This window comes from Bos javanicus, chromosome 9 (genome assembly GCF_032452875.1).
Source record: "Bos javanicus breed banteng chromosome 9, ARS-OSU_banteng_1.0, whole genome shotgun sequence".
NCBI classification, from domain to species: domain Eukaryota; kingdom Metazoa; phylum Chordata; class Mammalia; order Artiodactyla; family Bovidae; genus Bos; species Bos javanicus.
The window spans coordinates 53,390,840-53,967,555 of NC_083876.1; the positions used below are offsets into that span (position 1 = coordinate 53,390,840).

General features: G+C 38.0%; 1 protein-coding gene across 1 annotated transcript; it reads right to left on the minus strand.

Moving 5' to 3' along the window:
• Window positions 1-223,207: 223,207 nt before the first annotated feature.
• Window positions 223,208-467,908, minus strand: FUT9 (fucosyltransferase 9). Its single transcript, XM_061427790.1, has 3 exons — window positions 467,451-467,908; window positions 352,393-352,481; window positions 223,208-236,186 (listed from the first exon to the last, which is right to left on the minus strand). The coding sequence occupies exon 3, from the start codon at window positions 236,176-236,178 to the stop codon at window positions 235,099-235,101; it is 1,080 nt and encodes a 359-aa protein (XP_061283774.1). The 5' UTR covers window positions 236,179-236,186; window positions 352,393-352,481; window positions 467,451-467,908; the 3' UTR covers window positions 223,208-235,098.
• Window positions 467,909-576,716: the final 108,808 nt, after the last annotated feature.

The window sequence follows — 576,716 nt, forward strand, 5'->3', positions numbered from 1 at the left end:
TTTTTGTTAGTTGTTTTTCCTATAGCAGCCAAAATGATACAGTTTTGAGGGAAGAAAACTCTGGAGCAGGAGGTCAGGACAGAGTAGGTAGCCCCCTTTTCAACCAAGAAATTCTCGGACCTACCAGCCACATCCATGTGTACCCTTGGCTCCAGCCCCATGTTGGTTGTCTGTAACAGGCGGGCTGGCTGGAATGGGCCGCTTCAGTCCTGTTGAACCATCATGAGGGAAGGCTTGGCGCTTAACCTTGAGGCTCTTGGGTTGCTAGGGCAGAGTGCCGCCCAATGTCCCAGTTGATGGCATTTGTAGTAAGCTATTTTAGGAGACTCATCATGGTTTAGACATTCTTTGGCCCAATGTCCTGCCTGTTTACAGATTAGGCATTTGCCTGGTGCCTTGTTCTTTAACACTCGGGGTTTACCACAGGGCTTCCTTGGAGGGCAGCCAGCATCTGCACATGTCTTATCTCTTTCCTTTTCTCCCTTTCCTGGGCCTTTGCCTCCCTCCCCTGTTCTGTTATAAAAGGTATTGGTGGCTTTCTGGACCATCTCATCTAAAGAGGCTACTGTAGCTGTTGTAAATTTATCCTGATGTCTGATGCACACTGGGACAGGAATTTGTCCTTTACAATCACCTGTCCCTCATAAGAGTCTAAATCCAGATTGGTAAACTTTTGAAGGACCTCTTTTAGACCTTCCAGAAAGGCAATGGTGTTCTCATTGGACTCTTGAGTTATTGCTGAGACTGGGCACAGTCCCACAACTAATAGGCTTCCTTCTGTTTCCATAGGTAGACTTCCTTAGGAGTGAGTCTTTCTGAAGCTTATCCTACCCAGTACTGTTGCAACCTGAGAGCCAGGTGTCCCTGGGTCGGGGTGCAGATCCCCAGGCACGCTAAGGCATGACAACCTCCTGGAGATAGAATCTCCAGGCAGGTCGAGGCAGGTAGGCCTCCTGGGACCCGGGGCTGGTGGATCTCTGAGCAGGTTGAGGCATGGAAACCTCCCAGGGGCCAGATACCTATGCAGGTCAAGGCAGGTTGACTTCTTGGGACCCCAGGACTGGAGTTGGGTGTCCCCAAGGACCAGTGCTGAATAGGATTAAGGGGTGTAATCTTAACTCATTGCTGGTTTGTTTGTCCACTGTGGATGGGAATAGATACCATGGTGTAAGCAATCCAAGCCTGTGCCATGAGACTGGTAACCTGGTGAAGCAGCCATAAGCCTTATCCTCTTACTGCTCTGAGGGAATGTAAGTCATTGATTTTCTCCCCTAGTCCTCCAAAAGAGCAGGTTAGGGTGTCTCCAATGGTAAACATTTCATTGTCATAGACCCACTTTAGGTAATAGGAGATGTAATGACTAAGAAGTGGGTCCTGTTAGGGGCATTAAGAGTATTTTATTAATAGGCTGGGTGGAGCAGTGTTGCTTACAAGGGGGCTGCTGCTACTGCTAAGTCGCTTCAGTCGTGTCCGACTCTGTGCAACCCCATAGACGGCAGGTCATCAGGCTCCCCCATCCCTGGGATTCTCCAGGCAAGAACACTGGAGTGAGTTGCCATTTCCTTCTCCAATGCATGAAAGTGAAAAGTGAAAGTGAAGTCTCTCAGTCGTATCTGACTCTTAGCGACCCCATGGACTGCAGCCTACCAGGCTCCTCCATCCATGGAACTTTCCAGGCAAGAGTACTGGAGTGGCATGCCATCACCTTCTCCGACAAGGGGGCAGGGTCCCAGTTGTAGGAGTTAGTAAGTGAGTTAAGAACAAATCGATAAGATGTTCCATAAAAGTGGAGTGGAGATTTGATCTAGGGGTATGATTGTAACTTTAGGAGAAGGATGGTAAGGTTTTGGGCCCAAATGGCCAGCAGGGCTAATTCCCAAAGTGGCAAACATTGTCTCTGGAAGACCAGTTGCCCTTGAAGGGCTGCCACCAACAGATGGCCTTCTAGCAGATATTGTGTGCCTGTTACCCGCCCTAGCAGGTTCACTGAGAGATGCTGTTGTTGCACATGTTGTAGGAAACACAGAAGATGAAGGCCTAAATATCTAGAGGTTTTGGATATTATACAGTATTTCTCTCTCAAGGGCCAGCTATTTTCTGGTTGTCCCTCCAGAAGATTATAGAGACAACACTGTGGGCCCAGACGGGGCTCAGGAAAAGAACATGAAATAGGTGGGAAGGGGACAGGGCACACTTTTTGAAAGAATGACATAGCCCAAGGGAATAACATAAACTGAATAAAATCAAATGGGTCCAAGATGACAAGTCAAATTCAACTAAACCTTGATCGTCAATCTGCAAGTTAAATGACACACCAGAGGTGCCATGATAGTGCCTTGGAACTATCAAAAGACCAAGGAGTGGGGGTTCCTTAATTGTTGGGATTATCCTCCCACTCATTAGCATATGAAATCACCCAGCTGGAAAAAACTAACCTACCACATTCCATGGTTGATGCTGGAGCCCTCTGTGATGGCTCCACACCCTGTGGAGTATGCTTCTCTCTGAATCTGAACAAATCCACTTCTTACCTATCGCTGTGTCTCTCACTGAATTCTTTGCAATGAGACATCAGAGCCTGAGCTTCATTAGGTCCTGAAGCCAGGCACCGTGGGTTTTGGCCAGGCTCAAGTCTCAGTCAGATATGTCTAAGTGACTAAGCATAGCACAGAGTCCCTGCCACATGGCTTTGAGTCCCAATCTTAGGTAAATGGTTTCAAACACAACTTTCAGAAATGGAAAGATGATGACCTGCCCAATACTTTGTAATCAGTGGCAGAAATGGAGAAAGGAGCTGAAGGATGGGAGGAAAAAGCAATAGGGAAAACATACAAAGAAATCCCCTTCATAATATGCCAGAAAATCTGCTAAATATCTGACTGTGCTCACAGTTTTCATTGGCCTGATCCTTGGCATAGGAGATTAAGGACAGAAGAATCCCCACCCACTTGGGTAACAGCTACTAGAGTGCAGAGGATAGTGGAGTCATCAGGATACACTGGGGAGTAGCCTTTCCAGAGTCCCTCAGTTGCACCCGCTGCTGCTTCACCTGTTCATGGTGGGGTAGTGGTGGGGGGGGGGGGGGGGGGTGCAGTTCGAGGAAACAAGAAATGAGAGATTGCAAAGGAATTAAGATTTTGTTAGGCATATGTTCTTCCAGCCATAGGAGCGAGGACCTCCTACCTTAACCAGAGGTCTTCTGAGACTGATCTTTGTGAGCTTTCTGTTGAGTTTGTTTTTCGCTGTCCCAGTTTTCAGCATGCTGGTCTTGTCACTTCCACTGCATGGGGTTTTCTTTGCATTCAGCTTCCACCACAGGAGCTTTTGCTGAGTTGGGCTTCTGCTGTGTTTGGCCTCTGCCTTGCAGGGGCCGAGCTGAGGTTGCTTCAGCCGGGTTAAATCTGAGAAATGGCACCATATATATCGGGGGAGTTTGTAATTTCCTTGGTTCTGTCTTGTTGCAACAAAAATTTGAAGCGAGGGCAGAGCAGTGTTACAGCCCTGTGTAATATCCTCAGACGGACCAGTGTTACAGCTCCATGTTACAGCTCAGTCTTATTTAGAACGTAAAGGAAAATAACATCCTCGAGGCGTGAGGGTGGGCCTATCCAAAAGATGCAAAGAGAAGCCCCTGGCTCAATTTTGGCTTCTCTTTTTATATGTTTTTTCTCCTCCCTCTGAGCCTACCCTATGGAAATCGGGCTAGCCAAGAGGACTGTTTGTTTCACCTGAGGTTCTCACTCCAGTCCTCACACCTTCCTTCATTCTATTTTTGCAGGCTTTTCCCTTCTTTGTCTTTTAGCCACCACCATTTTGGACTCCTTTTTTCTTTTCTAACTACCTAGCTTCAAATTCACTATCCACTTATTCATTGTTGGATTAAGAAAATAGATTTTAGACTTATTCTTGGCAGAAGCAGAGCAATATATTTGGATGATGAAATAAATTATATCTTCAAATGATCCCTAGATATTTCTGCATGTAATATTCAAAATTCAGTGAAAAATAACAAAGCAAAAAGTTACACTAATTGATTAAAAAACATAAAAAACTTAACATATTTAAAAGAGATATAGGTATTAAAGATAGCAGATACAATCTTTAAAATTACTGTGGTAATATATGTAAGACATTCAATTGCAAGTTGACATTTTTAACTAGAGAAGTAGAGATTATAAGAAGAATTTAAATTTCCATTTAAATTAAAACTAAAAGCTAAAATAAATATTTTTAAAATAATAAACAAAATTAATAAAATTAAGTATTTAATATCTGACTTTAACAAGAGATTGGATGCAGTTGTGAAAAAAATAGTGAACTGGAAGATAGATCTGAAAACATATCCAGACTGAAGTAACTGAGACAAAAGGATGGAAGAGAATATATGATGAACATGGCTTGCAGTTAAAAATGTCTGCATCTGGAATCGTTGAAGGAGAGAACAGTGGTTGGTACAGAAGAAATCTTGGAAGAGATATGGCTAAAACTTTTCCAAAATTAATAGATGATATTAAACCACAGATGTAAATGTGTATAACCATCCAACAGGATAAATACAAAGAGAATTCCACACAATAAAACACTTGAAAACAAGACAAAGATAAAATCTTAGGAGAAACCAGAAAAAAAGTTGTATCACTTCAAAGAGCAACAATGAAATGACAGCTGACTTTGCAGAATACAAGGGAATAATATCTTCAAAGTGCTGCCAAAAAATAATTACCAACATAGAATACTATAGTCAATGGAAATATTCTTCAGAAGGGAAGACAAAGGTGTTTTAATAAAAACAAAAACTGAAAATTAATCAGCAATAAACCTACAGTACAGGAAATTCCAAAGGGAGATTATCAGGCTAAAGGAAAATGATGATAGACAGAATGGAAGTAAAGAGGGATGAAGTAATCAGAAAGGATAAACATCAGAAAGGGCCCAATTCTTCTCCATGACAACGTCTGTTATCTAGTGTGTGTGTGGAGTCTGGCTGCTCCCTGCTCAAAAGCCAATAAATAGGCCAGGTTGGTGGAAAGGCAAGTTTGCTTTATTTCAGATGCTGGCAACCCGGGGTGGGGGAGGGTGGCAAACATTTGTCCAAAAGCTGACTCTTGCCCCCCCATAAGCAGAGCGTGAGAACTCTCATAGATAGAGTGTGGGGAGATGGGCTACATGCAGAACGAACACAGTCATCTTTCTGAGTCATCTTCAAATTGGTCATTGCTGTTCTGACCAGCATAATCTTGGTTGTTTTAGGTACAGTTAATCTTTATTTCCAGGGTCCATTTATTCCCATTTCTTTGCAGCCAATTCTCAGAATTGTTACAGCTCATGTCCTGGGTAAAGCGTGATCATCATGTAGTTAACTTCTCCACCTAGTGTTTTAGTATCTATAAGACAGCTCACAGGATATGGCTCAGAATATTATCTACAGCCCTTGAAAAAAGAACTAAAGGTCCTTGACTATGCTTAATGACTACATTTTTTACTATTATTTGGTCTTTGAGTGTTCTAGTTTTTTTCCCCCATTTCTCACGTCTCTGATTAAACTTATTCTTTGACTAAAGTTTTCCACAGACAAAGGTAGGCAGAGGACGTGGTGGGGAGCAAGGCCATAGGGCCCTACTCCATTTCAGTCCCTGCTTTTCTATGATACTCCTCAACCTTGAGGAGGGACAGGTACAGAACAAGAAAAGCAATAAACTTTCATCATACCTGGACAGCATTTGAAATTTACTAGACACATTATAATGAGGATAAGAATAAAAATGCATTTTGTATTATTCTCTGTTTTAATGATTAAAGCAAAGTGCAATGTATGTATTAAGCCACAAACAGGCTGTTTTGGTTAGCCTGAAGTTCAAATTAAATCATGTATAGGCAAGAATGACTTTCTCATACCTCAATATGTGAAAATTTCTTCCATCATTTTCCTCTTTTAATTGTAATTCCTTTCACAGAAAGCATTGATAATCAATATATTTTTCCAATGTCGCCAGAGTGGTTCACTTGCCTGCTCTGGATTCATCCATGTCTCTCAGTGCTAGGCTTCTTTTTTATATATGTGCCTAGTTGTCCATGTTGGGGGAAAACTAATCAGATATCATGAACAGGCTCTGAGGATAACAGAGCTCCCTGTGTTAATAGGGAAATGCTTTATAAGCCATACATCTTATCATTTATACCTAATTGTCAAATTAGAGATACCAAGGGAACATTTCATGCAAAGATGGGCACAATAAAGGGCAGAAATGGTACAGACCTAACAGAAGCAGAAGAGATTAAGAAGAGGTGGCAAGAATACAGAGAATTGTACACAAAAGGTTGTCATGACCTGGATAACCACGATGGTGTGATTACTCACCTAGAGCCAGGCATCCTGGACTGTGACATCAAGTGGGACTTAGGAAGCATCACTACGAACAAAGCTAGTGGAGGTGATGGAATTCCAGTGGAGCTATTTCAAATCTTAAAAGATGATGCTGTTAAAGTGTGGCACTCAATATGCCAACAATTTGGGAAAACTCAGCAGTGGCCACAGGACTGGAAAAGGTCAGTTTTCATTCCAATCCCCAAAAAAGACAATGCCAAGGAATGTTCAAACTACCACACAATTGCACTCTTTCACGTGCTAGCAAAGTAATGCTCAAAATCCTTCAAGTGAGGCTTCAACAGTATGTGAACCAAGAACTTCCAGATGTTCAAGCTGGATTTAGAAAAGGCAGAGGAACCAGAGATCAAATTGCCAACATCCACTGGATCATCAAAAAAGCAAGCGTGCTCCAAAACATCTACTTCTGCTTTATTGATTAAGCTAAAGCTTTTGACTGTGTAGATCGCAGTAAACTGTGGAAAATTCTTCAAGAGATGGAAATACCAGACCACCTTACCTGTCTCCTGAGAAACCTGTATGCAGGTCAAGAAGCAACAGTTAGAACTGGACATGGAACAAGAGACTGGTTCCAAATCAGGAAAGGAGTATGTCAAGGCTGTATATTGTCACCCTGCTTATTTAACTTCTGTACAGAGTACATCATGCAAAATGCCAGGCTGGATGAAGTTCAAACTGGTATCAAGATTTCTGGGAGAAATATCAATAACCTCAGATATGCAGATGATACCACCCTTATGGCAGAAAGTGAAGAGAAACTAAAGAGCCTCATGATGAAGGTGAAAGAGGAGTGAAAAATCTGGCTTAAACTCAACATTCAGAAAACTAAGATCATGTCATCTGGTTCCATCACTTTATGGTGAATAGATGGGAAAAAATAGAAACAGTGATAGAGTATTATCTTGGGCTTCAAAATAACTGTGGACAGTGACTGCAGCCATGAAATTAAAAGACGCTTGCTCCTTGGAAGAAGAGTTATGTCAAACCTAGACAGAGTATTAAAAAACAGAGCCATCACTTTGCCAACAAAGTCCATCTGGTCAAAGCTATGGTTTTCCAGTAGTCATGTATGGATGTGAGGAGTGAGTGACGTCGCTCAGTCGTGTCCGACTCTTTGCGACCCCATGGACTGTAGCCTATCATGCTCCTCCATCCATGGGGTTTTCCAGGCAAGAGTACTGGAGTGGGTTGCCATTTCCTTCTCCAGAATGGATGTGAGGGTTGGACCATAAAGAAGACTGAGTGCCAAAGAATTGATGCTTTTGAACTGTGGTATTGGAAAAGACTCTTGAAGTCCCTTGGATAGCAAGGAGATCAAACCAGTCAATCCTAAAGGAAATCAACCCTGAATATTTATTGGAAGGACTGATGCTGAAGCTGAAGCTCCAATCCTTTGGCTGCCTAATGTGAAGAGCCCACTCATTTAGGGCAGGTGGAGAAGGATGCAATGGAGGATGAGATGGTTGGATGGTATCATTGACTCAATGGACATGAGTTTGAGCAAACTCCAGGAGGTAGTGAAGAACAGGAAACCCTGGTGTGATGTAGTCCATCATAGCAAAGAGCCAGCAAAGAGTTCAGCAAAGAGCTGGACACAACTGTGCGACTAGACAACAACCTGATTGCCATACAACCATTGTACGTGTGCTTTAAGCGGTTAACTTGAAGCCAGCAGTGCTACACACCAGGAGTAGTTATCCTCTGTGACAACTTTACTGGACAATTTTTCCGTCTTGTTAGAGTCAAAAATATGATTAGAAACAATTACTTTCCATTAGAAGTCTCCGTTACTAAAATTAGATCAATATTCCAGAAGAACCTTGCTTTCTTAACAGAGAAAAAAAAAATTCAATCTTAGAATCAGTTTGCTGTTAACAAAAGCATTCATATACCTAAATTAATTTAGTTTAATCTTAATCCTGACAATATATAAAATTCTTTTTTCAAAGTTGCTTTTTCATAAACCTTTTATCATTTTATGGATCCAAACAAAATTTCCTGTATTTCCTTATCCAGAAACATATAACTGTAGGACAGTTATCGTCATTTTTTCTTGAACAAAAATATCTCTGTTTTTATTCTTTTTCTTCACCAACAGCACATATCCTTCTTATTTTATACATGGAAATGTTTCTGTTATCATTTTTACATATCACAATTTTTAACCCTTAAAACTTTAACAAAACTAAATGAAATGTTACACCAGCAGTTTCTGATTGGTAAACTTAAGAATATATTCCATAACCTCTAAAAATATACATTTTTTTCATAGTATAATTTTTCTTCAGTGGTACAACATGCATCTTTAATAAACCAAAACATCTTTATTTTCCCTCTTGGTCTTACATTTGTGTGATTTGTAAGTGCTGTATTTTTTTAAGACCAATTAAGTAGGGCTTCTTTACATATTAACCTCAGCAATATTATCCAAAGACAAAAACACATATTGAGACATACAAACATCCAGACAGAGATCTCATTGTTTCATCTTTTTACATTTCATGAATTAGGCATTGAAACTAAACTTATTAGTTTATGAATAACAGTCAGAATAGCCAAAATTACATACTCAATCTTAAAAGGCTTCCCTCCTTTTTTTTTTTTCCTTTGACTTGAACTTTTACTAATCAACCAAAGGGTGATGGCCCAGACAAAATGGGCTGTATTTGTATTACAAGGGCCTGATAAGAGTTAACGTTAAGTTTTCTCCTAGGCATATTTTTATTTCCTCAGGATCCGAAGAAAGTGTTTTATCAAGCTAGCTTTCCCTAACTGCATAAGCAAAAAGAACTTTTTTTTTTTAATTTCAAGTTTCATTTTAACTAATTTTCCTCGAATCTAAACAATACTGTTGCCATAAATTGTCTGAAAAAAAAAAAAAACATTTTTCTTTTTCTTAGTCATAGTTTCACAGCTTAAAATTTTTCTTAAAGAATGGAACCTGAATTTCCCATTTTACGTAAGGCAACAAGAGTACCAGTCCTACAAATGGAATACATGCTCACACACCAAATGATAGATCTGTCATAAACCCTCTCTGAGGGTGATCGGTATGAAGTCCCAGACAAACCCTTTCCCAAAACAAATGAACTTCAATGGTAGTCAGACATCAGAACCAGTTGGCAAAATGCCCAAATGACACTCAGTGCTCACAAATGGTCCTCAACAGTAGACAGATATTAGAACCAATTGTCAAGAATTCCCAAATAGCATTTCATGCTCACAGTCCTCAGTGGCAGACAGACCTCAGAACCAATTGGCAAAAATGCTCAAATAGCACCTCATGTCCCCCCAAATTCTCAACATCAGACACACATTGGAACCACTGCCAAGAATGTCCCAATAGCACTAGTGCCCAAAAACAGTTCTCAACAACACAGACATCAGGACCAACTGGCAAGAAGGCCCAAACAGCACTAGCACTTACAAATGGTAAAGTGTGCACTCTGGTGGACTTACCTGGTCTTGAAGCTTGTTGTGCTAAGTTGCTTCAGTCCTGTCCGACTCTTTGCTATGCCATGTATTGTAGCCCAGCAGGCTCCTCGGTCCATGGGATTCTCCAGGCAAGAATACGGGAGCTTGTCGGCTTGTCCCAAATGCAAGATTCCATTCCACCAAAGAAAAGCCTAAGTAAGTTGGCAGCCAGTGCTGAGCAGGGGAGAAACAGGGAGGATCCTCAAAACACGTGGTTTTGGCAGCTGCTAGGAACGTCCCCCAGACCCCCTACTCGGGGCTAGCAGCAGGCTTATACACTGTCATGGCCATAGTTCTCCCCTGGAAAACCCAGGAGAGCCAGGTGCCATGAAAGCACAGGAGCCAGCGGTAGCCAACCCCACGTTGGACGCCAAAAATCTGTTACTGAAAGAACGTGTGTGGCGGGGTTCCGGCTGCTTGCTGCTCAAAAGCGAGTACACAGGCAGGTTGGTAGAAAGGAAAGTTTGCTTTATTTCAGATGCTGGCATCTGGGGTCGAGAGTTGGGGGAAGGGTGGCAGACTCGGAGAAGGTAGCGTGATATTGGGCTACATAGCTCTCTTCATTGGAGGAGAATTTTGGAGGCAGGACTCAGCTGTGAGTTATCAGCAGCCAACATTCCCAGCAGCTGGGGGAAGGGGTGCCTGTGTCTGTAGGGGAATATGGGCAGCCCACAACTTAGGAGGCTACTGCTCCTATTCGTTCAGGCAGTCTCCTGTGAGCAGCATAACAAGGGGCTTCAGAGAATAAGCTTTAGAAACTTCTGTGACTAGAAGTTGGGCCCACCACTTACTATTTGAGTGGCCCAAGGCCAAGTGGGTTTTTTGGTTGAAGTACCTGAATTCCTCATCTCGTTCTATAATGAGATGTAACTATAATAATATTTCTCTCATAGGGGAGATACAAGGAATATATGAGATAGTAAAATTCATGCTAGACAAATGAAAAGGAGCCACGCGCGTGTGGTATTAACAGGTCAGGTGGCTTCGGCTTTGTCAAACTGGAAGGAAAACTCAGACATGCTGAGTCTCTCTTTATTTTGGCTACTGGTTCTGGGAGGAATTCCTGCTGTTTTGATTTAGGTTATTTCAGATTCCTAGTGAGTGCAACACCAGCAGAATCCTTATCACATCAGCTCCCTGTCAGCTGGGTCTATCTGCTCCAATGTGTGTTCTCAGTGCTAAAAGTCAGGGGTTGTTATTGGTGGTTTCTAGGGTCTATTTCATTTAATTCCTATGTACACTCACCTTTCTAGGTCATTCTTTTCTCCATCAGAAATTCCAATAAATATTGATAAATGGAGAGCATTCCACAGAATTTCTCCCAACTTTATACACTCTGGCTTATTCCATGGAAATCTGGGAAAGGGGATTTAATTTCTGTGCTGGCACTAACAATTTGTCTCGGGGTATCCTGGACGATGACTATGGAACACACAGGCTCTAGAGATGATGAAGAAGACATGGCTGCCTTGGACCCCCAGGAGCTTATAATAGTTGCCTCTTGAAACAATCCTTTACACAATTCTGCCTGTAGAAAGTAGATTAGTATTTGAGAAACATTAATTGATTAGTATTAATTGGGAACTGGGCTAGGAGATATATTTAACAACACATATTCTACATTCAATACCCTTCATCATTTAGATCCACTCTTGCTCCTATTAAGTTTTGGTTTGTCTTGACAGAGCTTCTTCAGAATGGCATTGACACTCAAAATTTCTATTAGAAATGATTTACAGTGGAAAGGTTTGTAGGACAAGGTACACTCTCTGATGCTGCTGATGCTGAGATCACAACTGATACATTCATCATCCATTTCTACATACTCCTCACTCTCAGCCAACATTTCTGTTGATCTGCTTTACTTTTCCAGAGCTCTACCCCTGAGGGATGAGACCCTGGTTTCTGTACCCTTGTTAGGCAGTGGTTGCAACAATTGTCCCTTAAAAGTAGTCACAAATGTGGAAATACTCAGAGATAAGCCAATGAATTTGTTGAGTCCCAGACATTCTGCCTATTATATAATAGCAGCTGTATCTCCTTAAGGTAATGAAACTCAATTACTCCAGGTATAGTATGTATACATGCAGCAATTTTTTTTTTTTTACTTTTATTCTTCTGACATGAGGAACTTAAAGACTGCCAGATGTAAAACATAAATTTAGAGTTAATGGAACTTCCACTGTGTTCCAATGGCAGGAACCAGAAACCTAGATCAGCAAAGTCAAAAGTCATGAGAAGAGGAAGCATACGTTTTCCAAGTGGGTTATTAAGAGTGGCATTTAGATAAACCACTCCTGTTTCTATTCTTTGGTTCCCAGCCCATTCGATCAGAGATATAACACTATAAAATAGCCATTGGTTTAATGTATATACTGTACTTTGAAGGACAGCACTGCACATGTAAGCTAGGATCTCAGTTGTACTATTAAGGGGCCATTACAACATGAAATCAGGAAGCCAACTTTTGAGTGAAGAGGTCTTGGTAGGGCCAGGGGAGTCTGTGTGTGTGCTCTTCATTGCACCATTCTTCCTGTGGGTCCCTTAGCCTGTGGTGATGTTATGATGGATCCCGTGATAATAAGTCAGATACTCTGTAAGTTCTTCTAGAGTGGTGCTAGTGAAGGACCTGCACACAAGGACAAATCTATTCCCAGAATAGGTACCAATTCTATTAAAGAATGAATTGCTGCCCTTCTGGAGTTGAAAAGATCTGAAATAACCAATTTTCTATCAAAGTGGCTGGTTTCGTCTCCCAGAGGGGTGCTATCACTTTGAGGACTTAGTCTCCATGGTGGACCAGATAGACTTTCAGCTGTGGCAGTTGCTAAATCAGCAAGGCGAGAGGGAGCCTGCACTTTGAGACCCACATGCAGGCTCTGGTACAGACTGGACCATGGTCTGATTGGCCTTTCCAGGCTGATTAGTGCAGCAGGAACTTTCTTTTCACAGCAGAGTGAAAAGCTCAGAGTGAATTATTCTGGCTATTCTCTCGTAATTGAATATTAATCCTAGCACTCCACTCAAATTCATACCCCTAGCATTTATTTGAAATGGACACATTTCAACTTTGGATATATTGCTTGCTCTGTTTTGCATTTTTAGGTGCCCTTTCTTCAGTCTGTGCTGTCTCATGCATTGTTCATTGTAAAATCTGAGAGAGCAAATTTTTTTTCTTGGTAATTCTCTTTGAATTACATTTATTAAATATAACAGTGAAGGCAATAGCTATTATTATTGAACAGTGGCAGGTAATATTCTTGAAATATGTTTCACAAAATCTGGGATTTTTTTCTGGGTCTATATGCTTGTGCTCAGTCTGACTCTTTGCCACCCCAAGGACTATAGCTTGCCAGGCTTCTCTGTCCACGGGATTATCCCGGCAAGAATACTGGAGGGGGATGCCATTTCCTCTTCCAGAGGCTCTTCCCCACCCAGTGATCAAACCCACGTTTCCTGCATCTCCTGCATTGGCAGCAAATTCTTTACCACTGAGCCACCTGGGAACTCCCTGCTGTGTTTATAACATAGTCCAAGAACCTAGAAAAGTGCCTAGCATATAGTCATGTCAAGAAACATTTATTGACTAAGTAGACTCCTAAAGGGTTTTATTATCCCTATCTTACTGTTGTTAAAAGATAAAGCTCAAAATGGCTATATGACTTTCTGAAAGTAACACAGTCAGTGAGTGGCAGAGGAAATTTGAACCTAATTCCATCTGACTTCAGAGGTGTCATCTTTCCCACCACTCAATAGGGATAACAGGGTGACCCTGATGGTCAGACAAGTCATTCGTGTCTCCCAATATATGGAAAATTCAATGGTGGCAAGAAACTTATCAGATTTTGTAGCTCCAGGAGTTAGCAAATAGCTTGGCATGAAATAAGGCTTCTACAAAAAATAACTAAGGTGAATTTGCTGCCATGGTAAGTGTGACTGATTAATTTTGCTGTGTCTATTTATTGATCATGACAGTGCTCTTTGAGTGTAATTGTTTGGCACAAGTTTTCTGATTCTGTCATACAGGACTCAAAGGTGTAACCTCAGACACACAGGATGGGAACTCATTTACCAACTGATCTTGGAAATGAGAAGATATGAGGGGGAAGGAAAAGATAGGTTTACAATCTTATCCCAACATTATAAAACAGCAAAGAGATTTCCTAAAAGTTTTAACATAAATATAACCTGTCATCCTTGGTTAGAAAATTGTCACTGATAAATTATTCTGGATTGATTTTTCTTTCTGTGCTAGTCAAACGATCCCTGATGACTGTGAAGTTTTGTGCTGTGCTTAGTTGCTCAGTTGTGTCTGACTCTTTGAGACCCCATGGACTGTAGCCTGCCAGACTCCTCTATCCATGGGGATTCTCCAGCCAAGAATACTGGAGTGGGTTGCCATGCCCTCCTCAAGGGGATCTTCCCAACCCAGGGATCAAACCCAGGTCTCCTGCATTGCAGGTGGATTCTTTACCATCTGAGCCACGAGGGAAGCCCAAGAATACTGGAGTGGGTAGCCTATCCCTTCTTCAGGGCAACTTCCTGACCCAGAAAAAGAACCAGGGTCTCCTGCATTGCAGGCGGATTCTTTACCAGCCCAAATCAATTAACTCACACAAACTTGGATTCACTATAAGACTTAAAAATGGGAACAGAAAACTTCTCCTTGGACTTGGATTAAGTGACTTGACATTTTTAAACTAGCATATTCAGAGCAGGGGCATTATTGAAAACTTTTTTTCATTTTCACAGAATTTATAGGCATATATTTGTTTTGAAATTTGAAAATAACCTGTGCAAATCTAACAAAAATGCAGAAAAAAAGAGATATTAACAAAACAAGAGTATTTGTGGGATTGGGAAACATAAGGGATAGTAGTTCTAATCACAAAGGTGAAGAGAAATTAAGCAAAATAATCATTTAATTTCATATTTTGATTCAATAATTCAATATAAGCTTATGTTTTTCCTAGTGAAAATATAGCCAAAAATATTTACTTTATCAATTGGCAAGACTCTCAATATAATTCCAAACACAAGAAGGACTAAAAAAAAAAAAGAGGAACAGTTTTTACTAGTAACAGTCAAACTGGTCTGATAGACAGCCTTGGAACACTGCACTGCTGGATGACAACTGGCATTTAAAAACTACTTCCTCAAACATCAGAAAGGCGCCATCAGGAATTTTGCCTTATTTCTTTTACCTTGGAATTTTGAGTGTCAAAAATAAGATGGAAAAATACCATCAGGAAACTTAGATTGTTTTAGCAAGTTAAATTTTCTAAGTTTAAAATTTTTAGTTTCTAAGAAAAAAGTGGAGTTTCCTTGATATTTGATTCTGGAGCTTCCCAGGTGGCCCAGTGGTAAAGAATCCACCTGCCAACGCAGGAGAAACGAGAGGCATGGGTTCAATCCCTGGGTTGGGAAGATCCCCTGAAAGAGGGCATGGCAACCCACTCCAGTATTCTTGCCTGGAGAATTCCATGGACAGAGGAGCCTGGCAGGCTGCAGTCCATGGGGTCACAGTGAGTCGGACATGACTGAAGCGACTTAGCATGCAAGCACACACAGGTCATCTAAATGTATATTTTAATATTATTTAATATTCTTTGGATCTGGATAGTTACTTTGTGTGTATGTGTGTGTGTGTGTGTTTGTGAGAGAGAGAGAGGAGACGGGTGGAGGTAGGGTAGAGGGTGGGAAGAAACAGAGAGAGACGGAAAGAAAGGTGGGTGTATTGCTAGTTAAATCTATCACAAGTCAAGTCTGCTAGCATAAACTTTTGATAGATTTAGCCTGAGGAATATCACTGGCTATTGCCATCTCCTTTTCAACAGTGGGGCCAAAATATGAATGCATAACATTAGATTGTATCCCAGTGGAAAAGAACTGAGAGATATTTCTGAAACAGAGTAGGGAGGTTTGCACCATTCTGTTATAATTAATGCTTTTCCTGGTCTTTGGATAAAGAAGCATTTATTGCCCTTTGCTCTAAGCTGGCATCCTCTATGATGAATTTACTTTGAACTGTAAAACAAAGAGATTTTTCAAAGTATAGACTATAAAGAGATGAAAGTTTCTAAGAGAGTGACCAGTATGCTGAGAGAAATATTTCCAATCATCATATAGGTTTATATTTTACCTAGTGGGATTAGGAAAGAGAAAAGCACTCTTTCTGCACAAGGATAAGTGAAGTAAATCTCAGTAATAAATGCAAAGCTGAATTTTATAATTCCAAATTAATGAATACAGATAATAATAAAAAGCAGCCCAAAATCAAATTGATCAAATGCTTAAAGAAATGTAAAACCATAAGTAATATCCATATCATCATATGAATATTGCCAGAACAATATAAGAGGCCCTAGTGGGGCAGATGACAGGAGGACCAAGAAATTCATGAGATATTTATGAGATAATATCCCAGGAAGAACCTTACCCACGTCCCCACATTATGGGGTTCCTCCATCTGATGGTTTCATCTGGTCAGTTCTGGTATTGCTACTCCTCAGCATCTGAAGTTATTTTTTCAACATTTAGAGAGGCACAGAGTCCACAAAATGGCATGAAATGTATAGAGGTGACCCAAAACAAAAATATGGCATGGTTGTAGAAGAAAACACCCTTCCACCCTGAGAAGGGTCGTAGAAGAAAAGAACTCTTCTACTGGGGTACCCTCATCATGGCATGACAGGAGACATAAAAGTTCTGAAGTCATGGAAGCCAGGTAGCAAATTTGAGACCCAGGATATTTATGCACAGAAAGAAGCCAAGACTGCATACCAGGATTGAATGTTAATGGAGAGCTGAGCCAGAGCAGCACCTTTGTCAAAACAGAACCCTGGAAAGCAGGTGAGCTAGAGGAGGTAGAGGGGCTAGGTCATCTAAGTTAATTAGGTAAAGTGCATCTTTCCCTGGCCTGAGGCTGTTTATAATAGGCTGGCTGGATGCCTGGCACAGGAAGGTGCCCACTAGTACTTGAACACAAGAATACTGCTGAACCCATAAATAGAGCTGGGTCCAGTAACATCTCTGGGACAGCTCTTTCTGCCTGAATCCTCTGGTTTAAGTTGTTCTCTGCTGGTGCCTCTGCTTCTCAGATCCATATGCCACGTTCATCTGGCTGGTTCCTGATATCTGCTTGAACTATTTTTTACAGTAGGGAATTTGAGATTGGCTTTAGAATAGGCAAGTTTTAAAGGGAGTTGAAATTAAGTAGAGCTCAAGAGAAATGGCAACCCACTCCAGTACTTTTGCCTGGAAAATTCCATGGACAGAGGAGCCTTGTAGGCTACAGTCCATGGGGTCACGAAGAGTTGGACACGACTGAGCGACTTCACTTCACTTCACTTCAGAGCTCAAGAGGAAACACCCAGAATATGAAGTCCTGTTAGTGTCTCATGGCAATAACAGCATTCTGGTTGAGTAAAGTCTTTTTTTTTTTTTCTCCCACTTTTTGAGGCTCCAGGCAGCAAATACCTTCTCAATCCATACCAACTTGGTTATACATTCTGGCCCACTACCCACAAAAATTCCCTAAGCCAGCTTCTTCTGGACCCTTAGTAGAGCCATAAAAAGATTGATAGGGTGGATCCAAAATGTCTGTAACAAAGTCTCCAAGAATGACTTTCTCCCACTCTTGAAAGCTGGATGGAGTGAGCAGCAATGAAAAGTCCTTGTTCCTTAAAGTTTTCCTCAGGATATCACTCACTGTTTAATACTCCTTGCTGCAAATTTGGCCTTGGAATATGGAATGAGCAGGGCAAAGACTAATAGAGTTTTGCCAAGAAAATGCACTGGTCATAACAAACACCCTCTTCCAACAACACAAGAGAAGACTCTAACATGGACATCACCAGATGGTCAACACCAAAATCAGATTGATTATATTCTTTGCAGCCAAAGATGGAGAAGCTCTATACAGTCAACAAAAACAAGACCAGGAGCTGACTGTGGCTCAGACCATGAACTCCTTATTGCCAAATTCAGACTTAAATTGAAGAAAGTAGGGAAAACCACTAGACCATTCAGGTATGACCTAAATCAAATCCCTTATGATTATACAGTGGAAGTGAGAAATAGATTTAAGGGCCTATATCTGATAGATAGAGTGCCTGATGAACTATGGAATGAGGTTCGTGACATTGTATAGGAGACAGGGATCAAGACCATCCCCATGGAAAAGAAATGCAAAGAAGCAAAATGGCTGTCTGGGGAGGCCTTACAAATAGCTGTGAAAAGAAGAGAAGCGAAAAGCAAAGGAGAAAAGGAAAGATATAAACATCTGAATGCAGAGTTCCAAAGAATACCAAGAAGAGATAAGAAAGCCTTCTTCAGCGATCAATGCAAAGAAATAGAGGAAAACAACAGAATGGGAAAGACTAGAGATCTCTTCAAGAAAATCAGAGATACCAAGGGAACATTTCATGCAAAGATGGGCTCAATAAAGGACAGAAATGGTATGGACCTAACAGAAGCAGAAGATATTAAGAAGAGATGGCAAGAATACACAGAAGAACTGTACAAAAAAGATCTTCATGACCCAGATAATCACGATGATGTGATCACTGACCTAGAGCCAGACATTCTGGAATGTGAAGTCAAGCGGGCCTTAGAAAGCATCACTAGGAACAAAGCTAGTGGAGGTGATGGAATTCCAGTTGAGCTATTCCAAATCCTGAAAGATGGTGCTGTGAAAATGCTGCACTAAATATGCCAGCAAATTTGGAAAACTCAGCAGTGGCCACAGGACTGGAAAAGGTCAGTTTTCATTCCAATCCCAAAGAAAGGCAATGCCAAAGAATGCTCAAACTACTACACAATTGCACTCATCTCACATGCTAGTAAAGTATGCTCAAAATTGCTCCAAGCCAGGCTTCAGCAATATGTGAACCGTGAACTTCCTGATGTTCAAGCTGTTTTAGAAAAGGCAGAGGAACCAGAGACCAAATTGCCAACATCCGCTGGATCATGGAAAAAGCAAGAGAGTTCCAGAAAAACATCTATTTCTGCTTTATTGACTATGCAAAAGCCTTTGACTGTGTGATCACAATAAACTGTGGAAAATTTTGAAAGAGATGGGAATACCAGACCACCTGATCTGCCTCTTGAGAAACCCATATGCAGGTCAGGAAGCAACAGTTAGAACTGGACATGGAACAACAGACTGATTCCAAATAGGAAAAGGAGTACATCAAGGCTGTATATTGTCACCCTGTTTTTTTAACTTCTATGCAGAGTACATCATGAGAAACGCTGGACTGGAAGAAACACAAGCTGGAATCAAGATTGCCAGGAGAAATATCAATAACCTCAGATATGCAGATAACACCACCCTTATGGCAGAAAGTGAAGAGGAACTAAAAAGCCTCTTGATGAAAGTGAAAGAGGCGAGTGAAAAAGTTGGCTTAAAGCTCAACATTCAGAAAACGAAGATCATGGCATCTGGTCCCATCACTTCATGGCAAATAGATGGGGAAACAGTGGAAACAGTGTCAGACTTTATTTTTCCGGGGTCCAAAATCACTGCAGATGGTGACTGCAGCCATGAAATTAAAAGACACTTACTCCTTGGAAGGAAAGTTATGACCAACTTAGATAGCATATTCAAAAGCAGAGACATTACTTTGCCAACAAATGTCTGCCTAGTCAAGGGTATGGTTTTTCCAATGGTCATGTATGGATGTGAGAGTTGGACTGTGAAGAAGGCTGAGCGCTGAAGAATTGATGGTTTTGAACTGTGGTGTTGGAGAAGACTCTTGAGAGTCCCTTGAACTGCAAGGAGATCCAACCAGTCCATTCTGAAGGAGATCAGCCCTGGGATTTCTTTGGAAGGAATGATGTTAAAGCTGAAACTCCAGTACTTTGGCCACCTCATGTGAAGAGTTGACTCATTGGAAAAGACTCTGATGCTGGGAGGGATTGGGTGCAAGAGGAGAAGGGGACGACAGAGGACGAGATGGCTGGATGGCATCACTGACTCAATGGATGTGAGTCTCAGTGAACTCCGGAAGTTGGTGATGGACAGGGAGGCCTGGCATGCTGGGATTCATGGGGTTGCAGAGAGTCGGACATGACTGAGCAACTGAACTGATCTGATCTGATCTGATCACATGATAGGGTAGAAAAGTATATCAAGGATGAATTATTGTTTGGAAATGTTTCTCATTGCTAGGAGTTACAGTTTATAATTTTGAGCTAGGAAATAGTAGTTTTATTCATTAACAAAGAGAAAAACAAATATCCTATATTAATGTATGTATGTAGAATCTAGAAAAATTGGTATAAATGAACCTAGTTCCAGAGCAGGAATAGAGACCAGACATAGAGAATGGACATGTAGACACAGGGGAGGAAGGGGAGGGGGGATGAATTGGGAGATTAGGTTTGATATAAATACACTACCATGTGTAAAATATATATCGAGTGGGAAGCTGCTATATAGTACAGGGAGCTCAGCTCAGTGCTCTGTGGTGACATAGAGCGGTGGGATGGGGTTGGTGGCAGTGGAGGTTAAGAGAGAGGGATATATGTGTACATATAGCTAATTCATTTCATTGTACAGCAAAAACTAACACAATATTTTAATCATACTACAATTAAAAAAGAAAAGAATGAGAGAAGGAGAGTGGAGGTTTTAGATGAGATTTCCACAAAACGATGTACTGACGTGAGTCCTGACAGCTGAATGGGAGTCATTCAGAGACAAAAGCTGTGGGCGGGTAGAGATTTGCAGAGAGGACTTCCCAAGCAGAGGAGAAGCCTGGCGATGAGAGAATAGGGCACATTAGGGGAAACTGCAAGTAGTTTGATATGGTGCTAGTGAGAGAAGGAGGACAGTGAGAGATGAAGTTGGAAGCATGATTAAGGAAAGGGTCATAAAGAGTCCTTTCTGGCTCTACCAGGGAACTTGAACTTCCCCCTCATGAGCATGGGGAGCCCTAAAAGATTTTAAGTGGTGGAAATCCTGATCAGATTCCTACCTGTTAGCCATTTATATGTCTTGTTTCTTATCTATTTAGGTCTCCGCACCTGAATATTCATTGGAAGGACTGATGCTGAAACTCCAATACTTTGGCCACCTCATGTGAAGAACTGACACATTGGAAAAGACCCTGATGCTGGGAAAGATTGAAGGCAGGAGGAGAAGGGGATAACAGAGGATGAGATGGTTGGATGGCATTGCCAGCTTGATGGACTTAAGTTTGAGCAAGCTCTGGGAGTTGGTGATGGACAGGGAAGTCTGGTGTGCTGCAGTCTGTGAGGTCACAAAGAGTTGGACATGACTGAGAGACTGAACTGAACTGAATGTTGAAAAAATGTGAATGAGAGTTTCTCTGCTTTCTTCTCAATATGAACATCTCTGCTAGTGGCTTCTGCAAAAGTTCTATAGAAGAATACCTTTTGTGACAAGATGGGTGGATTTCATATTATTTGTATAAATTTGAGTAGGAAGAATATTTTTCAAACAAGCATTCAATAGAAGGATTCCATTATTTTGATGATTTTCTTTTGGTGATTGCTTGCAATCTCACGCCAACTACCCTCTGGTTACAAGTGGGTTTCAAGCTTTTTGCCTGCAGCATTATGGAGGTCATTCTGGCTGTGGTTTCATGCTCAGTCAGGCTAAAAAATTTCCTCCAAGAGTCTGAGTTAGTGTCTCTGGTGACCTTTCAACAAGATCAACAATTGGAAAGCATTTGGGTTCATAAGAATCCCCTGGGGAGCTTATTAAAGAAAAGATTCCTATATCCTACCGGCAGGTACTCTGTCTCAGTCGTTGCAAGATGGGACTCAGAATCTCCATTTTTAATAAATGCTCTAGGTGATTCAGAAACAAATGGTCTGGTAATTATACTACCTCCCTCCAACCCCTCCCCCCTTTCTATAATTTGTTTATATTTTACCTGATTTCTGAAGTGGAACTGAAATCTATTAAAGTAAATAAGGAATAAAGACATGATTTTGCATTATATTCATTTCACTATTTTTATAAGCTGTATCAATTTAAAATAATGAAGATGTGGAGCTTGTTAGGTGAACGATAAGGTATTCCAGGAGGTTGGAAGTGGCCTTGCATGACATTTAGAAGTTAGAATAGCCTGATAGGGTAAGGCACAGTTGTCTCTTGCATATATTAGAAGTGGAGGTGTATTCTGGGGCAATGAGACCCACGATATCCTTTAGTTTGGCAGCACCAGCACAGCTTGGGACATGGTTAGGAATGTAAATTCTTAGCCCCACCCTGACCTACTGCATCAGATCTTTAGGAGTGGGGTCCAGAACTCTGTACTTTAACAAGCCCTCCAGGAGATTCTGATGTACATGAAAAGTGAGAATAATTGGTTTAGTGCACTTCTGTCTCTCCATGGAGACTATATGTTTGGTTTTTTTTTTTTTTTTAAGTTTGATAGTATATCTTACACTGTGGAAATATTGCTGGACTTGTTTCTGTAGAATACATTCACATTTTAGAATGATTTAATTAGGATTTGGTTCACCGTAAAGAGACAACAACAAAATCAACAGTGAATTTAAAAGGGAGAAACTGCTTTCTCTCTTAAACTACAAGTTAGAACAATTCAGGCCTAAATTGACCTTCCATGATGTTAGAGCCCAGGGCTCCTTTTATTTTATTGCTCAGTCTAATAAGCATGCATCCCCAGATTCACTCATTACCTCTGAGGTTTGCTGCAGCCAGAGCACGTACCTCTCTGCATGCCAGTCAGCAGAAGGGAGAGAATGGACTGGACCCAGGAGACACAGACACTGTGGCCACGTGCACGCCATTGGCCAGGACCAAGCTAGTGGTGGTTGTTAGCTCCCGAGAAGGTGGCAATATGTGGTTTTAATTGAAAAAGGCAATATACCTGACTCAAATTCAAGGGTTTTATCATTGAGGAAGAAGAGAAAAAGAGAAATTGGGTGAGGAGTTGGGGATGGATTTGTTTCTTCTGCCACAGTGGGAGTAGACACTTATTGGGGAAACTTATTTCTGATATGTTCTTCTTCTTTCTTTTCAAAACTTTACTTCCCTTGCATATAGTTTTAAAGGATGTTTTCCATTTTTCCACTTCATGTTTTTAATCTAGTTCTTGAGTCATTCTCAATGGTTTGAGGAAACTATTGCTTAATCCTATAGAAATTATAATGATGAAATGATCCTTATTGTTTATCTACTTATCTCTATATCTATCTGAATGTGTTCATAATGTTTCCATGACAAACTGTTGCTGCTTTCCTGGCATATGTTTATGTATGTGAATATATAAAGAAATTCTCATTAAAAAATAATGCTTCTAATGTCCCACTTTCTCAGAGTTTATGAGTTATGTCATGTCAGAGAATGATTCCAAAACCTTTAGGGAAATACCAAATTTACATGGTAATATCAATGACTTATTTTAGACAGCTTTAAATAATTTGCTTCCCATCTTTTCCAACTTAATATCTCCTGACATTTGAACCAGACAATGGCTGAATACAAATGTTTTATGTGCTCTTTAGTGGAGACACCTACTGTAAAATGGTTATTGAGAAGCCTATTAATCATCCCTTTCTCTGAAATATTCAGTTCTTTAAAGCTGATTGCTATTAGCTGTTCATATTATTTTAATTAGAAGAAAACATGGCTGCTGAAAATTAGCTGAAGGTTCTATAAATAAAAGTATCCATCCTGCAGAGTCAAATTTTAATTAACCTTTTAGCATGCTAACCTTTCCACTGGATTTTTTCAGGGCTTGCAGCCATTCATTTTATTCAAAAGCCATATGGGCTATTTTTCATCTGCATGTAATCCAAATCTGTGAGAGACTGCTCATGGAATACAAACACTGTTCATCAGCTGTCACTTAAATACCTTTATCGAAATGAAAAGACATCCAGATCAATACAGTATGGTATGGTGGAGGGGGAAATACACAAAACAGAATTAAATGACTCTGTCTTCTATTTCCTATTTATCTTGTCGTGTGAGCCACAACTGGTGTCCTGACTTGCTTTGCACTTGTTAGTTTCTTAAAGATAGACTACTTATTCATAATTAAAGCAACATCAGGCAGTAATTCTTGGGAATCAGACAGTCCACTTTTATTCTTAGTTATTATCTACATGAAAGGTGTTTTCATAAGCTATTTGTTAGAAAATCCATATGTGACATAAATAAGCATTTTATGCTGATTGATTTTATGTGTTGCTATGACTATGACTGTGAAAGAAGTGATGAATCAAAGCACAAAATGTGGCTGGACCCTGAATTCACTTCAGTTCCCTGTTACTAGAAAAATCAGTTTTGAGAAAACAATGTTTCTAATTGTTATGCAGTCAATGAAAACCATCAAACACAACCATAGCAACCACTGTCAGAACTTGACCTTAATAAGCAAAGAAGCCTGATATTAATTCAGTTTCTATGGTTATATTAAAAGCAAATGTGGTATTTTCCTATTTAAAATTTACAACTCTCACAACTCTCTGTTTATTATAGTAATCAACTATATCAAATTTATTGTATTTAGTAAAAGAACCAAATGATAAAACTTTGCAAATAACAGCCTGGATCTTCAGTGGTGATTTGATGACTCTAATTTTAAGAGGGAAACACAAGGCTGACCATTGAATGCTCGAAACTATTCATTGCTGTTATCATACACTACCTGGAAGCTCCTACTTCTCTGACCACCGCTTTTCTGGCTTTTGGTTATGTTTCTTCCTGAAACCCAGTTCCTTACAGGGAAATGCTTTGTAATCTGTACACATACAAGATATAAATGTTAGTTTCTGCTATTTGTCTGGACAGAAAATTAGACAGTCGGGCCAGTGGTTAAAGCCCAAGAGTTCAATGAGTATAGAACCTATACTTTGTCCTTCTCAGGACAAAGTGAGAATCTAGAATATTGAATAAAAAGAGACAGAAAAGAACAGATATGGATTTATAGTGGGTGAGCCATAGAGTCAGGCAGCTCTTACATATATTCCAGTCTTTGGTTCTTTCCTCCAACCTCTGAAAACACTTCCCGTCCTCTCACCATAAGCATGAGTGATAGGCAGTCTCTGTAATGACCCCCATTGATGATGATCCCCACCTCTTGGTATGCACTTCCTTCTCCTCTATGGATTTAGTGACTTACAACTGATGAATACAGCAAAATTAATTGGTTATGACTTCTGTGATTTGATTCCAAAAGACAGTGACATCCATCTTGTCAACACTCTCTCAGTTTTTAGCTTGCTCACTGTTACGAAAATTCTAGGACCTACAACAGATTTCCCAACCTGGGGATCTGCCAAAGGGACTAAAACACTCAGGGAATTTGATTTGGAGGCCAGTGGGATTTGATTACAGAACTGATGCAGGAATGGAGAAACAGACTCTAGGAGGGCACAAAAAAAATCTTGTGTGCACCAGGACCCAGGAGAAAGGAGCAGTGACCCCAGAAGAGAATAACCCAGACTTGCCTGTGAGTGCTCAGGAGTCTCCAGTGGTGGCGTGGGTTGACAGTGGCCTGCTGCAGGTTTAGGGGCACTGAAGACATCAAGTCCTTTTGAAGGAGGTAGCCATTATCTTAATTACTTCTAGCATAGTTTGGTCTCAGGTCAAACAACAGGGAGGAACACAGCCCCACCCATCAACATAAAATTGGATTATAGATTTACTGAGCATGGCCTTGCTCATCAGAACAATATCCAGTTTCCCTCACAGTCACTCACTCCCATCAGGAAGCTTCCATAGGCCTCTTACCCTTATCCATCAGACTTGAGAACCACAATCACAGAAAACTAGCCAAGCTGATTGCATGGACCACAGCCCTGTGAATGAAACTCAATGAAACTATGAACCATGCCATGTAGGGCCACCCAAGATGGATGGGTCATGGTGGAGAGTTCTGATAAAAATGTGGTCCACTGGAGAAGGGAATGGCAAACCACTTCAGTATTCTTGCGTTGAGAACCCCATGAACAGAATGAAAAGGCAAAAAGGTATGGCACTGAAAGAAAAACTCCCTAGGTCCGTAGGTGCCCAATATGTTACTGGAGAAGAGTGGAGAAATAACTCCAGAAAGAATGAAGAGATGGAGAAAAAGCAAAAACAACACCCAGTTGTGGATGTGACTGGTGATGGAAGTAAAGTCTGATGCTGTAAAGAACAACATTGCATAAGAACCTGGAATGTTAGGTCCATGAATCAAGGAAAATTGGAAGTGGTCAAACAGGAGGTGGCAAAAGTGAACACTGAAATTTTAGGAACCAGTGAACTAAAATGGACTGGAATGGGTGAATTTAATTCAGATGGCCATTACATTTACTACTGTAGGCAAGAATCCCTTAGGAGAAATGGAGTAGATCTGACAGTCAACAGAAGAGTCCAAAATGCAGTACTTGGGTGCAATCTCAAAAACACAGGAATGATCTTGGTTTGTTTCCAAGGCAAACCATTCAATATCACAGTAATCCAAGTCTATGCCCCAACCAGTAATGCTGAAGAAGCTGAAGTTGAACGTTTCTATGAAGACCTAGAAGACCTTCTAGAACTAACACCAAAAAAGATGTCCTTTTCATCACAGGGACTGGAATGCATAACTTGAGTAATGAGATCTTGAGTCAAGAGATATCTTGAGTAATGGGCAAGTCTGGCCTTGGAGTACAAAATGAAGCAGGGAAAAAGCTAATAGAGTTTTGCCAAGAGAACAAACTGGTCATAGAAAACACCCACTTCCAGCAACAGTTGTCCAAGAGATAACTCTACACATGGGCATCACCAGATGGTCAATACTGAAATCAGATTGATTATATTCTTTGCAGCCAAAGATGGAGAAGCTCTATCCAGTCAGCAAAAACAAGATGGGGAGCTGACTCTGGCTCAGATCATGAACTCCTTATTGAAAAATTCAGACTTGAAGTAGAGAAAACCACTAGACCATTCAGGTATGACCTAAATCAAATCCCTTATGATTACACAGTGAACTGACAAATAGATTCAAGGGATTATATCTGATAGACAGAGTTCCTGAAGAACTTTGGAAGGAGGTTCATGACATTATACAGGAGGCAGTGATCAAGACTATCCCCAAGAAAAAGAAATGCAAAAAAGCCAAATGGTTGTCTGAGGAGGCCTTACAAATAGCTGAGAAAAGAAGAGAAGCTAAAGACAAATAAGAAGAGGAAAGATATGCCCATCTGAATGCTGAGTTCCAAAGAATAGCAAGAAGAGATAAGAAAGCCTTCCTCAGTGATCAGTGCAAAGAAATAGAGGAAAAAAAATAGAATGGGAAAGACTAGAGATCTCTTCAAGAAAACTAGAGATACCAAGGGAACATTTCATGCAAAGATGGGCACAATAAAGGACAGAAGTGGTATGGACCTAACAGAAGAACAAGATATTAAGAAGAGGTGGCAAGAATACACAGAAGGACTATACAAAAAAGATCTTCATGACCCAGATAATCACGATGGTGTGATCATTCACCTAGAGCCAGACATCCTGGAATGCCAAGTCAAGAGGGCCTTAGGAAGCATCACTGTGAACAAAGCTAGTGGAGGTGATGGAATTCCAGTTGAGCTATTTCAAATCCTGAAAGATGATGCTGTGAAAGTGCTGCACTCAATATGCCAGCAAATTTGGAAAACTCAGCAGTGGCCACAGGACCAAAAGTTCAGTTTTCATTCCAATACCAAAGAAGGGCAATACCAAAGAAGTTCAAACTACAGAACAATTACACTCATCTCACACACTAGCAAAATAATCCTCAAAATTTTCCAATAAGGCTTGGACAATTGGTGAACTGAGAACTTCCTGATGTTCAAGCTGGTTTTAGAAAAGGCAGAGGAAACAGAGACTAAATTGTTGGAAAAATCCAACATCCATTGGATCATAGAAAAAGCAAGAGAGTTCCAGTAAAATATCTGCTTTATTGACTATACCAAAGCCTAGACTGTGTGGATAACAACAAACTGTGGAAAATTCTTAAAGAGATGGGAATACCAGACCACCTTACTGCCTCCTAAGAAATCCGTTTGCATGTAAAGAAGCAACAGTTAAAACTGGACATGGAACAGACTTGTTCCAAATTGGGAAAGGAGTATGTTGAGGCTACATATTGTCACCCTGCTTATTTAACTTATATGCATAGTACATTATGTGAAATGCTGGGCTGGATGAACACAAGCTGAAATCAAAATTGTCAGGACAAATATCAATAACCTTAGATATTCAGATGACACCATCCCCATGGCAGAAAGTGAAGAGGAACTAAAGAGCCTCTTGATGAAAGTGAAAGAGGAGAGTGAAAAAGCTGTCTTAAAACTCAACAAGGCTATGGTTTTTCCAGTGGTCATGTATGGATGTGAGAGTTGGACTGTGAAGAAAGCTGAGAGCCAAAGAATTGATGCTTTTGAACTGTGGTATTGGAGAAGACTCTTGAGAGTCCCTTGGATGCAAGGAGATCCAACCAGTCCATTCTGAAGGAGATCAGCCCTGGGATTTCTTTGGAAGGAATGATGCTAAAGCTGAAACTCTAGTACTTTGGCTACCTCATGCGAAGAGTGGACTCATTGGAAAAGACTTGGATGCTGGGAGGGATTGGGGGCAGGAGGAGAAGGGGACCCCAGAGGATGAGATGGCTGGATGGCATCACTGACTTGATGGACACGAGTCTGAGTGAACTCTGGGAGTTGGTGATGGACAGGGAGGCCTGGTGTGCTGTGATTCATGGGGTCGCAAAGAGTTGGACATGACTGAGCAACTGAACTGAACTGAACTGAAAACTCAACATTCAAAACATGAAGATCATGGCATCTATTCCTACCACTTCATGGCAAATAGATGAGGAAACAATGGAAACAGTGAGAGACTTTATTTTCTTGGACTCCAAAATCACTGCAGATGTTGACGGCAGCCATGAAATTAAAAGAAGCTTGCTCTTTGGAAGAAAAGGTATGACCAACCTAGACAGCATATTAAAAGCAGAGACATTACCTTGCTGACAAAGGTCCACTCTTCAAAGCTATGTTTTTTCCAGCCGTCTATGTAGGATGAGAGAAGTGGTCTGTAAAGAAAGCTGAACACTGAAGAATTGGTGCTATTGAACTGACTTGCTGAAGAAGACTCTTGAAAGTCATTTGGACTGCAAGGAGATCCAACCAGCCCATCCTAAAGGAAATAATTCCTGAATATTCATTGGAGGACTGATGCTGAAACTGAAGCTCCAAAACTTTGACCACCTGATGTGAAGGGCTGACTCATTTGAAAAGATCCTGATGCTGGGAAAGATTGAAGGCAGGAGGAGAATGGGACAACAGAGGATGAGATGGGTGGATGGCATCACCGACTTGATGGACTTGAGTTTGAGCAAGCTCTGGGAGTTGGTGATGGACAGTGAAGCCTGGCATGCTGCAGTCCATGGTGTCCCACAGAGTTGGATGTGACTGAGTGACTGAACTGAACTGAACTGTTATGATGAGCTGCAGTGTTGTGCTCTGAGATGCTCTATGGAGAGGTCCACATAGTGAGAATGCAGGGAGGCCTTTCAGCCAACAGCTCAGTAGGAAGAAAGACCTGAGTCCATCCTCTAAGAAGATCTGAATCATTTCAACAATACCAGGAGTGAGCTTTAAAAATAATCCTTCCAGCTGAGCCTGAAAGTAAGCCATACCTGCACTCGTGATCCATAGAAATTGTGAGTTAATTGCTATTGTTATTTTAAGCCACCAAATTATAGATTATTTGTTACACAGCAAAAGATAAATATTGCAGCCAGACTCTGAAACAGCTATACAATCCGGCCATGTGGAGGGCAAGTTGGAAAGGATTGGAATATGGAGGGGAAGGATCCCCTTGCCATGCAGGCAGGTCAACCTCTGGGGACACGATCAGGAAGAGACAAAGGGAAAGAGAGTGAGATAAATAAAGAGAGAAATATCAAGCATAATCTCACTCAGGGGTCAGTGTTTAAACTGGAAACAAGGACCACATGAACACCATCTGAAACCAGAAAAAACCTTGTCACTCAGAGTGGAGCCTGTCACAGGATCTCCTCTTCCTCACAGGTTACCACAAATTTGAGGAATCACAATTAGGGAAGTAAAATTCACTATGTTCATGATAGATCTTGCCACAGTATCCTATATTTAAAAATTTTTACTGTTACATGACAAATAGAACTCAGATTTATGAATCACAAATTATATACCTCATATTTCACATTTGGTTATAGCGTTTTTCTTCTTTCTCTGATTCATATACATGTTACATGACGGTGTGGGTGGGATGTGTGTGTAATGTCATCCGAGGAAAGTGCACTCTCATGTGCTATCTGAAACCACTGACTGCAGCCAACCCCACTGAGATGCTTCTCACTCACAAAGCTTGGAGTTTGCAGGGTATGTCACTTACAAAAAAGGCATGCTTCCGCAGTTATCTGTAGCTTGGCTGATAACAGCAAAGAGCTTTCTGCAATTGTCATTCAACGTGGGATCCAGAGAATTCTCACAGTTCCATTAGGGACTGTTGAGAGAACTGTTTCAGGAATATGGTATGTGATAATCTTAGATAAAAAAAAAATGTTCCCTTAGGTCTTTTTTTCTTTTTAACTTGGAAGACATTTACATGTATTTTTACTTTCCCACATCACCAATCAAGGATATGAGTGGCTTGTATCTCCATCTTTTTGCCTTTTCATACTGCAAATCTCCATCAGGAATACATAGCACATCAAGTGACTATTACATCCAATGGTGAGCTCATTCTTTGGTCATGGCCTTAAGAGCAACTGGATTTGGGCCCATCAGCCCTCTTTGAAATTACCTACCATTCCATTTTTTTTTTTTAATTTAAATTTATTTATTTTAATTGGAGGCTAATTACTTTACAATATTGTATTGGTTTTGTCATACATCAACATGAATCCACCATGGGTGTACACGTGTTCCCCATCCTGAACCCCCATCCCGTCTCCCTCCCCATACCATCCCTCTTTATCAGGAAAGGCCTATAGAGCAAATATCTTCGTCTAACTTACTGGCAAGCTCTCAGCACACCCCATTTCCTATTTATCTCAGATTTTCCAAAAGAGATTTGACTGTGAAATGCTGGACATGATACCAATAATCACGATCAGCTCTCCTTTGACCCAGCCAGTGATTCTTGCCTCTGGAAGAGAAAGACATGGCTGCTCTATCCCTGTGGACGCTCCACTGGGCTACCCATGGGGTAGGGCTGAATCGTACTTAGTATCATATGCTCTAAGTGTTAGCATTTTCTCGATATTTACTCTAGTTCTGCTTTGCTCACAATACTCTAGAGTCAATGGGTGTACTGTATTCTCTTCCACATCCTGCCCAAGATGCTACCAGTATTGGCAGCCAGAGATTAAGAGTGGTCTATATCAAGTGCAGGCTTCCATTGCCCCTGGAACCTTGCTCCTACTATTTAAGATGTGACGCTTAATGGACACCCTCTGACAAGGCAGTGTAACTTGAAACATCTCTCTTAATCTACTCATCTCTTAGAACTTTGCTTGCATGAGAAAATGGGAAATGAGCAGTTTCTTCAAGTACATCATTATAGATCCAAATTTCAATTGTAAGCATAAGAAGATATGTTTATAAAACTGTTTTTGAGTATTGATTTCAAATATGATCTATGACCTTTCTCAGTGATAAAATTTCATTTCACTTATACCAACCTCCTTCTCTTTTCCTGCTTTATATATAATTTTATCCTTTTTTATTTTACTTATTGATTGCCTTATAATTTTAAATAATAATACTTAAAATATGTTGATTTATCATTTATAGACTGCCTCCTTCTCCCCTTTCTATACAGATGATCTATTACTTAAATTACAAGGAAACAGATAATTTGTCAAAATCTGGCATAAATACTTGTATATAATTTTCTTTTTCATTATGTACTCCTTTCCAACAGCTGCCTAAGAAATGAGGGGAAATCATGACTGCAAATATCTTTATTTCACTTTTATACTTAAATGAAAAAAAATCTAGGTTGAAAATAATTTCCTCTTTGAATCATCGGGTGTTGGTTTTGAATTTCTTGAAGTATTTCTGATTCTCTATCTTTGAACATGATCTCTATTATTAATTGTTTAAGATCACCTCTTTAACATAGTATTCTAAAAGTCATGACACAATATACTTCGTTTTGGATGTTTAAAGAAATTAAGTGTATTGGTAATTTTTTCAATTTGGACAAGTACAATCTTTAGTTCTGAAAAACTTTCTTGGTAAAAAAATATTTTTTATGTTCTTAAAGTGAAGTGAAGTCGCGCAGTCATGTCCGACTCTTTGCAACCCCATGGACTGCAGCCTACCAGGCTCCTCTGTCCATGGGATTCTCCAGGCAAGAGTACTGGAGTGGGGTGCCATTGTCTTCTCTGGACTTCCCTTCTATTCTCTTATGAAACTTATATGAATTGGTTATTTGAGATCTTGGTTTGATGCTGTTAGTTCTAAGCTTTTCTCTCACATTTTCCATCTTCTTAACATTTTTGTTTACTTCGAAGTTTCTGTAGAAATTTTGTTTCAACAATCTTAACTAAGAGTTCTTCCTTCTAAATATCACCCTTTTTTATTGACGCAAAACCTTCTATCTACCTGATGTATTAATTTGCATTTTTGTTTAATTTTGAGAAATTCTTGCATTTCCTGCATTATCTTTCCTCTGAATTTCTTTTTTGGGTTTGCTTATTTAGCCTCCCTCTTGAGGCTTCTGCATATTTTCATGATTCTTTGTGACCATTCTTTTTTTTTTTTTTAATTGGAGGCTAACTACCTTACAATATTGTGGTGGTTTTTGCCATACATTCACATGAATCAGCCATGGGTGTACATGTGTTCCCCACCCTGACCCTCCCTACTGCCTCCCTCTCCATCCCATCCCTCAGGGTCATCCCAGTGCACCAGCCCTGAGCACCCTGTCTTATGCATCATACCTGGACTGGAGATCTATTTCACATATGATAATATACATATTTCAATGCTATTCTCTCAAGTCATCCCACCCTCGCCTTTTCCCATAGAGTCCGAAAGTCTGTTATTTACATCTGTGTCTCTTTTGCTGTCTCGCAAACAGGATTATCGTTACCATCTTTCTAAATTCCATATATATGCATTGCTATACTGTATTGGTGTTTCTCCTTCTGGCTTACTTCACTCTGTATAATAGGCTCCAGTTTCATCCACCTCATTAGAACTGATTCAAATGCATTCTTTTTAATAGCTGAGTAATACTCCATTGTGTATGTGTACCACAGCTTTCTCATCCATTCTTCTGCCAATGGACATCTAGGTTGCTTCCATGTCCTGGCTATTATAAACAGTGCTGCGATGAACATTGGGGTACACGTGTCTCTTTCAGTTCTGCTTTCCTCAGTGTATATGGCCGGCAGTGGGATTGCTGGGTCATATGGCAGTTCCACTTCCAGTTTTTTAAGGAATCTCCACACTGTTCTCCATAATGGCTGTACTAGTTTGCATTCCTACCAACAGTGTAAGAGAGTTCCCTTTTCTCCACACGCTCTTCAGCATTTATTGTTTGTAGACTTTTTGACAGCAGCCATTCTGACCGGCATGAGATGGTATCTCACTGTGGTTTTGATTTGCATTTATCTGATAATGAGTAACGTTGAGCATCTTTTCATGTGTTTGTTAGCCATCTGTATGTCTTCTTTGGAGTAATGTCTGTTTAGTTCTTTGGCCCATTTTTTGATTGGGTGATGACCATTCTTAATTAGCAACAAGGCTTTCAAATTTTGAATTAAAGCTGTATATCTGTGCTTGTAAAGCACTCCTCACTCTTGTGGAATGGGCCTGAATGATGGCCAGTCAGACCCCAAATTTCAATGCAGGAAAGTCTATCTTGGTAATCCTTTTCTACAGAAAAAATTCTCTGCTATTCTACCTGGAGCCTGACCATTGGGTTCTAGTAATCTGTGTAGGGTGGGGAAGAGGTCTTAGAGTCACACTGTCATGTATCAGTTCAGTTCAGTTCAGTCGCTCAGTCGTGTCTGACTCTTTGCGACCCCATGAACTGCGGCACGCCAGGTCTCCCTGCCATCACCAACTCCCAGAGTTCACTCAGACTCACCTCCATCAAGTCAGTGATGCCATCCAGCCATCTCATCTTCTGTCATCCCCTTCTCCTCCTGCCCCTAATCCTTCCCAGAATCAGAGTCTTTTCCAGTGAGTCAACTCTTCGCATGAGGTGGCCAAAGTACTGGAGTTTCAGCTTTATTCTTTATTTTTTTAAATTTTATTTTATTTTTAAACTTTACATAATTGTATTAGTTTCGCCAAATATCGAAATTAATCTGCCACAGGTATACATGTGTTCCCCTTCCTGAACCCTCCTCCCTCCTCAAAGAAATCCCAGGGCTGATCTCCTTCAGAATGGACTGGTTGGATCTCCTTGCAGTCCAAGGGACTCTCAAGAGTCTTCTCCAACACCACAGTTCAAAAGCATCAATTCTTCAGCGTTCAGCCTTCTTCACAGTCCAACTCTCACATCCATACATGACCACTGGAAAAACCATAGCCTTGACTAGGCAGACCTTTGTTGGCAAAGTAATGTCTCTGCTTTTCAATATGCTGTCTGGGTTGGTCATAACTTTCCTTCCAAGGAGTAAGCGTCTTTTAATTTCATGGCTGCAGTCACCATCTGCATTACAAACACTCTAATAATCCTATCAGAAAATAATGCTACATGTTAAGAAAATATATATTGGTCTTCTGGAAAAAATAGCTCAGCCTATGATTGACTGGTGGCTCAGATGGTAAAGAATCTGTCTTCAATACTGGAGACCCAAGTTTGATCCCTGGGTTAGGAAGATCCCCTGGAGAAGGGAATGGCAAACCACTCCAGTATTCTTGCCTAGAGAATTCCATGTACGGAGGAGCCTGGTGAGCTAGAATCCATGGGGTCACAAAGAGTTGGACATGACTGAACAGCTAACACACACACACACACATGTGTATATAAAAATTCCTCTCTCTCTATGTGTATGTATATATATATATATATATACACACACATACATGCACACACACACACACACACACAACTTGGAGTTGTACAGTGCCAGTATAGCAGTTATGGCCCTCTGTGACCAGAGCAAAACCTGGCTGGATGCTAATAGTAAGAACTACCATTTGCTTTACTACTTATACATCCACAAAATGTAGAATATTTTTATGAACATTAATTGCCTTTTCAGCTTTTTTAGTACATTATTAAGGTACAGCATAGAATGGAAGGGTACAGTAGCATGTAACTAGAGAGACACAGGTATTGGGAAAAGCAGTTAGGCATGCTGCTAAGTCACTTCAGTCGTGTCCGACTCTGTGCGACCCCATAGACGGCAGCCTACCAGGCTCCCCCGTCCCTAAGATTTTCCAGGCAAGAATACTGGAGTGGGTTGCCATTTCCTTCTCCAATGCATGAAAGTGAAAAGTGAAAGTGAAGTCGCTCAGTCATGTCCGACTCAGCGACCCCATGGACTGAAGCCTACCAGGCTCCCCCATCCATGGAATTTTCCAGGCAAGAATACTGGAGTGGGGTGCCATCGCCTTCATCCTATGCTTGTACTTGTCTAGTGGTGCAGTGGATAAGAATCAGCCTGCTAAGGCAGGGGACACTTGTTTGATCCCTGGTCCAGGAAGATTTCACTTGCTGTGGAGCAGCTAAGCCGGTGTGCCACAACTACTGAGCCAGTGCTCTAGGGCCCAGGAGCTGCAACTACTGAGTCTAAGTGCTGCAAACACTGAAGCCCACACACCTAGAGCCTGTGTTCTGCAACAAAAGAAGCCACAGAAATGAGAAGTCTGAGCACCACAATGAAGAGTAGCCCCTGCTCACTGCAACTAGAGAAAACCCATACGCAGCAATCAAGATCTAAGCCCAACCAAAAAAAAGAAAAACAAAAACAAACCACTCCTTATTTTTTCTACAGTATTTTAACTAGTCTTTTAAAGTCAGTCTCCCAGAAAATAAGACAGTAAGAGAGTTCTAAAACTTTAAAAAACCTAAGTTAAGTTAATTCATGGGGACATACTGATGCTGTTTCATACATAATTGACTCAAATGTGAAATCAAGATTACAGCCCTGATGGAGAAGAGAGGTTCTAGTAGTAAATCAGTGATTTTAAAAAGTTGCCCAGGTACTTCTAATGTACAGACAAGGTTAAGGACTTGTGTGCTAACCTATGGCCTCAAGGTCTCACTTTCAACCCTAAATTGCTTTTCGCCAAAAGAATTATATTGCCAGCTTTCTAAAGAAAAAAAGCCATCTTCCATTTTTAACTTTGTAAATGAAGACTACTTAAAAAGAAAAGCTATTTAATAATATATAATTACAGAAACACTCAACAGTCCTTGAAAAGCAAAGAATCTGCTTAAACATTTAATTACTTAAGAACAGCTGGTTGACCAAATACATCACATTTTGACACATAATACATTTTCTGGGAAGTTTTACTTCTAAGATAAGGTTAGATGAATAATGTCAGTGAAAATCCTCATAACCATTCCTGAGAAGGTGAAAGCCATAAACTTGGGGTCAGATATATTTTCAACTTAAAACAAAATTACATTCCTTCTATCTTCTTTGACCCAAGTCTTTAGTAATTGATTTGACCTCTGGGAGAAGTATTAGGAATGCTTATAAGCTGTTCCCTGCTTCTTTTTAGCTATTTGACACCTCTTCACCTTCACTGACCAAAGTCTTCTGGATGATGCTATAGCTACTGACAATCACAAAAGACTGCCTTGGGGAGGTCACGTTGAGAATAAAAACGTATTTCCTCTTTAACCTGGAGGTGGAATGGGGGAGGTGTGTACACACACACACACACACACACACACACACAGAGCTTCCCCGGCTTAGCGGTAGAAAATCTGCCTGCAGTGCACGACGTGAGTTCAATCCCTGCATCAGGAAGATCCCCTGGAAGAGGACATGGTAACCCACTCCAGTATTCTTGCCTGGAGAATCCTAAGGACAGAGGAGCCTGGTGGGCTGTAGTCCATAGGGCTGCAAAGAGTTGGACAGGATTGAGAACACACACTGTACTGTATTTCATGAACATCTAATTTTCTTTCATTAGATTTGCTTTCTGATAAAACTAGGACTAATAAGTTTATACACAATTTAGGAATAAATATAAAAATATTCTGTTTTTACATCGAAGTGGGGGTGGGATAAATAAAAAAGTGATTTCCTTTCCCTTGCATACAAAGTCCAAACACCAAGCTTGCAGCCTGCTCTATCCAGAATGGCACCCAGAGGAGGGGGAGGAGAGAAAAAAGCGCCCCTGATTACTTAGGCATTAGAAACCCCACTTCAAGTGATTTGGCAAAGAAAGTGAAGCTACAGAAAGGTTTCTCAAGCCTCTGTTTCTCAAGGGGGACTTTGGGCCTTTCGAGGTAAGTCTTTCACAGATTTCGCTTTAACGAAGCAGGTGAAAGGCCATTTGGCACCAGCCGGTTCTTTTACCCCAGCTGCCTGTGATGAGCGCGGTTGCCAGGCAACCAAGTCTCAGGCTCTCTTTGTGCCTACATCAGGCTAGGAAATTTGGAGGTTTTCAAAGCTGTTGTCTGCTGCAGACAAGTTACACTGAAATGCCTTTAGGTTTTTAGGACTATTTTTTAATTCCTTACAGTAAAACTACATTATCTTTTCTAATTTTCTCTCCTTTGTAGAAGAGATTATTTAAAGTGTATATGGCTATATTTCCACAGGAAAATAGCTAGATCTTGATTTCAAAATCAGAAGTAATTTACATTTTAAAAGAAGAGCAAACGAGCATCACAGCTGCATCTCATATGTTCCTTCCTGTCAGCTTAATTTCTTTCATTTTCTTTCTTCTCTTCTTTTGCTTTAAATATTTTTATTGGCTTTCCTCTCTTTTTTCTTCACTCCACCCCATTTCAACATGTTTCTTTTATCTCTCTCTTATGTTCTCTAGTGACATGAACTCTGTGTTAATAATGCATTCATCTTTAATCAATTGATAATCCCATGAATTTGAAGGGAATCAAGCTTTTCTTTACAAACTCACTGCTTTATATTTTATTCTTACTTCTGAACTCCTTTTATTATTATTATTACTATTAATGTTATATCTGTAGCTGGGGAGACTTAAGGGGAAAGAGCTGATAAAGTATTCCCAGTTGTTATTTGGACTCGTCTTGTTCCTGACAGAGAAACCTGCAGCGTTGCTCTTTGAGCCTCACAATGTGGTCTCTCTGTATGGTGGCCTTCTTGGCACCTTCCAGTAGCCTTGAACCCACGGAGTTGTCCAAGCATTTCGGTCCTACATTAATGTGAGACATTCCCTTATGTACTTAATATTATAAAGATATTTCATTGAGTGCCATTCAATTGAAAAAGACATGAAAAAGATGTGCTTCCTTTTGTTCTTATCTCTGAGTCTGGCAATGATTCATGGAATAAATGAGAGTGAATTGATCTGGATATGCTTTTACTATCAATGATGACTCTACTGCTGCAAGGGGAGAAAAACCTGGTAATATGACCAGAAAAAGGCTAAAGTACTCCTAGGAAGATGTACACTCAAGACAGTGATGCATTTCAAACTTGGGTGCATTTTGGTGACCTCTACCCCCATAAAAAATATCCCGTTGCTTATTTATCATCATGAGGTAACAAGGAGTACAAGGAGTTTGCTTTATTTCTTTACTAAGAATTTGGTATAATATGGAAGTCGACCTGCTGAACATCATTGCCTGAAAATCCACGGTTGCCGATAAACTCATCTGTTAAAACTACTAAAATGATAAATGGACTAAGTGGTTAATATTCTTACGGTTTTGATTTTGAGTTAGTAGGTATGCAACCAATCACATATGTTTCTGGAATTTATAAGTAAAAACTGTTCTCCCTCTATGACTCAATATTATGATCTCTCATGTTTGCTATGGAAAACCTAATAAAGAGTTATGTCCCTTTTTATATAATAAAATCAAACTACTATATTACAGTAGGCCAGAAAACAGGAAGTATGGGTTTTAATCTGAGTCCAATCCCTAGCTAGCTTTTTGACTTTGGGCAGTTCTCTTAATCTTGGTCTCAGCTCCCTCTTCCATAAAGTTGTAAGGTGGGAGTAAGTATTCTCTGAGATATATTCTGCTATTAAAATTCTATTATTGAATTTGAAAACCACTAACCTTTTCAGTGAGTCTGATTTAGGAAAGGGATGATATAACTTCTTTTTAAGCTGGTAAAGTTAAGTGAAAAAAAGTATTTAAACCTCCTTGTATTTGTTAATTGAGCTATTTTTGAAATCAGACATGCAACTTCAAAATTTATTTCTCTTTTCAACTCTATAGCCAGCAGTTAAAAAGTACAATTTCTAGAGATTTGCCCCATCATTTGTTAGTTGTGGGTCATGGGCATGCTCCTTAACATCTTTGTGCTCAGTTTACTCATCCGTCACTTGGGAATAATAACAGTATCCATCACATAGGGATATTGTGAAGATTAAATGCTGTAACTCACTTAAACCCTGAACAAATGACTAGAGCATTAACATATTCTTGATATGTATCAGCTTTTACTGTCACCAGCTATCTGACTCTATTGTCACCCTGTTCTTTATTAGTGTAACAATAACCTCCTAGTTTTCAAGTCTCTTTTTTAAAGTCCATTCTATACATTTCTTCCAGTTTAAACTGCCTAAAACACAATTGTCATAATTTCACTCCCCTGCTAAGAACTATGGCAACAGATTTCAATGAACCTATACCCAGTAGAATTGAATATAAATTAGCCTGGCATTTAAAGCTCTCGTTAATATATTGGTTCAATTTATCTTCCCAGCTTCATTCTATTTCTTTCTTATATAGAAATGCTCTGCCTGAATGCAACTCCGCAAATGTCCCTGAGAACAAGTGCTCTGCTCACCTGTGTTAAGCAATTAAGGGCAGAGGCTGTGATGAATGTTTACAGGACCTGGCACACAGTGGGCATGCGACAGTTGTTGAAATAAACTGCTTCTAGTCATACTGTTTTCTCCCAAAGATACTCCTTATCTTTACTTATATCTCTTATCTTTTCTTATCTTTACCTATATCTACCCTCTAAGGTCCTATCCAAATATCATGTTACCACAATTCATAAGCTACCTACTTCTCACAGTACTGTCATGTATCTATCTGGTAGCACTTATATTCTGCTGTGATTCTAATGATTTTTGTCATGATTTTATGTCCTAATTTTTAAATAGATTTCAGAGCAGTGTACTATATCTTACTCAATTTTATTTCCTACAGTGCCTAGCATTTGCTTTGTTAGCTGCCTGTAGCTAGTTGTTGAATACATGAATATGACTAACAGACTAATATTATCCATTATTTTGTTATGATTCTTTTTTAAAAAAGAACTATCCTATTTCCATAGAAGCAAATCTGCATTGCTTACAAACCTTCTCAGTCTGTGCAATGACAATCACATCCTCTCTATCTTACGTAACTTTAGGTAGTTACTGAAGCCACATAGTCCTTCTCATTATTCCATGGACAAGCCATATGCAATCTTACCCCATCCTTCCACTGATGTTTTCTCTGCCTGAGTGCAGTTTTGTCTTCTTTGTGACCCAAACCTTATTTAAAATTTCATCTCAGTTCCTAAACTACAGATTCACTATAGAAATTCTGACATGGAAACTTTAGAATGACTGTTTCCATATTAATTAACCCTTTGAAATTTCATTATTCTCCTTCCAGGGTTACCCCTATATTATTTATGCAGATATCATTCTTGGCTACTTGTTTGCAGGATATTTAAGTGACTGAATCACTGTCTAAATAGTATGACTTTTCACTTGGTAAGTGCTGATGAAATTCAGACTGAAATTGAAGAAAGTGGAGAAAACCACTAGACCATTCAGGTATGACCTAAATCAAATCCCTTATGACTATACAGTGGAAGTGAGAAATAGATTTAAGGGACTAGATCTGATAGAGTGCCTGATGAACTATGGATGGAGGTTCATGACATTGTACAGGAGACAGGAATTAAGACCATCCCCATGGAAAAGAAATGCAAAAAGACAAAATGGCTGTCTGAGGAGGCCTTACAAATAGCTGTTAAAACAAGGGAAGTAAAAAGCAAAGAAGAAAGGGAAAAATACACCCATTTGAATGCAGAGTTCCAAAGAATAGCAAGGAGAGATAAGAAAGCCTTCCTCAATGATCAATGCAAAGAAATAGAGGAAAACAATAGAATGGGAAAGACTAGAGATCTCTTCAAGAAAATTAGAGATACCAAGGGAATATTTCATGCAAATATGGGCTCAATAAAGGACAGAAATGGTATGGACCTAACAGAAGAACAAGATATTAAGAAGAGGTGGCAAGAATACACAGAAGAACTGTACAAAAAAGATCTTCATGACCCAGATAATCACGATGGTGTGATCACTCACCTAGAGCCAACATCCTGGAATGTGAAGTCAAATGGGCCTTAGGAAGCATCACTACAAACAAAGCTAGTGGAGGTGATGGAATTCCAGTGGAGCTTTTTCAAATCCTGAAAGATGATGCTGTGAAAGTGCTGCACTCAATATGCCAGCAAATTTGGAAAACTCAGCAGTGGCCACAGAACTGGAAAAGGTCAGTTTTCATTCCAATCCCAAAGAAAGGCAATGCCAAAGAATGCTCAAACTACCACACAATTGCACTCATCTCACACGCTAGTAAAGCAATGATTAAAATTCTCCAAGCCAGGCTTCTGCAGTACATGAACTGTGAACTTCCAGATGCTCAAGCTGGTTTTAGAAAAGGCAGAGGAACCAGATCAAATTGCCAACATCCGCTGGATCACTGGAAAAGCAAGAGAGTTCCAGAAAAACATCTACTTCTGTTTTATTGACTATGCCAAAGCCTTTGACTGTGTGGATCACATAGACTGTGGAAAATTCTGAAAGAGATGGGAATACCAGACCACCTGACCTGCCTCTTGAGAAACCTGTATGCAGGTCAGGAAGCAACAGTTAGAACTGGACATGGAACAACAGACTGGTTCCAAATAGGGAAAGGAGTACGTCGAGGCTATATATTGTCACCCTGCTTATTTAACTTCTATGCAGAGTACATCATGAGAATTGCTGGGCTGGATGAAGCACAAGCTGGAATCAAGATTGCCCGGAGAAATATCAATAACCTCAGATATGCAGATGACACCACCCTTATGGCAGAAAGCAATGAAGAACTAAAGGGCCTCTTGATAAAATTGAAAGGGGAGAGTGAAAAAGTTGGCTTAAAGCTTAACATTCAGAAAACTAAGATCATGGCATCCAGTCCCATCACTTCATGGCAAATAGATGGGGAAACAGTGGAAACAGTGTCAGACTTTATTTTTCTGGTTCCAAAATCACTGCAGATGGTGACTGCAGCCATGAAATTAAAAGATTCTTACTCCTTGGAAAGAAAGTTATGACCAACCTATACAGCATATTAAAAAGCAGATATGTTACTTTGCCAACAAAGGTCCATCTTGTCAAGGCTATGGTTTTTCCAGTGGTCATGTATGGATGTGAGAGTTGGACTATAAAGAAAGCTGAGTGCTGAAGAATTGATGCTTTTGAATTCTGGTGTTGGAGAAGACTCTTGAGAGTCCCTTGGACAGTAAGGAGATCCAACCAGTGCATTCTGAAGGAGATCAGTCCTGGGTGTTCATTGGAAGGACTGATGTTGAAGCTGAAACTCCAATACTTTGGCCACATGCTTCGAAGAGCTGACTCATTTGAAAAGACCCTGATGCTGGGAAAGATTGAGGGCAGGAGGAGAAGGGGATGACAGAGGATGAGATGGTTGAATGGCATCACTGACTCAATGGACATGAGTTTGGGTGGACTCCGGGAGTTGGTGATGGACAGGGAGGTCTGGCGTGCTGTGGTTCATTGGGTCACAAAGAGTCGGACACGATTGAGTGACTGATCTGAACTGAACTGATGATGTTTTAATTCAATAGAACAATACAATTTAAATTTGTATCTTAATTTTTCATGTGTTTTTTAGTCTTTCAACCCATTAGATACTAAACATTTCAGGGCAGAGGTCAAATCTGGAACTTCCTTTGAATTTCTCACATTAGCGAGCATAGTGCTAATCATATTGGACATTTTTATCATATGAACAGTACTCTTTGTTAAATGAGACCTACCTGCCAAAATGGTCTAGTTCACTTTATATTTATTTCACAATACATGACACTCTAACTTCATCCCATTTTTTCCTGGACTATTGGTTCTAAGTTATTGCATACTTAAAAGTTTTTTTCCTGGTATCTTGCTTTCCAATTTACTGTGACACTTACTGCACTTCTCACCAAGTAAGGCAACTAAAGCTGTATCTTTGTAGACTTAGATATATCTTAGAGGGAAAGTACACAGGGTGGGATAAAACTTGCTCCCTCTACTGCGTTTATATTATTTTTCATCTTTTGACTGAGAATGGAAATGAAATGTATTATAAATATTTGTTGAGTGGCCTATATGAAGAACATTATATTAGACCCTTTATATATACCACCTAATTTTATCTTCTCAACAAGCCCGTGTAGTCAGTACTACTAAGCTATATTTATAGTTATGAAAGCTAAAGCTAAGAAAGCTAAAACTAAGCTGTCTTTATCCTTAAACTTGATCCGAAGCCTTTCTGATTCCAAGGTCCATCAGAAGAGGATGAGATAGTGGATCTCCAACTTTAATTAGCAGAAAAGTTACCCAAGGGACTCTTTAAAATACATGTTACTGAGATAAACTCCAAAGGGTCCGTTTTGTTAGGTTTGGGGTAAGACCCAAGGATGTATATTTTAAGAAACACACAAAAAAGCATTCATTTGGAAACATTTTGAGATAAGGAATAGTTAAGATAATAATAGTAATAGTGATAATAATAATACAACTATACAATATATGGATCAATATCACACTGTCTCCCACTTACTGCACCACCTTAATGTTTGTCAGGTATTGTGTGTTAAGCACTTATGACACATTTTGTCACTTGAGTCTCACAACCACCTAATGAAATATATATAATTATCACCTCCCTTTTATGTGAGGAAGGAGCTGGAATCAGAGAGGTTGCACAGTTGGTAAGTGCTGGAAACAACATATGTCCACAATGCATGAACGAGGCTGACAAATAGAAGGAAAGCCAGGGAGACTGCTTTCATAGAGCCTACAGGAAGAGAGCACACCAAGAGCAGATGATATCAATTCCTCAAAATTAAGTGAGCTAGACTGTGAGAAGTGTTCTCTGATTTGTAAATGAGGAGGTTATTGTTGACCTTAGCAAGATCAACTTGAGTGAGCAGATGGGAGTAGTAAGGATATTAGGAGTTAAAAAATGAATGGAAGATATAAAAAAATAGAGTTAAATCCCCATTCATTGAATTTCCAACAAAAAATAAGCAAATAAAGAAGATTGTTTTAGGGGTTGATGCAAATTTAGTGAACATTTGAAAAAATATGATAGTCATGAAAATATTCAGGGGAATGTACAGTGAAGAAAGAGGTAGATAAAAATGAAAATAAATAAAAGTAATGAGACAGTCTTGGAGCAGATGGGATAGATCTGTTAGCTTTGTACAGAAGCACTTATTTTTCTGGGAAAGGTGAAGGCAGCTGTGGATGTAGATCTAGGTATTTGACTAGTGGTACAGTCATAGGCATTTATGTGCAGGAAGATGGGAAGTTAAAGTAGTTCCTATGTGATGGATTTTATTTTTTGTGTTGAGAAAATTAATAGGGTCTTTAAATGAACTAATAAAGATTTAGGATAGTTACTGTGAGGAAATAGAGGCAGAATTCTAAAAATACATATAAAGGATTGCTGTGGGGTTAAACATCCAGCTGAGAGAAAAGATCATATGTTGTAACAGTATCATCGTAAGGCTTTTATTCAGTGGTGTTCAGTGGTAGAAGCAGAAGTAGGATTGGGGTCAGTTTAGCTTAGGGATTTAGTAAAACAAGTGGTATGAGCAATAGTGAAATATGCTTAAAAGCGTTGACAGTAGGCTTTGTGAAATGAAGGTCTCCAGAACTGGAAGTTTAGGGAAAACAGTAAGGCTAGTAGAGGCCTACACACATGGAGAAAAGGGCTAAAAATTGAGTTTTAAAGAGATGGTAAATAAATCACAGCAGGATCCTCTATGACCCACCTCCCAGAATATTGGAAATAAAAGCAAAAATAAAGAAATGGTATCTAATTAAAATTAAAAGCTTCTGCACAACAAAGGAAACTATAAGCAAGGTGAAAAGACAGCCTTCAGAATGGGAGAAAATAATAGCAAATGAAGCAACTGACAAAGAATTAATCTCAAAAATATACAAGCGACTCCTGCAGCTCAACTCCAGAAAAATAAACGACCCAATCGAAAAATGGGCCAAAGACCTAAAGAGACATTTATCCAAAGAAGACATACAGATGGCTAACAAACACATGAAAAGATGCTCAACATCACTCATTATCAGAGAAATGCAAATCAAAACCACAGTGAGGTACCATCTCATGCCGGTCAGAATGGCTGCAATCCAAAAGTCTACAAGCAATAAATTATGGATAGAGTGTGGAGAAAAGGGAATCCTCTTACACTGTTGGTAGGAATGCAAACTAGTACAGCCACTATGGAGAACAGTGTGGAGATTCCTTAAAAAACTGGAAATAGAACTGCCTTATGACCCAGAAATCCCACTGCTGGGCATACACACCGAGGAAACCAGAATTGAAAGAGACACGTGTACCCCAATGTTCATCGCAGCACTGTTTATAATAGTCAGGACATGGAAGCAACCTAGATGTCCATCAGCAAATGAATGGATAAGAAATCTATGGTGCATATACACAATGGAGTATTACTCAGCCATTAAAAAGAATACATTTGAATCAATTCTAATGAGGTGGATGAAACTGTAGCCTATTATACAGAGTGAAGTAAGCCAGAAAGAAAAACACCAATACAGTATGCTGCTGCTGCTGCTGCTGCTAAGTCGCTTCAGTAGTGTCCGACTCTGTGCAACCCCATAGATGGCAGCCCACCAGGCTCCCCCGTCCCTGGGATTCTCCAGGCAAGAACACTGGAGTGGGTTGCCATTTCCTTCTCCAATGCATGAAAATGAAAAGTGAAAGTGAAGTTGCTCAGTCGTGTCCGACTCTTAGCAACCCCATGGACTGCAGCCCACCAGGCTTCTCAGTCCATGGGATTTTCCAGGCAAGAGTACTGGAGTGGATTGCCATTGCCTTCTCCGAATACAGTATACTAACGCATATATATATATGGAATTTAGAAAGATGGTAATGATAACCCTGTATACGAGACAGCAAAAGAGACACAGATGTATAGAACAGAATTTTGGACTCTGTGGGAGAGGGCGAGGGTGGGATGATTTGGGAGAATGGCATTGAAACATGTATAATATCATATGTGAAATGAATCGCCAGTCCAGGTTCGATGCAGGATACCGGATGCTCGGGGCTGGTGCACTGGGATGACCCAGAGGGATCGGATGGGGAGGGAGGTGGGTTCAGGATGGGGAACATATGTACACCCGTGGCGGATTCATGTTGATGTATTGCAAAACCAATATAATATTGTAAAGTAATTAGCCTCCAATTAAATAAATTTATATTAAAAAATAAAGAGATGGTAAAGTAGTATACATGGTAAAAGAGGTGAAAGAACTGGAAAAGTAGGCAGTTGTGGGATGAAAATGGGAATGAGTGGGGTCTAGTGTGTTTTAGTTACACAGCAGCAACCTAAAAGGAATGTGAAATGTTTTAGCTCACATGATTTAATCTATTTTCTTCTTACTTTTTAGGAAATCTGAGATCCTAATGTCTTAAGGAAGAGACCGTCTTCTCCAAGACTGTCTCATTACTTTTATTTATTTTCATTCTTATCTACCTCTTCATTGTACATTCCCCTGAATATTTTCATGACTATCATATTTTTTCAAATGTTCACTAAATTTGCATCAACCCCTAAAACAATCTTAAGTTTAAGATTGGCCTTGTGTTTCCTCTCAGGTTCTATGAACTTTCTGATTACTTCGACTTTCTCTCCTTGTGTCTACATCACCATCAACTTTGCTATCACTTACTCTTAGTCAGATTAGAACAGAGAAGTGTTTGTTTCTTTAATTTCTAGACTAATGAGTGCAGGGCCATGCATTAGAATCACCCAGAGAGCATGTTGAAAATTTTTATTTCTGGCCTTTACACCAGACTCATTTAATCAGGATCTCTGTGGGAGTGGATTCTGAGGAATCTGAATTTTTAAGAAACTCTACAGGAGATTCTGACTCATGTGACTATTTTAGGAAATGACAGTTTCAACAAGACAGATTCTTTTCCTTTACTTTATCAATTCAGTATGTTTTTGCTGTTAACTCCTATTTACTGAACAATAATGCTGAAGCTTGTGGGTTTTAACATTGGGATGGAGAGGCAAAGAAAGCAACAATTTAATCTTGAAATTAGTACCTTTTCTAAATTTCATCCTTACATACAACCTGGCCCTCTCAACACATGCATCATATCTCCATCCACTGTTGACACCAACACCTGATGTGTTTGGAAAAGCAAAGCCAAAGTACCGGTGAAAGTGGAAAAGATTTATAAAATTAAGAAGCTTGACCAAAAGACTCCAAACAATAGAGATGATTCCAAGTAAAAGGTGAATAGAGATTGGGTAGATGTAAAGAATATACAGGCAAGTAAGAATTTCAGTTCAGAAAGAGATAGAGATGTGCTGATGATGACTAGAAAGGTAGTGTACTGCTTGTGATCGAATTAGACAAATGATTGATGCCCACATATTTGAAACCTACTGACTGAGCAACTTCATTTTCACTTTTCACTTTCATGCATTGGAGAAGGAAATGGCAACCCACTGCAGTATTCTTGCCTGGAGAATCTCAGGGACAGGGGAGCCTGGTGGGCTGCCGTCTGTGGGGTCGTGCAAAGTCGGACACGACAGAAGCAACTTAGCAGCAGCAGCAGCCATAGTTAATGTGTGTGTGTGTGTGTGTGTGTGCATTTTGGTAGTTCTGTGATCCATTAGTAATCAATGAATTCTCCTGGCACTGAACTCTTGTGCTGTTACATTTCCCACATTGAAATTTCAGTTCACAAAGAAAAAGAAATCTTGTTTTTGGTATCTTGGTACCTGGAGGTAAGTAGAGAATATATTATTTTCTTCAGTATCTGCTGACAGTTTTCAAGGAACAAAGGCACAGTGTTGCATCTAAAATCTCCCCTTAGTGACATAGAAGTCAGGCTTCTGTATATTGGAGTTATGAATCATACAACAAATGAACACACTCATGGATGAAAAAAATCACTGCTTGATAATATTTTACATGGTGATATAGTAATCCATAAACACTGGAAATATTTTGAAGTTTCCTTTTGAGAAGAAACTATATCTTAGATATATTTTTATATTCACAAAATGTGCTTCTATTATATCTTTATTAATGATTTCTGTTTAACCTAACATAAAGGCTCTCTCTCTCTCCTTCTTCTCCTCTCTCTCTTTCTCCTGCACCACCTTAGCACTCTTTTTTGTTTCTCTGTGTATATAGGCTTATTAGCATCCTTAATCCTTTATGTTAGAGATCTTACTATAGAAAAAACTAGAAGGAACAAACTCAGAATTGCATAACCCAGATAAAATTTAGAATATGGAACATGCCTTTGTTTGATGAAGAATAAATGACTGGATGTAAAAATCATGCAAGTTATTCTTTACTTGATGAAAATAATAAATTAAGTTTCAACATGGACCATGTAAGTTTCACCTTCCTGAAGGGAATCACCATCATCTCATCGCTTCTGCTTCTAGTTCTTGTGTCCAGGTACATGAACTGCTCTTGTTCAGGCTGGACTGAATGACAACAACAAACACGACCATTCAGTTACTCTGACAAGTATTATTTTGAATTGTTCTCAGTGAGAGAAATTTCTCTTAGGTTTGAGTCAGAATACTCAACATTAGTTCAATTGATTCCCTCAATAAATTCTGTCCAAAATTAGTTTTAAATGAATGTATGGCCTCTCTCTTATAAAATCCAAAATCTAGATGCCCTGTTCAGTTCGAACTCTGGCTAATGATGCTAATACCATGCCCCTGAGCTACGTCTCTTGCATACATTGCTACTTTAGGAATCATGCCCATCTCTGGAGTAACTAACCCTTGCCCTTGTTTCTATTTTTTTGATTCTGAGCCTTAGCACAACTTGTTGTGCTTTCAGTACTCTGACCCTAGTGGTCTCTGATCTGAATTCTGGGACCATGAAGGAAACCATGGCCAAGTTACTGCTCTTTGTTTTAGTCCCAAGGCATCTGACTGTACTCACGATGTAATCCTTTCTCACACTGTAGCTATCTACCTTCATTTAAATGTAATTACCTCATACTTTGATAATGGAAACATTCTTCTAAATTGCCTCTATGGTACTCCTCCTCAAATTGGTTGTTGATAATATTACCAAATTAATAATCCTAAATATATATTTCTCTGTGATACATTTCCTACTGAAAAATTTCCGTGACTCTACAATGCTTACAAAATCAAATTGACATTCCTTAGTTCATCATTTTATGCCTTCATCCACAATCTATTCTGTATTTTCCCAGCCTTGTCTCCAGTTATTTTCCTATGTATAGTTTTTAGTGCCACTTTCTTGATATTGGATGAGAAAGTTGGATGATACTTTTTACTTTCTAATTTATTGGATTCTTTCTCCCAGGTGGCACAGTGGTAAAGAATCCGACTGCCAATGCAGGAGATGCAAGAGATGTGGGTTTGAACCCTGGGTAAGGAAGATCCCCTGGAGAAGGAAATGGTAACCTGCTCCAGTATTCCTGCCTGGAAAATTCCATGGGCAGAGGAGCCTGGCAGGCTACAGTCCATGGAGTAGCAAAGAGTCAGACATAACTGAGTGCACACACACACACATTCTCCCTGAAATACTCTCCCTTTCTAATTCAGTTATGAAAATCCTACTCATTTTTTAAGTTTCCATTAAATTCTTTCTCTTCCGTGAGATTTTCCATCATTTTCGTATGAAGTTATCTCCTTTATCTGAATTTCTATAGGTTTATGTTTTATTCATTTGATGCTCACAGATATTATTGGAGCTATTTTGGAACATAGCACATCTACTCAACCAGAAAGCAAATCCTGAACAAAGGAAACTCTTTCTTATGTATCTTTGTATTTCAAACAGAGGCTTGGGAAATATTTTTAATATACAATAATGGCTAATACATCAAAATAAGATACTATCTTGGAGATAGTAAATATTAATTTTTAAGACAATGATGATCACCCTTAAAGCATGAGTGTTGAAATTTACTGGTCTATTAGAACATTTCCATGGTGCCAATATAATTTCAATAGTGTATATTTGTCTTTCAAAACTATTTCCAACCAGCATACCATAGATTTAATTGTGTTTACAAAAGAGTGTAATTAGTTTCTTAATTTATATGAAAAGAGATATTAGAGCACTGTAGGATTTACCAGTTACTAGATATCAACCTTTGGAGAAGGCAATGGCACCCCACTCCAGTACTCTTGCCTGGAAAATCCCATGGACAGAGGAGCCTGGTGGGCTGCAGTCCATGGGGTCACGAAGAATCGGACACGGCTGAGCGACTTCATTTTCACTTTTCACTTCCATGCACTGGAGAAGGAAACGACAACTCACTCCAGTGTTCTTGCCTGGAGAATCCCAGGGACGGGGGAGCCTGATGGGCTGCCGTCTATGGGGTCGCACAGAGTCGGACATGACTGAAGCAACTTAGCAGCAGCAGCAGTAGATATCAACCTTAGTTTTATTGTTTGTAAAAAAAAAAACAAAAAGCACTTCACAAACAAGCAAACAAAAGAACAAACTATATGATATTTGTCTTATGGATTCATTAATTTATTTTTTCATTTATCTAAAAATGGTTATTGAGAACTGACTATGTAAAAGTCACTGAACTCAGAACTAGGGCTAGGATGGTGAACCATTCCTGGCCCATGAATTGGTGAAAATTAAAGTATTAAGGTAGTGTGGTGTTGGAGAAGACTCTTGAGAGTCCCTTGGACTGCAAGGAGATCCAACCAGTCCATTCTGAAGGAGATCAGCCCTGGGATTTCTTTGGAAGGAATGATGCTAAAGCTGAAACTCCAGTACTTTGGCCACTTCATGCGAAGAGTTGATTCATTGGAAAAGACTCTGATGCTGGGAGGGATTGGGGGCAGGAGAAGAAGGGGACGACAGAGGATGAGATGGCTGGATGGCATCACTGACTCGATGGACATGAATCTGGGTGAACTCCAGGAGTTGGTGATGGACAGGGAGGCCTGGCGTGCTGCGATTCAGGGGGTCGCAAAGAGTCGGACACGATTGAGCGACTGATCTGATCTGATCTGATCTGATCCTACAGAGGGAAAAGAACATTTGTATTGCAAAGATAAACAAGAGAACATGGACTGTTTGGGGTAGATGAATGACATGTTATCAAATTTTATGACTTCCTCAAAAAAAAAAAAAAAAAACAAACCACACCTAAACATCTACTATGTGCCATTGACTGTGTTCTGCAGTGAATGTAGGGCAGCTGTTGTAGCATTTATTACTGTTTGGTAATTCATCGAACCCTCCCCCAACACATCGGCAGCCTATACCTCCCCCTTCCATTGATTTTGGTGCTGTCCATGTGATTGCTTTGACCAGTGCAATATGAGGCTTAAGGATCATAATTTCTGTTTCCTGTTGCACTATTGACATTTGACATACATGACCCATGTAGTCACTGTTTCTTGGTTCTGGTTTTGGTTCCAGAATAAGAAACAGAGCAGACACAAACCCAGACAGCAGCCTAGAGTTATGCATAGGCGAGCTCAGGAGAGTCCAGGTGGGCCAAGCTGCCATCACAAAATCATACAGAAATAATAGATTTATTGTTCTAATACTCTAAATTTGGTTGTTAATGCAGCAAAAAGTAAATGATGGAGGTATTATGTCTAGTGGGAAAGAAAGATATTGCCAAACAGATAGTGATCAATATTTTTTGTGTTTTGGGAAAATGAAGTGTTCCTACACATGTGTATAGCAAGTGGACTTACATTATTCTGGGGGAAAAGGTATATCTTCTGGGTTGGCTACTACTTATATATAATTCAATTTAATTTAGCTTCCAGTCATTACTTAGTATATCCCACACCAACTGCTGCTGGTGAACAGATGCATCTTTGGGAAACAATTTTCCAGAAAAATCAGATGCAATATCCACAACAGAAAGTTATTGTCCCTTTTACCTCATATAGTAGCTCCGCATAGTTATGAATTATTTTAATGAAGGACTAAAAGGATCCAGTTCTGTATTTTCATTTAAGATCAATATTCTTGTGGCTTCTATATGAAAAGTAACCTCTATAGGGACAAGCTTATTCTAGTAATGGAGTCTGGAGACTATTTCTCTTAAGTTATAGACCATAGACTATATAGACTGGTGTAGGCCTTGAGATGACCCGGCAAACAACTTCATTTTGCAAGCCAAGCAACTGGGGTCCACAGATGCAAAATTACTTTCCTAAGGCTCCCACTGGAGTTTGGGAAGGGTCAGATGTTGAGGTCAGGAGCTCTGATGTGTGGATCACAACACTTTAACTTTGAAAAAAATGTTTCTCCATATAATTGTCTTTGGATGAATTTTAAGGAAAAATTGATTATAAATATTGCAAATTTCTGTGGTGATTCAACTTAGTGGCAAGAGGTAAATTTTAGAGGGTGAAAATTTTGTTTAACTGTAGGCCAATGGGATCCAGCTGAGCTGGATGATGTTCCTCCTAAAAGATGATGCTGTTAAAGTGCTACACTCAATATATCAGCACATTTGGAAAACTCAGCAGAGGCCACAGGACAGGAAAATGTCAGTTTTCACTCCAATCTCAAAGAAGGGCCATGCCAAAAAAATGTTCAAACTGCCAAATAATTGCACTCATTTTTCATGCTAATAAGGTTATGTTCAAAATCCTTCAAGCTAGGGTTCAGCAGTATGTGAACCGAGAACTTCCAGATGTACAAGCTGGGTTTAGAAAAGGCAGAGGAATCAGGATCAAATGACCAACATCTGTTGGACATAGGAAAAGCAAAGGAATTCCAGAAAAACATTTACTTCTGCTTCATTAACTATACTAAAGCCTTTGACTGTGTGCATCACAACAAACTGTGGAAAATTCTTCAAGAGAATACCAAACCACCTTACCTGTCTCCTGAGAAACTTGCATACAGGTCAAGAGAAAAAGTTAGAACTGGACATGGAACAATGGACCAGTTTAAAATTATGAAAGTACAAAGCTGTATATTGTCACTCTGTTTATTTAACTACTATGCAGAGTACATCATGCGAAATGCCAGGCTGGATGAAGCTCAAGCTGGAATCAAGTTGCTGAGGGAAATATCAACAACCTCAGGTATGCAGATGATGCCACTCTAATGGCAAAAAATGAAGAGGAACTAAAAAGCCTCTTGGTGAGTGTGAAAGAGGAAAGTGAGAAAGTTGGCTCAAACCTCAACATTCAAAAAACTAACGTCATGACATACAGTCCCACACTTCATGGCAAATAGATGGGGAGACAATGGAAACAGTGATAGATTTTTTTTCTTGGGCTCCAAAATCACTGTGGATGGTGACTGCAGACATGAAATTAAAAAATGCTTGCTCCTTGGAAGAAAAGCCATGACCAACCTAGACAGCATATTAAAAAGCAGAGACATCATTTTGCTAACAAACGTCTGTATAGTCAAAGCTATGATTTTTCCAGTAGTCATGTATGGATATGAGAGTTGGACCATAAAGAAGGCTGAGTGCCAAAGGATTGATTCTTTTGAACTCTGGAGTTGGAGAAGACTCTTGAGAGTCCCTTGGACAGCAAGGAGATCAAACCAGTCAATCCTAAAGGAAATCAGCCCTGAATATTCATTGGAAGGACTGATGCTGAAGCTGAAGCTCCATTACTTTGGCCAACTGATACAAAAAGCTGACTAATCGAAAAGACCCTAATGTTGGGAAAGAGGCAAAAGGAGAAGGGGGTGACAGGATGAGAGTCAGAATCAATGGACATGAATTTGAGCAAACTCTGGGAGATAGTGAAGGACAGGGAAGACTGGTGTGCTGCAGTCCACGGGGCCTCAAAGAGTCGGACACAACTCAGTGACCGAACAACAAAAATGGAATCCTTAAACTATCTACAAGTTTTCCTACATTTCCCTGCCAACTCTGGTCATTTATATTTTTATGTTTGGCATTTTTCATAGTTTTTCATAATTATTGGTGTGGTCATGCCATTAACATCTGTCATTTGTATCATTATCCTTTTAGGCCCATTAAGACAGAGACAGTATATCCCCATTAACTAGCACAGTATCTGATACATGCTAAGTACTCAATACAGTTTTGTTTGATTAATGAACAATCTTTCATTGATCTCACACAAGTACAATGATCATACTTTGTCATGTGGTGTGAAGTATGTCCCATGATCAATAATCTCTTGTTGCCACATAGTCTACATAATACATTTTTCATAAAGTCTGAAGGAAATGAATTAATGGGCTACTTTCATCAGATTTTTATTAATAGATAACATAATGAATATAACTTTAAAATATAGCATATTAATAACAAAGTATAAATTTGCATAGAATGATTGCATTAAAATATTTCATTTAGAAGAAAATAAGGGTGTACAGTGACTCATTAAATGAAGATCTATTTAAGTGGAATTAATAGAATTACTAATGAAAGATTTCAAGATTATTTAAATGACTAATACTTAAGATAAGGAAACTAAAAAGGCAATAGTGATCTAATTTACTATCTTGATATTTAGAAGAAATATCTGTTAGATTAAGGTAGCCTCATTGCCCAACTCTTAAATGAAGCATTACTGAGTCATATAAAAAAAAAAGTTTTAAGGAGAATAATTTAGGTCCTGAATAGTTATTTTGCCAGCATTTTTGGAACTCCAGGGCTAAAAGGATAAGAGAAAAGAGAAAACCAATATATAGCTCAGCAACTGCTTTCATAGTCCTGATGTGTGGGAGGAACCAGCTCCCCAAATGATCTCTACTCTGCTTCCTTTGCTGTTAGACTTGCTGCATTCTCAAGAGATTACCATGGCCAGTTTAAGAATGATATGAGGCCCTGGTATCCAAAATTATGACAACATAGAGCAAAACTTGAACCAAACAGAACATCTGTCTTGTTATGTAAATGTTAAACATGTGCACTTATCACTGCAACTTCATTGATGAAATTTTTGAGGATGATATTCTTTACTATTGACATGAATACTATTGACATGGATACATGATCACTAAATGATGTGAGAAATAAACAAATATGTGAGCTGAAATAACACGTTTATCACTGTTGGAGATAAAGATGCAGATTATGGCGTTAGGTCTGTTAGTCAAATGGGCCTGGTACGGAGATCCTAGAATCAGGGGACTTCATTCGTTTACAGAAAGCATGGACTGAGGAAGATCTTCTTTCATGACACTCCCCAGACTCAGCTCCTACCTGACGTCTAGCATGAAAGTGCTAACTAATAGTCTATGGGTGAAGCTGGCTTCAGGAGAAAACTGGAGGGTGGAGCATGTCTATTATTCTTTCTATGTTTTCATGCAGAAAAAGCACTCCATCTTCCAAGGAAGAAAGTGACTAACAAGTACAAAAATGCCAAAAGTATATTAGTTGACCTCTCTCAACACAAGGAAAACTAAGAGTAGATGGAAGCTTGCCCAGCAAATGTGAACATGTCTTTAGTGGCAATATACTTACATTCCTGTCTCAAAAAAAGGAGGGATAAAATATTCTTGAGGTCTTTCAAGAAAAAGACCTCAATTGAAAGTGAAAAGTTGTAGAAATTTCTGGCCAGATATTTATTTTGATGTAGACTATAGGTCTAGGAAATTTTCTGTGAAAAAAATACTGAACTATTGAAAATCAATTGAAAGTTATAAAAAATGTAGCTTAATTTATATTTTAAAATAAGGGGTATATTTAAAATACATTTATCTAATTTTTAGAGTTGTTAGGAATTACTTCTACTGTAAATTATTTAGAAAATAGAAAATGGAAGGAAAAGGATCTTACTGATACTTCTCAAAAGCAATTAGTCTTCATGTTTATGTGTTTCATTATAAGTTTTTCCTCCATGTTTTCTCATTAGATCATGTAGACTATGCAGTTTTATGACAAAAGAAATTCATGTGCATCTCTGGATATGGAGATGGTTTGGTCAGTAAAGAATCTGCCTGCAATACAGGAGACCCAGGTTCAATCCCTGGGTCAGGAAGATTCCCTGGAGGAGGACAAGGCAACCACTCCAATATTCCTGCCTGGAGAATCCCATGAACAGTGGAGCCTGGAGGGTTACAGTCCACAGGGGCACAAAGAATGGGACACGAATGAGGCAACTTAGCATGCATGCAAGAAGGTTTAAATGAAGAGACTTTTATGAAGCAACTCCAGACAGAAGGGTGGCTAGAATTAAGAAACAAAACAGGTGATGCTGGATCATCAGACACTTGCAATAAAGGAAGTTACGGGGCTCAATGGGCAAAATAAAGACACGTTTTTTCTGGAGCTCAATGGGAACTTAAGTTAACTGTGTGATGCAGTCTTTAACAGTTGACCTCTCAAAGACAGATCAGGGAACAAAATGGAAGAGAATGGATCTGGCAGAGTAGGGAGCCAAGTGGACAATAATCAGCATCCCAGTTGTTAAAAATTTCTTATTAACAGATTTTTATGGCCACATAATATTCCAATATAATCATACCATATATTACAACTACTACCTTTTGATTAACTACTTAGATCGTATCAGGTGTTTTTGCTACTATAAACAACATGGAAATTCATATATTTCTTTACTTCTATAATTTTCTTGGAGAAATTCTTGGGTGTTGAATTATTACATTAAAAGGTACAAATGTTCTTAGGCCTTTTAAAACTTGATAGCAGTGTTTTAAAGCCATACATATTATTCTTTCACCAGCAATGTAAGAATGTTCTTATTTTACTGCACACCATTGAGTATTGCATATTCCCATAAAAATTATTTCTTATTTTGAGGAGAGTTGTCCACAAAAATAATATCTGTGTATTTTTCAAAAGAAATCTTTAGAACTGCATCTCTTTAATTTAATAAAATTTTTTTTCTGTATGCTTTTTGAATCACATCAGCATGAGGTAATAACAGTACATTGTTGCTCCTTGCTGCTGTTGCTGGGCCAGCATCACTGATTTAACTATCCTGTCTCTCCAGTGCTGATTTGAGTGGCTTCCTTAATCATTTCGTACATTATTGCATACATTGATATATGTTTTCCGAGATATCTGAAATATAAATCTTTAAGTCTATTTGGGGGGGTAATGTGACTGAAATAATGGAGAAGGCAATGGCACCCCACTCCAGTACTCTTGCCTGGAAAATCCCATGGATGGAGGAGCCTGGTAGGCTACAGTTCATGGGGTCCCACAGAGTCAGACACGACTGAGCTACTTCACTTTCACTTTTCACTTTCATGCACTGGAGAAGGAAATGGCAACCCACTCCAGTGTTTTTGCCTGGAGAATCCTAGGGACGGGGGAGCCTGGTGGGCTGCCGTCTATGGGGTCACACAGAGTCAGACACGACTGAAGCTGAAATAAAGCAGCTCTGGCATGCCAAGCTGTCCGTAAAATAGCTTGACATTGGAAGATGACAAAAAATAGGGTCCCTGTTCGCTATGAGGCCCACCACCTCCTTCTTTACTTTTCAGCCTTGTTCATCAACATTAATAATAGGACAAGAACAATACAAGAATCTGTTGAGTGTTTACAATGGGACAGGAACTGTGAAGAAGTTACCATATATCAGCTAAAACCACAGTGCCTCTCTTTTGGGTCAGGAATGTAGTTTTTGGAGGCTTATGTACTAAATCTTGTTAATTCTACTTTCTAAATACTTCTTAAGTTTCTCCACTTTCTACTCCTATTGCGAAAACCGTATTCAAGCAGTCATCTTTTTTTTTTTTTTTTTGCTGGATTAATGAAGCAGACATTTTCAGTTCTTAAGTGGTTTGATTTTTAGTAGCCTGATGTTTAAAATATCTATTTATTTATTTATTTTAACTTTTCAGTGACTATCTTATTTCCAGAATCTCCATTTTGTTCCTTTTCAAAAACATCTGAGTTTTTGTCTTCATAAAATTTTTATTCCTTGTGAATTCTCTTGCTGCCTTGATCTCTCTGAATATTTTAAATATGTTTATTTTAAAACATATAATTTCTTTGATCTCTATTTCCTTAGTATGAGTGATCCCATTATGGCTTTTCCTGAACTTGTCTCCAGTGGGAGTCCCCCCCCCCCCCACAAAAGGCCTGGACATTTCTTAGATTTTTCAAGAGTCTCTATGTTGCACTTTCAATGTTAACCAGGGTCTATTGGGTCACCAGTTGAGGACTATGCTTATATAGTAGTTCTTAGGTGAGGTTTCTGTACCTTAGGGATCTTGTGAATTTGGGTCTCATCCCCATGCATATAAACATCCAAGTGTTCCAGCACTGTTTGTTGAAAATACCATCCTTTATCCATTGAAATGCTTTTGTACCTTTGTTGAAAAGAAATTTACTGTATTTGTAGATCTACTTTTTGTCGCTCTATTCTATCCCACTGATCTATGTGTCTGTTCTTTAGCTAATACTGCATCTTTCAAAAAATTCTTTACTTTTATTTTTGGTTGTACTGATTCTTCATTGCTTTGCACAGGCTTTCTCTAGTTGCGGCAAGTAGGGGCTACTCTTCCTTGCAGTGTGGGAGCTTCTCATTGCAGGGGCTTCTCTTGTTTGCAGAGCGTGGGCTGTAGGTGGCGGACTTCGGCAGTTGCGGTTCATGGACCCTAGAGGGCGCAGCCTTCAGCAGTAGTGGCGTGTGGGCTCAGTAGTTCCCAGGCTCTAGAGTGTGGGCTCAGTAGCTGTGGCTAAAGGGCTAAGTTGCAAGTGGAATCGTTCCAGTTCAGTTCAGTTGCTCAGTCATGTCCGACTCTTCGCGACCCCATGAATCGCAGCACGCCAGGCCTCCCTGTCCATCACCAACTCCCGGAGTTCACCCAGACTCACGTCCATCGAGTCAGTGATGCCATCCAGCCATCTCATCCTCTGTCATCCCCTTCTCCTCCTGCCCCCAATCCCTCCCAGAATCAGAGTCTTTTCCAATGAGTCAACTCTTCACATGAGGTGGCCAAAGTACTGGAGTTTCAGCTTTAGCATCATTCCTTCCAAAGAAATCTCAGGGCTGATCTCCTTCAGAATGGACTGGTTGGATCTCTTTGCAGTCCAAGGGACTCTCAAGAGTCTTCTCCAACACCACAGTCCAAAAGCATCAATTCTTCGGCGCTCAGCTTTCTTCACAGTCCAACTCTCACATCCATACATGACCACAGGAAAAACAATAGCCTTGACTAGATGGACCTTTGTTGGCAAAGTAATGTCTCTGCTTTTGAATATGCTATCTAGGTTGCTCATAACTTTCCTTCCAAGGAGTAAGCGTCTTTTAATTTTATGGCTGCAGCCACCATCTGTAGTGATTTTGGAGCCCCAAGAAATCAAGTCAGCCACTGTTTCCACTGTTTCCCTATCTATTTCCCATGAAGTGATGGGACCGGATGCCATGATCTTCATTTTCTGAATGTTGAGCTTTAAGCCAACTTTTTCACTCTCCTCTTTCACTTTCATCAAGAGGCTTTTTAGTTCCTCTTCACTTTCTGCCATAAGGGTGGTGTTATCTGCATATCTGAGGTTATTGATATTTCTCCTGGCAATCTTGATTCCAGCTTGTGCTTCTTCCAGCCCAGCGTTTCTCATGATGTACTCTGCATATAAGTTAAATAAGCAGGGTGACAATATACAGCCTTGATGTACTCCTTCGCCTATTTGGAACCAGTCTGTTGTTCCATGTCCAGTTCTAACTGTTGCTTCCTGACCTGCATACAGATTTCTCAAGAGGCAGGTCAGGTGGTCTGGCATTCCCATCTCTTTCAGAATTTTCCACAGTTTATTGTGATGCACACAGTCAAAGGCTTTGGCATAGTCAATAAAGCAGAAATAAATGTTTTTCTGGAACTCTTTTGCTTTTTCCATGATCCAGCGGATGTTGGCAATTTGGTCTCTGGTTCCTCTGCCTTTTCTAAAACCAGCTTGAGCATCAGGAAGTTCACGGTTCACATATTGCTGAAGCCTGGCTTGGAGAATTTTGAGCATTACTTTACTAGCATGTGAGATGAGTGCAATTGTGCGGTAGTTTGAGCATTCTTTGGCATTGCCTTTCTTTGGGATTGGAATGAAAACTGACCTTTTCCAGTCCTGTGGCCACTGCTGAGTTTTCCAAATTTGCTGGCATATTGAGTGCGGCACTTTCACAGCATCATCTTTCAGGATTTGAAATAGCTCAACTGGAATTCCATCACCTCCACTAGCTTTGTTTGTAGTGATGCTTTCTAAGGCCCACTTGACTTCACATTCCAGGATGTCTGGCTCTAGGTGAGTGATCACACCATCATGATTATCTGGGTTGTGAAGATCTTTTTTGTACAGTTCTTCTGTGTATTCTTGCCACCTCTTCTTAATATCTTCTTCTGTTAGGTCCATACCATTTCTGTCCTTTATCGAGCCCATCTTTGCATCAAATGTCCCCTTGGACATTTTCTTGAAGAGATCCCTAGTCTTTCCCATTCTGTTGTTTTCCTCTATTTCTTTGCATTGATAGCTGAGGAAGGCTTTCTTATCTCTTCTTGCTATTCTTTGGAACTCTGCATTCAGATGCTTATATCTTTCCTTTTCTCCTTTGCTTTTTGCTTCTCTTCTTTTCACAGCTATTTGTAAGGCCTCCCCAGACAGCCATTTTGCTTTTTTGCATTTCTTTTCCATGGGGATGGTCTTGATCCCTGTCTCCTATACAATGTCACGAACCTCATTCCATAGGTCATCAGGCACTCTATCTATCAGATCTAGTCCTTTACATCTATTTCTCACTTCCACTGTATAATCATAAGGGATTTGATTTAGGTCATACCTGAATGGTCTAGTGGTTTTCCCTACTTTCTTCAATGTAAGTCTGAATTTGGTAATAAGGAGTTCATGATCTGAGCCACAGTCAGCTCCTGGTCTTGTTTTTGTTGACTGTATAGAGCTTCTCCATCTTTGGCTGCAAAGAATATAATCAGTCTGATTTTGGTGTTGACCATCTGGTGATGTCCATGTGTAGAGCCTTCTCTTGTGTTGTTGGAAGAGGGTGTTTGTTATGACCAGTGCATTTTCTTGGCAAAACTCTATTAGTCTTTGCCCTCCTTCATTCCGTATTCCAAGGCCATATTTGCCTGTTACTCCAGGTGTTTCTTGACTTCCTAATCATCCCAGACCAGGGATCAAACCCATGTCTCCTGAATTGGCAGGCGGATTCTTATTCACTGCAACACCAGAGGAGTCAGCTGATACTGTGCCTTGATTACTGTAGATTTATAGTAAATCTTGAAGTAGGGTGAGTTCTACATAATTTTTTTTTCTTCTTCAGTATTGTCTTAGCTATTCTAAGGGTTTTTCCTTTCTATATGAATGCTAGAATCAGAATCTGTTTCTCTGTATTTACAAAATGGCTTGCTGGGACTTTGAGTGGATTACATTTAATCTATAGATCAAGCTGGGAGGACTTGACATCTTAATAATATTGAAACTTCCAATTCATAAACACAGAATATTTCCCTATCCATTACCTAAGGGTGGAAAAATTCTTGTATAGCCTAAACTTAAAAAAAAAAAAAAAATCCTGAAAAGCCAAGTTCTAGGTCTCTAAGTTTAAGGCTTTGGGTCTGATCCACATGCTGTATAAAATCCATCTCAAAGGTGTATATCGTGTCTTTCCCACTTTCTAAACCATAGTTTCCTTCAACTAGAACTCACTGATTTATCTCTGAATGCTTCAACAGACTAGATTTATTTACTTGATTGAAGTACTTTACAGACTTTTCCTATAGGCTTTTAAAATGCTAATCATTTTCCCCTGAGACCTCTGCCTTTTGCTGGACCCTCATCTTTAAATATGAGTTTTGACACCTTAATCTCAGTGAAGTGTCTTTGGACTCTTGATTAAGTTGAGGTCCTCCTGTCGTGTACCTGGTCCTTTTATATTTACCTGCTTAAAAACCATGCAGGAGAACTGAAGTAATTTGAAAAGAATACAAAAACCTTTCACTTGCATTTATTAAACATCTGAAAGGTACACAAAATCATCAAAATTCTTTCTTAAAATCCTTTTGTATTCCTCTTCCATCTTCTGCCAACACAAACTTCAGCTTTTTAATATGCCTCTGTTCTCAAAACCATGGGTGCGGGGAACCATCCTCTGACTCCCAAGAAACATCAGTCCTCTCTAGTTTCCACATCTTTTTATGTTCTAGATGTTTGGGTTTTCCTTGGGTTTAGTAGCATATGTATAATTATTGTAGTTTGCTTGTATTAACAAGATACTTTCACTTTCTTTTTCTTTTTTTGATGCTAACCATTCTTGACTTTACTTAAATCTTATGCTTTAGTAGTTCAGAACTGATTTTACTCACTATTTTCTTTCTCTGGGATTCAAACTATAGTGCTCAATTCTTAGCCTTTTGTGTAAATATTGAATTTCCAAGGCACAATTTATGATTTTATCTCTAGTGATTTCACTGCACTTCACTCATACTTTTAGAACCAATATTCCCACTGGATGGTAATCATTTGTGTATATGTTTTTTCCCTAATTTGACTGAACACAGAATGAACATCACTGATAATTACACACAGTGGCATTGTATGAGAAATCTATCTTCATCCTATGACCTGTTAAGTTGTAATTGATTTTTATAATTGTACTCAAAACAGTCCGTCCCAGGGGATAGAATGCAATTCAGTTTCTGTTCAGAATAGATGGGAAACTAATATTTAAGTTATATCATGTTTCAAATAGGGCTTCCCTGGTGGCTCAGAGTAAAGAATCTGCCTGCCAATGCAGGAGATGCAAAAGACTTGGACTGGATTCCTAGGGTTGGGAAGATCCCCTGGAAGAGGAAATGGCAACCCACTCCAGTATTCTCACCTGAAAAATTCCAGGGATAAGGGAGTCTAGAAGGCTATAGTCCATGGAGTCTCAAAGAGTTGGACATGACTGAGCATCCATGTTGCAGATACACTTGAATCCACCTCTGTCCTAAAAGGAAGCTGAATGAAAAGTAAGCCAATTTGAAGATCCCTTCCACCCAATAACAACAAAGGCAGACCAAATGGTGTGATACTGATGGGTGGGCCATGCCATAACCAGATTAACCATTTCAAGGAAGGAGAATGATTGACTTCAATTGCTGTATATAATTATTTACAATCTCAATTTCTAAATATTTGCAAATCATGCACCAACATTTAGTTACTTCTAATAGTTACTATAGAAATTCCTATTTTATAAATTTTAAAATACAGAGAGTTATAAGATGATAAATGCTACCATGATCCTGAGAATTATTAAATGTTTTCCTAAAAAACAAAACAGACAAGACATAAATTCATAAAGTTTACTGATGACAGACAACTATCATCTATTCTTCACTGGAAGGAGAAGAAATGTGAGTCTCATACAGAAGAATGAGCAGAGTTTATAAAATGAGTAAAATGTAATGAAATATCCATGAAGAGTGAAACACCTAGGAGGAGAACGTAGTATATTGACATTAAATAGAAAAGAATATTATATTTCAGGGAGCATAAAAATAAGCAAGTTTCATAGTTAAGGGGAAGTTAGGAGAGCATGCATAATGGGAAATAGAATAGAAAGAAAATTTAAGTTGGAGTAGGTTTTCTGAAGCATCAAACTATGAACTAGCTAGGTGACAGTTCCTTTCCATTCTGCAGTGAAAATGACACAGCAGGAGATACAACTTTTCACTTCCCCTAGGATTTTTGCCATTTAGGAAAGGAATATGTGAGGAAATTTATTCTATTTGAAATAAAAATAGAATTTTAAATAGGGGATTGTGAAGCTAGATTTGAAATATTTTAACTTGATTTACAGTCTACCTTTATGGAGAAATGGCAGCAACCAAATTTTCAAGACTCTAGGGATTTGAAATTAGCTTAGAAAGCTACTAGGGCATGGTACATTACTACAAAATATTTGAAGGTTTTAAGCACCAAAATGGGAAGGAGAATTCTGTCTGATCTGAAAGAGAATAATGAAAAGAAATAGGAGGAAATTGAGCAAAGTCACTTTATATTACTATAAAACTTGCTCAACAATGATAGGGAAACAGAGCCCCAAAGATGTGCTAAAAGCTTGATGATATGCATAACTGCAATGTCTGCATTTCACTGAATAATCTTTTTGAAAATTATGCAAAAAATAACTGTTTAGGCTTGGTGAAAGAGGTACCATGTAGCCAGCATTATTTTTCTCTAATTTATGGCATCCTTAATAGATTAGGCTCACATATATTGTCCACTTATTACTATTGTATCAGGAAAATATGAGTGTATGGCAGATAGGGAAAAGCCAAAAAGAATCAATTATTTAAAAATTATAGAGCTGGAAGAGTCTAAAGAGACAACTTTACAACTCAACTTGTCATTTTGGATTAAAGAACAACTAACCAACCAACCAAATAAACAATAACAACAACAAGAAAAGAAAAAAATGCAAAAACCTAATGCCTGAGAATAAGTGACTCATTGAAGGTCATATTAGACTGGCAAAGCCAAGACTAGGACCCATATTTCTTCATAGACAATCTAGTTTTCTTTCTTCTGAGAGTTGGTGATGGACAGGGAAGCCTGGCATGCTGCAGTCCATGGGGTCACAAAGAGCAGGACACGACAGAGTGACTGAACTGAACTGAACTGAAGTTTTCTTTCTAAGCATACTCCCTAGCTGATTAAGAGTGTCCATCAACTGCTTAGTGCCCAGATGCTAGGCACAGATGAGGCCTCAGATCTTCCTTAATCTACATAATACAGCATGTCTCCATGGCCTAAGCTCCTTAGAATGGCTTAGAGCAGAAGCTTAAAAATCAGATGCTACTGGGCCTAGACTAGTAATATAAATTAACAAAGAAGATAGACATTTCAATATCAAGTGAATAGAAATAATTCTCCTTTATTTTAAATAAATAAATACCTTATTTTCTTAAAATATATCATGATCATTATTTTCTTTTGCTTTTCTACTTTATATTGAACATTCAATTATTCAACAAATATTTAAGGCAGAAACAAACTTGATGTTTTTAGATGAGAACAGAAGGGCAATGTGGCTAGAGTAGAATGATTAATGGGAGACGATGTCATATACAGAGATGATTAAGGCTAAGAGAAATGGGAGATGATGGCAGAGGCAATATTGTGTAGTTGACCTACTACATAGTAGGGGTTTTAATTTTATCTGATTTTATTTTATTCTGTATATAATAGGATGACCTTTTACCTCAAATTTCCTAGGACCAAGGGAGTTCCTGGGACATAGGAATTTCATGTTGAATCTAGGAGTGGCTCAGGTAAATGAAAATGATCTGGTCAAGCTAGTGATGGGAAACAATCTGGTATTTTTAAGCAAGGGCCATAACGTGACATGATTTAACTGTTACAAAGATCACTATGGTAAAGAACTGACTAGGAAGGTGAGAGTAGAAGCAGAGAAACTTGTTGGGTAATAATTGCTATAATCTAAGTGAAAGATGACTGTAGTCTTTACTAAAGTTTTAGTGATGACCCACAGTGAGATGAGGTCAGATTCAGACAAATATCTTGAAAGAAATGTGAGTAGATGTTGATAGATTACATACCAGGTAAGAAGAAAAGAGAATAGATAAGCATAAACAATTGGATAATTGTGGTTCCTTTTACTGAGGTGGGGAAAGTTGAGGCAAGAGCAGCTTTGAAGAAGAAATTCAGGAGTTTGGGTTCAGACATATACACTTGAGAGCCTAATCTGTATTCAAGTGGAGATGTTGAATTGGTCTGGGTCATGATTGTAACTAGAGAATTCTGAGAGTCATCAATATATATAGAGAAATAGTTAAAGCCTACAACATGGGTAAGGTCAAGGAAGAGAAGAGATGTGAAGAATTAGATGTAGGACATTAAATATAGATGGAAAAATAAGCAGTAGGGTACAGTTAAATTGAAGAGAACCCTTCAAAGAAGCCTGAAAAGCATAAGTGAGGCAGGAGGAAAGCAGGACAGTGTAGTGTTATGGAAATCAACTGACTAAAGTATTTAAACAAGGATTTTTGGAGAACTTTCCAAATGCCAATGAGATATCTAGTTAAGGTAACAACAAAGAGTTGGGATTTAGCAAGATGGAACTTACTGATTACTTTGACGAGTGAGGTTTCAGAGTAGAGGCAATAAATGCCTGATTGAAGTGGCTTTGAAAAGAGAGTAAGAGAGGGAGGAGATACAACTCATGCATCAACTAGTTGCAATTTTTTTATGAGAGGGAAATGAGGCAGTGGTTTGATGTGGGATGTGAAAAAATGGAGTATTTTAAAGATAGAAGATATTACTGCATTTTTGCAATGTGATGAGAATAAGCCAGTTGAGAGGGAAAAACTGAGAGTGCAAAATCTTTGAATATACAAAAAGAGAATGGGATTCAGAGCACAAGTGATGGGTTGACCATTGGAAGCCTCACATTTTATCCCTTTTAACACTACGGAAGGCAGAAAACATGGGCACAGATACAGGTAGATTGAGTACAGGAAGTATATCTGTATTAAAAGAAGTAAAAGAAGAGAGCCATAGATGTGAACCCCTTGACCTTGTGGTGGGGAGTCCAGGCACAGTGGAAACTTGTGGACAAACGGAAAGGACACGACCTTGGTGCGGGGGCAGCTGCTACTTGGTTCTACACAGTTTTTTTTTGTTTGTTTGTTTGTTGCCTTTTCTTAGGATAGTTCACTGAAACGTGGGTTTTAGTGGAATATCTCTCAATTTTAAAATGTTGACTTAATTCTATAAAACGAGGCAAATAAGAGCAATGACTTCTTTTTACTCATAAATGGGTAAATGGGAAAAAGAAATATAGGAACCAAGAAAGAATCGATATAAACAAAACAAACAAACAAAACCCCCACAAACAAAACTGGAGCAGGATTCTGAGAACTCAGAAAAAAAAAAAAAAATGCCCCAAAGAACTACAAACTAGAAGTCAAAGAATTTGTTTAAATCTGCTTATAATCCCAGTAAATAGTAATCATTATAAAATGGTAATAGCAGGAGTAGCAGCAGCTGCTATCAGAATTTATTGAACTTCAGTGTATGCCAGACACTGTTCTAGATGCTTAATAGGTAACTTATTTATAACTCACATCAATCCTATAAGGAAATTGCTATCATTGTTTTCATTTTATAGATGTAAACTGAGGCACAGAGAGGGTATATAAATATTTCTAGGATGCAAAGAGTTAAATGTAAAATAATGTAGCAAATATGATGCTAAGTCACTTCAGTCATGTCTGACTCTTTGTGACCCTATGGACTGTAGCCCACGAGGCTCCTCTGTCCATGGGATTTTCCAGGCAAGAATACTGGAGTGGGTTGCCATGTCCTCCTCATGGGTGTCTTCCTGACCCAGGGGTTGAACCCTTGTCTCTCATATCTCCTGCACTGGCAGGCAGATTCTTTACCATTAGTGCCACCTGGGAAGCCAGCAAATACAATACATTGCTTTAATTTACTTTAAAATGTTTCAGTATTAAAACTGTTGTGTATGTGAGCTTTGATTTCTATACACCCCAAAATGGTTAACATGAGGTGGATGGGTGAGTGGATAGGAGAGTAATCGTAAGACTTCCTTTAAAGTCATCATTCATGACTCCAAGGGCTTCCCAGGTGGTGCTAGTGGTAAAGAACCTGCCTGCCAATGCAGGAGATGTAAGAGACGTGAGTTTGATCCCTGGGTCAGAAAGATCCCCTGGAGGAGGAAATGGCAACCCACTCCAATATTCTGGCCTGGGAAATCACATGGGCAGAGGAACCCGGCAGGCTACATTCCATAGGGTCACACAGAGTTGGACACAACTGAAGCAACTTAGCACACGCATGACTCCAAAGGCAATAGTTACAAGTAAATGAACTCTGTCCTTGGATAGAACTAGATAGCTTACTTATCACTACAAAGGGGTGTGAGAAATCATTTTTATTTGTGAAATTATTGATGTTTAAGATATGTGGATGGCCAGAGATATTAATCAAGCACCTTTGCATAAATAAGGTTTAAAATAAAGAGGCTCATTCCCTTGAAGCAGTATCCAAAGGCCTACATTCAGCCTAGGCCTGAGATGACCACACACACACACACACACACACACACACATTTTGTCACCTGATTCTGTCACCTGATTCTGATTAAAATCTGACTGGATTCCACCACACTGTCACACCTGCCTCATGTGACTCACTGCCAGAGTGATGCAAAGGATAGGGAGCTGGGGCTTCATCTAGCTTCCTAGGAACAGACTCTCCTGATGACTGTTCTTATGCCACTTGCTGTTAATTCGGGCAGATGTGACAGGATTGAGACTGATCCTGCCTTCACTGAAATATGCAGCCTGTTACTGGGTAGTGAGGTAAGGCCCTGGTCCTCTTCAGTCTTGAAATAATTCAGGCCATTTGCAATAGTGCTATCTGAAGAATCTAATAATCACGGGGGACCAAACTGACTTAGTTCACAGCAAAAAAGTACATTTAACAAAAGAGAAACCAAAGTTCAGAATTTTTCTAGAGTAAGGTATTTTAAACAGAAAGGTATAATTAGAATTGAAGGCATAATAACCTATTAACTAATAATTCTAAACACAGTGTACTATATTCTATATACTGGCTACTGTGCTGAGCCTTTCAGGAACATAATCTCACTTTAAATTCACAATTGTTCCATGAGGATAGAAAGTTTTGTTGCACCCCTTTTCCAGATGAGGAAACTAAGCCTTAGAAATATTAAGTAATGAAAAGATGCTCAACATCACTCATTATCAGAGAAATGCAAATCAAAACCACTATGAGGTACCATTTCATGCCAGTCAGAATGCCTGCGACCCAAAAGTCTACAAGCAATAAATGCTGGAGAGGGTGTGGAGAAAAGGGAACCCTCTTACACTGTTGGTGGGAATGCAAACTAGTACAGCCACTTTGGAGAACAGTGTGGAGATTCCTTAAAAAACTGGAAATAGAACTGCCTTATGACCCAGAAATCCCACTGCTGGGCATACACACTGAGGAAACCAGAATTGAAAGAAACACGTGTACCCCAATGTTCATCGTAGCACTGTTTATAATAGTCAGGACATGGAAGCAACCTAGATGTCCATCAGCAGATGAATGGATAAGAAAGCAGTGGTACATATACACAATGGAGTATTACTCAGCCATTAAAAAGAGTACATTTGAATAAGTTCTAATGAGGTGGATGAAACTGGAGCCTATTATACAGAGTGAAGTAAGCCAGCAAGAAAAACACCAATACAGTATACTAACGCATATATATGGAATTTAGAAAGATGGTAACAATAACCCTGCATACGAGACAGCAAAAGAGACACTGATGTATAGAACAGTCTTTTGGACTCTGTGGGAGAGGGCGAGGGGGGGATGATTCGGGAGAATGGCATTGAAACATGTATAATATCATATACGAAACGAGTCGCCAGTCCAGGTTCGATGTACAGTACTGGATGCTTGGGGCTGGTGCACTGGGACGACCCAGAGGGATGGTATGGGGAGGGAGGAGGGAGGAAGGTTCAGGATGGGGAACACATGTGTACCTGTGGCAGATTCATTTTGATATATGGCAAAACCAATACAACATTGTAAAGTTAAAAAATAAAACAAAATAGTAAATAAATAAATAAATAAAGTATGATAGAGTTGTTTGCTAAAAAAAAAAAAGAAAAAGAAATATTAAGTAACTTCCTTAGAGGAAATCTATCTATGCAAAATGGCAGAGAGGGACTCAAAATAAAAATTTCTCTCTCCAAAGTCTATACTATTAAGCACTATATTGTGCTGTTATGAAATATTTGTTGAATGTCTCCTAGTTCTCAGATTTTGAAACTGGTAATGGAGATACAACATGTAAATAAGACAGGCAGAGTCCGTGTTTATGGAGCCTGCATTCTGACTTTAAACTAGTTAATTCCATGAGTAACTGCAAATGTACAATTCTGGCCCTGAAAAGTGCTGGGGACAATAGCCAAGAGCTCTGAAAACATTGAACGTGCAACTCTGAGTTGTGGAGGATAGAGGTATGATAAATGAAACCTCCTGGGGGAAAAACTAGAGATTAGGTGGCTGGCCTGATGTTCTCCAGAAAATACAATGTGGTGAACCCTGGAGGTTGCCCATCATATTATCAAACAGAATGCTAAATGCAACTTAAACACTTTTCTGATTAACATATAAATTAGCAAGTAAAACTATTCACATCAACACTGAATTCCTCACACCACAAAATTATCATAGGTTTCTTTTGTGTAGCACCTGATCAAGTGTTAGTTACATATCGTTAAATTCTTGCAGACAGAGACTCAGAAAGCTGAAGGATTCCACAGTCACTTTATGCACAAGCATAAACCAGAAATTTAAATAAAACCAATCTCAATCATTATGAAAAAGGTCTATAACTCATGGGGTGGTTTTCTTTTCATTTTAGCCAAAAGGAAGTTGAAATATTGAATATTGTGTTTCAATTCCACATATGCTTTGTATGTGTCAAATCACTCAAAACAAACCAAAGAGATGTGTACTATTACTTACCCGCTCTTACTGCTAGAAAACCTGATGCATAAAGAAGTTACTTGCTAAATCTTGCATGTTCAGTGATAGAGCTGGAATTGAAGTTCTGGGATTCAATCCCAGGTACGTGACTCAGGTAGGCTCTTAAGACCAAGCTACACTGAATAGGCTATGTTTTGTGCTAGTATATTTAGAAAATATCTGTATGTTTTATATCTTAGCCTTAGCCTATAGGAGCGTGTGTGCTCAGTTGCTCTGACATGCAAAGTCATGTCCAGCTCTTTGCAACTCAATAGACTGTAGCCCACCAGGCTCCTTTGCCCATGGGATTTCCCAGGCAAGAATACTGGAGTGGGTTGCCATTTCCTTCTCTAGGGGATCTTCTTGACCCAGGCTCAAACCCACATCTTCTGCAATGGCAGGTGGATTCTTTACCTATAAAATACATTTATGTATATATAATTTCCAGAATTTTCTTACATAGGTAGTAGAAAGTAGGTAAAACTTGAAAAAGCATCTGGAAACTCTGCTGCATACTCTGGAATCAGAATATCTAATTGGTGAATTCTTTTGAACTTTTTGCCCTCGGTAATTTGTATGCACATCTCACATTCCCAGTCTGTGTGTAGGTGGAGTATGCTCCCATCTTGTTTCACAGAGTTAACCCAATCCTGAAACCCAGTCTGGTAAAGATGTCACAAAATAGTAAGTTATATCCATCTTACTTTTCAATATAGATGTAAAAATGTCAAAAAGCATTTTAGGGAATAGTTTAAATATATAAATAAAATACCACAGACAAATATGGTTTATCCTAGATTGCAAACAAGAGCTAAATATTACCATATTAATTAGTGTGGATCACAATAAACTGTGGAAAATTCTGAAAGAGATGGGAATACCAGACCACCTGATCTGCCTCTTGAGAAATTTGTATGCAGGTCAGGAAGCAACAGTTAGAACTGGACATGGAACAACAGACTGGTTCCAAATAGGAAAAGGAGTTCGTCAAGGCTGTATATTGTCACCCTGTTTATTTAACTTCTATGCAGAGTACATCATGAGAAATGCTGAACTGGAGAAACCAAGCTGGAATCAAGATTGCCCGGAGAAATATCAATAACCTCAGATATGCAGATGACACCACCCTTATGGCAGAAAGTGAAGAGGAACTCAAAAGCCTATTGATGAAAGTGAAAGAGGCGAGTGAAAAAGTTGGCTTAAAGCTCAACATTCGGAAAATGAAGATCATGGCATCCTGTCCCATCACTTCATGGGAAATAGATGGGGAAACAGTGGAAACAGTGGCTGACTTTATTTTTTGGGGCTCCAAAATCACTACAGATGGTGACTGCAGCCATGAAATTAAAAGACGCTTACTCCTTGGAAGGAAAGTTATGACCAACCTAGATAGCATATTCAAAAGCAGAGACATTACTTTGCCAACAAAGGTTCATCTAGTCAAGGCTATGGTTTTTCCTGTGGTCACGTATGGATGTGAGAGTTGGACTGTGAAGAAGGCTGAGCACCGAAGAATTGATGCTTTTGAACTGTGGTGTTGGAGAAGACTCTTGAGAGTCCCTTGGACTGGAAGGAGATCCAACCAGTCCATTCTGAAGGAGATCAGCCCTGGGATTTCTTTGGAAGGAATGATGCTAAAGCTGAAACTCCAGTACTTTGGCCACCTCATGCGAAGAGTTGACTCATTGGAAAAGACTCTGATGCTGGGAGGGATTGGGGGCAGGAGGAGAAGGGGACGACAGAGGATGAGATGGCTGGATGGCATCACTGACTTGATGGATGTGAGTCTGAGTGAACTCCAGGAGTTGGTGATGGACAGGGAGGCCTGGTGTGCTGCGATTCATGGGGTCACGAAGAGTCGGACACGACTGAGCGACTGATCTGATATGATATCGGTATCATATAATTAAATTGGTATTAAAATAAGAGAACACTGTTCAGAGTATGGCCCTACTTGCTTCACAGAGATCACAGCTACCAGTTTTGTACAGTGATATTTCCCAAGATGGGCTTCCCAGGTGGCCCTAGGGATAGAGAACCCACCTGCCAATGCAGGAGACATAAAGATGCAGGTTTGATCCCTGGATTAGGAAGATCCCCTGTAGGAGGGCATGACAACCCTCTCCAGTATTCTTGCTGGAGAATCCCATGGACAGAGGAGCATGATGGGCTATGGTCCATAGTGTCACGAAGACTTGCACATGACTGAAGCGACTTAGCATGCACACACGCATTTCCCAAGCTGATCTTTCTCAGTGCTCTATTCCAAAGATGCTACTAGGAATTAATGAGTGTGCTATGAAAAGATAGTTCCATGCTCTTTGACACTCTGTTCTTGTACTTATCCTTCAAGGCTTAGCTCAAATGTCACTTCCTTCAGGGCTGTCTTTCCTGACCCTGCCCTTGCCAAGCAGAAAGGAGCCCCTGCACCTTCATTGCTCTTCACAGGATTCCCAATTTATGGCTGCTTTTAACTTTCATCTTGTGTTGGAGTTATTTGATGACATTTTAGCTTTACTCTTAGATTCTAGACTTTTTGACATCAGTGTCTCGATACCCTCCACACACAAAATAAAACATAATCCCACTTGTTAATATAAATAACATGATTAGTTTATTCATGTTGAAAGCTAGAGATGAAAGTACAACAGTCATCTAATCCTATCCTGTTATTTCTCTTTCTAGATAAATCCAACCCTGAAAGAAGTTATGAAAGCCGCTTAGATCTATGTGAATGATTTTTAAAGATTATTATTAAAGACTAGTTCAGGTATTGGAAATCTAATGCAATACTTTATTGTCTGATTTTAATTGACTTTAAAAACATGCAATTATATACAGTAAATATATGTTTTCTAATACACAAGCTAATGATATAGAGCAGATTTTCTTTCCTTAAAAATACCCAGTGGAACATAAAAATGAAGCTTTATAGAGATATAAAATGATAAGCATAAAATATTATAAATGAGGTATCTGATGTATGGCCTACTATTAGTTTTCTATTAGCAAGGGTATAAAAGAATTCCATTTGTTTTAGAAAGATGCATTATATAAGGGACTGAAATCCCAGACAGAAGAAAATGTACATTGATTTCCTTGAAAATGATTTATGATTTAAGCTCTAGTGGGAAATAATGTTTTTCTCATTTTACATCTCACTTGGAAATACTCACCTAATTCAGTCCAAAATGTTCTTTTTACTCCTAAAACTCTCCTCTGTTAAAGGAAAATTTCTAGAAAAATTTTACATTTTCTGTTTGTTTTAGAGTTCAGGGTTTTTTAAATCTATTTTTAAACTTTTAAATTGAAGTTTAGTTGATTTATAATATTGTGTAAGCTTCAGTTGTACACCGCAATGATTCAGTTATACATATATATATGCATACACACATACATATATATGTTTATTCTTATTCAGATTCTTTTCCTTTATGGGTTTTTATACAGTTCTGAGTATAGTTCCCTATGTATAGGACCTTGTTTATCTATTTTATATACAGTAGTTAGTGTCTGCTAATCCCAAATCCTAATTTATCCTTCCCCTTTGGTAACCATAAGTTTGTTTTCTATATCTGTGAGTCCGATTCTGTCTTGTAAATAAGTTCATTTGTATCATATTTTAGATCCCACATATAAATGATATCATACAATGGCTGTCTTTCTGATTTACTTCACTTAGTGTGATAATCTCTAGGTCCACCCATATTGTTGCAAATGGCATTATTTCACTCTTTTTTATGGTGAGCAGTATTACAAGTGAAACTGTTAGTTTTTCAGTCATGTCTGACTCTTTGCGACCCCATGGACTGTAGCCTGCCAGGCTCCTCTGTCCATGGAATTCTCCAGGCAAGAATGCTGGAGTGAGTCACCATTTCCTTCTCTAGGGGATCTTCCCAACTCAGGGATCGAACCCAGGTGTCCTGCATCGTAGGCAGATTCTTTACAGTCTGAGCCACCAGGGAAGCCTGTGTTAGGAAACTTTTTTATCCATTCCTCTGTCCTTGGTCATTTAGGTTGCTCCCATGTCTTGGTTATTGTAAACAGTACTGCTGTGAACATTAGGGTGCATGTATCTTTTCGAATTAGAGTTTTCTTCAGATAGGTGCCCAAGAATTGGACTGCTGGATCATAGGGCAACTGTATTTTCAATTTTAAAGGAACCTCCACACTATTTATTATAGTGCCTGGACCGTTTACATTCCCACTAACAGTGTAGGAGGGTTCCATTTTCTCCACACCTTCTCCAGCATTTGTTATTTGTAGATTTTTTTAATGATGGCCATTCTGATCGGCATGAGATGATACCCCATTGTAGTTTTGATCTGCATTTCTCTAAAATTTAGCAATAATTTTGTTTAACATCATAGCATTAGAATTATTTCTACTTGATAGCAATCAGATTGATTGAGGACCAATTTCTGAAAGATCAGCAAACATGAGAGTTTAGTTTTGTTAGTTTTTTGCAAACATGAAATAATATTATAGAAGACTTTAGTGCACAAAATTTCCCATTCAATATGTAACTGTGGAACAAGTTAGGAAATTAGGTTCGATTGCCCATATAAGTTTCCTATGAAATAAAGCAGAAAACAAAACCTAAAATAGAGCCTTGAAAATTCAATTTAAATAATCTATTCTGTTTATGGTGATCTCAGCATCATATCAGACCATTTTAGACTAATGTTTCTATAATGAAACTTAGCTTTCCCTGTCTTTCTCTAGATTTTCAACACTGCAAAATACCAATATTTTCCATTGCACTTAGAGAACAAATACACTATTCTTCATTAAAATCATGTTAATTTTAGCTTGTGATTTCTTTGTCTGAGGTAATACTGTTAGTAACACTTAGAGCTTTGTGAAAACTAGTATGGGAGAAATGAGCTACATGAATATTATTATTCATCACCTCAAGCAGCTCATGAAGATGTCTATTCAAGCTCATGTACAAGGTCAGTTTTTGGACTAAGTCATGAAAAGAGTCACAGTGCTGTGCAATAAAGATAAACTTTTCACAAAAGTTTATTGTTTACAAAGGAAAATTCTATTAATATATGTGCACTTGGAATAATGCGCAGTAAAAATACTGCAGTGCTTTTGATACATGAGTTTTAAGACTTAATGAAAATGTTTTCCTTTCCCAAATTAAATTAATTATTTTCCTTGAATTGCTTGCTTCCATACCTCCCTTCCCCTTACTTTTGCTTAAAACTATTTGTAGAACTCTGCATTCTTGAATGCCAGCTCCTCCCAACCCTGACCCTGTCAACCAAAATTCAAAATAGAAATTGCAAAATAAATTATTACATTTTGCTCTGCCTCTAGATTATAAATTAGATATGACATTAATTTTTAACCTCTAGAGTGTAATTGAAACATGTTCCTTCGACTCCAACTACTATCTGGTGTGGTAGACTTATTTAAATGGCAGAAAAAAGCAAGTCATTAGTAGTTAGGAGAAGATAACTAAAGGTTAAAAGAAACCATGTTTAATCATTATAAAGTTTGGAATTTTTAACCTTTTGGGTTTCATTTAATGGAGAAAAGATAAATCAGTAAGAAGTCAGGGGAAGGAGTTAATTGACTGCATTTATGTACACTGCCATTAATAAAACTGCAACTTTAAGACTGATTCTATAGAGAACACCTGAAAGAGTAAATTAATATGCCATAAGGACTGGCTAATTTCTCAGCTTTACCACAATCATATTTTTAGGTGTGTTAAGGAGGGCATTCATCACACAGTTATGGTTTAAAACTTTAAATTGTATATAATTATAGTTGGGTGACAGCTCTAGAATTTCTCTTTGTTTGCTTTATCAGTCATGTTAACTGATATTTCAGCTTGGATGCTGATTGCTTAGTACTCAAAAGACAGATGTATGAATGTCACAGGTTAAAGGTGGAAAATGCAACATCAGTTCGATTAATATTTGGAGCTAATGGGAAAAGAATGGTTGATTTTAATCTCCTTCACTAAAACAACCATGCTGGTGCAACAACCTGCAAAGTTATTAAGTAGAGAATTGATGCGGTGCTTGTAGAGGCAGTCCTATCACAAAGGTCAGGAGCCTAGGCTTGCAATCTGACACCTCACATTCTAATGCTAGTTGGACATTTCTTACTGCCTCAGTTTTCATATGGGTTTATTAGAGATTCGATAGGTATTACCAATAAAGCACCTAAAATAACACCTGGCGCCACAATGTTATACCACGAGAAACCTATCAGAATGAGCAAAATGAAAAATTCAAATAATATTGTATAGGAAAAAAATGTGAGACACCTGTAACTCAGTTTGCTGGGTGCAAACAATATAGCTTCAATATATAAATAAGTGAAACATTAGAAAATCTGTTAACATTCGTAACTCAAAAAGGTGAGTTGGTAATACCAAGGCAGTCTAAATTCACCTTAGAATAAATTATTTTCATTTTCAGTGTTGGTGTTGATGCCTAACCAGGGCTGCATCTCTCTCTATTGCTGGGAGAAACCTTACTTCCAAGAAATTGTTATTGTTTAGGATGTAAGAAAGAAAATAAGAATTTTGAGCAAATATTATAGCTTTCTTTTTCTTTTAATTGAGTAAGATAATGGGATCTGTCAACAGTGAAATGACATAACTTAGGAAAGCAGGAGATATCAGTTCAGTTCAGTTCAGTTGCTCAGTCGCGTCCGACTCTTTGCGACCCCATGAATCGCAGCACGCCAGGCCTCTAACTCCCGGAGTTCACTCAGACTCATGTCCATCGAGTCAGTGATGCCATCCAGCCATCTCATCCTCTGTCGTCCCCTTCTCCTCCTGCCCCCAATCCCTCCCAGTATCAGAGTCTTTTCCAATGAGTCAACTCTTCGCATGAGGTGGCCAAAGTACTGGAGTTTCAGCTTTAACATCATTCCTTCCAAAGAAATCTCAGGGCTGATCTCCTTCAGAATGGACTGGTTGGATCTCCTTCCAGTCCAAGGGACTCTCAAGAGTCTTCTCCAGCACCACAGTTCAAAAGCATCAATTCTTCAGCACTCAGCTTTCTTCACAGTCCAACTCTCACATCCATACGTGACCACAGGAAAAACCATAGCCTTGACTAAACAGACCTTTTTTGGCAAAGTAATGTCTCTGCTTTTCAATATGCTATCTAGGTTGGTCATAACTTTTCTTCCAAGGAGTAAGCATCTTTTAATTTCATGGCTGCAATCACCATCTGTAGTGATTTTGGAGCCCAGAAAAATAAAGTCAGCCACCGTTTCCACTGTTTCCCCATCTATTTCCCATGAAGTGATACATGAGCCTTATTCAGTATGTCCTCTTCTGCCCTAAAAATACTTTATTTCTCATATGACTATTATAAAAATAGACTAGAAAAATTTTCTCTCTACATTTCACCTAATTAAAGAAACTGCGTTTAATCTTATCATGTTTCCCTCTGTTGCATATATGCATACATATGTATATGCTGACCTTACATTTTATTTTCTGTGTCACTATTTTCAGTATTTAAAATTGTTGCATGGCTGTTCATTGGTCTACTTCATAATTTACCTCTCTGTCTATATTTAAAAAATTTTTAGAATAGGTTTTTTTTTTTTCCTTTTAATGTGACATCTAACCTAAATATGATACAAAATACTGGCTGTATTTCCCTATGGTATACAATATAGATCCTTGTCTCATCTATTTTATACATAGTAGTTTATATCTCTTAGTACCTAGAGACTTTATGCTTAGTGAAATAAGTCAGAGAAAGATAATTCACTTATATATGCAATCTAAAATTTTTTAAAATGAATGTATATAATAAATTTTTAAAAAGACTATAATTTCCTTAGGGTTATTAGGTCAAAGAGTAAACACTTGGTTGTGATGCTGGGTAAATACTGTCATTTTGTTTTCAAAAAAGTACCAATGTAAAGTTTTTTTCACACTGTACATTGCAAATATAACCAAGTTCAGTCACACCTTGGTGATGAGATGACATCCTGGTTAGTATGAGATATTATCACTAACTTTTAAGAATTTATCAGACAATAAATAAACCTTAATTATTTTGGTCAACATGTGGCTACACATTTCCTTAAATATTTTCTTAAAATTGGATGTCCCCTTCTTGTAAATAAACTTTAATGTTCTTTGTCCTTTTAACTATTTGAATATTTTTTGTTGTATGATTGATATAATAATCTGTATAATGTTTGTATTAGTCCTTATTTACCATCTGTTAGATTCCATTTCATTTAATTTATTTCATAATAGTCAAAGTTAAATATGTTTTATTCCTTTGGTCAATATATTTTTGAACCAATGATGTAACTTTTTCTAATTCTTCTGTTCATTAATGCCATTCTCTTTAGCTTAATTTTAATCTTTTACATTTAATTCTTTAACTACCCTAAAGTTAAATATATCTCTTTAATTTCCATCAAGTTTTTTTTTGTGAATGTCATTAGGTGTGATCTAAATAATTTTCCTAAACATTTTAGCTTCATTGTATATCACCAAAACAAAGAAGCAAACTAAGCTTATCCAAACAGAATTAAGCCTTGCCTAGAGATAGGAGCCATCCCTGATTTTGATAAGTGCCGAATACAATGTGACAGTAAAAGTGAGAGGCAAGAATCCTCTAGTGTTAGGCTTGCATTTTTATTTTTACACTTATGATTTATACCAGTATAACCCAGATGTCAACTGGGGTCATGACATTTCTTGAGAATTAAATGCAAATTGAGTTAAACTTCTACCACAAAAAATGATGAGGTCAATGTTTCTCTTAATGTGTCAAGACTGCCTGGAGGAGATGTACTTTTATGCTGGAGTTCTGTAACTTCTCATTTTTTCCTAGCAAGCTTTTGTTCCCATTGAATTCAGTCTGAACCTATTTTTTTTTCTCCTAGAGCTGCTATTCTTTTTTGCTTCAGGCATTAATTATATAAGCTACATAACTCTTCTTTCTCATGATACCATTTACCCAGAAATTTTATTTGTTCAACACGCTTTGGTATTTTCCCTCTCAGTTATAGTGTATATATATATATATATACATATATATACATACATACATACACACACACACACACACTCAATAATGATTATCTTGCTAGTACATAAACTAAATTAAACATTGTTCTTATTATTGTTCAGTCTCTAAGTCCTGTCTGACTCTTTGCATCCCCATGGACTGCATCACTCCAGGCTTCCCTGTCCTTTACTATCTCTAACTCATGGCAATTGAATCAGTGATGCCATTCAACCATCTCATCCTCTGTTTCCCACTTCTCCTGCCTTCAATCTTTCCCAGCATCAGAGTCTTTTCCAATGAATCAGCTCTTCACATTAAGGGATTAAAGTATTAGAGCTTCAGCTTCAGCATCAGTCCTTTCAATGAATATTCAGGGTTGATTTCCTTTAGGATTGATGGGTCTGATCTCCTTGCTGTCCAAGGGACTCTTAAGAGTCTTATCCAGCACCACAGTTCAAAAGCATCAGTCCTTCATCACTCAGGTTTTATGATCCAATTCTCACATCTGTACACAAATATTGGAAAAACTATAGCTTTGATTAGATGGACCATTGTTGGCACAGTGATGTCTCTGCTTTTTAATATGCTGTCTTGGTTTGTCATAGCTTTCCTTCCAAGGAACTAGCATCTTTTAATTTCATGGCTTCATTCACTGTCTACAGCGATTTTGGAGGCAAGAAAATAAAATATGTGACTGTTTCCACTTTCCCCACATTTATTTGCCATGAAGTGATGGGACAGGGTGCCATGATCTTAGTTTTTCAAATGTTGAGTTTTTAGCCAGCTTTTTCACTCTCCTCTTTCACCCTCATCAAGAGAGTCTAGTTCCTCTTCACTTTCTGCCATAAGGGAGTATCATCTGCATATCTGAGGCTGTTGATATTTCTCCCAGCAGTCTTTATTCTAGCTTGTGATTCATCTACCTGATAATTCACATGATGTACTCTGCATATAAGTTATATAAGCAGGTGACAACATACAGCCTTGATGTACTCCTTTCCATATTTGGAACCAGTCTGTTGTTCCATGTTCAGTTCTAACTGTTGCTTCTTGACCTGCATACAGATTTCTCAGGAGACAGGTAAGGTGGTTTGATATTCCCATCTCTTTAAGAATTTTCCACAGTTTGTTGTGATCCACACAATCAAAGGCTTTAGTGGTGTTGAAGAAGACTCTTAAGAGTCCCTTGGACTGCAAGGAGATCCAACCAGTCCATCCTAAAGGAAATCAGTCCTGAATATTCATTGGAAGGATTGATGCTAAAGCTGAAACTCTAATACTTTGGCCACCTGATGTGAAGAACCAACTCGTTAGAAAAGACCCTGATGCTGAGAAGTATTGAAGGCAGGAGGAGAATGGGATGACAGAGGATGAGATGGTTGGATGGCATCATCGATGAGATGGACATGAGTTTGAGTAGGCTTCAGGAATTGGTGATGGACAGGGAAACCAGGTGTGCTGCAGTCTATGGGGTTGCAAAGCCAGACATGACTGAACAACTGAACTAAAGTCAATGAAGCAGAAGTATTTGTTTTTTCTGGAATTCCCTTGCTTTTTCTATGATCCAATGGATGTTGGCAATTTAATCTCTGGTTCCTCTGCCTTGTCTAAATCCAGCTTGTACATCTGGAAGTTCTTGGTTCACATACTGCTGAAGCCTAGCTTGATGAATTTTGAGGATTAGCTTGCTAGCATGTGAAATAAGTACACTTGTGTGGTAGTTTGAAGACACTTTGGCATTGGAATGAAAACTGACATTTTCCAGTCCTGTGGCCACTATTGAGTTTTCCAAATTTGCTAACATAGTAAGTGTAGCATTTTAACAGCATCATCTTTTAGGATTTTAAAAGCACTAATTTTCCCAAAAGATTTTAGAGACTCTACTATCAACATTCTCATTTATATCCACACTGTCCAATATGCTGCTATGCAATTTAGACTAATTTCTTTCTTAACCATGAGCTCTTCCCTCTATTCCAAATTCCTGTTAAATGGCTACCTATATCCCTAGATTTTGGGTGTTGTGTTTGTTTTATTTTATTTTTTTTCCACTCTGCTATGTCTATGAAGAACACACTCAGGCTTTGCTGTTTCCCTACTATTAAGGAGAATGCTATTAAGGTATTTCCTATGCAAAGGCACTTCTCTCTGGGAATCTGGAGCCAGCTGTTAAAATATACCCTTATTTCTCAATGCACAACAAATACCTCCTTGTTTGGCCAAAATAAAATGATACTTACCTCTTTCTCCCATTTGCTTATGTATAATGAGGGAATTTAATTGTGTGGGATGAGCCAGGATTTCAACTTTATGAGCTTTTTTTTTCTTTCTCTAGATTTGACACTTGTTAATATGAATAAATGGAAAAGATGATGACATTAGGTATCTTTAGGAAAGACCACAAGTCATTTTGTACTAAAGACTTTAAATTCCTGTGGTAAAGTAAAAATCATGGACAGCACTGAGGGTCAGAAGACCTACATTCTGTTTCTGGGCATTCCACTCTTTTTGTGATTAGGGGAAAGTCATTTTGCCTTCCCAATGTTTTTTGTAAAATGAAGAAATTTGACTAGCTATTTTTTTCTAAAGTGATAATTTTGGCCTATTTAAAAGATCCTACTTTAAAATACATTGATTTTTGCTTCCAAGCTTCTGACCTTTCTGGTTTACCTAAGATAGTATACCTCTCTACATTTCAATAGCTTCTTGGCTATTTTTAAAATAACATTTCATTTTTCAAATTATAGAACAGCTAGGCTATGTGGGAGGAAAATCCTTCTAACTATAGAAAATAAATATCTGCCACATAGAAACTAATTGTGGAAAAAACAAACTTTTCTTAGTTTATTCATTTCACACAACTTGGAAAGAACTGGAAAAATACCAAACAAAAAAAAAATTGTGGAGTAAAAATTATAGGTAACTCACAACAGAGAGATAACAATGAAATATTGTTATATAGTTTTATACATTTTTTTTCTGTTCTTAAATTTTTGTGGGGCATTGTTAACACAGTCTTCTATTTGTTTACAATTAGGGAAAAGGTGAATTTAATACTTAAAAAAATTTAATGGCCTTTCATTAAAAAAACTAAGATCATGGCATCTGATCACATCACTTCATGCCAAACAGAAGGGGATAAAGTAGAAGCCAGTGAACATCATAGTAATCCAAATCTATTATGTCCCTACCACCAACGCCAAAGAAGCTGAAGCTGATCAGTTCTATGAAAACCTAGAAGATCTTCTAGAATTAACACCTAAAAAGGATGTTCTATTCATCACCAGGGATTGGAATGCAAAAGTAGGAAGTCAAGATATATCTGGAGTAACAGGCAAGTTTGGCCTTGGAGAACATAATGAAGCATGGCAGGTTAACTGAATTCTACCAAGAGAATGCACTAGTCATAGCAAATACCCTTTTCAACGACACAGGAGTTGACTTTACACATGGACATCACCAATTTCAGTCAATACCGAAATCAAATTGATTACATTCTTTGTAGCCAAAGATGGAGAAGCTGTCAGCAAAACAAGACCTGGAGCTGACTGTGGCTCAGATCATCAGGTTCTCATAGCAAAATTCAGGCTTAAACTAAAAAAAAAAAAAAATGGGAATAACAATAGGCAGGAAGGTATGACTTAAATCAAATCTCATATGAATTTGCAGTAGAGGTAGTGAATAGAGTCAAGGGACTAGATCTAGTTAACAGTGTGCCTGAAGAACTAGGAACAGAGATCCATAACATTGTACAGGAAGCGGCAAACAAAACCACATGAAAGAAAAAGGAAAGCAAGAAGGCAAAGTGATCATCTGAGGAGGCTTTATAGATAGCAGAAGAATGAAGAGAAGTGAAAAGCAAGGGAGAGAGGGAAAGGCACACCCAAATAAACACAGAATTCCAAAAAATAGCTAGAAGTAGCTAGAAGAGACAAGAAGATCTTCAATGAACAATGCTTAATAATAGAAGAAAATGACAAAAGGGGAAAGACTAGAGATCTCTTTAGGAAAATTGGAAATATCAATGGAGCATTCAACCCAAAGATGGGCACAATAAAGAATAAAAATGGTAGAGACCTAGTAGATGCTGAAGAAATAAAGAAGAGATGGAAAGATTACATGGAAGAACTCTATAGAAAAGATCTTAATGAACCAGATTACAATGATGGTGTGGTCAATCTCCCAAAGCCAGATGTTCTAGACAGTGAAGTCAAGTGGGCCTTAAGAAGCACTGCTGTTAATAAAGCTAGTGGATGTGATGAAATTCTAGCAGAACTATTCAGATCCCTTAGGGATGATGCCAACGATGTTTTGCATTCATTATGTCAGCAAATCCAGAAAACCCAGCAGAGGCCACAGGACTGGAAAAGGTCAGTCCTCATCCCAGTCCCCAAGAAGGATTGTACCAAAGAATGTGGTAACCATCAAACAATTGTTCTCATCTCCCATGCTAGTAAGGTCATGCTTAAACTCTTGTATGCTTGGCTTCAGCATTATGCAAACCAAGAACTTCCAGATGTCCAAGCTAGGTTTAGCAAAGGAAGAGATCTAGAGATCAAATTGCGAACATTTGCTGGAATATAGAGAAAGCAAGGGAATTTCAGAAAAACATCTATCTGTTTCATTGACTACACTAAAGCCTTTGACTGTGTGGATCATGACAATCTGTGGAAAGCTCTTAGAGACATGGGAGTACCAGACCAACTTACCTGTCTCCTGAGAAACCTGTATGCGGATCAAGAAGCAACAGTTAGAACCTTGTATGGAACAACTGACTGATGCAAGATCGAGAAAGGAGTACGACAGGGGTATCTGCTGTCACAGTTTGTTTAACTTATATGCTAAGCACATCATGAGGAATGTCGGGCAGGATGAGTTACAAGCTGGAATCAAGACAAGTGGGAGAAACATCAACAACCTCAGCTATGTGGATGATACCACTCTAATGGCAGAAAGTGAAGAGGAACTAAAAAGCCTCTTGATGAAGGTGAAGGAGGAGAGTGAAAGACCTGGCTTAAGACTAAATATTTAAAAAACTAAAATCATGGTATCCGGCCCCATTACTTCATGGCAGACAGAAAGGGAAAAGGTGGAAGTAGTGACAGATTTCCTCTTCTTGGCCTCCAAAATCACTGCAGATGGTGACTATAGCCATGAAATCAGAAGACTATTGCTTCTTGGCAGGAAAGCTGGAACAAACATAGACAGTGTATTGAAAAGCAGAGACATTACTCTGCCAACAAAGGTCCGTATAGTCAAGGCTATGGTCTTCCCAGTGGTCACGTACAGTTGTGAGAGCTGTACCATGAATAAGGCAGAATGCTAAAGAATTCACACCTTTGGACTGTGGTGCTGGAGAAGACTCCTGAAAGTCCTTTGGACAGCAAGGAGATCAAGCCAGTCAATCTTAATGAAGATCAACCCTGAATAGACACTAGAAGGACTGATGCTGAAGCTGAAGCTCCAATATTTTGGTCATCTGATTCGAATAGCCAACTCATTGGAAAAGTCCCTGATGCTGGAAAAGATTGAGGGCAGAAGGAGAAGAGGGCATCAGAGGATGAGATGGCTGGACAGCATCATTGATTGAATGAACATGAGCTTGACCAAACTCCAGGAGATGATGAGGGACAGGGAGGCCTGGCCTGCTGCTGTTCATGGGGTTGCAAAGAGTCTGACACAACTGGGCAACTGAACACCAGCAACAAAGTAGAAGCCGTGACAGACTATTTTCTTGGGCTCCAGAATCACTGCAGACAGTGACTGCAGCCATGAAATTTAAAGATGCTTGCTCCTTGGAAATAAGCTATGACAAACCTAGACAGCATATTAAAAAGCAGAGACAACACTTGGCTGACAAAGGTCCATCTAGTCAAAGCTATGTTTTTTCCAGTAGTCATATACATATGTGAGTGTTAGACCATAAAGAAGGCTGAATGCCAAAGAATTGATGCTTTTGAATTGTGGTGCTGGAGAAGACTCTTGAGAGTCCCTTGGACAGCAAGGAGATCAAACTAGTCAATCCTAAAGGAAATCAACTCTGAATATTCATTGGAAGGATTGATGCCGAAGCTCCAGTACTTTGGCCACTTGATGCAAAGGCACGACCCATTGGAAAAGACCTTGATGCTGGAAAAGACTAAAGGCAACAGGACAAGGGGTGGCAGAGGATGAAATTGTTAGATAGCATCACTGACTCAATGGACATGAATCTGGGCAAACTCTGGGAGACAGTGAAGGAAAGGAAAGCCTGGTGTGCTGCAGTCCAGGGGTGGCAAAAAGTAATATACGACTTAGCAACTGAACAACAGTCTTCATTAGTATTTTCAGTGTTAAATAGCATGGCTCAACGTCCTTGTTTCCAGGTTTTTTTTAAAACAACTTGTTAAGTACTTCATGTTCACAAAAAAGTGTTCTTTCTTTATTATCAAAGAACCTTTTCAGTCTTTTTTTGTATACAACTAACAAGAATGTTGAAAATACACCAGTGCTCAAGTCTCATAATCCTGTGTGTTTGTGGATGGGTAGTTTCAGCTGAGGTAATAAGGTGAGAAGGAGAAAGCTGTGGTTGGTGGTAGCATTTTAGGTTTGGAGTCAGAAACCTGAGTTCCTGAGGATAGTAGTACAAATTTCACTGGGTTAGTTTTTGAGAAAAATGAGATCCTCACAAAGAAAACAAAGTGTTGTAAATAATGCCAGGAACCAGTACCAGTGGCTTGCTGTGATGATTTTTCATGAAACATTTTGCTCCATAGGTCCTGGGTCATCATGTTTTCTTTGGGGGTTCTGTGGTTCATATGTTTGAAGCTACAAGGATGGAGGAGCAAGCAGATTCTTTTTATTTTTCCATTTGAATTATTATAAGCACAGCATCAAGTACATTCTTCTGATTTCCCAGATGAGTGATATACTCTAGGAACATGGAGGACAATGTAACTCCAATGTTACAAAGAATGAGACACTTAGGGAGATAGATGGCTGCTGGCAAACACAGGGGGTGTGGGGAGTGTCTCATTTCAGGAACTGTGAAAATCCAAAGTGCCTTTCAAGTCTTTGCTGAGTTCTGTGTCATAGAGTAGAATGGAAAAAGGTAAAGGGACTTTCATTCTTTAAAAAAAAGTGGTTTTTTTTGGTTTTATGTTGGAGTATAGTTGATTAACAATGTTGTGTTAGTTTCAGGTGTAGAGCAAAGTGATTCAGTTATACATACACATGTATTTACTTCAAATCTTTGTTAAGTCCCTTTTGACTGACTCCTGTTTCTGGACAGTCTTTTATCTTTGCCCTGGGGTTGATCCAAAAGCGGAAACATCTTCTACATTGGGATCAGAACATTCCAAAGCACCACAGATCAAAGGAAATTACATGAAGCAGCTTTTTAAACTAAAGCTTTATTAAAGGGTCAGCTTACTCACCTCACAATAATTTAAAATCACACAGTTTATTTCCCACTTAGAGACCCTATAGCTGTTCCTAACCAGGTAGCACCCTGGCTGACTGCCAACTTCCTTGCTCTTCTCCTGACCTTCCCATCCCTTCTCCTCACTGCCCTATCACGATTACGTACAGCAATATTGATCTCTAGTTCCTGGCCCAAACTTGCTGTTCTACATCTATAAAAATGCATGGAGTACAAATAACAACATCCCTGCTCCTTCTAAGGCACTTGGAATTATATATAAAATTATTAGTTTTCTCTGAGGCCAAAGTAGCATTTTCTATGTGTAAATATTTGTGTAATATTGTGCACTGGCTTATACAAAGCTGAGATGTAAATGACTATTGGAATCACCTTGTAAACATAAGTGCATCCAGACTTTCTGTGAAAATGGCAATTAAAGTGAGATTCTTCCCTGGCTTTGCCTTAAAGGGTGTTTGAAGGTCATCTCTTGAACGCTTCACGTTCTTCTGGAATTTCTTTGCCATTTTTTTCCTGAGTGCTAACTCCACACTCTGGATATTTTTTCTTGTCAACTTGTATATTAACACTACTTGTAAATACCATGCTATATTTTTTTTTCTTGTAGAACTGTTGATATAAGTCTAATGAAATTCATTCCTTGTGTTGTTGATTTTTATTTTATAAAAATATATTTTAGCATTAGAACAGCTAAGCCATTAACATTTGCAAAACATCTGTTCTAGCATTTGATTAAATTACATTTTGAGTTTTTTTAAATCATCCTTATACACTGATGTCATAGTTATTGCCAACCTATATATTGGTAACATAAGGACTCACTTATTTCCATATTGGTGGCATCACAGCAAATCATGATGCTCTTTGAGCTGAGTAAAGATAGTCTAATCCTAGCAATATCCTCAAGCATATTTAAAGGAACTTTTAAAATGTCAGCTGAGAGCTCAAAGATGTAGAGAGCTGGAAATGACATCACTCCCACCCTTGTAACATGAAAAAAGGTGGACTAGCTGCAAATTAAAGAATTTTCAGAGCAAAATAACTACTTCCAAAAAATGGTGAGACACAGGGAAAAACAGAACTCTGAAATTTGATTACTTGGACAGATGCTGCCAAAAAACCATATTGACCAATATGAAAATGTAGCTAAAATTCCTTTGAAAGCATTGTTAAATGCTTCATATGAGCTACTTTGAAAACTTTGGGGTCACAGGCATAGGTAGTTTATATCCTTTTGTAGGTTTTCCTCTATGACAGCCATCAAATGCTCACATGGAAGATTATGAAAATTCTGAGAATGGTTTCCTATGGTTCTGACTGGACAAGGGGAACAACAGTCCCTGACAAAGGTCACCCAGATCCATGTTCTTTATTTCAGTTACAGAGCAAAAGTGTTGATGGACTTTTGCACATGGGAAAACAGCCAAAACAGCAGCAACAACAACAAAACCCCAAAAAACTGGTGTATTAGAGCGCTGGGTTTTTGCAGAAGTGGGAAGAAAATGAGAAGGGAATAAGAAAAGCTCCACCTCTGGGAAAGGGGCAGGAGTACACGCCAGACCCAGAATTACAGCTAGAGGGGGAGCAGGAATACTGGTGAAAGCACAACATGCAGACGCAACTTGACCGTGCTGCTAAGAATGAGATTACACAGAACATCAGAGAAGGCTCCCTTTCCCCGACCACTACCTTCCCGGCTAACAAACACCAATTAAAAAACAAAAAAAGAGAAATACATCTGAGTCAGGTTCTCTCTTGAGAAGATGGCAAGAGGGGGACCCAAAGCCAAGTGGGGAGCAAACATTAAGGAAAACTCGCTAACCACTAGACCACAGTCTAAACGCAAAATATCAGCAGAGGAATTTGAAGTCTCTGGTGCTTTGTGGGTAACTGTAGCAATAACAAACTTCAAACATAGTCCCTTTCTAACCAGATCAACAAAACCCTTCCCTGAAGGCCTAGCAAAGGAGAAAGTTTATTTACTCCAAGAATAAAATATATTATCCCAGTATCAACAGATCAATACATATGTATAGCTTCAACAAAAATTATGCAGTACATGACATGGCAGGGGAAAAAAGTCTGAAGTGAAAAAACAATCTTTAGAAAAACATTCAGATGATACACATGTTGCAACTACCAGAGGGCAAATCTCATTATTCATACGCTTATATTTATAATGTTGATCAGCTTCTTGCAAGACTGACCAAGAAACATAAAGAGAAGACACATAATAATATCAGAAATAAAATTAGGGCATTACTATAAACCTACATTTACTAAACGAATAGTAAGGGATTATTAAAAATATCCTTGTGCCTATATATTCAACAACTAAGACTAACAGACTAAGTCTTTGAAAGACACAAACTGCTAAAATTCACTCCAGAAGAAATAGATCATATGGTAGCTCTATTTTTAGTATTTTTTTAGGGGAGCTCCATACTGTTCTTCATAGCAACTATACCAGTTTACATTCCCACCAACAGTGTAGGAAGTTTCCCTTTTCTCCACATCCTCTCCAGCATTTATTGTTTGTAGACAGCCAGGTGCCCGTTCTGGCAGTGTGAGGTGATAACTCATTATAGTTTTGATTTTCATTTCTCTAATTATTAGTTATTTTGAGCATCTTCTCATACATTTTTTAACCAGCTATATATCGTCTTTGGAGAAACATCTATTTAGATCTTCAGCCCATTTTTTAAAATTTAATTTAATTTTATTTTAACTTTACAATATTGTATTGGTTTTGCCATATATCAAAATGAATCTGCCACAGGTATACATGTGTTCTCCAGCCCATTTTTTGATTGGGTTGTTTGTTTGCTTAATTTGAGCTGCTTGATCTGTTTGCATATTTTGGAGATTAACCCCTCATTGGTTGCTTCTTTTACAAATATTTTCTTCCATTACAAGGGTTGTCTTTTCATTTTGTTTATGGTTTTTCTTTGCTGTGTAAAGGCTTTGTAATTGCTGTGTAATTAAGCCACATTGTTGGTTTTTTTTTTTCTCTAATTTTCATTACTGTATGAGGTGGATCATAAAAGATCTTGCTTCAATTTATGTCAGAGTGTTCTCCCTATGTTATTCTCTAAGAGTTTTGTAGTATTTGGCCTTACATTTAGGCCTTTATTCCATATTGATTTTATTTTTGTATAGACATGTATCTGAAGAAAGCCATAATACAAAAAGATACATGCACTCCGATGTTAATTGCAGCAGTATTTACAATAACCAGGACAGGGAAGTAACTTAAATGCCCATCACCAGAGGAATGGATAAAGAATATGTGGTATGTATATATACAATGGGATATTACTCAGTCATAAAAAAGAACGACATAAAGCCATTTGCAGAAACAGGGATGGAACCTAGAGATTGTCAGATTAAGTGAAGTAAGACAGACAAAGACAAATATCATATGATATCGCATATATGTGGAATCTATAAAAGGGTACAAGTGAACTTGTCTGTAAAACAGAAATAGAGTTACAGATCTAGAAAACAAATTTATGGTTACCAGGGAGTAAGCAGGGAATAAACTGGAAGATTGGGACTGACATATATACACTCAGTTCAGTTCAGTCGCTCAGTTGTGTCCGACTCTTTGCAACCCATGAATCACAGCATGCCAGACCTCCCTGTCCATCACCAACTCCCAGAGTTTGCTCAGACTCCCATCCATCGAGTCAGTGATGCCATCCAGACATCTCATCCTCTGTCGTCCCCTTCTCCTCCTGCCCCCAATCCCTCCCAGCATCAGAGTCTTTTCCAATGAGTTAACTCTTCACATGAGGTGGCCAAAGTACTGGACTTTCAGCTTTAGCATCATTCCTTCCAAAGAAATCCCAGGGCTGATCTCCTTCAGAATGGACTGGTTGGATCTCCTTGCAGTCCAAGGGACTTGCAAGAGTCTTCTCCAACTACTATATATAAAATAGATAACTAATAAGGACCTACTGTATAGCACAGGGATCTCTACTCAATACTTTATAGTGGCCTATATGGGAAATATGGTCTATATGGCCTATATATTGTCTAACTCAATGAAACTAAGCCATGCCCGTGGGGCAACCCAAGATGAGCAGGTCATGGTGGAGAGATTTGACAGAATGTGGTCCACTGGAGAAGGGAATGGCAAACCACTTCAGTATTCTTGCCTTGAGAACCCCATGAACAGTATGAAAAGGCAAAATGATAGGATACTGAAAGAGAAACTCCCCAGGTCAGTAGGTGCCCAATATGCTACTGGAGATCAGTGGAGAAATAACTCCAGAAAGAATGAAGGGATGGAGCCAAAGCAAAAACAATACCTAGCTGTGGATGTGACTGGTGATAGATGCAAGGTCTGATGCTGTAAAGAGCAATATTGCATAGGAACCTGGAATGTCAGGTCTATGAATCAAGGCAAATTGGAAGTGGTCAAACAGGAGATGGCAAGAGTGAATGTCGACATTCTAGGAATCAGCGAACTCAAATGGACGGGAATGGGTGAATTTAACTCAGATGACCATTATATCTACTACTGCAGGCAGGAATCCCTCAGAAGAAATGGAGTAGCCATCATGGTCAACAAAAGAGTCCGAAATGCAGTACTTGGATGCAATCTCAAAAACGATAGAATGATCTTGTTCGTTTCCAAGGCAAACCATTCAATATCACAGTAATCCAAGTCTATGCACCAACCAGTAACGCTGAAGAAGCTGAAGTTGAAGGGTTCTATGAAGACCTACAAGACCTTTTAGAACTAACACCCAAAAAAGATGTCCTTTTCATTATAGGGTACTGGAATGCAAAAGTAGGAAGTCAAGAAACAACTGGAGTAACAGGAAAATTTGGCCTTGGAATATGGAATGAAGCAGGGCAAAGACTAATAGAGTTTTGCCAAGAAAATGCACTGGTCATAACAAACACCCTCTTCCAACAACACAAGAGAAGACTCTAACATGGACATCACCAGATGGTCAACACCAAAATCAGATTGATTATATTCTTTGCAGCCAAAGATGGAGAAGCTCTATACAGTCAACAAAAACAAGACCAGGAGCTGACTGTGGCTCAGACCATGAACTCCTTATTGCCAAATTCAGACTTAAATTGAAGAAAGTAGGGAAAACCACTAGACCATTCAGGTATGACCTAAATCAAATACCTTATGATTATACAGTGGAAGTGAGAAATAGATTTAAGGGCCTAGATCTGATAGATAGAGTGCCTGATGAGCTATGGAATGAGGTTTGTAACATTGTACAGGAGACAGGGATCAAGACCATCCCCATTGAAAAGAAATGCAAAAAAGCAAATGGCTGTCTGGGGAGGCCTTACAAATAGCCGTGAAAAGAAGAGAAGTGAAAAGCAAAGGAGAAAAGGAAAGATATAAGCATCTGAATGCAGAGTTCCAAAGACTAGCAAGAAGAGATAAGAAAGCCTTCTTCAGTGATCAATGCAAAGAAATAGAGGAAAACAACAGAATGGGAAAGACTAGAGATCTCTTCAAGAAAATCAGAGATACCAAAGGAATATTTCATGCAAAGATGGGCTCGATAAAGGACAGAAATGGTATGGACCTAACAGAAGCAGAAGATATTAAGAAGAGATGGCAAGAATACACAGAAGAACTGTACAAAACAGATCTTCACGACCCAGATAATCATGATGGTGTGATCACTGACCTAGAGCCAGACATTCTGGAATGTGAAGTCAAGTGGGCCTTAGAAAGCATCACTAGGAACAAAGCTAGTGGAGGTGATGGAATTCCAGTTGAGCTGTTCCAGGTTCTGAAAGATGATGCTGTGAAAGTGCCGCACTCAATATGCCAGCAAATTTGGAAAACTCAGCAGTGGCCACAGGACTGGAAAAGGTCAGTTTTCATTCCAATCCCAAAGAAAGGCAATGCCAAAGAATGCTCAAACTACCGCACAATTGCACTCATCTCACACACTAGTAAGGTAATGCTTAAAATTCTCCAAGCCAGGCTTCAGCAATATGTGAACTGTGAGCTTCCTGATGTTCAAGCTGGTTTTAGAAAAGGCAGAGGAACCAGAGATCAAATCGCCAACATCTTCTGGATCATGGAAAAAGTAAGAGAGTTCCAAAAAAACATCTATTTCTGCTTTCTTGACTATGCCAAAGCCTTTGACTGTGTGGATCACAATAAACTGTGGAAAATTCTGAAAGAGATGGGAATACCAGACCACCTGATCTGCCTCTTGAGAAATTTGTATGCAGGTCAGGAAGCAATAGTTAGAACTGGACATGAAACAACAGACTGGTTCCAAATAGGAAAGGGAGTACGTCAAGGCTGTATATTGTCACCCTGTTTATTTAACTTCTATGCAGAGTACATCATGAGAAACATTGGACTGGAAGAAACACAAGCTGGAATCAAGATTGCCAGGAGAAATATCAATAACCTCAGATATGCAGATGATACCACCCTTATGGCAGAAAGTGAAGAGAAACTAAAAAGCCTCTTGATGAAGGTGAAAGTGGAGAGTGAAAAAGTTGGCTTAAAGCTCAACATTCAGAAAATGAAGATCATGGCATCCGGGCCCATCACTTCATGGGAAATAGATGGGGAAACAGTGGAAACAGTGTCAGACTTTATTTTGGGGGGCTCCAAAAATCACTGCATATTGTGACTGCAGCCATGAAATTAAAAGACGCTTACTCCTTGGAAGGAAAGTTATGACCAACCTAGATAGCATATTCAAAAGCAGAGACATTACTTTGCCAACAAAGGTTCGTCTAGTCAAGGCTATGGTTTTTCCTGTGGTCATGTATGGATGTGAGAGTTGGACTGTGAAGAAGGCTAAGCGCCGAAGAATTGATGCTTTTGAACTGTGGTGTTGGAGAAGACTCTTGAGAGTCCCTTGGACTGCAAGGAGATCCAACCAGTCTATTCTGAAGGAGATCAGCCCTGGGATTTCTTTGGAAGAAATGATGCTAAAGCTGAAACTCCAGTACTTTGGCCACCTCATGCGAAGAGTTGACTCATTGGAAAAGACTCTGATGCTGGGAGGTATTGGGGGCAAGAAGAGAAGGGGACGACAAAGGATGAGATGGCTGGATGGCATCACTGACTTGATGGACATGAGTCTGAGTGAACTTCGGGATTTGGTGATGGACAGGGAGGCCTGGTGTGCTGCAATTCATGGGGTCACAAAGAGTCGGACATGATTGAGTGACTGATCTGATATGGGAAAAGAACCTAAAAAAGAGTGGATATATGTATATGTAAAACAGGTTCACTGTGCTATACAACTAAAACTAGCACAGCATTGTAAATCAACTATACCTCAATAAAAATTTTTAAAAAAGAAAAAATGGAAAACCTAAATAGTTGTAACTCTACAAAAGAATTAAACTATAGTTAAAACTTTCCAAATAATAAAATTATAGGCCTAGATTTTTTTCACTGGCAATTTCTATCAATATAAATAAGGAAATAATACCAATTCTATACAGTCTCTTCCAGAATATAGAAGTAATAGTTCCATACTCATTTATGAAGCCAGCTCTACATTAATACCAAAACTTGAGAAAGACATTATACAAAAATAAAACTGCAGACCAATATCCCTCATGAACCTAGACATAAATATTCTCAAGAAGTATATGTACATCAAATTTGTAATATCTATTATATTAAAGAAGAACAGTATATAGAAATCTAGTGGGATTTATTCAGAGGATGAAAGACTGCATCAAAAATTTGAAAAATAAATGTATTTCACCATATGACCAGACTGAATAAGAAGAAACATGATCATATCAATAGGTGTAGAAAATATTCGTCAAAATTCAATTTACGTTCATGATTAAAAAATCTCTTAGCCAACTAAGAATAAGGGAAACTTCCTTTACTTAATAAAAAGCATCTGCAGAAAACTTACCACAAACATCACACTGTTGACTTTTTAAATGTTTTTCTTTTAAGATGTGAACAAAGCAAGAATGTTGTCTCTGACCAATCCTATTTAATAATGTACTGGAAGTCATTGCCAGTGAAATAAGACAAGAGTAGGAGATAAAAGGCCTATTGATTGCATAGGTGAAAATAAAATGATCTATATTTGAAGACAACAGGATTTTCTGCTTAGAAAAATCCCATGAACTCTACAAAAGACATCTGAGAGTAGACAAGTGAATTTATCAGGTTTGTAGATTAAATGGTCAAAATTCAAAAGTCAGTCATTCTTACATACCAGCAATGAACAATTGGAATTTGAAATTGAAAAACAGCATTTACAACTGCTGCAATATAGGTATAAATTAAGCAAAAATGTGCAGATTCTGAGTACTAAAATCTTTAAAACTCTGATAAAAGAAATTAAAAAAATATCTAAGTAAGTGAGGAAATACAGTGTGTATTGATTAGAAGAATCAATGTTGTTAAGATGTCAATTATCCCCAAATGATATATATATAAATTTAATACAATTTCAAAGCCTGAGCAAAATAATACTTTTAGATATCAATAAGCTGATTCTGTAACTTATATGGGCTTTCCTGGTGGCTCAGAGTAAAGTGTCTGCCTGAAATGTGGGAAACCCGGGTTCAATCCCCACGTTGGGAAAATCCCCTGAAGAAGGAAATGACAACCCACTCCAGTACTCTTGCCTGAAAATTCCATGGACGGTGGAGCCTGGTAAGCTACAGCCCACGGAATCGCAAAGAGTAGCACATGACTGAGCAACTTCACGTCATAAAAAAGCAAAGGAACGAGGATAGTCAAACTAATTTTGAAAAAGAAATAAATTTTGAAGGCTCATTATCTGATTTCAAGTCTTAAACTAAAGCTACAGTGATAATTTTGTATAGTAATAGTGAAAGGGGAGATATGTAGATCAGTGAAACTTAATAGACAGCACATAAATAAACCCATACAAAATATAGACGGTTATATTCAATTCATTTTGAAAAAGATGCAAAGGCAAATTAATGGAGAAAGAACAGTCTTTTCAAATAATGGCGCTTCAACATTTGAACTATCATATACATAAACATATACATAAACAAAATAAAATAAAAAATAGCCTCAATACAACCTCAAACCATATGCAACACTAACTAAAAATAGATCATAGTCCTAAATGTAAAATCAAAAATTATAAAACTTCTAGAGTAATACAGAGGAGCAAATTTGAATCAACTTGGGTTTGACTATGTGTTTTTAGGTATGATACCACAAGCATGATCCATGATAGAAAAATTGTTCAGTATTAAATTTATTGACATTAAAAATTTTATTCTGTAAAAGACAATGTTAAGAAAATGAAAAGACAAGCCACAGACGGAGAGAAAATATTTAAGTATCACATATCTAAGAAAAAAGTTGTTTTCAGTATATAAGGAACTTAAAATTCAATAAGATAAAAATAGAAAAAGAGTCTTACAAACAACAAAAGTATAACTTACAGTTCTGGGCATTGGGAATCCATGGCACACAGCACTAGAAGATTCCATGTCTGGTGAGAGCCCACTTCCTGTTTCTTAGAGGATTGTTTTCTTGCTGTGTCCTTATAGCTCAGTCAGCAGGAGACCTGGGTTCAACTCCTGGGTCGGGAAGATCCCCTGGAGAAGGAAATGGCAAGCCACTCCAGTATTCTTGCCTGGAGAATCCCATGGACAAAGGAGCCTGGCAGGCTACAGTCCATGGGGTCGCAAAAGTTGGACACGACTTAGCGACTTAACTACTACTACCAATTTGGAAGAAGGGAGTTTTCTGGTATTTCTAAAAGATCAATAATCCAAATGATGAGGATGCCACTCTCATGACCTAATAACCTCCCAAATGCCCCATCTCCTAATATCTTCACATTGGGGTTTAGGTTTTAACATGAATTTTAGAAGGACAGAAATATTCAGTCTATAGCAATAGTCTTGCCTCCAAAATGTGGACCTTAGTTTCCCCTGCTCTTGAGGGGGCCAGACATAGTGCTTTATTTGTAACAAACAGAGTTTGGAAGGGTAAACAATACTTTTTACACTGGAGAAAAGAGGCAGACATCTCAACCACTGGTCAAAGTTAACATGACCAATAATAAGTTAGGCTGATATCATATACACCCAATACAATGCCATGAAAAGGGAATGTCATCTCTTTGGTACTCTTCCAAAAATGCATAGTCTCAGTATAATCATTAGACAATAGGAAAACCAAAATTAAGGGACATTCTGCCATATGCCTGGCAAGAACTCTTCAGAAGTGCAAACTCATGAAGAAAAGAAAGAAACAAGAAACTACCACAGATTGGAGAAGACCAAGGAGAAATGACCATGTGATATCCTGGGTTGGATCCTGGAACAGAAAAAGGACATTGGTGCTAAAACGGGGTATCTGAATAAACTCTATAGTTTAAGACTGGCTAACTGTGAACTATGGGCTAAATCTAGCCTACTGCCAGTTTTTGTAAAATTTTACTAGAATGGAGCTGTACCCATTTGTGTTACCTAATGGTGAGGATGTCCAAGGATGCTTTAACTACAGTGGCAGAGTTGAATAATTGTGATAGAGCCAGCTCACTCACAAAGCCTAAAATATTTACTATGTGACTCTTTACAGAAAAAGCCTACAGATCCCTAGTATATGAAAATATCTGTGTACTATATTTTTGTATAGTCTTCTGTAGGTCTAAGATAACTTCAATATAAAAATTTTTTAAGGTCACATGATTTACATTATCTGTGCATTTTAAGCTACCATTGTTTGAGAGCTTGCTATTTGTGAAACACTTTGAAAAATGTTCTTCATGTACTACCCTAGTTAATTCTCTCAGCAGCCCTTCATAGTTTCTCCTATTGTTATCTTCCTTTTACACCTAAGGAAAACCAAGGTTAATTAAGTCAATGACTTGCTGAAAGACACAGTTCACATGGTAAAAAGTGCAAAAGTGTTAGTTGCTCAGTCATGTCTGACTTTTTGCGACCCCAAAAATGCAAAGTTAGAGTTTAAATCAGTCTGCCTGAGAGCAAAGTCCATATTATTCTATTCTGTCATCCATATGTGTGGGTCAACTGAGGATATTCAGGGTCATCTTCATCTAAAGTTCAGAATTCATTTCGTCAACGTATTGAGCATGTACCATGCCCACCACAATTTTCTGAGATCCACAGAATGACAATTCCTTTACCCACAGCACCTCCTGAACTCGTCTTTGCTCCTTCAGTGCTCTGATTAGATTTATGATTATGTATATAGCCCTCCTTCCAAGTAGTTTCCTCTCTTACCTTTCCAGTTACAGTGCCTCAAATAATAAAATGCATACCAAAGCATAAATCTACATCACCTTTCCCTTACTCTTTTCTCCTAATTTTCTATTCTGTGGTGGCGTGTTCTTTGCTGTTGTCCTTGATGTTCTTTTACTTTTTTTTTGTATTCAGTAGACATACCTGGTCTTTATTTGAAACTCATTTAAAGACCAATATTCTTATAAATTCTAGAAATGACAGGTTGACTTTTTTTAGGCCATTAAAAATATCTAAAACACCAAGTTACCTGAGTCTATTCCCTTTTTGCATTCCCAATAGATAGTTGGGTTTAGATAGTTAGGTGGTTTACTATATTTCTTTATTCTAATTATTAAATATTAAACCCAGTTATAAACACCATATTTTGAAAACAAACCCTGGAAGAACAAATCTATTAGATATTTACTCACACTGAAGAGAATTTCTGAGTACTGCAGTTTCCATTACTTGAAAGAGGAAAGGAAAACAATCTCTTTGGTCTCAGTGGATACATCATGGTTGGGGAAGGGGGCAATTTCTCTCTGGAGGTTTGTAATTCATTTTACTAGAAGTCTACTTCTGGTTGACAGGATATTTTCAATGTGCAGATAAATGACTGACAAAACATTAAGCCCCATTGAACACAGTTAAGTATTCTTGCTATCTGAGTCCTGCTTTGACATAAGCAGAGAATGATTTTATTTGAGCCACACTTAGAATTCATGACAGGTTCACTTTCAAACACCACCACTCTGATGGCATTGCTGACTTTACACAATGCTTCAATTCCCTTTTAAGAGGATACAATACCTGTCTGGGTTTGACAAGTAAAACTAAAGTTTTAATAACTCCAAGGTTGTGCCATCACTGGAAAAGAACTGATGAAAGGTTTAAAAGAATTATTTCAAAAGTGCCTTATTACTTTCATATCAGAATGCATTTAAATAAAAAGCAGACAGTTTCATTACTGTCAAGAAGCACATTTTCAACTATACATTTCTATAGGAACATCTCTATCTATAGCAACACTCCATTGTTTAATTTGAGATATAGACTACACGAGGAACATGTTTCATTGCCTTATTCTGTAGGCAATTCTTAAACCTGCTTAGGAGTGATACCAACATACAGACATTAATAAGAAACCCAATACAACAGTTTGTTGGGTGGAGGAGAAAGAATTGTGATTCAAAAATAGTAATGTTAAGGTTTACTGCTAAGAAATAATCCTAAATCTGGTTTTTAGATTCCTCCTCAAGGATGTCAACTAATAACTGATTTCTCCAAATCCCTTTGCTGTCAGCATCTCTCTAATCCTCAAAATCCACTGTCCACCCTTGCAGATCACAATGTCTTTCTGAACATTTTTTTGTGATTTCCTAGAGGGTGGAAGTGGAAGTCACTCAGTTGTGTCTGACTCTTTGTGATCCCATGGACTGTCCATGGAATTCACCAGGCCAGAATACTGGAGTGGGTAGCCTTTTCCTTCTCCAGGGGATCTTCCCAACCCAGGGATCAAACCCAGGTCTGTCGCATTGCAGGCAAATTCTTTACCAACGGAGCCACAAGGGTAGATGTGCTTTTTTGTTTGTTTTGTTCTCTAGTTCCGGTTGCTGCTTTTGTTCTTTCTAAAGGTTGCTCTTCCCCCTTCATTATGTGGTCCCTCGCTCATGCATGTTGATCTAAATGTGAAATTCCATACTTTTTCTTAAATTTTGCCAAACAAACCACTCACACAAAGGCCTTTGAGTAGATGGATTTGGCAAAGGTTTGAAAGATGAAGGAACATGGCAGCATTACAAGCAATTCCAAAATCAAAGTTAGATATTCCTGGTCTCTTTACTATTTCAGTAATGAGGCACCATCTGCCTGTCATATTACTTTACCTTCTCTCTTCCTCCATCATTCTGTTCCACTTTTCCAATTTCCCTGTCTTCTCTTTGACCACTCTTGACCACAAACACACTTCAGCTCCCTCATCTGTTGCTTCATTTCAGCTGAACCTCAGGCCTCACCTTCTTCCTAAATGATTCCTTAAGTTCTGTTTTTAAACAAAGGCATATCCTTTATTAAGAACAATTTAAGTAACAGCTCTTAGAACATTTACACCATCGTACTCAGATATCAGATCAGTTTCATGTAAGGTCAGTGTGATCATTAATGTTTTGGGCTTGATAATAATAAAGTCATTCGAAGCTTGGCTCAAATTCTAGATTGTCTAATTATTATCAGTGCCATTTCTCATCTGTTTTAAATGGAAACACAACCTTCCTTATAGTAGGATTTTGAAAATTAACAAGTGCTCAATACATGGTTAAGTTCCTTTCCATCCTTTCTCTAAACATTTCATGGGTTCAAAATCTGATGGTAAGCCAGATTTCAAACTCATTTCCTTTTAGCCAATACCATCTTCTGATGGTTTCCACGAGGCTGGTCACATCTTCTGATCTATACTGGCACAACTGACAGGGGCAAGCTTACCACTTATTCTTCCCACTCTTGCCACTCTCTCTTGCATTTGGTTGGGATTGAATACCAGCCTTATACTGCCTTATTTACCTGTCATTGTTTATTTCTTAGCATTGGCATACTACCAGATTTTGTAGATGTCTGGGGAGTTAGGCTGTATTGCTGGCATGGCTGGCGTTTTCTCAGTGGCTGGTGATAGGATTGGCCAGACACCCACTAAGCTGGCCCTGTTGGCCTTGAATGTAGCTTCCTGACTGCTCTAGCTGTTGCTATTCTGCTTCATTTTGTGATTTCTTGAGGTCATGACTTCCTGCTCCCAGCCTGTATGTCTACTGTAGTCTTTCCTATCTTTCCTATCATAGGTTTTCTAACTGTAATCACTGATTAAATGTTGCCATGAGTTTCCTTTTTATTCACTCTTTTACCTGTATTTCATGGTATCATGAAGTTGTCTAACAAAATAATATAGTAAAACTAGGATGTATTTGGGCACAATCTCAAAATTTATTAAAGCTCTAGGAATTTGCTGGCAAATACTTACTGTGCAGATATTTGCACTGTGGAAACTACATAGTGGGAGTAATAAAAAGATGAAGTCTGAAATTTCAGGCAGTCACTTTGGTTTTCAGTGCCATGTATTGGGAGGGGAAAGCTATAATATATGGAAAAGGAACTTACAGTGATGTACATTAAAAGTGTAGAAAACAACCTGGTGGTTAAAAACAAACCCTCCTACCAGAGGGTAGGAAAAGTGGGGTTTAGGTATAATTGATGAAGGGGGTTAAGAGGTACAAACTTCCAGCTATAAAATAAATAAGTCTTGGGGATATAATGTATAGCATAGGAAACATAGTCAATAATATTGCAATAACTTTGAATGGCTACTAGACTTATAGTCATGATCAATTTGTAATGTATATGTGTCAAATCATTATGTTGTATGCCTGAAATTAATATAAAATTGTATGTCAACTGTACTACAAGGAAATTCTAACTTTAATAAATTGAATTTCAAAACCAACTCTCTAAGATTAATGTAAAAAATCTTATTTTAGATTTATTTTTTTTGCTTAAAATAGTTATTCTATTTTTTTCTATTACTATTTAATTAAGTTATAGATTTAACAGATTTGGGAAATTTAATTTCCTAGATTTAATGCAATTTAATTAGTTGATTGGGCTTCCCTGGTGGCTCAGATGGTAAAGAATCTGCCAGCGATGCAAGAGACACAGACTTGATCCCTGGGTTGAGAAGGTCCCTTGGAGAAGGGAACAGCAATCCATTCCAGTATTCTTGCCTGGAGAATTCCATGGACAGAGGAGCCTGGTGGTCCATGGGGTTGCAAACAGTTGGACACAACTAAGTGACTAACACTAACTGCCTAACTGAAATGGTTGATTAATGAATACCTTTAGCTATGTCACACTAAAATCTTAAATCTATTATATTTTTAATTTTCTTTAAAAATTAAATACAAAATAAGACAGATCTATAATTTAAACTAAAAGGGGCTTCATAGATTCTTAAATATGTCTTATGAACCTAAAAGTCTATTTATATGGATTTAATAAATTGTGTTTTCCTTGGCTTTAAATATTGTTTGAAACAAAGATTACACATGCTTTACATTAATATCATAAGTATAAACAACTCAAATTGTCTTAAAATATTTTTAAAGAGTAAGTCTAATACTATAACAATCAATACTCAATTTAGAAACTACAACCACTCTGAGTATTTTACACTGAAACCTATGGAATAACATTGGAAATCCTTGAAAGAGCTGAGAAGCAAGTCATAGCTATAATTATTGAATCTGAAAACAAACCAAAAAAATTTGCTGTCCAAGCACCAGAAAATTTCTTTGTCCACAGACACTCTGATGCCCCAGTTTTGTCTCAACATCCATGAAAATGATGACTGGCCTCTGAATGACAAGTTCAGCTACCACATCTTCCTTTCTGCCCTTCTGGTTCCACAAAACCACTTGTCCAGGTGGATATAGTGACAGAGGATGTCCTCTGCTTCTTTTCTACCTTCCAAGTCTCCTCACAGTATGTCTTACCAGTAGAAGTTATTTCATATACAGAGTCTTAGCTGCCAGGAAATGTGAGTGCTGCGCTTTTTATTTCTTGGTTATTGGAAGGCACATGGAAAGGTAGAATGCAGCCTAAAGAACAAAAGGCTAAAGGAGTGAGAATTCAAACATGTAAACATAGAATGCAAGTACTCTTTATTGTCTAATGCATAGAAATAGTTTCAACAGTAGTGGAACTAAATTTCTGTTATAATGAAATGTTTTACAACATGGTTTTGCTGAATATTGTTACTTCTATGTGTGCTGAGATAGATATTCTCCTTAGAAAAGTGAAATTTAAACCTTGAAAATTACTCTTTTCTTATGAGAGTTTGCAAATCCTTTTCATCTTGTTATATTTGTGATGCACATGTTATTCTGGCAAGTCAAGACTGGATTTTACAGCCATGACAGTATCACATATTGGCTTAAGCAATAATTCCTTTTTTAGCAATTGGATTTGATTGGTAAAATAACTGATCACTTTTCAGTTTATGCTTTTTTAACCATTTATTTATTTACATCTCTATTGGACTCTAAGCAGATTCAGAACAAAACCATCATTCTGTATTTTTACAGCATCCAGTAGAAGTGTTGTGTATGTTGTAGATCAGTGCCTTTAAATTTTTTTTTTAAAATCTACTCCATTTTTCCTCAACATTTTTTCATTTTCTTGAATGCTGTTTAAAATTTCAAAGTAAAATAAATGTATCATTGAAATCTGATAAAAATGATAATTTCAGAAGAGAAACAGTTTGATTTTAAGGGCTACTCATATCTTTTTTAATATACTTTTTATTAAAGTATAGTTTATTTCTTAAAAATGTTTATTTTATTGAAAGTGGGCTTCCCTGGTGGCTTAGATGGTAAAGAATCCACCCACAGTGTGAGAGACCTGGGTTAGATCCCTGGGTTGGGAAGATCCCCTGGAGGAGGGCATGGCAACCCACCCCAGTATTCTTGCCTGGAGAATCCCCATGGACAGAGGAACCTGGTGGGCTACAGTCCGTGGGGTCACAAGGAGTTGGACACGACTGGGCGACTAAGCACAGTACGGCTCACACTTTATGGAAGTATAGTGAATTTACAGTGTTGTGTTGCTTTCTGATGCTCAGCAAAGACATGGGTTCGATCCCTGGGTGGGGAAGATCACTTGGAGAAGGAAATGGCAACCCACTCCAGTATTCTTGCTTGGAGATTTCCATGGGTAGAGGAGTCTCTCAGGCTATAGTTCATGGGGTTATAAAGAGTCGGACACAACTGAGCGACTAACACTTTCACTTGTTTCATTTCACAAGTTGCTAATATAGTACCAAGAGTTCTATTACACACCATACCCACTTTTCCCTGTTATTAGCATCTTGTATTAGGTATGTTTTTCACAATTAACAACCTACCATTGGGAATTCCCTGGTCATCCAGCGGTTAGGACTCTGCCTGTCACTGCTGAAGGCAGTGACACTGCTGTTCAATCCCAGGTTGGGGAATTAAGATTCCATAAGTAGCATGGCCAAAAAAAAAAAAAAAAAAAAGTAGGGAATTCAGCCCAAGCAGTCCTTCAACTACTGAACCCTGCTCCCACCTGCCAACCTCTGCCAGTGACTATTTACCATCTTGTTACTTTTGGCCTTTCCAGAAAGTCAAATAAGTGGATTTCTGTGTTAGCAATCTTTCAGTCTGGCTTTCACTTAGCAACATTCATTTATGATTCATTCAAGTCTTTATGCACCTTGATAGCTCATCATTTCTATTACTGAATAGTATTCCATTTTATGGCTATACCATAGTTTGTTAATCCATTCGCTTAACAGTTTTTGGCAATTATGAACAAAGCTGCTGAAAAGTTTGTGCACAGGTTTATGTGTAGACATACAATTTCAAATCATTTTAGCAAATACCTAGCAGAATTATTGGTAGATTTTATGTTAACACTGTTTAGACTGTAAGAAACTGCCAAACAGTTTGTAAAGAGGTTGCACCATTTTGTATTCCCACCGACAATGAACGAAAGTTTCTATTGCTCCTCATTCTTGCCAGTAATTGGCATTGTCAACTTTTTGGGTATCAAGCATTCAAACAGATGTGTAATGCTATCTCATTGCTGTTTTAATTTGCATTTGATTAAGGACATATGATGCTGAGCAAATTAAAACAGCAGCAGTTTCTCTGCCAGCAACTGTTACTGAAAGTTATGGGAATATTACTTATTCTAATAGGTGTATAGTGGTTTCTTAGTGCCCATGGGCAAGTGACTGGTATATTTTCTTCAGTGAGGTGTCTTCAGATATCTAGCGTATTTAAAAAATTGTGTTTGTTTTCTTAGTGCTGAGATTCAAGCATCCTCTGTATATTTTGGATAAAAATTCTTTATCAGGTATGTGTTTTGCAAATATTTTCTCCCAGATTTGATTTGCTAATATGTTTGCTGTGGATTACAATGGCAAATATATGTACAACATAGGATTCTCTGTATTATCTGAAACAAAGAAATTTTTGAAAATGCAAATTTCTCAGAGAAGATGTCTAGAGTCATTAGAATCGGAGAATTATAGAAAGTGATCATTTTATATGAGTGACTGCAAAATCTAGAGACTTGATTTCATTCTCTTTCAATCTAATGAGGTTGGTATAATTTTTGTCATTTCTCAGTTTAGAAAGCTGACCATTCACAATTTAAGAATGATGTAAAGATCACTTGACAAGTGTTAAAGCTCTGTTTTATACCCAGGATTTTATGCCTTGAATATCCATGTTTTTCCCACCACAGACAGTCTTGCTAAGAGTAGCAGAGGTGGAAAGCTAATACATTAAAAGCCATAAAGTGAATCATGATATCTGTATTAAAGTCATCGGTCTAAAGTGCATCAGTTCAGTTCAGTTGCTCAGTCTTGTCGGACTCTTTGCGATGCCATAATCTCAGCATGCCCGGCCTCCCTGTCCATCACCATCACCATCGAGTTGGTGATGCCATCCAACCATCTCATCCTCTGTCATCCCCTTATCCTCCTGCCCTCAATCTCTCCCAGCATCAGAGTCTTTCCCAATGAGTCAACTCTTCGCATGAGGTGGCCAAAGTACTGGAGTTTCAGCTTTAGCATCATTCCTTCCAAAGAACACCTAGGGCTGATCTCCTTCAGAATGGACTGGTTGTATCTCCTTGCAGTCCAAGGGACTCTCAAGAGTCTTCTCCAACACCACAGTTCAAAAGCATCAATTCTTCAGTGCTCAGCCTTCTTCACACTCCAACTCTCACATCCATACATGACCACTGGAAAAACCATAGCCTTGACTAGATGGACCTTTGTTGGCAAAGTAATGTCTCTGCTTTTGAATATGCTATCTAGGTTGGTCATAACTTTCCTTCCAAGGAGTAAGTGTCTCTTAATTTCATGGCTGCAATCACCATCTGCAGTGATTTTGGAGCCCAAAAACATAAAGTCTGACACTGTTTCAACTGTTTCCCCATCTATTTCCCATGAAGTGATGGGACTGGTTGCCATGATCTTCGTTTTCTGAATGTTGAGCTTTAAGCCAACTTTTTCACTCTCCTCTTTCACTTTCATCAAGAGGCTTTTTAGTTCCTCTTCACTTTCTGCCATAAGGGTGGTGTCATCTACATATCTGAGGTTATTGATATTTCTCCTGGCAATCTTGATTCCAGCTTGTGCTTCTTCCAGTCCAGCGTTTCTCATGATGTACTAAGGTGCATAAATATGTACATATATATGTGTGTATGTATGTATCTATTTTTCAGTACTCAGCACATATAATTGTGTATATTTTATATGCTGAATATTGAAAATATACATAACATAAACATTGTATAATATAATTTGATATTATGGAATATATTTGTATTATTTATACTAATATTAATACATGGTATTAATATATTTATTATGTGTTACAGATGCCGAGTACTGAAAACAAACTGCCTAACTCATATTCTAATGAAGAAGACTGGGGTAGGCACAGATCAGATCAGATCAGTTGCTCAGTCGTGTCCGACTCTTTGCAACCCCATGAATCACAGCACGCCAGGCCTCCCTGTCCATCACCAACTCCCGGAGTTCACTCAAACTCATGTCCATCAAGTCAGTGATGCCATCCAGCCATCTCATCCTCTGTCGTCCCCTTCTCCTCCTGCCCCCAATCCCTCCCAGCATCAGAGTCTTTTCCAATGAGCCAACTCTTCGCATGAGGTGGCCAACAGACCCATTTATATTGAGAAACTGATAGGGAGTTGATATAACTCAATGCTATGTTTCTTTTAAAACTATGAAAAAGTGTTTTGTTTCCCTGAACCTCAAACTAATTTTCTTGGACACAGTGTTCTCTTATTTAGCAGTGTCTTTGTGAAAATTATCAATGCAACACTATTAATCATTTAGCAGCTGGTATAAGAAAGAGCTTTTAGGAGATTTGTGTTGATGTACAATTCAGAAATAATAATTTGCTCACTGTGCTGCACAAGATGCCTGTCATTTCATTCAAATGAACCAGAGACACATCTTACATTTTTTACATACATCTGAAATTGGAATGTTTAGTGTATGTTTCTTTAATATGCCTTATCATATTTATAATTTAGAGCTATGAGGATAATATGTAGATTCTTTGGATGAAAGATTAAAGGTAAAATAAAGGAAATGTTATCTTTCAATTCTTTTGAAATGGCTTGGTTTTTATCAATTAATAATGCCAAATAGCAGGGAAATGTTCAACTGAAATTTGCAAAAGATACTAGAAAATTTTAAAAATTTGCCTATAAACTAAAAGGTTTCAGAATGTGTAAGATGTTGCCTGTGATGACTATGAATTTATGAATATGGGACTGGCTAATTAAATTTTATTTTAATATCTTGTGGTGCTATGTTTATTGTGTGGTCTTAGGTTATAAGCTAGCTGAGATATTTACTATAAGATTATCTGGAAAAAGGCACACTTTTAAGTTAGTTAAATCACTTTGCTGTGCTCAGGCACCCATTCATTTCCCACTTTTTGTGATCCCATGGGCTGTAGCCCACCAGACTCCTCTGTCCATGGGGATTTTCCAGGCAAAAATATTAGAGTGGGTTGCCATGCCCTCCTCCAGAGGATCTTCCCAACCCAGGGATTGAACCCAGGTCTTCCACACTTCAAGCAGATTCTTTACCACCTGTGGCACCAGGGAAGCCCAGTTAAATCGCCAATGCTTGTATTTAGAAAAAATGAGTTTATGTAAGGAAAACAAACAAACAAACAAACACCTGGCAAAGTTTTGTGTATGGTATTCATTTAGAGGATGAACATTTGAGGTAATCTGTCATCTCATGTTGCATGCTAAGACCCTTCAGTCGTCTCTGACTCTTTGAGAGCCTATGGACCATCGCCTGCCAGGCTCCTCTGTCCATAGGATTTCCCAGGCAAAAATACTGGAGTGGATTGCCATGCCCATCTCCAGAGGATCTTCCTGACCCAGGGACTGCCCCAAATAAATCTGTCTTTTTCTTATCAAAGTATTATTATTGTCTCAATTCAGTTTTTAAAATGTTGAATTAAAAAAAAAATTGCTCTTGTCTAGGTAATGTCAAGTAAACTCAGAAATTGTCCTTTTCCCAACTGAGTCCTCTTTTCTATGAAATCTTTTCACATGTGTGCTTTAATAAGCAAAGACAGTGTTCTGCTCTTTCAGTGATTCTCCCAGCAAACAACCAAAATCATGAATAATTACTTTAGGTGTTCAGATCACCTAAAAGCTGCACCTGTTGGTGATAGTGTAAGGAAGGCTAAAGTCAGAGGGGCTCAGTCTCAGTGGCATCACATCAGTCTGTGGCTTGTCACGACATAAAACCACAGTGTCACTGGAGAGTATAAGTCCTTGGAAAGAAGTGGTACCAAGTATAGCTAAGAAGCCTAGGTTCAAACTTTCTGGGCTGAAACTCTGGGCTCCATCATTCACCAGCTGGCTGACCTCGAGCAAGCTACTTAATATCTCTGTGCCTTACTCCCTTCATATCTGAATGGGAATAAAAGTGGTACCTATCTCATAACATTTTTAATTCAATGACATAGCCCACTTTTAGCACCTAACTGGCACTTTAAAAATACTGTGTAGTAGGAATAACCCCAGAAGCACTCTATGAAGACATATACTCATAATATCTGTTGTTCACATTCTTCCCACATTTCCTTTGCTATGTCTCTATCTGCTTCAAAAATAGAAGATGATGGTTTGCTTTGCATAATGTAATTTCAGAAATATGTGTCGCATCATTTTCCAAGTGGAAAAATACTTTCTAAAATTCCAGTTGATCAATAAATTTTATAACAAAATAAAATGTATATTTTTTTCATTCATGTTAATTATCTGCTAAGCTTGAAAAACATTGGGAAAGAGAGAACTTCTGTGTGATGGAAAAATAATGAACTCAGATTTCATTTGCATTGTTGAAAGAAAATTTAAATCTCATATTTAATTGATAAGACTGGTAGCTCAGACAGTAAAGAATTCACCTGCAATCCAGAAGACCTGGGTTCAATCCCTGGGTTGGGAAGATCCCCTGGAGAAGGAAATGGCAACCCACTCTAGTATCCTTGCCTTGGGAATTCCATGGACAGAAGGCTATAGTCCATGGGGTTGCAAAGAATCAGATAAGACTGAGTGACTTTCACTTCACTTTCATATTAAATTGCATTTTAACTTTTGTTAAGATGAAGCATCAGAGCTTAACATCAATTTGCACTGTGAAACAAGAGGAATTTTAAGAACTTTAATGTAATTAACAATAATATTTGACTAATTATTAATAATGTATTATTCCATCTATCAGTTGTTTTAAGCATTTTAAGCATTACATACTTAGTTTGACTTTTACAAAGTTCCTCCTCAGATTCATTTCCTACCTAGTTTTAACTCATATGTATTAAATATTTTTCCATTTCCAATTATTCTGATTTGTGACTTCATCATTCATGAAGACTTTAAGTTCCTCACAGGTTTTTTGACTGATATGGACATAAATGAATAAAGAGGTAGAAAGTGGAAGCTCTGTCAAAGCTACAGTCAGTGCTCTGAAGAGTGTGTGTGTGTGTATATACATATATGCCATGGCCCAATATGGATATTTTAGCACATATTCTTTTTGATAAACATAAATGGTTGTTCTAAAATTCTTGAACATAAATGTTAGATAATGGATAAATTATTCAAAAGAAAACATGTAAAGAATATGTCATTTAAGAACATCAATTTTGAACAATTATTAATCTTATTCTTGCCCAACTTTATTTGTTAGATCCCTAAAGAGAAAAATTTGATGACTTATCTCTCAGGTGATGTTAAAACACCAGTTTTGTATACAGTTATGCTTCCTGATTAAATCACGTTGCTTCTGTTACCATTGTCGGCTTCACTTAAAACTAAAATACATAGGACATTCTGGTTCTCTTGGGGACTTCTCTTGTTTGTTCATTGTTATAACTTCAGTTCAGTTCAGTTGCTCAGTCGTGTCCAACTCTTTGCGACGTCATGAACCACAGCACGACAGGCCTCCCTGTCCATCACCAGCTCCTGGAATTTATTCAAACCCATGTCCATTGAGTTGGTGATGCCATCCAACCATCTCATCCTCTGTTGTCCCCTTCTCCTCCTGCCCTAGATCTTTCCCAGCATCAGGGTCTTTTCCCATGAGTCAACTCTTCACATGAGGTGGCCAAAGTATGGGAGTTTCAGCTTCAAAATCAGTCCTACCAATGAACACCCAAGACTGATCTCCTTTAGGATGGACTGGTTGGATCTCCTTGCAGTCCAAGGGACTCTCAAGAGTCTTCTCCAACACTGCAATTCAACAGCATCAATTCTTCGGAGCTCAGCTTCACAGTCCAACTCTCACATCCATACATGACTACTGGAAAAACCATAGCCTTGACTAGATGAACTTTTGTTGGCAAAGTAATGTCTCTGCTTTTTAATATGCTGCCTGGTCATAACTTTCCTTCCAAGGAGTAAGCGCCTTTTAATTTTATGGCTGCAGTCACCATCTGCAGTGATTTTCTAGCCAGAAAAATAAAGTCAGCCACTGTTTCCACTGTTTCCCCATCTATTTGCCATGAAGTGATGGGCCCGGATGCCATGATCTTAGTTTTCTGAATGTTGAGCTTTAAGCCAACATTTTCACTCTCCACTTTCACTTTCATCAAGAGGCTCTTTAGTTTTTCTTCACTTTCTGCCATAAGGGTGGTGTCATCTGCATATCTTAAATTATTGATATTTTTCTCAGCAATATTGATTCCAGCTTGTGCTTCATACAGCCCAGCATTTCTCATGATGTACTCTGCATAGAAGTTAAATAAGCAGGGTGACAATATACAGCCTTGACATACTCCATTTCCTATTTGGAACCAGTCTGTTGTTCCATGTCCAGTTCTGACTGTTGCTTCCTGACCTGATACAGGTTTCTTAAGAGGTAGGTCAGGTAATTTGGTATTCCCATCTCTTTCAGAATTTCCCACAGTTTATTGTGATCCACACAGTCAAAGGCTTTGGCATAGTGCTTAGCAAAGTACTCAGCATGTAGTAAGTGCTCAATAAACATTGCATTTTATAACAACAATATGGCTGAGTTAGTGCTGATTACAGAGAACTTTGAGGATTTAAGAATTTTTGCAAACATTGACTTTTTGTCAAAAATAATATGTATACATTTTAGAAACTTTAGAGAATGCAGACAGGCATATAGTAAAAACATTAAACTACATAAGAATCCACTATTTATGCACAGTTTTCTAAGCATTTGTCATATACTCTACATATTATCAATGTAGATAGGAGAGATGCAAAATACAAAAAGCAGAAAGGGGTGGACAGAGGCCCATCCAACAGAGAGACTATTTGAAACAGGGATGGAGGGAAACAGGAGGCAAAGCCTGTGCTTCTGTCTTAGAGCCCTGTTTTCTGGTGGGTCCTATTTAGCCTGTGTTGTATCTTAGTGAGAGAAGAGGGGCCAGCAAACCCCATGAAGATGGTTTATAACAATATCTTTGGGAGACTTAAATGGTCAAGGATGAGAGCATCCAAGATGGGCAGCTGAAACTGGCATAGGAATCTTGTCCGTGGCCACATGGTCCCTTCAAATAGGTTCCTAGACATGGAATTATTGGGTTAAATGATATGCATTTAATTTGCATTACAACAAGACTGTCCAGAAATGTTGAAAAAGTAAAAGTAATGATTATTGCCTCTATTACAACATAATAATCAGCTGAACACCCATTAATTAAATGTGTACAACAAGAAACTCTACTTTTCTAATGACTAGTCTCAACTCTATTCTTGAGCCTGCATTATTCAATACAGTAAGAAACTTGTAGTAAACTTGACCAAATAATTTTAAAGTCAGAGTCAGTCTTTATCATCAAGTCTCAAAAGCTAGGTCACAAAGCTCTGTAGGCTCCAGCTGCTTGTCCATCCCTGACTGGTCTGTGATACAGATGTACCCCATTGTTGATTTAGACAAATGGCCCACTTGGGGACCCAGGTGGGCACATGCCCTACTGCTTGCCATGGGGGATTCTAGAGAAACATTCCACGGATTGTGACTCCAAAAGTCTTCTGATACAGCAGGTTTTATTCCCTTCCAAGCTGTTCTTGGAGCTGGCAAAACCAGCTCCTTTCTTCCTCTGCTCTTCCCTTTACCATCCAAACTGGCTCAAGCTGTATTCCCATAAGAAAACACATGTATCTTTGAGCTTTTATGGAGCTCTTTAAGCATTCTGTCCATTTCTTAATTATATCACTGTAGGGATATTTTCCGTTGATGGGTGGGGCTGTGTTCCCTCCCTGTTGCTTGACCTGAGGCCAAACTATGGTGGAGGTAATGAAGATAATGGTGACCTTCAAAAGGTCCCATGCATACACTGCTAGACTCAGTGCCTCTGACTCTGAAGCAGGCCACTGCCGACCCTGAAGCAGGCTGCTACCTACCCACACCTCCGCTGGAGACTCCTGGACACTCATGGATATGACTGGGTCAGTTTCTTGGGGGGGTCACTGCTCCTTTCTTCTGGATCTTGGTGCACAGAAATTTTTGTTCGTGCTCTCCAAGAGTATGTTTCCCCAGGCCTGTGTAAGTTCTGGTGGTTCTATGGTGGGGCTAATGGCGACCTCCTTCAACAGGGCTTATGCCATATGCAGGTCTGCTACACCCAGAGCCCCTGCAGCAGGCACAACTGACCTGTACCTCCACAGGAGACACTCAGACACAGTTCTGACTCAGTCTCTGTGGGTTGGGCTGGCATTTTGTGCCCTTCCCATGTCTGAGCAGCTCAGGCGAATAGGTGCTTGGTGAGCACACTGTCCCAGGTGAGCCTTGTGTCTTAATGACCTCCCTGGTCCAGCCACTTGGTTTCCTGGGTGCTCCACGAGAGCACCATTTCAAGTGTGCTGTATATCTCCTCTGGAGAGCTATCTCAGGCTGCAAGCCTCCTGGCGGGTGTGAACCATCCAGGATCTCAGGAAGACGTCAGCAAAAACAAGACCAGGAGCTGACTGTGGCTCAGATCATGAACTCCCTATTGCTAAATTCAGACTTAAATTGAAGAAAGTAAGGAAAACCACTAGACCATTCAGGTATGACCTATATCTAATCCCTTATGATTATACAGTGGAAGTGAGAAATAGATTCAAAGGGTAAGATCTGATAGACAGAGTGCCTGAAGATCTATGGATGGAGATTCATGATATTGTACAGGAGGCAGTGATCAAGGCCATCCCCAAGAAAAACAAAAATGCAAAAAGGCAAAATGACTCTCTCACGAGGTCTTACAAATAGCTGTGAAAAGAAGAGAAGCTAAAGGCAAGGGAGAAAAGGAAAGATATACCCATTTGAAGGCAGAGTTCCAAAGAATAGCAAGGAGTGATATGAAAGCCTTCCTCAGTGATCAGTGCAAAGAAATAGGGGAAAACAATAGAATGGGAAAGACTGGAGATCTCTTCAAGAAAATTAGAACTATCAAGGGAACATTTCATGCAAAGATGACCACCAATAAAGGACAGAAATAATATGGACCTAACAGAAGCATAAGACATTAAGAAGAGGTGGCAAGAATATGCAGAACTATACAAAAAAGACCTTCATGACCCAGATAACCATGACAGTGTGATCACTCACCTAGAGCCAGACATCCTGGAATGTGAAGTCAAGTGGGCCTTAGGAAGCATCACTATGAACAAAGCTAGTGGAGGTGATGGAATTCCAGTTGAGCTATTTCAAATCCTGAAAGATGATGCTGTGAAAGTGCTAAATACAATATGCCAGCAAATCTGGAAATCTCAGCAGTGGCCACAAGACTGGAAAAGATCAGTTTTCTTTCCAATCCCAAAGAAAGGCAACACAAAAGAATGTTCAAACTACTGCACAATTGCACTCATCTCACATGCTAGCAAAGTAATGTTCAAAATTCTCCAAGCCAGGCTTCAACAGTACATGAACTGTGAACTTCAAGATGTTCAAACAGGATTTAGAAAGGGCAGAGGAATGAGAGATAAAATTGCTAACATCTGCTGGATCACTGGAAAAGCAAGAGAGTTCCAGAAAAACTTCTACTTTTGCTTTACTGACTATGCCAAAGCCTTTGACTGTTGGATCACAACAAACAGTGGAAAATTCTCAAAGAGATGGGAATACCAGACCACCTGATCTGCCTTCTGAGAAATCTTTATGCAGGTCAAGAAGCAACAGTTAGAACTGGACATGGAACAAAAGACTAGTTTCAAATTGGGAAAGGAGTATGTCAAGGCTGTATATGGTCATCCTGCTCATTTAACTTATAGGCAGAGTACATCATTCGAAATGCTGGGCTGGGTGAAGCACAAGCTGGAATCAAGATTGCTGGGAGAGATCTCAATAACCTCAGATACACAGATAACACCACCCTTATGGCAGAAAGTGAAGAAGAATTAAAGAGTCTCTTGATGAAAGTGAAAGACATGAGTGAAAAAGTTGGCTTAAAACTCAACATTAAGAAAACTAAGATTATGTCATCTGGTCCCATCACCCATCACTTCATGGCAAATAGATCGGGAAACAATGGAAACAGTTAGAGACTTTTTTTGGGTGGGGGCTCCAAAATCACTGTCAATGGTGACTGCAGCCATGAAATTAAAAGATGCTTGCTCCTTGGAAGAAAAGCTATGAACAGCCTAGACACCATATTAAAAAACAGAGACATTACTTTGCCAACAAAGGTCCATCTCGTCAAAGCTATGGTTTTTCCAGTAGTCATGTATGGATGTGAGAGTTGGACTCTAAAGAAAGCTGACTGCCAAAGAATTGATGCTTTTGAACTGTGGTATTGGAGAAGACTCTTGAGAGTCCCTTGGACTGCAAGGAGATCCAACCAGTCCATCCTAAAGGAAATAAATCCTGAATATTCATTGGAAGGACTAATGCTGAAGCTAAAACTCCAATACTTTGATCACCTGAAGTGAAGAACTGACTCCTTGAAAAACATCCTGATGCTGGGAAAGATTGAAGGCAGGAGGAGAAGGGGATGGATGACAGAGGATGACTGTCAGATGGATGACAGGCATCACTGACTCAATGGACATGATTTTTAGCAAGCTCTGGAAGTTGATGAAAGACAGGGAAGCCTACAGCCCCATGGCTGTCATCCACGGGGCCACAGAGAGTCGGACAAGACTGAGGAACTAAACAATAACAGTTATATTGTGTTACAGATGTGTGAGTGTGTGCTTATGTGTGTATGATATACATAATGGTACTTACTCATTTGGCCTTAGTTTTCTTTTGCATAAGTTGGGTAAGCACTAGTCTTCATGATAACTTCAAATGAGAAGAATTCATTATGCTTCTGTCTCAGACTGCAAGGGAAATTCTTCTAGGGATGGGCACAATCAAGGTAGAGGCATGAAGCACCTTGTCCACATACAGCTATCATCTCCCACCCTCAAGGTCTGCCTCTTTTTCTTTCCATTTTATTTATAGACTCACTTCTGTTAGGGGAAAACACAAACCAGTCCTTTCATTTTTTCATTGTTTTAGTCTTACATCTTGCAGGATATTGTAGAGTTTAGCTACCTGTAGTTTTGGAGGCATTGGGGGCAGGAGGAGAAGGGGACGACAGAGGATGAGATGGCTGGATGGCATCACTGACTCGATGGACGTGCGTCTCAGTGAACTCCGGGAGTTGGTGATGGACAGGGAGGCCTGGCGTGCTGCGATTCATGGGGTTGCAAAGAGTTGGACACTACTGAGCGACTGATCTGATCTGATCTGAGTTTGAGACATATTCTCCACAAATAAAGATAGGGATGGTTGTAAAAGAAGGTGAAATGACCTAGGACTGGTAGTTGGCATCTTTATATACCACTCCACCTAATATATCACTCCATTAGAGCTCTGGCAATCAACAGTGTGGTACTGACAAAAGTATTAATGTGCAGAAAATGTAATGGAAAATGTAATGATGTATCTCTGAATTGTGTTTGTGTGCTCAGTCGTGTCCAACTCTTGGTGACCCAGTGAACTATAGCCTGCCTGGGTTCTCTGTCAATGGGATTTCCCAGGCAAAAATATTGCAGTTGGTTGCCATCTTGTCCTCCAGGGGCTCTTCCTGACCCAGGAAGTGAACCTACATCTCTTATGTCTCCTGCATTGGCAGGTGGGGTTCTTTACCTCTGTGCCACCTGAAGTATATACTAATGGAAGCATTACAAACCATTGCTGAAGGGACACCTTTATTTAAATAATGAGTGGTATGGGGAAAAGTTATTTCCAGGTGGATTGAGAAATAAACAGGAGAAAAAATGAAGAGCTTTGAATATTGATGTTTTTCAAATAAATAACATTTAGCTATGAAAGTGAAATATTTTTATTTTCTGAGGTTTAGATAAATGAACCTCAGAAAATTTATCACACAAAGACTATCTTTGAAATTACACTTACAGAAAGACCTCCAGGAAAAAGAGGAATGAATATAGGATGAAGAGACACTATGGGGTAAGAGCTTAGCAAGTGTTGTTATTGCCTTAATAAGCAACAGCAATAACAAACAGACCTCAAAGCAATCCAGAATTAAAATTTCAAGTGATTCTAATATGACTTGAGATGTTGGACATAAGTGGGGGCTGAGAATAGTTTAAGGAAAATACAAAAATATCAATAAATTTAGAAATTGAGACAAAAATAAATGCAAAGTTGGGCTTTAGTTAGAAATAATCACATAAAGACAAAAATAGTATGTCTGCTATTTTACATAAAATTCAAGACACCATCAATTGTAAAATACACCATTATTTCATTTACTGCTATGAAAGAAAAAATGCTGCCAACTGTGAAAAGAGACTGCCAGTCATGACACAATGCATTCTTATTTAGATTTTTTTTTTCAGATTGAAAGAGCTCTTTTAGTCCTATCGTTTTCATAAAACTACAAAAAGAAAAACCAAAATAATACTGGTAAGTATATGCCTAAAACTTCTTCATACCAAGTCCAACTCTTCTAAATGACATTGTAGTCATTAATATTTGTGTTTTCCACACAAAATAATCTTCTGTGCTATGAAAAGTGGCGATGAAACATTTTAAAAATGAATTTATAGAAGCTACTATGTATTCTATGTAGAACAGACCTACGTTAGACTTCTCCTGAGGAATGTTGCTAAATATGTCCAATTCGTCACCCACATCAACATCTTTTCCAGTATCTTTTGGTTCCCAAGGGTTAAATATATTCTTTTCTCCACTATTTTCTCTACGATTTTCTTCCAAACTCCTGGCCCCTAATCTACAGGCTACCATGCTGGCTCTTTTGACATTCCTGAAGGCTCAGTAAATGACAGCTATGTCATGACTACTGCCTGGCCAACAGGGATCATAAAACAGTACTGACTTCAGATTTCCTGATTTCAGGATATTACATCACCAAATTCATGCATTTTAGATATCATGAAACATGTGCATTTTAGAAACCATGAAATATAAAACTTTCAACCAACTAAAAAAAATCAATCTTTCTAATATTAAGAAGGAAAGGAGAAAAAAGGGAACAATAAAAATATAGTAATACAGAACACTAAGCATTACACAGACAAATCCCATTATAGGAGTAATTTTGATAAATGTGAGTTCAACTTAAAAGTCTAAAGATAGAGACTCACAGATTGGATCTGAAGTAAGGTTTACCTGTATGCTGTTGTATTAGGGGCTTCCCTGGCAGCTGGACAGTAAAGAATCTGCCTGCAATGCCGGAGACCTGGGTTCAATCCCTGGATTGGGAAGATCTCCTGGAGAAGGAAATGGCTATATTAGTTAAGATCCCTCCAAACAGAAGAAAATGTAAGTATTTACAGGGAATTTAATACAGGGTATTGGTTATGTAGATATTGGATGAGTAAAATGCAGAAGATGATTAGCAGGAGCAAAAAAGAAGAAAGAGTGATACCTGAAGATCAGAAGTTTGCTGACATTTCTATGCTGGAGTCCAAGAGTCTACACCTGCTTGATGAACTGCTGGAGATGTCACATCCTGTTCAGGATTCACCAAAGAGCTGCCTCTTTCACAGGGTTGGAACCATGGCCTACACTGTGTCTACAGCCAATGCTGTCATACGTGGATGTGCTGTCACCACTATTGCTCTGTCACTGCTTCTGCTGCTGCCACCACTCAAGATTCTGCCAGAGACGGGATGTAGGATGAGAGGCAGTTCTCCCCTCCTCCACCATACACATTCCTATCAGGACTCCCGTTAGCAGAACTCGACAGGAAGCCAGTTGGCAAGAGATCTTGGGAAGTGTCATTTGCAGACTCCCAGCCTCATCCAACACATAGAAGAATACAGAAGGGGCTTCAAACAAACAAAATTAACTGACACCATTATCTGCAAGATGTGCATTTAAAACAAAAAGACAGGGAACTGTTTATTCATTCATTCATTCAACAAATATTTATAGCATGCCTTTTAAGTGTCAGATCCTCTTCCAGGTGCGATGATACAGCAAGGTGGGAACAAAACAGACGAAATACCTGCTCAGCATATCTTTGACCTGCTAACTCAGGATAGCTAGGCAGCAAACAAAAGAAGTAATTAAATCCTACAGTATTTGAGGATGTGTCAAATGCTAAAGGAAAAGTAAAGCAGGAAGAGAGATAGGGAGTCGTGCATACTTAGTAGCTTCAATCATGTCTGACTGTTTGCGACCCCATGGAGTGCAAAAATCCTCTGTCGATTGCATTTTTCAGGCAAGAATACTGGAATGGGTTGTCATGTCTTCCTCCAGGGGATCTTCCTGACCTAGGGATTGAACCCAAGCCTCCTACATTGCAGGCAGATCCTCTACCACTGAGCCACTGGGGAAGGCCAATAGGGAGGCAGGGGATTGCAATTTATTCAAACAGCAATCTGGAAAGGCTTTTGAAAAAAGATAAGAATGAGGAGAGGAAAGAAGTCTGAATGAAATGTGAACTAGTTATTTTAATAATACTCCAAGTAAGGATTATGGTGAAAGTGCAATAGGGATAAAGAAGTAAAAGAAATCTTAGATGGAGAAGACACAGTAATGTGCATGATTTACAGTGTATTAGTGCAGCCCAGAAACATAAATAGCAACAATGGAATGCAAATCACAAAGGAAAGAATTTTAATGGCATCAAAATGGATAATTAAAAGAGTGTCAGCAAAATTCAAAGTGGGAAATTTGTAGAAATTGTTTGTTACCTAGATCACAAAAAGATAAATATACAAGACAAATAAAGAATTTCTATATTATAATGAGATTTGACGTGGGAGAAGGACTCAACACATCATTGCTGGTTGTTGACAGAGAAAGCATGAGGGCAACCTCTAAGAGCAGAAACTGGTCCCTGGCTGATATCCAGAAAGAAAATGCAGACCTCAGACCTGCAGGCTCAAGGAACTGGATTTTGCCAAAAATCTGAATAAGCCTGGAAGTGGATTTTTTCCTTGAGGCCCCAGAAAACAGTTTAACCCAGCTGACACCTTGACCTTGAGAGATGCAAAGCAGAGAACCCAGCAGAGCCTGGTTGGACTTCTGATCAGCAGAACTGTGAGATGATACGTAGGTGCTGTTCTAAGCCACTAGTTTGTGATATTTTGCTACATAGCTATAGAAAACTAATGCACTATTAAAATCCAAAGACAACATCTACCTGAGTATTGTAGAAAATATCAGATGAAACATTACATCTTCTTCCAGGCTTCTAGATGTCTAAATCTTAGAAAATTTCCAAAATGTGACCAAATACAGATTATTGCAATATTATATCTTAAAAAATAATGAGAAAAACAAACCATTCTAGAGAACATAGACAAAGGCTTTGAATGGCTAAGAAAAATGCAAAAGATCTCTAAGTTTAAGAATGCCGGCATGCATGCTCAGTCACTTCAGTTGTGTTTGACTTTTTGTGACCCTATGGACCATAGCCCGCCAAGCTCCTTTGTCCATGGGATTTTCCAGGCAAGAATACTGGAGTGGCTTACCATGCCCTCCTCCAGGGGATCTTCCCAACCCAGGATTGAACTTGCGTCTCTTGTGTCTCCTGCATTGTAGGCACATTCTTTTACCGCTAAGCCATCGGGGAGGCCCCAAATTTCTTAATAACAGCTTACAAAATAACTTAGAATGAAATAACTTTCTTTAGCTTCAGATTGGTAAAAACTGTATAACACCTATTGTTGGAAGGAAATATATATGGAAGGAAAATGAAAACTCTTATTCACTGATGATAAGAGAAAAAAGGAGACCAAAACTTTGACTACTTTGGTAATAGTTATTATATTCGAATATGTCCATATACTAGTATCGAAAATTCCATTTCAGGTATATTTTATCAGTATATTTTCCATATTAAAAAGACCAAAGAACTGTACTTAAAAAAAAAAAAAAAAGCTTTGTTATTTTAAAGAATTGCAGTGTAGGAAAAAGAAGGCCTAGTAGCTTGTTCTGGTGATGATGATATCTCATTTCCTTACATACCAAAACTAGAGGATTAAAAAAAAATAGCTCAGTGAATTCAAGACTTATACTCCCCTATTCTCTATATCGGAGAAGGCAATGGCACCCTACTCCAGTACTCTTGCCTGGAAAATCCCATGGACAGAGGAGCCTGGTGGGCTGCAGTCCATGGGGTCGCTAAGAGTCAGACACGACTGAGCGACTTCACTTGCATGCATTGGAGAAAGAAATGGCAACCCACTCCAGTGTTCTTGCCTGGAGAATCCCAGGGACGGGGGAGCCTGGTGGGCTGCCATCTACCGGGTCGCACAGAGTCGGACACGACTGAAGCGACTTAGCAGTAGCAGCAGTATTCTCTATATACAAAGACATGGATTCAGAGATTTCATGTCCACTTGATAGGGATGCATAAGAAACAAATTTTGAGAGAGAAACCTGAATATACATGGTTTGAAAAGAAGTTAACCATATACACTTTTAAACTAGGCAACTTGTAATACTTACTTAGAACAAATATTGTGGGACTGTGATATTAAAGATCTCTGGGGGTGCTTATTTTATAGCAAAACATTATGTCAGCTGAGTATTTAACTGAAAAACTAACATGAACATCTTTTGATAGTTGGGACTGATTTTGTCATCTCATTCTTGTTGGTATTATATGTAGGAAGATGTGCACAATAGTTTTCAGTGTAGCATTATTTGTACAGTAATAAGAAAAAATATGAAAACTCCAACTATTCAGCACTGTGTGAATATAGAAACAAATTTTGGAAGATTTGTACAAAGGAATATTATACAGCTTGTTGAATAATCTAGAGCTAGAAATAAAAAAACTCAGATTGAAGTTTGAGTGCTGAGTGGAATTTATACAGCTTGTCGAATAATCTAGAGCTAGAAATAAAAAAACTCAGATTGAAGTTTGAGTGCTGAGTGGAAGTCATTTTCAGTGCAATATGTGGCCCAATCCAACAGTATCTAAACTTTGATGGATGGGTTTGAAGGAGGAAAATGTGGTGAGTCTTTCAAGGCTGAAAAATCTCAGATCATCTCTGTCCTATATTTGGAAATCAAAGTCTCATAGTACAGCTGATCCCACTGAGAAAAGTTTCAACAGCACAGCTCACTTTGAAGTTTGCCTTGCAATTTGGGTTTTTGACTACCATTGTTGTTTGTCTGGAATTATTATACCCAATTATTTTTTAGTAAAGTCAAGTCTGCCCCCACTTAAAGCAGGCTAAGTATCAACAGAGGAAGATCTCAAAAACACAATATTGAATGCATATTGCAGAATCATTGAGCAGTGGGAGTCTTTATGTAAATTATGTAAATTTATGAACACATGCAAAAAATGTGGCATATTGTGTTATTCTGAACATATTTAAGAAGAATATTCTTGGGATGATTATCAGTTACTTGTAGATTGTGTCTGCTTAATCCTCCTAGACACTGAAATCAGAAAAAAAGTTAAACACATATGGCTAACTGGATTTGTGTACCATTTCATCAAAACAAAAATAAGAGTAGCTGCTTCCCTCTTATAGTAGTTTAGACCTGGTATCAGCAGGCACAAGCGCCTTGGTTGATTTGTGTAGTCAGGGGTTGGAATTTCAGGCTACTGAAATGCTGTGCTACTTGCCCTATGTAGCTCAAGAATTGACAATGTAGGAATGATGGCCCTGTCCTCCCTTCAGTGTTTTCACATTCTGCTTTCAGTGCTGAAAAACAGAGACATGAAGCTTTATGTTAAAGCCAGACAGACTTCTCTTGAGGAGCCATTGCCTTTCAGGGACTTCTGGAAAGAACACTAGGCATCAATATTTCTTTTTCATCTGGTGGCAAAAATTCAAGGACCAGGGGAATCACTCAAATATTTATAGGAGCTACCTGTCCGTGCTAATGCCTGAGCTCTCATCAAACTTAAAGAAAAGCCCAGACCTTGTCATCAAAGGCAGTTACTTTCAGAGGATAAACAACACACACTCTCATATATCTTTAATACAAAAACAAATCTTTGTATTTCTACTGAATGCATTCGTGTCGAAGGGATAATGATTTGTTTTTCTATCCTAAGAAATAAAGAATGTTGAAATTTATTCTCCAATGTGAATTTTTTTTTACTTTTGGAAAAGTGTCCGTGGGTTTGACCAAGCTTCACATTAAAACCCTGTCTCTGACTATCCTCACTGATTAGTTTTTTCCCACAAACAAAGCCACTGGAACAAGATCCTCAAATCTGCTGCTGCAGCTGCTTAAGCCTCACTGAGTGGTCAGGCAGCTATTTTTCTCGCCCCTAACCCACACCTGCAAACTGCTGCCTCAGCAATCCAGCTGCAGAAAGCATGGTCCTTTGCTCTTTCTCAAGGATCTGCTCTTTGCCATCTAATAATGTAGAGCGTATTTGCCTATGTTATTTTGTTTTTAGATTTAGTCAGGATTGTCAGAAGCTTTTATTTTCACAGCCAGACCTCATGTGTTCTATGACAGGCTCCTCTGTGGACCATTTCAGTTTATGTGACCTGCTTTCTTTTTTATTTTCATCTTTTTATCTTTAAAAAACTAAAACCGTTTCATTTCCTTCTTTCAGCTGCATTAGCAGTGCTATGTGGAACAGGATTCAGTACCCTTCCACACTGTGTGCTGGTAGGCAGTTACACTGGGTGTTTTAAAATTTGCTTTTGAGCCAGAGTTTTACTAGAATGAAATAATTATTCTTTCATCCTTGATGTAGTCTTTATATTATCAGTTAAGTAAAGCTGTGACTGTACAAAATGTTTAGGAGTGATATAATTATTTATTGCCAGTAGTCAAACATCTGCTGAAAGCTGCAAATTTCCCCAAATATGTTAATTTAACAGATATGCTAATCCATGGATACATTCTAAATACCAGCTCTTGGACTGGTTAATTCTGAATATATTTGTGTGCATCCATGTTTCTTAAATAAACTTTTAGAGTCAGTTTAATAAGCCAACCAATTAGATCAGTAGGAATAAAATTGACGACCTGGTATGACTGTCAATTTTGACTCATTATACCAAATTCAAGTTTTTATAACAATAGGCTTTTAATCTTGTAGTTGTGGTCACCACCACTCTAATAACTTTACATGTAATCTGAATCCTGGCCAGAAGTCCTCAGACCTATGCAGCCTTCCTCCAAGTTGATTCTGAACAATGAAAATTCAGTCATTATACTTAATTCCTAATCCTGCTGTCAAGTCATTTCACCATCTCCTACTTCATCCATGTTGTCTTTTTTCTTTATATTGTTTTTCTCATAATGCCATTGTTTCTGAATATGTTTTATGGAGTTTAATATCTCATCCTCTGATTAGGCCCTCATTGATCTCTTAAAGAGTATTTAGAAACTTTAACTTTTCTTTGGCCCTTCAAATTTATTCACAAACTAATGACTCTTGTTATTGTGGTCAGACTTTCATTATCTAACACCTAGCTTCATTTGGATTTTTAATTTAACATTCTTTCTTCCTCCCTTCATGCAATATTTTGACTTAATTTTTTCAGGTACAATATTTGCTGATTCTTTCCTAGTGTCCCATATCATATTGGTTAGACATGTGATAAAAAGAAGTGCAAAATAATTCTTATCCTTGAGGCATTTATACTTTAGAGAGAGAGAGAAATATAAAACAATAAGACACAATAATTAAGAACTATCTGAGTAGATTTCAAGAGGGCAGGCTGCAGGGCAGTGTAGACTGGCAGTTAAGAACTTCAGCTGGTTTTTGACTGCTTGTTCCTATACTGACTTCACCACTTAGAAATCATATAATCTTGGGGAAATGTCCTTTAGTTTTTCACTCCTCAGTTTCCTTATATTTTATTTTATTATTATTATTATTTTTTTACTTTACAATATTGTATTGGTTTTGCCATACATCAACATGCATCCGCCACAGGTGTACACATGTTCCCCATCCTGAACCCCCCTCCCACCTCCTTCCCCATACCATCCCTCTAGGTCATCCCAGTGTACCAGCCCCAAGCTTCCTGTATCTTGCATCGAACCTGGACCGGCGATCTGCTTCTTATATGATATTATACATGTTTTAATGCCATTCTCCCAAATCATCCCCCCACCCCTCTCCCACAGAGTCCAAAATTCTGTTCTATACATCTGTGTCTCTTTTGCTGTCTCGGATACAGGGTTGTTATTACCATCTTTCTAAATTCCATATATATGCGTTAGTATACTGTATTGGTATTTTTCTTTCTGGCTTACTTCACTCTGTATAATAGGCTCCAGTTTCATCCACCTCATTTGAACTGATTCAAATGTATTCTTTTTAATGGCTGAGTAATACTCCATTGTGTATATGTACCACTGCTTTCTTATCCATTCATCTGCTGATGGACATCTAGGTTGCTTCCATGTCCTGGCTATTATAAACAGTGCTGCAATGAACATAGGGGTACACGTGTTTCTTTCAATTTTAAATTAAGATACCTATAAAATTTCTTTCATAGGGTTGATGTCAGAAGGAAATGATACACAAACAATTCTTAGGCACATAGTATGTGCTTGAAAATTATTAATATGATTATTACTACCTACTCCAACCTTTGGAGGAAGAGTGAAGAGGTAGTTTAGCAGAACTGGCAGCTTGTCTTTGGGAGAATGAGACAAGGTTTTGAGCTATGATGTTTTATCTGGTTTCTGGATCTGCCACTAGAAAACTTTAGTCACCCCACCTTTCTAAAGTGTACCATTTTGTTGTATGTAACATGAATGGATTTTAATAATTCACTGTTTCTAATAATTCCCCTAAACTTGGGTTATGCATGGACCCTTAAGGTTCTCAGTATTTAAAATTAATTTGATTATAATATTACTAACATTATTCAAATAAATATACCCATAAAACAAAATACAAACCAGATATAAATCTTTAATACTGATAAAAATTTAAAATTAAACCAAAATAAATATTTCCTCCTTTTGGCTTTAATTGCTTTGGTTTGGCATGATTTATTTTGTTTGATTCTATGAAATACAAAGAGATAATGCCTTCATTCTAACTTTCACTATGGCTTTTATTTTTTTATTTACTTTAAGTTTTTGTTTTTTGTGGGAGTACAGGTGATTGACAATGCTATGATAATTTCAAGTGGATAGCAAATGTATCCATTCTCCCTCAAACTCACTACTGTTTTTAAACACTTGGGCTTTTCTTTCTTAACCCTTAATAGCACACTGAACATTGTTATTCCAGTCACTTGCAGGTATTAAAACGATCCTATTTTAAATACCTGAAAGTCCAATACAACTTTAGTCAAATGGAGAAAGGTAACATCCCAGTAACGTGAAAAAATAAAACCAAGTACCACCTGATGGAGTACACTGAGAAGAACAGAGCACCACTTCTGTTATATTCCTGTGAAAGGTACATAACTTGAATTTTATCATGAGCAAATATGCATGAGGCAAACCTAAATCGTATCGTATCCTATAGGAGAACTGGCCTGTACTTTTCAAAAATCTCAAGGTCATGAAAGACAAGGAGAAACTCCTAGATTGAAAAGTGTTAAAAGAGACATGACAGTTAAGTGTAATGTGTGCTCCTGGATTGGATCTTTTTGTTACGAGGGACATTATTGGGATAACTGGAAAAACTGAATGGAGTCTGAGGATTTGATGCTAGCTATGTGTCATTATTTATTCCCAGACTTTGATAGTTATGGAGAAAAAGTCCCTACTTACAGAAATTGCCTGCTAAAGTTTTTGAGGATGATTTTGATGCTAAAGATTTTGAGGATGATGCTATTGCATCATCAGCTCACTTTAAAATGATTCAGGAAAAAGCAATTTGTACTTGCAACTTTTTCATAATTTCAAAATTATTTAAAAGTTATTTAAAAATGTTCTTTACTGAGCATGAAAGGAAATATACGTATATATATATCCAATTAAATATTAAACTTCAGCATCTTAAGTCAAGATTAATTATATTAATTGCCACTAATTAATATAATTTAATGTAGACTTATTAAATATTAATTGGTGTTGTTAGTTTGCCTCCTTCTGCAGTTTAGTCCTGAACTTCAATACTGTAGTTCCCAGAGAGAAGAGGGTATGTTCTGCTCTAGTTTTTCCTCCTTCAGGGCACCTCTGCTGTTCTCTATGTTTTCAGAGAGAGCTCCTCACCTCTGATGCTTCTCTTTCCTTGGGGTCTGGAACTTGATAAAGGGTATTTATTTATTTTTAAAATTAATTAATTAATTTTAATTGGAGGATAATTACTCTTCAATATTGTGATGATTTCTACCATACATTAAAGGGTGTTTAGAAGAAAAGGACCATGACCTTCCTGTTTGCTTCACGCTGTGCTGTTCACTGATGCTGATCATGCCTGTTCCAAAGGACTCCCAGCTCCCACTCTTATGAACAATACCTCGGGGGTGTTTTAGAAAGCTCCCTTCAGTATCATCCTAGCCTCAGTAACTTCTGAATGTTCACTTGGTCCCTTAGTAGAAAAGTTCACTACCTCACTATTGAGCTCTGACTGTTTAAGATTTTCTCAGTTACACAGTCTATCCCAATTCAACCATCAAGGGCACTGCAAACAGTTTCTAATCTTCAGATTCATCCTAACTAGAGACAAATACCTGTTGCCCTTCATTCCCAAGCTTTGGAGAAATCTCCAGTGTTCTGTTCTAATCTTACATGGGTATGGCTTTTTGCAGCTTATCTATCATCTAAAGGAAATAAGAGGCCAATCTTGCATTCTGAAAAATGTTGCCCCAAATATCAGAGCTGCTGCTGCTGCTAAGTCACTTCCAACCCCATAGACGGCAGCCCACCAGGCTCCCGCATCCCTGGAATTCTCCAGGCAAGAACACTGGAGTGGGTTGCCATTTCCTTCTCCAATGCATGAAAGTGAAAAGTGAAAGGGAAGTCGCTCAGTCGTGTCCGACCCTCAGCGACCCCATGGACTGCAGCCTTCCAGGCTCCTTTGCCCATGGGATTTTCCAGGCAAGAGTATTGGAGTGGGGTGCCATTACCTTCTCCAAAATAACAGAGCAGGGCACCCATATTGCCCTTCCTACTTGAACTGGGAGAATGGCACAGAGTATAAAAGAAACACTGAGGCATTCTCTACTCCATCTCTTTCAAAGAGTCTTCTCTTCTCAGTAAATTCTCAGACTTGACATGATATTCTACAAAGGTTTCTTGAACTTTTGTCAACTGTTAGCAAGCTATCAACCTGGGGTTAATTTAAACAATTTCATGCTATAATAAATGAGGCATTTTGGCTGAAGCTAAATTTCTGTAAGCAATACAAATATGGTAATGATGGTTAGAAAAGACTTTTTATTTCATTTTATCTATACTATGTAGTAACTTATTTCTCCCATTTCCTTTCCCTATTCAAACTGCAAGGCACCTTGAGGCTTCCCGGCTTCCCTGGTGGCTCAGACAGTAAAGCATCTGCCTGCAATGCAGGAGACCTGGGTTTGATCCCTGGGTTGGGAAGATCCTGTGGAGAAGGAAATGGCAACCCACTACAGTATTCTTGCCTGGAAAATTCCATGGATGGAGGAGCCTGGTAGCTTACAGTCCATGGAATCACAAAGAGTCGGACATGACTGAACGATTTCACTTGATGCTTTTCATTAAACAAACTGATTCAATTCTCTTATTGGCTCAAATTTATAGTTTTTGACACTTACATGATTATAAACACAATGGCAATTTAAGATTTTTATTCAGGCAATTATAAGGTGTTTATTAAGGTGGTTAAGAATATCTTTGCTTTAAATTATCACTGGGGTACAGACTTGCAATATGTGTATGAGCCCTGATAGAAAAGCATTAATGTGGACCAAAGAATTTTGTCTGCTTTTTCAAATATAGAATCATTATGACTTTAACAGCATACAATATTCCCTTGAAATTAGTCCTTTATGTGATTGAGGACACGCCAGTGTTAAAATCAAATTTGACCTTTAAGAACACTTGAACTGTTCCCTTTTTATAGAAAGACACCCTTTCCCAACATTTTCTCCCTTAAGAATGGTACAGAAAACTTGCCTGTAGATATATATGAGACATGTTATTTTTGTCTATAGGAATATCTATATATGACGTGTACAATATAAATTTCATAATCATGTTAGAAACAGAAGGTAAACTTAGTTCTCCATGTATCTTATCCCAATGTCCAAGTTTTTTTTTTTTTTTTATATTGAAGTATTATATTATTGAAAGTGGCTCAGATGGTAAAGAATCTGCATGTAACCAGGAGACCTGGTTTCGATTCTTGGGTCAGGAAAATTCACCTGGAGAAAGAAATGGTAATCCACTTTAGTATTCGTGCCTGGAAAATCCCATGGACAGAGGAGCCTGGCAGGCTATAGTCCATGGGGTTGCAAAGAGTCAGACACAATTGACTAACTTTTAGGATGCCTGATCCTGTCAGTGTAGCTTTGTAACTCCCAGATTTGGACAAGCATGTGGAAAAAAGGGGGCTTCCCTGGTAGCACTCAGGTAAAGAATCCACCTGCAATTCAGGAGACCCTGGTTCAATTCCTGGGTTGGGAACATTCCCTGGAGAAGAGACAGGCTACCCATGCCAGTATTTTTGGACTTCCCTTGTGGCTCAGCTGGTAAAGAATCTGTCTGCAATGCGGGAGACCTGGGTTCAACCCCTAGGTTGGGAAGATCCCCTGGAGAAGGGGAATGGCTACCCACTCCAGTATTCTGGTGTGGAGAATTCCATGGGCTGTACAGAAAAAAGAAAAAGATGGTAAAAACCACCTACTATTACTTGGCCATCTACCTTCTACAACATGGTGGAGTAGAAGGACGTGCATTCATTTTCTGCAAGAACTCTAAAATTATAACTCACTGCTGAACAACCATCCACAGGAGAATGTTGGATCCCACCAAAAACATACCCCACATCCAAGGACAAAGGAGAAGCCCCAGCAAGATGGTAGGAGGGGCAAAATCGCATTTAGAATCAAACCCCATTCTCACCAGAGATGTTCAGAGGGCTCAAACAAAACCTTGTGCACACAAGGAGACCCTACAGAGAATAAGTCAGACCTGCCTTTGAGTGTTTGAGTGTCTCCTGTGGAGGTATGGGTCAGCAGTGGCCTGCCACAGGGGCAGGAGCTCTGGGAGCAGCAGACATGGGTGTGGCATAAACCCTCTTGGAGGAGGCCACCATTAACCCCACCATAGAGCCTCCAGAACTTACACAAGACTGGGGAAACAGACTCTTGGAGGGCACAAACAAAACTTTGTCTGCACCAGGACCCAGGAAAAAGGAGCAGGAACCCCACAAGAGACTGACCCAGACTTGCCTGTGAGTGTCCAGGACCTCCAGTGGAGGCGTGGATCAGTGGTGGCCTGCTGTAGGGTCTGGGGCACTGAGTATGGCAGTTCATGCATGGGACCTTTTGAAGGAGGTTGCCATTATCCTCATTGCCTCCAACATAGTTTGGTCACAGACCAAATAACAGAGAGGGAACACAGCCATGTCCATCAACAGAAAATTGGATTAAAGATTTACTGAGAAAGGCTCTGCCTGTCAGAACAGACCCAGTGCCCCCCACAGTCAGTCTCTCCCATCAGGAAGCTTCCATAAGTCTCTTATTCTTATCCATCAGAGGGCGGACAGAATGAGACCACAATCACAGAAAACTAATAAAACTGGTCACAAGGGCCTTAGCCTTGTCTAACTCAATGAAACTATGAGGCATGCTGTGTAGGGCCACCCAAGATGGATAGGTTATGGTGGAGAGTTCTGGCAAAATGTGGTCCACTGGAGAAGGGAATGGCAAATCACTTCAGTATTCTTGCCTTGAGAACTCCATGAACTGTATGAGAAAGCAAAAAGGTATGACACTGAAAGATGAACTCCCCAGGTCTATATGTGCCCAATATGCTCTTAGAGAAGAGTGGAGAAATAACTCCAGAAAAAGTGAAGAGACAGGGCCAAAGAAAAAATAGTGCCCAGTTGTGTATGTGACTGGTGATAGAAGTAAAGGCCAAAGCTGTAAAGAACAATATGGCACAGGAACCTAGAATGTTAGGTCCATGAATCAAGGTAAATTGGAAATGGTCAAACAGGAGATGGCAAGAGTGAACATTGACATTTTAGGAATCAGTGAACTAAAATGGACTGGGATGGGTGAATTTAACTCAGATGAGCATTGTATCTACTACCGTGGGCAAGAATCGCTTAGAAGAAATGGAGTAGCCCTCATAATCACCAAAAGAGTTCGAAATTCAGTACTTGGGTGTGATCTCAAAAATGACAGAATGATCTCTGTTCATTTCCAAGGCAAACCATTCAATATCACACTAATCCAAGTCTATGCCCTGACCAGTAATGCTGAAGAAGCTGAAATTGAATGGTTCTATGAAGACCTACAAGACTTTCTAGAACTAACACCCAAAAAAGATGTCCTTTTCATTATAGGGGAATGGAATGCAAAAGTAGGAAGTCAAGAAACACCTGGGGTTACAGGAAAACTTGGACTTGGAATACAGAATGAAGCAGGGCAAAGGCTAACAGAGTTTTGCCAAGAGAACAAACTGGTCATAGCAAATACCCTCTTCCAACAACACAAGAGATGACTCTACAATTGGACATCACCAGATGGTCAATACCAAAATCAGATTGATTATATTATTTGCAGCCGAAGATGAAGAAGCTGTATACAGTCAGCAAAAACAAGACTGGGAGCTGTCTGTGGCTCAAATCACAAACTCCTTATTGCCAAATTCAGACTGAAATGGAAGAATGTAGGGAAAACCACTAGACCATCCAGGTATGATCTAAATCAAACCCCTTATGATTATACAGTGAAAGTGACAAATAGATTCAAGAGATTAGTCTGATTGACAGAGTGCCTGAAGAACTGTGCCCAGAGGTTTGTGACATTGTACCGGAAGCAGTGATCAAGACCATGTCAAGAAAAAAAAATGCAAAAAGGTAAAATGATTGTTGGAGTAGGCCTTACAAATGACACCTAATGGTGAGCAATGTCAGATTTGTGACCTCCAAAGAAGAAGATTTAGGTCCGAACTAGGGACCAGACTTGATCACTCAAGAGCTCTTGTGTAGCAGAATCATATTAAAGTTAAAAAGGGAGAGAGAAACCTTTTGACATAGGCATCAGAAGAGGGATGGAGAATGCCCCATCCCTAGTCTTAGCAAGGGAATTATATACTTTTTAATTGGTTATTAAAATAAATCAAAAGAATGTCTCAAGGTTGTAACAATCTTACTAGACCCATTTCCATAATATACATTTTAAGATAACAGGATTAGTCAGAAGGTTTTCAGGAAGGAGAAACATGACCTCAAGCAGGATACATTATTGTTATATAATCCTTACTAAAGAATGTAGAAAAATAGTTTATCCTTTCCTCCTCCTTGAGAATTCCAGGCCCCTATCTCCTCCTTGAGAGCCCCAGACTCCTTTCTCCTCCTTGGAGACCCCAGACTTTAATCAACCTGCCTAGGAATTGACTCTCTCATTCCCCCTTTTCTTCTAGGAGAATTATGTTGCCAAGGGAAAGGGGCATCGTTTTCATTCCATAACTACTTCCTGCTTTAGAGGTACATGGTCCCTAAATTGTTGAGGCAACATGTTCTCCTAACTCTCATAATGAAGGTCTCTGATTCAGGGACCCCAAGTAATAGAGGAGGCTGTAGCACTCATAGGAGCCTGGACAGCCATTTGTAACTATATGGTTAGAAGCAAACCCCATTTTGCAGTTACAGATGTAAGGCCAAATAATGGTTAAACCAGGTTAAAATGTAATCAAAATTAAGTCACATTATGTCCATAGTTAAGGTACAATATGTCATAGCAGTCCATCTTAGGATTGTTAGATGTCATCAGATCAAGAAGAGGGATCATATATGATTGTTGTTGGTGAAGGTATTTGCCGAGTTGAAGAAAGTCCTTTCCTTGAAGTGGAGAAATTCACCATGTGAAGCCTTCAGTTGATGATGATGAGGAGTGCTCTGCAGACCCAGCAATTAAACCCATTTTGGAGGGGTCATCTCCCAGAGTTTTCTAAATGTCTGTTGAAAAGCTGAAAGCTGAGTCACATAGTTAATTCCAAGGTTAAGGATGTATGATAATCTCTGTGCACAAAAATGGTCTGTCATTGAGATAATCCCATTTTTGGGGGGCAGTTCGAGCCCTCGTTAAAGGTATGGGTAAAATTTTAAGCCAACTGTCTTGTGTTCCCTGAGTTAGCTTATATGAATGTCTTTTAATAATGTCATTAGCCTTTTCAACTTTTTCTGAATATTGGGGTCTCCAGGAACAGTTTAAGTGATATTCTGTTCCTAGAGTTTTTGACACCCCTTGAATTACAGCAACTTTAAAGATGGAGCATAGTTGCTCTGAATTATAGAGTTTAAGATCCCACTTACACCATGAAAAATCAGTGCACTAAGATTTTGCCCATTAGTAAACTTATGAGCTTTAGGCATTAGCAAAACAATAGTAGCAATTACCCTCAAGCAGTGTAGCCATAGCCTTTTTTCAGTAACAAGCAAACTAAACTCTGATTCATTTCAGTTCAGTTCAGTTGCTCAGTCGTGTCTGACTCTTTGTGACCCCATGAATCACAGCATGCCAGGCCTCCCTGTCCATCTTGAACTCTTGGAGTTCACTCAAACTCATGTCCATCGAGTCGGTGATGCCATCCAGCCATCTCATCCTCTGTCGTCCCCTTCTCCTCCTGCCCCCAATCCCTCCCAGCATCAGGGTCTTTCCCAATGAGTCAACTCTTCGCATGAGGTGGCCAAGTACTGGAGTTTCAGCTTCAGCATCAGTCCTTCCAATGAAGACCCAGGACTGATCTCCTTTAGGATGGACTGGTTGGATCTCCTTGCAGTCCAAGGGACTCTCAAGAGTCTTCTCCAGCACCACAGTTCAAAAGCATCAATTCTTCGGTGCTCAGCTTTCTTCACAGTCCAACTCTCATATTCATACATGACCACTGGAATAACCATAGCCTTGACTAGACAGACCTTTTTTGGCAAACTAATATCTCTGCTTTTCAATTTGTTATCTAGGTTGGTCATAACTTTCCTTCCAAGGAGTAAGTGTCATTTAATTTCATGGCTGCAATCACCATCTGTAGTGATTTTGGAGACCCCCCAAAATAAAGTCTGACACTGTATACACTGTTTCCCCATCTATTTCCCATGAAGTGATGGGACCGGATGCCATGATCTTCGTTTTCTGAAAGTTGAGCTTTAAGCCAACTCTCTTTTTTCATTTTCATCAAGAGGCTTTTTAGTTCCTCTTCACTTTCTGCCATGAGGGTGGTGTCATCTGCATATCTGAGGATGTTGATATTTCTGCTGGCAATCTTGATTCCAGCTTGTGCTTCTTCCAGCCCAGCATTTCTCATGATGTACTCTGCATATAAGTTAAATAAGCAGGGTGACAATATACAGCCTTGATGTACTCCTTTTCCTATTTGGAGCCAGTCTGTTGTTCCATGTCCAGTTCTAACTGTTGCTTCCTGACCTGCATTTAGGTTTCTCAAGAGGCAGGTCAGGTGGTCTGGTATTCCCATCTCTTGAAGAATTTCCCACAGTTCATTGTGATCCACACAGTCAAAGGCTTTGGCATAGTCAATAAAGCAGAAATGGATGTTTTTCTGGAACTCTCTTGCTTTTTTGATGATCCAGTGGATGTTGGCAATTTGATCTCTGGTTCCTCTGCCTTTTCTAAAACCAGCTTGAACATCTGGAAATTCGTGGTTCATGTATTGCTGAAGCCTGACTTGGAGAATTTTGAGCATTACTTTACTAGCATGTGAGATGAGTGCAATTGTGCAGTAGTCTGAGCATTCTTTGGCATTGCCTTTCTTTGGGATTGGAATGAAAACTGACATTTTCCAGTCTTGTGGCCACTGCTGAGCTTTCCAAATTTGCTGGCATATTGAGTGCAGCACTTTCACAGCATCGTCTTTCAGAATTTGAAATAGCTCAACTGGAATTCCATCACCTCCACTAGCTTTGTTCGTAGTGATCCTTCCTAAGGCCCACTTGACTTCACATTCCAGGATGTCTGGCTCTAGGTGAGTGATCACACCATCGTGATATCTGGGTCGTGAAGATCTTTTTTGTACAGTTCTTCTGTGTATTCTTGCCACCTCTTCTTCATATCTTCTGCTTCTATTAGGTCCATACCATTTCTTTCCTTTATTGAGCCCACCTTTGCATGAAATGTTCCTTTGGTATCTTTGATTTTCAGAAGTGAGCAGGCTGTGATGGACTGTGCAGAAGGGTGGCCAAAAGGAGCTACCCCTTACTCAAGGTCAGGGGAGGCGACCGAGAGTGCCAGTCTGTGTCAGCACAGGAGTGGCCAAGAGGAGCTACCCCATGTCCGAGGTCAGGGGTGGTGGCTGTGAGGAACTACCCCATGCCCAAGGTCAGGGCAACGGCCAAGAGGAGCTACCCCACGCCCGAGGTCAGGGGAGGCTGCCGAGGAGAGCAACCCCACATCCAAGGAGCAGTGGCTGTGCGGGCGAAGGTGGGCCAAGAGGAGCTACTCAGTGTTCAAAGTCAGGAGAGATGGCCGTGACGAGATACCCCTTGGCCAAGGTAAGGAGCAGTGGCTGCACTTTGCTAGAGCAGCTGTGAAGAGATACCCCACGTCCAAGGTAAGAGAAACCCAAGTAAGATGGTAGGTGTTGTGAGAGGGCATCAGAGGGCAGACACACTGAAACCATAATCACAGAGAACTAGCCAATCTGATCACATGGATCACAGCCTTGTCTAACTCAGTGAAACTAAGCCATACGCTGTGGGGCCACCCAAGATGGGCAGGTCATGATGGATAGGTCTGACAGAATGTGGCCCACTGGAGAAGGGAATGGCAAACTACTTCAGTATTCTTGCCTTGAGAACCCCATGAACAGTGTGAAAAGGCAAAATGATAGGACACTGAAAGGGGAACTCTCCAGGTCGGTAGGTGCCCAATATGCTACTGAAGATCATTGGAGAAATAACTCCAGAAAGAATGAAGGGATGGAGCCAAAGCAAAAACAATACCCAGTTGTGGATGTGACTGGTAATAGACGCAAGGTCCGATGCTGTAAAGAGCAATATTGCATAGGAATCTTGAATGTCAGGTCCATGAATCAAGGCAAATTGGAAGTGGTCAAACAGAAGATGGCAAGAGTGAACATTGACGTTCTAGGAATCAGCAAACTAAAACGGACTATGCTATGCTAAGTCACTTCAGTCGTGTCAGACTCTGTGCGACCCCATAGACAGCAGCCCACCAGGCTTCCCCGTCCCTGGGATTCTCCAGGCAAGAACACTGGAGTGGGTTGCCATTTCCTTCTCCAATGAATGAAAGTGAAAAGTGAAAGTGAAGTCGCTCAGTCCTGTCTGACCCTCAGCGACCCCATGGACTGCAGCCTTCTAGGCTCCTCCATCCATGGGATTTTCCAGGCAAGAGTACTGGAGTGGGGTGCCATTGCCTTCTCCAAAAATGGACTGGAAGGGGTCATCTGAGTTAAAAATGGACTGGAAGGTGTGAATTTAACTCAGGTGACCATTATATCTACTACTGTGGGCAGGAATCCCTTAGAAGAAATGAAATAGCCATCATGGTCAACAAAAGAGTCTGAAATGCGGTACTTGGATGCAATTTCAAAACGACAGAATGATCTCTGTTCATTTCCAAGGCAAACCATTCAATATCACGGTAATCCAAGCCTATGCCCCAACCAGTAATGCTGAAGTTGAAGGGTTCTATGAAGACCTACAAGATCTTTTAGAACTAACACCCAAAAAAGATACCCTTTTCATTATAGGGGACTGGAGTCCAAAAGTAGGAAGTCAAGAAACACCTGGAGTAACAGACAAATTTGGCCTTGGAGTATGGAATGAAGCAGGCAAAGGCTAATAGAGTTTTGCCAAGAGAACGCACTGGTCATAGCAAACACCCTCTTCCAACAACACAAGAGAAGACTCTACACATGGACATGACCAGATGGTCAATACCGATATCAGACTGATTATATTTTTTGCAGCTGAAGATGCAGAAGCTCTATATAGTCAGCAAAAACAAGACCAGGAGCTGACTGTGGCTCAGACCATGAACTCCTTATTGCCAAATTCAGACTTAAATTGAAGAAAGTAGGGAAGACCACTAGACCATTCAGGTATGACCTATATCAAATCTCTTATCATTATACAGTGGAAGTGAGAAATAGTTTTAAGGGACTAGATCTGATAGAGTGCCTGATGAACTATGAACAAAGGTCGTGACATTGTATAGGAGACAGGGATCAAGACCATCCCCATAGAAAATATTTGCAAAAAACCAAAATGGCTGTCTGAGGAGGCCTTACAAATAGCTGTGAAAAGAAGAGAAGCGAAAAGCAAAGGAGAAAAGGAAAGATATAAGCATCTGAATGCAGAGTTCCAAAGAATAGCAAGGAGAGATAAGAAAGCCTTCCTCAGTGATCAATGCAAAGTAATAGAGGAAAACAACAGGATGAGAAAGACTAGAGATCTCTTCAAGAAAACAGGATTAGTCAGAAGATATTCATGAAGGAGAAATGTCCTCAAGCAGGATACATTATTTTTGTATAATCTTTACTAGGGAATGTAGGAAAAAATATTTGTCTTTTTCTCCTCCTTGAGAATTCCAGACACTTATCTCCTCCTTGAGAGCCCCAGACTCCTTTCTTCTCCTCAGGGACCCTGGACTTTTTATCAACCTGCCTAGGAATTGACTCTCTCGCAAATAGCTGAGAAAAGAAGAGAAGCTAAAGGCAAAGGAGAAAAGGAAAGATATATCCATTTGAATGCAGAATTCCAAAGAATAGCAAGGAGAGATAAAAACTTCTTCAGTGATTAATGCACAGAAATAGAGGAAAATAATAGAATGGGAAAGACTAGAGATCTCTTCAAGAAAATTAGAACTATCAAGGGAACATTTCATGCAAAGATGAGCACCAATAAAGGATAGAAATGGTAGGGACCTAACAGAAGCATAAGATATTAAGAGGTGGCAACAATATACAGAAGAACTGTATCAAAAAGATCTTAGTGACCCAGATAACCACAATGGTGTGTGTGATCACTCACCTAGAGCCAGACATCCTGGAATGCGAAGACAAGTGGGCCTTAGGAAGCATCAGTGCAAATAAAGCTCGTGGATGTGATAGAATTCCAGTTGAGCTATTTCAAATCCTGAAAGATGATGCTGTGAAAGTGCTGCACTCAATATGCCAGCAAATTTGGAATACTCATCAGTGGGCACAGGGCTGGAAAAGGTCAGTTTTCATTTCAATCCCAAAGAAAGGCAATGCCAAAGAATGTTCAAACTGCTGCACAACTGCACTCATCTCCCATGCTAGCAAAGTAATGCTCAAAATTCTCAAAGCCAGGCCTCAACAGTATGTGAACCGCGAACTTCCAGATGTTCAAGCTGGATTTACAAAAGGCAGAGGAAACAGAGATCAAATTGCCAACATCCATTGGATCATCAAAAAATCAAAAGAGTTACAGAAAAACATCTACTCTTTTCTTTACTGCCTATGCCAAAGCCTCTGACTGTTGAATCACAACAAACTCTGGAGAATTCTTCAAGAGATGGGAATACCAGACCACCTGACCTGCCTTCTGAGAAATCTGTATGCAGGTCAAGAAGCAACAGTTAGAATTAGACATGGAACAACAGACTGGTTCCAAATCGGGAAAGGATTACGTCAAGCCTGTATATTGTCACCATGCTTATTTAACTTATATATTGAATACATCATGCAAAATGCAAGGCTGCATGAAGCAAAAGCTGGAATCAAGATTACTGGGAGAAATATCAATAGCCTCAGATACACAGATGACACCACCATTATGGCAGAAACTGAAGAAGAACTAAAGAGCCTCTTGATTAAGAGGAGAGTGAAAATATTGGCTTAAAACTCAGCATTCAGTAAACTAAGATCATGGCATCCGGTCCCATCACTTCATGGCAAATAGATGGGAAAACAATGGAAACAGTGACAGACTTTATTTTCTTGGGCTCCAAAATCACTACAGATGGTGATTGCAGCCATGAAATTAAAAGACGCTTACTCCTTGGAAGAAAAACTATGACCAACCTAGACAGCATATTAAAAAGCAGAGACGTTACTTTGCCAACAAAGGTCCATCTAGTCAAAGCTATGTTTTTTCCAGTAGTCATGTATGGATGGAAGAGTTGAAGTATAAAGAAAGCTAAGCGCCAAAAAATGGATACTTTTGAACTGTTTTGCTGGAGAAGACTCTTGAGAGTCCCTTGGACTGCAAGGAGATCAAATCAGTCAAACCTAAAGGAAATCAGTCCTGAATATTCATTGGAAGGACTGATGCTGAAACTGAAGCTCTAATACTTTGGCCACGTGATGTAAAGAACTGACTCATTGGAAAAGCTCCTGATGCTAGGAAAGATTAAAGGCAGGAGGAGAAGGGGATGACAGAAGACAAGATGGTTGCATGGCATCACTGAGTCAGTAGACATGAGTTTGAGCAAGCTCCAGGTGATGGTGATGGACAGGGAAGCCTGGTGTGCTGCAGTCCATTGTAAAGAATCAGACATGACAGAGTGACTGAACTGAACTGAACTGAATTCCTTGGCCATAGCTACTTCATCAGTTGTTGCTCTCAAATGTTGTAGTGCTAGATGGTTTTACTGAGCACATCAAGTTTCTGAGGAGCATATTTTCCATTTCTCTATATTCTTCACAGTTTCTCTTGCAGATGCAAATGTAGACTTCTCTCAATAGACTCAAATAAATGTTAAGATAAATGCTGAATGTGACTCAACTAGTTGGTAACAGGCTTACTGGGAAATTTTCTGTGAAATACTGATTCAAATATTTTATAATAAGAACCAAAAGAATAATGAATGATCTTAACTGAATTTTACTGTTTGTTTCTCTGAATCCTACATGGAAGAAGATTGTTCAGAACAGATCACTTCAAAACCTGTAAAAAGACAATAGGCAATCACAGGTTTCCCTCCCAGCCACATAACTCAAGGTATAGACTCTTCTTATCTTAATCTCTTATGTCTCATTCCAAGATACTCCTTTTTAATCTACAGCCTGCATTCTTGATTTTGATGTTCTATGATTTGTAAGCATGCTGTGCATGACACAGTAATATTATTCTGTGTCTCTTATTCTCAAAGGTGCAAATAGAGACCAGTACTTATTTATTTCCCCATAGGTTGATCTCAATATTTGCAAATATTTTAATAATAACACCACCAAAGTTTCCATAAAATATCTTCTATTTTTGTTGTAGTGTTTTTCTAGTTTTTCCCAGCTAGAAATTTAGTGGTGGGTTTTACCTGAAATGTACAAGTAGATCTTATTTTTTTTTTTACCTGCTTATTTTTACTTAATATTAAATTGCATTTATACTATTTTCAGTGAGAAAATTACTTTAAACAGTTGCTCATTAAGGTTACCATTTATAATCCCCCTTACTATATTATATTTGCACCAGAAAATGATAACCCAGAAATGTTTAGCTACAGTTGGCAAGAAAAAATTTACATAATAGCTGGGCCAATAAAACCCTTCATTTTGGTCCATAAATAGACAGTTTTAATAATTAACTGATTTATGAAATAAGGCACATTATTTTGTAGTTAAAATCATCAGATATTCAACTACCATAAGGAAATTTTTGGTTGATTTGAGCTTGCTTATTTTATCTTAAAAAACATATTTATGATTATATGAATTTTTCAATGTATACTGTCCAGGTGTATATCACATATTATGTTTAAACCCTTGTAAACAAAAGGAAAAAATATACCCAATAAGAATTATGTAAGTGAAGTGAATATCTTTAAGCCAGTAGCTAAAAATAACTGAGTTACACAAAGCCACTAATCAAAATCTAAGGAGAAATACTTTCTCAGCACTGTTCTCATTTTCTCCTGGTAATTGGTTTTCTTTTTTCATACCTTTGGAATTAGAGGAGACTTAACAGTGGAAGAAGAAAAGGCACACAGAGAAAATGAGAACTTGACAGACCCACAGGATTAACATCAGCTTTCTCTTCAGTCTTGTTAATGACAGACTTGCTCATAATGCCTGTAACTCTAGGAAATCTCATTCGTTGGTGAGCCACTTTTGGATTTCTTTGTATTTGTGGCAGATCGTATATATTTGACTGGTTTTCTTCCTTGTATTTTCTTCTTTATGTTTGTGTGAAATACTAGTGTTGGATGACAAATATTGAAATAAAAGTTGTCTTTCCCTGGTTTAGCCTTTAAAAAAACGAGAGAAACTTTAAAATGAGGGTAGAGCTTTGTCCTTCTCTAGTACCCTGCTCTGTGTATGTCTCTCTGTTTCCTTTCAAGCAATAATGAACTAAGCATTTCATAATAGATATCAGTAGATGCCTTGAGATGAATCGTCACCAACAGAAAAGTCTGGAACTCAGAGTAGTGGAGCAGAAATATCTTTATACAAGGAATCTGGTCAAGTCTCTTGACTCTAGTTTAAAACTTCCTCCTGTGGCTGATTCATGTTGATGTATGGTGGAAATCATCACAATATTGTAGAATAATTATTTACCAATTAAAATTAAAAAAAAGAAACTTCCTTCTGTATGTCACTATTCTTTAATCACTCCAGAAAGCTAGCAATCAATCCTTTATCTATGATTCCCCAGAGCAAAACCCACAATTCTCTTAAACTCTGTAATTAGAATGGTCCCATTTCACTTCTTGAATTTTAATCCCTCATAATAATTATTGTATTGTTACTGTAATACTTGATGATGAAAGTAATATATTTTCTTTAGAGAAAATGTGAAAAATAAAGAAAATAGGGAGAGCAATTAATCCTATCTAAAGATGGGTCAGTAGTAATAATTTTGATACATATATTGCAAGGTTTATTTCTATGCATACAGGTACTTACTGCATATATTAATATCTTCAGGGTGTAGAGGAGTATAGTATATGCTCAATAAATACTTATTGAGTGGACCATTGAATGTAGAGATCATGCTGGGGCAAGGAGAAGACCAAAACATAGTGAATGTAAAAGGCATAGACCTAAAGAAAATGAACAATGAGGGAAATGATGCAATATTACATCCACAGAATTCCTTCTTTGCCTTACTTGCTAAATTATGTAATATATAGCATAAGGATTGTAGATTCAAATTCCAATCTATTGTTTAATTTCTGGAAATGTTCTAGGGCCATCTGTGCCAGAGGCTGTCTCATCTTCTTTGCACTGTGATCATTTTGTTTGAGGGCAAGATTCCTACTTTCCCTACAGGGTCTCTTTTTATCCTACTCTCTAAGCATCTGATTGGAAAGAGTTTGATATTGCTTCATACAATTCTATCACTTTGAGGAACACAGTAAAGTCTCTGGGGCTAATTTATAGACAGATACAATCAGTTTAAATCCACAGCATGAGATATTCAAATAGAGGTCCAAGTTTGAGTAAGTTTTGTGAAGGAAAACTTGTAAATCTTTTCAAGTACTTCTTAAATTTACTCTCAAGAGAATAGTCTCATTTTATATTCTCCACTGAGCTGCATAAATTTCCTCTGTCAATAAGAGGACCTTTGTCAGAAGCCCTGGTAACTGCCTCACTTTTTCTCCCTTGATCATATGTTTGCTTACTTTGTATTGTGAGCTCTATGCAGTGAATCAGGGATTACACAGAGGTTCAGTCAATTAATGTCTTAGATCAAAGGCATCACTCCACAGCTTCTTACATCATTCCATAAGTTGGCAGTGATTTTTATGGAGAAAGATTACTAGTTCTGAGATTACACAGATTTAACCTGAGTACTTGGACAAGTTTTCTTTTCTTTTCTTTTTTAAATTTAAATTTATTTATTTTAATTAGAGGCTAATTACTTTCTTGATGCCATAGTTGAGTTCAAAGAGATTTCATTTCATAAAATGACCAGATATTGAAAAATTATAGGAAGGGAGTCAGAGAACTCTAACTGGATGGTATGAAGGAGCTCTCTATGCGGGAGAATATGAGGGAATTCTGAGAGAAGGAGGGTGAGAGGCAACTCTGAGAAAAGGAAGATGTGAGGGAATTCAGAGAGAAGGAAGCTGCTAGGAAACTCAGAGAGGGAAAGTGAGGGAATTCTAAGAAAATAAAGGTGAGAGTTAATTCTGAGAGACGGGGAGTAAGAGGGAATACTGCTAGAGGGAGAATGAGAGGGAAATCTAACTGAGGGAGAGTGTAAGGGAATTCTGAGAGAAGAGTGAGAGGACTATGAGAGGACACTGGGAGGGAATTCTGAGAGAAAAGGGGAATTCTGAGAGAAGGCAAGTGAAGATATTCTCAGGAAAGGAGGGTGTGAGGGAATACTCAGTAACAGAGTGTGAAAGAAATATAAGAGAAGGAAAATGAGAGGGAATTCTGAAAGAAGGAAAGTGAAAAGGAATTCTAAGTAAGGGAATTGTTGTAAAGTCCCTAAGTTCTGTGCCACACTTTTTTTGTTTCCAGGCTCCTCTGTCTAAGGGACTTCCCAGGCAAGAATATTGGAATGGGTCACCATTTCCTTCTTCAGGGCATCTCCCCTCTCCAGGGATCAAACTTGAATCCCCTGCATTAAATGCAGGCAGATTCCTTACGTCTGAGCAACCAGGGAAGCCCAAGTGAAGGAGGGTGTCAGGGATTTCTGAGAGAAGGAGGGTGAGGAAATTCTGAGAAAAGGAGGGGGCAGAGAATAGTGAGGTGGAGAAACAGTGTGAGAGAAAGAAAATGAGAAGGAATTCTGAGAGAAGGAAGGTGAGAGGGAATTCAGAAAGAAGGTGAGAGGGAATTCTGAGTGAGAGAGGCTGTGAGGGAATTGTGAGAGAAGGAGTGAGAAGGATTGAGGAGAGGAGAGTTTAGAGAGAAGAAAGGTGTGAGGGAATTCTGAGTAAGGGAGAATGTGTGGGAAGAGTGAGAGAAGGAAGATGAGAGAGAATTCTGAGAAAATGAGAGTGAGAAGGAATACTGAGAGAAGGAAGGAAAAGAGGAAATTCTGAATAAGGGAGAGTGTGAGGAAATTCTGAGTGGAGACTGAGAGGGAATTCTGAGAGGAGGAAGATGTGACAAAACTCTGAGAGAGGAAAGGTAAAAAGAAATTCTGAGAGGAGAATGAGACAAAATTCTGAGAGAAAGAGGGTGAGAGAGAATTCTGAGTGAAGAACGATAAGAGGGAATTCTGAGAAAAGGAGACTGAAAGGGAATTCTGAGAGAAGAGTGAGGGAATTCTGAGAAAAGAGGTGAGAAGGAATTATGAGAGAGAAAGGGTGTGAGGAAATTCTGAGAGAAAAAACATGAAAGAGAATTTTGAGAGAAGGAACCTGAGAGTGAAATAATGAGGGAGGGTGTGAGGTAATTCATAGTGATGGAGGGTATGAAGGAATTATGAGAGAAGGGATAGGTGAAAGGAAATTCTAAGAAAAGGATGTATGAGAAAACTCTGAGAGAGGGAAAGTTAGAAGGAATTCTGAGAGAAGGAGAGTAGGGGAATTGTAACAGGAGAGTGAGAGGGAATACTGAAAGAAGGGTGAGGGAATTGTGAAAGAAAGAGAGTGAGAGGGGATTTTGAGAGCAACTCACATCCTGGAATGTGAAGTCAAGTGGGCCTTAGAAAGCATCACTACAAACAAAGCTAGTAGAGGTGATGAAATTCCGATTGAGCTATTCCAAATCCTGAAAGATGATGCTGTGAAAGTGCTGCGCTCAATATGCCAGCAAATTTGGAAAACTCAGCAGTGGCCACAGGACTAGAAAAGGTCAGTTTTCATTCCAATCCCAAAGAAAGGCAATGCCAAAGATGCTCAAACTACCGGACAATTGCACTCATCTCACAAGCTAGTAAGGTAATGCTCAAAATTCTCTAAGCCAGGCTTCAGCAATATGTGAACCGTGAACTTCCTGATGTTCAAGCTGGTTTTAGAAAAGGCAGAGGAACCAGAGATCAAATTGCCAACATCCGCTGGATCATGGAAAAAGCAAGAGAGTTCCAGAAAAACATCTACTTCTGCTTTATTGACTATGCCAAAGCCTTTGACTGTGTGGATCACAATAAACTATGGAAAATTCTGAAAGAGATGGGAATACCAGAACACCTGATCTGCCTCTTGAGACATTTGTATGCAGGTCAGGAAGCAACAGTTAGAACTGGACATGGAACAACAGACTGGTTCAAAATAGGAAGGGGAGTACATCAAGGCTGTATATTGTCACCCTGTTTATTTAACTTATATGCAGAGTACATCATGAGAAACGCTGGACTGGGAGAAATGCTGGACTGGAAGAAACACAAGCTGGAATCAAGATTGCTGGGAGAAATATCAATCACCTGATATGCAGATGACACCACCCTTATGGCAGAAAGTGAAGAGGAACTCAAAAGCCTCTTGATGAAAGTGAAAGTGGAGAGTGAAAAAGTTGGCTTAAAGCTCAACATTCAGAAAACCAAGATCATGGCATCTGGTCCCACCACTTCATGGGAAATAGATGGGGAAACAGTGGAAACAGTGTCAAATTTTATTTTTCTGGGCTCCAAAATCACTACAGATGGTAACTGCAGCCATGAAATTAAAAGACGCTTATTCCTTGGAAGGAAAGTTATGACCAACCTAGATAGCATATTCAAAAGCAGAGACATTATTTTGTCAACAAAGGTCTGTCTAGTCAAGGCTATGGTTTTTCCAGTGGTCATGTATGGAAGTGAGAGTTGGAGTGTGAAGAAGGCTGAGCGCCGAAGAATTGATGCTTTTGAGCTGTGGTGTTGGAGAAGACTCTTGAGAGTCCCTTGGATTGCAAGGAGATCCAACCAGTCCATCCTAAAGGAGATCAACCCTGGGATTTCTTTGGAAGGAATGATGCTAAAGCTGAAACTCTAGTACTTTGGCCACCTCATGTGAAGAGTTGACTCATTGGAAAAGACTCTGATGCTGGGAGGGATTGAGGGCAGGAGGAGAAGGGGATGACAGAGGATGAGATGGCTGGATGGCATCATTGACTCGATGGACGTGAGTCTCAATGAACTCCGGGAGTTGGTGATGGACAGGGAGGCCCGGTGTGCTGCGATTCATGGGATCGCAGAGTCAGACATGACTGAGCAACTGATCTGACCTGATCTGATGAGAGGGAATGCTGAGCAAGGGAGGGATAAGGGATTTCTGAGAGAAGCAGAATGTGAGGGAATTCTGAGTGAAGGAAGGTGACAAGGAATTCTGAGAGGAGGAGAATGAGGGTGAATTCTGAGAGAGGAAGGGTGCTAAGCATAGCAGCACAGTAGGGTAAGAGGGAATCTGAGTGAGAGAGTGTGAGGGAGTTCTGAAAGAAGAAAGGTGAGAAGAAATTCTGAGAGAAGAAAGGTGAGAGAGAGTTTGAGTGAGAGAGGATGTGAGGGAATTCTGAGAGAAGGAGAATGAGAGGAAATTCTGAGAGAAGGAGAATGAGAGGAAATTCTAAAAGAAGAAAGGTGAGGAATTTTGAGTGAAGGAGAGTGAGAGGGAATTCTGAAAGAAGAAAATGAGAGGGAATTTTGAGTGAAGGTGAGTGAGAGAATTCTGAGAGGGGAGTGATAGGGGATTCCAGGAGAAGAAATATGAGAGGGATTTCTGAGTGAGAGAGTGGGTAAAGGACTCTAAGAAAAGAATGTGAGGGAATTCTAGCAAGGCAGAGTGTGATGTTATTCTGAATGAGGTAGGGTAAGAGGAAATCTGAATGAGGAAGGGTGTGAGAGAATTGTGAGAGGAGTGTGAGGGAATTCTGAGGGAAAGAGAATGAAAGGAAATTTTAAGAGAAGGAGAGTGAGATGAAATTCTGAAAGAAGAAAGATGAGGGAATTCTGAGAGCAGGAGGGTGAAAGGCAATTCTAAGAGAAGAAAGGTAAGGGATTCTGATGGAGAGAGTGTGTGATGGCATTCTGAATGAGGTAGGTAAGAGGGAATCTGAATGAAGGAGCGTGGGAGGAAATTCTTAGAGGAGAGTGTGAAGGAATTGTGAGAGGAGAGTATGAGGGAATTGTGAAAGAAGAAAGATGAGAGGGAATTTTGAGAGCAGAAAGGTAAGGTTCGATGCAGGATATGGATGCTTGGGGCTGGTGCACTGGGATAACCCAGAGGGGTGGTACGGGGAGGGAGGTGGGAGGGGGGTTTAGGATGGGGAACATGTGTACACCCATGGCAGATTCATGTTGATGTATGGCAAAACCAATACAATATTATAAAGTAATTAGCCTCCAATTAAAATAAATAAATTTAAATTAAAAAAAAGAAAGGTAAGGGAATTTTGAGTGAGTGTTTATAAGGGAATTCTGAGAGAAAGACATTGAGTAAACTCTGAGAAAAGGAGAATGAAAGGGAATTTAAAAAAGAGATTCATGTTGATATATGGCAAAACCAACACAATATTGTAAAGTAATTAACCTCCAATTAAAATAAATTTATATTTAAAGAAATAAACAGAGAAGAGCAGGAGGAAATTCTAAGAGTATGAGAGTGAGAAGGAATTCTGAGAGAAGAAAGGTCAGATGGAATACTGAGTCAAGGAAGGAGTGAGGGAATTCTGAGTGAGGGAGTGTGTGGTGGTATTCTGACTGAGGGAGTGGAGGAGGGAGGGAATTCTGAGTAAAGGATCTTAAGAGGGAATTGTGAGAGAAGGAGAGTGGGAGGAAATTCTGAGAATGACAGTGAGAGGGAATTGAGAGGGAATTCTGAGAGAAGGAGTGATAGGAAATTTTAAAACAAAAAGAGAGGAAATTCTGAGAAGAAAGTTAAGAGATTTGTGAAGAAAGGAAAGTGAGATGAAATTCTGAGAGAATGAGAGTGAGAAATTGTAAGAGGAGAGTGAGAGGGAATTTTGAGTGAGGGAGGGTGTGAGGGAATTCTGAGAGGAGAATGAAAGGGATTTCAGAGAGGAGAAAGGTGAGAGGGAATTCTGAGTGTCTGAGAGAAGGAGTGTGTGAGGGAATTCTGAGTGAAGATAGGTGACAAAGAATTCTGAGAGGAAGAGAAGAGAGTAAATTCTGAGAGAAGAAGAGTGTGAGGAAACTCAGAGAGACAAGTGAGGGATTTCTTAAAGAAGGAGAGCAAGAGGGAATTGTGAGAGAAGGAGAGTGAGAGGAAAATCTGAGAGAGGGAGGCTGTGATGGAATTCTGAGAGAAGGGAAGTGTGAGGAAACTGAGAGAGAGAAGAAAGGTGTGAGGAAATTGAGAGAGGAAAAGTGAGAGGGTATTCTGAGAGAAAGAGAGTGAAGAAATTTGGAAAGAAGAAAGGTGAGAGGGAATTTTGAGTGAGGGTGATTGTGAGGGAACTGTGAGAGAAGGAAGGTGAGAGGCCTTTCTGAGAAAAGGGGAGTGAGGAAATTCTGAGAGAAAGTGTGAGAGGGAATTCTGAATAAAAGAATGTGAGGGGGAATTCTGAGTGAGGGAGTATGTGATAGTATTCTGACTGAAGTAGGTAGGAGGGAATCTGAGTGAGAGAGGGTGTGAGGGATTTCTGAGAGAAGGGAGAATGTGAGGGAATTCTGAGAGAAGGAGAGAGTGAGGGAATTATGAAAGAAGAAAGATGAGAGGCAATTCTGAGAGCAGATAGGTAACAGGGAATTTTGAGTGATAGAAGGTATGAGGATATTGTAAGAGAAGGAGAATGAGAGGGAATTTTGAAAGAAGAAAGGTAAGAGGGAATTTTGAGAGGAGGATGAGAAGGAATTCTGAGAGGAAATTGTGAGATAAGAAGAGTGAGAGGGAATTCTAAGAGAAGAAAGGTGAGAAGGAATTCTGAGTGAGGGAGTCTGTGATGGTATTATGATTGAGGTATAGAGTAAAAAGGGAATCTGAGTGAGAGAGGGTGTGAAAGAATTCTGAGAGAAGGAGAGTGAGCACGGAATTTAAAAAAAAGAAGAAGAATGAGAGGGAATTCTGAGAGAAGAAAGGTTTCAGAGGCAATTTTGAGTGACAGAGGGTGTGAGGGCATTCTGAAAGAAGGAGAGTGAGGGAATTCTGAGATAAGAAGGGTGAACAGGAAATTTTAAAAGAAGAGTGAGAAGAAATTCTGAGAGACTACAGGTTAGAGGGAATTCTGAGTGAGGGAAGGTGTGAGGGAATTTTGAGTGAGGGAGGAGGTGATGGAATTCTGAGGATGGAATGTTTAAAAAAAAAATATATATATATATATATATATCTCAATCTTTCCATGTTTTTGTAGATTGACATTGATATTCCTTTCTTTTACATTTGCAAGTAGCACAACTCTGAACACTTTTATACATGTTCTTTGGTAAACATTTCTGTTGGATCTATATACAGGAATAGAATTGCTGATTTGTGAGGATTATATATGTCAAGTTTTAGAAGATACTGATAAGAAGTTTTCCCCAGTTATTTTACTAAATTAGACTGTCACCAGCAGAATAAGAGTACTTTTTACTACCACAACCTGTCAGCATTTGATATTGTCCGCATGTTTTTTCTTCTTTTCAGTCATTTTGCTAGCAGTTTTGTTAGTATTTTATTAGCATTTTCTTAGGAACCATATATATTGAAATGTTTAAAAAGTTAACTGTAGGTGATTTTTTCACAGTATATTGTTGTTGTTGTTCAGTCATTAAGTCAGATTGGACTCTTTGCAATCTTATGAACTGCAGCATGCCAGGCTTTCTTGTCCTTCACTATTTCCCAGAATTTGCTCAAATTCAAGTCCATTGAGTCAGTGATGCTATCTAACCATCATATTCTGCTTTTGCATTCAGTCTTTCCCAGCATCAGGGTCTTTTCCAATGAATCTCCTCTTTGAGTCAGGTGGCCAAAATATTGGAGTTTCAGCTTCAACAGCAGTCTTTCCCATGAATATTCAGGGTTGATTCCCTTTAGGATGGACTGATTTGATCTCCTTGTTATCCAAGGGACTTTAAGTGTTTTTTCCCAGCATCACAATTCAAATTCATCAATTTTTTGGTGCTCAGTCTTCTTCATAGTCCAACTCTGACATTCGTACATGACTACCAGAAAAACCATAGCTTTGACTATATGGACCACTGTAGGCAAAGTGATGTCTCTGCTTTTTAATATACTCTCTAGATTTGTCATAGCTTTTCTTCCAAGGAGCAAGCATCTTTTGATTTCATGGCTGCAATCACCATCCACAGTGGGTTTGGAGCCCAAGAAGGTAAAATCTGTCATTGTTTCCCCATCTATTAGCCATGAAGTGGTGGGACCAGATGCCATGATCTTAGTTTTTTGAAATTTGAGTTTTAAATCAGCCTTTTCACTCTCCTCTTTTTTTTCACCCTCATAAGAGGCTCTTTAGTTCCTCTTCACTTTCTGCCATTAGAGTGGTATCATCTGCATATCTAAGGTTGGAATGAAAACTGACCTTATCCAGTCCTATAGCTACTGCTGAGTTTTCCAGATTTGCTGACATATTGAGTGCAGCATCATCTTTTAAGGTTTTTAAATACCTCAGCTGGAATTGCATTATCACTACTAGCTTTGTTCCTAGAAATGCTTCCTAAGCCCCACTTGACTTCACACTCCAGGATGTCTGGCTCTACGTGAGTGCCCTGGGTCATTAAGATTTTTTTTTCTATAGTTTTGTGTATTCTTGCCATCTCTTCTTAATCTCTTCTGCTTCTGTTAGATCCTTACCATTTCTGTCCTTTATAGTGCTCATTCTTGCATGAAATGTTCCCTTGATATCTCTAATTTTCTTGAAGAGAACTCTAGTCTTTCTCATTCTTTTGTTTTCCTCTATTTCTTTGCATTGTTCACTTAGGAAAGCCTTTCTATTTCTCTTTGCTATTCTCTGGAACTGTGCATTCACTTGGATATATCTTTCCCTTCCTCCTTGGGGCGTTTCACTTTTCATCTTTCCTCAGCTACTTGTAAAGCCTCCTCAGACAACCACTCTACTTGCATTTCTTTTTCTTTGAGATGATTTTTGTCACTGCCTCCTGTACAACATCAAGAACCTCAGTTCATAGTTCTTCAGGCACTCTGTCTACCAGTTCTAATCTCTTGAATCTATTTGTCACCTCCACTGTATAATCATAATGGATTTGATTTAGGTCATAACTGAATGGCCTAGTGGTTTTCCCTACTTTCTTCAATTTGACCCTGAATTTTACAATAAGGAGCTGATGATCTGAGCTACAGTCAGCTTCAGTTCTTGTTTTTGCTGGCTGTATACAGCTTCTCCTTCTTTGGCTGCAAAGAATATAATCAATCTCATTTTGATATTGACCATTTGGTGATGTCCATGTGTAGAGTCTTCTCTTGTGTTGTTGGAAGAGGGTGTTTGCTATGACCAGTGTATTCTTTTGACAAAACTCTGTTAGCCTTGCCCTGCTTAATTTTGTACTCCAAGGCCAAATTTCCCGTGACTCCAGGTATCTCTTGACTTCCTACTTTTGCATTCCAATCCCTTATGATGAAAAGGACTTTTTTTTTGGTGGAGGGAGGTTAGTTCAAGAAGATCTTGTAGGTCTTCATAGAACCATTCAACTTCAGCTTCTTTGGCATGAGTGGTTGGGAGATAGACTTGGATTACTGTGATGTTGAATGATTTGCCTTGGAAATGAACCGAGATCATTCCCTCCTCTAGTGGACCACATTGTATCAGAACTCTTTGCTATGACCTGTCCATCTTGGGTGACACTGCACAGCATGGCTTATAGCTTTATTGAGTTATGTAAGCTCCTTCGCTATAAGGCTATGAACCATGAAGGTGATTTCACAATGCATACATTTATCAAAATATGAAGTCATACAACTATATGCAATTTTTGTTAACTATGCTTTAAAAATAATGGAAAAAAATAAAAAACTGACTATAGTGCACATCATTTTACCTATTAGAAATACATGGGTACTGAAATGTAGCTTTCCTTATTTTTTAAGCTGATTTCTTCTTTAAAGCTCCACTCCTTCTGTGAGTAGAAAAAGAGCTTAAGACAGCTTATTCAAATTAAGTTAGCCTGTATCATCTTAAATAGTTCTTTTCAGGTCAATATAAACTTTAAATCTTTCTCAGGAATTTCTGACCCCTCCAAATGTCTCCTCATCCCATGATGGTGTCTGTGTAGAAGAATGTGTCCTCAAGATAGCAGTGAATTCCTGTCTTTGCCTTGTCTCCTGGTCTGGAATAGTACTATTTCTTGTTGATCTCTGCTTGATGTGGCTTCACCTTGCCTTGTTTTAGAGGTGTTGCTATTTTTATAGTTTCATTAAAGGATGAAGTGTCAGGATTATTCTTTCCCTGTGACACAAACCTTGGAATTTTCTTTTCCTCCTTCTCTTTCTTCTTCCTTCTCCTTTTCTCCTTCTGTTTTCCTTCTTTTCTCCTTTCCACCCTCCCTTCCTTCCTTCCTTTCTTTTTCTTTCCCGGTTTATTTGTTTTCTTCTATCTCTATTCTATATTCCATATGCAATATGTGTTAAATTGCTTTTTAAAAAATGTTTGCATTGTTCCATCAATATTTATTAAATAATTTTTTCCTTAACTCAGTAATTCTATATAGATTAATCTTCCAAACAGTAAAAAAAAAAAAAGATGTTCTACAAACATATATACTATAAACATATATGCACAGTGAAAAGCTGAAATAGCAAAATGTTTAAACAAAGTGAATGGCAAATTCATTCATACCATCTTATATAGTGAGTAAAAATTTTCCCAAGAATATCTAAGAACTTCATTAAATATTCACGATAAATTAGGTTAAAAAATTTAGACATAAAACTATGAGCTATACACATACACACACACATACACACACACACACACACACACACACACTATACACATACACACACTGCATAATTTCCTTAACTTTTCTTCCAAATCATCCAGTAGATCTTTTTCAGACATATGTTGTTTGAGTCTCCAAATGCTGTATTTTTTCCCATTACTATGCAATATTTTTTCCTTTATGTTCCATGACTACACTCTTTTCCCCATTACAGATGTTTTAAAGCTCAGATTGTAAGAATATAGAGTGAATAAGTCATCCTTGGTCTTGCTCCTGTTCAAGAGCAGTGGTTAAATCTTTTTCTCAGATTGACAGAGAATAGGTTGATTCAATGCATCCTTCTTATTTCATATTCCAAGATCCAGAACATATTCACAGATGCATCTCTGCTCAATTGGAGGTTTATCTTCCTATTGCCTGTGTCTCTGGCTGTCTGCTTTTCTCAAAGGTCACTAGTCCCTGAAAAATTGCACTATTCTGTATGCATGGCTACAGAGTTCTTCCCACATCTGCTTTCATTATAGTAATTTTGTTTTCTGATTGATATAGGACGTGGGTCTTTAAGTTAGAGATATAAGAAAATGTAAGAAATACGTTGCTGCAAGTTTTAGGCATTTTATTTCCAAAGAAGCAGAACTTGGAATAGATGCAAAGTTCATTCATTATTGAATCCTATTTGTTTAACTAAAACACATTGCCAACTTGAGCAAATGGGAAGACATTGCTTAGGATGCTAATAAAGTCCTCAAAAACTTGAGAGTTTGGGAATACCAGACCACCTGACTTGTCTCCTGAAAAATCTGTATGCAGGTCAGGAAGCAACAGTTAGAACTGGACATGGAACAACAGACTGGTTCCAAATCAGGAAAGGAGTATGTCAAGGCTTTAACTTATATGCAGAGTACATCATGAGAAACGATGGGCTAGATGAATCATAAGCTAGAATCAAGATTGCCAGGAGAGATATTAATAACCTCAGATATGCAGATGACACCACCTTTATGGCAGAAAGCAAAGAAGAACTAAAGAGCCTCTTGATGAAAGTGAAAGAGGAGAATGAATAATTTGGCTTAAAGCTCAACATTCAGAAAATTAAGATCATGGCATCTGGTCTCATCACTTCATGGGAAATAGATGGGGAAACAGTGGAAACAGTGACAGACTTTATTTTGGGGGCTGTGGTGTTGGAGAAGACTCTTGAGAGTCCCTTGGACTGCAAAGAGATCCAACCAGTCCATTCTGAAGGAGATCAGCCCTGGGATTTCTTTGGAAGGAATGATGCTAAAGCTGATACTCCAATACTTTGGCCAGCTGATGTGAAGAGCTGACTCATTTGAAAAGACCCTGATTCTGGGAAAGATTGAGGGCAGGAGGAGAAGGGGACGACAGAGGATGAGATGGTTGGATGGCATCACTGACTCAATGGACTTGAGTTTGAGTAAGCTCCGGGAGTTGGTTATGGACAAGGGAGGTCTGGCTTGCTGTAGTCCATGGGGTCGCAAAGAGCTGGACATGACTGAGTGACTGAACTGACTCAAACTTGAGAGTATAGTGGAACATAGTAAGTCCCACTACTGTTCTTTGTCAAAAACTTCTCAGCCAAAAGCTAGGAATGCATACTTTACTGAAAATAATCTGACTTTTAACTGTCAAAATTCTGGGTTATTGTACTATAAGTGTCCTAAGTAGAGGACATTCTACACAGAAGAAAAACTCAGAGTCTGGTCAAGAAACCCTCTATGAAAATTATACACAGTGTTTTCAGGAGACAGTTGTCATTTGCTAAAATGGAGGGGAAGTTGGGGGAAAGACATATAATAAGTGATGAGAGAGAGATTTGGGGCCAGGTTATGGAAGACATTAAGTGTTTCTATTTTTTCCCTTAATTGAAGCAAACATGGTGGTTTTTTTCCCCTTTGTTTTGTTTGTTTGTTTAGCAGGACTAGAGAGATTGAGTTTTATAAGAGATGGTCAGCATCTTTACATTGCATTTCAAATTGTATGTACAAATCCTGCATGAATTGGGATCTGTTAGCTTGTTCTTCAATATATGCCAAGATCTAGTCACTTTCCATCACCCTCATCTTCACTAGGTAGTTGAACTTACCATCATAGATCATTTCAATTATTACCTTGGACTTCTAACTGGCCTAACTAGATTTTTGGTTTCTTCTGAAAAATCAGAAGACTCTTTTTTTTTTTAAAAAATTTTATTTTATTTTTAAACTTTACAATATTGTATTAGTTTTGCCAAATATCTAAATGAATCTGCCACAGGTATACCTGTGTTCCCCATCCTGAACCCTCCTCCCTCCTCCCCCCCATACCCTCCCTCTGGGTCGTCCCAGTGCACCAGCCCCAAGCATCCAGTATTGTGCACCGAACCTGGACTGGCGACTCGTCTCATACATGATATTATAAATGTTTCACTGCTATTCTCCCAAATCTCCCCACCCTCTCCCTCTCCCACAGAGTCCATAAGACTGATCTTTACATCAGTGTCTCTTTTGCTGTCTCGTACACAGGGTTATTGTTACCATCTTTCTAAATTCCATATATATGCATTAGTATACTGTATTGGTGTTTTTCTTTCTGGCTTACTTCACTCTGTATAATAGGTTCCAGTTTCATCCATCTCATTAGAACTGATTCAAATGCATTCTTTTTAATGGCTGAGTGATATTCCATTGTGTATATGTACCACAGCTTTCTTATCCATTCATCTGCTGATGGACATCTAGGTTGCTTCCATGTCCTGGCTATTATAAACAGTGCTGCGATGAACATTGGGGTACACGTGTCTCTTTCCCTTCTGGTTTCCTCAGTGTGTATGCCCAGCAGTGGGATTGCTGGATCATAAGGCAGTTCTATTTCCAGTTTTTTAAGGAATCTCCACACTGTTCTCCATAGTGGCTGTACTAGTTTGCATTCCCACCAACAGTGTAAGAGAGTTCCCTTTTCTCCACACCCTCTCCAGCATTTATTGCTTGTAGACTTATGGATCGCAGCCATTCTGACTGGCATGAAATGGTACCTCAGAGTGATTTTGATTTGCATTTCTCTGATAATGAGTGATGTTGAGCATCTTTTCATGTGTTTGTTAGCCATCTGTATGTCTTCTTTGGAGAAATGTCTATTTAGTTCTTTGGCCCATTTTTTGATTGGGTCATTTATTTTTCTGGAGTTGAGCTGTAGGAGTTGCTTGTATATTTTTGAGATTAGTTGTTTGTCAGTTGCTTCATTTGCTATTATTTTCTCCCATTCTGAAGGCTGCCTTTTCACCTTGCTTATAGTTTCCTTTGTTGTGCAGAAGCTTTTAAGTTTAATTAGGTCCCATTTGTTTATTTTTGCTTTTATTTCCAATATTCTGGGAGGTGGGTCATAGAGGATCCTGCTGTGATGTATGTCAGAAAGTGTTTTGCCTATGTTCTCCTCTAGGAGTTTTATAGTTTCTGGTCTTACGTTGAGATCTTTAATCCATTTTGAGTTTATTTTTGTGTATGGTGTTAGAAAGTGTTCTAGTTTCATTCTTTTACAAGTGGTTGACCAGTTTCCCCAGCACCACTTGTTAAAGGGATTGTCTTTAATCCATTGTATATTCTTGCCTCCTTTGTCAAAGATAAGGTGTCCATAGGTGTGTGGATTTATCTCTGGGCTTTCTATTTTGTTCCATTGATCTATATTTCTGTCTTTGTGCCAGTACCATACTGTCTTGATAACTGTGGCTTTGTAATAGAGCCTGAAGTCAGGTAGGTTGATTCCTCCAGTTCCATTCTTCTTTCTCAAGATAGCTTTGGCTATTCGAGGTTTTTTGTATTTCCATACAAATTGTGAAATTATTTGTTCTAGCTCTGTGAAGAATACTGTTGGTAGCTTGATAGGGATTGCATTGAATCTATAAATTGCTTTGGGTAGTATACTCATTTTCACTATATTGATTCTTCCAATCCATGAACATGGTATATTTTTCCATCTGTTAGTGTCCTCTTTGATTTCTTTCACCAGTGTTTTATAGTTTTCTATATATAGGTCTTTAGTTTCTTTAGGTATATATATTCCTAAGTATTTTATTCTTTCCATTGCAATGGTGAATGGAATTGTTTCCTTAATTTCTCTTTCAGTTTTCTCATTATTAGTGTATAGGAATGCAAGGGGTTTCTGTGTGTTGATTTTATATCCTGCAACTTTACTATAATCATTGATTAGTTCTAGTAATTTTCTGGTGGAGTCTTTAGGGTTTTCTATGTAGAGGATCATGTCATCTGCAAACAGTGAGAGTTTTATTTCTTCTTTTCCAATTTGGATTCCTTTTATTTCTTTTTCTGCTCTGATTGCTGTGGCCAAAACTTCCAAAACTATGTTGAATAGTAATGGTGAAAGTGGGCACCCTTGTCTTCTTCCTGACTTTAGAGGAAATGCTTTCAATTTTTCACCATTGAGGATAATGTTTGCTGTGGGTTTGTCATATATAGCTTTTATTGTGTTGAGGTATGTTCCTTCTATTCCTGCTTTCTGGAGAGTTCTTATCATAAATGGATGTTGAATTTTGTCAAAGGCTTTCTCTGCATCTATTGAGATAATCATATGGTTTTTATTTTTCAATTTGTTAATGTGGTGTATAACATTGATTGATTTGCGGATATTGAAGAATCCTTGCATCCCTGGGATAAAGCCCACTTGGTCATGGTGTATGATCTTTTTAATGTGTTGTTGGATTCTGATTGCTAGAATTTTGTTAAGGATTTTTGCATCTATGTTCATCAGTGATATTGGCCTGTAGTTTTCTTTTTCTGTGGGATCTTTGTCAGGTTTTGGTATTAGGGTGTTGGTGGCCTCATAGAATGAGTTTGGAAGTTTACCTTCCTCTGCAATTTTCTGGAAGAGTTTGAGCAGGATAGGTGTTAGCTCTTCTCTAAATTTTTGGTAGAATTCAGCTGTGAAGCCGTCTGGACCTGGGCTTTTGTTTGCTGGAAGATTCTTGATTACAGTTTCAATTTCTGTGCTTGTGATGGGTCTGTTAAGATTTTCTATTTCTTCCTGGTCCAGTTTTGGAAAGTTGTACTTTTCTAAGAATTTGTCCATTTCTTCCACGTTGTCCATTTTATTGGCATATAATTGCTGATAGTAGTTTCTTATGATTCTTTGTATTTCTGTGTTGTCTGTTGTGATCTCTCCATTTTCATTTCTAATTTTATTGATTTGTGAAAAATCAGAAAACTCTTATGAGAAGCCTCAGCCAGCAATCAGCTGGACCTGACTCTGTACCAAGCTCTGTAAATGGGGCTCGTTTCACTTCATTTCATTACCCACTCGCTCTACTGTGTATCTGCTTGCTTCTCTTAGGGATGTTACCTGTCCCAGCCAGAAGAAATGTGTTATGGCCATGGCCCTAGCTGCACTTTTTACAATATGCCAATGCTTTTATATGAATATTTTTTTCAAAAAGCTTCTGTGAAAAGTCACCTAAAAATGTCATGTGTAATTTTGTAAATAAATTTAAATGACTATATAGCAACTTTTATGAACACTTAGAGGTTCCTGATCCAAATCACTTTGAGAATAGACTATATATGAATTGTTCTTTGTCTCAGAACTTCTCAACCGAAAGCTAGGAATGCATATTTTACTGAAAATAATCTTTTACTGTCAAAATTCTGGGTTATGGCACTATTAATATTTTATTTGTTATACTTTATCAAAGGCAGACACAGCCTCTTATGCTGTAACTTAATTTTTCTTTCTCAGAGATCATATGGAGAAGTTGTTGGGAAAATTTCCCTTGTCTAGTACTGAGGGAGGGTATCTTAGCAAGGGCACTCATTGGCTTCTAACTGTCTAGGATCTAAACTGCCAACTTCCTCAGGCTTTGCAAAAATTTGAATTTAAGTTTGGTCTGTCTTCAGCCTTCTAAAGGCTATTTGGCTACAAGGGCACAAGAGCAAGAAACACGAGAACATGCCCTACTGATTGATTCCTATGAATTTAATCTAATTGGGTAGAATTGTGATGTTGTAAGGTGACTGGATATCTTTGCTAAAATGTAAAGACTAAAATTTACTGGAGTAGATTGTTTTATTTATGCTGCTCACATAAAGTGACAATAGGATGGTGTGACTGAATGAATGAGTAATTAGGCTTTTGGTTTTCAACAAGTGAATTTAAAAGCGAAAGAACTCCTAACTGACTGAATCTAATGGTAGCAGAAACACCTGTGCCAATCTGGAAGCCAGCACTTTATCTGAGTATGAAGCTTTATTTTAGGCACAATTAGACTAATTACACTGCCAGGTTTTCTACAGGTGATAGACTTTTCTGTAGAATTCAAATAAGAACTTTTGTAATATTGCCTTTTCTGTTTTATACATATCAATTTACCAGGAGATGGATGTGAATTTGAATAGGTTTTAGAAATATCTTCATGATATAATTGAAATAGCAAATAACATATAGTTTCTGTTAGGTCTGCAGAAGAAAGCTTTGTGTTTTTAAGCCAATAAGTATAAAAAATGAACTCTTTTGTCAAGTACCATGATAGAGTTACAGAAAGGTAAAAAATCATATTTAAGATGGCTGTCAGTTATATTCTAGATAGGGTGTGTTACTTTTGAGTAAAGAACAAAAGAAATGGCCAGCTATGTCATTCAATCATTTAAGATATTTCCTAATGTTAAAGAAAAGGGGAGGAAAATATATTAAAAGTAGGTGTTTGATCTGAAAAAAATTTTTCTTACTAATTTATATGATTCTGATATCATTTGCCCCAAATTAAGAGCTCCCTTGTATGTAGCACATCTTTTATTAACAATAAAAATATAATGTGCATCTTCTGTTTAAAGTACATTTAAACAGGATTTATGTTCATGTGCATACATAATTTTGGCTTAATATATCATTTAGTGACTAATTCAAAAGTACCAGTGATTAGAAGAGTCTTTTAAAGGCTTTGACTCAGAGTGAATTTTTGGCTGTCAATGAACCTTCTGAACATCTTTATAGATGTGGTCACTGTGAGGAGACAGAACTCAAGGGGTCATCTACACCTGTGCTTTCCAATATGGACTAACTGAGCTTATTTGTTAGGATTTGCTAGTATTTAAAGATTGCTGTTGGCACTCACAGCAGGCATGTGTGTCATATCTCAGCCCTCATGAGCTATCCTGAGAGAGGATTAGGTATCTTAAAGGTGTTAACACAAGTCCTCTGTGCATCCTTTTGATTTCAGTATATTATGATTTTTGCAATTTATTTGTGCCTGAATAGGTGGATTTGTAGATTGTATTAATTACTTTTGATGAAACTAAGCCTCTCAAATTGAACAAATGGTTTAAAAAATATACCTGCAAAGAAATCAGAGCTTGAATATATTACTAATAATGCAGGTGCAAATAAACCAGAAATGGTGAGCTTAGACTTCTAACACTGACTCCTCTTCAACCACACTTTGAGCTAAAAACAATAATGCTGTAACAATATTTGAGATGTCGATAAAAAATAATTGGAATTATCAGAGACCATTTGAAATTTATACATTCAGTGTATCATTAAGGATGAATCTTGTCCTGTTTATCTAGCCCTGAGTTATTAGCTAACCATGGTATAAAGCCATCATGAACAGCAGGATATTGAAAAAATAATCATTTAGAGTTATAAGGTGATCATTTTTCAATAATGTTTAGGACCACATGATCCAGTACTTTATAAAATTTGTGTTTACAGACTCAGTCTCATCTCATCTCACATGCTAGCAAAGTTATGCTCAAAATTCTCTAAGCCAGGCTTCAACAGTACGTGAAACCTGAACTTCCAGATGTTCAAGTTGGATTTAGAAAAGGCAGAGGAACCAGAAGGCAGAGGAACCAGAGATCAAATTGCCAACATATGTTGGATAATCGAGAAAGCAAGAGAGTTTCAGAAAAAACATGTAAGTTTTTTTTTTTTTATTGACTTTTTTTTTTTTTACTTTATTTTTAGTTTATTTTTTTACTTTATTGACTAGTCCAAAGTCTTTGACTGTGTGGATCACAACAAACTGTGGAAAATTCTCAAAGAGATGGGAATACCAGACCACCTGATCTGCCTTCTTAGAAATCTGTATGAAGGTCAAGAAACAACAGTTAGAACTGGACATGGAACAACAGACTGGTTCCAAATTGGGAAAGTACATCAAGGCTGTATAATGTTACCCTGCTTATTTAACTTATATGCAGAGTACATCATGTGAAATGTTGGGCTGGATGAAGCACAAGGGCTGGAATCAAGATTGCTGGAGAAAAATCAAAACTTCAGATATGCAGATGACACCACCCTTATGGCAGAAAGCAAAACAGAACTAAAGAGCCTCTTGAGGAAAGTGAAAGAGGAGAGTGAAAAAAACTGGCTTAAAACTCAACATTCAGAAAACTAAGATCATGGCATCCAGTCCCATAGTTCAGTTCAGTTCAGCTCAGTCACTTAGTTGTGTTCGACTCTTTGCAACCCCATGAACCGCAGCATGCCAGGCCTCCCTGTCCATCACCAACCCCCAGAGTCCACCCAAACCCATGTCCATTGAGCCAGTGATGCCATCCAACCATCTCATCCTCTGTTGTCCCCTTCTCCTCCTGCCCTCAGTCTTCCCCAACATCAGGGTCTTTTCAAATGAGTCAGCTCTTTGCATCAGGTGGCTAAAGTATTGGAGTATCAGCTTCAGCATCAGTCCTTCCAATGAACATCCAAGACTGATCTCCTTTAGGATGGACTGGCTGTATCTCCTTGCAGTCCAAGGGACTCTCAAGAGTCTTCTCCAACACCACAATTCAAAAGCATCAATTCTTCCACACTCAGCTTTCTTTATAGTCCAACTCTCACACCATACACGACTAGTGGAAAAACCATAACCTTGACTAGACGGACCTTTGTTGGCAAAGTAATGTCTCTGTTTATTAATATGCTGTCCAGGTTGGTCATAACTTTCCTTCCAAGGAGTAAGTTTTTTTTTTTAATTTCATGGCTGCAATCACCATCTGCAGTGATTTTGGAGCCCGGAGAAACAAAGTCAGCCACTGTTTCTAGTATTTCCCCATCTGTTTGCCATGAAGTGATGGGATTGGATGCCATGATCTTAGTTTTATGAAAGTTGAGCTTTAAGCCAACTTTTTCACTCTCCTCTTTCACTTTTATCAAGAGGCTCTTTAGTTCTTCTTCATAATTTCATGGCAAATACATGGGAAAACAATGGAAACAGTGACAGACTCTTTTGGGGGGCTCCAAAATCACTGCAGATGGTGACCACACCCATGAAATTAGAAGATGCTTGCTCCTTGGAAGAAAAGCTATGAGCAACTTAGACAGCATATTAAAAAGTAGAGACAATACTTTGCCAACAAAGTTCTGTCTAGTCAAAGCTATTGTTTTTCCAGTAGTCATGTATGGATGTGAAAGCTGGACTAAAGAAAGCTGAGCACCAAAGAATTGATGCTTTTGGGCTGTAGTGTTGGAGAAGACTCTTGAGATTCCCTTGGACTGCAAGGAGATCTGACCAGTCTATGCTAAAGGAAATCAGTCCTGAATATTCATTGGAAGGACTGATGCTGAAGCTGAAACTCCGATAACTTGGCCGCCTGATGTGAAGAACTGACTCCTTGGAAAAGACCCTGATACTGGGAAAGATTGAAGGTGGGAGGAGAAGGGGACCACAGAGGATGAGATGGTTGGATAACATCTATGTACATGAGTTTGAGTAAGCTCCGGGAGTTGGTCATGGACAGGGAAGCCTGTGATGCTGCAGTCCATGAGGTCACAAAGAGTCAGACACGACTGAGCAACTGAACTAATTGATATCCTCATTCATGTCTAACTCCTTGTGACCCCATGGACTGTTGCCTGACAGGCTCCTCTGTACATGGAACTTTCCAGACAAGAGTACTGGAGTGGGTTGCCATTTCTCCTCCAGGAGATCTTCACAATCCAGGGATCGAAACCATATCTGCTGCAGCTCCTGCTTGGCAGGGGGATTCTTTATGACTGTACCACCTGGGAAACTGTATAAAATTTAATCAAATGTAATAAATGTTTGGATGGCAATTTTAAGGTTTCTTAATAGTGAAAAAAAAAATGCTGTGTACTATTAGGGAAATGTTTATTCTTGCCCTGGTTAAAAAAATAGTTGAAATGTTATGTAGGAATTAATATGGGACAAACTAAACCACATTATTTGTCAGAAAATTCTACTGGAACATGCATGGGAAACACTGCTTAAAATAAAGTTTAATAAAAGATAAACTTAATGAAACTTCATAAACTTAATTTCAAACTCAATGAAACTATGGGCCATGCTGTGTAGGGCCACCCAAGAGGGATGGGTCATGGTGGAGAGTTCCGACGAATTGTGGTCCACTGGAGAAGGGAATGGCAAACCACTTCAGTATTCTTGCCTTGAGAACCCCATGAACAGTATGAAAAAGGAAAAAAGATAGAACACTGAAAGATGAACTCCCCAGGTCTGTAGGTGCCCAATATGCTACTGGAGATCAGTGGAGAATAACTCCAGAAAGAATGAAGAGAGGGAGCCAAAGCAAAAACAACACTCAGTTGTGAACGTGACTGGTGATAGAAGCAGGGTCCGATTCTGTATAGAGTAATATTGCACAGGAACCTGGAATGTCAGGTCTATGAATCAAGGCAAATTAGAAGTGGTCAAACAGAAGACGGCAAGAGTGAGTGTTGACATTCTAGGAATCAGCAAACTAAAATGGACCGGAATGGGTGAATTTAACTCAGATGACCATTATATCTACTACTGTGGCCAAGAATCCCTTAGAAGAAATGGAGTAGCCATCATAGCGAACAAAAGAGTCTGAAATGCATTACTTGGATGCAATTTCAAAAACGGCAGAATGATCTCTGTTCATTTCCATGGCAAAACATTCAATATAACAGTAATCCAAGTCTATGCTCAGACCAGTAATGCTGAAGGAGCTGAAGTGGAATGGTGCTATGAAGACCTACAAGACCTTCTAGAACTAACACCCCCAAAAAAGGTCCTTTCATCATAGGGTACTGGAATGCAAATGTAGGAAGTCAAGAAACACCTGGAGTAACAGGCAAACTTGGCTTTGGAGTACAGATGAAGCAAGGCAAAAACTAATAGAGTTTTGCCAAGAGAATGCACTGGTCATAGCAAACACCCTCTTCCAACAACACAAGAGAAAACTCTACACATGGACATCACCAGATGGCCAACACCGAAATCAGATTGATTATATTCTTTGCAGCCAAAGATGCAGAAGCTCTATACAGTCAGCAAAAACAAATCTGGGAACTGACTGTGGCTCAGACCATGAACATCTTATAGTCAAATTCAGACTTAAATTGAAGAAAGTAGGGAAAACAACTAGATAATTTAGGTAGGACCTAAATAAAATCCCTTACAATTATTCAGTGAAAGTCAGAAATAGATTTAAGGGACTAGATCTGATAGACAGAGTGCCTGAAGAACTATGGATGGAGGTTCATGACATGTACAGGAGACAGGGATCAAGACCGTCCCCAAGAAAAAGAAATGCAAAAAAGCAAACTGGCTGTCTGAGGAGGCCTTACAAATGGCTGTGAAAAGAAGAAAACAGAAAAGCAAAGGAGAAAAGGAAAGATACACCCATTTGAATGCAGAATTCCAAAGAATAGCAAGGAGAGATAAGAAAGCTGTCCTCAGTGATCAGTGCAAAGAAATAGAGGAAAACAATAGAATGGGAAAGACGAGAGATCTCTTCTAGAAAATTAGAGATACCAAGGGAACATTTCATGCAAAGATGGGTTCAATAAAGGACAGAAATGGTATTGACCTAACAGAAGCAGAAGATATTAAGAAGAGGTGGCAACAATACACAGAAGAACTATACAGAAAAGATCTTCATGACCCAGATAATCATGATGGTGTGATCACTCACCTAGAGCCAGATACCCTGGAATGTGAAGTCAAGTGGGCCTTAGGAAGCATCACTATGAATAAAGCTAGTAGAGGTGATGGAATTCCAGTGGAGCTATTTCAGATCCTGAAAGATGATATGAAAGTGTTGCACTCAATATGCCAGTAAAGTTGGAAAACTCAGCAGTGGCCACAGGACTGAAAAAGGTCAGTTTTCATTCCAATCCCTAAGAAAGGCAATGCCAAAGAATGTTCAAGCTACCACACAATTTCATACATCTCACACACTAGTAAAGTAATACTCAAAATTCTCCAAGCCAGGCTTCAACAATATGTGAACTGTGAACTTCCAGATGTTCAAGCTGGTTTTAGAAAAGGCAGAGGAAGTAGAGATCAAATAGCCAACATCCGCTGAATCATAGAGAAAGCAAGGGAGTTCCAAAAAACATCTATTTCTGCTTTATTGACTATGCCAAAGCCTTTGACTGTGTGGATCACCACAAACTGTAGATAATTCTGAAAGAGATGAGACTACCAGACCATCTGACCTGCCTCTTGAGAAATCTGTTTGTAGGTCAGGAAGTAACAGTTAGAATGGAACAACAGACTGGTTACAAATAGGAAAAGGAGTACGTCAAGGCTGTATATTGTCACCCTGCTTATTTAACTTATATGCAGAGTACATCATGAGAAACGCTGGACTGGAAGAAACACAAGCTGGATCGAGATTGCTGGGAGAGACATCAATAACCTCAGATATGCAGATGACACCACCCTTATGGCAGAAAGCAAAGAAGAACTAAATAGCCTCTTGATGAAAGTGAAAGAGGAGAGTGAAAATTTGGCTTAAAACTCAACATTCAGAAAACTAAGATCATGGCATCCGGTTCCATAACTTCATAACAAATAGATGGGGAAACAGTGCAAACAGTGCCAGACTTTATTTTTCTGGGCTCCAAAATCACTGCAGATGGTGAATGCAGCCATGATTAAAAGACGCTTACTCTTTGGAAGAAAAGTTATGACAAACCTAGACAGCATAATATAAAGCAGAGACATTACTTTGCCAATAAAGGTCAGTCTAGTCAAGGCTATGGTTTTTCCAGTAGTCATGTATGGATGTGAGAGTTGGACTATAAAGAAAGCTGAGAGCCAAAGAATTGATGCTTTTGACCTGTGGTATTGGAGAAGACTCTTGAGAGTCCCTTGGACTGCAAGGAGATCCAACCAGTCCATCCTAAAGGAAATCAGTCCTGAATATTTGTTGGGAGGACTGATGTTGAAGCTGAAACTCCAATATATGGCCACCTGATGCAAAGAACTGACTCCTTGGAAAAGATCCTGATGCTGGGAAAGATTGAAGGTGGGAGGAGAAGGGGACGACAGAGGATGATGTGTTTGGATTGCATCACGGACTCAGTGGACATGACTTTGAGTAAACTTGGGAATTGGTGATCAACAGGGAGACCTAGCATGCTGCAGTGCATGGGTCACAAAGAGTTGAACATGACTGAGCAACAGAACTGAACTGAAAAAAGATAAAATAAACTGTGTTAAATATATTTCATGTAGTTCAGGAAGTTTAATATATAGATGGATATATGCAGAGATTTTTTTAACATTCAGACTTCATGATAATTGCTGGATTATATTTCTTTTTGTGGGCACATAAAGCAGAATATGTTCTCAGCATAAATAAATAGATTTTTAAAAAAACTGACGGCACTCTGGGTCAACCCAGAGGGATGGGGTGGGGAGGGAGGTGGGGGGGGTTCAAGATGGGGAGACACATGTGCACCCATGGGTGATTCATGTTGATGTATGGCAAAACCCAGAATACTGTAAACAAATAATCATCCAATTAAAATAAATTAATTTTTTAAAGTAAAAAACAAAAACAAAACTAACTGCAAACTTGTTTTATGACAAAATATTTACATATAACTATTGATAAAATTGCTGATTTGTTTGAAATTATTAACAGGGTTCTTAGTTACGGTTAGGCTTCCCTGGTGGCTCATATGGTGAAGTGTCTGCCGGCAAACCAGGAGACCCCGGTTTAATTCCTGAGTTGGGAAGATCCCGCATGGAAAAAGAAATGGTAACCCACTTCAGTATTCTTGCCTGGAAAATTCCATGGATGGAGAAACCTGGTAGGCTACAGTCCATGGGGTGGCAAAGAGTCAGACACAAATGAGCCACTTCACTTAGTTCACTTGGTTATGGTTAGAGAGTCCTCTTCACAACTTAAATTCATTCTTTCATTACTTGTATAGAAGTATCACTTTCAATGTTATTAGTATAGTTGGCTTTGTAAAAACAAGAATTTTGAATGGTAGAACAGTTTGTATTTTTTATTAAACACAGTAAGAGTGACCATGAATCTTTTTTAACCCAGGAATTGTCTGGTCGTCTCATGGCAAGTGCTTAAAAGAGTTGACAAGTTTTAAAAAAGATCTAATTTTTCTCTTAAAAAATACAAACGTTCCAAATTTGCCGAACTTTTCAGGGACAAGGAGGCATTCCACTATGTGGAAGATATTTTTTTTTTAAAGAAATAAACACATAATCTGTCTCTTCAAGTTAAAGGTGACATTTAAACAAAGACTGAGAAAATGAATCCTTTTTCAAAGAGCCTTTTGTCAAAAGAGAATTTTAATAATAGCTGCTTGGAAATGTTAACACTGTTATGTAGCTTTGTTGACAAAAACAGTTGTAAACACATCACCTATAAACTCTAAAGTCTGCATACCTCAAAACAGAAGTTTCTATCTCTTTAAAATCTCCCAAAGGAAGAGCTTTTAGAGGTTTTATTTCTATGTGTTTAAAATAGAATATTATGTTTGTTGTTTTGTAATATGTGACTGATATCAGGAAAGGTAAAATTTATCAGCTCAATTTCATAGTTTTCCTTTCTGATGGACAAGATAGAAAAAAGGTATTGTGGTTTAGTGATTGGATGAAGCACAAGCTGGAATCAAGATTGCCGGAAATATCAATAACCTCAGATATACAGATGAGGGTACAGATATAAAGTACCCTTATGGCAGAAAGAGAAGAAGAACTAAAGAGCCTCTTGATGAAAGTAAAAGAGGAGAGTTAAAGTTGGCTTAAAACTTAACATTCAGAAAAGTAAGATCATGGCATCTGGTCCCATCACTTCATGGCAAATAGATGGGAAAACAGTGGAAACAATAACAAACTTTATTTTTTTGGACTCCCAAATTACTGCAGATGGTGACTACAGCCATGATATTAAAAGATGCTTGCTCATTGGAAGAAAAGCTATGACCAACCTAGACAGTATATTAAAAATCAGAGACATTACTTTGCCAACAAATGTCCATCTAGTCAAAGCTTTGGGTTTTTCCAGTGGTCATGTATGGATATGAGAGTTGGATTACAAAGAAAGCTGGATGCTTGGGGTTGGTGCACTGGGACGACCCAGAGGGATGGTATGGGGAGGGAGGAGGGAGGAGGGTTCAGGATGGGGAATACATGTGTACCTGTGGTGGATTCATTTCGATATATGGCAAAACCAATACAATATTGCAAAGTTAAAAAATAAAATAAAATTTAAAAAAAAAAAAAGAAAGAAAGCTGAGCACCAAAGAATTGATGCTTTTGAACTGTGATGTTGGAGAAGACTCTTGAGAGTCCCTTGGATGGCAAGGAGATCCAACCAGTCCATCCTAAAGGATATCAGTCCTGAATATTCATTGGAAGGACTGAAGTTGAAGCTGAAACTCCAATATATGGCCACCTGATGCAAAGAACTGACTCATTTGAAAAGACCCTGATGCTGAGAATGACTGAAGGTGAGAGGAGAAGGGGACGACAGAGGATGAGATGGTTGGATGGCATCACCAACTCAATGGACATGAGTTTGAGTAATCTCCGGGAGTTGTTGATGGACAGGGAGGCCTGGTGTGCTTCAGTCCATGGGGTTGCAAAGAGTTGGATATGACTGAGTGACTGAACTAAACTGTACTGTTTGTGGTTTAGTAGAAGCAGCCAGTGAAACACTTTATTAATTTGGATCTATATGTTTTAATAGAGTGTCTTTTCCAGGCATACAGTATATGCCAATCAATCAAGTAGGAAAATGAGCTGATTTATAAACCACACCTCAGAATTAGTATATTATAGGACTTAATGCAAATATTAATGCAAATAATTTCAAATATTTTATGTTGGGGTATATGTTCACATTTTCTTTTTTAATCATTTGAGTTCAGAATGAAATATCCAGATACCACTGGTCTATGCATAGCTCCTGCTTCAAGATGCCCCAGAATTGGGTTAACATCACCGATGAGGCCTAATCCTATGGGAGGGGTCCATCACCATCCACAACAAGTTTATGCAATAGCTTATTTCAAAACAGAATATAAAATATTTCTATGTGATATTATTTCTATACCTTTTTCTTTAGAGGAAAGCATTACCCTGCATTAAAAAGAAATTGATGAGTAGCCTGCTTACATTTGTCCCTGTTTTCTTCTCAGAGCTAAATCCCACCTCACCCCTCTTCAGTTTCTCCCTTTGTTTCTCTGCCTTCAAACAATTCTTTTTCATTTTGAAAACGAAGAAACAAACCTTCACGATGTTGTACTAGAATTATCATTTGCTTTGAATTTCCTTATCACCAAAGCACCCACAAATATGGAGTGTATTTACTGTTGCAGTTTCTTCACTACTCCTCTTCACACCCCCTGAAAATATGCATTCCGTTGTTTTTACTCTTTTCTCTTAAAGGTCACTGGATGCCTCCTCAATAAGTGAATGCCCTTGCCCTAATTCTTACTCTCCATAGCCTCTGCAGCATTTAACACCATTTACTGAAAACTTCCTCATCCCCTTTTCCCATCATTTGTGTGATGTGGTGACATCTCATTTTTATGAGACTTCTCATCACTCTTTGTCCTTGTCTCCAAGATACCAAGTGTCAATGTTCAATACTTTCTAGTTCCTCTAGATCAAAGAGGAATCTTTTCTTTATATAAACACCTTTTCACACCCCCCCACCAAATTTTTCCCATCATTTGATTTAGTCATGAAATTGTTAGAAAACGTAATTTACCTCCAGATTATTTAATAAAAGGATTATGGAGGTGTTTGTAGGTTTAAAGGCTAAAAAGAAAAAGAAAAAAAGATGGTGCAGTACTCAGAGAATAATTGTGCTGGGAAATTATCTCCACCTCAAGGGCTAAAGGAAAAGGGGGTGATCTAATGTATAAGAGCCTTGCTGTTGTCATTGTTCTGTCACTAAGTCATGTCCAGCTCTTTGTGGCTCCACGGACTGCAGCACACTAGCCTTCTCTATCCTCCGCTATCTCCTGGATTTTGCTCAGATTTACGTCCATTGAGCCGATGATGCTCTCTAACCATTGCACAGAGCCTAGTGAGGCCAGAAACCTAGCAGGTAGTAACTGCTAAGTGGGAGTTACAATTAGGGAGTAATGCAGTTACTACCCGAAAAGGCAATGGCAACCCACTCCAGTACTCTTGCCTGGGAAATCCCATGGACGGAGGAGCCTGGTAGGTTACAGTCCATGGGGTGGTGAAGAGTTGGACACGACTGAGTGACTTCACTTTCACTTTTCACTTTCATGCACTGGAGAAGGAAATGGCAACCCACTCCAGTGTTCTTGCCTGGAGAATCCCATGAATGGGAGCCTGGTGGGCTGCTGTCTATGGGGTCACACAGAGTCGGACATGACTGATGTGACTTAGCAGCAGCAGCAGTAGTTACTACCAGAAGCCAGATTTGGAAGCAAAGAGGAAGCAAGAAAGAAATTCCTCAACCACTTCCTGCTCCTGCCACCCCTGTTATTCCCTGTCTCTGCCTCCTTGGGTTAAACTTAATTTGAAGCCAACTGGTAAGCAAGACTGGGTGAACAATCTACAGATATCAGTTTCCTAGCATAAGAGGATGCAGAGAAGAGCAAAACCTGACAGATCTTGGGAGGGGGCAAAGACAGACATTGTATCATCTCTGTGCCAATAACTACAAATGTTTTTTTCCAGTTAGATTGCTCACCTTAAACTAATTTCCAGGTCAACTGCCTTTTGGCTAATTCCACGTGATTTTTGTTGTTGTTGTTGCTATTCCTTCAAACATAAGATGTCTAAAAGCAAGTACCATTTATTTTTTAATAAACTAACCCTGAGTGAATTTCAATTTATGCCAAGCTCTCTTTGAAATTTTCTCTCATCTGTATCTGCTTTCCACTGTTCTAATTCTAGGAGTCCCTTGGTCTGCAAGGAGATAAAACAAGTCAATCCTAAAAGAAATGAACCCTGAATATTCACTGGAAGGACTGATGCTGAAGCTCAATTCTTTGGTCACCTGATGCAAAGAGCCAACTCATTGGAAAAGACTCTGATGCTGGGAAAGAACAAAGGCAAAAGGAGAAGGGGCTGGCAGAGGATGAGATGGTTAGATAGCATCACCGATACAATGTACGAGTTTGTGAAAACTGCAGGAGACAGCGGAGGACCAAGGAGCCTGGTGTGCAGTCCATGGGATCACAAGGAGTAGGACACAACTTAGTGACTGAAGAACAACAATAACAACAACAACACTGCCCTTCTGCCCTAATGCTGAGACTCAGTGTCTACTTCAAATTACACTTCTAGAAGTTTAATGCCTTATTTTATTTCCAATACTCATCTCATCTTGCTTTTTCTATTTCCTATATCCTTGGAGATTGAAGTTCTGTCCCAGAGGCAGGAATGTGGCAACCTGCTGATGGTCTTCTGAGCAGCTGTTGTCTGCCTGGCCTGCTTGGTTCTCTGAAGAGCCTCTATTCTAGGAACCACAGCTGTCCTTGCTGTTCTGCTCATCTTTTCAGGCATCTTCAGGATGGAACTTTCCCAATGTCTGGGCACTCTTTTGTGGCTAGTGTTAGTCTCCAGATACACACAGTGTTCCAGTTACGATTTTCTTTATGAACTTCTATTCAAATCTGTATACTCCTAGTGCCTGCCTGTTCCTGCTAATGAATTGCATTCTGGACATTAGTCCCTTCCAATTGGAGGAGTTAATTGGGTTGTTCAAAATTATGGGACTCTCCTAAGTGATCTAACTTATGAAAAATACTGACATCTTAACTACAGTGTACTAAACCAGACAGTTTTAACATTTATGTTTCTAAAGTAAAAAATGTAATACAATTATCAAAATATTGAATGATAAAAAAAATAGAAAACAAATAAAATCTACCTTTATCTATAATGCTAACATCCAGAAACAAAAACTAATAGTGTTTGAGGTTTTTCTAACCACTTCAAATATATTAGACATATATAATATATTGCAATAAATACATCACTCAATGTACAGATATAGGTAAATGTTTCTATAAGGTTTCATATCTTTAGAAAATACTATATGCATACGTACAATGTATTCACTCAATTCAGTTAGTTGTCTGTCAGTCATGTCCAACTCTTTGCAGCACCGTGGACTGTAGCATGACAGGCCTCCCTATCCATCACCAACTCCTGGACCTGCTCAAACTCATGTCCATCAAGTCGGTGATGCCATCCAACCATCTCATTCTCTGTCATCCCCATCTCCCCTTCAATCTTTCCCAGCATCAAGAGCTATTCCAATGAGTCAGTTCTTTGCATCAGGTGGCCCAGGTATTGGAGTTTCAGCTTCAGCATCAGTCCTTCCAATGAGTATTCAGGACTGATTTCCTTTAGGATGGACTGGTTGGATCTCCTTGCAGTCCAAGGGACTCTCACAAGTCTTCTCCAACACCACAGCTCAAAAGCATCAATTCCTCGGGGCTCAGCTTTCTTTATAGTCCAGCTCTCACATCCATACACGACTACAGGAAAAACCATAGCTTTGACTAGATGGACCTCTGTTGGCAAAGCAATGCCTCTGCTTTTTAATATGCTGTCTAGGTTGGTCATAGCTTTTCTTCCAAGGAGCAAGTGTCTTTTAATTTCATGGCTGCAGTCATTTTGGAGCCCCAAAAAATAAAGTCTGTCACTGTTTCCACTGTTTCCCCATCTATTTCCCATGAAGTGATGGGACCAGATGCCATGATCTTCATCTTTTGAATGTTGAGTTTTGAGTCAGCTTTTTCACTCTCCTCTTTCACTTTCATCAAGAGGCCTTTTAGTTCTTCTTTGCTTTCTGCCATAAGGGTGGTGCCATTTGTGTATCTGAGGTCACTAATATTTCTCCTAGTAATATGGATTCCAGCTTGTGCTTCATCCAGCCTGGTATTTGGCATATGTACTCTGCATAGATGTTAAATGAGCGGGGCCGCAGCGGCGGCGGCGGCTTTGGCCGGGCGTCCGAAAGCCGTGGGGGATAGGGCCGGCGGCGGCGGCCGTGACAGCCGTGAGTGTCGGGCGGGCGTCCGCGCCCGGGACGCGGGAAAAAAATTAAAAAATAAATAAATAAATAAATGAGCAAGGTGACAATATACAGCCTTGATGTACTCCTTTTCCTACTTGGAACCAGTCTGTTCCATGTCCAGTTCTAACTGTTGCTTCTTGACCTGCATACAGGTTTCCCAGGAGGCAGGTCAGGTAGTCTGGTATTCCCATCTCTTTCACAATTTTCCAGTTTATTGTGATCCACACAGTCAAAGGCTTTGGCATAGTCAATAAAGCAGAAGTAGATGTTTTCCTGGTATTCTCTCGCTTTTTTGATGATCCAGTGGATGTTGGCAATTTATTCTCTGGTTCCTCTGCCTTTTCTAAATCCAGATTGAACATCTGGAAGTTGATGGTTCACACACTGTTGAGGCCTGGCTTGGAGAATTTTGAGGATTACTTTGCTAGCGTGTGAGATGAGTGCAATTGTGCAGTATTCTGAACATTCTATGGCATTCCCTTTCTTTGGGATTGGAATGAAAACTGACCTTTTCCAGTCCTGTGCCCACTCCTGAGTTTTCCAATTTTGCTGGCATATTGAGTGAAGAACTTTCACAGCATCATCTTTTAGGATTTGAAATAGCTCAACTGGAATTCCATCACCTCCACTAGCTTTGTTCATAGTGATGCTATGACTTCGCATTCCAGGAAATCTGGCTTTAGGTGAATGATCACACCATCATGATTATCTGGGTCGTGAAGATCTTTTTTGTATAATTCTTCGGTTAATTGTTGCCACCTCTTCTTAATATCTTCTGCTTCTCTATGATGCCATTTCTCTCCTTTATTGTGCCCATCTTTGCATAAGATATTCCTTTGGTATCTCTAATTTTCTTGAAGAGGTCCCTAGACTTTCCCATTCTATTGTTTTCCTCTATTTCTTTGCACTGATCAATGAGGAAGACTTTCTTATTTCTCCTTGCTCTTCTTTGAAACTCTGCATTCAAATGGGTATATCTTTCCTTTCCTCCTTTGCCTTTAACTTTTCTTTTCACAGCTATTTGTAAGGCCTACTCAGACAACCATTTGCCTTTTTGCATTTCTTTTTCTTGGGGATAGTCTTGATCCCTGCCTCCTGTACAATGTCATGAACATCCACCCATAGTTCTTCAGGCACTCTGTCTATCAGATCTAGTCCCTTAAATCTATTTCTCACTTCCACTGTATAATCATAAGGGATTTGATTTAGGTCCTATCTGAATGGTCTAGTGGTTTTCCCTACTTTCTTCAATTTAAGTCTGAATTTGGGAATAAGAAGTTCATGATCTGAGCCACAGTCAGTTCCTGGTCTTGTTTTTGCTGACTGTATAGAGCTTCTCCATTTTTGGCTGCAAAGAATATGATCAATCTGATTTTGGTGTTGACCATCTGGTGATGTCCATGTGTAGAGTCTTCTCTTGTGTTGTTGAAGAAGGTGTTTGCTATGACCAGTTTGTTCTCTTGGCAAAACTTTGTTAGCCTTTGCCTGCTTCATTTTGTAGTCCAAGGCCATATTTGCTTGTTATTCCAGGTATCTCTTGACTTCATATTTTTACATTCCAGTCCCCTATAATGAAAAGGACATCTTTTTTTGGAGTTTGTTCTAGAAGGTCTTGTAGGTCTTCATAGAACCATTCCTCTTCACCTTCTTCAGCATTACTAGTTGGGGCATAGACTTGGATTACTGTGATATTGAATGGCTTGCTTTGGAAACGAACAGAGATCATTCTGTCATTTTTGAGATTGCACCCAAGTACTGCATTTTGGACTCTTTCATTCACTATGAGGACTACTTCCTTTATTTTAAGGGATTTTTGTCCACAGTAGTGGATATAAGGGTCACCTGAATTAAATTTGCCCATTCCAGTCCATTTTAGTCTACTGATTTCTAAAATGTCAATGTTCAGTCTTGCTGTCTCCTGTTTGACCACTTCTAATTTACCTTGATTCATGGACCTAACATTCATAGACATAAATAGATAAAATACATATGGGAATATACTATGTATTTATAGGTGTGTGGTACATCATTTTATATCCCCATCTTTTTGACCTAGCATTTTGTTGAGCATATAATTAAGTCCTTAGGTCTTTTGAGACATATGATTTTATTGGCCGCATATTACATGTATGAATGTTCCATAGTGCATTTTGTTACTCACTCATTGTTGAGTGCTTATATTGCTTTTACCTTTTCCAACAGCATATATCTTTATTGAAAAGCTGGAATTCCCCCCTTTATTTAGGACAGAATCTTCAAAATGAAATTACTGAACCAAAGGCAATTCAATTTACTGTAAGTCTTATGTATTGCTATGTTGCTGCCTCTATAAACTGGATCAATATGCTTTTCTTATAGTAGTGCTTATGCACACCCATTCCAAAGTTCCTCTCTTGCCAAAGCCTTTATTACAGTGAACTTAAAAATTTTTTTTTTTTTTACTTTACAATATTGTATTGGTTTTGCCATACCTTGAATATTTTTACATTTAAAAAAGTCCTCAACTTGTGAGGCCAGAATTTCCTTACCATTTAAATAATGTTTCTCTTTGTCTCAACATAATGAACAAGAAAAGTGTTGAAGGAGCTACATTTCTTATTTTGTTGCCGAGTGAGAACAAAACAGAGGGCACCTTGCCTTTCCCAGGTCACCTCTCCAGTTTATTTTCCATGGAATGTGTTTTATCTGTTTACTTCATTAACAAGAAGTCAGCGAGATTTGTACTCACCTCTGAGTACAGCATCTGAGTACACCATTTGTACACCATCTGTAGTGCTGATCCTGTTCGTGACACAAATTGTTTCGCTGTTCACATTGTCTGCACTGTTTGCTGAACCCGTGGTAGGCAAGACGTGAACTAAGAGGCTGAAGGAGACTCAAAGAGCCATAGGAACTGGAGACACCTTTATTCTCTCCTGGCTGACACTGTAGCCATAGCAGCCGACATAACATAACTGCGCACACTTCAGGGCTTTTCCAGGTGGAGCCCATACACACATATCACACACAGCAGTCTGCAAACCAGCGAGTACCTTGTGACACTCATGTTCAGTGCTGAAAGTGCTCTCAGCTGTTACATAGCCATTATTTACAAACTGTGGGGCAAGAGAGTCTGCACACGCCATCCTGACTTATTTGCTCTCTCTGCGCACTGTCATATTTTAAAAGTTACCCAGGTATATGTCAGTGCCCATCTTCCAATTTATTCCTCCCCTCCCTTTACCCCTGTTACCATAAGTTTGTTTTCTACACCTGTGGTTCTACTTCTGTTTTGTAAATAAGTTCATCTGTATTTAAAAAAAAATGATTCCAGGGGTAAGCAATAGCACACACTGCTAAATATATAAAATAGATAGCTAATAAGGACTTACTGCACAGCACAGCAAACTCTATTCAGTTTTCTGTAACGACCTCTGTGGGAAAAGAATCTTAAAAAAATGAGTAGATATATGCATAGGTATAACAGATTCACCTTACTGTGGCGCTAGTAGTAAAGACCCTAGCTGCCAAGGCAGGGTACTTAAGAGATGCCAGTTCGATCCCTGGGTTGGGAAGATCCCCCAGAGGAGGGCATGGCAACCCTCTGCAGCATTCTTGCCTGGAGAATCCCATGGACAGAGGAAACTGGCAGGGTACAGTCCTTGAGATCGCAGAGTTGGACACGACTGAAGCGAGTGAACACACACATGTACACCTGAAACTAATGCAACATTGTAAATCATCTATACTCTAATAAAAATTAAAAAATACAGTGTAAAATTTGTGTATTTAACAACAAAACAAAAAAGCTACCTAGGAATCTTCCTGGACACATGCACTCAGGAGGTTCATGGCACTTTCCACAGTTAGAGGTCTTGACTAGAGTCCTTATCCAGACTGACAGCACTTCATACTAGCTCACAGCATTTCTAGAATTTGGCTCACAACATTTCATACTAGCAAAATACCCACTAAGCTCTCTTCTGTTCTGTAATAAAACATGTAAAGTAATGGAAGCATTTTAATTTCCTTGTGTAGCCTTTTAAAAAAAATTTATTTTAATTGGAGGCTAATCACTTTACAAAATTCTGGTGGTTTTTGCCGTATATTGACATGAATCAGCTGTGGGTGTACATGTGTCCCCCGGTCCTGAACACCCCTCCCACCTCCTTCCCCATCCCATCCCTCTGGGTTGTCCCAGTGCACCGGCTTTGGGCGCCCTGTTTGATGCGTCGAACTTGGACTGGTCGTCTTGTGCAGCCTTTTAAAAGCTATCAAAAATAAATAAATAAATAAATAAAAGCTATCTTGATCCTCCCTCTCTATCCCCACTCCTATTTGACTAATGTGATCCTGGTTGATTGAAATGTAAAACAAATGCAGCCCTAAAAATTTCTGTGATACTTAATTTTGAGAACCGATGTGTGAAATTCTTCAAAGTATAGCACTAAAGGTGTATGATGCTGCTCTGTCTTGGAAATTAGCTTAGTAAACCTATTTCTAATGTTGCCCATAAAACAGCAAAGCCATTCCCTTCAATTTGTTCCATGGAGCTTTACTTCCATTTATCAGCCATTCCCTCTACAAACAGAAGAGGATCCTGAAGATATATATGTAGGCATCGCTGTCTCACTTTATTAAAGACAATGAATCCTTCATGTGAGGGTTTATAGTTTGAGTTCTATCATCTCTGTGAGAAATGAAAAGCAAGACAATAGCAGCAAATATTTATCTTAGTCAAAATAAAAGCTCAAAAATACTCTTCCTGTGTTGTTAATTCCTACCTTTCCCTGTCATTAGCTTTGTACTACTTCTTGTCAATTTCACACTGGGAAATAGTGCGAAACAAATGGAAAAGAGTTTCTGGCATTCCCTTTCCCTTAAAAAAAAAAAGAGAAATCCCAACTGAAAGTAACATTTAAGTCAAGCTTATGGTTATTCCTTTTGATATTAAACATGTTTTCTGAGTTGGAGAGTAAAATCATAGATTTAATCAAAAGCTTCTCTCTCTCTCCCCTTTTTTTTTTTTTATCAGTTTCCATTTATTCCTTTAGAGCATTTGCTAATTTTCAAAGTGAGTGAGTAATTCCCTTGATTTGTGTTTTAAGTCTGAAAACTGTTATCTTGAAAAGGAACATTTTAGAAAGATGATATACATGATACTTAAATCCTTTCCATCAGCCTTTTGTACCATATGTAGTGGATTATGTCCTTCTTGAATTCATAATTAGAGGAAGAAGCAGATGGCTAGGACTTACTGTAAAATTATCTACCCATTAAATAGTAATATGCATTCTCAATGACTACTTTCTGTAGTGAGGTGAGCCAAACATTTAAGGTGATGTTTTATTTTAAAAGAAGAAACAACATACATTTTTTGCTTTTAGATTACTTGCTGTGTACATCAGAATCACTTCACAGTTTACTTTCAAATTACTATACACTAAGAGTGTGGGATTTTTGTTCCAATCCTTTTCATAGACATTGTGACATGGACACTTTTGGAACAACAATCCTTACAATACAACCAGCAAGTTTCCTCCTTTTCACTTATTTTCAAGTCCTTCTTCTATCAAAATTATTTTCAAAGGTATTTGACATACTTCATAGTGATCTTAGGGTTATTTCCAAAAAAGATACATTTGGGCATGTGCCTCATTAGTCCGTGGGTAGAGGCAGGTGAGCTAGCCCATCATTTTCTGGTTTTGTTCTAATTCTACCCAGAAGAATAGAGTAACCAAATGCTGGGGTGAACCCCTCTACTTCCTGGTGTTACCCACACATTCTCAGCCATGACATTAGAGACAGATCAGTAATTCATTCATTCTCATACATAAACCCTTCCACATTTGTTGAACACTTGTGATTAAAAAGCACTCTTTATTTCCTTTCTGTGTATATTTTGGAATTACCTTCTGCTAGCTGTTGATGGACAAAGAATTCTGATTTTATGAGAAATGAGGTCCGAAGATAGTCAAGTAAAATGCTTTTGAATATTTTATTATACCTTTAGCATTAAGCTTTCAGTTGGCAGATTCATTAAAGTATGGATTTTGTATTACAGAAGCTACATCCCTGGAAGAAAGTTTTTGGAATGAGTTCTCTTTCTATACACTCAGAATTTTGTTGGCCTTGTACCTCTACATTTTCTCCACTTAAATGTTCTTTTAGAGAAACTGTGGGGCCTCACCTGGTGACCAAGTCAATAATTAAAACCATGAATTCCATTTTTATCCAGCTGCTGTGTTCTCCTGTTAGCTAATATATAATTGTTAAAGAGTCTTCATCGAAAAAAAGTAATATTTGTATTACATATCAACAATTTCGTGGAAATTCTGGAAATCTCTGCTTTGTCATTTAGTGAAATAAGTATATAGATGCATAAATAATGTTAAAGAATATAATGTAATGTTAAAAAAACAATGTTAAATGAAAGAGGTTGCTCAAAATTCTGATGAGCGTAATATTAATGTCTTCATAACTGTGAAACCAGATATTCTTCACAAAGATCTTTTAAAATACATATTACACATCTTTTATTGAGAGAAAATTATTTCTGAATTACTTTCATGCAAACAATGAAAACAATACAAAGAAGGGAGTGATGTTACGTTTGCAGTAAAGTCTCTTCTGGGCCTTATTGCTATTCTTAGTTTTAACAACTCTTACATATTTAGAACCAACTACTTAAGGAATCAGCTCTGAAAGCAGAAAGTAGATTTTCCTGGAGGATCTCCAAACTGGCCTCAGGCCTGATTTTGTTATCTTCAAGGATTCCACTGTTTAAAGAACAACCAGAAGTTTAGGGAATATGGATACTAGGAGGATTAGGAGTCTGCTATATATTTCTTTCAGGTTCAGATACTTAATGTTAGCCTGAAGCTTTCCTTCTATAATCCCAGAGATTGGGATTGACCATTCTTGAACAGACTTGAACTGATCCTTGGAAGCATGTTAAGATTTTTCAATCAGAATTCTCTCTCCCCAGACTTCTAGAGATACCCTTCTTAAAGTGTTAGTTGCTCAGTCGTGTCTGACTCTTTGCGATCCCATGGACTGCAGCCTTCCAGGCTTCTTTGTCTATGGGATTCTCCAGGCAAGTATACTGGAGTGGGTAGCCACTTCCTTCTCGAGAAGATCTTCCTGACCCAGGGATCAAACCCATGTCTCCTGCATTGCAGATGGATTCTTTACCATCTGAGCCAAAAAGTATGCAAATATGAGATTTTAGTGGAAATAATATATCTATTTCTTCCTTCTCTCAACTGGTCACTGTTCTCATCTGACATATACCCCTCTGACTGATACAGCTCTTGTGATTGATACATGAATTTAACGAATCATTGTGTTAGGTAGGTAGAATAGGGAAAAGGAGTCCAAAATGGCGGTGGCTAAAAGACAAGGAAGGTCTGAGGACCAAAGTGAAAACTTCAGGCAGAACAAACAGCACTCCTGGCTAAGCCCAATTTGCATAGGGCAGGCCCAGGTGGAAGAAAAAACATGTAAAAGGAGGAGCCAAAGCGCTTTCTCTCGGACTCTCTCTCCCACGTGTGTACGTGTGCGCGCTCTCTCTCTCTCTCACTCTTTCTCTCACTCTCTCTCTCTCCTCCTATCTTCTAAATAAAATAGAGCTGTAACACTGATTTGCCTAAGAGCTGTAGCACGGTTTGTCCAAGACCCAAGAGCTGTGACATGCTGAGGGCTTTAATGTCTGTCGCTCCAAATCTTTGTTGTGATGAGACAAAGAACTGAGGAACATACACTCGCGTGACAATTGGATGGTGCTCAGCATGAATAATTGAGGTGGCATTCTACAGAACAGCAGAAATGGTTGGTGTCAAGGTGGACTTGTGAATCAGCAAAAAGAAAAATCAGTTGTGATTAATGTTAATTATGTGGGCTCAGTAAGGGCATAAGCTTTTAGTTAACTATTATATTATGTGAGAGTTTTTATAAATATGTAATATAAAAATATAAACTGCTTATGAGAGAGCATTACATGTATATATTACAAATAAATATATGTATAATTGACATTTCCATTCTAATCACCTCCCACGCATTCATTCTAAACAGAATATAATATGCCTTATAATAGTGTTTGGGAATTTTTAATTTTGCTCATTACCCTCCCTTAAGATTCTGTGATTTTTTATTTTTGTCTTTCATTTTCCAACTTTATTGTTCTGGATTGTATTTTACATATAGAGATATGTACTTATGAAGGGAGCTTCCCAGGTGGCATTCATGGTAAAGAATCTGCTTCCCAAACCAGGAGACACAAGAGATGTGGGTCTGATTCCAGGGTTGGTAAGATCCCCTAGAAAAGGAAATGGCAATCCACTCCAGTACTCTTGTCTGGAAATTTCCATGCACAGGGAATCTGGCAGGTTACAGTCCATGGGGTTGCAAAGACCTGGACACGACCGAGGATATACTCATGCACTGATTTTGTTTTATTGTATTTTGTTCATAGTGCTTCACAGATTTCGCCTTTTTTTTTTTTTTTTTTTACAGATTGCAGGTTTGCAGCAGTCTTTCATCCTGCATGTTTATAAGCACCAGTTTTCCAACACTATTTACTCACTTCATGTCTCTATGTCACATTTTGGTAACTCTTGCAATATCTTAAACTCTTTAATCATTATATTCATTAGGGTGGTCTGTGATCAGTGATCTTTGATGTTACCGTTGCCAAAAAATTACTACTTGCTACAGTCTCAGATGATGGTTAATATTTCTGAGAAATAAAAAATGTTAAAAATAAGGTATGTATTTAGTGCTTTTCTGCACACAATGCTATCGCACATTTAATAAACTACAATAGAATGTAAGCATCGCTTCTATGTACACTGGGAAGCCAACAAATTTCTGTGATGCTGCTTATTGTGGTATTTGCTTTATTGAAATGGTTTGGAACCAAATCTACGATATCTCTGAGTTATGCCTATACTATCTTTTTCTCACATTCATTGCCTCCAATAAACTATAACTATGAAGAGTAAACTAGCCAACATAAAATTGGATTTTATCTTACCTTTTTAATTTTTAAAAAATTGCAGTGGGAATTTATGAAAATTCTAATCTAGGACAGGCATTATGTGAAAAAACTTATATTAACTATGCTATTGATAAGCTTTTTCTCTCAATACTTTAAAAGATTATATTCCTCCAGAATATTGTTCAATACTGAGGGGAAATTTGACAGTAGTCTCAGGAGAAGTAACCTGAAATTTAGTCATAAATTTAAGAAGCAACTGAAAATGTTCACTTAAAACAAAAAGGAACTTATCTAGAGATTGATTTCTAAGCTAGGAACATGTGCATTATCACTTGTCAGTTATACACTCTCTATTTGAGTATACTTTATGCAATAGTCATTTCTGATAAATCTGTGATTAGTACATGGGACTAAAGATTTTCTAGTATACTTCTGACTCTACATAGATCAAGGTAAGGGGCTATTTATTTTTATGATGCTGAAAATATGGATTTCCAGAATATGTTCATTAAAAAAACAATAACTCAAACAGGGGCTCTATCAACCTAGAGGGGTGGGAGGGGGAGGAAGATGGGAGGGAGGTTCAAGAAGAAGGGGCCATATATATACCTATGGCTGATTCATGTTGAGGTTTGACAGAAAACAACAAAATTCTGTAAAGCAATTATCCTTCAATTAAAACATAAGTAAAACAAAGCAAAACAAAACAAAAAAAACAATAACCTCTCAGAAACTGACTACTAAAAATAACGATCTAAACTAGACATTTTCCCCAGGAATTCCTGATTTTCTAGCTTTACCAGAATTAGCGGAATTTCATTTCTGGCTTTCCTCCTTGTGCTGGATGCCACATCAGCAAATCAAGAAGTATAGCTTAGACATCCTTCCTAAATGTTCAGATCCAAAAGCATGGGACCCAAAGCCTGTCTTCTCAGTTTGAGTTTCAGGAACTATTTATTTGGTCAGTCATCATTTGTTTAAGGACTGGTCCATATCAAGGGTACATGATACTGTTAAAATTTGATTATCAAAAATTAGTTATAAATAAAATCCAAAGGATACTCTTAAATACTTGCAAGAATTTAAAAAAGCAATGCATTAAGTTATTTCTCTAACTAGGGGAGAACAGTGGGAGGAAGGAGCATAGGGAGTTTGGGATGGACAGCTGCACATTGCTATATTTAAAATGGCTAATCAACAAAGACCTAATGGATATAGGAAAATTAGGATTATTAGGATAATAATAGCATAATTAGGATTATCCTATATCCATTAGGATAATCCAAAATGGATATAGCACAAGGACCTCTGCTTAATGTTATGTAATAGCCTAATTGGGAAAATAATTTGAAAAAAGAATAGATAACATGTATTTGTACAACTGAAACATTTTGCTGTATACCTGAAACTAGCACAATATAGTTAATCATCTATACTCCAATATGAAACAAAAAGTTTAAAAAAAAAATAATTTTAAGAAAGCAAGGAATAGCGGACATTTGTGTATCTACCATTCAACATAGAAAGAAATCCATTCCCTTGAGGTCACTGACACTCTTTTATGAGTCCCAATTCTATTTCCTTCATCCTCAGATGTAACCTCTGATTTGAATTTCAGGTTTATTATTCCCTTGTTTTTCTAATTTTATATTTAGATCACAAGCAACCTATTGTTCAGATTAGGTGTTTGAAGTTTATGTGACTCACTTTAATTTTACAGTTATATTAATATATTTTTCTACAATTTTTTTTTTGCCACTCAAAATTATTTTCCTTTTACATTATGGTATTTAGTTGCAATTTGTTTATTTTTCTGCTGTATTGGATTCTATTTGCAATCATTTGTAACCATCTATTTACAGATTATGCTGTTGATGGATGCATGGCATTTTGACAAGTTACTTTTTGTGTCCACTTTCATATTCAGTACTTTTTTCATTTTTATTTATTTCCTATTCCAAAATACTAAGTCATTGAGTTTTGAGCATTTTAAAATTGTTATTGAATTGCCCTCTCTAATATCATGCTCTCTCTAGTTTCCTTCCAACCTGAGCAATTTTCGTTCCAGGCATACGTGTTATGTCACCGTACTGTACACTACTGAGGGCAATGATGTGTGAGAAGACTGGGTGGCAGCCAGGAGTGGAGTTTGGGTAATCATCTGATAATAATAGTTTTAAAAGAGTAATGTCTTATCTTTAACCAAAATGTTTTGCTTTTTCAATTTCAGCAAGTAGTATTTTTAAACAAATAAGATGTCTGGGTGATAAGTTATTTCAATTCACTTAGTTTGATTCCCTTTCCATATATAAATACACAAAGCTTAGATATTACTGTATAATATACTATATAATTTCCTATGAGTTCATTTGCCTGGCTGGGAGGACCTGAATTTTGTTCTTTTTATCACTTCTATTTAATGGGGAAAAATTGCTGTTGCCACCAAAAGAGAAGGACAATTAGAAGACTTTTTCTTTTTTCTATTTTCAATGATTTTCTGAGAAAAGAGTTAATTCCCCTGGGATATTAATACTTTATAAAATGAGTAAGAGCTTATTGTGGATCAGGGAGATGTAGTGCTATCTACATAGGGGAAAGTGAAGGAAATTTATAAAGGAGATTAGAAAAGGGGCTGAGATTTTAGCCAAAAAACAGAGCAAGTAATTAACTTCATAGAAGAGTTAACATAGTTCATATAGTCCTTTTTGGGAATGTATGATTTTTCTTTATTGATTGATTTACTGCATTGTATGTGTCAGATAAAATGCAATGAGGCTTAAAATTAAAATGCCTTACTCTGCACATTGAGTAATTTTAATGTACTCTTACCTGCTTCTTGTATTTCAAAGGGCTTCCCAGGTGGCACTAGAGGTAAAAAACTTGACTGCCAATGCAAGAGACATAAGAGATGCAGGTTTGTGTCTTTTATTTCCCTGTACTTGTTTTGAAGACATGTGTGTGCATGTGTGCTAAGTCACTTTAGTTGTGTCCAACTCTTTGCAACCCTATGGACTATAGCACGCCAGGCTCCTCTGTCCATGGGATTCTCCAGGCAAGAATACTGGAGTGGGTTGCCACGTCCTCCTCCAGGGGATCTTTCTGACCCAGGGATCAAACCCGTGTCTCCTGCCTTGTATGCAGATTCTTTACCACTGAGCCACCTGGAAGCCCTTATTACAGCATTACTCTTGTTAAATTGTGACACTTTATACTGCAAAGGAAGAACTTTTACTTCCTTGTCCTTGTTTCTGTGATGTACCAGCATGGTTCTCTTTCTTTGTTAAAAACAAACCTCAGAACGTGGTGTTGGGAAGGGATAGTCTTGAAAATAGAGGTAACGCGTAATTTCTCATAAATTAAGGGCTTAAAACTGATGACTATTTAGACTGGAGTACAATCTATATTAGTTTGTTTAACTTGCACAGTGATGCTAAGTCACATTCTCAGGAGAGAGCTATTGCTGAAACAGGATGGGGACATTTATTATGGTTGAAATGCCTTTGGCTGGGCCAGAAGGCCAAAGCAAGAGTGCGGAGGGACAATGTGGTACAAACTAGACTGAAAGATGCATGGTATGCAAATGCCCTGGCTCTATGACTATGCCAGTCTACCAGCGGTGTTACATTGATCTTGAGTTAATACAAATCTTTGCTTTCCGTTTCCTCATCTGAAAATTGCTCAAACCTATACCTGATCTATCTACTTCACAGGATTATTATAATCATTGAATAGAAAAAGACACAGGAAAGATTTGTAAATTTGTACATATTCATTTTAAAAGTAATAAAAATATTGTTTGTGTTCATTTGATTTTCACAGTGGTAGAAAATCTGGTCCAGATGTTTTTTAGATGGAAATGAAGCTCAGAAAGTCAAAATGTCACCTATAATAACACTACTTACATGTTTGGTGTTTCTTTCTAGGGCATCCCCTATGGACTCTATTTATAAAATGTTTCAAAATAGAGTAGATTTTGCTGGGTGGGGGAATTGTTTGGTGATTATATATTAGCTAGAACTCTATTTCAGCTGTCAGGGACAGAAACCCAAAACATGCTGCTGTTGCTAAGTCGCTTTAGTGGTATCGGACCCTGTGAGACCCCCATAGACGGCAGCCCACCAGGCTCCCCCATCCCTGGGATTCTCCAGGCAAGAAGACTGGAGTGGGTTGCCATTTCTTTCTCCGATGCATGAAAGTGAAAAGTGAAAGTGAAGTCACTCAGTCATGTCCGACTTTTCACGACCTCATGGACTACAGCCTACCAGGCTCCTCCGTCCATGGGATTTTCCAGGCAAGAGTATTGGAGTGGGTCTCCATTGCCTTCTCCCAAAACATGCTAGCTTAGAAGAAAAAAATAAAAAGGAATGTGTATTTGCTTGTATAATTGGGTATTCATACTTGAATAATGCTCAGTCACTCCCCATTTCCTCCTACTTAAGCCACGGCTTCCTCCCCACCCACACCATATCAGGGTTAGTCTGTATGACCAATAGATGATAGTATGTGACTTCTAAGGATAAATTATGAAGGATGTGGTAACTTTGACCTTGCTCTCCCTTAAATTGCTCAATCCAAGGGAAGCTAGGTGCTAAGTAGCTCCTTGGAGAGATCCATGAGATGAGAAACTCGGGCCTTCTGAGAAAAGTCAGTGAAGAATTAAAGCCTCTAGTAAAAGCCATGTGTGAATAAGTAATGTTGGAAAAAATCCTCGAGGCCCAGTCAAGCTTTTAGATAATGGTCTCCTCAAATGACATCTTGTCTGCAATCTCATTATTGCTGTTAGTTACTAAGTCATGTCTGACTCCTTGCATCCCCATAGACTTCAGCATGCCAGGCTTTTCTATCCTTCACTATCTCCCAGAATTTGCTCAAATTCATGTCTATTGAGTCAGTGACGCTTTCTAAACATCTCATCCTCTGCCACCCTCTTTTCTTTTTGCTTTAAATCTTCCCAGTTTCAGGGTCTTTTCCAATGAGTCGGCACTTCACATCAGATGGCCAAAGTATTGGAGCTTCAGTGTCAGTCTTTCCATATATTCAAGGTTGATTTCCTTTAGGATTGACTGATTTGATCTCCTTGCATTCCAGGGACTCTCAAGAGTCTTCAGTAGGTTTAATAGAGGTTTAAGATGATTCAGTAGGTTTAAAAAATAAATTAAATGGTAGTGATTATATGTCAATATATAACATAAACTGTCATGAATGGCTAGCTTGGAAATCATACATGTGAAGTTCATGTTAAAATGCTTTAAAGAAAAAAATGAAAAGCCTGAAGTAGACCATGGAGGTCATTCTGGAGAGTGGAGAACGTTTGTGAGTAGATTTGAAAAGGCAGTGAATATTTACAACATTAAAACTTCCCAGGGTCAAATCCCAGGGAATTCTATTAGAACTTAAGTAACTGTATTAATGTTTTATAAATATATTAGCAAAATATATATTCAATACAATGAGCCAGCAGAGTCTCTAAGAACATAAATCAACAGAATCCACACATGTTATTCATCCTTCCCCAGTGCAAATATATAAATATCTTACAGGGATAAAAAGGAACAATGGCTTTGCAAATTTACTTAGACCAATGGAATAAGATAAGATGCTCTTCCCATAAGAAGAAAAAAAATATTATATGGTAATAGGGATTATACAGAGGGAATTTCAGGTCCGAAGGAGAGATTTTTTTGTGATGATACCTGTAATAATATATTTAGCCATTGTTCTATAACTGGAAACTTGGCTTATTTTCTGTTTTTCCTTATTAAAATAGTTCTTTCTAGGATCTTGGCTATTCTTGGCCCTTCATCCTTCCATATACATTTTAGAATCAGCTTTCCATAAATCACAAAAAATTGTGGTTTGTTTATTTTTGGTAGAAATGGTACTGAATGTTTACTTACTATCCATGGAATGGTACATTCCTCCATTTTGTTGTTGTTAAGTGGCTAAGTCATGTCTGACTCATCTGAGACTCCATGGCTTGTAGCCCACAAGGCTCTTGTGTCCATGGGATTTTCCAGGCAAGAACACTGGAGTGGGTTGCCATTTCCTTCTCTAGGGGATCTTCCTGATCCAGGGATCAAACTTAAGTCTCCTGCATTGGCAGGCAGATTCTTTACCACTGACCCACCAGGGAAGCTCATGCCTCCATTTAGGTAATTTTAATTTTAATAAATTTTATATCATTTAAATAAAATCTTATATAGCTTTAAGGTGGATCTTAATCTTAGCTGATTGCATTGTAAAATTCTTACTCCTGGTTAATAAAATTTAACTGTCTTTTAATATAATCTATGTTCAAGAAGCTTTAATACTCTCTTACTAAGTCCAATAATTTATCTTTAAATATTTTGATGGTTTTCTACATAGAAAATATTTTAGCTGAAAATAATGACACGTTTTCCCAATCCTTATATCTTTTTCATTCAAATCAGTTCAGTTGCTCAGTCGTGTCCAATTCTTTGCAACCCCATGGACCACAGAACTCCAGGCCCTAACTGTCCATCACCAACTCCTGGAGTTTACTCAAACTCATGTCCATTGATCAGTGATACCATCTAACCATCTCATCTTCTGTCATCCCTTTCTCCTCCTGCCCTCTATCTTTCCCAGCATCAGGGTCTTTTCAAATGAGTCAACTCTTCGCATGAGGTGGCCAAAATATTGGAGTTTCAGCTTCAACATCAGGCCTTCCAATGAACACTCGGGACTGATCTCCTTTAGGATGGACTGGTTTGATCTCTTTGCAGTCCAAGGAACTCTCAAGAGTCTTCTCCAACACCACAGCTCAAAAGCATCAATTCTTTGGTGTTCAGCTTTCTTTATAGTCCAACTCTCACATCCATACATGACTACTAGAAAAACTATAGCCTTGACTAGACAGACCTTTGTTGGCAAAGTAATGTCTCTGCTTTTTAATATGCTTTCTAGGTTGTTTGTAACTTTCTTTCCAATGAGTAAACATTTTTAATTTCATGGCTGTGGTCACCATCTGCAGTGATTTTGGAGCCCCCCAAAGAACTAAAGTCTGTCACTGTTTCCATTGTTTCCCCATGTATTTGCCATGAAGTGATGGGACCACATGCCATGATCTTAGTTTTCTGAACGTTGAGTTTTAAGCCAACTTTTTCACTCTCCTCTTTCACTTTCATCAAGAGACTCTTTAGTTCTTCTTCACTTTCTGCCATAAGGTTGGTGTCATCTGTGTATCTCAGGTTATTGATATTTTTCCCAGCAATCTTGATTCCAGCTTATGCTTCATCCAGGCCAGCATTTCTCATGATGCACTCTGCATAGAAGTTAAATAAGCAGGGTGACAGATATCTTCAGATATCTGCCACCAGGTGTTTCTTGACTTTGGGTGTTAGTTCTAGAAGGTCTTGTAGGTCTTCATAGAATTGTTCAATTTCAGCTTCTTCAGCCTTACTGGTCAGGGCATAGACTTGGGTTACACTGATATTCAATGGTTTGCCTTGGAAATGAACAGAGATCATTCTGTCACTTTTGAGATTGCATCCAAGTATTACATTTTGGACTGTTTTGGTGACTATGATGGCTACTCCATTTCTTCTAAGGGATTCTTGCCCACAGTAGTAGATATAATGGTCATCTGAGTTAAATTCACCCCTTCCAGTCCATTTTAGTTTACTGATTCCTAAAATGTCAATGTTCACTCTTGCCATCTCCTGTTTGACCACTTCTAATTTGCCTTGATTCATAGACCTAACATTCCAGGTTCCCATGCAATATTACTTTTTACAGCATCAAACCTTGCTTCTATCACCAGTCACATTCACAACTGAGTGTTGTTTTTGCTTTGGCTCCCTCTCTTCATTCTTTCTGGAGTTATTTCTTCACTGATCTCCAGTAGCATATTGGGCACCTACTGACCTGGGGAGTTCATCTTTCAGTGTCCTATCTTTTTGCCTTTTCATACTGTTCATGGGGTTCTCAAAACAAGAATACTGAAGTGGTTTGCCATTCCCTTCTCCAATGGACCACATTTTGTCAGAACTTCCACCATGACCCATCTGTCTTGGGTGGCCCTACACGGCATGGCTTAGTTTCATTGAGTTAGACAGGGCTGTGGTCCATGTAATTAGATTGGTTAGTTTTCTGTGATTGTGGTTTCAGTCTGTCTGCCCTCTGATGCTCTCTCTTAGCACCTACCATCTTTCTGGGGTTTCTCTTACCTTGGATGTGGGATCTCTTCATGGCTGCTCCAGCAAAGTGCAGCTGCTGCTCCTTACCTTGGATGTGCTAATTAAATATAGTAGAAACCTAGTTTATAATGGGTTGCCATTGCCTCCTCCAAGGGATCTTCCCAACCCAAGGATCAAAACACGGTCTCTAGCATTGCAGACAGATTACTGCTAGCCATCAGGAAGTTTCTTAAGACAATATTGTTATTTATATTGTTAATTATATTTAAGATGAATTTCTTCTTTTTATCTGAATTTTCAAATGTTTTGACTTAAACTTATTCATAATACTCTTTTAAGTTTAATCTCTCCTGTACCTGAAATTATGTTCCCTTTTCCAGTCTTAAAGAGTGACTAATTGGTGCATTTCCCTTTTATTTTTTCATCAATATTGAAAAAGCTCCACAATTTTACTAGTTTTACCAAAAGCCAAATTTGGCTTGATTATTATTAAATTAACATAATTTAATTTTTTTCCATTTCTTTCATTTTTTCTCATATGTATTAATTCTACATTTTTTCTTTTCAAATGTATGCTCCTCATTAATATTCAGCTTTATTTCTTTTCCAAAATTAATATATGAGAATAAAATTTTCTTAACTACTGATTTGGCTGTGTCCCAATAGGTTCAAAGAAACATTTTCATTATTGTACAGTTCTAATTATTTCCTGGCTTCTCTTATAGTTTCTTTTTTCACTTATTAACTACTAACAATTTTATTTAAAAATTTTAAGCATATAATTTTTTTCTTTATTATAGATACAAATCCTTCATTAAGTGTATAATTTATAAATTTTCCTGCCGTTTTGTGTCAGTGTCATCTTTTTAGTGTTTTTTTTCCTTTTTTTAAATTTCATTTTATTTTTTAACTTTACAATATTGTATATTATTTTTAACTTATTGTTATCAATTCTTAATTTAATTGCACTGTAGTCCTTAAAACTTGCTTTATGATTCAGATTCTATTAAACGTGCTGAGATTTATTTTCTGGCCTAGTAAATTATCAATATTTGAAAGTGTTTCATGAGCTTCGAGAAAAAAAGGTTATTTTCCAGTTGATGGCCTTAATGGTTCTATATACCAACTAAGTCAAGTGAGTTGATTGTGATTCTTAAAATATCCAGTCTTAAAATTCATTTGCTTACTTAATCTATCAGTTAGATAAATTCACCAATTTATTCCTGATATCAACACGTCTTTGTTTTATGCATGTTGATTAAGTTCTTTATTATTAAGTTCACAAAGATTTAGAATTTTATCTTCATATGAATTAAAATTTGTAATTTTTTATTATTCTTGATAAAACTTTTTGCCTTAAAGGCAGTTTTATTTGGTGTTAATATGGCTATACTGAGGTTTCTGAGGTTAGTATTTTCTATGTATACATACATTTTCCCTGTCCTTATATTTTCCTATATTACCTTGTCATTATATCTTATGTTTATACCTTGTATGGTGGTGGTTTAGTTGCTAAGATGTGTCAGACTCTTGTTACCTGGCAGGCTACAGTCCACAGGATTCTCTGTCCGTGGATATCCCAGGCAAGAATACTGGAGTGGGTTGCCATTTCCTTTCCAGGGGATCTTCCCGACTCAGGGATTAAACCTGTGTCTGCATTGCAAGCAAATTCTTTATCACTGAGCCACCAGGGATACCTTATACCTTGCATACCAATGACACTATACTTTTTATAATGTTGTTTATGATTATATAGCTTTATTACTCAGGTTGCTATTTTTCTTAGTTTACCAGTTTTTTAATCCCTGACTTTTTTCTTGATTATTATTTTTTATTTCTTAAATAGATTCCTTAGAACTCTCTTTTGTGAACCACTAATAGCAAACTTTCTTTTTAAGTATGTGAAAATATCTCTATTTTAATCTTACTTTTGAAAGACTGTTAGCCAAATACAGATTACTAGTTTGACAGTTAGTTTCTCTCATGTATGAAAATAGCATTCTTCTATTTTTATCATAGTTATTGAGGAATTATAAATCATTGAGAAATTGGAAATCATTCTAATCATATTTACTTTGAATCAACTTTGTACCTAATCTCTTAAAAATTGATAGCTGTTTTCAGTACCTTCCCTTTGTCTTCTATAGTTTACATTTTTAGTATGATATGAGTTGGTATAAATTTCTTTTTTATTTCCCCTGTTTAGGTTTCATTCAAGTTTCTGAATTGAAAATTACACTCTTGCTTCAGTTTTGGAAAGTTCTCGATTACTATCTCTTTATATTCTCTCCTTCTGATACTCTAGTAGGTCTTATATTGCATATTCTTGCTCTTTGAATTTCCTGTTTATCTTTGTTTTTCCTGTTTTGTAATCTTTTAGATTCATTTTTCAGTTTATTTCTACCTCTTTCTAGTCTGCTGTTAATTCACAACATTGCTTTTGTTTGCATATTTGCATCTCATATTTCTATTTTGCTTTTCAATATTCTGGTCAACTATGATAGATTCTTATTCTTTCATCATACATTTAATTATTTCCTTTATTTGTCTGTATGCATTAAAATATTTACTTTATATTTAGTACTGGAAAATTCTAATATTACCTTTCCATTTTGGGCAGATACTATAGTTTGTTCTTGTTGATCATCTTCCTATCAGCTTGTCTTCTAATATGATTAGTAAGTTTTTATTATGAGCTCATATTTCCTGAAACTCTGTGGTGATTCTTTGAGTGCTAAATTCTGTGTATCTCCATCCATCTGCTTCCATCTGTGCATGGAAACAACAGAAACGAGGTGGTAAAATTTCAGTTTGGATTATTTTAGGGCCATTTGGGTAGGATGAAATCAGAGGCAAATCTTTATGAATGGGGACTTGTAATTTCAGTAGATATTTTTTTTCTTTGTCATCACAAAACCCAGAATCAAGTTCAAGTTTTGTCTTTTCCTCCAGAGTCTCTCTCTTTGGGAATCTGGTTTACCCACTGAGTCATCTAGGTTCCAGGGACTCCACTGTTATCAGCATTCTCTAATCAAACTTCCTAGGTTTTCTCCTTAAAGTTCTCAGTGCATTCAGCTTGTTAAATCCCAGATCTCATCTACCTGGGATGGGCAGACAATTTCAGGGTTAATGCAGTCCCCAAACTCAAATATAGATTCTTATTGTTTCTGACTTCAGTGGATTTCCTTTACTCTGATTTTTTTTAAAAGTGTTATACTTGGATATATTTCTCTTTATATCTTTTCTGCCATTATGTTAAAATGGAAGATGTAGGTGTTCTTGGAAACAAGTCATGTTCCTCTCCTACTGAAACACTCTATTGTGACTCATCCTATTTAGAATAAAATTAAAAACCTTTCCATGACCTGTACAACTTTATATAGATGGATCTCTAGCTACTTCTCCATCTCTTTCCCCGCAACTCTTACTCTTGTTCTCTCTACTTCAGTCTCAATGAACTCTTTGATTTTCCTCTATCATACTAAGCTTACATTCACACTGAGGCTTTTTAATCTGTTTTTCTATTGAGTTTGAATGTTCTTCTCCCAACTCATGATGTGGCTCCTCAGTTCATTCAGAAGTATATTTGAGGCAGGAAGTAGATAGGCCCCTCCCACAGTAAAGCAATAGGTGATTCATTTCTTGTGGACCAAAACTCTAAGGTGAGAATAGCAGGAAAATTAAGAAAGGAGGCTGGGCCCTTCCCAGACCACATATTCCTTGTTCTCAAAGTCAGGAGATCTCCCCAATCACACATGTGTAGACAGGCTCCTTAGAGGTCAAAGGAGAGTGATACTAACTGATGCTCTACCTGTAGCCCTCTAAGAGAATCCATCTTAGCTAAGAGATGCACTCGCACACATGGGAGAATCCTGCTCAGGTTCGATCCCTGGTCAGGGAACTAGATCCCACATGCCACAACCAAGACCCATAGCAGGCAAATAAAAATATATATATATAAAAAAAATAAAATAAAAAATATGGACTCAACCAGGAAAGTTAAAATGATTGGCCGAAGAAACCTGGAAGAAATGCCCCATAAAAGTAATTCAAATTGCCATAAGGGAGCAACTCAGGGGCTTTCCCTCTGAGTCTGCCCATATGTTTATCCACATGGACTGTACTGTTTCCTCCTAATAAACACTTTGTTTCACTACTTTCTGTTTTTGTGGGAATTCTTTCCTGCAAAGTGAAAGGGCCAGGGCCTTGTCACTGACCACTGGACTGGCAGCTAGGATCTGGTGCTCTCACTGCCGTGACCTAGCCTCAATATCTGGCTGGGGAACTTCAAGCTGCTGCAGGCTAAGGCCACCTGAGATCATATTCAGTGTGTGTATATCACTGCACATAAGTTTTCCTTATCTATCCAGTGTAATATAGCATCCTCTTCCACTATTCCTGTAACTTGACTTTTGTTCATTGTGCACATCATCGCCTGACATTTACACACACACACACACACACACACACACATACACGCATCAGCTTTTTAAATCCTGGCACAAAGTAATCATTCAATAAGTATTTGCTAAATTGATTAGTTGATGCCTTCAATTCTGTCACTTTTTTCTTGTGGATTCTTTGTTCTCACGTCAATTTTATATAAATTGTCTTCTGTATTTTACCTTGTTTTATGATTTTGTTTAGCTACTATATACTGTGTTCTTCCTATATGTTAAACAGACACATGTATCATTTTACTTGATTTGAAAAACAACTGAGCCCTGAATTATTTCCCTTATTTCACAGTGAGGAATCTAAAGCTCAGGAGAAAGAATAAAGCACCTAAGGTTATGCACAGCTGGTTTGAGTAGCCATCCAGATTACATTTGTTATCACCTCAAAGCGATATTCTTTACAAAACCTGCTGCACTTATCCTCCGTCTGAAATTTACTGGGCTTCCCAGATGGCTCAGCAGTAAAGAAGCCGCCTGCCAATGCAGCAGATGCAGGTTTGATCCCTGGAGAAGGAAATGGCAACCCACTCCAGTATTCTTGTCTACAAAAACCTAATGGACAGCGAAGTCTGATGGGCTACAGTCCATGGGGTTGCAAAGAGTCAGACACAACTTAGCAACTGAACACACACACGCACACATATACACACACAGAAATTTACTACAGTGATCAATCAATATAAATGGAAAAACTGGTGAAATCCAAATAAAGTCTGGAGTTTTGTTAATTTAAAAAAATCAACTACTTGTATAAGCAATGACATTGATAAAACTCAAATTATGCCAAGTGAAAAAAGCCATATATTTTTGTTCACATACCAAATAATGCAATTTACATGAACTTCTAAAATGTGCAAATGACAGAAAGCACACCAGTGGTTGCCTGGATCCAGCAAGTGGAATGGAAATTGACTGAAAATAGGCCTGAGGGAATGTTTTAGTGAGAAGGAAATGTTCTATATCTTTTTGTGGTGGTTACACATGTGTCCACATTTTCAAAATTCATAGAAATGCCCAATTGAAATAGAAGCAAGTTATGGTACATAAATCATATCTCAATAAAGTTGATTAAAAATACATAAACCAAATATTTCATACTTGTGAAAAGATCTTGAGTTAAAGCCAATATTTTATATTTTGTAAATATCAGACCTTTGAGATCAGCAGGCTGGAAATAGGAGTCCTGTTTGCATCACTGAATGAGTGTTCAGCAGTTCTCTTAGTTTCTCTGGCTGTGGTTTTATAATCTACAAACCAAAGGGGTTCCTACAATTTCCAAGGTTCTATCAACTCTGCAGTATTTAGATACAACTCTGGTAGAGGTGGTATTGTTTAGTCCTCCATGACTTCTGGAAAATCTACTTTACAATTAGTCAAGCAACATTAGTCAGCTAACTATCCAGAGAAATGGACAGAAGTAAGAACATGTGGGGGTGCCCATAATCTAGTGAGCAGTTTAGTTAGACTATTCTGGTGTTGTGTTTGTTTTCTGTGTGTGTGAGTATTCAGGATTTGGAGTGGGCTAAAGACATTCTGGTAGGCACTATGTGAAGGTAATATAGAATTCGGCTATCCCGGATATGACTATATATTTTTCATTATAAGACATGTCTCCAAAAGTTATATACAAATGATAAATAGTTGTAAACAATAAAGAAAATGTGACGGTATAGAATTAGATTATTTTTTTTAAGTAAAATTATATTTTGATTACAATCCACATGTGTTTTTTTAATGCATCATTTAAATGTACTAACAAGTGAAAACAGCAAGTTGCACAATGATACAAAGAAAAGGACCTCATTTTAGGTTTTTATTATTAGTATTTTTTCTGGGTGTTTGTATTGGCTTTATTTTTTAATAGCAGGAATTATTATCATTATTATTATTTAAAATTGGTCCTTATTGGTTATCTATTTAAAATATAGCAGTGAGTACATGCCAGTTAGAATTAGATTCTTGAGATAAAGAGTGCCTATATGTCAACAAACACAGTCTTTGTACCCCGTCTTTTACTGAGAAAAGGGAAGGAAAGAAGAAGAAATGTATTATACATGGCCTTCAGAAACTTACCATATAGAGAATAAAGGAGATAAGACACATTTCCAATTTGTCACATTGAAATAGGTGTAACAGTAGAGGTACTATACCCATGGGAGTTTAGGGAAGAAAAATAATTCTGAATAGGACATCTGGGAAGCTTGCTAAATATTCATTATTTACACTGGACTTTGAAGAATGAGGAAGGCTTTCAGAAATGACTATAGGAAGGAAGGTTATTTCAGCAAGCACTCTAGAGAGACTGGGAGGCCTGTGGGAGACTTCCCAGAGGGACTCAAACAATGAGTTTGAAGCAGGTTAGGCCATGATCTCAACCCTCCTGTACTGTGCTTTAGAAGACATTACACAAACAAGCACAGGATTTTTGACCAGGAACCTTATTTGATGTTAGGATATGGGTCTTGTTGAAACAATTTTATTTTAGCTTTTAGGATTTATTGGGAATCTATGTAAAAGTGAGCCACATTTCCTAATTCAAACTTCTTGATAGTTCAAGGGAAAATGATTTTATTCCAGCAGCTACACAGCTGTACTGTGGAAACAATAACAAATGTTCATCCTTATTGCCACAAATGAGTTTGTATGTGTTCAAGTCCCTAGTCTGCAGCCATTTGGGAGAAGCACGGTGAAACTGACAGCACTCCCTGAGGCTGAGGTGATTGGAATGTCTTCTTTGAAAGTGTGCATTGAATTGGAGTTTAGAATGCAAAAATGGAGGCAGTCAGGGATTGGTATTTTTGTTGTAATTCACATCCAAGCATTATTTTGCATCGGTGGTAATTTTGAAAAAAATGATTTTCTCTTTTGCTAGATCTCTCCTCCTTTGGCTCCTGTCATTCTTAGAGGCCTTTTAATGGAACTTTGTCAGGAAGCAGTTCTTAACCAGCTTTCTTCAGATTTGAAGTTTTAGCTAATGGTCATCTGAATGTATTTTTCTGAAGCAGCCTGCTCAGCAGGCAGTCTGCAGGCAAGGTGATGTGAAAAAATATGTGCCAGTTTTCAGGAGAGGCACTCTCAAATTCAATTCTCAGCTCTTCTGCTTGTTGGCACTGTGTAAGGGTAGTCATATAATTTCCATTTTTACGTGGATAAGATGAGACTAATAATTCATTCTCTCTACACACAGTTGTGAGAGTTAATTGTGCAGATTGATATTAGCAATCTAACAGGACTCCACTCCTCCCCGTGGCAGTGTACTTCTCTATATCTGATTGCAAAAGTGATTTCATTCTAGCCTCATGTTGCCCTGGCATAGCTTTGATCACTGAGCATTTTTCTGCTCTTTGAATATGACTTTTGCACTCCACCCCACTCCAGAGATGTTGCAAATATTTATCTTTCTGAAACTGTTCCCTCATAACACTTGTCACTGTTGGCAATTTCTATTTATTGGTGTGATTATGAGTTTGTAAACTTGATGAGGGTAAAAATCAGGTCTGTTTTCCTCTCCATTGCATGGCAATTCTCTATCTATTGCTTGGCACTTAGGAGTCTCAGAAAATACTTGTTGATTTTATAATTGAATAAAGTGGAAGAGCAGAACTTTTCAGTTTTAATATAAGATATTTCAAAACCCTTGTAGAGAAGTTGAGCATTCTGAATAAAAAGGACACTGGAGTCACAGAAAGCTGACTTATTCTCTGCCAGATATCTTTAGACAAATTATCCTCTTTGAAGTTCAGTTTCTACATCTGAAAAATGAGGCTAAAACATTCACCATATAATTTGTTTTTAGTATTAAGTAGGATAATGTCAATGAAAAGGCCTTGCATAATGTGTCATATGGTAGGCATGCCATAAATGATAGTTTCAAATACAAGCAATAGTAATAATGATAATGTTGCTAATAACAGTGTACTTTAAACAAATAATATTCTAGATTGAGTTTAAAAGTTCCATTCTAAATAAATAAATAAATAAAAGCTCCATTCTATGTTGTAATTAATGAAATTTGCTAATAATCATTAAAATTTAGTGTAGAGCAATGACATTTAATGCAGGGCTTCCCAAGTGGCACAGTGGTAAAGAATCCACCTGCCGATGCCAGCAACGCAGGAAATATGGGTTTGATCCCTGGGTTGAGGCGGTCCCCTGGAGAAGGGAAATGGCAATCCACTTCAGTATTCTTGCCTGGAAAATGCTATGGACAGAAGAGCCTAGCAGGCTATAGTCTATAGGGTCTCAAAGAGTTGGACATGACTGAGTGACTGCGCTAGAGCCTCTGGAAGAAGAATGCTATTTATCTGAATACAAGAAGACAAAGCTAAGTAGTATTCTTTGAAGACAGTTTCCAGAACTTCGGACACATTTTTTTAGTAACTGACAAAGTATAATAGCATAAACATTTGAGGGAAGAAAGTGTTTGAAGAGCAGAGATGAGTTATTAATTTGTGGTGAAAGACATCACCACAGGAAGCAACAATTATAACTGGACATGAAACAACAGACTGGTTTCAAATAGGGAAAGGAGTACATCAAATCTGTATATTGTCACCCTGTTTATTTATCTTATATGCAGAGTACATCATGAGAAACACTGGAAGAAGCACAAGCTGGAATCAACACTGCTGAGACAAATATCAATAACCCCAGATATGCAGATGACACCACCCTTATGGCAGAAAGCAAAGAAGAACTAAAGAGCCTCTTGATGAAAATTAAAGAGGAGAGCAAAAAAAACTGGCTTAAAACTCAACATTCAGAAAACTAAGATCATGGTATCTCGTACCATCACTTCATGGCAAATAGATGGGGAAACAGTGGAAACAGTGACAGACTTTATTTTTCTGGACTCCAAAACCACTGCCAAAGATGACTGCATCCATGAAATTAAAAGATGCTTGCTCCTTGGAAGAAAAGTTATGACCAACCTAGACAGCATATTAAAAAACAGAGATGTTACTTTGCCCACAAAGGTCCATCTAGTCAAAGCTATGGTTTTTCCAGCAGTCATGTATGGATGTGAGAGTTGGACTACAAAAAAAGCTGAGTGCCAAAGAATTGATGTTTTTGAACTTTAGTGTTGGAGAAAACTCTCGAGAGTCCCTTGGATTGCAGGGAGATCCAACCAGTCCATCCTAAAGGAAATCAGTCCTGAATACTCATTGGAAGTACTGATGCTAAAGCTGAAACTCCAATACTTTGGCCACCTAATGTGAAGAACTGACTCATTGGAAAAGACCCTGATGCTGGGAAAGATTGAAGGTGGGAGGAGAAGGGGACAACATAAGATGATATGGTTGGCTGGCATCATCAACTCAATGGACATGAGTTTGAGTAAACTCCGGGAGTTGTGATGGACAGGGAGGCCTGGCCTGCTGCGGATGGGGTTGCAAAGAGCTGGACACAACTGAGCGACTGAACTGAACTGAAAGACACCAGTATTAAGTCCATTTTATGGAAGATGTTTCTGAGGGATGAAAAGTCAGATTGCAAACACATTTGAGAGCTGAAGACAGATCTGCTCATTGTCTCTATGCCCCTGCTTTTTGCAGGTTTATGAAGCTTCTTGTGCTCAGAAAGGATTAACTTATTGGATACTTTTGTCTCTGTATTGGAGTGTTTTGAACAAGGAGGAGCCATTGATCAGTTTTCTCCTTGTGCCAGCTTCTATCATCATCTCTGTCAGGTCTACTGATTTGGCTGGCAAAGAACCTCTTTTGAGATGGCTTATGAATAAGCCCATGAGATTTTTAATAATAGAAAGACCTGTGGGCTGGGCAAGATATTAACAACAGAAAGCATAACTAAATCTCTACATGGGAAATTTTTGGTCATACTGTTGCTTTGGATTACTCATGGTGTAACTCGAGTTAGTTCTAGCTTTTTAATGAGGAAAAAAATACTCATAGCAGAAAATCTGCAGCCCAGGGAACACTTGGATACTACTTGGTATGCAGCATGCTTTACGGTCTTCCAATGGCAGAAGAGCCACTTTAGAATTTATTGTATACATTAATTTGATTGCACAGTGATATATTTGTTAGACAAATTACCCAGGTCTAATTAAAAGGCAGTCTTAAAGCCACCTGATTACTGATTTACATTACATTCATTCGATTCCAATGTATTTGTGGAGATAAATTAGATGTAATTTCCAAGTAATAAAACTTAAATGGCGTAAAATCTCAAGGTTACTAGATCAAAATGAATGGAAAAACTCAACCGCATACTGGATAATGTAAGTCATTGAATGAGGTATTGTGTATCAGCATATAAGCAATGTATTCGATCAAGACACTGTTTCCAATATCTTTTTTGTTGCTGACTTGTGGAATCTACACACATCTTCCTGTTAGACACTTCAGTGTCTTCATTTGAAAATGAGTTGTTTGGATTTACTGTCCAGGGTTGTTTGTAAGAAAATAAATAAGATGCGGAAGTGCTCTGTATTCCCAGGGATATATGATGACAGATGATGAAAGCTATCTCTTCTGATGAATTTGTGAACCCTAGACCACCAGAGCTGAAGAAGCTGGTGGGCTACAGTCCATAGGGTCACAAAGAGTTGGACATAACTAAGCTACTAGCACACACATTCTAGAGCAATCTGGAATGGATTTGTGGTATCTGAGTTGTTTATCCTGTTGCCTGCACCTGAAGACAATCCATAAGTACATAAATAATAATTTGCCATAATACCAGTAAACATCTGGAGAAAATACATATTTATTAATTCTAAGCTAATGACTAAATTAAACATAGTATAAAGATAACCCACTATTTATATCTCTGAAAACATAAATTATTTTCCAGCTATTCCAAATCCAGTAATGGTTGAATTATAATATTAAATACTCATCTTTAAAACTAAAAATGAGTTTGTGATAGAAAGATGGATATCTGTCAGTGTTGATGTTGTGTCTTCATCCTGACTCATTAATGCAATTTACTGATTCTTTTTTTTTTTTTTCATGTTGTGACACTGATAGGTTTGAACTAATTTACCAGAACATGGGCAACACTTCAGACTTTTAAACTAGTCCATGAGAAGATGGACAAAATTAATGGGGAAGGAAACTGCATTAGAAGGTGGATAGGAATGCTCTTGAGAGTTCTTGTAACAAGAGACCATCCAAAGGAAATGTCTTCCATGTTAGGAAAGTGAAGGCATGCACATCTGTCTACTTGCCCCATTTCTGTGTGTGTGTGTGTATGTGTGTGCAATTATAATGTAAGGCATTTATGCTATGCTATGCTATGCTATGCTAAGTCACTTCAGTCGTGTCCGACTCTGTGCGACCCCATAGACGGCAGCCCACCAGGCTCCCCCGTCCCTGGGATTCTCCAGGCAAGAACACTGGAGTGGGTTGCCATTTCCTTCTCCAATGCATGAAAGTGAAAAGTGAAAGTGAAGTCGCTCAGTCGTGTCCAACTCTGAGCGACCCCATGGACTGCAGCCTACCAGGCTCCTCCGTCCATGGGATTTGCCAGGCAAGAGTACTGGAGTGGGGTGCCATTGCCTTCTCCGAAGGCATTTATAGAGGATTCTTTTTTCTCATCTTGCCTGCCTGTGGTGCTGGGAACCTTAGGTTGTATGGGTAGCCCCATGCTTACTGATTTTGCCGTCTGGTATTTGAGTAAAAAGTGATTCTTTATCTTTTATTTAAGATGTCTCTCTATCCTCATTTGTCTTTCCTACTAAAACCTCCAAGCTATTTATATGCATGAAAGAAGATTTTCCTTCTGCCTGTGGTTAAATTTTTCTTTCTTTTTTTTTGTTTCTAGTAATTTATGCTCCTTGAGTGTCTCTTCAATCCATCGTAACCAGTCACCTTCATAATTTATTTATTCCTTTCCCCAAACTGGAACATTTATTTTCTACACATCTTGTCTCCTTAAAAGAATTATTTCCACTGTCCTCACTTTTTTATTATCACTCCTCATTTTATTTCAATCATCAGATTTGTTTTTTTTTTTTTTTTCTAGTGTGGGACCTAGTTTGTGACACATATTAGCAAATTCAGTAACTAGTTTAGGCTGGGAAGTGGAGATAAGCTGAACTGTAGATGACTAAGATCTTTTTTTATTTGTAACACTTTCTAAAGTTAGATTAAAATGTTTTCCTTTTGAAAACATTATCAGTAAAATCATTCAGGGTGTGTCTGATTATGCAGATATCAACTTGAGAACCCAATCCTGGGGCTCTAAATTTTCAGATACATGTATTAAAATATTTTGAACCATCTCTGGAAGGGGGCTTCCCTGGTGGTTCAGAAATAAGAATCTGCCTGTGATCCAGAAAACCTGGGTTTGATCTGTGGGTTGGTAAGATCCTCTGGAGAAGGGCATGATACCCACTCCAATATTCTTGCTTGGAGAGTTCCATGGACAGAAGAGCCTGGGCCACAGTCCATGGGGTTGCATAGAGTCAGACACAATTGAGTGACTAACACTTTCACATCTCTGGAAGGAATAAGCCAGACTTAAGAACTGTATTTCCATTCTCACCATAATAGCCCTAAAGCTGTGAATAATCTCTGGGTGATAGTTTCTTAATTAATAAATTAAATACTAGAACTTAGTAATTTCTAACATCTCTTCCAGCTCTAAAAGATGACTGGATTCATGTTATGATTTTATCACTTTATTGTTCAATTTCTATAGATATTTTTTAGTAATAAAGAATGAAATGAATACTTCCTAATAAAATGAGATTATAATAGTAGCCATGCATTCATATAAAGACAGTGATAATTAAACACTGTGGATGAATTGTTTTGGTTGAAATGGAAAATTTTTTTAAATCACTTAAGGTGTTATTCTTTTGTCAGAATTATATTTACAAAGAAATTTTGACTGATTTTAGCTTGAAAGACAAGAAGAATAATAGCAATGCAATACATGCATTTCAATGCAATACATGAAATTTTTATTTTGCCACTGGCCAATCATGAATATGGTCTTCCTGGTGGCTCAGACAGTAAAGAATCTGTCCGCAATGGAAGAGACCTGGGTTTGATCACCGGGTTGGGAAAAGGGAATTGCTACCCACTCCAGTATTCTTGCCTGGAGAATTCCATGGACAGAGGAGCCTGGTGAGCTACAGCGTATGGGGTTGCAAAGATTCGGACACAACTGAGGAACTAATACTCATGAATATAACTGATTTCCTTACAGATAGAGAGTTTTAAAAAAATCTTTTAAAAATGTCTTTTGTGCTTCGCTTATAGCTAACATTTGGCCTTGACAATGATATAAAAGGGTTTATGTGTGTGTGTGTGTGTGTGTGTGTGTGTGTGTGTGCGTGCATGCTCAGTCACTCTCTGCAGTCTCATGGACTGCAGCCTGCCAGGCTCCTCTGTACATGTAATTTTCCAGGCAAGAAAACTAGAATGGGTTGCGATTTCCTCCTTCAGGGCATTTTCCCAACTCAGGATTAAACCCGCCTCTCCTGCATTGGCAGGTGGATTCTGAGCCACCTGGGAAGCCCTCTATGGGTTTATAGTAGCTCTATTTTGTGCCTTCTCTTATTTGACTTGATTGAAAACATAATAGGAAGATAAATGGGCACAACACTGGAAATTAACAATCTAGTACTGATTATGTCAACCATGGACTATACAACCTTGAGAAAGTCACTTGATTTTTCTGAACTCTAATTTTATAAAATGAAGAAATTGGACGAGGTGGCTGAAATTATTTCAGGCTTTGTGAAGCAGTGAGCATTTCTGTTTTAATGTGACCACTTTGTATTTTATGCTATTTACTTTTTCTCTTTACTTGAATTTGTTCCATGATAACCTCTGAAGGAGATTAATTTGTAAGATATATTTGACATCAAAGTATTCTGTAAACATGTTCAGGTTCCACTTAGATTCCATTTGTAGTAAAGATTCTATTCTAGACTTTGTATTGGAATTCATCATTGTTTTCTAAGTTATTTGAATTCTCAAATTAGGTTTTTTGTTCATTTTAATAATAATTTGTGAATAATAGTTTTAAGTCACACACTAGTAAGTAAACACTAATATTAGTTTTAGCTTAAAGTCTATACATTCCCCTCAAAAGTCAACTTCTTCAAAATACTAGAAGCAACTGTTTTTAACATCATATTTATAACAAAGGCAAATTTAGTAATGTTGATAACCAAAATTAAAGTTTCATGATGCAATGTAAAAACAATCCATTTCTAATATTATAATGTTTAAAATAGCTACTTAGCTCTGATAGGCTTGATTTACCTAGAAATTCACATTTTTGTCTATAAAAGTTAATAATAATGATAATAAATAAATTACTAATACTATAAATACATGTTCTCCTAGCAATCCTATTAGGTAATGTTCAACACATTTACAAGATTTAAGAAACTTGTATGAAGTCTTCAAAAGGATCCATAGACTTATAATGCACTAAGTTGTAGCCTGTTAAAATAAATAATCTGCTAGAAAAGCTGAAGTTATCTGAATGTGTATTTCTGCAATACAAATTGTGTTACAGGTGATCAGCAAACAGGGAAATGTCAATTTAAAAATAAGCAAGTGAGTTTTCCTAGGGTGCAAACATGTTCGAAGCATGTGGAAACAACATTCACACAGATAGAGAAATTTTTAACAATATGTAGTGTTAGTGGTTTTCAGAAGCACTGAGTGCTTTATTCAAACTTGATATTTGATGCTGCCTCTGTGCATGCTGGGGGCTTCCCAGGCAGCACTAGTGGTAAAGAACCTGCCTGCCAATGCAGGAGACTTGAGACACGTTTGAACCCTGGGTTGGGAAGAACCCCTGGAGGAGGGCATGGCAACTCACTTCAGTATTCTTGCCTGGAGAATCCCAAGAACAGAAGGGCCTGGCAGTCTACAATCCATAGAGTCACACAAAGTCGACTGTGACTGAAGTGACTTAGCATGCACTGCACACACTGTAAGTGCAGAAGAAGAAACTGTAAAGATAATTGTTAAGAGGAACAGAGGGAGAGAAATTAAAAAAAAAGAAACCCGGAATCTTGATACTAATTTTTACTTTATTTTATTTTTTTTAATTTAAATTTATTTATTTTAATTAGAGGCTAATTACTTTACAATATTGTATCAAACAAGAATCTATTGAAAGCAAACACATTCAAAGACCTACATCTCCAATAAGGATTAATTGACCAAGGTGGTGGGTGCATATTTCTGTGGCTCTTTAACTATGTGAAGATTTCTAATCATTATTGCTTTTTTACCTTTTTCATTAGGCTTGCTATTTTTGTGCACAAGGCATAATGCAACCTTCACAGCAGAAAATTCCTTAGTCACCATCTCTGTTACATTCATATTCATAACCACTTAGCTCAGGTGATAAATGTCATGTTAATGAGATTATCATCTAGTTCAAGGCTTCACACTGTTCTAAGGCTGTAGTCTATACTTAAGATCCTTGATGAAATTAGAAAAAAAAAAAAAGAATGTAGATGAATTGATGAATTAGTGCAAATTAGTCCCCATTAACAGAAAAATCCTTCAAAGAATTAAAAAATTTTAAGAAAAAGAACCTACATTATAAGAAACATTTAGATCAGGAGGAATGCCTTTTTAAAATGAAAACAAATGCAAACAGTGACATTACCAAATTTAAAATCACCAATATTATCTCTATCATAACTAAACTGTTATTATTTTAACATATTATATCCAGACTTTGTCATTTCTCTCATTAATATATATATATACCTTTAAAACAGTTGTAATTATAACATTCGTAATTTTTTTATTTGTGCTTTCACTTGTTCAGTTACTTACTTTCTTCTTCTTTTTGACTTACAAGTAGTTTCATAAAGCATCAGAAATATGATTTGTAAAACCTCTCCTACTGCTTTGTATTTGAATGATTTCCATTTTTTTCTATCATACTTAATGAAGAAAACATCTTGGTCAAAATAGCTCTGCATTGTTAAATCATTATCTTAGCACTTATGATAAAACTAAAGATTACTGAATAAATGAATATTTCTTTATAGATAAATAAAACTATTAGAGCTTATATATTTTACAGTATTATTTTCCATAGTGGGTGAAAAGTTTAGAATTCCATCAGCTGTACATAAATATGTTTGTCTCACCACTACATTGTCAACATTTATTTGACCCTTTTATGTTCAAAATTGATGAGCAATACAAAACTATATTTCAATATTTCCTTTATTTGCATTTTTACTAAATGCTGGACAGCTTCCTATAAAAATTCTCTATTTACTATTTATTGGGCATGTAAATTTTTAAGTCTTTTAAAAATGGATTATTAGGATATAACTGACATACAGTAAACTGCATGCATCTATGGTATAAAATTTTATAAGTTTTGAACTATGCATACACTTCCATCACTGCAGTCGAGAACAAGAACATATTTTTTTCAATATCTAGAAGATTTTATATAGAATTGACATTATTACTTCCTTCAAGGAATGGGCAAGGATGTGGAGTAGAAGGACGTGTGCTCATCTTCTCCTGTGAGAACTCCAAAATTACAACTTTCTGCTGAATAACCATTGACAGGAGAATATTGGATCCCACCAGCTTCCCCAACAGTCAGTCTCTCCCATCAGAAAGCTTCCATAAGCCTCTTATCCTTCTCCATCAGAGGGCAGACAGTCTGAAAACCACAATCACAGAAAACTAATCATACTGATCACATAGACCAAAGCCTTGTCTAACTCAATGAAACTATGAACAATGCCATGTAGAGCCACCCAAGAGAGATGGGTCATGGTGGAGAGTTCTGACAAAATGTGGTCCACTGGAGAAGGGAATGGCAAACCACTTTAGTAGTCTTGCCTTGAGAACCCCATGAACAGTATGAAAAGGTAAAAAGATAGGACACTGAAAGATGAACTCCCCAGGTCGGTAGGTGTCCAATTTGCTACTGGAGAAGAGTGGAGAAATAACTCCAGAAATAATGAAGAGATGAGGCCAAAGTAAAAACAACACACAGTTGCAGATGTGACTGGTGTTGGAAGTAAAGTCTGATGCTGTAAAGAACAATAAAGGTATTAAGGTAAATTGGAATCAAGGTAAATTGGAAGTGGTCAAACAGGAGATGGCAAGAGAGAACATTGACATTTTAGGAATCAGTGAACTAAAATGGACTGGGATGGGCGAATTTAACACAGATGACCACTATATCTACTACTGTGGGCAAGAATCTCTTAAAAGAATGGAGTCGCCCTCATAGTCAACAAAAGAGTCCAAAATGCAGTACTTGGATGCAATCTCAAAAATGACAGAATGATCTCTGTTCATTTTCAAGGCAAACCATTCAATATCACAATAATCCAAATCTATGCCCCAACCAGTGGTGCTGAAGAAGCTGAAGTGGTCCAGTTCTATGAAGACCTACCAGACCTTCTAAAACTAACACCAAAAAAAAGATGTCCTTTGCATCATAGGGGACTGGACCACAAAAGTAGGAAGTCAAGAGATATCTGGAGTAACAGGCAAATTTGGCCTTGGAGTACAAAATGAAGCAGGACAAAGGCTAACAGAGTTTTGCCAAGAGAACAAACTGGTCATAGCAAACACCCTCTTCCAACAACATAAGAGAAGACTCTGCACATGGATAGCACCAGATGGTCAACACCAAAATCAGACTGATTATATTCTTTGCAGCCAAAGATAGAGAAGCTCTATACAGTCAGAAAAAATAAGACCAGGAGCTGACTGTGGCTCAGATCATGAACTCCTTATTGCAAAATTCATACTTAATTGAAAAAAATAGGGAAAACCACTAGATCATGCAGGTATAATCTAAATCAAATCCCTTATGATTATATAGTGGAAGTGACAAATAGATACAAGGGATTAGATCTGATAGACAGTGCCTGAAGAACTATGGACAGAAGTTTGTGACATTGTATAGGAGTGATCAAGATAATCTCCAGGAAAAAGAAATGCAGAAATGCAAAATGGTTGTTTGAGGAGTCCTTACAAATAGCCAAGAAAAGAGAAGCTAAAAGGAAAGTAGAAAAGGTAAGACATACCCATTTGAATGCAGAGTTCCAGAGAATAGCAAGGTGAGATAAGGAAACCTTCCTCAGTGATCAATGGAAAGAAATAGAGGAAAACAATAGAATGGGAAAGACTGAAGATCTCTTCAAGAAAATTAGAGATATCAAGGGAAAATTTCATGCAAAATGAGCACAATAAAGGACAGAAATAGCATGGGCCTAACAGAAGCAGAAGATATTAAGAAGAGGTGGCAGGAATACACAGAAGAACTATACAAAAAGATCTTCATGACCCAGATAACACGATGGTGTGCTCACTCACCTAGAGCCAGACATCCTGGAATGCAAAGTAAAGTGGGGTTTAGGGAGCGTCACTACTAACAAAGCCAGTGTAAGCAATGGGATTCCAGTTGAGCTGTTTCAAATCCTAAAAGATGATGCTGTGATAGTGCTGCACCCAATATGCCAGCAAATTTGGAAAACTCAGTAGTGGCCACAGGACTGGAAAAGGTCAGTTTTCATTCCAATCCCTAAGAAAGGCAATGCCAAAGAATGTTCAAACTACTGCACAATTGCAGTCATCTCACATGCTAGCAAAATAACGCACAAAATTCTCCAAGCCAGGGTTCAACAGTTCATGAACCATTAACTTCTAGATGTTCAAACTGGATTTAGAAAAGACAGAGGAATCAGGGATCAAATGCCAAGATCCTTTGGATAATGGAAAAAGCTAGAGAGTTCCAGTAAATCATTTACTTCAGCTTTACTGACTATGCAAAAGCCTTTGACTGTGTGGATCACAACAAACTGTGGAAAATTCTGAAAGAGATGGGAATACCAGACCACCTAACATGCCTCTGAGAAACCTGTATGCAGGTCAAGAATCAACAGTTGGAACCGAACATGGAACAGCAGATGGTTCCAAATCGGGAAAGGAGTACATCAAGGTTGTATACTGTCACCTTGCTTTAACTTATATGCAGAATACATCATGAGAAACGCTGGAATGCATGAAACACAAGCTGGAATCAAGACTGCCATTGGAAATATCAATAAGTTCAGATATGCAGATGACACCACACTTATGGCAGAAAGTGAAGAACTAAAGAGCCTCTCGATGAAAGTGAAAGAGGAAAGTGAAAAAGTTGGCTTAAAACTCAACATTCAGAAAACTAAGATCATGGCATCTGGTCCCATCACTTCAGGACACATAGATGGGAACCAATGGAAACAGTGACAGACTTTATTTTGGGGGGCTCCAAAATCACTGCAGATGGTTACTGCAGCCATAAAATTAAAAGACACTTGCTACTTGGAAGAAAGTCTGTGACCAACCTAGACAGCATATTAAAAAGCAGATGCATTACTTTGCCAACAAAGGTTCATCTAGTCAAAACTATAGTTTTTCCAGTAGTCGTGTAAGGATGTATGAGTTGGAGTATAAAGAAATCTGAATGCTGAAGAATTGATGCTTTTGAACTATGGTGTTGGAGAAGACTCTTGAGAGTTCCTTGGACTTCAAGGAGATCAATCCAGTCAATCCTAAAGGAAATCAGTCCTGAATACTCATCTAACTCCAGTTTGGCCACCTCATGCAAAGAACTGACTCACTGGAAAAGACCCCAATGCTGAAAGATTGAAGGGAGGAGAAGAAGGGGACAACAGAGGATGAGATGGTTGGATGGCATCACTGACTCAAAGGACATGAGTCTGAGCAAGCTCCGGGAGTTGGTGATGGACAGGGAAGCCTGGCGTGCTACTGTCCATGGGATAGCAAAAAGTCGGACACGACTGAGAGACTGAGGTAAACTGAATTTCTTTAATGTTTGGTAGAATTTGCCAATAAGCCATGCTTCTCTGGAAAGTTCTTTGTGGAAACATTTTTAACTACAAACATAATTTTTGAAAAAAGATATTAGTTTATTCAGATTATTTCTTTTTTATTTAAATGAAGTTTGTGCTTAAAAGTTTGTGCTTTTAAAAGATGTGTACAATTTATATACATTTTGAAATTTATTGGCACAGGATTTCTCATTGTATTCCTTAATTAAGCTTTCAGTGTCTTTAAAATCTGTAGTTATGTTACTCCTTTCAGGCTTATTGTTGTCTTCCCTTCTCCATGATCACTCAAGTCAGAGATTTTTCAGTTTTATTCATTATCTCCAGAACCAGTTTGTGGTTTCATTGATTTTTTCCCATTAATTTCCCTTTTTCTATTTCTTTGATTTCTGTGCTTATTATTACTTTATTTTCTTAACTTGGGTTTAACTTTTGGTTTAATACAAATAAAATTGTAATATTTTATCTTATTGTGGATCATCAGCATTTTTTATTCTTATAGATATTCTTGAGTTTTTTTTTCAGACACAGTAACTTGGGAATAGTTTGATCCTGTGGAGGCTTACTTTGAAACTTTGTTAGGTAGAATCAGAGGAGCCTTTAGTTGAGGACTACTTTTTTTATTTTCTAGGACACTACATTCTGAGTCCTTTAACCAAAATCCTGTGAACCTGAAAGTTTTTCTCTTCTCTTTGATGGGAACATAAACAAATCTCAGCCTTACAGTATTTCCAAGCATTGTTCCCTCTGATTCTTTCAGGTAGTTTTCCCTCTTGTCTCAGGTAATTTCCTCACACACATATACCGGTCAGCACTCAGCTTAATACTTAGAGGACCCCTCTGCAGATCTTCGGATCTCTCTGCTTCTATCGATCTCTGTCTCTCTGTCTCTGTCTCTCTCTGACTCTTTCCTGTTTTTTACTTTGCCCTGCATATATGTCTGTCCTTGTCTCTCCAGGCTACCAACTCTGTCTCTCTTTGTCCTTATATCTCTTTCTGTTGACTTTTCAGAAGTGGTATTGCTTGATTTTCACCTATGACTGGTCTTCTCACTTATCTATTTGTTTTTGAGCAATAGGTATTATATAAGGCATATTATTGATGGTAATAATTGACAACTTGGGATGATTTATCTTTCGACTGAGCGACTGAACTGAACTGAAAGAAGATTTTTTTTGCTAGCCTCATTTCTGGAGTCACAACCAACCTGTATAACTTGACACTGAGATTTCAATTTGAAGTTTTCTGGTTTACCCAGATGACCTGGCTACAGTCTGTGTAAGAGTAGTTACCTCTTTCCTCTCAAAGTGGCTCTTTAAATCTAACCCAAATCAGACAGTGAAGTTCAGTAAGATTATACATATCATGGGTCTTAAAGGCTGATTTTCATCACTCAAGACTGCTGCTGCTGCTGCTGCTAAGTCACTTCAGTTGTGTCCGACTCTGTGCGACCACATAGACAGCAGCCCACCAGGCTCCCCTGTCCCTGAGATTCTCCAGGCAAGAACACTGGAGTGGGTTGCCATTTCCTTCTCCAATGCATGAAAGTGAAAAGTGAAAGTGAAGTTGCTCAGTCGTGTCCAACTCACTCAAGACTTGTGATGATGTTAAAATGTATACAATAAGAAGTAGCTTGGTTTTGGTAGCTCAGATGGTAAAGAATCTGCCTACAATGGAGGAGACTGAAGTTCGATCCCGAGAAGAGCCTCTGGAGAAGGGAATGGCAATACACTCTAGTATTCTTGCCTAGAGAATCCCATAGACAGAGAAGCCTGCTGGGCTACAGTCCCTGGGTCTGCAAAGAGTCAGACATGCCTGGGCAACTAACACTACTACGGCTTTTGGTAGTGATCAATTTATAATTGGATAATGCCCCAGGGAAAAATGCTCCCAATGTTCTTTTAAAAATCTCTGGATGCACGTCTTTTCCAGGGTCTTGGCATTTTAATTCCTTACCACCCAACTCTTTGATAACTTTTGGAAGATAATTTCTTATGTTTCACTCATCTTTTCCTAGTTATGCTCATTGGAAGAGTTTTTCTGAAATATTTAGCTCACTGACTAATAATATTTTCCCTTTGAAATGTCAATAAGCAGTTTGTTATGGCTATAATGTCACTGTCTTAAATGGTAAATGTAGTATTACATAAAAATTCTTAAATTATTACTATACTCTATCCAACATTAAAATAATTGTGACAATTAAAAATGTCTCTTGGGCAGTCCTGAGATGGTGGAGGAATAGGACAGGGGGACCAATTTCTCCCCCACAAATTCATCGAAAGATCATTTGAACGCTGAGCAAATTCCACAAAACAACTTCTGAACACTGGCAGAGGACACCAGGCACCCAGAAAGGCAGCCCATTGTCTTCGAAAGGAGGTAGGACAAAATATGAAAGATAAAAAGAGAGACAAAAGAGTTAGGGACAGAGACCCATCCCGTGGAGGGAGTCTAAAAGAGGAGAAGTTTCCAATTACCAGGAAACCCTCTCACTGGTGGGTCTGTGGGGAGTTTTGGAATCTCAGAGGGCAACATAACTGGGAGGAAAAATAAATAAACAAATAAATAAAACCCACAGATTATGTGCCTAACTGCAACTCCTAGTGAAGAAGTTGCCTAGACGCTCGCATCTGCCACCAGCAAGTGGGGGCTGAACAGGGAGGCGTGGGCTGCATTGCTTAGGTTAGGGACCGGGCCTGAATGCCCTGAGGACAATCTGAGGAGGCTAATGTGAGATAGCAACCCAAACTGTGGGATAGCCAGAGAGAGAAAAAGAGAGAGAGAGAACTTTCCTGGGAAAAGCTCTAACCTAAGGCACTTCTGGGCCTGCTCACAGAACAAAGGACTGAGCAAACACCAGAGGAGAGCTAGTCAGCTGCGGACTGGCCCATCCCCCGCTGGAGGCAGGGAGGCAGTCAGGCAACAGCCAGAAGCAGAAAGGGGCAACCTGGGCCCCAGAGACGGCATCCTCTACCAAACTGTGAGCAGGCTCCCAGTTGCTAACCAAGTTTTCCTGGGATCCTGGATGGTTGACATCTGCCGGGAGGGTTGCAACCAGAGATCAGCTCCCCAGAGGAGACACATGGCACACCTGAGATGGCGCTCCTGCTGCGCACCTGGGAAAGGGGCTGGGACCCGGGAGGTAAGGTGCCCCGCCCCGTCTGGGGAGTGTGCATTTGCCAAGTACCTGGTCACCTGAGCTGCTCAGACCTGGGAAGGGCACAAAACATAGGCCCACCCGAGTCTGCACATTTGTGGCGTACCCCAGAACCTGAACATGAGCAGCTCACACCTGGGAAGTGCATGCAACCCAGGGCCCACTTTAGACAGTTCCCCTGCAGAGCAACCCGGAGCCTGAGCAGTGCAGACTGGGAAAGCACACATGCCATGAGCCAGGGCAAACCCAGCATGGCCCAGACACTGCGAGCACTCCCCACACATGCCGGTGATATTTGTTTGCAGTGTTCCTCCCTCCCCACAGCTCTACTGAACAGATCAGATCAGATCAGTCGTGTCCAACTCTTTGCGACCCCATGAATCGCAGCATGCCAGGCCTCCCTGTCCATCACCAACTCCCGGAGTTCACTGAGACTCACGTCCATTGAGTCAGTGATGCCATCCAGCCATGTCATCCTTTGTTGTCCCCTTCTCCTCCTTCCCCCAATCCCTCCCAGCATCAGAGTCTTTTCCAATGAGTCAACTCTTCACATGAGGTGGCCAAAGTACTGGAGTTTCAGCTTTAGCATCATTCCTTCCAAAGAAATCCCAGGGCTGATCTCCTTCAGAATGGACTGGTTGGATCTCTTTGCAGTCCAAGGGACTCTCAAGAGTCTTCTCCAGCAAAACAGTTCAAAAGCATCAATTCTTCGGTGCTCAGCCTTCTTCAAAGTCCAACTCTCACATCCATACATGACCACAGGAAAAACCATAGCCCTGACTAGACGGACCTTTGTTGGCAAAGTAATGTCTCTGCTTTTGAATATGCTATCTAGGTTGGTCATAACTTTCCTTCCAAGGAGTAAGCGTCTTTTAATTTCATGGCTGCAGTCACCATCTGCAGTGATTTTGGAGCCCCCCAAAATAAAGTCTGACACTGTTTACACTGTTTCCCCATCTATTTCCCATGAAGTGATGGGACCAGATGCCATGATCTTCGTTTTCTGAATGTTGAGCTTTAAGCCAACTTTTTCACTCTCCACTTTCACTTTCATCAAGAGGCTTTTGAGTTCCTCTTCACTTTCTGCCATAAGGGTGGTGTCATCTGCATATCTGAGGTGATTGATATTTCTCCAGGCAATCTTGATTCCAGCTTGTGTTTCTTCCAGTCCAGCGTTTCTCATGATGTACTCTGCATATAAGTTAAATAAGCAGGGTGACAATATACAGCCTTGATGTACTCCCCTTCCTATTTGGAACCAGTCTGTTGTTCCATGTCCAGTTCTAACTGTTGCTTCCTGACCTGCATACACATTTCTCAAGAGGCAGATCAGGTGGTCTGGTATTCCCATCTCTTTCAGAATTTTCCACAGTTTATTGTGATCCACACAGTCAAAGGCTTTGGCATAGTCAATAAAGCAGAAATAGATGCTTTTCTGGAACTCTTGCTTTTTCCATGATCCAGCGGATGTTGGCAATTTGATCTCTTGTTCCTCTTCCTTTTCTAAAACCAGCTTGAACATCTGGAAGTTCACAGTTCACATATTGCTGAAGCCTGGCTTGCAGAATTTTGAGCATTACTTTACTAGCGTATGAGATGAGTGCAATTGTGCGGTAGTTTAAGCATTCTTTGGCATTGCCTTTCTTAGGGATTGGAATGAAAACTGACCTTTTCCAGTTTGTGGCCACTGCTGAGTTTTCCAAATTTGCTGGCATATTGAGTGCAGCACTTTCACAGCATCATCTTTCAGGATTTGGAATAGCTCAACTGGAATTCTATCACCTCCACTAGCTTTGTTTGTAGTGATGCTTTCTAAGGCCCACTTGACTTCACATTCCAGAATGTCTGGCTCTAGGTGAGTGATCACACCATCGTGATTATCTGGGTCATGAAGATCTTTTTTTATATAGTTCTTCTGTGTATTCTTGCCATCTCTTCTTAATATCTTCTGCTTCTGTTAGGCCCATACCTTTTCTGTCCTTTATCGAGCCCATCTTTGCATGAAATGTTCCCTTGCTATCTCTGATTTTCTTGAAGAGATCTCTAGTCTTTCCCATTCTGTTGTTTTCCTCTATTTCTTTGGATTGATTGCTGAGGAAGGCTTCCTTATCTCTTCTTGCTATTCTTTGGAACTCTCCATTCAGATGTTTATATCTTTCCTTTTCTCCTTTGCTTTTCACTTCTCTTCTTTTCACAGCAAGTGACCACCTTCGCCTCCTTGAGTCAGGGCGGAAATTAGACACTGAAGAGACTTGCAAACAGAAGAAGCCAAAATAAACAAGGGTGCATCACTTTGGAAGTGACAGGTGCAACAGATTAAAACTCTGTAGTTAGCACCAACTACACTGGAAGGGGCCTATAGACCCTGAGAAGTATAAGCTGGAACAAGGAACTATCTGAAATTAAACTGACCCCACACTGCCTGCAATAGCTCCAGATAAATTCCTAGATATATTTTTATTATAATACTTTTTAAAATTAAAAAAAAATTATTTTTACATCCTTTATTACTTGTTTAATTTTCATTTGTATAACCTACTATTACCCTGCCCAAAAAAACCCCGATTTTTAAAGCAAATTCATATATATATATATTTATAATTTTTGTGATTTTTTTTAATATTGTATTTTTGAGAGTCTAACCTCTACTCTATATTTTTAATCTTCACTTTTTGGTATTTGCTATCAATTTTGTACCTTTAAGAATCCAATCTTCAGTACTTATTTTTACTTAGGAGTGTAATTACTGGCTTGATTGCCCTCTCGCCCTTTTGACACTCCTTTTTCTCCCCTAGGTCACCTCTATCTCCTCCTTCACCCTTCTCTTCTCTACCCAACTTTGTGAATCTCTTTGGGTATCCTGGGCTGTGGAGAACATTTAGGGAACTGATTACTGGCAAGATCTGTCTCTCTTCTTTTGACACCCTCTCTTCCCCTCCTGGTCACCTCTATCTCCTTCCTCCCTTTTCTCTTTATGTAACTCTGTGAACCTCTCTGGGTGTTCCAGACTGTGGAGAGCACATAGGGATTTGATTACTGGCTAGATTGCTGTCCCTACCCCCCTTTAAAAATATACATATATATATATATATATATATATATATGATTTCCTTTTTTAATGTTTAAAAATTTTTATGTATTTTTAAAAGATTACTTTACATTTACAGTTATTATAAAATATTGGCTATACTTCCCATGTTATACAATATGTCCTTGAGCCTATTTTACACCCAACAATTTGTATCTCGCACTCTCTCACCCTTATATTGCCCCTTCCCTCCACTGAACCACTATACTGTTCTCTATATGTGAGTCTACTTCTTTTTTAGTTATATTCACTAGTTTGCTGTATTTTTCAGATTCCACAAAAAAGTGATATCACATAGTATTTGTCTTTGTCTGAATTATTTCACAGCCTAATGCCCTCCAAGTCCAAGCATGTTGCCCCAAATAGTAAAATTTTGTTCCTTTTAATGACCAAGTAGTATTCTGTTACACATGTATGTATGTGTGTGTGTGTATATATATATATCCCACATCTTCTTTTCCATTCATCTGTTGATGGACTTAGGTTGCTTTCATATCTTGGTGAGTGTAAATAATGCTGCTGTGAACATTGGGGCACATGTACCTTTTTAAACTAGTGGGATTTTTAAAAGATATATAACCAGGAGTAGAATTGCTGAATCATATGATAGTTCTATTTTTAGTTTTTTTAAAAACCTCATACTGTTTTCCACAGTGGCTGCACAAATTTACATTCCCACCAACCGTGTACAAGGGTTTCCTTTATTCTGTATCCTCATCAACATTTGTTATTTGTGTTCTTTGTATTATTTGTGTTCTTATTAATGACAGCCATTCAGACAGGTGTAAGGTGATATCTCATTGTAATTTTTTAATATACATTTATTTATTTTAATTGGAAACTAATTACTTTACAATATTGTAATGGTTTTGGCCATACACTGACATGAATCCACCATGGGTGTACATGCGTTCCCCATCCTGACCCTCCCTCCCAGCTCTCTCCCCAATCCATCTCTCAGGGTCATACCAGTGCACCAGCCCTGAGCATCCTGTCTCATCAATCGAACCTGGACTGGCGACCTGTTTCACATATGATAATATACATGTTTCAACGCTATTCTCTCAAATCATCCCACTGTCGCCTTCTCCCACAGAGTCCAAAACACTGTTCTATACATCTGTGTCTCTTTTGCTGTCTCACATAGGGTCATCATTACCATCTTTCTAAATCCCATATATATGTGTTGCTGCTGCTGCAGCTAAGTCACTTCAGTCGTGTCCAACTCTGTGTGACCCCATAGACAGCAGCCCACCAGGCTCCCCCGTCCCTGGGATTCTCTAGGCAAGAACACTGGAGTGGGTTGCCATTTCCTTCTCCAATGCATAAAAGTGAAAAGTGAAAGTGAAGTCCCTCAGTCTTAGCGACTCTTAGCGACCCCACAGACTGCAGCCTACCAGGCTCCTCCGCCCCTGGGATTTTCCAGAGTACTGAAGTGGGGTGCCATTTCCTTCTCCATATATGTGTTAATATACTTTATTGGCCTTACAAATAGCTGTGAAATGAAGAGAAGCAGAAAGCAAAGGAGAAAAGAAAAGATATAAGCATCTGAATGCAGAGTTCCAAAGAATAGCAAGAGATAAGAAAGCCTTCCTCAGCGATCAGTGCAAAGAAATAGAGGAAAATAATAGAATGGATAAGACTAGAGATCTCTTCAAGAAAATTAGAGATACCAAGGGAACATTTCATGCAAAGATGGGCTTGATAAAGGACAGAAATGATATGGACCTAACAGAAGCAGAAGATATTAAGAGGTGGCAAGAATACAGAGAAGAACTGTACAAAAAGATCATCATGACTAAGATAATCACGATGGTGTGATCACTCACCTAGAGCCAGACATTCTGGAATGTGAAGTCAAGTGGGCCTTAGAAAGCATCATTATGAACAAAGCTAGTGGAGGTGATGGAATTCCAGTTGAGCTATTTCAAATCCTGAAAGATGATGCTGTGAAAGTGCTGCACTCAATATGCCAGCAAATTTGGAAAACTTAGCAGTGGCCACAGGACTGGAAAAGGTCAGTTTTCATTCCAATCCCAAAGAAAGGCAATGCCAAAGAATGCTCAAACTACCACACAATTGCACTCATCTCACATGCTAATAAAGTAATGCTCAAAATTCTGCAAGCCAGGCTTCAGCAATATGTGAACCGTGAACTTCCAGATGTTCAAGCTGGTTTTAGAAAAGGAAGAGGAACAAGAGATCAAATTGCCAACATCTGCTGGATCATGGACAAGCAAGGGAGTTCCAGAAAAACATCTATTTCTGCTTTATTGACTATGCCAAAGCCATTGACTCTGTGGGTCACAATAAACTGTGGAAAATTGTGAAAGAGATGGAAATACCAGACCACTTGACCTGCCTCTTGAGAAACCTATATGCAGGTCAGGAAGCAACAGTTAAAACTGGACATGGAACAACAGTCTGGTTCCAAATAGGAAAAGGAGTGCATCAAGGCTGTATATTGTCACCTTGCTTATTTAACTTATATATTTACCTAAAGAAACAGAAGACTTACATATAGAAAACTATAAAACACTGATGAAAGAAATCAAAGAGGACACATATAGATGGAGAAATATACCATGTTCATGGATCAGAAGAATCAATATCGTGAAAATGAGTATACTACCCAAAGCAATATATAGACTCAATGCAATCCCTATCAAGCTACCAACTGTATTTTTTCACAGAACTAGAACAAATAATTTCACAATTCGTATGGAAATTCAAGAAACCTGGAATAGCCCAAAGCAATTTTGAGAAGGAAGAATGGAACTGGAGGAATCAACCTGCCTGACTTCAGGCTCTACTACCAAGCTACAGTCATCAAGACAGTGTGGTACTGGCACAAAGACAGAAATATAGATCAATGGAACAAAATAGAAAGCCCAGAGATAAATCCACACACCTATGGACACCTTATCTTTGACAAAGGAGGCAAGAATATAAAATGGAGAAAAGACAATCTCTTTAACAAGTGGTGCTGGGAAATCTGGTCAACCACTTGTAAAAGAATGAAACTAGACCACTTTCTAACACCATACACAAAAATAAACTCAAAATGGATTAAAGATCTCAACGTAAGACCAGAAACTATAAAACTCCTAGAGGAGAACATAGGCAAAACACTCTCTGACATACATCACAGCAGGATCCTCTATGACCCACCTCCCAGAGTAATGGAAATAAAAGCAAAAATAAACAAATGGGACTTAATTAAAATAAAAAGCTTTTGCACAACAAGGGAAACTATAAGCAAGGTGAAAAGACAGCCTTCAGAATGGGAGAAAATAATATCAAATGAAGCAACTGACAAACAACTGATCTCAAAAATATACAAGCAGCTCTTGCAGCTCAATTTCAGAAAAATAAATGACCCAATCAAAAAAATGGGCCAAAGAACTAAACAGATATTTCTCCAAAGAAGACATACAGATGGCTAACAAACACATGAAAAGATGCTCAACATCACTCATTATCAGAGAAATGCAAATCACAACCACAATGAGGTACCATTTCACGCCAGTCAGAATGGCTGCGATCCAAAAGTCTACAAACAATAAATGCTGGAGAGGCTGTGAAGAAAAGGGAACCCTCTCACACTGTTGGTGGGAATGCAAACTAGTATAGCCACTATGGAGAACACTGTGGAGATTCCTTAAAAAACTGGAAATAGAACTTTATGTCATATGACCCAGCAATCCCACTGCTGGGCATACACATCGAGGAAACCAGAATTGAAAGAGACCCCAATGTTCATCGCAGCACTGTTTATAATAGCCAGGACATGGAAGCAACCTAGATGTCCATCGGCAGAAGAATGGATAAGAAAGCTGTGGTACATATACACGATGGAGTATTATTCAGCCATTAAAAAGAATACATTTGAGTCAGTTCTAATGAGGTGGATGAAACTGGAGCCTATTATACAGAGTGAAGTAAGTCAGAAAGGAAAACTCCAATACAGTATACTAACACATATATATGAAATTTAGAAAGATGGTAACGATGACCCTGTATGTGAGACAGCAAAAGAGACACGGATGTATAGAACAGTGTTTTGGACTCTGTGGGAGAAGGCGACGGTGGGATGATTTGAGAGAATAGCATTGAAACATGTGTATTATCATATGTGAAACAGATTGCCAGTCCAGGTTTGATTGATGAGACAGGGTGCTCAGGGCTGGTGCACTGGGATGACCCTGAGAGATGGGTTGGGGAGGGAGCTGGGAGGGAGGGTCAGGATGGGGAACGCATGTACACCCATGGTGGATTCATGTCAGTGTATGGCAAAACCACTACAATATTTTAAAGTAATTAACCTCCAATTAAAATAAATAAACTGAAAAAAAAAAAAAAGAATATACTAAAAGCTAAAAAAAAAAAAAAAAAAACTCCTTATTTGCCAAATGACTCCTCAGGAGCATAATCACTCCTGGTGAGGAGTTACAGCTACTAAAATCTGGACAAGTCTTCCAGGCTCCACAGATAATCATCACATTGCCTCATTTTCATGGTAGGTTCTGTCCTAGGATAGGCAAGTTCTATTCCGGTTTCCACAAAAACCTGCATATCTCATTGCTTACACCTCCCCTGGTAGACACAAGACTGTAATTAAACTAAATTATGTTTTTTTCTCTGTACTTCACATGTACTCTGTCCATATCACTCAGTTCCCTTTCCTGTCATTCATGTCCTGCTCTTCCTAAGACCCACCTGTCCACATTAAATGACATTCTTTTCTGTAGCCTTTCTTCATTTTCTTCTGTTCATTTCTCCCTCCTCTGAATGCAGTTTCTCCCCTAAGGGTATGGGTTATCTGAGGATAAATTATGGAATATAAAAGAGAAGAATTTGTGTCTTATTTATCTGTCCTCCTCTAAAATACAAAAGGTTCCTGCATCCAGGAGGCACTAAATCAATGTTTGTTGAATGAATAAATCACTGTTTTGTGAAAGAAGATAGTGATCTTCTTTCACATAGAAAGAAATTGCTTCCTTAGCTTCCATTTTGAAGTTACTATAAATTTATCAGTATTTAATGAAATTATATGCTTCCTAAAAGTACCTGTTTCTTTGAACATATAATTTCTTGAAGCATTATGACATATACATGGGCTGCTTGCTAGTTAACATTTTGCTTTCATTTGTTTATCTGAAAATGAGCTGTTCTTTTTCTTTACAACTGATTTTTTTTTAATTAAAATTTGTTTTGTTGTATCCCACAATTCAGTTTTGTCTATCCATATTGACATTTTCATTAATTTTAGGACCTGTAGGAAGATAGTTCTATACCAATTGATATTAAACTGAAAATAAATGCACTTAATTTTTGCTCAATTTTCCTTATGGTTCATTTGCTTCCTGTGTATTATTTTATTAACCCAGAACAAAAGAAGTTATAGGAACATTCTCCAAAGAATGGTCTATTGCTTTCAGTTATTCCCTGAAAATAAGAAGTTGATTTACATTTTCCAAAGGAAACTTTGGAAACTTTATGCTCTCTCCTGATCTGGAAAATTCATAATTCACAGCAACACATTAAGGTTAGTAAGGAATTCTTTAAGATCAATCAGCCAATCATTGCTTCAGCCTCTTTTAACCCACTGTTTCTAACCAGTAGAACTTAGTGGTTAAGCATTGAAACCTGGGATTAATTGCTTGGCCTCAAATTTCAAGTCTATCCCTTTGCAAATGTGTCAACTTGGGTGAGCGTCCCAACTTTTTGGCTGGGAAAAATAGAGGTATTGTTACAACTGGTAGAGTGCTATAAAGATTAAATGAAAAAACATATCAGGTACTTAGAATATTGCCTGGATTATTGAAAGCCTTTGATATATATTTACTACTATTATCATTTATATTTGACCACAGAATTTACAAGAACTACTTGGGATCACTATAGGATCTGTTTCAGAGATTTTGGGAGGATTGTTATAGACGTATTTGGTGCAGTAGCCACTCATGGGATGTCTACCCAGATGAATTACTTTTTATCTCTGAGTGCTTGCCTACCTGGAGAAGGGATAGCTAACCTAAGTAAGAATGGCCAGTTAATACCTGTACGTGGTTGAATCCAAGTTGTAAAGTTTGGACTGAGGAGTTTTGATTTCCCTCCATGTTTGCTGAAATATACTATCTGCCCAAAGACAAGAAAGAAGTAAGAAACCAAGAGAAAGAAAAAAAACACTCCCTCCTCCCCACACACAGCAGAGATATACAAATATATACATGAGCACACAAAACACAGACCCACACATTGAGATATACATGCAGGCATCCAAACTCACACAAGATCTACTCACCCTGTAGAGTACTGTTGAGGTTCACGTCATTTTTTGATTTGGTATTTTTAATGAATGTATAAGCTGTAAGATTTATTTAGCTTTTAAATTTTATTTCAGTGTATTCAGGGAATCTAGATGTTAATGTAAGTGGAAAGAAATTTCCTCAAATGAATGATTTTGAATGTGAGCATTATAAATAACCAGCAGTAAGTATTGCACATTTAAATTGAATTCTTTTTATTTTAAATATTCACAGTACAGAGTTCATTAGGCCTGAATAGAACATCGTTATTTACACATCCAAGGAATAATTCTAGTGATAAATCAGTGAAGTACTTACACTGAATATAGGAAATATGATTGAAGAGATTTCTGCTTACATATACAGGCTCAAATCTTTTATACATTTATTTCTGCCTGGGGATCATAGCACAGATTGAAGTCACTATTAATTGGTAAACAAAATTTCACAAAATTATAACTATAGCAATTACATCATATATTTATAAGCCCAGAAATACATCAATGGCAAGGAATCCAAATTATAATGGCATTTTTAAGGGAAGAAAATCTCAGATGACATCTCCAGTTTAATTTGTGGAAAACACAAGTTCTCCAAATAGCTGAATATACAGATCTTCAATGGCATTTTGCCTCTCATGGCTTATTAACATATTTGCTTAGCTGCCATAATGTGTTATGCTATTTACAGGTTGAATCAATATAGGGAACAGTATGGTAGCAAACTAAGAGCCCAGATTAATGTTTGCTAAATGTCATAAACATACAACATCCTGGTCCGGGAAGTTGGCCTCCACATTGCTGGGACTTGTTACTCATTATTTGGATTACTGCTTGACTCCAAGATGTAGCAAGACTCAGTAGCAAGATTTTCACTTGGAATAGTAGCTAGAGTCAGGTTTTCATACCACTATATTAACTTCACTGAAGCTGTTAAAATAACCTGAATGAACCAAATGTCTGTAAATAAATAAATAAATGTATAAATAGGATCCCCACTGTTTTAATAACATAGCAGTGAAAGTACCTTCCAACAGTATAAATGTTACCTTGATGTTTAAGTCACCAAGTGCTATGTTCTAGCCTTACCATATTATGGTGAATAACTAATTTCATTGGGTGTGGGTGCTGGTTGTTGGTCTACATTTATGATCAGTTTGGAATTAAGCCTTTCAAAAAGCATATTTTCTGAAAAAAGAACACAAAAGCAAAAATAAAAATAAGACTTTGCTGAATGGAGTACTTTCTGCTCACATGGACTACTGCAAATTATCAACATGCAGAGGCTTTGTCTTGCAGCCCAAATTCACATTTTTTCTTTACCCAAGTTACTGAGGAAAAGATTGGGTTTATCTTTTTTCCTCCTACCAGTTACACTGATTGGCTGTCCACACTGCCCGGATGTTCTGTGTTATTGCCCAATTTAGTGTTGTGCAGATCAGGCCTCAAGTTTTTTTTTTTTTTTTTAAATAACCCCACTGGCAGTAGTACTGATTTTGGCAGTGTCAAAAAAAAAAGACATACCATTCTTGATTGTAGAAAAAGCTGCCAGAATATTGTGTTCATAGTATGGAATGAATTGAGATGAATTTTTTTTCATGCTTTATAATAGGAAAATGCTATACAGTAAATTGTATCATTTGCCAACAAGTGATTTTGTTGTATTTTATTGCCAACAAGAAACTCCAAGAAGAAAATTGGGAAGAGTGGAATTTACCACAATACACTGCAAAGTTAGAAAATAAGCAAAGTAGCATTGTCTATGGGCTCATTCACACCAAGAGTAACATTTTCACTTCTGAAGTTTAAAAAGGACTTTTGAAAGAATGTGAATCATGCACACGGAATGAGATGAAGCCTGTGGATGAGCTGTCAGTGTGAATCTCCCCAAAGTTGTGTGATTCACTAACGGCATGCATTTTTCACCCAATGTAACAGAACCTTAATATTGTCATATAATTTCTAGCACATCTAGTTTCAAGCATGCACTGGCTACTAAAATAAGATTTTAAAGAAAAGCTGATGTTTGATATAAAATAATCATGTTTTTTTCAAGTGTGGAAAAATACTCTACAAAAAAATAAGTAGAAAAGTGATTTCTGATCAATGTATGATTTTATCTACAAAATTCACATGATCAATTAGTGTGCTTACAACAACCCTATTGGGTTTGCATGGCAATAATACACATACAGAAAGTTAAGAGCCTTAAACAACTATTAGCACAATGCAATTAAATCCTTATCAGAAATAACATGAACCTGTAAACTGTACATTTGGCATTTAGGTTTCAGGGTGTTTTTGAGTCTGTTTAAATATGACAATACAATAGTGCAAAATCACATTACATGAATAAAATACACAATTACCATCCAAATAGTTTGTGGATTACTGACCCTTACAAATCACATATTGGCTAGAATTGGCACATTTTGTTTCAGCATGATAGTTTGATCTTCCTTACTTGAGTATATGTCATTTTATTCAAAGTTACACTTAACCTACATTAAAAAAAAAAGATATGGGTGACTTTTTATGTGTGTTCTTGAGGATATTAGGTAAGAGAAAGTATATAGAATCCCTATTCTTCACCTGTACATCTCTTTTGTTGCTTTCTTCTTTAGCAGCTCTTTAGTTATTGCCTGTCAACTTTTTTCCCTATGGCTCACTGACCATCCACGTGACCGCAAGGAGGGGAGCAGGGAGAAAAGAAGAAAAATTCTAGGTGAATATATTACAGCTCATGTCCTGTGCCAGGCTAATTAAATCAGGATGTCTAACCAAAAAATTAAAATTTGTAAGAGCTTCTCAGAGGATGATAATGTAAAGTCCACTGAAATCGGTTAACAGATGAGAAATCTGTGGCTCAGAAAAGCTAGTGAATTATGCAATAGATTGTGTCAACTAGAGTTTGAGTTCTGATTCACTATTCCTTTCCTTGTTTCTTGTCATCATTTTTCTCATTCCTGAGCTTTGTGAACTTCAGTCTACCTGCAGACTTGCCAGCTCTTTATTTTTTCCCTTTAAAAACACTATACACAAGTTGTTTTGGATTCAGAATAAATCACAGTATTACAATGAAGATGGTAAATCTCAATAATTCCATTCAAATAATTTTGACCAGCTGCATTTCCTTTAGGAAGCATTACTTCTTACTTTTATCTGACACAAGATTTATAGAAAAAATTTACAATGACTCCACTAACCTTGACTCCTACTGAACCTAACCTTAAAAAAAAAAAAAAAAAGAATTCTCTGATTGCTCTAGAGATTAAATTTTTTATTTTAAGAGTAAAAAGACATGTTGCTGTTTTCACAGTCCCCCACCCTCCCCCCGTCTCTATTTCCAATGGATTCCACATAATTTGCTAATCTTCCAGGGCAAGAGATTTTATTGATTTGAGTGTAGAGCATCTACAAACTAAAAGAGACTTTTTGTTTTGTTTTCTTGATGTTCTTTGTCCATGGATTCATTATGTTAAAAATATGTAAAATATGTGAGATATGTCATCTGTTATCTAAGAAGTGCACTGCTCCTGGTTTTATACAGACAACCAGATATTCGCAATTTGCTCAAGGGCTTTTGAAAACCAGTAAAGAAAGGCCTGATCTTATTACAGTCCCTGGAGACATGTATCCTACATTGGATGATAGTGAGCTCTCTTGCAGCAAAATTGTCTTGGATGAGGATGGCATCTTCAGGATTGTCTCATCTGAGGGACCAAAGGTGGCTAATGAGGCCCATCTGAGGTCAGGGGATGCACTGTTGTAACTCTGGCACATATTTCTTGCATAATGAGTAGTACTGGGTTGTTAATTTAGTCTGGGTACTGTTTCTGCCGAGCCTGCTTTTCCATCTCCTGCACTCTCATTAATCAAAATGGAATGCAGTCATGTGTAGAAAGCAACCACTGTTAATGTACCTCTGTGTAGAAATAGCTTTTAAAATATTTCAGATAAAACTTATGTTTTTCACAATGAGATTCAAAATTTTAGATGAATATATTACAACATATTTTATATATACACTTAGTTCAACAAATTGGTTGCCAGAGAACTCAGAAAAATGACTTAATTCAGTTTTTGAAATTTTCTGTTGTATCTGAAATGATAAATGTTTCTAATATTTTTTAAAGCAATGCAACTAGAAACTACTTAAAAATACTATTCTGAATATCATTTTTTTTACACATTAAAGTTTTTCCTTAAGTCTAAGTTTTTGTGTTCTTATAGTATAACTTAGAAATTGTGCACACAAACAACTGAGATTATTCATGTCAAAACTCTTTTTATTATGAAACTAGCAATTAGAGGAGTCTTAAGCACACTCTGGTTAAGAATTATTTTATTTCTGCACCACTAAACAAATATATTCCTGCTTATTGAATGTATACCCTAATATTTTAAAAGAATCTTTTAGCATTTTTTAAAAACTTTATGAAAAGAAGACTTAATTCTCTTTCCTAACTTGTATCATAACTAGTTCTGTGGCTAAACTCCTGGACAACTGAAATGAGCGATTAAGTCAAGTTGTTGAATATTTCTAGGCCCCTTTCCTTACCAGATAATGATCTCTGAGAATCTTCCTGATATTCCATTAACTGATTGAGCCATACCAGCAAAATTGACTATTAACTTATTGATTGTTCGTAAGTATGGAGAGAAAACTAGGTCTGCTTTGGGTTCCAAAGATTTTAAGAAATGATGTATATGTTTAGTAATGCAAATCATACCAATATACAATGACTGTCAGCTTCCCACACCCCATGCATTACAGAAGATGTGAATGCACGCTTCCACACTATATTTGTTACACCTCTCCTAAAGATTATTCCTGTGGCTTCTTTAAATTTGCAATGATTCTTATACACTGTCTTCTTAGTGTTTTCAGAGTCTCAGAAATGAGATTGTGGAAATAATTTTGGATTCCCCACAATGACCTTTCTTTATAGTGGTGGTGGTAGTTTAGTCACTAAGTCATATCTGATTCTATCTGACTGTAGCTCACCAGGCTCCTCTCTCCATGGAACTTTTCAGACAAGAATATTGGAGTTGATTGCCATTCCCTTCTCTAGGAGATCTTCTCAACCCAGGGATTGAACCAGTGTCCCCGGCACTGCAGGCAGTTTCTTTACTGCTGAGTCACCCAAACCATATTCATTGGACACCTTGTATAGTCACTTAAATAACATTTCATTTGTCCTCACACACACACACAAAAAACCATCAGGAATATGTTACCTCCACATGCATGTTACCTCCACATGCAAAATCTGAGGCTAAGAGAAGTAATTTAACTTGCATATAGTGAATGGAAGAGCTAAGATTCAACTCTAAATCTGTGGTCATCAAAAATCCACATACTGTACAATATAAACTTGTTGTTTATTGTGTACATCATAAGAAAAGATAGCCGTTATTTTATAATGTAACTTTAAATGGCATAAGTCTATAAAAATGTTGAACCACTATACTGTACATCATCTACTATGTATGCATGTATGCTATGTTGCTTCAGTCATGTCCGACTCTGTGACCCTATGGACTGTAGCCCACCAGGCTCCTCTGTCCATGGGATTCTCCAGGCAAGAATACTGGAGTGGGTTGCCATGCCCTCATCCAGGAATTGAATGCAACCCAGGAATTGAATCCTCATCTCTTATTGTAAATCAATTTTCTATACTTCAATTAAAAAAATTTATGTACTCTACCTTGCTACTATTTTCCAATTGCAAATTACTTTCTATTCATCAAGCAAGGACTTTGGAATATGGGAAAGCTTATCCTTTATGTGTCTCTTAAACACATATAGCAGATAAGCAGATTACAGAAGCTTAAATTTTTATGGCTATAAAGAATTTTAGTAATCAGATAGTCTAGTCCTTTCATTGTAAAATATAAACATGAAGTTATAACCCCGAAAGACAATGAGAGGTTTTTTTCAAGATATACAACCTTTTCTTATCCTACTAATTCCTCCAGGCCAAGAATTGCTTATGTCTTTGGCGTAGACGGTGGCTTTCAGAGGTGGCATCACCTGTGGAGACCCTGCATGGAATAATTAGGCACAGACAATGCTTTGGATCTTGAAGTAGAGGAATGAATACTTTACTGACATATTTGAAAGATTCCAGTTTGAACTCAAGAAAGGTGATAGCTCCTATCAACTGAGCAATAGAATATTTCCCGTTTAACAGGTGGCTAAGAATCAGACTTCAAAATTGAGAGTGTATCAGAACTATCTGGGGAGATTTTAAAAATACAAATTTCAGCTCCCATCTCAGACTCAGAGAATCAGAAGCTCTGCATTATTAACACTTTTTCAAATGATTCTCATGAAGTTCCAAAAACATGTGTGTGTTGGAGAACCATTATCTTATGATGGTTCACAAAATATAGCGTGGAAGAATCTAACTTAGGACATGCATTAAAAGCATTTTTTTTTAAAACTTATATGAAGAGATTCCAATTGCATAAGCTGGGCCTAGGAATCAGTATTGTTCATAAATACCTCTGGTTTTTCTAAGTTAGGTGACCCAGGAACCAGGCTTTTCACTAATATTGACAAAGGCAGCTACTGTTTGAGAGGTTCTTTTAAAATTCTTCTTTAAAATATATTTAAGTCAAATGAATAAATATATATTAGCCATGAGTTTAAAAAATAGCTCAATTGTCCAGATGTATTCAATCTGGCTTACTCAAATTAGCTCCACTATTTTACTATCACCTGGGAATTGACTATGCAGGTCCACTGCTTTCCTGAAATTTTCGCATCAGTAAAAATTCTACATTATTCTGATAAGAATGTGGATAGTATAGAAAAATCTAAAATATTTTAAAATAATGCCCAATATATGGTTATTTTTCTGCAGGCAATTAAGGTCTCAGGGAATAGTGAGTACATGAATTGCAAAGGAAGTAGGTAGAGAATTAAGAGGAGGAAGGAGTTAAAGAAGCAGGCTTAGTTAATTGAGTACTTGCTATATTCAAGCACTGGATTAGGGTTCTTTCCAAATATTAGATTAATAATCAGTTTTATGCTTTAAATGCCTATTCAGAGAAGTAAAAGGCAATTCTCTTGGAATATTTACCTTTAAAATATTTTTTATGATGGTCATTGGAATTGCATTTGCAAACACACACAAACATCAATTTAGATCTTAGATGAGAGAGTAACAGAGCTAAAAGGAACATTACAGACAGCAAGGTCCAGAGAGGTTAAGTGGTCTTCTCAAATTATAGTTTTTAGGACCAATAACCCAGCCTAGCATTACTAGTTCTGATTTAGCAGGCAAAGTCTCATTTATGTTGCTGTTGTTGCGTTGCCTGGGTGCTCAGTTGTGTCTCTTTGCGACCCCATGGACTGTAGCCCACAAGGCTCCTCTGTCCATGGAATTTTCCAGGCGAGAATATTGGAGTGGTTCATTTATGCTGTAAACTGCTTTATATAATGCTTGTGGATATGAATTCATTCAATATGAATTACTGAGAGGAAGAAGACTTTTGGTAGTAGTGGAGCTTACCCATTTGTAAAATGCTACAAAATCTCTAAATGAGAGACACCAGGAAAAAAAAAAAAAACATCTTAATTGACTGATGTTTGTGATGTTAAAAAAAGTGCAATTAGGGAGGAAAGAAAGATATTTCTCACAAGCACAGTTTGGGAGAAACTTGCTTTATATTCTGCTTGCACTTTATATTCTTCTTAAAACTAATTATTCTTCCTATTAGAAACAGGTAGCATGTTAATATTTGAATAGAATTTCAACATGTTCCAAGTTCTTAATCTTTCTTGCACTGTTACTTCTTTGGGGGTCATAGAATGCAGTAAGACTAGAAAGACCTTAAAATGGCTTTCTTTTGCACTTAGGCAGCAAACTGACCAATGAAGTAAGTATATCACCTCAGGTGGGTACCAAGAAGCTGGAACTCATCACATTTAAAAAAATATTTTGCATGGTCTCTAATGCAATCTGTTTATTCTTTCAAAAAATATTTGTTGAGACCCTCCTGTATATTAGGCACTAGATTTATCTTTTAGATTCTAAAGTTTATTGTGTTTAACAGCTTGATTATAGTTAATGCAGTAAGAAATCCCCTTAAACAAGATCAGAATTTAAGGGCACTCAAAGATATGATAAAGCACAAAGTCATAATGTAAGGATCTAAGCCTTGTTTTGGTAATTAAGTCATACAAAGACATTTTATGGATGATTACCTCAAGACTCATGGAATCTAGTTTGAAAACAGGTAGGCAAAAAGATCTCAAAAGTATAGTTTCCAATTCTTTCCATATTTAACCTCCAACTGAAGACAGGAATTTAAAGGGTCAGCAAATAATTTCTAAATATTTGGTTAATTTATACCTCAAATGCTCTGAGCTTTCTAAGCCCTCACAACAGAAGGCATTCCTATACATTCTGGGATTATCAGAATTTATGTAGTAAATATATAATTTTTAAGTGGATAGTGGTTTCTTATTTAGATAATTCTTTTCAGTTTGTACTTCATATTGTCAAATTTATGGCTGTCATAAACTATGACTGTCTTTTTTTTCCAGATATGCCCTACTACTGGATTTGGAGAATTAAGTACATGTTCTTATTAATAAGGCCCATAATAATTAATATTTATATTTCTTTATTAGTAAGGCCTATAGTGAATAATATTTAAATATTTAGATAATTGAAAGTAAAATATTTTTATATTTTTAAATAAAACATTTTGAGTGGACTATTTTTTTTTTTTTATTCACAGTTTACCTCCTGGCAAGTTTGTTTTTATAACCAGCAGTTTTGCCAAATCTTTATCTTTCACCATGAGATAACCTTAAAAAGAATTGTAATCCACAGGATTTATTAAAGAAGTAGCAAATAAATAGTCACCATCTTGAAGGTTGCATTTCACTTAAAATGTAGTGAAAGCCTACTTCCTTCTGCTCAACTCCTAAGATACTTAAGCCAGAAAGAATGCTAACAAGTTTCATGTTGTATTGACCATATGTATATATTTTTTAAGTCAAAATGCTTCCACACAGAGTATAACATTTAAAACCCCTAATAATTCCAATAAGATAGTCACATTTTTAGAATTGAGATGTACTTCAGTGATAAGGTAAGAATATGATGAAAAAAGAACACAAAACTGAGGGAGATAGTATTCTGAAATTCAAATCTTGGCTATGTCAATATAGCTGTGGGGTGTTTGTGTGTGTGTATGTGTGTGTGTGTGTGTGTGTAGTATGTGAACATATGTCTTAAATAAATATTATCTTTGAATCTAGTTACCTCATAAGTAGAATGAAGGGATTTGCTTGTAAACATTGCTATAATTACTTCCAGTCCTAAAACTCACTGATCAATGGACCTAGAACTGAAGTTTTCATTCATTTTTGGCACTTCAAATTAAGAAAACTTATTCTTTGGAGACTTGGGAATGGATTTTTAATATACAGATGTGCTAGTTAGTCACTTAGTATTATTGCCTTAGCTTGAGCCATATTATCAGAATGTAATTATAGTCTCAGACTGAGAAAGAGACCAAACTCATAGTTAACAATAAGGGTACTGCCCTCAGGTTTCTTGGTTCTTTGCAATCATGAGCATCCAAGGCAGTAAAGGCTTTTTATTGAATGCTTTTCTGCTTTTGAAGAAAGTAGATATTTCTAAATTTGTTAGTAATGCATTCTTTTTAGATCCCTACACTTTTTAGTAGGTCAAAAAGATAACAATGTAAACATAAATGTTTGATCTATTTGAACATGATGAAATAAATGAGGGTGGAAATCTTTCCTTATCTACGAGGGCACCTACACAGACATGCCATTTCTGGATGCTATCCAGTTATAAGAGATAATATGACAGGCATCTTCCATTGGGTCAAATGAATAAACAAAGTCTGTGGCTCATAAACTGGCCAAATAGCTAATCAGTTGGAGAAATTTATTATCTTATTTTCATTAAGTCAGCAGTGACTCATATAAATTTCATTCAGAGTATATGTGCCTAAACATAGACTCAAAGGAAGTTTTCCTTCTCTCTCGACTTAATGTAAGTTTCTTTAAGGCAGTGATGGTACCTTGTTCATCTTTTCTCTGGTCAGGGCCTTGCCTGACACAAGGAGCCTGTTCAATCATGGGTAAAGGAATGAACCTGAAGATCAAACAGTCCTTCAACCAATGCAGTAATTTTCCTCTGTTCAAATCCTTCTAGTGGTACTGAGAGCTCCTTTCCTCAGAAGGCAGCCTGGATTGTTGGACATAAACTCCTGCTTTCTGAATCCAAATTTGCCTCTCTGTCTAGCTTACATTTGATGTAGAAAATTGTGGATTTGAGTTCTATTGATATAGAGGACTATAAGAATAATTCACAAACAGACTCAAATAGATGTCATCAGTACATTCTAACACTTTTTATGGGTTTTTGGTCTGACTGGAATAAAGTCATTAAAGATTCTTTTGGGAAATGGTTTATTTGAGAATCCTTAGAGTCCCATCTTTTCACATCTACTGTTCTCTGCTTATATCCAGCCCTTAACCGTATGGAGGAGAAACACTGTACAGCAACTGCAAGTTCAGGGGTGAATTCTCTAAAAACTTAGTGTAATGAAAGTTTACTCAGGTTCTGTAAAACCCTGAGGGTGATGGTCATATTGCCATTTATGGATAATTACAAAAATGGATATAAAACATCATCTCAAGTTAGCAACTCTAGACTAGAGCTGTCACTTTATTGGAATAAGCAAAGCTTTTCTGATGACATTAAATGTCATCCATTTATTAACTCAACAAATATGCATTGAAGTCTCATTTTGTGTTAGCATGTGTTCCCTATTGACTCCCACTTTATTATGTTTAACATTTTATACTTAACACCTTGATGAAAATTTTATTTAGCCAAGTTGCTCAGTCGTGTATGACTCTTTGTGTCCCCATGGACTATACAGTCCATGGAATTCTCTAGGCCAGAATACTGGAGTGGGTAGCCTTTCCATTCTCCAGGGGATCTTCCCAACCCAGGGATCAAACCCAGGTCTCCCACATTGCAGGCAGATTCTTTACCATCTGAGCCACCAGGGAAGCCCTAATTTTATTTAGGCTCTTTTAAATAATAGGACAAACATCTCAAATATTCAATTTAGATGTCCATAGGTATGGGGAAATGTTTTAGACATTGGGCCTTTAGAAAAAAATATTTTAAATTGATATGTTAGAAACTGTACATAAATGTACCATTTATAAACATGACTTGTATCTACACTTACCCTTTTCCCTTGTCATTTGATGAGGTTATTTGTTTTATTATAATAATGAGTGTTAAGATCAGGAAGAAAACTATCTTAGCTTTTCTTAAGTGTTACTAGGATTATTTCCCAGGCACCAAAAATTGCCCCAAATTGGATATTTAAAAATACTTAAGTAATTTAGCTTAATATCATGAGAACAAGTGACTGCATTTGCAAGTCAACTTAGTGAAAATAAACGAGAAGCCTAATAGCTTCCTGAATAGAACAGTTCTGCTCTACTATCTGGCTTATTCACTACATGAATAATTCTGCCTTCACAAACGTATCAAACAGGTGAAAAACAGATCAAATAGAGAGTTATACATTGTTCAACTTCAAAGTCAAAGAGGTTAGAATTCAATTACAAATTGATTTTCCATTGCTTCATTATGCCAACTGGGAACTAGAGATGATAATGTTTAATGAAAATATTTCATACTTGAAGATATGTGTCTTCATTTACCAAGTGGATGAAACAACTGATCAGTTTAGGAACAACAATCAAATCACAGTTACATTAGAGATAACAACAAAAATATGAAAAAAAAAAAAGAGGTTTACAAATGATAGAGAATAATAAATTATTTTTCAGGTCACATAATTAGGTATATATAAGATAATTTAAAACCAAGTGGAGTGATTGCTGATGCTGCACTCTTAAAAATCTCCATCAAAATATACATGTCACCTGAGAGAGTGATACAAATAAATTATGACACAAAAGCAGAATAATGTCTCTTCTCATCCTTAAAACCTGGATAATATCTCATCAAAATGATTTGCCAAATGTGTATATGATGGAAAACTTTAATTCCAAAACCATTTCTCTAAATTACCAACGGATTTATACTCTTGATGCCTTTTCACATGGTCACAAGCCAAGCATGCATGTGATTCCCAAAATCGAGGAAGATTTACTGTGAAATCTTTCCTCCAGTTAAAGTAACTAAGGTATAATTTATTGTTTTTGTCTACTTCCTTCAGATACTTAGCTAGCTCACTGGGAGAGTTATAATCTTCCACATGAATGAATGAATCTGCTGGAATATAATTCTCATAGTTTTCCCTAGATGGCCCCAAAACAACAGGCACAGAGCCAGCCAGAAAAGCATTGTAGAGCTTTTCTGTGATGTAATCTTTGTGGATTGAGTTTTCAAAGGAAAGATAAAATTTGCAAGTAGATATGGTAGGAATCAAATTTTTATCAGTCACGTATTCTCCAAATGCTTGCCCATAGGTATGGATTTCAATGCTTTTGCTTAGCTCATTGTAATACTTGACCCTGGCATGCTCAGGGTTCCAGTTACTTACAACCCAGCACACTAACTTCTCTTTGTTTGGCACTTCAAACACGAAGGGGTTTGTGCTTACGGTCAAGAAACCATAAGGCACTTGGATATCTGAGTCACGGCGATAAGTCAGAGTCAGGTTGAACAGGTGCTCAATGCCACTCTTCTGTGGTGTGTGAGTCGGTGATTCCAAATTCATCCAAATCCATTTCTGGAAGGGTGGCCTCGCCTGCTGAGGTAAATTGGTCAGATCCCAACTGATGTCTCGGTGGTGGATCAGAACTGCGTGAGACTTGTTATACAGAGAACGGTCTGTCGTGAGATGGCATCCTTGGATGTTGAACATTGCTTGGCAAGATGTAAGGTCAAAGGTCTGCCCAAATGGCCACACCCAAATCAGAATAGTAGTTTCATTAAAATCACCAGTTTTGGTGGAGAAGAAATTTTTCATTTTCAGCACTGAGCTGGCTGACTCCATCGGGCTGAAGATCCAGCTGTTGGTGGGCTTGATGTAAATGAACAGACACACCATGAAGCAGGCCAGGATAATGCAGACAATTAAAAATGGGCGGAGAATTCCTTTGGATGCGGAGGTCATAATTTTTTCTGTGAAACAGAAAGGGAAAGAAAGATAGAGGAGTAGGTAGAGGTAGGGATGAAGAGTTAATCACAAATACATTTTGAGATAAATAGCTGGTACATCCTAAAATACACTTAATCACAAAATCAACTGCATTTTCTTTTCCAGTGTCACCAAAAACTAAACATAGTGTCTGCTCAATAAAATCAAGTTGCAAACAGTACCTGTTTCCTAAACACTCACTCTCAACTAGGCTTGGTGCCAAGCACTTTGAACACATTACCCCTATCAATGAGGTCTTTTATCCCCTCTTCTCTGCAGAATGAGGAAATTGAGGGCCCAAAATAGGTAGCTTACCCATTGAATTATGCTGTTTCTTGCCTTCTAAATCCTCTTTGAACAAGTAATACAAGCATCAGTAATCCATTGAGGTGCATTGCACATCAAGTTTACTGTCTTGATTTCTCTAATCTCTGCCCTTTATATAAGTGAGGGCTTCCCTGGTGGCTCAGTGGTAAAGAATCTGCCCGCCAATGCAGGAGACGTGGGTTCAATCCCTGGGTCAGGAAGATGCCTTGGAAAAGGAAATGGCAACCAACTCTAGTATTCTTGTCTGGGAAATCCCATGGACAGAGGAGCCTTGTGGGCTACCATTCATGGGGCTGCAAAGAGTTGGACACTATTTAGTGACTAACACTACCACCATTTACCCATGAGTCAAATTTTGATCAGTTTCCCTTAATAAGAACAATACCTGACAGTTATCTGGTGCTCCTTAGTGCCATGCATTAATATGAGGACTTACATTAACAATATATGTATTAATTTATATATTTACATGTGTGTGTATCTCTGTGTAAGTATATGTACTAACTCATTATATTTTCATCTCATTCATGAAGAAATTGAGGTACCAAATGGTTAAGAAACTCCAAAGTCATGCATAGTCAGTGGCAGAGCATTCTTTTAAACACAGGCTCTGGGTCCAGAATCTAGGTACTTGATGACTCCATTTTTATAATCATTGATTCTCTAGGCTGCAGCCAGAGAATACAGTCATCTTGATGATACCAGAACGTAAACTTCATGAGAAGCTTTGTTTCTCATGGCTATATCCTCATCACCAGGTTACAGTAGGTGCTTAATATATGCTTAGTAGATGCTATATATACTGCATAAATGAATGGGTGGATTGCTGTGTACCTCAGGTGGATTCTCAAGGTATAAGCATTGGTAACTAGATAAATAAAAATAAACAAAGTATGAATGAATGAAATTATACTTAGTTGCTTTATTGGTATATTTAACACATATCACTCTATAGAATGAAATGACTTACAGGTATTCTTACCAGTAGTTGAGCAAATTTTCCCAGTTTTGACTCTCTTTGTTGCATCCCAAAGTTGGCATATAGTACATTTTAGTCCCACAACACTTTATTTGGCCAAATGGGAAAAACTGGTTGCTAGGCAGACACAATATTCCTTCCATTATGTGCCTCTAAATTTTCCTGATTCCTGGACATTTTGAGTTTCTTGAGGTTCTTCTTGTTAACTCTCTGCATATCATCTATGCTCTCAACTTTCCACTGGTATTGGGGTCAATTACTAAACAACAGAGCTGTTACTCAGTAACACTTGCTTTTTACAGAAGCTGTCAGAAAACTTTGCCCCTTGGAGCCAAATTGACTTCCCTTTGACAAGAACTTTTTCACCTATTCCTCATTACTAAAATTCAGTTGGACACCTAACATGTCTTGAATTTCTCATATAACCTATATTTTAAGGACTTGCAGTTTGTTACGATAGGTCTCACCAGAGATAGCAATACATATAAACATAAAGTTAATTTTAACAATAAAGAGTATAATTAAAGTCTTTAAATCATTTTAATACTTTAAAGTAATATGAAGAAATATAGTTTAAAGACTACAGCATTAAAAATAACAGAAACTTCAGTAAAAAGTACTACTTGTAAGAATTGGCATGTGTATAATTGCATTCTCCATAAAGAGACCTTTGGTCATACTTTAAGAATGATCTACTGAGCATTAAAGGATAGAAGAACTTGGAAAAGAAAAGGTTCAGGTTGTGATTTTCAAACTATAAATATACTTCAAGGTATTAGGGACAGAAACATGAAACTAAGAATAGGAGACTTCTTCAAGGTGTAGTAATTCCACTTAGGCATGTGTGTGTTTTGAACCTTAACTTTAAATGGAAACAAACAGGAATATGCCTGGAAAAGATCTAATCTGAAAAGATACATGGACCCCAGTATTCTTAGCAGCACTATTCACAATACCAGAGACATGGAAGTAACCTAAATGTCTGTTGAAAGATGAATGGATAAAGAAGATGTGACACATACATAAAATGGAATATTGCATAGCCATAAAAAAGAATGAAATAATGCCATTTGTAGCAACATGGGTAGACCTAGAAATTATCATACTAAGTGAAGTAAGTCAGACAAAGACAAATATCATATGGTACTATTTATGAATCTAAAAAATGCTATCAAAATATCCTATTTACAAAATAAAAATAGACTCACAGAAATAGAAAACAAACTTATGTTTACCCAAGGTGAAAGGGAGGCAGGGATAAATTAAGAGTTTTGGATTAACAGATAAACAATGCTATATATAAAATAGATGAACAACAAGGTTCTACTGTATAGCACAGGGAACAATAACATAATGGAAAACAATCTGAAAAAGAATTCACTTCAGTTCAGTTCAGTCATTCAGTCATGTCTGACTCTCTACAACCCCATGGACTATAGCCTGTCAGGCCTCCTTGTCCATCACCAACTCCTGGAGTTTACTCAAACTCATGGCCATTGAGTTGGTGATGCCATCCAACCATCTCATCCTCGTTTCCCCCTTCTTCTCCTGCCTTCAAATTTTTTCAGCATCAGGGTCTTTTCAAATGAGTTAGTTCTTTGCATCAGGTGGCCAAGTATCAGCTTCAGCATCAGTCCTTCCAGTGAATATTCAGGATTGATTTCTTTTAGGATGGACTGGATAGATCTCCTTGCACTCCAAGGGAATCTCAAGAGTCTTCTCTAACATCACAGTTCAAAAGCATCAATTCTTCGGCGCTCAGCTTTCTTTATAGTCCAACTCTAACATCCATATATGACCACTAGAAAAACCATAGCTTTGACTAGATGGACTTTTGTTGGCAAAGTCATGTCTCTGCTTTTTAACACACTGTCTAGGTTGGTCATAGCTTTTCTTCCAAGGAGAAACATGGTTGCAGTCATCATCTGAAGTGATTTTGGAGTCCAAAAAAATAGAGTCTGCCACTGTTTCCACTGTTTCCCCATCTGTTTGCCATGAAGTGATGGGACCAGATGCCATGATCTTAGTTTTCTGAAAGCTGAGTTTAAGCCAACTTTTTCACTCTCCTCTTTCACTTTCATCAAAAGGCTCTTTAGTTCTTCGCTTTCTGCCATAAGTGTGGTGTCATCTGCATATCTGAGGTTATTGATATTCCTCCTGGAAATCTTGATTCCAGCTTGTGCTTCATCCAGCCCAGCGTTTCTCATGATGTACTCTGCATATAAGTTAAATAAGCAGGGTGACAATATAAAGCCTTGACATACACCTTTTCCCATTTGGAACCAGCCCATTGTTCCATGTCCAGTTCTAACTGTTGTTTCTTGACCTGCATACAGATTTCTCAGGAGCCAGGTCAGGTGGTCTGGTATTCCCATCTCTTTCAGAATTTTCCAAGCTTGTGGTGATCCACACCGTCAAAAGCTTTGGCATAGTCAATGAAGCAGAAGTAGATGTTTTTCTGGAACTCTCTTGCTTTTTCAATGATCCAGCAAATGTTGGCAATTTGATCTCTGGTTCATCTGCCTTTTCTAAATCCAGCTTGAACATCTGGAAGGTCATGGTTCACATAGTGTTGAACCTGGCTTGGAGAATTTTGAGCATTACTTTACTAGCATGTGAGATGAGTTGCAATTTTGCATTAGTTTGAACATTCTTTGGCACTGCCTTTCTTTGGGATTGGAATGAAAACTGACCTTTTCCAGTCTTGTGGCCACTGCTGAGTTTCCCAAATTTGCTGGCATATTGAGTGCAGCACTTTCACAGCATCATCTTTTAGGATTTGAAATAGTTCAACTGGAATTCCATCACCTCCACTAGCTTTGTTCATAGTGATGCTTTCTAAAGCCCACTCAACTTCACATTCCAGGATGTCTGGCTCTAGGTGAGTGATCACACCATTGTGGTTATCTGGGTCATGAAGATCTTTTTTGGATAGTTCTTCTGTGTAGTCTTGCCACCTCTTCTTACTATCTTCTGCTTCTGTTAGGTCCATACTACTTCTTTCCTTTATTGAGCCCATCTTTGCATGAAAAATTACCTTGGTATCTCTAATTTCCTTGAATAGATCTCTAGTCTTTCCCATTCTATTGTTTTCCTCTATTTCTTTGCACTGGTCACTAAGGAAGGCTTTCTTATCTCCCCTTCCTATTCTTTGGAACTCTGCATTCAAATGGGTATATCTTTTCTTTTCTCCTTTGCTTTTCACTTCCTTTCTTTTCATAGCTATTTTCAAGGCCTCCTTCGACAACCATTTTGCCGTTTTGCATTTCTTTTTCTTGGGGATGGTTTTTATCACTGCCTCCCATATAATGTCATGAACTTCTGTCCATATTTCTTCAGGCACTCTGTCTATCCGATTTAATCCCTTGAATCTATTTATCACTTCCATTGTATAATCATAGGGGATTTGATTTAGGTCATACCTGAATGGCCTACTGGGTTTCCCTACTTTCTTCAATTTAAGTCTGAATTTGGCAAAAAGGAGTTCATGATATGAGCCACTGTCAGCTCCTGGTCTTGTTTTTTCTGACTGTATAGAGCTTTTCCATCTTTGGCTGGAAAGAAAGAATCAATGTGATTTCGGGATTGACCATCTGGTGATGTCCAAGTGTAGAGTCTTCTCTTGTATTGTTGGAAAAATGTGTTTGGTATGACCAGTGCATTCTCTTGGCAAAACCCTATTAGCCTTTGCCCTGTACTCCAAAGGCCAAATTTGCCTGTTACTCCACTTCTTGACTTCCTACTTTTGGATTCCAGTCCCCTATAATATAATGGACATCTTTTTGTGGTGTTAGTTCTAGAAGGTCTTGTGGGTCTTAACAGAACTGTTCAACTTCAGCTTCTTCGGCATTCCTGGTTGGGACATAGACTTGGATTACTGTGATACTGAATGGTTTGCCTTGGAAACAAACAGAGATCGTTCTGTCACTTTTGAGATTGCATCCAAGTACTACATTTTGGACTGTTTTTTTTTTTTTTGTCTTCTGTTTCATTGAAAAATAATATATATATATAGCCTTAATCTGAAATTAACACATCATTATAAAGCAACTATGCTTCAATTTTAGAAAAGAAAGAAAGAAATAGGGATATACTATGGAGTATTATACAATACTTGCCTAAAAGTTTAAGATAGAACAGAATAGTTAGGTTTGTAACTTGCCACTTGGTCTTTATTCCTAGATTGCAGTCACTACATCCTCTTCAATATACCTCTCTATTTCACACTAGCTAGGATGTGGGGTCGGAAGAAGTTCTTCCCTTATGCCATTATGAGTCCTTGGGTCAACATCTTTGATAATCCCTATTTGGTACCTTTTCTATATGTTGTGAAAATTCATAATCAAACTACTTCTGTTAAGGCAAACTTTTTAATCTTCAGTAAAAATGTGTAAAAACCACAAACCCTTTGAACAGAACTTTGGATCTACTTGGGCATCTAGAGATCAACTCAGATCAACCCCCAAAACCAGAAATGAATCACCAAAAATTGATAGGTGGATTGAAATTAGAAATAGTTTAAAAAACAAGGATTGCCATATATATTCACATTGCAACTTTTTCCTGTTATAGAAAGTAAAAATTTTAAGGTGCTTCCTATAGTGCCTGGACCATGCTGCTGCTGCTGCTATGTCACTTCAGTCATGTCCGACTCTGTGTGACCCCATAGACGGCAGCCCACCAGGCTCCTCCACCCCTGGGATTCTCCAGGCAAGAACACTGGAGTGGGTTGCCATTTCCTTCTCCAATGCATGCATACATGCTAAGTCGCTTCAGTTGTAACTGACTCTGTGCGACCCCATGGACAAGCAAGAGTATTGGAGTGGCAATTACAAGTATTGGAGTGGACAAGCAAGAGTATTGGAGTGGCAAGTACAGGCAAGAGTACTGGAGTGGCAAGTACAGGCAAGAGTACTGGAGTGCGTTGCCATTTCCTTCTCTGCCTAGACCGTAGAAAGCATGTGTTTGCTATTACATTATTATTTCTTATTAGTCAAGAATCAGAGTTCTCATAACAGCTGAAATCTTTTGGAATAATAGATTCTTTCTGATTTCTGTGCAAATTATTACTATTTCTAACTACATACACACAATCTCCCCTAAATACAAAACATAACTCATTAGTATTAATGTCTGGATACAATACATAAGGAAACAAATTATAGTGAACTAGCAGCAGCAGCAGCAGCAGCAAGCAGAGTCTTTCAATAGATCATGAAATCAGCCTTTTCACAAAAGTTTGCTTTGTAAGCATATTGTGTTTAGATTCTGTGGCAGATATTTCCTGGTTTTTACTGTCTGGCAACCACTCACTTTTCTTCTGATAATAGCATCCCAATTGCCTATCAGGATATACCTCTCCTCTCCTGTGTGAAATCTTTGTGACTTTTTCTTAACCACTATTGAGGATGGATGCCAGATCATTCAAACTCTCTCTCTCTCTGGGACTTTAAAACTTGCATGTAAGGGCCAAGAAAGAAAAATGTTGGAGATAATTAATCACACTGGAGTTCCCTGAGAAGACTTATATGAACTCTGCTACCTGCCACCAAGAAGCTACTCAGGACACTGCCTTCCTGGGCTTCGTTCTTGAGATATGCCTTTAGCTCCAAGAGCTACTCCATAAACATAAAAATTTTCTTTTTGTTTATATTAGTTATAATTGATTATATTTCTTGAGACAAAGAAATCAAAACAAACAACAAAAACAAAAGCCATAATCAAGCCAAAAATGAAAAAAACAAAGCCCCAATTGATTCTTTTTTTTTTTTTTCAGTTTTTCTTTCTGCAGTATATGAAGTATCTAACTTAAATCTTTCAAAATATATCCACAATTATCTGGATCATGGTGGAGAGTTCTGATAAAATGTGGTCCACTGGAGAAGGGAATGGCAAACTACTTCAGTATTCTTGCCTTGAGAACCCCATGAACAGTATGAAAAAGCAAAAAGATAGGACACTGAAAGATGAACCCCCCAGGACGGTAGGTGCCCAATATGCTACTGGAGATCAGTGGAGAAATAACTCCAGAAGAATGAAGAGAGGGAGCCAAAGCAAAAACTCACCCAGTTGTGGATGTTACTGGTGATGGAAGCAAGTCTCTTTACTGATGCTGTAAAGAGCAACATTGCATAGGAACCTGAAATGTCAGGTCCATAAATCAAGGCAAATTGCAAAGTGGTCAAACAGGAGATGGCAAGAGTGAACATTGACATTTTAGGATTCAGCAAACTAAAATGGACTGGAATGGGTGAATTTAACTCAGATGAGCATTATATCTACTACTGTGGGCAAGAATCCCTTAGAAGAAATGGAGTAGCCATCATAGTAAACAAGAGTCTGAAATGCAGTATTTGAATGCAATCTCAAAAATGACAGAATGATCTCTGTTCATTTCCAAGGCAAACCATTCAATATCACGATAATCCAAGTCTGTGCCCCAACCAGTAATGCTGAAGAAGCTGAAGTTGAACAATTTTATGAAGACCTACAAGACCTTCTAGAACTAACACCAGAAAAGATGTCCTTTTCATTATAGGTGACAGGAATGCAAAAGTAGGAAGTTCCTTGTGGCTCAGACAGTAAAGCGTCTGCCTACAATGAGGGAGACCTGGGTACAATCCCTACATCGGGCAGATCCTCTGGAGAAGGAAATGGCAATCCACCCCAGTACTCTTGCTTGGAAAATCCCATGGACGGATGAGCCCGGTAGGCTACAGTCCATGGGGTCACAAAGAGTTGGACACGACTGAGCGACTTCATTTCACTTCACTTCACTTCACTTCAAGAAACACCTGGAGTAACAGTCAAATTTGGCCTTGGAGTACAGAATGAAGCAGGACAAAGGCTAATAGAATTTTGTCAAGAGAACACACTGGTGATAGCAAACACCCTCTTCCAACAACACAAGAGAAGACTCTACACATGAACATCACCAGATGTTCAATATCAAAATCAGATTGATTATATTCTTTGCAGTCAAAGATGGAGAAGCTCTATATAGTCAGCGAAAATAAGACTGGAAGCTGACTGTGGCTCAGATCATGAACTCCTTATTGCCAAATTCAGACTTAAATTGAAGAAAGTAGGGAAACCACTAGTCCATTCAAGTATGACCTAAATCAAATCCCTAACTATTATACTACAGTGGAAATGAGAAATATATTTAAGGGACTAGATCTCATAGACAGAGTGCCTGATCAACTATGGACAGAGGTTCATGACATTGTACAAGAGACAGGGAGCAAGACCATCCCCAAGAAAAAGAAATGCAAAAAAGCAAAATGGCTATCTGAGCAGGCCTTACAAATAGCTGTGAAAAGAAGAGAAGTGAAAAGCAAAGGAGAAAAGGAAAGATATAACCATTTGAATGCAGAGTTCCAAAGAATAGGAAGGAGAGATAAGAAAGCCTTCCTCAGTGATCAGTGCAAAGAAATAGAGGAAAACAATAGAATGGGAAACACTACAGATCTCTTCAAGAAAATCAGAGATATCAAGGGAACATTTCATGCAAAGATGGGCTCAATAAAGGACAGAAATTGCACGGACCGAACAGAAACAGAAGATATTAAGAAGAGGTGGCAAGAATACACAGAAGAATCATGTAAAAAAGATCTTCATGACCCAGATAACCACGATGGTGTGATCACTCACCTAGAGCAAGACATCTGGAATGTGAAGTCGAGTGGGCTTTAGGAAGCATCACTACAAAAAAAGCTAAGGGAGGTGATAGAATTCTAGTTGAGCTATTCGAATCCTAAAAGATGATGCTGTGAAAGTGCTGCACTCAATATGCCAGCTAATTTGGAAAACTCAGCAATGGCCACAGGTCTGGAAATGGTCAGTTTTCATTCCAATCCCAAAGAAAGGCAATGTCAAAGAATGCTCAAACTACCGCACAATTGAACTCATCTCACACGCTAGTTAAGTAATGCTCAAATTCTCCAAGCCAGGCTTCAACAATACATGAACCATGAACTTCCAGATGTCAAGCTGGATTTAGAAAAGGCAGAGGGACCAGAGATCAAATTGCCAATATCTGCTAGATCATTGAAAAAGCAAGAGGGTTCCAGAAAAACATCTATTTCTGCTTTATTGATTATGCCAAAGCCCTTGACTGTGTGGATCACAATAAACTGAAAAATTCTGAAAGAGATGGGAAATACCAGACCACCTGACCTGCCTCTTGAGAAATCTGTGTGCAGGTCAGGAAACAACGGAACTGGACATGGAACAACAGGCTGGTTCCAAATAGGGGAAGGAGTATGTCAAGGCTGTATATTGTCACCCTGCTTATTTAATGTATATGCAGAGTACATCATGAGAAACGCTGGGCTGGAGGAAACACAAGCTGGAATCAAGATTGCTGGGAGAAATACAATAACCTCAGATATGCTGATGACACCACCCTTATGGCAGAAAGTGAAGAGGAACTAAAGAGCCTCTTGATGAAAGTGAAAGAGGAGAGTGAAAAAGTTGGCTTGAAACTCAACATTCAGAAAACAAAGATCATGGCATCTGGGCCCATCACTTCATGGCAAATAGATGGGAAACAGTGACAGACTATTTTTTGGGCTCCAAAATCACTGCAGATGGAGACTGCAACCATGAAATTAAAACATGTTTATTCCTTGGAAGAAAAGTTATGACCAACGTAGACAGCATATTCAAAAGCAGAGACATTACTTTGACAACAAAGGTCTGTCTTGTCAAGGCTATGGTTTTTCTAGTAGTTATGTATGAATATGAGAGTTGGACTATAAAGAAAGCTGATAGCCAAAGAATTGATGCTTTGAACTGAGGTGTTAGGGAAGACTCATGAGAGCCCCTTTGACTGCAAGGAGATCCAACCAGTCCATCCTAAAAGACATCAATCCTGAATATTCATTGGAAGGCCTGATGTTGAAGCTGAAACTTCAATACTTTGGCCACCTGATGCGAAGAGCTGACTCATTTGAAAAGACCCTGATGCTGGGAAAGATTGAAGGCAGGATGAGAAGGGGACGGCAGAAGATGAAATGGTTGGATGGCATCACTGACTCAATGGACATGAGTTTGAATAAACTCCAGGAGTTGGTGACGGACAGGAAGGCCTGGTGTGCTGCACTCCATGTGGTCGCTAGAGTTGGACATGACTGAGTGACTGAACTGAACTGATATATAAATTAGGAAAAGAGCAAACAAATTTCTTCACTTTACATTAAGCTATAGACTTCAACCAGAGCTTAGCTATTTGGTGGCAGGTGATGTGGAAATCAGTCCTGAATATTCATTTGGAAGCATTGATGCCAAAGCTCCAATACTTCGGCCACCTGTTGTAAATAACTCACTCATTAGAAAAGACCTGATGCTGGGAAAAATTGAAGGCAGGAGGAGAAGGGGGCGACAGAAAATGAGATGGTTGGATGACATCATTGACTCTATCAACATGAGTTTGAGTAAGCTGTGGGAGTTGGTGATGGACAGGGAAGCCTCTCGTGCCACAGTCCATGGGATCACAAAGAGTCGGGCATGACTGAATGACTGAAATGACTGACATATGTTAACTTGGGCTTCCCTGATGGCTCAGCAGTAAATATCCTGGTTTGGTCTGGGTCAGGAAGATATCCTGGAGGAGGGCATGGCAACCCATTCCAGAAGTATTCTTGCCTGGAGAATCCCATGGATAGGGGAACCTGGGAGGCTACAGTTCATGGGGTCTCAAAGAATTAGACAGGACTGAAGTGACTTTGCACACATGCACCCATAATGTCTAACTTAATGATTAGTAATCTCTTTAGCCAGGCTCAGATAACAATTGCTCCCTATATAACCATTATGGTGTTTAGTGTCATGATATTAGTATCTAGGATTCTGCAAAAGTCTTCTGAACACTACACTGTTTGTTCATAGTTAAAATTGCCCCTATAAAATAATTGTTTTTTTTTTTTATTTAGTTTTGTTTGCTTTTACTCTTCCTTATAATTTTTATGCTAAAATCCTTTACAAGAATAAAAATATAAGCTTTCTACTTTCTACACTATATATTGAATTATATTCTGCCTCAAAGTACTGTAGAACTTTATATATTCATCGCTTTACTATCAAAGACTCCCTTGACACCTCACATTCCACTAAACCTTTCTCATGGGAATTCCCGCTCTGAGTTTCCACAATTCTCTGCATTAAGCTCCTGAGCCAAATGCCTCCTGCCTTTGGGAGAAAAGCCATTTACTCTTTGGCAAGAAGACACTGGTTAATTTCTGGAATGCTATCAAATTGTGAACTGTTTTCAAAGACCTTTGGATACAATCTCTGGTATTTCTAGGCATATGCTTGTGTTTTACTTCCTCCAAACACCAGAGAAGCTGCCACCAAAATATGCCAGCTTTGGTCACCAATGCTTTTCCTGAGTATTTCTTAGAATATATTCTGACAGAACCAACAATTTCCTGACCTATTTCTACAGTGGTTTCATTGATCTTACCTCTAAATTCTCAAAGACTTCTCTCTACCCCCTACCCCCAGCCCTGCCCCGCCACCTCCACTTTCATTTTTGTCTCAGACATTTGTTTCCATTGGAGTGCAAGCTGCCAATTGTTACTTCTCCTGCATTGTACACTTTTTTATCTTGGGAAGTTCCTACATTCAGTCTCTGAAATTTTCTTTTCAATTCAGGGATTAACTTTTTTTCTTTTTTTTTAGTTTGATCTTTTATCTGCTCTCTTCTCCCTACTTGTAATCACTAGTTCTTAATCACTGTCTCGATTCCCTTTAGAAACTCTATTTACCAGCTTTGTCTGCAGCTAGGACAATCAGATCTGACTCTGAGCCCAAGTGTAACTTGGCCCTTGTGCCACCTAAACATAAGAACACCCCAGACAGGACAGGGGCTGGTTTCTGGCATTTGCTCAGAACACGCTTTCTGGCTTTCCTTGAGGCAGTCTTTTCATAATTTGTCAGCACAGTGCTTTCTAAGGGTTTCCCTGGTGGCTCAGACAGTAAAGAATTCGCCTGCAATGCAGGCCTTGTGGTTTGATCCCTGGGTCAGGAAAATCCCATGAAGAAGGGAATGGCAACCCACTTCAGTATTCTTGCCTGGAGAATTCCATGGACAAAAGAGCCTGGCGGGCAACAGTCTATGGGGACGCAAAAGAGTTCGACACAACTGAGCAACTAACACAACAGCAGCAACAGTGCTTTCTATGATTGTTGTCAGATTTTAGAACATAGCAGCCAGCCACCAAAGGTCAAGAGGCCTTTAAAACAACAATAAAAAAGTCAAAAATTCTCATTTTGGACCAATACATTACTATGTGTTTCTGACTCTGAGAGTTCCTTCCTTTCCAATGACAAAGTAAAGCAATTAACTCATTGATTTTCTTGATGTTTTCCTTTCCTTTAAATCCACACCCAACCCAGCGCCAGACCTGCCAATTTTGCCTCCTCAATGTTCCTTCAGTTGGTTGACTTCTCATTTCCCCAAGTTAAAATGCACATCATTTCTTGTATGGACTATTGTCAATGCTTTTTTAAGAGGTCCACTTGGCACTCACTTTTGGTCCTTTCAGTTCATTCACAATGCGGTAGACCAGTGGTTCTCAAAGTGTGTTCCCAAGACCAGAAGGGTCAGCATTAGCATCTCCTGTGATCTTGTTAGAAGTGCAAATTCTCTCTCCCAAATCTAGACATATGGAATCAGAAACTGTAGGCTGAAGTTGAGCAATCCATTTTAAAAAGTCCTCCAAGTGATGCTGGCATACACTTTTCAAACCACAGATCACAAGTTATACTTCTGTTTAAGGGCATGAATTCCAATTGCTTTTAGGATAAAGTAAAAAAAAAAAATCTTAATGTAGCGTAAACAGTTTTGGATGATGGGGACTTTGCCTCAGTCTCCACCCTTAATGCATGATCCTTCTGCATTGTCTGCAATGCTGTCCTTGGCCTTCTTGCATGGGATCACTACACCAGCTCTTCTGTCTCCCTGGACAGTTTCCTGATCTCTTTCTTGATTTACTTTTCCCTTTTCAGGTCCAGCTCCACTGGCAGTTGCTTGTGGAAGGATCCCTGACAATCTCCCAACACCTCCTCCCCACCCCGCCCCCACTGCCCAGCACACACACACCCAAGTATGTATCTCAACCATGTGTCATTTTTACACAGCACTTAGCACAGTAGCAAGTTTACCTTAACTTGCATGGGTATTTGATAAATATTTTGCCTCTGTTCTACCTCAAATGTTAACTTGTATGGTAATCATTGGGTGTTTTTCCTCACTATTTAATCCCTAGTGCCTAGTCAGACCTGGCATATCCTTGTTCTCAACAAATGTTTTCAGTGACCACATAACTAAAAATTACTGAGCATTTGCAGGGTTCGGGGTACCAGGCTAAAAGTTTTATATAGATTTTATCATGTTGCGCTCAGGAAAAATATACTTCTTTTTGTTAATTTAACAAATAAGTATGCATCACTGTCTCTGTGACATCATGGTTCTAAGCACTTAACAAATATTAACTTCTTTAGATCCCACAATTCTCAGATGAAATATACTCTACAACTATATTCATTTTTATAGATGAGGAAACCCATGCCTATCTATCTGTCTCATTTCATACAGTAAGTGGTCAGTCAAAATGTGGACACATACCTGTCAGTCCAGTGGTTAAGACTCCTTGCTTCCACTGCAAGGGACATGGGTTCGATCCCTGGTTGGGGAACTAAGATCCCATATGCAGTGCAGCATGGCCAAAACAAACAAACAAGAAAGATGTGGACTCTAGTGGCTTGACTCAAAGTGTGTTGCTTTAAAAATACATGTTAAGTATTGAGGTTCCAGCTGATAATTGCAGAAAATGCCTTGAATTATAGGAATAAAGTTTTATGACATATATTATTCTGGAGCCATTGTTCATTGGAATAAACTAGATTCATCAACAATTCTCTCCTGGCTTTTATTCTAGAAAACAATGTCTGGGGACAGTGGATCTGGAGTACTAGCAGTTTAGGTAACTCTCCTCCTGCCCCTAAGAGAGTGTGGAGAGGTAAATCAGAGCAAGGGTGAGTCTAGGTTTTTTTTTTTTTTTAATGATTTGGGTGTTTATAAAGCAATTCAAGAAATACCAAGGATATTGACACATTTTTATTGCTAATCCAAGGCCTCTCTGATGATTCTATTTCTGCTAGCCACACTCTCTTTCAGATGAATTCCTTACATGCTGCTTTGTTGACTTAGCTTTGAAATTCAACTAACTTCAAAGAGTTAAACTGGTTAAAAACAATAAGGGTAGAGAAAAGAAATCATTTAAATAAAATTTTCAGTTCTATCCAATTTTGTCCACATAATGTCCTCAGTTAGTATTTTTAAAGGATTTACAAGTATTTATTTTAACCATTCCTTCAAACTTGATATGGAATTTCTTCTCTATAAATTTTTATATTCTTAATTCTCTAGCTCTCACCAGATTACTATATAAGGCCATACCATATGCTTTGAATCACCACAATTTGATAGTTTGATTTCCATTAGTCTTACTACTAGGAATGTCTCTTCTTCAAGATGTCTCTCAACTGTTCCTGTGAAAGACACCCTAGTTTCATACCCCCAAATGGTCTGGCAGCAGCAGCCCCCATCTACGGTTTGTCCTTCTTCATCAAGTGGGTCCACTAGTTTGAGAATCCACTTGATGCAGCCTCACTTCTCCTCCTAATCACCCAATGTATGGACCTAGACACACAAATGCAGATTTTCCCTGACCTTGAACCATCTGAGTACCAGTTTCTGGGTTCATGTCACAGTTGGAAAACCAGCTACTTGAATCAAGCTTGGTCGCTGACTCCAGTATTTTTGAATGCGCTGAGACACTCACAACATCTCTCCCAGAACATTTCCTTCAATTTCTGGTCCTTTGTCTGCTAACACTATAGGCTTTATTTTAGTTTACAGGGCAAGTGAGTGAATCCACAGAAAATAAACAGCTTTATCTTCCCTGGCTATTTCCTATACGCTTATCCCCAACATTAAATTCTTGTTCTTCAAGCTACAAAAAACAGAAATGGAAACAAAAACAGAATACCATCATGCATATCAAAGGATGTTAACAGATACTAAGAAAGAGGCTGTCAGAATGAAAGAGAGAATATCTACCTATAGACAGAAGCATTGTACTAGATCGGGCATTGCCATGACAACAGTTTCTGCACCACATCAAATTTTGCAGGCTGATCATCTTTTGAACTCATTAGCACCAGCTTTACCGGGATTAAATAAAAACAGATCAATGTAGTTAATGAGGAGCTTCTGAAACTTCAAGTTAAATCTACAATAAAAGGATTGGCCAGTAAGAACTAAAATAGAAAGAATGAGCCACAAGAAGTCAACAGTTTAAGAGACAATATGATAAAAGCATGGCTAAGGAGATTACAGAAAAAAGGAAGTTGCAAGTTTAATCAATTTGCAACTGAATAATTTGAAAATCAGCCGATTGATTAACATATTAAACAGAAGATAATATTATTAGAAGGAAGGTAGAAAGGGAGAAATTAGGAGTAAAAATTCCTGGAGTGAGAAATTTTTAATCTTGGAGATATAAGTATTACAATACTTGGAAGTGAAACAGAGCAGGACCTTATGGTCCTTCCCCCTCATGTCCTCTGCCTGCCCTTTGTCTGTGGAAAACTTCAGTCAAATAATAAGTTTAATCAGAGAAATTCGAACATGCAGAAAGAAAGGAAAACAGTCAAAGGAGACCAAGTAATAATAATAAGTACTCATTAAGCAGAGTCAAGGACTTTTAGTTCCTTCTCAAGGACTATAGATAATATTCTGAGCCATATCCTGTGAGCTGTCTAATAGATACTGAAACTTTCACAAGGTGGAGAAGTTAAATACATGATGACCAGACTTTTCTCACAACATGAGCTGTTACAGTTCCAAGAACTGACCTCAAAGAAATGGAAACAAACTGTAGATATCAGGCAAGCGTATGCTCCTTGGTTCTGTCTCGTCACAACAAAGATTTGGAGCGACGGACATTAAAGCCCTTGGCGCGTCACAGCTCTCAGGTCTTGGACAAACCATGTTATAGCTCTTAGACAAATCAGTGTTACACCTCTATTTTATTTAGAAGTTAGCAGGAGAATCCATCCTTGAAGTATGAGGGCATGCCAACCCAAAGACAAGAAGAGAAGAGAGTGGAGGAGTGCTCCAGTGCGCCGGAAAGAGAGAGAGTGCTTTGGCTCCTCCTTTTATATGTTTTTTCCTCCCCCTGGGCCTGCCCTATGCAAATTGGGCCAGCCAGGGGTGCTGTTTGTTCTACCTGAAGTCCTCACTCCAGTCTTCAGACCTTCCTTTGTTCTATTTTCACGGGCTTTTCCCTTTCTTGTCTTTTAGCCACCGCCATTTTGGACTCCTGTTTCCTATTCTAACTACCTAACATTCCCCCAAGAGATGGGAGGCCTAATTCTTTGGGAATAGGGGCATCGAGGTCTTTCTGGATACTTCCTGCTGAACTGGGATGGCGAGGGGTTATTGGGCCTCCCCCTCTTGCTAGTCTCCAGCCTCAGAGTCCTTATAGTGGTGTCCATCTAAGGGTGAGTGATATTTTCCATGGTTAGCCATAGTTTTGTATCTTTGTTGAACTGGCACAGCATGTTGTAGCTTATTGACCTGGGAAGAGACAAAACAGGTTAGACAATTGATAATACATGGAACAATCATAAGCAGCATCAATACGGTATAACAAGGACTAGTAGGGGCATTAGCCAATTCCAAATTCACATCGCCAGGATGGCTTAAGTCCCTCCCTGTTCAGGGATCAGAAGATCCATCTCCTGTCTGTTTTGGAGTACAGTCCCTGCCAAGCTATGTTAGCTCTTTAGAGCTATCCTGAGAAATCTTATCCCCAGAAACCAGATTTTGGGGGTGTTCATTAGAATGGCACTCATTTGTAGTCCTGAATAGGTATCTGAGATCTCCCAGGGGCTCACAGGTGTATTGAGTGTCCTCTTCTGTTTTCTTCCATGGCTTGACTCCTGAGTAGTGAATTCAGGAGTCATGTCCTGGTACCTTGACTGCTGGTGGCAGAGGCTTAGCCTCTATGATCTCAAAATTGGAGACTACTGCATATCCAGCTCTTCTTTTTCCATCTAAGACAAAGCTGCTTCCATCAGTGTACCAGATTTCCTCAGGATTGGTCAGAGGGTCTTCTGACAATCCCTCTCAGGGTTTTGTCCAGTGGTCCAAGGTTTCTAGAATAGAGTGAAAGGGGAGAGAGCCCTCAGGGGTAGGCAGGAGGGTGGCTGGGTTAAGAACCTCACAAGGGGATATAGTGAGGCCTGGATTTTCCATCAGCATTACTTGGTATCTGAGGATTCTTTGATCAGACATCCATAAATGGCCTTTCCCATTTAGGAGTTGCTTTACTTGGTGGCTGGTAAAAATAGTTAGTTTTCCTCAAAAGGAGAGCTTTAAAGCATCTTCTATCATGATTGCAATAGCTGCAAGATTTTGAAGGCAGGGGGGCCAGCCTTGGGCGGTTGGATCGAGTCTCTTGGATAAGTAAGCTACAGGCTGGGGCTCAGATACTAATCTTTGAGTTAACACTCCCAAGGCTATTCCCTCTCTTTCATGGACATAAAGTTGGAATGCTTTTTCTGGATCTGGCAACCTCAAGGCAGGTACCTGAGTTAAGGCCTGTTTTAGTGTAGCCTCTGCCTTCTTTTGAGGAATTCCCCATATCAGTGGGATTGAGTCATCCAGTCCCTTTAAGCTTTCATGTAAGGGCTGGGCAATTAGACCATAGTTGGGTATCCAGATTCTACAATACCCAGTTAGTCCTAAAGCTCACAATTGTTTTCGAGTTGTGGGGGAGGGCAACTGGAGGATTCCTTGTACCCAATCAGAGCACAGCTTCCTAGACCCATGTGTAATCTGAACTCCCAGATAAGTGACTTTTGTCTTGACCATCTGTGCCTTAGCACGGGAGAGTTTATATCCCCTTTCTGCCAAAAAGTTTAGAACCTGAATTGCATGTTGTTGGGCATTTTCCTCATCTGGAAAGCAGATTAGTAGGTCATCTACTTATTGTAATATTTTCCCATTAGGTCCCAGGTCCAAATCTAGGAGATCCTGGCTAAGGGCCTGTCCAAACAAGTAGGGGCTATCTCTGAACCCCTGAGGTAATACTGTCCAAGTCATCTGTTGGTGTTTCTCTCTTGGGGCCTCCCTCTCAAAGGCAAAAAGATATTGGGATTCTTTAGCGAGTGGTATGCAAAAAATGCATCTTTGAGATCCAAGACTGTAAACTACTTGGCACTGGGTGGGATTTCTCCCAAGATTACATAGGGATTGGGTACTGTGGGATGGAGAGGGACTACAGCTTCATTTATGATCCGGAGATCTTGAACCATTCACCAGGTTCCATCCTTTTTCTTTATTGAGAGGATTGGGGTGTTACATGGTGAATTGGTGGGGACCAATAGCCCACAAGCAAGGAATTTATGTATTAAAGACTGTAGTCCCTCCCAAGCCTCTCTTTTGAGAGGATATTGTTTCCGGTTAGGAAACCAAGTGGGACCTCAGAGGACAATGATGACCGGTTCAGCTTGGTGGGCTCGTCCAGGTATCCCCTGGTCCCACACCTGGGGGTTAATTTTGTCTTCCCATAGTTTTTGGTTCCTCTCTATTGGACAGGGTGTAATGGGTTCTTTAGTAGGAACCAGGAGCTGTAGAGCTCTAGGGGCTGAAAAACTTCCCAACCCAAGGGTTGTCCCCAATTTAGTGAGTATATCTCTTCCCATTAAGGGAGTAGGACACTCAGGGACCACCAGAAACTGGTGGAAAAATATTTGTCCATCCCAGCAACAAAGAAGTGCTTGGGTGAATCTTTTAGTAGTTGCTTTTCCTGTAGCACCCAAAATGGTACAGGTTTGGGAGGAGAAGCCTCCAGAGTAGGAGATCAAGACAGAGTAGGTAGCCCCTGTGTCAACCAAGAAATTCTTGGGCCTACCTGCCACATCCAGTTGCATCCTTGGCTCCAGTCCCGTGATGGTTATATGTGACAGGTGGTCTGGCTGGAGCAGGCTGCTTCAGTCCTCTTGAATTATCGTGAGGGAAGGCTTGGCACTTGACCGTGAGGCTCTTGAGTCCCAAGGGCAGAGTGCTGTCCAGTGTTCCAGTTGATGGCATTTGTAGCAGGCCGTTTTAGGAGACTTGTCACGGTTTGGACACTCTTTGGCCCAATGCCCAGTCTGTCTACGGATTGGGCATTTGCCTGATGCCTTGTCCTTCAAGGACTCAGGGTTTGTCATAGGGCTTCCCTGGAGGGTGGCCAGCATCTGGGCATACCTTGTCTCTTTCCTTCTCTCCCTCTCCAGGGCCTTGGCCTCCTTCTTCTCCTCTCTGTTATAAAAGGTATTGGTGGCTGTCTAGATCATCTCATCTAAACAGGCAGCAGAGTCCTGCTGCTATAGCTGTTGTAACTTAATTCTGATATCTGATGCACATTGGGAGAGCAATTTGTCCTTTAAAATCACCTGTCCCTCATAAGAGTCTAAATCCAGATTGGTAAACTTTTGGAGGGCCTCTTTTAGCCTTTTCAGAAAGGCAATGGGGTTCTCATTGGGCTCCTGAGTTATTGCTGAGACTGGGCACAGTCCCACAACTAATTCTATTTCCATGGGGGAATTCCTTAGGGGTGAGTCTTTCTGAAGCTTATCCTACCCAGTACTGTTGGCAACCTGAGAGCCAGGTGACCCCAGATCAGGGTGCAGATTCCCAGGCAGGCTGAGGCATGACAGCCTCCTGGAGATCGAATCCCCAGGCAGGTTGAGGCGTGACGACCTCCTGGGACCCCTGGACTGGCGGATCCCCAAGCAGGTTAAGGTATGGCAACCTTTCGAGGACCAGATCCCTAGGCAGGTCGAGGCAGGTTGACCTCCTGGGATCCCTGGACTGGAGTTGGGCATCCCCAAGATCTCCAGCGTGATCAGTGCTGGGTAGGATTAAGGGGTTGGATATTATACAGTCTTTCCCTCCCAAGGCCAGCTATTTTCTGGTTGTCCCTCCAGAAGATTGTAGAGGCAACATTGTGCGCCCGGATGGGGCTGAGGAAAGAAGCATGAAACAGGAGGGAAGGAGGCAGAGCACAACCTTTGAAAGAGTGACATAGCACAAGAGCATAATGTAAACCGATTAAAATCAATTGGGTCCAACATGACAAGGCAAATTCAAGTAAACCTTAATCCCCAATCTGTAAGCCAAAAGACACACTCAGAGGTGGCAGGACAGCTCTAAGGCACTGTCAAAAGAGTGAGGAGTGGGTGGTTCCCCAATGGTTGGGATGATCCTCCCACTCATTAGCATATGAATTCACCCCACTGCAAAACCTAGCCAGGCCACATTCCAAGGCCAGAGCCCTTGCCCTGGGCAATGGCCCACCCCTGAAGTGGCTTCTCTCTGTTCAGTTCAATTCAGTCTCTCAGTCGTGTCCGACTCTTTGTGACCCCATGAATTGCAGCATGCCAGGCCTCCCTGTCTATACCAGCTCCCGGAATTCACTCAAAATCATGTCCATCGAGTTGGTGATGCCATCCAGCCACCTCATCCTCTGTCGTCCCCTTCTCCTCCTGCCCCCAATCCCTCCCAGCATCAGAGTGTTTTCCAATGAGTCAACTCTTCACATGAGGTAGCCAAAGTATTGGAGTTTCATCAGTCCTTCCAAAGAACATCCAGGACTGATCTCCTTTAGAATGGACTGGCTTCTCTCTGAATCCTAACAAATCCACCTCTTACTTATCACTTTGTCTCTCAATGAATTTTTGAATTTTTGCACTGAGACATCAGAGCCTGAGCTTCATTAGGTCCTGAAGCCAGGCATCCTGGGTTTTGGCCAGGCTTGAGTCCCAGGAGAGAGCTGAAGGACTGGAGGAAAAAGCAGTGGGAAAAACATGCCAAGGAATCCCCTTCATAGCTTGCGGGAAAATCTGCTAAATTCCTGACCTGTGCTCACAGTTTTCATAGGCCTGATTCTTGGCACAGAGAAGAGTAAGGACAGAAGAACCCCCACCGGCTTGGGTAACAGCTACTGGGACCCAGCAGATAGTGCCTTTGGGACATACCAAAGAGCAGCCTCTCCAGAGTCCCTCAGTTGTGCCCACTGCTGCCCGCCTGTTCACAGAGGGTTCAAGGAAACAAGAAAAGAGAGATTGTAAACCAATTAAGATTTTGTTAGGCATGTCCCTCCAGCCATAGGAGTGAGGACCTTAACCGGAGGTCTTCTGGAATCTGAGGCTGAGCCGCGTGAGCTTTCTGCTGAGTTTGTTTTTCACTGTCCTGGTCTCAAGCACGATGGGCCTCTTTATCAGTTCCCTAGCTCTGGATTTTCTTCGCTTCCCGCCTCAACCATGGGAGCTTTCGCTGAGTTGGGCTCCTGCTGTGCATGGCCTCCTCCTTGTGGGAGCCACATCAAGGTTGTTTCAGCCAGGTTAAACCCGAGTCACAGCACCATAGATGTCAGGCAAGTGTATGCTCCTCAGTTCTGTCTCATCACAACAAAGATTTGGAGCGATGGACATTAAAGCCCTTGGTGCATCACAGCTCTCGGGTCTTGGACAAACCGTGTTATAGCTCTTAGACAAATCAGTGTTACAGCTCTATTTTATTTAGAAGTTAGCAGGAGAATCCATCCTCGAAGCGTTGAGTGCATGCCAACCCAAACAAGCTAAGAGAAGAGAATGGAGGAGCGTGCCAGCACACCGGCAACGAGGCGGTGGGGGGGTAGGGGTTGGGGAGTGGGTGAGGGGAGGCGGAGGAAGAGAGAGAGGGAGAGGGAGAGGGAGAAAAAGAGAAAGAGTGCACGCATGCGGGGGAGAGAGAGAAAGCACTTTGGCTCCTGCTTTTATAGGTTTTTTTCCCTCCCCCTGGCCTGCCCTATGCAAATTGGGCCAGCCAGGAGTGCTGTTTGTTCTACCTGAAGTCCTCACTCCGGTCCTCAGATCTTCCTTTGACCTTCCTTTGTTCTATTTTTGCAGGCTTTTCCTTTCCTTGTCTTTTAGCCACCGCCATTTTGGACTCCTGTTTCCTACTCTAACTACCTAACATTGACTCTGGAACTGAAGATCAACTATACCTGAAACAACCAAAATGACACTGGTCAAACCACTGATGACCAATTTGAAAATGACCGTCAGAGCTGACTGTGCTGTTTCTGCATGTAGCCCACTCCTGTCTATAAAAGCTCTTGCCCCACTGGTTGTCAATGGGAGGAGTCAGCCTTTAGACAGGTGTTCTCCCTTCCCCTCCTTCCCCCTAGTTTGCTGAAATAAAGCAAACTTTCCTTTCTACCAACCTGGCTTGTTCATTGGCTTTGGGGCAGCAAGCAGCCAGAACACATGCCTTTTGGTAACAGAGGGACCATATCTTGGTGATTCACCTGGCCTCTTTGGTTTCTTTCTCTGTAGCCTGAATTAAACATCCTCAGGGGTCACCTGTCTTATTCTGATATCATTCCTAATAAATAATCTTTTGAATATTTAGTTTAACACGTAGTTGGATACTCAGAAGAAAATGTAATTATTTGGTGAACATGACAGAGAAAATCAGTTCAGTTCAGTTGCTCAGTCATGTCCGACTTTTGCGACCCCATGAATTGCAGCACGCCAGGTTTCCCTGTCCATCACCAATTCCCGAGTTCATTCAAACTCATGTCCATTGAGTTGGTGATGCCATCCAGCCATCTCATCCTCTGTTGTCCCCTTCTCCTGCGCCCAATCCCTCCCAGAATCAGAGACTTTTCCAATGAGTCAACTATTCGCATGCGGTGGCCTAAGTATTGGAGTTTCCGTTTCAGCATTATTCCTTCCAAAGAACACCCAGGACTGATCTCCTTTAGAATGGACTGGTTGGATCTCCTTGAAGTACAAGGGACTCTCAAGAGTCTTCTCCAACACCAAGTTAAAAAGCATCAATTTTTTGGCGCTCAGCTTTCTTCATAGTCCAACTCTCACATCCATACATGACCACTGGAAAATCCATAGCCTTGACTAGACGAACCTTTGTTGGCAAAGTAATGTCTTTCCTTTGGAATATGCTATCTAGGTTGGTCAAAACTTTCCTTCCAAGGAGTAAGCGTCTTTTAATTTCATGGCTGCAGTCACCATCTGCAGTGATTTTGGAGCCCCAAAAATAAAGTCTGACACTGTTTCCACTGTATCCCCATTTATTTCCCATGAAGTGATGGGAGATGCCATGATCTTCGTTTTCTGAATGTTGAGTTTTAAGCCAACTTTTTCACTCTCCACTTTCACTTTCATCAAGAGGCTTTTTGGTTCTTCTTCACTTTCTGCCATGAGAGTGGTGTCATCTGCATATCTGAGGTTATTGATATTTCTCCTGGCAATCTTGATTCCAGCTTGTGCTTCTTCCAGCCCAGAGTTTCTCATGATGTACTCTGCATATAAGTTGAATAAGCAGGGTGACAGTATACAGCCTTGACGTACTCCTTTTCCTATTTGGAACCAGTCTGTTGTTCCATGTCCAGTTCTAACTGTTGCTTCCTGACCTGCATATAGGTTTCTCAAGAGGCAGGTCAGGTGGTCTGGTATTCCCATCTCTTTCAGAATTTTCCACAGTTTATTGTGATCCACACAGTCAAAGGCTTTGGCATAGTCAATAAAGCAGAAATAGATGTTTTTCTGGAACTCTCTTGCTTTTTTGATGATTCAGTGGATGTTGGCAATTTGATCTCTGGTTCCTCTGCCTTTTCTAAAACCAGCTTGAACATCTGGAAGGTCATGGTTCACGTATTGCTACAGCCTGGCTTGCAGAATTTTGAGCATTACTTTACTAGCGTGTGAGATGAGTGCAATTGTGTGGTAGTTTGAACATTTTTTGGATTTTGTTTTTCGGGAATGGAATGAAAACTGACCTTTTCCAGTGCTGTGGCCATTGCTGAGTTTTCCAATATTGCTGGCATATTGAGTGCAGCACTTTCACAGCATCATCTTTCAGGATGTGAAATAGCTCAACTGGAATTTCATCACCTCCACTAGCTTTGTTCATAATGATGCTTTCTAAGGCCCACTTGACTTCACATTCCAGGATGTCTGGCTTTAGATGAGTGATCACACAATCGTGATTATCTTGGTCATGAAGATCTTTTTTGTACAGTTCTTCTGTGTATTCTTGCCACTCTTCTTAATATCTTATGCTTCTGTTAGGTCCATACCGTCCTTTATCGAGCCCATCCTTGCATGAAATATTCCCTTGGTATCTCTAATTTTCTTGAAGAGATCTCTAGTCTTTCCCATTCTGTTGTTTTCCTCTATTTCTTTGCATTGATCACTGAGTAAGGCTTCCTTATCTCTTCTTGCTATTCTTTGGAACTCTGCATTCAGATGCTTATATCTTTCCTTTTCTCCTTTGCTTTTCAGTTCTCTTCTCTTCACAGCTATTTGTAAGGCCTCCCCAGACAGCCATTTTGCTTTTTTGCATTTCTTTTCCATGGGTATGGTCTTGATCCCTGTCTTCTGTAAAATGTCCTGAACCTCAGTCCATAGTTCATCAGGCACTCTATCTATCAGATCTAGTCCCTTAAATCTATTTCTCACTTCTACTGTATAATCATAAGGGATTTGATTTACATCATACCTGAATGGTCTAGTGGTTTTCCCTAAGTTCTTCAGTTTAAGTCTGAATTTGGCAATAAGGAGTTCATGATCTGAGCCACAGTCAGCTCCTGGTCTTGTTTTTGCTGACTGTATAGAGCTTCTCCATTTTGGCTGCGAAGAATATAATCAATCTGATTTCGGTGTTGACCATCTGGTGATGTCCATGTGTAGTGTCTTCTCTTGTGTTGTTGGAAGAAGGTGTGTGCTATGACCGGTGCATTCTCTTGGCAAAACTCTATTAGCCCTTGCTCTGCTTCATTCCATATTTCAAGGCCAAATTTGCCTGTTACCCCAGGTGTTTCTTGAACTCCTACTTTTGCATTTCAGTCCCCTATAATGAAAAGGACATCTTTTTTGCCTGTTAGTTCTAAAAGGTCTTGTAGGTGTTCAAAGAACTGTTCAACTTCAGCTTCTTCAGTGCTACTGGTTGGGGCATAGACTTGGATTACTGTGATATTGAATGGTTTGCCTTGGAAACTAACAGAGATCATTCTGTTGTTTTTGAGATGGCATCCAAGTACTGCATTTCAGACTCTCTTGTTGACCATGATGGCTACTCCATTTCTTCTAAGGGATTCCTGCCCACAGTAGTATATATAGAGGACACCAAAAGAGAATACTTGTCCTTCCTTCCTAACAATGAAAAAGACATTTGGCTTCACATCTACAGTTTATCCCTCCTCATAATTTTGAAATCTGAATGAGTAAAGTGACCTCATTCCATTTATTATGCCTGATTTTTCCTACAGCATCAGTTTGGACATATCTCTAATTGTTGTTTTCCATTAGTGTTTAAATATAATGACAGTTCTCTTATCTTCTATTAAAGAACTTTTACCCTCTTTAGGAAGGCACAAACAAAACTTTGTGTGCACCAGGACCCAGAAGAAAGGAGCAATGACCCCACAAGAGACTGAGCCAGACTTGTCTGTGAGTGTCCAGGAGCCTCTGGCAGAGGCATGGATTGGCAGTGGCCTGCTGAAGGTTCGGGGGCACTAAGTGTAGCAGTGCATAAAAGGGACCTTTTGAAGGAGGTTAACATTATTCTCATTATCTCCACCATAGTTTGGTCTCAGGTCAAACAACAGGGAGGGATCACAGCCCCACCCATCAACAGAAAATTGGATTAAAGATTTACTGAGCATGGCCCTGCCCATCAGAACAAGACCCAGTTTCCCCCTCAGTCAGTCTCTTCCATCAGGAAGCTTCTTATACTTATTCATCAGAGGGCAGGAAGCCTCCTATCCTTATCTGTCAAAGGGCAGATAGAATGAAAACCACAATCACAGAAAACTAATCAAACTGATCACATGGATCACAGCCTTACCTAACTCAATGAAACTATGAACCATGCTGGGTAGGGCCACCCAAGACGGACAGATCATGGTGGACAGTTCTGACAAAACGTGGTCCACTGGAGAAAGGAATGGCAAACCACTTCAGTATTCTTGCCTTTAGAACCTCATGAACAGTATGAAAAGGCAAAAAGATAGTACACTGAAAGATGAACTCCCCAGGTTGGTAGGTCCTCAATATGCTACTGGAGAACAGTGGAGAAATAACTTCAGAAAGAATGAAGAGATGGAGCCAAAGTAAAAACACCACCAAGTTGTGGATGTGACTGGTGATGGAAGTAAAGTCTGAGGCTATAAAGAACAATATTGCACAGGAACCTGGAATGTTAGGTCCATTAAACAAGGTAAATTGGAAGTGGCCAAACAGGAGATGCTAAGAGAGAACATTGACATTTTAGGAATCAGTGAACTAAAATGGACTGGCATGGGTAAATTTAATTCAGATGAGCATTATATCTACTACCGTGGGCAAGACTCCCTTAGGAGAAATGGAGTAGCCCTCATAGTCAACAAGAGAGTCTGAAATGCAGTATTTGGATGCAATCTCAACATTTCCAAGGCAAACCATTCAATATCACACTAATCCAAGTCTATTCCAACCAGTAATGCAGAAGTAGCTGAAGTGGAATGGTTTTATAAAGACCTACAAGACCTTCTAGAACTAACACCAAAAAAGATGTCCTTTTCATCATAGGGAACTGGAATGAAGAAATAGGAAGTGAAGAGAAACCTGGAGTAATAGGCAAATTTAGCTTGGAGTACAAAGTGAAGCAGGACAAAGGCTGACAGTTTTTCCAAGAGAACGCAGTGTTCATATCAAACACCATCTTCCAAGAATACAATAGACAACTCTGCACATGGACATCACAAGATGGTCAATACTGAAATCAGATTGATTATATGCTTTGTAGCCGAAGATGGAGAAGCTCTCTACAGTCAGAAAAAACAAGACTGGGAGCTGATTGTGGCTCAGATCATGTACTCCCTATTGCCAAATGCAGACTTAAATTGAAGAAAGTAGGGAAAACCACCAGGCCATTCAAGAATGACCGAAATCAAATCCCTTTATAATTATACAGTGGAAGTGACAAACAGATTCAAAGAATTAGATCTGGTAGACAGAATCCCTGAAGAACTATGGACAGAGGTTAGTGACATTGTACAGGAGGCAGTGATCAAGACCATCCCCAAGAAAAAGAAATGCAAAATGGCAAAACTGTTGTCTGAGAAGGCCTTACAAATAGCTGAGAAAAGAAAAGAAGCTAAAAGCAAAGGACAAAAGGAACAATATACCCATTTGAATGCAAAGTTCCAAAGAATAGCAAGGAGAGATAAGAAAGCCTTCCTCAGTGATTAGTGCAAAGTAATAGAGGATAACAATAGAATGGGAAAGTCTAGAGATCTCTTCAAGAAAATTAGAGATACCAAGGGGCAATTTCATGCGAAGATGAGCGCAATAAAGAACAGAAATGGTATGAACCTAACAGAAGCAGAAGACATTAAGAAGAAGTGGCAAGAATACATAGAAGAGCTATCCAGAAAAGATCTTAATGACTCAAATAACCACGATGGTGTGATCACTCACCTAAAGCCAGATATCCTAGACTGTGAGGTCACGTGGGCCTTAGGAAGCATCACTATGAACAAAGCTAGGGGAGGTGATGGAATTCCAGTTGAGCTATTTCAAATCCTAAAAGATGATGCTGTGAAAGTGCTGCACTCAATATGCCAGCAAATTTGGGAAACTCAGGAGTGGCCACAGGACTGGAAAAGGTCAGTTTTCATTCCAATCCTAAAGAAAGGCAATGCCAAAAAATGTTCAAACTACTGCACAATTGCACTCTTCTCACATGTTAGCAAAGTAGTGCTTAATTCTCCATGCCAGGCTTCAACAGTATATGAACCATGAACTTCTGGATGTTCAAGCTGGATTTAGAAAAGGTAGAGGAACCAGGGAGCAAATTGCCAACATCTGCTGGATCATCGAAAAAGCAAGACAGTTCCAGAAAAACGTCTACTTTTGTTTTATTGACTCTGCTAAACCTTTGATTGTGTGGATCACAACAAACTTGGAAAATTCTGAAAGAGACTACCTTACCTGCTCCCTGAGAAATCTGTATGCAGGTCAAGAAGCAACAGTTAGAATTGGACATGGAAAAACAGACTGGTTCCAAATCAGGAAAGGAGTATGTTAAGGCAGTACATTGTCACCCTGCTTATTTATCTTATATGCAGTGTACATCATGCAAAATGCCAGGCTGGATGAAGCACAAGCTGGAATCAAGATTTCCGGGAGAAATATCAATAATCTCAGATATGCAGATGACAACACCCACATGGCAGAAAGCAAAGAAAAATGTAAGAGCCTCTTGATGAAAATGAAAGAGGAGAGTGAAAAAGTTGTCTTAAAACTCAACATTTAGAAAACTACAATCATGGCATCTGGTCCCATCACTTCATGGGAGATAGATGGGGAAAGAGTGGAAACAGTGACAGACTTTATTTTGGGGGGCTCCAAAATCACTGCAGATGGTGACTGCAGCCATGAAATTAAAAGACACTTGGTCTTTGGAAGAAAAGCTATGACCAACCTCAGATCAGATCAGATCAGTTGCTCAGTCGTGTCCAACTCTTTGCTACCCCATGAATCGCAGCACGCCAGGCCTCCCTGTCCATCACCAACTCCCGGAGTTCACTCAGACTCACATGCATCGAGTCAGTGATGCCATCCAGCCATCTCATCCTCTGTTGTCCCCTTCTCCTCTTGCCCCCAATCCCTCCCAGCATCAGAATCTTTTCCAATGAGTCAACTCTTCACATGAGGTGGGCAAAGTACTGGAGTTTCAGCTTTAGCACCATTCCTTCCAAAGAAATCTCAGGGCTGATCTCCTTCAGAATGGACTGGTTGGATCTCCTTGCAGTCCAAGGGACTCTCAAGAGTCTTCTCCAACACCACAGTTCAAAAGCATCAATTCTTCGGTGCTCAGCCTTCTTCACAGTCCAACTCTCACATCCATACATGACCACAGGAAAAGCCATAGCCTTGACTAGACGGACCTTTGTTGGCAAAGTAATGTCTTTCCTTTGGAATATGCTATCTAAGTTGGTCATAACTTTCCTTCCAAGGAGTAAGCGTCTTTTAATTTCATGGCTGCAGTCACCATCTGTAGTGATTTTGGAGCCCCAAAAATAAAGTCTGACACTGTTTCCACTGTTTCCCCATCTATTTCCCATGAAGTGATGGGACCAGATGCCATGATCTTCATTTTCTGAATGTTGAGCTTTAAGCCAACTTTTTCACTCTCTACTTTCACTTTCATCAAGAGGCTCTTACATTATTCTTTGTAGTGTTAAAAAGCAGAGACTTTACATTGCCAGCAAAGGTCAATCTAGTCAAAGCTGTTTTTCCAGTAGTCATGTATGGATGTGAGAGTTGGACTATAAAGAAAGGTGAGTGCTGAAAAATTGATGATTTTGAACTGTGCTGTTGGAGAAAACTTTTGAGAGTCCCTTGAACTGCAAGGAGATCCAACTAGTCAATCTTAAAGGAAATCAGCCCTGCATATTCATTGGAAAGACAGATGCTGAAGCTGAAACTCCAATACATTGGCCACCTGATGCAAACAACTAACTCATTTGAAATGACCCTGATACTGAGAAAGATTGAAGAAAGGACGGGAAGGGGATTACAGAGGATAGATGGTTGGATGCCATCACTGACTCTATGGGCATGAGTTCGAGAAAACTCCGGGAGTTGGACACGGAAGCCTGGGGTGCTTACAGTCCATGGGGGTTCCAAAAAGTTGGACACGAGTGAGCGACTGAACTGACTTACCGGCTGACTCTTTCTCAAACTATGCCTTTTTTCTATCTTTGCAAATAGTCACATCATCCATATACCTGATTAAGTCTCCAACTGGAAATCATGATTTATTCCTTCCATTCCCTTAACCTGACATATAGAAGATTACTACACTTTCTCAGTTAAAATGCTGCAGCATTTATTAAATCTCACTCTCCTCCATCTTTTTGCAACTTCATTGTTGAAGTCTGCATCACTTATTTCCTGGATTATAGTAATCGTTACCAATGCTACGTGTCTTGCTTTCCTCCAAAACACTGTGGCTTCTCCCCTACCTCCACCTTCCTTTCATTCTCTCTCTTTCAAAGAAGTTTTATTATAGAAATTGTGTTGGGGAAGAAGGGATTAAAGCAGCTGGCCTGAGATTCCTCCTGATTACCAGGGAGATGCTCCTAGGGAATAGGAAGGAAGGCAGGCAACCTGGTCTAATGTTCTTAAAAACGTGACAACTTGATATCTGGGCCAACAGACTAATGTTTGCTGGAAGGGAGAATTTTTACCTATAAAATACTTTCAGGAAGATGTTCTTGATTTAGAATTGCTTACTGTAAACAAATGTACACTTAGGTGTATTTATGAGGCATGGCTCCCTGGAGAATGTCACATAATCTATACAACTCTCTTAAGTTAAAATAGAGATGTTTTCTTTTGCACACTGTTTTACGATGCCTTATTTACCAAAACATTTTCAGGTGTATGCCTGAATTTACTTCAAGGTTATCTATTCTATTCCACTGATCTGTCTGTTGATTATAGCATATTTTAAATTGTTTATATAATTTTCCTCCTCATAATTATTTCCTTTAATTGTATATAACCTACTATTCTTCCAGATAATAATAGATGTATTTTCATCAAGCCCATCTTTGAAAAAATTTCTGTTAGTATTTTGGAGAAATATTTCAATGTGTCCATTTAAATTATTGGAAAAAGATAATATACCAAAAGTATTTGTTCTTCTCAATGAAAACATGCTATGCCATTATTTTAAAATGGTTTATATTCTGGATGAAGTTTGCTGGAATCTTATGTATAGAATATTTATTTTTCTGAGGCATTTCATGTTCTTGCTGGCTTTGTCACTGCTATGTAGAATATTTTTTTCTTTCCCCTCATGTTACTTGATTATTTCTGAAATAGAAAAAAACTAATGATTTTACATTTTTACATCTTATTGAAACAGTTTACAGAACTCATTAATTTTAAGATTTTTTTTTTGTTGATTTTACTGAGTTATCAAGATATATTAGGCTTTGTAAATAATAATATTTTCTTTACAATTTCAATAGATAAAATACATAGTTAATGGCTTAGAATTTTTGGAATGACATTAAATAATAATAATGGTTGGCTTTTTGGGCACATTTTTATTTGTAAGGACTGTGTCACTTCTGGCCATTTTATAATATAGAGATACTGTTGTCATGTTAAGTCATGTTAAGAAAGTTACTTTCTAGTTCACCTTTAAATCAATTACTGAAGCTAGTTTTTCATTTGTTTACTTTAAGTGCTTTTTCTTCTACTAAAAGTACCATATGATTTTTAATTAGGTCTTTGATTTGTTATGATATTAATATATTTCCTTATTTAAATCTTCCTTAAATTATTGGCATGCCACTATTTTTCTGTACAAATTAGTACTGATTTTTATTTAGGTATTTTTGTCTACATATCCAGAAGTGAGTATATATTATTTTGTTATGGGGCCCTCTTCATTAAGTTTTGATACTAAAGCTAGACTATCTACACAGAGGATTAGATAATATAAGCATTGCACTGTTCCTAATACATTCTAAGTACCAATAAGTACCAACTGTTGTTATTAATATGTTTCAGACATTAGGTTGTATTACTGAGAAACTTTTGTAGCATGAGGATTATTTTTCCTTGAGAATTTTAAACCAATTTATTTATCCTGATCCCCTTCTTAGTTATTTGATGAGTTCCAATTTCTTTTATTTATAATATAATTTTTTTCTATTACTTGAGTTAATTTTGATCATTTGCATTATCCTAGAATTTTCCATGGCATCAAGATTTTAAAATATTAACATCTCATTGCATGTAGTATAATACATTTAAAAAATAACAACAGCAGAGCAATAACAATAACCTCCTCTGACTTTGTTCTTATGTCATTTCCCCTGTGTCTAATTTTATTTATCCTTAAAGAAATCAGATGCAACATCACCTTATGTTATAGATTGATGTTTATGTCCTCTCAAAAGTTACATGTTTAAGCCTTAATTCCCAGCATGGTTGTATTTGGAGTTGGGTCCTTTAAGGAAGTAATTACAATTAAATGAGGTTGCAAGGGTGGGACCCTGGTCCAAAAGGATTAGTGTTCTTATAAAAGAGATACAGAGAGCTCTCACTCTTTCCCCTGCCCTTGCAGACCCACACAGAGGTGGTCATGTGAGCACACAGCTAGAAGGTGGCTGTCTGCAACCCAAGGGGAGAACTCTCACCAGGTACCAACCCTGTTGACACCTTCATGTTGAACTGCTAGCCTCCAGAATTGTGAGAAAATACACTTCTGTTGTTTGAGACCACTCCCAGTCTGTGGTTTTTCATTATGGCAGCCCTAGCAAACTAGTGTATCTCCTCATTCAAGTCTTTTACTTGTTGACACTTCTTTTATCATCAACGTTTGTCATAGCTCTTTATTGTATTGCTCAATCAATACATCTTATATGAATGAAATAAACAAAAACTTATATCCCTCCTTTTGGATGAATAAACTTACCATTCAGTTACTTGTGTGTATATGTTAATGTCACTGATTACCTCTAGGTGCATTATCAAAATCCTGAATGTCTTCCCTTTGGAGTCTGAGGGCCAGTAGGTGCCAATGTCATCTATTTGTCTCTTCAAAAGTAGTACATACAAAGGTAACAAATGATTCACTCACTTTGTGTTCATCCATGACTCAAACTTGTTTCTTACTTTTATACAAGTGCTAGCTTGTATCTTTGGAGAAGGCAATGGCACCCCACTCCAGTACTCTTGCCTGGAAAACCCCATGGACAGAGGAGCCTGGAAGGCTGCAGTCCATGGGGTCGCAAAGAGTCAGACACAACTGAGAGACTTCACTTTCACTTTTCACTTCCATGCATTGGAGAAGGAAATGGCAACCCACTCCAGTGTTCTTGCCTGGAGAATCCCAGAGACAGAGGAGCCTGGTGGGCTGCCGTCTATGGGGTCGCACAGAGTCGGACAGACTGAAGTGACTTAGCAGCAGCAGCAGCAGCTTGTATCTTTAAACAACTGTAAAAAGGAAGACCACCCACTGGCTTGTGGCCCCTGTGCAGAACATGCACATTATTCTGTGACTGAGAACATCTGCTCTGCACACAGTAGGCTATTTCCAATTCTGAATCTACCCCTTGCTCTCTGTGAAGCTATATAGCAATATCCTCAACCCTTCCACGTGTCAGTTATTCATCTAAAAAAATAAGAATGTCAACCTGTCAGACTTGTGCATGTAAACTGAATTGATACACGTAAATTACCTGGAATAACCCCTGACACCTAGCAAGCACCCAGTAATTACGGAAACTGTAATATTTGCTACATATACATGTGCATATACATTTATATCCATTAATGAATATAAAATTGCCACATATAGCAGTAGCAATAATACATTTTGCACTTCCTCTGAAAGACAGGGTTGCAGAGGACTTTTCATGGTATAACCTCGTCACTTAACCACTAGGCAGTCAGTCAGTCACCTCTAACAAAAAAGAAAGTGGTATTTTGCAGGATGAATGTGTCACTACTTGTCATTGGCCACAATGCAAAAGGCAATTTGCTTCATTTTAATTTGATTTTGTTCCATCTTTTAGAGTAATTACTGGACAATTATTTTGTCACAAGCTGTATGCTCAATAGGCAAATCTGGCTTCATGAGATTAAGAAACTCATTTTCTCTGATGTGCTTTGCCCCTCTTTGACCTTCAGTTTCTGAAAACATATTTTTCAGGTGTTCTCTTTAGAATTGATTTTTTTTTGACCCTTTTTCATTTCCCTGTCATTGTTTTTCTTTACTGAAATTCCTTTTCTCTTACAGCCAGCAAGCTAACTGACCCCAAGCTTTGCATATAGCAAATGTTCATTAAATATTTTTTTAAGTTTCTGTGTTTATCTGACACAGTGTCATAAATGGAGGCACAATGAATATAATAAGTGGCCTTAAAGAACTCATAAGCCAAAAAAAAAAAAAAAAAAGAAATGGTAAAGTAAGACACAGATCCTGCTGGATAATATATACTTTAACATATTTTATCTTAATAAGAAAGACTTTCTTCCTCTGGGCCCTCATAGTTACTCTATATCTCTCCAACATGGCACCATCTACTTAGAAGGGTGGTTATGAAGAAACATAAAGTAACAGAAAATAGAGTAATAGTTTGAAAGTTATGTGCACATTTTTCTTTTCCAACTTACTCCGTGCATGACCTTTATCCTAGCTGACCTGTCCTACCTATCCTATCTTGGGGGTGAAGTGGGGTAGGTAAGTTAGGATTTATTTGACAAGAAATGAGAATGTAATTTTCAGCTTCTGACATGTAGTACCAGATGCAAGTTCAATTACTATTTTGAGAGGAGATTTTTCAAATGTATTTATTCTGTTTTTAACATATCAAGGTCTAAGATTGAAACAAGTTCTCTGGGCTTTGGCTTAAGTCTGTGGTATCAGATAATTGAGGTGTGATAATTAAAATCAGAGGCAAGAGGGGAGGCCTCTTAAGAATCACAGGAAGTGTCAAAGTCAACTTGACCAGGGTGGTCAGATACCTGAGATCTTGAGGGACACGTTCCCCAAGCATCTCTTGGTTCATCTACAGTGTAAGTGGATGAGATGTGGCTGGGAAGCTTGAGGGAGGGAAGTGTCATGATGTGGTGAGGTGGCCCCACTGGTCAGCAGAGCTGATTGTCTAGTCTGAGACTAGATGGCAGCCACAGAACCCTGAAAGTTCTCAGTACTCGAGAAGTTGAAGGGAACCCATGGCAACCAGACTGCTTCACTGCATGTCATTACTGGTGATGAAATAAAAATTCATATTTTAAGATAAGAAAATTTAAACATTTTAATCTGCCTGCTTGGACCTCTTCTCTCCCCTCCAGTGTGCTATGTACATCTGCACTATGCATTAGCCAGACCAGCCCAATGGCAGAAATACCTGCCCAACCATAAAGACCAGTTTTTTCTTTTTCTGGTGCCAACAATGTAACTCCTTAGAAGACAACATTTCTTTCTCAATCCCATAAAGGGTCATGCTAACCCTCTTACATGGAAACATCTTCGATGAACTTTACATACAATGTTGATATATCATTTCCCTTAAAGACAACAATTGGTGCTGAACAGACTGGTCAGATAACCTGAGGAGATACTGGGGTGCACTGATTGTAAGTTCTTAGCTTAAACACTTACTTATGATCTTATTAATGTTAGTATGTTGTATTCTGCCTATTTAACAAAATTGTTTCCTGCATTACCAAATGTGCAATTTGAACCTCTGATAAAATTAATGATTCAGTTCAGTTCAGTCACTCAGTCCTGTCCAACTTTGCGACCCCATGGACTGCAGCACGATAGGCTTCCCTGTCCATCACCAACTCCCAGAGCTTACTCAAACTCATGTCTATCAAGTTGGTGATGCCATCCAACCATCTCATCCTCTGTTGTCCCCTTTTCCTCCTGCCTTCCTCCTGCCTCCTGCCTCCTGCCTTCAATCTTTCCTAGCATCAGAGTCTTTTCAAATTAGTCAGTTCTTTGCATCAGGTGGCCAAAGTATTGGAGCTTCAGCTTCAACATCAGTCCTTCCAATGAACACCCAGGACTGATTTCCTTTAGGATTGACTGGTTGGATCTCCTTGCAGTCCAAGGAACTCTCAAGAGTCTCCTCCACACCACAGTCCAAAAGCATAAATTCTTCATCACTCAGCTTTCTTTATAGTTCATCTCTCACATCCATACATGACTACTGGAAAAACAATAGCTTTGACAAGACAGACCTTTGTTGGCAAAGTAACATCTCTGCTTTTTAATATGCTGTCTAGGTTGGTCATAACTTTTCTTCCAAGGAGCAAGTGTCTTTTAATATCATGGTTTCAGTCACCATCTGCAGTGATTTTGGAGCCCCCCAAAATAAAGTCTGTCACTGTTTCCATTGTTTCCCCATCTATTTGCCATGAAGTAATGGGACCGAATGCCATGATTTTAATTTTCTGAATGTTGAGTTTTAAGCCAACTTTTTCACTCTCCTTTTTCACTTTCATTAAGAGGCCCTTTAGTTCTTTGCTTTCTGCCATAAGTGTGGTATCATCTGCATATCTGAAGTTATTGATATTTCTATGATGATTAGGTGACTTGAAAGAAATAACAGAATATATAGTCCTATAAGATCAATGATTGAAGTAGTATAACTCTAGAGACAAAGGTGCAATACCAGGGAATCTTATCTTGGATCATCACAGGCTAGTAAGACAGGTGGTTCAAAGACTTTTTGGATACTGTCAACAAGGCTAGTCCAGTAATAGCACATTGAGTGACTTAACAAGGTAATCCTAGCCTGATTTGGGAATGAGCATTTCTAGTACTGTGGTACAAAATGGTCACAAAATGCCTCTCAAACATCCATTGAAATGCAGACTGAAATGGAAGGGCCTTTAAAATAAAGATTAGCCCACCCTCCAATTCTGTAAGAATCAAGTCATTAGCCACTGCAGTCACTGACCTGAAAGGAATTCAGGGTAAAGATAAAAATGAGGCATTTTGTGTTCTAGGAAAACTTAGAGAACTGGCCCTCAGATAGTTAGATTTCTCTCTCTCTCCTTTTTTTTTGGGGGGGGGGTGGCTCAATAATACACAACGAGCTTTATTGTGCAGTGTTTGGACAGGGGTGCATAAGAGGGACACAGAAGGCAATGGCAACCCACTCCAGTACTCTTGCCTGGCAAATTCCATGGACCGAGGAGCCTGGTAGGCTGCAGTCCATGGGGTCTCGAAGAGTCGGATACAACTGAGCGACTTCACTTTCACTTTCATGCATTGGAGAAGGAAATGGCAACCCACTCCAGTGTTCTTGCCTGGAGAATCCCAGGGACAATGGAGCCTGGTGGGCTGCTGTCTCTGGGGTTGCACAGAGTTGGACACAACTGAAGCGACTTAGCAGCAGCAGCAGCAGCAACAGTATAAGAGGGAAAGTTTCTCATGGCATGAGTCCATTCAGGGGCTATGGTAAGTGGGCTAGCCCCAGAAGAGGAAGAGGGCAATAGACCTTCTGGGGCAGAGGGAGATAGAAATGGGAACCTATGTGTCTAGGAGATGTCAAGATAGATATTTTAACTTGCAAATTTTAAGAACCCAGTTCCTTACATCTTCCCATACAGAAAGAAGCAATGAAACCATTGACTGAGATATCTGAAGCTGAAGCTCAATACTTTGGCCACCTGATGTGAAGAGCCAACTCCTTGGAAAAGACTTTGATGCTGGGAAAGATTGAGGGCAGGAGGAGAAGGGGGAGACAGAGGATGAGATGGCTGGATGGCATCATCAACACTATGGATATGAGTTTGAGCAAACTCTGGGAGATAGTGATGGACAGGGAAACCTGGCATGCTGCTTAGTTCATGGGGCCACGAAGAATTGGACATGACTTAGCAATTGAACAAAGATATCTGCTCTCATGAATAGCAGTAACTTTCTACCAAGATGTGTGCTTGACCCAGCAATCCCACTACTGGGCATATACCCTGAGGAAACCATAACTGAAAAAGACACATGTAACCCAGTGTTCATTGCAGCACTATATATAATAGCAAGGACATGGAAGCAACATAGATGTCCGTGGAGACAACCTATATGTCTGTCAACAGAAGAATGGGTAAAGAAGTTGTGGTACATACATACAATGAAATATTACTCAGGCATAAAAGGCAGTGAATTTGAATCAGTTCTAGTGAGGGGAATGAACCTAGAGCTTGTTATACAGAGTGAAGTAAGTCAGAAAGAGAAAAATAAATTATTGCATCTTAATGCATACATATGGAATCTAAAAAAATGGTACTGATGAATCTACTTGCAAGGCAGCAATAGAGACTCAGACATAAGAGAATGGATGTATGGACACAGCAGGGCAAGGAGAGGTAAGGATGAATTGAGAGAGTAGTATTGAAATATATACATTACTATACGTAAAACAAAGAGCTAATGGAGAGTTGCCGTGTAACACAGGGGGCTCAACCTTGTGCTCTGTGACAACCAAGAAGGGTGGGATGGGGTGGGAGATGGGGGTGAGGTTTAAGAGGGAGGGGACATATGTATACCTATGGCTGATTCATATTGATGTATGGCAGAAACCAACACAACAATGTAAAGCAATTTCTTCAATTAAAAAAAAAAAAAAGATGTGTGCTTGATTGCACATACACCTTTGTCAAGATCTAATATATACTGCCCTCCCCTTACGTTTTTGGGAAGTTTCTCAGAGCTTTCTGAATGACGGTCTCCTGGGTTATGATTCACAACTAAAATTTTCTATCTTTTTCTCAGATGACTATTGACTAATTTTTTGTCAACACTGGAAACAGAGTCAAACTTAAACCTTCAGAGCAGGCCAGAAACAGGTAGACAACAAGCATGGCCCTGAGGTTGGAAGGTGTCAGACAGAAAGATGCTTTCCCATTTTCTCTTGCAAGGAGGGTTTTCTATGAGGTTTTTGAGAAAATAAGAGGAAAGGAGAGAATATATGAGAGAATAAAATATTTCAATTGATCAAAACAAACTGCTTCAATCAAGGGGCAGCCAACTATATGCCTGGTGGCCAAACCTAGCCATTGCCTATGTTGTAAATAGAATTTGGCTGAGAGCAACCACATCCATTTATGTACTCTCTATGGCCACTTTTGTGCTATAATGACGGAGCTGAACAGTTTCAGCAGGGATCCTATGGTTCACAAAGCCTGAAATATTTACTATCTGGTCCTTGGCAGAAGACATTTGCAACCCCTGGTCTAAAGCATCAGGTAGAATTTATTTTAAAATGTAACATGCAGTTATTTCTCTTGCTGTTTGATGGCTCGAGTGGAATTCTAGAGTTCAGCAGTGAACTTTCTCTTTACTGCTAGTAAAATATATGTTAAACTAAGTGCCTGTGACATCTGTATATAATTATCACTGTTAGCCACAGAGTAGGTACAGTATTTGATGACTTAATTTATATTATTTTTCTCTGCTTTTTCAAGATAACTATATTTCTTATATATTTCTTAGCAGATACTGTAGTGTTGGAAACGTATTTAGTTGAAACAGAAGGTGAGAGTGGGATGAGGAGAAAAAGAAAATAGAGTTCCTTGTCTTTACTCAGTGAAGGCAGAGCTGAGCATGCTGGCAGGGAAAGAGATGGGGCCATGGCCTAGAAGCACCGTAGATTTTCTCTTTGAGGAGTTCTAAGATTTATTTCAGAAACTACAGCCTCAGGGAAGTGGGAGCCAAGAGGGCACTCCTTTAGCTTTAAATAGTCTCTGTAAGAGTCATGATATCTTGTTGAGACATTTTCTCAGTCCAACTTCAAGGAAGAAGTCCAGAGACTTAGTTAACTTCTAACTCTTAAGGTAAGTCATGCTTGGCATATCAACACAATAAGTCCATGGTAAGGCTTTGTGTAAGATCCTGAAATATTTTGGAATAAAAAATTTCTTTGGATACATGAAAACTTTAGAACTTTATCCTTTAAAAAAGTAAGAAAAAAACCTCATGTATACAAAATGGTTTGTATTCCAATTCAAAGGACTTTTTTGCGGGATGATTTCAGGTTAATTTGTTCAGAACTGGGCATGTATGGAAGTAATACCATTATTCATAGATCACTTTCTGTGAGTTCTTCTTATCTTCCCCATTTATTTCTATCTTCTGAAACCTCTCTAACCTACTAACAATTTCTATATTGACTTTATCACTTTTCCCCCCTGGTTCCACATAAAAAGTACAGTGATAAAAGGAGAAAAATAAGATGATAATGTGTATATCTGGTTATTGTGGCAGTGGTCAGTTTTTTTTCATTTGAGGACCCTTATGTCTATTTCTGGGGTGTCCTGGGTGGTGCTAGGGGTAAAGTCCCTCCTGTCAATGCAGGAGACATAAGAGATACAGGTTCAATCCCTGGGTCAGGAAGGTCCTCTGCAGGAGGGCATGGCAAGCCACTCCAGTATTCTTGCTTGGAGAATCCCTATGGACAGAGGAGCCTGGCGGACTAGAGTCCATAGGGTTGCAGAGAGTTGAACACTACTGAAGTGACCACTGCATGCATGCACACAACATGTCTATTTCTAGCCAGGAGAAAAACCCTGGCAGATACTATTGTGTTTAACCTGTGACTTCAAGTAATCCTACACTTATCTAATGAAAGATAATTATTCTCTTTCAAGAAACTTCTCTTACAGTTGAGAAGGGTATTTTTTAGGTATAATTTTCATTTTTCTTGATGCAATTTGAAACCATTTGTTTATTTTTCTATGTAGGTGGAAAACATCTGACCAACCTTTTAACAGAGATTCTTATATTCTTGATAATAGTTATTAACTACCTTCAGCTATTCTTTCTTCAATAGTAATCTAAGTTTCTGTAGCATATCTTCATAATGATTGGCTGCTCTTTAAGTACAAAGCTGTGACTGTTAGAATATGAATATCAGTTTTTTGCCAACTAAAGAATGTCACTTGCCATCTGCTTCTATAAGAATAAAGTCACTAGCCACTGCAGTTTCTAACCTTTAACACAGCCTGAAAGGAGTTCAGGGTGAAGGTCAGGAATTAGGTACTCTGTACTCTGGGAAAAATTGGCAGAATAAGCCTTTAGATAGTGGTTTCAGGAGAAAATGTTATGAACCCAATTTCTTCTATCTTCTCATACCCAGAAAAGCACTAAAATCATTAATAGAGATATCTGCTCCTTGTGACTAACAGCAACAATTTTGTGACTAGCAGCAACCTTCTACCAACAAGTCTACTTGATGGCACATATTCCCTTCACCAAAATCATATATACACTGACCTCTCTTAGCATTTTTTAAAGGCAATTCTTCAAAACTATCTGAGAGGTTATCTCCCAGACTATAGTCCTCAGTAACCCCCCAATAAAACTGAACTCACAGCTCTCACACTGTGTGCTTTTTTCCTCCAGTCAACAGTTTTGGCAACCACAAAGGAAACCAGAGCAGACTTCTTTCCTTTGCTTGAACTCTGTGAGGATCTAATCCTTGGTATCAGCAGAGGCTTCTTGTGTCCATTTACCTCCTTGGAGAGTCCAGAAGAATTTCAGTGAGTCTTTCCTGGTTGTCTGATCTTCTGATTATTGGCTAATGATTCTGAGCTTTATTTGGCCATGTATAACAGATATCTGGGCCCCCAGATGAAATGCTAGAGAGTGACCGTCCAGCTGAAGGGTACTGCTCATTTGATAGACAGTGAACAGTCTAAACTGGGAGATAGGTGAGGGGCTGGCCTAACATTTTTCCTACATGTGGGTGTATCAGAAAGCCAGCCTCCAATAAACACTCCAGTCAGGTTTATGCATTTACAAAACTTATACTTACAAGTAGTTACTTGAGAATTAACAGGAAATCTTGCATTGAAAATGGCCAAAATGGGGCTCTTTTATTGCATATGCAGTGAAGGAAAGTCAGCTTTATAAAACATCTTCTTGGAATTCCGATCCTGAGGGAACAAGTCTTTATAGAAAAACTTGCATTTCTCTCCCCATGCTTTGTGATGTAAATACTCTACTAGGGCTTTCAGGAACATTTATCTTACCTAGATCATCTCTAACTTCTGAGACTGAGGGGGAAAAAACAAAAAAACACAGAGAAAGAAACCTGTCTTTTTAAACTTGTCTTATTCCAACTGTTATTATAAATTGCTCAGTCACTTCAGTCATGTCTATTTGCAAACGCAAGGACTGTAGCCTGACAGGCTCCTCAGTCCATAGGATTCTCTAGGCAAGAATACTGGAGTGGGTTGCCATGCCCTTCCGGTGATCTTCCCAACCCAGGGACTGAAGCTGTGTCTCTTGCTAAGTTTAAAAAATGAAGCTATGATATCTCTGATTGTGTCTGTCTATGTGTACATTGTAAAGATATGTCTTTACCTCCACTAGCTACTACTAGAATTTGTAAATGAGTGTTATTTAATTGTCTTAAAGAAAATTAAGTAATTATATAAACTCTCAGAAATATAAAAAAAACACCCAAATGAATTTCAGTTTCTAATGAACTGGGAAATATTCAGTATTAAATTAATGTTTGGTATTGAAGTTAGTTAAAATTTGTTGGCTTAATCAAAACAACCATGCTTTTAGAATCATCAATAATGAATACAATATTTTTATTGTAGCTAGGTTTACTGGAAGTCAAATAAGATCTTATATCTGTTGCAAATGCCAGCAAGAAAAATAAATTTGTATGATGAAAACTTTCATAAATATATGTAAATGAGAAAATACTTTTTAGGTAAGCTCTTTTGGAATAATTATGTTTTAGAAATGTCTACTTAAAAACATTTTCTCCAAATATTTGTTAACTTGAAACTATAGCATTTTGTCAAATTAAGTTAAATGACTGATGCTTATTAAATATCTAGGTCATTCCCAAATAAGATACTGAAATGTTAATCACTGAACACTAGCTTTCTTTTACAGAGAAAGATATTTAGGAATATTAATAAAAACCTTTGTGTCACACTGATATTTTTTCTAAGAAAACGTGTTTTAAAAAATCATTGATATTTATAAGCTTGATAATATATGAATGCTAATGTAAAATTGTTTACTTTTTAGTTTTCACTAGAAATTGTTTGTAAGAGTTGAAGATTCTAATTTAAATATGTAATTAAAGCTACTAGTAATAATATGGGAGACATTTCAGTTACAAGGGAAGTAGGATGTGTGTTTCTAGTAAAAGAAGGTATGAGAAAAAAAAATTTTTGATAAGAAAAAGCAAGTAATTTGCCTTAAAGCTGGTTATTTCTAAATAGGACAGATCATGCATTTGTGGTCAGACATGTCCAACTCTTTGTGACTCCATGGACTGTAGCCTGTCCATGGGATTTTCCAGGCAACAATACTGGAGTGGGTTGCTACTTCCTTCTCCAAGGGATCTTTCCAATCCACGGACTGAACCCATGTCTCCTGTTTCCTGCATTGGCAAGCAGATTCTTTACCACTAAATCACCTAGGAAGGCCATGATAGAACACGAAGAACAAATTACAGCTTTCTATTAATATAGAAAGCTGTAGAAGGTTTGTGAGATGGAAAAAAACCTTTAGGATGGAATTGTTAGGTAGTTAGAATAGGAAAAAGGAGTCCAGAATATCACTACCTCAGATATGCAGATGACACCATCCTTATGGCAGAAAGTGAAGAAGAATTAAAGAGCCTCTTGATGAAAGTGAAAGAGGAGAGTGAAAAACTTGGCTTAAAGCTCAACATTCAGAAAATTAAGATCATTGCAACTGATCCCATCACTTCATGGCAAATAGATGGGGAAACAATGGAAACAGTGGCTGACTTTATTTTTGGGGGCTCCAAAATCACTGCAGATGGTGACTGCAGCCATGAAATTAAAAGACACTCCTTGGAAGGAAAGTTATGACCAACCTAGATAGCATATTCAAAGCAGAGTCATTACTTTGCCAACAAAAATCCGTTTAGTCAAGGCTATGGTTTTTCCAGTGGTCACGTATGGATGTGAGAGTTGGACTATAAAGAAAGCTGAGCACCGAAGAATTGTTGCTTTTGAACTGTGGTGTTGGAGAAGACTCTTGAGAGTCCCATGGACTGCAAGGAGATCCAAATAGTCCATCCTAAAGGAGATCAGGCCTGGGTGTTCATTGGAAGGACTGATGTTGAAGCTGAAACCCCAATATTTTAGCCACCTCATGCGAAGAGCTGACTCATTTGAAAAGACACTGATGCTGGGAAAGATTGAAGGCAGGAGGAGAAGGGGACAATAGAGGATGAGATGGTTGGATGGCATCACTGATTCAATGGACATGGGTTTGGGTAGACTCTGACATTTAGTGATGGACAGGGAGGCCTGGCGTGCTGCGGTTCAGGGGGTCGCAAAGAGCGGGACACGACTGAGCGACTGAACTGAACTGAAAAGACAAGGAAGGAAAAAGCCGCCAAGAACAGAATAAAGGAAGGTCCAAGGACTAGATTGAGGACCTCAGGTAGAACAAACAGCATTCCTGGCTAGCCCAATTTACATAGAGCTGGTGCAGGGGGAGGGATAAAACATAAAAAGAGGAGCCAAAGGGCCGGGGGTCTCTCTTCTGGGTGCGACTGCACTCTCTGTCTCTCTCTCTTCTCTTTGCATCTTTTGGGTCGGCATGCCCTCACGCCTCGAGGATGTATTTTCCTTTATTTTCTAAATAAAACTGAGCTGTAACACAGAGCTGTAACACTGTCTGAGAGCTGTGACATGCAGAGGGCTTTAACATCCGTCACTTCAAATTTTTGTTGTGATTAGACAGAACCAAGGAAATTACACACACCCCTGACAGAATTCTATGTGTGGTTAGAACTGATTAAGAGTAGAATAACTTTAAATGAGTTTTAATGTTAAAGGCAAAGTGGTGCAAACCTGAATTTCGTTTCCTTTTAAGAGGACAAAGTTTTATTAAAATATCGATCTGTTTTTGATAGCAGATTTAAAATTTTCTTTACTTTTAACTGGTAATCTGTTATAACATTCTATATTTGCCTTTGAAATCTTTCATTGTCACTTTGGTTAAGTGAATGAGTATTGTTTTACAGTGACGTATGATCCTATTTGACTAGTGTTTTAAATCATTTTGATTTTATTTTTTTCATGAATTTCCCCAAATCAAATTGTAATGAAGTTCCTTTGATCTCTAGCTAACTGGTATGCTTCAAAGGGCCCCTAACACATAGCTCCAATGGAACGTATTAAGCTAATTAGGCTCATCAATTAAATCACATGGGAAGCATTGTCAAATGAGTAATAAATCTTCTTAGGTTATATTGTATGGGTAAATATTATTTACCTAGATATTCTAGAAATTATATGGAATTTCTAACTATTTGGTATGTCCTGGAAAAATGTTGTGATCTAGTTATCGACATAAAATGTGTGTCACAGCAGTAATCAACTTTCTTCACCAATTGTGTTGTAATCAGGTCTTTATCTTTGCCTTCTCAAGTCTTTGGTCATTCATAGACAGTTATTGTTTTACTCTGATGACTTTGCAAACATGCTTCCTCTTCAAGAAGATTCATAGCAAGGACTTTTTTTTTTTTTTTTTAAGTACAGGTTTCTTATAACTTTCAAACCATACCGCTGAATTGGATAAGATATAAAAGAATTCTAATGGGAAACTTGACTTCATTAAACAGTTAACTAAAAAGGATTAGTTATATAAGACTGAGTGCATTGGTGAATATGATTATCATTTTTATGTTTTCTGTCTGAAACATTACTGACTTTTAATTTATATTTTCCAGATATAAGGAAATCCTCCTCCTCAAGTTAATTATGACTTATGGCAATATGGTAAATTGTACTGTTGAAAAAAGAATTGAAATATATGTCTTTTCTCTCTACCCAATCTCTCTAGAGAGTTGAAACTCTTAGGTTTCCAATAGCCTTATCAAGTGAATAAAGAAGGCCACCTCCTGACAGGTGCAGGAATCTCAAGAGACTTTGAGAATCTGGAGAAGAGAGGAATTAATCTAAATCTGTAGCTATCACAGGTGGAATCTGATGACTCACCCTTGGCATGGCTTTCCTGGCCTTGAAAGGCCTTTTAAAAATTCAATCTGAGATTCCTTATAAAAAGTTTCAGCAAAGCCAATTTTAAAGGAGCCAAGTATGATTAATTGCACTTATGTAAATAATCAGGCCAAGTTTATTGAAACTAGGCTTATTTTGCAAACAAATTAGTCTTAGTTTGGCTCTGTTTAGTAGAAATTAGGGTGATTTTAGAGAGAAAAAGTTTATGTCAGTAGATATTAAATTCTAATTTTGTTAACCTAGATTTGTATTTACTAGCATTCACTTCCAAGACAGTTCCCTATTATTATGCTACATTATTGCAAAATTTAATCAAATTATTAAAAAGACTCTTTTTTTTTTTTTTCTGAAGCTTATCTCAGTAATCTATCTTTGGATGAAGATCAGATGCTCCATGACCTGCAATGAGGAGATTATGCATAAAGGAAAAAAACGTAATTTAAAGGACTATCTCCAACCTAGATGGAAGGACAGGTACTCCTAACTAGCTCATGCATAGTGAAACTGAAGGGAATTGACTCTTGAATTAGTATTTCCCACTTAGGAAGGACCTCTGCACTGGACTGCTCATAGAGAGAACTGTTGACCTTTAAGTCACCTTAAAACAACACTCAAACAGAGGAGTAACCACACCAGGATAAGATCACAACATCAAAAGTAGATAGCTATCCCAAGATGCCGGATTTGACTCTTCTGATTATTTCTAGTGTTTTCTTAATTTCTTGGGCTTTCACAAATGTATCAAATATTTTTCTATCATGAGCACAATCTTATGGAGAATTAAAAAAAATTAATCCAGTTGTTGGGTTTATGATCAATTAACTATATCTAGTATTTCTGGGTTAGCTTTCTCTGCTCCAAAGCTCTAGTTGGATGTTCCTTAGGGAATTTATTCTAGAAGAAAGAAGATATAGCTCTATTGGGCCACTCTTGATATTACTATTAACAGATGGGACTCCCTCACTTGGCCAATCAATCATACTTGCTCTGACCATGGCCATAAATATGAATTTTCTTTAAGGTTACTTAAGCTCAGTCAGACCAAAGCTAAAGTTTGGCCAAAGAATATAACCTCCCTCAGTTGTGGGGTAAATTTATATGGCTAACACCAGGCTACAGTCATTTAAATTTAGGGCCCCTCTTTCTTGGGGGCAATTAAACCATACTAAGGATAATCAGTCTAATACACTAGGAAATTGGGCTGGGTGCTTAAGGACAATGTCAACATATCATTTGCCTTAAAGATAAAGACTTGTATGGAACAGACTAAGTCAGACAACCTGGGGATACTGGGCTGCACTAGTGAAAGTGGCTTAAATGTTAGCTATAATCTTATTAATGTTACTAGCTATAATACTTGCATTCTGCCTATTTTACAAAATTTTTGTTTCTTGCACAACCAAATGATTAACTGAGCCTCTGATAAATGATAACTAGGCAGCTTGAAACAACTGACCAAATGTATAGCTCTATATAAGATCAAAGATTGTAATAGTTTAACTCTTTTCAGAGTTAGGAAGAAGCAACAAGAGGGAATCTTATCCTGGACCATAAAAGACTAGTAAGATAGGTATTCCAGAGACCTTTGGCTCATGTTAACAGGGTTAGTTAACATGACAGTAATAGGGTTAGTGGGTTACAAGGTTAATCCAGTAATAGCCCATCACATGACCTATTCTCCCCTGACCTGGGAATGAGTATTCCTAGCACTGTGGGGCAAATTGATCATGAAATGTCTCCCAAATCATGGTTGAACTTACAACCATGAGATGGCAGTGCCAACTAAAGAATGTCACTTGCCATCTGGTTCTTTAAGAATGAAGTCACTAGCCAGTGCTGTTCCTAACCTTCAGAGTGATGATCAGGAATGAGGTACTCTGCACTCTAGGAAAAACTCGCAGAACAGGCTTTCAGATAGATATTTTCAGGAAAAAGTTTTATGAATCCAATTCTTGCATCTTCTCATACCCAGAAAAGCACTAAAATCATTAATGGAGACATCTGCTTCTTGGAACTAACAGCAACAATCTCGTGACTAGCAGCAACCTTATACCAATGTGTGTCCTTGATTATACATACCTCCTCTGCCAAAGCCAGATGCATAGTGACTTCCCACCCCCACCCCCAAGTAATTCCAGGCTGTCTTCTAAACTATAGTCCTCAGTAAAGCCCATATAAAACTGATCTTATGGCTCTCATGTTGTGTTTTGTTTCTTAAGTTGATATGTTTCATACAGCGGTGAAAGTTTGCATCCGTCCAATCATATCTTTTTTACTTCAATCTCTACTGTGCTTGTGCATTTTAAAAGCGGGACAAGTACAAGTCTATAAATTCCAAAAATATGAGAGATTTATTAGGTCATTGGATTCCATATTTTCTGTCTCAACCAAAAATTCCTCATTTTAGAAGTCCTATTAAATACTTGTATCAATCTTATCTGTATTCAGAGGATAAAGTTCTACATTTCTCTTTAGAAAAAAAGAATCAATGATCAACACAAATTATTAACTACTTGGTTATAAAAATGGATTAAAAAAATTTAAAGACAACAGTGTGGCAATCATTTCTATTTAAAGACTTAAAACTCTTAGTAATGCTATAAAATGATAGTAGATCTCATGAAATAGTAGTAGAAAAAAAAAAGAAAATCTGTAGGATTTTTATTTTAAATGTTTGTAATACATGTTAAATGATCATATTGTAAACATAAAAGATGGTGTTCTATCCTGCCAAACGCATACCTTTGTAAGAGAGATGCAAAAATATTTTTATTCCATAGATATTCATTAATTTTTGCTTTGTTTTAATGAATAGACTTTAAATGAAGTGAGAACATAGTCAAGAAAACCTCTAGTGAATAGAGACTTTGAGAAAAGGACACACTCAAGCCCTGCTGCTGCTGCTAAGTCACTTCAGTCGAGTCCAACTCTGTGTGACCCCATAGACGGCAGCCCACTAGGCTCCTCCGTCCCTGGGATTCTCCAGGCAAGAATACTGGAGTGGGTTGCCATTTTCTTCTCCAATGCATGAAAGTGAAAACTGAAAGTAAAGTCGCCTAGTTGTGCCGGATTCTTAGTGACCCCATGGACTGCAGCCTACCAGGCTCCTCCATCCATGAGATTTTCCAGGCAAGAGTACTGGAGTGGGGTGCCATTGCTCTCTCCGAGCAAGCCCTACCTCCCATCAAGTTAATGTGGTTATATGTAGTAGACTCATCAATGAATTCAATACATATGATTTGTTATCAAAGTCATGTTGAGCACTATTCAAACTGCTGTTGATATAGCAAATAAAGAAGATAAAGTCCTCTTCTCTCGTGTTGCTAACACTTTAGTGGAGAATGATAGACAATATAATACAGACAAGTAAATAAGACAGTATCAGTTAAGGCAAGTTATTTGGAGAAAATAAAATATACTACTAGAGAGTGACTGGTGCCTACACAAATAAAATGATATAGAGATACTTAAGGGCAGACGTATTAGAAGAGTGGGGGCCACCTCTTCAGTGATCTGAAAAAAAGCAGCAGAGAACTAAAGGAAATATAAAACACTATTGCAACTGGATAGAATTCTGTGTGCCTTGTGGAACTGTATTATTCTTCACAAAAATTGTGATGAATACATTTCCTGCCCCTCTCTACCAGTCCAAATTCAAACCTCTCATTTTCTACAAATCCTTTTCCCAATTCATAAAACCATCTATTCTGTCTCCCTTAAAATTTTTAAAATATCTTTCAGTGGTACTGGAAAACCAATGCTAAATAAACCAATGCAAAAATAACTGCTTCTGCTTGGCTCTCTGATGTCCTCAGGGTATATAATTATCTCTTCAAGAATGAAAATTGTGTCTTTTTACTTATTTTGTCCTCATAGTGATAATCCTCTCATATGACATAAACAGATTAAGAATTCTGAGACTTGTTTAAGATCTACTAGGATTTTCCATTTAATCCTGGAATTCTGATTTACTCATTAGATTTTCTACCTCTAAAACAGTTTTATAAAAAGAAGAAGGAATGCCTCTGGGGATAATAAGTGCAGTATCTTGCACAATAGTGACTAAAGTTAGTTCATAAGAGTACAGGAGTTGAAGCTACTCAGATTGGGCATATTTATCAGTGTATCCTAGAGACTTAATCCTTGGTGTAAGGACTTAAATTTGCTTCTTAACTGCTGTTGTCAGTTCTCAGCCTTAAACTTTCAATGATTTTCTAGTGTTTTTCAATAGGATCTTCTTTCCTTTATTGTCAGTTTTTGGCGGCAATCCCTAAACATTGGGAGTTTTATGCAGAAACTTACATTAAAGGTTCTAATCTTCAAGAAAGATGATTACAAAAGTTACAACCCTGCAAAGATTACAGGGGTTTCATAGTTAATAAACAGAACATGCCTCAGTGATGTAGTGCTATTTTCTAAGTACAGAAACCAAATAATTATTTGAAATTGTATCCAGATCCATGCATCTTGGCAGGAACAAAATGCATAAAAAATCTGTATGGTAGTAAATGACAGTGTCCCTAAGAAAGACATTAATGTAAAACTTTCATTCCAGTTAGTTCCCACTGATGACTGAGGAGATTCTTTTTTTTTTTTTTTATCTTTAGAATCATCAAATGATAGTTAAGCAAAAATAATCTCAAGTATTAAAAATATTATTTATCCTGCTAGGTGTTTTAAGAGCAGATCTCAGGATAGTGCTTTAGGTCACTTGTCTAATTTATGCTACTGCTGCTGCTGCTGCTAAGTCACTTCAGTCGTGTCTGACTCTGTGCGACCCCACAGACAGCAGCCCACCAGGCTCTGCCGTCCCTGGGATTCTCCAGGCAAAAACACTGGAGTGGGTTGCCATTTCCTTCTCCAATGCATGAAAGTGAAAAGTGAAAGTGAAGTTGCTCAGTCGTGTCTGACTCTTCGAGACCCCATGGACTGCAGCCTACCAGGCTGCTCTGTCCATGGGATTTTCCAGGCAAGAGTACTGGAGTGGGGTGCCATTGCCTTCTCCAGTCTAATTTATAGGTTGGGATAAATAGGGGAAAAACCAAGAATAGGCATTCATTGAGTTGATGGGAGCCCCTGAATAAGGTAGAGGGATTCAAAATTTTGCTGTATGGACTCTCTTAAAAGGTGTGTGTAGGTCTTTAAAGTTTTTAATGTGAAAGATATCTGTATTTTGTTTTTATCTGATTCCAGAAAAATAACGGTCATACATCTGAAATAAATATGCTACTCTCAATATGCCAGAAAATTTGGAAAACTTAGCAGTGGCCAAAGGACTAGAAAAGATCAATTTTCATTCCAGTCTCAAAGAAGGCCAATGCCAAAGAATGTTCAAACCACTGTATGATTGTGCTCCTTTCACATGCTGGTAAGGTTGTGCTCAAAATTCTTCAAGCAAGGTTTCAGTAGTACGTGAACTGAGAACTTCCAGATGTACAAGCTGGATTTCAAAGACGCAGAGGAACCAGAGGTCAAACTGCCAACATTCACTGGATTACGGAGAGAGCAAGGGAGCTCCAGAAAACAATATCTACTTCATCCTCATTGATAATGTTAAAGCCTTTGAATGTGTGGATCACAACAAACAGTGGAAAATTCTTAGAGATGGCAGTACCAGACTACCTTACCTGTCTGAGAAACCTGTTGTCAAGAAGCAACAGTTAGGACTAGACATGGAACCTCACTTGGACATGAGGTTTGAGAATGAGAAACGTCACTAGAGATTATCTTGGAACACAACACTGGTTCCAAAATGGGAAAGGAGTATGACAAGGCTGTATATTGTCACCATGCTTATTTAACTTTTATGTAGAGTACATCATGGGCTTCCCGAGTGGCACTAATGCTAAAGAACCCAGTTACCAATGCAAGGGACGTAAAAGACGCAGGTTTGATTCCTGGGTCAGTAAGATCCCCTGGAGGAGGGCATGGCAACCCCCTCAAGTGTTCTTACCTGGAGAATCCACATTGACAGAGGAGCCTGGCTGGCTTCAGTCCATAGAGTCACACAGAGTTGGACATGACTAAAGTGACTTAGCATGCACAAACACAAATCATGCAAAATGACAGGCTGGATGAATCACAAGTTGGAATCAAGATTTCTGGGAGAAATATCAGCAACTTCATATATGTAGATCAGTTCAGTTCAGTCACTCAGTCATGTCCAACTCTTTACAACCCAATGGACTGCAGCACGATAGGTTCCCTGTCCATCACCAACTCCTGGAGCTTGCTCAAAGCCATGTCCTTCGAGTCATTGATGCCATCCAACCATCTCATCCTGTGTTGTTCCCTTCTCCTCCTTCCTTCAATCTTTCCCAGCATCAGGGTCTTTTCCAATGAGTCAGATCTTCACATCAGGTGGCCAAAGTATTGGAGCTTCAGCTTCAACAGCAGTCCTTACAATGAATATTCAGGATTTATTTCCTTTAGGATTGACTGGTTGGATCTCTTTGCAGTCCAAGGGACTCTCAAGAGTCTTTTCCAACACCACAGTTCAAAAGCACCAATTCTTTGGTGCTCAGCTTTCTTTATACTCCAACTCTCACAGCCATACATGACTACTGGAAAAACAATAGCTTTGACTAGATGGATCTTTGCTGGCAAAATAATGTCTCTGTTTTTTAATATGCTGTCTAGGTTGGTCATAGCTTTCCTTCCAAGGAGCAAGTGTCTTTTAATTTCATGGCTGCAGTCACCACTTGCAGTGATTTTGGGGCCCCAAAATAAATTCGGTCACTGTTTACATTGTTTCCCTATCTATTTGCCATGAAGTGATGGGATCGGATGCCATGATCTTTGTTTTTTTAAAGTTGAGTTTTAAGCCAGCTTTTTTCACTCTCCTCTTTCACTTTCATCAAGATGCTCTTCAGTCCCTCTTCGCTTTCTGCCATCAGGCAGAAACACAAAAACCAGGTGGCATCTGTATATCTGAGGTTTTGATATTTCTTCCAGCAATCTTGATTCCAGCTTGTGTTTCATCCAACCTGGCATTTTGCATGATGTACTCTGCATATAAGTTAAATAAGCAGGGTGACAATATATAGCCTTGACGTACTCCTTTCCCAGTTTGCAACCAGTCCATTGTTCCATGTCCAGTTCTAACTGTTGCTTTTTGACCCACATACTGATTTCTCAGGAGGCAGGTCAGTGGTCTGGTATTCCCATCTCTTTGAGAATTTTCCAGTGTTTGTTGTGATCCACACAGTCAAAGGCTTTGGCATAGTCAATGAAGCAGAAGTTTTTCTGGAACTCTCTTGCTTTTTCTATGATCTAATGTACGTTGGCAGTTTGATCTTTGGTTCCTCTGCCTTTCCTAAATCAAGCTTGAACATCTGAAACTTCTTGATTCACATACTGTTGAAGTCTCACTTGGAGAATTTTGAGCATTACTTTGCTATCGTATGAGATGAGTGCAGTTGTACAGTAGTTTAAACATTCTTTGGCTTTGTCTTTCTTTGGGATTGGAATGAAAACTGAACTTTTTCAATTCTATGACCACTGCTGAATTTTCCAAACTTGCTGGGATATTAAGTGCTGCACTTTGACAGAATCATATTTTAGGATTTGAAATAGCTCAGCTGGAATTCAATCACCTCCATGAGCTTTGTTTGTAGTGATGCTTCCTAAGGCCCACTTGACTTCACATTCCAGGATGTCTGGCTCTAGTTGAATGATCACACTATCGTGGTTATCTGGGTCATTAAGATCTTTTTGTTATAGTTCTCATGTGTATACTTGCCACCTTTTCTTAATATCTACTGCTTCTGTTAGGTCCATACTGTTTCTGTCCTTTATTGTGCTCATCTTTGCATGAAATGTTACCTTGGCATCTCTAATTTTCTTGAAGAGACCTGTAGTCTTTCCCGTTCTCTTGTTTTCATCTATTTCTTTGCATTGATCACTGAGGAAGGCTTGCTATACTTTGGAACTCTGCATTCAAATGCATATATCTTTCCTTTTCTTCTTTCCCTTTAACTTCTCTTTTTTTCTCAGCTATTTGTAAGGCTTCCTTAGACAACTATTTTGCTTTATGCATTTCTTTTTCTTGAGGATGGTCTTGCTCACTCCTCTTGTACAGTGTCACAAACCTCTGTCCATAGTTCTTCAGGCACTTTGTCTATCAGATCTAATTCCTTGAATCTATTTTGTCACTTCCACTGCATAATCATATGGGATTTGATTTAGGTCATACCTGAATGGTCTAGTGGTTTTCCCTCCTTTCTTCAATTAAGTCTGAATTTGGCAACAAGGAGTTCATGATGTGAGCCACAGTCAGCTCCTGGTCTTATTTTTTCTGACTGTATAGAACTTCTCCATCTTTGGCTGCAAAGAATATAATCAAGCCGATTTTGGTATTGACCATCTGTTGATACCCATGTGTAGAGATTTCTCTTGTGTTGTTGGAAGACTGTGTTTGCTATGAGCAGTGTGTTCTCTTGGGAAAACTATGTTAGCCTTTTCCCTGCTTCATTTTGTACTCCGAGGCCAAAGTTGCCTGTTCCTCCAGGTATCTCTTGACTTTCTACTTTTGCATTCCCACCCCACCCCCCCATGATGAAAAGGACATTTTTTTTTTCAGTGTTTGTTCTAGAAGGTCTTGTATGTCATCATAGAAGCTTTCAACTTCAGCTTATTTGGTATTACTGGTTGGGGCATAGACTTGGATTGCTGTGATATTTAATGGTTTGCCTTGGAAACGAATAGAGATCATTCTATTGTTCTTAAGACTGCATCCAAGTACTGCATTTCAGACTCTTTTGTTGACTATGAAGGCTACTTCATTTCTTCTAAGGGATTCTTGTCCACAGTAGTAGATATAATGGTCATCTAAATTACATTCAGATAATGCCACTTTAATAGCAGAAATTGAAGAGAAACTAAAGAGCTTCTTGATGAGCATGAAAGAGAAGAGTGAAAAAGTTGGCTTGAAACTCAACATTTAAAAAAACAAAGATCATGGTATCTGGTCCAGTCACTTAATGGCAAATAGAAGGGGAAAAAGTGGAAACAGTGACAGATTTTATGTTCTTAGGTGCCAAAGTCACTGAGGACAGTGACTGAAGCCATGCATTAAAAGATTCTTGCTCCTTGGGAGGAAAGTTATACAAACCTATACAGTGTATTAAAAAGCAGAGACATCACTTTTCTGACAATGTCTGTATAGTCAAAGCTATGGTTTTTCCCAGTAGTCATGTACAGATGTGATCTGGGCTATAAAGAAAGCTAAGCAAACCAAAGAACTGATGATTTGGAACTGTGGTGCTGGAGAAGACTCTTGAGAACCCATTGGATAGTAAGGAGATCAAATCAGTACATCTTAAAGGCAATCAACCTTGAATATTCACTGGAAGTATTCATGCTTAAGGTGAAGCTCCAGAACTTTGGACACCTGATGTGAGGAAACAATCCATTGGAAAGGCTCTGATGCTAGGAAATATTGACGGCAGAAGGAGAAGGGAGCAGCAGACGATGAGATGGTTAGATGCATTAGTGATACTATGGATGTGAGCAAACTCTGGGAGGTAGTCGAGGACAGAGGAGCCTGACGTGCTGCAGTCTAGGGGGTCACAGAGATTTGAACACAACTTAAGTAACTGAACATCAACAACAATAACATTTGAGTTAAAATCACGGTGGTATACAGAGACTGACATAATGAAGTGTTTGGGAGCCCCTGCCATGGAGCTTAAAAGCATCTAGACTGCACGGGGAAGATGTGTGTCACAGACAACCCTAGTTCCACACTTCACTGTGCTCTGAGCCCCACCTGGCACTCAACCTCTGCTACAGTGAGGTGACCATCTCCATGCATCCCTCCATTGGCTCTGGCAGATGCAACCCAACAGTTTCTTTCCTTGGGTCACATAACTACCAATTACTGCTCAGAAACTTCTTTAACATGTTGAGTGCGGGATATTCTTGGTATCCTGCAAAGCATTCAGAAATGCTGGACACAATACCTGAGGAGTCAGCCTGTCCAAAAAGTGATGGGAACTGACAGATTGAAAGGCTTTGTAGCTCTGACATTTCATAAAACTTCTGTGAATGTGTCATAGGCTGAGTAACAGTCATCTGTTTGGTGGCCAAATTGATAATACACCCTAGAATCAACTTTTGCATTTTTCCTTTTTCATCTCCTTTCCTGTTCCTTAAGCTCAGATGCTCCTCACAATTGTTGGCAATCAAGTCTTTGTCTCAGGCTCTTCAGGAGAACTGGAAGTAAAACAGTGGGATTATAGGAAAAGAAAGAGAAAAAGAAAAAAAAAAAAAAGGAAGAGGAATTAACCATGTAATGCCCTTAAAACAGTAGACAATTGTTTTATGCCCTAAATTAAGGCAGTGAGTAACTTAGAGCAAGTGAGAGGGTTTTATAGGTAACTGGGATTTTCTTTGAATTTCTAATTGACTCAGAGCACAAGCCCCCAATACCCCATTCTCCAGGGTTTCAAATGTGTGACCTGAATGGAGACCTAGAAAAGTATACTTCCTTCTAATCCCAAGATTGTTTGTCATTATTACATACTTCATGAATTTTATTAATTTACAATAGAAACCATAGGAGCACCATTATCTTCAACCTGTGAGGCAATGATTCTGCCAGTAATATTATTTTCTTGTTTTATTCCTATTCATCAGTGTGTGTTCGTGTGAAGAGAGAGAGATTGAGAGAGATTTGGTTCTAGTTTAACTGTTTTTAACTAGTTCATTGGCTATTCTTTGTTTTTAAGAAAAAAGAGACAGTTTAATTTCAATACAATGTAGTTCACGACTCATATATTAATGTGGTCTATTTTCAGTTTATGCTTGATATAAATCACTTAATAAATATTAAGATTTATTAACATTAAATTGTATTTATAACCTACTTTAAATTTTTGCAAAAGGTAATTTTAGGTTTCTGCATTTATCGAATAAAGCATTTAATTGTCATGGATCACAACATGAGTTTGACCTACTGAGGACATTGCCAACTACTTATACTCCATTCCCATGAAATTTAGCATCTTCATGAGATTTGTGTGGAAATTCAATTTTCCTGTATTATTCCATGTCACTGGCTTATAAGTAAGATAAATCTTAAAATGGCAGGGTGAAGTTGAGTTTCTTAGGATATGACATATGCACATATGTTCTATGAAATATTTTCTTTGTAATTTCATTAGACATTTCAAAACACATCAAAATGAAAACATTTTTCAGTATCTAGTTTAATTGGAACTGCAAATGAGTCCTATTTGTTTTCAGGGTTGGTTTTCTTTCATTAAGTCAGAATTACTTGTTTTATAATTACATGTGGAAACAAATAGCCTTTTCAAAAGCTAATGAAAAAAATCACTCACTTGACTTTATTCCATATTTATATGGCTGGCAGAAAGAAGTAATCTTTCACTAAACTTCACCATAAGAAATTCATTTCTCTGTCTCAACACAATGAAAACTTTAATATAAATTTTTTCAAATCAATCAAAATCATAAACATTTTGAAGAGCGAACAAAAAAAATGTTGTAAATATACAACATTAAATTTGAACATGAGAGAAATAAAGTTTTATTTATAATGCCTACCCATTTTAGAATAGTTCTTCATATAAAAAATCTAACAAGAAAAATCAGATGTCTAAATTTAAAATGATTGTTTATCTCTTCAATAAATAGAAATTCTTCCCAAGAAATAAGTCTAATTCTAATCTTGAATAGAAAGAAACAAACCAAAGCAAAACAAAATCATAAACAAAAACAAAACCAAATTTCTATCTCTGTCTCTTACACACTCACACACACACACACACACACACACACATACTTAGCAATAGTAGAAAAAAACCTGTGACTGTCTATGAGCTATAATTTTGTTCTTTATTTAGCTTTACTTAGCTTGCATTTATTAAGTACTTATTATGCATCTATACTCTGCTGAGTATTTTATTTAGACTGTTTCATTGAATCCTCAAAGAACTCTATCCTCCATAATAATGGCATTATTTTACTATACTTAACTGGGGGTGAATTTAAAATGCAACTGAAACCATCAGCACAGCTTAATTTGAAATTCGAATGGACATAATTATACTTGCTACATGTTCATCAGAATTTCCATGGGCAATAATACTAAATTGCCCCTTGGCAGATCAGTTATTCACTAGCACAATACAGCAGTTTAAAATATCCTTATTCAGCACTTGGTGGGTCATTGTAGTGAACACTGTGGGGTATCACTCAGCATCCTCCTCTAGTGTCCTTGGCATTCACTTACTTCCCTTGTTGCTGGGCCTGTTGGCTACTGGCAGCTCATGGCAGAATCCCTCCACAGCTGAGAACTCCCAAATTTGCTCCTATATCTACTGTCTTATCAAGGCAAGAGTACAAAAACCCCTACCAATTCAGGCCCTTTTGAAGGGCTATCCCATCCCTAGAGCTACAGCTTACCCGCATGCCAACAGGACTGAAGGTATAAAATCAGTGGATTGCAGCTGAAAGAGCTGCAGGATGCAGGATCCATCTAGTAATAGTTCTAAGGGAACTCTAAGAGAAACAAGCACAAAGACAAAAGAGGAGGCAAAACTAGGACACTTGCAGAATGTAAATATTCTGGAGCTATAGCAGAGTATAAATACCTACAGCTATAGCAATCACCAAACAGTCAACTCCAAGCCAGACGGACAAGACACTTCACACCAAAGACAGATAAATATGTTGAGTGAAGCTAGAGTGGTTAAAAAATAGCTTACCTATAAAAAAAAAAAAGATAATAATTAGAATGGACTTTATACCAAAAACCTGATAAGCATGAATCAAAAGGAAATATTTAGTACTGAAAAAAAAAAAAAAGAACCTCACCATCCTAGAATTCTAATTCCTGAGAAATTATTTTTTAAAAAGTGATAAAGACATAAAGATTTTTCTCAGACAAACTAAAACTAAGGGAATTCTTTGCCAGTAGACCTGCCCTTCAAGATATGTGAAGAGTGCTTTCAAGGTTATACAAAATGATTATGTTGGAAACTTATACCTATATAAGGACAGGAAGAGTGCTGAAGAAGGAATAAATGAAGGTAAAACAAAATTTTTTATTTTTATTATTCTTAAGCTAAAAGATAACTGTTTAAAGTAAGAAGAGTAACAATATATTGGGTGATTTTAGCATGTGGGTAAGTGAAATTAATGACAATTGTGTCATGATGGACGGGAGAGAGGACTTGGTCGTGCTCTTATAAGTGATCTTAACTGCACATGAACTGGTATAGTGCTATTTGAAAGTTGATTTATATTATTTTAAAATGTATAGGGCAAGCTCTAGGACAACTACTAAATTGTTTTCTAAAGAAGTAAAACTGATATGCTAAGAAAAGAGACAAAATAAAATCATGTCCAATTAAAACCCAAGAAAAGCAGAAAAAGAAGAGATGGAAAAAGAATGCACAAATGCAATGAATAGAAAACTGTAGCAAACACAGTAGATATTTACCCAGTTATATCAATAATCACCTCAAATGTGAATGTTCTAAATGCATGGGTTGAAAAAATGAGACTCTATATCATGTTGCTTACAAAAATCCTACTTTAAATATAAAGACTCAGCTTAAAAGTAAAGGAATGGAGAAACATATACCAAGCTAACAATAATTAAAAGAACACTGAAGTAGTTATCTTAAGTTCAAACACAGTACTCCATGTTATTATGGATAAATATATGTTACATAATGATAAACTTCCCTAGTGATGATAAATGGCTTCCCTAAATATAGATGACAAATGATAAAGGGCTTCCCTAGTAGTTCAGACGGTAAAGAGGCTGCCTACAATGAGAAGACCTGGGTTCGATCCCTGGGTTGGGAAGATCCTCTGGAGAAGGAAGCGGCAACCTAGTCTAGTATTCTTGCCTTGAAAATCCCATGGATGAAGGAACCTGGTGGGCTATAGTCTATGGGGTCATGAAGAGTTGGACATGACTGAATGACTAATGCTGGGATGATAAAGCAGTCAATTCACCAAGAAATCATAACAATCCTAAACATGTATGTGGCTAACAATAAAGCATCAAAATATATGAGGCAGTAACTGATAGAACTGGAAGAAATAAACCAACACATGTTTATTCTTGGGGCTTGAATATCTTTGTTTCAGTAATTGATAGATTAAGCAAGTAGAAAATCAGTAACAATGTAGTTGATCTGAATAGCACTATAAATAGCCATGCGTGGCTATATAGTAGAGTTCTATTCTCCTGCTACTCAAAAAATGGTCTTTGGATCAGCAGCATTGCATTGCTCTGATGCAGGCAGAGTTGCTCAGTTATGTCCAACTCTCTGCAACCCGTTGGACTGTAGCCCACCAGGCTTCTCTGTCCATGGCATTTTTTAGGCAAGAATACTGGAATGGGTTACCATTTTCCTCTTCCAGGGGATCAAGCCAACCCAGGGATTAAACCTGTATCTCCTGTGTCTCCTGAATTGCAGAAGGATTCTTTACCTGCCGTGCCACTGGGGAAGCCCACTTTGCTATGTGGCTTGTTAGAAATCCAAACTCTCCAGATGTATTGAATCAGAATTTTCATCTTAAGCAAAACACGCAGGTGATTTGAATGCAGGTTAAAGTTTGAGAAGCACTGATTATGAGAAAACTGAAACATTCTCCAGGATTAGACTATTACTCCAGGACATCTATTACTATGAATCATTGTAATGATTATTTCTATCTATTGGTAAATATCATTGGATCACATTTAGAGATAAGAAACAGTAATAACAAGGAAGTATTGGCATCTTCTGAAAGTTTTAACCAATACATCTTTATTTCTAAGGGCAATCATCTTTGCAAGCTTCTAACAATACTTTCATGCTGTTCATGGGGTTCTCAAGGCAAGAATACTGAAGTGGTTTGCCATTCCCTTCTCCAGTGGACCACATTCTGTCAGACCTCTCCAAGATGACCTGTCCGTCTTGAGTGGCCCCACACGGGCATGGCTTAGTTTCATTGAGTTAGACAAGGCTGTGGTCCATGTGATCAGATTGGCTAGTTGTCTGTGATTGTGGTTTCCATCTGTCTGCCCTCTGATGCCCTCTCTCAGTGCCTACTGTCTTACTTGGGTTTCTCGTACCTTGGATGTGGGCTTACTCTGGGCTGGAGGAAGCACAAGCTGGAATCAAGATTGCCTGGAGAAATATCAATAACCTCAGATACACAGATGACACCACCCTTATGGCAGAAAGTGAAGAAGAACTAAAGAGCCTCTTGATGAAAGTGAAAGAGGAGAGTGAAAAAGTTGGCTTAAAGCTCAACATTTCAGAAAAGTAAGATGGCATCCAATCCCATCACTTCATGGCAAATAGATGGGGAAACAGTGGTTGACTTTATTTTTCTGGGCTCCAAAATCACTGCAGATGGTGATTTCAGCCATGAAATTAAAAGATGTTTACTCCTTGGAAGGCAACTTATGACCAACCTAGACAGCATATTAAAAAGCAGAGACATTACTTTGTCCACAAAGGTCTGTCTAGTCAAGGCTATGGTTTTTCCAGTGGTTATGTATGGATGTGAGAGTTGGACTATAAAGAAAGCTGAGCACCGAAGAATTGATGCTTTTGAACTGTGGTGTTGGAGAAGACTCTTGAGAGTCCCTTGGACTGCAAGGAGATCCAACCAGTCCATCCTAAAGAAGATTAGTCCTGGGTGTTCATTGGTAGGACTGATTTTGAAGCTGCAGCTCCAATACTTTGGCCACCTGATGCGAAGAGCTGACTCATTTGAAAAGACCCTGATGCTGGGAAAGATTGAGGACAGGAGGAGAAGGGGTCGACAGAGGATGAGATGGTTGGATGGACATGGGTTTGGGTGGACTCCAGGAGTTGGTGATGGACAAGGAGGCCTGGCGTGCTGCGGTTCATGGGGTCGCAGAGTCGGACACGACTGAGCAACTAAACTGAACTGAAATGAAAATACTTTCTACCCAAAAATACTTATGGCTATACCTAGAGTAGATTATGCACAAATATTATATACATTGCTAAGTCACTTCAGTCGTGTCCGACTCTGGGCGACCCCATAGACGGCAGCCACCAGACTCCCCTGTCCCTGGGATTCTCCAGGCAAGAACACTGGAGTGGGTTGCCATTTCCTTCTCCAATGCATGAAAGTGAAAAGTGAAAGGGAAGTCACTCAGTAGTGTCTGACTCCTAGCGACCCCATGGACTGCAGCCTACCGGGCTCCTCCAGCCATGGGATTTGCCAGGCAAGAGTACTGGAGTGGGTTGCCATTGCCTTCTCCCATTATATACATTATCCTTGCTCAAATCATATTTTATTTGTGGCAATAACTCAGATGTATTAAGTGCATCTTCTGAATAATCACACATATCAGAATCAGAGGAAGAGTCACAGAGGTGGGAGAGTGATTAAAAAAAAGTCATAGATTTATGAGATCATGTATATAATTGAGAAATGTGGAAGAGTGGATGGTCTACATAATACAATATGATATCAGCAAACAATTTCCCAAGTTAAAAGAAAATGGATATTTTTAATGAGTGGTAGACACTGAAATGCCAAGCCACTCTGAGAACAGAGCCCATGAAATATGGGGAAGAGGGTAAAATAAATAAACTCTGGCATTTGGGTCTTGCTAATAGATACAACTACAAGAAAGAATAAACAGCATACACTCTGAAGAGCTGGGAGGAGTCATGAGAAAAATTGAAAACATTTACAGTAGAGCAAAATGCCCTGAAAAACCCCAGCATCCTCAGAGGAACTGCAGAATCTTAAAGTTCTGCAGTACCTAAATGGTCCTGAAAATATTTGGTGAAGCAAGCAAACTACATCCTAATACTTGTCTCAGAGAACATCACTGGCTTAACAGGTGGCTCTTGTGACTGATTCCCAAGCTGAACACACCACTGTAGTACAGCCCCAGAGACTCTGCCATTTATCAAGGTCCCAGCCTTGATAAGGTCCCTTACTACCAGGGAGTCTACACATATAGCAAAGCCCAGCCAACTCTCCAGAGGTGCCACAGGCTTACAACCTTTCTTTCCTGCTGAACAGATGAAAAGGTCCCTCATGTTTGTGTACTGTCCCATTTTGTCAAGTATTTTAATAACTGATTAACTGAGCCTATTTTGCTGGGTCTTGATGGCTTTTGTATTTTACATCGAGACTTCCTTTAGATTGTTGGATGTACTTGCTAAGAAACCATCAGCAAATCATCATACTACTGAATGATATTAGGCCTTCTTAGATAGAACTCACGGAGAAGGCAATGGCACCCCACTCCAGTACTCCTGCCTGGAAAATCCCATGGATGCAGGAGCCTGGTAGGTTGCAGTCCATGGGGTCGCTGAGGGTCGGACACGACTGAGCAACTTCACTCTCACTTTTCACTTTCATGCATTGGAGAAGGAAATGGCAACCCACTCCAGTGTTCTTGCCTGGAGAATCCCAGGGATGGGGGAACCTGGTGGGCTGCCATCTATGGGGTCGCACAGAGTCGCACATGACTGAAGTGACTTAGCAGCAGCAGTAACAGATAGAACTCATTACTAAATAGTTTCCCTGAAGATTAGTATAATGCCAGATAAGCCAGTCTGGAGAAAAATCTTTAAACATTCTACCGAGCAAAGATTTGCAAACCAGTCATAAGTTTAAGCAGAAGAAGGACTTGTTTGATTTCTTGAACATGATAATATTTTTATTTTCCTAAAAAAAAAAAAAAACAAAAAAAAACATTTATTGTTTGGAAACATTTCCTTATCTTAGATTTTTGGCATATTTTACTTGAGCTGTAGTGGATATAAGCAAGTGCTTTGAATGATAAAGGCATTGTTTTCTAAGTGGTATTGCCAGTTATTTGTGTTCCAAATACAAGATCTGTCAGTAGAATGCTCTTCCTATTTCAGTTTGGCAAGTGCACACTTTTGCTGCATCGACTGGTGAGCTTGCTCAGAGGACACCGTGCTAGTCCTCTGTGATATGTCACTATCTTACGGTGTGACCTCCTTGGCTTTGGATATCACTGAGAACAGAAAATTTTATTACAAAAGAGACTCTAAGAGAAATGTAACACATTATGCAGACAATATATAAAAATTTAGAGCACTGCAGTTATAATATTCAAATATTGCTTGTACGTGCTACAATTCTTAAAGTCAAGTGTTTTCAAAGTTTGGAGAATCCTATGATCTTCTTGGGTGTCAAAGGATGACCATTTTTATGATTAAAAATGGACAAACTGGATTAAAAGATGCAGAATTTCAACAATTGGAATGCATAAAAAAGACCAAATTCTACTGAAAATAAAAACTCATTTGATATATTTAAGAGTACACTGTATTTGGAGTAAAAAACTAAAATAAAATAAAATAAAATAAAAATCTGCCAGCACAAATTCTTGGAATGGTCAACACCTCTCTTTCATATCCCATAATAAAAGGCATAGAGGAGTAGGTGTGTTTTCTTAGAGATACCTGGTATTCACTGTAATATAGAAATGATAGGGACTACTCTATTTTGTCTATATATTGTAGTTTTTATTTAACAGAAATATGAATCCTTAGTGTAGCTAAGTGTGTTTAATTGTCTTTAGATCCTATAAATATTTTTATGGTCCAGAAATATTCCTGTTCACATTCCAGTAGTCATCTCCTGTACTGAAACTATTTACTCTTCTTTCCAAGTAAGTTAAATCCAATATGTCCATGTCTGTATCTATATCTGTATATTCATATCTAAACCTATGTATATCTATATAGCGATAGGAATAAAACCTCTTCCTTGAGCTTGATCTTTCTTGTGTTAATTATAGTTTCTCTTCTGTGTCACAAAATAAAACTAATCCAGATTTCCCTTTACTAAAAGAATATATCCCTTAAGTATATATTCCTTTTATATACCCTATAGAAGTAGATGGAAGTTATCTGGGGATTTATAGTTTGCCTTTCCACAATTGTAATTTAGGAACATTAATATTGTTTTTCTTTAACTTTCCTCTTCTTCCATTCTTTCTTTTCTTTCATTGTCTCTTTTTCCCTTTCTTCTTCCTTCCCTCTCTTCCTTCCTTCTTTCTTTCTCCTCTGTTTCTCTCTCACACACACACACACTCACACTCATGAGCATCACCATCACACTAAGTAAATAATTCACAGTACTAGAGAGAAATCCACATGTATTTTGGATTTTTCCAAATATATGGAAAGGGATAATATTTGTAATACAAATGCATTTATAGATAGATCTACATTTTTATTTTCTCATGGTATTTAATACCATTAAAGCCCATTTCCACAAACAATTAAGAGCTAACTATCTCTGATGGTGAAATTATTAAAAATTATTAAAAATCATCAATACACATTATTAGGTTGTCTTTCCCACATTTTTAACTGATCTGTGACAATTCAGTGAATTATCAAGTTGAACAAATTTTTATCGTTATATATGAGCAACTTCACTTTCACTTTTCACCTTCATGCATTGGAGAAGGGAATGGCAACCCACTCCAGTATTCTTGTCTGGAATCCCAGGGACAGAGGAGCCTAGTGGGCTGCCGTCTGTGGGGTCGAACAGAGTCGGACATGACTGAAGCGACTTAGCAGCAGCAGCAGCACGAACAATCTAATAAATAATGCCTTAAAATTTTATAGCACTGAATAGCTTTCATGTATATTATTCCAACTACAATGACCAATTATTTCACTGGGTTGATCCAGTCTACTACTGAAATCAGCAAACAAAACTTTTGTTATTAAACTAGAAATACAGTCAGTGATAGAAATTAAAGCTATTTATTCTGCAAATGCAGACAGCATAACTATATATCTTTCACTAAATAAACAATTAATTGCTTCAAGGACTAGGTAATCCATAATCTTATACAAAATTTCCTTTCCACTTCCAATATTTCACAGAGACACAATCTCATCACTGACACAAACTTCAGAATTCTCAATTTTAATCCAACATGCCCCAAACTAAATTAGTACTACCTACATCATTTTAAGCTTGAACCATCTTTTAAGCTGGAAACACAGTATGCCATTATTTTTAAAAGAGAAGTCAGAAAGCCTGTATAGATAAAATTAAATCTTTTATCTCTAGGTAATTAAGAACTGTCCCCATGATTCTTCTACCCTTCTCTAATTTTATATAATTTTCAACCTAATTCAATTTTGTCTTTTTAAAAATTATATAAATTTAAACTTGTGAAAATATATCCAAGGAATTATCAGTGAATATAAAACAGAACAGTAACTAGTAGCTAAAGCAGTAACAAAAAATATATGCTTAACTTTATTGTTTTATGTTTAAACCATAAGTTAGTACTGCAATTCACCAAGACTATCCATTACTTCTAAAGCCAGTAGTAAATGTGTTTGGAGCCCTGTTCATGTAACTCTCACTTAAGAAACTATAATGGTTTCCTCAGTGTGTATGCCCAGCAGTGGGATTGCTGGATCATAAGGCAGTTCTATTTCCAGTTTTTTAAGGAATCTCCACACTGTTCTCCATAGTGGCTGTACTAGTTTGCATTTCCACCAACAGTGTAAGGGGTTCCCTTTTCTCCACACCCTCTCCAGCATTTATCGTTTGTAGACTTTTGGATCACAGCCATTCTGACTGGTGTGAAATGGTACCTCATAGTGGTTTTGATTTGCATTTCTCTGATAATGAGCGATGTTGAGCATCTTTTCATGTGTTTGTTAGCCATCTGTATGTCTTCTTTGGAGAAATGTCTATTTAGTTCTTTGGCCCATTTTTTGATTGGGTCATTTATTTTTCTGCAGTTGAGCTGTAGGAGTTGCTTGTATATTTTTGAGATTAGTTGTTTGTCAGTTGCTTCATTTGCTATTATTTTCTCCCATTCTGAAGGCTGTCTTTTCACCTTGCTAATAGTTTCCTTTGATGTGCAGAAGCTTTTAAGGTGTACGAGACAGCAAAAGAGACATTGATGTATAGAAGTCTTATGGACTCTGTTGGAGAGGGAGAGGGTGGGAAGATTTGGAAGAATGGCATTGAAACATGTAAAATATCATGTAAGAAACAAGTTGCCAGTCCAGGTTTGATGCACAATACTGGATGCTTGGGGCTAGTGCACTGGGACGACCCAGAGGGATGGTACGGGGAGGGAGGAGGGAGAAGGGTTCAGGATGGGGAACACATGTATACCTGTGGCGGATTCATTTTGATATTTGGCAAAACTAATACAATTATGTAAAGTTTAAAAAAAAAAAAGCTGAAAAAAAAAACAGTATTAAAAAAAGGAGAAAGCTTAAAAAAAAAAAAAAAAAGAAAGAAACTATAATGGCTGATTCATCCAGTCATTCATTCAACAGATACTGGCCTTCTATTCAGCCCTAAATTAAAGTACTATGATAGGGATTGAGATAACAGAGAGATGACTTGGGTTCTGGCTCCAATAGAAGATGGTTTAAAGCACAGAGTAATTTGAAATGCCATGGGAAGACTTTTTATGACTGAAAGAGAACAAGTCAGAAAGATTTAGTCAGCATATTTAGCCTGGATATGCAAGCCCGTTTGAGGGAGGCATTTCTACAAATTATACATATTTAAGGGGCTTCCTTGGTGGCTCAGTGGCAAAGAATCTGCCTGCTAATGCAGGAGACATAAGAGACCTGGGTTCAATCCCTGGGTTTGGAAGATCCCCTGGAGGAGGAAATGGCAACCCACTCCAGTATTCTTGCCTGGAGAATCACATGGACAGAGGAGCCTGGTGAGCTACAGCCCATGGGATCGCAAAAAGTCAGACACGACTGAAGCAACTTCACATGTACACATACATATTTAAAACATCTTACAGACAAATAGTTCTAGCAATGCATTTGGACTTATAGAACACATCTAATAACTTATACTTTAATTGCTCATGTCCTATCCCATTCTATGATTTTGGAACGGGATTCTTGAAAAGAGTTGTTTTTAATTATTATTTTTTCCTTTCGGCTTAATTTAATGGTTGAGTGCTTTTGAACTGTGGTGTTGGAGAAGATTCTTGAGAGTCCCTTGCACAGCAAGGAGATCCAACCAGTCCATCCTGAAGGAAATCAGTCCTGAATATTCATTGGAAGGACAGATGCTGAAACTGAAACTCCAATACTTTGGCTACCTGATGTGAAGAACTGACTCATTTGAAAAGACCCTGATGCTGGGAAAGATTGAAGGCGGGAGGAGAAGGGAACAACAGAGGATGAGATGGTTGGATGGCATCACCGACTTGATGGGCATGAGTTTGGGTAAGCTACAGGAGTTGGTGATGAACAGGGAAGCCTGGAGTGCTGCAGTCCATGGGGTTGCAAAGAGTTGGACACGACTGACTGAACTGAACTGAACTGAACTGAATGGTTGAATGCAAAACCAAGGGTGTGCAAAGCCATTCAGAGTGCAAAGCCAAGGATGCTGCAGATATTTATGAATAAGTGCTTAAAAATAAGTTTAACAAATGATAGTAACATTTGGAGGATTTAAGTGTATGTAAGGAGAAAGGAGGGAGAACTTGAGTTTTATTCATTAATGGTAGAATAAAGTCAGGGGTGATGTGTGAGGGTGTCACTTGTGGTGATGAGCCAGAAAATCTAATGTCATGGAAACAGCAGACATCATTAGAGATACTTTAAATCTTCCCATAATATTTGATCATCAAAAGATAAGAGCAATCTCCTCATCTGAGAGCTGGTCTCACAGTCCAAGAAGTAGTGGTTATGGAAATCAAGAGCAATCTCCTTTGCCTTGCAAATGATTCCCACCCGAGAGACATTAATACCTCTTTTGTGAGGTCATAAATATTACTAGATTGATATTTTATATATAAACATAGAAAGAATAACTGTCATTGTACAGTGTTTACTAGTTCAGTATCACACACTTACGGAGTAAACAAAATTCTTCTCTACAAAATTCTTCTCTCTGGCATGTACATTATGATATGGGGATGATTAATGGCTATTATGATTTCACTCTGTCTTGAAAATATATATTAGAAATGGAATCTGCTAGAGTATGCCTATTTATTTATTTAGAAACATGATACATGAAATATAAAGTTAAGGCAAATAGTATTGCGAAAATTGTGGTAAACACTAATCGTATTTTCTTCTGAACAATAGGCTACAGAAGTACTATTTAAAAGTCATCATTAATAAGGTCATGTCTCATTATCTTTTTAAATAATATTTATTTTATCAATGATACTTAAAAATTGGATAGTTTTATTAATACAAATGAAATTTCAGATTTGGAGAGAAAAAGAAATATTCATAGAAATCATATTTGTTATAAATATATTTCTTTCATCTGCATTATATCATTATGGGAAAATCTCTATATTTCTTTAATGAGCTTGCCTCTAGAGAGAAGACAATTTGAAAAGAAGCAATCTTTGGATTATCATAAGAAAAAAAATGGTCTATCTTAATAGGGTATTATTAATTGAAATTATAATTGCAAGACTGAATAGTTCTCACTAAGAAGAGGATTCATTTTCTGTTTTGGAAAATATCTATATAAAAATATATAATATTTTAAAATAATCATTTGAATTGGATATCTAGTCATCACTGGCATTTATGAGGTTTAAATACTTAAATCCTTCTATATCATTTTTGCTTCATTTAAGACATTAAAATCTTGAATGATTTTTAAATGTCATCATTTGTCTAGAATAAATTCTAAACTAAATAAATTCTATAAAAAAACCTAGAACTTTAAAAATAATGGACATAAACAGACTCAAATTAAAGGACTTTGTTCAGCCTGATTCATAGCACATTCCCCAAGTAGTTATTAGGCAAGCCCTTCCAAGAAAAGAGACACAAAAAGAAATTCACTAGAATAACAGAAAAATTATAAAAGATCCAAACATCTTTACATTTTTGCTTATTTAACACCTACTTAACAGATTTTGAGAAGCTCAAAGACCTCCTCTGAGATACTTTCAGTGATTTTGGTAATAGGCTACTGTTAGTACAGACAGAACTTGCACATACATTTCATAATTCCATAAGGAAATGAAGGCTAAGGTACTGATAATATTTTATAGACTCAGAGAATGAATACCAACAACAAGATCTTATTTAACCTTATAGCTAGTCATGCTTTCTCTAGGGATCAGTTCAGTTCAGTCGCTCAGTCGTGTCTGACTCTTTGCGACCCCATGAATCGCAGCACACCAGGCCTCCCTGTCCATCACCAACTCCCAGAGTTCACTCAAACTCACGTCCATTGAATCAGTGATGCCATCCAGCCATCTCATCCTCTGTCATCCCCTTCTCCTCCTGCCCTGAATTGTTCCCAGCATCAGAGTCTTTTCCAATGAGTCAGCTCTTCACATGAGGTGGCCAAAGTACTGGAGTTTCAGCTTGAGCATCATTCCTTCCAAAGAACACCCAGGACTGATCTCCTTTAGGATGGACTGGTTGGATCTCCTTGCAGTCCAAGGGACTCTCAAGAGTCTTCTCCAACACCACAGTTCAAAAGCATCAATTCTTCCGTGCTCAGCCTTCTTCACAGTCCAACTCTCACATCCATATATGACCACTGGAAAAACCATAGCCTTCACTAGATGAACCTTTGTTGGCAAAGTAATGTCTCTGCTTTTCAATGTGCTATCTAGGTTGGTCATAACTTTCCTTCCAAGGAATAAGCGTCTTTTAATTTCATGGCTGCAGTCACCATCTGCAGTGATTTTGCAGCCCCCCAAAATAAAGTCTGATACTGTTTCCCCATCTATTTCCCATGAAGTGATGGGACCGGATGCCATGATCTTCATTTTCTGAATGTTGAGCTTTAAGCCAACTTTTTCACCCTCCTCTTTCTCCTTTATCTCTAGGGATAAGTATAGTTAAATTAGTTCTTTGGGGGACAAGGAGCTTTGCCTTTAAGTTTTCTGTCTCTTTTCTTTAACAACAAACCAATCCAACTTAATGGGAGCTGAGGGAATAAAAGAACATTTCAAACTGGCATTTCCTGCCCATAATTTCATTTAATAGTAACATACTTCAGTTCTTTAGATATAGGCAGTCACAATTTAAGATCCAAATCATGGTGCACAGTAAAAAGGAGATGTTTCATTTCTATTTTATAAGAACTGAGCTTATGATGAGATGAAATGAAAAGATATAGTAGTTAAAAAGAAACAAAAAACAAGAAGAATGTCCCCAAGGCTCCATGGAGAAAAGATAAGCTAATAACAACAAAATTAGAAATAAATCATTGTTACAGGTATGATAACTCATAGATCTGATCCCCAAAATATTTGCAGGTCAGAGGGAAAATTACCAGTCCTGGACCAGGATAAAAACTTAAAAACTGTCTAGGAGCGTTACATATCCCATTGGTGAAGAGAAATGTAACAGCCTCACCAAGAATGAGAAGTATCACTTGAATAGCAGCAAAGTAATTACTTCCTTCTGTTAAATTAGCTCCCCTCACTGCAACCACAAGACACTAAATTAAACAGAGGGAAGAGACAGCTTGGTTTTATAGTCTCCTGTTACATAAAAAAGGATAGCCAGCTTCAGGAGAAAAGTCCTAGACCAGAAATGGTTAGAATGCACCTAACAAAGGCATGTTAAGCAACAAAGCTGGAGATTAACTGCTTTAACAATCAGATACGGAAAGTAAATAACACTCCTATATTAGTTTGCTAGAGCTGCCACAACAAAAGGCTAGAGACTTGGTGGCTTATCCAACAGAAATTAATTTTCTCACCATTCTAGAGACTGGAAGTCCAAGATCAAGGTGCCAAGAGGCTTGGTTCTTCTAAGGCCCCTCTTCTTGGCTTGCAGATGGCCACCCTCTGCTGCTTCTTCACATGGTTGTTCCTTTGTGGGTGCCCTTGATGTCTCTTCCCCATCTTATAAGAACAGTAATCATATGGGATTAAGGCCTCACCCTAATGACCTAACTTTAATACCACTTTAAAGACCTTATTTCTGAAAAGGTTCTCTATGAGGAACTGGGGATTGAGACTTCAACATATGAATCTGGGGTAGAAACAATATAGCCAGTAACACCTTCTTCAAAAGACAAGAAGAAATTTTATAGTAAATCATTTGACTCTTAAGTTTTCTTTTCTCTCCTAACTCCCAATTAGTAACTTTCCAGATTTCAAAGAAATCTAGGAACAAGTTTTTAAAATCTTTATAAGCTTGCTAAGAACATTAAAAAAAAAAAATGCTACAGGTAGGAAGGGCTTCCCAGGTGGCACAGTGGTAAAGAATCCACCTGTCAATGTAGAAGACATAAGAGACGTCGATTTGATCCCTGAGTCGGGAAGATCCCCTGGAGTAGGAAATGGCAACCAATTCCAGTATTCTTGCCTGTAGAGTCCCATGGACAGAGGAGCCTGTGGGGCTATAGTCTACGGGGTCACAAAGAGCTAGACATAACTGAGTGACTGGGCACATAGATAGGAAAGTGAATCTCAACTGCGGTAGAATTGAGAGACCCTCTGCTCTGCTAATTGTAGGCAATTTTTCTGTATAATAGAACTTTTTGTGATAAGAATGAGCCTATAGAAATGTTAAGCAAGTGTGGATAAGTACTGAGACTGTCATGGACTTTACATTGCATTGCAGACAAGCATTTTGGAGGACTGATCCCCACCCCATGGGACAATTTCCATGAGGTCTAATCCAATTCCAACTCCTATTTTACAATCTGTATACATAGGACTTGTTTAGTTACAGTGACTCATTCAGAAATAGACACATGAACTACTTTGGTACAAGCAGGATGAAGCCCAGTATTTCTGGCTACAGGGAAAAGAGATGTTCTTTCTTCTGAATAATATGTGGAGTGGAAATAATCTTTACAACTGCAGTAACCATTTTGCAACCACTGGAAAAGTAAGTCTAAGAATGAAAATTAAGGTAGAAGAAAAAAGAACTGATAGAATTATTAAAACCAAAACAAAACACTGAGTTAGACTTGATCAGACTGTACCCAAAGACCTCACCTCTTGATTCTTGTTATGTAGAGGGCTTCCCTGGTGGTTCAATGGTAAAGAATCTGCCTGCAATGCAGAAGACCTGGGTTCCAACCCTGGGGCAGGAAGATCTCCTGGAGAAGGGAATTTCTACCCACTCCAGTATTCTTGCCTAGAGAATTCCATCAACATTGGAATCTGGCAGCCTATGGGGTTTTGAAGCCTTAGACTGTACCCGAAGAGCTCATATCTTGATCCTTAGGTTATGTAAACTAACAAATCCTTTTACTTTTTAAGAGTGCTTAGAAGAGCATTCTGTTATTTGTAATCAAAACCATCTTTACTAATATAACTTATAATTTCCAACTAAAACCTAAGAGTTGTTTATTTTCTTTTTTATCTCTGTTGCAACCCGAGAAGAACTATAATTTTTAAAAATAAAACTTGGCTAGATAATTATAGCTATATAAACCATTAAGAGAATCAGAACTGAAAACTCAAAATTAACAGTGGGTTATCATTTAGGAAAATGATTTAACTACCCTATGCCCTTGTACTTCTTTTATTTTTGCTAATATCCAACTCCAAGGAATGTGATAAATATTATTAAAGTGCTAGCTTTAAACTACTTTAAGATATTTATAATTAAAATTTACAGAGTAATACAAAGTATAATATTAGTATATGGAAGTATAAATACCATGACAAACAAGATTAACCACTGGATTGAAAAGCCTCTATTACACTTTCTTCCACTACTCACATTGAAAATGAGTCCTGAAATAAGGTTAATGAGGTAGAAATATAGTGTTTGATAATCAAATCCAGAAATGAAACATAAACATAGGAACTCCCCCTCCAGGAATATTAAGAATCCAATCATTCTCTTTCCAGATTGAGACTGCTAATCATTATTAGTAAAAGAAAGGTTTCTAAAAGTGGGAAGAAATGAATTGCATGGCATATAGACATAAAGACATTTTACATGGATAAAGTCATGCCCAACTCTTTATGACCCCATGGACTGTAGTCTGCCAGGCTCCTCTGTGCATGGGATTTCCCAGGCAAGAACACGGGAGTGGTTGCCATTTCCTACTCCAGGGATCTTCCTGACCCAGGGATAGAAGTTGGGTTTCCCACATTGCAGGCATGTTCTTTACCATCTGAGCCACCAGGGAAGATCCATATATTACAAAAAGATCACCAAATCAGGTTAGTTAACACATCTATTACCTCATATCATTATAATTTTTTTGGTATGGTGAGACCTTTTAAGGCCTACTTTCTTAGAAAATTTCAAATATATAATATAGCTAAATACTTTTGTGAGTACCCCCATTGGATATTCAAGTAATAGATAGGAAAAAAATGACACATTTATTTTAAGGTACCCTATTTTATAAATGAGAAATACTAATGATCTCTCTATTATGTATAGAGTTCTGTGTTGATTTAGCATTCTTCTTAACTAGATTTATATAGTTTCCCCAGAAAGTATTCAGATGCACTTTGCCTATCCTCTGTAAGGCAAAACTCAGCTTTTACTGAACCATATATATGGGAATAAAAACACATTTCATACTATTCTCAGGTATGGCTTTGAATGCATTTCTAGCAACGTTCTTCTGAAAAAGCAGTTATTCCCCATTTCAACTTTATCAACCGAATGGGCTGTAATATTAAATTATTTGTAGTTGGTAGATTATTCATAGATAGAGTCACACAGCAAATCACAGTCTAAAAAGACTATACAGAATGACTCAGAGTGCTGTGACCTTAAGTAGATAGGCACATAGGTAAGTCCTAATACAGCCTTCCATCTTAAATAGCAGTGTCTAAAGAGCAGATTAGGGCTTCCCTGGTGTCTTAGATGGTAAAGAATTCATCTACAATGTGGGAGACCCACATTCAAAAAAAGGGTAGATTGCTTCAGGACATTTAAAGATACTGTATGAAAATGGTCTTAATGACTTGGATAACCATGACGGTGTGTTCACTCACCTATAGCCAGATATCCTAGAGTGTGAAGTCAAGTGGGTCTTAGGAAGCATCACTATGAACAAAGCTAGTAGAGGTGATGGAATTTCAGCTGAGCTATTTCAAATCCTAAAGGATGATGCTGTGAAAGTGTTGCACTCAATATGCCAGCAAATTTGGAAAACTCAACAGTGGCCACGGGACTGGAAAGGTCAGTTTTCATTCCAATGCCAAGAAGGGCAATGCCACAGAATATTCAAACTACTGCACAACTGCACTCGTTTCACATGCTAGCATGGTAATGCTCAAAACCCTTCAACAAGCCTTCAATTAGGCTTCAACAATTTGTGAACTGAAAACATTCAGATGTATAAACTGGATTCAGAAAAGGCAGAGGAACCAGAGATCAAACTGCCAACATCTGTTGGATCATAGAAAAAGTAAGGGAATTTCAGAAAAACACCTACTTCTGCTTCATCGACTACACTAAAGCCTTTGACTGTGTGGATCACAACAAACTGTGGAAAATTCTTAAAGTGATGAGAATACCAGACCACTTTACCTATCTCCTGAGAAACTGTATGCAGGTCAACAAGCAGTAGTTAGAACTGGACTAAACAAAGGACTGGTTCAAAATTGGGAAAGGAGTGTGTCAAGGCTCTATATTGTCACCCTGCTTATTTAACCTATATGCAGAGTACATCATGCAAAATGCTGATCTGGATGAAGCACAAACTGGAGAAACATCAATAACCTCAGATATGCAGATGACACCACTCTAATGGCAGAAAGTGAAGAGGAACTAAAGAACCCCTTGATGAAAGTGAAAGAAAAGAGTAAAAAAGCTGGCTTAAACTCATCATTCACAAAACTAAGATCATGGCATCTGGTCCCATCACTTCATGGTAAATAGATGGGGAAAAAATTGGAACAGTGACAGACTTTATTTTCTTGAGCTCCAAAATCACTGTGGATGGTGACTGTAGCCATGAAATTAAAAGATAATTGATTCTTGGAAGAAAAGCTATGACAAACCTGGACAGCATATTAAAAAGCAGAGACATCACTTTGCTGACAAAAGTCCGTATCATCAAAGCTGTGGTTTTTCCAGTAACTATGTACAGATGTGAGAGCTACACCATAAAGAAGGCTGAGTGCCAAAGAATCGATGCTTTCAAACTTTGCTGCTGGAGAAGACTCTTAAGAGTCTCTTGCTCAGCAAGGAGATCAAATCAATCAATCCTAAAGGAAATCAACCCTGAATATTCACTGGAAGAACTGATGCTGAAGCTGCTGCTGCTGCTGCTGCTAAGTCGCTTCAGTCGTGTCCGACTCTGTGTGACCCCATAGACGGTAGCCCACCAGGCTCTGCCATCCCTGGGATTCTCCAGGCAAGAATACTGGAGTGGGTTGCCATTTCCTTCTCCAATGCATGAAAGTGAAAAGTGAAAGTGAAGTCACTCAGTCGTGTCCAACTCTTTTCGAGACCTTGGACTATAGCCTACCAGGTTCCTCCGTCCATGGGATTTTCCAGGCAAGAGTACTGGAGTAGGGTGCCATTGCCTTCTCCGATGCTGAAGCTGAAGCTCCAGTAATTTGGCCACTTTATGCAAAGTGCCAACTCACTGCAAAAGACCCTAATGCTAGGAAAGAACAAGGGCAGGAGGAGAAAGGGATGACAGAGGATGAATGTGATGGTTGGATGGCATCATTGATTCAATGGACATGAGTTTGAGGAAACTCCAGGAAGATAGTGAAGGACAGGGAAGCCTGGTGTGCTGCAGTCTATGGGATCACAAAGAGTCAGACACTACTGAGCGACTGAACAACAACAACCAGCCCTCCCAGGGCTGTGGTCCAGTGAGAGAGAGGGGCAGTGAAATAGCCCAGAGAAATTAATATGAGGAGTTCCAGGAGTAGAGACAGAGTACTGTGGAAGACAAGGACATCTGTGTGCATACCTAGGTCACTATTGTCTACTGAAAAAAAGGCACAACCTAAGAGTTGAGAGTTATGTTTTATTTGGAGGACAAATGTGAGGACTCAAGCCTGGGACACAGCATTTCAGATAACCCTATTCCAAAGAGGTAAGCAGGAGAACCAGGATATGCAGGAGTTGTTTTTTTTTTTTTTTTTTTTTGCAACAAAAGACCAGATTGATTACTGTTAATAAAGGAAAACCAGATATTTCAAGTTAAGGAATTTAGTGCTTTTCTATATATGGTAAGATGTGAGAGTCTGGGGTCACTGAAATCATTCCTTTGACATGCAGCTCAGCTATCTGGGGCCAGTGTCCCAAGTTTTCTCATCCTGAGTCTTCTCAGGGTGCACTGTCAGGGGTAGCTGCAGTGGTTGACCGCTAGATGGGCTTGGCAGTGGCAGCCCATTTGTCTCCATCCTGAGTTCCCTCAGGGATCCCCCTCTGGACAGCTATAATGCAATGGACTGATGGCTGCAACATCCTTCCTTACTGATATGGCAAGCAAACTTTTTGTTCACTATTCAAATCTTAACTTCAGGGGTCAGATCTGAACTGAGTGTACAGAGTTTGGTGTCACCAGCATATACACTGTGTAACAGTTATAACCATGACAGAGGAAGAGGAAGATCCCGTGAAGGGTCAGTATCCAAAGAGAGAAAACTGGGTGACATCAGGCTTTAAAATGCAGGCTCCTTCCCTGTGGTTTCTCACAACATTTTACTGATCTCACCCTAAGTAAAGATGGGAACAGTTTCAACGGCATTAAACATATCTAATAAATTTTCAACAGGCTTTGGCATCAAGTGGACCTGTGAATAAGAGTGCACTTTGATCCTTTTTTGAATGCTTCTCAACTTCAGCCAGAGAAGGTGATGGCACCCCTCTCCAGTACTCTTGCCTGGAAAATCCCATGGATGGAGGAGCCTGGTAGGCTGCAGTCCATGGGGTCACGAAGAGTCGGACACGACTGAGCGACTTCACTTTCACTTTTTACTTTCATGCATTGGAGAAGGAAATGGCAACCCATTCCAGTGTTCTTGCCTGGAGGATCACAGGGACCAGGGAGCCTGGTGGCCTGCCATCTATGGGATCATGAAGAGTAGGATACGACTGAAGCAACTTAGCAGCAACTTCAGCTCTCTCATTTACTACTTGTATTTTTTCAAGATTGCCATTGTTTTCTATTTACAATTATGAAGCTTGAGCAATCCTTTTTTTTTTTTTTTTAAGAAACTGGCTCTGGTAATCAAAAATATTTTCAAAAAGTTCACAGTTATGTCTCAATTATGTAACTCCTTTTATATCTTTGGTTGCTTCCTGGAGAAAGAAAAAGGATAAAAATTGCTCCTTAGGTCCCAAATCTCCTGGCTGTAATCAAAGCTCATGATTGATGATGATAGTGAATCTGTATATAACAAAACTCTCTTCATTGTTTTGTGTAACAGGTCTCTTGAGAGTTTAGAGGAGTTTTGTTCTACATAACTTTGTCAAGAGAACTAGCATATGCATGTGCTCTGAGGACATTTACAGTGCCCTGAAGCAAACAGGAAGGCAAGACAGATGTCTTTACCTAATAAAATCTTTCAGGAAGACTAGTCTCCTTAAAGTATGTCTGCATTTGATCTGATAACAGGCAAACAATTTCACTTCACCTTAGGCAGTGAAGACAAGAAAGGAAAGTATAATTTCTACCATTCTCTTTGATGGATTTTCTTTTCTCTCTGTTAAAATGAGATTATCTCCTTTAGACAGTGTAATACATCTAGGGGGAAAAAAGCTCTAAATTTCTATTGCTTATACTCTATGACCTAACCCATGGAATGAGGTTCATCTGAAGTAGAAGTTACCCCAAGTATTATTACTCGCTATCTAGTTTATTCAAGGCAATTAAGCCTCAAAGAAGCAGGAGTCTCCTCAGTATCCTTTAGAATCCAAATTTCACATCTATATTAGCCTTCAAATGACTTTTAGGTTAAAACATTTTCTTGCTGTTACCAAGTCTTTGAAAATCACATAACCAAAATATCAACTAATGTTCTATGTGCTATCTGCAGATCTAAATTATGAAATCAGACTTTTCCTTTCTGTAGCCTCATTCATAAAGGTAGGATCATCAGAGAGCTGCTATCAGTGGCACAGCTCAAATATCAAGATGAATTAAGTAACTTGCTATTATAAAACTTCAAAATCTAAAATAGGAACAAAGAAAGAGTTGTTTGAGTCTTCTCTTGCCTTTTATCCCAACCCTAGGAAATTACATGCTCCAATAACTCAAGCATAGAAAGGTTTTAACTGTTCATGAATTTGGTGTATTTTGGAAAGAGGTAGGCGGTCTTTCTATTGTGTGCTATGACGTGGAGGGCAGGTCAATTTTTGGTGGCTTGTGGAGTAGGTGCAACTCTGAGCTCTTTAGCACCACCTTCTTCAATCCATCCTACTCATGGCTGCCAGAATAAATCTCCAAAGCACAGTTCTTGTGCTGCCATTCCCCTTCTCAAAATCCTCTATGCTTGTCCAAGTCTGATGATTACAGGCTGTGTCAAGTATCCAAAGAGCTCCATCATTTCATGCCTTATTGCCTACTGTTCTCTGACATATATGGGTGATCCTCTCGGTACATGCCTTACATGTCCCTCATCCCTGGCTTTCCCTCACATTGCTCTCTACTTGGAATGCTAGATCTAACCCCACTCTCTAATTCCCACACTCTGATAATCCAGGCCTATCAAAAATGCCACTTTCTAGACAATGATTTCTTTTTTTAATATAAAACTGCAACATCTTTAATTCAGATTTTGCCTGGCATAATGAAATACATATTTTACAATGTAACAATGAATATGCCCTCTAACTATGTATAATTATATTAGGTGCATCACTCTTTACTTGGTTAAATTGTTGTTTTTGGTTTTGCTTTTACAACTTCTTGATCCCTGATCACTTATTTTGCATTCTCATGGTGCTTCATCTGAAAGTCTCTAGCTTACATTATTTCTTTCCTATATTAAGGTTACCAGATATGTCTTGTCTCTCCTACAAGAGTCAAGATCCAGGTGGGCAGAGATTATCTGTTGCTCTATAATTATAAAAAATTCAAGCCAAGAAAGGTTTGCTTTTGATGGGACTCACAGCTGTATTTTTTCTAGCAATGCCCATATTCCAATAAGGTTTATTCTTGGCTCTGCTGAGGGTTGTGAATAACTGAGTTATGCCTGATGTTGATAATGCAAACCTGATTTTAGGCAATCAAATTAGGCAATCAACTTAGTAAAAGAAGAGTACTTTTTGAAGAAGGGTTATTAAGTGAAGACATTTGTTTTCGGCACTAAAAAATTTGCCTATTTTTGGTTGTAAGGCATGGTGGGATAAATTTTAAGTCAATATTTCCATTTTATCCCCCAACTGTTTCAATGTAGTTTCCAGCAGAGTGTTTTTTTGTTGTTGTTGTTGTTTCCGTCTATCTTAAACTCTTTCATGTCATCTAAATTCATAATCATGTTGTTCATTAAACCAAAAGCACTCTGGTGGTGGTAGAAGAATTAAATTCAATTTGGCAAAAATGCATAGAGTACTGACTGTGTAAGATGATGTTAGGGAATTATATAATGAAAGTAGTCTATTTGCTCAAGTGGTTCAAAATTGAACCACCCAAGTTTCAAGTTAGTCACACAAAAGCAGCTGGAGAACATTTTGTCAGAATTTGTGGAATGTATTGCATTAGAATGAAGACATTAGGTTTATTTAAATTTTAATTTATTTATACAACTGTGTATGTGTGTATGTTTATGCGTAAGTTGCTGAGTTGTGTCCAACTCTTTGCGACCCCATGGAGTGTAGCCTGCCAGGCTTCTCTGTCCATGGAATTCTCAAGCAAGAATACTGGAGTGGGCTGCCATGCCCTCCTCCAGGGAATCTTCCTGACACAGGGATTGAACCTGAGTCTCCTGCATTGCAAGCAGATTCTTTACTGTTTGTGCTATCAATAGGAGTACTTATTTGATTTTTTCATATTTAAAGGTCTTTTCAACTCTATTGCAAAATACATACCCAGAGCAATCCAGATTTTGGGCAATTCAAAACTGTTACAACCTGAGCTTCCCTATGGCTACTCTGGGCTTTCAAATATTATGTTTTACCATCCTCAGAGAGTCAATGAAAGCATCAAGAAGCCAGGAACCAAGAGCCTTCAGAGCACCTTTCCTTAGCTCAACTGATTACTAAAAGCAAGATATAATTTTTAGTAAAAGTGAAATGGTAAAATCTGAAAGGGCTAGTATTCTGAGTCTGCTTTTAATGTGCTACAGAGTGCTTACACCTTATCCACTTCAATGGTGGGTCTTTTTTGATGACTGTTTTCTCAGCAGTTTCCCCAGTGGCTCACCAGGTAAAGAGTTCACCTGTGATGAAGGAGATACAGGAGATGTGGGTTCTATCCCTGGGTTGGGACAATCCCTTGGAGAAGGGCATGTCAACCCACTCCAGTATTCTTGTCTGCTGCTGCTACTAAGTCGCTTCAGTCATGTCGGACCCTGTGCGACCCCAAAGATGGCAGCTCACCAGGCTCCACTGTCCCTGGGATTCTCCAGGCAAGAACACTGGAGTGGGTTGCCATTTCCTTCTCCAATGCATGAAAGTAAAAAGTGAAAGTGAAGTTGCTCAGTCTCGACCCCATGGACTGCAGTTCACCAGGCTCCTCCATCCATGGGCTTTTCCAGGCAAGAGTACTGGAGTGGGGTGCCATTGCCTTCTCTGAGTATTCTTGCTTGGAGAATCTCAAAGAACAGAAGAGCCTAGTGGGCTACAGTCCATGGGGTGACAAAGAGTTGGACATGACTGAGCTTGTTTATTCAAGTTTTGATTATTTGGTTTTGGTGGGGGTTGTTGATTAGCTTTTATCCTTCAAACTTCCCAGAGCTCTATGGAGCCCTTAGATTTGAAATAATTTTGGAGATAGGAAGGACTTGCTGATCTATTTAGCCCTAGTTTCTCACTCTCCAGGTAGGATTCTGAGACATAGAGTGGTTAACTGCTCAAGGTCATTTTGTAATTGACTGTGACTAGAACTTCTCTTTTCATATTTCTAGCTTAGTAACTGATTAGTCTACTAGGAGAAGCAGTGAGAAAGAATTCTAGTTACCATCAGCTCCATGAAGTATGTGATAGGTTAAAAATGGTTTTTAACAGTGGACCAGCCTTCAATTAATTTCACATATGCTGCTCAGCTTCAATACTTTCTTTTTTTTTCCCCCAACATAAATGTTTCTTTTGAAGGCTTCTCTTTGTAGTTGTCTCTAAAACTAATTTTCCCTTCAATGCTCTTTATCCCATGTTCAGTGGTCCTTTTACCTTTATCTTTGGTGTAAAACCATATCAAATGTACTTTTTTGGCCTAAAATATTAAGTGTATCTCAGCCACAGAATATCTTTTATCTAGCACAGCTGTGATACCTTCAAAGTATTCCTGCAGATTAGTTATGCAAGCCTGGATCTACCTTGACTAGCCACCTTCAAGTGATGCTTTAGCATTTTGCATGAGATGATTGTTTGACGAACACACTGGTGTCTTCATCATTTCAATTAATACAGGAGGGTTGGAGAGAGAAGAAATTTTCACTGGAGATACTACTAGTTGTGAATCTTTGTATAGTTTTCAGATGTAAGAAATCTTCTGTCTTCTGCTTAAGATTTATAATTATATGTTTTCCGTAGCTTGATTTTTCTCAGAAAACCCATCAATATCTCTAGTATTTCTGTATCCTAGAGTTGCTTATCCTTTTGTTTTGCTTTTGCATAAAGATGAGAATAGTAGGTACTTTTACAAGTTTGGGAGAAAAGACTGCTATTCTGATATTGGGAAAGAAAAAAAAGGAGCATTGCTTTATCTCCTATGTGAGAAGGTAAATTGTGTTTGCACTGATTGTTACTCTTTGGCCTGTGAATTCTTTCCTCTCTATTTAATTTCTGGAAGACAGGCATTTGCTTGTAAGATACTTTATATTTCATTATGAAATAATAAGAGAGCTCAAGCAAGCTTGATTAAATTACAGCTATCCAAAGAAAGAGAATTTTCAGTTCCAAATTTAGTGTTGTACAATAGGGCCTGTCAATTAAGAGCAATAACACCATGGTTGGAGCAGACCCATGAGCATATTTAGCTGGCTCCTGGATGTATCCTTTGAAGTAAATTTAAACTTCATTTTATCATTTTATAAAAAAAAAAACGAAACTTTCACCAAGTAGTAATGCTGTTCTATGGGTACATGGAAATGTATGAGAAGGTTCATAAAACAGACATTTAGAGATATCCCTTTGGCTTCTTTCTGTAACAAAGTGGCTCCAAAATCAATTTATTCCTCTTTAATGTAGTTCCAAAGAAGTAAAAGCAAAGAATATTTACCACATCCATGATGCATCAAGATAATTTTTTTACTATTATCAAATGAATCTATTCTTCAGGCATTTAAACTGGATTATAAAGAAAGGATCCCTTGTGTTTTCCTTTGCAGGTTCCAAACTTGCCATTTTTGTGTTTTAATTAGAGCCATATTTTAGTTTTGCTGCATAAAATTTAAGCACCATTAATAAATACTTTCCAGTGTTGATTGCATACTAAATAATAAAGTAGACAAAAAAGCTTTTGAGTTGTCTACAAACCAGAAAAGTGATAGGATACAAACAAAAAGGAAATTGGAATTGTCTTTGGAACTATGATTTTCTTAAAATATATCTCTGAATCCTATTTCAGAGCTACCATGTTGGGCTACTTAGAGAAATGTATAAGCTGTATGGTCCACAGTAGCGCCTTCATTTAGAAGCTCACATATGAAATATATCATTTCTCTTTTGATCAGAATCAGCCAGTTTCCCAAGTCACTATGCTTAGAAATCAAATCCTTACTGTGACCTAGCAGGTCTAACAGAATAGCACCTCCCCCACCCATGTTCCATCACATCCTTGCCATCTAACTGATGTGCTCTTTCAACACAAACTTCCCAGGCATGATCATGCCTCAGGGCCTTTGCACATCTGCTTAAGGGCTTTCTTCTGATAGCTAAAAGGGTAGCTCCCTTCAATTCAGTTCAGTTGCTCAGTCGTGTCAGACTCTTTGCAACCCCATGAATTGCAGCTCACCAGGCCTCCCTGTCCATTACTAACTCCCGGAGTTCACTCAAACTCATGTCGTCGAGTAAGTGATGCCATCCAGCCATCTCATCCTCCTCCCCTTCTCCTCTTGCCCCCAATCCCTCCCAGCATCAGGGTCTTTTCCAATGCATCAACTCTTCACATGAGGTGGCCAAAGTACTGGAGTTTCAGCATCAGCATCAGTCCTTCCAAAGAACACCCAGGACTGATCTCCTTTAGGATGGACTGGTTGGATCTCCTTGGAGTCCAAGGGACTCTCAAGAGTCTTCTCCAACACCACAGTTCAAAAGCATCAATTCTTCGGTGCTCAGCTTTCTTCACAGTCCAACTCTCACATCCATACATGACCACTGGAAAAACCATAGCCTTGACTAGACGAACCTTTGTTGGCAAAGTAATGTCTCTGCTTTTGAATATGTTATCTAGGTTGGTCATAACTTTCCTTCCAAGGAGTAAGCGTCTTTTAATTTCATGGCTGCAGTCACCATCTGTAGTGATTTTGGAGCCCCCCAAAATAAAGTCTGATACTGTTTACACTGTTTCCCCATCTATTTCCCATGAAGTGATGGGACCAGATGCCATGATCTTCGTTTTCTGAATGTTGAGCTTTAAGCCAACTTTTTCACTCTCCTCTTTCACTTTCATCAAGAGGCTTTTTAGTTCCTCTTCACTTTCTGCCATAGGGATGGTGTCATCTGTATATCTGAGGTGACTGATATTTCTGCTGGCAATCTTGATTTCAGCTTGTGCTTCTTCCAGCCCAGCGTTTCTCATGATGTACTCTGCATAGAAGTTAAATAAGCAGGGTGACAATATACAGCCTTGATGTACTCCTTTTCCTATTTGGAACCTGTCTGTTGTTCCATGTCCAGTTCTAACTGTTGCTTCCTGAATTGCATACAGGTTTCTCAAGAGGCAGGTCAGGTGGTCTGGTATTTCCATCTCTTTCAGAATTTTCCACAGTTTGTTGTGATCCACACAGTCAAAGGCTTTGGCATAGTCAATAAAGCAGAAATAGATGCTTTTCTGGAACTCTCTTGCTTTTTCCATGATCCAGTGGATGTTGGCAATTTGATCTCTGGTTCCTCTGCCTTTTCTAAAACCAGCTTGAACATCTGGATGTTCACGGTTCACATATTGCTGAAGCCTGGCTTGAAGAATTTTGAGCATAATTTTACTAGCGTGTGAGATGAGTGTAATTGTGCAGTAGTTTGAGCATTCTTTGGCATTGCCTTTCTTTGGGATTGGAATGAAAACTGATCTTTTCCAGTCCTGTGGCCACTGCTGACTTTTCCAAATTTGCTGGCATATAGAGTGCAGCACTTTCACAGCATCATCTATCAGCATTTGAAATAGCTCAACTGGGATTCCATCACCTCCACTAGCTTTGTTCGTAGTGATCCTTCCTAAGGCCCACTTGACTTCACATTCCAGGATGTCTGGCTCTAGGTGAGTGATCACACCATCATGATTATCTGGGTCATGAAGATCTTTTTTGTAAAGTTCTTCTGGGTACTTCCCTGGTGGCTCAGACGGTAAAGCGTCTGTCTACAATGCGGGAGACCAGGGTTCGATCCCTGGGTCGGGAAGATCCCCTGGAGAAGGAAATGGCAATCCACTCCAGTACTATTGCCTGGAAAATCCCATGGACAGAGGAGCCTGGTAGGCTACAGTCGATGGGGTCGCAAAGAGTGGGACACAACTGAGCGACTTCACTTCACTTCACTTCTGTGTATTCCTGCCACCTCTTCTTAATATCTTCTGCTTTTGTTACGTCCATACCATTTCTGTCCTTTATCGAGCCCATCTTTGCATGAAATATTCCCTTGGTATCTCTAATTTTCTTGAAGAGATCTCTAGTCTTTCCTATTCTGTTGTTTTCCTCTATTTCTTTGCATTGATCGCTGAGAAGGCTTTCTTATCTCTCTTTGCTATTCTTTGGAACTCTGCATGTAGTAGCTTATATTTTTCCTTTTCTCCTTTGCTTTTCACTTTGCTTCTTTTCACAGCTATTTGTAAGGCTTCTCCAGACAGCCATTTTGCTTTTTTGCATTTCTTTTCCATGGGGATGGTCTTGATCCCTGTCTTCTGTACAATGTCACGAACCTCATTCCATAGTTCATCAGGCACTCTATCTATCATATCTAGGTCCTTAAATCTATTTGTCACTTCCACTGTATAATCATAAGGGATTTGATTTAGGTCATACCTGAATGGTCTAGTGGTTTTCCCTACTTTCTTCAATTTAAGTCTGAGTTTGGCAATAAGGAGTTCATGATCTGAGCCACAGTCAGCTCCTGGTCTTGTTTTTGCTGACTGTATAGAGCTTCTCCACTTTGGCTGCAGAGAATACAATCAGTCTGATTTCAGTGTTGACTATCTGGTGATGTCCATGTGTAGAGTCTTCTCTTGTGTTGTTGGAAAAGGGTGTTTGCTATGACCAGTGCGTTCTCTTGGCAAACTCCATTAGCCTTTGCCCTGCTTCATTCCATATTCCAAGGCCAAATTTGCCTGTTACTCCAGGTGTTTCTTGACTTCCTACTTTTGCATTCCAGTCCCCTATAATGAAAAGGACATCTTTTTTGGGTGTTAGTTCTAAAAGGTCTTGTAGGTCTTCATAGAACCATTCAACTTCAGCTTCTTCAGCATTATTGGTTGGGGCACAGACTTGGATTACCATGATATTGAATGGTTTGCCTTGGAAACGAACAGAGATCATTCTGTCATTTTTGAGATTTCATCCAAGTACTATATTTCGGACTCTTTTTGACCATGATGGCTACTCCATTTCTTCTAAGGGATTCCTGCCCACAGTAGTAGATATAATGGTCATCTGAGTTAAATTCACCCGTTCCAGTCCATTTTAGTTTGCTGATTCCTAGAATGTCGACGTTCACTCTTGCCATCTCCTGTTTGACCACTTCCAATTTGCCTTGATTCATGGACCTAACATTCCAGGTTCCTATGCAATATTTCTCTTTACAGTATCAGACCTTGCTTCTATCACCAGTCACATCTACAACTGGGTATTGTTTCTGCTTTGGCTCCATCCCTTCATTCTTTCTGGGGTTATTTCTCCACTGATCTCTAGTAGCATATTTGGGCACCTACCGACCTGGGGAGTTCCTCTTTCAGTATCCTATCATTTTGCCTTTTCATACTGTTCATGGGGTTCTCAAGGCAAGAATACTAAAGTAGTTTGACATTCCCTTCTTCAGTGGGCCACATTCTGTCAGACCTCTCTACCATGACCTGCCTGTCTTGGGTGGCCCCACATGGCATGGCTTAGTTTTATTGAGTTAGACAAGGCTGTGCTCCGTGTGATCAGATTGTCTAGTTTTCTGTGATTATGGTTTCACTGTGTCTGCCCTCTGATGCCTTCTTGCAACACCTACCATCTTACTTGGGTTTCTCTTACCCTGGACATGGGATATCCTTTCACGGCTGCTCCAGCAAAGTGCAGCCGCTGCTCCTTACCTTGGATGAGGGGTATCTCCTTATGGCTGCCCCTCCTGACCTTGAACATGGAGTAGTTCCTCTCAGCCCTCCTGTGCCCGGGCAGCCACCGCAGGCTGCGTAAGTAGGTAGCTCCCTTGCTGCTACTGCTGCTGCTAAGTCGCTTCAGTCGTGTCCGACGCTGTGGGACCCCACAGACGGCAGCCCACCAGGCTCCCCCGTCCTGGGGATTCTCAAGGCAGGAACATTGGAGTGGATTGCCATTTCCTTCTCCAATGCATGAAAGTGAAGAGTGAAAGTGAAGTCGCTGAGTCGTGTCCGACTCTTCGCGACTCCATGGACAGCAGACTACCAGGCTCCTGCGTCCATGGGATTTTCCAGGCAAGAGTACTGGAATGGGATGCCATTGCCTTCTCCCTTACTGCATTCAAATCTTCACTCAAAGCTCTTCTTGGTGAGGTCTTCTTTAACCATGATCTTTAAAATGAAAACCCATCCCTACTTCACATTTTCTACATATTTACCTTCGCTCACATTTATTAACAGAAAACACACTATATATTGTACATATTTTTCATTAACCTTTTTCAAATAGTTTGCAAGATCCTTAATGGAAACTTTGCCTTTCATATTTTCTACTATGTTCCCAATGCCTGAAATGCTTCCTGACACACAGTAGGTGCTCTGTAAATATCTGTTTAATGGATGAAAAATAAGACAAAAAAAGGTGTGTTCACTAACAGCTATGACACAGTAAATAATTATGAATGTACAAAAAGAGGATGGACTTAGTCCATTAAGTTATGGAATTCTACTATTCTGTGTTTGGGGACAGTCTTCAGCAAGTGGAATTCTTTCAGTCTCTGTTGTATTTCTGTGAAATGGGATTATGTGATTAATAAAGTGCTTTCTCCTTTCTATAAATATTGATGGCAGAGTGCTATTATTTCTTTAGATTTTTTTTAATTTTAAAGAGAAGCTAGGAATATATCTATTTTTTTTCTGAGAGTAATTATGAAAATGCATCTTCAATTGTTATGAATAATTCTACTTTCAAAATACACGTTTGATAATAGATCTTAAATATGAAATTAATTTCTTCTTTTCTAATCAACCTCTTCCTATTTGGAGTCTTAATAGCTGAAATAACAGAGATCCATCGTGTTTTTAATCAAATTAGCAAGCAGATTTCCTCCTTTATTGCCCTTCCATAAAAATCTATTTAGCATAAAATAAGGATGCTGTAACATTTCCAGGCAATATTTGATTATGTACAGAATTAAATGCTTCCAATTCTAACCAATTATTGGAGGGTGCATCTAATTATATCTTCACTTCTAATTCAGCAATCTGTTTTTCCAGTTGTTTCAATCTGGCATATTACTCTTTTTTTCCTCTCAGCAGAAAATCCTTATAATAGCCTGGCATAGCATTGACCAAGCAATTTCCCTAAATGAATAACTGGTGTTCTTTATAGGCAACACTGGAAGCTGCAGACAAATGCCATCATTTGTTCAACTGATTGGAAAAACTATCACAAAGGAAGAAAGAGGCTTAGAAACCTACTGCCCACAGTAAAAGTCACAGATGTGACATGTGTACATGCATGTGTAGGTGAGCACACGTGTGTGCAATACAGGCTAAGTTCCTCTGTTGTGAAAACATAGTCAAGTGAGAGTATGGAAGGACAGAGTAGTAAACAGGAGAATCAGATTGGAGGGGAAGAGCACACTGATTAAGAGGTTCATTTCACCGTTTATGTGGAAAACTTTAACTCTTCACTGGCTAAACCAAGATTTTCTGAGACAAGTGCACAACCAGAGTTAGCTATCTCCAAGAGGCAAATAGCAAAGTGGAGAAGATGGGGAGGTGGGGGAGGAATCTGCTTAAATTATTTAGATAATGTCCTTTCACTAACCTCAGTCATGAAGTTCCTTCCTGGCTTCTAACAGGGCAGTATGGTTCCCTGGAAATGACAACCCACTCCAGACTTCTTGCCTGGGAAATCCCATGGACAGAGGAGCCTTGTGGACTACAGTCCATGGGGTCTCAAAGAGTTGGACATGACTGAGAGACTAAACAGCAACAGTCCGGAATGCTGAGTTCTAGGAAACACTTCCTAAATCTCCAGACCGTTTCTGCCCACTCCAGCTTAATACCTATACCATCTATGCTCAATGTTTCCATCTTAATTATTGAAATAAATTTAGTTTTCAGGTTCCTATGGAACTCTTGCCTTAAGTTCTAGGTTCGTACTTGAGGCTCCTCATCCTCCTACACACTACCAGCCTTAGAATCCTTTCTCCTCAACACCACTCTGTTTTTTACCCTCTATCTTTGGGTAAAACCTTACGTATCTGATACTCTGGCTATCCAGGTAGATTACTTTCTACTTTTTTCCTTCTACTACCTACTTTCCTACTTCCTATTTTTTCCAACGACCTCTGAATTCTTTGGCATGTGACTTTCAGCTTTAATTGTAATAACCTATAATTCCTCAAATAGGTTATTACAATACATTGAATAGAGCACCCCGTGCTATACAGCACTACTTACAACAGCCCAAGTGCTCATCAATAGATGACAGGTTAAAGAAGATATGGTAAATATATAAACATATATATATTTAAACATATGTATATAATGGAATATTACTCGGCTATAAAAAGAATGAAATTACCATCTGCAGTAACATGGATGGACCTAGAGAATATTACACTAAGTCAGGTAGAGAAAGATATCATATAATATCACTTTTATGTGGAACCTAAAAATAATACAAATGAATCTATAGACAAAACAGACAGAGAGACATAGAAAAGAAACTTATGGTTACCAAAGGGGAAAGGGAGTGGAGAGGGACAAATTAGGAGCGTAGGATTAACCAGATATACACTACTACACAAGAAATAGATAAGCATCAGTTTTTTTCTTTAAACTAATCCTGCCCTAATTGAGGGCAATATCAGTGTTCACACAGATAATACATTCAACCTGATAACCAATTTGTTGCTTAACCATGTCACCTCCAATGACATCCATCTGCAAGTTCTTTCTACCAGCATCTTCAATGGCCAAGGACCATGACCTGTAGCTTTACTTTGGAAATCTTAACACTCAAATATCCTATAACTTCTTAGACTCCCACCTTTCTCACTTTCTCACTTCCACTATATGTGCTATTGAATTTGCTTGAGCTGTAAACCTTCTGATTTCTACTTATTCCTTCCTTTCTTAGACATTATCTCATCAAAACTCTCAGCTCCTTGGTACTATGATCCTGGAGAAATCCAAAAGGTTTTTATTTCCTGCATTCAGACCACTGATCACTTATAGAGAAAATCATGCAACCAAGTAGTGTGGTGTCAATACAGATCCATTGTTCCTAACTCAACTGGGTCCTCAATAGCCTGAAAAACAAAAAAGCCCCTAGTCACTCATCCATTGCTCAGAGTGGCTCCTTTATAATCCTCAAAACTTTTCTAAAGCCTCTATGATTTAAACTTCTTTTCATTCTTCAGCCAGTTCAGTTCAGTCACTCAGTCATGTCCGACTCTGCGACCCCATGGACTGCAGCATGGCAGGCCTCCTGGTCCATCACCAACTCCCGGAGATTACTCAAACTCATGCCCACTGAGTTGGTGATGCCACCCAATCATCTCATCCTCTGCTGTCCCCTTCTCCTCCCACCTTAAATCTTTCCCAGCATCAGGATCTTTTCAAATAAGTCAGCTCTTCACATCAGGTGGCCAAAGTATTGAAGTTTCAGATTCAACATCAGTCTTTCTAATAAACATTCAGGACTGATTTCCTTTAGGATGAACTGGTTGGATCTCCTTGCAGTCCAAGGGACTCTCAAGAGTCTTCTCCAACACCACAGTTCAAAAGCATCAATTTTTTGGTGCTCAGCTTTCTTTAGAGTCCAACTCTCACATCCATACATGACTACTGGAAAAACCATAGCTTTGACGAGACAGACCTCTGTTGGCAAAATAATGTCTCTGTTTTTTAATATGCTGTCTAGGTTGGTCATAACTTTCCTTCCAAGGAGTAAGAGTCTTTTAATTTCATGGCTGCGGTCACCATCTGCAGTGATTTTGGAGCCCCCCAAAATAAAGTCTGTCACTGTTTCCCCATCTATTTGCCATGAAGAGATGGGCCTGGATGCCATGATCTTAGTTTTCTGAATGTTGAGTTTTAAGCCAACTTTTTCACTCTCCTCTTTCACTTTCATCAAGAGGCTCTTTATTTCTTCGTTTTATGCCATAAGGGTGGTGTCATCTGCATATCTGAGGTTATTGTTATTTCTTCTGGCAATCTTGATTTCAGCTTTTGCTTCATCCAGCCCAGCGTTTCTCATGATGTACTCTGTATAGAAGTTAAATAAGCAGGGTGACAATATACAGCCTTGACATACTCCTTTCCCGATTTGGAACCAGTCTGTTATTCCATGTCCAGTTCTACTGTTGCTTCCTGACCTGCATACAGATTTCTCAAGAGGCAGGTCAGGTGGTCTGGTATTCCCATCTCTTTCAGAGTTTTCCACAGTTTATTGTGATCCACACAGTCAAAGGCTTTGGCATAGTCAATAAAACAGAAATGGATGTTTTTCTGGAACTCTCTTGCTTTTTTGATGATCCTGCGGATGTTGGCAATTTGATCTCTGGTTCCTCTGCCTTCTCTAAAACCAGCTTGAACATCTGGAAGTTTATGGTCCACATATTGCTGAAGCCTGGCTTGGAGAATTTTGAGCATTACTTAGTAGTGTGTGAGATGAGTGCAATTATGTGGTAGTTTGAGTATTCTTTGGCATTGCCTTTCTTTGGGACTGGAATGAAAACTGACCTTTTCCACTCCCATGGCCACTGCTGAGGTTTCCAAATTTGCTAGCATATTGAGTGCAGCACTTTTCATTCTTAGTAGAAGAAACTGCCTTTTACTCCAAAGAGAATATAAAATCTGACAGATGAAAAATAGTTTGATATTACGCATTTAAACTTAAGTTATATGCTGAACTTATTTGCAAAGCAGAAACAGAGACACAGATATAAAGAATCAACTTATGAATATCATAGGAGGAAGGGGAGATGGGATGGATTGGAAGATTGGGATTGACAAATATATACTACCATGTATAAAATAGATAACTAATGAGAACCAAAGACAGGGAAGCCTGGTATGTGCAGTCCATGGCATCACAAAGAGTCAGACGGGACTGAATGATTGAACAACAACAAGAACCTACTGTATAGCACAGAGAAATCTACTCAATGTTTTGGGGTGACCTAAATGGAAAGACAATCTAAAAAAGAGGGGATATATGTATATGTATGACTGATTCACTTCTATGTAGAGCAGAAACTATCAGAATATTGTAAAGCAACCATATTCTAATAAAAATTAATTTAAAAACTAAAACATGATGCAGAATGGAAAAAAAAAACAAAACACTTGAGTTATCTTTATGTGTGTCTATCATCATCTTTTTTCCTTTAGTCATTGTGAAAGGTAAATCCTCCTAGATCTTGTCCCTTTCTGCTTTCTCATATATCTGAATTAATCAAAGACCCCTTTGCCTATATTTTCAGTGTTTTCCCTCTTTACAGGCCCTCTCCTTTCTTAAGTATAAGATAAAGGAGGAAGAAAATAATATTCTCTACCTATGTCTCTGCTATTTACTATCTTGTTGTTGTCCTTCCTAAGTAAATAATTGCTGACATTTACTATTTCCACTCCCTCATCTCCCACCTAATTATTTATCTGGCTTTTGCCTGGTTGTGCTGGCCATGATCACTAACAAGTGATTCATTACTAAATCCAGTGCACATTTTTCATATATTTCCAACTTAACCTTTCTGTCTTATTGATAATCACTCCCTCTTTCTCGATACTCTCCCTACACTTAGGTTCTATGACTCTGCTCACTTATGTCTTTCCACCTGAAGAGTCTACTTAGTTATTTAAGACATTTGTTGCTGTTGTGTTCCCTACTGTTCACATTCTGACTACTGTCTCTGATGCCTTCATCCATTCCAATTGCTTTACCATCTATTTGCTGGTATACATTTGTAGTCTGGGTCTTTTTCTGGAATCCTATGGTCCTATATACAACTATACATGGGGAATATTTTTCTTGATTTTCTGCAGGTAACTCAAACTCAACACACATGTAACAGATTTTCTATTTTAGTCTGTTTTTGATGATCCATTTTATGTGCTTAATCTTAGTAAGTGGCTCTAATATCCACTAAGAACCAAAGTACCAGAAAAGTAAAAGTCGCTCAGTTGTGCCCGACTGTTTGCAACCCCATGGACTGTAGTCCTCCAGGCTTCTCTGTCCCTAGAATTCTCCAGGCAAGAATAATAAAATATTCCCTTCTCCAGGGGATCTTCTAGACCCAGGGATCAAACCCAGGTCTTCTGCATTGCAGGCAGATTCTTTACTATCTGAGCCACTAGGGAAGCTCAAAGGATCAGAAATACCACATAAACTTGACTCGCTCTTGAATTGTAATCTCTGACAATCTTTAAATTCTGTTCTTCAAAAGTATATTTCCTATATAATATACTTTTAATCTTTTACATCTTTCAATATGATTGTAACTAGTGTGTTCATTTCCTTTTTCTTTTGATTACTGAAGAAATTCCCTAAATAGGTCTCTAATCCATCCTTCACATTGCTGCCAAAGTGGTCATCCTAAAAAGAAATTTTGGAAAAACTCTAAACTTAACACAGAAGCACAAAAGGATCCTTCATAATCTGGATGCTGTTTGCTCCTGCAGTCTTATTCATATTGCTCTCATTTTTGTCAGGTATTCTTTCTATATAATTAACTAGAATTTTTTATAAGCTAATAGAAACTTAGAGGATACCATGGTAGGAAACATTCCTGAAACTTATTTGGTAATGGAACACTTTTTTTTTTTTTTTTTGCATAGAAACATAAGTAAAAACCTCTCAGAACTACCAGTTTTCCAATATTTGAGAAAATGATCCAGTAGTCTATATATTTTGTCTGGACTTTATCATCAGGATAAAGATTGTTAAAGGATAAAAACCAATAAGAAAAATACATTCCAGAAGAAACTTTTAAAATCATTGCTTCCATATTGTGTTATAGGTAACCCGTCACAAACATAATAGCTTTGGGGTAATTTGAAAATCACTTTAATTCTAATCAAGTAAACAAAAATAAAACTGTGTTTGTCTCAATTTAGCAAAAAATATATTGTAGAAAAGCTCTTCTTTATTGTTCAGAGATTGAAGTTTTGACTTAATACCTTATTTTTAAGGTCATAACTGCATTTCTGTAAAGATTTTAGGTGTATAATACATAGTATACCTTAGATATTTGAGCACTACATGAAGAATGAGACCATTATCAGTGGTGAAAGTAACTCATAAAGTCCTGTTTGGCACATAATGCTACTTTTAGCCACTGTGTAATTTTGTTTTAAACTTGGAGACTGAGATTTACATTTTCCGCACTGTAGGCAATCAATAACTGGTTGAAGAATTTTTGTGACAGGATGACTTCTACTTTCATGGTGTTTCATTTATGTTATAGTTTTTCTCTGAAATTTTATCTGAATGTTTTAAACTAATATGAAATATTCCTGAAAGAGAAAATTCTATTTTAAAGGAGATAACATGTGCCGCAGAAAGGACAGGCTTTCTTGATTAGTAGAATTCATTTGAAGATACTTAAGAATGTCTGTATATTACAAGGATAAGTGATGTAAGAGGTAGACAGAAAGGACTTGAAAGGATAACTTATTAATGAAGCTAACTCAGTCCTGTCTCTGGTTGCCAGAGCTTCTGGATTGCTGGGATACTATACAATGATGTCATTTCAGCCTGTTAATTGTATCCTCAACACTGTTGCTAACCATCTTGCTAACAGTTTTTGTTGTCTCTCTCTTTGTTTAGGAAGTACCATTGTAATTTCCTTTTTTTTGGGGGGCGGGGGGAGGGTAACATCAAAGTGTAAAAAAAAAGTAGGTGCTTAGACTCTGTTACCCAAGAATATTCCTTCAGATATCTTTCTTTGGAAGCTATCTTTTTTCATTTCAACATTCTGCTTTATTTTTCTAATGCAATGAAAGAAAATAATAGTGTATGAAAGAAAGTAAAGAACAAAAATAAAGTGAAACTCCACCTTTGCTTAGATTATCCTGCCTCTTTTATGTAAAGATTTTAAATACATCTTTCCTTCTCTGCAAAGTCATTTTGCCCAAGCATACCGTATTGCCCAGTTCTGTGTTAGAAAACTATTGCTACCCTATTGTGTAGTCAAGAGAGGGCTGGACTGATTCAAAACTGATGAGATCTGTGCCTTTTAGTAGCATATCACTGAAAGAGACAATAAGACTGTAGACAAGTATGTAGAATTTCCATTAACAGAATAAACTGAGAGAATAGTTTAGTTGTTCAACAGATGAGCAATCATGAGCACACATTTTCCTTCTTTTTGTTGTCTCTGGGATGCTCTGTAGATCTTCTTAGATTACAGCTTTAAGTAGCCCATTATATAGGCTTCCCAGGTGGCACTAGTGGTAAAGAATCTGCCTGCCAATGGAGGAGATGTGGGTTCAATCCTTGGGTGGGAAATATCCCTTGGAGGTGGAAATGGCACCTCATTCTGATGTTCTTGCCTGGGAAATCCCATGGACAGAGGAGTCTGGCAGGCTACAGTCCATGGAGCCACAAAGAGTTGGACATGACTGAGCACATAGCTTATTATATACAACTTTTTAAATAAATTTTTAAATTCAGGGTGGGTTTACATTTATATAAGTGTCGCAAAGATAGTATAGAGATATTCTGTACCAATATACTCCAAATCCAATTTCCCTTATCATTAATGTCTTACATTACTATGGTTCAGTAGTCAATCAGTATTGAACCAATACTGATACACTGTCATTCATTAAATTTTATATTTTATTTGAATTTCCTTTGTTTTTACCTGAAGTTCTTTTTCTGTTTCAAGATCTCATCTAGGATACTACATTACACTTAATCATCATGTTCCTTTAGGCAATTCTTTACTACAACAACTTCAAACTTTCCTTATTTTTAATTATCTTGACAGTATTGAAGAGCACTGGTCAGATATTCTGTGGAACATCCCTTAATTTGGGTTATTTGATATTATTCTCCTGGTTAGACTGAGGTTACAAGGTTTTGGGGAGGACGACCAAAAAGGCAAAGTATCATTCTTATCACATCATTCTGATGATACAGGCTATCAACCTTACTTATCACTACTGCTGTTAACTTCTATCATCTGGAGGCTCAGATGGTAAAGAATCTGCCTGCAATGCAGGAGACTTGGTTTTGATCCCTGGGTTGGGAAAATCCCCCTGAGAAGAGAATGAAAAACCACTCTAGTACTCTTGCCTGGAGACACCTGTCCATAGGGTCACAGAGAGTAGGACACGACTGAGCTGGAGGTAGGCTTGTCAGGTCTCAACACAGTTAAGTTCCTTTTCCCTATCACCATGCTATAATGTTTGGAAGGAAGTCATCACAGCAGCTCACACTTATGGAGTTGGGAGTTATACAGTCTCCCCTTGAGAATGAAGCATCTATAATAAATTATTTGGAGTCCTTCTGAATAGGAGATATCTTTTTACCCTTGTTTACTTATTTAATCATTTATTCATATAAGTATACATTCAAAGATACTCATTTTATACACTGGGTTATACTGAGAGAGTCCTTTTGACTGCAAGGAGATCAAACCAGTCAATCCTAAAGGAAATCAATCTTGAATATTCATTGGAAAGACTGATGCTGAAGCTGAAGCTCCAATACTTTGGCCACTTGCTGTGAAAAGCCAACTCATTGGAAAAGACTCTGATGCTGGGAAAGATCGAGGGCAGGAGGAGAAGAGGGTGGCAGAGGATGAGATGGTTAGATAGCATCACTGACTCAATGGACATGAGTTTGAGCAAACACTGGGACATAGTAAAGGACAGAGAAACCTGGCATGGTGCAGTCCACGGGGTCACAAAAAGTCAGACACGACTTAGTGACTGAACAACAACAATAACATACTGTGATACTACAGTATTTCTTTTGTTAATAAAACTGCTCTGTTATATGCTACTCAAAATTGGCCATGGGGATATCTTTCAGTTGGCTCCTTTGTCCCTTTGATAGGTCCCCATTATTTTTTTTTAACAGTACCTTTTTAATTGGAGAATGTATTAGAATCTCTTTACATTTTGAATGAATAAGCATTAATTAGATATTGGAGTATGAAAAGTAATCTGGGATCAGTTTTTATCAAGGAATACAATCAACAAGGAAACATGTCCCTTGACAAATGATCTGTTAGTCAAGGAAATGGACTATTATGGGATACATTAAAATTACAGTACTTTCCCAAATGAAAACATATATGAATGGAAGAATTGAGGACAGAAGTAAAAAGCAAATGAGAACACTGACATTTTGAGAAAATAAGTCATGTCTCATGGTTTCTATTACTACAGTGCCTCAGACTGTGCCTTAAATTAATAAGTTCTTGATACATATTTGCTGATCAATCTAAGATAAGCAAAAATCTAAATATTTGCTTGATGCATACAGAAAACAAGGAAAGGTAAATGTCAAAGATTTATACATGCTATCTTAAGTTTCCACATTCCTGTATTTTATTCTTTTTTTCTGGTATGTAGTATGTATTCTGTAGAGATAAAATCTGGTTTATAGGTTATATTTAAACTTTATACTCATAAGTCATATGAAAAGTCACACTAAATTTTTTACATTGATTGATCCCAAATTGATTATTTGTGAAATGTGAGAATAGCTTTTGGTTTGAGAGTACCATCATAATTATTTCTTTTTTCCTATCATTCTAAAACCTCCAAATGTTCCCAAACTCCTACACAACTCTGCCACAGTTAAGTGATTTTCTACACTTCTTTGGAATAAAATTTGCTCTCCTCTGAATTTAAAAAGTATTGGGATAGCATCCAAGGGCTGTGAAGAAAATATTTCTAAGCATGACATCAATCTTTCAGCATCTGTAGACCACTTAATGGATACTCAGCAGGCAAAAAGACTGTCAATTTTAGATACATGAAGATGCTTATCACAATTAAAAGACAAAGGTAAACTATAATAGAACATAATACAATTATAACTGCAATAAGGGTGATGCCATTCATTTCTATCTCAAGGATAAATATGTTCTAGAGCATTTCATTTCTTAGTATTAGATCTAAACTTTCAATTATATCTATTAAGATTTACAACAAGCATTCAGAGGCCCTGTTAGATAGTTTTGAATACTGAGATCCAACCTCCTGTGTTTCATCCAATATTAAGTCAACATAACATGCTCAAAACTAAAAGGTTAAATGATTTAACTCACTCAACTGTTAGGAGGTTTGCTCCTGCTGCTAAGTCGCTTCAGTCGTGTCTGACTCTGTGTGACCCCATAGACGGCAGCCCACCAGGCTCTGCCATCCCTGGGATTCTCCAGGCAAGAACACTGGAGTGGGTTGCCATTTCCTTCTCCAATGCATGAAAGTGAAAAGTGAAAGGGAAGTCGCTCAGTCTTGCACGACTCCCAATGACCCCATGGACCGCAGCCTACCAGGCTCCTCCATCCATGGGATTCTCCAGGCAAGAGAACTGGAGTGGGGTGCCATTGCCCTCTCCGGTTAGGATGTCAAGGTTAAGAAAATGAACTTTCTAAATTACTCTTTTATGGTACTTTAGTCTGAAATGATTTCTTTATGATTTAATGCAGCATATGGATTTCATTTTTAAATATGCCCAATAAAATACCATCAATATAATTCTCAGGTGATAAAGATATAAAGAGGATAGGAGACAAAGGAAAGCATCAAGTTTTAGGGAAAAGTTGATCTACAAGTGATCAGGTCTTTTGCATGATTTTCTTTTGGTCTTGTAAAGGGATCCTGTTATCTTCATCTTAGAAAAGTCATTTTTCTAGCAATAAGTAATTGGTTCTGGCTATGCTAGATACTGAATATATCATTAAGATGTCCTGCTTGAGCAAGTCGCCAGAAATCACAGAGACAGCAATACTAGCCATAGGAAGAAATGTTTGTTCCATCTCTCTCATTTCAAAAGAACTTCTCCCTTCAAAAAACAGTATACTGCAGAAGAGGAAAACCAGGGTTTTAAATTTACTGTGCATATCTTTACACAATATATATAATGCCCTTAATCTTATTATACTCCCTATGTTCATTATTACCATTATTACTGATGTTGAACTATGCTGCTGCTAAGTCACTTCAGTCGTGTCTGACTCTGTGCGACCCCATAGATGGCAGGCCACCAGGCTCCCCCGTCCCTGGGATTCTCCAGGCAAGAACACTGGAGTGGGTTGCCATTTCCTCTTCCAATGCATGAAAGTGAAAAGTGAAAGTGAAGTCGCTCAGTCGTGTCTGACTCTTAGCGACCCCATGGACTGCAGTCTACCAGGCTCCTCCATCCATGGGATTTTCCAGGCAAGAGTACTGGAGTGGGGTGCCATTGTTGAACTACAGTCAGGATTAATTAGGTTGGTTGGTCAACTGGTCTTTGGCCCAAAGCAGTTTAAGTATTGGCATTAATGCATAACCTCTGGCATTTGCTTATTAGCACTCTTCCCTGGGGCACAATAACTTGTACTTATTCATCTTATTTATTTCTAATCCCAGTAAAATTTTGTCTGAGGCTCCAATATTTCTCCAAAGAATAATAAGTAGGAACTAAAGACTTATCTTTTCTCTACTAGTGCATGCTTTTGGTGAACAAAATGCCCCTCATGTATATCAACCATATATCTACTAACAATCTATTATATTACCCACTTCCGAGCTTTCATGTAAGTGCAGAGAAAACTATCAGCTAGCAAACTCAGACAATGAGAGTTTCTCTTCAACACTGTCTGCAATTTATGATATGTGATATTCAATAAAGTCATTTGATAAAGAAATTTTACCAATAATTTGTCCTGCTTTCTTTCCAAGAAACATGTAAGTTCTTAATTTTGCAACTAGTTTTATAAACGCCTCAGCAATTGTGTGATTTGTCTTTTTTTGCAAATGCCATGAAATGTAAATCTGTCATGTGGCTATTGATGAGGTTTCATAATAGACCATGCACTAGAGACTAGAGACAAAATGAATTGCAATTGTCCAATACAGCAGAATTTAGATAATTCATTGAAAATTAATTAAAATTTCTGGAAACATTAATAAACAATATAAAAAATTAAGATGTACATATAAGAGCAGGGTAGTATATGTAATAGTTATATACCTTTTTTTTTTTTTTAATCAGCCTCTGATTGTTCTAATTCTAGTTTTGTGTAGACTTTTATAAAATTATTCAACTGAATTAATCTTCAGTGACTTTACTTGATATGTCTGTTCAGTTGTGTCTGACTCTTTGCAACCCTATGGACCCTAGCTGGCCAGCCCATGGAATTCTCCAGGCAAGGATACTGGAGTCGGTCGCCACGCCTTCCTCTGGGGGATCTTCCTCACCCAGGGGACTGAACACTGAGTATCCTATGTCTCCTACGTTGGCAGATGGGTTCTTTATGACTAGAGCCACGTGGGTAGCCCACTCTATTTGATAAAACAGAGTTAATGCTGGTACGGGTCTCACAGAATTTTTGTAATTAAAATAAAATGCTCTTAACACTGTGATTATTACATAGTTGCCATTCAACAATTGGTACCCACAGTTGGGAACTAGAGGAAAAATATTTGAAAGACACAGAGCTTTGTAAAAGCATAGAAGCATTGTTAACAATGTTCTTGAATGAGTAATTGATTAAAATTATGTCCAACGGAGAACAGAATACTATATAATGCTAATACATCATAATACAAGTCTATTGGATATAGAAAACATCCAAGATATAGTAAAAAGACAAAAGAAATTTATAAAACTCTATGTTATAATCCTATCAAAAGAATCTATTAGCTCTATCTATGGACAAAAATATCTTTAAAATCTAGACCAAGATATTAACTTTGTTCTCTTTATTTTTCTACTAACTACATTTTTAGAATGAACATATGTTAATTTTATAATGAGAAAAATACTCTATTTTAAACATATTTTTCTTTCTATCATTTACATCTCTTTATTTTTCTCTTGTAACTCTCTCCAAAACTTATGTGTCTGATATTTTTAAACTTGACAATCTCATATTTTGTGGTCCTTCTCTACTTAGAAGTTGTGAAAAAGAAAGTACTTAAACATATTAGCCTGAAATCATATAAAAAAATTACTCCTATTTAGTTCAACTATCAAGTTTTTACAGTAAAAATTTAAGTGAAACTATTACTATCCACACTGGACCAAAACTTACAAAAAATAATATCTCTTCAAAGATCAAAGATAAAAACTTATTTTTTCCTTGTTGTTATATATCCCTTGTTCCCTTGTTGCTCAGTTGTGTCTGACTCTTTGTGATCCCATTGACTACAGGCTGCCAGACTCCCCTGTCCTTCACTATCTCCTGGAGTTTGCTCAGATTCATGTCCACTGAGTCGGTGAGATTACTAATTTTGCAAATAATATTAACAGCATATATAAACTATACAAACATACAAAATCAGGTAAAACAAAACAGAATCTTAGGTCAGTCTATAAATTAATATTTTGTATTCCTTCCTGTAGAGATGTAGAACAGTTAAAAGTTGTTGAAAAGTTATTACCCGTGAGGCACTATGTATGAATTATACAATTTAATTCTGTTAACTGCCTAAAGATACAGGGGTAGATTAATCATCATTTCATAGATAGGATGTCTAGCCTCATGTGGTTAAATAACTATCCAGGTTTCCTCAATCAGCAAGTTGCAGAGTTGAGGTCTGAGCCCTACTAATCTGCTTTAATCATTTCCTAAGTGAATTTTAAGGAATGTTTGTATTATTTTAAAAAAATCAACCAACTGCTCAAGTGTTTGCAGTGATTTCATTTTTTTCCTTTTCTAGGTTTCACTTTATCCAGTACTCTTCTTATAGCCACTTTCATAGTTATTTAAGCAAAGTGTCACAGAGCAAAGGTAGTATTTAAAGCAAAGGATTGGCTTCTCTATATAGGAAAAACTTCTTAAGAGTTCTTCTTCTTCAGGGATAGTTTTAGGGGGGTCAATGGCATTTAAAGTTTATGACTGTGACCCATAATAAGATGTACATTTGATATCAGTACTCAGTATATGCATATATACACACCCCAACACAAACACAAATGGTCCATACTATCCATCAGTTCAGTTCAGTTCAGTTGGTCAGTTGTGTCCGACTCTTTGTGATCCCATGGACTGCAGCATGCCAGGCTTCCCTGTCCATCACCATCCCCTAGAGCTTGCTCAACTCATTTCCATCAAGTGATGCCATCCACCCATCTCATCCTCTGTCATCCCCTTCTTCTCCTGCCTTCAGTCTTTCTCAGCATCAGGGTCTTTTCAAATGAGTCAGTTATTTGCATCAGATGGCCAAAGTATTGAGGCTTCAGCTTCAGCATCAGTCCTTCCAATGAATATTTAGGACTGATTTCCTTTAGGATGGACTGGTTGTATCTCCTTGCTGTCCAAGGGACTCTCAAGAGTCTTCTCCAACACCACAGTTCAAAAGCATCAATTCTTTGGCACTCAGCTTTCTTTATGGTCCAACTCTCATATCCATACATGACTCATATCTATACATGACTATCAGAAAAACCATAGCTTTGACCAGACAAACCTTTGTCAGTAAAGTAATGTCTCTGCTTTTTAATATGCTGTCTAGGTTTGCCATAGCTTTTCTTCCAAGGAGCAAGTATCTTAATTTCATAAATATGCAAGAATATTAATAAAAAGAAAAATGCTTGGAACCAAAGAGAATTACATGTTTTTTTTTTTTTTGCACATGTGCTTTTCATTGTGGAATAAGAGTTTGCCAACAGAGTTTTGTTCAGGGTGATGTTTCACAACATTTTTAAGAGAACTTTTAAGGTCCGATACATGCTTCTTACATTTTAGCACAAATTCTATTAAAGTATCTCAAAACACGTTATAAAGTATTTCCTTTCATCAAAAGTATGTCCAAATCACTCAAAACAGAAGATAACAAAACAAGTTTGACTAAGCATAAATGACCAGCAAAAGTTGTGATAAGCCCTCCATCACCCCTCCCCATTCTCTAGTCCAGGAATAATTTTCAGCTTTTTTGAGAAGATATTGAAGATATTCTCCCACATTATGTGTCTTCTACATTTTAATTCATCTTCCTGTAGTATGTGAACAATGGTTCTGCTGTGGATTGTATACATACACACAACAAATACAGGTGACATGCAGCTGAAATCAGAGAACACATTCTATTTGAGGCAAAGGAACTGACATTTTGCTCATTTTCAGAAACAGATTATAAATGCTTGTTAGGAAAAGAATAAGCAGATATGTAAGACCTTGAAACACTATTTTTTGTCTAATTCTCTTGAATGATGTTGAATATTTACAAAAAATGTATAATGAAGAGGAAAAGAATTCCCATCCCAAGCAAATTATTAAAGCTTGTAGAAAAATATGTGACAAAAATATAACATAAAACAAAAGACCTTCATCTTTCTTCAAATATCAAGTGATACAAATGCTAGGGTGGAGAAACACAGTGAATTATAGGGAATTTGGGGATTTTGCAGGGAGGAAGGAAGGAAACACAATTGATAGATGGCATCATTTGCTTTGCTCCATTTCATGCTGAGAAACAGGCAAATCTCCAGCATTTCAGAGGCTTGCTCAGAAGAGAAATGGAGACTATGATAACCTCTTCATAAGACTATGGTGATAGTCAAAAATAATTTAGTGACATGTTTTTAGGCAATTAACAAATTTTAGATCACCAACCCTTTCTTAATTTCTCTCCATATAAGAGGAAATGGTTACTTTCTTGGGAACTGGAGAGAAAATTTCCCCTATGTTATAGGGTAGAGTAAAAAGATGATTTCTTTTGGTTTCTGTGGTATCTGAAAAATAATAGGAAATTTTTTCTCAATATTGATTTCTTTGGGGGGATTTGTGGGAGTGACTCCCAGAAGACTCAGGGAATGAATTTGTGGAAACTAGGATTCCCTGATGCATCTGAGGTTAGAAAACAACCACATACTTCTGTTGAAGGTCAGCAGGCAATAGAATGTGAAGCTGTATTGATTGATTTTTTCCCTCAGAGGTGGGAATCTGGAGCAAGTGCCCGATTTCTTCTTTTGGTTAAAGAATTATAATTAAGCTCAACAATGATCTAAAACAAAGGTGTGTGTGTGCATTTGGGGGAGTGTAACATCACCATCAAATTCAGACATCATCACCAAATTCAGACTTAAATTGAGGAAAGTACGGAAAACCACTAGACCATTCAGGTATGACCTAAATCAAATCCCTTATGATTACACAGTGGAAGTGACAAATAGATTCAAGAGGTTAGATCTGATAGAGTGCTTGAAGAACTATGAACGGAGGTTGTATAGGAGGTGGTAATCAAAACCGTCCTCAAGGAAAACAAATGCAAAAGGCAAAATGGTTGTCTGAGGAGGCCTTACAAATAGCTGAGAAAAGAAGAGAAGCCAAAGGCAAAGAAGAAAAGGAAAGATACATCCATCTGAATGTAGAGTTCCAAAGAATAGCAAAGAGAGATAAGAAAGTCTTTCTCAGTGATCAATGCAAAGAAATAGAGGAAACAATAGAATGGGAAAGACTAGAGATCTCTTCAAGAAGATTAGATACCAAGGAAACATTTCATGCAAAGATGGGCACAAGAAAGGACAGACTAACAGAAGCAGAAGATATTAAGAAGAGGTGGCAAGAATACACAGAACTGTACAAAAAAGACCTTAATGAGTCAAAACCACAATGGCATGGCCACTCACCTAGAGCCAGACGTTCTGGAATGTAAAGTCAATGGGCCTTAGGAAGCATCACTACAAAAAAAGCTAGTGGAGGTAATGGTATTCCAGTTGAGCTATTTCTAATCCTGAAAGATGATGCTGTGAAATGCTGCACTCAATATGCCAGCAAATTTGGAAAACTCAGCAGTGACCACGGGATTGGAAAAGGTCAGTTTTCATGCCAATCTCAAACAAAGGCAATACCAAAGAATGTTCAAACTACCACACAATTGCACTTATCTCACATGCTAGCAAGGTAATGATCAAAATTCTCCAAGCTAGACATTCAACATTATGTGAACCAAGAAATTCCAGATGTCCAAACTGGATTTAGAAATGGCTGAGGAAGCAGAAATCAAATTGTCAACATCCGTTGGATCATAGAAAAAGTGAGAGAATTCCAGAAAAATACCTACTTCTGCTTTATTGACTACTCCAAAGCCTTTGACTATGGACCATAACAAACTGTGGAAAATTCTTAAAGAAATGGGAATACTAGACCACCTAATCTGCCTCCTGAGAAATATGTATACAGGTCAAGAAGCAACAGTTAAAACTGGACATGGAACAACAGACTGGTTCCAAATTGGGAAAGGAGTACTTCAAGGCCACTTCAAATATAAATACGGAAGAAGGAAAGGAAAAGAAGTTGAAAATGAGGAAAATGAAGCCACCCTTTTTCTGTTATTGTTCATTTATCTTTTTTAGATTCCACATGTATGGGATAATATAGAGTACATGTCTTTCTCTGCCTGACTGATTTCAGTAAACATCATACCCTATAGGTTCATCCATGTTGTTGAAAATGGCACAATTTAATCCTTTTTTATTCCTGAAACCATTTATTGGTTTAGTGATACTTAGATTGCTTCCATATTTTGGCTATTGTAAATAGTGTTACTGTGAACATTTGGTGCATGAATCTTTTATTTTTTAAGCCACAGTGTTATCTGTACAATTCTGGATAGCTGAATTTTGGGAAATAGTCATTCATGGTATGTTATCTTCATTTTCTGGTCATTTGGCTTCATACAAATTGTTGGTTGGCAACTGAAGCAATATAAAATTTAAACTGGAAAAGGAGCAAAATATAGAGCTTGTAGTGACATTTTGAATAGAAAGAAACTAGAAATTCATGGGGAGAAGGCAATGGCAACCCACTTCGTACTCTTGCCTGGAAAATCCCATGGACGGAGAAGCCTGGTGGGCTGCAGTCCATGCGGTCGCTAAGAGTCGGACACGACTGAGCGACTTCACTTTCACTTTTCACTTTCATGCATTGGAGAAGGAAATGGCAACCCACTCCAGTGTTCTTGCCTGGAGAATCCCAGGGACGGGGGAGCCTGGTGGGCTGCTGTTTATGGGGTCGCACAGAGTCGGACATGACTGAAGTGACTTAGCAGCAGCAGCAGCAGGAACGCATGGAAAGAAATGTTAGCAACTCATTTATTGAAGATTTCACATAAGGTCTTCCCTGGTGGCTCAGATGGTAAAAAATCTGCCTGCAATGTGGGAGAAAAGTGAAAGTCAAGTAGCTCAGTTGTTTCCAACTGTTTGCAGCTGCATGGACTGTAGCCTACAGAGGTCCATGGGATTTTCCAGGCAAAAATACCAGAGTGGGTTGCCATTTACTTCTCCAGGGGATCTTCCCCCCGACCCAGGGATGGAACCCGTGTCTCCTGCATTGTAGGCAGACGCGTTACCCTCTGAGCCACCAAGGAAGCCCCACAATGTGGGAAACCTGGGATCAGTTCCTGGGTTGGGAAGATCCCCTGCAAAAGGGAATAGCTACCCACTCCAGCATTCCGACCTGGAGAATTCCAATGGACTGTATAGTCCATGGGGTTGCCAAGAGTTGGACATGACTGAGCGACTTTCACTTTCACTTTTCATGTAAGTTAGGCACTGGGCTTTGTATTAATGTCTGTCATTTCATATAATTCTCAAATCAACACAGTGAAGTTGGTACTATTATTGACTCAGTTTTACAAGCAAGGATAACCACTCTGATGTACTGATTCCCTGAATAGAGTCAGGGTAAAAAAAGATTAAATTTTGAGGAACTTCTAAATCAGTGAGTCCAAAGTGGCTGGAGAGTAACACACGTAAAGATTGTATTATCAAGGGAGAAAAAAGACAAAGTTCCAAGGGCTCCTCTGACACTGCACAAGAGACAGCTTTAGAATGAGTCAGAAAGATAACACCTGTTTTATCCTTATACTAAGTTTGAAAACTTGCTCCTGGTGGCTCAGCAGTAAAGAATCTGCCTGCAATTTAGGAGACACCAGAGATGTGGGTTCAATCTCTGGGTCAGGAAGATCCCCTAGAGGAGGAAATGGCAACCCAATCCAGGATTCTTGCCTGAAGAATCCCACGGACATAGGAGCCCGATGGGTTACAGTTCACAGGGTCGCACAGAGTCAGACACAACTGAACAACTAAACAACAACAATTCAAATTGTGTAGAAGAAAAAAATGAGTGCATTGCCTGAATGGTTTCTGTATCCTTTAAGGAGGAGTATGTAAAGGCAGGTTGAATAATAATAATTTTAGCAATAATAGAAGTGTTTGAAAGTTTCATTCATGCTCGTTACTTGCAGTGAATCTACCAGGACACCTCCATTTCTGACTTTTGAGAGGCATTTTCATAACAGAAATCTATTATTTTGCAGGAAATTCATTTCACAAAATTAAGCCCTTGTCTAATATAATTTTTGCAAATATATCTCACAAGTTTTCGAATAAAAATGTTTTGTTTATAGTATCTGTTTTGTTACCCTAAATTTTTGATACTTATATAGCTGAGTCAGTTACTTTTAAAATATATTAAATTTGTCCCAAGTAGTCCTTTACAATTATGGAAAGAAAAAGTAGTTTCTAAAAAGAGAAATTATTACCTCTCAGGCTAAATAATAACCTGAAACTTCATAAAATGTGTTTTATGAATTATTATTTAGGTTAATAACCCTTGACCTTTAGATCTAAATTCCTTGATCAGTTATTTAACATTATTATAGATGGTTGTTCTTTTCCCTTTTAGTCATCAATTAATATTTTGCATTGTCTGCCTAATCATGCTCTAATAAACCCTACAAGAAAATTAAAGAATGCAGAAATGGCATTGTCTCTGCTCCATGGAATTTATTTAAATCAAATAAGTATGTTTATAATATCAAATGACAAGAGTTCAAGGTGTAGCTTGAAATTATGAACACTTTTATAGAGACCATATTCATTCTCCTAGTTGGAAGCAGGGGCAGAGAATATTTTGCTTTCAAATGCCTCAAAGTCTGATAAGTCACTGCATATAATTGATAATTTTCAATGTCTCCCATCCCCAGCAGAGCATAAGGGGTGGCATAAATATGTTTCTGTTTCACTGAGTAACCATTTTTCAAGTTTCAGAACCTTAGCAGCCTTTGCTCTGAAAGTCTCTACCCCAACAATATACTTCTCCTTCCCTTAAGTTAGCAATCAATTCAGCTTTGTGGTTTTTTGTTTAAGGTATTGAAGATGATTTTCATTTTTTTTAGCAGCTGAATACCCTGGAAGTTAACAACTTGCATAACAATTTTGGAAAGAATATGTGCAGTCATATTCTTTGCCTTGATAGTTTAATTTCTAGGAATTTGCCCAAATAGACACTCTGCATAATCTTATACAGTTTTGCATTTAGTCCTTTTAACAATTCTACAATATAAACCCTATTTTTATTTCCATTTTTTCACTTGATGAAAGGAAGCTAGGAAGATTTAGAACCATTTCCATAGCCACATATCTAGTATACTCTGAATATTTAGAGACTTGCTCTTAAGCCAGAATTCTACTTCCTCTGTTAGAGAAAAAGACTCAAGATGAAGACAAAAATGTTTGATAAATATAGGTATTTGAAGTAACACCACCAACCCCCAAATATATGAGAAAAGAGCTAAGTAAATACTCATTATTAGGACATATAAAATAATGACTATGTTAAAATGTTTATTATCTGGTATTGAAACAAAATCAAAGCACAATGATAATTATACTACATAAAGTTGTCATACATATGGATTAGAAATGAAACAGACAAAAGGCTATGTGAATTTCTAGGGTGGTTGGATTCTGAGTATAATACATTTTTTTGAGCTTTTAAATATTGCTTTAATGTTTGTATAATAACAAAATTAAGGGCTTCCCTGGTGGCTCAGTGGTAAAGAATTTGCCAGCCAATGCAGAAGACACAGGTTTGATCCCTGGGTTGGGAAGATCCCTGGAGAAGAAAATGGCAACCTACTCCAGTATTCTTGCCTGGGAAATACCATGGACAAAGGAGCCTGGCAGGCTACAGTTCATGGGGTCAGAAAGAGTCAGACATGACTTGGTGACCAAACAACAACAAAAGTAACATAGATATAAACAGCAATCTCTGCATTTGACGTTTCTAATCAATTATTCCATGCTCTATAAAAAATTTCAATGTACCAAGTGAGAATTCTAGGGATTACATAAACTTCTGATTATTTGGTGTTCTGAATTTCTACACTGGAGCTTTTCCAATTCTACAATAAATGTTCCTTTATCTCTCACTGCTTTGACCTGGATATGGCACTCATCTCTTAATTTCCCCCTAAACTTTCAAACAAGATATGGTTGACAGGTAGTTCTGAAATTTTAGATGGAGTGGTATTTTTTCATAGCAGTATAAACAAGTTAATGTTGAATTAATACTACTTTCCTAAAATTCTTCTAGCTGTCTAGCACATTGCTTATTTTCTGTTCCTTGAAGACTTACTTATAAGTTCTCCTCATTTTATCATGTAAGACAATTTTCTATCTTCAACCTCAACTCTGAGCATAATGATATGTGATGTTGTGCACCCATAAAACCAAAGGGGCATATTCCAGATTTTACCCCTTAGCAGCATAGAGATTTACTGTGAGATAGATTATGACATTCCAAACATAAGAAAGGAGAAATCATTATATTTGTTTTGGGGGGTTTAAATGACATTAATTTAAAGTCTCAAATTTTTAATTAATATCCTACTGTGCTTTGATTACAAATGTGCTCAATGGCATTTTATTTAGAAATTCAAAGCTTCAAATATTTTAAAGTATCTGTTATTCAACAGAAAGTATAATAGGAAGGCTTAGTACAAAAGAGACAGATCTTACAAAAAGGAATCCTTTGAATAACCTTCTAAACAACAATAACAACAACAACAAAAATGAAATAAGACTTTTACTATGGTTGAAGGGATTTCGATTAGAAGAAAGAAAATAGTGATAGCTGTTAGCATTCAAATATGGCAGAGAGATAGATTTGGGAATCTTCTTTCAATGGATTTTTATGCATTGTAACAGATATCAAATGAGAGGTAAGCATAGGATGAATCAGATTGAGTTTTGCATTTTTCTTCTCTACCTACTATACTATTATTTGAGGGTATAAAACATGTTTTCTATTGGTGTATCTTCCTTTATTACTTATCATCCTTTCATGTTCAAGAAGCTTTTCAAATAGTCTAATAAGTATTTTCAAATTACCTAATAAAATAAGTTCCCTTAGAAGTCTGCATTGTGATCACAAAGCAATAGGAAGTCTGATTTATTGATAAGTGAGAGTATGCTATAAATTTTCTTCATTTTAAAACTGCCTATAGATGATGAGATCATTCCTGCTTAGAGAAATTGCAGCAGACAGGGATAATAATGCAAGTACTAAAGAAAAGGATCACAATGTCTAAGGATATACACTTTGCTTTATAAAGTAAATGTATTTCTTCTTAAATACTATGTGGAAATCTAATGAAACTGTACCAGAGATGATTGTTATCCAAGAAAAGACATGATAAATGTTTTTGTGAGATAATCATTTTATAATTAAAAAAAAAATCATTACTCAGTTTATGCATTTTGTGAAGCTTTTTGGTTCTCATCTTAGATTTCCTTGATGTGAAAGCACACTGTATCTAATATAACATAAGTAATGTAGCAAGAATTATTTCCAATCTAGTAGCTTAGGTCAGATTTTGAAGTTCAACAGAAAGATATTTCATGTGTGAGACTTTTGGCTTTGTGTGTGCGCTAAGTCACTTCAGTTGTGTCCAACTGTTTGCAACCCTATGGACTGTAGCCTGTCAGACTCCTCTGTCCATGTGATTTTTCAGGCAAGAATATTGGAGTGGGCTGCCATACGCTCCTCCAGGGAATCTTCTCGTCCCAGGGATCGAATCCACATTTCTGACATCTCCTGCGTTGGCAGGTGGGTTCTTTACCACTAGTACCATCTGGTTAATATTTTCTTAATGAAATAAAATTCACTATAATGTCACTTATAGAAAAGAGCTCAGTCATCTCTGGAATTTAAAAAGCAAGAACATACTCTGACCAATAAGAATATTTCCATACAGTGTGGACTTTACAAAGTGGTACAAAAGCCAAAGGGTTAATTTAAGGAAGGGGTGATTGTAGATGCTCAATCCTTACAAGCTGTCCACCTCTAGGCAAATCACTTATCCTCTCAGAGAGCTCTTTCTTTCCTTATTTAGAAGGAGTGCAGAATTTCCTACTTTACAAGCTTACTGCAAAGCTGATGTGTATAAAGAAAACTTTATAAAACTCTTAAAAAAGTGTAAGAAAATTTGGGCCTCATAATATTATTATTGTGTCACATAAAGTCCATAAGTCCTTAATTATCCTAATTTTAAAGTGGCATTAGAGTTATTTTGGCCACTTACTGGTTTATTTGGTATCTGAACACCCAACCATTTATGTAATTAAAACTAATGTCTATATGACTAGCAAGATAATATTGCCAAGAATATAGAACCAAATGGCCATAAAAGAGTTAAAACTTTGAATGATTTTAAAATTAAATTAAAACTTTGAATCATAACTTTGGTTCAAATGGTGTGAATTGTTAAAAATGCAAATATATGTAAAGAGTTCTTAAAATTCTTAAATTTCAAACCATGATTGAACATTTTATGGCAAATAGAGAACAGAGGTTCTTAATAACTTGGAGTAAATGGGGAAAGATGGCAAAATATAATTACACTGAGGTAGAAAGATGAGATTACGCATAAGAAGACACTTCCTAAAGTAGGAAGTAATCAATCCTCCTGTATCTCTATCTGGCAAACACTCATCTGTTTCGTGTCTTTATCTTTTCTGGAATTTCATACGTATGGAAACATATAACATTCAGTCATTTGTGTCACCCTTCTCTCACTTACAAAATACATTAAATATTCATCCATGATAGTGCATGAATCAATCATTCTTTCCTTTTCATCACTTTGCCAACAAAAGTTCATATAGTCAAAGCTATGGTTTTTTTCAGTAGACATGTATGGATGTGAGAGCTGGACCATAAAGAAGGCTGAGTGCCAAAGGCTGATGCCTTTGAATTATGGTGCTAGAGAAGACTCTTGAAACTCCCTTGGACTGCAAGGAGATCAAACCAGTCAGTTCTAAAGGAAACCAGTCCTGAATATTCATTGGAAGGACTGATCCTGAATATTCATTGAAAGGACTGATGCTGAAACTAAAGCTCCAATACCTTGGCCACTTATGCAAAGAGCCGACTCATTGGAAAAGACCCTGATGCTGGGAAAGATTGAAGGCAAAAGGAGAAGAGGTAGGCAGAGGATGACATGGTTGGATAGCATCACCAACTCAATGGACATGAATTTGAGCAAACTCTAGGAGAGAGTAAAGGACAGGGAAGCCTAGCGTGCTACAGTCCATGGAGTTGCAAAGAGTCAGACACACCTTAGTGACTAAACAACAAGTATTCTATTTATAGGTGTACTACAGTTTGTGTATTCAATCACCACTTGAAAAATATTTTCATTATTTTGACATATTGGCAATTACAGATAAACTTGCTATAAATATTTATATATAAGTTTTTGTGTGAAACTATTTTTTTTTTCAAATCACAATTTTATTTTCTAGAGAGTATGACAGTATTCTTAGAAGACTCCAGAGAATTTAAAAAAATGCAGAGCTCAATGAGATTGGATAAAATAAACATGCAGAAAATAAATTATTTTTTTAATCCGTAATTCATTTAGAAAATATAACTTTAAAATATTCTCCATAGCCATAAAATCTTTAAGTATCCTAGCAAGAAACCTGACAAGTTTTAAATTCACTTGGGTAAATACCGAAGAGGTGAGAATGCTGAATCATATGGTAAGTGCATGTTTAATTTTAAAATAAAATGACAAAGAGGTTTCCAAAGTGCAGGACCATTTTGAATTTCCTTCAATGATAAATTAAAATCACTGTGGTTCTGCATACTCATCAGCATTTCATGTTGTCAGATTTTTTTTTTAATGTATCCTTTTAAAAGCTCTCTAGTGGTAGCTCATCATGGTTTTAATTTGTAGCTTCCTAATGACTAAAGATGTTAAACATCTTCCCATATACTTATTGCTTTTTCATATATTTTCTTTTTAAAATTCAGATCTTTTATGAATTTTTAAATTTTTATATTAATTTTTAAGAATTCTTTATATACTTTGGGTACAATTTCTTTATCAGATATGTCATCTACATGTCTGAAGCTTATACTTTCATTATTTTAACAGTGTCTTTCACAGAACAATTTAAAAATATATATATATATATATTTTGCTTTTGGTTCACATTTTAATTAAGAAGGGTTGTGATCAGATAATGCCTTTAGTGACAAGAGTATGTACACTGAAGCAAATAAAAAGTGAACAAATTCCAATGTATTACAGTTTGAAGGTTTACACATTGTATATTTTATTACCCATAATTTCTCATAAATAGCTGGTTCTATAAAATTTATTTTAAGTTAGAAGTATAGGATCAGATAACTTCTCATTAAGGTTTTTGAAGTTCTATGCTCCTTTGATGTGCTGAGGTTTGCCTACAAAATCCATTAGGTAGCAGAATTACATCATTAAATCAGTTGTCTGGAAAAGTTGTCCAATATGGCAACTACTAGCCACAGAGGACTGCCAAGTACATAAAATGTGACCAATGTGACTGAAGCCATGGCTTTTATTTTGATGATTTTATTTCTTTTTTAAATGAATTAAATCGTATTGCAGTACAATTGCTTTACAGCGTTGTGTTAGCTTCTACTGTATAGCAAACTGAATCACCCATACATGTGCACATTTCCCTCCCCTTTTGGACTTCCCTCCCATTTAGGACACCACAGTGCATTAAGTAGAGTTCCTTGTGCTATACAATATGTTCCCATCCATTGCCTATTTTATACATAGTATCAATAGTATATATGTTTAGGTTTAAAAACTGATGTTCAATTTAGTTATTGAAAAAAAACTTTTATGTATGGGACAACTTGGCTTTGTGAATCTTTATCAACTGTAAATTTTATTAAATCAAAATATAGATCAAGTATACCCAGTAAAAATTTAGTATCAAAATTGAGATGTACTATAAGCACACATTGGATTTGAAAGACAATATTAAAACAAGAATGCTAAAAGGACCATTAATATTTTTTACATTCATCATATGTTAAAAAGACTGTATTTTGAATATATAAGGTTAAATACAATATATTACTAACACCCATGTTACCAGCTTCTTTTTACTTGAAATGTGACCTCTAGAAAAATGAAATCACATGTGTCTCACATTACATTTTCTTCAGAAAGCACTGCTTTAGAACCACATATTGTGTATTAAAGTGGTATTTTGTGTCAAAAAGCATTCAGTGTTCTGAAATGACATGCTAACAGTCTGCCCACTGCTACCTCCAGCTCCCACAAAATACCAGCAGGCAGCTCCAGCTCCCTGCCTTCTTGAAGCAGGATCGAGAGTCAGTAAGTTCCAAGTCACTTTTGATAGATTTTATAACCTCAGGGTCTCCAACAAGGAAAGGACTAGAAGAAAGCAGAGTAAGGCTTAACTTGGGCCTTGTAGGTCTCACAGTGTCAGGTGCTGTCAAGGAACAGCATCTCCTGATGCTCTAAACATGCCATAAATTGGGCAGCACTTCTGATTACTGAGGGGCTCCAGTTCATGGCTTACTTTCTTCTGAGGAAAAAGAGGTAGGACTGCCTCCTCTACTTTCCACTGCCATGGGTTAGCACTTTCTCTTAGTACTTCTCAACTCACAGACAAGGAATACAACCCCAGCCTTCCACCTTTCTCCTTACTTTTCAGCATTATGAAGCTAATAGTAAGAGGTTTCCTTAGAGTATAAATTATTTTTATTCTTTTTATTTAGCTTATCAATAAAATCGTGTGCATACATATACACACATATATGTGTATGTATGCATACACACACACAAACATACACATGTGTACATGAATGATTTAGTGGTATAGGTATTATCTTGCCAAAACTGAAACCAGTTTTCAAAAATATAACTAATGTAGAAAGAAGTTGACCTGACTTTGAAATATTATGCATTATAATTTTTAAAAGATATTTCAAGAAATTATAATATCTTAGAATAAAATTTCACAGGTATAATATTTAAAGTTTTTTTTAAAAAAAATAAAGAACAGTATAGAAATCTTAAAGACATTAAGTATAATAGTTATAAAAATACAACTAAACATCATGGGTATATTATTCTACCTCATATGACATAACTATGTTAAGTGTTAACTTTGATATATTAAGTCCAACATCTCTTCATATAAGATAAACTTCTGAAACTATTCTTTACTTAAGATGAATTTTAGTTTGTAAACTTTTAAACAATCTAAGTTACCAATAAGTTCCAATTGAACACATTTCTCTCAGAATCCAGCCAGCTTGGGAAAGTAAATACATACTTACACTGTAGAGAACATATCATGGGAAGCACATAGACAGTTGTTAAGCTATTCCACTTGATGATAAAATTCTTGAATTATTACATTCTAAACCTGTTGGGACAGAGAGAGAAAAAATGAGCTAAATATGCTGGGTTTACTATATATGTAGCTAAATAACCAAAGAAAACAAAAAGAAATAATATACCTTATAATCATAAACATAGATCTTTATGTATTATTGTGTCACTTTCCTATATTATGATTTTTTTTCATTTTTAGGCAAATGTTATTGGATTATTTAAGTCATGTCAATATATAGGCAGACCTCAGAGAAATTGCAGGTTAGGTCTCAGAATACTGCAGTAAGGTGGATGTTGCAATAAAGCGAATCACACTAATGTTCTGCTATATCACCGCATGTAAAAGTTACGTTTACCCTATACTGTAGCCTATTGTGTGATAGCATTATGTCTAAAATGCAATGCACATACCTCAATTTAAAAATAATGCTAAAAAATGCTAACGATCATCTGAGCCTTTAACAAGTCAATCTTTTTGCTACAATAACTTCAAAGATCACTGGTCATAGATCATCCTAACAAGTATGATAATAATGTTAAAGTTTGAAATATTGGGAGAATTACTAAAATGTGACAGACAAATGAAGGGAAAAAATAATGTTGGGAAAAAATGGCACTGACAGACTTGTTTGATGCAGTATTGCTATAAACCTTCAATTTGTAAAAATCTCAGTATCTGCAAAGTGCAATAAAACAAAGCACAATCAAATAAGAAATATTATTAAAAGAGCTATGCCTGGACAATAAGAAATGTTATTAAAAGAATAAATGGTGTCATTAAAACTTTAAGGAAATGAATACATTTTGTTAACTAAATATAGTTTATGGTCTCTATTTTTCGTGCTTTCCGCTTAAAGACTAAGTTGTGTCTAAAGCACAAAAAAACAAAAACAACATGTTACTAAATCATCTGGATGTTTATTATTATCTGGATGCTTGACAGAACAAAGACCAAGTTTTTAGATGATTTGTCTGAACATCTTTAATTTTCACCTTAATGGATGAAATCTCTTTTATGGTCTGAATGTTGTATCCCTCCCCCTTCAAATTCTTACGTTGAAATCTTAATAGTATTGAGAGGTGATTAGGTCAGGAGGGAGAAGCTCTTATGAATGGGACCAGTGTCTTTGTAAAGGAGAATCCAGAGAGCTCCCTTGCCTTTCCACCAGATGAGAACACAGTGAAAAGTTGGTACCTATGATCCAGGAAGCTCTCACCAAACACCCAATATGCCAGCCTTCAGAACTGTGAGAAATAAATGTCTGTTGTTAAGCTACCCAGGCTGTGGTATTAATACATTTATAGCAGCCCAAATGGACTAAGGCACTTGCCCTCATACATGATTGGGTACAAATAGAGCAAGTGCTTTCAAACCTTATTAGATTTCTTATTCAGTAATGAATGAAGATATCAGCTCTAATACAAAGTGGGAAACCTACCCACTGACAATCATCTCCCCAATGGTGAGCACAACTGTCATCAAACTACGGAATAATTTTGAGTACAATAAAAAGTGGGTTTAGGTTTCTCTTTAAAATAGTGCCTCCTAAAACTGTTATGGGAATTCATACACTGCCAATTTTTTTCTTTGCTGTAGAACATAATCAAAGAAGCCTCTCATATTTACAGGTAACAAAATTTGGTGGTTAGGTATCTTTATACTCAGTACACACACACACACATGCACACATGTGCACACACAATCACAACCATATCTCTTGTTCCTATTGAATAGCCACCAAATACCTAACTTTTTCCCTGAAATCAGTAGATTTTAAAACAAAATTCAGTCAGATTTCTTTCTGAATTTGCTCAAAGTCTTGGCTTGTGTTTAATAGTCTTATTTTTTTTTTCTCAGAGCTTTTGTGTAATAAAGCTTTGTTAAAGTATAAAGGAGATAGAGAAAGCTTCGGACATAGGCATCAGAAGGGGATAGAAGAGTATGTGCTTGCTAGTGTTAGCAATGGAGTTATATCAGCTCAGTTCAGTTCATCTCAGTCGCTCAGTCGTGTCTGACTTTTTGCAACCCCATGAATCGCAGCACACCAGGCCTCCCTGTCCATCACCAACTCCTGGAGTTCACTCAGACTCACATCCATCAAGTCAGTGATGCCATCCAGCCATCTCATCCTCTGTCATCCCCTTCTCCTCCTGGCCCCAATCCCTCCCAGCATCAGAGTCTTCACATGAGGTGGCCAAAGTATTGGACTTTCAGTTTTAGCATCATTCCTTTCAAAGAAATCCCAGGGCTCATCTCCTTCAGAATGGACTGGTTGGATCTCCTTGCAGTCCAAGGGACTCTCAAGAGTCTTCTCCAACACCACAGTTTAAAAGCATCAATTCTTCTGTGCTCAGCCTTCTTCACAGACCAACTCTCACATCCATACATGACCACTGGAAAAACCATAGCCTTGACCAGACGCACCTTTGTTGGCAAAGTAATGTTTCTGCTTTTCAATATGCTATCTAGGTTGGTCATAACTTTCCTTCTAAGGAGTAAGCATCTTTTAATATCATGGCTGAAATCACCATCTGCAGTGATTTTGGAATGCAAAAAAATAAAGTCTGACACTGTTTCCACTGTTTCCCCATCTATTTCCCATGAAGTGATGGGACCAGATGCCATGATCTTCATTTTCTGAATGTTGAGCTTTAAGCCAACGTTTTCACTGTCCTCTTTCACTTTCATCAAGAGGCTTTTTAGTTCCTCTTCAATTTCTGCCGTAAGGGTCGTGTCATCTGCATATCTGAGGTTATTGATATTTCTTCTGGCAATCTTGATTCCAGCTTGTGCGTCTTCCAGCCCAGCGTTTCTCATGATGTACTCTGCATAGAAGTTAAATAAGCAGGGGGACAATATACAGCCTCGACGTATTCTTTTACCGATTTGGAACCAATCTGTTGTTCCATGTCCAGTTCTAACTGTTGCTTCCTGACCTGCATATAGGTTTCTCAAGAGGCAGGTCAGGTGGTCTGGTATTCCCATCTCTTGAAGAATTTTCCACAGTTTATTGTGATCCACAGAGTCAAAGGCTTTGGCATAGTCAATAAAGCAGAAATAGATGTTTTTAGTCTCTAATGAATCAAAAGAATGTCTGGAGGTTGTAAAGACTTCACCAGACCTACTCCCATAATTTACATTTTAAGATAACAGGATTAGCCAGAAGATTTAATCCAGAGAATGTCTTGAGGCAGGATACATTGTTATATAATCCTAAGGAATGTAAGAAGAGGTGGCAAGAATACACAGAAGAACTGTACAAAAAAGTGCTTCAAACCCCAGATAATCATGATGGTGTGATCACTCACCTAGAACCAGACATCCTGGAATGTGAAGTCAAGTGGGCCTCACTACGAACAAAGGTAGTGGAGGTGATGGAATTCCAGTTGAGCCATTTCAAATCCTGAAAGATGATGCTGTGAAAGTGCTGCACTCAATATGCCAGCGAATTTGGAAAACTCAGCAGTGGCCACAGGACTGGAAAAGGTCAGTTTTCATTCCAATCCCAAAGAAAGGCAATGACAAAGGATGCTCAAACTACCACACAATTGCGCTCATCTCACACGCTAGTAAAGTAATGCTCAAAATTCTTCAAGCCAGGCTTCAGTAATACGTGAACCATGAATTTCTAGATGTACAAGCTGGTTTTAGAGAAGGCAGAGGAACCAGAGATCAAATTGCCAACATCCGTTGGATCATTGAAAAAGCAAGAGACTTCCAGAAAAACATCTATTTCTGCTTTATTGACTATGCCAAAGCCTTTGACTCTGTGGATCACAATAAACTGTGAAAAATTCTTCAAGACATGGGAATACCAGACCACCTGACCTGCCTCTTGAGAAACCTGTATGCAGGTCAGGAAGCAACAGTTAGAACTGGACATAGAACAACAGATTGGTTCCAAATATGGAAAGGAGTACGTCGAGGCTGTATATTGTCACCCTGCTCATTTAACTTCTATGCAGAGTACATCATGAGAAACGCTGGGCTGGAAGACGCACAAGCTGGAATCAAGATTGCCAGAAGAAATATCAATAACCTCAGATATGCAGATGACACGACCCTTACGGCAGAAATTGAAGAGGAACTAAAAAGCCTCTTGATGAAAGTGAAAGAGGACAGTGAAAACGTTGGCTTAAAGCTCAACATTCAGAAAATGAAGATCATGGCATCTGGTCCCATCACTTCATGGGAAATAGATGGGGAAACAGTGGAAACAGTGTCAGACTTCATTTTTTTGCATTCCAAAATCACTGCAGATGATGATTTCAGCCATGAAATTAAGATGCTTACTCCTTAGAAGGAAAGTTATGACCAACCTAGATAGCATATTGAAAAGCAGAGACATTACTTTGCCAACAAAGGTTCATCTAGTCAAGGCTATGGTTTTTCCAGTGGTCATGTATGGATGTGACAGTTGGACTGTGAAGAAGGCTGAGTGCTGAAGAATTGATGCTTTTAAACTGTGGTGTTGGAGAAGACTCTTGAGAGTCCCTTGGACTGCAAGGAGATCCAACCAGTCCATTCTGAAGGAGATTAGCCCTGGGATTTCTTTGGAAGGAATGATGCTGAAGCTGAAACTCCAGTACTCTGGCCACCTCATGCGAAGAGTTGACTCATTGGAAATGACTCTGATGCTGGGAGGGATTGGGGGCAGGAGGAGAAGGGGATGACAGAGGATGAGGTGGCTGCAAGTCTTCACTGACTCGATGGACATGAGTTTGAGTGAACTCCAGGAGTTGGTGATGGACAGGGAGGCCTGGTGTGCTGCGATTCATGGGGTTGCAAAGAGTCGGACACGACTGAGCGACAGAACTGAACTGAACTGAAGGAATGTAGAGGAAAAAAATCTGTCCTTTCTTCCTCCTTGAGAATTCCAGACCCCTCTCTCCTTTGGGACTCCTGGACTTCTTATCAACCTGCTTAGGAAATGACTCTCTCATTCCCCCTTTTCTTTTAGGAGAATTATGTTGCCAATGGAAAGGGGCATCATTTTAATTCCATAACAACTTTCTGCTATTTAGGGGTGTCGCCCCTAAATTGTTGAGGCAACATATTCTCCTAAGCCCCATATTGAGGGTCTCTGATCCAGGGCCCCCAAGTAATAGTTGGAGGAGGCTGTGGCACTCATAGGAGCTTGGACAACCATTTGTAACTTAAAAGCTTTTAGATGGTTAGACCCCATTTTACAGCTACAGACATAAGGCAAAATAGTCATTAAACCAAGTTAAAATCGAAATGAAAAGTCACATTATGTCCATAGTTACATCAGTCCATCTTAAGGTTGTTAGATGTCATCATTTTAAGAAGAAGCGTCACATGTGATTGTTGTTGAAGGTATTTGCAGACTTGGAAAAAATCTTTTCCTTCAAGTGGAGATGTCCACCACAGGAAGCCTTCCACTGATGAAGAGGGGAGTGCTCCACAAACCCAGCAGTCAGACTGATTGTGAAATGCTGTGTAGGAGTGAACTCAGGACAGGAAGGCATTGTCTTGAGGGTCAAATGGCAGACTCAGGATTTTTGGAGTCAGCAGAAGTAGGCTCACATAGATTATCAGGCCCATCTTTTGGCTTGTCCAGAGAGTCCCATTATGGAAGCGTATCGGGGAGAAAGTGGGCCAGGGGCTTCAGTGAGCATGGAGTAAGTTGCCCCAGTGTCTAAAAGGAAATCGAAGGATTGGCCCCCCAAAATTATTAATACCCGGGTGTCGGGAGCCACATTAGGCAGTACTGACAAAATGGAGGCACGGCCCCAACCCCCTCTCCTCATCTCGCAGGCACGGCCCAGGGATGAAGGAGTTAGGCCTTGTGATTCTGACTTGTTCTTTCCTTTCTTTGGTTGAGTTGGCTGGAAAGAATGTTAAGGTGCTTGAGAGAAGAATGAGAAAGCACAAAGCCTTCTACAGTTGTGCCCAGAAAATAATCTATAAAATAACCATAGACATTTGTTCAAGGATCTTTACAAAGAATGTCCCAGGATGAGCACGTAGGCCACAGCTTGAGGCCATGGGAAGGATTGTTATCTGAGACCTGTTTGTGAGGGAAATATTTATGGCAAAAGAAGTTTGTTGAGTTTAGGGTTTAGGAATAATTAAGAATAGCTAGAAGCCTTTTTAAGAGATAGTGATCTTAAGATGCTAGGGGCAAACAGGATTTAGAAAGATAAATAAACTGAGGAATGTAGCATGAGTTACAATGTAATCACAAGTTAAGTATAGGACACATAAGAGAAAGTCTTCTCCAGGGGATCTTCCTGACCCAGGGATCAAACCCAGATCTTCCACATTGCAGGCAGACGCTAACCTCTGAGCCACCAGGGAAGCTCTAGATAATTGATAGTAAAGCCAATTCTGAGAGAATTGCTGAAGCAGGAACTCTGTTTGTAGGACAACAATGATTTCTGGAGACAGTAAATCTGGGTGGGGGAAACTGAAAATGTCAAACCTCTGACCTAATGCTTTTGTCAAAGTATAAAAGAGAACCTGAAGCTTGAAATAAACATGTAGTTCCGTACTATGAGTCAGAGGCTACATCATCGTCTGCTGACACTGCTCACCCCTTCAGGCTGATATCCTGGCTGCTGGAGCTGGACTCCGGCACCTGGGGTTCCTCAGGTGTAATGAGGATGGGAGCTTGTGTGGGGACCCCTGGGGTACCTTCAGTCCTGATTGTCTTAAGAGACCGACCCCTGAAACCTATACCTCTGGGGGCAGTCTCTCTTCCAGTGTGGTCCCTTGCAGACAAGACATGGAGCAGGGGGCAGCCTAGATGCCCGAGGGCAATTCCGCTTGAGGTGCCCCTCCTTTCCACAGTAATAGCAAGCCCATCCCTTTTCACCTGGGTCCCTCTGGGCATTTTTCTCAGGCTGTTTAAGAACTGTTCTCATAGCCATTGAGAAGACTTCTGCCTGTTCCTTTGTCTTTCTCTGCCTTTCTTTTCCTCATATTCCCTACTATAATAGACTGTCTGAGCCAGTTGTAACAGATTATCTAAAGACTGATTTGGTCCATACGCCTGTTTTAATGGCTTACAGCGGATATCTGGAGCCAACTGAGTGAGAAAACTATCCTTTAAGATCACTTTTCCCTCTTCACTTTCAGGATCAATCTTGGTGAATCTGTGAAGGGCTTCTCTCAGTCTATCTAGGAATTTACCAGGAGCTTCCTTCTCCTCCTGTTCTATGTTTGCCAATTTGCCATAGTTTAAAGGCTTAGCACATGCCTGCCTGAGTCCTTCAAGAATACATCTGACAAAATGACTCTGATCCCATCTTCCTTTAGCTGATTGGGACCGCCTGATTTCCAGTGGGGAGGGCAGATATCTTGTCCTCCCTCTTCCCTACTGATTCATTACCAAGCCATTCATCTCCATAAGCAACAGCTTTTCCCAAAATTTGACTGAGTCAGGAGTCAGCGTTTGTTCCAAGATACACATCACATCCTTCCAAGTAAGGTAATAAAGCAGAGTAACACCTTTAAAAGTTCTAATGTATTTTTCTGGGTCCTCTAAATAGTCTCCCAGATCCTCCTTGATTCTTTGTATTTCTTGATAAGAAAAAGGTTTATTAACTCTCATAGACTGATTATTTCTCCCAGTGGGTGCTTCATGAAGAGGCAACAGCTGTTCCTCAGTCTCTCTGGCTGCTCTGCACATATGATCCCATGGATAGATTGGAGAAACCTGCTTTTCTTTATCTCTTTGTCTCCTGTCCTCCATCTCATCTAGCAAAGTAGGAGGACAGGCGGGAACTGAAGGAGTCACACCCAAATCTATACCCTTAGGACATAAGTCTGGAATATTTCTCAGAAAGAAATGCTGCTTCTACCCATTTCCCTTGTTTTCTACAGAACTGGTCTAATTGTAAAACAGTATTATTATACTTAAGAGACCCTCCAACCGGCCACTGTTTGCTATCATCCAATGGATACTGTCAGATCTTTCCACCATGACCCATCAGGCAACACCTACCTGTACTGGAAGAAACACAAGCTGGAATCAAGATTGCCAGGAGAAATATCAATAACCTCAGATATGATGATGACACCACCCTTATGGCAGAAAGTGAAGAGGAACTCAAAAGCCTCTTGATGAAAGTGAAAGAGGAGAGTGAAAAAGTTGGCTTAAAGCTCAACATTCAGAAAACGAAGATCATGGCATCTAGTCCCATCACTTCATGGGAAATAGATGTGGAAACAGTGGAAACAGTGTCAGACTTTATTTTTCTGGGCTCCAAAATCACTACAGATGGTGACTGCAGCCATGAAATTAAAAGATGCTTACTCCTTGGAAGGAAAGTTATGACCAACCTAACTAGCATATTCAAAAGCAGAGACATTACTTTGCCAACAAAGGTTCGTCTAGTCAAGGCTATGGTTTTTCCTGTGGTCATTAATGGATGTGACAGTTGGACTGTGAAGAAGGCTGAGCACTGAAGAATTGATGCTTTTGAAGTGTGGTGTTGGAGAAGACTCTTGAGAGTCCCTTGGACTGCAAGGAGATCCAACCAGTCCATTCTGAGGAGATCAGCCCTGGGATTTCTTCGGAAGGAATGATGCTAAAGCTGAAAGTCCAGTACTTTGGCCACCTCATGCGAAGAGTTAACTCATTGGAAAAGACTCTGATGCTGGGAGGGATTGGGGGCAGGAGGAGAAGGGGACGACAGAGGATGAGGTGGCTGGATGGCTTCACTGACTCGATGGACATGAGTTTGAGTGAACTCCAGGAGTTGGTGATGGACAGGGAGGCCTGGTGTGCTGCAATTCATGGGGTCGCAAAGAGTTGGACATGACTGAGCGACTGATCTGATCTGATCTGAATGGATACTGTGGCCATGCAGTATCACATAGGAAGACCATGTGTCTTCTTTAAACCTTGGGGATCAAATCTATCCCAGTTTTTCAGGATACAGTTCAAAGGAGTGAGGCTGGAATTGTTAGCTCCCATCTTGTTCTGAAGAATCCCAGACGAGCCTCCAAGATGAAAAGTTGTTGCTGAACCACAAAAAGACATCGGGATTCTTAGCCTCCAGAGAAAAATTCAATCCAGGGCCAGAGACGAGGCTTGATCGCTCAGAGCTTTTGTGTAATAAAGTTTTATTAAAGTATAAAGGAGACAGAGAAAGCTTCTGACATAGGCATCAGAAGGGGGTAGAAAGAGTACCCTAATAGTCTTATTATTTGGATGTTTTTCCTTACTTAAGTACATTTTTTTCTTTTATTTACATTTCAATAGTGGATGCAAACGCATTTAAAGATAAGCAAAATGTGGAGAGTAGATGTGGCAATTCTGCTTGTCTTTAACATCAAATCTCACCTAATTGTTATCTTTACAAAGGTATGAGAAAGTAGATGAAAACTCATCTATATTTTATAATAAGTATTGAATGTTCTTTTAGGTTTGTGTAATTGTCAAATTATCATTTAATAATAGGGTAAGATGGGTTTTACTATCCTCATCTTATAGGGTTCAGATAATTCAAACAACTTGTACATACTAAGAAGCTGAAAGGTATTGTAGCTGGGAGTCAAATTCAGCCCTAACTTCAAAGTATCTACTCAAATGTGTCTTTCCTTGCATATGGCTCCCCTAATACTGTAAGATAATTCTGCCTAGGTATCTGTGTTCAATACCAGTTGAGTCTCCAATCTGAAATAAAAATTGAGATATATTTTAAGACAGATTAAGTTTCTCTGTTGAAATTCTATATCTTGTGTTTAGAGTTGTTAAATGAGGAACACTACAAATACAGTGATTGCATATAACATATGTAATGTGTTGGTTATAAATTAAGACATAAAGGACCAATATATCTAATAAATTAAGAAAAATAGAGAAGGGGGATTTACACCTTTGTCAATGGTTTCAGATTCACACTTGAGTATCTGTGAATTTTTTTTTTATGGTTTTCTGTCTCAGCATGAAATGCCATTCCTGCTGTGTTTTTAACCACCCAACATATTATTTGATGCTTTTGAAGTGAGCATGGCTGAAAAGTCAGAAAAATCAAACATTTAGAATCCTATCTAGAAAGAGAGCAAATAATGACAGCCAACAAGTACATATGTTCATGTGTGTATTTCAAACCTGAATAATGATACAGTATGCTGAACAAATAACACTCAAGGTATGGAGTTACTCTTATATGGTTATTAATTTTTATTGATAAAGTTTTATCTGAATAAAGTTATTATCTCTATTCTTCTTTTTGTATTACATGTGAGGAAACCATTATTCTCTTAAATTTCCCTACCTTTGTGTCTAACCCAGTCAAACAATTACAATAGATTTTCTTTTCTACATACCTAGAGACTTATTTTTCTTCCTAGAGCAGTCAAGGCATCTGCTTGACATGGGGTAGAGGTGGGGACAGACACTTAGCTTCTGTCATTTATAACACTATTTTGATGTATGGCTTAAAGTCAGGCAGTCTTGAAAAGAAATTCTAAATTCCTTTTGTTCCCCCTTACACATAGAGCCAAGGTATGGTGGATTCGTCTATTATTTGGATATTTTGCCAAGATCCAGAGACTCAATGAGGATGAAACATTAAAAGTGACTCACAGATTTTTGCTCTTCATCTTGATGTTTGTTTTACTAAGGTTTGCAAGAAACAAAACTTTATATAAAGCAGTTTAAATCCTGTAGAAAGATCACTTCATTTCTGTAGAAAGGAAGAAAGCCTTCTTTACCTATTCTTATGAGAAATGCCAGAAGAGGGGGGGATGAAGAAGGCCCCAGTGAAAGGAAGGGGAAAGTGGCTGCTGTAGCTCTTGTTTCCTCCTGCAAGTTTGCTATTTGTTTATTGGTTGTTCTGGGTCTTCACTGATGCACTCGAGCTTTCTCTAGTTGCAGGAAGTGGAGACTAGTCTCAAGTTGTGGTGCATGGGCTTCTCCTTGTGGTCACTTCTCTTGTTGCAATGCAGGGGCTCAGTAGTTGTGGCACATGGGCTTAGATGCCCTGTGGCATGTGGAATCTTCCTGAAGCAGAGATCAAACCACTGGATCACCAGGGAAGTCCTCCTCCCAGCTTTTTGAGCTCAAATCTCGAAGGAAAGAAGCATTAGAAATTCCTGGTTGAGAGAATTTGAAGGGCTTCTGCTTATGGGTTTGAGAAGAGATTGTTATGCTGTAAAATCCAAAGCCAACACCTGACTGAGACCTAGTAATACCATGAGAGACCAATGGCATGAAGAGGCCCAAATCACAATCCCATCTCCCTAGGTTACTGTGTAGCATGGATAATGAATTGAGAAAAATTGAGCCTACTGGGAGCAAAATGAGCCAGTCACAGGAGTTCGTGAGGTTTTCAGCTTTAAGTAGATGGCAGAAGAGGGAAGTAGCAATATATCTAACAGCAGAGACTCTGATGGGCCCAGAAGCCAAGATCCAGGGCAGACTGAATTTGCAAGGCCATTGGGCAGACACAGAGCTGAGAAAAACTGACTGCGAGAAGTGTTAGCAGAGAGTAGCCACAGCAGGAGGACTGGGTGTCACACTGAGTGGAGGCAGTCAGGGAAGGGGGGCGTCCTGGAGGAGGTCATGTTTGAACTGAAGATAAGGAGAGGGGACACTAGGTGCAAAGGGCCAGGACAGAAACAAGCATCGCATATTCAAGGAGCACGGAGAAAGCAACAATGGTGTGCCTGTAGCGTAAGGACCCAGGGCCCAGGGGGAGGGGAGGAGTGGCAGAGTTGGAGGTTGATAGGCAGATAGTGGCCGAGTGATACTGGGCCTCATAGGCCACTCTAAGGGGTTCAGACTTTGTGATATAATGGAGTTAGGAGAGGTTTGACCAGGGGATTATCATGATCTGATTAAGATTTTAAAAGATCATTTGGAATATTCTGTGACTAGTAGAAAGACAAGTCCAGAAGCAATAGCCTTCAAAGAGTACTGCAGTAGTTGAGATATGATGGTGGTAAATTTGGGGACAATGATAATGAAGAAAAATGTTTGGATATTGAATATATTTTAATAAAGTATAAAATCCTATTCATTAATTTCACTGTTTCACAAACTCAAATGCATTTTTGAGCCATTATTGTAGAGCACTTTTTTTTCTTTAACAAAGGATGAATAGAAAAATACAAATTACTTAGATATTTTATGTAGGGTACTTCAGTTAATTAGGGTAAAATTCACCAAAGGGGAAAAAGAGACACACTCTTGCTTCATATGCTATTTAAAAATTATTGTTGAACCAATTGATTAAGATACTATAAATGATTAAGTAAAACACCATATGATTCTTATAAATGAAAAAATAGGAAAATAACCAAGAGGAGCACTACTTTTCTTATAAAGAAAACATTTTTTAAAGTATTCTCAGTGATGTTAGAGTCTGTTATATTCAAAATAAAGAAAACATTTTTTAAAGTATTCTCAGTGATGTTAGAGTCTGTTATATTCAAAATTGAATTCCATTAATAAAGTAAGTTCCTTAATTCAATTCACTAGATGTGATCAAAGGGCAGTGAATTTTGAACAAATAAAGACAATTACTTTATGCAGTTCATAGTAATAAATGAAATATGCTGCCAGAAGAGGTCGTTGAGCCAATTCCTGTGGTTGTACTTTAAACAGAATTTTATTACTTCAGAACTACCAGGCTGGGTCTTGAAGTCTGTTTTAATTCAACATACATTTTTCTAAATGCATTCTATATAACAGCCGCTAGGTACTATGGCTAAAAAGCTGACTAAAACACTCTCCTGCCTTTGAAGGGTTCTTAGTCGAGAGGAGGAATGAAGGAAAGAGAAATGAAGAAACTTGCACAAAATGTTGGCTAGGGGCACAAATGTTGCAACATTCAATTTCACTTGGCTGGAGCTTAATAGAAAATAGGCTTTGTAAAGTGAATGTTGAATGATAACTAGGCAGTGCAGTATGAGCAAAGATAAAGAGGACAGAGATAATAAAGTTCATAGTTCAGGACTAAAAAGTAATCTGGGAGATAGGCAGTGTGATGAAGAGCAGGCAAGAAACAGCAGAGGTGAGCAGAGGCTGGCCATTGGAGACACTTTGGTTAGGCTGAGAGCTTGAACCTCATTAACACTAAGAATAATACCTCCTGGGAATAAAAGAGTGCTTACTCTATATAGGCACAGTTTTAAGGGTTTTATATACAGGTTCTCATTCAATCTTATCGACAACCTGGAAAATGTTATCGCAGTTTTAAAGAAGAATATGAAGCATAGCGATGTTAAGCAATTTGCCCAAAGTCACCCAACTTCCAGATGGTGCCAAGAACACATGAAGACTGATTTCAGAGCTCTGCTATTGGTCACATAGATCTGTCTTATGTGATCGACATGGGATGGTGAGCTGTAAACGTTTTTCTTTTTCTTTTTTGCATAATATACACAGAAAAGGAGTAATATTTTCTCACAGTACAAGATGCTGGTTTGTTTTTTATATTAAGTAGAAATGGAAATAGGAATCCTGAAACTAAAAGCAAAAGGCCAGGTAAAGAGGCAAGGGGAGAGGAAGGGAACCAATAAATGTTCCTTGAGAATTTTACTGTGGGGAAATTCCAGGTTAAATGGTTTAAGGCCATGTTGTCCACACCTCTGCAGAAGCTGGAAGAGAAAAGTAGCTAAAGGAATAGTGTTATTTGTGCTTGCTTCTATGTAGCTCCTTGGTTATTTTCATTGTATAAGTTCATTCACATGTTGCACTTTTCTCTTCTTCCCTTCTCTCTTCTATAGCTGGCTTGAATGACCTGTCTGACTCTTATTCCTTATAGGAATATGACACAGATTCTTATGAACTGCAGTGAATGGGACCAGAACTGATTATGAGAGATTCTTGGCTCTGACAAATGCAGACTCTTCTACTTGCTGAGCTGCTGTAGAAGACAGGGAATTAGTAGCACATAGGACCATTAACAAATATTAGGATCTCAAGGACTTAAAATATTCTTATGCTTGGAATACAGGACAGCAATGCTATACTAGATGTTTGAAACTGATTTGTCCTGAGTTATATCTATATTTTATCCATAGAAATATCTTTCAACATGCACTGTTTGAGGAGCTAGAGTTCCTTTATTCTCTTAAAACCTGGCAGAACCCTTCAGGGCAAACCACTGAGATTCTCCCACCTGGGGTTTGAAGTAGCACCGAAACCTCATTGTGCAAGCTTCCTAGAGCATCCATTTTACTCAAAGATTTGGGGAAATTTTGTTATTCCACAATAGAGATATGTCATAAACATAATGCATCATGTACATACATTTTTAAAAGATTTCTTTATTTAACCAAACTTTTATTGACTACCTACTATGACAGGTGCTGTTCTGGTTATTGGGAATGGAGCAGTTATTCCCACATATTTATGGTTATCTTATGCTGGTTAGTGATAAAAAAAATAGTATGTTTTAATAGTATGAAAAATCTCTTTTTTTCCTCTAGTTTTATTGAGAAATAACTGACCTGCCTAACTGTATAAGTTTGAGGTATATATCATGATGGTTTAATTTACATATATTGTGAAATGATTATCACAATAGGTTTAGCTAACACCCATTATCTCATATAGACATAATAAAAAGAAAAGAAAAAAGAAACCATTTCCCTCTTATGATGAGAACTGTTTTGATATACTCTCTTAACAGCTTTCCTATTGTCATAAACAATAGTCATCATCATCATTGTTGTACATTACAACTCTAGTAATATTTATCTTATAACTGGAAGTTTATACCTTATGACTAAGTTATGTTTTTTGTTTTTTTTTCTTAGATTCCACATATAAGTGAGAGCACACAGTATTTGGCTTTGTCTGGCATATTTCACTTAGCATAATGCTTTCAAGGTCCATTCATGTTGCTGAAAATGGTAAGATTTCTTGATTTTTTTAATGGTTTAATAATATTTCATTATATATCTTTATCTGTATATCTGTATCTATACACACCATGACTTCTTTATTCATTCATTCATCAGTGGACACTTATGTTGTTTCCATGTCTTCAATTTTATAAATAATGCTGCTATAAATATGGAGGTGCAGATATCTTTTCAAGTTGATATTTTTCATTTAATCCATTTTGACTTAATATTTTTGAATGGTGTATTAAAGGGATCCAGTTTCAATGATTTCATGTGTGACTGTCTAATTATCCCAGCACCAGTAATGGAAGAGACTTTCTTTTCTCTATTGAGTATACTTGAATACCTTGTCAAGTATTAGCTGACCATAAGTATATGCTTTGGTTTATTTCTGGGATCTCAGTTCTGTTCCACTGATCTATGTGTCTATTTTTATAGCAGTGCATACTGTTTTGATTACTATAGCTTTATAGTATAGCTTGAAATCCAGAAGTGTGATGCCTCCTGCTTTGTTCTTCTTAGGATTTGCTATTTGGGGTTCTTTGTGGTTTCACATAATTTTAGAAGTGTTTTTGTTTTTTGTTTTTTTTTTCTACTTCTGTAAAAAATGTCATTGAGATCTTTTTTTTTTTTTTTTGCTGGCATTTTTTTTTAATTTTATTTTTAAACTTTACAATATTGTATTAGTTTTGCCAAATATCGAAATGAATCCAATAGAGACTACATGGAACATATATATAGCTTTTGGTCGTGTTGTCATTTTAACAGTATTAATTCCTCAAATCCATGAACACAGGATATATTTCCACTTAATTGTGTCTCCTTTGACTTTTTTCATTAACAACTTGTAATTTTCATAGTATAGATTGTTCACCTCTTGTTTAAATTTATTTATAAGTATTTTATTGATTTTTATGCTACTGTAAATGGAATCAATTTCCTTAATTTTTTCAGAAAATTTGTTGTTAGTGCAAGAAATGCTACTGATTTTAGTCTGTTAATTTTGTACCCTGCAACTTTATGGAATTCGTTGATTAGATCTAACACTGTTTTGGTGTTACCTTTAGAGTTTTCTGTATATAAAATCATGTTATGTGTAAATATAGACAATTTTATCTCTTTCTTTTCCATTCTGATGTCTTTTATATCTTTTTCTCACATGATTGCTCTCTTTAGGACTTCAGTTCTGTGATTAATAGAAGTGGTGAGAGTGGCACTTTTGTCTTGACAGTAGAGGAGTTATCTGTCAACATTTTACCATTGAGTATGATATCTGCTGTGGGCTTGTCATACAAGGCTTTTATTATGTTAGGATACATTCCTTCTATGCTCCTTTTATTAAGAGTTTTTTTCATGTAGGGTGTTGACTTTTGTCAATTGCTTTTTGTGTGTGTGTCTACTGAGATGATCATGATCCTTTTCTTACATTCCGTTAATACAGTGTATTATAGTGATTAATCTGTGTATGTTAAATAATTATTGTACCCCAGAGATGAATCCCACTTGATCATACTGAATAATCCTTCTAATGTACTGCTGAATTTTGTTTGTGAGTATCTTATTGAGAATTTTTACATCAATATTCATCAGAGATATAGGCCTATAGTTTCCTTTTCTAGTAGTATCATTTTTTGGTTTTAGTATTAGAACAATGTTGGCCTCATAAAATGACTCTGAGAGTGTTCCCTTGTATTTGATCTTTGAGAATAATTGATGTTAATTATTCTTTAAATGTTTGGCAAAATTCAGTGAAGCCTATTTGGTCTTGGATTTTTCTTCATTGGGAGATTTTTGATTATTGACTCTATCTCTGTACTAATAATTGATCTGTTCCTATTGTTCCTATTTTCTATTTCTATGGGGATTTTTTTTAAATATAATATTTTGCCTTCAGAAGCTGGAGAAAATAAATCATGAACGTTTTGATTTAGACTGTGGACTAGTAAACTGTGCACTAAAGAAAGTGAAAGTCAAGTCGCTCAGTCGTGTCCGACTCTTTGCGATCCCATGGACTGTTGTCTACCAGGCTTCTCTGTCCATGTGATTTTACAGGCAAGAGTACTGGAGTGGGTTGCCATTTCCTTCTCCAGGGGATCTTCCTGACCCAGGGATTGAACCCAGGTCTCCTGCATTGCAGGCAGATGCTTTACCCTCTGAGCCACTAAAGAGCCATATAAAAACTCTTTTAGGCACTGCAGGCCAAAGGCTAAAGTCTAGGATGTTCCACAGATACTCATCTATTATATAGTTCCAGTCACAGCTCCTCAATTCTGTTATTACAGTGTGAAAGCAGGAAAAAAACATATAAACTCATGGCTGTGGCTATATGCCCATTGAACCCTCATTTGCAAAAACTAGCAGCAGGTCAGATTCAGCTCATGACCATAGCTTGCTACCTTCTGGTTAGAACAAAGTCCTTTTTTTTTTTTTTAATTTCACTGAGACTGGGTCTAAAATGGTTTCATTTTTTCCTATCTTTAAATTGAATCAAAAAAGTTTAAGCACTCTATCTCCCCATTTCTCTAGGTCTGGGAAGGGTCTGGGGTAATTAATACAAAGAATGATAAGCCCTGACTTGTGATGTGACAGTCTTGGGAGAGGCAAGTCAGCCATTAGCCCAGGGACTTCTGGATGGACATGATGAGCATCAGGCTGAGCTCCAGTAATTGCTCCCAAGAAGCAAGTACAGATTCAGATGTCCTTGCTTGTTCAGATGGTGTTTTGATTTCTGATGCTACTTGTTAAAACCTTCTCTGGAAGAGAGATCTGAAAACGGGAGATAGGAAGTAAAGTCATGACAAAGACTGCATGATATTTATATCCATCTTCAGTCACACTCATCCAGAGGGAGAGTGATGTCTCACTGGGACCAAAGATGGGAGAAAGGCCAGGGACAGATGGTTGATGACACTATTTCTTTTCTTTTTTTGTCCATGACAATAACACAAAAAATGGACACTTTCCTTTGTAAGAACCTGTTTTGAGAGTGTTCAAAGAGATTGAGCCAGGTAGATGTGATAAGGAAGGATTTTGTTGTTAACTTCTGGAAATTCCATCACCCCTACAAAACACCTTTTTTCTAACAATACTGAAGAAGACATTAAGAAGGAAGCAGGAAAGGGAGGGAAGGAGGACAATATGGAGGGAGAGAGGAGGGAAGAGATGCTGCCTGCTATCTTTGGCCAGGACCCGAGAACTCTGGGAGCAGTGGGTGGTGGCTAGGCTTTCTTTCTTCTTCTACCCCTTGGATAACTTCCTCTGGAAGAAGCTGACCGTCACTGAATAGGTTCACCCCATGTACTGCAGAGCCCAGAGATCACCAGTGTTGACAAGGTTTAAGATCAATTAATCTGCCCCTTTTAATCCTGGATTCTCAAATATTAATAAGCTTAAGAATCATCTAGATGGCTTATGAGAAGCATATTCATGAACTGTATTTCCAGAGATGTTGATAAGTGGGTGCAAGGTAGAGTTCAGAATTTCTATATATAATAAGCCCCCTACTTCCCAGTGGAATTTGTGGCAGATGTTTGGGGTCAGTTCCAGAGTGTTCAAACATTTGAATAAAAGGGACAATAGAAACTCATGATTATTTAAATAATTATTAAATGTTTTTCTTGAGTGCAAATTAATTGCGTGAAAAATGAATGTTTTGCTATAAATTTTAATGATAAGACTTAAGTTGTAGCATTTTAATTCAGACTAAAGTCTCTTGGGAAATTAATAATCAAAATAATAATTTTAAAGACAATATGTTTTTCTATAACCAACAAAAAAGAAAAGTTAAACCTAAAAAAATGTAGATAGATATTTTCATACCATGGTTACTTAATTTAGAAAAATGTATTTTTTTCTTTCTAAAGTTTAAATTGATGAAAGGGTTTTAAAAATCAGAATTTCTTATTAAATTCTCTTTATCAAATAATGTTTTTGGAAAGAAAAAGAAGTTATTCCAATTTGAACTGTAATTACTGCATGAAGTATAATGATTTGAGCTGTATACTGATAGCATGCAATATAAGAATAAACCAAGTTATTAAAAAAATGAAATATATCATATTTTTCAGAATGTAGGGTGATTTTACACAAAACTGTACTCCAACTCATTGTGTACAAGGAGAAGCATTTTGCTTCAAAATACATTCATCACCTTTTGAATCATTTAAAACCTGAATTTTAGGATTTTAATGGCCTAAATAAAGGTACCACCTTCCTCTGTCCTTAGCCCATCTGGGATGAGTGCTCCATGATTATGAAAGAACAATTGACTTTACTAAGCAAGGAAGAAGACCCCAGATTACCTGATTTAAACTTTGTAAAGACTTCTACTTTGTTCACACTTAGGAAGCATTTTGAAAGGAAACAAATCCATGCATGCTGAAACCATTTCTGTTTGTGTAGCTTTCTGTTGCCAACATTTTTTCATGAATGTCTGTCATGTCTTTTTATACATATCTTTTATATATAGACCTTATATGGGGACTATCTAAATCCACATTCACATCGGAAATTTCAAATGAAGTATAAAGCCATTATTCATATAATTTGATACAAAGAAAATATTCAAATTGTTATCATAAGAGGAGAACATTCTAAAGGTAAATGAAATAAGCTACAAAATCTAAATTTCTGTATATCTCCTCTTCATTTTGTAGCTGATCCACTCTGGTGAGTGGGTAGGTATTTGAACATTTGGCATTGGCTTTGCTGAGGATAGAGCTGGAAGGTCTGAAAAGAAAGCAGGTACCCAGGAATGCTCTCATCGTTCCCAGTCTATTCATTATTGAAACATTTGTATTACAAAGTCCTTAGTAAAATAAAAATGAACCTCAAAGTTATTCTGACTTTGATACAAAGTGATTTAATCAATGGATCTGGTAGTCCTTCTAAATACCTAGTCACATGGCTAAGATTAGCCACCCACACCCACTTCCCCACTCCTATGGTGGACTGAACTGTGTTCCTTACAGATTTGTTGGTCTTAAATCCCAGTAACTGTTAAGTCCAGTCATTCACTCGTGTATGACTCTGTGACCCCATTAAACTGCAGCACACCAGGCTTCCCTGTCCATCACCAACTGCTGGAGCTTGCTCAAACTCATGTCCATCGAGTCGGTGAAGCTATCCAACCATCTCATCCTCTGTCATCCCCTTCTCCTCCTGCCTTCAATATTTCCCAGCATCAGGGTCTTTTCCATCAGGGTCTTTTCCAGTTCTTCACATAAGGTGGCCAAAGTACTGGAGCTTCAGCTTCAGGAACAGTCTTTCCAATGAATATTCAGGACTGATTTCCTATAGGACGGACTGGTTTGATCTCCTTGCTGTCCAAAGGACTCTCAAGAGTCTTCCCCAACACCACAGTTCAAAAGCATTAATTCTTCTGCACTCAGCTTTCTTTAAGATCCAACACTCACATCCAAACATGACTACTGGAAAACCATAGCTTTGACTATATGGACCTTTCTCGGCAAAGTAATGTCTCTGCTTTTTAATATGCTGTATAGGTTGATCATAACTTTTCTTCCAAGGAGCAAGCATCTTTTAATTTCATGGCTGCAATCACCACCTGCAGTGATTTTTGAGCCCAAGGAAATAAAGTCTCTCACTGTTTCCATTGTTTCCCCATATATTTACCATGAAGTGATGGGACCCGATCTCATGATCTGCATTTTTTGAATCTTAAGCAAGGTTTTTACTCACTTTCACTTTCATCAAGAGGCTCTTTAGTTCCTCTTCACTTTCTGGCACAAGGATAGTGTCATCTGCATATATGGGGTTACTGATATTTCTCCCAGCAATATTGATTCCAGCTTGTGCTTCATCCATCCCAGCATTTCACATGATGTACTTTGCATATAAGTTAAATAAGCAGAGTGACAACATACAGCCTTGACGTACACCTTTCCCAATTTGGAACCAGTCTGTTGTTTCATGTCCAGTTCTAACTGTTGCGTCTTGACCTGCATATAGATTACTCAGGAGTCAGGTAAGGTGGTCTGATATTCTCATCCCTTTAACAAGTTTCCACAGTTTGTTGTGATCCATGCAGTTAAAGTCTTTAATGTAGTCAATGAAGCAAAAGTGAATGATTTTCTGGAATTCTCTTGCTTTTTCTATGATCCAACAGATGCTGGCAATTTGATCTCTGGTTCCCCTGCCTTTTCTAACTCCAGCTTGAATATCTGGAATTTCTCAGTTCACGTACTGTTGAAGCCTAGCTTGGAGAACTTTGACCATTACTTTGCAAGCGTATGAGATGAGTGTAATTGTGCGGTAATTGGAACATTCTTTAGCATTGCCTTTCTTTGGGATTGCAACAGTCTTGGGAGCTACAGTGTGCTGGCATAAGTCCTTTTGAAGGAATTAAACATTACAGCCATTATCTGTAACATTATCTACCATAATCTGGCCTCAGGCCAAACTACAAGGAGGGAACACAGCCCTGCCCATCAACAGAAAGTTGGATTAAAGATTTATTAAGAATGGTCCTGCCCCTTAGAGCAAAGCCCAGACTCCCCCACAGCCAGTCCCTCCCATCAGGAAGCCTCCAGAAGCCTCTTATCCTTATCCATCAAAGGGCAGACAGAATGAAAACCACAATTACAGAAAACTAACCAAACTGGTCACAAGGATCACAGCCTTGTCTAACTCAATTAAACTATGAGCCATGCCATATAGGGCCACCCAAGATGGACATGTCATGGTGGAGAGTTCTGACAAAACATGGTCCACTGGAGAAAGGAATGGCAAACCACTTCAGTATTATTGTCTTGAGAACCCCATGAACAGTAACTGTGAATGGGACCTTATTTGGAAATAGAGTCTTTGCAAATGTGTTGAAATTAAGATGAGGTCACCCTGGATTAGGATGAACCCTAAATCCAGTTAGTCTTCTTATGAGGGAAAAAAAAAAAATTGGAGACTCAGAGACACTTAAGAAAGAAGGTCACATGAAGCCAGAGACAGAGATTGGACTTAGGTGGCCACAAATCAAGAAACATCAGGTTTGGTGGGAAGCATCAGAAGCCAGCTTAAAACTCAATATTAAAAAAAAAACTAAGATCATGGCATCCAGTTCCATCACTTCATGACAAATAGAAGGGGAAAAGTGGAAGCAGTGACAGATTTCCTTTTCCTGGGCTCTAAAATCACTGCAGATGGTAATTCCAGCCATGGAATTAGAAGACAACTGCTTCTTGGCAGGATAGCTATGACAAACCTAGATAGCATGTTAAAAAGCAAAGACATCAATTTGCTGACAAAGGTTAGTATAGACAAGGTTATGGTCTTTCTAGCAGTCATGTACGGATGTGAGAGCTGGGCAGTAAAGAAGGCACAGCACTGAAGAATTGATGTTTTCGAATGTGGTGCTGGAGAAGACCCTTAAGAGTCCCCTGGACAACAAGGAAATAAATCTAGTCAATCCTAAAAGAAATCAACCCTGAATACTCTTTGGAAGACTGATGCTTGCTAAAGCTGAAGCTCCAATACTTTGCCCACTTGATGCAAACAGCTGACTCTGGTGCTGGGAAAGACTGAAGTCAGAAGAGGGTGACAGAGGATGAGATGGTTGGATGGCATTACTGATTCAATTCACACGAACTTGGGCAAACTCTGGGAGATGGTGAGGGACAGGGAAGCCTGGCATTCTACAGTCCAGGGTTGCAAAGAGTTGGACATGACTTGGCATCTGAACAACAACAACTGGAAGCTAGAAAAGGCAAGGATTGATTCTTCCTGGAGATTTTGGAGAGAAGCTGATAACACTTTGATTTTGGACTTCTAACTTCCAGAATTTTGAAAGAATATATTTGTTTTAAGCCACCCAGTTTGTGATAACTTGTCATGGCAGCCTTATGAAATTAACATATTCCTCATAGATTTAATTCATATTTGGCTATGGCAGGTAGTTGGGACAATGCTGTAGTAATGACTCTGTGAGTAACAAGAAGGATTAAGAATTCTGTTCACTTGGGAAATAAAAATTGAGAGCAGAGAGGAAAAAAGGAAGTATTGTTGAATCCTTTATTGAAGTAGGATTCAAGTATTTATTGAAACCTAATAATCCACAGTATTATTTCATATTGATATAAAAGTATTTCCCTTAGTTTACTCTATAAGTGAGTTCTCAATATTCTATTTTCCCATTAGATTCTTAATTTTTTAGGTCATTGACTAAATTATTTATGATGTATTCTTGGAACCTATAAAAGTACCTTAAACATAGTTTTTGTTCAATATTAATATGTATTAGTTTCCAATTCAAACTAGTAACTTCTTTCCAGACATTGACATGTTAAAAAAATATAAAATATGCTCAACCTCTAATGTACCCAACGGTACTAAAACATTCCTCTGATTTTCCTTGGAAATGTTCCTTTCTATGTAAATATAAGATGGTTAAAAGAAAATCACTTTTACCCCTTTAATATTGGGTTACAAAGCTATGGAATCAACGTTCTCCCAACTTCTGCATTTGCAGAATGAACTACAAATATAAGAAGATTTATTGGTATTTCATTGACCTTTCTGTTGCAGACTACATAAAAATCTCAAGGGCTAGCTTACAGTTAAATTAATAAAGATAGCACATCAGGTACAAGGTCACTTTGCTTTTCTTCTATTGAGTTTTTCAGCCTATAATAGATATTAATTACTCAAGCTGTGTGCAGGAATACTGGTTATTTCATTAGTGAGTATCTCCTTACAACTTGGCTTTGATGAAAAAATGGATATATTTCTGGCCATCAAAAGGCCACATAAGATAACGGCATTTTATTCTCCAAATACATGAAAAAGTTTATTGGCAAGGAACAGAGTTCAATGTAAATTGTATACACTGCATCAGATTGCATAAATATTCAGTATATTATGATTTTGCTGCATTTTATCATTTTCATATGATGTTGAAGGAGGCACTCCAGGACATTAGGAGGTCTATGAATGGAAACATTGGCAACTGTTCTCTGAAGAGTGTTAATGAGACACTGTTTCTGACACTTAAAAAAATACAAAAGGTATAGTATAAAAGAACAAAAAGGAGAATAACAATGATAGCATGGATAATTTTAGCTTGAAAGGATGAAATTATCTTTTTGTAATAAAACCAAGTCACACATTCCATATGTGCATGAATTTAAAATAGTTATAATGTTTTAAATGAGGCACACAAAAAGATGAACTGATTTGTTTATTACCACAAATGCTGTGAGTTATTTTTAGTGATTTAAATCCTAGAATAAGTCCAAAGAAAACTGTACATGTTATATAGGTCTCTACATATTAAGGTAGCATATGAGAATCTATTATTTCTCATCAGTTTGACAAATATTTATTGAATAACAATTGTGCACAAGATTCTGGGAATGTAAAGGTAAATAAAACATGGACTTATTCCCTGAAGACCTCACAATATTTAGGGAGATAGATACAAAAGGAACTTTAGTATGTTGTGGTAAGGACTATTACAAGGATTCACACAATTTCATGGGAACAAAAAGGAGGTTTGTACATCTGAATCTCAGGGAAAAGTTTCACAGAGGACACGCTGCCTCATCTGAATCATCTGGCTTTCAACAAAGCATTGGAAATAATTCCTAAGATACTGTTGTGGTTAAGATGAATATATATGGGTAATATTACCAGACAGTTTGTTGAATCTTTAGGTGATAAACCTTTCCTAATGAATAAGTTCAGTTCAGTTCAGTTCAGTCGTTCAGTCGTGTCTGAAACTTTGCTAGCCCATGGACTGCAGCATGCTAGGCCTCCCTGTCCATTACCAACTGCCGGAGTTCAGTCAAACTCATGTCCATTGAGTCAGTGATGCCATCCAACTATGTCATCCTCTGTCATCCCCTTCTCCTCCCACCTTCAATCTTTCTCAGCATCAGGGTCTTTTCCAAGGGAGTCAGTGCTTTGCATCAGTTTAGTTCAGTTCAGTTGCTCAGTCATGCCTGACTCTTCCCGACCCCATGGACAACAGCAGGACAGGCCTTCCTGTCCATCACCAACTCCCAGAGTCTACTCAACTCATCTCCATTGAGTCGGTGATGCTATCAAGCCATCTCATCCTCTGTTGTTCCCTTTTCCTCCTGACTTCAACCTTTCCCAGCATCAAGGCCTTTTCACATGAGTCAGCTCTTTCCATCAGATGGCCAAAGTATTGGAGTTTTAGCTTCAGCATCAGTCCTTCCAATGAACACTCAGGACTGATCTCCTTTAGGATGGACTGGTTGGACCTCCTTGCAGTCCAAGGGACTCTCAAGAGTCTTCTCCAACACCACAGTTCAAAAGCATCAATTCTTCAGCACTCAGCTTTTTTTTATAGTCCAACTCTCACATCCATACATGACTAGTGGAAAAACCATAACCTTGACGAGATGGACCATTGTTGGTAAAGTAATATATCTGCTTTTTAATATGCTGTCCAGGTTGGTCATAACTTTCCTTGCAAAGAGTAAGCGTCTTTTAATTTCATGGCTTCAGTCATCATCTGCAGTGATTTTGGAGCCCAGAAAAATAAAGTCAGCCACTGATTACACATCTATTTGGCATGAAGTGATGAGACCAGATGCCATGATCTTAGTTTTTTGAACGTTGAGCTTTAAGCCAACTTTTTCACTCTCCTCTTTCACTTTCATCAAGAGGCTCTTTAGTTCTTCTTCACTTTCTGCCATAAGGGTGGTGTCATCTGCATATCTGAGTTTATTGATATTTCTCCTAGCAATCTTGATTCCAGCTTGTGTTTCATCCAGCCCAGCATTTCTCATGCATATAAGTTAAATAAGCAGGGTGACAATATACAGCCTTGACGTACTCCTTTTCCTATTTGGAACCAATTTGTTGTTCCATGTCCAGTTCTACTGTTTCTTCCTGACCTGCACACAGATTTCTCAAGAGGCAGGTCAGGTGCTCTGGTATTCCCATCTCTTGAAGAATTTTCCACAGTTTATTGTGGTCCACACAGTCAAAGGCTTTGGCATAGTCAATAAAGCAGAAATAGATGTTTTTTTTCTGTAACTGTCTTGCTTTTTCAATGATCCAGCAGATGTTGCCAAGTTGATTTCTGGTTCCTCTGCCTTTTCTAAAACCATCTTGAACATCTGGAAATTCATGGTTCATGCATTGTTGAAGCCTGGCTTGGAGAATTTTGAGCATTACTTTACGAGCATGTGAGATGAGTGCAATTGTGCAGTAGTTTGAGCATTCTTAGGCATTGCCTTTCTTTGAAATTGGAGTGAAAACTGACCTTTTCCAGTCCTGTGGCCACTGCTGAGTTTTCCAAATGTGCTGGCATATTGAGTGTAGCACTTTCACAGCATCATCTTTTAGGATTTGAGATAGCTCAACTGGAACTCCATCACCTCCCCTAGATTTGTTCATAGTGATGCTTTCTAAGGCCCACTTGACTTCACATTCCAGGATGTCTGGCTCTAGGTCAGTGATCACACCATCGTGATTATCTGGGTCGTGAAGATCTTTTTTGTACAGTTCTTCTGTGTATTCTTGCCATCTCTTCTTAATATCTTCTGCTTCTGTTAGGTCCATACCATTTCTGTCCTTTATTGAGCCCATCTTTAACTGAAATGTTCCCTTAGTATCTCTAGTTTTCTTGAAGAGATCTCTAGTCTTTCCCATTCTATTGTTTTCCTCTATTTCTTTGCATTGATCGCTGAGGAAGGCTTTCTTATCTCTCCTTGCTATTCTTTGGAACTCTACATTCAGATGTTTATATCTTTCCTTTTCTCCTTTGCTTTTCAGTTCTTTTCTTTCACAACTATTTGTAAGACATCCTCAGACAGCCTTTTGCTTTTTTGTATTTCTTTTTCTTGGGGATGGTCTTGATCCCTGTGTCCTGTACAATGTCACGAACCTATGTCCATAGTTCATCAGGCACTTTATCAGATTTAGTCCCTTATATCTATTTCTCACTTTCACTGTATAATCATAAGGGATTCGATTTGGGTTACCTGAATGGTCTAGTGGGTTACCTGAATGGTCTAGTAGGGAAACTACTTTCTTCAATTTAAGTCTGAATTTGGCAATAAGGAGTTCATGATCTGAGCCACAGTCAGCTCCTGGTCTTCTTTTTGCTGACTGTATAGAACTTCTCCATCTTTGGCTGCAAAGAATATAATCAATCTGATTTCGGTATGATCATCTGGTGATGTCCATGTGCAGAGTCTTCTCTTGTGTTGTTGGAAGAGGGTGTTTGCTATGACCAGTGTGTTCTCTTGACAAAACTCTATTATCCTTTGCCCTGCTTAATTCTGTACTCCAAAGCCAAATTTGCCCGTTACTCCAGGTATTTGTTGACTTTCTACTTTTGCATTCGAGTCCCCTATGATGAAAAGGACATCTTTTTTGGGTGTTTGTTCTAGGAGGTCTCATAAGTCTTCATAGAACCATTCATTTCATCTTCTTCAGCATTACAAATTAATTAATGGATCAATGTCAAACTGCAGGAGACCTCTGGATTACTTTATCAGACCTTCCTTTGTTTCATTTTTAATTGAGTATTTGATTCCATGATATTATTTAAGGCGTATTTAATAAATTTAGTAAGTGTTAGCCCCTTAGTATTGCCCAATTCTTTGCGACCCCATGGACTGCAGCTCACCAGGGTCCTCTATCCATGAGATTTTCCAGGCAATGATATTGGAGTGGGTTGCCATTTCCTTCTCCAGGGGATCTTCCCAACCAGAGATCGAACCCAGGTCTCCTGCACTGCCGGCAGATTCTTTACCTACTGAGCTACAAGGGAAGCAATACATTTAGGGATGACTCTAAATGGAAAGCTCAAGCTAGTATGCTATGTAATTTACAAAGAAAGTAGAAAGTACGTTGAAACTGAGAATAGAATTAAATAGTAAAAATGTAGAGTTAGGTTTAAATTTCTACTGAGGAACAGTGGAAATGAATTCTCAGCTTAATAGTCTTTCAGAAAAAAGAGATGCCGTGTTTTAGCTAAATGAAAACACACTGTGGATCATGGGTGATAATAAAGTTGCCTAGAAAGTTAATGGAATCTTGAACTGGAAAAACTATGCATTTCAGGGGAAAAAGGCAAACAGCTTGATGCTCTCTATTATCAAGCAAGAACACTGCGTTTGGTATTATGAATGGGTGAAAAGTGGAGAAATAATAAGAGGAGGATGAATTGAAAATTGCAGGCTTTGGAAATCATACTTTAGATAGTTGACAAAATGGGAAATGTTTGAAAAAAGATCTAAGGGGCAGTAACAGGCATCTAAATTGACTAATTGTTCATTACACCCATTAACTCAGTCTACAAGGCTTCATTTCTCCCCTTTGTCTTCTTTTTTAAAGTGTCAGTGTGCCAGACACTTACTGGAAATAGGAAATGAATCAGACAGAGTCAACCCCTGGGGTTCTCTCATTCTAGCACAGTATTCCTGTTCTTCAACTAGAGGGTTATGGAGGGTACTTAGAAGGCATGCTCCTCTGGAAATTGTATGCACAATTTTATACATCTTTGGATTTTTATATGGAGGTGATTCTCTTAAACGAAATGATGGTTTAATAATGTTTAGGAAGGACTTGTCTAGTGGAAAAGTCAGATATATTCACAGGCATAATAAAATGCAAAATGAGAATACATTGTGTGGGCTACTATTCTTGGAAAGAAATATGAATCTAAATTTTTTATCCTGAAAAGAAGCAGAACTCTGCCTGATTTCCTTGGCTTCCCTCTCATTGGAAATTTTTATTTTTGGCAATTTCTGGATATTCCCCTTAAAGGATTCTTTACATAAAATTCTCTCATAAAGTAGTAAGTTGAACTTTGTTCTAGAGCAAGACTTTATTTTTTAATGTGTTTGTTTTGTTATGTTCATTGAAAGCTATTGTTCACCAGCCTCCACCTTCTTTTCACATTCTCTGCAAATGTCTTGGCATATAACCTCTACTCTATACGTTTCATTCACCAATATATTCATTCATGTACCAAAATTTTTTTAAAGTATCTTTTATGTAACTGTATGCATTTATGAAGATACATATTTAACAACCAGCTCTCTGGGGAAAAAGCCTTGAGTTGGAGTGTTTAGTGATTATCATGGTGTAAATACCTCTACAAAACCAATTCCAAGGTATGTTTCCCTGGTGGCTCAGTAATAAAGAATCTGTCTGTCAATGCATGAGACACAGGTTTGATCCCTGGGTCAGGAAGATCCCCCAGAGAAGGAAATGGCAACCCACTCTAGTATTCTTGCTTGGAAAATAAATCCCAAGGAGAGAGATGCCTGGCAGGCTGTAGTCCATGGGATTGCAAAGAGTCAGATCCGACTTAGCGACAAAACAGCAAAACAATGCACGTGACGGAAAGCAGAGTTAGAAGAGAGGCATAGAATGGGCACTCTCAAGCTGGGGAATCTGTCCCAACACATTGCTATTTCTATGATTCCAATACTGTATTAGGTACTTGGCCATAAAGATGACTAGAACTGTTGCTTATCTCAAGGAAGCCAATTTCTAGTGAGGAAAAGGAGTATGTACATCCACTCAAAAACTATTCTATGTAAATTACATATTAGTTAAGCATGTGCACCCTAGATGCTGACCTGCATCTTCTAATTCTGTAGTTTGACCTTGGATGCCTTAGGCAAATTTTGGATGCTCTGAGCAAACTACTTATTTTTATGTGTTATGCTTTCTTCATCCATTAAGTGTGGAGGAGTCACTTATTCTATAACTATTTCTCAAATGCCAATTATGTGCCATATACTCTGCTACATACTGAGGATATGCAATTAACAAATGAAATAAAAACTCAATTCTTCACTGAGTGTATAAACTAGAGGGGGAAATTGAATAATAAATAAACAAAGGAATAAAAGCTATGGTATGCCAGATTGTCATAAATTCTACAGAGAAAAATTAAGCAAAGACATCTGAGGTAGAGTGGAGTTGCAATTTTCAATAAGGTAGTCAAAGAATGCTGTGGGAAGGTGGACTTTGAGAAAATAACTGAAGGGGTGATGGGGAGAGCCATGTAGATGCCTGAGAAAAGCATATTCCACATAGAAGGAATAGCAAGTGTAAAGAACCTGAAAGAAGAACACTCCTGAGTTGCTGGAGGACCTGGGCAGGGGCAGGAGAAGTGACGATTGTACATTAGATTAGAGAGATTCAGACCATGGGTACAGCAGATTAGGAAAATTGTTATAAGACCTTGCAAGGACTCCAGTTTTTAGTCAATAAGGTAGGAAGTCACCAAAGTTTATGATCAGAGGAGTGATATAATCTGATTGATATATTTTAAAATAAAATAACCACTGGAAAAGACCCTGATTCTGGGAAAGATTAAGGGCAGGAGGAGAAGGGGATGACAGAGGATGAGATAGTTGGATGGCATCACTAACTCAATGGACATGAGTTTGAACAAACTCTGGGAGATAGTGAAGATAGGGAAGCCTGGCATGCTGTAGTCCATGGGGTCGTTAAGAGTCAGACACAACTTAGCAGCTGAACAGCAACAACAATCTTCTATTTTAAATATGGCCCACAAGAAAGCAAAGGCAGAAACTGAGAGATAAATTAGGAAGTTAGTACTTAGCTTCAGGTGAGAGATCCTGGAAGCATGGTTGAGGGTTAGGATGGGTAAGAATTAAGAGTAAGAAGTGCTAAGAGTCTAGATAACTTGAAGGCAGAGAAATCTAGATTTGATGGTTGGATGGATGATTTAAGAGAAAGAGAAAAGTCAAAGAGGCCTACAAGTCTTTTAGTCATGCCACGGGATGTAGTTGCCATTTACTGAGCTCACCCTGGCTTAAGGGTGACAAGATTTTCTATTTTATGCATAATGAACTTGAGGTATATATTAGACTTCCAATTGTAGACACTGTGTAGGTAGTTGGATCACATGAGTAACAGATTCATGGCAGAATTCCACACTAGACACAGTTTATGAGTCACTAGAGTACAGATAATAATAACAGCAAACACATATAGTGGCAGGAATTATTCTAAGCACTTTTGCAGATATTAATTCATTTAATGCTCCAACAATTCTATGGCATAGTCATTTTTAAGATCCCAGTTTTTACAGATGAGCTACCTGGGGTGAGAAAGGATAGAATATTAGCTCAAGGTTGCATATCTAACAAAGTAGCTGAGCTGCAATTCAAGGTCAGACCATGTAGCCAAAAGATCCGTGCTCTTAGCCATGATACTCAATATGAAATGTGATGAAATTACCAATGGTGTGACTGCAAAAGGTTAGGGTAGGCCAACATTTAGACTCTGTAGAAATTAAAAGAACCAGCAAAGTAGACCATGAAGGAGTTGTCAGTGATGTATGGAAGACCAGGGGATCAGAGAAATGATATGTGAGATACAGGGAAATGAAAGGGACAATGAGCAATAACTGTGAGCATTACATTAAATTTGTGATGTGCTGAGCCAAGTCTTAACATAGTAAATGCTCATGAAAGTTAGAAGTCTTTAATATTATTCTATTACTTTAAAACTTTTAGTGCTTATGCTGTGTGTGCATGTACACGTGTATGTATGTGGGTAAAGGGTTAACAGAAGATTTCACAGATGATCTGATATTTGAACTAATGTATAAATGAGAATGTATCATGTATCACAAAAAGGGCATGGGTGTTTCCGGCAAAGAGCAGAAGTAGGGGGTGAGAAAGGGCATGGAACTGTACAAAAGTGTCTTTCCAAAACCCAGTTCTACATTAGAAAAAGAAACACCACCAAAAAGAGAAGACTCTATTACTCCTTCTTGCCTGGAACAGTTTCCCAAGATATGCTACATTGAAAAATTCCGTTTAAGTACCTTTCAGAAAGTGCTGTGTTAAGCAACGAAAAACCTGTTTCTTTACTAAAAAGTTTTCTCAGAGTTCTTTAAGTATATGACACGCATAATTTCCCAAGCTAGTTTGACCTTATGCTGACCTTTCCCAGCACAGCATCACATTTGAGGAAATACTGACTTAGAGTAGAAGGATGTATACTTTTCCAGGTTTACTAGGTTCACCCAAACTTTTATATATGTGGCCTGTGGTGCACCAAACCAGGGCTTAGGAGTCATACAAACATGGATTTTCATTCTGGCTCTATCCTTGTGCAACCACAGGGAAATTTCTCAACTCCTCTTTTCCTTAATTTATTCACTTGCAAATACTGGAATACTAATGTGTATCTTCCTCTGAAGGACTATTATACAGATTAAGATGTGCAAAGTCCCTGCCTTTAAAAAGTTCTTAGCCTCTGCCTTGCACTGTACCTATGTCAGCAAACCTCCTTCCTCCACATGGAAAGCTCTCTGATGACAGAGTTCCTTACTTATTTATCACACACTTCACACAATTTCCATGTTTTACATATACATATGCTCAATAAATAGTTGTTAAATTGGAAAGATGGAAATGCTGAAAAGAGCTGCCATTTTCTTTCTATTCACCCTCCATTAAATAGCTGCTAAAATCATACTTTAGTTCGATGCACGATACTGGATGCTTGGGGCTAGTGCACTGGGACGACCCAGAGGGATGGTATGGGGAGGGAGGAGGGAGGAGGGTTCAGGATGGGGAACACATGTATACCTGTGGCGGATTCATTTTGATATTTGGCAAAACTAATACAATTATGTAAAGTTTAAAAATAAAATAAAATTTAAAAAAAATTAATTTTTTGTGAATCATCTTATTCACTTACCATTTTGAAGGTGTTTTTATTCTTTCTTTAAGAGTGATGATTATACATTCATAAATAATGTAGACATGAAGAAAAGCATACTTCAATTCTAATTTTTGTTGTAGAATATCTTTTCTGTTATATATCCTAATTCCTAATACAGCTTAATTTATTAACTCCATTATGCAATTTCACATAAATATCTATATATCTATATAGATAAAGGCAAGATTATCACATCCTTTCCATTTGTCTAGGAAATGTTCCATTCAATCTCCATGGTTCTAGATGGTGTTATTAATTATAGTATCTATTCCCTCTCATCCAGGGAGAGATAACCAGACCATATTCTGGGAAAGATAAATGAGAACATGGAATAATCCACAGAAAGAAAATCATTTCAAAGGGATTACAATTAAAATAAATGAATCCTATGAAAGAAAGGAACTTTGCCATTTCATTCACTAACTTAAATATTTGGTAAGCACCTTTAATGTGTAAGAACTGTACTAGGTGCTGCGGATACACTGGTTAGCAAGCAGATGTGGTCTCTGATTTTAGTGAGGGTGGCAGTAGAGTACAAACCTAATGGGAAGACAGATACTAATCATCCAACCTCATCAATAAATGAGAAATAATAACTGATATAGAACCCCAGAGGGAACGAATAGGATGGAACATTACAAGAATAAAATGGGGAATATGACCTTGTGTCTCCTGAGTAAGTGAGAAATGAAATGAGAGTTGAAATAGAAATTATGCAGAAGCAATAAGGCTAGACAGTTTCATACAGAGGAAATGATATAAGCAAAGCCCCTTCAGTGAGCTGTAGTATGATACATTCAAGTGTGTGAATGAAATCAGGCAAGGTTGGAACACACAGAGCTGGGAGAAGTGTAATATCTGACAATTCTAGAAATGTTGGCTGATATCAGACCATGTAAAGTCTTAGAGTCTGTAATAAAGATTTCGGTATTCATCTTAGGAGTACAAGCCATTGGAATATCATAAAAAGATTTACTCTAAATATTCAAGTTTTTGTTCTTTGACTTTGAATATGTTTGTGTGTGCATGTTCAATCACTTCAGTCTTGACTCTGACTCTTTGCAACCCTATGGACTGTAGCCCACTAGGCTCCTTTGTCCATGGGATTCTCCAGGCAAGAACACTGGAGTGGGTTGCCATACTCTCCTCCAGGAGATCGCCTCAATCCAGGGATCTAACCTGTGACTCCTGCATCTCCTGTATTGCAGGTCGATTCTTTACCCACTGAGCAAACTAGGAGGCAATACTTTGAATATATGTAGCCACAAACATTATATACTATTTTTGTTCATTTTTTACATTTTATACCTGTGGCATCAAATGCAACCTACTAGTACATTCAACATCATGTTTTCAAAGACATTTTTATGAAGATGCATGCTGATACAGTTTATTCATTTCATCAGCTGTTTAGTCCTATGTTGTGGACTATTTGGGGATCTATTTGATGATTGCATGATTTTTCTTTAACCCATTAATATATCATTGTATTTTTAGGATAAATCCTACTTGAACATAACATATTGTTATTACTCTGCTAGTTATAATTTGCTATTTTATCACATTTTATTTCTGTTTTCATGTTTATAGAAATATACTAAAATTTGCACTTTTCAAACTATTATGATCTGATTTAGTTTCAAGGTTATACTCACATTATGAAATTAGTATGGATATTCTTATTTCTCACCCAAAAATTATTAAAGATTCAATGAAATTTTGTTCTAAAACCATTTGGTCCTTGTTTTGTCCCTACTTGTCAACTTTTTATTTGAAAAATTCTCAAATTGATAGAGGCATTATTAAAAAGAACATCTCCACACTCTTTATCTAGTTTTATTGATAGTTAAAATTTTGTCATATTTTTTTTTCTCTCTTACACTTGTTCTCTTTCATTCTTTCTTACTCTCACTCTCTTTCTCTCTGCTTAACTATATGAAAATATATTTCAGATATCACACTTATTAGCTAAATATTTCAGAATAAATATCTTAAGAAAGACAGCATTCTCCTGCATGACCACAATGCCATTATCATACCTCAAGAAGACAAAAGAATGGCATATCATATAATATGGGTCTCAAGTATAATATTTTTCAATTGTGTACTAAATGTTTTTGAAACTGATTACTTTTCAGACACAATCAATATTCATGCATTGCTATTAGCTGTAATGACTCAGTTTTCTTTCTATAAAAGAACAGCACTGACTTTTGGGGTTCTTTATATATTGATTTTCACAAAATTGAATTTTTTAAAGATAATATTGTAACTTATTTAACAAAATATCTCAAATTCTGTGTTTGGATTTCTTATGGTTAAACTGAGGTTAAATATTTATGACAGACTACATAGTTAACTGTAATATTGCATCATATTGAGTCAATAACATTCATAGATATACAAAAACATTAGACTCAACAAAGTAAAAATTCTAATACATGGCAACCAGCAGAAAATAACCAAGCATTCAAGGAATCAAGAAAATAAGATGTTCCATATGTTTAGGAAAGGAGAGGAAGAATGGATCATGATAGAAATATGAAAGATATTTTTTAAAGACTCATATTTAAATATTAGATATAAAATTACAATTTCTGAGATAAAAATGCACTAAATGGAATTAGCTACAGATTAGATAGTATAGAAAACAAATTCATGAAATTGAAGATAAAGCAATAGAAACTATCCAATATGGAGCACAAAGAGAAAAGAAAAAAGTAGGACATCAGACAGCGCTCAGAAAATTTCAAGCCACCTAACACACAAGTAATAGGAATCCTAAAAGGAGAGGTAGATAGAAAAAATATTTGGAAAAATATGCTTGTGAACTTTTAAATTTGATGAAAGCTGTAAATGTACAGAACCAAGAAGTCTTGTGCTATAAGCACAAGAAAATTGCAGCAAACTATATCAAAGGATATCAGAATGAAATTGCTTAAAAACAAAGTAAGAATATCTTAAAAGTAGTCAAAGAAAAAAGAATATCACTTACTGACAGTAAAGATTAGACTAGAATACAGATTTTTTATCACTTCCCTGGTGGCTCAGATGGTAAATAACCCACTTGCAATTGTGGGACACCTGAGTTTGATCCCTGGGTTGGGAAGATCCGCTGGAGAAGAGCATGGCAACCCACTCTAGTAAGCTTGCCTGGAGAATCCCCATGGACAGAGGAGCCTGGCCAGCTACAGTTGGTCATGGGGTCTTAAAGAGTTGGACATGACTGAGTGACTAAGCACAGCACAGATTTATTATCAGAAGCAATGGAAGCCAAAAAACAGTGGGAAAACATCATTAACATATTAAAATCAGAATAGTATACCCAAGAAAAATGTCTTTCAAATAAGATATAAAGACAAAATAAAAACTCTCTCAGACATATACAAGCTAAAATCTTCAGAATAAGCATGTTTTTACACAAGTTATGTTAAAGGAAGTCCTACAGCAGAAAGAATGTGATCTCAGATGAAAATTTGAATTTATACCTAGGTACATACTGGTATATCAAGAATAATTTTCTATTATTTTTAGTCTATAAAAGAAAATTTACTATTTAAAGCAAAAATAAAAACAACAGATTGTAAGGTTTATAGGATATGGAGAAGTGAAATGCTTAACAACAACAGCATAAAGTTTGGGGTTGGGGGAACAGAAGTCAACTATTACAATGTCTCCCACTATAAGTAAAATATTATAACATTACTTGAATTTAGACAATGAGAAGTTAAAAGTGTATTCTAAAAATACTAAAGCAACAATGGAGAATTTTGTTTTATAAGCCAAGATAAAATAGATGACAAAAACTATCCAAATAATCTGAAAGAAGGCAAATCTTCAACTTCAATTTCTGGATCTGTGTGTATAACACTTTTTCCCATTTAAAAATAAGAGCTAGGTTTAAAAAAAATGGGTATTACAGGAAGAAAAAAAGCTGAGAATTGGTCTTCACCCAAATGAATAATTGTTTGGCTCCTTTCTGATACCCATGTGTTAAGATGGAATGTGTCCCTCTGCAAGTTATACTGGAGGCACAGGTGCTAACCAAAACTTGGCAGGCTGCAACTCCTGAACTGCAGGAAACCTATACTCTGTGACAGCAGGGTCCTGCTGCCAACATGTTCCTTTAAATACCTGAGTGTGGATAGTTTCTTTTAGTGTAGGGGCTAAAAACAGAGACCAAGTGGAGAAAACTATTAACTAACTGAGAAAATATAAGGGTATTTGGTAGATAAAGATTGCTTCGTTGAGAATAAGGGTTAGAAACAAAGTCAAAACTTCTGTATCAAAATTGAGCTTTTCATATACTGAAAAACTAAAATTAGGCCATTAGTTTATGTTAATTATAAATTAACATTCTAGTTATGAAAGGCGAAACCATATAGCCAATGGAAGAAAATACAAAAGAACATCTATAGATGGAGGTATACTTCTTAAACAAATTACATACAGTACAACTAAAAGCTAAAAAACTAATTGATTCACTACATTTAAATTAAGGACTTCTGTTCAAAGACAAAATTGATGGGTAAGTGACTAACTGAGGGAAAATAATATCCAACTCTAAACCTGATATCCAATGTGTATTAAAAGTGAGAAAAATCTGTGAATTTGAAATTAAAAGAGAAGACTATAGTGCAGATAAATACGGATGAAAAGAACACTGAAGGTCTCAAATAGCAAGATTAGAAATTTGAAAATACTGTGTTGACAAGGAAGATGAAGACAGATATCTTGTTGCTATCTGGAAAACAGATTGGTGTATTAAGTGCATGCATGCACCTATGATTCAGAAGACCATATATTCTTGTTTGCCAGGTTCTCGTTCATGCTGTTGTTCCAATAGTATTATCAATAATGCCCTCTTCCAGTCTCAACATTAGGTGTGGATGATAAGTTAAATGATTGCCCTACTAAGGACCCAGAAATTCTACACCTGAGATTCCCAGGGAAATCCACACAGGTCTAAAACGGAATATGTATTAAACGTACATCACCACATTGCTTTGGTAGCTGGAAACCGGAGGCAACCTGGATCTCCATCTCCAAGAGAATGATTAAAAAATACTTAAAAATTAAAACCATGAAATACTATTAATACCAAGCAATTGGAAAAAATAAATGAAATATATATTGTGGAGGTAGAGTTGATTAATAGTTGTATTGAGGAATTCTATCTTTATTTCAGGGCCACCTGGTGGTTTGGTTTTTATACTTGGTCAAGAAAAGAGACAGTCATGTATACCTGTGGCGGATTCATTTTGATATTTGGCAAAACTAATACAATTATGTAAAGTTTAAAAATAAAATAAAATTAGAAAAAAAAAAAAGAGAGAAAAAAAAAAAGAAAAGAGACAGTAGAATTTATGATCGGTTGGGGTCTCACAAGTCCACTTTCTTAAGAATCATTGCATTCCTGGTGGTCCACTGGTTAAGAATCCACATTGCAATGCAGGGTACATGGGTTCAGTTATTGGTTGGGGAATGAAAATCCCACATGCCACTGAGCAACTAAGCCCATGTGCCACAACTAGAGAATCTGTGTGCTGCAATGAAAGAATCCACTGTGTGTGATGCAATGAAGATCCTGTCTGCTGCAACGAAGATTCAATACAGCCAAATAAATAAGCAAATACTTTTAAAGAAAGTAGTTGCAACTAGTCAACTAGGGTCTCATAAGTCTGGCTGGTTGATGCTGCCAAAGGGATATAATATGGCTTCCCTGGGAAATTTTTCTTTGTATTTTCTTAATAATATGTATGCTCAGTTACTCACTCAGTTGTGTCTGACTTTGTGACCCCATGGACTGTAGCCTGCCAGGCAACTCTGTCTGTATGATTTCCCAGGCAAGATTATTGGAACAGGTTGCCATTTTCTACTCTAGGGGGTCTTCCCGACTCAGGAATCAAATCTGTGTCTCTTGAGTTTCCTGCTCTTTGCAAATGGGATATATCTTGGACCTCTAATTCTCTCTTGCACTCTCTTTGGTTGTGCTGGTATATTTATATTTAAGTACAAGCTCTGAGGAGTCTGGTGAGTCCTTCCAAAGAACTGAACCAGGGAAATCTTTACATACATTTAGCTATGGGGATAGATCTTGTTTAGTAAACAAGAAACTGAACAAGATATCACACTATGCATCATAATATTCTCTATGTAAATTAAAAACTATGCTCACAGGCAAAACTGTAAATTTCACAAGGATACACATATAACTAGGGATTTTATATATATACCCTACATATATATATATATACATACACATACATACATATATATACACATACATATATGTACATACATATATCAAACATTGAGCAGAATGTCTATGGGGTGTGGGAGGAAACAAATGGACATCAGTGATCAGGGGAGAAATTCCACTGGAGAGACAGGGGACAACAGTACACTGATGAGTGTGAGTAATACAAGGCTCAGAATCTGGGGATTCAAAGTAGTCTGTGGTATACAGGATAAAATATAATTTCCCACTGGATATATGAGTATGAGTTTGGGTAAACTCCGGGAGTTGGTGATGGACAGGAAGGCCTGGCATGCTGCAGTCCATGGGGTCACAAAGAGTCGGACGTGATTGAGCAACTGAACTGAACTGAACTGAATATAAGTTTTAAGATTCTCATACTGCTAGCCAGTTCTTTCCAATTACAATGGGACATGTGTTTGCATATGTTAAGTCTAATTGGCTAACAGCTGAGCATAAGAGCAGGCAGTCCCAAATGGATATGTGATCAAATTAACTTTGCACTCTGATAAATATTCAATTTTAAAATCAGCTAGGGTCAAGTTTTGATAAGTTTAATGATGAACTATGGAAATTTAGATAAGTATTTTCAGTTGACAAGGATGACTGTGGTCAAAATCGACTGAAATGTGACATAATTTTTGGTTTTAGTTCCTTCTATTAATTAAAAAATATTTTGGCTGCACTGTGTAGCATATGGGATCTTAGTTCCCCAATCAGGGATCAATCCATGATCCTTGCATTAAAAGTGCAGAGTCTCAACCACTGGACCACCAGGGAAGCCCTTGAGTTTAGTTTTTTATTCAAAGAACTAAACTTCTTAATCAGAAGGTTAAGTCTATACCTTTAAAAAGAATACATAACACTTATGAAATACCAGATGGTCTTTCTTGGAAACCTAAGATTTTTTTGACAGAACTTTTTGGAGAAGCAACTCAAAATTATATTGAATTTTGACAGGAAACGGAAAGATGTAATTGATATATTCTGATTATTGGTGTGATTAAACACTTTTGTGTCTTTGTAAAAAAATTTTAAGTTTCCTCTATACTTTTTTATGAAAACCATTTCATCTTTGTAACTAGAATTAAGTAGAAGCTCTAAGTATCTATTAAATATCTATTCAATTGAGATGTATTTCCTGAAAAGTTAATTTTAGTTTTGGGGGTTGTCATATAATGACATGTGAGAAGCAACGTTTTCTTAAATTACTATTGCTCATCTCTGCTCTGCTTAGCATGTGGTGGACACTCAAGTAGTTGCTGAAAAGATGCACATATGAAAGTAAAGATGTTAAGGATTATAAGAGAAAAATTAGTATAACTAGTTGCTGTTGTTTAGTCGCTAAGTTCTATCTCATTCTTTTGTGACTCCATGGACTCTAGCCCACCAGGCTCCTCTGTCCATGGGATTTCCCAGGCAAGAATGCTGGAAAGGTTGCCATTTCCTTCTCCAAAGGATCTTCCTGACCCAGGGATTGATTCCATATCTCCTGCAATGGCAGGCGGATTCTTTACCATTGAGCCACCAGGGAAGCCCATAAGCTATTTAAAATATTTGAAGTGCTATCAAACTAAAAGAGACACTTTTTTTTTTTTTGAGGATCTAGTAGTCAGAGCTTGGAACCATGATGGTGACCCAAGAGAAGCAAAAGTTAGTTAGGTATGAAGAACTCTAATGTAAGAGCTACTTGAAAATGGAATGGCAACCTGGGGAGAGAGTGTGCTACCTGTTACTGAAGGTGTTCAAGTGGAAGTCTTGTGGCTGCTCGACAAAGATACAATAGAGAGTATGGAACACTGGATGACAGGTGGAACTAGGTGACCTGTGATCAACCATATTAGTCTATACCCTGTGTTCAAAGATAAATTGCAAATGAATGTATCCAGAGAACAGAAAAGAATAGTCAAATGGTCACCATTCCCTTTTATATTACCTGCTACCCACAAATACTATCCTTTGGTTTGCAATTCCACAATTTCAACCCATGCTGGTTAATTAATAACCAAGACAATCTATTTATTTTTGAGAAGTCAAAATGTTATGTGGACTTATACACTCTAAAATACTAACAATATATGTGACTCACCTACTCAGCAATTTTTTAAAATGACCACTGTATTTTAGACACTGGTGATACACTGTTGACAAGGAAAGACCAAGTTTCTACTTTCAGACAGCTGAGTTCTGGTGAGAAAAGACAGGTAACAAGCACATCAAACAATAGAAAAGTTTTATAATGTGTTAAGTGAGGAGAACTGACTATACATAGACAAAAGTGGAAGCATAGAACCAGTTAGGAGGCTATTGCAATATTTCAGTTATGAAATTTTCAAAAAAATGCTTACTTCTAGTACATCTTGGTAACCTGGGGTTGGGGGGAACACCTTCTAATGCCAAAAAACACATAAGATACCTATAAACAAGGAAACAGATAAGTAGGTAAATAAAATATATAAAAACCCTTTGGGGAAAATTATAAAGCTTTATTAAAAGACATAAAAAATATAAACAAGTGGAAAGGTATACCATGTTTCTGATGGAAAGGTTGAGTATGTTAAAGTTTGCAATTTTCCCAAAACTAGCTTATAGACAATGAAATTTTAAAACTTTAAGGTTTTTTTTAAAGAATACTGAAAAATACTTAAAATTTATACAGAAGAATAAAGGAAAAATAGCCAAGACTCTAAAATAAACATCAGGTGAAGAAACTTGTTATATAATACATCAAGATGTATTATTATACAGCTTTAGCTATTTATGATATCATGGTATTTGGGATAGGAAACAGACAGTGGAAGAAAATACTCTAAAAAGATATCCACATATCCACACACATAAACATTGAAAAATAAAAGTAGACCCAAACATGTATGGAGACTTGATCTGTTACACTACTAGTTACTGGAAAAGTAATAGAAAGAATTGTGCTGAGACTTAGATATTTGTTCAAAATGACAAGTGAAATTAAATCCCTACAGGTGGCATCCATAAAACTTGTTTTAAGAAATGTTAAATATTTAAATGTAAAAGCAAAACTTTAAAAGCTTTAGAGGACAATATAGTAGAATATCCTTGTGATTCAATGTTTGGAAACATTATCTTAAAGAAGATTCAAAAAGTCCAAACTCAAAAATATTCATAAATTTGACTCAATTTAAAAATGTATTTTTATTATCAGAAGATACTATAAAATGAGTAGAAGAATAAGACCCAAATTGAAATAAAATATTTACAAAATTATATCAAAGTTATAATGTTGAAAATATAAAATTTCTACAAATCAATAAATATAAGACAATCAATAAAAAATATGTAAATGACCAAATAAGAATTTCAGAGAACAGGGAACATGAATGGACATAAATACAAGGAAAGAGATTAAACCACATTAATAACCAGGAAAAATGACTGCAGAGGAATGAAAAGCTTTTAAACACTCAAAAGAGGAGAAACAGAGAAATAGCAGCAGCTGATATTCAGGGGGACTAATTTCAGGAGGAAATATAAGGCAAATGCAAGAATAGTAACTGAACTAAACTTCATGGAGGAAGCTTCCACTAAATACCCCAATACAGGGAGAAGAAAAAGCTGGTCACTATAGCCATGGCATCCTGAAAAGCTCAGCATCTGAAAATACCAGGTATCATGGAAATTAGAAGTTACTGAAAATGGAAGATGGCTTAGGAGGATGTATATGGAATCTGATATTCCCTGGTCCTCCTTTCCCACCTTTAAAAACAAGGTGACTACCAGCATGGAAAACAAACCACACCATATATTTTCAAGAAAAACCATATATTTTCAAGAAAAAAATAAATAAACTACAGTTGTTCTAAACACGGGGACACTGCTAAGTCACTTCAGTCGTGTCCGACTTTGTGTGACCCCATAGATGGCAGCCCACCAGGCTCCCCCGTCCCTGGGATTCTCCAGGCAAGAACACTGGAGTGGGTTGCCATTTCCTTCTCCAATGCATGAAAGTGAAAAGTGAAAGTGAAGTCGCTCAGTCGTGTCCGACTCTTCTCGACCCCATGGACTGCAGCCTACCAAGCTCCTCCATCCATGGGATTTTCCAGGCAAGAGTACTGGAGTGGGGTGCCACTGCCTTCTCCGTGTGGACACTAAGAACAGTGAAGAAATGAGGTGAGGATCACACCTAAACACAAGGATGCAGTGAGGGTATGAAAACATAATCTCGGGCCCCTTTGATCTTAGACTTCCAGCCACTGGAGTGACAGAGATTGAGGAGTCTTCTTTTCTGAAACTGAATGGCTGAGTCAGGGAGCAGGACTCTAAACATTGCCGTCTCCTAATGAAAAGACAAACTTACTGATTAGTCACTGTAAATGAAGCACATCAAACAAATTCTGTTATACATGAAGAGCTTCAATTACCTTTGGTTGACTTTACCTTCAAATATGAATGCATAATTAAGGACTGTGGTACACTTGATTAAGGGCTTCTCAGGTGGTTCAGTGTCAGAGAATCTGCCTGCCAACTCAGGAGACATGGGTTTGATCCCTGGGTAGGGAAGATCCCCTGGAGTAGGAAACAGCAACCCACTCTAGTATTCTTGCTTGGAAAATCCACAGATAGAGAAGCTTGACAGGCTACAGTCCACCAGGTCACCAAGAATCAGACAGGACTGAGCAATTGAGCATGCACAACACTTGATTAGCCTCTAATATAAAACATACTGAAGCAAGCCCACTGGAAAACAGATCATGAGAGAAAACGTACAGTGACTATCTCAGAGTTATAAAAGGAGATGTGCTATATATGGAACAAAAACAGAAGGCAACGAAGCTGGAACAGTCAAATAACAAGGAAAGCCTCTTGGAAATATTACCAAAATTAAAACTCCAATGGAAAGTTTGGAAAACAAAGTCAAGGGAATTTCCCAGAATAAAGAATAAAAACAAAAATACTTGGAATGGAAAAAAAATAAAACAACTAGAGTCAATGCTTAAGGTCCAATGTCTAATTCAATAGCATTCTAGAATAAGATAAGAAGGAAATCAATTTAAAATCATTTTTAAAAACAACAAGAAAATAAAAGAACAGAGAAAACAAGAAACTAAGTGCAGGACTGCAAATGCTCATTGAATACCTGACAATTATATTATATAAGAAATACATACCAATGTGTTTCTTTTTGAAATTTCAGAACTCCAGAAATAAAGAGTAAATAATCAAGATTCTAAAATGGTGTGGGGCCAGATCACATAAAATGAAACAGAAAAAAGGAACAGCTTCTGAATTCTCAGTAGTAAAATTAGACATCAATAGAAACTAAAATCTAAGGGAAAGTGATTGTTAATAGGAAATTCTACAACCGATCTCATTAGTAGAGTGTGAGGAAAAAGAAAAGGTAGCATGCTCCAGCAGGAAGGTTTGAAAGAGGGAGAAAAAAAGCTGATAGATCATATGGTAATCTTTATATTTAAAATTTATAACTTTATCAGCTTAAAATTTAAAGGATTTTGATAGATTTGATAAACTAGAAATGTTAGGAAGAGTTACATTAAACACCAAGCATGTAAGTAAAAAAGAAATTATTATCTCTAATAATGCTAAAAATTATAGAAGGATAGTAGAGAATTACATCAGGAATGTTTCTATGCCATAACCATAATACTATTAAAAACTATTGATCATACCCCAGAAAAGGACTCAAGTCCATAGGAATGGATAATGGCTGGGAGCTGGAGCATAATCCCAGGACAGGGACTCCTGCTGATTGCAGGGAGATGGCCCAAGGGGATGGGAGAAAGGAGACTGTGGCAGGGAACGCCTTTGAGGGAAAGGTAGGCAGCCATGAAGGCAGGGTGCTACTGCTGAGTCATGTGCAGGCGGTGGAACCACCACTATTGCCTTTCTCTCCCCATAAATGAGTGCCGGGAGCCGATTACTCGAGAAAGATCCCAGAGATATGGCTCTTGAGTGCCTGATGCTCCAAGAAATACAGAAGGACCAGCCAGGGAGGTCCTTTGAATGCCAGCTTCCGGAGGCTAGGAAAAGATTTTAATAGTACAGTATCTTCTGCACCCATGGTCACTGGCTTTCCTGAATACCAGGAACTCCCAGGGTCCCCATGATTCAAGCAATTGCACCAGCTCCACACTCGGTCCTCACTGGGGCAAACCCAAGTCCTCCAGCGCAGCCTCAGGAGCAAACTCATGTGGATGATCCACAAGCAGAGGTGGGGATAAAACCACAATTGAGCTTCATGGGAGGAGTAGCTAAGGAAGGGGATTGAAAATCCTTCCACCAGTTATACAAGATGCATATTAAATCCACACAGTCAACTAGGTAGACTCTGGGTCTATGGAATATATAAAAGGACAATGAATGTTCCCACAAAATAAAGCACTCCAGTTCTAGCAGCTGTAGACATTAGAGGCAAGAATATGCAGGATTAAGGCCAGATCAGAGTCTGAGCTGTCCCCACAGTAGATCCAGAGACCAGCCCCTTACCCCCACACCAATATTATAGGGCCTTCCAGCAAGGCAGAGGTGGGCTGTAACTCACGGCAGGGGAAAGGACACTGACAGCTAAGACCTGAGAAAAACATTATTCTTCTTATATTTTGATTCATTCCGTAGTTGATTTTGGATTTTTTCTCTATTGTTGTGTTTGTTGTTGTTATTATATCTATTTAAGCTTTTGAGAACTTTAAAAACAAATTTTTAACTACACTTTTTATTTGCTTTATATACTTCTACCTCTACAAATGGCTCTTCACTGTTCTGTGGAGGTTTGTTTTTGTTTCCCTGTTTTTGTTTTTATTTATTGCTCTTTTCTTGGTGTAGCTATTTTTTAATATATATAAATCTTTTTTATATACTTCTATTTAATTTTGCTTTCTATTTTTTCTTTCTGCTTTTCACTATGGTTATTAGTTTATTTTGTTTTCTTTCGTTTATTCCTCAGTTAGCTCTCTGCTTTGGTCCTTGTTTTCTGTTGTGTGCTTTAGTTAAGTGTTGCTTTTAATTAATTTATATCATTTTTTATTTCCTTTACTCACCAGGTCACTCTCTTACACTTTGTTTTCTTTGGAGTATATTAGTTTTGTTTGTGTGCCTATAACATGTGTGTGTGTGTGCATGTTCCTTTTTGTTACTATTTGTCTAATTTTGCATTTATCATTTGTCTGGGGATCACTTTTTTCCCCTAAGTTTTTGTTTGTTTTTTGTGTGTTCATTTAAATACCCAATACTGCCATAATGAACAGCTTGTGGGATCCTAGTTCCCCAACCAGGGATTGGGCCTGAGCCTGTGGGGTGGGAATGCTAAGTTCAGGACACTAGACTTTCAGATAACTCCTCACCTGAGGGGGTATTAATTAGTGAGAATTTCCATGAAGGCCTCCACCTGTATCCAAGACCCAGCACTACTCAACTGCTGGCAGGGCCCAGCACAAGATGCGTCACCTAAACAACATGCAAGACAAGAACATAAACCCAATCATCAGCAGTCTTCTCAAAGACGTCCTGAAACACCACCTCACACAGCCCTGCCCATGAGAGGGGGAAAAATACCTCCTCTCTCCAGAATGCAGGCACAAGTCCCTCCCAATGTGAAGCCTATACAAACCACAGAACTAACCTCACCCACCAAGGGCAGAGACCAAAAATAAGAGGAACTATGACTCTATAGCCTGGGGAAAGGAGAACTCAAACACAGTAAGTTAGATAAAATGAAAAGACAGAGAAATACTGTGGTCATGTATGGATGAGAGAGTTGGACTGTGAAGAAAGCTGAGTGCCAAAGAATTGATGCTTTTGAACTGTGGTGTTGGAGAAGACTCTTGAGAGTCCCTTGGACTGCAAGGAGATCCAACCAGTCCATTCTGAAGGAGATCAGTCCTGGGTGTTCTTTGGAAGGAATGATGCTGAAGCTGAAACTCTAGTACTTTGGCCACCTCATGCAAAGAGTTGACTCATTGGAAAAGACTCTGATGCTGGGAGGGATTGGGGGCAGGAGGAAAAGGGAACGACAGAGGATGAGATGGTTGGATGACATCACCGACTCGATGGACGTGAGTTTGAGTGAACTCTGGGACAGGGAGGCCTGGCGTGCTGCAATTCATGGGGTCGCAAAGAGTTGGACATGACTGAGCGACTGAACTGAACTGAACACCATATTCAAGTTGGGTTTACCCAAGGGATGAAAGAATTTCTCAATATATGTAAGCCAATCAATATGATACATCAATAGTAACAAATTAAAAGATAAAAATCATATGATAATCTCAACAGATGTAGAAAAAGCATTTGACAAAATTCAGCACTCATTTATGTTAAAATTCTCCAGAAAATCAGCATATAAGGAACCTACCTCAATATAATAAAGGCCATTTTTGATAAACCGAACTGAGACCAAACATTATTCTCAATGGTGAAAAACTGAAAGCATTTCCTCTAAGATCAGGAAAAAGACAAGGGTGCCCATTCTTGCCACTATTATTCAACATAGTTTTGAAAGTCCTACTCATGTCATTCAAAGAAGAAAAAAAAAAAGGATTTGAGATTAGAAAAGAAGTAAAGCTCTCATTGTTTGCAGATGACATGATACTATACATAGAAAATACTAAAGATATTATCAGAAAATTACCAGAGTCAATCAGTGAATTTAGTAAAGTCAAAGGATACAAAATCAATATACAGAAATTCTTTGCACTACTATACACTAACAATGAAAAATCATAAAGAAAAATTAAGGAATCGATCCCACTAACAATTGAAAGAGAATAATAAAATACCTAGGAATAAACCTACCTAAAGAAACAAAAGACTTGTATGCAGAAAAATATGACACTGATGAAAGAAGTAAAAAACAACACAAACAGATGGAAAGACATACCATACCAACATACCATCTTCTTGGATTGGATGAATTAATATTGTCAAAATGACTATACTACCCAAAGTAATCTACAGATTCAATGCAAAAGCTATCAAATTATTAACACCTATATGGAATCTAGAAAAATGGTAGTGATTCACCTATGTGTAGAAATGCAGACATATAGAACAGACTTGAGGACACATCAGGGGAAGGAGTGGGTGGGATGGATTGAGAGAGTAGCATGGAAAGATATACATTACCATACACAGAACAGATAGCCAGTGGGAATTTGATATATGATGCATGGAGCTCTACTTGGTGCTCTGTGACAACCTAGAGGGGTGGGAGATTCAAGATGGAGAGGATGCATGTATACATATGGCTGACTCATGATGATACATGGCAGAAACCAGTACAATATTGTAATTATCCTCCAGTTAAAAATACATAAATTAAAAAAAAAAAAACTAAGAAAGACTGTAATTTATATTCACAAGTTAGGATAAGTTAATTCAGCAGGCACTTGAAAGCCCTCAGGTAATTTCCAGATTACCAGTAAGATTGTTTATGAAGTGAATGTACCATTCTTGACATTTTGTAAAGATATTTTAATGACTTATTAACATATCCTCCTTTGGAGCCTTCCCTGCAAAGTCAGTCTTCCCATACTTCCTGAAATGTCAATATTAGTTTTTAAAACTGATGTAGTAAATGCAGACATTGTTTATTTGTATCTGCTCCTAATGAAAGCTGCTGAAAATCTGGGCTATTTTGAATCCTGTGGAAGTATTACCCACCAAGAAACTGACTGCCTTGAGTCACAGCTCACTTCAGACCCTCACAGTCATTTCATTATTTATAGTAAATAATAGGCCAGTGAAACAGTGTGAATAGCATAGCTTGTGTAAGTATCCTTTTGTGGTATGTTTTAAGAGGTAGAAGACAAAGGCTGCTCTAACAATAGTTTGGAGCTATAAATATTTGTTAATACCTATTACAAAACATGTAAATGGAGAAATGTCATTTCTTTAATGAACATAATGTGCATATTAAACTTTAGAATCCTATAGAGCTCTTTTATTGAACTTCTGTCAAGTCAGTCAGTGCACTTAAGTTGAACTGAAATTCAAGGAAGCAACTGATATTAATATTCAACTGAAGAAGCAACAGACTGAATGAGATAAGCAGTTTGAAAGGTTTAAAGGTTTAAAATGTGTTTTAATTTCCATTAGACTCACTTACACATTCATATTACAAGAATATCCTAGTGTATAAAATATTTAATACATTAATTTTCCTTTCAAAATATAATGAAATAAATTACTAAATGTTAAGAAAATGAAAATTATTTGTGACTTGAGTTTTTATATTTGGCAAATCAGCTTCTGCAAGAAAGAAAACTAGTGTTTATTTGTCAGAAAAGTGGGATTCATTTATGGAGCATAGGATTTGTCATTTTCCTCCAGATCCTAAATATGAAATGGTAAAAAGTTAAAATTTTGGGATTCCAAACTTTCTCAAGTTTTTTTGAAACATTTCTAGTCAATAACTTTATTACTGTGCATCCAAAGAGAACAACATAAAACCTTCATTGTTTCCCTACTGTTTACAATTTTTACCATCATTAGTTTCAAACTTGGCTCTCAACACAACCAAGTTCTTGATGTGTTTGATTTATGTGATGCAGTAGCTTTCTGTTAGTAACTGGGTCTTCTTGATAAGGCAGAAATACACATTTATTTATGTATGCAAAAGCTAAAAGCTAAAATTTACATTATATTATATAAAATATGTATTTAAGTGCAATGTCTAAAACTAAAATCTCATCAATCTGTTGGTGTACTACAGTTACAATATTTGATTTTTTATAAGAACAAAGTTTTAGTGGTAAAAATCACTTCCTTCTAAATAATATGGCTATGTCAGTTGATGACATTATTTTTACATGATCTTGTTTTTGACCTCCAAAGTTTGAAAGAGCAAAGAGACTGTTTTCAAAATGTTCTTGAGAAAATCTTTGTGAAGTACTAGACTAGACTATTCGCTCAGTCGTGTCCAACTCTTTTTGACCCCGTAGACTGTGGCCCACCAGGCTCCTCCGTCCATGGGATTCTCCAGGCAAGAATACTGGAGTGGGTTGCCATTTCCTTCTCCAGGGTGAGAGCAATTATATGATCCTATCCCTTTAAAAAAGTGACATGCCAGAAGGCTAATTTTATTTTCTTCCAAGAATCTTATAATTAAATGAAAATCTGACTCCTAATTAAGTATCAATAAACTAGGCTTCTTTAGGAAATTCATGTTCCTAATTCTTTCTTTAATTATACTATTTAACTTCCTTTGAAGAAATTACTTTGATTTTAAATTCTGCATTTTGTATTTTAACAAACCAAAGAAAATAGATACCATCATGTTTTATGTAAACTGCAGCGCTAATGGGCCATGTGCAGCTGCCAGGCAGGCTGCATTCTGAGGGCTGGGGACAGTATGCATATTGTTTGGTGCAGTATCCATTTTATGTAGAAAAATCAATTATTGCAAGTATTCAATGAGCTGTTAGAATAAGTCTTCAGAACTAGCAGGGCCTCTAGTAACCATCTGGGCTAATGGTTTGCAATGTTTTCACCAGTAACAATACTTTTATTATCTTAATTGTAGATCCTAGAGATTTTGAAGGATTTAAAATGAGTGAACAAGCTGAAATGTATACTGTTATTTTGAACACTGGAAAACAGATACGACCCAGAGGGATGGTACGGGGAGGGACGAGGGAACGGGGTTCAGGATGGGGAACACATGTATACCTGTGGCGGATTCATGTTGATGTATGGCAAAACCAATACAATATTGTAAAGTAATTAGCCTCCGATTAAAATAAATAAATTTGTATTTAAAAATAAAAAAATAAAAGTTGAAATTAAAAAAAAAATGTAGCTGTTACCAACAGCAAAAAAAAAAAAAAGAAAGAAAGAAAGAAAATCACATGGATTTTTAATTCATGAAGAACTCTGTTATTATATTGGGGATTCAGGTTAGGAATTATGAATCAGTCTCTGTCCCTCACTATACAGAACAAAAGTTGTGCCAGTGTCATATGGGGTTATACAGCTAAGGGAGGTTGCACTGGAAAGAGATATCAAGAATATCACTCAATATACTGTCCTAGATTTCCTATTTTCTTTTGACTACTATACTCTCATAGACCTTTAGGTCCTTACTTGACTTGCTTGTTTATCAGTAATGCCCTCCTCCCTCTTTTCAATGCTTCTTCATAGAGAATACAAATTTCATCTCCTGTGAGGCATCTCCTGATTTCCATCCCCTGCCATGTTTGGATAGAAACAATGTGCTGTTCCCTGTGCTTATGTTACAAGTTATAGCATCTGTCTTCTGTCCTGACTGATTGTTCACAAGTATCTGTCCAATTAGATTGAAAGGCTCCCAACTGTAGGAAGAGTCTCTGGTTCCTCTTTGTAATTCTATTGCCTGCATAGGTTGACTTCAATGCGCCTGCCACATAAAGCTTGTGTGTGGTGTATAATCATGACCTGCTCAAAATACTGAAAGTATCCAATTGTATTTATAGTCAGCATAATCATAAACTTTACTTAGCTACATTTATACATTTCTCACAGCAAAATATGTTTATACTGAATAACTGAAATTCAGTACAAAATGGTAGCTTCAGAAAATCCTGTATTTTGCTAATAAACTGAATAATGAATTTCATTATTCAGATAGAAAAACATACGGTCCTTTTATGAAAAAAGTGTAGCAAAGACATTAAAAAGTAACTATGTTAATACCATGTTGAAGTATGTGCCAAATTCACAGAAAATTGTGTATGTCAACAATTATGCACTACTGATTTCCAACATCATCCTATTATTTTTTTACAGATCCCATCCTAGTGGGTACAAGGAGAAAAAAAAATGCTGTCTTTCAGTTTATTCAACAAAAGCACAAGTTCCTACATTATCTAGTGAATTTAATGAGCATCTTACATACTTGCAACAAGTTGTCAAAGTACTCTTTCTTTGAAATGAGATATTGGTAGAGATAGAGCGGAAGTACAGTGCAATGGTTCTCTGTTTGAGATTTGCTGTCAACTATGTCTGAATCTTTACTTTGCCAATTGCAGCTAGGTGACCTTGGGGAGTTAATTAACCTCTTTAAGCTCCAATTATCTCATTAAAAATAGAGCTAATAATAGAACTGATTTTATAAAGTCATTAAAACAGTTAAATAGAATAATGCATAGAAAGTATTTTGTGCCACACTTGGCTAAATAGCAACAATAAATGCAATTAACTAATACTGCTAAAATTGTGGAGTGGTTGTTATTGTAATTATGGTCATAGAAACAAGAACAGAAGGGACATTAGTGATAACTTTAAAACAAATCCTTTATTTTACAGTTGAGGAAATGGAAGTTTAGAACTGTAAGCCTTGTTCAACTTTGTTTATGTGGTAAATGATTAAACTAGTACAGTTTCCAGGTGTCCAGAATTGCAGGCCAGCGTTCTTTATAATCTTCATTAAAATGACTATTAAAATTCATCTTCTATGTAATTGATTTACCACAAACAAAACCATTTCTTACTTTTAGAATTATTTCCTTTGTGATGGTTTACTTGAGTGAAGAAAAGTAGCAGAAAACTAATGATCAAGATATTTGGGTAAATTGTGAAAATTATTTTAAATCCTTTAGTTCACATTATGTTTTTCATTCTTATCCTCCCATGATACACACCTCTGCTGCTGCTGCGGCTGCTGCTAAGTCGCTTCAGTCATGTCGGACTCTGTGTGACCCCATAGACGGCAGCCCACTAGGCTCCTCTGTCCCTGGGATTCTCCAGGCAAGAACACTGGAGTGGGTTGCCATTTCCTTCTCCAGTGCATGAAAGTGAAAAGTGAAAGTGAAGTCACTCAGTCGTTCCCGACTCTTAGCGACCCCATGGATTAGAGCCTACCAGGCTCCTCCGTCCATGGGATTTTCCAGGCAAGAGTACTGGAGTGGGGTGCCATTGCCTTCTCTGATACACACCTTTAGGAAGATGTTATTGCTTGCCAACAAGTAGAAAAAAATCCCTTCTGAGATAACTTGCACCCAGAGATAGGTCAACATACATATTTACTTAAGGACACTATTCCAGTACCTGTCCTTCATGTACAATCCCTAACCTGAGGTCAGTTTCTGCTATAGACACATCAATTGTCAGAATTTTAACACTTGCTCTGATTCTGGAAACTCCTCCACTACCTTTCACATTTCTTATTTGCTTTTAATTGATTTGTAAATGCAAAGCTAACTTTCAAAGAATTTTTTCCTATATACATTACTACTTTAATTGACCAACATTGTTTTAATGCCACTTTTGATCAATTAATTTTGGAAGGTGCTCATATTTATTTTAACATGGTGGTAATATTAAATACATACACTGAATTTAAGTGAGCAGACGAACAGCTATCTGATAAGTCTTTCATTATATACACTTTACTTTTTCTATTTAGATTACAGTATTCTTACCAAAGCAATATATAATTCAGATCCCAAGAAAAAAATGGTTTAAAAATACCTAAGAGATATTATAAATATCCTGGTTTAAATGAAATGCATATATATGTCTGCATCTAGCTTTTAACTCAAACTTTTATAAAAATGATTTCCTATGTAATTATAATTTTAATGCCTGTGTAACATTACATAACTTGAATGGTCATAATTAACATTTCTTGTTTTGTAGGACACTTACGTTACTTTCAATATTAGGCTATTATAATTAATGTTTTAATAAGTATATTTAAAATAATGTCTTTTTTACATTTCAATCTTTAAAATTTAGCAGCATTGAAATACATATACTAGGACAAATAATATAGACATTTAAAGCATATTATTTTTGTCAAATAGGATAAGTGCCTCTCACATATAAGGTAATTGAAAATGCAAAATGATATTTCTTATTGTGCCCCTTACTTGTACAACTTTTATTATTAATAAAGTGAAATATTCTTTATTTCATTAGTGATTGTTTCTAAATTAATGAATACTTTATAATTTATTCATGAACTATGTTGAGTTTTTTCTCTTTAATTGATTTCTAAGTTTTAATTATTTTGTTTAAAAAATATGCTTTAGTAATTTGTTCTGTTTGCTATTTACTCATCTTTCTCCAAATTATCTAACCAAAGTTGTTTGCTTATGTGAATTTTAAGATTGATTTTTAAATTTCCTAAAGGTTTGAAATTAAATTAAATATACAAAAAAATCTGGAAGTAAATTTTTCTCCAGTCTTCCCATTCAAATATTTATTTACTCATTCCATTAATTCAAACAAAATATTATAAGTCTTATTCATTTCTTGTTAAGCTGATTCTCAGTGCTATTTCACATTTGTTCCTATAAAGTAACTTTTCTACTATAACTTCTAACTGGTTATGACTTGTAAAAGGAAATCTTAGGATTTTGGCTTGCTTGTATCTGGGCAGTATATTTAATTCAAAAATTTTACTTCTTTTTGTCTCTAGTAAATTTTCTCTTGAGAAACCTATATGCAGGTCAGGAAGCAACAGTTAGAACTGGACATGGAACAACAGACTGGTTCCAGATAGGAAAAGGAGTACATCAAGGCTGTATATTGTCACCCTGTTTATTTAACTTCTATGCAGAGTACATCATGAGAAACGCTGGGCTGGAAGACGCACAAGCTGGAATCAAGATTGCCGGAAGAAATATCAATAAACTCAGATATGCAGACGACACCACCCTTGTGGCAGAAATTGAAGAGGAACTAAAAAGCCTCTTGATGAAAGTGAAAGAGGAGAGTGAAAAAGTTGGCTTAAAGCTCAACATTCAGAAAACTAAGATCATGGCATCTGGTCCCATCACTTCATGGCAAATAGATGGGGAAGCACTGGCAACAGTGTCAAGACTTTATTTTTTGGGGCTCCAAAATCACTGCAGATGGTGACTGCAGCCATGAAATTAAAAGATGTTTACTCCTTGGAAGGAAAGTTATGACCAACCTAGATAGCATATTCAAAAGCAGAGACATTACTTTGCCAACAAAGGTCCGTCTAGTCAAGGATATGGTTTTTCCAGGAGTCATGTATGGATGTGAGAGTTGGACTGTGAAGAAAGCTGAGCACGGAAGAATTGATGCTTTTGAACTGTGGTGTTGGAGAAGACTCTTGAGAGTCCCTTGGACTGTAAGGAGATCCAACCAGTCCATTCTAAAGGAGATCAGTCCTGGGTGTTCTTTGGAAGGACTGATGCTAAAGCTGAAACTCCAATATTTTGGCCACCTCATGCAAAGAGTTGACTCATTGGAAGAGACTCTCATGTTGGGAGGGATTGGAGGCAGGAGGTGAAGGGGATGACAGAGAATGAGATGGCTGGATGGCATCACTGACTCGATAGACATGAGTTTGGGTAAACTCTGGGAGTTGGCGATGGACGTGCTGCGATTCATGGGATGGCAAAGAGTCAGACACGACTGAGCAACTGAACTAAACTGAACTGAATTTTCTTATGCTTTCCATTTACTATTGTTTTCTTTCCTCAGTCCATGGGCAAAATTCACTTGCTCCTCTGTTCTTATGGTGCAAATAACAGCATGGCAGTAAATTTAGATGGAACATAATTCACTTTAATAGAATAATATGTTTACAATAATAATTTTGCCAAGGCATAGCTTCCTTCATTTCTCCATTAATAACTTAGTCTTCTGAAATCTGAATTTCATACAAGCTAACATCACTTACTACTTTTCTAGTCTAATATTTATTTATTTTTCATTGTCTATAAATAAAAGTTTATTGGAACATGAAAAAGATCTATTTTTTATTTTATTTATTTTTATTTTACTTTTATTATCATAGATTAGGTGACTTACGCAACAAACATTTCTCACAGATCTGGAGTCTAGAATTCCAGCATCAGTACACCAGCAGATTCAGTGTCTGGTGAGGACCTACGTTCTGGCTGACAGATGTTGTTCTTTTTTCTGTGTCCTCACATGGGGGAAGAGCAGGAGTGCTCTCTGCTGCTGCTGCTAAGTCCCTTCAGTCCTGTCCGACTCTGTGCGACCCCATAGACAGCAGCCCACCAGGCTCCCCCGTCCCTGGGATTCTCCAGGCAAGAACACTGGAGTGGGTTGCCATTTCCTTCTCCAATGCATGAAAGTGAAAAGTGAAAGTGAAGTTGCCCAGTTGTGTCCAACCCTCAGCGACCCCATGGACTGGAGCCTACCAGGCTCCTCCGTCCTCGGGATTTTCCAGGCAAGAGTGCTGGAGTGGGGTGCCATTGCCTTCTCCATAATATTTATTTTTAATATATTCAGATGCTAATCTATGTGATAGGATAGGATTAAAATAGCTTGCTATGTCACCAGTGATTTTCCAATTATCAAATTAGTTAATTACTTAATTCATAGTAATCACTTGTTGAATTCCAATGAGCACTCTTTAGGCTATGTCATATTTTTAGAACTCAACAGTGCAGTTTTCTTCATCTTCTTCATTATGGGATCTATATCATTGGATATCTCACCCATCTTTCCACATTCTTCCATTAGATCTCTTGAGTGATCTTCAGATTACTATGATGGCTCCTTTTCTGCCCATAGATTAATATTGGTATTTCCATGAGGGTTTCTTTGATTCATATCATCCCTCTGTCCTCCCTGCCCCACCCCCAACTATTTTTGTGTTATCTTCTTGAGCAATCCAAACTCTTTCACAGACTCAAATGTGACCTGTACATGACAGACTCCCAAATTTATATGTTCAGTTCAGTTCAGTCGCTCAGTCGTGTCCAACTCTTTGCGACCCCATGAATTGCGGCATGCCAGGCTCCCTGTCCATCACCTACTCCCAGAGTTCACTCAGACTCACATCCATCAAGTCGGTGATGCCATCCAACCATCTCATCCTCTGTCATCCCCTTCTCCTCCTGCCCCCAATCCCTCCCAGCATTAGAGTCTTTTCCAATGAGTCAACTCTTCGCATGAGGTGGCCAAAGCACTGGAGTTTCAGCTTCAGCATCATTCCTTCCAAAGAACATCCAGGATTGATCTCCTTCAGAATGGACTGGTTTGGATCTCCTTGCAGTCCAAGGGACTCTCAAGAGTCTTCTCCAACACCACAGTTCAAAAGCATCAATTCTTTGGCGCTCAGCTTTCTTCACAGTCCAACTCTTGCATCCATATATCACCACTGGAAAAACCATATCCTTGACTAGACGGACCTTTGTTGGCAAAGTAATGTCTCTGCTTTTCAATATGCTATCTAGGTTGGTCATAACTTTCCTTCCAAGGAGTAAACGTCTTTTAATTTCATGGCTGCAATCACCATCTGCGGTGATTTTGGAGCCCCCAAAAATAAAGTCTGACACTGTTTCCACTGTTTCCCTATCTATTTCCCACAAAGTGATGGGACCAGATGCCATGATCTTCGTTTTCTGAATGTTGAGTTAGCTATCATCTATTTCTAGAACTACATTGCTAATTATGTACTTGTCATTTCTACCTAGATGTCTGACAAAATGTTTGATCAGTCCAAATGGGATTCTTTATGTTCTTCCTTAAAATAATCTTCCCTGTTGGAATTTTTTTTTTTTTTTTGGGTAATGGCTTCATGGCCTCATTAAAAAATAATGATGCTCTATGATGACAGTGATATAATAGTAACAAGAAACATTTTTTTTCAACTCTTACTATATTCCAGGAACTACTAAAAGAGCATTGCATATATTAATTCATGAAATCTCTTTAAAATCCTATGAGGTAGAAACAGTTATTATACTAAGTAAGAAAATTTAGGCACAAAGAGTTTGAACATTTGCCCACTGATATGAAAAGTGGTGAAATCACTTATAGAATCTCATTTCACTATAAACTCTATTGTTCAGGATTTCTTCTTTTGTAGAGCCACAATTCTGTGATTCCAAGCTAAAAACATCAGAGGCATCCCTGAGTCATTGCTTCTTCTTATATTCCTAAATAATTTACCAAGCCTATCATTTTGGTCTCTCACATATTCTTAGGTGACATCCTTCTCCACCTCTATGGTCTCTTTGTTATTTTAAGCAAGCACCAACTCAGTATGGCAAAGATCATCTCAGCTATTTGATTGTTTTCAATAATGCCTTTAATATAGTCAGGCATGACTCAATCATTCTTATGTTTAAAATCTTTCCATGATTTTTGTTCTGTACAGGATGAAATTTAAACTCTTCAGCAAAGTACACAAGATGTTTTATATTCTAAATTCGTCTTATGTTTCCAGACATTTCATGCTTGCTCCTCTATCTTACCCCTAATATATGCTCCTAGTTGTACTGAGGGGCTTACCTGGTTGCTCAGTGGTAAAGAATCTGCCTGCCAATGCAGGAGATGTGGGTTTGATCCCTGGGTCAGGAAGATCCTCTGGAGCAGGAAATGGCAACTCACTCCAGAATTCTTGCATGAAAAAACCCATGGACAGAGGAGCCTGGAAGGCTACAGTCCATGGGGTTGCTCAAAGTTGGACATGATTGAGTGACTGACTGAGCATACACACAGTTGTACTGAACTACTTGTCCTTCCTTATTGAAATATATATATACATATGTGTATATGTATACATATGTACATATTCATTAAATTGTATGTGTGTATGTATAGTTGTGTGCATATATGTGTGTATACACAATGTATATATATATATATGCACACACACATATATATGCATACATATATATATGTATATATATATATACACATATGCATTGGGTTAGGATTGTGTCTTCATTTACATATATATTTTTGATTTTTAACAAAATACAATACCCTACACATGGCAGCTATTGAATAAGCTTTGGTTGAATACATGAATGAATTAAGAAAAGCAATGACAGAATGAAAAGTTTTTAGGCAACCATTTTTTTTTTATGGTTCATGATATAAATTAATTTGGTTCAACCTCTCACAACTGAGAGAATCTGAGTATGTGAGATCCAGGTATTAGGCAAAATTCTAGAAGAGGTACACCATATTCAGCTCCTTGAAAATTTAGGGAGTAGAATGAAGACAATATTTACGATGTATATACTCCAAGTAAAGTTATTCTCAAGTAGTTCTGAAGACACAGTATGTATACTTGTATCAGCTATACAATGATTTCTTCATACTTTCTCAGCTTACTAATTATCGGGGCTTGCTCTCCATTTATGGATGTTTGTATATGGGAGTCCCACTGTTTTAAGAAGTTTAATGGATTCTAACGGAGAAGGCAATGGCACCCCACTCCAGCACTCTTGCCTGGAAAATCCCATGGATGGAGGAGCCTGGTGGGCCACAGTCCATGGGGTCGCTAAGAGTCAGACACAACTGGGCAACTTCACTTTCACTTTTCACTTTCATGCATTGGAGAAGGAAATGGCAACCCACTCCAGTGTTCTTGCCTGGAGAATCCCAGGGACGGGGGAGCCTGGTGGGCTGCCATCTATGGGGTCACACAAAGTCGGACAGGACTGAAGTGACTTAGCAGCACTGGATTCTAAATTCACCGTCATGATTGCAACATAGAAAAATATGTTAAATTAGGAGAATGATGGCCTCTTTTAATAGTAATATGGGAGCAGCTATGGATATAAAGCCTATGGATGACAATAGTCAGTATCAGAAGATAATATTAGACCTGTGTTTCAACAGATCACACATGTTGGGGAGTAAGAGGTAAAGAAGCAATTAGTATCTACTTGTTAGAAATGTCTCATAAATACCAAAATAATTTTGAGTATTATTCTCCTTAGTTCTAGTTTTTTATTTGAATTTATAGCTTGTGTGTGTTTTGTCAGTTGTGTCTGACTCTTTGCGACCCTATCAATGGACTGTAGTCTGCCAGGCCCCTCTGTCCAAGGGATTTACAAGACAAGAATACTGGAGTGGGTTGCCATTTCCTCCTCCAAGGGATCTTCCTGACTCAGGGATTGAACCAGTGACTCCAGCTTCTTCTGCATCACAGGCTAATTCTTTAACTGCTGAGCCACCAGGAAAGCCTGAATTTCAAGCCTACTGATCTACTGAATACTCATTTTAATGTGAACCTTACTAAAGTACATTTAGGAAGTAAATGAAAGTATATAAAATTCTAAACACAATGAAAAAAGAAACTAAAAGTAAGCCAAGTCAATTAACTTTCTCAATTATTTTTCTTTCTGTAAGATATATTTTGGACTAAACAAAATATCACTCAAAAAAAAAAATCAAGGTTATATAACTCTAAAGAATGCATAGTGACCCAAGTCATTTAGCTGCTCAAATAGCTGGCAGGTGAAATGACAGCATCTAAATCATAGATTGGCTAGGAAGAGAAAAATAAAATTTTTGGACTAGAACAGTTGCTTGATAAATGTATCCTATTTTTCTTCAATGTTTACTTTTGATAAATGGCCAGACTTTGCCATGACTTTGCCTTGACACTTATCTCATAGTCAGTGGCCATTATCTTGTGACAACAATCTATTTCTTTCTGTTATCTTGCAGCTCATAATTGTTAAGTCTTCTTACTGAAAACTTTCTCTCAGTTTTGTACTTTATGACATATAGGCCAAAACTTTCAAATGAAGTATTTTAAGCATATGACTTATAACTAAAATTAAAAAATAATAAGCTTAGAAGTAGCTCTGTGGCTTTTTATGCACATAACCTCTACAGGGAAAATTTTACAGAAAGCAAAGCAATGCTGACACTTTTAAAAATTCAGACTTCTTTAAACTCCATGTAAATTCCTCAGAAAGTTCATAGACTGGCAGCTCAAGGAGACACAACAGTATTTACTCATTACCATACTGATCATACCCCATTGTATTGGATGGATAGCCACATTGCCAGTTCCTTAGAAGACTGAGCAAGTTGCCAGGAATTTGTAACCATCAGCATTCCCCTCCCTAAATATATATATATTTTTTCTTTCCTAAGTGTTACTGATCTTGTGGCTATAGGAGGCTTACTAGAGCACACTAGAAACAGCAGAAATGCAGGGCAAATCCTCTAAGAGGGTATTGTTTGTTTGGATAGTTCCTTTTAAAACATTTAAACTGAACAACTGGACAATCAATTATATTGATAAGACCTGCACTAGCTTCCATGACCATCCGATTTAATTGTTCTGTCTTATAGAAGAGAAAACTAAAGCCCAGAACATTTTTATAACATGTCAGGTCTACTTAGAAAGGAAAAGCCTTCATTTCATGTAAAACAAACAACTCTTGCAGAAATATTTAATTCAGTGTTCTTTCTACTTATCATTGTTCTTAGAAGTCACAAGACTGCTCGCTAAAAATACAGATTTATTGATCTCTACTACAAATTCAGGGTGAGGCCAAGGAATCTACATTTTCACAGTTTAGGAGATTCTGATATCTAGAGGATTCTGATGTAACCAGTCTAATAACATATTTTAACAAATAGTGTTCTATATCATGTCTCTTCATAAATATAAGATCATCTTCCTCAGTGCTTTGGCTGACACACTAAATTTATCAGTAATGGGATTTCCTAACCATTCAGCTTCAGAAATATCTAATGGAGACTGAAGCTGGGAGCGGAGGGAGTGGTGTGTGTGTGTGTGTGTGTGTGCATGCGAGCACATGCGAACACAGATGAAAGCTAAATACGAAGAATGGTTTGGTAGGACCATGGTCTCAAACAAGCCAAGAGCATCATAGAGAAAAATATCAAATTGATTCAAGACCCAGATACTGTGATACAGTTGGCCCTCCCTATTCATCGGTTCTGCATCTTTGGATTCAATCAACCATCGACAAAATTCTGCAGATGCAGAACCTGGGGATATGGGGGTGGGGTCCTTGTATAAGGGACTTGAACATCAATGAATTCTGGTACTCTCCGGGAGTTCTGGCCCCAATTCCCTGAATATAATGAGGAACAACTGTATATTAGAACTACTTTTATACATATTTTGGGGGAATTTAGATGAATGTGTGCTGTTGTCACCAAAGAAAGAGGACTTAAAGTTGAGGTCAGTGCCAACTTCTATCATAGGTAATGAGTAGACTCTGTTAAGAGCTACTGGTTGTAACAATGCCATCAGCCCTCATTTTTTCATTACTGTCCTTACCATGCACTTATCTGTTAGTCACATCCTATTCATGTATTGCCTAAATGGCATGATCACAACATCACTTTCCACATGATCCTGTACTATGCTCCCTGTGACCTCCGTTCAGCACACATCCCCATCAGACAGGCCCGACTGCAGTAGTCCATTCACAGATAACTTGTTTCCCAGAGAACTATGTGACTATAGGTAAACACTGTGATAATCATGTTAACAGTGAGATGAAGGATGAGTTTCCTAGCATAGACAGTTGGTATGGAAAAGCAACTTCTCCATCAGTGGTTAACTTGAGCTAAGCAAAATGTGAGATGCCAATATTTCTGGATTTTGAGTCCCAATATCCTATGCATTTGGCAGCAATTGTGCCAGTATAAGTTATAAATGGATCCACATAGGTGGTACCCCTGAGAATGTAGCCAAGAGTTTGCTGGTTCAAACATTCAAATCATCTCATTGTCTCTTTTTGAGTCTTTTCCAGTGAGTTTAAAGAAGAGGAAGAATTACTTTCTTAGACTGTTGCCCACCAGGATCCTCTGTCCATGGGATTCTATCCAGGCAAGAATACTGGAGTGGCTTGCCATTTCCTCCTCCAGGAAGTCTTCTTCACCCAGGGATCAAACCCCAAGACTCCAGTGTCTTTTGCATTGCAGGCAGATTCTTTACTGCTAAGCCATCTGGGAAGCCATAACTGAATCATTCCACTGTGCAGCAGAAATTAATGCAACACTGTAAATCAACTATACCTCAATAAAATCTTTTGCAGAATTTGCTTCAATGACACCAGTATATTAATATTCACATACTATAATAGGTAAATTATAAAATTAAAGAAAGATACACATGCTTTGCTATTCCTGTAATTCTATGATTAAAAAACCCCGTGTGATTACTAGTGAATTTCAAGTTTAATGATCATTAAACATAAAATGCATCATGTGTACAGACTCATGTTTGTGGCCTTTTGTAATACTTTTGTCAAAACAAAGTGAAACAAAACGACAACACATTTACTGTCTTCAAACACTTTGTCTCAATGTTATAAAAAGTCTTTTTAATTAATTGAGTTCTGTGATGTGGATGTCCAGCTAGTAATGTCTCTGCAGATGGCAAGTGTACTGCAAGTTCCAAATAACCTTAACTAAAAATAAAATGATAAGGGTTTACTTATTTTAAATATTCTATTAATATGTTAATGATGTTAGAAGCCCTAAACAATTCAAAACAACCTTTGTGTATTCAATGGTTCTATGTTTTATGTTGTGTCATTAAATCTAAATTAGTATGTAAATGTTATTGCTGCACTATTACTTGGTACTTGAAATGAATTTAACTAGGTATTCATATTCTGTGGAATATTCTGGAATCAGATAGTTATTGAATTAAAGAGTTTATTTCCAAGGGAAGCCCCCCCATAGGTGAGTTTGCATTTGTTCAACTTGACAAACAGAAAGTTTTAATTCAAATCAGGATCACTCTTTGTGTGTAGATAACTAAATGAGAGCAAGATGAAATTTTGTCAGATTCTGCTTTCACAAAGTTAGATCTAATAAAGAAATTATGCTATTGCTCAATACAAACAATAAGCAGTGTGTTTTCTTGTGTTTCTTTTATTCTTAAAATTACTAAAGTTTAGTATTAAAGTTCAGGATGTGATTCCAGAGATACAAAAATATAAAGATACCATTTGCAATATTCACCTCAATAAGCCTATTCCAACCATGCTGCCATGCTGTGGAATATTTTGGCAACTCCATTTAGGGAACTGCTTTTAGAGATCGGATATGACTCACAAAGTCAGTCTCCTTGCTTTATTTTCACACTTCAGGAAAAAATAAAAAAAGGTGTAACTTTTTTTTTTTCCTACTCAGAGGCGACATTGTAGGACAGGCTAAGAAATCATTCCAGAAACTAGTCAAAACAAGAACTAGAAAGTAGTGGTCTTCCAAGGTAACACGAGTCAGAACTGGGCTTCAGCACCATGAGTGAGGTAAAGATGAGCAGTTGATTTTTTAAATCCCTTCTAATCTAAAGTTATTTTCTGACTCAGGATCCTGTCACACGGCACCATATCAGAGTTCCCCCTTCTTTCTAGATCCCTGTGTGCTTTGTTGTTGTGCTGCTAAGTCGTGTCCGACTCTGCAATCCCATGGCCTATAGCCCACCAGGCTCCTCTGTTCATAGGATTTCCCAGGCAAGAATACTAGAGTGGGTTGCCATTTCCTTCTCCAGGGGATCTTCCCAACCCAGGGACCAAACCCAAGTCTCCTGCGTTGGCAGGCAGAGTCTTTACCACTGAGTCACCAGAGAAGCCCATCCACTGTGTGTTAGGTAGCTATTATTCCTCTGCATTATCTCCATGGTCTGGAGTGAAATCATTGCTCCAAAGAAGAATGATATTAACCTGCTGATATGCATGCATGCCAGTGTCCATGTCTGCTGATGGTGGGCCTAACCCTGTTCTCTGACTTTCTGCAGATAGAGTCACTTCAGATCACAATGGAGAAATGAGTCTTAAGAAAGCTGGCACAAAGGAACCCTGAGGATATTTTGGGGAGATTGCCAGCACCTGATATCATCTACTAAATAGGCAACATCTATTACTTTTAGCAGAAAACACATTTTCTTTCAACATGAGAAACACTCTTGAGGCATTTTCCATTTTAGATCTCACCCTCCAGTATCCTCTACTCACATTTGTTTTTATATCAACTGCAAATACCAATGATTTCCATAAAATACCACATGTAATAAGGTGCTAAAATCATGCAGTGTGTTCTAGTAACAGGGCTAAAATCTACTTCTATATTTTCTGTATGAATGCAACTGCCTGTACAGTTTATATATATTCTGATGTATACGACGGTTTAAGGTGTCAATAGTCCCAAGAATTGTCGTAGTTAGTCTAATTATCTTTTTTTGGGATTTCAAAATTCAGTTTTTAAGAGCACAAAATTCCACTGAGTGAGGATGATCAATACAGAAAATATCATTACCATGAGCCAGACAAAGCATTCAACACACAAAATATCAAGCAGTAAAACTTTCCCAGGTTTTGCATTGGTCTCCTCCAAGTAACAACATTGCTAATGTTAAAACACACATTAACAAAGGGGGCTACTGCTTGGTCTCACTACATTAAACATTTATAAATTCATTACTTAGTACTTCAAACATTCATTTATATTTTCTTACATGGAATTATTATGCATTTAGCTTTTATTCATTTAAAAAAGTTCCACTGCATTAGGTCTTCAAAGAGATTTCCAAAGTGTTCAATTACTTTTTCTAACTGTGGCTTTTTCTGTTTCTTGGAAAAAAGCCAGTTTCCCAGTCTTTACACTTTTACTCTTACTCTCTTCATCCACTTGTTCTAGGGGTTGTGAAAAGAGGTTTTCTTTCATGACTGCCTCAACAGTGAGGGTTCCTTTCTAGCTTTTAAAAATTCAAGCTTAAAAAAAATTTAAACTGGCATCTTTATAATGCCAGTAGCTTTTGCTCAGTGAGGAATCAAACCATCTGAACAATGACTGCTTGTCTAAAGCAACTATTCACAGAAGGTACAGCCTTCTGGGGAATGGGAAAAGTTTTTACCTACTGACAAATGGTAGTTGCACAACAGAATAGAACTGAACCCAAGGCAAAGTGCCTCACGTTTCCCGAGCTGAAATGATGGGATCAGTTACAGCCTTTCCGCCATTGACCCAATGTAAAAGGAACACTGACGAATATTGAACAAGATCAAGCGACAGTCTGGATGAGATCTTGTGTACTCCTTTCAAATGTCTTTAATTTACAGATTTAAAAAATTGTTTAGAGTGGTTGGAGACTTATCCCCATGTGTGAATTAAAACTTAATGATGGAACTCTAGTGAGAATCTGAGAGACAGAAAGAATAAATCTTGAGAAAATTGTCTAGTGTGTATAAATAGCTTTAACAGTTACCTCAAAGTTTAGTTTTATGTAATGTCATTTAGGTCTCACGACTTCCAAAGGCCTCTGAAAGAAATATGAACCCCGTGACTATCATCTGTGTTAAGACCTCCTGCGATTTATTGGTCCCTCTCGTTCTATGAAGTACACGAACCAATTAGAAAGAAATAAAAAATGTTTCGCTTTATCTTCCTCACTAGATTAAGCCATCATGACTGCTGGTTTGTGTTTAGATGAGAAAATATTTTAATTTCTTTATCCTATTCTTGATTCTATTGGTTAAAAAAAATTGTGGGCAGGGCTCAGAGAGGCAGACAAGATGAGGGGCTTTCACTCTCTGGGCTGTCTTACCTACTCCTCTCTTTCCTTCCCCTTCCCATCTAATCCCTCCCTGGTGCACACAAGTGAAGTTTCAGTGGTAGCTACAGAGACCTTGGATGTAAAAAGGAAGGAAGATAAAAAAAAATGCAGGAGATTGGTGCAGCCACTATGGAAAATAGTCTGGAGGTTCCTTGAAAAACTAATTGGGCTCCCCAGGTGGCTTATTGGTAAAGAATCTGCCTGCCAATGCAGGAGACACAGGAGACACTGGTTCAGTTCAATCCCTGGGTGGGGAAGATCCTCTGGAGCAGGGCATAGCAACTGGCTCAAGTATTCTTGCCTGGAGAATCCCCATGGACAGAGCAGTCTGATGGGCTACAGTTCCTAGGGTCACAAAGAGTTGGACAGGACTGAGCACTCACGTGAAAATAGCTCTAAAAATAGAGCTAACATATCATCCAACAATCCTACTCCTGGACATATATCCAGAAAAGATGAAAACTCTAAATTGAAAAGATACATGGACCCCAATGTTCACAACAGCACTATTCACAATAGCAAAGGCATGGAAGCACCTAAATGTCAATAAACAGATGAATGGATAAAGACGTGGTGTGTACACACACACACAGAATATAAAAAGAATGAAAGATTTCCACTTTCCATAACATGAATGAACCTAGAGATTATAATACTTAATGAAATGTCAGAGAAAGACAAATATTATATGATATCTATTATATGTGGAGTCTAAAAATAATACAAATGAATTTATTTACAAAACAAAAATGGACTCACAGACATAGAAAACAAATTTACAGTTACCAAAAAGGGAGGGATAAATTAGGAGTATGAGATTAATACACACACACACTACTATAAATAAAATAGCTAAACAACAGGACCTACTCTATAGCACAGGGAACTTTATTCAACATCTTATAATAACCTGTAATGGAAAAAAATTTTGAAAAAGAAAAAAACACATAAGACTGAGTCACTTTTCTGTATGCCTGAAACTACCATGATATTGTAAATCAACGATACTTCAAAAAATTCAAACAATTGCAGGGGAGGAAGATGGCAGCAGCTGTGAGATAAGAGTAGAACAGGAATGGCTAAAGAGAGACAATGTTTTAGAGAAGAAACAGGAAGTTAGCTAAAAAGTAAGGACCTTAGATTCCTGCTAGTGTTGTTCTCCATGACCCCACTATTAGTAAGTGGTAAAGTCAACTCTAAGAAATGTCAAGGTGTTTTCTATTAGAACATAAACACATCTAGTTTCTTGGCTGTATCCTGAACAGACTTATAGTGCACAAACACATCACTTTATGAACATGAATGAACAGAAGCAAACTTGTTGGGTCAGTTTTATTCTTGAAAACAAGGAAATATTCTGATTACCTCTTATAAGGTCATCTGAACTATGTATGAATAAACTAAAGAAGGAAAATTTTTAACTTTAGATATTTTTCCATATTTTTTCTTATGCTTAATTATATGTATTTGTAGTTGTTTTTGTTTTCTCTACCTTTCCTAAAATCCAAGACATACACTCTAATTATAGCTTTCTTACAGATGTCATAAAATGTTAAGGGAGCCCAGGTTTTTCAAGGAGGCTTCCTTAAATTGCTTAACACCTCTGATTTATCCAGAGCGCTGTTGCCTCTTTTGATGTCTCATGTTTAGTATTCTCCAAAAGCAGCTTTCCATGGACATATTGCTTTTTATCCTGTGTTTAATTTTCTGTACCAAAGAATTCCCCAGTTTAGCATATGGAAGCCGAGGTTTTAACCAAGCTTTAGGTGTTGAGAGAATAATTTTGAACTTTTCATGTGTGAGTTTATAAAATCAATGCTGTAAAATGTGTCCAGTGTTACTCTGATAATGTAGAGTTTCTTAGAAGTGAGTGGCTATAGGAGTGCTTTAGCAATTGAATTTTATTTTTCTTTCTATTTCTTTATTATTCAGGAAATGTGTGGAGTGTGGGGGTTGATGGCTTTCTCTTCACCTTCCAGAATGGTCTAGTTTACTGCTCTTTAACACTTTCTAATATTAGACATACAAGGAAAGAGGCAGATACAAACTAAAATAACTTACCACTTTTCAAATTTGTTAAACATTTAAAAAGAGATTGGTAGTAAAAAAAAATGAAATGCATCTGTTTGCATCTATTAAAGCTCTCTTTTATTAATATCACCATACATAATCAAGAAGTAGGTATACTGCAACTATGTGATATAATTATTATATTAGATGATTGACTAATAGTGTTAAGTTTTTAGACATTAGTTATATTTGCTTGCATCAAAGTTGCCTTTTCTTCTCAGCTAGTACTATCTTGAGAATTCAATCAGTGATGGTCATGAAAAAGAGAAGGTTTTAAAACTCCTTGCATGTTTTTTGATCAAGGGACGTTCAATCTAAGTTTACATGAACAATTAATAAAAGCAAATTAAAAGCTGTTATGCATGTTTATAGAGCTTATTCTCCATCTGCTATTTTAATACAAGTGGCAGAAGAAAAACCATTTCTAGATCTCATATATAGGACTTTGATATAGAAATTAACCAAATTCTACTTATTCTTTACTACCCCATTCAAATGGCAACCCACTCCAGAATTCTTATCTGGATAATCCCATGGACAGAGGAACCTGGCGGGTTATAGTGTCACAGAGTCAGATATGACTGAAGTGACTTAGCACACACCCCATCCAAGGGGAAGCAAGGCTATGCAAGTATTTGAGAAGTTTAAAGCAGATGTTGATTGTTGTTTCAGCCCCAGGCAAGAGAGTTTCCAAGACAAAAAGCATTAAATGGGACACAAATTATTTTATTAAGGACAATATGTAATGAAAGTATAACAAGCAGAAAACAATTTTAAAATTGTTTAATACAATTTCATAGGATATAAAATGTAAAAGAGACATGACAGCTATATTTTCCTTTATTATTCATAAGTGAATTAAAAAGCTGAAGTATTCTAATCAGTTCCTTACTGGGGACTGACATAAAATAATCATCTTCACAATTAAAATACAACTGTGGGATATTCCTAGATCAGTGCTACTCAAAGTGTGGTACGGAATACAAACTATGTGTTCCAATCACCACTGAGATATGTTGAGAAAGAGAGAATAAGTGTTTAGATACTTTTATAACAATTTGACATGACTAAGATATTCAAATGTGTTTTTCTATTTCACAAAAATATTAGTTTGTGATCATTTGGAAGGAAAAAAATCTCTTCCTGTTAAGAGAGCCTGAAGGGCACTGAATTAAATAATTAAATGTGCAGTTACCCAAGAATGGAACACTAAATCACAAAGTGAACATGGACTGCATTTTTACTGGAGGGAAATGATGGTAAACAGAGCATTGTTTCTGTTAAAATATACCTATATACACATGTATATGTATGTATATATATTTATATGGGCTTCCCTAATGGCTCAGATGATAGATATATATAATTTTATATTGTGTTAAACACTGAGACAGCTTCATGGGCTTGTAAAAACTATTAATAACAAATAGAAACATCAATTTAAATAGATCGCCAGAATGGGGAGCTCTCATACCCTATGACAACAGCAAAGCCCAACAAGAAAAAAGGTTTTATCTTGGCAAAAGATCAGCCAATGAGAGGCTGTCATAACTCAGCCAATGAAAAATCACTATACTTTGAACTTTCAATTTCTCCTAATTTCTGGTATTACTGCAGAGAGCCAGGATATTGGAAAAGAAATTATTACAAATTTAAGCATTTTAGGTTCCTTCAGCCTTCCAAGAGGTTCCAAGGAAATACGGGGGCTCTTCCCAATCTTTCCTCTAAATTAACTTGGAAAAACATTTTTCCAGATTGGCTCTTCCAGTCCTGGTTGATGTGAGAGCCACGCTCTTGGTGCTCAATCTCCCTACTATAAAGAAACCCCTACTTCAGAGGGGTTTCTTTATAATAATATTATAAAGAATGTTATAATATATATTCTATATATTCTAGAATATTATAATATTATATTATATTATAATATCTAAAATATTTCAAATAATGGGGATCTTCGATTAACCTCAAGATGTTCCCGCCTCTGAACCTACTCTGTTTTAGGTCTTTTGAGATGTATACACCCAGTCTCCTTAATTTCTTCACCCCTGTTCATTTATTATGCTCAGAATTCTTAAAGAAACATCATGCTGATTTTTCTTTTCTTCTAAAAGGAGAAAATAATTCTAGAATTTCATATCAGCCATCAAAGTAACCAATTAGAGAAATTAAATAACTTTTTGACCTCTTTTATTTACTCCATCTCTGATGACAGTAGAGTTGATTCTGGAAACACTGATCACGTGTCCACATCAAATCAACTACCCTCCTCTTACCGTCCTCTTTAAGGGCAGAATCTCCAACTAATAGTGGCAAAATTCACAGCAAACCTCCCTATCAAGAGTCCAATAAACCCCTCAAAACCTGTCCCCAGAACTAATCAACACCCTATAAGTAAAGAAGCCCTTCAAGGAATAAAGCCCATAGTGGCAAATTAGAAGGCTCAAGGTCTCATTATCCCTTGTACTAGCCCTTGTAACACTCCTATTTACTGGTAAGACAATCTAATGGCCAAGGGTAGAGATTTGTCCAGGACTTCCAAGCAATAAGCAACACTGTAATCTCTCAAAACCTTGCTGTTTCTAACTCTCATAGGCTGCGAAAATCCATTCCCTCTGGAAGCAAATTCTTTATGTAATCGATTCATGCAGTGCATTCTTTTGTATTTCAGTTGATGAAGGTAGCCAATACCTTTCTGCCTTCACTTGTGTAGAAATAACAGCTCACTTGGACAAGAATGCCTCCCAATTTTAAGAGAGTTCTTGTTTGGCTCAGACGGTAAAACGTCTGTCTATAATGCAGGAAACCCGGGTTCGATCCCTGGGTCGGGAAGATCCCCTGGAGAAGGAAATGGCAACCCACTCCAGTACCATTGCCTGGAAAATCACTGGTAGGCTACCGTCCATGGAGTCGCAAAGAGTCGGACACGACTGAGCGACTTCACTTTCACTTGTTTCTCACAGATATAGAAGGCTGATTTGAATGATATTAAAGTTCCCTAGGGGCTCTACTTGGCAGCAATATGGGGATGATCTGTTTGCTATGCTTCTCAATCTTCCTAACAGGAAGAGAGTATCCACTTGCTAACGCTTCTATACTGAAAGGGACATAAGGTGACCAAGGGAAAATCGCAGTTTGCCAAAACCCAGGTTTGATATTTAGGGCATCTGATATCAGAACAGGGGCTACACCTACATCCAGACAGACTTCATGGTGTGCTAAGTTTCCTCAAATCCAAAACTAAGTGCCAACTGTGAGGCTTTCTCAGGCTATTGAATCAGCTATCAAATTCCAAAGTTCTCAAGTTCTCTTATGCATGTTTTACTAAAGAATCTAAAGCTGAAACTCCAGTACTTTGGCCACCTCATGCAAAGAGTTGACTCATTGGAAAAGACTCTGATGCTGGGAGGGATTGGGGGCAGGAGGAGAAGGGGACGACAGAGGATGAGATAGCTGGATGGCATCACTGACTCGATGGACGTGAGTCTGAGTGAACTCCGGGAGTTGGTGATGGACAGGGAGGCCTGGCGTGCTGCGATTCATGGGGTCGCAAAGAGTCGGACACAACTGAGTGACTGATTTGATCTGATCTGAACAATCTTGACTCAGTTCTTTATTAGAAAAATTAAATGACTTAGTCTTTAAAGCCTTAAAGAAAAGTTTGATGACCCCTCCAGTCTTCAGCCATCCTGATTATCAGATTCCCTTTTTCCTTTTTTTTTTTTTATATAAGAAAAAGAAAGGAATGACCTTGGGGTACTCACCACAAAACAAAACAACAACAACAACAGCTCAGAGGGTATTATAACTAGCTTCTGGACCCCATGGAATGGAGATACAGCCCTTGCCTTAGAGTCATTACTGCCACTGCCCTTTCTAGTTAAGGCCAACAAGAAAACAACTGTGGGATCCCCTTTAACCGTTTTTGCATTTCATGCAGTAGAAGCCTTCCCAAATTCTCATCACACTCAACATTTCTCAGTAGCTAGCTCACCTCCTATGAAGCCTTTTTGTTAACTGTTCATTACATAACCCTAACCTGGCTACACTTCTCCCTTCCATCACCAAGAAAGTCCTTCATAACTGCTTAATGCTGACAGATCATCCTCTGACTCCTCATAATGATTAGCAGGAAATTCATTTGGGTAACACTGACTTTTCATGGTTCACTGATGGTTCATATTTAAAATGTGACAATGGCAAATATTATGCTGGATATGCTATTACAACTCCTTTTGATGTTATTGGAGCAGCACCTTTACCTATGGCTATTTCACCTCAAAGGGTTTCATTAAATGCTCTTACACAGGCTTCCACTTTAGCCAAGGGCAAACCTGACAATATTTGTACTGACAGTAGATATGCTTTCAGAGTAGCTCATGGGCATGTCGTAGAAGCAACATGGTTTCCTTACATCCAGGCAAAATAAAATTAAAAATTTCTCTGATGTTTAGGAATTATTGGATACAATACTGTTACCTGTCATGTGAGCTATTATTAAGATTATGGGGCATTCTAAACTTGACTCTCTAGAAGCTAAGGGAAATCACATTGCTCTCATTTCTGTAAGAAATGCTGCCCTTAAAGGAACGAGCAGCAGCCAAATCTGTGTCATGGTCCAAAGGATTATTTCCCCAAATGATAACTTTAAAAAATTGACTAGAAAAGTCCAGTAACTGGCTTCAAAGAAAAAAAAAAAAAGAAAGAAAGAAAGAAAAAAAGCAAAACAAGATTGTTGGAAACAGTTTTTGGTTTGGTAAAAAGAGAACATCTTAGTTTGGACCAAATACCAACCCAGTTCTTCCAGAATCCCCACTCCTAACCACTGTCCATGCATTAAATCATTGGTCATGATAGACTCTGTGAATCAATATTGGTTGAGGAATATTAACAAGGTCACAAAATTTGCTTAACTCACTTATCCCACTGTTCCAAACTACAAGCCAGGGAAGCCTATTTATATTGTTCCCAGACATTTTAAACTGCCTAATGGACCACTTGAGGTCTGACAATTGGATTTCATACAACTTCTTCCAACTCATGGATATAAGTATGTTTTAGTCATGATCTATATGTTTTCACACTGGACTGAAGCCTTCTCTGGAAGATAGGCTACTGCCTGTTCTGTAGGTAAAGTCCTTTCTAAAAGATCATCCCTACCTGGGGGGCTCCTCCTGAACTTCACAGCGACAGAGGAACCCATTTGATTGGTCAGATACTTTGACAAGTCTGTGCTATTTTTCTGGTTTTCCAACATTTTAACTGCACTTAATACCCTCAACCCTCTGGTTTAGTTGCATGTACTAAAGATATTACTAGGATTTCCCTGGTGGCTCAGTGATGAAGAACATGTCTGCCAATGTAGAAGACATGGGCCTGATCCCTGTGTTGGGAAGATCCCTTGGAGAAGGAATGGCAACCCACTCTGGTATTCTTGCCTGGGACATCTCATGGAGCCTGGTGGGCTACAGTCCATAGCATCCCAAAGAGTCAGACATGACTTAGAGACTAAACAACAAAGGTATTATTAAAGATTCAACTGGCAACATTTTAAAGGCATTCCTCCAAATACCTTTGTCATTGTTGTTGTTGTAAAGCTTTGCCATTGATCCTTCTAAATCTCATATCCATCCCTTTTTGAATTCATAAACTCTCAGCCTTTGAGATAGTCTTAGGACCCCCAATGCACTTGATCCCTGCCTTTTTTGACCCACAATTTATAAAGGGAATGATACTCCAATATTTTGAATGCCTAACAGCTTCTATTAAAAATAATTAGGTTTTGGTAGAGCAACATTTGCACAGTGTACTCTCACAACATGAAGACCTTAAGCATCACACCTGGCAACCTGGAGACTTTTTCTATTGGGAAGGCACCTCCAGAAAGACTTTCTTCAACCTTTCTTGAAAGATCCCCATTAGATACTGTTAAGCAACTCCTTTCTTCCCAGCTCTCGGGGATAACTCTTAGTTTCATGTGACACATTGAAGAAAGCACCAAACCCTGACTAGACATGGATTTATCTTGTGACCTGAAAGTAAAGAAATTCTGGAATTGAAACAGATCTCATCTGGTGAGACACCTTGTGTGGTTGCTTGGATTAAATGGTGCTATTTGCTAATATCCAGCCTAGAGATGGTCACATAAATTTGGGAATGATAACTTCAGTAATACTGAACAGGTCTCATTACTACAGCAGTTTCTTAAAAACTTCAACAGGGCAACATACACTGAGAACTACTGAGGATTTAGAGTTTGCTGCATATCATCCTTTATTTGAGTCCAGAGCCATTTTCTGAGACAAACCTTCTATTGAACATATTGGGCAATTGTGTCTCCACTACTTATTAGCTCTGTAAGTTATTTAACTTCTTTGAATGTCAGTTTCTCTTGTAAATAGAATCCCTTCTTTAATGTTTATTATAAAGCTTAAATCTTCTAGCATGTGCCAAACCCCTAGTAGGTACTTAATTTTATTACTGCATTTTTTTAAAGTCCATCAAGTATAAAGAGACTATTCCATAGGGGCAATATAGTGAGTTTTGCATCATAAATCCCTTTCCAAGATTTTGGAGATCTTGTTGTTCACCATGGATTAACAAAAATAAAACACTATTTCATATGAATAGAAATATTGTTACTCATAATTTCCTGGCATATATTAAGTGCTCAGTAAACATGGCAGAAATGAATGAATACAATAATCATAAGCCAAAATGAAAAGCATTTCAAGTATAGCTAGATTCATACCTTGACTTCTTCCATTAGGCAACTACCTTATTTCTCACTTTGCTGAATTTGAAAATAAAGATCCTATCTGTCATATAGAATTATTATGAGGAATAAATGACATATAGTATTTCATATGGTATCTGACATCTGACAACTGTTCAGTCCATCTTGCTATGCCAACATGTTGAGAATTTCATCCTTTCACCAAGGTTTTCTTATAATCCAAGTCCCGGGTTCTCTCTTTTCTGTAAATGAAAATAGATGCTGAAATAATTCATAATCCAGAGGAAATAACGAAGATAGATATAGCAGAGATTTTTTTAAAGTAAAAAATATTTTCTAATTAGTGTTTCTCCTTCCTGAACTTGAAAAATTTGGGGCCAACAATCTGCTGGATCGCCTGCTTGTTTTCACTGAATCACACATGGACTGGTATTAGAACCACCCTTCCTGTTCAAATCCATCATTTATAGCTTCCCTTGGATGTTGACTTTGAAATAAGCATGGATTCACATAAGACAAGGAAAAGTAAGGAGTTGTTAACTGACTTAATGCACGCATGCATGCTCAGTTATGTCTGACTCTGCACCCCAGGGACTGCAGGCCTGTCATACTCCTCTGTACATGGGAGTCTTCAGACAAGAATACTGGAGTGGGTTGCCATTTCCTCCTCCAGGGGATCTTCCTGACCCAGGGATCAAACCCACATCTCCCGCTTTAGCAGGTGGATTCTTCACCACTGAGCCACCTGGGGATCCCAGGTGGATTACATATAATTCCTTTGTTAGACTGAGATACATAAATTGTGCATATGTACATGTTTTTATTATGTGATTTAAATACTGAATTTTATCAGTGAATAGCATGTGTTTTAATACATGGATGACTGGCATCTCAGGAAACAATGTTACTATCCTGTGTAATTCTGAGATGCCACAGGACAGCAGCCTGGGAACTAGGGATTCCAGAGGATAATGAGGAGGAGGCCATGTCTTTCGGAGAAGAGACTATTCCCTGAGACTCTGTATGTCCCCCTCTACTTCTTAACTGTTACTTTCTGGCATAAACCAATCGAACTCTTACTTCAATAATACCCTTGCCACGGTTGCCTTCTTGCCTTTCCAAACTATTCATTAAAAAGCTACCAAGTGTCAGACACTTTTCTAGAAACTTTACATATATTAATTCACTGCAAAACTACAAATAAAGATAATTTTATCATTATGTCTAGTTTTTTTTTTTTTAATATTTATTTGACTGCACTGGGTCTTAGAGGCAGCATGTGGTTCCTTGACCAGTGATTGAACTCCTATATTGGGAGCGGGGAGTCTTAGTCACTGGACCACTAGAGAAGTCCCTGTGTCTATTTTAGAAGATAGGAAACTGGACAATAAGATTAAATAAAATGCTGAAGTGGGGACCTAGTTGCAGGAAATCTGACTTAAAGAAGGTCCCTGGTCTTTACTATCTGGCTTCACTGAATCTGTACGAAACTCACCCAAAAACTAGACTTTGGATCAGCTCCAATGTACTTTACTCACACCAGATTCTGCAGCACACCAGATACACAGGAGGTGTTTAGAAATATTGCTTAATGAATGGATATATGCTCATCAGACTCTCAAGCGCAGATTTTTTTTTTCCCTGAACTTCAGTTCCATGGGAACATGCACTTTTTTTTTTTTTTAATCTGGATTCAGCACAGTATCACAGTGACCTTAAGTAAGTAAACAAAATAAACTCACCAGTTATTGTCTTGTCTTCTAGCCCCCATATTCATGACTAGAACTATCATTTCACCCTCTGCCCAAGTAAAAAACTTGGAGGTAGGTTTTTTTCTCCTTCCTATCCTTTCTTTCTTTTTGTTAACCCTCTACCCGACAGGAACTACACAACCATTTGCAGGATCCCTGGGCATCCCCTGAATCTTCTCTGTCTCATGCCTCACTAGTCAAATTCCAAATAGTAATTTGCTGTCTTGGATGGTTATTACTTGCTTCTCATTCCTTGGGCTTTTTTTTTTTTTTAAGTAACATGGGCTTCCCAGGGGGCACTAATGCTAAAGAATCTGCCTGAAAATGCAGGAGATGCAAGAGACATGTGTTTGATCGCTGGGTCAATAAGATTCCCCTGGAGGAGGAAATGGCAGCCCTCTCCACTGTTCTTGCCTGGGAAATCCCATGAACAGAGGAGTCTGGCAAACTACAGTCCACGGGGCTGCTAAGAGTCAGAAACACCTGAGCATACACGCTTGCTCACAGTATTGAGTACAGTGTCTAGTTTAAACTCATGCTCAAAAATGAAAAATGTAATTGAAAAACTAGGACTCAAAAAGAGAATATATCAGATGGCGATATTAAAAACCAGCCGTAGGTTGCAAACAAGACAACCTAAAATAAAAGACATCGGGAACAGCATCTGAGAGCCAGGTCAAGTTCTGTTTGGCACTCTTAGCCCCATGTGCTTCAACTTACTCTTCTTGATTTTTGCTCTTGCATTTCTACAATAGCCGCTTTTCTTTCTTCCAGCCTGACAGTCTTTGGCTGCTGAGGCCCTGCTCTGATATTTCCACCAGCCACTTTGTTCCAGCATGATTTGCCTTTGCTTTCTGGTTTTTACCTCCTTGTTTGCCCCTGATAGTGATGGTTGATGGAACAACCTGGTCCATCTTATCCTGCTGAAGGATCCATGTACCCCATGCCTAACTCACTGAATCCAATATTCCCCTCTCCAACGAACCTGGCCCATGGTACCTCTTTCCTGCACCCAATCTAGATTGACTCCCTATACTGTGCCTGCATTTATCAAATGAGATTGGTCCCTGGCCTTTTAAAATACTCATATGACAGGTAGAACATATAAGATGATACATAACAGCTGTCATTAATGTTAAAATAAACAGACTGAATTGACTTATTTTAAGATTGTTATTATTGAACTAACATGATTTATTTATACAGTACTTTCATAACTAGAGTAACAAAAGTATCACTTAAAATATATATTACTCATGAATGTGGTAATTAAACAATTTTTTAAAAAGTATTTCTAAATAAAATATTTTTTATCATGAAGACAGTACAGACTGCATTATAAATAATGTGATTTTAATTTAGGAAAAGAAACTGAACCAACTACTGATCTAATCTGAGAGTTTCAATTCGTTCTTTTTTGCTAGTTGAGAAACTGTGTCAATGAAAATATCAAACAATATAAGAAAATATGTCAAATATTTGATATAACCGCACTGTTGGCAAATATAGTTTGCTTCTTTATTTGTATGTTTAGTTTTTAGTTTATCAGCATGATTCTGAGCTTTGCAAGAGATAAGGATTTTTGGAATATTTCCATTGAAATTTAAGTAATTATAAATGCAAATGGACTGTTAAGTAAAGCCTGCTTCTTTGTGCCAACAAAAGTTAAATATCTAAATTCAAAAAACTCATTGAGGAATCAAAGTCAGGATTAAGGGCAATTATTTGGGTCAGGGTGTTTTAACTTGATTTTTGCTCAAGGTATCATTCTTTCAGTTTAGAGGCAAATTATAGATAATGGGAAAATTGCCAAGAAGAAAGGCTTTCATTTATACACATGTGCATTAATTTTCTTTTGAATGTGGGACAGGCACAAAAATTATTATGTAAGTCCTAATGTCTCTGGTACTTTGTTCCTCCCTCTTTCCCATATCTACTTACCCAAATAGTCATATAAATTAGTTATTTTTTTTACATCAAATATTACTTTTGAAAGGTACAAGTCAGAGTCAAAGTCACATTAAAAGCAGACAGAATCAAATGGAGTCAAAGACAACAAGATTACCCCAAAGTGACTGAAGCCTGAACCTGTAGAGGCTAGCAACTCTTGATCAAATTTACAGACAACAACAAAGTGTTAGGTTTTTAAATTAATTTTTAAATGATACTGACATCCCTATCTTCTTTGTCATTTAAAAATGTATGTGCAGTTTCTCTTACACTCTTCAAAAAATACTCCCTTGTATATAAAAGAATCAAGTATCAGAACAGAAACCTTACAGACCATTTGACTTGAGCCCTGGGAGATTATAAAAAGGTACAGTGGGATCATTTTTCCAATCATTTGAAAGAAAACTACGCTATGCAAGCAAGATTAATCATTCATAGTAACTTTGTTTCTGAATAACTAATCATAATTTTGTTAATTTTCTTAAATCTAAAATTTATATGTATAAGATTTCTTAATGTAGTGCTAAACACTGAGGATTATGAGATTTGGGGATTTTATGAACCAAAAGATCTTCAAATAAAATAATACTGATGTTTTCTTTCCAGTACGAGCAATAAAACAACTAAATAAAAACAATCAACCATACAACATATACCTGCCAGCTATTATTATAATTTAATAAGAGCAATTTCATTTGACATCAAACAATTATGAGGTATAATCTTATAGAATAAATGAGAATCCTATGAATTGACCAAAATAAAGTTTATAAAAACTCACTACTTTTTAAATGCATTTTACTTTGCTACAACCATGAAAATTTAGTCAAGGACCACAATGGTAGACTGATATTGTATAACCACTATTATAGAGACAACTAAAATGCTGAGTGTGTATTTTATTTGCACAGAGACCTTAATAAATGAAGCCTTTATTAATACCCATTTTAGGCTCTAATTCCCTACCTCCCTGAGATGTTGTGAGAATTCAGTGAGTTAATACACACGAATCTTTAAAACAGGGTCTATCACACAAATTAAGAGCTCAGTAAATGGTGGATATTGTTCTTATTGTCAAAGTAGGGTTTAAGGTCTCATTATTTTTAAGATTTGATTAATCTCTAAAATATTGATCTCTCAAATCCACATTAAATAAAAGGGGAAAAAAAGAATTATCAACATACCCTGAACTCTAGTTAAGATATATATGTTGAAATGTACAGATAAAGTATATTGATGTTTCTAATTTACTATGTATCCAAAAGACAATGAATTGACACAGGAATAAATAGATACCCAAGCACAAAATAAACATAATATAATGCTAATTGTAGAATCTATGCCCTGGAATCTAGAGCATATATAAAATTCTTTCAAATTTTCTATGTGTTTTATATTTCTCAAAATAAAATAGAAAATATTAAAGGATTTAAAATTTCAAAGAAACAATCTTAAAAATTAATTTTTGGCACCTGTTCATTAAAATAAGAAGCTACCACATGCAGGCATCATTTCTAACACCTATCTGGGAATACCATATTTATATTCAAGGGCAGGATTTCTACTCCTTGCCTCCAGGTCTAAAACTGTTAGTTGTGATGATGCCACTATAACCATTCTCACTTTACCCATGTATCAGAGGCTGTGGGAGACTGTGGGTCCTGTAAACACAACCTGGCATCCAGTTTCAATTCTTATCCAACCAGATTGAACCTGGGGACATGTGGAGGTAGGCATGAGAGTTGTAAGTCAGTCTCCAGTCTGGAGGCAAGTTCTTGAAAGGTGGCACTTATGCAATTTGATGATAATGTCCAAAAGAAATATTGCGTTAGTAGCAAAAATGTGAAAGGAAATGAAAATGTTCTAACTATACAACTTGCTACAAACCACTTGTTGTGTACACTTCTATTTCTTTGTTAAAGAAAAAAAAATTTGTATGTGTGTGTCTGCATACACATATATACACCCATACAGATATATATATATACACACATATATATGCATATATCTATATATTGGAATCTTAATGGCTCCGTGAAACTATAAAATATAAGATGTTGTTATTTTTCATAATTACTTTCTTCTCTTTATAACGTCAACCAAAACAGTGCTAAAGACATTTTGTTTGTTTGTTTTCCCAACTGTTTGAGACATGTTATGGCAGTTGAAATCTAAAGAATAACCAGCAATCCCACTGCTGGGCATACACACTGAGGAAACCAGAAGGGAAAGAGACACGTGTACCCCAATGTTCATCGCAGCACTGTTTATAATAGCCAGGACATGGAAGCAACCTAGATGCCCATCAGCAGATGAATGGATAAGAAAGCTGTGGTACATATACACAATGGAGTATTACTCAGCCATTAAAAAGAATACATTTGAATCAGTTCTAATGAGGTGGATGAAATTGGAGCCTATTATACAGAGTGAAGTAAGCCAGAAAGAAAAACACTAATGCATATATATGGAATTTAGAATGATCGTAACAATAACCCTGTATACAAGACAGCAAAAGAGTCACTAATATATAGAACAGTCTTTTGGACTCTGTGGGAGAGGGAGAGGGTGGGATGATTTGGGAGAATGGCATTGAAACATGTATAATATCATATAGGAAATGAGTCACCCGTCCAGGTTCGATGCACGATACTGGATGCTTGGGGCTGTGCGCTAGGACTACCCAGAGGGATGGTACGGGGAGGGAGGAGGGAGGAGGGTTCAGGATGGGGAACACGTGTATATCTGTGGCAGATTCATACTGATATATGGCAAAACCAATACAATACTGTAAAGTTAAATAATAAAATAAAATTTAAAAAAAATAAAGAATAATTCAGTGTAAAATCAGAGCTAGTTATTGTCGAAATTATTGCAGTGTCACCAGGAAATAGTGGCATCACTGACTTGATGGACTTAAGTCAAGTGGCATCACTGACTCACTGGACATGAGTTTGAGCAAGCTCTGGGAGTTGGTGAAGGACAGAGAAGCCCGGTGTGCTGCAGTCCATGGAGTCACAAAGAGTCAGACATGACTGAGAGACAGAACTAGAAAACAATTGTAATTTTAATTTAGAAACAGAGAAAAATACTTCAGATGCTTAAAAAATCCAATAAAAAAAGAATAATATTAAACAATTATGCAAATATTTGGCATCCTGTAGAAAGTTTCTAGATTATTTAGTATATGTATTCTTATGGATGCTGTTTTAATTTTGAGTAGGATATGAAAGTATGAAATACAATGCTGTAGTCATCTCTATGAGCAAAGAATGAAGTAAAGGTCAATTTCAGTCAAAAAAAAAAAAAACCTGCTTTAATCTCTTGGACACTTCTAGTAAGCCATTTTTTCCTAAATTCTCCATATAATAATTGCTGTTCTTTTATGTCCATAGAAGCATAATATCAGGGGATGATATTTCTCCACCACAGGATTAGGCCATGACAAGAGGAGACTCATCAGGATTAATAAGAGGTAGAAGGAATGACTATAAATAAACTAATAGATTGCTTACATCCTAAATACAGTCTCAAAAAAACATACATCAGAGAAATTTGGAGCTAGAGATACCCTTAGAAATGTTCTAATACATACAGGACAGTTAAAAGATGCACCTCTTAAGTCCATACCAGGGCCAGGTTAGTCACTGAGCCCCGTCTGTTTCTCCCACCCTACACTGTCAATGCCTCTGCAGGATTGATATTATTTTACTATGCAGGAACATGCTTTTAGAAGGAAAACCATATGGAAAATGATTTATCTTGATATGGATAGATGTCTGTTTATATTCAAGGACTAGCAACAAGATTATATTTAGTTTTGAATCACTTATACAAGGTTTATGCAATTTACATATAGATTATAAATTGTATATTTTGTAAAGCACAATAAGGAAGAACTAAGAATAAGAATTTAGTATATCAAATACTAGTTTTGTTAAATACTTGGTAGGTGCTTCATGGTACACATAAACCCTGCCCTTAAGAAGTTGGCAGTCTACTAGATGAGGAAGACACTGGTACAGACAGAATGTTTACAAAGTCATGCTTTACAAGATTGGCCAGGGTAATGAAAAATGGAGAGGAGTATAGGCAGACATCAGGATGCACACCTGCCAAGTACAGGAAAGAAGCAGGAAGACTAAGGAACTGGGCCACAGATGGGAAGGAGTGGGCAGTGAGTAGCAGGCAAAGAAAAAATACTTTGGTTCAAAATCTGAAAATTCTGGTGGATCAGTTTCTTCCCTTTCACCCTCTCACTATACCTTCTATAGATTCAAAACAAACAAAAATGATAAAGTTCAAGTGCAGAGAAAGTGCTGTAATATCAACCCCAACAAACTTGACCCCCTTCCAGTATCTTTTTAAATGTTACCACCAGGCCTAAAACCAGGGAATAATCATAGATTGCTTCTTGACCTTCAACCCCACATTTCATCACTCAATTTCCATTGATACCCCTTTCAAAATAAGTTGGGAAGATCCCCTGGAGAAGGGATAGGCTACCCACTCCAGTCTTCATGGGATTCCCTGGTGGCTTAGACGGTAAAGAATCCGCCTGCAAGGCAGGAGACCTGGGTTGGATCCCTGGGTTGGGAAGATCCCCTGGAGGGCATGGCAACCCACTCCAGTATTCTTACCTGGAGAACCCCCATGGACAGAGGAGCCTGGCAGAAGTCGGACACGACTGAGAGACTAAGCACAGCACAGCACAGACACTCCTCTACACACTTTGCACCATTCTCACCTCATTTCTTTCAGCTGAAGTACTGTATCTGGGTTTACCCTCTCTAACCCTCTACTGGGTTTTCCAGTAGCCTACATAATCAGAGTCATCACTTACGGAATAAAATTTCAGCTCAATTACCTGTCATTAAATGTATTTTGTGATCTGATCCTTATCTGTACCACCTTACCTCCCACCACTTCCTTTCCATTTCTATTAATACTTCCATCTTTTTTTTTTTTCTCCAAGAACACTGAATATCTGTAGTTCCAGGAACATACATGGTTCTGCACTACTGTGCCTTTTCACTTTTGGAATACCAGCTGCTAGGCAATGTTCCATTTAGACCACATGACTGCACTAGTGAGTTGATGGACAAATAAATGAATTTATTGTTGTTCTTCTTGGTTGGAATTTTTCAGAGTCTCAAATAGTATGTGTTTTGTTCTCCTAAATGAACCTTGGATACAGGGACCATTTAAACAAGTATGTAGAGCCACTATGTTATGAACTTGAATAACAAGGACAAATCATTTATACTTGCTGCCTAACAAGATAACATATAATATTCCGAACAAGTTAGAAATTTTAAATATCTTAGTACACAGAATGATGTATTAGTTACTGGCACTTGGCATGTAACATAAATCTAATAAATATTTGAAACTAAAAAGGAAAGAAAGTAGGAAAGCAAGCAAGAAGGAAGAGATAGAGAAATGCTTGGAATTCAAAAGTCCAAGCAGTGTGATCTTCTCATATATTTTTAATCCAAAACCCCTTTTACATATAATTTTTATAAGAATCCCAATATGTAAATGAAATGTATCATTTATTCCATTAGGTCTACACATACTTATTGATCACTTGCTAATGCGTGGACTGGGTTAAGTGGTAGAGAAAGAACAAGATCTCTGTTCTCTTACATCTAGTTTACATCTAGCAGTGAAGACAGACAATAAAACAAGAGAAATTTTCAAATGGTACAAAAATATGAACATGACAGAACAGGATACTATGACTGAAACAGGGAGTTTGGCTCCTTCTGATACAGCGAGTAAGACCACTTCTGTTAGGAGGAGGCATTGCTTGAATTGAGACCTGGGTACATGAAGAGGAACCCAGACAGAGAGACTGCATGCACAGGCCCTGATGGGAAAACAAAACTGTTAAGTTCAAGAAATGGAATGAAAAAAAATGAGGAAAAGGGTGCACGGTATAAGCTAAGGACAAAGTTATTGGCCTTATGATTAAAGGGTTTTGGAGGCATGCTCATGAATTGATGGGAAGCTAGTGGAGAGCAGGCAATAAGTATGGACATGATTATTGTTGAAAAAGGAGTGGGTTACCACCACAAACTCAGAGCTGAAAAGTTCCTCCATGTTTCATGCCTGCAATTCACATAATTGGCACTAGTTGAACTCCCTCACCTTGGTTTCAGTCAATGGTATATATAATATAGTGGTGCTCAGTTCCATTAAAAAAGCATTTTAGCTCCATGATATTGGTCTTGGTGATGATTAGTTAAATTTGACTAAAAAATAAAAGGCATCAAAAGCAAAAATGAACAAGAGGAATATTTCAAACTATAAAGTTTCTTCACAACAAAGGAAACCATTCATAAAATGAAAAGACAATCTATGGAATGGGAAAAGATGTTTGCAAATCACATATCAGATAAAGGGTTAATATCTAAAATAGATAAGAAACATACAACTCAGTACTGAAAACAAAAACAAATCCCCAAAACATTAATCTAATTTTTAAAAAGTCAGAGGATCTAAACAGACATTTTTCTAAAGAAGAAATGTAAATGGTCATGAAAATGGGTTTGACATAACTAATCAACAGGGAAATGCAAATCAAAACCACAGTGAGATATCACCTCATACTTGTAAAATGGCTATCACAAAGACAAGAGATGGCAAGTTTGAATAAGGATGTAGACAAAAGGGGATCCTTGTGCACTATCAGTGGGAATGTAAATTGTTACAGCCATGATGGCAAATAGCATGGAGATCACTCAAAAAATTAAAAAAGAACTACTTTATTATCCAGCAAATCTCTTTTGGGTGTATGTCTAAAAGAAATGAAAACAGGATATCGAAGAGATTTCTGCACATATATGTTCACAGCAGCATTATTTACAATAACCAAGATAGAGAAAACAACCTAAGTGTCCACAGATGGGTGCACAGATAAAGAAGAGATGATACATAAACATGCACACACACTCTCTCTCTGGAACATCTTTCAGCCATGAAGAAGAAAACGAGCTCTCGTTCCTTCCCTTTACAACAACATGGATGAAACTTGAGGGCATTATATTAAGTGATATAAGCCAACAGAGAAAGACAAATACTGAATGGTTTGATTTATAATACATAGTATCTTAAAAATATGTATTAAAATTAAAACTCATAGAAGCAGGGAGTAGAAAAATGGTTGCCAGGGACTAGGTGGGTGGGAAATACAAGGAGAGGTTGATAAAAGGTTCAAACTTTCAGATCTAAGAGGAATAAAGTCTTATAACCTGATATACAACATGGTGACTACAGGTGATAACACTGAATTATATAACTGAAACTTCTTAAAAGAGTAGAATTTAAATGTTCTCATCAAAAACAAAAAAGAAAGAACGGATAAATATGTGAGGTGATGGATGTATTAAATAACTATATGACGGGAATCCTTTCATGATGTACAGGTATATCAAGTCACCCTCAGTTATACTTTAAATATCTTAAAATTTTATTCGATAGTTATACTTCAATAAAGCTAAAAAAAACAAACATTTCTTGAGGACCTACTATGTGCCCATCACTGATCTTAGTGATAGGGATACAAAGATGAAAAACACGGTTCTTGTCTTATCACACAATGTAGAGGGAAAGACAGGCACACTAACATAATTTTAGAATAAAGTATTAACTGCTAAGGTAGAGATATTGAAAACCGGGAGTGAGGATTAATTATCCCAGGCTGTTCATTTGTGGAAGTTTTCCTGGAAGAGTTAATAGGTTAGTTTTGAGTTAATTAACCAGTCCAGCCACATTTTCATATAGATGAGTGCAAGGAAAGTCTTTCAAGTCAGTATTACTAAAGCTTAAAATATGAACTGAGGACCAGTGGGAAATGAGATTTGGGACATAAACTAGAAACAGATCAGGAAAGGTTTCAAGGCCACTTCAAGCTGTACAAACACTATTCTGAGGTCAATTAAAAGCCATTGATGGATGCTGAAGAGCAGACTGGACCTAGTGAGATTTGCAATTTAAATAGATTCCTGGCAGCTGATGGAGAACATCTTGGACATATTTTTCTTCAGCTACTATTCTGGAAGAGAAGTGCTTTTCTAGAAATGCCAAACCTCTTCTGAATTCTTTAAATAGCGTTTAACCATGACAGCTTTAAAGAGAGTTACCTAATATTTTCCTCATAGTCTCCAACACGTTTTCTTTTCCAAATTAACTTTATAGTTTAGATGGATAATGGCAAAGAGGGAGAATGAAAAGGTGGCTTGTGGTTTGCCTTATTAGCCAGACATTCTGCTGACAGAAGCCTGAGATGTCCTTAGTTTTCTAATATTACTCCTGTCTTAGATTTCAAGATAGCAGTGAATTCATCTGATCCAAATAGGACAGGGGACCCTCTTTAATGAATATTTGCAATCTTTTTGCACCTTTCCTCTGAAAATTTTTACTCCTCTTCTGATTTGACTCCACAATTGGTAATTAAATAGAAAACCACAACTTCTTAAAACTCTTATGATTATAAATTTTGCGTTACTTTTATCCTAAGGTGTCCATTGTCATCTTAAACATCTTGCTTACTAGTTCACTGACCTTTGGGCAAGGCATGGAAGCACTGTTCTCTGTTTAAGGCACCACCCACGTAAGATGAGGTGGTCTCACAAACATGCTTCAGGTATTCATTTTAGGCTCTAATTAGCTATCTTATCTGGAAACATTAATACCTTCAAAATCATAGCCCAGCTTAAAGTCTTGGCCAGTGTTGATATGCAGGTTTCACTGATACTATAAATTCACTATTAAACTCTATCCCAGTCAGCTCACCCATCAGTGGAGTCATTCTTCTAAGCACTTGTAATTCTGCCATTCTTCATAATTAGGCATAAATGGCTAATGAAAACATCGTATAGATTATGAGTGTATTTCTCTGAAAATTCAAACACTTATTTTCTTTCTTAAGATTTAACAACTGATTATTTTCACACTAGAGGTTAACTGACTGAGCATTTGCATAGCTTCATCCAGATAGAGACAAAGATAAATTGAGGGGTTAATCTTTAAATTTTGTCTTTGTTGCCTTTATTCTCCTTTTTCCATTTGCTGTTCCCCACTTTCTTACATATGAGAGCCATTAAATCTCACTGATACCACCAGTTTCTCCTCCAGTCTAGGTGAAGGCCAAGTATGCTTTTTCCTAGAAGAAAAAAACAAAAAACACCTACCTTATTTGTATGAATGTGTTCATAGTCATCTATTTGGTCCTTCAATATTTCTTTCATTTACTGAATTATTAAACCTTCATCCTCTCTAGTCATCACTTGAAAGACAATGTAGTACCACTGAAAGCCCCTGGATGAGGCACCAGAGACCTAGCAAGTCCTAGATTTGTAATTAATTGTTTGGGCCAGAACATGGCATGCTGCAGTTCATAGGGTCGAATAAAGTCAGACACAACTGAGCGACTGAACTCAACTGAACTGAGACCTTACTCATCTGAAAATGAAATGGGTTAAATCAGTAGCCACTTATTTTAATTAGGTCACAGCCCTCTTGCAGAATCTGATAACTATGAAATCATTCTCCAGAAAAGAAAAAAATGATCATATCCATATATATGTAAAGTTCAATTTAATTTCTTGAGAATCATGGAATTTTAAAACACCTGTATGAAGTGGGAGTTTCAAAGGCTCCTGCTTATGAACTGTTGAAGTAAATGGTCTCTGCCTTTAGAGTCTCATGGAGCCATCAAAGTGTAATTCACAGAGTAGCAGTTCAGCTAGAAGCTCCCTAGAAATCCTAGTTTTCATTCCAATCCCAAAGAAGGGCACTGGCAAAGAATGTTCAAACTATTGTACAATTACGCTCACTTCACATGCTAGCAAGGGAATGCTCAAAATCCTTCAAGCTAGTCTTCAACAGTACGTGAACTGAGAACTTCCACATGTACAAGCTGGATTTAGAAAAGGCAGAAGAACCAGAGATCAAATTGCCTACATCTACCGGATCATAGAAAAAGCAAGGGAATTCCAGAAAAACATCTACTTCTGCTTCATTGACTACATTAACACTTTTGACTGTGTGGATCACAACACACTGTGGAAATATCTTAAAGAAATGGGAATGCCAGACCACCTTACCTGCCTCCTGAGAAACCTGTATGCAGATCAAAAAGCAATAGTTAGAACCAGACATGGAACAACAGACTGGTTCCAAATAGGAAAAGGAGTACATCAAGGCTGTCACCCTACTTATTTAACGTATATGCAGTGTACATCAATAGAAATGCTGGACTGGAAGAAGCACAAGCTGGAATCAAGATTTCTGGGAGAAATATCAATAACCTCTGATATGCAGATGATACCACCCTTATGACAGAAAGCAAAGAGGAACTACAGAGCCTCTTGATGAAGGTGAAGAGGAGAGTGAAAAAGCTGGTTTAAAACTCAACATTCAAAAAACTAAGATCATGGCATCTGGTCACATCACTTTATCAAAAATAGATGGGGAAAAAATGGAAACAGAGAGAGACTTTGATTTCTTGGGCTGCAAAATCACTGTGAATGGTTACTGCAGCCATGAAATTAAAAGATGCTTCCTCCTTGGAAGAAAAGCTATGAAGAACCTAGATAGCATAAAAAAAAGCAGAGATATCACTTTGCCAACAAAGATCCATAAACAGTCAAAGCTATGGTTTTTTCAGTAGCATGTACAGATGTGGAAGTTGGACCATAAAGAAGGCTGAGCACTGAATAATTTATGCTTTTGAACTGAGATGCTGGAGAAGACTCTTGAGAGTCCCTTAGACTACAAGGAGATCAAACCAGGCAATCCTAAAGGAAATCAACCCTGAATATCCATTGGAAGGACTGATGCTGAAGCTCTAATATTTCAGCCACCTGATGTGAGGAGCTAACTCACTGGAAAAGACCTTGATGCTGGGAAAGATTGAATGCCAAAGGAGAAGAGGGTGGCAGAGAATGAGATGGTTAAAAAGTATCACTGACTCAATGGATATGAACTTGAGCAAACTCCAGGAAATACTGGAGGACAGGGAAGCCTGGTGTGCTGCAGTCCATGGGGTCACAAAGAGTTGGATATAGCTTAGACTGAACAACAATGACAAGGGACATTAAAGTTTGAGAAGCACAGCTATCAGGCTTGGTTTAAATAAATTTCATGTAAAAGCAGAAATAAAGATAACGATGATAATTAGAATGGATTAGAGGTGCTTTCCTTTCTCTTCTCCTTCATGATGTCTCAAAATACAGACAAACCACAGCAAGAATTTTTAATCATGGATTTAGATCCATGGGTTCACTGAAAAGACTATCAATGATAGAAACTTAAGATTTTGGATTTTGTTTTTATTCATGGAATAAGTATTTATTTATGTTATGATGTCTGTGTTAGTGATCATCATGATAAAATACATATGGTATTTGGGGAAGCTATTACCACTAACAGCCCCACTTGGCAAAACAGGAAGAAAAAAACCAAAAAGTCAGTTTGACTCTATAAAAGTAATTCTTAATGACATTTATGTGAATGACTTAACATTTATGCCTAATAATTATGCAGAATTATAATATTATGCAATCCATAGACAGATTCAATGTTTTAGATTAGCATTGCTGTAGGTTTTATTTAATTATAGTAACAAATCTTAGAGATACATCTAGTCTTCATAATTTGTTACTCATGCAGCATGGAAATCTACTCTGAACCTCTCCAAATTAGGGCAAATACTAGTTTAAATAGGACATATTCAAGATATGAAAGTTAGTTTTTTACATAAAGCTATTTAGTATTTATATAAGATCTTTATTCTGAAGTGTAAATGTTTTTATTCAAACATATAAAAGAAATTTAAAGCCATAGGCATTCATTTAAAGATGTTAAACTTGTATTTTTATGCTAAATCTGCCTAAAATTAAAGTAACTTTTAAAGTGCCCCTGGGTAGATGCCACAGTGGCCTGCAAAACTGGGAGCTCCTATATTTCTAAAATGACTTTGTAAGATGGAAGAATCTAAATGTTTTAGAAGCATGGGAGACATAGGGACTAAGGGAAAAGAGGAAAACAAGGTAAAGAGAAAATAAGGCTATGGGAGGCAAAGGAAATAGAGATGAAATAACACAGTAGGGATCCCATGCATAAATTGCAGAGTGACATTTACAGAGATAAAAAACTAAAAGACACAAAGGAGGAAATAAAGTGTTTTTAAAGTGTCCATGCATCTTTTGTTATACAAATAATAGTCACTCAATAGGGCTTCATGTGGAGAAGGCAATGGCACCCCACTCCAATACTCTTGCCTGGAAAATCCCATGGACAGAGGAGCCTGGTGGGCTGCAGTCCATGGGGTTGCTAAGAGTCAGACATGACTGAGTGACTTCACTTTCACTTCTCACTTTCATGCATTGGAGAAGGAAATGGCAACCCACTCCAGTGTTCTCGCCTGGAGAATCCCAGGGAAGGGGTGCCTGGTGGGCTGCCATCTATGGGGTCGCACAGAGTCGGACATAACTGAAGCGACTTAGCAGCAGCAGCAGCAGGGCTTCATGAGCAGCCATGAAGAGATACCCCATGTCCAAGGGAAAAGAAATTGAAATAAGATGGTAGGTGTTGCAAGAGGGCATCAGAGGGCAGAAACACTGAAACCATAATCACAGAAAACTAGCCAATCTGATCACATGGACCACAGCCTTGTCTAATTCAATGAAACTAAGCCATGCTGTGTGGGGCCACCCAAGACAGGCGGATCATAGTGGAGAGGTCTGACAGAATGTGGTCCACTGGAGAAGGGAATGGCAAACCACTTCAGTATTCTTGCCTTGAGAACCCCATGAACAGTATGAAAAGGCAAAATGATAGGATACTGAAAGGGGAACTCCCCGGGTCGGTAGGTGCCCAATAGGCTACTTGAGATCAGTGAAGAAATAACTCCAGAAAGAATGAAGGGACGGAGCCAAAGCAAAAACTATACCCAGTTGTGGATGTGACTGGTGATAGAAGCAAGGTCCGATGCTGTAAAGAGCAATATTGCATAGGAACCTGGAATGTCAGGTCCATGAATCAAGGCAAATTGGACATGTCTAACAGGAGATGGCAAGAGTGAACATTGACATTCTAGGAATCAGTGAACTAAAATGGACTGGAATGGGTGAATTTAACTCAGATGACTATTATATCTACTACTGTGGGCAGGAATCCCTTAGAAGAAATGGAGTAGCCATCATGGTCAACAAAAGAGTCCAAAATGCAACACTTGGATGCAATCTCAAAAATGACAGAATGATCTCTGTTCATTTCCAAGGCAAACCATTCAATATCAAGGTAATCCAAGCCTATGCCCCAACTAGTAACACCAAAGAAGCTGAAGTTGAATGGTTCTATGAAGACCTGCAAGACCTTTTAGAGCTAACACCCAAAAAAGATGTCCTTTTCATTATAGGGGACTGGAATGCAAAAGTAGGAAGTCAAAAAACACCTGGAATAACAGGCAAATTTGCTCTTGAAGTACGGAATAAAGCAGGGCAAAGGCTAATAGAGTTTTGCCAAGAGAACGCACTGGTGAGGAACTAAAAAGCCTCTTGATGAAAGTGAAAGAGGAGAGTGAAAAAGTTGGCTTAAAGCTCAACATTCAGAAAACTAAGATCAGGGCTTCTGGGCCCATCACTTCATGGCAAACAGATGGGCAAACAGTGGAAACAGTGTCAGACTTTATTTTGGGGGGCTCCAAAATCACTGCAGATGGTGATTGCAGCCATGAAATTAAAAGACACTCCTTGGAAGGAAAGTTATGACCAACCTAGATAGCACATTGAAAAGCAGAGATATTACTTTACCAACAAAGGTCCATCTAGTCAAGGCTATGGTTTTTCCAGTGGTCATGTACGGATGTGAGAGTTGGACTGTGAAGAAAAGTTAACGCCAATGAATTGATGCTTTTGAACTGTGGTGTTGGAGAAGACTCTTGAGAGTCCCTTGGACTGCAAGGAGATCCAACCAGTCCATCCTAAAGGAGACCAGTCCTGGGTGTTCATTGAAAGGACTGATGCTGAGGCTGAAACTCCAATACTTTGGCCACTTCATGCGAAGAGTTGACTCATTGGAAAAGACTCTGATGCTGGGATGGATTGGGGGCAGGAGGAGAAGGGGACAACAGAGGATGAGATGGCTGGATGGCATCACCGACTCGATGGACATGAGTTTGAGTGAATTACGGGAGTTGGTGATGGACAGGGACGCCTGGCATGTTGTGATTCATGGAGTCGCAAAGAGTCAAATACGACTAAGCGACTGAACTGAACTGAACTGAACTGAGGGCTTCATAATTAAATCCCCCTCCTCCAATTAAACCCTCTTCTTCCACCCCACCCCCCTCAAGTCTCAAGGGTATAACATATTAGAGAAGTTGATTGTATCATTTTATTTCCAATTAACGATATCTTTAGTAACTCTATGACTTCATGTGAATTAAGTGAGTTGGTGGTTACTCATCCTTCTCTGATCAGAGCTTTTAGAAAACTATAGCTCATTTGCCTATGCCCTTTTATTTATGTCTTGCTTGTCTCCTCTTATCTAAGCCACCAGTACGATCTAATTTCCAACCCATCTATCTCATGTCCCTACTTTGGAAGTAAAGGGCAGATGCTGTCAAAACAGATCTTTCTTAAAAATTTAAAGGTTGAAAAGGCAGGAAAAATAAAGCTAACTTTTCTTACTTCATCTCTAGTTAAGAGTTTTTATAACTTTCTTTTCACTTACTAAATGAGCGTGCTGAGTTCAATACAAGGGCAAGGTTGGAGTCCAGGGAGGCAAAGGTAAAAGGATGTAGGTGGTGGCTTCCTAGCCACAGAATTAAACTGCCCTTCGGAGTAGTAAGTCTGATAAGAACTATTCTGTTCTGTTGCCTCTTAAATTGATTCATGCAAGTTTATTCATTTGCTAATCTAAAGCATTTATCTTGCACTGAAACTTTCACGTACTAGTTTAAAGATGTTTGTTGAATAAAGACAATAATTCAAGCAAATGATGTAAGAACATGCACTGCTCTGCATGAATTGTATTTCACAGTCTGTTTAGATATTATTATTTTTTTACCTTTTTTGCTCTGTAGATTTGATTCCATATTGGATATGCTTTCCTAGGAAAAGCAGGGATTGTCTAAGTGAGTAGTAGGGTTTTATAGAACCTAATCATAATGTCACATAAAATTATCTTTTAAAAACAGTTATAATGATGGTGTATTTCTCTACCACTTTTAACAGTTGTAATGATGATATATTTCTACCCCCTCCAAAGTAGAGGCAGAGACTGCCTCTGCTCCTGGGCCTGCTTCATTCTTAGGACTGATGTGCTCGAAGAAGGAGTAAAAAGAAAGAACGACTCCACAAGGATAAAGAAGATCCAGATGGAAACTGGAATACTGAAAAACTACAAACAGAAGTCAGATTTACCTTGTTCATCTAGGTTTGTAAAGGGTTTACCTTTCATCTCTTTTTGTTTGTCCTATGGTTTCCCCATTCAAGTTGAGTCTTCATCTTTATAGCAAATTTAAGAATTGGCATTTTTTGAATTTCAAATATTTAAATGTCAGGCACACATATGTGTGTGTATCTGTGTATTTGCTATGTTTACTGATGTGTGGAGAAGGAAATGGCAACCCACTCCAGTATTCTTGCCTGGAGAATTCCATGGATAGAGGAGCCTGGAGGGCTATAGTCCATCCATGGGGTAGCAAAGAGTCGGACATAACTGAGTGACTTTCAGTTCACTTACTGATGTGTATATGTGTAAGTATATTTTCAAGTGTACGTGTATGTATTGCATTTGCATGAGAGTATACATGTTTATGGATTTGGTAGTGTGTATTTATATGTACATAATATCTATATATGTGTGTGTATTGAGTGTGTATATACATATGCTTGTATTTTATCAGAAGACAGGTAAATTTAACAAAGTGCATAGCTCATGTATATAATTGGTTTGAAAAAAAATGAACTTTCAAATACATTCTGGGCTATTTATATCTGAAATCTGTCAATAAACTTTTTTGTGTGTTTCAGGAGAATAATTTTGGGATAAAGAGAAATTGACTTTGGACAGTTTTCCAAAAATTCAGACACCTTCCAAGCTTGGTAATTAATTATGACTTGTATGTTTTCTGAAGTGAAAGTGTCAGTCACTCAGTTGTGTCTCTTTGTGACCCCATAAACTGTACCCTGCCAGGCTCCTCTGTCCATGGAATTCTCGAGGCAAGAATACTGGAGTGGATAGCCATTTCTTTCTTCAGAGGATCTTCCCGACCCAGGGATCGAACCTGGGGCTTTTCCGCACCTTGCTGTTTCAATTAAATGAAGAGTCATTTCCTTTTATAATCAATTTTTATTTTGCCTATGGATTTCTATACCCCATTTTAGAGGCAGCTCTGTCTCAACAGCCAGAAAAATGTCCTTATTGAATAGAAGTTCACTAACTGTTCAGCAGCTTTAATAAGTGATCAAGAAGTTTTCAGTGAGTCTTGGAAGGAAGGTCATGTAAGCTAAAAAATATTACAATTACTTTTTGTTCCATAAAATTCAACCCAATATATTTAAAATTTTAGAACAAAACTTAGCAATGTTTATGAAACTACTGATATTAATGGGATTTCAATATTTTTCATACTTTTACCAGCAGAATGGTTTGCTTTTAAACTTCTTTTCTTTTTATCTGCATAAAGTATAATTAATTACACAGAATTTCAACTTCCATTGTAGAGAGCTGAAAACCACATATAATTGTTCTTAATAGGTTGGATTCTTTCCCTGGTTAGCAGCATAGAAACTTTTCAGGGAATCACAAAATTGTCCTGCCGAATTGAACAGGATGCAAATCTAGCTTGAAGTTTTCTTACAAATGCTGTAATAATACATACTGTTCATCAACTCCTCAGGCTACCATTAGAAATAAAAGCACATTTTCTCAGAAGGATGCTGCTATCTCAGGTTACACAGCCTCTGCCTACAGTTAGGGCCTGGCTTAAATTGGGAACCTGAAAACATTGTGAGGCCACACAGGTAGGGAGATAATCAGAAAGTGACTCCCATTTTTCATACCTTAAGAACAGACTGATCTTGATGGAGGAAACATGGGTAAATTTTACTGCCTACTTTTTTGTGTAAAATATGCCATAAACTTTTCCCATTTCATTTATTTATTTATGGCTAGGTAAATCCCATGGTCGGAGGAGCCTGGTAGGCTGCAGCCCATGGGGTCGCTAAGAGTCGGACACGACTGAGTGACTTCACTTTCACTTCTCACTTTCATGCATTGGAGAAGGAAATGGCAACCCACTCCTGTATTCTTGCCTGGAGAATTCACGGACAGAGGAGCCTAGTGGGCTGCTGTCTATGGGGTCGCACAGAGTCGGACACGACTGAAGCGACTTAGCAGCAGCAGCAGCAGCAGCAAGAAGTGAATTTATTCAGATTCAAAGAGAAGAACACTCCACAGAGAGTGGGCCATCACAGACGGTGAGTGTGGCCTACATTTATTTTTAACATTGAAATTTCCAAAAAGAGTCTTAGAGACACTAAGAAATTTGATTTTGGTTTCTCAGCTATTAAATAGTCAGAAGCCTGGTGTGCTGCAGTCCATGGGGTTACAAAGAGTCGGAAATAACTGAATGACTGAACTGAACTGAAATAGTCAGATGAGATATGAACCCAGAATTATCTGCTTACAGATTTGTACTTTTCTTCTATTTAACACAGTGTTTTTATGCAACCTTATTATTACTTGGTAAATCTTTATCAGTTGATAACTTGCTGCTTTGTCCCCTCTTCTCTTTACATTATTTTTATGTTCTCCAATTGTCCATACAAAAGAGAATTGGACCATAAAGAGGGCTGAGTGCCAAAGAATTGATGCTTTCAAACTGTGGTACTGGAGAAGACTCTTGAGACTCCCTTGGACAGCAAGGAGATAAAACCAGACAATCCTCAGTTCAGCTCAGTACAGTCACTCAGTCCTGTCCAACTCTTTGCGACCCCATGGACTACAGCATGCCAGGCTTCCCTGTCCATCACCAACTCCTAGAGCTTGCCCAAATTCATGTTCATGGAGTCTGTGATGCCATCCAACCATTTCATCCTCTGGTGTCCCCTTCTGCTCCTGCCTTCAATATTTCCCAGCATCAGGGTCTTTTCCAATAAGTCAATTCTTCGCATCAGGTGGCCAAAGTATTGGAGCTTCAGCATCAGTACTTCTCATGAGTATCTAGGACTGATTTCCTTTAAGATTAATTGGCTTAAAATCCTTGCAGTCCAAGGGACTCTCAAGAGTCTTCTCCAACACCAAAATTCAAAAGTGTCAATTCTTCAGCACTCACCTTTATTTATAGTCCAATTCTCACATCCGTACATGATTACTGGAAAAAACATAGCCATGATGAGACAGACTTTTGTTGGCAAAGAAATGTCTCTGTTTTTTAATATGCTATCTAGGTTACTTATAGCTTTTATTCCAAGGAGCAAGCATCTTTTAATATCATGGCTGCAGTCAACATCTGCAGTGATTTTGGAGCCCCAAAATTAAAGTTTGTCACTGTTCCCACTGTTTCCCATCTATTTGCCATGAAGTGATGGGACCAGATGCCATGATCTTCGTTTTTTGAATGTTTGAGTCTTAAGTGAAGTTTTTAACTCTCCTCTTTCACTTTCAAGAGACTCTTTAGTTCCTCTTCACTTTCTGCCATAAGAATAGTATCATCTGCATATCCGAGGTTATTGATATTACTCCTGGCAATCTTGATTCCTGCTTGTGCTTCATCCAGCTTGGGATTTCACATGATGCACTCTGCATATAAGTTAAATAAGCAGGGTGACAACAGACAGCTTTGACGTACTCCTTTCCCAATTTGGAACCAGTCTGCTGTTCCATGTCTGGTTCTAACTGTTGCTTCTTGATCTACATACAGATTTCTTAGGAGGCAGGTAAGGTGTTCTGCTTTTCCCGTATCTTGAAGAATTTTCCAGTTTTTAGTGGTCTACACAGTCAAAGGCTTTGGGGTAATTATAAAGCATAAGTAGATGTGCTTCTATGGAGGTAGGCAATTTGATCTCGGTTCTTTTGCCTTTTTTAAATCCAGCTTGAACATCTGGAAGTTGTACATGGTTCATGTACTGTTGAAGCCTAACTTGGAGAATTTTGAGCTTTATTTGCTAGTGTGTGATGTGAGTGCAATTGTGAGATAGTTTGAATATTGTTTGGCATTGCCTTTCTTTGGGATTGGAATGAAAACTGACCTTTTCTAGCCCTGTGGCCACTGCTGAGTTTTCCAAATTTGCTGCATATTGAGTGCAGCACTTTAACAGCATCATCTTTTATGATCTGAAATAGCTCAACTGGAATTTTGTCACCTCCACTAACTTTGTCCATAGTGATGCTTCCTAAGGCCCACTTGACTCCACATTCCAGGATGTCTGGCTCTAGGTGAGTGATCACAATATCATGGTTATCTGGGTCTTGAAAATCTTTTTTGTATAGTTCTTCTGTGCATTCTTGCCACCTCTTCTTAATATCTTCTGCTTCTGTTAGGTCTATACCATTTCCATCCTTTATTGTGCCCATCTTTGCATGAAATGTTCCCTTTGTATCTCTAATTTTCTTGAAGAGATCTCTAGACTTTCCCATTCTATTGTTTTCCTCGATTTCTTTTCATTGATCAGTGAGGAAGTCTTTTTTATATCTCTTTGTTATACTTTGGAACTCTGCATTCAAATGGGTATATCTTTCCTCTTCTCCTTTGCCTTTAGCTTCTCTTCTTTTCTTGGCTATTTGTAAGGCCTCCTCAGACAACTATTTTGCCTTTTTGCATTTCTTTTTCTTGGGGGTGGTCTTGATCACTGCCTTCTGTACAATGTCTCAAACCTTGGTCCACAGTTCTTTGGGCACTCTATCAGATCTAATTCCTTGAATCTATTTGTCACTTCCACTGTATAGTCATAAGGGATCTGATTTAGGTCATACCTGAATGGTCTAGTGGTTTTCCCTACTTTCTTCAATTATTTCTGGATTTGGCAATAAGGAGTTCATGATCTGAGCCACAGTCAGCCCTCAGTCTTATTTTTGCTGACTGTATACAGCTTCTCCATGTTTGGCTGCAAAGAATATAATCAATCTGATTTCAGTATTGACCATCTGGTGATGTCCATGTGTAGAGTCGTCTCTTGTGTTGCTGGAAGACGGTGTTTGCTATGACCAGGCATTTCCTTGGCAAAACTCTGTTAGCCTTTGCATTGGCTTCATTTTGTACTCCAAGGCGAAATTTGTCTATTACTTCAGGTATCTCTTGACTTCCTACTTTTTGCATTCCAGTTCCCTATGATGAAAAGGACATCTTTTTTTGGGTGTTAGTTCTAGAAGGTCTTGTAGGTCTTCATAGAACCATTCCACTTCAGCTTCTTCAGCATTAGTGGTTGGGGCATAGACTTGGATTACTGTGATATTGAATGGTTTGCCTTAGAAATGAACAGAGATCATTCTGACATTTTTGAGATTGCATCCATGTACTGCATTTCAGACTCTTTTGTTGACTATGAGGGTTACTCCATTTCCTCTAAGGGATTCTTGCCCACAGTAGTAGATACAATGGTCCAGTCAATCCTAAAGGAAATCAATCCTGAATATTCACTGGAAAGACTGATGCTGCAGCTGGAACTCCAATACTTTGGCCACCTGATGCAAAGAGCCGACTCCCTGGAAAAGACCCTGATGCTGGGGAAAATGGAGGGCAAGAGGAGAAGGGGGCAACAGAGGATGCGCTGGTTAGATGGCATCACTGACTCAATGGACATGAGTTTGGGCAAACTCAGGGAAATAGTGATGGACAGAGAAGCCTGGCATGCTGCAGTTCATGGGGTCACAGTCAGACATGCCTCAGCGACTAAACAACAACAACTGTCCAAAAGCTTCATCTTTTCCTTTCTTTGCACAAAGCTGCCACTGTCATGTTCCAAAGAATCAATTCCTGACCATCTACGTTTCCTATATAATCCAATCTCTCTTGTATCTGATTTACTCCAACTTTTTATTATTCTAAATAATACATTTATTTTATCAACTTCAAAGTATTCACTTGTTAATGTTGTTATTAAAGTAACAAGGCGACCAGGGCAAAACAATTACCAAAGACCCATCTACTATGAGGAAAACTACAAAAATTCAGTTAGTAAAAATTTAAGAATTTAGAACTCTTATATTTCCAATGTGTTTCTGGAACAAAAGCAGAAAAACACTGCCTTGAATTGAAGATGCAGTCAGCTCATGAACAACTAGCATAAACAGAACATGAGCCACAGAGGTCAGCATTTCATGTGATCCTTCAAGTTCACAGCATAGAAAAAAAAAAAGAGTAAACCTTAGAGAAAAGCTTTTTATTTAAGTTTTTCTTATTTTTAGAACATGAGAAAGCAATAGAAATTAACATCTTAGGGAACAGTGAACTAAAATGGATGCAAATGGGTGAATTTAATTCAGATGACCATTATATCTATAGCAAGAATCCCCTAGAAAAAATGGAGTAGCCGCCATAGTCAACAAAAGAGTTTGAAATGCAGACACTTGGGAACAAGCTCAAAAATAAGGATGATCTCAGTTCAAGGCAAACCATTCAACATCACAGTAACCCAAGTCTATGCTCCAACCACTGATGCCAAAGAAGGTGAAGTTGCCCGGTTCTATAAAGACCTACAAACACCTTCTAGAATTAACACCAAAAAATGTCCTTTTCATCACAGGGGACTGGAATACAGAAGTAGGAAGTCACGAGATACCTGGAATAACAGGCAAGTTTGGCCTGGGAGTACAAAATGAAGCAGGGTAAAGGCTAACAGAATTTTGTCAAGAGAACACACTAGTCATAGCAAACATCCTTTTCCAGCAACCCAATAGAAAGCTCTATAGATAGACATCACGAGATTGTCAATACCAAAATCAGATTATGGTCTTTGCAGCCAAAGATGGAGAAGTTCTATAGTCAGAAAAAAAACAAGACCTGGAGCTGGCTATGGCTCAGAACATGAAGCTCCTTATTGCTAAATTCAGGCTTAAATGAAGAAAGTAGGGAAAACCTAGGCCGTTCAAGTAGGACCTAAATTATGATTATACATGGAGGTGATGAATAGATTCAAGGAATCTGACTGGTAGACAGAGCCTGAAGAATTATGGATGGAGGTTCATAACACTGTACAGGAGGCACTGACCAAAACCATCCCAAAGAAAAAGAATTTCAAGAAGGCAAAGTGATTGTGTAAGGAGGATTTACAAATAGCTGAGGAAAGAAGAGAAGCAAAAGACAAGGGAGAAAGGGAAAGATATACTCAACTTAATACAGAGTTTCAGAGAATACCAAGGAGACATAAGAAGACCTCCTTAAATCAACAATGCAAGTAAATAGATGAAAACAGAAGAAGAGGAAAGGCTAGAGATCTCTTCAAGAAAATTGGAGATATCAAGGGAACACTTCATGCAAGGATGGGCACAATCAAGAAAACAGAAATGGTAAGGTCCTAACAGAGGCAGAAGATATTAAGAAGAGGTGGCAAGAATAAACACAACTATACAAAAAAGGTCTTAATGACCTGGATAACCATGATAGTGTGGCCATTCACCTAGTTCCAGACATCCTGGAATGTGAAGTCAAGTAGGCCTTAGGAAGCATTACTATGAGCAAAGCTAGTTGAGGTGATTTAATTCCAGCTGAGCTATTTCAAATCTTAAAAGGTGATGCTCTTAAAGTGCTGCACTCAATATGTCAGCAAATTTGGAAAACTCAGCAGTGGCCACAGGACTAGAAAAGGTCAGTTTTCATTCCAACCCCCAAGAAGGGCAATGCCAAAGAATGTTCAAACCAGTGGTCACTAAGGATTCTTAAAGAATATTCCAGTTCAGATATTTTACACATCTTCCATTCAGTTATTCTTTGTGGAAAAGTGATTTTCTAAAATATCTCATAGCAAGTTCAGTGTTGAAGGACATTTTTATTTTAGTTTACTTCTATAAATATTTATTGATTACCCACCAAGTATTAGTTGGGGAGCTAGACACAAGGGGTATGAAGATTGGTAAGCAAACATTTTCAAAGTAAGCCAATCGGGGAAACACATAGAAATGTATCAGGCCAGTGTGATGTTGTAAGGTCACAATATGGTACAGATAAACCTGAACATTATACAGATACAGATACAGGACAAGGACTGAGGTGTAAGAGATGCCTATAATAAAAAATGACAGCTATGCTCAGTCTTGAACCAACAGTCTACAACTAAGCAAAATAATAGCAATGAACCTTTTTTCTTTTGGTTATTTGGATAAGTTTACCTTTAAAACTATAAAGTAGTACAGAAACATAGGTTATCCCATTTTTATTTAAAATCTATTACAATTATGGAAAATAGACAATTCTTATATTCTGTGCTGTGTGCTGTGGTTTAGTTGCTCTGTCATGTCCAACTCTTTGCGACCCCATGGACTACAGCCTACAGGCTCCTCTGTCCATGGGATTCTCCAGGCAAGAATACTGGAGTGAGTAGCCATTCTCTTTTCCAGGGGATCTTCCTGACCCAGGGATTGAACCCAGGTCTCCTGCATTGCAGGCAGATTCTTTACCATCTGAGCCACCAGGGAAGCCCAATACTGGAGTGGGTAGCCTATCTCTTCTCCAGGGGAACTTCCCAGCCCAAGAATCGAACAGTTGTCTCCTGAATTGCCAACTTTATCAGCTGAGCTACCCAGGATGCCCTATATTCTGTGGTTTAGGCTCAAATTTCTAATTTCCTGACATAAAAATTCTCAGTTCCTTAATCTGCTTCACACTATAACCTATATAGTCAGGAGTAACTAAGAATCTAATGTTGTACTTAAATATATTTCCTTTAAAAGCTTTCTTCTTGGTTTCTTAGTGAGAGATTAATCAACCTCAGGTCTCACATGTTTCATTCCATTAATAGGAAATCACAAAAATGAGCATATAGCATACCATAGATAAGGAGGCTACCAAAACAAGCATTTGTTGAAATCTTTTGTTACTGTTGGGAAAAAATTTCCCATGAGTTTCTTACATTTCTGTACATCTTATGAAAGAAGCCGTGGCTGATTTTGTTCTGAACTATTTTTAAAAGATGTTTGTAAAGCAAACAGCCTTAGAAATAGCATAGCATCTCCTTCTTGAGGAAAGAAAGGCATACTTGCCATCCATTATAAAAGTTATACATTCCTGAAGTTCAGGATCACTTTCTTGTAATGGTTAGGTATCATATGGTCAGATTTGTGTTGCCTTCTGGAAATTGGGGCTTCAATTCAGTTCACTTAGGGAACCAGTATAAAAAAGCTGATACACCTACTATTGCTATGTGAAAAATAAACTGTCCTTCCTCACTGATTCAGGAATCTAGTGTCTCCTAAAAGCATCTGTGAAATCTATGGCAGGCTTTTATATGTCAGCATGCAAGCAAGGAAACATCTTAGATTTTTCAGCGTTTTTTTTTTTTTTTAAACATGGGTAATAAGGATGGGATGCTTATAGAGACATGGATTTCCTTCTGGAAAAGGAATAATGAAGACCTCACAGGTCCATTAATGGGATTCAAAAAAAGTCTCTGGGAATCATTAATAAATGACATGGTCAAGTGGACAATAAATGGTCCGCCAGTTTTTTGCCCATTAATTCAGAGGAATTGAGGAGGTCACCCCAGCCTAAGTAACAGGAAATAGGTAAATACAGATATCAAAATGCTTCTCTGTTGTGAATTTCCCTCCAGGTGGAAGGACTGCCTTGCCACTCACATGTCCAGATTCTGTTCTGCAGCATTAGTTACAACTTATTACTAAGACTTGTCCTGGGTAAGCACACAGTTTCTGTCCACTTTGGACAACAGTTAGAGGGATGCACACAATGTGTGCGTCCAATCCCAAAGAAGGGCAATGCCAAAGAACGTTCAACCTACCACGTAACTGCACTCATTTCACATGCCAGCAAAGTAACACTCTAAATTCTCCAAGCAAGGCTTCAACAGCATGTGAACCGAGAACTTTCAGATGTTCAAGCTGGATATAGGAGAGTCTGAGGAACAAGAGATCAAATTGTCAACATCTGCTGGATCATAGAAAAAGCAAGAGAGTTCCAGAAAAAACATGTACTTTTGCGTCACTGACCACACTAAAGGCTTTGACTGTGTGGATCACAACAAACTGTCAAAAATTCTTCAAGAGATGGGAATACCACACCACCTTACCTGCCTCCTGAGAAACCTGTATGTAGGTCAAGAAGAAACTGTTGGAACTGGACATGGATCAACCAACTGGTTCCAAACTGGGAAAGGAGTACATCAAGGCTATATATTGTAACCCTGCTTATTTAACTTATATGTGGAGTACATCATGCAAAATGCCAGGCTGGATGAAGCACAAGCTGGAATAAAGGTTGCCGGGAGAAATATCAACAACCTCAGATATGCAGATGACACTATACTTATGGCAGAAAGTGAAGAGGAACTAAAGAGTCTCTCAATGAAAGTTAAAGAGGAGAGTGAAAAAGCTCACTTAAAACTCAAAAATTTAAGAAACGAAGATCATGGCATCTGGACCCATCACTTTATGGCAAATAGATGGGAAGCAATGGAAACAGTGACAGACTTTATTTTCTTGGGTTCCAAAATCACTGCAGATGGTGACTGTAGCCATGAAATTAAAAGATGTTTGCTTCTTGGAAGGAAAGTTATGACCAATCTAGACAGCATTTTAAAAAGCAGAGACATTACTTTGCCAACAAAGGTACATCTAATCAAAGCTATGGTTTTTCCAGTAGTCATGTATGTATGTGAGAGTTGGACTATAAAGAAAGCTGAGTGCCAAAGAATTGAAGCTTTTGAACTGTGGTGTTGGAGAAGACTTTTGAGAGTCCTTTGGACTTCAAGGATATGAAACCAGTCAATCCTAAAGGAAATCAGTCCTTACTATTCACTGGAAAGACTGATGCTGAAGCTGAAACTCCAATACTTTGGCCACCTAATATGAAGAGCTGACTCATTAGAAAAGACCCTGATGCTGGGAAATATTGAAGCAGAAGGAGAAGGGGATGACAGAGGATGATGTTTGAACGGCATCACCACTCAATGGACATGACTTTGAGCAAGCTCTGGGAGATGGTGAAGGACAGGGAGCCCTGGCATGCTACAGTCCCTGGAGTCGCAGAGAATCAAACATGACTGAGCAACTGAACAACAACAACACATATAATGGAGTGTGAAAGGGAGAACTCCATTACTAGAAATCAGGTAAATCATTAGAACTTTGACTGGTTCATATGGGAAAGAAGGCAGCACAGGGCACATTTCCTTTTAAAGAATAATGACAAGTAGTAGGCTGTCTTATTGCCAAACCTCTCCTTTGTTCTATCATGCCAAACTTAGATCCACTTGGAAGAGACAGTAAAATCTCTCAGCTTTTTACAGTGGGTTCTGTCAGCTCTAAAGGAGCTTTAGCTCTCTTGGGAAGATTTTTCTGAGATAGAAAACTCCTATGGAGAACCACAGATGAGGCTTTGCCTCATATGTGAGCTTTTGCTGTGCTGTGCTTAGTCACTCAGTTGTAACCAACTCTTTGTGACCCCATGGACTTAGCCTGCCAGGCTCCTCTGTCCATGGGGATTCTCTAGGCAACAAAACTGGAATGGGTTGCCACGCCCTCCTCCGGGGATCTTCCAAACTCAGGGATCAAACCTAGGTCTCCCACATTGCAAGCGGAATCTTTACCAGCTGAGTTACAAGGGAAGCCCCATGTGAGCTCTTAACTGTCCTGAATTGAGTTTAGAATTCTGATGATCTTGACCCCCTAGAGAATGAGGAAAACACCCAAAGAAATCAAGGTAAATTCTTAAGATCTCACCACTGTATTGGAAAACTTTCCCAGCCCTAATGGTTGACATCATCAAGGACATCATCTAAACAATGGGGCAGCTAATGTCCTGAAATTAAGGTGGATTCCTTAAAGATGGTCACCACTGTGTAGCCAGACTGAGTCAGCCAGAAGTTGCAAACCCAAGGCCCTAGCAAAAAAAAGCAGTGTGGCTATGTTTTCTGAGTCCAGGAATCCCAAGGGTTGAAACAAATGGTGTTAGCCATGACGACCTTGCTCCTCAATATAGACTACTGGATGGGCCAAAATTTGTTCAAAGTTCATTTGGTTATTTCATGAGCCACTGCCACGTTATTTGAAAGTACAAATAAAGCCTCTTTTCCTAATCCCTGATTCCTCTCTCTTCCTCTCCCCTGGCTTACAATTTAAAGAAAATTATGAGCAGAGACTAAGGCATCCCTTTTTCCAACAAGGTTCAAAGGACATGCATCCACCTGAGTGTGCTGGAGTATTTCAGGAAAAAGGAATCAAACTTTTATGGGCATGTTGGACATGGATGCCCACGTTGTGCTCCCACCTGGATCTACAGAACAACCAGATTCAGCAAGTGGGGTTTAAGATTCACAGTGAGAAAGACAAGATAACTCAGTCTTGTGGAGAAAGATCTTTGGGCCAATTAAATGTGCCATTTTGTTGTTTCTGTATCTGATGGTATAGCAGGAATTAATGTGTTATATGCTCATATTTTATCATCCATTAAGTGCCTGAAAGGATTATCACAACTAGGACAGGCCACATGTAGAGAAGTGCTAATGGAACATGTAAATCACTTTCCAATCTTCTGCCTGTTTCTTCCCAGAAACAGTATAAAATCCCTTGAGGAGAAAAGGCAATCACAGCTCTGCGTATAGCCTTTAAGACAACACAAGTGAGAAGAAATACAGAATCATAATATAACATCCCTGGATGGCCAGTGGAAGAAGACTAGAACTGAAAACTCAGAATGGATTATTACCTAACTGCTCATGTAACTGAACCCACTGCACAGAGGAAACACTTGCTATAATATCATGGACTGTGTCAGTGACTTCTGGGGACAAAGACCATTCACATTCATGTGTCACGGCCACCAATATACAACTGAGAGTGTGCATGCATGTTCAGTCTTCACTTGTGTCCAACTCTTTGTGAGCCCTTGAACTGTAGTTCATGGAAGAACTAAAGAGCCTCTTGATGAAAGTGAAAGAGGAGAGTGAAAAAGTTGGCTTAAAGCTCCACATTCAGAAAACTAAGATCATGGCATCCAGTCCCATCACTTCATGGCAGATAGATGGGGAAAAAGTGGAAACAGTGGCTGACTTTATTTTTCTGGGCTCCAAAATCAATGCAGATGGTGATTGCAGCAATGAAATTAAAAGACACTTACTCCTGGGAAGGAAAGTTATGACCCACCTAGATAGCATATTAAAAAGTAGAGACATTACTTTGCCAACAAAGGTCCATCTAGTCAAGGCTATGGTTTTTCCAGTGGTCATGTATGGATGTGAGAGTTGAACTATAAAGAAGGCTGAGCGCTGAAGAATTGATGATTTTGAACTGTAGTGTTGGAGAAGACTCTTGAGAGTCCCTTGGACTGCAAGGAAATCCAACCAGTCCATCCTAAAGGAGATCAGTCCTGGGTGTTCACTGGAAGGACCGATGTTGAGGCTGAAACTCCAATACTTTGGCCACCTGATGTGAAGAGCTGACTCATTGGAAAAGACCCTGATGCTGGGAAAGATTCAGGGCAGGAGGAGAAGGGGACAACAGACGATGAGATAGTTGGATGGCATTATCGACTCAATGGACATGAGTTTGGGTGGACTCCGGGAGTTGGTGATGGACAGGGAGGCCTGGGGTGCTGCAGTTCATGGGTCACAAAGAGTGGGACACGACTGAGCGACTGAACTGAACTGTAGTCTGCCAGGCTTCTCCATCCAAGGAATATACATTTGCAATAACCCCTCAAATTACTACAGTTATTTCAGAGGTAGATAGATTCTTCAGCCATTTGCCATCCATAGATGGGTAGTATGATTGCCTCTATAGTACAAAGCTTTAACAAAGCTTTAATGATACGCTGTTGATGACAAAGTCAGAGGCTTCTGTTAGCAATGCCTTGACTGTAGTGTCACACATTCCCACCAGATGGGGTATCTGATAAGCCCTCACAAAACTCGAGGGTTTGCTTGTTAAATAAAGTCTCATGGGAATACACTGGCAGATTCACAATAATTAGTCCCTATAGCAGTCAAAAAAAAAAAAAAAGAAAGAAAGAAACACACACACACAAACACACACACAAACCAAAACTGCTGTCTATTCAACTCCAACCAACAAAAAAGATGTCCAGCATCTTACTGGAATATCGAGGACTGATAACAGTATGTACATCACCTAGACTATCTACTTGGACCTTTATATTGGCCAATATAAACACTAGCACCCTTTGAATGAGGTCCAAATGAATACTCCATGTTGGAAGCTTTCCTGTAAGATGTGGCATGCTATCTGTATTCGGGGCCCAACATCATGAATAAACCTGTGAGATACAAGTCTCTGTGACCAATAATTTTGTTGACTAGAGCCTCTGGAAAAGGGTGGCAGCCTTCATTGCAGGTTCTCTTCAGGATTTTGGACTAGTCACTTCCATAATTTGCAGGGCTCACCACTACTGGGTACACTTTTTTTGGAAGCAGATATTAGCAAGTTCTTGAGTCTGTTGTCAAAACTGAACTCGTAATCCATGGAGGTCTGCTGGCTGTCCAGCCTGCTGTCTTCATTTTGGGGTGGGTCAACCCAAACTCAATGGCTCAATGTGAGAAAGAGTCCTAGAGTCCTACAGACCTCTCATAGCCACCCATCCATAAATGGAAGTGGTATGTATATTCAAGCTTTCAGCTTGCATAGCTCCCGTGTCATCTTAGTTTTACATGAAAAAAAAAAATGGCTCTCCCAAACTGTTGCAAGGGTCCTAAATTTAACTCTCTGCTGAATCTGCCATCCTCAGCCAGACAGCTTTTACCATGATTTGATCTACAGTCCCCTTAATCTTAGCAAGAAATATATTGGAACTAGCAGGAGACGGCCCTAGCCCTGCATTTCCCTTGTGAAATACCTGTCAACACCTCTGGATGTCTTTCCTGCTCCCGTTTCTGTAACTATTGCTTAGCCATTCAGTGGGGCAGACAAATGGCATCAGCCTGCTGATGTGGACAAATGGAGCAAGTTAGATTAACTGCCCTTGTGCAGCCACTCCAAAGCAAGGACTACAATCAATTATTCATGCTTAACTTAGAGGGTAAAATCTCAGACCCTTCATGGGTCTTGAAAATCAGGAGAAATTGGTTACTGAAATAGCCCAGTTGTCTCCTACATGTCAATGCAGTGAAGCCATCGTTAACACTAACAGTTCTATGCCCCTGTACATCATGCACTCATATTTAATAAATGTTCACTAACAGAGTAAATAGGGTACAAATATTTAAATTATCTTTTTAAACTTAAATATGTTGTTAAAATAGTTTATAAACTTTTAATTATTGAATAGATATTATATATATTGTCCACTGTCTACATTTCTTTTTTCTTCTGTACATTCTGTCCCTTTGAGTGTTCCTTGAAGATTTAGGCTTCTTGAAAGACAAACTTGCTATTTCAAACTTATATTAAAGTGGATAATTAGTTACATATCCATTAGAAAAAAATTACCCTAGGAACTACAAGGAGTGAACTGACTATTAGGTTCATTAGCATGAGACTATTTTTGTTAATACTGTGGCCACTTGATACAGAGAGCCAACTCACTGGAAAAGACCCTGATGCTGGGAAAGACTGAAGGCAAAAGGAGACAAGAGTAGCACAGGATAAGATGGTTAGATAGCTTCATTGACTCAAAGGACATGAGCAAACTCCAGGAGATAGTGAAGGGCAGGGGAGCCTGATATGCTGCAGTCCAGGGAGTCAAAAAGAGCTGGACACAACCTAGTGACTGAACAACAATGACAACATTTATGTCAATGCACGTTCATAAACAGCTGCACGGTCAAAACATTTGTGTTAGAGTTAGAAGTAATATGGGAAGCAATGGAAACATGTTTTTTTAAGGACATAGGTTATTTCTGTGCCAAACTTAGCCAAGTCACATGTCCGTACATTTTGGAAAGGCATATTATGATTAAGCTGTAATCTTTTTAATTTATCTCTAGACACCTGTGTTCAGCAACATGTTTGTTCTTATCTGTCTTTTCAGTTATATTGTAAGCTGCCTGAGGTCAGAACCTATATCAAGTTTGTCCTTATGTCTGTAGTCATCACTTTACTTTTTGCCATACACTGGACCCTCAATAAGTGGAGGCTGAATTACACTCCAGAAAAACTGTGTCAAGGGAGTCTTAAAAGATGAGTTCTCCTTTCAGTCAAATCTGCATCTTAAATGGTTTAAAAAAGGACAGTTCCCAAGACTTCTTCCACAGTTTTTGAACCCATCACCCAGAGGTCTGAGCTGGCAGATTCCCCTAACTTTCATCAACCCAGGCACTCTTAGATAAAGCAGTGTTGTTACAGACAACATCATTGAGTTATCAATCTATATTACCATGTTACTCTTCCTAACTGAGATGACACTGATCACCAAGAATATATTTGAACATTTATTTTTTAGCTAGTAATGATGAGAATTCCCCATTGATTTAGTCATTCATTTTCACTGATTTCTCTGACCATCAGTGAAGAAAAGGCTAAAAGTTCCAGGACTTTCAACTGTGAACTTGAAACTTAGTGCAACAAATTTATTTTCCCTGACCTCTTGAGCTATTCATAAACTATGGTGACAAAAAATTAAAAAAACCCAAAACACATGATGTACTAACTTTATCTATGGTGGCAAATATCAAACATTCATAGAGATGAAACTATAATGAACCCTCCATAAAAAAAATAAAATGGAAGTGTCCCCTGATATACGATTACCATGAAAGAAATATATACCTTATTATACCTATTAGAGTTTATGATGGCCATTAAAAGTAAGTTAAACAAAATATAAATTACTAAAGATTAAATAAAAATTTTAAAAGCTTTTCAGGTAGACCAATGACAATTAAAATGTTTAAATATTTAAAATATTTCCCAAGTTCTAACCTGAAGATAGGATAGAGTAAGCAGAAAACCTTTCTTTCAACTATGATGCTTTGAGACCTAGGTATTTACTGAAGAAGCACAGACTTTTATTTCATTTCATTTTCGGTTTTCTTTTATTTTAAACTGATTTGAAATCAGTCCTTAATATTCATTGGAAGGACTGATGCTGAAGTTGAAACTCCAATACCCTGGCCACCTGATGCGAAGGACTGACTCATTTGAAAAGACCCTGATGCTGGGAAAGATTGAAGGCAGGAGGAGAAGGGAAAGGATGACAAAGGATGAGATGGTTGGATGGCATCACTGACCCAATGGACATGAGTTTGAGAAAACTCCAGGAGTTGGTGATGGACAGGGAGGTCTGGTGCGCAGCAGTCCATGGGGCTGCAAAGAGTCGGACACAACTGAGCGACTGAACTGAAAATACAATAAGGGGGAAAACTAATGTTTATTTTATAAAAAGATAAACAGGATGAAGTCAGGAGACATGGATCCTAACTGTTTCTATTAACTACTTAAGAACCTTGGGTAAATTATTAGTAAAATGATGAGAATGAAATGCCTTCTACATCCTCTAATTGATACCTAAGTTCTGTGATTCTTTCTAGTAAGAGTGTCAAGAGTTCCATTTGCATCTAAATGAAGAGTGAATTTCACAATCACATGTAAAATTAGAGAATCTAAATGTTTCTTTCCTATAGGAATTGTAATTGTACTCTAGAGTTGACCTTATGAGAGTATCACTTTGACAGCACTGTTGTAAAACTTTGGTTGAGTCACCACGCCTGTTTTGAAATATTCATTTTCTTCTTTGCTCTTTGAGAATGCTTTTTGTTAAATATTTCTTGAGCTATAGAATAAAGATGGAAAACAAAGTCATTTGTAAACATTTACGTAATCATTTGATACTTGCAAGAACAATTTCAGGATTTAGAATTCATAAAATTTGCAGCATTTTGTAATATACACTCTCATGAATTTGTAAATAAAACGCAAATATCCATATATATGAATAATATATCCATAAATATAAGTAGGAAATATGAAAAATATATATTAAGCTATGAAAATATTTTGTGTAGTTATCCCTTGACCAAGTCGTCTTGCCTTCATAAGACACTAAATCACCTGATTGGCTCTTTATCTAATATTGTAACTTTAGATGTGCATGAGTATGTATTTCTTTCAAGGTTTTGCTTTTAAAGTTGTTTAGAATTTCATTTAGGTCAATTAGTTCACATAAAATAGCTTGCCTATAATCCCCAAGTCTTACTAAATAAAATCGAGGAGGCACTTCATTAAAAAAATTATACTTTTATTGCTGTAAATAGGAGACATTTTTTAAAATGCAAGTTGGAAAATAGATGTTGTCCCACATACCAAAATAATACAGCTTGTATTTAGTTAGCTTTACTTGAGTAAAGAATTTAATCAAGTATCCATAGGTATGTACCTGTTCTATCTCTCCGTTCTTGCCTGCTTTTCCTTCCCAGGCTCTCTTACAACCACACAGAAGCCAAAACACAATTTTACATGGAACATTCAACTAACAGCAGTCTGTTGGTGAAATAATCTATATCACTTTCACAATTTTAAATTTCTCTTTACCAATTTTTGATTTCTCTTTACCATTGTAAGCATTTCATTTCAACCAAGCCCATTCTCTGGGTGGCATATAATTCCAAGAATTGTAAGATTCAACTTAAACAAATGCAAAGACATGCCATTCAAATATTGGTATGCCTTGTCTCCGCATGTGCTATATTTGTTTTGCAGAACCTTAATAATGACAGTGACACTAAATTTAGGTAGATCTTCCTAAGTTTCAGCTAAGAGTTATTAACAGAAATTTTGCCACTATTTATGACAGACTGATTATTTGCATTCTCACAGACAATTCTAAGGCTATTTTAATGTTGCACATTGTGCAAGCATATATCCTTACAAAAGGTGTGCACCTCTGACATTGTTTGGAAGTTGATGCTAAATAGGATAACATTAACACATACTGCTGTGAACTTGTCATTAGCACAATTTTGAGCAATAACTGATAAAGTCATCATTGTACTTGCTTTTTCCCTTTTGTTCAATGGAAATTTATCTTTTCCAATAGAGCTTCATAACTGTTGGAGACATTGTATTAGTAAGAATACACTGTTATCCACTGTTATCCAAAAGGTAAAGGTATTTAGAGGAAAAAAATGATCTTTTGATTCAGCTCATAACCTACCTACTCCCTATCCACCTGATATGACCATGTGTGCATATCTGCAGTAATTACAAGTTTAAATAGTTTGAATATTCTTCATAGTCAAGCAAAATTAAATTTAACCAACCAAAATTTCTGAATTTAAAAAACAATAAAGCGCTATTCATAGCCGCTCCTGACTTTAGATGCAGCTCAAAAACACACTGAAAACCATCCCTTGCCAGTGACTTGCTCAATGCATTTCTACCTCTCTCTACACAAGAAAAGAGAACTAAAGGCTCAAATACAGTCCGAGTTAAATTTCTTAAAAACTCTCTACATTGTGGAAGGCAAGATTTTAAGACAATCTTCACTCAATAAATTCTTCACGTAATTGCTCACCTTTCCCTATTTCTTGTGTAAGCAGAGATCTGCTTGTTTAAGATCAGGTAGCATTCTCTCCCTCGACTGCAAGAACAAGAATGCCAACTGGATTCTTATTTTCTCAAAATTATTTAAAAGAATAAAAAACAGTTACCATCAGGAAATTTATATTCACACACTACATCCTCAAATGGAACACCTTTTAAAGTTTCTAACATCTATTTCTGCATACTCTTATCTGCATTGCTTCGAACTCAAGCCCTATGACCAAGGGTTCTAGAGAGTAAAATATGCTGAAATTAATACATTTCATTACTTCTTTGAAAATTCAATCAAAAATTGTGTGGTGGTAGTTTTGTTTTTAAGATTGCAATACACAAGGAATCAGGAGCACACATTATAGTGTTTAAATCGGCTCTCCTCTCATCATTCATTGCCTCATCACCTTACTCATATTATTACTTCATTGAACACAACTCCCCCCCCCCTTTTTTTTAGCCTCATCACCTTCATTGAACACATCCTTCACTGAACATAACTTCCTTTTTTTCCCCTCAAACCAACTAGAATACTAAAACGTTAAACATGGTTTTGGAAGAAAAGGCTGATGCCCTAAGAAAACTTCTACAGAGATTGTCTGGACACTAAGATACTACTCAACACCTGAAGCACCCAGATAGTGCAGAGGCTTTTTAATTCAACGTTTTCTGATCTTCTTATATCCCTCTCTCAGCCACTAAACCCAAAGAAAATTAAGGGTTTTGGCTCATTGCAAACTCAAAGAAGATTTTAAAGGGTGAGTTTGATGCTATTCTCCTCTCTTTCAAGAAAAAGCTTCTTATTCTCAAGAGTTGCGGGGCTTTTTCTGTCAGTGTTGCAAAGCGGATTCATCACTCAGTCAGATGCACGGTTCTCAACCTGAAATTAAGACTGATTCCAGATTCCAGGGAAACAAGTAAAATAGGGGCGGTCCCCGTCCCCAACTAAAATGCCTCTAAATGAATACAAGGAACCTGAGCGACGTAAATAGTTGTGCTCTTTAAAGCAACAATAGCAAAAAGTTTAGTCGCAAAAGGTTTGGTTTTTGTCTTTTTTCATGTTTGATCATCCCCTAAACAGCCCCGGTGCTAACAAACACACAAAGTAACTGTACAGATGCCAGGATCTGTACAGATGCCAGAAAACTGTCCGTGTCAGTTTTTTGAGGTGGCAGTAAAAGCTGGAGAGATACCACCGTTTCGAGGGAATAAGGTCAGAATTCACCGGCAGAACCCTTCGCTCTGCGAAGAAATACGGCGGGACTGTAGGACTCTGGAGACCGGCTTTCGAAAAGGAGGGAAGGTGGGTCAGGGGCATACTTTGTGAGGAAGGCTTTGTCAGTGCGAAACCAGGCGCAGGGTGGCAGGTGGGGGCGTCTGCGGGCTGCCAGAAGCGGGAAACCAAAAGGGGGCGACGCGGGGACGGTGGGGGCTGAGAGGACCCTGATGGGGTGACCGGAGGGTCAGGGCCATTCATGGCTGCTGCGAAAGTGGGAGCTCTGGGGATGGAAGGTGAAGCGGGGACAGCGAGTTGCCCCAGCTGTCCTCGGGAGGGAGAGGGTTCCCAGCAGGTGGAGTTGAAATCAAAAAGCCCCTCAGGGATCAAGACGCAGCGCTCTCCGGAGACCCCCGCCTGGAGGTAGAGGAATCACAGCAGGTGGTTTGGGGGGTAACCCCTAATGCCAGAGGTTCTCTCGGCTGGCTGCCTGGCCGCCCGACCCTCTGCGCTTTCCAGGCTACTCACCGGTCCGGGGTGGAAAGCGCCATCCAGGCGCGCGTGAGAGCTGCGCGGCGCAGGCGGCGGGCAGGGCCGAGCGGTGGCAGCGGCGCTGTCCTAGGAGCGAGACTGGAGCCGGGGGACGCCGAGGCGGCGACAGCGGCGGCGGGGGAGCGGGGAGCTGCGGGCGGGGAGGGCGGCGTATCCGGAGCTGCTGCGCCGCGCGCGCTCTCTGCCCATCTCCGGCTCTGCTGAAGCGGCTACTGCTGCCGCCGCTGCGAGGGAGGGAGACGAGGGGGAGGGGAGGAGGCACGCGGCAGGGAGGGAGGGAAGAGAAGGGAGGTGGGGGGGAGCAAGGGGAGAGGGGAGACGGACTCCCAGAGTGGGGAGGAGGGAGGGAGGGGCGCGCGAGCCCCGCCAAGGTTCCCACCAGAAGGGCTCGGGGAGGAGATCTCGGCGAGGAGGAGTAGGGTCTCTTCCCCGCCGCGCCCTTTCCTTGGGCTCTTCCTCCCGCGGCTTGGGCTGGGGGTGGCCAGGCTCGGCCGCAGCCGGGTCTTCGGCGCGCTGGTGAGAGTGCTGAGGCCGAGAGGCGGCTGCGCTAGCTCCCGGCGCCGCCGGCCCGAGGCACCTGTGCGCGCACGCACCGCCGGCAGCCCAATTGCCGAGGCTCCCCGACTCGGATCCGCCGGCGGTCGCCTTGCCTCGCTCTCCTTTCTGGTCAGATTACAATCATGCCTGTGCATCCATGACATCTGTGTACTCCCCTATTGCTGTCTGCTTCCCCGGGCGCTCTTTGGCACAGGGTGTCCGGCCAGAAGGAGCCGCCGGCGGGGAACTCGATGCAGGCAACCGCCGTCAGCTCCTTGGAGCAGTTGCTTGGGCACGGGTGGCAGTGTTTGCCTCCTGGGTTGACCAGCTAATGAGGTAAAAAAAATATATATGTAAATATATTAGTAATCCTCTGACCCGATTTCTTAGGACCATTCTCAGTAATCTAGGAAGGTTTCAGTATGAAGGGCACAGGGGCAGTCTATTGCCCTCTGTCTTGGCGCTTATCCTCTCTTTTCTTGATATCCTAAAAAATCAGGACACGACTTAGCCAGTTTAAGCGAAATATTTCTTATTTTTTTATTAATTGCAGAGCTTTTTATTTTTATTCACATTCTCCTAGAATTGGCTTTGCTTTCCTGTTAGGATTTGCTTTGCTTTATTAGTCCTGTTTATTCGCAAACTGCAAAGACTCGCATGAAAACAGATACTGTAGCGCCTGTACGCTCAAGATCGAGAGGGTGAATCCACACTGATAAATGGACGTTATTGACTGATTTCCGTGAACTATTTAGTTTCATAATCTTCACCTGGTAGTTGAGGATAGGCAGACAGCAGGTGGATTATACGCATAAAAGATATGATTAGAAAAAAAGGTCTCCTAAAACTCTCCTCAAATAATCTAACATATAAAGTAGCCACATTACTCCCTGTGAAAAGTTTCTGATTTTTGTTTATATGTTATTCAAATTATCAGGCTTTTAGTTACTTAACCTTTTCTGTTAGAATAAGTGAAACAGGTATTTTATTTTAGCTAAGTATGTCTAATATAACGTACTCAGGTTAAAATAGGTGCACACTCAATTGTAAACACAGTATGGAGAAACATTTTTAATGCAGTAAGGCATACTCAAATACTGATGAAGAGCCTCTAGCTTTTCCCATATACATTCCTGTGAGAAGAAAAAATGTTGGTGATAAAGTAGTACTAGATGGTATTCTCAACTTTCTAGAATCTGTCCTGCAGAGTTTATCTGTTAATGAAAATATTTGGTTTCACATCTATCTGATAATCTGAATGAGAGAAGCACCTCCTCAGGGAACAAGAGATATCAAACTCTCCTAACACACCTCATCTTTAAAAAACCTGTTACTGTCTCCAGATGTTCACTGTTACACCATGCAAATTCACCATATGCTATTCTTTCAAAGAAGACCACAGGAAAGAAATGGTTGGTGAAGACTTACAGCTCATTTGACTCTTTAAGTCTTCTCAGTTGTGTCTATATTACAGAAATTTTCAGGTTTTTTTTTTTTTTTTTTTTTTCAAATGGGAGTTTTGGGCAAAGAGTGGTTACCAAGAATTAAATCTCTATTTTTCTTTCCCCTGTTTTAGGATATTCCTATTCCTCCTATATTTGATTATGAAACTGTAAGAGCAATATCTGCATAATCTCATTTTGTGGTTGTAAAAGGTAAAGAAAAAATGCAAACTAAAAGCCAAACAAAGAAAAGGGATAACTTATAAAGCACAGCAAGATAAGCTTCTAACTCCTTACTCCCCATCCGCTTGGTCCACCAGCGACAAGACTAGGATGATAAAAGATGGAATGACATCACAATTCTTCTGCTGGAGGACTTGAATTTAAATTTAGAGACTTAGGCTGGGTGTAAACTGTCTTGTCATCTCTACCATAGCATTCCTTACCTTTTGTGTTTCTTTCCCCTTCTACATTTTTATTAGTGTTGCATTGTGCTATGACATTGTTTCATTTACTTACATGTTGCATTACAACCTGGGAAGCCAAGTAAATAATTAAAATACAAAGCTTCGTTTTAAACAATGACTCTTCATATTTACTTAGTTGAAAACAAATACATTAAAATTTTCTGAAATCAGTAAGAGGGAAAACTCTATCCTTTAATAAATACTGCACTGGTGTCAAAGATTGGTTAGCAAAGAAATGTAATGTATCTGTTTATTGAACACATATTTAATAAGCACCCCTTGTGGGCAGGCAACATGTTTGGCTTCACAGATATCACAGTGGAGAAACTTAGTAACTGTGCCTTTGTGAAGCTTAGTCTAGTGATCCAATAAAAGTGTTTTATCACTAAGAACAGTGTTATGATGACTATGATAAGTTTTAAACCCAAAGGAAAAAATATTTTTTAATTAACTTATAGACATTAACAAGATTAAGGGTAAAGGAATATAGACCCTTTGCAAATTCTAGATGGCTATTTTCCCCTCTCCTTTTCCCAGGAAACTAAAGGAGAAAAATTTAACTTGGTTAATTATGAGTGATTATAAAAAAGAGTGGGAACAATATCAACACAAGAATAATATAGGAGAAACATTTAGAGGAGCACCAAAATGACCAATTGTTGAAGAACACACACCATAACAATGTTGCCATGGAGAAGTTGAAAAACTTGTTCTGACATTCTGCCATGAATTTTCATAAGGACACAATGAAGGGATTGCTTCTGTGAATGAAAACTACAAGGCTTTAGGCAAGAATTTCATTGGGTGGGGATGAAGGTGAAATAGAAGATGATGACCAAAAGCTGGTAAAACTTAAGTAAAAAGTAAAACTAAAATTATAACATCACAAATTAAGAATTAATATGGAAGAACATACACTGAGATAAACATCATAAGGGAAAGAGCACAAAAAATAAGAAAGACTAGTAAAAGGAACTTGAAATAAAGAGATGAACAGGATTAGAGAGAATATGAAAGATGGAGAATACAGGCAAAAACAAGAAAATACAAATTATGAAAAAATAAATCTTCAATATTATTAAAGAAAAAAACATTCGTGAAGTTAAAGACTTGAAATTTCATTTTTAAAGGATACAGTGATCACTAAAAAATATTGTCACCACCAAGGTATATCATAATACAATAACAAGAATGTAAATATAATAGTCTTTGGGGTTGAAGGAGGTGAAAAAAGCAATCACTAACTTACAAAGGAAAATATTGAGATTGGCTTCAAGATTCTTCACTATAACAAGATACCAAAGTCCGCAAAATGCCAGCATAAGAGTTAAGGCTTTTCCTATTTAGCCAGTCCTTCAAATATCATATCTTCCCTGGTAGCTCAGAGGTTAAAGCATCTGCCTCCAATGAGGAGACCTGGGTTTGATCCCTGGGTCAGGAAGATCCCCTGGAGAAGGAAATGGCAACCCACTCCAGTATTCTTGCCTAGAGAATCCCATGGACGGAGGAGCCTGGTAGGGTACGCTCACAGGGTCGCAAAGAGTTGGACACGACTGAGCGACTTCACTTTCACTTTCAAATATCATAGTTGTAAACAAAGTTTGAGCATCCAGAAACTAAGGGAATGTTATTCTCATGAACCTATCTTCAGTATAGAGCATGGATTTTAGCTTCTAAGTGATAAATAGAAGTGATAATCTCAGATCAAGGACTAGTTGTGAGCATTGAATGTATTTAATTATTGACCTGAAATACAAGAATGTAAGAATTACAGCAAAATGATAGAATATAAATCTCATAGATGAAGACAATATAATAATATATATCTAAACAGAATTTGGATGAGAAGGGCAAAAAGAAAAAGATAAGATATAAAGGCATTGATTGTCTAATGCTGGGAGTCAAAGAAAATCATTCAAAGGGACAAATAAGTGGTCTAACATGTTTAACAATACAAGAATAAACTGTAATCAAGGTAATATTAAATACTAATTTTTATCATTACTTGTTTTAGCAAACTAATAGATACACTGTAATAATGGAAAATGCAGTTGTTTTTACATGAGTAGCAAAGAAATAAAAGCATCAAAGAATAGACCATAAACACTGAGAATACACATATATAGAAATAAATTTTAAAAAACATCACAGAGTGAAGGAATTTTATGAAGTTAAAAAGCAAAAACCTAACATAAAATAATATAGCAGAACTAAAAGTAAACATATCCTTAATATTATTAAATGTGAATAGGATTATCTCATCCTCTATAAGAAAGTAGACATTTTAGATTGGATAATGAAACAAAATTTTATACCTACAAGATAACTCAGAATATTAGAAAAATAAAAGGATAGGCAAACATAACAGGCAAATACATACTCTTGATTGGAGGCTAGGTGTCATACAAACCAGAAATCCATTAAACAAAATGAAGAAGGAAAGTTTATGGTTATAGTAATAGGTACTTTCATATGCATACAAAAGAATTATGAATACATATGTCTTGAGAAAGGAATGGCCATCCACTCCCTTATTCTTGCCTGGAGAATTCCATGGACAGAGGAGCCTGGCAGGAATATTTATGTACCAAACAGTATAACACCAACATAACTATTGAGTTGGCCAGAAAGTTCGTTTGATTTAAAGCCTGAACGAACTTTTTGGCCAACCCAAAATATCAGAAATTATACACGTACAAGATAGCATGAAGTACACTATTAGTAGAAGCCTTAATACTTTTAATATATGAGAGTCCACATGTACAGGCAGTAAACAAAGATATTAAAGATTAAATATTGTATACTCTTTCTAGCCCTAACTTACTTAGGAGCATCAATGGAAAATTCTAGCTAAAATATTAACAAATAAACCCTAACACATTAATTGATTAAAAGAGTATTAAAAGAACAAGATATGATCACCAAGTGTGATTTTTTTTTCTCAAAAATTTAGGGGAAACAACATTTCTATACTAGAAAATTTATTAAAATACTTCATCACTTCCCTCATCTATAAAATGAAAATATCAGTACCCACTTTATAGGAATTTTTACAATGATTTACAGTTATTGCACACAAAATCTTTAGCAAGAGTGCCTGAAATATAGTCAGCTCTTCATAAATGTTATCTGTTGTGTTTGTCAGCTTTCACAAGATATTTAAAAATGATTATGCTTATGATAATAATATAAATCTTGTTTTCATTTTCTTGAATAACAAACTTGTGTTGATTTATTAATGTTGCATTCTCATCTTTTGTCCCTTCTCCTCAGGGTTTTCATGATTAATTTTTAGGTCCTATGTTCTTTTTGTATTAGTATTAAAATACTGCCAAGCATTAAAATCAATTTGCAAATTCCGAGTGTACTGAAAACTATCCATTTAAAAATAATTTTGAATTATATTACTACTGTTTAAGTGCATTCTCTCACTTTTTTAAGACTTAATTTTTTGAAAAGTTTTAGGTTCACAGCAAAATTGAGTGGAAGGTAGAGAGTTCAGTTATATCTATATTCCCATCTTACACATACCCTCTGTCACTATTTACATTCTGTACCAGAGTGGTACATTTTTTCCAAATGATGAACTTATACTAAAGCAGAGTTACCCCAAGTCTACAGTTTACATGAGGATTCAATCTTGGTGTTGCACATTCTGTGGGTCTAACAACTGTGTAAAAACATATGTCCACCAGTGGAAAATCATACAGAATACTTTCACTGCCCTAAAATCTTTTGTTCCACCTATTTCTCCCTCCTTCTTCCCTAACCCCTGGGAACCACTGACTTTTTTCATTTCTTTTGCCTTTTCCAGAATGTCACACAGTATGTGTAACCTTTTCAAATGGACTCCTTTTACTTAGTAATATGCATTTAAGGTTCTTCCCTGTATTTTCATAGCTTTTCTGCCCCATGAATTCTATTTTTTTTAAATATTAAGGCTGTTACTAGCTTTGGTTTTGCTAATTTTGGACTGAAGAAGCTGAAGTTGAACAGTTCTATGAAGACCTACAAGACCTTTTAGAACTAACACCCAAAAAAGATGTCCTTTTCATTATAGGGGACTGGAATGCAAAAGTAGGAAGTCAAGAAACACCTGGAATAGCAAGCAAATTTGGCCTTGGAATATAGAATGAAGCAGGGCAAAGACTGATAGAGTTTTGCCAAGAAAATGCACTGGTCATGACAAACACCCTCTTCCAACAACACAAGGGAAGACTCTATACATGGACATCACCAGATGGTCAAAACCTAAATCAGATTGATTATATTCTTTGCAGCCAAAGATGGAGAAGCTCTATATAGTCAGCAAAAACAAGACCAGGAGCTGACTGTGGCTCAGATCATGAACCCCTTATTGCCAAATTCAGACTAAAATTGAAGAAAGTAGGGAAAACTACTAGACCATTCAGGTATGACCTAAATCAAATCCCTTATGATTATACAGTGGTAGTGAGAAATAGATTTAAGGGGCCTAGATCTGATAGATAGAGTGCCTGATGAACTATGGAATGAGGTTCGTGACATTGTACAGGAGACAGGGATCAAGACCATTTCCATAGAAAAGAAATGCAAAAAAGCAAAATTGCTGTCCAGGGAGGCCTTACAAATAGCTGTGAAAAGAAAAGAAGCAAAAAGCAAAGGAGAAAAGGAAAGATATAAGCATCTAAATGCAGAGTTCCAAAGAATAGCAAGAAGAGATAAGAAAGCCTTCTTCAGCGATCAATGCAAAGAAATAGAGGAAAACAACAGAATGGGAAAGACTAGGGATCTCTTCAAGAAAATCAGAGATACCAAAGGAACATTTCATGCAAAGCTGAGCTCGATAAAGGACAGAAATGGTATGGACCTAACAGAAGCAGAAGATATTAAGAAGAGATGGCAAGAATACACAGAAGAACTGTACAAAAAGGTCTTCACGACCCAGATAATCACGATGGTGTGATCACTGACCTGGAGCCAGACATCCTGGAATGTGAAGTCAAGTGGGCCTTAGAAAGCATCACTACGAACAAAACTAGTGGAGGTGATGGAATTCCAGTTGAGCTCTTTCAAATCCTGAAAGACGATGCTGTGAAAGTGTTGCACTCAATATACCAGCAAATTTGGAAAACTCAGCAGTGACCACAGGACTGGAAAAGGTCAGTTTTCATTCCAATCCCAAAGAAAGGCAATGCCAAAGAATGCTCAAACTACTGCACAATTTCACTCATCTCACACGCTAGTAAAGTAATGCTCAAAATTCTCCAAGCCAGGCTTCAGCAATATGTGAACCATGAACTTCCTGATGTTCAAGCTGGTTTTAGAAAAGGCAGAGGAACCAGAGATCAAATTGCCAACATCCGTTGGATCATGGAAAAAGCATTTCTGCTTTATTGACTATGCTGAAGCCTTTGACTGTGTGGATCACAATAAACTGTGGAAAATTCTGAAAGAGTTTTCAGGTGGCATACCAGACCACCTGATCTGCCTCTTGAGAAATTTGTATGCAGGTCAGGAAGCAACAGTTAGAGCTGGGCATGGAACAACAGACTGGTTCCAAATAGGAAAAGGAGTTCGTCAAGGCTGTATAGTGTCACCCTGTTTATTTAACTTATATGCAGAGTACATCATGATAAACGCTGGACTGGAAGAAGCACAAGCTGGAATCAAGATTGCTGGGAGAAATATCAATAACCTCAGATATGCAGAGGACACCACCCTTATGGCAGAAAGTGAAGAGGAACTCAAAAGCCTCTTGATGAAAGTGAAAGTGGAGAGTGAAAAAGTTGGCTTAAAGCTCAACATTCAGAAAACGAAGATCATGGCATCCGGTCCCACCACTTCATGGGAAATAGATGGGGAAACAGTGTCAGACTTTATTTTTCTGGGCTCCAAAATCACTACAGATGGTGACTGCAGCCATGAAATTAAAAGAGGCTTACTCCTTGGAAGGAAAGTTATGACCAACCTAGATAGCATATTCAAAAGCAGAGACATTACTTTGCCAACAAAGGTTTGTCTAGTCAAGGCTGCGGTTTTTCCAGTGGTCATGTATGGATATGAGAGTTGGACTGTGAAGAAAGCTGAGCGCAGAAGAATTGATGCTTTTGAACTGTGGTGTTGGAGAAGACTCTTGAGAGTCCCTTGGACTGCAAGGAGATCCAACCAGTCCATTCTGAAGGAGATCAGCCCTGGGATTTCTTTGGAAGGAATGATGCTCAAGCTGAAACTCCAGTACTTTGGCCACCTCATGCGAAGAGTTGACTCATTGGAAAAGACTCTGATGCTGGGAGGGATTGGGGGCAGGAGGAGAAGGGGACGACAGAGGATGAGATGGCTGGATGGCATCACTGACTCAATGGATGTGAGTCTGGGTGAACTCCGGGAGTAGGTGATGGACAGGGAGGCCTGACGTGCTGCGATTCATGGGGTCGCAAAGAGTCGGACATGACTGAGCGACTGATCTGATCTGATCTGATATCTTACTGTGTGTGTGTGTGTGTGTGTGTATACCTATACACCTCATTTTTCAGCTCCTCTTGGTTATAAAACGTCTGAAGTTTGAGCTGAGGCTGCAATTCATAATGCAAATGTGACCAAAGTGTCTTTTTGTTTTTCTGCTTTAGCCTGTTCATGTAATGGATCAAATCTCAACAAGAGTCTCTAAGAAAATTTGTACTCTATTAATAGGTTCTATCCAATATTGCTAGATTTAGTCTAATTTTTATTTCTTTTTAAGTAGCCACTCTTTTCTCATTGTTCACTTGTGGGGATATTGATTTATTTCTATTCTTCTCAGAAGTGTCACGTGAATGTTTCAGACTATTTGACACTTGGTAGGCTTTTGCCACGGAGAAGGCAATGGCACCCTACTCCATTACTCTTGCCTGGAAAATCCCATGGACAGAGGAGCATGGTGGGCTGCATTTCCCTGGGGTCGCTAAGAGTTGGGCATGACTGAGGGACTTCACTTTCACTTTTCACTTTCATACATTGGAGAAGGAAATGGCAACCCACTCCAATGTTCTTACCTGGAGAATCCCAGGGACAGGGGAGCCTGGTGGGCTGCCGTCTATGGGGTTGCACAGAGTCAGACATGACTGAAGCAACTTAGCAGCAGCAGCAGCAGGCTTTTGCCAGGGCTTCCCTGGTGGTTCAGATGGTAAAGAATTTACCTGCAATGCACGAGACCTGGGTTTAATCCCTGGGTCAGAAAGATCCCCTGGAGAAGGGAATGGCTACCCAATCCAGTATTCTTGCCTGGAGAAACCCATAGGCAGAGGAGCCTGGTGGGCTGCAGTCCATGGAGTTGCAAAGGGTTGAACACAACTTAGTACCTAACACATACACACAGGCTTTTCCATGTGAAAATAATTAAATCTTTAGTTCTAGGAAATTGTTACCAATAATTTATTTAAGCACTTTCCTGTCTGGTTTTTTTTTTTATTTTCTTCTATGAATTGCCTTAGACAAATATGAATAAAGAGTTAATATAGCCTGTCTGATCGTTCCATTTTTGTATACCTCCATGTAAGCCTGGTTCCATGATTGACCCAAAAATGTCTTTGAACGTGGCTGTTAGAAAGCTTTTCAAGTTAATGATTAAAGATATTTTTTACACACCTAGAAGAGTGAACTGTGTTGCTTATTCTACCTTGTCAGGATTGCCTTGCACAAAAATTGAGATTGACGATGTGCACCTGCTGTCATTTTTTTTGGGGGGGGTGCTGGGTTTCAATTATCCTGATTGGTTACTTAGCAGGATATGCTTATGTGACAGCCCCCTTAAAGCATCAGACATTGAAGGCTTGAGTGGATGTTTTACTTGAGCAGTAACCACAGGTCACCGTGGTTCACCACTAGAGACAAAACACATTCTGTGCTGAGGCATAGAAAGACTCAGTAGATTACTCATGATTTCTGGACTCCATCCATTGGATGCATTTTTCATACTACTTCTGCTGTGTAACCTTGTGCTATAATAAACACTGAAAGTGAAAAGTGAAGTTACTCAGTCGTGTCCGACTCTTTGCGACCCCATGGACTGAAGACTGCCAGGCTCCTCCGTCCATGGGATTTTCCAGGCAAGAATACTGGAGTGGGTTGCCACTTCCTTCTCCAGTAATAAACCCCAACCAAGAAAAAAAGGCAAAACTCTTTTTAGAATTCTTTGAATCAAAAGTGTGGGGTATAGAGACCTCCAAAACAACAAATGTTGAGACATTTGAATCAGCTTCTATTTCCTCTCAGATGTCTTTCAAACTTATCTCTTTTTATCCTTGCTGTCATTTGAAGTTATTTCTTAATTTAATTTTCTAGTTTACCAATTTTACATGTAAATAAGTCTGGTCTTCTACATATCCTATTGAAATGTTTTGTTATTGTTATTTTAAAAATTATATTTTCCTTTAACAAGGTCTTGATGTGGTTCTTTGCAAAATTTCTGGTTCTTTTGCAAAATTTCTTCTTGATTCATAGTCACTTTTCTTGCTAACATTATTTACTATTCTTGCTTTATAGATATGATTGCATACTTTATCTCTGTGTAGACAATATATATGAGCATTTAAAGTTTTTTCAGATTATGACATTATCATTTCCGTAAGAGTAAATTTTTCTTTTGTTGAGAATATGACCTCCTTTCATAGGCAGTTGTCTGATGGCTGTGATATAGTCTGCTGGAAAATAGCTGTGCCTTAATTAATTAATTAATTGATAGTATACAACTGACAAGGTGACAAGTGATGGTTTTCTGACCATGCAATTCTAGGCTACTTAGTGTGGCATTGCTTCACCTTTGGCTATGGAAGGAGGAAGTAGGGAGAAAGTTAAGAGGGAGGAAACTGTGGTTTTTTTAGCTCTCAGATTTGAATGGCTTAGGCTACTTAGTGTGGCATTGCTTCACCCTTGGCTTTGGAAGGAGGAAGTAGAGAGAAAGTTAAGGAGGAAATTGTGGTTTTTTTAGCTCTCAGATTTGAATGGCATTGAACACCAATGTCATGAATTCAGTAACATCTCAACCATCAGAAAATCTGTGTACAATTTTCCCTTGCTTATATCTGTATTTTCCTTAATATTTTCTTATTCATGTAAATTTTCTTTTTGTCTGTCTTTCAGCATTATGTTTTATGAGACTATTTAATATATATTAATTTATGCTTATTTAGATCCTTCTTGGAGAAGGCAATGGCAACCCACTCCAGTGCTCTAGCCTGGAGAATCCCAAGGATGGAGGAGCCTGGTAGGCTGCAGTCCGTGGGGTCGCTAGGAATCGGACATGACTGAGCGACTTCACTTTCACTTTTCACTTTCATGCATTGGAGAAGGATATGGCAACCCACTCCAGTGTTCTTGCCTGGAGAATCCCAGGGAGCCTGGTGGGCTGCTGTCTATGGGATCGCACAGAGTTGGACACGACTGAAGTGACTTAGCAGTAGCAGATCCTTCTTAATTACCAGGAATATATTGAAGCTGTTCAAATATCCCTATGGACGTGTCATTTACCAAATCTCTTTAATTTTTTGTACAGATTCTTGCTTGCACTATATTGTCTCACTGCTTCAGGCAAATGTGATGTGGAATAGTTACCACTGATTGTTTTCAACAAATACCCTGGGGAGAAGATTCTTTCCACTGTATTAGTGTGAGCACTGAGTCAGGGTAAATAAATAAAACCCCTGTGATTTTAACTGCCAGGCAGATCAACTCACTAAAATTTCTCTGGTCATGGGATTCCTACACAATTTACCTTCACTAGTTGCTGCTAGGCTGCTGATTTTCACAGTTAGAAAGGTTACAAAACTGTTGGTTTCCAGGCCACTGCAAAGCTAGAGAGAGGAAATTTGGAAGAGAAGTTAAAATGTGACAAAACTCTTATGGTGGTTCAACCATTTTTATTCTTTAATAGCTGCTCTTCAGATTGTTGTAAGCCTTTGGTAAATTTCTAAATTTCTGAAAAAGTTAATTTTCACAGTTTCTGACTATGCTTTCATTACTTTTTCTATTGTTTGATGAATGGTTCTAATAAATACCAACCACTGCAGTGAGTGTGTTGGTATTATTTAAAAATTAGTTGAGTCTGGTGTGTTTCAGATTGTTTTATGCTGATCCTTATCAATATAATTATCTTATAGTCAAATTTATTTATAAATTACATGTTTCTACTAAGAAAACTATTTCTAGATTCTAACCAATACCTGACACATATCTCTGCTGCTGCTAAGTCGCTTCAGTCGTGTCCAACTCTGTGCAACCCCATAGACGGCAGCCCACCAAGCTCCCCTGTCCCTGGGATTCTCCAGGCAAGAATACTGGAGTGGGTTGCCATTTCCTTCTCCAATGCATGAAATTGAAAAGTGAAAGTGAAGTCACTCAGTTGTGTCCGACTCTTAGCGACCCCATGGACTGCAGCTTACCAGGCTCCTCCGTCCATGGGACTTTCCAGGCAAGAGTACTGGAGTGGGGTGCCATTGCCTTCTCCAGACAAATATCTCTACATACACACATATATATACCTGTATATGTATATATATATTTAGTTTTATTTATTTATTTTTGGCTGTGCTGTCTGCTTATATTTTATGTATATTTAACTTTATTAAAATTATACCATAATCATTAAAATTATATATTACACTATATTATAATTTCATTTGTTGATTTTTTTTGTGCATCTTTTATACCATCTTGAGAACATTGTCTGAAGCTTGTCTGGTATTTTAAAAAAAGTGAGGTGTATATATTCTAATAGTGCACTTATTTATTCAGTCTTGAAAGCAGTCATTAATTAAAAAGTGAGCAATGATGCAATTTTCTAACCAATGGCAAGAGACATTTATGTTCAAATATATGCACAGAGATAGCAAGAGAACCTCTATTTCAATATTTTTTTAAATGTATTATAACCTGCCTGAAAAGTTAATCTGCTTACAGTACATAATAAATTTAATTAAGTTGCTTCTTAGTATAGTTTCTATTTGAGTCAAACAGTTGTAGAATTCTTGAAACAGCTTCATAAAATTTCAGGTTTCCAAGAAACACAATTGTGAATCCTGAGACCATTTTTCTTGTTTCCTTGTAAAATCCTCCAAGTGAATACATAGCCATAAGGGTAAATATGGAAACACAGAAAAGTTAAGTAGGACAAAGTTTTTAAAAAATATCTACTGAAATAAAAAGTAAACACTAAAGAGCTGCAATTGAAATGACCAATTCAGATGGTGTCTTTGTAAATATCACCCAGGCTCCGAAAGTAGAACTAATAGCTCTTTGCTCTTTCCATATTACTTTTTTCACAACTCTATCTTGCTATGAATCACTGCCTTCTTTGTACTATAAAATAAGTTGTTATCTCCCTTATGAGACTGTGAGGACTTCAGAGGAAAAACCTATTGTTAGGCATATTTTTAATGCTCTATCTCTAATAAATAGCAGAGGTAGTACTCTAGGAATATTTGTAGAATTAATAAATGCATATATACTTGATAAAGGTAATTCAATAATTCTTTGCTAAAAATTAAGAAATTCACAGTTTAAAGACTGTCTTACAGCTATGAAACTCATGCTTAAACTTAAATATAATTTTTCCTATGAATAACCTACTTTTTCTACATCAGTGACTGTAATACTGTAGAAAAGCACTGTCATTTATAAGCATGCTATTTGTGGGAATGGAGGTTGGGCTAACTGGTGGAGGTGATGATGACCTCATGCTAACTAATCTGAAAAGTTTTGTGATATGTAGTTCTAACAAGTTAGAATGAGATATTCACAGAAGAAAGTTTTTAATTAATATCTTTTTCTAGAGTCAGAAATACATTAACTGTAAAAGAAAATTATATACAAATTGAAGAATATATAATATAATTAAATTACCTTCAAGGTCCCTCCTAAATTATGAATATTTGTTTTAGGTCTCATATTAAATGAAAACTAAATTCAGCTTAAACTGTATTTAGTAGAATTTTTAAGTAACTGGAATCTGTAGGGTTTGGGAAAAGAAGAAGGACACTGGAAGAGTGAATTATGTTCCCTTCTTAGAAGGTCAGAAATTGACTGTTTAACCATGAAATTTAAGGCTTACGTGAAGCTAATTATGAGGGTGGGTGAAGGGACTATAACTTGGTTTGGGTAGATTGATAAAATTGGATTTACTATATTAGAGAAACAACCGGTCCATTGTATGTTAAGACAAGTTCTCGGGCATCTTCACTTCAGATTTGTTAAACTTTATTGTAACAACAACACAACAGTGATAAAAATTCATAATATACTGAGCTTCCTTTGTATGACCAGTGCTCAGCTAAACATTTACTGCTATCTTCTTTAGTCCTTATTATTGTCCTCAGTCGTGTCCAACTCTTTGTGACCCCATAGACAGGGGAGCCTGGTGGGCTGCCGTCTCTGCGGTCGCACAGAGTCGGACACGACTGAAGTGACTTAGCAGACTATAACCTGCCAGGCTCTTCTGTCCATGGGATTTCCCAGGCAAGATTACTGAGTGGGTTGCCATTTCCTTCTCCAGGAGATCCTCCCCACCCAGGGATAGAGCCTGTTTCTTTTGTCTCCTGCACTGATAGGAAGATTCTTTACCATTGCACCTTCTGGGAAGCCTTCTTTAGTCCTTACAAGTGTCCAGTGAAGCTGACATTGGAGAGTAGTTCTTGTCTTTCATTTGACAATTTTCTTTACGACTGAGTAGCTACTCTTTCCAGGAGAGAACAGTACTGAAGGGAAAGTTGCTGGTCTCACTTCCATCCTGCCCTTTCACTCACTTTTCCTTATGGGAAGAGAAATCATATTTCTAAGCAATGAAACTAGGGGAACTCATGTGAGGATACTGTCTTCTGAGGACTTCCTGCTTCTCTTGTCCTATATGGAAATTACTAAAACTCTTCCAACTGCTTTGTTTAGTTGAGAGTAATAAACCACTTAATTTTGACTTTAGAATTTAATCAGTGTTTTCTGATCTATATTACCAAGATGAAAATAGATATTCTAAAGTCTAACTTACTCCTGGGTATATTTTCTATTTAGATCTAATTTTAAATAATGAATATAAGTAGCTACATTTTAGGACCAGAAAAACTGAGGCTTAGAGAGATTAAATCATGCTTAAGGTCATATAAAAGGTAAGTTGGTATTTAAAATACGAATCTCTCTGTACTTCTTGCTTTCATGTGCCTTTTGTAATCCTTCCATTCTGCCATCCTTGCCCTTCAGGCCAAACCCTCTAGAGAGAAAATTGGAGACTATGAATGTATAACATGTGCCTATACATAAAAGTACTGTGAAATTGCCATTTCCAGAGTGTGCTGGCATAAAACTGTAACTATTGTTAAAAATGACCAGATTATAAAATAATTATATGAACATGGTGCATTTTGTCCAGGTGAACATGTAAGTTGTTTAATCAATTCGAATAGCCCTTCATTATACTACCTAATGAGTGAATAAATAATATACCACGTGTAGACTAGATTGTCTAATTTTCAAGAAATAATCTGGCTCTCATACTGTTGAATCATATTTGCAGTAAGATAATTTGGCTGCAAGCACTTCACAGTGGCTGAAGAGAGACTAGAGTTGTGGTCCTCAGTCCTTCTGTTTCCTGTCTTATGGGAATCAACCTAATGTCTTCCCACTGTAGGCTCCAGAGACAGAGCAGATGGCATATGGACATGTCAAAGCAGCAGAGATTACAGTTTATAAGACATAAGAAGAGACTAGGACCTGCTCTCCTTGAGGTAGGTAAGTTGAAGTAGTATGTCTGACCTGAGAAAGGGGTTAAAAGACCTTAGACAATGACGACAAAGTTGGGAGTGGTGCATGGAAGGGAATATTGAAGGGGAGGGGGAGATTGGTTTAGGGAAGTTATCTATTAATAGGAAAAAGGCTGAAGAATAACAGTGCTGATTTAATTTCAATATTTTTTTTCTACCTTTAGACTCATTAGCCCACTTTCCACATTTCCTTCTACTTAACCAGGGAATTAATGAACCTCTTCTGCCCTGGTGGTGTGGGAGGAGGCACGATAGAGGTTATTCTCTGCTCTGGGTTTCAGAATACATCTGTCACAGCAACAATAACAAACATATTTACTAAGGACTTAAACTGTGTAAAATTCTGAGAAGGTCTTCAGGATTTAATTCCATTTGACCTTCTTAAAAACCTTGAGATAGGTGCTCTTATTATCCTCAGTTCACAGATGAGGAAACTGAGAGAAAGAAAGCTTAAATACCATGTTTTAGATCACATAGCCAATAAATTACTTGGTGTGCCAGGTGGCCTGATTCTAAGTTCTATGTTATTAGCCATTATGTATTGCCTCCTCAGGAAGAGGAAATCACTGGGATAAAATATGAGTCTTTGTAGTTGCAAGTCTTATCCTTTGGGATTGTACAAGCAAAATTCACTGTGGAGGCAAGGTATGTCAAAGACTGAAGTGAGGAGTGACCTCTTTTTTGACACCACCAGTTGAGACAGGAGCTCTTCTCCATTTTCTGGGACCTTGTGTGACCCAAATCGAGAGTGAGCAACAATCCAGAAACATCACTGATATGAAAATTTTTGAAGTAATCATGTTAGGTGGGGCTCAAATCACTTATAAGAATAATAGAGCAATGTGACACTTATGAAATACAAAATATTCTGGAGAAATTATTATCTATTATATTATCTAGTAGTATCTAGTAGTAGATTATCTACTAGTATCTATTCTATTAGTAGTGAAGGATATATATACAGCAGATCCTCCTCCAGTCTCCATACTGAGATTTTGCTCTGCCTTTGGAGACCTAAGAGACTGAGTTCATTATGTGTGTGTTGTGTGTGTGTTAGGTGCTCAGTTATGTCTGACTTTTGTGACCCCATGGACTGTAGCCCACCAGGCTCCTCTGTCCATGGAATTCTCCGGGCAAAAATAGTGGAGTGGGTAGCCCTTTCTTTTCCAGGGCATCTTCCCAACCCAGGGATTGAATCTGGGTCTCCTGCATTGTAGGCAGATTGTTTACCTTCTGAGTCACCAGGGAAGCCCTGGGTTCAGTATACTAGCCAACAATTTTCTGTGCTTCCTTTCCACATCCTGTTGGCACATCACTAAGCAAGAAGTTAAATTCCAATGGAGTCTGGTTATGAAGAGAAATGAAAGGAGCAAATCAGAAAACAAAGTAACTATCTGTGACATGATTTTCTCAAAGGCCCTAGACATGACCCTTCAGTACAGCCACTCAGTCATGTATGACTCTTTGTGACCCCATGGACTGCAGCACGCCAGGTTTCTCTGTCCATTCTCAGAGCTTACTCAAACTCATGTCCATCAAGTCAGTGATGCCACCCAGCCATCTCATCCTCTGTCATCCCCTTCTCTTCCCACCTTCAGTCTTTCCCAGCATCAGGGTCTTTTCTAATGAGTCAGTTCGAATCAGGTGGCCAAAGTATTGGAGCTTCACCTTCAGCACCAGTCCTTCCAATGAATATTCAGGAATGATTTCCTTTCGGATGGATTGGTTTGATCTTCTTGCAATCCAAGGGACTCTCAAGAGTCTTCACCACCACAGTTCAAAAGCATCAATTCTTCGATGCTCAGCTTTCTTTATAGTCCAACTCTCACATCCATACATGACCACTGGAAAAACCATAGCCTTGACTAGACGGACCTTTGTCAGCAAAGTAATGTCTCTGCTTTTTAATATTCTGTCTAGGTTGGTCATAACTTTTCTTCCAAGGAGGAAGCATCATTTAATTTCATGGCTGCAGTCACAATCTGCAGTGATTTTGGAGCCCCCCAAAATAAAGTCTCTCTCTGTTTCTATTGTTTCCCCATCTATTTGCCATGAAGTGATGGGGCCTGCTGCCATGATCTTAGTTTTCTGAATGTTGAGTTTTAATCCAAATTTTTTACTCTGTTCTTTCACTTTCATCAAGAATGTTCAAACCCAGGCTGATGTCCCTACTCCATATCTTTTCAGAGGGTAGCTAGAGAATGCTCCAATGGTTATAAATGGGAGCACAAACCCTACAGTGAACTTCACATGCAAGCTTAAAATAAGAAAACAGATCTTAGAGAAAAGATCTATTATAGATGGTGCCCCAACCCCCAGATCATGGACTGGTAGCAGTCTGTGGCACAGCAAGAGGTGAGTGGCTGGCAGCAAGCAAAGCTTCATCTGTATTTACACTCACTCCAGATCACTTGCATTTCCACCTGAGCTTCACCTCCTGTCAGATCAGTGGTGGCATTCGATTCTCATAGGTGCACAAACTCTACTGTGAATTTCACATGCAAGTGATCTAGGTTGTGAGCTCCTAATGAGACTGCTGAAACCATCCTATTACACAGGTCTGTGGAAAAATTGTATTACACTAAAGTGGTTCCTGGTGCCAAAAAGGTTGGAGACCGCTGTATTACAGGGCTTAAAATTGAGGTTCCTACCATCTTCAGTGATTAAAGTACAGAAATGAGGTCCTTGATCATAAGAAGAGAAAATAATATGTTCTACGTCATCCTTTATGCAATTGAAGATTAATATAGGTGATCTGATTACTCAGCAGAGGGATAGAAGATGGGGTTGAAGAGGTAAGCTTGGTTAAAATCTGGAGGGTCATGATAAAAAATATGGGATTTATCTTAATTGTGATGGGGATTTCCATGGAGAATTTCAGTAGAATGGTGATGTTATCTGGTTCATAATCATTTGGAGGTACTACATGGAAAATTCCTCTTAGAAGGAGAGATAGAAGTGTGGGGACCAGTTGCAGCATCTTTGGTGTTTAGAAGGTCATAGCTTGCTGTAGGACTGTAGCAGTAGAAAGTAAGAAGTGATAGGGTTTGCTTTTTATAGTAGTAAATGAATGAATGCAAATTTTGTGTCATTGGGTCATAGGAACTTACTGCATACACTTAGGAATACCTTTGATAAGGGTAGTCATGGAGTGCTTAGGTGTTGAAATATCCAAACACGAGCAGTTTCATTCCTTTGAGATCAATTTGGGCTGAGGATTAAACACTTTCTGCTTTTTTGCTGAGTTTCCTTCAGGACTATGAAGAGAAACTTAAAAAAACAGATCTTAGAGAAAATATTTGGAATTAGACAAGGAAAACATGGTGAAACATTTAATATCCTTCATTCTGGCTGTTTGTCAGTGACGTCTTTAAAAATTTACAGAAGACATCTGTACAAAAGACCTTTTTACTGCTTCTCCTTGCACAGAAAGTTGGGTAACAATCTGCAACACACACACACACACACACATAAATTGTTTCTAGTACATGTTCTTTTTTTTCTTGCAGTAACAGAAACCTCCAAGTTCAAGTTCAGCTACATCTATCCAGCTACAGACTATGTTTCCCAGCTTCCCTTGGAGACAGGTCTAGATACATGACTACATTCTGGCTCATGGAATGTGAAGGTGGGTTATATGTGCAACCCTACAAGCAATCACAACTCCAGAAAGAAGTTGCTTACCATTCATTTCTTTTTTCTACTCTTGGCTCAAATTGAAACATAGAAATTATGGTGTGAATTCACTGTAATCATACAGATAAATACTAACTGAAGACAGGACAAAGCAGCAGGATGGCATCTGCATCCTTGTATGACTTCATAGAGAACTACTCTGATTGCCCCTCCATCTGAGGCTGTTACACGAGAGAGAATAATATGCTTCCACTTTTGCTTGAAGAACTGTATTGTAAGCTCTTTTAAAGCAGCACAGACTATATACTACCTAATACATAATTATTATATATTACAAGAAATATAATTTAAAGTTAGGCAACTTATTATATTTCTACTATCATTTAAAGAATAGTTATCTTTGTAGTTTATATGTTTCTACTTTTTCTTAAGTTTATGAATCTTATAATTACAGATGACTTGCAATGCTGGATCACTTTCCCACATCATATATGTGATATTGAGGGCTGCATTTGATGTACTCCCAGAATAGAAAAGTGTACCCTTCAAATTGCATGTAATTAGAATCAATAAAATACTGAAATTATTACCTTCAGAAGTAACATTCTAAAATATGATTTGTGGATGTATTGCTGATGAGAATTTGGTTTCTCTGAAATCTTATTAAGAACACTAAAATGTAACTAGTGAATTTATGACCTAATTAATTGTTATATGCCAAATAGAACTTTGGTGCTTAAAAGGGATATAAATATTTTAAAGAGGACAGCAGCATGGATTTGTCCTGTAGAGTGGTATGGTCTTGCAGAGTGGCAGGCAAAGGCAAATGTCACAATGGCACCTGGTACAGACACAGAAACAAACCTTATTGGGGAAATTTATAATCAGAGGAACAGTAAGATGAAGTGTGTTGTCCCTTTACATTCTTGTTTTTCCTTGGAGAGACATACACAGTGAAACTGCAATAGGAAATTGCAAAGAATGCTACTGTAGGAATGGGACTCTGTCACCACCATATTCTTTTTATAGGACTGGGTGAGAAGGGCCTTGCAGATGTTTTGTGAGGGATGGAAAAGTTTATAGATTAGCTGTCAGCTCTTCAGGGGAAGGTTTCACCCAAAAACTGGAATACTGATTGTTCAAAACTGTTGTTTACACAGCAAAGATAAATCTGGATGTTCTATGGGTGACTGATACCTCTGTAGTCCATTCCAGTAGGGTGAACGGGAGGTTTTTCTTTTTTAATTTATTTACCTACTTAAGATGATATCTATTCATTCCATATTCTTAAATATGCATATATTAGCACATGTGTACATATACACGGAGAAGGCAATGGCACCCTACTCCAATACTCTTGCCTGGCATATCCCATGGATGGAGGAGCCTGGTAGGCTGCAGTTCATGGGGTCGCTAAGAGTTGGACACGACTGAGCGACTTCACTTTCACTTTTCACTTTCATTAGTTGGAGAAGGAAATGGCAACCCGCTCCAGTGTTTTTGCCTGGAGACTCTCAGGGATGGGGGAGCCTGGTGGGCTGCCATCTATGGGGTTGCACGGAGTCGGATACGACTGAAGCGACTTAGCAGCAGCAGCAGCATACATATACTCCCAACTTCTGTCATCTAAACACCAGAATTTTCTTGGTTATTTTTATCCTGCCATTATTAATACCTATTAATATCTTTTTTTCCTGAAGTGATTAAAATAAAGATTCTAGATTTATGTCTTGGTTGGTTTAATTTCAATATGATATATATACATGTATATATATTTTCCAGTAGAATCACATCAGTGTTATATTTCAGTATTGATATTCTTTTTAAAAGCACTTTTACAAGCTGATTTTTAATTCATATATGTAAATGTGTTAGTTTTCTGCCTAATACCTTTGATATTCAATAACTTCATCATAACTTTTCTTTTTGGAACAACACTATTTTTTTCCTAATAAACTCAGCTCTTGTTTACTCTGTTTGCATCTTTAAATTATTTTTTATTGGAGTATAATTGCTTTACAATGTTGTGTTAATTTCTGCTGTACATTGAAGTGAATCAGCTATATGTATACATAGCCTCCCTCCTTCTTGAACCTCCCTTGCACCACCTCCATCCCTCCTGACTAGGTCATCACAGAACACCAAGCTCAGCTCCCTGTGTTATACAGTAGCTTGCCACTAGCTATCTATTTACACATGGTAGTATATATATGTCAATCTTATACTCTGTGTTTGTCTCACCATCCCCTTCCCCACCTGTGTCGATATGTCCATTTTCAGTGTCTATGTCTCCATTTCTGCCTTACAGACAGTATCATCTGTGTGATCTTTCTATATTCCATCAGTTCAGTTCAGTTCAGTCGCTCAGTCGTGTCTGACTCTTTGCAACCCCATGAACGCAGCACGCCAGGCCTCCCTGTCCATCACCAACTCCCGAAGTTCATCCAGACTCACGTCCATCGATCAGTGATGCCATCCAGCCATCTCATCTTCTGTTGTCCCCTTCTCCTCCTGCCTCCAATCCCTCCCAGCATCAGAGTCTTTTACAATGAGTCAACTCTTTGCATGAGGTGGCCAAAGTACTGGAGTCTCAGCTTTAGCATCATTCCTTCCAAAGAAATCCCAGGGCTAATCTCCTTCAGAATGGACTGGTTGGATCTCCTTGCAGTCCAAGGGACTCTAAAGAATCTTCTCCAACACCACAGTTCAAAAGCATCAATTCTTCAGCGCTCAGCCTTCTTCACAGACCAACTCTCACATCCATACATGACCACAGGAAAAACCATAGCCTTGACTAGACGAACATTTGTTGGCAAAATAATGTCTCTGCTTTTGAATATGCTATCTAGGTTGGTCATAACGTTTCTTCCAAGGAGTAATCATCTTTTAATTTCATGGCTGCAGTCACCATCTGCAGTGATTTTGGAGCCCCAAAAAATAAAGTCTGACACTGTATCCATTGTTTCCCTATCTATTTCCCATGAAGTGGTGGGACTGAATGCCATGATCTTCGTTTTCTGAATGTTGAGCTTTAAGCCAACTTTTTCACTCTCCTCTTTCACTTTCATCAAGAGGCTTTTGAGTTCCTCTTCACTTTCTGCCATAAGGGTGGTATCATCTGCATATCTGAGGTTATTGATATTTCTCCCGGTAATCTTGATTCCAGCTTGCGCTTCTTCCAGTCCAGCGTTTCTCATGATGTACTCTGCAAAGAAGTTAAATAAGCAGGGTGACAATATACAGCCTTGATGTACTCCTTTTCCTATTTGGAACCAGTCTGTTGTTCCATGTCCAGTTCTAACTGTTGCTTCCTGACCTGCATACAGGTTTCTCAAGAGGCAGATCAGGTGGTCTGGTATTCCCATCTCTTTCAGAATTTTCCACAGTTTATTGTGATCCACACAGTCAAAGGCTTTGGCATAGTCAATAAAGCAGAAATGCTTTTTCCATGATCCAGCGGATGTTGGCAATTTGATCTCTGGTTCCTCTGCCTTTTCTAAAACCAGCTTGAACATCAGGAAGTTCATGCTTCACATATTGCTGAAGCCTGGCTTGGAGAATTTTGAGCATTACTTTACTAGCGTGTGAGATGAGTGAAATTGTGTGGTAGTTTGAGCATTCTTTGGCATTGCCTTTCTTTGGGATTGGAATGAAAACTGACCTATTCCAGTCCTGTGGTCACTGCTGAGTTTTCCAAATTTGCTGGTATATTGAGTGCAACACTTTCACAGCATCGTCTTTCAGGATTTGAAAGAGCTCAACTGGAATTCCATCACCTCCACTAGTTTTGTTCGTAGTGATGCTTTCTAAGGCCCACTTGACTTCACATTCCAGGATGTCTGGCTCCAGGTCAGTGATCACACCATCGTGATTATTTGGGTCATTAAGATCTTTTTTGTACAGTTCTTCTGTGTATTCTTGCCATCTTTTCTTAATATCTTCTGCTTCTGTTAGGTCCATACCATTTCTGTCCTTTATCAAGCCCATCTTTGCATGAAATGTTCCCTTGGTATCTCTAATGTTCTTGAAGAGATCTCTAGTCTTTCCCATTCTGTTGTTTTCCTCTATTTCTTTGCATTGATCGCTGAAGAAGGCTTTCTTATCTCTTCTTGCTCTTCTTTGGAACTCTGCATTTAGATGCTTATATCTTTCCTTTTCTCCTTTGCTTTTCGCTTCTCTTCTTTTCACAGCTATTTGTAAGGACTCCCCAGACAGCCATTTTGCTTTTTTTGCATTTCTTTTCCATGGGGATGGTCTTGATCCCCGTCTCCTGTACAATGTCACGAACCTCATTCCATAGTTCATCAGGCATTCTATCTATCAGATCTAGGCCCTTAAATCTTATGCACTAATATGCGATACTTATTTTCTCTTTCCAACTTACTTCACTCTGTGACAGACTCCAGGTTCATCCACATCACTACAAATGACCCAGTTTTGTTCCTTTTTATGGCTGAGTATTATTCCATTGACCACATCTTTATTCATTCATCTTTAGTTTTTTTCCATTCATTAGGTCATGACTATCGTAAATAGTGCTGCAGTGAATATTGGGGCACATGTGTCTTTTTGAAGTATGGTTTTCTCAGGGTATATGCCCAGTAGTGGGATTGCTAAATCATATCATCGTTCTATTTTTAGTTTTCTAAGGCATCTCCATGCTGTTCTCCATAGTGGTTGTATCAATTTGCATTACCACCAGCAGTGCAATTTTTTTCTGCTCTATTTACTGTTTTCTTCTCCATTTACCCTCTTTCTTCTCCATATTTTACATCTCCTATTGATTTTCCCATATCAACTATCTCTTTCTCATCATTTTCACTTTTTTGTTTCCTTTTTAGGTATATTCATTTAAACATGCTTTCCTCTATATAGTGAAAATGGCCCACTCAGGTATTTTTTTGTTTTCCCCTTCTCTTAACATTCTAACTTATTCCAAAAATGTATCTTTATTTGAGTCTCCCAGGTAGGTGTCTGCTATTTGAATCAAGGTAAATCTGTACTTGTTAAAGACCTTGATAAATATGTATCATCTCTTGATATACTTTGTTAGTTTGGTCCAAACCATATGTTGTGTAGCAAACAACTTTCAGAGAAACTATTTTTTTTTAATTGTATCATTTTCCTATTTGCCTGGTAGATATTCTTTTCTCTTTGTATTCATTTTGGTAGCCTTTTCACGGGAAAAATAGAAGAAGGATGAACTTTGTCAATCATATTTTATAAAATATCTCTAATTTAAATTTTTTTCAAAAGTTCTTTAACCTTAGACATAGTCAGTAAAGCCAATTAAGTCTTAATTCCCATGAAAGAGAATTTACCTGAGACAGATATCCCACAATGCCATATTTTAGTTGGCTAATGGAGAAAGAAAAATTAAGAAATAAAAGAGGAAGCATAGTCTTACCATATAATCAGCTTACCTATAAGTATTTTCCCAATGATTAAAAATCTAGGTATTTTCCCAATGATTAAAAAGTTACATTTATGTAAAAAACCTGTAAGGTGAGTGGATAAACAGACCACAGCACATCTATACAATGCATTAGTATTGAATGATAAAAATATATGAGTTATCACGTGAAGAAAAGACATGGAAGAAACTTAAATCATTTGGCTCAGACTGAAGAACAATGATTACAATTATATGACATTCTGAAAATGACAAACTATAGAGACAATAAAAAGATCAGTAGTTGCTGGGGCTTGGGAGTAGAAAAGGACTGAATAATCAAAGTACAGGAAAATTTGAAGATAGTGAAACTATTCTGTATGATACTATAATGTTAGATACACGACATTATGCATGTGTCAAGCATGTAGAACTTTACAGCCAAAGAATAAACCTTAATGAAAAAATATTATTTAGGAGGTCAAGGTTCTGAGGACAGAATTCAGACTGTAACAAAAGATTCTAACTGTATTACAAATGTATGAAATAGCATCCCTGAAGGAGCTGTTGTGAAACGATTCTATCTGAGATAATTTTGGAAATGAACTGTGTCTATAAGACTGAAGGTAAAAGAAAGCACTGTACTGATAAAGCTGTTAAAGTTATTTCCTCTAGAGGTATGAATTAACAATCCTCATATGGTCATACATGTATAATGAAACAGAACAATTAAGCAAATGAATGGAGGAGGGTAATTGCTTATTTTGGAATTGGAGTTTAAAATAATTGAAGGGAGGAGGCTAGAATGATCCATGCAGTGATGGTTTAGATTTGAAGCCATCACTAAAAACTCATGTTTAGTTTAATGTAGATACACATGGTGACATAAAAATATTTTAGGTAAAGTTGATTCTTGTTTGACATGACAGTTATGTTCTATAAAGTTACTCTGAACTTTGAATTAGCAAATGCTGAACCATCCCCCTTAAAGGAAATATAGGGTGAGATTCGTATAAGCCTCTGGTCACAACATTTTTCTGAAGTCATCAATACATAACCTGTTTTATGTGTGATTCTGTTTAAAGACATCTTATTTAATATATACTGTTGATTCTTTAGTGTTGAACTCACAGCCAGCAACAGTATAATTCATGCCTGAATGAAGCTTATCTAACAGTAGTGTTTTCATCATAAGGGACATGACAAACTTCTTGGATTTAGGAACACTAGAAATCACTTTAGCGTGACACTTGAGGATCAGATTAAACAGTGCAATCTCTAAGTAGAGAAGAAAAATGTGAAAGCATTGCATAAATAGACCATAAGAAGGACTTTTTCTTACATATTGAGAGCTGAAACAAGGAGCCAGAGTGTCCTTGTTTGACCTCAGCTGGGATATGCATGTGACTCAAGCTTTTTACTGTCCTGTGACATCTATAAATGACTGTGAAAGTGCAATGAGTATTGAATTTGGGATTAAAAATAAATCTTAGCAAATAGGAAAATACACAAAGAAAGGAGATCTGCTATGGTTTACACACACATGTTAGCGTGCACCACGTGAATTTCTTTGCTCTAGCAGCTGAAAGAGTCCAAAAGAAATGACTCTTCTGTAGTAACAAGTAACCTAGTGCCCAGATCTTGGTTTCTTAATAATGTTTCCAATGACAGGAACCAGGGCTTCCCAGGGTAATATCAGCTTCTAGGATTGGGGCAGGAAATATGCAAGATGAGCCTATAGTATCTTGAGGTACCAGAAAGTAAGAATGTGGTAAAAAAATTAAAAAAAAAATACACAGAAGCTAACCAAAAGAGCTTCTAAAGGAGATCAGTCCTGAATGTTCATTGGAAAGACTGATACTGAAGCTGAAACTCCAAACTTTGGCCACCTGATTCGAAGAACTGACTCATTTGAAAAGACGCTGATGCTGGGAAAGATTGAAGGCAGGAGGAGAAGGGGATGACAAAGGATGAGATGGTTGGATGGCATCACCGACTGAATGGATGAGTTTGGGTAAACTCCGGGAGTTGGTGCTAGACAGGGAGGCCTGGCATGCTGCAGTTTGTGGGGTGGCAAAGAGTCAGACACAACTGAGCGACTGAACTGAACTGAACCAAAAGAGCTTCTAATGGCCGATTCTGGAATGATTTGAGCAATAAAATAAAGTATAAAATAAATTTCTATGAATATATACTGATATAAATAAATATTTGGGTAACTTAATATATGAGAAGAAGAAACAAATCTCCCATCTAGGAGAATTCCAAATAATTTATGTTTATGCTCTGCTCTCAGGCAGAGAAAGCATAACTCCTCATCTCTTAAGTGCAGTTTGTGATTTTTATTTTCTTCCAAAGAGTATAGCATGAAAAGGGGGAAAATACAGTAACTTTATAGTGGAGAAATTTGACAATCACTACCTCAGCAAGAGCTCAAGGTCAACAGCAACAATGATAAATCATGTGGATTGCTAGTACTCTTGATCTGATGTGATGAAAATGTCACTCTATATCTGTGATCTTCCTACCCTAAACCTGTAACTCAAATCTAATCATGAGAAAAACATAAAATGCAACAGAGAGCCATCTTACAAATTACCTGATCAGAACTTCTCGAAATAGTCAGCATCACTAAAAACAGGAAAAGTCTGATAAAGTGTTATAATAGCCAAAAAGAACCTAAGGAAGCATGACAACCAAATGTAATGTGGTATCATGGATATGATCCTGAAACAGAAAAGGGATATTAAGTAAAAATTTTAAATGTAAATAAGCAAGACTTTAGTTAATAGTGGAGTATCAATATTGATTCTTTAATGATAACAAATATACCATACTAATGAAATGTGTTAATAATAGGAAAAACTGAGTGTTATGTATTAGAAATATGCACTATTTTCTAAAATTTTTGTAAATTTAAAACCATTCTTGTAGAGATAAAATAAAAAAAATGTCCCACCCTTTCTAAAGTCAAGTATTTTTGTCAATTTTTGTGTTGCTTTATATCTTTAAAGTTTTCATCCCTTTTTCTACCTAACTCTTCAAAGGAGTGCTATTGGTACAGGTGGATGTGAGAAATGCTAACATTAAGGGGGACAAGTCAAAAGAATAGATGAAGGTACTGAAAATGCATGAACTCTCTACTTAGTTGGAACTAACAGTACAACATGGGCAAATACAATTCTTCCACAACAAAGCCAGGCCTATGACAAACAAAGGGGAAAAAAAAGATTAAAGAGAGATTGTACCAGACATCTGCTGAATCACATCACTTATCTCACTGAAATCAACACACAATTTATATCCAAAGGATGAAATATTTATTTCATTTTTCAATCTTCAAGTAATAGAGGAGTTGATGTATGAAGTGAACTAATCTGTCCATCATGCAGAATGGCAGAAGCTTTTAAATGAATTTGTAGATTTTTTTCTGGTGGAATAGAGGAATTAAAGACTTCCCTGGTGACTTAGAGGGTAAAGCCTCTGCTTTGATCCCTGGGTCGGGAAGATTCCCTGGAGAAGGAAATGGCAACCCACTCCAGTACTCTTGCCTGGAAAATTCCATGGATGGAGGAGCCTCATAGGCTACAGTCCATGTAGTCACAAAGAGTCGGACACGACTGAGCGGCTTCACTTTCACTTTCTTCCAGGGGAATTAAATATAGTGACTGAAACCAGTTTTATTTTTTTTGATTGGGAAAATTTCAGTGACATCGAACCAAGTGGTGGTTCCACTTATTAAATTCTTGTTCTTAGAATCTATTAAAATAAAACTTAAAGATTTGATTATATTAAATGAAGCTTTGGGATCAATGGGAAAAAAAGAAACTAAAGAAATAGTTGTAAAACCATCACCACTATTTATTTCAAAATTTTTTGGTCAACTCAGATAGAAATTCTGTAACCATTAAGCAGTCACTAACTCCCTTCCCTTTCAATCCCCAGCTCTCGGTCTCCTCTAATCTTCTTTGTGCTTGTACTAAATTGCCTCTTCTAGATATTTCATGTAAGTGGAATCATGCAATGTTTGTCCTTTGCCTGATTTATTTCATTCAGCATAATGTTTTCAAATTTCATTCAGGTTGTAGCATATATCAGAACTTCATTTCTTTTCCTGGATGAATATTTTTCCCCTGTATATATGTAACACATTTAATTGCAATTTTTGAAAACAAAAAATCCTTCTAAATTTGTGAAATATAGAAATACCTTCTGTTGAAGTGAAAGTTAGTGATAAATAATAAAAATACATTGTAAACCCTTTGCTCTACTTTAAAAAAAAAAAAAAAACCCTATGGTGGAACTTATAGACCAACAAAGTCCAGATTATTAACTATACTGGATTTTCACGACTATTTTAATGATGTGCTGACTTTTTAGTTATAGGTGCTCTTGAAATATAAAACAAAACACAGTAACTCAGTGAAACTAACTAGAACAAGAACAGTTATATATACTTCCTCCCAAAGTTTAAGCTTTCTATGATATGACAAATATTTGTGGAATACACATCACTCTTATGTCTGACAACACTACAAAGCCTTCTACTCAAGATGGATCATAGCATTTCAGAGAGATCTATCACTGTATATAGCTCAGTGTATCAAGTAAATTGAGAGAACTGCAGAGGATACACTTCTTAGGACTGATCATAGATTGTGCTATTGACAGTGCCAGATGTTTTTTACTATCATAATTTGTTACTAAGGAAGTAATTTATTTAAAAAAAAAAAAAACAGTTTCAGCCAGGTGTTTGAAGCTTGGAATATATTTCCCAATGACATAATGTCTGAAAAACTACTTTTAGGCTCCTTATTGGTCTCGCAAATAGATGTGCTATTGTTGTTCAGTCACTAAATCATGTCCGACCTTTGTGAAGACCCCATGGATTGTAGCCCACCAGGCTCCTCTGTCCATGGGATTCTCCAGGCAAGAATACTGGAGTATGTGGCCATGCTTTTCTCCAGGGAATATTCTGACCCAGGGATCCAACCAGCATCTCTTATGTCTCCTGCACTGGCAGGTGGGTTCTTTACCTCTGTAAAAATGAAAGTGTTAGTCTCTCAGTCGTGTCCAAGTCTTTTGAACCCATGGACTATAGCCCACCAGGCTCCTCCTTCCATGGGATTCTCCAGGCAAGAATACTGAAGTGGCTTGCTATTTCCTTCTCCAGGAGATCGTCCCAACCCAGTGGTTGAACCCACATCTCCTGCTTGGCAGGACGATTCTTTACCACTGAGCCACCTGGAAGCCCTAATTGATGTATAGCTAAATCTAAAAATTCCAGATTATATGCCACCAAAACTACTGTTCAAGATTTTTTTTCCTAAAGATATTCCTATTAGTGATTTCAGAAATGAGTTTTTTCCATTTATTCTATCAAGGACTTCTGTACTTCTTGCCCATTCTCACTGAATCTTTTCCTTGAAAGGCAGTAATACTATCACCTGAAATGTCATAGACACAGGATTTCAGGGATGGTTAAGAAGCCAAAATATTGATTAATGTTGGATATTTGCCCAATTTAATTCAAGGAAATTAATTGCAATGATCAAACCTCCTTTGGGCTCAATAAAGGACAGAAATGGTATGGACCTAACAGAAGCAGAAGATATTAAGATAGATATTAAGGAAAGGTGGCAAGAATACACAAAAGAACTGTACAAAAATCTTCACAACCCAGCTCCATCTCATCAAGGCTATGGGTTTTCCAATAGTTATGTATGGATATGAGAGTTGGACTAAAAAGAAAGCTGAGCACCGAAGAATTGATGCTTTTGAACTGTGGTATTGGAGAAGACTCTTGAGAGTCCCTTGGACTGCAAGGAGATCCAACCAGTCTATCCAAAAGGAGATCAGTCCTGAGTGTTCATTGGAAGGACTGATGTTGAAGCTGAAGCTCCAATACTTTGGCCACCTGATGTGAAGAGTTGACTCACTGGAAAAGACCCTGATGCTGGGTAAGATTGAAGGCGGGAGGAGAAGGGTACAACAGAGGATGAGATGGTTGGATGGCATCACCGACTCAATGGAGATGAATTTGAGTAAACTCTAGTAGCTAGTAATGGACAGTGATGTCCACAGTGATGTGCTGTGGTCCATGTGGTCACAAGTAGTTGGACACAACTGAGCAACTGAACTGAACAGTGATAGGAGGTATAGAGGATAAAAAGACAAATGAGACAGTCTCTAATCTCGAGGAGCTCACAGTTTGAGGAGCACAGAGAGGATAGGATTCCTTTGATTAAAAGGCCTGGTCTGGAAAACACCATATTCGAGTATTAAGTAAAATTGTGTGGAGACATTAAGTACATCTGTTTGGGGAATCATGGAAACTCCCTAGAGCAGGCAACAGTAGAGATAGATGTTGAACAATCTAGGGACTTTGGAAAATCAGAGTTGGGAGTTTGGCTTCCATGGACAAGAATATTATTTGAACAGTTCCATATGAGAGATTTTGAAGGAGGGCAAGGCTTTTCAGTTTCTAATTCTGGACAAAGTTAGAGAATTAAAGATGAAAACTAGACAGAGCACACTGTCTCGACCAGTGCATGCACGCTGTCTGGGCAATGTTTATGGCTGTGACAGGCCCATGCAGAAGATTTTGATGAGAAATGAAAGCCAGACTGAGAATGCCAGAAATTTTTGTCTATACCTGAACTTGAATTTAATTGAATTCAATACTGTGCATGAACAGTGGGATAAATATCTACTTTAACAAAACTTTCCTCCCTTTCTCATTAAAAAATTGCATAAGTAATTCATGTTTATTACAGAAAAATTAAAGAATAATAATAAAAAGAAGAAAAAAAAAACATTCCAAATCAAAGTTTTAGTGCAATATGTCAATAGAAGGACAGGCATTTAGTCTTCTTTCATTAACCAATAGCAATGTCCATATAAAAATAAGAATATAAAAAATTATTCATCAGCTTTGGGGGAAATGGCAACATATCTCTAAATTTTGGGTAAATTCTCTTAGCAACATTACAGATGAGACTTTTTGTAAGTCTCCAGGCACGAAAGGCAGATCATTTTTTGGAAAAGTAAAAAAGTCAGAGAGTAACACTACAAGTAATCCCAATGTGAAAGGATGAAAAGGGAAAGGTAAAGTAGATGCAGGTAAAGGCAAGCGGGAAAGGTAGATGTGGGGAGAGATAGAGACTGCAGTAATGATCAGTAGGCTGGCTGAATAAGCACCAAAATTTTAGGGCCTTAAAAAAAGTTTATTTCTTATCTAATGATCCTGGGCTATTATTCATATTGAAGGCTGTTCTCTATGCTGACCTCCAGGGTAGACTGATGGCTACTCTACCATTTTTAATATGTGGATTCCGAGGTAAACAGGGGCATGACCATCAGCCAGAAGTGAAGGGTGGAGAGATTTGTTCCTGGGATGTGTTTATGGGCCAGTCTTGGAAGTGGTACACATCACTTTTCCTTATCATCTATTCATTAAAATGATCCTGTGTCCACACCCAACTGCAAGGGAGACTGAGAATTGCAGTCTAGCTGTGTCCCCCAGAAGATGTGCAATAGATATGGATTATTTTCTTATGTGTCTGTTTTTGCGGTGGACAACTAGCTATCTCCCACAGACATCATTTTATTTATGGTATATTTACTACTTAATTATAGTCATAGTGAAAGTGGAGAGTGAAAAAGTTGGCTTAAAGCTCAACATTCAGAAAACCAAGATCATGGCATCTGGTCCCATCACTTCATGGGAAATAGATGGGGAAACAGTGGAAACTCTGTCAGACTTTGTATTTTGGGGGCTCCAAAATCACTGCGGATTGTGACTGCAGCCATGAAATTAAAAGACACTTACTCCTTGGAAGGAAAGTTATGACCAACCTAGATAGCATATTCAAAAGCAGAGACATTACTTTGCCAACAAAGGTCCATCTAGTCAAGGCTATGGTTTTTCCAGTGGTCATGTATGGATGTGAGAGTTGGACTGTGAAGAAAGCTGATTGCTGAAGAATTGATGCTTTTGAAGTGTGGTATTGGAGAAGACTCTTGAGAGTCCCTTGGACTACAAGGAGATCCAACCAGTCCATTCTGAAGGAGATTAGCCCTGGGATTTCTTTGGAAGGAATGATGCTGAAGCTGAAACTCCAGTACTCTGGCCACCTCATGCAAAGAGTTGACTCATTGGAAAAGACTCTGATGCTGGGAGGGATTGGGGGCAGGAGGAGAAGGGGACGACAGAGGATGAGATGGCTGGATGGCATCACTGACTCGATGGACGTGAGTCTGAGTGAACTCCAGGAGTTGGTGATGGACAGGGAGGCCTGGTGTCCTGCAATTCATGGGGTTGCAAAGAGTCAGACACGACTGAGCGACTGTACTAAACTGAACTGATAGTCATAGTTAAGAAAATCTCAGATGAATAAACGAATAACTTCTATTTTTATATTGCATAGTTTCTTTGCAAGAAATGCATGTTACTAGTATAATAAAATTGAAAAAAAATCAGTGATGTGAAAATCACCCCAAAAGCCATGATGCAGGGAATACCCAATGTTGATATGTGCATAGAAGTTCTGTTTATCTATTTATCTGATATTGCCCTGTTAAATTTGTCAGTAATTTTAGATTTAGATAAAAATTTTAGTTGTCAACAATGGAATCAAATCTTGTTATTTTAAGTACAAATTGATTTATTTTGACATATCAAAGAGTTCACAAATTCATTGAGAGCAGTGGACTACCAGATTTTGATATTATGTTTGTTTTTTATTGGCTATTTAAAAAGATATACTTCATTTATAGCTAGCCATATACTGAATTCTGTTATAAGTTCCAAGACTTTTGCTTTTCAGAGAGGCAATCATATCTGTAATAATGATGCTATTTAACTGCCATATAATGAGAATGATAGTTTATATAAAAATAATTTTTGTTATAACAAAATTACTTCAAGTGCAGATTAATAAAGAGGAGAAAATAAAATCACCATTGATTCCATTGTTCAGAATGATCAGATAGCTATGTTATTTCTGTTCATGTACACACAAACCTGCTTGTATACATACACACACATACATATACACAATTCACAGGTGGTGCTAGTGGTAAAGAATCTGCCTGTCAATGCAGGAGCCATAAGAGATGTGGGTTCAATCCCTGGGAAGATCCCCCTGGAGAATGAAATAGCAAACCACTCTAGTATTCTTGCCTGGAGAAACCCACAGAAAAAGGAGCCTGGCAGGCTATAGTCCATAGGGTCACAAAGAGTTGGACATGGCTGAAACGACTTAGCATGCACACACTCAAATATTTTAAAAACTAGATCATATGACCATTTTGTATATAGTGCTTAATAATAAATCAAAATCATACTATTGTCAATGAGTCATGGCATTCATCCCACTGCAAGAATTACTATATTTTAATTTACTCTAGGGAGGCTCTAATTCCAAATATCAGTTTATGAGTATGCCTGATTTCTCCACATCTAAACTATCATTCTATTTTATAATTTTTTAAAGTCTGAATTTTTAAAAATTTAATAATCTTCTGGTTTGAAGCTCTTTAAAAGATGAAATTCTTATTTTACTTAGAGTATTACCAAAAATTTTATTATGGGTCAAAAATATTATTTTAAATAAGCATATGTTTATATTCTGTCATGTAAACTGATTAGCAAGTAAGTATAATTTTTCCCTTTGAGATTTTTTTACTTAAAAGCAATATAGTAAAACTGAGTAATAAATTTCATATTCATTCAGGCTCTAGAAGAGTAATGAGGCACAAAAATAATATTAATCAGAATAAGAAGAGATGTCAGGAAAAATTGTTCTGGGATCCTATAGCATATAACGTCTGCAGAACTTTGGAAAATTTTTCTATTGTTCTATTAAATTTTAATGATATAACATCAATTAATGATTGCTAGAGAATATCAATTATCAATAGAAGTCTACCTTTGTTTTAAAGTTTTTGAATAGTATTTAAGCATTTCTAGTTGTAGGCCAAAGTTCTGATCAAATTGGGTAGTACAGGCTGGTGTTAGTGGCCTTACCCACTGACTTCCCAAGGAGGGGCTCTCATATGCTCTCAGGGACTCCAAAATCCTATCAGTGGAGCTTCTCCTGAAAGCCTTTTTCTAATACTGACAATGTCTCTTTTCCTTATATTACTAGATGTGTGGTTGCTACCCATATTTTCAAAACCAAACCTTCATACCCATATGGTAAATCTATGTAGAAAAGAGAATGATGAACACAGAAGTCATTCTAGAGGATGAAAGTGATGTGATTTGGCAGAGACATACAACTTCTAAGGGGCCAATAATGTTATATCTTTTAATCTTGATGGTTAGTTGTTGCTTTGTCACTGTATCACGTCTAACTCTTTGCTAACCCACGAACAGCAGCAAGCCAGACTTCTCTGTACTTCACTATCTCCTGAAGTTTGCTCAAACTCATATCCATTGAGTCGGTGATGCCATCCAACCATATCATCCTCTTTTGCCTCCTTCTCCTCCTGCCCTCAGTCTTTCCCAGCATCAGGGTATTTACAAATGAGTCGGCTCTTCACATCAGCGGCCAAAGTACTGGAGCTTCAACTTCAGCATCAGTCCTTCCAGTGGGTATTCAGGATTGATTTCCTTTATGATTGACTGGTTTGATCTCCTTGCTGTTGAAGGGACTCTCAAGAGTCTTCCCCAGCACCACAATTTGAAAGCATCTGTTCTTCAGTGCCTTCTTTATGGTCCAACTCTCATATCCATAGGAAAACCAGAGCTTTGACTACATAGACCTTTGTCGGCAAAGTGATGCATCTTTTCTTTAATATGCTATCTAGGTTTGCACAGGCTTCCATGGTGGCTCAGATGGTAAAGAATCCACCTGCAATGCAGGAGACCTGGGCCCTATCCCTGGATTGTGGAGATCCCCTGGAGGAGGGCATGGCAACCCCAATCTAGTATTCTTGCCTGGAGAATCCCTATGGAGAGGATTTCTTCCAAGGAGCAAGTGTCTTTTAATTTTGTGGCTGCAGTCACCACCTGCAGGGATTTTGGAGCCCAAGAAAATAATATCTGCCAGTTTCCCCTTTTTCCCCATCTATTTTCCATGAAGTGATGGGATAGGATGCCATAATCTTAGTTTATTTGAAATTTGAATTTTAAGCCAGCTTTATCACTCTCCCCTTTCACCCTCATCAAGAGGCTCTTTAGTTCCCCTTAGCTTTATGTAATTAGCAAGGTATCGACTGTAAATCTGAAGTTGTTGGTATTTCTCCCAGCAATCTTGATTCCAGCTTGTGATTCATCCAGCCTGGCTTTCCACTTGATATACTCTGCATATAAGTTAAATAAGTAGGGTGACAATACAGAGTAGTGTCATACTCCTTCCCCAATTTTGAAGCAGCCAGTTGTTCCATGTCCAGTTCTAACTGTTGTATATTGGCCTGCATACAGGTTTCCAGGAGACAGGTAAGGGAGTCTGGTATTCACATCTCTTTAAGAATTTTCTATAATTTGTTGTGATCTATACCATCAAAGGGAGAAGGCAATGGCACCCCAGTCCAGTACTCTTGCCTGGAAAATCCCATGGATGGAGGAGCCTGGTGGGCTACAGTCCATGGGTCGCTAAGAGTCGGACACAACTGAGCGACTTCACTTTCACTTTTCACTTTCATGCATTGGAGAAGGAAATGGCAACCCACTCCAGTGTTCTTGCCTGGAGAATCCCAGGGACGGGGGAGCCTGGTGGGCTGCCATCTATGGAGTCGCACAGAGTCGGACATGACTGAAGCGACTTAGAAGCAGCAACACCATCAAAGACTTTAGGTAGTCAATGAAGCAGAAGTAGATTATTTTTTTGGAATTCCCTTGCCTTTCCTATGATCCAATGGATGTTGGCAATTTGATCTCTGGTTCCTGCCTTTTCTAAATCCAGTTTGTCTATCTGGAAGTTCTTGGTTCATGTACTGTTGAAACCTAGCTTGAAGGATTTTGAACATTGGGAATTTCACATTGCTAGCATGTGAAATGGGCACAATTGTATGGTAGTTTGAACATTCATTGGCATTGTCTTTCTTTCGGACTAAAATTAAAACTGACCTTTTCTAGTCCTGTGACCACTGCTGAGTTTTCCAAATTTGCTGGCATATCGAGTCGTTATTGTTGTTTAGTTGCTAAGTTGAGTCCTACTCTTTGTGACCCCATGGACCATAGCCCACGAGGCTCCTCTGTCCATGTGATTTCCCAGGCAAGAATACTGGAGTGGGTTTTGATTTCCTTCTCCAGGGGATCTGCCAAACCCAGGGAATAAACCTGTGTCTCCTGCTTGGCAGGTAGATTCTTTACCACTGAACCACCTGCTAAGCCCTTTTAGTATATATTTTCTTTTCTTTTCTTTTTCTTTGTTTTTTTTTTTGAGGATAATTGCTTTGAAATATTGTGTTGGGTCAGCCACAGGTATGCCCCCTCTCCTGAACCCCTCTCTTATCTTCCTCCATATCCCACCCTTCTAGGTTGTCACAGAGCACTGAGTTAAGCTCCATGTGTCACACAGCAAAGTCCACTTATAATCTATTTACATGTGGTAATATATGTGTTTCCATGCTATTCTCTCAATTCATCCCACCCTCTCCTTCCCCTAATGTGTCCACAAGTCTGTTCTCTATGTCTGTATCTCTGTCGCTGCCCTGCAAATAAGTTCATCAGTACCATCTTTCTAGATTTCATATGCCTGTGTTAATATACAATATTTGTCTTTCTATTTCTGACATTTTTCTCTGCATAAAATAGGCTCTAGTTTCATCCACCTCATTAGTACTGAATCAAATGTGTTCTTTTTTTTATAGCTGGGTAAAGATCATGGCATCTGGTCCCATCACTTCATGGGAAATAGATGGGGAAACAGTGGAAACAGTGTCAGACTTTAATTTTTTGGGCTCCAAATCACTGCAGATGGTGACTGCAGCCATGAAATTAAAAGACGCTTACTCCTTGGAAGAAAAGTTATGACCAACCTAGATAGCGTATTCAAAAGCAGAGACATTACTTTGCCAACAAAGGTCCGTCTAGTCAAGGCTATGGTTTTTCCAGTGGTCATGTATGGATGTAAGAGTTGGACTGTGAAGAAAGCTGAGCACAGAAGAATTGATGCTTTTGAAGTGTGGTGTTGGAGAAGACTCTTGAGAGTCCCTTGGACTGCAAGGAGATCCAACCAGTCCATTCTGAAGGAGATGAGCCCTGGGATTTCTTTGAAAGGAATGATGCTAAAACTGAAACTCCAATACTTTGGCTACCTAATGCAAAGACTCTGATGCTGGGAGAAGGGGACGACAGAGGATGAGATGGCTGGATGGCATCACTGACTTGATGGACATGAGTCTGAGTGGATTCCAGGAGTTGGTGATGGACAGGGAGACCTGGCATGCTGTGATTCATGGGGTCACAAAGAGTCAGACATGACTGAATGACTGAACTAACTAACTAACTAACATTCCATTGTATGTATGTACCACAATTTCTGTATCCATTCATCTGTCAATGGACATCTATGGTTGCTTCCATGTCCTAGCTATCGCAAAAAGTACTGCAATAAACACTGGGGTACATGTGTCTCTTTCAATTATGTTTTTAGGATATATGCCCAGTTGTGAGACTGTTGGGTCATAAGGTAGTTTTATTCCTAGTTTTTTAAAGAAATTTCCATACTGTTCTCCATAGTGGCTATATCAGTTTACATTCTCACCAACAGTGCGAGAGGGTTCCCTCTTCACATCCTTTCCAGCACTTATTTTTTGTAGATATGTAAATCATGGCCATTTTGACTGGTGTGAGGTCAAAACTATATACCTTATTATAGTTTTGATTTGCATTTCTCTAATAATAAGCAACGTTGAGCATTTTTTCATGTGTTGTTGGCCATTTGTATGTCTTCTTTGGAGAAATGTCTGTTTAGGTCTTCTGATCTTCTGCCACTTTTTGGGAGGGTTGTCTGTTTGTCTGCTATTGAGTTGCATGAGTTGCTTATATATTTTGAAGATTAATCCTTTGTCAGTTGTTTCATTTGTAATTATTTTCTCCCATTCTGAAGGTTGTCTTTTAATCTTATTTACTGTTTCTTTTCTTTGCAAAAGCTTTTAAGTTTAATTAAGTCCTTTTGTTTTTACTTTTGTTTTTATTTCCATTACTCTAGGAGGTGAGTCAGACAGGATCTTGCTGATCATGACAAAGAGTACACTGCCTATATTTCCTTCTAAGAGATGTATAGTTTCTGGCCCTGAATAGCCAAAGCAATCTTGAAAAAGAAGAATGGAGCTGAAGGAATCAACCTCCCTACTTCAGACTATACTACAAAGCTACAGTCATTAAGAAAGTATTGTATTGGCACAAAAATAGAAATATAGACCACTGGAACAAGATAGAAAGTGCAGAGATAAATCCAAGCACTATAGGCACCTTATCTTTGACAAAAGAGGCAAGAATATAAGATGGAGGAAAAGCCATCCTCTTCAACAAGTGGTGCTGGGAAAACTAGACTGTTACATGTAAAAGAATGAAACTAGAACATTTTCTAATACCGTATACAAAAATAAATCCTTTAAGGATTTTACACAGCTGTTTTAAAATAACTTCTCTTAAAAAAATAGCTTTTAGGATTTTAAATATCTCAGCTAGAATTACATCACTTCCACTAGCTTTGTTTGTAGTAATGCTTCCTAAGGCCCACTTGACTTTACACTCCAGGATGTCTGCTCTAGGTGAGTGACCACACCATTGTAGTTATCTGGGTCATTAAGACCTTTTTTATATAGTTCTTCTATGTATTCTTGCCACCTCTTCTTAATCTCTTCTGCTTTTGTTAGGTCCATACCATTTCTATTCTTTATTGTGCCCATCTTTGCATGAAACATACCCTTGGGTATCTCCAGTTTTTTTGAAGAGATCTTTAGTCTTTCTCATCCTACTGATTTTCCTCTATTTCTTTGTGTTGTTTACATAAGGAGGCTTTCGTATCTCTCCTTGGTATTCTCTGGAACTCTGCATTCAGCTGGATATGTGTGTGCTGCGTGCTAAGTCACTTCTGTTGTGTCTGACTCTTTACAACACTATGGACGGTAGCCAGCCAGGCTTTGCTATCCATGGGATTCTCCAAGCAAGAATACTGGTGCGGGTTGCTCTGCTCTCCTCCAGGGAATTTTCCCCACTGAAAGAATTGAACCCACATCTCTTAAATCTCCTGCATTAGTAGTTGAGTTCTTTACCACTAGCGCCACCCAGTAGGCCTTCAGTTTGGGTATATCTTTCCATTTCTCCTTTGCATTTTGCTTTTCTTCTTTTACCAGCTATTTGTAAGCCCTCCTCAGACAACCACTTTGCCTTCTTGCATTTCTTTTTCTTTGGGATAGTTTTGGTCACCACCTCCTATACAGTCTTATGAACCTCTGTCCATAGTTCCTCAGGCACTCTATCATATCAAGTCCCTAGAATCTATTGGTCATCTTCACTGTATATTCATAAGAGATTTGATTCAGGTCATACCTGAATGGTTTAGTGGTTTCCTCTACTTTCTTCAATTTAAGACTGCATTTTGCAATGAGGAACTCATGATTTGAACTGCAGTCAGTTCCAAGTCTTGTTTTTGCTGACTATATAGAGCTTCTCCATCTTTGGCTGCAAATAATATTATAAATCTGATTTCAGTGTTGACCATCAGGTGATGTCCATCGTCTCTTGTATTGTTGGAAAAGGGTGTTTGCTGTGAAGAGTATGTTATCTTGGCAAAACTTTGTTAGCCTTTGCCCTGCTTCATTTCATACTCCTAAGACAAACTTGCCAGTTTTCCAGGTTTCTCTTGACTTCCTACTTCTGCTTCCAATCCCCTATAGTGAAAAGGGCATCTTTTCCTAGTGTTAATTCTGAAAGTTTTTGTAGGTCTTTATAGAACTAGTCAACTTCATATTTTTCACCATTAGTGATTGGGGCATAGACTTGGATTACTGTGATGTTGAATGGTTTGCCTTGGACATGGTTAGTGCTTATTCAGTTCAGTTCAGTTCAGTTCAGTCGCTCAGTCATGTCCGACTTTGTGACAGCAGGCCAGGCCTCTTTGTCCATCACCAGCTCCCGGGGTTCACCCAAACTCATGTCCATTGAGTTGGTGATGCCATCCAGCCATCTCATCCTCTGTTGTCCCCTTCTCCTCCTGTCCTCAATCTTTCCCAGCATCAGGGTCTTTTCCAATGAGTCAGCTCTTCGCATCAGGTGGCCAAAGTATTGGACTTTCAGCTTCAACATCAGTCCTTCCAATGAACACCCAGGACTGATCTCCTTTAGGATGGACTGGTTAGATCTCCTTGCTGTCCAAGGGACTCTCAAGAGTCTTCTCCAACAGCATGGTTCAAAAGCATCAATTCTTTGGTGCTCAGCTTTCTTCATAGTCCAACTCTCACATCCATACATGAATACTGGAAAAACCATAGCCTTGACTAGACAGACTTTTGTTGGCAAAGTAATGTCTCTGCTTTTTAATATGATATGACCAGCCAATATCTCGGTTGGTCATAACTTTTCTTCCAAGGAGCACGTGTCTTTTAATTTTATGGCTGCAGTCACCATCTGCAGTGATTTTGGAGCCCCCCAAAATAAAGTCAGCCACTGTTTCCACTGTTTCCCCATCTATTTGTCATGAAGTGATGGGACCAGATGCCATGATCTTAGTTTTATGAATGTTGAGCTTTAAGCAAACTTTTTCCACCCTCCTCTTTCACTTTCATCAAAAGGCTCTTTAGTTCTTCTTCACTTTCTGCCATAACGGTACTGTCATCTGCATATCTGAGGTTATTGATATTTCTCCCAGCAATCTTGATTCCAGCTTGTGCTTCCTCCAGCCCAGCATTTCTCATGATGTACTCTGCATATAAGTTAAATAAGCAGAGTGACAATACACAGCCTTGATGTACTCCTTTTCCTATTTGGAACTAGTCTGTTGTTCCATGTCCAGTTCTAACTGTTGCTTCCTGACCTGCATACAGGTTTCTCAAGAGGCATGTGATATTATTATTCTTTGAAAATTGCCATACATATATAGAAATGTGTATCTGTGTGTCTTATTTCAGGCTGCAATAAAAAATACCATAGATTGGGTGACTTAAACAACAACATTTATTTCTCACAATTCTGGAAGCTGGAAAATCATAGATGAAGCTTCTGGCAGGTGTGGTGTCTGATGAAAATTCACTTCCTGATTCACAGGCATCTATTTTGTCTTTGTAACCTCACAGGCAGAGAACAAGGAGAGGTTTTTTATATTTCTTTTATAAGTCTCCTATCCCATTCATAATGGTTCCATCCATATGATCTCATCACTTCCCAAAGGGAATAGTAACATCACATTGAGGATTAATATTTCAGTTTATGAGTTTTGGGGGGAATACATTCAATACATAGCAATGATAGGTTAGGCAATACAATTTTTTCAGAAGAATGTAGTATTGGCAAATATGCATAAATAAGCCTATTTATACGCTGATGTTGTATAATATTGGACAAATTCACATTGTACAAAAGGGTTGTATTTAAAATAATTAACTAGACTGTGTGGACTGACCACTGAGAATACACTTAGGTATATACCTTAGGAAAACTTCATGTATGTGCACAAGAAGATATGCAGGTGGCTATTTCCTACAGCCTTATTTAAAATGGTAAATTTTGATATCTAAATATTCATCAAAATGGAATAGATAAGTAAAACATAGATAAATTCATTGTATCTCTCAAGTTATAAGAAGAAAGCTGTAGAATCATTTGCCCAGTAGATAACACTTGAAGTAACTCTGCAAAGATATTAACCTATGTTAAACTTGGAGGTTTACATCTGAAGTTTGCGATATGTATCTTGATACATTTTCAAAGTAAGCAAACAAACAAGGAGGAATTTGTTGGAGGGAAAATTGAACTTACAATGAGACAAGCGTGATTTCAGGAGAAGAAGGGGACGACGGAAGATGAGATGGTTGGATGGCATCACCGACTCGATGGACATGAATTTGAGTGAACTCCAGGAGTTGCTGATGGACAGGGAGGCCTGGCGTGCTGCAATTCATGGGGTTGCAAAGAGTCAGACACGACTGAGTGACTGAACTGAACTGAATTTCAAGTTAGGTTAAAGGCTTTGAAATTAGACAAACCAATTTGAATTTTGCTCCAAAATTGTTAGTTGTGATATTGCCCAAATCTATTCAATTCTAAGACTCATTTATCTTGTATGTCACATGGGGGATATATATTGCAGATGTGTTTCTGAGGTTAGAGAAGAGAAATTGCTCAAAAATTTTGATGAATTCTAAAGATTCCAAGTTCAATTTTTGTAGTTACTGTTTATTGTTCAACTAAAAACCATTGATTTAATCTCTGCATTGCACAATGCATTCTATGTGAGTCACATTTATAATGACTGATCCAGTAATTACAAAGCATCTAGGAGACTATCTCTGGTGAATAATTGAAATGTATTCTTCTTTTCTTCACAAGTGTCTCAAAGTAACTAGCATGGCTCAACATAATAGCCCTCTGTTGAAAGTCATCCATTTTTTTCTGTGATGTTGTATACTTTGATGACATAATGCATCAGGATACCCACTATTGGTACCCTCCTGAAACAATAGTCCTGTCTGTGGTCCCTTTTATTATCATACAGGCAAAGCAGTGTGCAACGTTCAATAACTGGTGAACTAGACACAGTCTTTGCAATACTCTCATTCAGAGCTACTAACACTCACAGATGGATACACTGCTGTGATGATGCTGGACTGTGCTTCTCTCAGATGAACTGCAAAGTTGCCTTATTCAGTGAAACCCAGAGAACCGTTCACTGTTATCCCATGTCTACACTATTAGCTCATACTCCAGAACCAGCCTATGTTTTGGCCTGCAGTGTACAATAACTTGTGTTTTAGATGCAAGTTCATGCTGTCACTTGGTAGAACAAAGTAAAACAATAGAACAAATACAGCCTATTATCACTCCTTGTACTTAGTACAGTGTGTTTATGACAGTAACTAGTGAACTGAATTTTTAGTTCTATAGAAATGATGTCATAAATGTAAAAAAATATGATTGATTAGATTACTTGCAGTTTAGGGAGCTACTAATATTACATCAAGAATACAATCAGTAACAGCATGATTGGACCACAAAATCCAGTAGTGTGTTTTATACAAAAGACTAATGCAGTTATCATATTTACCATAGCAATATGGATATAATTATACCATCTCACCTAACCATATGTTTAAGTGAGAACCCTTAAAAACAAGCATTACTGAATTTGGTTAAACAAAAATTCTTTCATATGGTGCACATTAATCTATTATGCCTTTTTAGTAAAATGCAGCCTTGAAACAGATGGGAATGGTGGTCATTTATGACTTTCTCTTCTGAAATTGCCAATTCTGGAATATTGTCTAGGGATGCTCTTCTTATGAAGTACACCAAATAGCAACCTCCTTGCAGATGATAAAAAACACAGTAACTCAGTCACAGCACACTGAGACAAACATACATGTGTTAAGAGGTTGTGTAGTAAAAACAAAATTCTTCCAGTGAGGAAATTTTCTAACTGTTATTCTCAGAGTCCTGGGAGCTGTTTGTCAGTGGCTGAAGTGGGCAGCTTTCACCATAGAAAGTCCAGAGTGAAGGGAGTGATATATTGGACTCTATTTATAAACTTTCTTATGAAGGCAGGGCTCCATTATTCAGTAATACCAAACTACACAAAAAGTATTTCAGGTCTGATTAACCTTGTGTGCACTGCCCTGTTAAACAAAGTATAAATACATGGTAATATTTATTGAAATTACAGAAATTTATAAGAAGCAAAAATTGCAAAAGAATAATCATATTTTTCTAAAATAAAATGTAAGGGGTAATAGTAATAGGAAGCATTCATGAGTATTTATTATAAAATAAATACTGATCTAATAATTTTACCTGTATCAACTAATTTATTTATCACAGTGAATAATAATGTTATACTCCTAGCAATCTTATAATGATAGTAGTAATCCTATTCTTTTGCAAATTTTAGAGATAAGGAATAGGAGACACAGAAAGTTCAACTGACATCCCAGTGGTCAGAAAGTGCTATAATCAGGACTGGCTCTGCAATCTGTGTTCTTAACTATTGCATCACATGTTTAATTCAGGAAGTGGAAGTGGGACATTGTTCTGACATAAACTTTATTATGTCACAGAGGTAAAATAGCATGGTATTGTTTCAGAAATATATACATGATATTGAATAATAAGGAGAAGAGAAACAGATAATACCTAGGTAGTAATTTAAAATATGAAAAAAATTAAACTTCAACTTAGTAAGGAAAGTAAAATTAAGCATTAAATTAAATAGGAATGAATATTTATTTGGAAACAAAATTTATTTCAATAGCTACTTCATACTATATAAAATTACTAGTTGATTAGGATATATATATTTTTTAAAGTAATAGAAGAAAATGTAGAATACTTTTAGAATTTAGGGATAGGAAAAATTTATTAAACAAGATGTCAAATTAAGAACACGTAAATAAAAGATTGAAAAAATTCACTACACAAAGCTTGAAATTCATATAGACATCATAAACAAAGGTACAGGACAAGCACAGGGTGGAAAAAGCCTTTTTATGTTTGTTTGTTTGTTTAAATGCAGAATGGATTATCTACCATAATATACAGGAGGCTTTATGATTCAACAGTAAAATGGCAAAAGAGAAAAAAAATGGGCAAGTGAAAAACATAGACTTTATGGAAAATAAGTACAAATGACCAATGCATGAATTGAAAAATGTTCAACCTCATCGGTAATCTGCAAAAGTCAAATTAAAACAATAATGATACACACAAGTTGGATGAAATGTAAATAGTTAATGTTCAGTGGTGAGGAAGGTGAAGGCAAATAGGAATCTCATACATTGTTAAAGAATATGGTAAATTATTCAGATTTTTGGAAGGTGACTTGGTACCATTTCCAGGATTTAAATTTCTTGTATCATTTGATCTAATAATTCTACTAACTATTTATCTAGAAACATTGGGACAGAGTTATAAAATACAGGCATAATAAAGATTAATAATACATTGTTTATAATATTTAAAATTCAAAACTACTTAAATAGTCATCAGTGTCTATAAAATATAATGACACAATTAAAAGGAATAAAATAAGAATATGTATCCCTACATGGAAAGACTTTCAACATACATTGTTAGGTGAAAACACCCCTTTGTGGAACAGTGTACTTAATCCCACTTGTGTAAAGCTAAAATAATAAATATTCATGTAAATTAAAATGTAAGAGTATTTTTTGAACCACTCCAGAGCAAGTTAGCTCCTTAGACCTTAAATACTTCTATCAGTTCAGTTCAGTCGCTAGGTTGTGTCCGACTCTTTGCAACCCCATGAATCATAGCACGCCAGGCCTCCCTGTCCATCACCAACTCCCAGAGTTCATTCAAACTCATGTCCATCGAGTTGGTGATGCCATCCAGCCATCTCATCCTCTGTCGTCCCCTTCTCCTCTTGCCCTCAATCCCTCCCAGCATCAGGGTCTTTTCCAATGAGTCAACTCTTCGCATGAGGTGGCCAAAGAATTGGAGTTTCAGCTATAGCATCAGTCCTCCCAATGAACACCCAGGACTGATCTCCTTTAGAATGGACTGGTTGGATCTCCTTGCAGTCCAAGGGACTCTCAAGAGTCTTCTCCACACCACAGTTTAAAAGCATCAATTCTTCCGTGCTCAGCTTTCTTCACAGTCCAACTCTCACATCCATACATGACCACTGGAAAAACTATAGCCTTGACTAGATGGAACTCTGTTGGCAAAGTACTATCTCTGCTTTTCAATATACTATCTAGGTTGGTCACAACTTTCCTTCCAAGGAGTAAGCGTCTTTTAATTTCACGGCTGCCAGTAGACTTCTATCAGTTAGTTCAGTTGCTCAGTCGTGTCCGACTCTTTGCGACCTTATGAATCGCAGCACGCCAGGCCTCCCTGTCCATCACCAACTCCCGGAGTTCACTTAAAATCACATCCAACAAGTCGGTGATGCTATCCAGCCATCTCATCCTCTATTGTCCTCTTCTCCTCCTTCCCCCAATCCCTCCCAACATCAGAGTCTTTTCCAATGAATCAACTCTTCGCATGAGGTGGCCAAAGTACTGGAGTTTCAGCTTTAGCATCATTCCTTCCAATGAACACCAAAGACTGATCTCCTTTAGAATGGACTAGTTGGATCTCCTTGCAGTCCAAGGGACTCACTAGACTCTTCTCCAACACCACAGTTCAAAAGCATCAATTCTTCTGCGCTCAGCTTTCTTCACAGTTCAACTCTCACATCCATACATGACTACTGGAAAAACCATAGCCTTGACTAGACGGACCTTTGTTGGCAAAGTAATGTCTCTGCTTTTGAATATGCTATCTAGGTTGGTCATAACCCTCCTTCCAAGGAGTAAGCATCTTTTAATTTCATGGCTGCAGTCACCATCTGCAGTGATTTTGGAGCCCCCCAAAATAAAGTCTGACACTGTTTCCACTGTTTCCCCATCTATTTCCCATGAAGTGATTGGACCAGATGCCATGATCTTCGTTTTCTGAAATGTTGAGCTTTAAGCCAACTTTTTCACTCTCCTCTTTCACTTTCATCAAGAGGCTTTTTAGTTCCTTTTCACTTTCTGCCATAAGAGTGGTGTCATCTGCATATCTGAGGTTATTGATATTTCTCCCGGCAATCTAGATTCCAGCTTGTGCTTCTTCCAGCCCAGCGTTTCTCATGATGTACTCTGCATATAAGTTAAATAAGCAGGGTGACAATATACAGCCTTGATGTACTCCTTTTCCTATTTGGAACAGTCTGTTGTTCCATGTCCGGTTCTAACTGTTGCTTCTTGACCTGCATATGGGTTTCTCAAGAGACAGGTCATACTTCTATAGGAGAAGTTAAATTTTAGAGAACAAAAACCTGTTCTTACATCATCTTTTATCTTTCATGAGTTCATATTTAATCCACAGTCTCTATTCAAATTCCATCAATTTCTCACATAATGCCTTGTATAGCCATTTTTTTTTTCTTGGTCCAGGACTCAAACTGGAATACTCATTGCACTCAGTAATCCTATTTCTTTAATTTCATTTAATCAGGAAAAATTCTTTGACTTTTCTTAGTGTTTATTGATCTTGATATTTTAGAAGAGTATAGGCCAGTGATTTTTGTAGCTTCTCTTTCATTTTGGATTTGTCTAATAGTTTCCTCTTTGGTTCAGGTTATGAATTTTTGGAAAGAATGCCACTGACCTTATGCTCGATCCTCAGTGCAGCGCTACAAGAAGCACATATCATTGGTTTGTACGCAACATTAGTAATCTTGACTCTGATCACTGATTTTTCATCTATAGTCAGGTTCTATGGCTTCTTCAGAGGTAAAGAGCTGATACTTCATGACAGCTTCTTAAGGGAGAGTCTGTGACTTTTGTACATATTTGTGAACTCTGGTTCTAGCAGTCACACCATACCTATATTTAGTATTCACCGTATTTGTGAACACTGTATTAATCCTGGTGCCAGCGGTGAATTTTCTCCAGTGTTATTTTATAACTGTGGTCTATTTGAATTCAACCATCACTATAAGAAATATGGAAACTAAGGGCTAACTGAAAATTTTAGAGATGTTAACTATTTCAGTTCACCCATTTTCTAATAAAGTGATTTATTTAGGCAATATTTCTAATGGTACATAGAAGCATATTTAATGTGATTAATCTACTTGTAGGTAATGGCCTGTCACTTGCTGGGTATGTCCCACTGTTTATAAATGAGTGAAAAGAACTTGTTGTTTCTGAAATATGCCTTGAAGGATCCAATTTCCTATAATTTATTGAGTAATACTTGTTTACCTTATGCCAAAATAAAAGACCAGTTTTGTCAAACCAGTAGGACAGAATAGATGATTAGACAGAAAGTAATAAGTAGACAAAAGTAATAAATTATTTTGTATTTCTGTGAAAAAAAATCCAGCTGATTAATTTTTAAACTTTGAGACTGTATCGATACATTTATATAAATATTACCCAAAGTACTATTGGTATTAAGGATCTTTTTAGGTCTTTAGACCTAACTGAGAAAAGAAACTTGACATTATCAAGCACAAAAGTAGGTTACATTAAATTTTATTTGAGAAACTACTATCATCTTAGAAGTATGGCTAATTTTGAATCAGTTCCTGTCAATGCTTTAGATGCAGTGAAGTTACTCTGGATTACTGGTGACTATTGTTTTTTCCTTCCATTTTACTATCACTTTGCTTCCCTTTTCATGATCACGGAAACAGCATGACTGTCTGGTTAAGTTTTTAGTTGGAGACAGACCTGGTTTGAATTTTGGCTCTGGCATGTACCAACTGTATGTCTTGGGTCAAGATGTTTGATCTCTCTGTTTTATTTTCCAAACCAAAAAAAAAATATTAATACATAACCCAGAATTATTGTGAAATTAAATAAGGTAATTCATTCAAAGCACTTGATTGAATGCCTGTTACACAGTAATTGGGCTTCCTGGTGGCTCAGATGGTAAAAATAATCTGCCTGCTGCCATGCAAGAGACAAGGGTTTGATCCCTAGGTCAGAAAGATCCCCTGGAGAAGGGAATGTCTACCCACTCCAGTATTCTTGCCTAGAGAATTCCATGGACAGTGGACCCTGGCGGGCTACAGTCCATGGTGTTGCAGTCAGACACAACTAAGTGAATAACACTTTGTCTTCACAGATTTCTGTAATGCAGGAGTTGCTAGTACTTGCCTCAGTTTTAGAAACAGAATAACAATCACACTGTTGGAGGAGGTCATTAGCACTAGTTTACCCTCCAGGTGGACCTGGGCTATTGGAAGCTCCTCATCCCTCCCCCACTTCAGTGGTTTCTCTTTGTAATTCAAGTCAAGTAAAATCCATTTTCCTTCCCTTTGCCTGGAAGACAGGACCTGATTGATCTCAGCCTCCTTCACTGATTTCATCTCCAGCCTCCCTTCTTCTATGTGGTAAATTCCAGGAACACTGGTCTCTCTGTATTGCAAACAAGATCAGTCAAACCTTTACTTGAGGTTTGGCAATTGATTTTCTCTCTGCCTAGAATGCTTTTTTCACCCCATCTTCATGTAACTGACTCCTCTTCAGAGAAGATCTTTGTAATAGCTTTCAAACTCATCAAATTTTTTTTTTCCCATAGACTTGGTTTATTTTTTAAAATAATTTTTTGACGTGGACCATTTTTAAAATCTTTACTGACTTTGCTACAGTATTGCTTCAGTCATATGTTTTGGTTTTTAGGCCACAAGGCATGTGGAATCTTAGCTCCTTACCAAGGGTCGAACCCATACTCCCTGCATTGAAGGTGAAGCCTTAATCACTTGGCTGCCAGGGAAATCCCGTTGGTTTATTTGTTTACATGAATATATCTTATTTATTTATTTGTTTATGTTAGTTTGTTTTTAATTATACACATTTTATTTACTTTGGGAGGGTTTATATCTGTTTGAATAGTTTACTAGGGTGTGGCTCTCAAGTGTAGTTGAAGCCTTCTGTCCAGGGCTTTACCCTAAAACAATGCTCAGCACATAGAAGCTGCTCCATAAATATTTGTTGTAGATCCTCCGGAGTAGAAACATGATGCCCTTTTATAGAACATTCCTGAAGAATATTCAGTTGACAATTCAACTGAAGCAAATATTCCCTGGATGAGTCTATAAATTTTAGGCCAAAGGACAATGTATTTGGAACTCAGTAATATAAAACTTTGATATATTCAGTAATTCATTTTCATAATGTCTATTTTTTAAACTTAAATCTGTTGGCTTGTGATGACTGTATATTTAGCCAGTGTTTAAAAATGCTGCTGGGATTGAATGAACCATATTCACTTTTCACTATCTATTCTTTGATTCCTTTTTAAAAATTGTAATCAATGAACACTCAAAGAAGGCAGTCAAGTTCTTATAAATTCAGAATTCTACAACTTTGCAAATCTTACAATACATAGCCCATGTTCATTTCTATTAACCCACAAGTTTTATTTTCCTACCCTGTAATGAAGTCCAAAGTTCTTAGAGAAAACATTGAGTTCCAGGCAAATTATGAGATTGAATAAACATGGGACCAAACCTTGAATCTGAGGGGAAACTGGTTTATCAAGCCTGAGATATGCAACTTGGCTCTAATACATTAATGAATTCTGTAGGGTGGTATTCTTTCCCCTTGAACAAATGCAGTTTCAGAATGATTATTTAAAACATCTGTGTAAAGTTGGTAACTTTTATGGGGTGACTTTTGCAAAGTACTCAAAATGTGTCTGGCCTAATTGATTTGAAGCTGTTTTTATTATTATTATTATTCATGTCATTGCTTCCTTCAGTTAAATTCAGTTTCTGTTCAGTTCAGTTCAGTCACTCAGTCGTGTTTGACTCTTTGCAACTCCATGAATCGCAGCATGCCAGGCCTCCCTGTCCATCACCAACTCCCGGAGTTCACTCAAACTCATGTCCATCGAATTGGTGATGCCATCGAGCCATCTATTACTCGGCTGTAAAAAAGAATGAAATAATGACATTTGCAGCAACATGGATGGACCCAAAGATTATCATACTAAGTGAAATAACTTAGATAAAGACAAACATCATATGATATCCCTTATATGTGGAATCTAAAAAAAATTATTTAAACTAGTTTATTTACAAAATGGAAACAGACTTACAGACTTAGAGAATGAACTTACAGTTACCATAGGGAAAGAATGAGGGGGCATGGATAGTTAGGGAGTTAGGATTGACATGTGAACACTGCTATATAGAAAATCTGTCATATTTTTCACCTGGTGCTAGATAGCAGAGACTCCAACATGCAGAGAATCACATTCCAGTCCTGAAGGATGTGTTTAGACTTAACATAACTCTATGGACTATATATTTTATTGAAGATTACTGAACTTAGTGAATTCTGTTTCCAGTCTCCAGCAAGAGATGAATGTAGTAGAAAAAATCTAAATATACCTCTTTCCTAAAGTTTCTTTTACAGATGAACCATAAGGCAGTCTTCAGTTCAGTTCAGTTGCTCAGTTGTGTCCAAATTTTTGCGACCCCACAGACTGCAGCATGCCAGGCTTCCCTGCCCATCACCAACTCCCAGAGCTTACTCAAACTAATGTGCATCGAGTTGGTGATGCCATCCAACCATCCCATCCTCTGTTGTCCCTTTCTCCTACTGCCTTCAATCTTTCTCAGAATCAGGGTCTTTTCAAATGAATCAGTTCTTTGCATCAGGTGGCCAAAGTATTGGAGTTTCACCTTCAGCATCAGTCCTTCCAATGAATATTTAGGAATGATTTCCTTTAGGATGGACTGGTCGGATCTCCTTGCTGTCCAAGGGACTCTCAAGAGTCTTCTCCAACACCACAGTTCAAAAGCATCAATTCTTTGGTGCTCAGCTTTCTTTATAGTCCAACTCTCACATTCATACATGACTACTGGAAAAACCATAGCTTTGACTAGACGGACCTTTGATGGCAAAGTAATGTCTCTGCTTTTTAATATACTTTCTAGGTTGATCATAACTTTTCTTCCAAGGAGCAAGCATCTTTTAATTTCATGGCTACAGGCATCATCTACAGTGATTTTGGACATGTGATATAGTCCAATAAAGTCTGTCACTGTTTCCATTGTATCCCCACCTATTTGCCATGAAGTGATGGGACCAGATGGCATGATCTTAGTTTTCTGAATACTGAGTTTTAAGCCAACTTTTCACTCTCCTCTTTATCTTTCATCAGGAGTCTTAACATTCTTCTTAACATTCTTTTATTGATTGGTCCTTCATTATAACAAGTGACTAGATAAGAAATATTGGGAAGGAAGAGAATAAAAAGCTAAGATATTCATAGTGAATATGTTGTCTTAGCAGGAAGCCAAACATAAACATATTTTGAAATATAGAAATAATAGATTCTATGCAAAGCAGCATCTTTTATTGCTTAAGAAGTGGGGATAATCTAAGTATGCTTGATGATTCAAGTTTTGTCTACAAAACTCCAAATAATAGATTGAAAACATATGGCAGTCATGCAGTTATTTCTTAAGGTGTAGATTTTAACATTGTGGAAAGCATTAATTTAAATACCTGACAAAACTGTAAAGACTCTGAAATTAAAACTGGAATATCTTAGATATCTTCCAGTGTAACAGGGTATGCAGTGTGTGCAGTGTAACAGTGTATGCAGGTCAGGAAGCAACAGTTAGAGCTGAACATGGAAAAACAGACTGGTTCCAAATAGGGAAAGGAGTACATCAAAGCTGTATATTATCACCTTGCTTGTTTAACTTATATGCAGAGTACATCATGAGAAACACTGGGCTGGATGAAGCACAAGCTGGGATCAAGATTGCCAGGAGAAATATCAATAACCTCAGATATGCAGATGACACCACCCTTACGGCAGAAAACAAAGAACTAAAGAGCCTCTTGATGAAAGTGAAAGAGGAGAGTGAAAAAACTGGCTTAAAGCTCAACATTCAGAAAACTAAGATCATGGCATCTGGTCCTATCACTTCATGGCAAATAGATGGAAAACAATAGAAACAGTGGCTGACTTTTTTTACTTATTTATTTATTTATTTTTGGCTCCAAATCACTGCAGATAGTGACTGCAGCCATGAAATTAAAAGACGCTTACTCCTTGGAAGAAAAGTTATGATCAACCTAGATAACATATTATAAAGCAAAGACATTACTTTGCCAAAAAGGTCCATCTAGTCAAAGCTATGGTTTTTCCAGTGGTCATGTATGGATGTGAGAGTTTGACTATAAAGAAAGCTGAGCATGGAAGAATTGATGTTTTTGAACTGTGGTGTTGGAGAAGACTCTTGAGAGTCCCTTGGACAGCAAGGAGATCCAACTAATCCATCCTAAAGGAAATAATTCCTGAATATTCATTGGAAGGATCCTGGAGGTGAAACTCCAATACTTTGGCCACCTGATATGAAGAACTGACTCAACGGAAAAGACCCTGATTCTGGGAAAAGATTGAAGGCAAGAGAAGAAGGTGATGACAGAGGATGAGATGGTTGGTTTGCATCACTGACTCAATGGACATGAGTTTGAGTGAACTCCAGGAGTTGGTGCTGGGCAGGGAGGCCTGGTTTGCTGCAGTCCATGGGGTCACAAAGAGTCAGACGTGACTGAGAGACTGAACTGAACTGAACAGATCACTTTGCAACCTACATAGCGTTACCAGATTTTCCAAGATCCCGTTATTAATGATATAATTTTAGCTAGAACTCAAACACTGATACTGTTTATTTTTAAAAAAATTTAATTTATTCATTTTACTATTTCAAGGTCTTTTATTTCATTTGTATTTTTATTACCCTATAGGCATCCCCTGTGGGAAATATGATAAAACTCCTGAAAAGGAAGTTATTGACATTAATGAGAAATGCATCTGAAAGGTATTAATAGATATTTAATGGCTAGTTTTTTCTTTAAATCTCTTATTTGATTCCAAATGTATTGATTCCAAGCAACCTTAAAAGAACTAAATATTTTTTATTTCTTATAACATAATGAATGTGCCAATAATGACAATTCATAGGAACAAAAACACAATATTTTCTCCAAATTCCTCTTTTCCACTTCAAACTTCAGAATCAAGATAGAATTGTGTTTGTTGCTCTATATTTTTCTTGATGAACCAGAAATAATTTTATGGCTAATTTTTTCTGTCTCCTTGCAATAGGAAGGGAAAGACTGATGCTACTCTCCTTGATTTATTCAATATCAAACCTACTTTTTTTTAAATTTCTAGATGAAAGTCAGAAATCTAAGAATTAAAGAGAGTATTATTCAACTCTGATACCACACAATTCAAGCCAAAGAGAGGGATACTTGTAGGTAGAAAGTGAGGATATTAGCATTGCATACCTGAGTGTAGACTCCCCTCATTCATGTTCCATACAAGCTGGAATCAAGATTGCCGGGAGAAATATCAATAACCTCAGATATGCAGATGACACCACTCTTATGGCAGAAAGTGAAGAGGAACTAAAAAGCCTCTTATTGAAAGTGAAAGAGGAGAGTGAAAAAGTTGGCTTAAAGCTCAACATTCAGAAAACTAAGATAATGGCCTCTGGTCCCATCACTTCATAGGAAATAGATGGGGAAACAGTGGAAATAGTGGCTGAGTTTATTTTGGGGGGCTCCAAAATCACTGCAGATGGTGATTGCAGCCATGAAATTAAAAGACGCTTACTCCTTGGAAGGAGGGTTATGACCAACCTAGATAACATATTCAAAAGCAGAGACATTACTTTGCCAACAAAGGTCCGTCTAGTCAAGGCTATGGTTTTTCCAGCGGTCATATATGGATGTGAGAGTTGGACTGTGAAGAAAGCTGAGCGCAGAAGAATTGATGCTTTTGAACTGTGGTGTTGGAGAAGACTCTTGAGATTCCCTTGGACTGCAAAGAGATGCAATCATTCCATCCTAAAGGAGATCAGTCCTGGGTGTTCATTGGAAGGACTGATGCTAAAGCTGAAACTCCAATAGTGTGGCCACTTCATGTGAAGAGTTGACTCATTGGAAAAGACTCGGATGCTGGGAGGGATTGGGGGCAGGAGGAGAAGGGGACGACAGAGGATGAGATGGCTGGATGGCATCACTGACTTGATGCACATGAGTTTGAGTAAACTCCGGGAGTTGGTGATGGACAGGGAGGCCTGGTGTGCTGTGATTCATGGGGTCGCAAAGAGTCAGACACGACTGAGTGACTGAAGTGAACTGAACTGAACTGAACCAATTTAATAAATGAGGAGAGAAAGTAGAGGCAAGAAAGCATGCTTGCTTAGGGACAGCAAAGAACACAGAATGAAGTCAAAGAGAGAGAGAAGTCTGTGGTTCCCTGGTTTCAATTCAGTGATTCTTCCTTGAATAGGAATGAGAGAAAACTTTCCTCAGGACCTCCAGGCAGGGAAGTATTCACTCTTGTGCTCAAGAAGCCAGCGAGGGCATCACAGATGTGCTGAGGTGAGAAGATACCGATAGGAGGGGAAGGATCTGCATCACATGTCAGATTCCAAATCTGGTTCTCCACTTTTTAACTTCTTTTCTGATACACACTTCTGACACCAGTGGATAAAGATTTCCATTGATTTCCAGTTGCTTTTCCTTCCCACCTTCCTTCTCTTTGTTTCTTCTTTTAAAGAACCTGTTATATACATGGCAAAATTTACCATTTTAACCACTTCTAAGTGTCCATTTCTCTAACATTAAGTACCTTCACATTGTGTCACAACCAGCATCCATCTCAACTTTGTCATATTTCCTAACTGGAACTCTGTATCCATACAGTTTCTCCATTCACCCCTTCTCCCAGCTCCTGGCAGCAGTCTTTCTATTTTATCCCCATTTTCAATAACACTTAGCGTTATCAGACTTTTTAAGTTTTGCCTATCTAGTTCATGCTAAATATTATTTCACTGTTATCCTCTGTGCTTTTTTTTTAGTATGATTGAACAACATTCTATAAGTGCATTGGCAGTTTTTTCCATTTTTGTGAAATAACTGATTTAATACATCAATATATGTATGCTTTATTGAGAATGTAATGTATGCATATAATTCATGTATGATATAATTCATCTATTAAACATGTACAATTCAATGATCATGATTTTATTCAGAGTTATACAGTCATCACTATAGTCAATTTTAGATCATTTTGATCACTCGAAAAGAAATATACTCATTAGCAAAAGTTCCAAAGCTCCTCACCCTTCCCTAGCCCTTAACAACCACTAATCTATATTCTGTCTCTAAAGAGCTTGCTATTCTGGATATTCCATATAAATACAGTCATAGAATATGTTTTTTTTTTTTTTTGTAATTGGTTTCTGAAATTTACTGTAATGTTTTCAAGGTCCAACCATATAATTCTGTATATCAGTATATCATTCTTTTTTGGGGGCAGAATATTCCATTGGATAGATATATCACATGTTGTTTATCATTGTCAACACTCATTATTTGCCTTTAAAATTATATCTACTAGTATTTCATTGTGGTTTTGACTTATCTTAATTGTTGATGATGCTAAATTTTGAATAAAAGTATTTTATTTAGTAGGTGATAGTAGCAAAAGTAAGGGAGTAGAAAAGTAAGACAGAGATAGGAAGAAATCTAATGAAGGATACATTGTCAGGCAGGTAGACACTGGGCAACTGGATTTACATTATTTTGTCATCAAACCTTTTTTTTCTGATATTTTGACCCTATAAATTAATCGTCATCACATATAGACTTTTTCAATGTGTATACCTAACTGAATGACAGTTTTGGTTTGATTTTCACGTTTAACCACCTTATTCTTCTCTCTGGGGTCATTTTCATTCTCCCTAAATATAATCTTTAGAATTTCTGTTATTGAAAAATCCTTGGCAAAAACACTCAAGATTTATTCATGTAAAAATTGTTTATTTCATCCTTGTCCTTGAAAATACTTTTATTGAGTACATAATTTTAGGTAGACAGTTATTTTCTCACAGTAGTTCAAAAATATTTTCCTATTTTCTTCCTTTCATTGTGCTTTTGACAAGTCTGTTATCAAAATAATTGACTCTTATGAGTAATCTATCTTTTTTTCACTGCTATTTTTATTATCCTTTCTTCCTTTGACTTTTCTTTCCACTTTCTTTGTCATTTAAAAAAGAATAAAAAAATTGCTGACTGCTATTAGTGGACACCTATAATGTTCTAGGTACTATGCTAATATATGTACTTCTTTCATATCATTAATTTTCTTGACATCCCTATGATCACTATGCTATGCTAAGTCACTTCAGTCCTGTCCGACTCTGTGCGACCACTTAGATGGCAGCCCACCAGGCTCCCCCGTCCCTGGGATTCTCTAGGCAAGAACACCGGAGTGGGTTGCCATTTTCTTCTCCAATGCATGAAAGTGAAAAGAGAAAGTGAAGTCGCTCAGTCCTGTCTGACTCTTAGCGACCCCATGGACTGCAGCCTACCAGGCTCCTCCATCCATGGGATTTTCCAGGCAAGAGTACTGGAGTGGGGTGTCATTAGTAGGCTAATTCTACAAATAGGAGATTAGGCATAAAATGTTAAATTCTCAAGGCAATGGAGCCAGAAAGTGCTAGAACAAGCCTGGTACCTGAGTCTTTCTGATTGCAGAAGCTGCATTCTTAGCAGATTTGCTCTCTTGTGAATTTTTAGCCCTGCCCTTTCATGCACTCCTTTTGAACCTCATCTGAGCTTAAAATAGAATAGGTACTTCTGATGATGATTTATGTGTGATTCAACTAACATCTCCTGCAAAGCTAACATGAGTTACTTTAAAAATTAAACTCTTTAGAAATAGATGGAAACTCTCATGGGAGTATGTTGTCAAAAATCTACAACTAGGATTTTACAACTGTTTTAGCAATTTTATTTTGAAAAAGTGGAAAATTTATTTCTAAAAGCTATTGTCATCTATTTGCTAATTTCCCTACATTTATTTGACAGTATTTTTGTACTTTACAAAGATACTCAAATGAAAATGCTCTTTTTAGCTTAAAATTTTTATTTAAGCATGAAGTGGCTTTATATATTCATTCATTGTCACAATATTTTGTATTATTTAAAAATTATTTATGTGACTTTAACATCCAATTTTATTTTTAAATAATTTACAGAAGTTCATTACATTTATATTTAATACATGTATGAAGGCTCTTTAGAATACATTAAATTAAACAGTGAGGATCACCAATTCTATGCTTAAATTGTTATTTCTGATTTTGGCTACATAGTACAAGTATTTTTCCTAAAAATAGCAACTTATTTGATTAACTTAAAAACTAAAGTATAAAAGAAATGCAGTAATCTGTATTCCTTACACACATAAGTTGTGTAAAATTTATATCCTATCTAGTAAAAACAAAGAATGTACTCATCTTAGTAAAATAAAATATTTAAATTTAAAGTTAGAACACTAGTTACCCAAAAGTAAGATTAACCAGAGACTAGTTATTTTGTTTATATTGCTTAGATGCTTGCTTCCAAAACTCCTGTACTCAGACTATAGACTCTTGCAATAAGATATAATTCCAATGTTGAAACCCATGATCTTCTTATCCTTCAAATCTTGAAGTTCAACTTCAGTTCAACCAAGTTATATTCTAGGAGTTTTGAAGTAATACAATTAACTCTCTGGAAAAATCTATTATTGGTATCACTAAATACTCAATGGTCACACTTAGTTAAATTATTACCATAGCCACAGTTCCATACCTGGATATCTATTCTACCTAAAATGCTTGTAGTATCTAAGCATTAATCATTATGACTTTTGTTCATCACAAACACTAAAGCACTGAAAAAAATTTTTTAGAAAGTGTTCTAAATTCTGCATCTGTTATCTGCACTCACTGACTTCGTTTGTCTCTTGACTGGACTATTGCCACAGCTTCCTAATTAGTCTCCCTGCATGGGTCTTTCTACTACAACCCATCTACAATGCAGAATCCTAAAATATCTTCATAATAATCCTATATTTAAAGTTCTTTAATGGCTCCATTGCCTCCTTGTTAAGGTTATAATCATTCTGTCTTTGCAATCTCACCTCAGCATAACTCCCCATAGAACTCTGGACCTCTTTATATATTCCTTCGAAGTATCCAGCAGTGAAAGCAAATTAAACATTTTCCATCTTCTACATATATCACAATTCTAACAATAGATTGTCTTTTCACATTCTGTCTCTTTTTGTGTATATCATCATCTTCTTTACTTGACCAATTTTTACATATCTTTCAAGAACTAGCTCAAAGTTTACTATCTTAGTGATACCTCTGGATACTTGCAGTTGGCACACATATTCATCAAAAACGTGCCCTATTTTGTAGCAATTATACACTGACAGATATGTCTCTCCCACAAGGTTGTGAGTGCTTTGAGGATGGAAGCCATGTCATATTCATGTTTGTATCCTTTGTATCAAATGATTATGAATAGGTTAAATAATGAAGAATGACTGGAGTGTCCTTATAATAGTTTTTGTTAGATAGAAATATATAGTAGCTACTCTGATCCTTTATGTCTAACAGTGATGACCTTTGGATACATTGTTGGCATTAAAATTCTATTTAATTTGACACTTTGACACTTTGATACTTAGAGAAGTGTCAAAGGTATAGACTGGCTTAGGTGTTCTCTACTGTAATCCCTAACATCCTGACTTTCTCCTATGATTGTACATTTTTAACTTTAATAACTTTAAAATGTTATGATCTGTTTTACCTTCTAGGCTGTAAACTGTCTGTAAGAGCAGTCATCATGTCTATGTAGCTCATCAATGTATCTGTAGGACTTTGCACAGTGTCTGACAATTGATTTTATTGAACTAGTTTATTAATTAGTTAATGAGTTGATGGGCAGTGAATTCACAGTTACAAGTGTGGGTTCCATTTTCCATCTCAATCATTTTCTAGTTCTTATGATGCCACTTTTAGATTCTCCAAATTCGTATTACCTCATGTATAAAATGAGGCAAAAATACCTGCCTGATTAGATTACAAGGTCTACAAAGATCAAGGGAGAAAAGATGTATGATCAACCTAAAAACTTGGAAAAGATGAACAAATATGAAGCACTGTTAGTCTTGTAAGGAACAACAAGGCACTATTAGAGAGTTCAGCAAAAATTAGGCTGGTGCCTTTTGGGTATGTATGTAATTATAAAACATTCTTCTCTTTATAGAAGAACCGCTTGATTTACAAATTTTAGCAACTGAGCTTTAGGAATGGTAACTATTCATTCTTTTCTCTCCAGTATGATTTCTAACAAATTGAAAAAACTGTAAAAGAAATTAATTGTTATAAATTGAATGTATCCCTTCCAAATTCACATGTGGAAATCCCAGTCCCCACTGTGATAGTATAAGGAGTTGGGGTCTTTGGGAGATAGTTAGGTCATGAGTTTGGCACCTCCAGGAAAGGGATTAATGTCCTTATAAGAGAGACCTCAGAGGGTTCTCTCACTCCTTTCATCATGTGAAGATATAACAAGAAGATGATAATCTATGAACCAGAAAGCAGCTGGCACCAGGCACCAAATCAGCCTGCACTTTGTTCTTGGACTTCCCAGCCTACAGAATGGTGAGAAACAAATGTTTGTTGTTTAAACCGCCCAGTCTGTGGTATTTTTGTTGTATCAGCCTGAATGGACTAATACACTAAGATACTGAAATATGAGTTTTATTATTGATAAAGCTGAATTAGAAAATACGGCTCAGAGCCACAGCCAAACGTAGGCTTTCATAATTCTTCAATTGCCCAAATAATATGCCTCCAAGAGTACCTTAATGAATGCACATACATAAGCAGAAAAAGCCTAATTTCTGAGGGTAAGTTGCTTTAAGAGAGATCTCATATATGACTCATGAGTCAGAACCCAGTTTCTTCTCCCAACCTCACCTATTACTCTTTGAGCAGTAGATTTGGGTAAGAATAGTTTAGACTTTAAAAAAAAGACAAAAAACTGTATTTTCCTTCTGGGAGTGGAGAGAAAATTCACATAGGGAAACATGAAAAATAAGGACTTCTTCAATAATCCTGCCAAGCTGTTCGCTCTTATAAGTGGACATCCTGCTCCCACTTTCAGTAGCCCTCACACTAAATACCATTCATTGATCACTTGTGCATTTTCTGGAAGCCACTACTGAATAGTTGATATTTTTACACAAAAGTCTTTGATATTAAGGAAAATGTATTAAAGAAAGTAAATATAAGTTCTCGTCTTACCTCAAGTCAAAAATTCCTTATTCTAATTTCTAGTTCAAATAGTACCCAGCTGTGTGGTTTGCTGGGAGAAGGCAATGGCAACCCACTCCAGTACTCTTGCCTGGAAAATCCCATGGATGGAGGAGCCTGGTAGGCTGTATTCCATGGGTTCGCTAAGAGTCGGCAAGACTGAGCAGCTTCACTTTCACTTTTCACTTTCATGCATTGGAGAAGGAAATGGGAACCCACTCCAGTACTCTTGCCTGGAAAATCCCATGGACGGAGGAGCCTGGTAGGCTGTATTCCATGGGTTCGCTAAGAGTTGGCAAGACTGAGCAGCTTCACTATCACTTTTCACTTTCATGCATTGGAGAAGGAAATGGGAACCCACTCCAGTACTTTTGCCTGGAGAATCCCAGGGACCGGGAGCCTGTGGGGTTGCACAGAGTCGGACACTACCGAAGTGATTTAGCAGCAGTAGCAGCATGTAGTTCACTCTGGATTCAATATGTGTTTGCCCTGCAGATTTATGTGTTGAAGCTTTACCCCTTGTAGTGATGGTATCTGGAGGTAGGGCTTTTGGGAAGTACTTAGATGAGGTCATGAGAGTGGGGTTGTCATGATGTAGGTTCAGTTCCCTTGTAAGAGGAGACACCAGAGATTTTGTCATGTGCTTTCTGTGTCATGTGAGCACATGATGAAAACATGGTTCTCTATAAACCAGGAAGAGAGGCCTTTCTAGAACCTGGCCATGCTGGCTCTCTTATCTTAGAATTCCAGCCTCCAAACTGTTAGAAGATAAATTTCTGTTGTCTATTCCACACAATCCATAATATTTTTCTATGGCAAACAGATCAGATGAATACCTAGTCCACAATAGTTCTCCAGACATTTTGTAGAGATATTTTGATAACATCCATTACTTTGATATTGAACCAATGTTTCATAAAATGATCTGAAGTTAAAAATTACAATGTCCTTCTCATAGTCAAATATCCAGGAAGAAATTAAAATCCAAAAGTGTAATCCTTTTATTATTGTTAGTGTTTAAGATATTGAAAGTATAACAGTATTAAAACCTAATGGTGGGTAAGAGACCAGTTTTTTCCTAACCAACATTTAGTCTTGGATAGGGGTCTTTTCAGATTCTCTGTGTAGAGCAAGTGTAGATGGCAATCAATCTCTCCAGAGGATCTCATATATTGTACTTCTTCATAGAGCATATAATACTATCATAAACCTGGTTCTGCATATAGTAAATTTAGGAAAAGTTAATCTTAGATCTCAGGGAAGTTATCACAGAAAAATGAAGTTCCTAGACTCTGGTTAAGGTAAAAGTAGAATATGAAGAAAGGAAAGTAGATAGACATAATATTTCTTTCCTCCTCATCACAATACTGGTCAATTTGTCCTAGGTTTGTAGAATATATGATCTGTGAGATCAAATCGACTGGGGGAAAGTATGACTACATAGTTGTGCTAGTTTCCTATTGGTGTTGTAACAATTTACCAAAATTTTCATGTCTTAAAACAACATAGACTTTTCTCTTATCCTTCTGGAGGTCATATTCTATGAGTCAGCAGGAGTATTGTTTTGGAACATTCTAGGAGAGAACTTGCTCTTGCCTTTTCCAGCTTTAAGAGACCACTGCATTCTTTGACTCAACTGCATTCCTTTAACATCTGCTTTTCTATCATTCTTCTCTGAGTCTGACCCTCCTTCCCCCACCTCTTATGAGGATCTTATTATGGACCTATCCGGATACATCCAGGAAATTTTTCCCATTTGAAGATGCTTAACTTAACCTCATCTGAAAAGTCCATCTGCCCCACAAAGTAAGGTATTCTGAGATTTTGGAGATTAAGACATGGGCCACTTTGTGGAGCCACTACTCTGCCTCCCATATGAGAAGACAAAGGCTGCTAATGCATACTAATCTTTCATTAAGTGGTATTTGAAACTTACCTATCATCTGTGGTGTTGGAGAAGACTCTTGAGAGTCCCTTGGACTGCAAGGAGATCCAACCAGTCCGTTCTGAAGGAGATCAGCCCTGGGATTTCTTTGGAAGGAATGATGCTAAAGCTGAAACTCCAGTACTTTGACCACCTCATGCGAAGAGTTGACTCATTGGAAAAGACTCTGATGCTGGGAGGGATTGGGGGCAGGAGGAGAAGGGGATGACAGAGGATGAGATGGCTGGATGACATCACTGACTCGATGGATGTGAGTCTGGGTGAACTCCGGGAATTGGTGATGGACAGGGAGGCCTGGCGTGCTGCGATTCATGGGGTCGCAAAGAGTCAGACACGACTGAGCGACTGAACTGAACTGAACTGATCGTCCAAAGAAATTAGAATTTTTGTCCCCAGGGCATCCATTATTTTGAAGCCTTATTTCATACTCCCTTCTAAAATCATCTTCTTAATTCCTTCCTACTTTAAACTTTGTGTCTGCAGACCAATATTGAATTGACCGGGAACACAGGCTGCACCCTATCTCATGAGTACTACCCATCAGCAGAGTGTTACGCTTGCTTTCTCTAAGTTCCCAACATCCTTATTTAATCTCTGTTTCAGCTAGCTATAAATGTACCTTTCAGTAGATTATCCATAATTTGCACATTTGCATTATGTGGGAAATCATCAGCAATATACTTGTGAGCCAAAGCTGCAGCTGTTATACCTAAAGCTTATGCTCACACTTGTCTAGTGACAATTTACATTTCTATTTTTATATTATATTTACAATATTTATATTGTATTCATCACTAGAAATTTTTCATTTACTCATTACTTTTAATGTTTTCCATGTCTTATAATTTATATTATTATATAATTTCTATTATATTATTATTATTAATATTATTTCTATTATTTCAATGGTAGAGTGTTATATCCACTTATTACTACCATATTCCCTCCTGCTAAACTGGACTATGACTCTAGTGCACATTTCTGATTTTGGTCTCCAAATATTTTCAAGAAGACTCATGAAATTCTTAAGTGGTTTAGCCAGTATCTCAACTTTCCAATAGGGCTAGAAATCTTTCTTGATTTTGACAGTCTTTTTTTCCCCCTTGCATTATCTTTGTGTACCCAGACTTTTTTTTTTCTCAAAAGTATTCCATTAGATTTTATGTTATGAAGTCTTTAGTAGTAATAGATATAGGTAATGAATTCTAGTTCTCTATAAAACTTCAGTCCATTGAAATAAATCTTGCTGACCTTCACCTTCTTGAGATGGATGCTACCACTAGAAGGGCTTTCTCATGATATCAGTGTTGCAAGAAATCAATAAAACTTAAGCAGATTTTATTGAAATATTTGTGTAGCAAATGTAAAACAATTTACTTTGGACTTTTAAGCTCTCATTTCAGTTGTTACCTCATATAACTGCATCATTTTAAGAAACCTTCAGGGTGAACCATTTACTGTAATCTATTAATCATAGTTCTCTATGACAAGATGATTAATATATAGCTGCTTTATCAAAATCATTGGTTTAACCTCCATATAGGCTATATATCATGATCATAGCTAGGTGTTGGGAAAATATTTATTATTGACTATAAGGGGTCTTTGGAAAGTGAATATAAAAGGATAAGTGCAATTACATCACTGCTATAGGTAAATAATAATTGAAAACATATTTTACACCTGGGCCTCATTCCAATAAATTGGTTAATAAAAATAAATCAAAACAAACTATCTTATCAATGTTCTCCATTTATGATTCTGTATAAATGATGCACAGAGTCATAAGAACAAAGATAAGGAAATAAGTTTTCCAGGTAAATTTAAGTAAATATGTATGAGAAGTTTTTGGTAGGTTATTTATTTCCCTAATATACATTTTCAATCATCATGAACATAATTATATTAATTTCAATAGCTAAAGTTAAAAACTTCAAAAACATTCCAGTCAAGATGATTCTGGGAGTTCAAACATTAATCAACCACCGAAACTCCAAAGAAATAGCAATGATAGAAATATATGTTAAAATGCATTTAAAAGGCAGAGTTGTGTATAAGAGCAAGCTATACATCTTCAAGGGCAATGCATTAACATGAGACACAGTTAACATAAAAAGAATGGTAGCCAGCGGTTAACCCTGTATGCTTGCCAGGCTTTTGCAGATGGACACATGAAAAGGTGGTATGGAATTTTTTTTTTCCTTCTGGATAATTAAATGGAAAATAGGGCACACATGTCAGGGGACCAGAGCCAGACTGAAGGTGGAATCAGTGGTTTCAATTCTTCTAGCTCTCCTGGGAAAGGATGCTGAAAAGAGTTGAAATTGTTGCCCAGGTCTGAGGTTTGAACTTCTACCTGAAAAAGCTGAAGAAAGTAAAGAGAGCTGTTCAAGTAGACCTTAGCCAAAATGGTAAATATACCAGATTAAAATTTCAGTCTCAAGGGCTGAGAGTCATAATAAAAACCGTTACTAAGGAGAGGCCTCCAGGAGGCTAGATAGGGGCTAAAAAATGCTTGATGAGGAGGGGATAATTGTCACTCAAGATGAGATAAAAATTAAAGTTCTAAAGTACATGAAGAAAAATAAATAATATATGAAGTAAAAGATACAAATAATGGAGCAATCTTAAAGGATCCGAAGAGGAAAATTTCTTTATACAATCCTGATGAGAATGTAAAATGGTACCATTAGCTTGAAAAACTGGCAGTTGATAGGCTTAAAGAAATTAAACATCTATACTCATGACCCAGATATCCCATTTCTACATATTTATCAAAGATGAATAAAAATATATGTTTGATAAAGTCATATAAGAATGTCTATAGATGTATTTATAATAGTCCCAAACTGGAAAAACCCATAGGGGAGAATGTGTAAGCACATTGTGTTTAACTCACTATAAAATACTACTGTATCAGACATCCGTGTTGTAAACTTCCCATAAGGGCCACATGGCAAGGAACTACAGGTGGCTTCTGGGAACTGATAGGAGTCATGGGCATAGCTGGTAGGCAACTGGGGACCTTCATGCCCACAACCACAAAGGAATTAATGCTGCCAGAACCAGTCAGCTTGGAAGATGTCCATCTCTTGGTGAGAAGTGCATTCATGTGATATCAACCTAGTAAGACCCTGATCAGAGGATTCTGTCACACTGTGCTCCCTGCTCAGATATCTGACATCCAGAAACCATGAGATAATAAATTTGTGCTATTTAAAGTCACAAAGTTTGTGAGTTATACAGCATTATGAAATTAATATAGTGAGAAATCTTATATGTGCTATTCCCTTTTACATTGAAGATTCTAGCCTGGGACTGCCCAATAAACTTCCTGTGATGATGGTTATGTTCTATTTCTGTGTTGTATGACATGGTAGCCAATAACCACATATGGCTATGAAATACTTGAAATATTGCTATAGCAATTGAGCAACTAAGTAGTTAATTTTATTTAAACTTAACTGACTAAATTTAAATAGCCATACATGGGTGGTGACTAAATATAGTGGACAATGCAATTGTAGCCAATGCAATTAATAAATAAGATGTCTAAGTAATAATTCTTATAAAGTTTGCACATTTTCATAGTGATTGGATTGCCTACATAGACCTTAAAAACAACAGATGCAAACTATTAGAACCCCTCAGGGAGTTCTATGATATGATGTGTATAAGAGAAAAAGTAAAAAAATCAATGGTGTTTCTATTCACCAGTGAAAACCAAATAGAAATTGAAATTTTAAAGAGATCCAGTTAAAAATAGTGGCTAAAGTTATAATCTATATACAAATATAGCTAAATACTTTGGCCACCTCATGCGAAGAGTTGACTCATTGGAAAAGACTCTGATGCTGGGAGGGATTGGGGGCAGGAGGAGAAGGGGACGACAGAGGATGAGATGGCTGGATGGCATCACTGACTTGATGGACGTGAGTCTGAGTGAACTCTGGGAGTTGGTGATGGACAGGGAGGCCTGGCGTGCTGCGATTCATGGGATCGCAAAGAGTCGGACACGACTGAGTGACTGAACTGAACTGAACTGAAGTATAAAAGGAACCTTTTTTGTAGGGTATTGTAAAAAGTTTATGATGACTATGGAGTTAGAACTAAATAAACTGTGAGATATATTTTTCATAAATGGGAAGAGGGTACCATAAATATGTCACATCTCCCAAAAATCAATCACAATTTCAACATAATTCAATTAAATTCCCAGCAAGATTTTGGTAGATGTTAACAAGTGGTGATCTCACCACTGCTAATCATGTTATAAAAATCAAAATAATTGTGGTGTTAGAGCAATGATAGCATATATATTAGAAAAAAATTCACCTACAGATATAAGATAACTTCTGTATAATAGAGATGACATTAGAAGTAAGTGTATAAAATATTGACTATTTAATAAATGGATAGTTGATTATCCATATTGAAAAGAAGAAAATTATGTCCCTAACTTACATACAAACCTCTACTTCTGCTTCATTGCCTACACTAAAGCCTTTAGCTGTGTAGATCACAACAAACTGTGGAAAATTCTGAAAGAGATGGGAATACCAGACCACCTTACCTGCCTCCTGAGAAACCTGTATACAGGTCAAGAAGCAACATTTAGAACTGGACATGGAACAACGGGCTGGTTCCAAATTGTGAAAAGAATATGTCAATGCTGTATATTGTCATCCTGCTTATTTAACTTATATGTAGAGTACATCATGCAAAATACTGGTCTGGATGAAGCACAAGCTGGAATCAAGATTCCTGGGAGAAACATCAATAACCTCAGATTTGCAGATGACACCACCCTTGTGGCAGAAAGCAAAGAATTAAAGAGCTTCTTGATGAAAGTGAAAGAGGAAAGTGAAAAAGCTGGCTTAAAACTCAGCATTGAAAAGATGAAGATCATGGCATCCAGCCCATCACTTCCTGGCAAATGGATGCGGAAACAAGGGAAACAGTGACAGACTTTATTTTCTTGGGCTCCAAAATCACTGCAGATGGTGACTGCACCGATGAAATTAAAAGACACTTGCTCCTTGGAAGAAAAGCCATGACAACCTAGACAGCATATTAAAAAGCAGAGATATTTACTTTGCCAACAGAGGTCCATATAGTCTATGCTTTGGTTTTTCCATAGTCATGTATGGATGTGAGAGTTGGATCATAAAGAAGGCTGAGTACCAAAGAATTGATGCTTTTGGACTGTGGTGTTGGAGAAGACTCTTGTGAGTCCCTTGGAAAGCAAGGAGATCAATCCAATCCATCCTAAAGGAAATCAGTCCTGAAAATTCATTGGAAGGACTGATGCTGAAGCTGAAGCTCTAATACTTTAGCCATCTGATATGAAGAGCTGATTCATTGGAAAGACCCTGATGCTGAGAAAGATTGAAGGGAGGAGGAGAAGGGGACTACAGAGGATGAGATGGCTGGATGGCATCACTGACTCAATGGACATGAGTTTGATCAAGCTCTGGGAGATAGTGAAGGACAGCGAAGCCTGGTGTGCTGTAGTCCATGGGGTCACAGAATCGAACATGACTGAGCAACCGAACAGCAACAACTTACATCAGTTCAGTTCAGTTCAGTCACTCAGTCGTGTCCGACTCTTTGCGACCCCGTGAATCGCAGCACACCAGGCCTCCCTGTCCATCACCAACTCCTGGAGTTCACTCAGACTCACGTCCATCGAGTCAGTGATGCCATCCAGCCATCTCATCCTCTGTCGTCCCCTTCTCCTCCTGCCCCCAATCCCTTCCAGCAACTTACAAACCATACTACAAATAAAATTCTGTTTAAGTCCCACATTTTAGAAGTTTAAAACAACTAGCACAATAAACAAATAATAACCAGAAGCACTATTACTTCAAGCCAAGCATGAACTGCAAACTCTATAAAAACAGATTAGACATTACAACTGAAAACCCAAGATGCCATCAGTTCAGTTCAGTTCAGTTCAGTTCAGTCACTCAGTTGTGTCCGACTCTTTGCGACCCCATGAATCACAGCACGCTGGGCCTCCCTGTCTATCACCAACTCCCAGAGTTCACTCAGACTCATGTCCATCGAGTCAGTGATGCCATCCAGCCATCTCATCCTCTGTCGTCCCCTTCTCCTCCTGCCCCCAATCCCTTCCAGCAACTTACAAACCATACTACAAATAAAATTCTGTTTAAGTCCCACATTTTAGAAGTTTAAAACAACTAGCACAATAAACAAATAATAACCAGAAGCACTATTACTTCAAGCCAAGCATGAACTGCAAACTCTATAAAAACAGATTAGACATTACAACTGAAAACCCAAGATGCCATCAGTTCAGTTCAGTTCAGTTCAGTTCAGTCACTCAGTTGTGTCCGACTCTTTGCGACCCCATGAATCACAGCACGCTGGGCCTCCCTGTCTATCACCAACTCCCAGAGTTCACTCAGACTCATGTCCATCGAGTCAGTGATGCCATCCAGCCATCTCATCCTCTGTTGTCCCCTTCTCCTCCTGCCCCCAATCCCTCCCAGCATCAGAGTCTTTTCCAATGAGTCAGCTCTTTACACGAGGTAGCCAAAGTACTGGAATTTCAGCTTCAGCATCATTCCCTCCAAAGAAATCCCAGGGCTTATTTCCTTCAGAATGGACTAGTTGGATCTCCTTGCAGTCCAAGGGACTGTCAAGAGTCTTCTCCAACACCACAGTTCAAAAGCATCAATTCTTCGGCACTCAGCCTTCTTCACAGTCCAACTCTCACATCTATACATGACCACAGGAAAAACCACAGCCTTGACTAGATGAACCTTTGTTGGCAAAGTAATGTCTCTGCTTTTTAATATGCTATCTAGGTTGGTCATAACTTTCCTTCCAAGGAGTAAGTGTCTTTTAATTTCATGGCTGCAGTCACCATCTGCAGTGATTTTGGAACCCAAAAAAATAAAGTCTGACACTGTTTCCACTGTTTCCCCATCTATTTCCCATGAAGTGATGGGATTGGATGCCATGATCTTAGTTTTCTGAATGTTGAAGATGCCATAAACAAAGTCAATATATCAATAACAGAGAATGAATAAGAGTGAATGAGGCTTGTGCAGGCATACCTTTACTGTACCTCTCAGATGTTGCATTCTTTTTGCAAATTGAAGTTCTGTGGCAACCCTGAGCCAAGCAAGTCTATCAGTATCATTTTTCCAACAGCATTTTCTCACTCTGTATCTGTCACATTTTGATAATTCTCACAGTATTTTAAACTTTTAAATTATTATTATATCTGTTATGGTGATTTATAATCAGTAATCTTTGATGTTAGTATTGTATTTTTGGGCACCACACATCAGCCCCATATAAGGTGATTAACTTAATTGATAAATGTTGTCTGCATTCTAACTGCTCCACAAGCCAGCTATAACTCTGTTTCTCTGTCTCTCTCCTTTGGCTTCCCTATTCCCCGAGACACAACAGTATTGAAATTATGACCATTAATAATCCTACAATGGTCTCTAAGTGTTCAAATGAAAGGAAGAGTCCCACGTCTCTCACTTTAAATCAAAAGCTAGAAATGATTAAGTTTAGTGGGGAGGGCATATGAAAGGTGAAGATAGGCAGAAAGCTAGGCTTCTTGCCTAAACAGCCACACTGTGGATGTAAGGAAAAGTTCTTGAAGGAGATTAAAAATGATATTCCAGAGAGCAGACAAATGATAAGAAGGCAGAACAGTCTTATTGCTGATAGGAAGAAAGTTTTAGTGGTATGGAGGTGGCAAAAATACACAGAAGAACCATACAAAAATGGTCTTAATAAGACCTTTTAAAGGATAAGATTTGGATAATCATGATAGTGTGGTCACTCACATAGAGCCAGACATCCTGGAGTGTGAAGTCAAGTGGGCCTTAGGAAGCACTACTACAAACAAAACTAGTGGAGGTGATGGAATTCCTGCTGACCTATTTGAAATCTCAAAAGATAATGCTGTGAAAGCGTTGTACTCAACATCTCAGCAAATTTGGAAAACTCAGCAGTGGCCACAGGACTGGAAAAGGTCAGTTTACATTACAATTCCAAAGAGGGGCAATGGCAAAGAATGTTCAAACTACTGTACAATTGTGCTCATTTCACACGCTAACAAAGTTATGCTTAAAATCCTTTTAAGCTAGGCTTCGCAGCACATGAACTGAGAACTTTCAGATGTACAACCTGGGTTACAAAGAGGTAGAAGAATCAGCAATTAAATTGGCAACATTTGTTGGATCATGGAGAAAGCAAAGGAGTTCCAGGAAAACATCTACTTCTTCTTCATTGACTACTTTAAAGCCTTTGACTGCATGGATTTACAAAAACCTGTGGAAAATTCTCTGAGACTAGAGGACCACACCACCTCACCTGTCTCCTGAGAAACTTGTATGCGGGTTAAGAAACAACAGTTAGAAACAGACTTGGAAAAACCAACTGGTTCCAAATTGGGAAAGGAGTGTGACAAGACTATATTGTCACCCTGCTTATTTAACTTACATGCAGAGTACATAAGGTTGGATGACTCACAAGCTGGGATCAAGACTGCCAGAAGAAATATCAACAAACTCAGATATACAGATGAAACTTCTCTAATGGCAGAAAGTGAAAAGGAACTTAACAGCCTCTTGATGGGGCTGAAAGAAGAGAGTGAAAAAGCTGACTTAAAACTCAGCATTCAAAAAACGAAGATCATGGCATCCGGTCCCATCATTTCATGGCAAATAGAAGGGGAAAAAGTGGAAGCAGTGACAGATTTTCTTTTCTTGGACTCCAAAACCACTGTAGACAGTGACTGCAGCCATGAAATTAAAAGAAGCTTATTCCTTGGAAGGAAAGCTATAACAAACCTAGACAGCATATTAAAATAATAATAATAATAAAAAGCAGAGAGATTACTTTGCTGACAAAAGTCTGTATAATCAAAGCTATAGTTTTTCCAATAGTCTTGTTTGGATTTGAGAGTTTGACCATAAAGAAGGCTGAGTGCTAAAGAACACTTTCAAATTGTGGTGCTGTACAAGCCTCTTGAGAGTCCCTTGGACTGTAAGGGGATCAAACCAGTCAATCCTAAAGGAAATCAACCCTGAATATTCATTAGAAGGACTGTTGCTGAAGCACCAATACTTTGGCCACCTTATTGGAAGGGCCGACTCATTGGAAAAGATCCTGATGCAGGGGAAAGTTTAAGACAAAAAGAAAAGGGAGTGGCACAGGATGAAATGGTTAGATAGCATCACTGTCTCAGTGGGCATGAATTTGAGCACACTCTGGGAGATAGTGAGGACAAATGAGACTGTGCTGCAGTGCATGAGGTCACAGACTCAGACATGATTTAGTGACTGAACAACCACAATATTAGTGGGAGCATATTTTTAATGAGCACTGGGAAATTAAGACTTTGTGTGATTCACTTCATTGTGGTGGTCTAGAACTAAACCCTCAATATCACCAGCATATGCCTATATCACAAATACATGAATAACCATAAATGATGAGTTTAATAAAGCAAGCTGAAAAATAAAAGATAAATTTTAAATACCATAATCAATACTTTATGAAATCACACAGATTTAATAAAGGTAAAAAAGCATAAGCTGTAAACATGAATCAAATTTAATGCCTGCCTTTGATCATGGAGAAAATAAATGAAGGAATTTCAAAGGCATCTGAAATGAAGGAATTTCAAAGGCATTAAAAGATAATTTAAACAAATATAGCAAAACTATGTGTGTGTGTTAGTCACTCAGTCATGTCCGACTCTTTGTGACCCCCCAAAACTGTAGCCTGCCAGGTTCCTCTGTCTGTGGATTTTTCCAGGCAAGAATACTGGAGTGAGTAGCCATTCCCTTTTCCAGGGATCTTCCTGACCCAGGGATTGAACCCAGGTCTCCTACATTGCAGGCAGATTCTTTACCATCTGAGCCACCAGGGAAGCCCATAGCAAAATGATAGCATTTGTTAAATCTCTTTGCTCAAAAGAAGTTATAATATTAAAAATTCAGTATGCTATCTTCTCCTAACCATCTCCTCAGCCAGTAAAACATCTTTCCTTGTTTACTCCAATTGTAATGTAGGTTGGCTGCTTGGGATCTCTAGTACTCTCTATTGGTTTTTTCTCAAGACTACGTCTGATCATTGCATTCCCTTCCCATGATCTACACTAGTCCTTCTTCAACTAATGCTGGAATACTTGTGAGTCTTCAAGTCATTTTTCTACCTTCAGTCATTCTTTTACAACTCAAGCTACATATTGCTCAAAGATGCTTTTCCTTAGGTGGTATTTATACTTCGTAAGTCACTTAAATAAACTTGTGGAACTTCTCTTTGCCTATGACCATGACCTTAAAGTTGGGGATTTAGCCTTTATTTTTCAGACACTGAAAATTTAAATGCTATGCATAATTTGCCTTCTATTTTCTAAAAATTTCTCCCACATGGATTTCTCTTCCATGATTCTGCCAAACCATGCCCATTACCCCTTGGAGTATTGAGCAATAAGAATTTTACTCTAATTCCTTCTGTTTCATATTTCACCTTATTCAATGAATACTTGTTAGTTACCTAATAAAGTTTATCAGGAATCCCCAGTGTCTCAGTGGTGAAGAATTCACCTGCAATGCAGGAGGTTTGGGTTTGATCCCTGGGTCAGGAAGATCCCCTGGAGAAGGGCATGGAATCCAATTCTAATATTCTTGCCTTGAGAAATCCCATGGGCAGAGCAGTCTGATGGGCTACAGTCCATAGGGTCAACAGAGAGTTGGACGTGACTGCACACACATGCACGCTTGCAAGGTTTAGCAATGGAGTCATAATACCCACGAGAAAGACACAATCCTTGCCCTTAATAATAAACTTATATTTGTCCTACTTACTTTTGAGATTGTAAACAGTTTTTCTATCCTTATCTTTAATTCACTTTCCCACTATCCACTTTTGAAAAGTATATGCATGTAGCAAAGAATGACTAATTTCCTTAACAAACCTAATTCTCCCCCAAGTGTATGCCACATTCTATGTGTTATGTAGGGAAGAAAATCTACTGGATCATGACTTGTGTTCATCCTTAAACTCCCCTGGGTATCTATCTACCTAGCAGTTTGTAAAGGTGGATGTGTGAAACAGGTTGTAATATTAAAAATTCAATATGACGTCTCATCCCTGGTCAATAACATCTTTCCTTAATTCCTATGATTATTATATTGGTTGACTATTTGGAATCTCTGATCTAGCACTATTTAATCTACTCTTACTGTTTTTCTCCATTCTTAAATGTAAATCATCTGACTCCAAAACACTTACTGTTCATGTGGTAGAATAGATCTTTCATGGACTAGATGTAGCTAAAATTCTTGCTCTCAAGATCTTTCTTTTAGGTTTGCATCTTAGTATGCCATTATCATTAAGGTCAGTTCAATCTTGGAATTTGCCTCAACTTGCATCTAACATGAGCTTCCCAGGTGGCGCTCTCCTGTGATTGTACTTATACAAAATGCTAGCCTTGTCTCAGGGGGAAAAATTGTATCTGGTTCCTTGTTAAATTTGATTTACTATCTTCAGGGCCCATTTCATTTCACTACTAACTAATCATAAAAAAACAAAAATAAAGAAACATGCCCAGCAGGGTCTAAATGTTTTCAGACTCACTGAATAGAGTATAAGACACAGAGAGGGTGAAGCTCTGGGTGGTACTGCAGAGCCAGCATCTGGGCTTCAGGATCATCACCTCTTGTGAATCACACCAGAGAAAAGTAGCTTCATGGAACGCACAGAGCCTCACACACCTCCATCTGTTTCTGAGTCTGCACCATGTTTATCAAGGCTGCAATTTGTGACTTCTGGTGGTTTTTCTTATACTTGGTGTATTTTTGAAAGAAGAAAAAGAAAAAAGAGAGACAATAAGAAATGCTATTACTGGAAGTATATTTATGATTATGCTGCTGGAAGATATTTATGATTAAATTCCTGGATGTTTAAAAGTCTTCAAATCATGTCTGTGTGGCTGAAGGGCAGGCACTTGAAGGTGAAATGTTTATAAATAAATAGATTTGTTCATTACTCCTATGGTATATAAATGTGCCAAGTTTCTGCTGCTGTCATTTTTTAAGTCTCTCAAGATACCAGTTTTGGAAATACTCGTTTATACATCTCATAGCATTCACAAATAGATGAAGGTAAATCTGAATGACATTCAGACAATATGTATATAAATTAGTAGGTGGGTGAATAGTTTCCTATCTACTAACAAGCATATTCACCTGTAGAAGTAAATGGCAACCCACTCCAGTATTCTTGCTGGAAAATCTCATAGACAGAGGAGCCTGGTGGGCTACAGTCCATAGGGTTGCAAAGACAGTAAAATAAATTAGCTTCTTGGCTACCTTCTGTGGTAGATACTGCTGCTGCTGCTAAGTTGCTTCAGTCATGTCTGGCTCTGTGTGACCCCAGAGATGGCAGCCTACCAGGCTCCCCCGTCCCTGGGATTCTCCAGGCAAGAACACTGGAGCAGGTTGCCATTTCCTTCTTCAATGCGTGAAAGTGAAAAGTGAAAGTGAAGTCACTCAGTCGTGTCCAACTCTTAACGACCCCATGGACTGCAGCCCACCAGGCTCCTCCATCCTTGGGATTTTCCAGGCAGGAGTACTGGAGTGGGGTGTGGTAGATACTATTAGTCTCCAAATATTCGCTATCCACCTACCAACACCTGCCTCCACTCATGGGAGAAGTATAATTTTATGCCCCAACAATGTTGGGCTTTAACATGTGACTTTTCTTGGCCAAGGGAATGTGAAACTATGTAACAGACATTTCATCTTATCAGAAGCTGCTAGAGGTATGCAACTTTCTGTCAGCTACCTTGACCTTCTACCTTCTGCCATTACAAAAGTAAGTTGTAGTAGTGTTTGATTTTTCAGCCTGGGATCTTGCTCACATGGAGCAAAGCTAAACACAGTAAGACCCAGTGACGGCCCACCAAATCCAGGAAAAGCCCAGCCAAATGAAGCCAACCATCAAGGTTTGTATAACGTGTGTGTATGTGTCTGTGTGTGTTAGATGAGTGAGAACTAAATAGTGAAATTTGAGATTTTAGGATTGCCTTGTTATGAAGAAAAAGTTTCTTGATATAATTCTATAAAAGAAAAAAATTCAGAAGGATCAATGGATCAACAATATATATGAATCACTGAAAAACATAATTAAGGACACGAATTTATTGAACCCTAATAAAGCAAGTTTAAAACTTATATTTACAAGATGATTTTTATATTTTCTGTTCATTTTCTGTGAACAGAAATATGATCATTTATTAACATGGTGCTCTTTCATGCCCATCAAGAACTATTTTATCTCACTAATGAAGGGTAAAAGTGATGGATATATGTTGCTGCTAGAGTAAAAGGCACCTTACGCTCCAAAAAATTAATGTATTACTGTGACAACTTTGTTCTTTATTAAAAATGAATCATCCTTGAATCAAAATCTCTTTGCTTTGGAGGTTAGTATCTCACCCTTAATATTAATTTAACTCTGTAGAAATATGACTAGAAATTGAATAGCAGGAAAATAATGAGAAATAAATTAATACAGAAAAGATTTATAATTTAAAATGAACAAGTATCACATGTGTGCACTCAATAAAGATGAATGTGAAATCAAGAAAATTGTAATCAAAGATAGTTCATTCTATAAAAATAAAAGTATATGGGAGTATACTGATTAGAAGAGAAAATTTAAATCTCCAAAAATTGTTCATGTAGCTTATTTGAAGTCACAAAATGTAAAGAAAATAAGGTGTGCAGTTCTGGGGTGAGAAATTGCCACAACACTTGTAGTTGACAGCTGTTGGCTTTGCCTGCTCAGCTCTCATTCTCAAATTTTAAGTTAAAAAAATTCTAATGGGCGTGGGGAGCATTCTGTGTTTTTCAGTTTCAGTAGCCTAGGTGTTACAATGTCAGTCCTCTTTTAGATTTGGGCCATGTGATTTGTTTTTGTTTCTCTTACAACTCCAATCCCTGAATGCTGCAGTGTTCCTGAGGGAAGGTGAGGCATTTGGAGATGAGAGTTTTGCAGACAGACTTTCTGCTAATATCTATATTTGAGTAAAACCACTAAGAAAATGTTTCATAAATTGTTTAATTTTTATAATTTCTCTTAATTTAAATGTCAACTTTGCAATGATGTCCTCTATAGGGATTTCAGCAAGTGGTGGAATGGGGGGGGTGGTGATAGAGAATGGAGAAGAATCTATCTATCTATCTATCCATATTAGAATTATGTTAGAAAAGTCTTCTTTGTATACATAGATTCACCACTAGATGAATGATGTCTACTTTATATTTTCACACATTAGTATGTCTTAACTGTTCTTAAAATGTCTTTTGGAATTTTTTTGGTAAAACTTCAGGACCAATGACAGTTGGTAAATTGTATTTATCTTTTTAACGTCTAGTTTTTTTTCCATGTTGAATTGTCCCTCTATCTTCTAAATTTCTCATAATATTGAATTTTTTGATAATTCCAGGGCTTTGGTCTGTTAGAATGTATCATATTCTTGTTTTTTATAATTGTTTCCACTTGAATAGATTAAAGTTAATAATTCTGGCAAAAACAGTACAGAGGTGTTGTTATATATTTCTTACTGTTTCATAAGAATAAGAATGTTTTATCAAGTTGTCTCATCATTGATAATACAAAGTTTGGTCATCAAATCTTTCAGTTGTAACTAACCATTTATTTTTGTTAGTAATTAATAAGAAATCGCTTGTGTTTTAACTTTAAGAGATAGAAATATCCTGTTTTCTGACAATTCTTCATACAACAGTTTCAGCATCTATTGATAATGCTTCTCTGACTCAACTTTTACCTTAGAGGTTGTAAATGCTTATTTTTCTATCATTCCTTCCACATTTATTAGTTGCCATTTATGTGTGAACTCTTATCTCCATCTCTTTATCTTTTCCATCTTCTTTATGCCTACCATCAAATTAATTGTTGCTTTCATCACTGTTTATCATTTCTTTCTATGTGTCATATATTATGTATTATAATTTGTTGTTGTTCAGTCACCAATTCATATCTGACATATATGTGCATATAAAAAGAAATACATACATAATTTCCTCTATATTCTTACACAAAGGATATCATACTATATAAACTCTTGACATAGCTGGAAAATACCCCATATAATTTCAAAGTTAATTATTTTTTATTATATTAATTGAATAGCATTTCATTGTATGGCTGTTGCATAAATTATTTAATCTGTCTTTTATGAATAGATATTTAGTTTTTATCCAAAATTTGCTATTTCAAAGAATAGTACAATAAACAGTCCTGTTTATCACACTATTATTTGAAATTACATTATTATTATTTTGTATTTGCAGATGTGTATATGCAAAGTAGAGCTTTAGAAGTAAGATTTCTGGATCAAAGTGAAAATGGTCATGCAGTTTTGTTAGATATTAACACATCATATTCTACAGAATTTTTCCACCATATGCATAGCCTATATGCATATATATATATATATATATATAATTTGCTCTTTTCTCCAAGTACTGGAATGATAGCCAGAGGGCTCTGATTTCCTCAGTGCTCATTACTTAATAATTCTAATCCTGAGAAATGGAGCACTGACAGACTTTCTTTATGTGCTCATCACAGGGCAGAGAGTGGGCTGGTGATCAGAACTAAACAGAATTTCATTAAGTATCAGAGCATAAGTTCTATAACATATGTTACACCAACCAAAGTTATTGTGTTGACACTTGAACAATAGACTTTATTTGTGTTTTATCATGGATTCTTAAAGTAAGTGAGTTTTTTAAAAGATTTGTCTTCATTAATGATAGTTCTGAATAAAGAACACAAAAGGCTAAAGAAGGAAATAAAAAGACACTCAGCTATGCATTAGGGAAATATCAAGACAATAAACTATAAATATCCCGTAGATGTTGTATATTAAATAGCAAGAATTATAACATGGGGAGTTTGGGGGAAAATCATCAAAGTCGTCTTTAATTCCTATAAAGAATTTTTAATCTATCTTTTAAATTTCAGGAAGGTTATGATTTTCAATACTAGAGATTTAGTCAAGAGTGACTCAAGTCATTTCTCAAATAATTTTAAAAGACTAGTGTTGAGAGAACAAGATTATTTTACCTCCTCTATTAATGCATTTTATTTTGCTTATTCTTCATGAAGCATATTAAAAGTGGAGGAGAAAAAAAGATTTGTAGTCATATACTAAATTTAATATAGTAATGTAATTGCAGATCAGTCTTGCTCTTAATAATAATGTATGGTCTTCTCTAACAGTATGAACTTTAGACATTTTATCAGCATTCAAGTTTCAAATATAAATGACTATGAAGAATTTGGTCTCAGTTGAGGGAATCTAATCTGCAAGATTTTATTTTTAAGATCTATCTTTACATTTATTGCATGACTTTCCCCCATAAATCTATTAACCTAAGTTTGTTGTATGTTTTATTGTGCTTTCTCCAAGGAAAGATTTGATTCTAAACAGTATGTTTACATATATCAATATATGAACAGTCACTAGTATATATCAAGCAATTGTCAGAGTAAATGCTGTAAAAATCCATCACTTTCAACAGTACTTATGACTAAATCTAATTTTAATGATTAAACCAAACATTTTTTATAATATCAATATTTTTTCTAACCTTTAAGTTCTCATACATGAAGCATAACTTACCTAAACTTCTTCTTTAAGTATGATTGGTAACATACTTAAAGTCATGTTAAAAATTTTAATGGGAAGAAATACTATATACTATGAATATGTCAATCATTATAGTTAGAAATATGGCCTATATATTTATGGAACTCATAAATGACATCCATTTTTAAATTTAAATTTTTATTATTTTTAATTTCAGGTTATTTTGGCCATGCCCCAAGTGGGATCTTAGTTCCCCAACCAAGGATTGAATCTGTGCCCCCTTCATTGTTATTGTATTGTTGCTTTCTTTCTTTAATACTTTGTTCAGCAGAAAGTAATTTTCATCTACTCTTTTTAATCAGTCTACAAGGCTCTATTTTCAGTTCTCTGAGTCCTTCATCCACTTTATGGATGCTTTTAGTTTTGGCTTATGATGAACTGATGAGTCAAGTGGTAGAATAACATTTGGAGTCAACTGTATATGTAAGAACTCATGGAATGAATGGGATTTTAACCAAATAGCCATGCAGGATCCCCATGTATGGATCTTTCTCAGCACCTTCCCCAACTGGGACATACTGGGATATACTTTCAAATCTGAACTTTTTGTCAGGAATATGATGATTCTGAGATTGGAAATATTTGAATGTTAATAATATATTATGTTTGAGACTAAATTAGTATAACTCAAATATACACACATAGGCTTCCCAGATGGCTCAACAGTAAAGAATGAGCCTATCAATGCAGAAGATTCAGGAGACACATGTTCAATCCCTGGGTCAGGAAGATCCCCTGGAGGAGAACATAGCAACCCATTCCAGTATCCTTGCCTGCGAAATCTCATGGACAGAGAACCCACAGTCCATGAGATCTCAAAGAGTTGGACACTACTGAGCATGCACGTGCTTATGTGTGTGTGTGTGTGTATGTTTGTGTGTGTGTATATATATATATATATATGTGTGTGTGTGTGTAACTTTAACCCTATTTTACTGTTCCATTTTGATGAGTCATTATATAACAGGAAACACCTAAGTCTGCCGCAAAATTCCTGTACAGCAAAGACTTGTATCTTCCTGATGTCATTTTGCCCTCTAGGATGATTAAGAAGTTCCAGAACTCATTGGGCCAGACCAGGCCCAGTTATCCGTTTGAAAAACACCAAACACATTAACAGTTTGGGTTGCAGTATATAACCTTTAAAAATATAATTATTTAATTTCTTTAAATAAAAAGACTTACTTCTTTCAAATAATTAAAAAATATATAGAGGTAAGGAAGACATTGCCCTTAATTCATAAACAGTAACAATAGTCCTAATACAATTTACAAAGAGACAGTCTTTATTACCCTTCATGCCTCCAGGAAGTTTGGTGTTTCCTTCTTAAATCACTTTCAAGAGAAAACACATTTCCAATTTGATTGAGCAGAAAATCAAATACTGATGGAGCTATAAAGGTAAGTGGTGGGATTCCTGTGCTCAAAGGGCAGTGTTCAAGTGTTGTCCACGTTGCTCATTCTTCATCCACACAGTGAGCAGAGATAGATAAGGTCTGCCATCAGCTAGAAAATGAATTGTAACTCGCTTCTCTTATTTCACTTCTAGCCCACCCTTTTCCAAGGAAGTAGTTTCTCAAGAAATTTCTATGCATATTAGTTGTCTATATTTCTCTTTCTCTCCATAAGTAAGCCAGAGTGTGATGGGTCCAAGAATTAAATTTGAGTAAATGAGTAAATAGAAAGTCTTACTTGATCCTTACCCAAGAGCCACCTACACCCCCAACCTAGAAGTATACACTGAAGTTTCCAAAACTTTAGTAGCTATTGAAAGTGGTGCTTTGATTCCTGTTCAGCAACTCATTTTTGTAAATAGCTACTTTAGATTCTTGCACTGATGGTGGGGCTGAAGGGAGGTAGTGCAGGCATGCTAAATCGCTTCAGTTGTGTCTGACTCTTGTGACCCTATGGACTGTAGCCCGCTAGGCTCCTCTGTCCATAGGATTTTCCAGGTAGGAATAATGGAGTGGGTTGCCATGCCCTCCTTCAAGGGATCTTCCTTACCCAGGAATTGAACCTGAGTCTCTTTTGTCTCCTGCATTGGCAGGCGGGTTCCTTACCACCAGTGCCAGCTGGGAAGCCCAGAAGGGAGGTAGAGCGATGGTTAAAGCTGATTGGTAGAGTAAGATTCAGGAATTGCTTAGTTTTAGGCCATAAAGCCATCATTAACTGTCAAAAACATCATCTTTAATTGCTCACGTAGAGCACTGGTGATAAGAATGTCAATTTGAAGTACAAGTCAAGCACTTTTTGAGGAGAAGAGGCACTAAATACAAAGGAAGCAGCAGAATCTGCTTTTAGATGCTCCAGAACCATGAAGAGAAAAATGAGACATGAAATAATTAAGAAAAATGTGGTGACTAAGTCATCTTGAAACAATGATTTCCTAATTTCATTTTGTTAAATGCATTTTAACTTATGTTGACAAAATGTAAACATATTGCCAAATGCTCCTAAAATATGATTAATTTTAATAATACTATGTTAAAAGTATTATTAATGTCTGTAGTTTATTTTAAATAAAAATAGATTAAACAGCATTCCTCTGAGGTCCTTGTAGTTTTATTCTAATCTTCTAGGGCTTTTTTTGTTATATACATTTTCATCTTCTTTTCCATCATGGTTAATAACAGGATACTAATATCATTCCCTGTTCTATACAATAGGACCTTGTTTTCTACCCATCCTATGAATAATAGTTTGCATCTGCTAATCCCAAACTCTAATCATTCCTTCTGCCCCTTACCCCTTGGCAACCACTTACATAGTCTCCTATAACTTATTTATATAAAGTTGAACCCTGAGAACTCAAATATCTTTCTGTCAAGAAATCATGCTTGATTTATATGTGGAATACTGTGCTTACTGATACAATGGTGTGGACCAAGTTATTATAGAAAGGTCTGCTGCCGCTGTTGCTGCTAAGTCTCTTCAGTCGTGTCCGACTCTGTGCGATCCCGTAGACGGCAGCCCACGAGGCTCCCCCATCCCCGGGATTCTCCAGGCAAGAACACTGGAGTGGGTTGCCATTTCCTTCTCCAATGCAGGCAAGTGAAAAGTGAAAGCGAAGTCACTGAGTCTTGTCCGACTCTTAGAGACCCCATGGACTGCAGCCCACCAGGCTCCTCCATCCATGGGATTTTCCAGCAAGAGTACTGGAGTGGGATGCCATTGCCTTCTCTGATAGAAAGGTCTATAAGTTGACAAAAAGTATGATACATTGTGAAGATATCTTCACATCTATCTATTGAATGATATTGATAGATATTTCCATCTATTTAATGTCCATTTTCTATATAAAATAAGAATATTTTAGGTATATTGCATTTGTTGATCTAGATCTAATGGGCAAATATAATATCACTTTTACCCCACATCAGGTGCTGACATCAGAGAACACTTGGAGAGTTAATATGTGATAAAAAGATTTTTAAAGAGGAAACAAATTGAAGAAAAACTAACTTAAAACACTGTCAAAAATATGGAAGATAAACCCTAATCTCATATTTCAATAGGTTTAGGTTCAGATATAATGAGTTTTCCAAAACCAAGGCAAAATCAGCATAAACAGAACATTCAGATGACTGTAGTTACTGATTTTAACTTCTCTTGATCATATGATACCTCCTAATTTGCACCAATTTAGAATGCTGAGTATAGGTATGTTGACGTAACTATGGTTGCCAGATTGCATGGTGTATATATATGTATGTACATATATATTTGTTTGAATTCTACAATAAACCTGTACATTTACCTGTAAATGTAAAGGTTTACAATAAACCTGTACAATAAACCTCTACAATAAACCAGTAAAGTCATAAATGGAACTGGAAAAATATCCAGCCTGGCAGACTGTCTTGCATCTGTCGAAGTGATAAATTTCAACATTCAAACTGCTAATATTTCTTGAGCACTTACTATACACTAGGAAATTCATATCAGTTCTCTCATTTCATTCTTGTGTCAGCTTGATAACTGAGGCATATTCATCTCACATGAAAAAACAGGTTTTCGGCTATTTGTGATATTACATGATCCCTTCTGGGCCACATATACAGAGTGTGGAAGCCTGAATAATGGCCTATGGAGTCTACCTCCAAAGACTTTTTGCTCTGTCACCGTGGGTACCACTGCCCATGCAGAAACCACTCATGCTCATTGTTATCAAATGTTTTCCCAAAAATCAGAATCCAGTGCAGGCCTAAATTCTTATTGGCTCAATTTTTTTCTGAATTTATTCTTTTGATATCTAACGGGAAGAACTGAGATTGAAAAGGTGAGGGCAAATCTTTAAATTGACAGAGTTGTTGTTGCTGTTTTTTATTGTTTTCCTCTTCTCCAGTATCTTGCCACTGTGACTAGCCCAGTGATATTTAAAATGACTTTTCCTGTCTCCAGAGATCCCTGAGTCCCAACAGTAGTAATTCCTTCAATACTAGCTTCCTTAACATGTGAAATATATCTATGTGTCTTGGAATCTAATTACATCTTCTCTTAATAAACGTATTAAAACATCCTGACTGGATCTCTGGCCAAACCATTCTTAATTTGACACTTTTTTCGTGACTAAAAAACAGTTGAGGATTTTAGTTCCACATGCTCAATTGTTTCTAGATTTCTCTCAAACTCTACAACAAAAGAATGAGTATTGATTGCCCTTCACTTCATCTCTTTTCAGAACACAGCTTTGTCTTTTTACACATGTGAAGTTTTACCAGATGAGACCTTTACCAACATTTAGCATCAATAGCTGTTTGCAGGCAATTTGAGTTTCAAATCCATCCAACTCCTTCACAGAATATGAGTCATAGTAACTATTTCAATAAAATGATTTTCTTAATGCACCTATCACCTAATTTTAATTTAGTTTTTTTTGTTTCTGAATCATCCTTTTTAAAACGTGCTTTGGGAAGCAAAGAGACTTTAGAACTATTTTCTATCATTAAATTACACACTCATCTGAAAGTTTATCTTACAGAACATTATGTGTCTGGATAAAAAAATAAAGGTTAACAAATTTATTATAAGTTTATTTGCTTTGCATTAAGTCCATGGTGACATGTCATTGCAAACTTAGAAGATATTTAGTGTTTGTTAGGTTGTTCTCTCTAAAAGGAAAATGTGTCATTTATATAAAACCTCAAAGTGAATATGATTCCAAGAAAATCTTGTAGGTGTAAATTATGGTTATTTCCTAAAGATCAATAAAATCATTTCCATGCTATGAGATATTTATGATGTTCTTACACTTCAACTGTTCTTAGTGTTCTTCCTTTGACTGCAAAAATAAGGGTTAATTTGAGTTTCTCAGTCTCTTAAATATATGGATTATCAGATCAGATCAGATCACATCAGTCACTCAGTCGTGTCCGACTCTTTGTGACCCCATGAATCGCAGCACGCCAGGTCTCCCTGTCTATCACCAACTCCCAGAGTTCACTCAGACTCACATCCATCGAGTCAGTGATGCCATCCAGCCATCTCATCCTCTGTCGTCCCCTTCTCCTCCTGCCCCCAATCCCTCCCAGCATCAGGGTCTTTTCCAATGAGTCAACTCTTTGCATGAGGTGGCCAAAGTACTGGAGTTTCAGCTTTAGCATCATTCCTTCCAAAGAAATCCCAGGGCTGATCTCCTTCAGAATGGACTGGTTGGATCTCCTTGCAGTCCAAGGGACTCTCAAGAGAATTCTCCATCACCACAGTTCAAAAGCATCAATTCTTTGGCACTCAGCCTTCTTCACAGTCCAACTCTCACATCCATACATGACCACAGGAAAAACCATAGCCTTGACTAGACGAACCTTTGTTGGCAAAGTAATGTCTCTGCTTTTGAACATGCTATCTAGGTTGGTCATAACTTTCCTTCCAAGGAGTAAGTGTCTTTTAATTTCATGGCTGCAGTCACCATCTGCAGTGATTTTAGAGCCCAGAAAAATAAAGTCTGACACTGTTTCCCCATCTATTTCCCATGAAGTGGTGGGACCGGATGCCATGATCTTAGTTTTCTGAATGTTGAGCTTTAAGCCAACTTTTTCACTCTCCTCTTTCACTTTCATCAAGAGGCTTTTGAGTTCCTCTTCACTTTCTGCCATAAGGGTGGTGTCATCTGCATATCTGAGGTTATTGATATTTCTCCCAGCAATCTTGATTCCAGTTTGTGTTTCTTCCAGTCCAGCATTTCTCATGATGTACTCTGCATATAAGTTAAATAAGCAGGGTGACAATATACAGCCTTGACGAACTCCTTTTCCTATTTGGAACCAGTTTGTTGTTCCATGTCCAGTTCTAACTATTGCTTCCTGACCTGCATACAGGTTTCTCAAGAGGCAGATCAGGTCGTCTGGTATTCCCATCTCTTTCAGAATTGTCCACAGTTTATTGTGATCCACACAGTCAAAGGCTTTGGCATAGTCAAGAAAGCAGAAATAGATGTTTTTCTGGAACTCTCTTATAATGAAAAACTATTGAAAAAGAAACCATCTTTGTAATTTATTGTAATTTAAAGTTGTATTGAGAATATACTATGAAATATTTGGGGATTTGTCCATGAGAAAAAAATTGAAGATACTGCTACATACTTATTAGAATGGCTACAGTTAAAAAAAAAATGGGCAATACCAGAATACTGATGAGAATATGGAGCACTTTGTAAGTACATCATTTACTAAGTTGGGAAGCCCAGCCTATTCGGAATGTTTAGAGTATTTACTATTTTACTGATTAAATGCTGCTCTGATGTAAGAATACATCACCTTCATGGTACAAATGTAGATTTGGGGGCATTGAAGGTTTCAAAGTAGAGATGAAGATATGGTAGAACCTTGATGTCAGGGCCCATGATCATTCTATACCTCCAGGATTTCTACTGCTTTCTGTAGAGGAGTCTTGCTTCCTGCAAAGTGGAACAGTGCCTTGGTCCTCAACCATTGCCCTTTGGGCACCACAGTATAAGCACTGGGTGGGTTATGTATGCAAGAAGGAAAGATACTCATTTGTTGTTGTTTAGTTGCTAAGTCATGTCTAACTCTTTTGTGACTCCATGCTCTGTAACCCGCCAGGCTCCTCTGTCCATGGGATTCTCCAGGCAAGAATACTGGTGGTGGTTTAGTCGCTAAGTCATGTTGACTCTCTTGTGATCCCATGAACAGTAGCCTGCCAGGCTCCTCTGTTCATGGAATTCTCTAGGCAAGAATACTGGACCAGGTTGCCATTTCCTTCTCCAGGGGATCTTCCCGACCCAGGGATTGAACCTGTGTCTCCTTCATTGGTAGCCAGGTTCTTTACCACTGAGCCACCTGGGAAGCCCGAGATACTCATTTATCTTTAGACAAACGTTAACAATGTTACAAAAAAAACAAATACAGAGGGGTCATTTTAAGATGGAATACAGAATGGGGTCACAAATTATTTCTTACCCCAAACAAAGACATCAACAAGGATAATTTAGAAAAGGTTACAACTGCAAGGAATTGTAGCTACCTTTTATAATATCAGAGGGGGCTTGGGAACAAATGGTGGTTCAGGTGATTTCTGGTAGTTAAGAGATAAACAATTTACAAGCTAAGCAACCAGTGATCTAAGGGGAGTTGGGAATTACAATGGGCAAATATGATAGAAAAGAGTTCAACAGAGGCCCTACTGGAATGGACAACAGAGACATTAGCAAAACTCAACGCACGTCATAAGGTGCTAAGGAAACCAAGGTGTGCAGAAGTAAATGCTCTATCAGGTCTCATATACCACTTTAAAATAAAAATCCCCAAACTGATAGATTATATGAATGGGTTTTGCAGATTGAGCTCAAATGAAATTTGAGTTTCTATGCGCATTTTACATATTTAATGTGTTTTGTTTTTCTGCTAAATTAACACATCAATATCATATTGTGAAAAAGTGCTTGTTCCTTAATCAGGTTTTCTCATGAATATATAACCTGAAGAGTGTTAGTTATTCAGTCATGTCTGACTCTTTGCAACCCTTTGGACTGTAGCCCATCAGGCTCCTCCATCCATGGAATTCTCCAGGCAAGAATACTGGAGTGTGTAGCCATTCTCTTCTCCAGGATAACCTGAAGGAATCCCTTTCAAAAATATGCTTAAGTGCTGTAAAGATTTCTGGAGAAATATGTATTTTTCATTATAATTTTATGATATATTTTCTTGGGAAAGAAACTTGAATTAAAAACATAAAGTATTAAAACTCATTAGATTTACACTTTAGCAGTATTCATCATTAGGGATTTATCAGTCTATGTACATTTATTCCTACATCTACCTCAATGAAGCTGCTGCTAAGTCACTTCAGTCGTGTCCCACTCTGTGCAACCCCATAGACGGCAGCCCACCAGGCTCCCCCATCCCTGGGATTCTCCAGGCAAGAATACTGGAGTGGGTTGACATTTTCTTCTCCAATGCGTGAAAGTGAAAAGTGAAAGTGAAGTCTCTCAGTCGTGTCTGACTCTTAGCGACCCCATGGACTGCAGCCTACCAGGCTCCTCCCTCCATGGGACTTTGCAGGCAAGAATACTGCAGTGGGGTGCCACTGCCCTCTCTGTAATGAAGCTGTTTAATCCAGTTTTATAAAAAGGAAAGTAAAGTTCTAAAGATTATAGACTTCTATGAGGATAGTATGACCAACATGAAAATTTTAATTTTCCATTTTTATTTTGCATTTATTTTTCTCATAAGAACATAAACTTAAGTTCAGTTTTTCATATCCTCATTGGTTGTACATATTAATAATAGAAAAATTTTAAAATATATTTACACTCAATATTTATTAAAGATCTGTTTTTGTTAAGTACTTGAATATGATGATTTGAGGAAATAAATAGAAATATACTAGTAGCAATTTCAGATAGCCCTATTTTTAGCTCTTTTTCTATCTGTGGTTAGCAAATGTTTTATTTTGTTTTCACTTTGAAACAAATGATAGAAAATTCATTCTAATACCTACTTTTAAAATATGCTCACAAGCTGTTTTATATATTTTTTTCTGTATTATAGTTTTAAACCATGTGGCTTTGTCTGCAGATCTAGTTATTTTGAGTAAAACATATGCAGTGTAAGCAGCATAGGTTAGATATGCTCACATTTGAGACTATAAGAATGCACATTGTACATACATGTTTAGATGTATTCATAAATAGATATATTCATAAATCTCTTTATTGGAGATAACCTTATTAATAGATAAAAATAACTACGACAAAAATTACATTCTTTTAGAAATGGATATTTGATTTTACGGAACACAATACCTAGAATACAATGTGAATCATACCTCCATCTCTGATCTTAAGAGTAAAACTGGAAATGATTCTTTAGAGTGAGAAACCAAAGAGTAAAGTAATTCCACATATTTAAAATGAAAAATAAGTTTTATAAGCAATTCAGGAATCAAAAAAATGAGCTAAATTGTTGTTCACTTGTTCAGACGTGACCTCTCTGTGACCCTATGGGCTGCAGGACGCCAGGCTTTCCTGTCCTTCGTTGTCTCTCGGAGTTTGCTCAAATTCATGTCCACTGATAGATGATGCCATCCGACTATCTCATCCTCTGTTGCCCCCTTCTCCTCCTGCCCTCAAACTTTCCCAGCATTAGGATCTTTTCCAATGAGTTGGCTCTTCACATCAGGTGGCCAAAGTATTGGAGCTTCAGCTTCTGCATCAGTTCTTCCAATGAGTATTCAGGATTAATTTCCTTTAGGATTGACTTGTTTGATTTCCTTGCTGTTCAAGGGACTCTCAAAAGTCTTCTCCAGAACCACAATTTGAAAGCATCAATTCTTCAGTGCTCAACCTTCTTTATGGTCCAACTCTCACATCCATACATGACTACTGATAAAAACCATAGCTTTGACTATACGGATCTTTTCTGGTAAAGTGATGTCTCTACTTTTTAATATGCTGTCTAGGTTTGTCATAGGTTTTCTTCCAAGGAGCAAGCATCTTTTAATTTCATGGCCTCAGTCACCATCTGTAGTGATTTTGGAGCCTAAGAAAATAATTAAGACATACTTTAAATAGCAATGAAAATATGAGATATTAAAACATTAGGATGACTCTAAATAGCAGTTTAGAAGAAAATTTACAAACTTAAATGCAGGTATTTGAAATGAAAATTTTTGAAAGATTGAAAATTATTGATAATAATCATTCAATATATAAATTTAAGAAAAGTCATATAAAAACAGAAGTAAGAATCTGCCTGCAATGCAGCAGATGTGGGTTGGATCACTGGGTCAGGAAGTTCCCCTGAAGGAAGAAATGGCAACCCACTCCAGTATTCTTGCCTGGAAAATCTCATGAGCAGAGGAGCCTGGAGGGTTACAGTTCATGGGGTCACAAAGAATCAGACACAGCTGAACTACTGAGCAGGCACAGCATGCCATGATGAGGCAAAAAAGAATAAAATTTTGAAAATAGCTAAAGTTTTTGAAAAACTGATCAGATAAACTTTTGTCAAATTGAGCAAAAGCAACAGAAATAAATAAGCTAGTAGAAACTGCACAGATAACAAAAACTATTTGTATTTCACACGTATTAACTAATTTAATCTGCACTCACCTAACAGAGTAGAGACTATTACTAGTCTCAGTTTGCTGTTGCCCAAGGACACAGATCTGACCAAGGCCACACAACAAGTCAGGAATTAACTTGGGGCAGTGTGTCCTAGGGCCCTTTTGCTTAACCACTATGCTGTACTTCATCACTAAATAAAATGCTTTTGCTTCCAGAAACTTACCTAAAACAAAAGTATGAAACAATTTATACCAATGAATTTGAACAAAATGGAATCCTGTGACTAGTAAAAGTATCTTCCCTAATTCTGACTTTCATGAAGAGATTTTTCTAAACAATTTTAGGTTTTCCCTTTCCCTTCACTTACTTTCTCTAGGCAAGTGGGGATAATTTGATCAATAAATCTGGACAGAATAAATGGTGCCTTCTCAACTCAGTTCCTCCTGATTCCTCTGGGGAACTGGCTTGCCAGGAAAGCATGTGCCCCACTCCTAGAGGTACTGTGGGTCACAGGACAGGTCTGTCCTCTGGGTTTGGCAAGGCCGGTCTGAGTAGATACACTGAGCTTATTCTGGATTTTATAATAGTAAACATGATATTCGGAGAAGGCAATGGCACCCCACTCCAGTACTATTGCCTGGAAAATCCCATGGACCGAGGAGCCTGGTAGGCTGCAGTCCATGGGGTCACTGAGGGTCGGACACGACTGAGTGACTTCACTTTCACTTTTCACTTTCACGCATTGAAGAAGGAAATGGCAACCCACTCCAGTGTTCTTGCCTGGAGAATCCCAGGGACGGGGGAGCCTGGTGGGCTGCCGTCTATGGGGTTGCACAGAGTCAGACACGACTGAAGTGACTCAGCAGCAGGAGCAAACGTGATATTGGTTCTCTCCTCAGCCTAATCTTCAAAACCAGCTTTGTTAGCAATAATGGTGATAGTAGAAAGATAACATGTAGAGATGAGGTTTAAGTGCTCAGAACATGTGTTTGGTTTTTTTTTTTTTTACTATAATTGCTTTGCAATGTGTTAGTTATTGCTGTACAATGAACTGAATCAACTATATGATTTATGATAGAACAATGTTCCCAGTGCTTAAAACCACATGTTCCATGCAAATGAAAACTAGAACATGTTGTTTTAAGCATTGAGAATGTTCCAATTTGACCTTGGTAGTTTGCTGCAGCCTGTGTTGTAGAGTGTAGCTGCTTTACCATGTGTATGGATGGATTTAACATCAAACTTTAGGTCTGGGATTTTCACCCTGGGTCACTGAAGCTTATGGCAGATGATAAAGTATGATAAGGACCTGGATATGTAATCCTCATTCCTAACTCCTTCCTTTTTAATGAGCCAAACACAGCTCTGAAAGTGTGTTCTACTGCTCCGTGCTGTGATTGTAAAAGGAATCTCCTCTTGAAAGAGATGACCTTGTTTCCCATAACCTTCTGTGGCTGGCAGATAAACATTTAACTTTGGCAGTCAGGATTAGGGGCTCTTTTACCTGTGGTTATAAGCTGTATTTTCTTTGAACCAAATTTCTTCAATAAGGTAAAGGTGATATTTTTATCTCCCACTTCTCCAGTCATTTATTTGATGTATCAGTTTGTTCAGAAGTCATATATGGAACAGAACTGATTTGTATTGTTCACTTTTGTTGCAGGAAGGGGGACCTCTTCCAGGATCTGCGAGTGAACTCTTGTCTAACACTCAAAAATGAATTGCCCAAGTAGACACAAGTACAGCCAAAGCAAAAGACTTCATTAAGAAGGGTAAGGGGACCCAGGAGAACCAGTCTGCCATATGGCTTGCCGCCTCAGGTTTTATGGTAATGGGGTTAGTTTCCAGGTTGTTTCTGGCCAATCATCTTGTTTGGCCCATCTGCTGTCTGATTCAGGATTCTTCTTGGTGGTGCCTGCATCTCTCAGCCAAGATGGATTCCAGGTTCAGGGTTTCTGGGAGGTTGGAAAGACACATTTTCTCCTCCCTCCTCCTTTAAGCCCCTCCTGAATTCTCCCTGTTAATTTTCTGCAGCAGCATCACCTTCCTTATTGACACCTTATTGTGAGGTGACTCATGCAAGCAGTTATCATTGTGCCTGGCCAGGGCAAGTGGTTTTGATCAATGGTTCCCTAACACTTTAAACTCCAAAATCTTGTGTATCAGTTGAACTCTTGAGATATGGTCAATTAGTAAAATTGGAAGTTCATAAAAATATATGCATACTGAAGCTTCTGGCCAGGCAGGACACTTTAGACTTTGATGATACCTTTGTAAAGGAAGGACATATGGAATTTCTATCCTGGTGAGGCTCTTCAGTATATGTATGGCAGTTTTCCCGCATCTGGATTTATATACCTAAAGCCATCAACAATGGGCTTCCCTGGTGGGTTAGTGGTAAATAATCTGCCTGGAAATGCAGGAGATGCAGGTTTGATCCCTGGGTTGAGGAGATTCCCTGGAGGGAGGGCATGGCAACCCACTCCAGTATTCTTATCTGGGAAATTCCATGGACAGAGGAGACTGGCGGGCTATAGTCCATGCAGTGGCAAAAGCATCAGAGAGGACTTACAACTAAACAACAACAAAGCCCTCAGCAAAAGCACCAGCCTCATCAATATGCTGGCTGTTTAGCGACACCCGGGCTTTAGGTCAGAGGTTGCTAAAGCTTGTCATTGGAGCACAGCTTTTCCCAAGTGGAAAGAGCTGTAATGAGCATTACCAGTGTAAAGGAAAAGTCATCGCTTAGGCTTAGAAAAACTTGATCTGAGCCAAAGGAATCTCCAATAAAAATTATTTTCTGTTTCACTATGTGACTTAATCAAGTCCGAAAGGGACTTATCAGTGTCAGATGTCAGCAGGCACTATAGATTAGCTGTTCTAAGTCCTTTCCCTGTTCTGTTTTTTTTTTTTTTTTTTCCCTAACCTGTCTTTAGGGTCTGATTCCTATATTTTGTTCATAATCTCTAGTGTCACTTGCCACTAAAAGACATCAGACATTTTGGATTTGTTAAGTTATAAAAGCTCTTAGCATTTCAGAAATTCACCTCATAGCATTGCTCATAAAAAGGTAGATTTTATTAAGAAACAAATGAAAACGAAGAATGGGGCTTCTTATAGTGATGAAAGTATATAACTTACTGACACAAATTATCACAAACCCAAAGGTAAAAGAAACAATTAACAAGGCTTATACATGTAATGGTCTGTCTTCTAGAATCAAGTTTATCCATGAAATCAAGAAGAAACTGGAATGGTTACTACTGAAACAGGAGCAGTGGAAGAATGAAAATAATGTAAATTGATTAAATTGGAGAAAGAGATTTCTTTAGATGAATGATCAGATAAAGTTGGGAAAATAAAATATTGAAGGACATTATAGACTGACATGAAAAGGAAACTTATACCTACCAGTATACTTCTATGTACCAGTTTTAATTTCTCAGGATGAATTTTCAGTACAATGGTGATTAGCTGTTATTAGTTTGGAAGTTGTGTTTTGTGTCCAGTGAAATCTGAAGACACGTAATCTCAGAGAGTGATTTGGATGACTCCAAATTATTGGATCTGTTTCAAAGTGTCATAGATATTCTGGGAATGATGCTATTATTTGAGCTTATGTTCAATATATTTATACAGAAAAAGATATGGCAGACATGCAAGGCTGGGGTATTTGAAAGCCGAGCAAAGACAACACAGCAAGTGTTGGTCCTCCTATGCTCTTGGGGCACTGACTTCAGAAGCGTCAAATGCAGATTTATTTCAGGAATCCTGCTGAAACACATGGGGATGTGAGAGAAATCATGTCTAGTAAGATGAGAATGGAAAGACGCATTATAAATAGATGAAGGAAAACAATTTTGTTGCTGCCAGATGTTACACTCAACTCAGCAAAATTCTTGAGTACGATGAATTGAAAAGAAAGACACCTCAGCTGAAGCTTGGTGCTGAGAGAGGGCTATAATGCAAATTTGTGAGTTTCCCAGAAGTTGCAGTGGCAAAGAATCTGCCTGACAGTGCAGGAGACTCAGAGATATGGGTTTGATTCCTGGGTCAGGAAGATACCCTGGAGTTGAAAATGGCAACCCACTCCAGTATTCTTGCCTGGAGAACTCCATGGACAGAGAAGCCTGGCAGGCTACCATCTATGGGATTGCAAAGAGTTGGACTAAACTGAGTGACTGAGCATGCACACACCATAAAACAACCCAAGACAGCCATACCTTAAGGACAAAATTTTTCTTTCTGGGTCAGAGTACAACCTCATGGATTTTGCCTATTGTAAGTCCCTGACTATTTCTCTTTTCCAGAACACTCTCATTTTTACCCAAATCTGTTTCCCAAATTGAAATTTTTAGGACTTCAAATAAAGTTTTATTTATGACCTTCTGAATTTTTTTGTTTGATACAAGCTAATAGAAATATGTATACAAAAATGCAAGAAATTAAAAAGAGTAGCTTTAAATAGTTGATCAAGTAGAAACAAAAAGGTGACATGGTGAGATAAAACAAAGCATACGAATAATAATATGACATGTAAAGGATTAAGTATAAGCAAAATACTAATATTGACAAGTTATGCAACCAAATAACCCAGTTATATATTTTATACTAGAAGCACACATTTTATACAAGAATATAGAAAGCTTGATAACAGAAGAAGGATACAAGACGATGTACTATGCATACAGTGCTGCTGCTGCTAAGTTACTTCAGTTGTGTCGGACTCTGTGTGACCCCATAATGGCAGCCCACCAGGCTCCCCCATCCCTGGGATTCTCCAGGCAAGAACACTGGAGTGGGTTGCCATTTCCTTCTCCAATGCATGGAAGTGAAAAGTGAAAGTGAAGTCACTCAGTCGTGTCCGACCCTCAGCGACCCCATGGACTGCAGCCTACCAGGCTCCTCGGTCCATGGGATTTTCCAGGCAGGAGTACTGGAGTGGGGTGCCATTGCCTTCTCCGATGCATACACTGCTTGTACCTTAACCAAATATTAAAATAGCTACATTAACTTTATTTGGTTAAGGTACATGCATACAGTACTTGTACCTTAACCAAATAAAGTTAATGCAGCTATTTTAATATCATTGAGTTCAGTTCAGTCACTCAGTCATGTCCAACTCTTTGCGACCCCATGAACTGCAGCACACCAGGCCTCCCTGTCCATCACCAACTCCCAGAGTTCACTTAGACTCACGTCCATCGAGTCAGTGATGCCATCCAGCCATCTCATCCTCTGTCATCCCCTTCTCCTCCTGCCCCTAATCCCTCCCAGCATCAGAGTCTTTTCCAATGAGTCAACTCTTCGCATGTGGTGGCCAAAGTACTGGAGTTTCAGCTTTAGCATCATTCCTTCCAAAGAAATCCCAGGGCTGATCTCCTTCAGAATGGACTGGTTGGATCTCCTTGCAGTCCAAGGGACTCTCAAGAGTCTTCTCCAACATCACAGTTCAAAAGCATCAATTCTTTGGCACTCAGCCTTCTTCACAGTCCAACTCTCACATCCATACATGACCACAGGAAAAACCATAGCCTTGACTAGATGGACCTTTGTTGGCAAAGTAATGTCTCTGCTTTTGAATATGCTATCTAGGTTGGTCATAACTTTCCTTCCAAGGAGTAAGCATCTTTTAATTTCATGGCTGCAGTCACTATCTACAGTGATTTTGGAGCCCAGAAAAAATAAAGTCTGACACTGTTTCTACTGTTTCCCCATCTATTTCCCATGAAGTGATGGGACCTGATGCCATGATCTTCGTTTTCTGAATGTTGAGCTTTAAGCCAACTTTTTCACTCTCCTCTTTCACTTTCTTCAAGAGGCTTTTGAGTTCCTTTCACTTTCTGCCATAAGGGTGGTGTCATCTGCATATCTGAGGTTATTGATATTTCTCCCAGCAATCTTGATTCCAGCTTGTGTTTCTTCCAGTCCAGCGTTTCTCATGATGTACTCTGCATATAAGTTAAATAAACAGGGTGACAATATACAGCCTTGAGGTACTCCTTTTCCTATTTGGAACCAGTTTGTTGTTCCATGTCCAGTTCTAACTATTGCTTCCTGACCTGCATACAGATTTCTCAAGAGGCAGGTCAGATGGTCTGGTATTCCCATCTCTTTCAGAATTGTCCACAGTTTATTGTGATCCACACAGTCAAAGGCTTTGGCATAGTCAAGAAAGCAGAAATAGATGTTTTTCTGGAACTCTCTTGCTTTTTCCATGATCCAGCGGATGTTGGCAACTTGATCTCTGGTTCCTCTGCCTTTTCTAAAACCAGCTTGAACATCAGGAAGTTCACAGTTTACGTATTGCTGAAGCTTGGCTTGGAGAATTTTGAGCATTACTTTACTAGCATGTGAGATGAGTGCAATTGTGCAGTAGTTTGAGCATTCTTTGGCATTGCCTTTCTTTGAGATTGGAATGAAAACTGACCTTTTCCAGTCCTGTGGCCACTGCTGAGTTTTCTAAATGTGCTGGCATATTGAGTGTAGCACTTTCACAGCATCATCTTTCAGGATTTGAAATAACTCCACTGGAATTCCATCACCTCCACTAGCTTTGTTCGTAGTGATGCTTTCTAAGGCCCACTTGACTTCACATTCCAGGATGTCTGGCTCTAGGTCAGTGATCACACCATAGTGATTATCTGGGTCATGAAGATCTTTTTTTGTACAGTTCTTCTGTGTATTCTTGCCATCTTCTTAATATCGTCTGCTTCTGTTAGGACCATACCATTTCTGTCCTTTATCGAGCCCATCTTTGCATGAAATGTTCCCTTGGTATCTCTAATTTTCTTGAAGAGATCTCTAGTCTTTCCTATTCTGTTTTCCTCTATTTCTTTGCATTGATTGCTGAGGAAGGCTTTCTTATCACTTCTTGCTATTCTTTGGAACTCTGCATTCAGATGCTTATATCTTTCCTTTTCTCCTTTGCTTTTTATCATACTAGGCTTTAAATGTTCAAACTACCTCACAATTGCATGTATCTCATATGCTAGCAAAGTAATGATCAAAATTCTCAAAGCTAGTCTTCAATAATACATGAACTGAGAACTTCCAGATGTTCAAGCTGGATTTAGAAAAGGCAGAGGAACCAGAGATCAAATTGCCAACATCCAGAGATCAAATTGCTGACATCCATTGGTTCATAGAAAAAGCAAGAGAATTCCAGAAAAACATCTACTTCTGCTTCATTGACTATGCTAAATCCTTTCACTGTGTAGATCATAACAAACTCTGGAAAATTCTTAAAGACATGGGAATACAAGATCATCTGATCTGCCTCTTGAGAAATCTTTATGCAGGTCAAGAAGCAACAGTTGGAACTGCACATGGAACAACAGACTTTCCAAATTGGGAAAGGAGTAAGTCAAGGCTGTACATTGTCACCCTGCTTATTTAACTCATATGCAGAGTACATCATGAGAAATGCTGGGCTCGTTGAAGCACAAGTTAGAATCAAGATTGCAGAGAGAAATATCAATAACCTCAGATTTGCAGATGCCACCACCCTTACAGCAGACAGTGAAGAGGACCTAAAGATACTCTTGATAAAGGTGAAAGAGGAGAGTGGAAAAACTGGCTTAAAACTCAACATTCAAAAAATGAAGATCATGACATCCAGTCCCATCGCTTCATGGCATATAGTTGGGGAAATGATGGAAGCAGTGACAGATTATTTTCATGGACTCCAAAATCACTGCAGGTAGTGACTGCAGCCATGAAATTAAAAGATGCTTGCTCCTTGGAAGAAAAGCTATGACCAACCTAGACAGCATATTAAAAATCAGAGACATTACTTTGCCAACAAAGGTCCATATAGTCAAAGCTATGGTTTTTCCAGTAGTCATGTATGGATGTGAGAGTTGAACCATAAAGAAAGCTGAGTGCTGAAGAATTGATGCTTTTGAACTGTGGTGTTGGAGAAAACTCTTGAGAGTCCCTTGGACTGCAAGGAGACCAAACTAGTCAATCCTAAAGGAAATTAATCCTGAATATTCATTGGAAGGACTAATGCTGAAGCTGAAACTCCCATACTTTGGCTACCTGGTGGGAAGAATTGACTCATTGGAAAAGACCCTGATGCTGGGAAAGACTGAAGGTAGAAGGAGAAGGGTATGACAGAAGATGAGATGGTTGGATGGCATCACTGACTCTATGGACATGACTTTAAATTACTCTGGGAAATGGTGAAGGACAGGGAAGCCTGGTGTGCTGCAGTCCATGGGGTCACAAAGACTTGGACACAACTGATCTGACCTTAAGTAAATTGTTATATGGAGACCTTAACATATCTATCTCACTAGCCAGTAGAAGAAGGAAACAAAATTCAGTAAAAATATAAAAGATCTGAAAAAAAAATATAACAAACTTGACATAATGGAAATTTGTCACCAAATACAAGTTCAAGTACACGTGGACTATTAACCTAAATTATCCTATGCTAGTCAATAAAGACAGCCCTCAATAAATATCAAAGGATTGAAATGATTCAGAGAATGCTATCTCAACACAGTAGAACTAAGCTAGATTTAAATGACAAAAGAAATTAGAAAATTCTCAACTATCTGGATATTAAAGCACTTCTAAGTAATCTATGTATCAATGATATATATTTTCACAAATGTCTTTTCTAGTGTACTTATGTAAATATATAGACATAGGAATATCTTTATTTCTCTTTCTACCTATCCCAGAAATGCTAATACATGTGCAAAAAACTTTTGAATGATATTATAAGAACATTTATGTAATTGAAAAAAAGATTTTCATTGAAAGTAAATTATATATATATATTTTTTTTTAAGATGCATAATCAGTATTATATAATTGTTATTGTTCAATTGTTAAGCCATCTTCAACTCTTTGAGATCTCATAGACTGTAGCACACAGGCTTCTCTGTCCTCTGTTACCTTCCAGAGTTTGCTCAAATTCATGTTCATTGAGTTGGTGATGCAATTTAACCATCTCATCCTTTGCAGTCCTCTTCTCATTTTGCTTTTGATCTTTCCCTGAATCAGAGTCTTTTCCAATGAGTCGATTCTTCACATCAGGTGGCCAGAGTATTAGAGCTTCTGCTTCAGAAACAGTCCCTCCAATGAATATACAGGGCTGATTTCCTTTAGGATTGACTGGTTTGATCTCCTTGCTGTCCAAGGGATTCTCAAGAGTCTTCTCCAACACCACAGTTTGAAAGCATCATGTCTTCGGCATTCAGCTTTATTTTTTAATTTATTTTTTTAATTGAAGGACAATTGATTTGCAGAATTTTGTTGTTTTCTGTCAACCCTCGACATTAGTCAGCCTTTTTTATGGTCCAACGCTCACATCCATACATGACTACTGGAAAAACCATTGCTTTCACTGTATGAACCATTGTCAGCCAAGTGATATCTGGCTTTTTAATGGGTGCGTGTGTGCTCAGTCGGGTCTGACTTTCTACTTTATAATATGCTCTCTATATGGTGGAATTTATTAAATAACTTGATATGTGTGTATACTCAGTTACTCAGTTGTGTCCAACTCTTTTTGACCCCATAGACTGTACCCCTCCATGCTCCTCTTCCCATAGAATTTTACAGGCAAGAATACTGGAATGGGTTTCCATTTCCTACTCCAGGAAATAATTGGATGGGCAACCCCAAAGACATTCCAGGCCTGATGTCAGTATATATATTAATAATTTGTCCTTCTGATACTGGGCATTCTCTGGCAAGAGTACTGTTCTCTGCGTGTTGCTTTGCTTTAGCTAGTGGGAGATTTACCCTCTCAAGTATTTCATACTGAGCAGTAATAGCATAACCAGCTTGGAAATTCCCTTTTTATTTTTATATCACAAACTAAAAAGTTAATAAATAGAAACCTCCATCAAGAGAGTTGGGAAACCAGAAGAGGGAGCTCTCACACTCTTCAAAGATTGCGGAGCCCGTCAGGAAGAAGGACTCCCTCCTCTTTCCTGGGAAGGACTCAACCAATAATAATCCCAGGACTCTGTTTACTAAAGCCCTCCCAACTTGCCTTTCCTCTGTATAAAAGAGTTCTCTTTTCCTTCTGTGGGGACTTCTGTGGTGAGCACATGGCTCACCATGGTCAAATAAAATCTATATATGGAACAATCATTCCCTTCCATGAAATTCTCCCTGCCATACTATCCCAGGTGATGAGGCAAGGGGCTAAAAATCAGACCATTGGTCATAAGTCTGAATTAAGAAAGTTAAACCTCACAATCTCCTGTCCAGAAATTAGAGCACTATTAGAGCGGCTGCTACACAAACAGGGAATGGGAGTAAATTCTTTGAAAAATTTTAAATTCCCCAAAACAAAAATCTATAAGGTAAAGAATACTCCTCTGTCTACTCTCATTCCCCTCCAAATATGTATATCCAATGACCTTATACTGAGGATCACAACTCCAGTCATAGAGCAGTAAAGATTTTAGCAGTAATCTCCAGGTGCTTGACCTTTAACCTTGTGTGCAAATCCATGTCAAGAGAATGATGCTGAGATAGCAATAAAAAGTAGAAGAGACAGGGTGACTTTGAATCTTGATCAGTAGAGGCACCACGTCTTACCAAAGTGAGTACTTGTTATTTCTCTTTTATTTATTTTCTTTCTTATTTGGTGACAAGTCACATCTCATATATATTTTATATCCAAAACTTCATGAATAGTCTATTGAGGTCTGTGTTTTTTTGTTTTTGTTTTTTTTTTAATGGGCATCATTGAAAAATGTGGCCAAATCATTTTAACTCAGTTATACACAGTTACAGTAAGCTATTAAATCAATGGACAATGTTTAATACTGTGTCTTAGTTTCTTCATCTATAATATGGTGATAAAAATAGTTCAGTTCAGTCATTCAGTTGTGTCCGACTCTTTGCCATCCCATGAACTGCAGCACTCCAGGCCTCCATCTCCATCACCAACTCCCAGAGTCCACCCAAACCCATGTCCATAGAGTTGGTGATGCCATTACCATCTCATCCTCTGTCATCCCCTTCTTCTCCTGCCCTGAATCTTTCCCTGCATCAGGGTCTTTTCAAATGAGTCAGCTCTTCCCATCAGGTGGCCAAAGTATTGGAATTTCAGCTTCAGCATCAGTCCTTCCAATGAACACCCAGGACTGATCTCCTTTAGGATGGACTGGTTGGATCTCCTTGCAGTCCAAGGGACTCTCAAGAGTCTTCTCCAACACCACAGTTCAAAGGCATCAATTCTTCAGTGCTCACCTTTCTTTATAGTACAACTCTCACGTCCATACATGACCACAGGAAAAACCATAGCCTTGACTAGATGGACCTTTGTTGGCAAAGTAATGTCTCTGCTTTTGAATATGCTATCTAGGTTGGTCATAACTTTCCTTCCAAGGAGTAAGCGTCTTTTAATTTCATGGCTGCAGTCACCATCTGCAGTGATTTTGGAGCCCAGAAAAATAAAGTCTGACACTGTTTCCACTGTTTCTCCATCTATTTCCCATGAAGTGATGGGACCGGATGCCATGATCTTAGTTTTCTGAATGTTGAGCTTTAAGCCGACTTTTTCACTCTCCTCTTTCACTTTCATCAAGAGGCTCTTTAGTTCCTCTTCACTTTCTGCCATAAGGATGGTGTCATCTGCATATCTGAGGTTACTGATATTTCTCCCGGCAATCTTGATTCCAGCTTGTGCTTCCTCCAGCCCAGCATTTCTCATGATGTACTCTGCATATAAGTTAAATAAGCAGGGTGTCAATATATAGCCTTGATGTACTCCTTTTCCTATTTGGAACCAGTCTGTTGTTCCATGTCCAGTTCTAATTGTTGCTTCCTGACCTGCATACAGGTTTCTCAAGAGGCAGGTCAGGTGGTCTGGTATTCCCATCTCTTTAAGAATTGTCCACAGTTTATTGTGATCCACACAGTCAAAGGCTTTGGCATAGTCAAGAAAGCAGAAATAGATGTTTTTCTGGAACTCTCTTGCTTTTTCCATGATCCAGCGGATGTTGGCAACTTGATCTCTGGTTCCTCTGCCTTTTCTAAAACCAGCTTGAACATTGGAAGTTCACGGTTCACATATTGCTGAAGCCTGGCTTGGAGAATTTTAAGCATTACTTTACTAGCCTGTGAGATGAGTGCAATTGTGCAGTAGTTTGAGCATTCTTTGGCATTGCCTTTCTTTGGGATTGGAATGAAAACTGACCTTTTCTAGTCCTGTGGCCACTGCTGAGTTTTCTAAATGTGCTGGCATATTGAGTGCAGCACTTTCACAGCATCGTCTTTCAGGATTTGAAATAACTCAACTGGAATTCCATCACCTCCACTACTTTGTTCGTAGAGATGCTTTTTAAGGCTCACTTGACTTCACATTCCAGGATAATAATAGTACCTTAGGATTATAACAATGATATTATGGGAATTGCATAGTGCCGTGCTGACACATACAAAGCAGTCAGTGAATGTCAGGCATTAATATCATTGTTTATTATTGGTATTTTATATATCATTAGTCATTCAATTAACTATGCAGGTATTTCCTGAACTATTATGTTTGTCAACTTAATTTAGATGTTGGAAATATACACTCTTATGTGAAGTGATAAATGATAAAGATCACCCTCCTAATTTGTCATCTTTAATATGTTTATTTTTTAGGAATCATATGTTACCTTTTACATTTTGAACCATACCTTGTAAAATAAGGGTGTTCATTATTAATATTGACAATATAGCATGAATAAGTAATGCTATTATGATATGCATGTACTCTGTGGTCATTATTAAAGTAAAATAGAAACATCAATGAACCTAAGCTCAATCAATTTAAGGACTCCCCTGTTTTATTGTATTATCTTTCTTGTATCTAAGTCAATCTTTCTTTTTAAGAAATCTTCCCGCTTTATTGGTTCTGCTAAATGAATTAGATTATTCCGACAGATTTGAGTGTTGCAATTTGATATCTCTATCATTATCCAAATCTTTTCCTTAAAGATTTGTTTTTCTATTGACAACATATACAAGTTCAATTTGAACTGCAATCTTTTCTATATTCTTTTACTATATGAAAGAAAAAGGTGGAATAAACCTGGCATTGACTATTGTTTGTAGTTTGTAGGAATTATTAGGTAGTTGCAGATATCTTGGATTTTTCTACATATAAACTTAAAGAGGCATCTGACATCAGGAAAAAAAATCAGACTGAAAAACTCATTTTTTTAATATTCATCCTAAACATTTGTGTTTTAACTAGCACATAAGTTTTGCTCTGTTTCCTTCCTGGAGTATTTATTCCTCTGATGAATTGTAATACGGGCACAGAATGACAAGGATATGTGTATGTGTATTTATTTTCATAATATCAAAATACCAATATTAATACTAGTATTTGATTAAAAATTACACAATATGTACTAATAAAAAGCAGTTGAAACTAAATATATTAACAATTCAAAGACTTGCATGTATTATAAAGCAAATACAAAATATAAATATACATGATTTATAATCTATGATGCACAGATGCATAAATTTAAAATATAGTATAAATCAAATACAGAAAATTATAAATAAGTTATAAAACATCAATTATAATATAAACTAAAATATATGCAATTCAAATTTAACATTCTATTTTATTAGTATATTGGTAGCATATAAATTCCCAAAATAAGCAATATAAAATGAAAAAAGTCATTTATCCTGTAGATTGAAAATGAAATATTATTTTTAAACAAGTGAATTTAAAAATATTGTGCATTCAGGTTGCCATGGTTGAGCTAAAGTATCTTTTTGAGCATTTTTTCCCCTGCTAGATGAAAAATCTCTTTATGTCTCCATGGCATAATGTTGCTAAATTTAGTATGAGCACATTGCAGGCCAAAACCCTGGAGCTCAGCAATCTTGCAGTTTCTGCCTCTTGAGTAGCTAGTAGCATAGGCATGTAACATTATACCCGGTCATTCATGGTACATGTGTGACAGGGGGGAAATTTTCATTTACAGCCATTATTGAATTTTAAGAGTTGATTCCCGGTAGCATCAGGCTTTTTTGCTGAGTACTATCTTGAATTTTTGCAAGTAAGTTTGAAGGCTGGGGCAATGCTAAATATCTTGGTGTAATAATTGAAGTGAAGGAAATTCAGAATTAAGGAATGGGAAAGGCTTGAGACTAGTGCCTGTATATAAAAGGCAGAATAGAGCCGTGTCCATTAGAGATGATAGTGGGGAAGAAGGAAATTGGGAAGATCAGATATGTTGGTTTAATGCTTTAGAGTAGTTTTACTGTGGTGTGTGCTCAGGGCAAACAAGTGACTATGGAGTCGAGAAATGTGATGTATGAATTACCTGGTGAAGCTCTACATTTACAACTGTAGAGTTGGACTTTCATGTTGATGCCATTTTACATTCTTGTCAGTTGAGTGCCTGATTCATGTCTTTCTCTAATGGGCATAGTATCATGGAAAGCTTTTTGTAAATCAAATTATTTAGGATTTTATCTGAATTCCAGACACATTATACTCTCTAAAATTTTACATAAAGTTTGAGCTTTGAAGATAAAATTTCCTCAGTCATTTGGAGTCTGATTTGATTTAGTATTTGGATGCTGCCTTGAGCCAAAATACTTAATTTCAATTTTGATATTCAGTTCAGTTCAGTGGCTCAGTCATGTCCGATTCTTTGCGACTGCATGAACTGCAGCATACTAGGCTTCCCTGTCTATCATCAACTCCCAGAACTTACTCAAACTTATGTCCATCGAGTTGGTGATGCCATCCAAACATCTCATCTTCTGTTGCTCCCTCTCCTCCCACCCTCAATCTTTCCCAGCATCAGGGTCTTTTCCAATGGGTCAATTCTTCATGTAAGGCAGCCAAAGAATTGGAATTTCAGTCCTTCCAATGAATATTCAGGATTGATTTCCTTTAGGATGGACTGGTTGGATCTCCTTGCAGTCCAAGGGACTCTCAAGAGTCTTCTCCAACACCACAGTTCAAAAGCATCAATTCTTCGGTGTTCAGCTTTCTTTAGAGTCCAACTCTCAGATCTATATATGATGAATAGTGGGAAAACCATAGCTTTGACTAGATGGACTTTTGTTTGCAAAGTAATGACTCTGATTTTTAATATGCTGTCTAGTTTGGCCATAGCTTTTCTTCCAGGGAGCAAGCATCTTTTAATTTCATGGCTGCAGTCGCCATCTGCAGTGATTTGGGAGCCCACAAAAATAGTCTGTGACTATTTCCATCATTTCCCCAACTATATGCCGTGAAGTGATGGGACCAGATGCCATGATCTTAGTTTTTGAATGTTGAGTTTTAAGCCAAATTTTTCACTCTCCTCTTTCACTTTCATCAAGAGGCTCTTTAGTTCTTCTTCACTTTTTGCTATAACGGTGGTCATCTGCATATCTGAGGTTATTGATATTTCTCCTGGCAATCTTGATTCCAGCTGTGCTTCATACAGCCCAGCATTTCTTATGGTGTACTCTGCACATAAGTTAAATAATCAGGGTGACAATATGCAGCCTTGACATACTCCTTTCCTGATTTGCAACCAGTCTGTTTTTCCATGTGTGGTTCTAACTGTTACATCTTGACCTGCATACAGATTTCTCAGGAGGCAGGTCAGGTGGTCTGGTATTCCTATCTCTTAAAGAATTTCCACAGTTTGTTGTAATCCACATGGTCAAGGGCTTTGGCCTAGTTCATAAACAGAAGTAGATATTTTTCTGGAACTCTCTTCCTTTTTTGATGATCCAAAAAATGTTGACAATTTGATCTCTGGTTCCTCTGCCTTTTCTAAATCCAGCTTGAACATCTGGAAGTTCACGGTTCACATACTGTTGAAGTCTAGCTTGGAGAATTTTGAGCGTTATTTTGCTAGTGTATGAGACGAGTGCAATTGTGCGGTAGTTTGAGCATTCTTTGGCATTGCCTTTCTTTGGGATTAGAACGAAAGCTGACCTTTTCCAGTCCTGTGGCCACTGCTGAGTTTTCCAAATTTGCTGGCATATTGAGTGTAGCACTTTCGCAGCATCATCTTTTAGGATTTGAAATAGCTCAACTGAATTCCATCACCTCCACTAGCTTTGTTCATAGTGATGCTTCCTAAGGTCCACTTGACTTCACATTCCAGGATGTCTAGTTCTAGGTGAGTGATCACAGCATTGTGATTATCTGGGTCATGAAGATCTTTTTTGTGTAGTTCCTCTGTGTATTCTTGCCACCTCTTGTTGGTATCTTCTGCTTCTGTTAGGTCCATACCATTTCTGTTCTTTATTCTACCCATCTTTGCATAAAATGTTCCCTTGGTATCTCTAATTTTCTTGAAGAAATCTCTAGTCTTTCCCATTCTATTGTTTTCCTCATTTCTTTGCACTAATCACTGAGGAAGGCTTTCTTATCTCTTCTTGCTATTCTTTGGAACTCTGCATTCAGATCAGTATATCTATCCTTTTATCCTTTGCCTTTCACTTTTCTTCACAGCTATTTGTAAGGCCTCCTCAGACAGCCAGTTTACCTTTTTGCATTTCTTTTTCTTGGGCGTTATTTTGATCCCTGCCTCCTGTACAATGTCACAAACCTCCATCCATAGTTATTCAGGAACTCTATCAGATAGAATCCCTTAAATGTATTTTTCACTTTCACTGTGTAATCATAAGGGATTTGATCCAGGTCATACCTGAATGGTCTAGGAGTTTTCCCTACTTTCTTCAATTTAAGTCTGAATTTGGCAATAAGGAGTTCATGATGTGAGCCATGGTCAGCTTCCGGTCTTATTTTTGCTGACTGTATAGAGCTTCTCCATCTTTGGCTTCAAAGAATATAATCAATATGATTTTTATATTGACCATCTGGTGATGTCCATGTGTGGAATCTTCTCTTGCCTTGTTGGAAGAGAATGTTTGCTATGAAATTGTGTTCTCCTGGCAAAACTCTATTAACATTTGCCCTGCTTCATTCTGTACTCCAAGGCCAAATTTGTCTGCTACTCTAGGTATTTCTTTTTTTTTTTTTCCAGGTATTTCTTGACTTCCTACTTTTATGTTCCAGCCCCCTATAATGAAAAGGACATGTTTTTGGGGTGTTAATTCTAGAAGGTCTTGTAGGTCTTGATAGAACCATTCAACTTCAGCTTCTTCAGCATTACTGGTTATATTACCACCTACTTAAATCTCAGGAAGTGATATAATTTAGATGAACATTCCCTTAGGTATACAATTTGGACAAAATAAAAATGAATCAATTACTGAATTGCTGGTTGTTAAAAATGGTGGTGTTCATAATTCTATCATGTTCAACATTTATTACTTGTTGTTATTTTTACAAGCTGTTCCAATTTCATCTTTACATTCTCTACACCAGACTGAGAAGATATACACTTGATCTTAGCTTTGTATAAGTTTTTAAAAAAATATTTTCCAGTACATATAATTTTCTAAGAGTAAATAAATATATAAATATAATTTCACTTGTGACAGAAATTTACTAGCAAATAATATTTAAAAAGAAACTGAAGCTCTTTCTTCTTCCTTTGTCTAAACATTGTAGAGCATCTGTATAAGAAGATGCCAGCTCATGCTGTCAGACCAGAGCACAGTGAAGAGGGGTGGATTGCCTGGAACAAGATGTTAGAATCTAAGGAGGATGAGTTCAGTTCAGTTCAGTTCAGTGGCTCAGTCGTGTCCGACTCTTTGCAACCCCATGAATCGCAGCACGCCAGGCCTCCCTGTCCATCACCAACTCCCGGAGTTCACTCGAACTTATGCCCATCGAGTCGGTGATGCCATCTAGCCATCTCATCCTCTGTCATCCCCTTTTCCTCCTGCCCCCAATCCCTCCCAGCATCAGAGTGTTTTCCAATGAGTCAACTCTTCGCATGAGGTGGCCAAAGTACTGGAGTTTCAGCTTTAGCATCATTCCTCCCAAAGAACACCCAGGACTGA

What these genes read in the sequence shown, in the direction of transcription:
- FUT9 (XM_061427790.1), bottom strand. Translation starts at nt 236,178, where the DNA reads ATGACCTCCGCATCCAAAGGAATTCTCCGCCCATTTTTAATTGTCTGC.